General features: G+C 37.7%; 5 protein-coding genes, 4 long non-coding RNA genes and 2 other non-coding genes across 24 annotated transcripts; 5 read left to right on the top strand and 6 right to left on the bottom strand.

Annotated features, from left to right (window-relative positions):
• Positions 1 to 305: 305 nt before the first annotated feature.
• LOC105382631 lies at positions 306 to 265,435 on the top strand. Of its 4 annotated transcripts, XM_048622015.1 has the most exons (27): positions 16,703 to 16,944; positions 39,029 to 39,073; positions 111,924 to 112,290; positions 112,729 to 112,849; positions 113,355 to 113,493; positions 114,957 to 115,136; positions 121,883 to 121,981; positions 122,923 to 123,028; positions 123,531 to 123,661; positions 233,815 to 233,985; positions 236,660 to 236,812; positions 237,366 to 237,564; positions 238,254 to 238,834; positions 240,012 to 240,155; positions 240,508 to 240,738; positions 241,075 to 241,177; positions 241,516 to 241,645; positions 242,144 to 242,350; positions 242,790 to 242,958; positions 243,642 to 244,427; positions 246,348 to 246,444; positions 260,318 to 260,496; positions 261,092 to 261,237; positions 261,797 to 261,998; positions 262,371 to 262,532; positions 262,756 to 262,853; positions 263,117 to 265,435. In XM_048622015.1, the coding sequence occupies exons 3-27, from the start codon at positions 112,281 to 112,283 to the stop codon at positions 263,355 to 263,357; spliced, it is 4,785 nt and encodes a 1,594-aa protein (XP_048477972.1). In that variant the 5' UTR covers positions 16,703 to 16,944; positions 39,029 to 39,073; positions 111,924 to 112,280; the 3' UTR covers positions 263,358 to 265,435. The 4 variants fall into 4 exon arrangements, with proteins under 4 accessions (XP_048477974.1, XP_048477972.1, XP_048477973.1 ...); XM_048622017.1 differs by lacking the exons at positions 16,703 to 16,944; positions 39,029 to 39,073 and adding an exon at positions 306 to 688; XM_048622016.1 differs by lacking the exons at positions 16,703 to 16,944; positions 39,029 to 39,073 and adding an exon at positions 65,938 to 66,396.
• Trnav-cac lies at positions 23,293 to 23,365 on the bottom strand. Its single transcript has one exon. It is a non-coding gene; the product is annotated as a tRNA-Val (tRNA).
• LOC125488722 lies at positions 41,259 to 43,387 on the bottom strand. Its single transcript, XR_007266441.1, has 2 exons — positions 42,468 to 43,387; positions 41,259 to 42,218 (listed from the first exon to the last, which is right to left on the bottom strand). It is a non-coding gene; the product is annotated as an uncharacterized LOC125488722 (long non-coding RNA).
• On the top strand, positions 164,388 to 217,312 carry LOC119690783. 4 transcript variants are annotated; one of them, XR_005253711.2, is made up of 3 exons: positions 164,388 to 165,067; positions 167,076 to 167,314; positions 215,834 to 217,312. It is a non-coding gene; the product is annotated as an uncharacterized LOC119690783 (long non-coding RNA). The 4 variants fall into 4 exon arrangements; XR_007266440.1 differs by lacking the exon at positions 215,834 to 217,312 and adding an exon at positions 202,451 to 202,473; XR_005253710.2 differs by lacking the exon at positions 215,834 to 217,312 and adding an exon at positions 192,393 to 193,169.
• LOC119690922 lies at positions 218,957 to 219,095 on the top strand. The gene has a single exon (XR_005253773.1). It is a non-coding gene; the product is annotated as a U4 spliceosomal RNA (small nuclear RNA).
• On the bottom strand, positions 265,330 to 267,696 carry LOC105382629 (ribosomal RNA-processing protein 8). The gene has a single exon (XM_011552545.3). It carries the CDS (start codon positions 267,596 to 267,598, stop codon positions 266,141 to 266,143), a length of 1,458 nt encoding a protein of 485 aa, XP_011550847.3. The 5' UTR covers positions 267,599 to 267,696; the 3' UTR covers positions 265,330 to 266,140.
• Positions 267,697 to 268,128: 432 nt separating this feature from the next.
• LOC105382628 (serine-arginine protein 55) lies at positions 268,129 to 278,472 on the top strand. 8 transcript variants are annotated; one of them, XM_038106677.2, is made up of 10 exons: positions 268,141 to 268,329; positions 268,832 to 268,960; positions 270,097 to 270,167; positions 271,240 to 271,350; positions 272,630 to 272,699; positions 274,573 to 274,646; positions 274,987 to 275,172; positions 275,630 to 275,710; positions 276,738 to 276,872; positions 277,537 to 278,472. In XM_038106677.2, exons 2-10 carry the CDS (start codon positions 268,835 to 268,837, stop codon positions 277,757 to 277,759), a joined length of 1,077 nt encoding a protein of 358 aa, XP_037962605.1. In that variant the 5' UTR covers positions 268,141 to 268,329; positions 268,832 to 268,834; the 3' UTR covers positions 277,760 to 278,472. The 8 variants fall into 8 exon arrangements, 7 of the variants coding, with proteins under 7 accessions (XP_037962605.1, XP_011550844.1, XP_011550845.1 ...); XM_011552542.3 differs by lacking the exon at positions 271,240 to 271,350 and adding an exon at positions 271,111 to 271,209 and having other exon boundaries at positions 272,612 to 272,699; XM_011552543.3 differs by lacking the exon at positions 271,240 to 271,350 and adding an exon at positions 271,111 to 271,209 and having other exon boundaries at positions 272,609 to 272,699; positions 275,639 to 275,710.
• Positions 278,473 to 287,825: 9,353 nt separating this feature from the next.
• Positions 287,826 to 319,352, bottom strand: LOC105382658 (neurogenic locus protein delta). Its single transcript, XM_038106770.2, has 7 exons — positions 319,056 to 319,352; positions 310,718 to 311,017; positions 300,159 to 300,219; positions 295,251 to 295,508; positions 291,615 to 291,675; positions 290,138 to 291,496; positions 287,826 to 289,861 (listed from the first exon to the last, which is right to left on the bottom strand). Exons 1-7 carry the CDS (start codon positions 319,101 to 319,103, stop codon positions 289,768 to 289,770), a joined length of 2,181 nt encoding a protein of 726 aa, XP_037962698.2. The 5' UTR covers positions 319,104 to 319,352; the 3' UTR covers positions 287,826 to 289,767.
• An 85,442-nt stretch (positions 319,353 to 404,794) lies between these two features.
• Positions 404,795 to 411,969, top strand: LOC125488797. Its single transcript, XM_048622278.1, has 2 exons — positions 404,795 to 409,705; positions 410,650 to 411,969. Exons 1-2 carry the CDS (start codon positions 404,795 to 404,797, stop codon positions 411,967 to 411,969), a joined length of 6,231 nt encoding a protein of 2,076 aa, XP_048478235.1.
• Positions 411,970 to 414,555: 2,586 nt separating this feature from the next.
• Positions 414,556 to 417,209, bottom strand: LOC125488748. The gene is made up of 3 exons (XR_007266464.1): positions 417,106 to 417,209; positions 415,275 to 415,376; positions 414,556 to 414,661 (listed from the first exon to the last, which is right to left on the bottom strand). It is a non-coding gene; the product is annotated as an uncharacterized LOC125488748 (long non-coding RNA).
• Positions 417,210 to 423,079: 5,870 nt separating this feature from the next.
• LOC119690913 lies at positions 423,080 to 429,029 on the bottom strand. Its single transcript, XR_007266488.1, has 2 exons — positions 428,914 to 429,029; positions 423,080 to 423,167 (listed from the first exon to the last, which is right to left on the bottom strand). It is a non-coding gene; the product is annotated as an uncharacterized LOC119690913 (long non-coding RNA).
• Between the last annotated feature and the right edge of the window lie 58,558 nt (positions 429,030 to 487,587).

Genomic DNA, 487,587 nt, shown 5'->3' with positions numbered 1-487,587 from the left:
CGTAATCGCTGCAAGCATACATGTGAATGTCATTTTGTTGAACGCCTTGCCATGTCCATGTATGTAGAGTTGCAGCTTATTTGCAACTTGGAGCGTTACCCTTCCGATGTGGATATCGTGTGAGGTGTTGCGGTGTTGAGTGAGAAGCGGACGTTTTTACTTGGTTGGGTAAAAGTTTGAAGTCCACTAGGCTTCGCGTCGCGTGGTTGCGTGTGCCGACTACCGGCGCCTCAGTCGGCTCACGCTGCCCGCGCAGCCAACCCGCGTGCGTCACTCCCGCGCTCCTCATGCAACAACACGATTCGTCGATACAAATTTGGAACGTTTTCGACCGGTAAAGTCGCCGCAACTGTCGCTTTTGAACTGCGAACATTTGCGACTGCCGGGTCTATTTTTGCAGTGGACAGTGCATTGCGATTGCTACACAATTCTGTTACGTTCAATAAAATATCTTAGTAGATAACTGTGAAATTCCGTGTGTAAGCTTTCGTAGGTGTGAAACTGCAGTATTTTTACTGTATCAGTGAAATGGAATCAATTCTGTGAAAAGTGTGAAGTTTTGTTCTGTACCATCAGTGACTTGCGGATACGTTTCACCGGTTACGAGACAAAAAGTGCATTGTGATCGAATGCATGTGACTATGGGGTATTGAAATGGCTTTTCCCCCTATGCATCGTTTGATTTATGGTGAGTTTATGCTTAGGAAACTGCTTTTACACAGCTTGCTAGGTCGACTGGATCTGATGAATACAGTCCGATGTTTTTATCACACATGTAAACACTTTGACCATGTGAAGAAGCCTCGAAACCATGCGTTCCAAAGTAATTAATGTTAAGTAATTCATACCTAATCTCAGATTCCGCGTTCTTGATCCGTACATGAGTCGCTAAACCCGTTTGCCCATAGTTCTTTTCATTGACATTGAGAAAGCGGCAACTACAAAAATGGCAAAGCTGTAAAACTGGTACGCGAATATTGTAGAGACAAAATGTGGTACATCAGACAGTGCGTAGTAAAAGCTTATGCCAAATTTAGAATTAATTAATAATAATAAAGATGATTCGACATATTCAATAAGCATGATAGTAGGTCGAGCTATTTGTTAATTGCGAAATGCCGCGAAGAAACAGCGCGATCGCCATTGTACGCAAAAATTTGCTGCGGATAAAACTTCACATTCACTTTTGATTTTAATACTAATTTCAGATTTAATTATATCTTAGAGATTTCAAATAGGAATTAAATTCACCCATGCTTTCTTTGTTTTAACAGCAATAATTAAGAATGTTTGTAATTCTGTCGTAATAGGTAATTGCTTTTCCGTATTTCTGTGTAACTCCCAACGGACGGACGTGCTCTTGTTATTATTTCCTTTTTAGTTATTACAAATTTTTAAAAGTATTATAACATACATACTTATATTTATTCTTACAACATTGAAATAAAAACAAACTACTTTCGGTAATTTCACCAACATCAGCGATCAGGAATAGGTCTTCGTACTTCAAACAATATCACTTTGTAAATGCAATGATGACCATTTCAGGAACAACACTTGCCGATGAAATTTCTAGCTACAAAACAACAGTTGAACCTTTGAACTTACAAGAAAGGCGGTTTGTTTCTCCGGCGTTACTAACATCGGGGTTAAATTCACTTTGCCCTAGAGAGGTTGACCTAGGCACAGATTGAATTTCTGTGCCATAAACATCCTGCGCAGTAATTTGCGCTCTGCCCTTTTGTCACGAGCATTGTTATGTTCTCCTTTTAAAACCAAATATTTTCCTTACCTATTCATGATGATATCGCCATGGATTGTTTGTTTCTTGATGCGTCTATGCCCTTTTGGCTCTACATTATATTTCCCTCACGCGAGAACCTCTAAACAGCAAACGTAATTAAAATTGCCGTAAGATTTCTTCTTGATAAGAACATCCAACTAATTATGTCTACCTAGATAATTGCTTTACATACTTTAAAGCATGAAAGCATGTAGCCAATGACTCTGGCTCCCAGGTTTTAGAATAAATCACAGATTGTGGGGCGGTCGGTGTCGGATCTATTAGGAAAATTTCTTCGATTGAAGCTTCGGTCACGATCGCGTTTGTATCGGAATCGATATCGAATTACTGGCCAACTCATCATCGGAGAATTGCTGCACGGGACGGCCCGGCCCGGTGTGAATTGTTTTAGAGCTTGATTCAATTATTCAATGTTATCTATCATTGTTTACGTTTCTTCCTTCTGCTTCATGATTTCAGATTCTATTTTAGTTTGTTCATAGATATTTTGAAAAAACGTTTTTGTATGTGTTATGATAAAAATACTGCATAAAACAAGACCTATTAATTTGCATTTGTCTATTAGGAATGAAACTTATCTGTCAAATGTTTGTACAAGCTAAATAAGTTTTTAAGTACTACTAATTGATTTCAACATTAATTGTGCTCATATTATTGAGTAAAACTGTGATGTAACAAAATGACAACGTCTTAATTTTCTTTAAAGCGGTAACAGTAGATAATCACGCAAGAAGCACATTTAAATTAATCAGACAACGGAGTCAGTGGATCAAGTTGAAAAACTTGTTAAAGAAGTCAATGCATAAGACGTTGTTTGAAATCCAAACAATAATGTACCTTGACGTAGTTATTCGCTCGTGAATAATATGGTACTGCTATAGGTGAGTAATTGTTTAAAATTCAAACTGCGTTGCAAAATTTTATGTCTTTACTTTTTTATAACTATTCATATACATAGCTCAAGAACAGGCTTTTACAGAGGAAACTAATACCTTAATAAAGTTGTCGTGACCACACACGTAGATATATTTTTTGCTATAAAAAATAGGTGTATTCAGTTAGCCATATAGATTTAGATATATCGTACAGATAGGTCAAAACATTAAATGCCGTAAAGGGCTTGTTTCCCCAAATTGTTTCCATTTACAGTTTTTGCTTTGAGGGGGCACGCCCTGCAATATCCGGAGTATTTCCTCGGTGCGTGTTCTCTAATATGATTAAATTTCCCTTGTGTGATTAAATGTCTTGGTTACCATTCTTTACTTCGCTTTTGTAAGTAGTAAGTTTTTTGTCACTTTTTCAAATTGGTCTACCTTACATGTAACATTGTTAATCTAAACTCCACGTGTCGTAAGCTCTTCTATATTTCTCTTTTATATTTCTCCTATACATATATGTTGTATATAATAATAATACTGTAACATTGTAGATCTTGTCGCAATAAAATATAGACTGACTACTGTTGTTTTTTTGTTTTAATACATATAGTGACATTGAAATATATCTACGATCTAGTTTAAAACTTCGTAATAATAAGTAAAAAAACCTGATTTCTTCATTCTTGTGAGTACCTTAAAATATAATTACCGGATGTTCTCGGTTAATTGTTAGTTAATTAGGTTGTATAGGTTTAACATTTTATCAAACTGCCTATTTAATAATTATTTGCTTAGGTATATCATTATGTGGTATATTTACGTATATGTCTTTCGGTATGCTTCCGCTACATCATCGCCTACCAATAGTCGACTGATATCCCTGTAAGGTTATATTTATTGCCATTTCACCGCCCCACGCTTCCTGTGCGTCGGGGCACGCACGTCCGCTCTCCTCGACGTCAGCGATGTGAATGATGGGATGTGCGACGATTTTGGCCAAAAGCTCATTTAATTCTGCCTACTTCCGTTGCGCGCGCGCATGTCATCCACCTTTTACCTTACAAATACTTGCTAATTCGTCTTATAGGCGATAACGTATACTGATTCTAATATTTAAAAAAATATAAGAAAGTAGTCTTCAATGAGGAGTTACAGGTTTCGTAATTAGGGATCAAAGTCAAACATTGCAACGAGAGGAAAAGGCATTAATTATATCATTTACGTTCCGTTCGTTGCACTGGTTCTGTTAACTCATGTTTAATTCTTAACTGGCATGTCTACAGCATTCGCTAAGTCGCAGAGTACTTAACCGTGTAGTAGATAAGATATTAATCTGAAATTAAATTACATTTAAATTCACGTCATTTTACATCGTTCTAGTTGTGCAATTGTTTTTCATTAATCTATTTTTTCAATATCGTCTGATACCCATAGTTTAAATTTTAAAGTGTATTTGTTTAAGTTAAATGATGCTGTTTGTTTATAAGTTCGTGTATTGTGTATTCTATTGATCTTATTGTTGGTGATGTTGCTGTTACTAAGTTACTATGTCAAAACAAAACTGTTTTCTTCTTTCTTTCTAATTACTCTATACTGTTTGTGTATGGTACATAGAGCTACTATTGTAACAAGCTATGACGGATGTCTGTCCGGCCATCATCGCATTAGTTATTCGCATGACTGCGTGATTCGTTGCGAAAGTGCCTCGATGACTATTAAGTGTTATCTATGTACATTAAGAAAGGGCAATCCAAATTATTTATCTGTCAAATTTCAATTTTGCCTCACTCCATCATCATACTGTGCAGTTTTTGCAATTACCGTCTTCGTTACATGATGATAGATGGTATCGTGGTTGTGTTGTGTTACATGGTTTTGATAATAGATAGATGACCTACTCATTATTTGTACAACTTAGAAAAACTTTTTTTTATATATTATCAGTCTGTTTGGATAAATAGATGGACTTAAAGAGACAGAAATTGCTTACTTTACTATTCATAAGTAACACCGCATCGGTTATAATTATAAAAACGATTTCAATAAACTTCATATTCGATTACCTATTTTTTACCACATTAGCTGATATCTGAATGCATTAAACATCTATCCCTGTGTTTATCGATTCTCTTTGCTTTATTTAAATCGTAGGTTTATCTCGTTTCTACTCGAATGGAGATTAGGTTTTAATTACCATGTTATTGGAGAGTAATTTAATTACTTTCTATATACTAAGCCTACTACTCTGTTTTTAATCCAAAGTGTTTAATATGATTCCTTTATCCTTATCACACTGTCAAATGCAATTTGAATTCAACGTGCAAATGCACAAGTAGCTAATAACTATGGTATTCTACTAACGTGTTCCTAAAAATCAATTAAACACGTTTATCACTAGTAACTTTACGAGAAATAAAATAAACATTCCTTTTGCCCGCTCATTATTGCCAACGGATATTAAAATTTCTCTAAGTGTGCCAGTAAAACGGTAAATTATAGGATTTTCTTAATAAAATTGCTGCAAACTTTGATAGTTATATTCCAAAGATTGTTTAGAGTTTCCGAGACGGCAGATAGGTCAGTGGTAAACGGTAAAAGGTCATCTATATCCATGTTGGGTTCACTTTCTTCCATGGTGCATGTGGTGGAACGCTCGGCAGCATTGTCTGGGTGTAATTTTAGTTCGGTGTCCGTAATTACTTGGTTTCCCAACAATTAGTCTGCGCCGGCTGTCGTGACCACGTTAACGCTGCCATCTTCTGTAATGACTATATTACTTGCTTTTCTTTTTGATTTTGTGATTCTTGGTGTTTCTTTTATAATGATGTTACTATAAGCCTATGTCAAGCAGTAGCCGCTTGCGAGCTGATGATAATAATGCTCACTGTATTTCCTAATATTGCTAGGAGGAAAGATTATCGTGATTTTCAAATAAATCTAAATTGTATCAGAATTATGAATATTCTTCGTCTTAGTGTGTCGATAACCAACACTAGTGCTTGACTAGTGGTAAAATGATAAATTAAAAAGTACCTATCCGGTGTTACTAAATGCCCTTATCCGATGTAGATGAATTATTGCCCCTAATTGCAGCGTCCCTAAAGATTACGAAGCAAATGTTTGACCACGGAAAATATTTATGATCCTCTACCATTGCATAATAGAATATACTGGATCCCCGAGGGGAAATGTAAGTTTATGCCGACTCTTACACAAGTTGTAATTAAAGTGAACATAGACGAATTTAAAGTCTTGTTGAAACGCGGTAACAGGTTTGCTGGGATCTGCTTTACAATTTTCCGGGTTATAATGAGGATTTAGCCGAGAGTGACAAATCTGGCGTGAACGGTGATATTTCATGTTCGGGCCGTAATATATCAGATCAAAGATTATCTTAATTAAAATGTAATGCGTCATTAAGGTGCAAAATGTCTGTATAACGCTGTTCCTTAGCGTGAATTACCCGCATTTAGTACTTACATGCATCTACTAACCGTGAGCCGGAAAAAATAGTGCAATATCAGTTTATGTACAAATTGAAAAGCAGGATGTTTGATGTTTTTAATTTACATTCTACAAGTTTAGTGTCAATTTATATGGCTAGTTTGTAATGAGATGCATTGGTGTGAAAGCTACAGAAGCAGATAGTAAAAAAAAAAAACACGCTCTCACGCCTTGTACTAATGTACTCCCTTGCGGGGTAGGCAGAGGTGCATTGCTGCACCCACTTTTCGCCAGAGTGTTATGTTAGTCCCAATGTAATAGGGGGCGGGCCTATTGCCATTTTATGGGCACATCCAAGACCCGAGAACAAATATCTGTGTTTAAACAAATATCTGCCCCAGCCGGGAATCGAACCCGGGACCATCGGCTCAGTAGTCCGGGTCACTAACCACTACGCCATTCGGTCGTCAGTTAAGCAGATAGTATTAACTTCGGTTCTACCTTTTTTGGCATAAGATTTATTTGCCTAATCTCGTATTGCATAGTAACGTTTGGTCAAAGTCTCGTTACGCCGAAAATCGTATGGCATAAATCTCGTTTAGTAAAAATTGTTTAGCCTAATAATGGTATGGCCAAATCTTGAATAGCCTAATAATGCTATGGCATAGGTTTATACAAAGTTATAATATTCGTTTGGCTTTAACTTTGACGGAGCGTCTCCCTACATAGCGCAAACTGGTGCCTTGTATTGTTTCCGCTGTTTGGAAAACGCTCCGCTTTGGTTTTGATGAACATGTGCACCTAACACGCTCCTCCTCGCTTTGCTCGTCGTCGCACCTATTTTTAGGTTTCAATCTCATGGGGTTTGTAATAATTATATTGGTCGTTAACTTTCGATTTTTTGATCATACAACATCGTGATTTTCGGGATGTAGGAGAAAAATACCACAATTTGTACATTTACTACATACTTAATATAGTATTTATTAAGATAAAATTAGGAGAAACAAGATTATACAAAGGTATAGACGAACATAAATTTGAGCAAACGAAACTTAGGTGTTTAAAGATTGTGCCTAAAGAGTTTTAGACAAAACGAGCCTTATGCCACATAAGTCTTGGCAAAGTGATGGTTCGGCCAAAAAAGTTTAGACCATACGAGTTATGCGAAATGAGTTTTGGTCAATAAAGATTATGCGAGATGAGCGGAACCCATTAACTTCATAATGGAGTTATATGTAATATCAAACCAAATACACCGTATCATCCACATAAACCAATAATCCTTTTTCCTGAAATAGGATAGCATCCAGGCTCCCAAGGAGCACCACCAAAAGATATGACATTTTAAAAAAATCTTCCGCTATATTTAATGATAAATGGAAAATATTTGGATTACGTTTATTATCACCGCAATAAACAGTCCACAACAACAGCCAGTATCTGCTAATAAATAAGTGTAGTCTATTCATCAAAACTACAATTTAGCATGTCGCCGGTTGACAAAGATGTGAACCTCATTCTTTTGTAATTCGTTACTAATGTTCCGTGTGATCTACTTCATCGTTAACGTCATTTACAATTACAATGACATGCTAAGAAATATTCGGCCATATTATTTAAAAGAATATCTTTCTTAACAAGTAGTAATTTATCTGCTTTTTCTGCTATGTTATTCTCATTAGATGCATCTTCTCCCTTATTTAGTACGCTATCTTTGCCCAAGCTATTACCTATGATTCTTTTGCGGAGGTTTCTTTCTCCATAATGTGAAGAAAAGGCGGCGTCGCCATATGAGGGCCGGGTAAGTGTGTCAGTGATGTCACACTGTCAAGATCGACTAGTTGCCAGCAACTTGCCTCTGTACGAACAGTTTACACCGGTTATACCTGCGTGGCACGGAGAGCGTGTGAAATCTCTAATTAGACAGTATTATGCCTTATTGGGTAAGATAATTGTATGTTTAGTGTGTTCTGCCTTTCTTGCATGTTGCAGCGGTGTGTTGATAGTGTGGGCTGGGGACAGTGCGGACGTTAGAAAAGCTGTTTTGAATATTGTGAAGTGGCTAAACGATTTCTCTGTGCAGTCTCGTATAAAATTAAGCGAAATCTATTATTATCCTAACTAATATTATAAATGCGAAAGTAACTGTGTTTGTCTGTCTGTCTGTTACTCTTTCACGCCAAAACTACTGAACGGATTTGAATGAAATTGGGTATAAATAGACCCTGAGAAAGAACATAGGCTACTTTTTATCTCGGAATTCCCACGGGAAAACTTTTTAAGGCGAAGCGAAGCTCGCGGGAACAGCTAGTTATGAATATCTTTAAGTTTATTTGGCTTTAACATATTTCATATAATACCTAGTGCTTCTAAATCTTCCTATGATAACAGATTAAAAATATAAAAACGGAGATGTGACTAGTATCCGGCACACGATCGGATAAACGTTTAACGACCTAATAAGAACGATTAAATGGTCCGAAAGTGAAATTATTCGGTATTGGTGGCAATAAAGGTGTTGAAATTGATTGATGCCATCAGTGTATTTATGGCTAAATGATACAAATTGGCCAATCTCTATGATGATCGTGAAATTTCCTGTCGGAACATTAATACGTGCATGCAATTACTAGATCTTTATCTTGTTTACTTAATATTACGATTTATGACATGAAACATAACCCTTTTTAGGAAAAGGTGTATTTATGCCTAATTTATGAATTAATAGTTTAGTACGTTTACTTAGTGTTGCTAATAAATCTGAGCATGGAATAATGTATCTAAGTTATTCATCTAATTATTTCTTGAGTGGCTAAAGGGAAAGCTTGGGAGTCGAAGGAAAACTAAGGAGTTATAATGATGCCTTATTAATGTGATTTATCACTCCTACTTCTTGTGTTAAAGTGAAATTATCTTTGATGGCGGTAAAAACTTATTGTGTTTTGATTATGTTATTTAATGGCGTTTCGCCGCCGGCTCTAACTGTTGTTTATAAAAAAACTACGTGCTCATAGTTAGTTTTCTTGCAGCGTTTTAGCAGATTTATTAACAATATTAATTCACTTCACACAAACACCCCTTCAGAGACCTTCTTGGCTTTGGGTAGGCAGAGCATTAAAATACTCATTAATATTTCAATTTAATTCAGATGGACTTCAATATTCATTCTGTTGAAATATTCACATTCGGTAAGCATCAAACAATAATATTCATAAATGGACTTATTGATTTTAGATAAGATTATTATTCGGCACGTACCAATATGTAAATTTGGTTCATATTGATTTTTATACGAAAGTTGACTTCATGTGTGGTCTTAAATAAATACTTTCTATTTAAAGTTTTTGCCTACCTTAAGTATGAGTAGTTTAAAACAATAGATAATTTGTAGGTACTGCTTCATACTTACATGTCAAAATTATAAAGAAGTGAGTACTTAAATACTAGAAATACTATACTATACCATACAGTTTATCTACAATTAAATCCTGTAATATTATTTAACCAGTAAATGTCTTATGTCTGAAATATCTGCGATAATTGGTTTTTAGAGGTATTTTAATATACATGTTCTATTACTTTCGAAACTATTACATATCAACAAATTAATTAGAAACCAATTAGAATCTAGATATATTATTATTGATGAATTTCATACGAGAATTTTGTCTTTTCTCCTCTTCATCAGATTTAAAGAATGAAGTAAAAAAAACTATTGTAATGTGTAACATATTTTTCAAGGCGCATTTATAAGAACCCAGATATCTCATTTATTTGTGATCTATCAAATGCATACCGGTAAACCACATAACCCTTCAATTCGCTTCGTCTTCGTCGGGTAAAAGTAGTGGTATTTCTTCCCCATCCATCACGAGGTTTGCTGATCTTGTCATGAATGGAGAACAAGGTACCTACCTCGTGCGTGTCCCGTTACCGTGATGCGGTAATAAGTGGACGAGTGTGCTGCGCCCGCGCATCAATGACTGTTACTTGGATTTCTTTGAGCCTTCTCAGCCACGGCTTGAGAATCGATTGTGTTGCCAACGGTTGATGCGCTTCACGATCATTATTGAATGGCGGAAGGTATTAATTATGAAGTGGTTTTATTGAATCTTTATGATTATCTCACAGCTCTTCGGGGCGTGGTGTGCGCTGTGTTTTTGTGCTGATTTCATATTATCAGATTATTTGTGCCGTTAGCAAAGAGTAACGTTTTTAAAAATCCTTTTTGTTTTCGTTTTGACTTATAAGACAAGACAATTAACTTATTATGTATTCTGCTCCCTATAGGTCACAAGTAAAATCAGGTTTTCAAAATTTACGAATGATCTATTGTATGCAAGTCTATTTAAATTTAAAACCCTAACGTCCTCCCATTCATCAAAGACGTATGGCATTTTTTACGAAGCCATGGAAATCGTTCCCCATTCAAACTTCGAACAGCTGTCTGCGCCGGCGCCGTTTCGGCACTGTCGCCATCTAGTGACAGGTGATTGACAAGTGTGAGCTTCAACCTGCCGACTTATTCCGAAAATATACTCGTCGACCCTTTTCCATGTTATTATTTCTTACGTCTTCGGCCCTTTAGCTAAGTATTTTGGCCAGAATAAGTCTGTTACTTCAGTCTTCGTGTTGTGTTATAACTGTTTCTTTTGCCACTTTATGTGTGCATTGTTTTGGTTTTAAATAGGTTACTTTTAAATGTTTGTCACTTAATTAACAGTTACGTGGATCCCATTGAATTTAGTACCTACATTCTCCGTGGTTTTTCTGGTTATGTTTAAGAGTTCCATTGTTTTTAACACGTGTTTGGTTCTATTTGATATATAATTTTTGCTGTGGTTAAATTTTTTCGCGATGATTTTTGTTACTTTACCTGTTTCTGTCAGATCCAGTTAGTTTGACTCAACTTTGTACCATGGTAAAATGTTCGATAAAATCTACATCATGTTTTGTTTTGACGCTTGAATGCTTGGCAATCTATTCAAATTGTGGGGTAAATTCTCTGATTGGACTACAATGGAGTCAGTGATGCGTCGGAGAAATTGACACGCAAAATAAATGACCCCGATACTTGAACTCAGTCAATGCCAAAATATAAAACAAGTATATGATTTTCAATGCTTTCTTTTCGACCTACAGGTGTTGTTTCTACTTTCTATGTTATTAATGTGCTATTTCATTTGTTTCAGGTAAGTTTCGCATACAACGACATACAATACAATACATAGGTATAGTTACTTTGAACTGCTGCAGCCAAGGCCCTTTACATCATTACATATATACATACATCAGACAGGTATAGAGTTATATTAGTCGAGTTTCTTACCAAGTGTATATACATGTATTATGTGATCGTATCAATAATAAAGACATCCATATGACATTTGGTCATACCAACCAATAAAAACCTGCCTACTCTGTATGTAATTTGTGCATCAGTCTTTCATTTCAAAAGTTATATGTTCTTCCAAAAACGGAATATAAACTGGAATACGTAACTCAATTAAACAGTACGTCTCGAAATCCGTTCATGATAATATTTCTGCCTGTTCGCTGCGCAGGCGCCGGTGCGAGTGTGACAACCATCAAACATGTTCATTACGCTCGTTCTATTACTCACAGGTAGTTCCGAGAAACATGTGACAGGCGATAATTGATAAAGTGTCGTGAGGAAATCTTGGTGCTAGAGCGTTTAATTGCATGACTGCATTTTTGAGACTTGTGTCATCGGATGTGGTTAACTGGAGATGGTAAGCTTTGCATTGGTAATTGAGTTACTTAGGACTTTATCATGGCAATAATGATCATCAGCAACCAACAATGCACCCTGAAGTATATATGCGTATGCGTCTTCTGCGAAAGCGCGCTTAAGAACCCAACGCACGGTCATCTACTTTATTTATAGATAGATCTGTCTAAGGACGCGAAATTGACGAATAGTCAGTAGATACTTCAACGGTTATCGGGCACTGCCACTTCAGCTTGCTGATTTTATTGTGGTTAAGACTCCACTTTTAAATGATATAACGTTACTCGTTTCACGCAAGAGACGGATCTGTATCACGTCTCAAATATGAAAGGACGTCACCCAGTTCCGAAACAGGTGTGGAGCCGACACGCGAACCCAGAAGACGTCGAACGCCGGGAAAGTGTATGAGTTATGCGCTTTCGCCGCTAAAGGAAACGTCTGTGCGCGTTCACATATCGTTTAAAACACAGGGGTATAATCGTGACAGTTCTGACATTGCGAAAAAGAGACGCTTAGCTACATTAAGCGTAAGAAAGAAACGTTAAGCTGTAAATGTTTTTTGTCCTTTTTGCTGTGGCGCCTGTTTACGTCAGTTCTCTGTGCCAAACAATGAAACAAATGAAAAATCTGTGCCAAACAAAGGCTGACAGTTACAACAAAATTTTCTAAATGCTATTTATTTTTGATTTGCTAGTGATTTGTGGGTGTTTATTAAGTTTATTAGACTATTATCATCACTTAACGAGTGTGTGACATGGGTGGGTGGATTTTGTTCGGTTGTATAGAGCACATTGAACGAAAACACGATGGAATGATGGATGAGATATATTTTCACATGTAAGTAGATACTATCAAGTTTAACAAGCTTACATTCATCATAGTACTATCTATTGGCTCGATTTTAATATAAAACGATACTAATTTTAATACTGTAAGGTCTTTTAGTATCAGTTTTAAGTAAAAATTACGAGGTACCATATCATAACAAATCACATGGTGTTGCAAGTTATTGAAAATTTATTTTACCCACAAATATTATAGTATGCAAAGAAAATACTAGAAATTGTAACGGACTCGGGTTGGGTTTACAAATGGGGCGCATGAATTCGGTTTTTGTGAAGATTGTATTTTGTAGAAGTCATTCTCCTGTTTCAAATGAGGTGCCTCTCATTGTGAGGAAACGTTCGTTTCTTTTTTTTCTTCCATGTGTGATTTCTTCTGTATAATATAAAGTTTATTGTATTGATACGAAATACGTGTTTCCTTTAAAAAAAACCCCATCACATATTTGGCCCACGATTATAATGCTCATGCTCATCCATTTATCTCTTTCATAGGTTTCCGACAGAAAAAAAAAATCAAGAAAATGGATAGACATTACCGGTCGCACAAATTGGGAACCAAGGAAACATACAAAAATTGTGTTCGGCACATTTTGAAGAGGATTGTTTCGATTGGACGAAGACAATGAATTATACAATCCACTCAGTTTGTGTATATTAAATAATTATATTGAAATCAAATAAGTATGAGTAAAGTTTTTTTTCTTATATCGTCGGTTGACAGGAAAAACTCACTAAGGCTGATTTTTCAATATTCAGATAAATGTTATCTGGGTAATACAAACATTGAGAAACATTGAGACGCAACAGCATCAAAATTATTTCCCAGCAAAACTTTTGTCTGGCTATTGAAAAATTAGCCTTTAGTGTCTTTTTCCTATCAACCGACGATATACTCAAGTTTTGTTTTTGTTATTATGATAAGTTGAATTTCCCCATATTTAGGTTTTATTTTTTTGTCGGCAACATCTATGGTTTGAGTGAGAAAGAGAATAGTGCACACGGCGATTGCGAATCTATTTGTAGTTGATCTGAGGTTTAAAATAATTAAATCATTTTATTCACTGTCACCTTGGGTCAAACGTGCGTGCGCATCGCAAGGTAATCTTGTGGCACTTGTATGAGTTTGTTGAGCTGAAGTAGATTATAAATTCTTGACATACTTTAAACGGCGGTTTCTGTATTTAAATCGATATCTGATTACCGACTTATGTTTCCTTTATGGGTTGGAATTGTAGCAAAAATCGACCTGAAGGCGTGCTCAATATTTACCTACAGTTTAGCCGAAATTTCCTTTTCTATTTAGCAGCCATTCTTGTGTATACCTACGACAATGGTAAGGTATAGCGGATATGGAGATATATCAATCTTCTACCCTCTGTTTAAGTGGTCATTATGCAAATCCCCGCGACCAATCAGCAACCGCATCGCTCTGGTTACGTCAAAGTCGTAGTTAATAGAAGGTCTTCCCCGCTGATGGCTCTGCCAACACTTTGCAACGTAACCGCTCAATTTCTCACAGCATTCTTTCAATGTATCAGCGCGGCGGATCACCGGTCGACATTTGCCGAGAGCGAAAGTGAATCCGGGTTTAAATAATTTTCGCGAAGATATTGTTGTTCGCAGCACGGCGCCGGCCCGCCCCCGGGGGTTACTCTATACTGAAGAAAAAGGGACGAAACAGAGCTGTCGTGTAATCCGCACGTTTAATTCAACAAGATAGAGTCGTGGCACGCGCAGCAGCGGCAGCGCTCCGAAACGTTTAGTTTTTCGTCAACCCCCCCAATACGGGTGGAAGTGGAATCTGACGTATTTTTCATTCACACATTGTACATTACTTAATCGAAAGGGCGTTACTATGCTCATAAAAAAACCCTGTTTACATTTCAAAATAGAAATTTAAAGAAACTGTGAAATGTTAAAAAAAACTGAAAACACAAAGGAAATATCCTGGAAACCCGAAGAAAATTTTAGGTGTAAACTTCTGGAAATCACGCCTATTCCTGTAATAAAAAGAGGTTGAAGTTCCTTCTCAGTATAAGATATTATCGCCAGTACCAGCTAAACGTTTTGGATACTTCAGTTTCGAAATTTGAAATTGGATTGCTTTGATATATTTTTAGCGTATTAAGTGGTTTCTAGACTGATATAGTTATCATTAATTATTAGTTATCTAAATTCCAGTCTTCCAATTTCTCATTACCGTCCGTCGCTTAAAAACTTCCGTTAAACACTTACAAGAAGTCCGATCAATCAATACATCGTCTATACAGGGCGATTCTTTCGTAGGTTCACATCCGAAAGTATGTTACTGAGCTCTTCATTCTGAACAACTTTTGTAATAATAATCTTGGGATATAACAAAAAAAAAGATCCTTCCCCATACAAAAATTGGTTGTTAACGTGACACTGTGTATGAGGAGCAGATATTTTTTTTCGGGAATATCCCAAGGTCATCATAACAAAAGTTGTTCAGAATGAAAAGCTCTGTGACATACTTCCGGATGTGTACGTATAAAAGACTCACCCTGTATAATACGCCTCATGCGGATCAATAAACAGATTCGTTTCAGTTAGTTATCGAAGAAAGTGAAATTAGCAAGTGCTCATAAGTCGGTCACTGCCGCACCTTACCTGTATTTCTTTTCCATCGACCAGGGGGACTAAACTCCTGCTTAAATAATTCGAAGAGTTTGGAGGCCTTCATGGAATCGATGTGTGTATTGTCATATTCTGGGAAAGGAATAAAGCTACAGATCCTCGCCGAATGGTGCAAAAACTACTTAGAGCTGTTCCGAGGTGTATCTTTCTCGGGCCAAATGGGAATAATCATAGCCAACCTACGACAGTAACTTACGAAGAATATTTGAAATAGAGTGGTGGTTAGCGCAGCGGCTCCCCGAAGCCCGAATCTTAGGGTGTTACCACAAAAACTTAGACAGGGTTTAACGGATGTTTAGCGCTGTCAAACGCCTACAAAATCTGTCAAATTTCGTTTTAAACACTTGTTAAACAGTGTTTAAAGTTTTTTGTGGTAGCACAGTTAGTATTTCGTGAAGCAAGAGTAAACCCCAGGTCAGGACCTGAGGGGGGTTATTGTGTTATAGTTCACAGCTTTTTGTCTATTGTGTGTTTTGACGCCACGGCCTTAGCAGATGGTTGAGTTCGTTAGACGCCTTTGTTTTACTTAGGTACATTTTTAATTAGTTGATTTGGATCGAAAAGCTTCTTTCATTATAGGTAGGTACGGTCAGGTGCAGAGAAACCTGACCCCTCTACCATAGTAATGTGGGATTTGTCAGTCTGCCTGTAATCTAGAAGCGGGAGCGTATGAAATGAAGGACTGATAATTAATTTACTTTGTTATATTGTGTACCGAAACAAATTACAAGTATTTATAAAATTAACAATTTTACAATTGAGAAGAAAAATCTAAGCGGGAAAAACAAGAGGCGGGCGAGTGTCTATGGCTACGTTCAAGGAGCCAGTTCCCGAGCGCCCGCCGGAAGTTCGTGTTTCTTCCTGCGACGACTTCGTGTGATTCACCAATATTAGTACCGCGGAGCGGAATCACAGTGTAGCGGGTTGTGCCACTACATATACTCCCCCGCCGAGACCGTGACTACGGTCGATGGTGTGTAGCCGCGACGGGAATCGTACTACTCGTCCACTTCTGGTCCTCTTCTCTGGCATCGTCCGGAACAGATAAGTTTGGCGCACTGTACCTACTTAAAAAATAAGTAAGTTTTAATCCAAAAACATGTCTATTTCTACCATAAAGGTCATATTTTTCTTTCTGGCAACACTGACAAATGCGTTTAATTTCTGCTTAAGGCAGTCACTTTCGGCGTTGGATTTGGTAACAATGCAATAACAAAACGCAAGTTTGACGTTTTGGTTTGCACGCCATCCTCAACAGGTGGCGTTACTAGTATTTGCAATAACAACAAACTGTGGGCCAGCGCGGGGGGAAGAATGCAGTGCAGGGTGCGGGGGAGGTGGAGCAGAAAACTTGACTGCGGTGCATTTGATGCAATTTTTATTCAAACGCAGCCAAATCAAGTGATATTACAGTGATTTTTGAATGAAAATAAGTGCGAAAGACTTTAGCAAAACTTTTCATTAAACTTTCACAGTGATTTTGTGTTGTTTTTGTGAGAATCTTGTACTTGAGTGCATTGTTGGTGTCGTAGTGTCCAAGTTGCAATCACCTGTCGCCGGGTAAGTTGAAGTTGACCTATGTTTACTTATTTTTTGCATGAAATCTTACAAGCCTTACTCTTTGTATGAAAACTAACTTTTTCATTCATGTTGCGGAACTTTTCGTTTGTTTACACGTGTCCAGTACAGTGAATTCTTTGCGCGACACACGTTGTATACAAAAGTTGCGTGTCGCAAACCCAAGCAAGCCTTGCAACTGCATTTCGTTCAGACCTTGGTTTATTGATTATGCGTCACTGCTTGCTGGTTGTAATGTTTCGTCTGTAGAGCTTCCGGTGGCGTGTTTATTGTTAGATTATCTCCTTGTTTATAGGTACATGCTGTAAGGAATCTAATTTGAATTCGGCTCAAGTAGAAAACAGGTGGTAATCAAGATCCTCACTTGATCTGCAGTTGCCGAATTGCTTAAAGAATATGTGTATGAAGATGGCCAAGTAGTTCCTTTTATAATTATCTATTGATCAGTAGAATCATTTATATAAAAGAAAGATAATCCTAATTTTATTTATCTTAACATACAACTAACAGCTGTTCTACAAGAATTAAATTCTTTGATACAATGGTAATCTTAAATTTACTAATATGCTGTAAATCATAAAAAAATGTATGTTATTTAGTTCACATTTGACTACTATTTGGTAGTGGGGATGGAGTGGTGTTGTGTATGCTGATGACTTGTACATGCAAGTCTCTTCTAACTACCCCCAAAGGGGTAGTTAGAAGAGACTTGCATGTAAGCCACTTTGCTGTACATTTGTACTCATGTGATAGGTCATATGCCATATCACTGTTTTTGATTGAGTACAATCCATGTATGATACTCATCTAGCATCTCGCAATGTTTTCCATCTTCATAAGAGTATATTAGTTACATAATAGTACTTAAATTCCTTATTTCTAAACAATTCATTGGTACATGGCAGGATCAAATCCCTATGCCTCATGAATGAGAGCTGAGATGTATGCTAAATGATGTAAATTAATAAAAGTATACTAGGGCAGCCGGAGTCAGCGGGTGATTCTCAAAAAATGGCTCCAAAAGCATAATTTCTTTGGCGCATTTTTTTTTTCATGTTGTTTGAATATTATACCCCACATATTGTAGAGGCTTTAGACCTCTTTAATTATCTCTTATTGGCCCTGAAATCTATCGAGCCGATTCAAAGTTACAGCGATTTTAAACAATTTTGGGCCAATGAAATTAGATTGGCACCAATGAAATTAGAAAACACACCAAAGAAATTATAAAAGGTCCCAAAGAAGTTAGTTTTAAGAACAAAGAAATTAGAAATTATTTTAAAGAAATTAGTTTTATACGTAGATTGCAAATAATACACAACAAAACTAAAAATCACGCATATCTTTATTTGTTTTTAACATAATTACCTGATCACGTAAGGGTGCAAGGGTTCTAAACATCCGAATGAACCAATTGCCAACCTCACCTGCCCGTGGTGCACTCTGCTAAATAACAGACGAGGCTCTGGCGACCGGATGATGGCGGTATAACCATCCAAAAACAGCTACTCTAAATCCCATAGGCCGGCGATGGGCAGCAGCGTCACCGGTATAAAAAAGTGTAAAGAGGAAGAGGACACGATGACCCTGGAGTCCGGCCACATGTTCTACCATCAGGAGGGCGACCAACTGTCGCAAGGTGGCGTAGGATTCCTCGTCAACAAGACCCTTGTCAACAACGTAGTGGAGATCAGCAGTATGTCAAATCGGGTAGCGTACCTAGTACTTAAACTAACCGAGAGGTATTCCTTGAAGGTCGTACAGTTATATGCACCAACCTTGGCACACTCTGACACAGAAGTCGAAGCAGTATACGAGGATATCTCTAGGGCATCACGTGTACTGCTAGGACCCAATACACCGTTGTGATAGGGGACTTCAACGCCAAAGTGGGAGTACAAGAATGCGAGGAATCGAGGGTAGGACATCATGGCTTTGGTAGCAGAAACTAGAGAGAGCAAATGCTTGTAGACTTCCTCGAAAGGGAGGGGCTTTCTTTCTGATGAATTCTTTCTTTGAGAATCGGCCCCAGAGGAAGTGGACATGGGAAAGCCCCGATGGTAGGACGAAAAAGGAAAAAGTCTTCATTATGACTGACAAGCTGCACATTTTCAGATATGTCCCAGTGATCAATAGGTTTAAAACTGGGAGTGATCACCGACTTCTCCGAGGCACTCTGAATATCAACTTCAAGCTGGAGAGAAGATATCTGGTGAAGTCGACCCTTCGTCCCACACTGCACCAAATTGGAGCTGTCAACACCAGCTTCTAGAGAGGACTACAGTTCTTCAGAAGGGTGACCAAACCCTTCAGAAGGGTGACAAAACCCTTCTGAAGAACTATAGACCGATCTCGCTTTTAAGCCATGTATACAAGCTGTTCTCAAGGGTTATCACGAATGGTCTTGCCCAAAAGTTAGACGAGTTTCAGCACCCGGAGCAGGCTGGGTTTCAAAAAGGCTTTAGTACAATAGACCACATCCACACAGTAAGGTAGATTATACAGAAGACCGAAGAGTATAATCAGCCTCTGTATCTAGCCTTTGTGGACTATGAAAAAGCCTTCGACTACATCGAGACCTAAGCAGTTTTGGAATCCTTGCAGAGATGCCAAATCGACTGGCGCTATATCGAGGTGTTGAGGTGTCTGTACAATACCGATACTATGACTGTCCAAGTACAGGACCACAAGACAAGACCTATCCAACTGAAACGTGGAGTGAGACAGGGGGATGTGATATCTCCGAAACTGTTCACCAATTCATTGGATGTCTTTAAGACGTTGGACTGGAAAGGACATGGCATATATATAAATGGCGAGTACATGTCACACCTCCGCTTCGCGGACGACATCGTTATTATGGCAGAATCTCTGCAGGAACTTAGCTGGATGCTAAGTGGCCTAAATGCTGCTTCCCGACGTGTAGGCCTCGGTATGAACTTGAACAAGACGAAAGTCATGTACAATGCTCACATGAAACCGGAGCCGGTCGTCGTTGGTGAGGCAACAATCGAAGTTGTGCATGAATATGTCTACCTCGGGCAGACTATTCGGCTAGGCAGAAGCAACTTGGACAAGGAGGCTGCAAGCTAGTACAATAGACGTGGACACTGACGGTAGGACTGGTCCACCGATTTAAAGTCGCTCAGCGTGCTATGGCTCTCCATAGAAACCCCAAGCATAACTCTCTAGTTATGCTTGGGGTTTCTCTGATGGATCGTATAAGAAATGAGGTTATCCGTCAGAGGACTAAGGTTACCAACATAGCTGTCAACATATGCAACCAGAAGTGGCAGTGGGCTGGTCATATCTGCCGAAGAACCGATAACCGTTGGGGTAGACGAGTTCTCGAGTGAAGACCACGAACAGGCAACCGCAGCGTGGAACGCCCTCCTGCCCGCTGGACTGACGACCTTAGGCGGGTAGCCGGTAGTAGTTGGATGAGGAAGGCCGAGAAACGAGTGTTGTGGCGCTCGTTGGGAGAGGCCTATGTCCAGTGGATGATTATTGGCTGATGATGATGTTGAGAGAATTAACCATAATAGACATTGAATGCATAAAGTTAGCGTTATTAATGGTGTTTCATACTCAATACTAATTTCTTTGTATCAAAACTAATTTCGTTGGCGCAGAATGCCAAAGAAATCCAAAGAAATTATTGCCAACGAAATTAGAAATCATCACTTAAAATTTATTTTTACAGAAAGCTGATGTACAATTGGAACCTCTTATTGACACGTGCATACTGTTTGAATAGACATACGTGGACAAAAATATGTATGCAACAAAAACAAATAATAGCATGAAAGTAACAATCGAAGAAATTAGGCTCTTACCTGACCAAAACCCGTTATGACGCAAAAAAAAATTTTTTTCTTCATACTCCGTAAACTTTCGCTCCTCTGCTCCTGGTCGAAGATAGTGGGGGACTGAAGGGTGAGGGACGAATGGTGATTATGTCCGGTGATCGTTTAAACGCAGAGTAGGAAGACGGTATCGTTACGCCAAAGAAGTTAGTTTTTTTTCTCGGACAAAATTGAATGCGTTATATTTTTGAAAACTAAACCTAAGAGTGAATAGAAACCTAATTTACAATTACCATAAGTATCTGTTATAATGATAATATATAAATCATAAGCTTATTTTACTTTAAAAAGTGAGGTTTTCTTGACCTAAAAATAAAATCAAGTGAAGGACGCGCCAAAGAACTTATGATATTGAGTTTTAAAAAATCATTGTCGCTTTCTTTATAAATTTATGCATTACATTACTAATGTATAAAAACGGTCACAAGATACATTATTTAAAAAAAAATACATCCTGGTATAAAACTATCAATTTTATGGATTTTATGGCTTGGACATACCTAAATCGCGTCATTTGAGAATCACCCCAGCACATATGGTAGAACTGGGATGTGTGGACTAAACATGGGGGGCCTTTGCCAAGCAATGGCATAAGTACTGTAATTACTAAATTTTAAAGAAGTGGAGACTCACTGTCATTGACCCTAAACTAGGCAGATCCTGTAATATGGGCTTCAAACAGCTGATTATCTACACAGATACATCTATAGATAGATAGACATATATATTTCAGGTCAAGCAGCAGTTTAATGTTGATGTTTGATATTACATAGCATTGGTTAATCTTACAAGTTTTGAATTTATAAAATTAATCTACAAAGTATTGTAGGGCAGTGTGAGTACTGCCAGATAAGAGTCACTGCTAGGATGGAGCCTATTCTTATGCTGGCCACACATAAACCTACTTGAACTGAAGACTTTTACAAGTATGAGCGTGTGTGAGACAGAACTTGCACAATTTTCACGACATTCTGTCACACACACACTCCGGTATGTACTTGCACTTGAAGTCTTCAGCTTCTCTTTAAATATACAGGTACGAGTGTGGCCGAAATTTATACTTATCGTGCGCGGTAGTGCAATGAGGCCTATTAAAGTGCAATGCACTTTATTTGCACAAAAAAAGTTGGCTTTATTGCTTATTGAATCTCTACCAGACAACCGATGAATAAATGAATAGGTGCTTATAATATTTTTATTATATCGTCGTTTTATATTGCTAAACTAATTAAATGGACCAACATTCCGTATATCTAGGCTGAGACATCCGGAAAACGAAATGAAAACGTTCCAGAATGCGTTCTGTAAACAGTTTCCCATATCCATCGTTATCACGGGACTTACGAAAGCGGAAGACTCTAATAAAGATGCCTCCACAGGTGAAGATTGTGGGGCCACGCAACGGTCTGATGTGACAGGATAAGCACCCATAAATCCAGAGATCATACGTGTCAAAGTCGTATGGGATTTGAAAGCGTTTGATTTGTTGCTACACTTTATCGTTATAAAGCCCGCATGGATACGTTAACGTAGAAGCGCTTTTAGACCAAATAGAATAAGTATACAATATATCGTATACCTACCTATACCAACTAGATAATTATGTATAATGGACGAATGGATGAATAATTATGGACGACAATGCTATAAGCGGTTATCAGTTATCGGTTATCATTATAAGGTAAAGTATAGATCAAAATTTTAATTTTCCCGCTTTTGATGCCAATTTTGGCAATTCCTGAGATTATTATTTACCAAAATCGAGTTTTTCGCATCTCCGTCAACAACGCTAAACCAGCTATCGTTATGAGTCTTACTCAGAATTTACATCGATCGCGATCTGACGATGTGACGGCGTGATATACATAAAAAGGATCTACTGCCACTTAGACATCAGCTGACTGCCGATGTAAGTCCAGCGGCATCGGCATTTAGAAGAAGCATAAAAGTATAAGCTAAATTTACCAAGGGTCGGCGACCTTCCTGACGCGCTGGTCAATTTAGAAAATGGCTGAATCCGTGCAGTACCAGTCACAAGACAGGCCAAAGGCGGTTTGTATGCAATTGCGCCACTTTCTAACTTTAATTACCCACCTTTTCCAGCTCTTGTTTTACCCCTGCACATTGTCAACGTGGTTCCGTGTCATTATCGCGATTTAGAAATGTTTAAATGCCGTTTCCTCTTACCCCGACCCATAAATGGACGCGGGAATAAATGACTAATCTATGTGCGGAAGTGTCGATGTCGTTAGTGTTTATTAATCTTAGAATTAGCCTTATTCCCTGTGTGACGTCAATACTAAACAGCCTACTCCCCGAAGTCCCCGTTCATAAAGAGCCATTTAATTTTGGAATGCGATGAACAAACTGGGACAATCACATAATGGGAATGAATATTTAAAATATTATGTAAGTCAAAATCGTTAAAAAGTAAGTCCTGAATAAAATAAAAAAAGAATCATCCTGTTTCCGCCCGGGATCGAACCGGGGGCCTTGTGCGTGTGAAGCACACGTGATAACCACTACACTACGGAAACGTTGAATGTCTCTGCGAAATAGTGAGTCAGTAGCGAGATTGAGGCGGGATAGTGACTCTGAATTCTGTGATAACGATAGCCCGCGGGTGATCGCAACGATTAGATAATAATTATAATAACGATATTAATGTCATGATCAATAATTTATTGCGAAAAAAAAAATGTATACCTACGAAACTTGGAGCCTGTTTCAAAAAGGTAATTTGTAGAATAAAAATGATCCTGCACTCTTTGAAACTATGTTGTAGGCAGTATCATTTATGTAAAGACTTTGTGAAAGACGCACTTACCATTATAACTATGTAATTATGTACCTGTTTAAACCAAGCGCAGCCCTTGTACATACCTACCTGCATCGATATTTCTTCACACAACTTTTTAACACTAATGTGCACGAATTAAATAAATAATAACTTGTACGATCACAAGGCGCGCTCCTCAAACAAAAGAGCATCATTCTCATTGATTTGCTGAGTCATGCGTGCATGAAACAGATGATAGTGAAAGACAACACGTCTTACATATTCTATGCATCTATTCTTCTGTATCGTAAAGTGATATAATTTCAGAAAATATTTTTTTTATCATTTGTAGGTGAAAGCTGCTGTACTGTTTAGGCTATGGTTTTTATTAGAGATGCCACGAATATTCGGCAACTATTCGGTATTCGGCCTATTCGGCCAGTTTTTTCAGTATTCGGTATTCGGCCGAATAGTGCGTACTATTCGGGCCGAATACCGAATAGTAAATCATGTAAAAATGACTTGTTATTTTAATCAAAATTGTGTATTTATTTCCAAATCACAACATTTTAGTACTTAAAATTAATCAGTAGTAAGTTGTGCTGGATAAATCGAGCATTTCAGCATTTTTTGGTAGCCCACGATAGCGCTTTTCATTGTTACAATCCTCAGAAAATAACCTCTCACTATAAACGCTACTTCCAGGTGAAGAAATATAAGTTTTTGCAAATTTCAAAAGGTTCGGGTATTGTTTTTTTGTTTGCTGACCACCACTTGTAAGGATCGGCCATCCGATCTAGGCGAACTATTATCAAATTAAAAAATCAACTCGTTTGCCACAGCATTCTGCCTCCTTATAATAAGCATTTCTCATATAATCTGTATCTGTAGCGACTTCTTCAAAGCAGTTTCAGGAACAAAAAAAACAGGTTGTAGCGCCGAATATTCGGCGGCCGAATATTCGGCGCTTCGGCCGGCAGCGTCGCCGAATATTCGGTATTCGGTATTCGGCCAATTCACTATTCGTGGCAACACTAGTTTTTATTATGAAATATTGAGACCTGAAAAATTTCTGCCTCGCAACAGCGACCTTCAGCCCCTCAACGAATCAGCCAGCGTCATGTTTGACAGGAAAATATGTCAATTCCTCGTGTTAAAATATAACTTAGCAGTGCAGCGATTACAGAATTCGATACTATTTTCGAATCTACACAAACATATGATAATGAATGAATTGGGGATATTTTAATTTACTAACTAAAGTTAAATTTACTCGTTGATATTTTGGTAGATGGTGGAAGCGTCGTGCTAGATATTTTTGGATACGCACTAGTTTAATTATTAATCCTTTTCAAAATATAACAGATATTAAGCACACTGTTCATGCAATAAAGAATTTGAGGTTTTTTGTTGTTGACTAAAGGTAAATTCATTGAATGATATTCTGCTGGATACTGTGCTATTTGGATAAATACATGGTAAAATAAAAGCAATAGGTATGTGATGAAAAAAATATGCATTAATCACCACGTTTTTCTTAGTTACTAGAGTAAGTAAACTAACTTCGAAAGTAACCACCACTCTCGTTCAGGAAATTGAGATACATTTCAAAATTAGCATTTGGAAGGATGATAATGAATGCCTTCTGTCAGGTGCCTCTAGCTAGATGGTAAACTACGGTGGTGTGGATAGTTGGTATTTCCGAAGCAGCTTCAGCCGGTCTCTAGATCGGGATTGGAATTCTCTCACCAGATTCTCGCGACGATTGTTGCTTTAGGTTTGGGGTATGACGGTGGCGGCTGGCGAACTTCTATCACTTATACACCTCACTCATACACTAGAACCGCACACTTTATTTAAATGACTATACTGGTACAAGGCAAGAGATTAGGTAATGTTATACTCTAGTATACACATTCCAAAACTTTATCAATAAATAAGAGATCACTTAATAACTTATAAAGACTCAAGAGCTTTCGTACAACGGTTACTTATTAACAAAAGGCAACGCGAAACAAAGGATTTTTATGCGCAAGGGCCAGCGGCCAACACGTGTTGGGGCCCAGGAGCGCCCGGTGGACCCGACCGTCCCGCTTGCCTGACACAATGCAACTCTCTGTAAAAATATGTTTGATTAATAAATAATAATAAAAAAAAAAAAGAACAACAAAATGTAAGACAAATTTCTCAAATTTGTCAGTTCCAAAAGTGACATTTGTTTTTTCCATATTTGTGTAGATACGAAAATAGTATCGAATCCTGTGATCGCTGCACAGACTTGCAGCCCAGCAGTGACGATGCGACACGCCGCCTGATACAAATGCAACATCATGCCGTCGGCCACCAATTTGCACCTTTACTAACCACTCCTTCCGACCGTTAAGTTTTCCCAAAGGGTTAACTAATTTTGGGAACCTGTAGGTAGATTGTAGTGTAGGTTTATTAACACCTCGGTCAAGAATACCTTAATTGATTTGTAGGCGGATAGTAACGGGATAGTTAAGGTAATGACTGCGGTGATAATAAAAGCGGCACTGTGGTATTATTCTGTTACTATGGTCGGATTCGTATTTATTAAATATTGATAGGTTTTATAGAGTCATAGAACTCACAGATAAATGTATTTGTACTTCGAGGCTAAACGATTATAGGCGTTGGCAGAGCGTGTGGGATAGGTAAGGGAATCAAAATTTTACGCGTCTAAATGTATGTATTGCATCTATAAGATCTATTTTTAAATAAATAGACAACAGGATTTACTGCGCCAATTTGAATTTAAAGTATTGTATTGTATCATACATTGATTGTTTTGTTTAGAATGTAATGTAATGCTTTTATGGAGGTTAAGAGTAGTAGTATAACGTTATATTTTTCTTGAGTGTCCCATTAATCGGCATAATTACTAATTTTTGTTAATGAATTTCCCTCATTATGAACTGTGTAGCCCTTCGCATGTTGTTAGGCCGTAAATATTTTTGACGTTTAGGGTGAATTAATATCTCTATGCGTTCCTTTATTTTTGTAGGGGCTTTTTAGGGGATCATTGCCCTTTTTAATAACTCCGTTTCCTTTCACTTTATTTCTGGGTTGTGCACGAGTTTTATGTCAATTAATAAAATAAGTATCCCTTACTGTGGTGAAATTATCAAGTTATGTTGTATTATTGCCCATTGTTCTGTTGTTGCTCTGATTTGTTCATTTTATTCTCAATCTTGCATGCTGAGAGAGTTCATAAGGGCTCGTTACTTTTGTCAGGTGTACCATTTTTGGTAGTACAATAGTCAAATTTTCATAGCACGCCATCGTCAGTGTATTGACGCATACCGCCTTTTTAGGAAAAGGCATTTGTAAATGGTGCCTTACTTTCCCGACTACAAACAACGTCCAACTATCCAAGAACTTTCGTTTAATCCTTTGCAAATAATAATTATATGCTAACCCATGTTTCGTTATAAATTCCAAAGGTTTTCTTAAAATGGTCACTCTAAACGTAATCCGATTATTTTTGACTTCAATTGTTTCGTAACACCATTGTTGCTTCTGTCTTTAGGATCGTTGGCTTGCGAAATGTCAAAGTGATTTTGCATGTGAATTATAGTGCCACAATCTTATCTGTTCCGGTGGTCAAAATGTGCAACTAACGAGACGTCATTGTCAAATGTCATTTCATATTCTGTGCGTTATTTGAGTTGTCAATTTCTGCGAAGAGACTGACGTTACGTTATTTAATTTGTTTTGTGATTTTCGGCGTGAAAATAATGCCAAAAGCGCTAAAAAGTGATGCAAGAAAAGTAATACTAGATATATTGGCTTTTATGCAGGAAGAATAACGTATTCAGGCGCCTTTAATTCCGTTTGAAAAATTGGAAGAACGAGTTGCAGCGGCTACAGGTTAGTGTTGCCAAATATGACGAATAATTTTACCCGTATACTCACATGTAATTTTATTAATATTTTCACCCCATCCCGTGCCCCAGCAGTGGGAACGGGATGGGTCATAATGAAAAGTATATAATCTTTATTTTTCTTTGATTACAGGTGACATGTCACTTAAAATCTTAAGCAGTATATACCAAGAAGAATTTCGCCTGCAGCGATTTTAGACGAAATAATGATGATTAATGACATGTGGCTACGACAGTTTTATATTTATTATTTTTAAGTCTGCAATTATAATCATCAATACAATTTAAATCTAGGATGACATGACATGTTCTCCCAACCTACTATCAAGGGTTGGCTGGAAAAAAATGCTTTTTGGCAATTATCCTTTGTACATTGTCTGAATTTCTTTTAATTTTATGCTCTTATTTCTTGTTACTTTAGAAAATGTAAAATATAGTGTTCATAAATAAATAATAATTAATAGTTTTTTTAAGTCTGTCTATCTCGGTATTTCCACGACCCACAGATCTGATATTACCTAGACCATTGTAATCTAGATTTAATCTCCTATATAAGAACATAATTAGAGCTTATTTTATTTATGTTTGCCGTGTACAAATGTCGTTTGATATATCCTCTTTCATTTACTATCGTCCCAATATTTTGATTTATCTATACTTATGAATGTACCTAATTATAAAATAGGCAATAGCAGAAATGCATTGTCGTTTAAACCACAAATAGGCAAAATTTAATCGATGGCATCACTGGATTCGATCACAGCGATGCCGTCACCGGAACAGATAAGATTGTGGCACTATACAGATACTGATACTAACGTCATCAAAAGCATCATCTGTCATTCAAAAGCATGACAACACAAAACATAATGAAATTTTTAATGAGCATAAGCACTATTCATCAATGTTTATGAGGCCAACTGATCCTTGTGATGTGTTAGAAATAATTTCAAAATTAAAAAATACTAATAGCACAGGTAATGACGAAATTAGTACAAAAATTATTAAATATGTAAAAGACTTAATATCTCCTGTGCTGAGTCATATTATAAATATGTGTATCGAAAAAGGCAAATTCCCAGACACATTAAAATTAACAGTCATTAAACCTATGTTTAAAAAAGTTGATAAAGAAAACATGGAATATTATAGGCCTGTTGCACTAATTCCAGTGTTTTCCAAGATTTTTGAACGATATATTTATAATAGTCTATATGAATACTTACAAGCTAATAATATATTGGTGGAGGAGCAAAAAGGTTTCAGGAAAGGTCGAACCATAGATATGGCAGTATTTGAATTTATATCTAGAGTGATCACCTGCATGGATAAAGGTCAACCAGTCTCAGCTCTTTTCATGGACATGAAAAAAGCATTCGATTTTGTTGACCACAATATTCTTTTAAACAAGCTAGAGAGATATGGAGTTCGAGGGACTGTTCTAAATTTAATAAGATCATATTTGAATAATCGGTCACAAGTTACACAAATAGGGAGGATATGTCCTAAGTGCAGTACTGAAACAGTATATACTTCAGGTCCACGTCAAACCAAATTTGGAGTTCCACAGGGCAGCGTGCTAGGACCATTGCTGTTCCTAGTATATATTAATGATCTTCCAAAAGTAGTTAATCACCCCATGGTCCTCTTTGCTGATGATAGTACGGCATTATTTATGGAAAAAGATAAAACTACACAAGTAGCAGAAATAAATGCATCATTGGAAATAATAATTGAATGGATGACATCAAACAACTTAATCATAAACTTGACAAAAACTAATTTCATGAATTTTAGACAGAGGGTTAATCCTGATAAATTTGATATACATTATCGAGACACTATTATTGACGAAACACAAGTGACCAAGTTCCTAGGATTGTATGTTGACAATAAGTTGAATTGGAAAGCACAGATTGACATTATTTGTAAAAAACTGAACAAATTTTCTTATGCATTACATATTTTATCAAAGATTGCGAATGAAGGAACGGTCGTCATAGCCTACTTTGGATATGTATATTCCACTCTAAGGTATGGCATAATATTCTGGGGTAATTCTACTGACATAGGACATGTTTTTAAATCGCAAAAAAAGTGCATTCGCGCTATAAAAAAATTAAAACCGACTGATAGTTGTAAACAGCACTTTATTGAATTAAAAATTCTTACATTGCCGTGTCTGTACATTTACGAGATAGCTTCCTATTTGAAATCCAACAGACATCTCTTTAACACTTTCAGAAGTCGAAGATGCAAAAACAAAGTAGCTTCAAATCCACATAAGTCGGCTTTGTACAACAAAAGCGTCTTAGGAATGGCTCCAAAAATATTTAATAGTTTGCCATCTCAAATAAGAGATATAGACAACGTCGTGCATTTTAGGTACGAATTGAAAAAGATGTTACTTGCAAAGGCATATTACACTGTACATGAGTTCTTTACAGACCAAAACCAGATATATTAAGGGCACATCCGAACGAATAGCTAAATATGTACTTAATCATGAGTCAGGCACGATTATCATTGATTAATTTATACTTATTCTTTGACACGATTAATAACAATTTTGACTTATATATAATTTTTTGTTTTAATGTCTGTACAATTTGATAATTTATGTAATTTGACTTTCTGTATGATATCATAGCATGACATAGCATGACATTTAAATATTTTATATAATCAATTTATAACTAATATTATTTGTACACCTTTACGGTAGACCATAGCAGTAGATTTAAAAATGACTTTGTAAACACCTGTCTGAAACCTATGTGTCACAAATAAATGATTTTGAAGTTTGAAGTTTGAACGTTTTCGCAATCACATCACACACAGTACTTGATGATGTTTTGAAGCTGTTAGAATTCGGGTGAACGACCTCATTTGAAATAGCAACAATAACACCGGGATCATGATAAAGCGGAGCGTTCAAAATGCCGCAAACGCCAACATGCAAGCCATTATGTTACATCTTGTGCGGAATCTCTCGTCGCTTGCATAACTCCTCGTAACGCCTCTCGGATCTCCGTGAATTCCTGATGCTGTTAAATCGCAGCGTTTGACGTCGGCGAGCCACAGACGAGGACCAGCCCATGTAGTCTATCCCGATGCCACACTTCGATGTCGCACGTCGCACTCGCAATCTGACATCGCTCACGACTCCAGCTTTCTACTCAACCCATGCCTTTAAAGGCCTGGACTATTCCGGGCCATGTTCCGATGACGTCTACAGATTGAGCCGCGATGTCACCGGGAATTTTAAGTGACTTTATATTGCCTATTACGCGCTGTGAAAACGCCTTTCCAACTTCACTGCTCTCGCCCTTGATGCGGACGTAGCGGATGATCGATAAACGACTCTTTCATTGCGAATTTACCGGCATGGTCGTGCGAATCTGCGCACGTGGAGCGTGGTTTGACCCATTCGTCACAAGCTGTGGTTGATTCCGTGACGACTTTCGCTTGTAGCTCATGCCTTCGGAACGATTAGGCATTATCCCTTATTGTTATTTCAACGTCTCATACGTATGTTGTATGGCATGATTGGACATTTATGCCACCCACATTTAACTTGATATGCCCTGTGCCGGACAGGCCATTATCAATGGTTGTTATTTCTTGGATTTATGCAATTCTAACAACCAAACATTCGACTTTCGCCGTCAATGCGCTGTCCCCGCCAGCCCTGAACTTGCTTTCTTCTGTCAATCTTCCGATACCAGGCATTCGGTCGCATGCTACTTCAAATGTTTCAAGATGTAAATAATGGTTGAAATTTTCAACGACAAATCCCTTATCCATATTAATGTTTATTTTAAGCAAATGTAAACAATCGTGAACGTAAGGGAGGGCTCCCGCAGAGATCTCTCAGGTCGCGTAGAACGTAGCTAAATATTCAATAGATTGAAACCGATTTATTCTGACCTCTGGTTTCTGGCTCATATCATAACATCAGAGGGCAATGTCAGTGTGGCATTAAAGGTCTTGTGAGCCTGGTTTGTGAGAAAGAAACATCAGATCACAATCGTGGGAACAGCAATTTGTCATTTAAATGCGCTAACTGACTTGATGAATTAAAATGCTTTTTACTGAGATTGAGTTGGTATCTGCGGTTGGTATGTTTATGCACGTCAACTCGGAAACTTGTTTCTTTGTATGTACTCGTGCGTATTATACTAAGGTACTGTTTCATCTATTGGCTAATTTTCATGATAAAAATCTTATATTTACTTACCTACTGCATTTATTTTTCGGCACGATATTTATTATGTTACCAACATAAATGTAATTCTTAAATATGTAAGTTTTATGACTACAAAGGAAAGTGAATGGCCGAAAATCTAAAGTGTTATCCAGGTAACGACCACTATTGGAATAATGTTATAGCTTCCCCAGATTTTTTATACCAATTAGTTTTTTTTTAATCTTTTAATTACTCTGCGTTTGATGACAGCAAGAAATAATCAAGGTTGCGGCCAAGCTTATTATAAATACTTTTTTTATTGATATATTATGATTATGTGCGAATATAGATTAATACATCATAAAAAATACTAACATAGAAAATATACCATCAATTAGTTTGTGTCAATGTATTATAAAAGAAATAAATGTACATATTATATCTATGTATACTATTCTGTGTTCTGAGAACCATCCACAACGCAAGTGTAAACATCCGAATCCTCATTATTAAACCAATTTTGAGATGATTTTATGTTTTTCTTTTTTGGTGCCTACAGACCGGCGGCATGTTAATACGGAGATCCCATCACCGAGGGTCCTTTTGTAAACCGGTGTGGCTTCCTTCGGATCATTATTTCACCTTTAATCAAATCATAGGTTAGAACCGAACCGAACGGTCTTTACCTATTATACCTCTTTTCTAACCTCCGATAAATCGTGAAGATAGGAAGATAGTATGAGAAATGTAAAAGGTTTAATGACAAATATAAGACAGAAAGACGTTAGTCAAAGGTAAAATTACTAATAAATCCACCAATACCACCAATTACCAATATTGGTAATTCGGAGATATTCACACACACGGTAGAAAAAAAGATTTAATAACAAATACTACTTTACTTGTTAGGTAGGTAGGTACTATACTATGAGCATTTCGTTCTCGTTGCTCTATCATCACAATTTACTAAATCAAAAAGACAGACAGCTGCTACTGCTGATAAAAAACATTGGGTAGTTGCTTTTAACGCATTCTGTTTTCAACTTTTACAGAGTTGGACAATGATTCTTACAATACTATGTAGTCTGTAAAACTAGAAATCTGTAAGAAATTATTGTATAAATGGTATGATAAATTATGTTCTGTCATTGAAATACAATTTCGGCAAGTCAACAATCGGTAACATTTTCTGAAAACACAAAAGAATTTTCAAACCGTGAACTCATTACATGTTTGGACAGTTGCCGCCATTTTATTTTTCAGCTATGAAACTGATTGTTTCAGAATTGTTTGAAGTGAGTTCCACTTCGTACCGAAAATTTATGTTCAGCGTAAACGTTAGAAAGTTATAACAGTTGTTCAAACAAAAATTTTCTTCAACAATGCGTTTTTTTTGCGAAATATACCTACATGTATATGTGTCATATTTATTGTAGCGCTAACGTCTTTGATTATTGAGAAATTATTCAGGAGAAACTCTTAAAAAGAAGAAAGTCTGTATTAGAAGATTTTTTTTAATTCCCAAAATTATATTTGCATTTGTATTTAAAGCATTGGTTTCCACAACTATATACCTACCTGGCAATGTTTTCTCCTTTCTACCTTCACCTGGATGGTCAAAATTTTCCCCTGCATTATAATATGCTTCTGAATAGTATTGAGTTACTGTACACAATTTATTAGCCAAGACGATAAATATCTCCTTAGACAAAGACTTTCAATATCACTTGACGTCGACGAAGAGGCTTTGTTCTGTCTCTTTAGCCGCGGAAAGTCTCATAAAACGGTAGTTCTAATGTTTTAATAAAAGTTTTACCAGTATGCAACAACCTTTACAATATACGTGCGTTTGAACAAAAATCCACCTTATTTCTATAGGTCCAGAGACTAAGGAATATTACTGCTAGGTATAGACGTACTGCTTTATCTACTTACGGTGGCATTGTTTTTGCAACGCTCGTTTGATAAACTCGCTGTTTTCACTTTATCGATGTTTACAATTTCATTTGTGTCATCTAGGGTTTCTAACTTTAATTTCGTATTCGTTTATATTATACATAATAATCAATTCAGACAACAAACATGCCTATAATAAAATAAAGTAAAGTATAGTATTGTTCGACCCTTCTACCATCAATATAACATAACATTTTTCGCCATGTTGCCAGTATCAGTAAGGCCTGGGTCTCCTATTTTCGCTGTAGGTCGCGTCCAGCGTCGCGCCGTGGGCCGCGTCACGATGCTCAGTATAGAAATGTACTGATGCGGTCTCCCTCACACGCCGAACGTTGGCGCGTAGACGTATGAGCATCGTGACGCGGCCTACGGCGTGACGCTGGACGCAACCTACGACGAGAAATAGGAGACCCCGGCCTAAATCTGTGGACCGATGACTGATATAAAAATTTTAACGATTTTGACAAACTTTAACATATTATTATGTATAAAAATTTATAGGTACTGACAATGAGTAGTGTTGCCCAAATGCAAGAACAAGACGAGACTTAGCCAGTCTTGGTCTTGCGCCAATACACCTGGTCTTGGTCTTGGTCTTGGTCTTGCGCCAATACACCTGGTCTTGGTCTTGGTCTTGGTCTTGCGCTCCCAGTCTTGGTCTTGGTCTTGGTCTTGCAGCAAGAGTCTTGCAAGTCTTGCAATTACCTATTAGTCTATTACTATTTATTAAAGTTTACTTTTTGATTTTAATAGATATTTTTTTATTCGCTATGTTTATGGTATTAGTCGTAATGCGCATAGGTCCAGTTTTTCATTTTCTTTGATACAGTTTTTTGCATCTCGTAGAATTCCTAAGCGTACTTACCTATACACCGAACTGTTACACCTAACTACTCAGTGAAATAGCGCTCTGCAAGACGCAAGAGTCTTGCAGGCTATGTCTTGTTCTTGCTCAAGTCTTGCACGGTGAGTCTTGGTCTTGGTCTTGCTAAAAATACGCGGTCTTGTTCTTGGTCTTGGTCTTGCAAAAATGCAAGAACAAGACCAAGACTGCAAGACCAAGACTGAATTTGGGCAACACTAACAATGAGTTTGTACATTGACAGGATCACGGATAAGTAATTTTATAACGAAAACCACCACATTTTCTGCACTATTTCCCCACAGTTATGAATTCTTAAAGTAGGTACAAGGTATTACAGCTTAATTAGGATCAGAATTTAGGTTCCATTGTAATACAATGAACACATTAAGATGCCACAGCAGATTGCGAGTGCAGTTACAAGCCACACTATGCATATGCTTAGCCCAACCTAACAGTTATGTGACGTTTTGATGGTAATTTTGACATTCTTGCATTTTATTTAGATGCGGATTCCATTTTGTTTTATTTTTATTTTGCCGCAAGTTTTTTTAAGTGACATATTTTGTTTACAATATAGAACAACCTTATAATTCAACAAATACATCAAATTAATCAAATCGATAGATATTGACAAATACCTATATTATTATTTACAATAAGGGGGACCTAGATTTCGTCATAAGCCTCAGCCAACATTTGTTTACTGCCTGGCGTCGGCCTCTCCCAAGAAGCGCCACAAACCACAATACTCCGTCATCGGGCTATAAAACCCAATACTTCATACCCTGTATCTTCATCTTCCAAAGCTTATAGACCAGTCGAACGTGGGTTCGCGATGCTTATTGCTTAACGTGTATTAAGTGTGGAAAGTACACTGCCATTGGGGTCTTATTAAAGGTTATGGTCAATAGAGTGTACAGTTATCTCGAACGCCCGACCCGCACTGGCCACGTTATTTTCACAGTATTTTCGCTGATAGTTCAACTCGATTACACATTATAAGATATTAGATCACCTTTCAGATAACATGAGCATTTTATGAACGCCGTATTTCATGGAATGGCATCTAAGTTTTACGATATGGCGTCCCGCTAGCCTTAGAAGTGTTTACAGCGAAATTTATCGACTGATCGTCTTACAGGTCAGGCGTGGAAAAAAACAACCCATACTACCCATATAATAGACATATTTCATATAGCCTGTATTCATGTCAAGTACAGTTCTAGCAATAGTAGTAATAAGTATATAATAAAATAAGTATATAATAATCTAATAGTTAGGGTAAGCATAGTTTTCTGGAAGTTAGAGGAATAGTTAGAGGCGTAGTTGACCGGCTAAATTGTAACTGAGTATGTACCAAGTGCCAAAAAACCCAGGATTGCATTCAGGTACAAGTAGATGGCCTGATAAAAAGGTCAAATTGGAACTACAGGTGTTGTGTGTAGGGTGGTGTCCGGTGTTCCACCTACATTGTAACATGGCATTTCCACAAAAGCTTCAATCGCTGACCGACAGCCGAAGGCCTAGTCCATCTGACCGCAAATGATATGGAGAACAAAAGCCGCACATTAGAGACAGGTCTTGGGACTGCAAGTGCTTCGGTATGCGTGTAAAGAGGGGTTTTATGAAAAACGTTTAACCTCCTTGAAATTGGCCTGATGAAGTGGCAATCTTTGTACACAGGTAGGTTTAGTCTAGGTCTGACTGAAATGCCTTTGGTTGAATCTTTATTGAAGCGATCGTATTATAACGTGTTTAGGTCCTTTTGTCTAATTTTGATTAGCAACACACACACGCACTCACGCCTTGTACTAATGTACTCCCTTGCGGGGTAGGCAGAGGTGCATTGCTGCACCCACTTTTCGCCAGAGCGTTTTGTTAGTCCCAATGTAATAGGGGGCGGGCCTATTGCCATTTTACGGGCACATACAAGACCCGAGAACAAATATCTGTGTTTAAACAAATATCTGCCCCAGCCTGGAATCGAACCCGGGACCATCGGCTCAGTAGTCAGGGTCACTAACCACTACGCCATTCGGTCGTCTAATTTTGATTAGGTACTTGTAAAACGCCAAGAAAGCTAATACGTATGCTACTAAAACCAACGAATTGTTCCATCTAATCTGCAAACGCAATGTACACTCCTAGTTGTAGGTACCTTATGTACTTGTAATACAACGTCTGGCCTCGAGGAGGGTCGCTGCAGAAACGGAGGCGATCGTGCCCTGCGATTGGAGATTCGACACGCACTTCCCAGCCGTATGAGGCCAAAGGCCCTAAGAGGCCGATAAACGGTGTTTGCCAGCAACAATAATCTGTATGGACTGTGGCCTGTGCCCTAATAAGTCTGCACAAATCCGCCGCCACAAGAGTGAATGGACGCCTCACTTCTGATTCTTATCAATACCGTTTTGATTTATTCATGGCTGAACCATTTCGGTACACAGATTTGGTAAAGGGCAGCCTAGTTCATGACGAAATGGGTTTATTGCTGCATCGCGGCGCAGCGACATTAAACATATTTCAATTTTAAGTTCAGAACTGCTATGCCGGTATGCGTAGAGCGTGACCAGGGGCGGTTTGGTTCAATATTTGTATTTCCTAATAGTGTCCCGTATCTGTATCGGATTATCTGGTCGATGAAGGAGCGGAGCCGCGTGACGATCGAGCGTTTAGTCGATCGCTTCAAGATGGTTCACTTCGATAGCATTGTGAGATACCTGGTATTCTGAATAATGGCTCCTATACAACCGTTGTGACTGTGGCTTACTTGGCTAATTAACTGTAGATTATCGCCTGTTAGCGCCCAAGTGTGAATCTAGAATGGTCTGCGTGGGAAATGGGAGCGGCCGATAGGTCAGAATTTAGACCAATTGTGAGACAAACGGCTGTACCCATTGCGGCCGCCGCACGCACGATCGGACTGTGTGAATTTCTCTTTAAACTCATAAATTGCACAATTGCAGGCAGTTTTACGGTGTAGCGGACTCTAAATTAATATGGGAATGTCTTCTGACCGCAATCTATTAAGTTCCATTGGTTTTGCAGCTGTTAGATTTAAATTTACTGTGTTGTCACTTTGTCACCACGTCGTCGCAGCGCTGATGGCTATCATTCACATAATTTAGTTTCTGTTAAGTTTTACTTAGCATAATTTTCTTGCACCTCGGTTGTCTCGTATAAAATACTTCTAGCATTAATTCCACCTTTTGAACATTTACGAGTGTGGCGACATCTATAATGAATACGCGCAAGCATAGAAGTCAAGATATAGATCCAGCAAAGAGATATCAAGGACGACCAACAGATGGCATGGAAGAGTGAAAGCAAAAATACCAAATCCTACATCGCGGTATCTAAGAATTACAGCTACTCAGTATATATACAGAATCCCGACATGTAACCGTCGGGCAGTTGCCCACCAAGCTAAACCGCCCAGCTTGGTCGGAGGATCCTCCCTTTTCAATGGAGGAGTGGCAACACCTTCGCTCCTCCATACGAGTATGTTTATATTTGTGAAATAAGGAATCAAATAAATAGGTAAATAATTGTTACCTGATATTGTTACTCAACGTTTGTATCGTAAATCTTAGTCTTTCATTCAACTGAGTCAACAGACCCGGTATAATTAGAGCTTTTCTCATGAGGTGTCCGGTATCAGTCGGTTGCGAAATCCTAACTATAATATTATAAATGCGAAAGTAACTGTGTCTGTCTGTCTGTCTGTCTGTCTGTCTGTCTGTCTGTCTGTTACTCTTTCACGCCAAAACTACTGAACGGATTTGAATGAAATTTGGTATACATACGGTTTAGACCCTGGGAAAGAACATAGGCTACCTTTAATCCCGGAATTCCCACGGGAAAACTTTTTAAGGCGAAGCGAAGCGCGCGGGAACAGCTAGTACTTACTAAAGGCTAGCGTTGATTTAAGAGCACTGTTTGAACTTTGATATATAAAAGTTATCAGTCTGGCCCTTCGTTCGGAAAGTTTCTACAATAATATTTTGCTCCTTTTCCTACCCAAAACAGTGGGAACAAACCAGAGTAGAGCGTTTCCATAACAAACAAAAAAAAACGTAGTGAGTATCCTCACAGGATATTTTTAAGGACACGTCATCTCTCAACAAGCTCTAAGAAGAAAATAACATCAGGCAAATTAATAAAACTGTTAGAAGGATCTCCTAAAATATACTGCTTGCTTTGGAACTTAGCCAATGCAACGACTGCATGCTCGCATAGCCCGTGATCCTTATTTGTAGCTATAACTATCCCTTTCTGCCTCATAGAGCTTATCGTAAGGATGCAGGTTTAGGATACACGAGTTGTGCGTTGGAGTGGTGTTGATGAAATGCAAGAACTGTCGGCTTCGGTCATCTCTGAGAGGACGCGTACGGTGGCCTCCACTAAACTTAGTGTTATGTTTTGTTTTTATTGCATTCTCCCTGTAAATACTTGTTCTATTGGTAGTTTACTCTGTGTGTTTATAGTTTTGTATTTTGATTTCAGGTTGATAAGTGGCGCGGAGGAATGGCGTAGATTCTCGGCTAATAGGTAAGTGTTTAAATATTTCTTTCAGGTGCAGTGGAGTCGTTTATTCTTAATTTAAATATGTGAAAAATTCCCTTCTTCTAGAGAAAGGTTTTAAGTCCAGCTACGACTGCTATGCACACTAGGTTATAGGATATAGACTTAAGACCTATACCTTCTCCTAAATTACTTGTTACCAATCGACCGTTTCAACCATGGTCGGATAGCCTGCGATCGTCATTATTGATTGGTTGTGATTCAAATGAACGCCATGGCGGGCTGAACTCATTATACGCTTCGCAGATCAGTAGGAAACCGTTAAAGCGTTTGTTTACACAATTAAAGGATTGGATTTCTCAACGGGGTGTGGAATTACAAAAATAATTGACTGCCTTAAAATACAGACGAGGGATGAGATTGACACGATAAAAAATTATAGGTATGTTGTTTTTTCTTTGTATGCAATAAAGTGTTTAATATGTTATAATAATAACCAACCAGAAACATCCAAATTAAACAACATAAACAATTTAGTATTAGTATGAGTGTACGAAAACATTTCTAATAGCGATGCAAACCTTCTTACGTATCTAAGTAACCTATACCGCCTTTCCTCGCCCATTTCTCAACTACACCAAAAGGCTCTTAGGCTGGCGGAGCAAACATCGCCTTGTGATCCGAGGATCACCGGTTCACGGCTGGCTCCGGGTAAATAATTACATTACAACCACTACGAGATGTTATTAGGTAAGCACTGGATGCTGCCACGTCGGAAGTCTTGAAATGTCTACGATTGTGATTGTTGGCTGGGAATTCTGGACTTCCTTCTTTTGTAAATAGCTTAAGTTTACCTTTATTTCATTTGTATTATGTACACTCGCTAGCATGAATGAAAAAGTTCCACTTACAGAATACCGCCACCAAATATTGCTCATTTAAAAAAAAATAAGCGCGCCTTCTGCAATAGTGAAGTACATTTGGCAGGGCATTAGAATTTATAATCAACTAAAAACTTTATTTATTTATATTTATTTATTTGTCACTGGAGCTTTTACATTGCTCGTCAGCTTATTTTACGAGGAACTACGTAGAGAAACATTTGGTCTACCCTATTCCTCCGGCCTTAAAAATTAGCCACCACGTAGGCATAGCCTTTCAGTTCAGACTAAACATGGAAGTTGTCAAATTCCTAAGACAATCTCGGTCGTCTATTTTCTTACGCGTGCCGAGCAGTCAGTCCTTAATTGGAACTGGGGTCGATGAACTCCAGCTAGCTCCGCAAGGCCGCCTGTATTGTCTCCTTGACAACGGATCATTTTCAACGTTTCGGTGTGTTATTTTAATTGTCTATTTAACTCTTTATTTTTTCTGCTCACACTGAAAAAAATTAACAGCTATAAATAAACAAGCCGCTGCTATTTACAACCGAGTAACTTGCTTCGGAGGGAGCCTGCAAAGTTTGTTGCTAAAATTATACAAGTCAACTTTGTTAACGTATGTTGGTAATGTTAACCCAGTAAGTTGCTCAAAAATACGTATACAAGATTGGTTTCTTCTAATCTATTCTCTTAGTAAACTTAACAAACCTATTTTCTATAGTAAATCGAGCTACTTTGTTAAAAATACTCAAGCTTCTTAGTATTACAAATCAATTCAATCTGTAACTGCAACAACTAACTTGGTTGAAGAAATGAACACAACTGTCGCCACAACCAACGGGCTTTGTTGTGTTTAGTAAAGTAATTTAGAAGGCTCAAATATGTCGCTTCGTAGAACTAGACAAGAAGCTTGATAATGATAATCAATTTATTGGGTAGGGACAGCTAATCTACTTGGTTATTTCTACTCAATTCATATTGGTATACGTAGCCAAGTTACTGGGTACTTCCAATCTAATACACTATGTTCTTTCTAGTCAATTAAGATTGGTATATTTAGCCAAGTTACTTTGTATTCTTAGGCGGGTTTACTGGGTAACCATAGCTAAAATACTTTGTTGCAAGTACCATTTTAAACGACACATATCTATTATGCTATATATTTTCAGTATAAGCTGAACTATGACTTTACGTAAAGCCATTATACAAGGTCAGCTCATACTGAAAATATGTAGTTAGATATGTGGTCGTTTAAAATGGTACTTGCAACAAAGTATTTTAGCTATGGTTTCCCAGTAAACCCGCCTAAGAAAAAAAATGAAAGAAAATTATGTACATACGAAATTAGCTTTATTCAGTACACCATACAGTCATTTCAGGTAACAAACTACTCTGTTATAAGAATTAATCTTAAAACTAGTACACAATATCAAGAAACTGTGTTTGTTGATACATTGTTTACATAAAAAAACAAATGACAGTTATTGTAATGTTAGCAAGTTACTTTACATAAATTTATACTTTTAGTTGATTAGCCAGAACATAAGATAATAAATATAGAATAAGCTAAGATAATAGGTATGTAATGACCTAACTTTTATACAACCCAATAATACCGTCATATAAACTTTTAAATAGATCTAAATCAAACATAATTCACATTCATCATCGGGAAAATGATCATAAATGCTACACTCTAAACAGTTTTTACACCAAAAAAAATTAAAGTGCAATAAATTCTTTACATATTGTTCGTTTTCTATTATAAAATGTTCTGGTTGAGCTTCATTACAAACCGTCAAAAAATCACACCCAAAACACTTACTAGACAAAATAAAATGTGTCTTAACCCAAGGCCATTTTAAGTATTTCAGTAATTGGAAATGATTTTTAGTTAAAAAATTGTCAATATCTATGATCATCGATATCTTTGATGCGTAGGTCATATCAGGAATATATCGTACCTAATGTAATTTACACATTAAAGTAATATTAGACAATATTTTGCTTGATGAGAAGTAACTTAAGAATACAATTTAAACATCCATGCATCAATGGATTCACCGACAATAATTATAAAAGGTGACAGTGAGCCCATATTATAGAAATTTTGTTAGCTTACTTGTTACCATAGTACAGATATCGGAGTAACTTCTGACATGAAGAATAATACTGGCCGTGGTCTCTGCTTTTGAAGGACGTCAAATCTTTTTTGCTGCGTTCTTCAGCCTTAAGGGTGGTGGACGGTGGTATGAACAGCAAACATGCTATGTTTGATGTCTCCTCTGAACCTGAAATATAGATTATTAGCTATTATTTAGTTTATACCCCTTGTATATTGGTTATCACATAGGTATCATTTAAACTATAGATACTGCCTATGATGCTTAACAAAATTCCGTAAAAAACATAGGTAAGAATGAGAAAACATAGGTATTAGAATTTTTATACGAGTCGGGTAGGGTAGGGGTAGAATAGATAGACGTATTCAAAAGTACTTAAACTAAAGCAGACAAAAAATAAAAATAAACTGAACTCACCAGGACATATCCTTTCGGTTTTTAAGAGCAGCATATTCATTGAAGTATTGAGCTGTGGATAACTCTTTTGAAGCAATTATCCTTGTCTCTGTGGTCTCTTCACACCTTTGTTCTACAGCTGTCCAAGGCCTAAGCGTAATTGTGAAGCCTTAACAGTTTGTCTTCTTCATCTTTCTTATTAGTCCGTCTGGTAAACGAAAGCTTGGAGATAGAGGTGAAGACCTCCGCCTCGGGAGGAGCTTCAACAGACACGTCCGTCACGCGACTATGATTTGGGAGAAATGGCCGAAATCTCAGGCTATGTAGCCGATTCCTTGTTTATTTTTTATCAAGTTACTCGGATATAAATAGTATTCGCCCACTCAATTGTTAATTAATGAGCTGTGCTTATTTACCAATATATAGGTGGCACGGTTACATGCATCATAGTGAGTTATTTAATTTTAACTACGTTGATGTCTAAAATTAAATAAATTACTTCTTATCATTAAATAATAATGTAAGCTTGTCTATTTTTAACCAAACTCGTAACTGAAAATTTTAGCCAACTATGATTATATCCAAAATTAAATAACTTACTTATTATGAAACAATAATGTAAGCTTGTCTATTTTTAACCAAGCTCGGTGTAAACTATAGCCAACTATGATTATGACTAAAATTAAATAACTTACTTACTATGTAATAAATATGTAACTTGTTTAGTTTCAACCGAATATGGTTTTGGTAATTTTTAGTCGAGTTGGTAATTTAGAAATAGACGAGTACTTTGTTAATAATAGCCAAGAATATTTAGCAATACTTGCTTGTACAATATTAGCTAAGCTTAATTGCATAATTTAAATATGTCTTGATTGAATGCAGCTGAATAATTTTTTACCAAGCTAAATTGGTACTTTGCTAAAAATTATTTTTTTCAGTGCAGAATATGTTTTAAACGTGGCATTATTATACAATGATAAAGGTTAACTCACAAAATGGCAGACACCAAATTATTTAAATATTTAATTTAAAGTTTGAACTCATATTTTCTATTTTGTTCTAACAGATAGATCACTTATCAGTTTTTCGGCAAATACGACCGTCAATTTGCCGATTCAGCTGGTTGATTTTAACAGCTAGGGCCAGCTCATTTGTAGTACGCTCTCTTAGGATATTTAACCCATAGGAGAATGTCGTAATTCTATCGAAAACTTGTTACATTCATTCATACTCAAGAACTAGTTATTCATATCGTGCTCTCCTCACGTAGGTTTGTATGTGACTCACCATTCGGGATATGTGCCTATGTGCGTGGTCCATCAGTGGTATAAATGTAGGCTGCCATTGCTTTGCTTGCTGCAGTTTTATTGCCAGCGGGCTCACTCTATATTACGAAAAACTAAGTTTTGTGGCGCTGCTGCGTGAGCCACGACTCTATGTCAGCAGCTCTCATTCGTCCCTTTTTCGTCAGTATAGAGCAACCCCCCAGGCTTCTGCAGTAAACACTGCCCTGTTTATTACGAGCCATTTGATTTTCATTTTACAACTTTGATTAGATTGCTGTTAACTTTATTAGATTTTGGTTTTTATTCCTGTGTGCTAGATTTCATTTAATTTATAGATTACTTTGGATTTCGTTGATCCTTTTTTGAATCCATAGTCTTTAGTCTAAGTACCTAGCATTTGGCAGTAACATGGATCAATTAAAGTGTACAGTAAGTGGGCTGTATTTAGATTGATTCAACCCAGCACGTGTAGGTATACTCGTAATTTAATCAGTACAAATAGTGGTTAAAGCCTTTTCAATCTCTGGCCTAGTTTCTTAATACAATTACGGAGCACTCATTTGTATGGTTGGCTTAACATTAAGCTGGTATTAAAATGTAAAATGACTCCCTTCCGTTGCTGTAGCTGCCTCGTTAGTCAGCTACCTATAAAGTCTAGTTTAATTAGTATAATTTCTGTCAAGGAAGTCACGGATGAAAATCTTCGTGAAAATTCGGGCATTAATCTTGGTCGCGTCATTAGAAATGAGTGATGGAACATGATTTATGAATGGAATGGAATAGAGGGAACATAGTGGCTTTTTCTGTACAATTTTCCACACATGATATTCGTAATTATTATTATTATATAGGTAGGTGCTATGCCATGAAAGTACCAACTGCTATTAGATTAAAAAGTTACAACGATTGCTCATTTATATAATAATATTGACTAAAAACGCTCTTTAAACATTCTGGAGACGTACACACAAAACGATTCATTATCAAGTGACACGAGAATAAACACTCAAACTAGAACGAATTAGTTTTTTAAAAGCCCAGCTTCCTACATAGAGTTGAACAAAAATAAACGGATTGAATATAATATGAATGGAAAGGGCTTCCGATCAGTAGGTGTTCTTTGGACAAGTATTCTGGCATTCCTGGCAAAGCCAAAGCGATTTCCAAGATTATGATGATGCTTTCAAACGTCACTTATGCCGAAAAAAATATATGTTATGGTCACTTTGTTATCAGATAACTTTATTTTCTGCACTAACGACTAATAGTCGGTTAGAGCATAACCAGTGAGTAGTGGTTGACTTTTGACACATCTGTCATGAATTTTATATGGAGATGACGTTTAATTTATAAATCAATCCCTGTCGGTTAGATAACCGACTATGGAGAAACTGGCACTAAATATAACTTAAAACATTTAGCATTCGTACATACGCGTATAACCAAGTATACCCTACTAACTTCACATCATGAGATGATATGAAAGGTGGACAGACCCGAAAAGCAATCGCAGAGGAGTAGTTTTCTTTCCTAGAATAGTAATTCAATTCTGATGTAATTCCCGGTCATTGGAAGCACGTGTGTGCGGGGGTGTAAGTGATGCCACCATTCAAGTTAAATGAGCCGGTAACTGTGCCGATTGTGGTGATTTTTGGACAAACCACACGAGACAAAGAGATAGAGCGTTACGGTGAAAGGATTAAACGTGATGGATGTGGGAATTTGGTGCAAGATGAAGAGACTTCACTGCATGTTATGTACTGAAGGCCTAGCACGGGGTGCAAGACGCGCACGTCAAGATGTGATAAAAGATTTCCGTTACAGTCGCTCTCTAAGCCGCGTGATGTGAGTGAGCGCGACGCAGAACTTTTGTCAAGTATTGGCGTGCGCGTTGTGCGACCCATGCTAGGTCTTCCGCACTGGTAAGAGATTAGCTCAGTGACTAATATCCCTAACAGCATTCCTTGATTAACAACCAAGCAGCAACATAAATAGGATGGAATGCGTTGAAAACACGAGCATTAAATACGCATTAGTTCCATCTCAAGGAGCAATAGGGACCTGCAAATGAGGCGTGCTGTCTCCACATAGCCATAGACAAGACAAACCGAAGTGGAAGACCACTTGTAGAGTATTTATTTAGATGATATAATACATAATATATAGAAACCCTTCCTTCATTGGAAGGAGACCTAAGCCCCAGCAGTGGGGACGTGATGGGTCGTGAATGTCGTGATGATGATGATGACATATAAAAAAGGGTGTTTTACTATTATACCTACGATATACTGTTATTCTAACCTATAAATTACTCTCAAGGAGGATAATTTTCCCTTTTCGCCCACTGATTCTTTCTACACTACGAAATAACTTACGGTCAGCTGGAAACAGTCAGACTAATGATGTTTGTCTACCGTAGAAAGCTTGACGGATCAGTGAAATATAGCACCCAGGACTGTGGAAATAAGAATTATATTTCTGCTGTCCGAGTCGGTGGCATAAATGCATCTCTTTGAAGTGCAATTTACCCAGTAGAGGGATCAGATTAGTCTCGCCTCCATACAACTGCTAGCCGGCAGAGATGACCTAACTTTGATCTTCGACCGTGTCTCAACGAGATTGTCCGTTAACTAGTCGTTTTTGCCGTGTAACATCTGGCTGATGATTACCGTAACGTCAGCTACCTCCATTCTTCCTGTATAAATATTTAATTTGATACCGTCGTCGTCGTCATCATCGGTTACAGATAATTGATCTGATTATAATGTCTAAATAATTATTCAGACATATTAATGGGATAGAATTTAATAGTCCCATCCCAGTTTATATTAGCTCTAACTATTACACAAAAATTACCTGTGCAAATTCAGGGATAGTATAGCATTTATACCTATTGCCAAAAGCATGCTATCTAATCCATACATACCCTTTACTCATCTTTGCACCTTTCAGTGGCGGATTTACCTATAGGCCAAAAAGGCCAGTGCCTAGGGCGGCAGATTTAGAGGGGCGGCAAATTTAGCATTTTTTATTTTTCAGATTTTTTAAATATAAATTTACGTGTACACAATCTACATATAAATAAACGCACTGTCATATAATCAGTATGTACCTATATTCTTTGAATTTAGTGGCAACTGTGGCTGCTGAATCAGGCTCAGAAGGGCTAGTACGGGGCGCATTTAAGTCGTGACAAAAGTTCTACGTCGTCGCGCTCGCTCTTGAGGCTGCGCGATGTGAGTGAGCGCGATGCATAACTTATGTCACGTCTTAAACTAGCCAAGATTGACGCTTTTTCATGCTGCTTCAGGATTTTTTTTTGTAAACTCGACACAACGCTGGCTTAAATAAATGAGTGAAATCGGGAAAGGCAAAACCCGGAATAGAGTGAATTTGAGACGATGGTCTGCCAGAAAAGAAGCATGTAATAGTTAAAGAGATTCTTGGCATGCATTTTCTTTGAAATCACTCAAATATGATATTACTAAAAAGCCTGTAACGCGACATGAAGCGGCGGGAATACTTTCGAATTTGGAGAAACTGGAAACGGCTGTAATGGTAGTTATATGTGGATAATGTGGAATTTTGTCATAATATGTACTAAGTACATCAGTTATATTTTTGGACCAAACGGTCACTTGAGTCTACCAAGAATTCGCAGTTTCAAGCTTAATATTTCGCAAACCAGTCACTGAATAAAAAAATGGTTTGAGAAGACCTTTGATATTTTTGAAAGACCTGTACAATACCTTACACAAACGAAAAAAATCATCCCCATTTTAAATGTATGGAAGGTAACTTTTTTTTTTCATTAATTTATTTTACCAGTTTGTTGATGCCGTACATTTGTACAAGGTGGATCAAAAGAAGTCATCCTATCTTGATTGGCTCTAATTTTTTTCTAAATGAAAAACTTCGATTCTGTTTTTTTATTAACTACCTATGTTTAGGGCCGATTTTTCAATGCCAGGATAAAACGTCAAATAACTATCTAACGAATAATTTTATTTGGCTGTTTATCGGCCTGGTAGTTGTTTAACCATTTTTCAATTGTGATTTATTCCATAGATAACTATCTTACCGATTTTTCTATTTGAACTCAGGAGAGATGAAACAAGTATATGCGCAGACACTAGTGCTAAAGCAGGACAGACTACTATTTCAATTGTCAGTGTCAAGCAAAGAGCAATCAACAAGCCTCACTGACTGTTTGGTTTGGTTGTTTTGATTTTGGTATTTAAATTTGTTATTCTTGAATCACAATGGTTTCACAAAAAAGAGAGCGTTTAGCGAATTTTAATAATGCTGAAGTTACTGTGTAGTGAGTTTGGTAGATAAATTCAAACATGTCATAGAAAATAAAAAGACCGATGCTGCAACAAATAAAGATAAGGAGACTGCATGGAAGAAAATTGAGTTTTCTTTTAACTCCAGTGGTATAACCACAAGTGTCCGCTCATGGAAAACCCTTAAGTTAAAGTACGAGGGCATCAAATAAACAATGAAGAAGAAGTCTTCCCTGCAAAGGCAAGAGATGTACAAAACTGGAGGTGGGCCCTCAAATGCACCTCCATTTATCGATGTAGAAGAAAAGGTGTTAGGCATTTGCTCCAGCATTACCATTCAACATATCCTTAATTTAGAATTAACAAATAAAAACTGAAAGAAATAATTATAACACCTATGTTTTATTATCAAGTACTGGATGGTTTCTCTCTTTTCTCCTCAGCCTATAGCAGTCCAATCCAGTGAAAATAAATCAACATAATGTTTCTAGTCTGGTGCCTTTCGGCGATGAAATTCTTTTGCATCCCCCATACTATAATGATCAGGCCTCGTTTTGACGACTGTGACTTTCCTTTCAAATGGATTAATATATTCGTTCATTACTGCCTCTTCTTCTATCGCCATATCATCAATATCATCGAAAATATCCAAAATGAAAATGACGATTATTCTCTGCGCTCGGTAGTTTAGAATTGGTATAAACGCAAAAAAGAACTTACAATAACCTCAAATATCAAATTATCAATCGAATAAGCCCTATCTGGCGGCCCAAGCAGCAGATAGATTTATTCTCCAGGTAACTGAGTTATTGGACGAATAAGTTCTATCTGACATTTGAAAAATGTAATATTTCGCTATCTGTCGAATAAACGCTATCTATCTGTCTATCTGAGCATTGAAAAATCGGCCCTTATTTGAACATTTAAAATTTTAAAGTCTAGAAGATGATATTGGCCAAATAGGCGCCGTCACAATTGATTGCCCTATGGGCTCCTTTTATGGCATTTCTCATCAATTCAGCGAGACCTTCGGGCGAGAGATTCTCGCACTCGTGTCGAATGTTGTCCTTAAGGGTCTTGAAAAAACACCCACAAAAACTGTCTGAAACGGTTAAATCGGGCGATATTGCGGGGAAAAATGACATATAAAACGAAAAAAAAGGCGACCCGAAAACTGAATATACAAAATTATTTGGCGTTCGTGGGAAGTGTGGCTTCCATGGCTTGTCAACTTGTATTCTGCATTTGTCTAGTCCACCAATATCAAAACAAATTTGAAATTGGCGGCCATTTGTACAAATGAGAGCAATTTCCAATAGGGTGATTACTTTTGGCCCACCTTGTATATCTTTGCGAAATGTCAGCTTTGATATTTTTACCCGTTTCTGAGAAAAAGACAGCCGGACAACAAAGTGATCCTATAAGGGTTTTTTTTCCTTTTGAGGTAAGGAACCTTAAATAAGATTTCATGAAACATTTGAAGTTGGTGACAGATAGACATAGAAATATCCACATTATTAAGTTCACAATCATACTAATAACGGGATTAAACTAACAAATTGAATTTCAGAAGTCAGTAGGGGCGGCAAAAATTGAATGGCCTACGGGCGGCAAATTTGTAAATCCGCCACTGGCACCTTTATATCAGTATATCACCTCATAACATATAAACATCTTCCTAATTTAATAACTCATTCGTAATTCATCTTTTGTTTTCCGTTAAGCAGATTATAGTTACAACATTCGAGTCTGGCGTATGTCATGCATATTCATACTCCGGTGCCGCTCCAGTGGCTTCTACGCTGCAGTTCACGCTTAGTCGTCCGTCTAACTGCTTTGTCTGTGTTCATTGGCATTAAGGCATTTTGCTGCTGTTGACCCACTGGAAGCTTATTAGTAACAAGCCACACCTCTGGTTACTGTCATTGGATATGTTCATCAGATCATGTTAGACGAGGAAAGAGTTTTGCTTTATTCCTTTTAACAGCCTGAACTTCAGTGTCTCTAATACCTCGGTAGAACTTTACTTTGGTCTCGCAAATGGGATCAATAGCACCTTTTCCATGCACGTTCAGTTCTGTTCGAACTGAACGGCAATATCCTTCAGAATAAAAACGTATTGCATTACTCATGAACCTGTCACTAGTGCTACGTCCGAGAGCTTCTCAAGTGGCAATAAAAAGGCCAAGCCAGGAAACGTTGATAGAAAGAGCTCTGCAGCAAAAACTCCAATGTTTAGTTCTCCTTATCTGGGATCGCGCGACGCGAGAGCTATTTTGTTCGACGACAAATTGACGGCTACCGCTGAATGTGGAAAAAGGTGAATTTTCTCGCATTCGCAAGATTTTATTACTCAGTACGTTCTCATACATTACATACATAGTTATCTAAGCTATTAGTGATTTATTTCCGACTTAAAGACGTATTGCCTAGCAAATAGATGAAAACTCAGCTGTAAACACTGTTAATATTAGCTATGTTTTTATCTATTTAGTAGGCTATAGACACGTCTTTATGCCAGAAATAATTTACTGGAGGTATGAGCTAAATAGCTACCGAGTTATTAAACGCACCCACATTATATCCGCTTATCCGTACCTTAAGCGTCGAATTTATACCTCCCATAACTGTCGTTATCTAAAATATCGCCGGCTTCACGTATAATATTTCAAGTAATTCTATTATGCAGTGGAAATTATCACATGCGTTGTGCAGATTAATGAATGGGATACGCGGAGAGGCCGGGGCCGGTTCTGACAACATTCCGAAGGTTCTGTTGTATCGCTGAAGGCGCTACACGCCGGGGTGTGGGATAAAATGGAGCTGGTTGAGTAAGGTTAGGTACTTAAGTGATTATGGTAAGTATTTGATGCTAGAGTTGTATTGTTGGATAGTTGGTTTCGAGCGCACGCCCTATGACGTGTATAGAAATTATGTTTAAATGACCGTATTTTATACATATTTATTGTTTATTTAAATTTTATTCCGGACAGGACTTCACTTTTTATCATAATATTCATTACTTTATTCCTTCGATGTTACAATGAATATTCATTCGTGTCCAAATGTACTGAGAATGTACTTATATCAGATATCGCCTTATCGCCCGCAAAATTCCATTAAAATGTTCTTCTCGCTGTACAGCAATAGTAATCTCCACGGCCACGCAGGGCCATTAATATAGATAGCGCATAGTTTAATTTGCACCGACAATTATTACCGCAAGATGGAGTCACTATTTAATTAAGGGATCCATTAGAAAATACCTGAAGGCGTTAAAGGAAAATCGCTTCACAGAACAAGTTATGGACCAAGTTGAGTTCAAAGACGCACAGAATTAATTCTCGATGCTTACAAATGGCGGCTTGACAATCTAACATTATCAAGTGTTCCTGCTTTCTCCTGAGCAAACTCAAATGATTATTACAAGTTTATTAAAGCACCTTTATAAGTTTTCAGTGAAACTACGAATGCGACCATCAATAATGGAATAGGAGATCTAAATATGCATTAAGAAGATGCTGAGTCGGAGATTAGCCGTCTCGTGGTAAATGACAAATGGCGTTCAAAACCAATACGCGAGGCAACAATTACTATTGTTGGACCCAGGGGCATATCATGAGCTCCATTCAACATCTGCGCTTGACTTGATACAGATCACACAGAGTTTCGCCGGTGAAAGCTGAAAGCCACCGGGACAGTTGACAGAAAGCAAACGTTACGGTAGACAAAGGGGCCGGTAGACTATCTCTGTGTATGGGAGATGTATGGCTTTTGGTCTCGACCGGGAAGTGGTGATAGCTGGATGCGGCATTAAGATGATGGAATCAAAGCATTCAACTTTACTTGTCAAGGACTGAACTAACGGTCAGGTTATAATATTGCACATTCATATTGATTAATAAGTGTTGGAATTTCGGGAATATTTTTTATAGCACTTGGCTCAGATTGGCAGTAGTAGACCTGAGTATAATTTTGTTGTCAATTCGTATTCGTATTGTAAACTTACCTAAGAAAGTATATTTATCTATTTAAGCGCTTAATAGTTTATTGTATACATGTTAACATGACACAACATAAAATTAAAAGTACAGGCGACAGCCTGTCCACAACTTAACTTTATTACATCTTGGTAATATAGATACTGTCTTCATTCATCGTATTGTTTGGAAGCAGCTTACAGGATTTGTGAGATCGTTTTGATTCGTAAGATCAGCGCCCCAGCTTGACTTTAATACCCTCAGCTAAAGCTGTATTTCCATATACTCTCTCCGTAATGTAAAATAATTCTGACATAAATGTCTCTGCAATTCATGAATAAACATGACATGCCTTGGACAAAAATACCACATCGATTCTTATCGTAAGGTATTTTGTCTCATGCAGCGTCGCATCGGTTTGCATTAATTTACTCGAAGCAACATTATGTATTATTACGTCCATTTGCATAGTAGAAAAAATTACCTCAGTACCAGTTGAAGGTGCGGACCACCTCACCCGTCCGGCTCCAAGACCGCCCCTTGGGGCGACCAATCATCACTAATGACGATAGCTGAACCGGCGCTAATGAATGATATTTTCCCGGAGAGCACATTCATCTTTCATATATAGAATATAGAATAGGTCGTTGCCCAAGAATCTCAACGCAAAGTTCATAAATACTAGCCTTTCTTCTTGGTTCCCCCGAATGAAAACAAACACGTACTTAAATCATAGGATTTGCCTTTCTCCCTAACAGATTATCCCACTTACAGTTTATGACCTGGACGCCTAATAATGCTGACCATTCCCAATATAGTTTACGCGATGGTGTGGGCCGATATAAAGTTAGCAGGTAGTAAGTACGCAGATAATTCACATGCATTGCGTTTCAATATCACTTTCCTGCGTGCGTCGCCCACGCCCGTTGTCTCTGGAGACTTATTAGCCCTTAAAGTTGGCACCAGGCTTGCACCCAACCATTTGTCTTATGTGAACACTTTCACAATAGCATTCGGTCTATGTGATGAATCTTAAATGAGCGTTCTAACGACTGAGAAAGTCCTATCTTATTAGCGACCTCGTAAATTTCATTTATAACTTCGCACTTGGAGGTGTGAACATTGTTAAATAATGGTCGTCGGCTTTACGATTTTGATCACCACTTTCGTAGGTATACTTTATTTGAAATACATAGTACTGTACTCTGTACATCAAGTGCAGTGTCTGCACTTGATGTACAGAGTTAACCAGAAATGAGATAAGAATATGGCAATAAGAGCCGCCCACCAGGGCTGTATATTATCTACCTACCACAAAACATATTAGTATGAAACGTGAACTAGTATTGTTCACTTTATGTTAACAGTAGCAAAAAAATATTTCTAACACCTGAATTTATTTTTGACGAAACTTTAAACCAAGTAATGCACCTTACCCAAGTCTCCAGGAAGCAAGCGCATCTACTAACAGTCGCGACACCCGCAGACCATAGGGCCTCTCTATATGATGAACTAAGTTTCAAAGCGTTGCTGTGCGAGCCCTGACTCTATCTCGTATTAAACGTGCCGATTGCACGACAGCTCTCGTTCGTTCGTTTTTCGTCAGTATAGAGTAACCCTCCAGCGCTGCGACGCCGCGCCGCCACCGCGTAGGCGTCGCTCTTAGGCCTGGGTCTCCTATTTACGCCGTAGGTCGCGTCCAGCGTCGCTCCGTGGGCCGCGTCACGATGCTCACTATAGAAATGTACTGATGCGGTCTCCCTCACACGCCGACGTTGGCGCGTAGACGTAGTGAGCATCGTGACGCGGCCTACGGCGCGTAATAGGAGACCCCGGGCCTTAAGCCTCGATTACGTCGCGCGTGCGATACCTTCGCTTTCTGCATTCTTTCAGCGACAGATGAGGGACGCTCCAAATAAATAGCACTTTCCATTTCTACGGCCCTGTAGCGATTCAAAGGAACTAGATATCTCACCAACCCGTTATAGAGTTTTGTTGCAATTCGAATGCTTGTTGAATAGTTGTTTATACAATGTTAGATTTCCTTGTAGCCCGCTTGTTTGGGTTTGTATCGGTATCGGTTGCGTTTTAATGTTCCATTCGAAATCTCTCTACTAAATCTAGTTATCTAACATTCTATCGGTTCAACAAAATAGTTTATCTTTCATATCTCTCTATTGATTCAGAGTTTTGCAGTCTACGGGTGGACATGGGCCATATCTTTCATATAAGACATAACGATAATTAGTTTCTGTGCAGTGAGTAGTCCGTCGAGCACGTGGGAGAAAAACGACAAAGCATACCTCCATCGGACATTCATCTTGACGGTATTTGAGAAAGCGATTGTCTAATAGCAGATCACGACTCAGACGATATGTGGCTTTCCCATAAAATTGCGATGAAGACAGATATGACAGCCAGCGTTTTAGGGATAAACGCTTGTGTGGAAAGGAAAGCTAATTATTTCCCAGCAATAAAGATGTATTGCGAGATAATTCTAGCCGACTTAATTGTTTCGATGGTGATCAAATTGATCAGAATTGTCGCATTTGCATTTGAATGAGTCTCGTAGGCTTGGCGTGGGGTACCAGGAACTCAGTATAACATAAGAAAATCCAGTTCTCCCTTTTGTATTTGGTTGTGGGTGTTGTTCTGGATCATTCACTTTTTGCGACCAGTGACTTCATAACCGTTTTTTTTCTCATAATGTTTTATGAGGTCATGTTTTTACTATTGCTCCGCTATATTTGGCGTAAAGGCACTTGGACATGACAGAAATGTTTATTTTATCATATATGGTAAATAACCGTTTCGGTGTTGTGAAATAACCCTTGATTTCGTAAACGTAAGAGAAGTGCATTCGGTTTTACAAAACGATAGTATGTTTTATGTAGGGCGGTGCCCAAAGCGCTTCGTACTTCCGTTAGCTTCCCTATATGGTTTTGAAGCTCAATTAGTGGCTGCAGATTAGACATCGGTTCGCTCGTGTTGGAACCGATTGAATTGTAAAATGATATGTCATCATCTTGTCAGCGGTTTTTATCTCATCTGTGTATGTCTTGATCAAGTTCCGTGTAGATTTTTTCTATTTGTGTATTGACGAGCACTCTTTATAACAAAGTATTTTCTAATGGTGTTGAGTTGTTAGTTGAACTTTTTACCATAATCATTTCCTTTTCTTCGGTGTTTACTTTCTTAGGATGTTGAAATAAATGTTCTTGAATAATGTGAGTGTGTTCGTTAGTGCTCAAATAATTCACAGATATGACCCGGTGGGCAGGAAGGTGCTGTTATTTCGCGATCAGATCACCGGGTCAGCAGTGTGGCCGCACATCTCGAGGTGTCCTGTTTCGCAGATGATAACTGTAATGTATGTGCCGAATGCACCGACCGGTCCTCACAATTAAGTTGCAGTAAAACGCTGCGAAATTGCCTGTCGTATCAATAATAAAGGACGGCTATGTGGGTTAAAAGTTACTTTTACGCCAATGCGTATAGGAATAATGCGAGAGCATTAATACCTAAAAACAGATTGTTTGATAACAAGACAGGTACTTCGTTTGTACTGTTTTATTTTCTTGATTACGGTGAAGCACTAATGGTTGTGATACTTGTGCAACAGAAAAGTTGGTCTTGAGATTTACAGTCATAATAATAATATGCTTTACCTTAAAGTGGAATATGTTTTAAGAGGGTACACTACATTATTCCGAATTACTTTTTTACGAATATGAAAATAACGATTTTTAAAATTTCGAATTTCATAGTTCCGAATAATTCACAATCCCGAATTTTAAGTTTCCGAATAACGAAAATCACGAATAGTTTATAAACGAAATTTCAAACAACACATTTATTAAAATGACGAAGGTCAATTTTCCGAATATTATTATTTCGATGTTTCAAAAGTACGATTTTTTATTATATCGAATTGTTAAAATTACGAATCCCGAAGTTTTAATATTCCGAAAATACAAAATCCCGAATGTTTCTTAGTTAACAAGAAATGGTTATATGAATAATGCAGCATAATGCGTATAAAAACAATAATTTTTAAGCTATATTATGTGAAACGCTCCGCTCCGCTCCGCTCCGCTTCGCTGCGCTCCGCTTTGTTTTTCGATATCTATGTGCACCTAACACGCTCCTCCTCGCTTTGCTCGTCGTCGCACCTATCTTTAGGTTTAGGTCCTAAGGTTTTTAAGTTTAAACACCACAAAAATCCTAGCAATTGTTTTGCTCTATATTTGAAACGCTCCGCTCCGCTTCGCTGCGCTCCGCTTTGTTTTTCGATATCTATGTGCACCTAACACGCTCCTCCTCGCTTTGCTCGTCGTCGCACCTATCTTTTGGTTTTGGTTCTAAAGTTTTAAAAACGTTTATGTTTTTTGTCAAAATCACGAATTATCATATTTCCGATCGGGATTTGACTTTTTCGTGATTATAATAAATCGGTATTTTATTTTTCGTACATTAAAGTAATCGTATTTTTTAACATTCGTATATTTAACAATCGTAATAACAATATTCGTGATTATAACATTCGAAATTATAATTTTCGTGAATATTATAATTCGGTATTTAAAAAAATCGGTATTGCAATATTTCGTAAATTACATATTCGGGGTTATCAAATTCGGAAAAAAGTTTTTCGGAATATTTGGGTGTTCCCGTTTTAAGAACTACCTTAACAACGTATTTTGTATAAAAGTTGCTTATTATTTTACATACATTAGTTTCATAATTCAAGAGAGCGTTAATTGTTTTTCTGCAGCTTTTCAGCTTATATTTAGAAACAATCGTAAAAATAACAATGTCTATTTTTAGCCGCTTCGGCCATAACAGCAAATGCGTCCAGCGTGTGTCACATAACTCGCCGGGTAAAGATGCGATATATCCTTTTAAAGAAAGTGGATGGTATTAAAATGACCACCGCCAATGACTAATGGCGGCGCGTGCAGGCACTCGCGTCACCTGCGCAGACGCAGCGTACGCTTTATACAGGGTGTTGGGAAACGTGCGTTAAAAACAATATTGTTATCGTAGAATCTGAGTACACCTTGTAATTTTGAACAGCTTCTGTTTTGGATGTTAGAGAGCAACATTTTTTTTTGTCAAATATTTAGCAGTTGTTACCTGGTAATTAGCAACATTTAATCAAAACACCCGACTATGTAAAAGCTAGTTAAAATTATTATCATCAATAATGATGAATTTTGAAATCACCATCACATATTTTCGACTTAGTTATTTGGATAAAGAATTAGTTTTTACGACACCCTGTAGATGGACCCGCGTCGGAGGCTGCGCGCGCGCATCTTGTGACATTTTATCATCCGCAGCATCTGTCAATTGCTAAGTTGTTTGTGTTAATAATATAAAACATTTTATAGGAGTGCGGATAGCGTTTTTGCTAATTGTGAAGTTGGCAGCTTTACATTGCAGATGATAATGACTAAGTGTGCATCGTTATTTAATTTTTCAATTTTTGTCCACTGACACAATAGTAGTTTTAGTATTAATGTTACTTTCAATTTGTATATTATCTTGTGTTATTTTACTTTCCTATGTGATATGTTGACGCTATTACGCTATAAGTAGAATTACTGTTGCAAATGATTTAATTCACTGAGCATGACTTCTCGAGTGTCAGTGTCACATTCAACATTATTTAATTTTGTTTACGTGTGATATTCTAACCGTCTATGTAATAAAATCGAAATGAAATTATATCGAAGCGATTCATTGCACTGATTTGTGATGTTCGCGCAGTGTGTGTCAATTTGTCACTTTCGTTTTTCGCATCATGTCAGTTTCGCTATCAGAAAGAAATTGACAGCTCACTTTATTGGAAAGTTTTGTGCAGTTTTGTTATCTGCTCTCTCACTTTTCCTGAGTTCTTCCAATTATTCTTTGAATTCGTTATGTATATTATTATGTTCGTCTCAAGTTATACTTTTGCATCTGGCTATGCGCGAACTTGTTAAGACAACGATTTTGGGATTCAAATTGTATTGAATTTGACAATAATTACTTCGTAAATGTTACTACGTTTTGACTTTGATTATAAAATCATGCTAAGACAGCTTGCAGCTTTTTGTTATTTTCTTCCACGTGTCGGTTGATTTATGGTTATTTTTGAAGTTTATTTCATCTCTACTTTGTGTCAGCTAATTAACACCATTCTAGAAGTCATCACTCCGGCCATCACACTCACTCCGTCAGGTTCCTGTGATGGTTATTTCTGTAGGCGGAATGAGGGAGCTATGTTTGAAAGAGTTTTGCTTTTGTTTATTTACAGTCCACTTAGTATTAGGGATTGTTTCACAAGTAACGCTCATGTTTCGGGGTGATTTTATGCTGTCTAATTTATTTAATACCTTAAATAATAGTAATATTATGTTCTAAATTGTAGCATATTTTATTTTAATGTTGTCCTTTCTGCCAATACCTTAGAACAATGCGGACTTGGATGTACTCAATGGCTAAGACGAGTGTAACATCAAATATGTGCCGTTGCTATGAATGATTTATTGAGACCTGCCGGAACCAATGAATGTTATGGAGTTTTAAATAACATTACGTCGAACCCTTAAATATCATCGCGTGAAGATGATTAACCGAAACTTAATCGAATTCGTTTAAGTACACAACATCTCTATACCACTTTCCAATAAACAAATTATTTTCATCAAAATCAAACGTCAATCAGCCAGTGAAGACGTTTTTGTATGACTGGTTTGGTGCCGGGCTGCCGCTTCATTTAAACATGGGATCCAATTTCTTCTGGAAGGCTTTGAATTATACTGTTTACTTCTGAACTAAATATAAATGTTTCGAAATCCGTATAGATGTAGCAGAGTAGCAGCATAGGTGCCAAATAATTTCAAATATGTAGGTGCCAGGTGGTAAATAATTTCAAGTATGTAATTCAATTATTATTTAAATATTGTATTACTTACCCATTATAAAGATCTAGCTGCGAGCGGTAGAAGAAAAGTAAGTCAAATCAGATGAAATAAATTATATTTATAGACGCATTCTTAATACTTGCGATCAAAAATTAATGCTAAACGCTGTCAGTTGCCTGTCAAACGCATTATACGAGTAAGGGCGGATTCGGCCAACGTCGAGTAACTTTTTACTCACGAGTAAAGTACCAGTTACTCGCGAGTAAGCAGATTTTGCATTCTACCAAACCTGAAACCAAGATAACTAGCTTATCCCAAGAATAAAATGTTATACCGCCAAAATTGACCGTGTAACGAGCTTATCCGAGAGTAATTTTGTAATGGCGGCAGCACATCAGCTGATTAGAAAACCGTCATAATGACATATAAACACATCTGTCAAAACATAAACAAAAGTACGTTAAAAGGCAAAGTCTCAGAAAAACAACAGCGAATAAAATATTAAAACATAAACAATTTCATACTTTTATAATCCATTCAAACTAAGTTGGCATGTCATTTCTTTGAAACGCAGCTATTTTTATTTTAGTTGCATTACAGTTTCGTTCCTCGTTCATTCAATTTAATCATGGTATAACTTGGTAGAATGCAAATGTACTTATCCTAGATATTTACTCGCGTATAATTTTAATTCCGGTATAGTTATTCTCGTGTAACGTGATGTTTGGACGAATCCACCCTAAATGTGTCAAAATTTGATTTAATCAATAATTAAACCAGGTTGTATTCTTTTGATTGTAACACAGTATAGATCTATTTAACGTATGACTATGTTTAGCGGATTGCTAAGATAAGAAGGAAAAGCTTCTGTTTAACTTCGGGGTATCTGATTCCGATCGAAGTCATAATAAATGTTAACGAACCTGTGGTTCATCAAAGGGCCGTGTCTCAACATTTACGTGTTTCACTTTGTATACAGAAATAAATAAAAACCTGAGTCAAACGAATCGGAAATTTATCGTGGCGCCACTGAAGCGACTGTGATCTATTTGAATGTATCAAGTTATGGTTGTCTATTCGGATCCATCCGCATTCTTATTCCAACTATTTCTAATTATACGGACTACTCTAGTTTATGGATTTAGTTATGAAGTTCCATATCAAACGCGATCGGCTTATTGCTTCCTGTTCACTCCGATCTGTTTTGTGGTTTGACATCAATTGGAACTTTTATGTCTGACACGTACTAGAGAGATCTCTTTTATGCGTTTCCTACCATCAGTGCGGTTCTAAAATCTCCAAGTCTTATTTTATTTGTCGAACGCGATCTATAAATGGCTCCACTACCTTAAGTGGAGACGGAGGCGGGCTCGTAATATGTTATTGAGCCTCATAATGGGTAAGTGTTCTTTGCCGAAGCTTTTATTAACTGTTAATTGGTAACAGCTAGCACGAGACAACGCTGACAACTCCGTATCGTGACGCTTACTTCTAATTGGTCCGGTCTCGAACCTTTCACGGTTCACGAAGTCATCGATTGGTTCGGGTGTATTCGTATCATTTTAATTGGTCCGAGTCGTTCTAATAATCGTGATGGCCAGTCGGGCTGTGTCGGCTCTGTGCATTATGGTCGGGTATTGGCTATTAATCTTCTTCGATTTGCCCGATAGTATCCCCTGGTAGGTGGAAAGCGGCTAACTGGCATGTAGAGAGCAACCCCCGGGGCTGATGTGGTGATAAGAGCGGATAAGTCTTATTGAACGCCTTGAACCTGACCAATAAAGAGCGAGCGAGCAATTCGAATGTTCGAGATCTCTCCATACGAAATGGTGAAGATATGAAGGTTCGAATGGATGTTTTATTAGAGAAGAATATTTTTTTACTAATGTATTTAGTCATATAGAGTCCATAAACCCTAAAACTTGTACTCTAATAAGTTGGAATAAAATTTACATGTACCTATGTAATTCGAAAGCAGGTCATCAAAAGACTAGTTAAAACTTGAAGCATTCAATCTAATTTATCTTGTTAATAACTTCCGCAATATTTTCTATTCTTATTGTCATGTGATAAATTGTTATTGATCATAAAGACCAATCGGATCATTTATTAAATTATTGTTATTGATTGTTGTGACCTGTATCATGAAATGATTTACATACATATATCTATTACCATTACACTTTTACTTTTATAATTTAAATTAGTCAGTTAAAGTAAGGCTAAAGATCTTGCGTAGAGTGACATTTTGCGACGTATTCAATAATAGTGTAATCAATTTCACACCCTCGCCCGTCGTGAGATCCTTTGTAAAAATTATGCAACTCTCGATTTTGCTAACTTTGATTAATTAACGTATATTGTCTCCCAAAAAGGCATTGCAATGGTGACGCAACTTTAATGCGGGTTTGTTCATTATACATTAAACGAAGAAGTTGTGCCTACGGCCTACACTATAAAAGTTCAAAATTATATAGTAATAGATAATTGAGTTTTAAAAAATAAAGTTGAGATTCCATATCGGCATAAGAATGTTGACATTACTATAATTCTATGAAAAAAAGAACATACCTAATACTAAATGAAAATGCCAAAGCACCCGACATAAATTCATCGATTTGCTAAAGTATCGCTTCAATATCCACGGTGAGAACTGACACAAATTATTCACCTATATTTGTGGCGCTAGTTCGATTAGCGAGTACTCAGTTTAATTTATGAGTTATAAATTCAAGTTAATCGAACTTTGTAACGAAGTAAACGAATCTGTCTTGGCGGCAAGGCAATCTACTAGTTTCTAATGTTTTCGCACAAATTAAGATAGACTATTTGTGACAGCTGCGCAGTTACTGTAACTGTTTTTCCCTATATATGTTTCTTAATATCTTTATTCACAGACAATTCATTACATTGTAATCGGTGGGAACATGATCCGAACGAAATTACTGTTATTTTGATATTCAACACTCAAATCACAATTTGACACCTCTGTCGAAATGACTGAAGCAAATTCAAGCTATTGCTATTGTGTCATCATGTGTAACAATTCTGATGCATTCGGCCATCTTATCATTACCTATGTATGCTTCTTCGAAACGTAAAGCTGAGGGGCCTATTAACAACGGTTAGGTTTCTGTTAAGTCGGTGTCATGACAAGTTACTAGTTATGTTAATAATAATGACACAATCATCGACGGAGGACACAGTGTCAAACACTGATATTTAAATGAAGCTCATACATGAATCGCAAACATTAAACACAAGGCTGAATGAATTGATATGAATGATGCATTAAAATACGATCATAGACTTATGGCCCATGATTTTTTATGCAGGACAAACCGGTAGGTTTATCATCATAATCAAATATGTGTATATATAATAAGAAGTTAAAAAAAATACTTATGACATGTATTGTTTTACTTAAAATGTATTTTATTAATAAAACAATAGTTATTCGTTATGGTATTACAACGATATAAATATACTACGAAAGCTATTTTCGTATAATGTCGTGTTTAAAAAATTAGAACAAATAGCAAGTGCGTTATGGAAAAGAAAGTCAGATTTTATCTCAAGCAAGTAAGAGGTTTACACAAAAATGCCTTTACTAGGTTAATGTTGTCTAATCGTGCAAAAAAACTATGGCTCCCATTGATAAAATCATCGTAATTGTAGGCTTTTGGTGGTATTTTTTTATTCAATTGAGAAAGTAAAAGCCTAGTAAATGTTGTTGCTGGTTATTAGAGCAATGGCATTTGGGAATGTTCTTCTATTTCGATCGACATCATTTGCCAAACCTCTCTTTTTGCCTCTCCATAGTCGGATCCTACCTACGTATTTGTATAAATTCTAAGCTAGTTTTTTTTATTATAGGTAGGTATATGTAGAGTATTTGTAGAACCTTTGAGTCCGTATGTCCGTAAGTAGACTCTAACAACTGGAATTTGGAATATAACCACCTTAAGTTGCACATCAATCCAATGCAACAACTGACAACTAAACCTTATCACCATGTAAACACCATCCACAAAGTAGGTCACAGCACTAGGAAAGGTTTATTGCAGTCGTCGTGCAAAAGTGCAACCTTAATAACGATGTTTACTCTTCCCCCTATCAGGGTATTCTTGAAGTTACCGGCAGTGTAATGATATGTTTTACGGGCATTTTGTTAAGTAACTTTACAGGTGGCTTAGTTTGTCTGCAGCTTTGGATGATGGGTATAACTAGAACGGTATCAAGCGAAATGTAACCGCAAGTGTTTCTAAGTTTAAGATGGCCATGATTTAATTGCACGAAAGCGCGTTAATTTGATTTATGTCTTCGTTATCAGCTTTATTTCTTAAAAATGATTACCTTACAGTTAAATACCTACTGGAGCAGTTATGGAAATAGGACTATAAAATTATGTGCCTCCAAATTTCACAAGTCTCTTTTAGCTTTTGATCGTCCCTGTGCGTTATGTCCGTAAGAACCTTCATGTAGTATCAGGAAGAAATAAGCAGCGTCGAAGATGAAGTTGTTGACACGCCTAACACTATTACGAATAGAAACCTCATGTTCTACATGTTCATAGACTTACTCCATGTCTTCTAATAGAGATGCCTCATTACCCTTCCCCGAACTCGTTTAGAACTCTCAAGTTTCACGCTAAAAGTGCTAAGTCGCTGTAAAGCGATCGTGAAGCCCCATATTGGATCACGACTCGAATCTTCCGACTCCTATCCCCGTGTGTCAGGGGCTAGAGTTGCGTGAACATCATGTGTGGTCGACTGTACGTGGTCACGATTCCCATTTCTCTTCCTTTTAAGGGCTAAATGTTATAATTTGTTCCCGAATGCGTGGTGTTGTTCTGTTGCAGTGTTAAACTGCACTTCCTTGTTACTTCCATGTCTAATTTAGATTTTTATTCACGCTAAGCAAATTTTAATTTATACATTACAGAAACAGATTGATATAAATTTATGTGTGTGGATCTTAATGTAGATAACAGTCCAGAAACTTTTTTCTATACAAACATTTATTTAGGTTAGTATATGTATACTTTATAGTTATGTAACAGTAACAACATCTAATCGTATTTTTACTGCTATGATCACGACAGCGTCTTGCTCTTTGTCTTTTTGAAAAACACTGCATTATCTAACAAAGTCCTCTTCAGACCTACCAGTCCCGTCGCATGGTCTAATAGGTTACAGTAACGAGAGCCTTGAACCCTGCGCCTGCGCAGGCAGTTCACATGAACGCGGACAAAGCCTTCTGCAAACTACTCTTTGATGTGGTTGGTCTTTGTGGGGTTTAGAATAGAAAACTCTGTATTTTGCACCATTAAAGAAGATATTACAAAAATACACCTTATATATAAATTAGAAAAAGGCGGCCTTATTGCTTAAAGCAATCTCTACCAGACAATCTTTTAATTGAAGAGACAATTTTAACATAATTTATGGGCGTTTAGGTGCAAGGTATACAACTAGTTTAAAATCGTACATACTTTAAAGTTTAGTTTCAAAGCTAATACAGACGGAGGCGATTTTTTATTATGAAAACTGCTTATGCCGATGACATATTCCTGTGACATAAGTATGGCAGAGCCGTGTATAAAATGCACCAAAATTACCTACGTATTGTATTTTTGTCACGAAGTTACATGTAAGTAGGTTATTCCAATTTGAAATTAGATTACTTTCTTTTTCCCACAAAATATAGGCCGTATACGATTTATTGGTAATGAAAAGTTCATTAAGATTCGGTTAATGTGAAATGGCTTCCGGTCTTAAGATGTGTGGATCCAACCCAATATGCTTAAGTTTTACAGTTTTTTTTGTCATATACGCATTAATGAACATTCCTCACGTTGCTTTTAAATATACTTTGATATATTTTCACGTTAATTAGATCAACTGCCCATCCTGAAGGACTTAACACCTATGGGACTTCCTAAAAACCACAAAACTTCTAGAGTTGTCTTGTTTCCTTCGTATTCCAATATAATTGAGAATATGTTAATAACTTCTAACGAAGGTGTTACCTTCAAGACACATTGCTACATATTGCAGTATACTCAGCCAATGCAAAAGAAGAATGTGGAAGCCATAAAGTATACATTTTTACTCTTAGGAACGTAATTCTTCTATAATAACAACAATATTATCGTAGAAAAACACGTTTTCGTTTCGCATGAGTACTGGTGATAATATATTCCATACTTACGTTATTTTTACATCGAAAACTACTCCATACTTACATTTAGCGATGCAGCTTTTCTGGTCTTCCATTATGTCCCGGTTCCCTATTATTTGAAGGATAATTTATTATTAAAGTAATGCATATTTTGCCATTAAATAATGTTCCAAGTGTTGTTATTAATTATTTTGCCCTAGGACTGTGCACAATTTCATCTATTGGCATATTTATAAGGCGAACCTTTCGAATACACCATATTTGTCCATGAGAATTAACAATGGCGGGGTCCAGCCAGATCGATAAAATACTGAAGTCATTGAATTAAGGAATGCGCTGGTTCTAATTTATTTAGTCCCTGATATTTCTAGATCCGCTTTCAGCAGAATTTATGCTATCGTTAAATGTAGCTGACTCTAATTGCTATAGTAACGACAAAATGTCAGGAGAAGAAGGTTAATAGTAAATGTAATTTCTTTATTTACGAATTTTCCGATTTCATTTCAGCCCAAGCTTTTACTGATAAATCTTTTCCATTAAGCGATATCTTTTATTATCAGTGACGGGTGGCAATGGCAATATCAACGAATCCATATCAGTCGACGCCAATGCGTAATCGCTGCAAGCATACATGTGAATGTCATTTTGTTGAACGCCTTGCCATGTCCATGTATGTAGAGTTGCAGCTTATTTGCAACTTGGAGTGTTACCCTTCCAATGTGGATATCGTGTGAGGTGTTGCGGTGTTGAGTGAGAAGCGGACGTTTTTACTTGGTTGGGTAAAAGTTTGAAGTCCACTAGGCTTCGCGTCGCGTGGTTGCGTGTGCCGACTACCGGCGCCTCAGTCGGCTCACGCTGCCCGCGCAGCCAACCCGCGTGCGTCACTCCCGCGCTCCTCTTCCGACAACACGATTCGTCGATACAAATTTGGAACGTTTTCGACCGGTAAAGTCGCCGCAACTGTCGCTTTTGAACTGCGAACATTTGCGACTGCCGGGTCTATTTTTGCAGTGGACAGTGCATTGCTACATAATTTCGTTACGTTCAGTAAAATATCTTAGTAGATAACTGTGAAGTGCCGTGTGTAAGCTTTCGTAGGTGTGAAACTGCAGTATTTTTACTGTATCAGTGAAATGGAATCAATTCTGTGAAAAGTGTGAAGTTTTGTTCTGTACCATCAGTGACTTGCTGACTTGCGGATACGTTTCACCGGTTACGAGACAAAAAGTGCATTGTGATCGAATGCATGTGACTATGGGGTATTGAAATGGCTTTTCCCCCTATGCATAGTCTGATTTATGGTGAGTTTATGCTTAGGAAACTGCTTTTACATAGCTTGCTAAAGCGAGTGGATCTGATGAATACAGTCCGATGTTTTTATCATACAAGCAAACACTTTGACCATGTGAAGAAGCCTCGAAACCATGCGTTCCAAAGTAATTAATGTTAAGTAATTCATACCTAACCTCAGATTCCGCGTTCTTGATCCGTACATGAGTCGCTAAACCCGTTTGCTCATAGTTCTTTTCATTGACATTGAGAAAGCGGCAACTACAAAAATGGCAAAGCTGTAAAACTGGTACGCGAATATTGTAGAGACAAAATGTGGTACATCAGACAGTGCGTAGTAAAAGCTTATGCCAAATTTAGAATTAATTAATAATAATAAAGATGATTCGACATATTCAATAAGCATGATAGTAGGTCGAGCTATTTGTTAATTGCGAAATGCCGCGAAGAAACAGCGCGATCGCCATTGTACGCAAAAATTTGCTGCGGATAAAACTTCACATTCACTTTTGATTTTAATACTAATTTCAGATTTAATTATATCTTAGAGATTTCAAATAGGAATTAAACTCACCCATGCTTTCTTTGTTTTAACAGCAATAATTAAGAATGTTTGTAATTCTGTCGTAATAGGTAATTGCTTTTCCGTATTTCTGTGTAACTCCCAACGGAAGAACGTGCTATTATTTCCTTTTATTACAAATTCTTAAAAGTATTATAACATACATACTTATATTTATTCTTACAACATTAAAATAAAAACAAACTTATTTCGGTAATTTCACCAACATCAGCAGCGATCAGGAATAGGTCTTCGTACTTCAAATAATATCACTTTGTTTGTAAATGCAATGACCATTTCAGGAACAACACTTGCCGATGAAATTTCTAGCTACAAAACAACAGTTGAACCTTTGAACTTACAAGAAAGGCGGTTTGTTTCTCCGGCGTTACTAACATCGGGGTTAAATTCACTTTGCCCTAGAGAGGTTGACCTAGGCACAGATTGAATTTCTGTGCCATAAACATCCTGCGCAGTAATTTGCGCTCTGCCCTTTTGTCACGAGCATTGTTATGTTCTCCTTTTAAAACCAAATATTTTCCTTACCTATTCATGATGATATCGCCATGGATTGTATGTTTCTTGATGCGTCTATGCCCTTTTGGCTCTACATTATATTTCCCTCACGCGAGAACCTCTAAACAGCAAACGTAATTAAAATTGCCGTAAGATTTCTTCTTGATAAGAACATCCAACTAATTATGTCTACCTAGATAATTGCTTTACATACTTTAAAGCATGCAATCGTATTGTACCCAATGACTCTGGCTCCCAGGTTTAAGAATAAATCACAGATTGTGGGGCGGTCGGTGTCGGATCTATTAGGAAAATTTCTTCAATTGAAGCTTCGGTCACGATCGCGTTTGTATCGGAATCGATATCGAATTACTGGCCAACTCATCATCGGAGAATTGCTGCACGGGACGGCCTCGGCCGGTGTGAATTGTTTTAGAGCTTGATTCAATGATTCAATGTTATCTATCATTGTTTACGTTTCTTCCTTCTGCTTCATGATTTCAGATTCTATTTTAGTTTGTTCATTGATTTTATGAAATTACTTTTTTGTATGTTCATTGACAGTTATAATAAAAACACTGGATAAAACAAGACCTGTTAATTTGCATTTATCAATTAGGAATGAAACTTATCTGTCAAATGTTTTTACTACCTAAATAAGTTTTTAAGTATCTACTACTAATTGATTTCAACATTAATTGTGCTTATACTGTATTGAGTAAAACTGTGATGTAACAAAATGACAACGTCTTAATTTTCTTTAAAGCGGAAACAGTAGATAATCACGCAAGAAGCACATTTAAATTAATCAGACAACGAAGTCAGTGGATCAAGTTGAAAAACTTGTTAAAGAAGTCAATGCATAAGACGTTGTTTGAAATCCAAACAATAATGTACCTTGACGTAGTTATTCGCTCGTGAATAATATGGTACTGCTATAGGTGAGTAATTGTTTAAAATTCAAACTGCGTTGCAAAATTTTATGTCTTTACTTTTTATAACTATTCATATACATAGCTCAAGAACAGGCTTTTATAGAGGAAACTAATACCCTAATAAAGTTGTCGTGACCACACACGTGGATATAATTTTTTGCTATAAAAAATAGGTGTATTCAGTTAGCCATATAGATTTAGATATATTGTACAGATAGGTCAAAACATTAAATGCCGTAAAGGGCTTGTTTCCCCAAATTGTTTCCATTTACAGTTTTTGCTTTGAGGGGGCACGCCCTGCAATATCCGGAGTATTTCCTCGGTGCGTGTTCCCTAATATGATTAAATTTCCCTTTATGTCTTGGTTACCATTCTTTACTTCGCTTTTGTAAGTAGTAAGTTTTTTGTCACTTTTTCAAATCGATCTAGCTTATATGTAAAATTGTATCAAAATTTGAACTCCACGTGTCGTAAAGTCGTGCCTGCTGTATCCTCATTTTTTTTAAGTTCGTATATTTTTTCTTATATCTTAAATTCTTAACATTGTAGATATTGTATGAATAAAATTTAATATAGGTAGTTACTGTTGTTCTTTTAATACATACAGTGACATTGAAATTTATCTACGATCTAGTTTAAACTTCGTAATAATAAGTAAAAAACCTGATTTCTTCGTTCTTGTGAACGTCTTAAATTATAATTACTGGACGTTCTCGGTTAATAGTTTTTTAATTAGGTTGTAGGTTTAACATTTTATAAAACTGCCTATTTAATAAGAATTTTCTATAATTATGTATCTACGAGTATACGTTTATGTACGTGTATATATGTAGTCTTTCCTTAAGCTTCGGCTACATCATCGCCTACCAAGAGTCGAGTGATGTCCCTGTAAGGTTATATTTATTGCCATTTCACCGCCCTACACTTCCTGTGAGTCGGGGCACGCACGTCCGCTCTCCTCCGCGTCAGCGATGTAAATGATGGGATGTGCGACGAGTTTGGCCAAAAGCTCATTCAATTCTGCCTACTTCCGTTGCGCGCGCGCATGTCATCCACCTTTTACCTTACTAATACTTGCTAATTCGTCTTATAGGCGACTAGCTGTTCCCGTGAGCTTCGCTTCGCTTTAAAATGTTTTCCCGTGGGAATTCCGGGATAAAAAGTAGCCTATGTTCTTTCTCAGGGTCTAGACCATATGTATACCAAATTTCATTCAAATCCGTTCAGTAGGTTTGGCTTGAAAGAGTAACAGGCAGACAGACAGACAGACACAGTTACTTTCTGAATCAAATATTTAAAAAACCTAAGAAAGTAGACTCCAATGAGGAGTTACAAGTTTCATAATTAGGGATCAAAGTCAAACATTGCAACGAGAGGAAAAGGCATTAATTATATCATTTACGTTCCGTTCGTTGCACTGGTTCTGTTAACTCATGTTTAATTCTTAACTGGCATGTCTTCAGCATTCGCTAAGTCGCAGAGTACTTAACCATGTAGTAGATAAGATATTAATCTGAAATTAAATTTCATTAAAATTCACGTCATTTTACATCGTTCTAGTTGTGCAATTGTTTATCATTAATCTCTTTTTTCGATATCGTCTGATAACCATAGTTTAAATTGTAAAGTGTATTTGTTTAAGTTAAATGATAATGATTATTTGTGAGTTCGTGTATTGTGTATTCTATTGATCTTATTGTTGGTGATGTTGCTGTTACTATGTCAAAACAAAACAGTTTTCTTGTTTCTATCTCTCTAATTACTCTATACTGTTTGTGTATGGTACATAGAGCTACTATGTAACAAGCTATGACGGATGTCTGTCCGGCCATCATCGCATTAGTTATTCGCATGACTGCGTGATTCGTTGCGAAAGTGCCTCGATGACTATTAAGTGTTATCTATGTACATTAAGAAAGGGCAATCCAAATTATTTATCTGTCAAATTTCAATTTTACCTCACTCCATCATCATACTGTGCAGTTTTTGCAATTACCGTCTTCGTTACATGATGATAGATGGTATCGTGGTTGTGTGTTGTGTTACATGGTTTTGATAATAGATAGATGACATATTATTTGTACAACTATTGTATGTACAAGTATTATATTGTATGACATTATTTGTACAACTTAGAAAAACTTTTTTTTATATCTTATCAGTCTGTTTGGATAAATAGATGGACTTAGGGCGGATTCGGCCAACGTCGAGTAACTTTTTACTCACGAGTAAAGTACCAGTTACTCGCGAGTAAGCAGATTTTGCATTCTACCAAACCTGAAACCAAGATAACTAGCTTATCCCAAGAATAAAATGTTATACCGCCAAAATTGACCGTGTAACGAGCTTATCCGAGAGTAATTTTGTAATGGCGGCAGCACATCAGCTGATTAGAAAACCGTCATAATGACATATAAACACATCTGTCAAAACATAAACAAAAGTACGTTAAAAGGCAAAGTCTCAGAATAACAACAGCGAATAAAATTTTAAAACATAAACAATTTCATACTTTTATAATCCATTCAAACTAAGTTGGCATGTCATTTCTATTGCATGCTTTGAAACGCAGCTATTTTTATTTTAGTTGCATTACAGTTTCGTTCCTCGTTCATTCAATTTAATCATGGTATAACTTGGTAGAATGCAAATGTACTTATCCTAGATATTTACTCGCGTATAATTTTAATCCCGGTATAGTTATTCTCGTGTAACGTGATGTTTGGACGAATTCACCCTTAAAGAGACAGAAATTGCTTACTTTACTATTCATAAGCTTCGGTTATAATTATAAAAACTATTTCAATGAACTTCATATTCGATTACCTATTTTTTACCACATTAGCTGCTATCTGAATGCATTAAACATCTATCCCTGTGTTTATCGATTCTCTTTGCTTTATATAAATCGTAGGTTTATCTCGTTTCTACTCGAATGGAGATTAGGTTTTAATTACCATGTTATTGGAGGGTAATTTAATTACTTTCTACGAAGCCTACTACTCTGTTTTCAATCACACTATCAAATGCAATTTGAATTCAAAGTGCAAATGCACAAGTAGCTAATAACTATGGTATTCTACTAACTTGTTCCTAACAATCAATTAAACACGTTTATAACTAGTAACTTTACGAGAAATAAAATAAACATTCCTTTTGCCCGCTCATTATTGCCAACGGATATTAAAATTTCTCTAAGTGTGCCAGTAAAACGGTCAATTATTGGATTTTCTTAATAAAATTGCTGCAAACTTTGTTAGTTATATTCCAAAGATTGTTTAGAGTTTCCGAGACGGCAGATAGGTCAGTGGTAAACGGTAAAAGGTCATCTATATCCATGTTGGGTTCACTTTCTTCCATGGTGCATGTGGTGGAACGCTCGGCAGCATTGTCTGGGTGTAATTTTAGTTCGGTGTCCGTAATTACTTGGTTTCCCAACAATTAGTCTGCGCCGGCTGTCGTGACCACGTTAACGCTGCCATCTTCTGTAATGACTATATTACTTGCTTTTCTTTTTGATTTTGTGATTCTTGGTGTTTCTTTTATAATGATGTTACTATAAGCCTATGTCAAGCAGTAGCCGCTTGCGAGCTGATGATAATAATGCTCACTGTATTTCCTAATATTGCGAGGAGGAAAGATTATCGTGATTTTCAAATAAATCTAAATTGTATCAGAATTATGAATATTCTTCGTCTTAGTGTGTCGATAACCAACACTAGTGCTTGACTAGTGGTAAAATGATAAATTAAAAAGTACCTATCCGGTGTTACTAAATGCCCTTATCCGATGTAGATGAATTATTGCCCCTAATTGCAGCGTCCCTAAAGATTACGAAGCAAATGTTTGACCACGGAAAATATTTATGATCCTCTACCATTGCATAATAGAATATACTGGATCCCCGAGGGGAAATGTAAGTTTATGCCGACTCTTACACAAGTTGTAATTAAAGTGAACATAGACGAATTTAAAGTCTTGTTGAAACGCGGTAACAGGTTTGCTGGGATCTGCTTTACAATTTTCCGGGTTATAATGAGGATTTAGCCGAGTGTGACAAATCTGGCGTGAACGGTGATATTTCATGTTCTGATCGTAATATCAGATCAAAGATTATCTTAATTAAAATGTAATGCGTCATTAAGGTGCAAAAAGTCTAAATTTTCCTATAACGCTGTTCCTTAGCATGAATTAAGTACCTGCATTTAGTACTTACATGCATCTACTAACCGTGAGCCGGAAAAATAGTGCAATATTAGTTTATGTACAGATTGAAAAGCAGGATGTTTGATGTTTAAATTATATTGATCTTTAAGCTTTTAATTTACAGCCCACAAGTTTTGTGTCAATTTATATGGCTAGTTTGTAATGAGATGCATTAGTGTGAAAGCTATAAGCAGATAATATTAACTTCATATGATATTGAGTGATATGTAATATCACCAAATACACTACCGTATCATCCACATAAACCAATAATCCTTTTTCCTGGCATAGGATAGCATCCAGGCTCCCAAGGAGCACCACCAAAAGATATGACACTTAAAAAAAAACTTCCGCTATATTTAATGATAAATGGAAAATATTTGGATTTACTTTTATTATCACCGCAATAAACAGTCCACAACAACAGCCAGTATCTGCTAATAAATAAGTGTAGTCTATTCATCAAAACTACAATTTAGCATGTCGCCGGTTGACAAAGATGTGAACCTCATTCTTTTGTAATTCGTTACTAATGTTCCGTGTGATCTACTTCATCGTTAACGTCATTTACAATTACAATGACATGCTAAGAAATATTCCCGGCCATATTATTTAAAAGAATATCTTTCTTAACAAGTAGTAATTTATCTGCTTTTTCTGCTATGTTATTCTCATTAGATGCATCTTCTCCCTTATTTAGTACGCTATCTTTGCCCAAGCTATTACCTATGATTCTTTTGCGGAGGTTTCTTTCTCCATAATGTGAAGAAAAGGCGGCGTCGCCATATGAGGGCCGGGTAAGTGTGTCAGTGATGTCACACTGTCAAGATCGACTAGTTGCCAGCAACTTGCCTCTGTACGAACAGTTTACACCGGTTATACCTGCGTGGCACGGAGAGCGTGTGAAATCTCTAATTAGACAGTATTATGCCTTATTGGGTAAGATAATTGAATGTTTAGTGTGTTCTGCCTTTCTTGCATGTTGCAGCGGTGTGTTGATAGTGTGGGCTGGGGACAGTGCGGACGTTGGACGCTGATTTGAATATTGTGATGTGGCTAAAGGATTTCTCTGTGCAGCCTTGTATAAATTATGCGAATTTTTTTATGACTATGGATGTTTTGACGTTTATTTGGCTCATGTTTCATATAAAAATACATATTTTTCATTTAAGTTAATAACATAAATACACTGTGAGTAGTTATTTTGTTTTGTGTATAGCAATGTGTTTAGCTACTGCTACATTTAGGATTATTTTTGTAATATTCCTTTGTTAATAAGTGAAAACTTGTAATTGGCTTTCAACTACATACTTTCAGCATCTTTCCATAAACTTTAGCTGTAAGTTTTCCTTTCAAAAATAAATAAATAAATAAAAGTACATCTAAATCTTCCAATGATAACAACTTCAAAATAAAAACGGAGATGTTGCTAGTATCCAGCACACGATCGGATAAACGTTTAACGACCTAATAAGAACGATTAAATGGTCCGAAAGTGAAATTATTCGGTATTGGTGGCAATAAAGGTGTTGAAATTGATTGATGCCATCAGTGTATTTATGGCTAAATGATACAAATTGGCCAATCTCTATGATGATCGTGAAATTTCCTGTCGGAACATTAATATGGGCATGCAATTATTAGATCGTTAGCTTGTTTACTTAATATTACGATTTATGAAATGAAAAGGAAAAGGTGTATTTATGCCTAATTTATGAATTAATAGTTTAGTACTTAGTACGTTTACTTAGTGTTGCTAATAAATCTGAGCATGGAATAATGTATCTACGTTATTCATCTTATTATTTCTTGAGTGGCTAAAGGGAAAGCTTGGGAGTCGAAGGAAAACTAAGGAGTTATAATGATACCTTATTAATGTGATTTATCACTCCTACTTCTTGTGTTAAGGTGAAATTATCTTTGATGGCAGTAAAAACTATTGTGTTTTGATTATGTTATTTAATGGCGTTTCGCCGCCGGCTCTAACTGTTGTTTATAAAAAAACTACGTGCTCATAGTTAGTTTTCTTGCAGGGTTTTAGCAGATTTATTAACAATATTAATTCACTTCACACAAACACCCCTTCAGAGACCTTCTTGGCTTTGGGTAGGCAGAGCATTAAAGTACTCATTAATATTTCAATTTAATTCAGATGGACTTCAATATTCATTCTGTTGAAATATTCACATTCGGTAAGCATCAAACAATAATATTCATAAATGGACTTATTGATTTTAGATAAGATTATTATTCGGCACGTACCAATATGTAAATTTGGTTCATATTGATTTTTATACGAAAGTTGACTTCATGTGTGGTCTTAAATAAATACTTTCTATTTAAAGTTTTTGCCTACCTTAAGTACGAGTGGTTTAAAAAAATAGATAATTTGTACTGCTTCATACTTACATGTCAAAATTATAAAGAAGTGAGTACTTAAATACTAGAAATACTATACTACTCGTATACCATACAGTTTATCTATAATTAAATCCTGTAATATTATTTAACCAGTAAATGTTTTATGTCTGAAATATCTGCGATAATTGGTTTTTAGAGGTATTTTAATATACATGTTCTATTACTTTCGAAACTATTACATATCAACAAATTAATTAGAATCTAGATATATTATTATTGATGAATTTCGTACGAGAATTTTGTCTTTTCTCCTCTTCATCAGATTTATAGAATGAAGTAAAAAAAACTATTGTAGTGTGTAACATATTTTTCAAGGCGCATTTATAAGAACCCAGATTTTTCATTTATTTGTGATCTATCCAATGCATACCGGTAAACCACATAACCCTCCATTTCGCTTCGCCTCAGTCGGGGGTAAAAGTAGTGGTAATTCTTCCCATCCATCACGAGGTTTGCTGATCTTGTCATGAATGGAGAACAAGGTACCTACCTCGTGTGTGTCCCGTTACCGTGATGCGGTAATAAGTGGACGAGTGTGCTGCGCCCGCGCATCAATGACTGTTACTTGGATTTCTTTGAGCCTTCTCAACCACGGCTTGAGAATCGATTGTGTTGCCAACGGTTGATGCGCTTCACGATCATTATTGAATGGCGGAAGGTATTAATTATGAAGTGGTTTTATTGAATCTTTATGATTATCTCACAGCTCCTCGGGGCGTGGTGGGCGCTGTGTTTTTGTGCTGATTTTATATTATCAGATTATTTGTGCCGTTAGCAAAGAGCAACGTTTTTAAAAATGCTTTTTGTTTTCGTTTCGACTTATAAGACAAGACAATAAACTTATTATGTATTCTGCTCCCTCTAGGTCACAAGTAAAATCAGGTTTTCAAAATTTACGAATGATCTATTGTATGCAAGTCTATTTAAATTTAAAACCCTAACGTCCTCCCATTCATCAAAGACGTATGGCATTTTTTACGAAGCCTTGGAAATCGTTCCCCATTCAAACTTCGAACAGCTGTCTGCGCCGGCGCCGTTTCGGCACCGTCGCCATCTAGTGACAGGTGATTGACAAGTGTGAGCTTCAACCTGCCGACTTATTCCGAAAATATACTCGTCGACCCTTTTCAATGTTATTATTTCTTACGTCTTCGGCCCTTTAGCTAAGTATTTTGGCCAGAATAAGTCTGTTAGTTCAGTCTTCGTGTTGTGTTATAACTGTTTCTTTTGCCACTTTATGTGTGCATTGTTTTGGTTTTAAATAGGTTACTTTTAAATATTTGTCACTTAATTAACAGTTACGTGGATCCCATTGAATTTAGTACCTACATTCTCTGTGGTTTTTCTGGTTATGTTCAAGAGTTCCATTGTTTTTAACACGTGTTTGGTTCTATTTCATATATAATTTTTGCTGTGGTTAAATTTTTTCGCGATGATTTTTTGTTACTTTACCTGTTTCTGTCAGATCCAGTTAGTTTGACTCAACTTTGTACCGTGGTAAAATGTTCGATAAAATCTACATCATGTTTTGTTTTGACGCTTGAATGCTTGGCAATCTATTCAAATTGTGGGGTAAATTCTCTGATTGGACTACAATGGAGTCAGTGATGCGTCGGAGAAATTGACACGCAAAATAAATGACCCCGATACTTGAACTCAGTCAATGCCAAAATATAGAACAAGTATATGATTTTCAATGCTTTCTTTTCGACCTACAGGTGTTGTTTCTACTTTCTATGTTATTAATGTGCTATTTCATTTGTTTCAGGTAAGTTTCGCATACAACGACATACAATAAAATACATAGGTATAGTTACTTTGAACTGCTGCAGCCAAGGCCCTATACATATATACATACATCAGACAGGTATAGAGTTATATTAGTCGTATTTTTCTTACCAAATTCTGTTCTTCCGAAGGTTTTGAGTATATACATGTAGTATGTGATCGTATCAATAATAAAGACATCCATATGACATTTGGTCAGACCAACCAATAAAACCCTGCCTACTCTGTATGTAATTTGTGCATCAGTCTTTCATTTCAAAAGTTATATGTTCATCCAAAAACGGAATATAAACTGGGATACGTAACTCAATTAAACAGTACGTCTCGAAATCCGATCATGATAATATTTCTGCCTGTTCGCTGCGCAGGCGCCGATGTGAGTGTGACAACCATCAAACATGTTCATTACGCTCGTTCTATTACTCACAGGTAGTTCCGAGAAACATGTGACAGGCGATAATTGATAAAGTGTCGTGAGGAAATCTTGGTGCTAGAGCGTTTAATTGCATGACTGCATTTTTGAGACTTGTGTCATCGGATGTGGTTAATTGGAGATGAGATTTGCATTGCTAATTGAGTTACTTAGGACTTTATCACGGCAATAATGATCATCAGCAACCAACAATGCACCCTGAAGTATATATGCGTATGCGTCTTCTGCGAAAGCGCGCTTAAGAAACCAACGCACGGTCATCTACTTTATTTATAGATAGATCTGTCTAAGGACGCGAAATTGACGAGTAGTCAGTAGATACTCCAACGGTTATCGGGCACTGCCACTTCAGCTTGCTGATTTTATTGTGGTTAAGACTCCACTTTTAAATGATATAACGTTACTCGTTTCACGCAAGAGACGGATCTGTATCACGTCTCAAATATGAAAGGACGTCACCCAGTTCCGAAACAGGTGTGGAGCCGACACGCGAACCCAGAAGACGTCGAACGCCGGGAAAGTGTATGAGTTATGCGCTTTCGCCGCTAAAGGAAACGTCTGCGTTCACTTATCGTTTAAAATAATTAAATCATTTTATTCACTGTCACCTTGGGTCAAACGTGCGTGAGCATCGCAAGGTAATCTTGTGGCACTTGTATGAGTTTGTTGAGTTGAAGTAGATTATAAATTCTTGACATAGTTTGAACGGCGGTTTCTGTATTTAAATCGATATCTGATTACCGACTTATGTTTCCTTTATGGGTTGGAATTGTAGCAAAAATCGACCTGAAGGCGTGCTCAATATTTACCTACAGTTTAGCCGAAATTTCATTTTCTATTTAGCCGCCATTCTTGTGTATACCTACGACAATGGTAAGGTATAGCGGATATGGAGATATATCAATCTTCTACCCTCTGTTTAAGTGGTCATTATGCAAATCCCTGCGACCAATCAGCAACCGCATCGCTCTGGTTACGTCAAAGTCGTAGTTAATAGAAGGTCTTCCCCGCTGATGGCTCTGCCAACACTTTGCAACGTAACCGCTCAATTTCTCACAGCATTCTTTCAATGTATCAGCGCGGCGGATCACCGGTCGACATTTGCCGAGAGCGAAAGTGAATCCGGGTTTAAATAATTTTCGCGAAGATATTGTTGTTCGCAGCACGGCGCCGGCCCGCCCCCGGGGGTTACTCTATACTGAAGAAAAGGGACGAAACAGAGCTGTCGTGTAAGGCCTGGGTCTCCTATTTACGCCGTAGATCGCGTCCAGCGTCACGCCGTAGGCCGCGTCACAATGCTCATTATGTCTACGCGCCAACGTCGGCGTGTGACGGAGACCGCATCAGTACATTTCTATAGTGAGCATCGTGACGCGGCCTACGGCGTGACGCTGGACGCGACCTACGGCGTAAATAGGAGACCCGGGCCTTATCCGCACGTTTAATTCAACAAGATAGAGTCGTGGCTCGCGCAGCAGCGGCAGCGCTCCGAAACGTTTAGTTTTTCGTCAACCCCCCCAATACGGGAAATGGTTGAAGTGGAATCTGAAGTAGTTTTCATTCACACATTATATTACTTAATCGAAAGGGCGTTACTATATGCTCATTAAACATTGACCCTGTTTACTTTTCAAAATAGAAATTTAAAGAAACTGTGAAATATTCAAAATTTTCTGAAAACACCAAGGAAATATGCTGGAAACCCGAAGAAAATTTCAGGTGTAAACTTCTGGAAATCACGCCTATTCCTGTAATAAAAAGAGGTTGAAGTTCCTTCTCAGTATAAGATATTATCGCCAGTACCAGCTAAACGTTTTGGATACTTCAATTGCTTTGATATATTTTTAGCGTATTAAGTGATTTCTAGACTGATATAGTTATCATTAATTATTAGTTATCTAAATTCCAGTCTTCCAATTTCCCATTAGTCCGTCACTTAAAAACTTCCGTTAAACACTTACAAGAAGTCCGATCAATCAATACATCGTCTATACAGGGCGATTCTTTCGTAGGTTCACATCCGAAAGTATGTTACTGAGCTCTTCATTCTGAACAACTTTTGTAATAATAACCTTGGGATATAAAGAAAAAAAAATCCTTCCCCATACAAAAATTGGTTGTTAACGTGACACTGTGTATGAGGAGCAGATATTTTTTTTCGGGAATATCCCAAGGTCATCATAACAAAAGTTGTTCAGAATGAAAAGCTCTGTGACATACTTCCGGATGTGTACGTATAAAAGACTCACCCTGTATAATACGCCTCATGCAGATCAATAAACAGAGATTCGTTTCAGTTAGTTATCGAAGAAAGTGAAATTAGCAAGTGCTCATAAGTCGGTCACTGCCGCACCTTACCTGTATTTCTTTTCCATCGACCAGGGGGACTACTCCTGCTTAAATAATTTGAAGAGTTTGGAGGCCTTCATGGAATCGATGTGTGTAATGTCATATTCTGGGAAAGGAATAAAGCTACAGATCCTCGCCGAATGGTGCAAAAACTACTTAGAGCTGTTCCGAGGTGTATCTTTCTCGGACCAAATGGGAATAATCATAGCCAACCTTCGACAGTAACTTACGAAGAATATTTGAAATAGAGTGGTGGTTAGCGCAGCGGCTCCCCGAAGCCCGAATCTTCGTATTTCGTGAAGCAAGAGAAACCCCCCAGGTCAGGACCTGAGGGGGGTTTTTGTGTTATACTTCACAGCTTTTTGTCTATTGTGTGTTTTGACGCCTCGGCCTTAGCAGATGGTTGAGTTCGTTAGACGCCTTTGTTTAACTTACATTTTTAATTAGTTGATTTGGATCGAAATGCTGCTTTCTTTATAAAAGGTACTTATAAAAGCTCTGACTAAAATACTAAACGTCCGAAGTAAAGTTTTTTGTGAGGTTATACCGTATTTTGTTGTTTTAAGAAATGTTAATTTTTATTCTTTGATATTATTATCTGTGTTTTTAAAAATATCAGTTTAGATCATAAAAGCCTTTATGATCTAAACTGATATTTTTTCGTAATGAAAGGTTTTTTTTTTAAATTCTGTTCGTTTCCGAATTTCGTATCAAAAATTCTTCTGCATCTTCTTCTAGTGCCTCTCCCCTACTGGTATCAAAGATTATCGCGTGATTAAACTACATGAATCTCTACATCTTCCGAGTACAAGTTTAAGTGCTTGTTAAAATACTTTACTGTCTGAGCCCAACGGTATTAACCACTGTTTTTCAATTAAATCTTGAGCATGCTGTATGTATAGGGTTTACTAAGTTATTTAGAAAAATGTATTTTATATGAAACTAGCTGTTCCCGCGCGCTTCGATTCGCCTTAAAAGTTTTCCCGTGGGAATTCCGGGATAAAAAGTAACCTATGTTCTTTCTTAGGGTCTAGACCATATGTATACCAAATTTCATTAAAATCCGTTCAGTAGTTTTGGCGTGAAAGAGTAACAGACAGACAGACACAGTTACTTTCGCATTTATAATATTAGTTAGGATAACAATTAGTACAGTACGTCCTAATTTACTTTGGTTGTTATATTTCCTAATTGCGTAGATATCAGTGATACTGATAATGGTATTTCACACTACTACACTACAACACGACAACTATTTAGTTAGTGTTTCTAGGTTATCTCTCATCTTTATTGTAGGTATTATATTAATACTGATTATTAAGGGCCACTTGCAGAAACATATTAAATCTAGATTTAGTGTCAAATCTCGATTTAAGAAACGTCAGTCCATATAAAATTTGACACTAAATCGAGTTTTAACACTAAATCTAGATTTAATATGTTGGTGTAAGTGGCCCTAAGAGATACTAATAATAGTGTACAGATATGTTTTTTAATTTAAACTGATAATAGTGTACAACACGGCTACAATCATACCATGCTTCGACTACATTCGTGTGATCTTCAAGAAAAACTCCATCTAACTGTTTTATTACGATGCGATCATACTAGAGCTTTTTTTCTGCAACCGTTTAAATACTAACAGTGTAGAAGATTGGGGAAATGCTACAGCAGCGGTGTGATAATGGTTTTTATCTGTGTATTGTTTTTATGTGTAGTAGATACTTAGGTTTGTACTACATTTTGGGCATCTAACTGTACGTCTATCACAGGATTCGATACTATTTTCGAAACTACACAAACATTTATTAATTTTTTATTTATTTACCTAAATAAGGAATGGAACTTTAACATATGGAAAAAGAACCGTATCGTCAACTGTCACTATCAAAATGTAAGGCAAATGTGTCAGTTCCAAATGTGACATTTGCTTTTTTCATATGTTTGTGTAGTTTCGAAAATAGTATCGAATCATGTGATAGACGTACTGAGTCGCGAGCACAAGTTTCGAACCTCCGTCAACTGTCACTGTCAAAATGTAAGGCAAAGTTAGTTCCAAAAGTTACATTTGTTTTTTCCATATGTTAGGTGGAATTTCACCAAACGTATTTAGTGGCCTGTCATAAGTCTGTCAGTTAGTACAAAATGTATTTAAAATTTTATTTACGTTTTCCGTTTGGTAAAAGTGACCCTTCGTCGCTGCACATTTATCCCTCACGATCTTGTCACGATACGTGTCAGTATTTTTTATCCCTCAATCTTATACTGTGATGATTACAAAAAAACTTTACTTCACTGTAACTACGCGTCTATCAATCCATAAACCCGGGAGGATTAGTCCTTCGTCTTTCAGTTCAGTAGTGTTTTATAGGTTGTAGCTTCTTCCCTGAGCACATTGTGTTCTGTGCTTAGTTTTTCCTAATAATGATGCAGTTATTCGCTACTATGTTAATTACCGATACGAAGCAATGGCGGCGTTTAACTTTTTTTTATCTTCAACTTATTGCTAAGTAGATCGTAATCAGTTGCATACTGTTATGCGTTTGTATTGTTTTATGTAAATATGCAGTAATAAGTAATACGAGGTTGCCGCGTTTATCACACTATTTTCTTAATATAGTGTGTTTCTTATAAGACCGTTTCTTCTATCTATTAATTAGGTACTCTTGCTGGACGTGAACCCCATTTCATTCTTTTTTTGCCACCCCGAGGGCGTCCCACATTATGTTTCCCTTCCACTCGAACGAAACTTTTGCAATATTTGTTAAATATCTTGAAATTTCGTATGTGACACAGCTTAGTATGGCAGGTAGTTACACAAATATGTAGTTGTTTCTATTGTAATTTCTAGATTGCTGAAAGAAAAATCTGAAGTAGTTTCGTTTACTCAGTTGGTTTTATAGCTGTGAGAATAAGTGACTATAAATTACGTTTTATGGTCGAGTCAATATTGTTATACTCTACTTACGGTAAGTGTCGTTATGCGTACTTGTATTGAATTTGAAATGTAAAGGGCCTTGAAAAATTAAATATGTATTACATATAATCGTGAAATATCTTAGTTTCCCTTATAATATTTATGTAACTAATGTATAGCTGTCAATTCGAAGGCTCGTTTGGTACCTAAATGTTCGATGCTACGTAACAACGATAAATTAAAGAACTTACTATTCATGGATAGATAGATAGATAGAATAGTTGTTGTTAAGTGTTTCCCATTGATGATACACATAAAATGTGTTTTCTATTGTTTTGTTTTGACGTTTAGCCAGACACCAAATGTTCACCGGGTGTCCGTTGGTGGTCAATCTATTACCACCATTATTCCGTAGAACAAAGCCGTTGCTCTGCCACCGACCTACATTCACTATCGCACCACGCACTGAGGGGTCACTCTAGGCGAAAAACTATGTTTCGGATCGCTGCTGCGCGAGCCACCACAACACCTATAACTCGTATTAAACGTGCCGATGGCACGACAGCTCTCGTTCGTTCGTTTTTTGTCAGTATAGTGTAACCCTTCTGCTATCGACGCCTCGATACGCACTCTCAATCGACACCCGTGGAATCAATTCGATTGATTGATTATTCGAATTATTTCATAGGGAAAAGAAATGGTCGGTCAGTTTTTGTGGTCGCGGCGTCGAGAAATTGAATTGAGTTCTTATTTGGAGGTTGATAAGATGGTATGAATGTCTTTATTGCATAAGATGTCTCATTAACCGAGATATTTAAGTGAGTTTTTTATTGTAAAAACGTTACCGTTACCGGTAACGTTTTATATGTATATGAATGGTGAATAAGTTATAAACTTACGGACGTAAAAAATATAAAAAAAATGATATTTTTACAACATGGTAACCCGACATCCTTAGGGGCCACTTGCACCAACATATTAAATCTAGATTTAGTGTTAAATCTCGATTTAGTGTCAAATTTTATATGGATTGACGTTTCTTAAATCGAGATTTGACACTAAATCTAGATTTAAATGTTTGTGCAAGTGGCCCTAGATATATTTTTCACAGCTGACACTTTCTCGGTCGCGAGATTATACTTCACTTACTACCAGTAATATTTACGAACCCAAAAACGGTAATGATGATTACGAATAAGATGTACTAAGGTAATAAAGAAGACATTTTTGTCTCCTCACTTAAAGCGGTTACTGTTAACAAAATGAATCATAAAAAATACATTAACTCAAATTGTATAACGTTATATAACCTTTACATTATAACGTCCAACAATACGTTACATACTATACAATACATCGTGGCCTGAATCTTACTGGGTAATAAGAACGGTCGATGGCATAAATACAAACACTGATTTGAAGATGATTTAAGAACCTTTCGGAATGCGTCCGAATTTGATTTGTATAATCGCGGTATGGACAACAGAGAAACAAACTGTATTGTTATTTAATTATAGTAACAATACTTATAACACTTAAATAAATAATAAAATGTAGCTACATAGTACCTACGCAATATTTCTTTGTACCTACATACTTTTGATATGTTGTTTAATAAAGCAACATCAACATATGTAGGTCATAGATTAAGAATCTATTTATTGGGCACTTTCCGTCAGCGTAACCTACCTAATTCCGGTAATACCATGATTCCCGTCCAAAAATAGAGAAAGCCTTACAAAACCCATAACCCCTCGAAGTTCATTCTATATGACGAAAAACTATTTTCCGAAGAGCTGCTGCGCGAGCCACGACTCTATATCGATGTATTAAACATGCCGATGGCACGACAGCTCTCGTTCGTTCGTTTTTCGTCAGTATAGAGTGACCCTCCTGAACAGAAAGCTTGTGGGCGTCTCAACGCACGGCTGCATAAATCCGACTCCCGATGCACCGACACGATAAAATCATCTTGTAAACTTGCGACACCTTTCGCTGGTCGTTAGCTGTTGACGGGAAAACGGCTGGTGGAAAGCCTACTAATGTAGAGTGCTGCGTGCGCCAAAGACGAGTTTGTACAAAAGGCTCCTGTTGATAAAATAGGTACTTATTTACCAGTCTATGTTTCGGATGTCGTAGTCGTACACTGACATACTTCTACCCTGTACACTGTATTTATTTATTTAATTTTTATTGCACAAATATAGATTAGTTATTTGTGTACAGAAATATATATAGAACATTCTACAGGCAAGCCTCCGGCAAAATTAATATTTGGTAGAAATTTACGTTCACGGTTAGACTTAATTTTACCCAATGAGGACAAGTCATGTGTAAATAAACAATATAATAAATGCACAAAAGGTGGGCTTAATGCTAAGACAATTTTCTACCAGCCAACCTACAGGAGGTACAGGTAAACAATAGTAGAAAAGCCCATACTCAAAGAGTAGACTTGTGGAAGCCCACTTTTCCATAGCGCGCTCATTGGTTCAAACCTCACCGCTTGCCCGTGACCTTTGTGTCTGATTGGCCACGATACTTCCAGCGATTCTAATTGAGTTGAATCTAATGAATCAGTCGTTTTAATTGGTGGATACACGACAACCATTAACTCTTTCCGGTTATTTTTGTATCTTTGTGGTTGCTCAATTAACTCTAGCTGTGCTAGTAAGGGTTTTATTTTTAGGTGTTGCGATATGCAGGGTGTTGCAAAACGGGTATAGGTACTAAGCCGAAACCTACATGTGCAGCACGTTATGTGCAGTTTCGGTTTCTAAGCCCGAAATGAAAAAAACAGAATTTCAAAATCCGCGAAATCATTTTATTTTCCATAGGAACGTGACTTTTTACTATGGAGAATGACTGTATGTAGATACTTACATTATGCGTGGAATCTTATAACACTACTGAGACTGCCTTCTTCCCACTGCTAAACCAATTTGGTAGCAAGTAAATAATATTCTATTTACATTATTTTCGAAGCCGCCCTGTAATGAAGGGATTTTTCGATATATCAACTACTAAGCAAGGCTATCAATCTAAAGTTAACCCGCAGTGTCTACTCACTTCCCGCACTAAAAGTAAAAGTCCCATGTTCGCCCATGCAACGTTCCCTCGTCTATCAACCGCCGAAATCAGTGGGGTCACTCTATGTTACGAAAAACTAAGAATCACAGCTCTGCTGCACGGGCCCCGAGTCTATCTCGGTGTTAAACCAACAGATTGCAAGAGAGCTCTCGTACGTTCGTTTTTCCTCAGTATAGAGTAACCCTCAGAGGGGCAAAAGGTGCTTGTCGGTTCCGGTGGTACCGAAAGTGATATGCCGATACCGGGCATTATGAGACGCTTACAAGAGACCAATTACCAAGTGTACGGGTAAGGTGATAACGTTTAATGGGTATTGGTGCCGCGCCCTCCCGCTTGCGCTCGCCCAGTAGGTGTTCTTTGCCTTAAAAGTGAGGTTGGTACGTGACACGGCTGACTTTCTTCCTATTCGCACTGAATGGTGTTGTGTTGGGTATGTGGTCGTGTTGCATTGTTTGTGTGTTGAAGAAGCGTATGTGCTGTATGAATGGATATGTGTTGGAAAATTTATGTCTTAAATTATTGTATTTTGTAAGAACTTCTTTACTATACAAATCTACCAAGATTTTATCTAAAGAATACCGTACCTCCTTAATAGTTTACCTCAGGATATACGACAAGAGCCTATGTTATCTAAATTTAAAACTAAATTAAAAAAATATTTTTTGCTTAACCTACCTTGATACAAGTTTCATAATAGGTATATAAGTATTTTGTTTAGTATAAAGAGACTCCGATCCTACAGGCAAACTGTATACAAACAGTTTTGTGGGACATACTGTAAAACTAGAATTAATATGTAAGCTTAATAAATAAATAAATAATAGGCCAAAATTAGGGCGAACATTATTTTAAACCATGGGTCCAATTATTTCTGGACTGAAGCGGTCCTACTCCAATCACTACAGGAAACGGAGATATTGACCGATAACACGTTATTGATACAGGGTGTTGCCTTATCGATTTCCGTAAACGGAAGGGTTACTTTATACTGACGAAATACGAACGAACGAGAGCTGTCGAGCTATCGGCACGTTTAATAAAACGAGACAGAGTCGTGGCTCAGGCAGCAACGCTCTGAAACTTAGTTTTAGTCAGTATAGAGTAACCTTCTTGTGTATTGCATCTGTGACCAGTCCAGTTGCTTAATCTGGATTTAGCTGATAGCTTCATAAAAGGTTGATTGCTTTCTACTTAATTGGCCACTTAGGAGTAGGACCGCAAAAAGCCCTCATCTTTCGTAACGATGTTATCGATATAGGGCTAGATGCTTAAATAGGTTTGTTTCTTCAAATTTCTTTCAACCCAGGCATTTTAAATTGGAGTAGGTAAGTTGCTATGTCAAGAGATGTAAATTATGTTCCTCCAAAACTGACTTATGGTAAGACTGTGACGTAGTACGAAAGTAGACCGTATATACACAAACTAACCATAGAAAAGTACCTATATATAAGAAATAAACATAGAAAAATATACACTTAGCTAATAACAGTAACTGAATGAAGTTATAAAGTGTTAATGATTGAAGTTCTATTAATAGCAAAAAATAAAAGCGTACCTAATGGTAAATATTGAGAAAGTAACACTAATCCGTGATTTTTTTTGTGACGTTTCAACATTTTAGAACCTTGAAATTACTTCAAGAAAAGTAGGTACTTAAGAACAACAAAACCGAGAGAAGTGCAAATCCAAAAGGTGTATGTTTTTTAAATTTCTTTTTAATTTTAAAATATAAATCATCGAATATTTCGATCTTCCTTCTGGCGCGATAATACTTGCATAGAATCTGTTATGTTTCGTGTTTTTGTTATACTAGAGTAGCCCTTTGGTCCCTGGCTATGTTTTACACGAGTGCGGCGGGGCTCAAAGGAGGGTGAATGGCTTAAAGTAATTTCTCACGGCGACAGGTTGACGAGCTAGCCGAGGTGTTCGCAGTGTTGTTGAAAGTACTTGTTTGTGGAATAATGGACGGATATTTTTTGCACCATTTATACAGGTGAATAATAATACAACATACTATTACAGGGATACATAAATAAGTAATGTAGGAAAAAAATACATAAATATCCTTAATAGTTTTTAATATTATGTATGGATCGATTTTACTTAAACTAACTTTCGTAATTTTGCTCAGGATTAAGTAAGATACCTATAGCGTCTATAGAGTCTATTTCTTCACACTAAACAGGGCTGAAGTGTTAAATGTAATTTAATATGGCAAAGTTGCTGAGTTGCCTGCGCTGGTTGCAATGGGCTACATAGATTGGTTTGACATGCATAAACGTGCCATAGATATTAACTTTAGTAAGTTCTTGTAACATGGAAATAATTAACTCGTAATATGAGACGGTTTTTTGCTTATAGGAAAGAATAAACTGTTTTGGTCCACTACGAGTTTCAGAGGGGAATGTGTCAAAATAAAGCGTTGCTATTGGTCCATTGCAGCAAGGACGCGGTCTCTCTTACCATTGGTTCAAAAATAGCCGTCATTTAGGTGCAATTACGTAGTTCCTAGTGCAGTAAGCAACATGATGAACATGTCAGGCATTCGTGATTGGAATACGTTGAAAAGTAAAACTGTCAGTGAAGCGGACACGTCATGTTTGCCTCACTAACCACTTTCTTCCACATTCCTGGTGGTTTTCAATTTCCATATCAAGCTCAGCGACATATGCCTCCGGCGAGGCGTCTTACTTGAGAATCTATTCTCAACTATCATCGTTTGTTGGGAATTAACCTTAGGTTCCCACCGGGGAGTAAGGGAGAAGTGTGTTTCCTTACTCCCAGTTTCAATAACTCTACCTACCGATGAGTGATAGTTACTTTCATACGATTTTGACAGGTTGTAACTTGTAACTTTGAACGTGTCAATACAGGGTGTTGAAAAAAGGGAAATGATTCAGGGGGTTATTCTAAACAACTTTGGAAATTCACCAAAATAAAATTTCATTTTCCATAGAAACTTTGTTGGTCACGTGACTTTTTTACTATGGAGAACGTTTTTTACAACAAAATCATAGCACAGATAATCACTTCTCCCTGTGTCATTGCTCTCAGCGATATTCCTATTTACTTTCACTTGCTGATGTTTACTCAAGCTATCTTTATGGGATCAGGTGCAATACAGCTTATTACGTTTTCATGGACTAATTTATTACAACTTTACATCATGATAATCAGCTAGGGTCAAATAGGTATCATTTAATGCACGTATGAAGGTACTCATTTTAAATAACGGTTAATACCTACATAATGGGCAAGTTTCTGACTAGAGTAGTAAATCCATGTAACGATGAACGTAAGTCCTACTCACCCATAGTAAAGCCAATCATAGTGCTATATTAAGTTCTGATCAAGTTGAAGTGCTGAAGTGCAAAACTGATAAACTTTGTACAAACACTTAACTTATGTGCTATTAAGACCAGTATTTATAAATTATTAAATTAGACCATTCGTAAAAAAAATAACTAATTATAACTTAACTAGACTCTGAACAGTTTTCGTGACTTCCGGTTACCCTATTCAAACAACACAAACCACAATTCCACCCTAAATATATTGCTTAACCTTTGTTTACCTTTTTATTGACTTTTCTAACATATCGTGCTATGCGTGACTAAAAAGTTAGAAATATTGTTAGTATTGCTATGGACTAACGGGTATTAACTTTACTACCTTATATTTTTTTTCCATAATGGAGTGATTGGGGTGTAAAGGTGTATCTCCATAATCCATCGCCACTCGAGTACTCTGTAGTCTATGTACGGTGCTAAATTAAATCTTATTACATTTATCGAAAACGACTTCAAGCCCAAAATATCAATAGTAATGAATCCGCCAAAGTATTGAACTAATCTTCAAAAGGGTTCAAAAATAAGGTTTTGTTCTGTTTCAATTTTATACCAGCTGGTGAACGTATGACGTCATGTCAGCTGCAAGCGTTGAATGACTGACCAAAAATGTGCAACGACCGTGAAGCGACCTCACCGCCACTTGCGAAATTTATTTATTTATTTATTTCTTGGAAAACAAACAGCATGCTTAATACATAATGTAACTTATCAAATGAATAGTACATAGGCCAGTAAAGTTTTCACAAACAATAATTTGGTACTTTCGTTGTTACAGAGAAAAAGCTATAATTACTTAATACATTTTAACATATTATTAGAACTTAAATATCTCATTTATATTAATCTACTTAGTTGTAAGTTATTAATTAAATGGACAAAAAAGGCAATAAATTTCTGGCACACCTCGTTCTTATAAGGCTTGCGAGGAGAACGGTGAACACTGTTTAATGTGATGATAATAGTGATAATGGATACAATCGATACTGAATACAATATTGATTTTTCGGGAAGAAGGTATACATATAAGGCATAGTAAATTCTGAAAATTACAGTCGTATATGTTTATTGTTTATACAAGTATTCTAATATGACAGTAGAAATTCATTGAACTTGTTATAAAAAATGAAAATGAAAACATGAGTGGAAAAATTATGTAGTTGAGACAAAATGGTCCCTTGAAGTCCGACTTATTCAGATTACACTGTACATCAACCTATTGTTAGAGGAATCACTAGTGGTCGTACAAATCATAAAAGGTTTTTAATTATCACCAGCTGAAGGTACAAGGTACACAACCAGTATAAATTTTATGTGAATAAATAAATAATCCCCATTCCACACTAATGCCGAGTTGCCTACAATACACAATACAATTTAACAGGAATTGCTTTCCACTAGTATTCTTTTCCTTCCAAGAAGTCACTTTAATAATATACGTGTGAGGAATTATCACCAGCTGAAGGTACAAGGTACACAACCAGTATAAATTTTATGTGAATAAATAAATAATCCCCATTCCACACTAATGCCGAGTTGCCTACAATACACAATACAATTTAACAGGAATTGCTTTCCACTAGTATTCTTTTCCTTCCAAGAAGTCACTTTAATAATATACGTGTGAGGAATTTAAAACAAAGGTCATCGCATATCGGTACTAGTCATAAAATTATAGCTACAATCAAAATGAAAACAGCCATTGTTTTATGTTTTTCAATCTTGGATTACTTGTATCGTGAAATCATTAGACCGAAACAAATTACCGCTTTTGTATGAAAAGAAAGGTGTTCACTGAATATTGATATTCTCACTGAATATTGATATTCGCTTATTTTGTATTAGGTAGGTACTTTATATGGCGATATGGCGATTTAGATGGCGGGTGACCGTTTGGGGTGGCGATCGTTAGGAGAGGCCTATGTCCAACAGTGGACTACGGAAGGCTGAGAGAGAGAGAGAGAGAGAGGTACTTTATATTGCAGTTTAAAGTCAAGTGCTAGTGTTATAGTACAAAATTAACGAGCATTACGACTTTTGAAAATTACATACATACATATGCTCACGACTGTAATCCCCGAAGGGGTAGTCAGATCCCGCTTTTCGCTGTACATTTGTACTCAAGTGATAGGTCGCGAGCCGTATCGCCGTTTTTGAAAATTAGTGTAAGAATAAAAAATATTCGTAGTTCACAAGGCATTCAAAATCACAATCTGATTCACCCCCATTCGGCTGAATTACTTTATCATTGTAGCAACATTACAATTTTGTGTAATTTAATATTAATAATGAACAACAATCCATGTACACGCAGAGAAATTGGTGACAAACAGAACTACTAAATCGATTAGTTGAATTAGGTTACAACTTTTCTAGTTGGAAATACTGTGTCCTTGTTATCTCTACGGCTAATTATTCACTCTTACTAATCGTATGTTTCGTTATATTATTTCATTTATTTAGCCCACAAAAAATATTATTGAACTAAAACATCAATAATTATTGCATCCTAAACAATAATTATGTTAGTATGTATAATAATGAATTGTATGTACTAAGAAACAGGGATTCACAGTCACTAAATGATCTAGTTCCGGTTAATGATTTAGAATGTTACTGGTGTACTACGAGTGTGTCTGTAATCAAAACAATAATCTTTTTATTACAACTAAGTTATTGTTTGCAGTACATATCGTTCTAAGTGTCGTATAATTTGTGTTTAATTTGGTTTACTTTTTATGTAGTGGTTTTGCCTAACAAGAATATTATAGTAAAAACCACCCCGGAAATAGTAAACGGTACAATGTATGTATTAATGAGTGCTATTCTGTTAGCGTGTTTTAGATTATTTAAAATAATAATGTTACAATAACAATCGAGGTGGTATTCATAGCTAAGTATCTTGTTCTGTTTATATTATGTTTTGTAAATCATCATATAAGCCATCATAAATACTGTTTGGCCGCCATTGTGTCTTTGACCACGCTCACCTAGCGCTCACTGATTATAAATTATTTGTTTTTGTGTATTCTACGCTAAATTTTACGTGATTTTGTGCGTGATGTCCGATGACGTTGACGGAGATATCCCACAACTGTTGCAGCAGTAGGGTTTATGGGTTTACCTCAGTATATTGATACGTTTCAAAGTAAGTTTGTACCTCTACCTATAAATATTAGTGATTTGATTGTATTTTTTTGATTGGTAATAAAATGTACGACTTCATTAACATTATGGTTATATTATAAGGTATACCATTTTAAATATTTTAATTTAATCTTTTGTTTTTAGCGATGAAAATTACGAGGATATGGAGTCAATATAATAATGGTTTCTGGGAAACATGCAGGACGAAAAAACAATTATGGCGACCATCCAAAGCTAAGAAAAAAGGACAGAAACTATAGCACTGTTAATGCTTTCATATCATAACTGATCTGGATATTGATCTTCAACAACATAAACAAATAAGTAATAACATCATTTTAAAAAAATCCTGTTAAGTATCCGATATTTATTCGAGTCTGATATTTAATTGATCTTAATTTAAGATAAGTAATTAGGTATAATAAATCAAGTGGTTACAATTACAATACAACCCAGATAGATGATTCTATTGAGAAGAATTAAGAATATAAAATAAATGTCATTTTTCTATGTACTTCATATTTTCATTTTTGATTCCAGAGAGCTACTAATTCGTATGCCTGTACCTACTGGTTTAGGGGCGGTGCCGACAGACAACGGAAAAATCCCCGCGGAGATTTCGAGGTAATTGAAAAATTAACTATGCCACCATTTTTCGATACCTATATTTTGTAATTTAATCTATGGTGACATGGTTTTTTTCAATGACCGCAATAATTTCCGCGAGGATCTTTCCGTTGTCTGCCTGCGCCGACCCCTAAACCAGTAGGTACTGCATACGAAATAGTAGCTGTAACAATATCTAGGATGCTAGTATTACAATGTGTATTGTACTTGTTACAATAAACATACAGCTAGCGTTGCAATACGAACAGCAATCATTAAAGTTCGAGTCGTATATTACACAAATTCTTTAGTAGATACAGCAAAGTATTTAGTAAACCCAAAGAAAAAAGTGTTTATGGTTACCAGATTGCATAGTAGTCCTAACAATCGATCTAGTAATCTTTACTTGACGTATGGTTACAATTACATTGGTATTGTAACAGGCGCGTAAGTTAACTTGTAGTTAGTATTAAATCGTTTGGTCGGTTACACTAAACATCTAGTTGTTATTAATAAACCGACAGGTAAAATATTAACAGAATCGTTTTAGTAAAGTTAACTTCGCGAGTCTTGCTGTCACGTTTGCAAACAGAAGTTCTAGTTACAGTAGCGTTTTTTCTCGTTTAGGTAGCCAGATATTTCTCTGCGTGTAATCATATAGACCGTCTCTCTTCCATCCAAAGGTTGTCTGGTAGAGATTGCTATAATCAATAAGGCCGCCTCTTTGTGCTGTTTTATTAAGTTTTGTTTTTTGTAATTTTTGTTCTTGATGCAAATAAAGTGTATATACCTATTTTATTGTATTGTATCTATTTATCATCATCATATTATTTGTTACTACTTCATATGAATTTATTTAAAGAATTATCTTATAACAAATGATCCGATATTAACGGTGTGGTCATAAATATGAGTTTAGAAAGTGGCGGATGTCCCTCCAAGCATCCATTTGTTATTGTGATCGCTGCGAGCGGTTTCAATTTGACTAAGTTCCTTCCTTTATGTGTCCGCTCATAATAGATATTTTGCTAATACGTGCTTAATGCCTATTAGCTATTATGGAATTGACTATAATCTGTATTATTATAGTTTTAGCTGTGAGTTGTGAGAAGCTTTTGCTAAGTCCTGATGTAATTTGTCAAGTTTCTCATCTTTAGCTCTTTGTTTATTATAATTTAGACGGAATAAGTTTTTTTTTTAATGTGTAATTTTAAAGTATTTTCTATTTCTAACATTATTTTCATTCCTTTGTTGCAGGTAAGATCGGGGTTCCGTCGCATCGGCACAATCCTTCATACGCAAGCTGTCGCAATAACCTTATTATTTATCATTGCGAGTACTATTCTACACGGCGGTCGGCGCCGGTAATAAATTAGGCCTCACTGGAACAAGGCATTAAATCTCGGCTAAAATTGGGTCCATCGTGACCTTAAGCCTTTCCGGTCGTACGTTGTGCAGCCTTTTCCGTGTTCCCTAAGACGATAGCTAATATTGACCTATAACTTACTAGCTTCGGCCCGCGAGCTTTACGTCGCCCTTAAGAGGACAGTATACCTTCGCGATTCTAGCGAAATAGGTATTTAGGAAAAGATTTATTTTCACTTGCGCTGTCATGCCCCGGGAACGGGTGCGATAGAGATGCATTGCTGCACGCGACTGACAATAGGTACTTTTCTTAATGAAATTCTGGTTTCGGGAGAAAACGTTTAACAATAACTAAATATCAACCAATCTTTTCGATTTTGGTGTCAATCGCTTCAGCGTAATATATTCTAGGATTATAGGTTTCGCTTTTTAAAAAATAATACATTGTTATTGTTCAACAAACGGCTTGATTCAACACACAAAAATTACGTTATTTGAGGTGCCTATAAGTTTAAATGTATAAAAAAATCGAAAAAAGAAAAAGCTATAAACCTACTTATTCCTTGTGTCACTAACATACTGAAAATCATAGAGATTGGATAATATTTAGAGGTAGTAAAACGTTTTCTCTTTTTGTGTGGACGAGCAAGTGCTATACTCTCCTCTTAAGGCTCCCATTCACGGCCGCGCCAATCCACGGATTCGTCGCTGGCGATAAGATTTGCCCACGGATTGGTACGGCTCGGGGCTCGGCTCGCGGTGTGTCAAGTGAATGGGGTGCTTTAGGTAAGTATTCAAAATACTTATCGAATATCAATCCCTTAATAGGTATGACCATTGAACTGTTATTTGTAGGATTGTACAGAAAAATACGAAAGTTATGTTAATTTTGTCTTAACATCTAACGCTGGAGGTACAGTTAAGTACAGTATACGATGCACTTAAGAATTTCATGTGCATAAAATTAAATGTTCACCTTTTCTGTTAGCTAAGGTGTTATTATCATAATAACGGTTTAGTGACCCTGTCTTAGGCTTTAATATTCATAAACTGTTAATTATAAACAGTATATATACCTATTATGTGTCATTTATTTGGAAATTCATAATATTTTATTTCGACCCAAAAATACCTAACAAGTTATAAATCAATGGAATGGTCTTCCCCATACATTCAAAGACGTCGTTGTTAATACGGTCTTGAACTAAAAACCATTAAACCTTAGATAACCTTGGCAATTATACCTACAACCAAGCCTCAAAGCTGAAATCAATGGTATAACTAATATTAGTATATCGAATTGTCATGACTTCGACCTTGGAACAGTGCGATGAGGTAAGAGGTCTCGAGACTCTCGAGGTGCAATCTTCGGCGATTATATAACGAAATCATCGAGTGAGCATTGGGATAAAAGTGTTTTGTCATACCTAGTACCTTTCGTTTCTTATCGAGGCTTCCGAATTTAGGTCGATTGTTATGGGAACTTGTGTTGGTGGATGCGTAGTCGAGATTAATTACGATTGTGAAAACCTTTTCCGACGAAAGTGTCGGATGCACTTTCGAAAGTACACAATAAATCTAAAGTTATAATTACAAAAAAAGGTTTTAGTCAAAAGTTTCTCAAGATTCACAGCTGGAGATTGATTATTTGTCTCACTCGTGGCATAAAGGTATTCACGGAACTGCGTGAGAAGTAAAGATTTCCCTCACAATTATAATTTAGATCAAAAATTTAATATTCTTATCTTGTTAGCAAAGGTTGCACTGCACGGGTGTAAACATTTTAATTGTCGACAAAGTGACACCATCTTGTTATTCGCACGGCGTTTGTTCAATTAATTAAACTATTACACCACTAATTGTTACTTTTACAATCGCATACGAATCACAAACTTTTAGTTTAAACGTGGGAATTGAATCAAAATGGTGGATGATGTTCCATTTCCAAAAATTGCTGCTGCGCGTTTCGGGCCTCAGAATCACCTAGAATGGCTCATTGATATTCTAAATGCAAAGGTTTGGTTGGTAACGGTTCTGTTGGTTTGCTAAAGAATGTGTCATTTGAATTCAGTACATACTTGAATAGTCGGTAATTGCAATTTAGTCGTTTGGCATCGCGTGTCCGCTGATTTGTCCCCCATTGTTTGGCTTTAGATACAATCTCGTTGAATATTATACTGCCTATTAAATTCTTGTCAACAAGCAGCAACAGCATAATGTTCATTACGCTTATTTGAATTGTTATCTATCTTATGTCATTCAGTATTCACAATTATTATTCTTGGCGACGATCGTGCGTGGCATTAAGCTTACCTTCATCTTATAATTGATTCGTTTCCACGTCTACACAGCAATGTATTTTTTTCTCTCTCATGTCATCAGTTATTTATAACTCTAACAATACGTGCCCTGGAAAGCCTACGAGCATATCTTCAGAAGGCATAGGGTAATGTGACACTGCGTCGTCATTGTTATCTCTCTATTCTCCGCTGACTGTGTCAACGATATCCGATGTCTTTTGTATTTGTGCTCTGTCTGTGCGTTTCAAAGCTCGTTCACGTTTGTGTTCTGCAGTATGATGTATCCTATTCTACATGTTAAAGGGTCATGGCTAGCGACATTTCAAATTACTTCTTCTTCAAAGTTAATTGTTATTAATACTGAAAGTACTAAGCAAGGTCTCGTGTCGGCTTCCTTTGCCGCGAAAGGACTTTAAAAAAACACTTGGTGGCCAAAATACACTGAATTATTTATTGCATTTAGAATGCGGTTTGAGTGTTGTTCTTAGAAATATAATACGTCCCTGATTCTGCAGGTTTTGCGTGCTCATCGCATTATTGAATAGAGTATCAAGTGTGTGTGGTCTAGGGGTCGCTTAGTTGCAGAATATGATAGCTTTATTATTCAAGCTTCATTCGGTTTCATCAAGTCTTGACTTTTTTGTTGGGTGTCGTTGTTTGGTGTGTGGTTTAATTTATTATGTACGATAAAATATAAAATAATATTGCATACTGTGGCTATCTATTATTAACAATATTGGTTTAGCTCTTACATATTTTTTTCGGTTTAAATCCTTGTAACCTATCCTTTTTAAGTAGCCCATACCATACGTACATAACCAAATTTGTATAAATAAAATATACTATGTTTACTGTTAGCAGCATTGCCAGTTGCGCCATACTTGATTGAAACATTGACTTTACCGTTTGTGTCTGCATTCTCCACGCCATTGTTTCTCATTTCTTCCGGAATGTCTTCATATGCGACTGTTACTACATAAGCACTGTTTTTGAGGTTGTGCAATATGTAGTTCTTCGTATTATGCTGGTCACTGAATCCCACCGTTAGAAAATTCTTACGCATTTTAATAATGAACTGTCTTTGATGTCTCGTCAAGTCACTTATTCGTTTTTCGTTAGCTAGAGTGAGCCTTCGCTTCTGAATTCTCATAAATTTATCAGAAAATAAAATTATGTTTCCATTTTGTTCAAATAGTACCGTAACCGTAAATTGCTCTTGTTCAAACGTAAATAAACCAACGTCCACTTCTCTGTTATTACTACCCTCCCTGACCAAAACGATTAGTGTCATACATTGCTACCTCAACAAGATATTAGGAAACACTGCGGTCAGCTCTGACTCATAGTCTGTTGGCGCAGCCTACAATAAAGTACCTTCCGTTGATACTTAGTGCGTCAATTGAGATTAGCATGTCTATATTTTCTATAAATCTTTTCTTTGGTGTCGTACCAGGGAAAAGATTTATAGAAAATGGAACCAGTAGTGAAGAACATTTAAATATACATTAAAGGAAAAAAATATACTATGCCAAACAAAATATTATGCCAAACACGTTAGCAAATTCTCCGTAAGATATTTAGTGCTATTCCATCGGTGATTCTATACATAACAAATTTCAATCAATTTTAAACAATGCCGCCGACCTGATTACACATTCATACATCGTCTTCAGTTACGACTGGTCCCAAAAACAGACTTAATGTTGAGGTAATGTACCTATGTTACAAATTAAATATTCTGATTTTACAACTACCCGGAATATACAAAAAGCTGTGATTTTATTCCATTCTCAATAAATATAATTTATAATGGTAGGTAAATTCCGCACTCCAAACAACAGAATATCTGGTTTCTTTTTTACATATTTTTAGCTTTACATTTTTGCTCCTGCTACAATAACATTAATACGAGTCTGTAAGTTGGCTTTTTACTGTCAAGTTGGAGTAGTGTTTGAACGACCTGTAGAAACCGATTGGCGTTTGTATAAGCAATAACTTAGGTTTACAGTAACTTTAAGATATATTGTATTAGTGAGTTTAGAGAATTAATAACCTATCCTGAGGCGATTTCTCTATTAAGTTGCTAACAGGAAGCTAATGGCGTCCAGTCAACATCATTAATCTTATTGTTAATGATAAATCCTGCGAACGCACGCAGTTGTGCATAACACTGGTCACAACTGTTGTGCAATTACAAACAATGACCACACAAGATGGGGAATAGATTATTTGGACATCATAAACGTTGTTACAATATTTAAGATTTTGATGCAGTCATTCGTCATCCTGATTGCGGTTAATTATTGATGGAATCAAATTATTTATTAACAAGGTTTTTAGTATGTTTAATTGTACATCAAACAACAAACATAACATCTTTAGTAAGTGCGTCAAACAAAAAAAAACCTTAAATTATTATTCTATCATCCCCTTTTTCCAGGCCCTTGAAATAAAAAAGTATATACTTTTTCATATGTTCCATATAGGTAGACACCTGTCCATCAACATCTTATCTTATTCCTCAAGCAATTCAAAAGAAGTGGTTTATACATTATTTGGAGGTACCAAGTGTAAAACGCGTTTCTAATTAACAGGACAAAACAATCTCAATCAGCGAACAGCTTGCAAATTAGTATTTCGTCACGACTGGCGATACTAATTTTTTGCTTACATACACAAACTCGTAATACAACGTAACATACTGGACACGTGAGAAACATATTACAATGGTCCAGTAATTAGTTTCGGATCAACCAAGTTGGATTAGCTCTTCACATTTGCTTAGCTTTCTTCACTTATGTAAGTTGAATCCAATCCAGCCTTTCTGCCCAGGTAGGTACCACCTTCGTGTCACCACGCAACTTTGGGTTTAGTTTATCGTCTTGTAAATGTTAAAATGTTGTTACTGGAAAGTCACGGCGATTTCACCCCTTTCTTGCGTGTAAAGCTCTTTCGATTCAAATATTAGAGCAGCCATTTCCATGATTCCCTGTTCTGTTTAATCTGCTTCTATGTATATTAAACTTATTAGCAATAGTGACCTGCTTTTGATAGGCCTGTGGCGTTTTTCTTAATATGATTGTTTAAGTTTTTTTTGGCTCTACTTAGATACTATCTTTATTGCTTTAGATTGACTGAGGTATCTCATTCGTGCCTAGTGTTGAATCTATTCAAACAGCTCTAAGCGGAGAAAGTGCTAGACCAGATTTGTTTTCATTCTTGTTTTCGGGATAGGTCTATTCTTGTTTCAGATACATATCTCTTTTGTCTTTATAGCCTAGTTTGAAGATGGTAGGTCACCTGGCCCATGTTTGCTACATCATTCGTATTCACACATACATTTTATATCAGTAGACAAGGAGAAAAGTGATTGCTTGTTCACGTTATGTACCTAATAGTACCTATCCCTCTTAGAGCTTACTTTTTTAGATTATTTTCCCAATAAAGCATTTGAATTTGAATAAATAAACCCGTTTGTATAGATCAACGTACACAAGACACGCTAGATCAAAGAAACAGACCAATTATTAGTCTTTTTTAAGGTTTTACGATGTTGCGCCTTCTATTTAGGTCTGGTATCCAAGGAAACATACACTAACAGTAACACCCTAACAGTTCTACGAACAGGGCGTTCCTAAAGGGTATTTATTCCATACGTTATGGCGTTTTCAAACGATTGATTAATTGGCTTGTCGTTTTTGTTACTAAAGCCACGTGCAATATAAGTGCTAATCAAATAAGTCATTGGAAAAATTCATTTGAGTGACGTCGTTATGACCTTTTTATGGTGTTACGTAAATATGCATAAATTAAGCTATGTATTCATGCTAATTAGTCACAATAAACTTTGCTTGTGTGCATATAGTGCGCATATTGAGCAAAATATGCCCTTTTTAAGAGTGACGCTCACACTGCAGTCTTTCTGTTTCACAGAACTTGAAGTTCAAACTTTAGAAACTGATATTTTGCATTCAGTTAAAATAATTTCTACTTAAAATATCATTTCTGTCATAGTCATAATCGTCCACTGTTGCATCTTCATTATGTCCACACCTAATAGCGTCTATAAAGCATTTAATGGATCGAAAGTGACCAAGAGATTGATGTATGTTTCTGTTCACTCAATAAAGACTATCGTCTTTAGAATTTCTCCCAATTGGTAGAAGTGTTGTGAAGACATGACAACTCACGCGCGCAATTCAACGTCAAGATATTATCGCATATTGTTTATAAAACATAGTTAATGGTTATCTGTTTGTTTATCTTTAATAAAAATCTTGCTGCTGGCTATTTGTCTGAGACATCTTGTTTTAGCTAAATGTATGTTTGCTTTATACCGTTGAGTGAAAAGTAGCTTGAAATAAAGATATACACAGAAAAGCTGGTGACAACTGAAGAGCTTGTTAAGGATTACGTTGAAATTGTTTTCAATAATATCTTCTGTAAAACAAAACATTACCTTTATTACATCTGCAAGACGATCCCCTTAAGAATGAACTTAATAATCATTTAATCAGTTATACAATACAATGAAGCACTGACTTCCAACGCAATCGACAGCCCTACAGAACATATATCATTCATCAAATAATTCCTCCGTAATTATATACTGTTTGTCCATAATTGTACCGCACCTTCATTTAATTATAGCGGGGAAAGCTTCTTAAGCTCACCCGCTGGTTGTTAAACTTAATAGTCAAATTAAAGCTAATAAATTAATTTTGTTTAACTTTGCTCGGGGCCGGAGTTGCACTATTGGTACTTGGAATGATTGAAAGTGTTTGAGGCGGTACTACTCAAATTATTATTGTTATATCATGTTTACCTATGTTCCATAGTAGTTTTGTAGCAAACAACGTTATGATGATGTTAATGAATTATACAACTTTACTAGAGACATAGTCGTAGACTCGTAGGTTATAATTATAAAATGTAAGATTCATAACGAACTAACAAAACTAAACAATTTCTAAAATGCAAGTCCCACGAATTTTCGGCGCACCATATCTCTTCTAGTTAACGTTGCCTCATCTCTCTGTACTAGATAAATATGTTAACGAAACTATTTCATAACTAGGGCTTTTGTAGGGCCATTCTTCTAGTTTTTCTTCCAAACTTATAAACCTTGTATACTTTCCTGCTTATGCAAAGTCATTTACCTTTAGGTGGGTTTATCATTGCTTCATACTGTGTTGACATTCTTCAGATAAGGGCAATGAACGCATCTATCATCATTATTAAGCTATCTAAAATTTAGGTTATATTATAACATCATCAACATAAGCCTCTTAGCGTTTCTTTGTCGCACAGTAAACAGTACTTAATCTAATCACATAGCTTTTGTATTATGCCGTTAGTTTATACCTATATTCAATATTAACTATATATATACTTTCTATCGAATTGGCTTAGCTGTAAAGGTAGACTAAGTAATTGAAATAAATAAGTATTCATGAATTTCATGTAACATTTATCGTTATTGGATACAGGGGGACAGACAGGTGTATGTTTATGTAAATAAATATAAAACCCTCTTTATGATACCTTGAACACTGAGAAGATATTTATCATAACGAGTACCTTAGGTAATTCTATACATATACATATACATATACGAGTACCTTAGGTAATTCTAGTGCATGCAATTTTCACCTCCATTAATCGAGTGGTAATTGGTTTTTGCGAGAATATTGAAAGCGAGTGTCGGCTTAGCCAGGTGCCATGTGCGATGGTGGCTTGTTAGCTTTTTGCACACTTTCTGTTTTCGACATTTTAATGGGTTTAGTGACAGGGAGAAGTGGTTAATCATTGTTTTAAATATTGTGTTGGCTCAGCTAGTATACTAGAAAATATGATTTTAAATGAATTCATCTTCTATTTCTCCTAAAAGTGGGTTTGTTATTAAAATTAAATTTAATTGGTTTTGCCGATCGGCATAATTGTTATGTTTAACTCTAATGTTATGAATGAAAACACTAAAACACACACACGTTTTCATGTAAAAATGTTAACCGGAATTTAGCGGAACTTCTTGTAACAAATGTTAAATTTGTATTGAAAAGATGGTCCATGTCCATGCCCTGTAAGTATGCCATGTTATTACATCCATACTGGGTAACTAACTTTCTGCACAAATAAGATTTCTAGTTTTAAATTTACGGGACTTTGCAGTTTCAATTACAATTACAAGTTCTTAGCTTTTCGCTGTATCTCTTAGCGAATCTTAATTGATTTTACCAGTGCTCTCACAATTAAATATTGCTTCAATTTCATCCACAAGTTCTCAGGCATTTTGTGTCAGTTTTGTTTTTTTCTTAGCATTTTTTTGTATTCATTTTACACCATAGAACAACGCAGACTCGGGTGTACCCTCGGGAAGCGTCATAGCGATCTTTCTTGATACAAAAAAGTCTGCCAATTTTTGCGGGGTTATTTTACCGTTTACCATGATTATGTCTCATGGGACATATCATTATGAGTTTTAATTCCCAGCAATAAGGGTTACGTGAAGTGACATTTAATAATGAACACAATGTCTTCATTTTTCTTGCCAATGGATGTAACAATTATCGATAAGTGTTATCGATGAATTCAAGAACATGGGTTAGAAATACTAATTTCAAATTAATTAGGTATAGTAAAATTTAATTATGAATGGTTAATAAACGAAGTCACCCGCTTTTCGCTGCTACATTTATACTCACGTGATAGGTCGCGAGCCGTATCGCCGTTTTTGAATGAGTACAATACACTGAAGTTGTCGAGTAAGTGGGCAACCCGACGGTCAGATGCTTTCAAGCCGCCCCTTCGGGTGGCCTCTGACTAGGCTTAACGACTGCTGCCGAAGCAGCAACCGGGACCCACGGCTTAACGTCCCGTCCGAAGCACGGAAGCGTCTAGAAAAGAACCATTTGAAATCGGTAACTCATGCTGTACCTACCAATGGCTGACCGTGTCAGTTGTTGCTTAACCTCAGTGATCAGTTACGATTACTGAAGCCAATTCGACTACGGACGCTTCCCAACTATGACCTTTTTTGTCGATTAATACATATCTACATACCGGTACATCACTATTGCATTTTTTTGACATTGATTGCTAGGAAACAGCTAATAACAATAAACCATGACCAAATCTGTGATCAAATCCGGAATCCGGATATTCTATGAATTGAAGCTGTCATTTTAGTATGTAAACAAATCATTTTCTATGAAACGAACGCTTTGCCAACTAGATTGAGTCTAGTGAAAATTGAGACTGCAACTAGTTTTTATAAATCGGTGGGCCTTTCTGGCCTACCACCCCGCCAGAGGGGAACGTCTGCCTATTTCCTCTCCATACACAATTGTATCCAATATTGATTTAGGTCACACCATAATGTTTTCTTCTTTGTATTCGTACTCTCCAGCTTTTGATGCCTTTCAAAAAGATCCACCTGTAAAATCACAATCTTCACTCGTATCGCTTTGATCTGTGGCAGATAATTACACAATTGTAAGGATCCTGTTCTGGAGTCCCTTTATTGTACCAAGTACTATCAAGGAAAAGGCTTACATTAAGGCTTAGTGGCTTACACTAAGGTTGCTTACATTAAAGCCTCTTCTGAGTTGAGGGGAGCAGATGTCCGAAACTACAGTAATTTATTTCGTATTTCCCCAATGATACATTGGTTTTTTAGGGTTCCGTACACTAAAATGTAAAAACGGAACCCTTTTAGGAAAATTGAATTGTTCATCTGACTCACAATAGGTAATTTAACACGTATAGTTCTTCATTATTTGATGGGATATTGGTTCCAAAACTAATTTTCATAGCATTAAGTTCAAAACCTACGCAACGGTTACCGTTTTTCAAAGTATGCTATTGCAAGACTTAAAAACTGATTTAAAGCTACTCATCAATATGTGAGAAAAAAACTCTTCATTCAAAGGAATCTATGTCGAATGGGAATCAAAAAAGGATAGCTTGAAAATAAAAATAAAAGTGTCGAGTGGAGCCGAGCGCTAGTCTGGCGATGCACGCGCCTTTCCAAGGTTAATGGGGTATTGTATTGTACTAATCTATAATTTTCTTAGTTTGGTGTCTTGTTTATCATTAATAGAAGCAGCCTTCACTGAAGCACTTAGGATTTAGAATAGAAGTAATACTTTATTGAACACCACATATTGATACAAAAACACTTTTTAATTATTATCATTCTGATATTTTAAGATATTATTATTGTAGATAGAACTAACATTAGTTTTATATTCAGTAAAACAAAAAGACGTTTTAAAGATATGTAGGTATTATGTTTTATTTCAATTTGTGAATTCATATTATTGAATAGTTCTTTATTTTCAGTGGCACCGCTTATTACATTTACAATAATACCTTGATTCCTCACATTGTCCACAAAATGTACGCGAGTCTCCATAGTACCAATGCTGACGATAATCGATTTGTAAGCAGTTACGTCGATCCACCTTGCCCGTGACTAAAATAACAACTTGCACTTATTGTCTGTCCGCCAGAGTCCGTCTGCGGTCCACTTGATCCTGACTCCGCGTTTTGAATGATTGAAGATTACTTTAACCGGACAGGTACTTACAGCCTCCGGTTTTTACCGGAAAGGGTAACTTAAAAGTCTTATATCTGTCTATATTGAATGTATATTCTTTAATGAATTATAATTATGCGGGTAAATTCGTATTAGGACTTTTATATTGAAAACAATATTTTGTATACATACCAATACTTATCTCTTCAGTTGTCACAGTACAGTAAAAAAAATGAACTGCGGAGGTTCTCGTGAAGTTAGAGAAATAACCATCAAGTAGTAATTGAGATGGCGCAACCTTTTGTGCAATAATTTGACAAAGAATTTGATTTCAATAATGTATTTTGATGAGAATTGTAATGTGAAAGATTCACTTGAGAACAAACACATGTTTTTTATCAATTAGACACAGCATGCAGCCTTGTACAGATTTTGTAATTGCTTCAAAATTCCAACTATCGTCTTGTACATAGTATGTACATATGTAATAAGAAGTCGACAGAACAGCGGTCAACCTAGTCTGCAGTATGACTTGGCAATAATATGCACCAGGAGTATGACTAGTCTGTTAAGTTTACAAATATAAAACATATTTTATTTGCTGCTGTCTGATTATGGCAGTGAATAAATCTTATTATTTATATCTGTTATAATCATTTAGCGATCGTATGTACATTAATTATTCGCAGCATGTATGTTATAGGTACATACGTACGGCCCACCCGAGGCAGTCAATGACACTAATCTGTCTGGCTAATCTTTTTACCACGGTGGCTAACCTAAGTTGTGTTGGTTATCGACGCGCTAAGAAACCTCCATATTCTTTATAGCCTAGGTCTGTCCAATTTTTGGCAACTCTATCAGTACATCGTTTGTTGTCTGGTGATACCATCACTAGCCTGGGAAAAGTCTTCTCATTATTGTAATCTATGTCAGTGGGCGAATTTGATTGATGTTCAAACTCCCACATTTCACTGGATCGCCATTTTTTTTTTTTGCGAAACTTTTGTTTTCTTTTGTGACTCATTTGTTTTGTTAAGATTGATAATTATGATTATTTTTTGCTAATTTGCTGCTGGAGGAAAGTGGCAGCGCTATATTAGATTATAATCGTAATAAACCACAAGGTATAATCAATTGTAATTTTTGTAAGTTCACATAGGTACCATGTACTTACTCATAAATATTGTTTGTAGAATTTGTATGTTAGTATAAATCTCATCGATGATCCAATCACTTTGCCAAATCTAAATTCATTACCTCCTCACGAAACAATAATTAGCACTACAACATTAATTTATTTTCGGTAAGTGAAAGTATTTTTTAAAGTTTTAAGTGTTTGTTTTTCTGTACCTAATCATTATGAGCGTGTTGATGATGGACTTAATCCTAATCTGTAGAGTACAAATCGAGTTATAAGTAAGAGTATAAGTGTTTATGGGTATTGTAGAGTAAATATTGAATAATATTACAAGTGGTTCGCCGTTGGAATCTGTAGGAGGTCTATAATTGAATAGTGGGCAACCGCTGCTTGGTAATGAGAACTTGAAATATATAATTGCCTGATATTTTATTAATGAGCTAGCATTTGCTGGATTTGTTAAAGTGTTTATAGAAAATTGAATGCTAATAGTGCAAAGCATTGTAATATAAGCATTAAAGTTAACCGTTGCTTTTGTTAAATATGTGTTGAGGTTGAGATAGTTCTGCCAGCATTCTAATTGATTTAGTTTCTCCTGACTTAGTGAATACTGCTTTCATGTCCAAGTCTTCGAATATAATTTTCAAAGCCATATCTCCTATATCGGTCAACACACGACATCAATACACGAGCCCCTATTATCTGAGCTCAATAAATTTAAACTCCAATACATTTTACCGCTAGCTGGCCCCTGGACAGATGAAATTGTTGTAGACCTTCTTGTACGGGTCAAATTGACCAACCCCCCCGAGTGTGGACCGACTTGTACCGCGGCGTTTCACTCACGACTGCTATGTCCCTAGGGGTGGAGAGTTTTAGATTTGTGTAAAGCAAACGAGCTGGAGCAGGAGAATGAAGGGTTTTATCGAACTTTTGTAGTATTTTTAACACTCACGGGAAACGGTAAGTGCTAGTTTCTGAGATACCTAAATATATTTCATGATCTTTGTGCCCGTTTTACCGTGCAAAAAATGTACTCTCATTGCCTGAAACATCATCATTTCGGAATATGACAGCATTTGTTACACTTCTGCATACAGATACTGGTGTAGATAATTCTTAAGGCACAAAATAAAGTTTTAGCGATGTTAAACTATTATTTATGCCACTGGAAAATAAATTTTCTAGAATCAGTAATGCAGTCCATTATTAACTTAAAAGAATTTTAGATTCTCACATTGGTAAATTTAAATTTAGTGCATTATAAGTCGCTACCACTGTTTATTCGGAATTTCCAAAAAAGGCTCCAAATGTCGTCGCATACAGGAACAAATCCACCTGCAACATTTTACGGGTATTGTTTAGAAAGTGAACTTTCGTTAAAATTATAAACGATTCGCGAGAATTATGCGATCGATTCTCCGTGAAAGGAATGGTGTTACATTGATTATGTATGGTCCAGTCTGGTCTGGTTGTAGCTTACTTGTCATGCCTAACTAAAATACATTATGTATCCGTGCCTTGTTAAATCTAAATCTAACAACTTATAAGTTCCAATCGCTGGTTATATTAAACTTATTCTACCTGCTTTCCTTACTATGAAAATGCTATATCTACACAGCCAAATTACTGAGAATGGGGTGCATGAAAGGAGCAGCAATCGCTTATACTGTGCCTTATACATAGTTTCAGGTTATTTTTTCTTCAGTTGTAGTGTATTTCTTAGCGTATAATGGAAGGATTAGGAGGATTAAAGTGAATATAGTATAAATTTAATTTCTACACGACCGATTGAAATAAACTGAGGTTACAGCAATGCACCTGCGTCTACCGTGGTAGTATTTATGTTACAATATATTATGTTACTTACCTGCATTACGTAATCACGAATGATAAAGCTGGTTAATTTTCCATTACGCTAGGTTTGAAGTGAAAGTCTGGAGCGCACGTCTCCCATCAATCGCGGGGCATGTCACGACGTCTAACGACAATAGGTGCCCACCTTGCTAGAGGTACCTAGGTATAAAGGGTGTTGCAATATGGTTTATATACAGGGTGTTGCATAAGTGGTATTGTAAGGGATGCCTCTGGTCCTGAACAACCTTTGTTCTACGACTTATTCTATTCTACAAATTAAAACGCGATTTTTCAAATGTTGGCATCACACTGTAGAGGAGGCAGTTACGGTGGTTGATACGTTAGGTTCCCTGTTGGATAATAAAGGTTCATAGGACTAGCTTTTACCCGCTATCTTTGCTCCGCCAAAGGTAACATTCATGTGTCATAATCAGAGTGTAAAAAAAATTAAGTCACACTCAGAGGATCATTCAGACCAAATTTTGTTCTACGACTTTCGGAATTTGGGTATCGAGCATAATCTCATTAGGCTGTGCCGCTGGATCTAGGCCTCTTCCAAGTTCCAAGTGGTGCCAGATTCTTTAGTAGTTCGTAGAACAAAGGTTGTTTAGAGTGACGAGTAGTGTGAGTGTGACCCCTGATCGGCTTACGGTACAATTTTTGCAACACTTGGGTAATTAAAATTACGTAAACCAATGAATGACTTAAAGACATGACTGTAAGTTCATCCATCACGGACAATCACGGTATAACCAAACGCGGAAAAAAAAAAAAAAAAAAAAAAAACACGCACTCACGCCTTGTACTAATGTACTCCCTTGCGGGGTAGGCAGAGGTGCATTGCTGCACCCACTTTTCGCCAGAGTGTTATGTTAGTCCCAATGTAATAGGGGGCGGGCTTATTGCCATTTTACGGGCACATCCAAGACCCGAGAACAAATATTTGTGTTTAAACAAATATCTGCCCCGGCCGGGAATCGAACCCGGGACCATCGGCTCAGTAGTCAGGTCACTAACCACTACGCCATTCGGTCGTCTTTTAAACGCGGAACAGCTTTTGTTTTCGTCGGTAGAGTCAGAGTTCAACGTTGTAATACGAAAGTTTATTTGATTTGACATTTACTATGATTTAATTGGTATTGCGACAGGCGCGCCGGTAGTATAGCAGGCTGTGATGATGATCAAAGTGTAAGTTTGAATCGTGATGAACAAAAAAAGTGAGGCTAATATTACATTATGTTTTAGTCGCTAAAATTAAATGCTATGTAATGATCTATCAATAGATTACGTAGGTAAGCTTCATCTGCCTTTTTTATAGTGTACGCCTTTGTAAAGTAAGCCTGAAGACGAAACAATACTAGGTGTTGGACATAGAAATACTTGTGAGCGCAATATCGGTCATACGTAATTGGAGATATAAAAGACCTACATATTTCCCCCCAGAGAGGTAATAACTTGGCTCGACAAGTGTTGTTTTTCATAAATGATTAATGGTTTTAAAACCAAATATGTATTGTTGTAGTTGTTATTTTATTTTGACGTTCGATTGCAATTTGTAGGTCAATTGCTACCATTTACACAAAAAAGAAAAGTAGAAAAAAGTGAGCTCCCGTAGATCTTGATTTGATTAGTCAAAGCTCAAATATCCTATCTAAACTTACGATTAATGTACCTAATCCACTTTCTACCTCTAACTCATTCTAATCAGGAATCAATAATAATGATTTTAAAACTTTTTTCAAAAAAATTGCAACATTGTTTTGCGTTTGCAATCGTCTGGATAGAATTTATCCTACTTCAAAAACCCTTAAAAAGCACAAGTAACTTTTAATCTACATTCATTCTCACCGTATTTTATAAATATCTGATGTTGTATTATAGTTGGTTGTGTGTCCAATCCACTTTGTAATTTCCAAACCAATTCCAGAAACCAAGATCCCATTAATGATAAGGGGTCACCCTAGGCCCTGGACCTTGAAATGCAACTGGCAATAGGCCATTTTAATGCTAAAGACTGATGAAGGGTTGCTGAGTCATTAGTGCGGTGTTTTTTAAAAGGGTCAAGTTCAAGGTTACTCTATTGTGCTTTTAACGATAATTACTACCTGTCGCCCTCTTTAAATGCTTTTATTTTAAGCCTGTATTTTAACTTAAGTTTAGACCGCGGAGAATAAGGTTGAGGTAATAGACAGTAGGCTCTTGCAGCCTACTGGAGTTAGGCGTTCCTAACAGAGCCTGAAAATGATGTGTAGGCAATGTAGGAATCAATTAATATTTTTTTATTGAGAACGAATCAAAGGTTTAGTTCTCAGAAACCATGCCATATGTGTACCTACAAATATATAATTGCTTCACTTTTTGACTCTGAATGCTAAAAATCCTCAAACATCCGCATCCAATCTTCGCGAAAACGTTTGACGCAACAGATTTCATAACACCCATCCTTCTTCCTTTATGTCAACCATTCTCACCATAAAAGCCGTAGTGAAATATCTGGTTGAATAATTTCCCTTATCCGCAGTTTACCCAGTCGGGCCCGCGGGCGGCGGCGGCGGCCTCTAGTTTGTCGTGTAAATTCGCAAATTGCTGTGAGGTGCAACTTGTAATGGGTTCCTCCATCTTGGCTTCCCGTCCATTTTAGTTTTCCCTGCGCTGTGATTGGTTGAAAGATGCTTGGAAGTTAGTTGTTTATTGGCATTGGTCGGAAACTTGTAATTATTTTGGGAGGTTGTCCATGGCTGTTAGGGGTACATTTCGTTACGGGAATTTTACGGGGATAGTTTAACAATCCTATGGCTTATCTTTGCCTATGCCAAAATGAAGAGGTCTCTTTTTGTCACAGGCAAAGATGCTTTAAGACGTTAAACAACATACAAAGCCGCCCTTGTATAATGGTTTGGAAATTATTGAAAGTACATTTATTATCTCTAAATAAATAAACACACAAAACACGTCTAACTTATGCACCTAAACAGATTCCACTTATGTCTCCCCTGAGGCAATTTAACTTATCTTTCCTCCTAGCCATTGACACCGCCCGTAAGTGACTGATAATTTCGCACCTCAACACATAATCAGCTAACCACACGCGCACGCGCCGCCATAGATCGATCTAAGCACTAGGTATCTGCACATTATCAGTTCTGTTCCTCATGATAACTCATGCAGATATCTTAACGAAAAGCCTTAGGGTGTCAGAGGGTCCCTTTAGCATTACAAAATATTATATGCGAAGTTTAGAACTGCTGCTGCGGTAAACGCGACTCTATCTCGCTGTCTTAGAGGTACCGATAGCATGCTGACAGGTTACAGAAACTTTTATTTCGTCAAGCAAGCGTTATTAGGGTAGGTAGGCATAATGTATCTTCTTTAATACATTTGTTTATGACCTGTGCAGCAATGCACCTCTGCCTACCCCGCAAGGGAGTACATTAGTACAAGGCGTGAGTGCGTGTGTGTTTTGTTTATGACCTCTTCTTTTTGATGAAAAACATCTTGCATGTAATCACAGTCGTATTTCTCTGAGCTAACTGTAGTGGTGGAATGCAGAATGCATCACATTCCTGGCTGTTTTATCGTGGAAGCCGACACAAATGGGATTAGCCTATTCATTCGTACGATTAGTGCTCTGAGCGATTTACTGCGCTTCTTGGAATACTTACTGAATGTTTAGAAGTACTGTGTTTAGAGGCTAAGAAATGCGTCGAGGATGATCTGTAAAACGTTTGATTGGTTTCTTTTACATTGCGGAGTGCAAATGACTACCTACCAACAATTCAAAATGTATGTCTACGGTAGCGATGTACTTATGCTACAGCTTCATGAGTAACAGCTCAAACTTATGTTAGTTTGACTTCTCACTTATGAAGGTCTGAGGCAAAAATTCCATGAGAACAAAAACGTGCCAAAAACCATAGAACAACGCGGACTCGGGTGTAATGCCAAAAACAAGTTACTTTCCGACGGATCGCTTGAGTATTTATTTGGTTAAATAATCATATTTTTTTCTTTTTTTCCAGAATGATCCCGAGACAAGCCGAAGAGTGGCAGGCGAAGAGAGACGGGAGACGCCCCGCCAATAACATGTAACCACCGACCCACAACCAACCAAAAACAAAACAACTCTTCAAATTCATGAGTCTACCCAGATTACATGATCAAGACAACCCCTAGCAAAAAGTATTTATTATACTTAAGTAAACGAATCTAGTCGCTAACGCACTTGGAATACGAAGCCAATTAAACACGTTTTTTTATAAGTACAAAATTAGACTGAAGGATTAGATAGATGAGAACAAAAGTGCTGAAGAGGAGAGCCGCTTGAATCGATTTGTAAATAAATTGAATTTCAAAGAGGCTCAGCTATAAACATCAAGATGTCTGCAAGTGAGTATTTTTTCATATACTTAGTAACATAATGTTACATAGGTACCTTTTTTATAATTGCGATTCAAGGGACACATCCTCGTCCCCGATTAGTTTAGTCTATGTAGGTGACCTATTTCTGGATGCTTCGGACGGCACGTTAAGCCTGTGGGTCCCGGTTGCTGTTTCGGCAGCAGTCGTTGTCGTTAAGCCTAGTCAGAGGCCTTCGGGAAGCTTGAAACCATCAGACTTTAGGTTGCTTGCTTGCTAGCTGGCTACGGGCTGACGCTCTCCTGCCCGCTAGATCGACGACCTTAGACGGGTTGCCGGTAGTGGCTGGATGAGGGCGGCCGAGGACCGATTGCTGTGGCGCTCCTTGGGAGAGGCCTATATCTAGCAGACTAATTAAGAAATATTCCCGGAAATTACTTATATTTTTGTATGTTTCTATACTTTCAGGTTTCGAGCCTTCAGCCATGAAGAGCAGTTTCTCCCTATCGTCGCTGGGCACCGCGCCCGCGCCCCCTGGCGGCCGCGCCGAGCAACTGGAGCGGCCCTACCACAGCCTCACTAAAAAGAGGTGAGTTCATACTTACTTACTCCGTTGGCTCAGCGACCCAAAGTGAGTCTTGGCCTCCGAAACAAGAGATTGCCACTTCTGACGGTCCAGTGCAGTCTCCCGCCCGCCAGTCCTCGGCTCGAAGGAGTTCACAGTAATTAGAAATAGTAGAAAATACTTTTAGCATTAAGCCGAACCTATGTATACTTATTTATAAATTTGTGCAATGAAGGATTAGTTAAATAATAATTAAAAAAGTTAGTATAAAGGGTCTTTCAACAAGGACGGGTCAATTTTAAAATTTAATAAAACAAGATGTGTGTGAGATTTTGAATGGCCCATTTTTGCCACTATTATTGGATGGAATATTAAATCGTTCAAATATACGCCGCACGAACCTGAGCGATGGCCTGCGTTATGTTGGCTTTCAGTGCAACGGTCGAATGTGGTTTATTGACGTAGTTTTATTTTATAATATAAATAAAGTTTATGTCTAAAGTAACACCCTCATTCCTCCATCTTCCAGGAAGGAGCCATGTCGCGAGGCGTGGCGCCGGAGCTGGGGCTCAGCGGCTAGCGGAGGCAGCTGCGGGGACGACCTGTGGCCGCTGCTGCAGCACCACTACGACTATATCATGGATAACCATCTCATTGATACTTGCAAGGTTAGTAGTGCGATGCTATTGGTGCGCGCTATGCTGCTCCGCGGCAGTGACGCGCTCCGATTGGATATCCGGCGGAATATGCGCTATTCCGAATGTAGGCTATTCGTGATGGTATTCTACCTCGGTGGTAAGTGTAGGCAGCTGCGGGGACGACCTGTGGCCGCTGCTGCAGCACCACTACGATTATATCATGGATAACCATCTCATTGATACTTGCAAGGTTAGTAGTGCGATGCTATTGGTGCGCGCTATGCTGCTCCGCGGCAGTGACGCGCTCCGATTGGATATCCGGCGGAATATGCGCTATTCCGAATGTAGGCTATTCGTGATGGTATTCTACCTCGGTGGTAAGTGTAGGCAGCTGCGGGGACGACCTGTGGCCGCTGCTGCAGCACCACTACGATTATATCATGGATAACCATCTCATTGATACTTGCAAGGTTAGTGGAGCGATGCTATTGGTGCGCGCGCTGTGCCGCTCGGTCGCTATTCGCCTGATGCGGGCTTGCGGCGCGGCAGTGACTCGCTCCGATTGGATATTCGTCATCATTCGTTATAGGCTATTGGCGATGGTAGTTTTAAGTCGGTGGCGAGTGGAGGCAGCTGCGGGGACGACCTGTGGCCGCTGCTGCAGCACCACTACGACTATATCATGGACAACCACCTCATTGATACTTGCAAGGTCAGTAGAGCGATGTTATTGGTGCGTGCGCTGTGCCGCTCGGTCACTATTCGTGCGATGCCATTGGTGCAGCATTGATGCAGCTCTGTCGCTACTCGTGTGATGCTATTGGTGCACACTATTCTACTTGTTAGTTATTGGCGATGGTAGTTCTAACTCGCTGGTGATTGGAGGCAGCTGCGGGGACGACCTGTGGCCGCTGCTGCAACACCACTACGACTATATCATGGATAACCATCTTATTGATACTTGCAAGGTCAGTGATGTTATTGGAGCGTGCATCATGCAGTGCGCTAAGCCGCTCGGTCGCTGTTCGTTCGTTGCTCCAGTGATGATGACGCGCTAAAATTGGAACAAGCGATGTCATTGGTACGTGCTATGCGGCCGGTTTGCTATTCGAGAAGCCGCTTGGTATACCGCTAGTATACTATGGCATTCTGTGGTAAATCCTTGGTGACTGGAGGTAGCTGCTGAGATGTTATGTGGCCGCTGCTGCAGCAACACGACGACTGTATCATGGAGAATCATCTCATTGATACTTGCAAGGTCACAAGAGTGACGGGAAGAATGCGTCAAAGCGGAGCGACCCCATTAGTGCGCGCTATGCCGCTTGGATTCTAGTGTACATGTGCCGCCATTTTGCTCCACCCACGTGTATTTTATGGGCCACGGAGCCCTAGCAGCCCATCTTACCGCTTCTCGCGGTTCACTCGTCAAATATCACCTATACATCTCACAAAACTACCACCCAACTTTAACCTCTATCCCTATTCTGTTCCAGGAAGCGAACGGCGAGCTAACGTCAGTAGTCAACTCGTTCAGTTCGCACCGCGCCTTCAACCGGCAGTGGAGCCTCAGTCAGCTGTTAGCCGAGTTCACTGACCTCTGCCGCTGGCTGAGCGACGTGCAGCGCGAGATCTACCGCAGCCGCGAGAGCATCGCCAGCCGCAAACTGCGCACCGTAAGTGTCCACAACGCCATCTATCGGTAGTTTAGATGTGGTAAAAAGGAATGAAAAATGAGGCCGGCGCGTGTGTAATACGACTAATACGCGCGGATTACAAGGCAACGAAACCAAAATGGCGACGAATCTAAAATGGCGGCCGGTTAGTACCTAGGTACTTAGTGTAAAAAGCGCGGTTATAAAGAAACGAATCCAAAATGGCGTCCGATACTCTATAGAGCACTCTTATTAAGAAGCCAATCGTAAATAATAAACGCCATCTCTCGGTTTTTTTTTCTTACTTGGCGCTAGTGTCGCGAACGGTCTAGTTTTATTGAGCTCCACTAAAATTAATCGTTTATTGTTACAAATAATAGTGTTTCGATATTGTTTTCAAACCTAAAGATACATTTATGTGAACAATAAATAGTGTAGTGTTAGTAGACTCAAAAGAGGAAGTTTACATGTGAAATTACACAATATTTCTCGGACAGACCGGCTGTTCGAAACAGTGATAAAAAACCAGTGATAATTGCCAATTATAGTGACGAATATACCTAATGCGAATAGTGTAAGCTGGGATTAAAAGGTTAAAAGCCGTTGAAAGAACTTTTAAACAGTAACATACTGATAATTTGATATAAAAACATTCTTCCTGGCAACCAAAACAATCGCCAGAACAGTGCTAAAAATCAACCGCAAACCGTGTATTATCAAGAAAGCAAACGCAGTAAGCTGAACTTTAAATATTTTACTGAAATATACCAATTTAAAAAGAAAAATATTAATCAAAAATTGCAATATCATTCCCATGTAAACAAAATCACGACATCTATTAACGAGTAGCAGAACTAAGAATTAACACCATTGACTGAGGTGTCAAAGTACCTGCTGGTTCTGCTATCTACCAACAGAGGGCGCTCCGAAAATAGAGTCGATTATAGAGTCGATTATAGAGTCGATTATAGAGACAACCAAAAACAACTTAGCAATAAGTGTAGAGTCGCATGTAGAGACTTTTGTAGAACCAAACAGTGGAAGAAAGAGTCATAACGGGAACGAATAATTATAAATCAGCAAAATGGAGCAAAATATATTAGATGCTATCAGTAAACTCCAAATACAATTCGAAGAAAAATTAGATGATCTTGAAAATAAAATTATTAACAGCGAACGCAACGTGACAAGCAACATAAACGATAACATAGATGGCAAGTTTAACAGACTAAATGATGAAATAGAAGATTTGAGAAAGGAAAGTGTAGAGCAAGAAAAACGAATCGATATTATTGAAAAATCTATCAGAATGAGGAATCTGGTGTTATTTGGAGTGGCTGAGGAAGAAAGATCTTATATGGAGCTGGAAACCCTTCTAATTGAAATAATAAATAGCAAGCTTGAAATCGAAGTGGGTAAGAATGAAATTGAATTTGTGAAAAGAATTGGCAAAAAAACCAACAAAGCCCGACCAATTGTATTCGGCCTGACTACACTTGGAAAAAAAATACAAATTCTCCAAAATAAAAAGAAACTTCAAGGTACCAACTGTTACATAAAGGAAGATTTTCCGAAAAAAGTTCAGGAGTTGCGTAAATCTCTGCAACCTTTACTAGAAAAAGAGATTGAACAGGGCAATAGAGCTATTATAAAATATGACAAGTTGGTTGTCCTAGGCAAACAAAAAAGACAACTGTCTCAAAGCCCATCGCCACCGAGTAGTAATGAGAAGCAAAACCAATGCTCTATTCAATCACAAAATTTGGAGAAAAATATACTGAAGGAACCGAAAAATAAGAAAATAAAACGTAATGAATTTCAGCCCAAAAGCCCGCGACAGAATAATATAAAGCAATATACCACAACCAATTTTAAATCACAATCTATAACAAAACCGGATAAAACAGTGGCCAAATCGCCACTAGGAGAAAGATATGACCACAAAAAAGATGGCAAACAAAATGCAAACGTTTAGCAATCAGAACCCCAAGCAACACATCCAAATAAGTATGTAGAGATACACACCACAAACAAAAATAATACCAAAAATATGTATATCGGCACAATAAATGTAAGAACTTTAAAAGACGACGAAAGAATAAGAGAGTTATGTATGTCTCTAAATGAAATTGAATGGGATATTATGGGTATTTCAGAAGTTAGAAGAGATCAAGAAAAACTAACAGAATTGCAAAACGGATGCATACTCTATCACTCTGGCTGTCATAAAGGAGTGGGTGGCGTAGGTTTTATTATAAACCGAACCTTGAAATCCTACATAGAGAACTACACGACCATATCAAATAGGGTTATAGCAATTGATATTAAGATAGAGCAAAGAATAATAAGAGTTATACAAGTGTACGCTCCAACGGCATCAAATGGCACAAATGAGGAAGTTGAAGAATTCTACTCTCAAGTAAATGCTGCATTACCTGAAAGCAATTCTACCGAGGTCTATGTTATAGGCGATTTTAACAGCCAAATTGGTAAAAGGCAGGAATTTGAGGAACATATAATGGGCCCATACTACTATGGCAAACGTAATGAAAGGGGAGAACGGTTTATTATGTTCTGTCAGGAGCATGGACTGAAAATCGCAAATAGCTTATTTAAAGCAAGAAAAGGACGAATGTGGACATGGATGTCAAGTGACGGAGTTACTCGAAATCAAATTGACTACATAGTTGGTAATAAACTAAACACCATGAAGAATTTCAAAGTCCTAAGCAAATTTGGCATACATTCGGATCATAGACCAGTTGTCGCATGCATTTCTACTGGAAAAATCTTAAGAAAAAGACCTATAATGAATAAACAGATAGATTATATACCCCAATACAAGCATAAAGAAATGATAGAAGAGATATCATTCGAGAAAACAAACTTCACCCCTCAGGAAATGTACGATAAACTGGAGAATACTCTTCAAAACATACAAAACGAATTAAAAACACTACATAAAAAATCTTCTTCAATTTTGTCTCTACAAACAAGACAGATCATATCTCAAAGAGATAAACTCAAGTGGAAGGTAAAGAAAACCGAAGAAGAAAGAAATAATTTTAGTAAAATACAAAAAAGAGCCAGGCAAATGATAAGAAAAGATATTAACGACTACACTAACAAAATGATAGAGCAAATAATGGGAACATCTGGATCAATCAAAGATATTGAGAAAAAAAAGTCATTAGGAAAAGATATGATACCAACCCTAGAGGATAATAAAGGTACCAATACAACGACTAGAAAGGAAATATTGAATATCGCTACAATGTTCTACAGGAAACTTTATGATTCGGGAGAAACTATAAAAAACATTGCTTCCGAAACACAGGAACAAACTCTACCTTTCTTAAAATCAGAAATAAGGAATGCTATTAGTAATTTGAAGAACAAAAAAGCAACGGGATCCGACAAGATTACTAATGAAACCCTTAAATGTTACATGGAAGAACTAATAGAACCGATTCAAGTAATTTTCAATAATATTCTAACTACAGGAAAAATACCAAAGCAATGGAATGTATCAACGATAACTTTACTACACAAGAAGGGCAGTCGCCGAGATATTAATCAGTACAGGCCAATCACCCTTTCCTCTTGTCTCTACAAGCTCTTTATGACACTGCTTAAAAACAGAATCCACAAAAAAATCGAGGAAAACCAACCGGTAGACCAGGCAGGATTTCGAAAAGGATTCTCGACAACGGATCACTTGCACTCCTTAAATATGCTAATAGAGAAATATACAGAATGGAAAAAGCCACTATACATTTGTTTTATAGATTTCACCAAAGCATTTGATAGCATTAGTCACGAATATCTACAAAGATCCTTACTACAACAAGGTATAGAGACAAAATATATTCAACTGCTCGGTGAGATATACAGCAACGGTAGCGCAAGAATAAAGTTAGAGTCCGAAGGTCCTATATTCCCATTGAAGAGAGGAGTGAAACAGGGAGACCCTGTCTCCCCAATTTTATTTAATTGCCTGCTTGAAGAAACCTTTCGAGCAGTAGATTGGACAAAGAAAGGAATTCTTATCAATGGATACAGGATGACAGCTTTAAGATTTGCAGATGATATTGTTTTTCTTGCTGAAACATCCCATGAACTACAAAATACAATTTCCGAGTTTCAACTAGCACTTACTGAGTCTGGTCTGCAACTTAATGAATCAAAAACCAAAATTATGACAAACTACACACAGATACCAGTGATAGCTAACGGGAAACAACTGGAATATGTTGAAGATTACGTCTACTTGGGCCAAGTTATCTCATTTCAAAATCGTTTAGATAAAGAGATCGACAGAAGAGTGAACATGGGATGGAAAAAGTATTGGTCACTGAAGTACATTTTTAAGTCAAACCTCCACATATCTATTAAAAGAAAGGTATTTAATATGTGCGTTCTACCAACTATGACATACGGAGCTCAGACTTGGTCAACAACCAAAAAACAAAGAACGAAACTGCTAGTGAACCAACGAGCAATGGAACGCAGCATGCTGGGTATAAAGTTGAAGGATAGAATTGAAAATGAAGTAATAAGGCACCAGACAAAGATTCAGGACATCATCACCACAATAGACAAACTGAAGTGGCAATGGGCGGGTCACGTAATGAGAATTAAAGACCAGAGATGGACTAAACTAACTACTGAGTGGATACCTAGAGACGGTAGGCGAGGAGTCGGGAGACCACTCATGAGATGGTCTGATGAGTTACGAGCATTCCATCCGCTGTGGTGGAGATTTGCCCATAATAGAGCTGCGTGGAACAAGATGGCAAAAATATTCATTGCTCAAAATCGTTGCAAAATGATCAATCACCCAGACAAGCCTGGTCAGCCAGGGTGATACAGACCACACCTCACTGAAATTTTTGAGTAAGTGAGAGGCCTCACCTGTCCTTATAAGGACTTTTAATAAGATGACATTTGGAATATAAATTTAACATCATTTTTTTTTTTTGCTTTGTGTTGCTTGGTCTGACATTATTATTATTTTTTATTTATTTTGAAAATTAAATTATTATTTCTGACATCAATTCTATAAGTACTTATAATGTTAATGTTAATTTTATGTTATTGTATAACTAAATGAATTGTAGGAATTTTATTGATTTTTGTTTAATTTTATTGTAATTTAATGTCAGCAAAAAATATAAATTTATATAATTCTTAAAAAAATGCATGAATAATTATAAAGTGAATTTAATTTAATAATTATAAAGTGAATTTAATTTAATAATGTCAATTGCATGTTAAAAATTTATATTGAATAAAGGCTTTATTATTATTATTATTATTATTATTATTTATCTCTCGGTAGTTTCTGGTATAGGAATGTGAAATGGGCCGATGCGTTGGTAAGTAAGTAATAAGCGCGGGTTATAAAGAAATTAATCCAAAATGGTGTCCGATATGCTATAGAGCGTAAGAAGCCAATCGTACGCAATAAACGCCATATTTCGGTAGTTTCTGGTATAGGAATGTGAAATGGGCCGATCCGTTGGTAAGTAAGTAATAAACGCGGGTTATAAAGAAACGAATCCAAAATGGCGTCCGATATGCTATAGAGCGCCCTTATTAAGAACGCAATCTGAAATATATAAGTTAGCAATAAATCGGATGATCGCGCGGTTGCAAAGAAACGAATCCAAAATGGCATCCGATACGCTATAGAGCGCTCTTATTAAGAAGCCTTATATGACCAAAGCATAGCTAAGACATCATAAACACACGACACCGCCATCTATCGGCATCCTCCGGTACCTCTCCCAGTGCTAGCGCGGTGTCGGGCGCCTCGTCCCACCGGCAGTGGAGCCTCAGCCAGCTGTTAGCCGAGTTCACTGACCTCTGCCGCTGGTTGAGCGACGTGCAGCGCGAGATCTACCGCAGCCGCGAGAGCATCGCCAGCCGCAAACTGCGCACTGTAAGTCTCCACAACGCCATCTAGCGGTAGTTTATATGTGGTAAAAAGGAATGAACAATGAAGCCGGCGCGTAAGTAATACGCGCGGATTACAATGCAACGAAACCAAAATGGCGCGAATCTAAGATGGCGGCTGGTTGGTATTTAGTGTAAAAAGTACGGTTATAAAGAAACGAATCCAAAATGGCGTCCGATATGCTTTAGATTTATTAATAAGCCAATAAATATGACAAAAGCATAGATACGATATGATAAACACACGACAACGCCAATCTAAAATAAATACATAATAAGTCTAAGCTATGGGCCCGTCCGCCATTCTACATTCCTCTTTCAAAACGCCATCTATCGGTATCCCCCGGTACCTCTCCCAGTGCTAGCGCGGTGTCGGGCGCCTCGTCCCACCGGCAGTGGAGCCTCAGCCAGCTGCTGGCGGAGTTCACCGACCTCTGCCGCTGGCTGAGCGACGTGCAGCGCGAGATCTACCGCAGCCGCGAGAGCATCGCCAGCCGCAGGCAAGCACCGTGAGTGCCACTGTGCTTTGTGGAATATAGCAAGAGTGCTATGACAGGTGTAGAAACCATACATTTTGTCCTTCGTTTGTTGGTTTTCATAGGAAAACGATCTTTATTTACTAGGAATAAGCATCTATCAATCAATCGATCAGAAGCTAGCTCGACTATGGACGCTTCGATTTTGCACATTTAGAGTTAACCAACTTGTAGTCCAAACATAAAGGTACCATTCGGGAGAGCCAGATATTTAAATTACACCTTACAAATAATAGAATAGAATACCTAATTAACCTTACCATTTGTCCACAGAACCGCATGTCGGAGCTGATCTCGCTGGAGGGGCGGCGCGCCAAGTTCACGGAGCAGGCCGCCGCCATCGTGGACCGCATCCCCGAGGCCAGCGCCGAGGTACGTATCGTCATCATCATCAGTCAGTAGGAACGTCCGTCCGTAACAATAGTTTTACTAGAGGTTCCCGCGAGCTTCGCTTCGCCTTAAAAAGTTTTCCCGTGGGAATACCGCGATAAAAAGTGGCCTATGTGTTAATCCAGGGTGTCAGCTAACTCCATACCAAATTTTGTAAAAATCGGTTCAGTCGTTTTGACGTGAAGAAGTATAACAATCATACACACATACTCACAAACTTTTGCATTTATAATATTAGTAGGATAACTCATTTACCTAAAACCTCCGACAAACGTAGAGTAGGGTGACGACTTGCGAAAGGTGGCTGGTAATGATTGGATGCGGAAAGCTATAGATCGCATCCAGTGGATTTGGAACAGGCATACGTCCAGCAGTAGACTGCTACAGGCTTATGATTATGATGACGATTATGAAAAAGGCCTGAGTAGGTACTATCCTCCTGGTAGTTATCTGTCCGCCGATAATAGATCTCTAATAAATTGTATCTAATAACGCATACTAAGCAATAAAAGTATCCCGTAATTAAAGAGATCACTCTTCATTTATGAGAGAAAAGTACCAAGGGTATAAGTCCTTCGTCAGCGCAAACTTTTTAGATTTTATCGACGGGACGCACAACGTTGACAATTTTCAAAGTTAATAAGTAATTTCATATTGGAAAACATATACATATAACACTCTCATATATCTCACTCTTTTTGTTTTTGAACTCTGTCTTCTTCGCTTAAACGATTAAGTTCTTAGTTAGGGTACTTACCAACTATAAGTTAAATTAGTAAATAGAATTATTAAATTAATGACCACCGTATTATAAACATAAAAAAATCGCCACAGCTCACACACTCACATACTACGATAAACTACTACAAAAAAATAATTTTGAAGTTATTTCCTACATTTTAATTATAATTTTATCTTTGCAGGTGACCTGGCGAGTGGAGCATTTGAATGTCAAGTGGGAAGGCCTCCGCCTGCTGCTCAGCCCAGAACAACAGAGCAAGGATGATGACGGCACTGATGATAGTGTTGGTTAGTATTATATTATTACTCCTGATATGGTACCAAGTCTCTTATTGATTGTCGCGTCTCTTGTAAATATTCAGCTTTATTTTACTCACACGGAAATATTATGCGCGTGTGCGCAAGGCACTCAAAGCGACACAACAGTATCGCTAGCTGACGAATCAGTGAACACCGCCTGGGACAGATGGCGTATGAGTCTAACACTCATAGTGAAACACCCACGTGGAGTAGCTTGCTTTTTAGTTCCCCCCAAATCCCAGAGATGGCGCTGGCGGCTTCACGGGCACCTACGCTTATGTAGTTCTCCCTAATTTCTACAGATGGCTCTGAAACCATTTTTTTATCCACGGCGGAAAAAGAGGATGTTACAAGTTTTACGTATCTGTGTCTGTCTGTGGTAGCGTAGCTCCCAAACGGCTGAACCGATTTTCATTTTGCCTTTTCAGGGTGATATGTAATGCTATGCTTCCATCCTTTATCTTCTCTAACCAGTTCCTCTCTTCCTCAGACACGGCCCACGAGCTCCGGTGCCTCCGGCGCTGGCTGCACGGCATGGAGGGCCGTCTGCCGCCGCCGTCGCTCGCCGCAGCCCGAGCTCAGCCCTACCACCACCTGCTGCGGAGGTTGAATGAACATCAGGTATGTAGACTTAGCTAAGGTGACGATAATACACTCGAGAAAAACAAAAAAGTTCCACTTACAAAATGCCGACTCTAAATGGCCTCATTTGTTTAATTCATTTAATTAAAATTTGAATACCCAATTTATGTTTCTGGTTGATACTTGGTAGGTAATATTCTGATGTGCTGTTAAATGTCCTTCAATATTGGTAGCCTGTACCGTTTAGGAGTATTTAGGTGAATTTCCCATTGGAAATTATTCATTCGTTTGTGTTACCACAATAAAGTTTAAACCAGATTTAAAACGAGATTGAGATAGTATTTGACAGCGCTAAACTCAACTGTTTTACAAAAGACTATGTTTCAGTTTATCGCAGACAAATGAAGTGCCAATTTCTCCATTGTCGGTTATCTAACCAACAGGCTCTGATGGAGAATGGAGAAATTGGCACTAAGCCTTTGATGACGATGAGGGGTTGAAGGGACCACTACAATACTTAGTGCTACACGTATTCGTATATCCTTTAAAATATTCACAGTATATTTAAAAACATAATACATATTATGTAGCTTTCTATAAGTTTTGAAGGTAGATATACCCACGGCCTGAGAGTGACGCGCATCATCTACCGATGCCACTGAAATAAATGGCTGTTAACTACACTCACGGGCAAAGAAACGTTCCACTTACAAAATGCAGACAGCAAATAGCATAAATTTTTTAAAACATTTAATAGGAAATTTTAAAAAAATCTTACGTTCAAATTCTGATGCGCCGATAAATGTACTTAAATATTGCAGAAGGCGTCATTAAGTTAGTCTTATCCGTTTAAGAGTAATTTGGTGATCTTCTGAATGGAACTTTTTCATTGCCCGTGAGTGTATTAATACAATATAAACAATACACGTTCAAAATAACAGTCTTCTTCTTCTTCTTCTTCCTTGCCTTATCCTTATTTAGGGTCGGTTCAAAATAACAGTGTGAAGATTAAATATAAATTTTGTAATTTGGCCAAAGGTTGTGTTTAGCTTGTGTTTTGATAACGATTTTAAATATTTATATAGGTATAATTATGTGCTTACATAGTTAAAACATTAAAACATCACACTGATCCCACCATATTCACATAAGAATTACGAATTCAACATAAATTATATAAAACTATTAGTGCAATATTCGTCCCAGCAGGGAGTCGATCATAAACCTAATTTTTGGGTCGCGGCGCTTTTAACCTCTGCACCAACGCTGTTTATAAATTTCCGATATTCATATTTCACCATAAATTATGAATTGTCAGATGTAGAGAAAGTGGACTACAAAATACACAGGTCCTAGCAAGAGTTTCAAGAGTTGGCTTTCTAAGTTTCATGAATATCCGTCCCGTACATAGTTTCTCAATGATACATAATGTCCACAACACTCGGTCCTCGGCCTTCCTCATCCAACCACTACCGGCTACCCGCCTAAGGGCGTCACGCTACGCCCACGCTGCGTTTGCCTGTTCGTGGTCTCCACTCGAGAACTCTCTACCCCAACGGTTATCGGTTCTTCGGCAGATATGACCAGCCCACTGCCACTTCAGCTTGCATATTTTGACAGCTATGTCGGTAACCTTATAGTCCTCTGACGGATAACCTCTCTATTCTCTATTCTTTGTCGGGGTAACAGTACCTGCACCTGGCTCTCTCGAGTGGAACCTTCGTGCATATCCCCAAGGCCTAAACTGCCTTCCTAAGCTTGGACCATTTCCCCACCACGCTGGTCCACGCGGGTTGGTTGGTTCACATATCTAGATGTGCTAAATCTAGACATGCAGGTTTCCTCACGATGTTTTCCTTCACCGTTAGAGCGATGGTATACATTGTACTTAAGTTAAAAGAAGTCATTGGTACATGTCAGCGCCGGGATTCGAACCCGCATCTCTTGCGTGAGAAGCGGGCTCTTACCCGACTGAGCTACCACCGCTCAATGATACATTTTTCTGCACTTAATTTTGATCCTGTAGTGTAGTAGACTGTATTGCCATAGTTTATCGAATCGAATCGCGGTCACAACCTGTGCAGCGAGCATAGGATTCGATACTATTTTCGAATCTACACGAAGGGTACTTTTACCAAACGCTAAACGTATTTAAATCAAATTTTAAATACATTTTGTACTAACTGACAGACGTATGACAGGCTATATACTATATACTAAATACGTTTAGCGTTTGGTGAAATTCCACCTAACATATGGAAAAAACAAATGTCACTTTTGGAACTAACTTTGCCTTACATTTTGACAGTGACAGTTGACGATACGCAACGTTAACGGAGGTTCGAAACTTGTGTTGGCTACTCTGAACTCCTTATAATTACTCAATGATTTGCCGGCCGCAAAAGTGCCTACACTCCACCCATTATTAACACCAATAAATCAACTAGAAGCCATTGAATGTCCATCTATAAGACGTGCTAATGCCTGAGTCGGTATTGTTTAACAATTAAATAGCTATAACTCAGGAGAGAGTATCGATTGGACGTCCAGTGTGTAATTAATTTACGTCTTATAAAGAGATTCCTGCGATGATTTATAGAGTTTTGATGTGAATTGCAAATACAAATTTTAATTAATGACGTGAGTATTGAATTACTTCTCAATAATTTTTCGTGAATGCTTGTCCGGATTTATTTATTTATTTTATTTCCATAACTATTATTCTTAACTCAATAGGTTTAAGTTCAAAACAAGGCGGGTATACCATATTCTCATTCCAGACAACTTTAATAATGTATCTAACAGTAACTTTCATCAAGAAAGTTTCCCAGCTGCCTAATCGTAAATAAATCAGCCGATATAATAGAACAAATCATCTATAAAACCCCATTTTGCAATACGACATGACCACATTTACCCATCAAGGAATCACGTTCGATCCTTGTCTTATACAAATTGCCCGGTTACTATCAGATTCTTATTTGTTATGCCCACAATTTTACACAACAATCCAAACACCCTTACCACCAAATTCGTAAGGTCGGAATTAGCTGCATGAATAAGTTGGCAAGACACTGCCTTGATTGAGTAATGCCCTTGTCAATTTGTACGGAGCTTTCGTGTTTAACACGATAAGGATATTAACCTTTGCTTCTAGACGCTTTATGAGAGTTTTATTTGGCACGATTGGGCATCTAGGAAGTGGGAATATCGCAAATCTTGGCCAAATGACTGGCCCACGATAGATAGGGTGGTTTTGAACGGGTCAGCGTTAGACAATTGCATAAGTTTTGCAGTTCAAAGTAGTTTATGAGCTAATGACCGCTCGGAAATATATTTAGCTACAATAGTTGCGCCAGGCCAATCACAGTCGTGCTTGATAACGTGTTTCATTAAAGCTATGAGCTTAAAGCGATAAGGCCACCATTTTTGTACATATGTGTTAGTATTTAAGTTATGTCAGTTTGTTTCATGTGTATGTGCTAATAAAGAATATTCTATCTATCTATCTATATATAAGGTACATAAATATAGGTAGTTCGATAGTTTACAAAATTCATTATTTAGGACTAGCTGTGCCCGCGAGCTTCGCTTCGCCTTAAAAAGGTTTTCCCGTGGGAATTCCGGGATAAAAAATAGCCTATGTTCTTTCCCAGGGTCTAGACCATATGTATACCAAATTTCATTCAAATCCGTTCAGTAGTTTTTGCGTGAAAGAGTAACAGACAGACAGACTGACAGACAGACAGACAGACACCGTTACTTTCGCATTTATAATATTAGTTAGGATTAATATTTTCACACTCGCTGGAATTAGGTTGGCGAAAACTAGATCCAATTAGGAGTTCTCTCCGTTTATTAAAATGTTAAATCTATGCGAGTTATGCGACCAGCGGAATTTACGTAGGTATGCCAAAAATAAACTTGATAGTAATTTAACGACTTAGTAAAAGTAAACGTTTTGGTCAAAGATGGTTTACTTTTGGTAACTTTTATGACATTCCGCTTTTGGGCAAGCGTTTATGTTTTGAAATTTGGATTTATGATATTAACTGTTATGTAATATTTACTTGTAAGGTGTGCGTTGGTGTTAAAAATAATTGTTTGAGAAGGAAATTATCTATTTTTTTTTTATTCAGGCCGACGAATGGTCGCCCATGCTACCATTAATTCTTTATTTTTTGTTTTCTATGCCTAACATGTAAGGAATATGAATAACTCTTTATTTTTGAATCGACACCTGAATTAAGTTTTATAGCTTTGATCTTATTCATAGCGCGTCGATGTCAAGCAATAGAGGTGGACTAGGGTTAGTCAGCGTGGTGAAATGATGAGCCAGATATAAGGTTGTCAGTAGCTGACTGCCCAGTGAGCACCAGCAGTCATATAGCTTCCATGCACCCCGAGCTTTGATGCATAATATATCTACATAAGCATGTATAAGCTTTGGAGCTTTGCTGACTTAAACAAAACATCAACATATGTATGGTATGTTGATACCTACCACGAATCTCAAATGCATACTACAGATTTCTCCTTGAATGACCTTTCAAGGAATGGAATTAAAAGATATTCTTGCAATGACATAACTTTCTTTAGTCTTCGGTAAACTAAAGAATACAGAAAACATGATTTGAAAACATAAAGAGAAATGTACGGCCAATTACGAAGTTCTTTTTATCTCAAATTGAATTCTCATACGTAATAATTTGTAAAGAGTTGACAGCATATACTTTCGAGGCCTGCGGCGTAATAAAAGTAAATATACAGCTAATAAACTGAGTATTTTTATCAATAAAGATAATAGTAAATATTCACTACCAGCTGTTCACGCGAACTTCGCTTCGCCTTAAAAAAATCCCGTGGGAATTCCGGGATAAAAAGTAACCTATGTTCTTTCTCAGAGTATAAATAAAAATATGTAGGTATACCAAATTTCTTTCAAATCCGTTCAGTAGTTTTGGCGTGAAAGAGTAACATCAAGACAGACAGACAGACACAGTTATGTACTTTCGCATTTATAATATTAGTTAGGATTAGGATCATAAGGAAATATTGCAACGAGATAGAATCATGGTTAGCAGTAGCATCGCAACGAAGGTTCGGTTTTTGTTCGCTAGATTGACCCACCAGTCGCTAAAGCCCGATTCAGTAAGCTTTTTGTACAATTGCTGACATTGCGGCTAAATAGATGACATCAACAAGCCAAACAGTTTTCATCTACTTAACACTCGCACTAAATACTGCCTGAAGCAGGCTTGACACAGTAATCAGTTATTTTCATACTCTTTTTGATGAAGTGATACACTTGATCATTCCCATCGCGCAGATGGCGAAACCTGTTTTAGACTACATTAAGTTTTAATAAAAACTAACCCCGACCTTATAGTAATGAATCATTTAACATCGGAAATATTAATAACTTTATTTCAAACTTTCAAAATACTTTCTTTGGCCTGTCAGAAAATCTCATTATTACGACTAAGTAGTACGTTTGCGGATGTTCAAAAGATCATTCATTATTTAATAATTATTGTGGGTATATCTTTTAAAGGAGAAATGAATATTATTTTTCTTTTCAATGTGCAATTATCGCGGTGTGGGGCAGTCGGAACTACTCGGAACATGTTTTTGATGTTATTATTTAAAAGAATCGATTCACGTTACGTAAACCTGTCGATTATCGTACGACTTTTGAATGTTTGCTGAAGCTCTTTTGAATGTAAGTAATAATTTTCATATTTTGTCAGTTTTTACCTTTTAGGTATTACATTCAATGCAGCACTTACAGTGCAGCGAGCACCGGATTCGATACTATTTTCGAATCTACACGAGGGGTCACTTTTACAAAACGCTAAACGTATTTAAATCAAATTTTAAATATTTTTTTTTACTTACTGACAGACGTATGACAGGCTACTAAATACGTTTAGCGTTTGGTGAAATTCCACCTAACATATGGAAAAAACAAATGTCACTTTTGGAACTAACTTTGCCTTACATTTTGACAGTGACAGTTGAGGATACGCAACGTTAACGGAGGATCGAAACTTGTGCTCGCGACTCAGCTCCAATTTTTAAATACGGTGTTCTTTGGGAGAGTCGTATGTCCAGCAGTGGACGGGTACAGCATATGATGTAGGTAATTACCATTGTTGGCTGACGATAATAACCAATACGAACTTTGGCCAGGATATTACATATTCGTAGTGTCATTCAATGTCTAGACATAGACTTTGATAAGCGAACTGTCAATGCAACGTGCTTTAATCATTATTTTTACACCGCAGCCGTTCTCGCTTTCTCCACATATCTATCATTATAATAACGTGAGACATTACGGAAATTGAGTGATAGAAGTTTAGATTACTTCCCTTGACATTCGCATGAGAATATTGATTTCAAACCGACCGGTATAACACGTTATGTACATGAGTTAATCAATGTTATCTAATGATATACCGTCTGTGCATCCACCGGTCCAGTTCATATTTAATGACTTTAATATATCGTAAATGAAATGACTACGCTCTTTATACCGAAGAACAGATAATCGGGAATAGATAGCTACTCTGTGGGCAACAAGAATAGGCAAACGTGGCGTGGGATACTCTCCAGTTTTCCAGCCCTTTAGTTTAATTTTTTTGTCTGGTCTGATGTAGTAATTTGCTGAGAAAGCGTTTTGGGGGTCTTTTGGAGAGATCTATACCCAGCATAGGACGATTATTGCTTATGATGATAAAGAGGCTCCAATCTTCTGCTTCCATCGCAGCACCAATGAAGCAATATATTATTTATTTTATCTACAACACAGGCCCTTGTACCTTTTGCTCCGTTAAATGCATTAACATTTTATTATATCATTCGCTGTAAACGTTTCTGGGCGTAACTCTGTTAATTTGCCTCAATCTCTCGACAGCCTCCATCATCAGATAGGCTTTGTGAAAGTCCTCCCCTTTTTGCCGAAGAACTAAATGATTAATGTGTTATCTGGCAGCCATCTTTTGCGGTAGCTGCGTGTTGTGTGCACTGTCCTCACTATAATTTGTCTCTGAAATTTGCTTTTGCTTTATTCGAAATAACTATTAGGCAGTACGGCAGTAGGCAGCTGCCGATATACGGGTTCGTTATCAACGTAGAAAAAAGTGACTATATCGCGATTGGCCATAAATACGGCGCTGTAATTGGTGGATTGGCCCCCTATTGCGTTATATCCAATGTATAAATTGTTATTTGTGTTCTATTTAGTCAATAATTGTCGACGTCAATAAAGAATCCGTGTAGCCTTTCGAGGTGACAAATGATTATATTAAGCTAGACAGGCAACAGTGAACCCATAAGCCCTACTTTCCTGCCCGGCGGCGACGGATTGTCTGTCTTGCGCCCGCGCAGCCGCCGCCTAATGATTATTGGTTAATTGGAATATTGAGATTAATCGTGCGGTATCGATCACTGTTCCGTAAAGCGACTTGGTAGTAATTATGTAAATACATATATATTATTATATTGTTATTAATATTTAATGCTTTATTGCACAAATAGGACATATAAGTGTACAGAAGGTGGACTTAATGCTAAAAGCATTTTCTACCAGCCAACCTACAGGAGGTACAAGTAAAAAGGTAATATATAGGTAGTATTTATTTGCCAGATTCAGAATAAATCTTGTATTTCAAAATGAAATATGCATTGCGAATATTGCGATCCAGACATTTTAAGTCGTGTTATAAACATTTTGAGAGATTTCTTTCAAGAATTTGTAATGTCACCAATAATTTTAATTTTTAAACGGCAATGCAAGCTACAATGGCGATCTCAATATCTTGACGTTGAAAGCGAAAGTGGCTACTGTTGTAGAAATTTATAGGCAATTCGAACTTGATCGTCTGATATCCCGCTGAAACACAATTAGGGCTGGTCTAGTGCATCTGTTTTAGCAATACCTAGGTCTTTTGTCTATGGATTGGATGAAGGAAACATAGGATAAAGTGTTGTGGTGCTTTAAGGAAGTGCAAATAATAAAATCAGATCGTTTATTCAAAAAAATGTGTTGATTGAGTAAATAATATTTATAAGAGGTAGACTCTTTAAGTGTAAGGCTGATAGTTCAGCTAATTCATGTTTACAAGACTAGCGAGAATTCTTTGAACCATCTCAAAAAACTCGGGACAAAAAATGGCAGAAGCGGAACCATAGAGTCTATATGGACATGTAAACATCAGCCAATAATCGTCCACTGGTGGACATACACCTCTTCCAGCAAGTGCTACAACCTTCATACATAAACTTAGGTATAAATATGAAATATTGTTAAATTTATCGATGTTTATCCATCGCAGTTCGTAAATCAAAGTTTATAGCGAAATTACGGAGGTTAACCACGATTTAAATGTTAACAAGAGTCTTAGATGAAGACGATACGGCACTAAGGTACCGTGCGGAAGTACACTTGGGTCAATAATTTAATATAACGACTTGTGACCATTTTTCATCATATTTAAGGTTAAGGTCCTCCTTTAGGGATTATACGCAACAGACGCATGACATTCTTTGTATAGAAATTCACACAAGCGCGTCCACTTCATCGGCATTGCCGACGGCGTTTCTCCATACATTTATGTCAATCCGTTTGATGCAATACGTACGATTACCGATAGGTGGATGCTTAGGTAACTTTACATTACATTATTCCTGAGTAAGTACTTTTTGTCATGAAAAACTCCCAGGATAACCGGAAAGCAAATCTTGATTAAAAAATATCATATTTTAAATTGGCTTTCAAGTATACCTAAAGTTTCTCCGACAGTACGTCAAGATTGGGATCGTATGATGACGCCGCCACTAGGGCATGCAATACCGTAATACCGGTATCCGTAATACCGGGATCCCGGACAAAATTTCCGTTTTTTTCAATACCGGTATTGAAAGTTAATACCGGTATTGAAGTAATACCGGAATCGGACTTTTTTAGGCTATAAATAAAGCGATTAAGATTTAGTTAGCCTTGTGTTCGTATATACTGTGAAAGTGCACTTGTTCCTAACCATTTAATGCAGTTTTCGGCTGCTAGAAATCTACCTTTGACCATGCGTAAACGGACACCGAATGTAAAAAATTATGTATTCTAAAATTTTAACTCTAAAACTTAATTCTCGTAAAAATCTACAACAAAATACAGAATATGATTGCATTTTCTTGTTTTATTTTGACGTATACGACCTTTAAACACAGTATATGCCATTTATTACGAGGAAGTCTAATACCGGTATTAATACCGGGATCCCGGTATTGAGTTGTAATACCGGAACTCAATACCGGTATTGAAAATTGTTCCGGTATTGCATGCCCTAGCCGCCACGCGTGTTGATACCCCGATAGTGTCAGTGAAAGCGGATGCGGATAACAGAAATGTTTATTGAGGATTCTTATGTTAATATCTTGTTGTTGATATGCTGCCGACTGCATTGCGAATATTTGATATTGGAAACTGGACGGTTATTACACGATTTGGTAAAAATACAAAAGAATTTACCTACATGAACTTACGAACTCTTTGTGGACAAGCGTGGTGAGAAATGGTACCATTCTCAGTTTTCACTTGAAAGAGTACCTAATTTTAAGTCTCAACGTCAATTCAGCCTATCACAGCGCTGCATCCTATATTCAAGTTCTGCTTTACATTTTCAGCCCAAAGGTTCCATTCTAGTGAGCCAGTTACATTACAAGGACTTTACTTCATAATCATTTAGTTGAAGTCTATCCAGAAATAATATCATAATAAATATTTGGAACTGTAGCAATTAAGATAAACTTAATTAAAATTTAACAGTAAACTCAGACATTTCAAAACTGAAACCACCTAACTGTTCAGTAAATATCTTAACTTGCAGATTTAATAAACGGCAATTTAGCGTCAATAAATCGAATTCTATACCCTTAACGTACAGATATTGCCGATAAGAACTACAAGGCGGTAGGGAAACAAAATATGTTACATAAAATGCCGTGGCCGGTAACTAACATTGTTTATAGGGAACAAGACATTGAAATACTTGCTCGCCCGGCCGTACATTTAGCAAAACTTAGCGAAATGTTATACCTACTTTATGTAGTTGCGGGAAGTCGTGTCCAGTTGCGGCATAATGCAGTTCTATTGTTTTAGTAGCTCTATGGTAGCAGGATGACCCGTTATGTAATGCTCTCTCTTTTTACCTGAGTAGGGAAAGTTTGCAGGTCTATGGTTTTGCATACTTTACAGTAAGGTTACAAGCTCTGTTCGACTCTTATTTATCTTAGTTTAAACTTTGCTGTAAAATGTGCACTGTCATTGCCATTATTAGGGCCACTTGTGTTGTTCAGGTATATTTAACCATTCTTTGTTGCAATTTTGACGATCGAATGGCGTAGTGGTTAGTGACCCTGACTACTGAGCCGATGGTCCCGGGTTCGATCCCCGGCTGGGGCAGATATTTGTTTAAAACACAGATATTTGTTCTCGGGTCTTGGATGTGCCCGTAAAATGGCAATAGGCCCGCCCCCTATTACATTGGGACTAACATAACACTCTGGCGAAAAGTGGGTGCAGCAATGCACCTCTGCCTACCCCGCAAGGGAGTACAAGTACATTAGTACAAGGCGTGAGTGCGTGTGTGTTTTGTTGCAATTTTTCTACAGGTATATTTTTCTATTACTAGGACTAATTCTGAATTATCAAAACATAAAGCTGTCTTTTAATTCTTCAATATACATTATGTTCATATTTCTATAGCCTATTCATGTTCACTGTACTCCCCAGGTGTTGATTAACTATCTGGCATGAGGAATTCCCATAACCTTCAGTCAAGTCGCACCTCGCCTCCACATCATCACAATCAATAACTCATGAACTGCCTACCTGACCCCACACCGCACCTTATTATACCAGTTATTAATATCAAACTAGCACTAGCAAAATTCCCACCACTAGATTATGGTGAAACCCCCTATAAAACAGCTCTCCTGCTGCTATCGATTTTGCGTAGAATTTTCACAGGCGCTTTCTAAATCAAATGAAAAGATTAGGCTACGCAGCTGCCTACCGCCTTTCGATAGAAAATTGTGAGTACGCCCTCTGATTTGTAAAAACAAACGCTTTATGGTTTGCTCCTTCTCTTTGCTGATCTTAGATGAAAAAGGCGCGAAAAAATAACTTAGTAAAAATTACGGTCTTTATGCTTATAGGGCTTTTCTGGTAACTGTGTTAGCAGATACTTAATGGTTTTTGATGAAAAGACAGTGCATTCTAAATCCTTTCATGTTTTCGATGTGTTTCAATGTATCGATTTAGATTCGACCTAAGCTCAGCTTAGCCGTTCAAAAGTTACGCGACTTTTAGTTTTGAATATCGTGGGTTTTAACGTTGGTTAATTTATTGCTCAACAGCAAAAATAGGTGCATATAGTAGGCATTGTACTTAATAATTATATCGAACTTTCTTATTTTTTTCACATGAACACAGAATTTAACCCAATTTCTCATAACCGTGTTTCCCCGCCATACCGCGGCAGCCTAGCAGCCTTATCGTCTACCCCGAGGCGCGATGGTATCGGCCCGAGAGAGAATTATGGACGACAACACCTCGCGAGTCTTGCACCGGCCGGCTACTGTTCGAGCTGCTATGCCTTTATGGTATCCTGGTACTTTTGAGGAGTTTTTCTTTAAAAGTTTGGGATATTACGTGATACACAGTAAATTCTACAGGGTGTTGTAAAAAGGGTATACACATTTTGTTTAGTAAGCGAAAGCAGGTGATTCGGAGGGCCATTCGGAATAACTTAGGTCATACGACTTTTTAAAAATTAAAAAAAAAAACATTGTATTTCCAAAAGTCTTAGAATAATAGTTTTTGAGGATGACTTCCTGAGTCACCCTTCCCTTTTCGGCTTACCATACAATTTTTGCAACACCCTGTAGGTGTGATATTTGCAGCTTTTCAGTACGACTATCAACTTTAGCTACCATAAAAAGCTCAGTTAACTCAGTTCCCGCCACCGGCGCGAAACTCCCATCTCTAACGTAATTTATAATCAGCAATCACATTCAGAGTTACGTTTTAAATGAGCACCTGTGAGCTTCAACGGTCGGGGCGTGCGCGCGCGCAGTATCTCGGCTGTCGGCGCGGGGCAGAGGTCGGCTTACTCTGAGTGAAGCTACCTGCAGCAGGGAAACTACCGGGTGGAAACTAATGGTTTCAAAAGGAAAGATGCATCCTTCAGAACATTTATTTTGTTTAAAAAAATCACTCCCTCGCGCTGGCCTTAAAATCTATGATATGAGATTTAAAGGCCAGCGCGAAGGTGTCATTTTCTTGAGTGGTTCCGCCTGTCCTTACGCTAGTAATATATAAATCAATGGTTTGAACTATTTAGATTTCAAGGGATAACTGTTTTTCTTTACCAGGCATACGAGTAACAATCTGTCAATGAAACGTAATAGGACTCATGCTATACTCGTACTTTCAAAAGTATAGGGATATTTTCATAATGTTCTAACTAGCTTTGGATAAAATAGTATGTTGTTACCCAAAGGATCTAAATAGATATAGCGTAGGTATACTATCTAAATAGATATAGTATATACTATGTCCCTGTCAAGAATCAACCGCATTTCCTCCATGGTATCATACCAGTAAGTATAATACCAATTAATATTCTCGATGGCATAGACACTAATTCCACTGCGTCAACAGATGTAACTTTCACGGGTTTTATTGAATAACCGGCGGTCGGGGGCGTTTCTGTTAATTTATCGTATGTGCATTTTGATTAATAAGCTCGAGGTGAGACAGGCTCGCTGGTAATTGTGGAAGCCAGAGATTGCTCAGAACAGGTGAATGGTGACCCGAGGTTCACGGAGGTGTAATTATCTAATAAACGGGTGGAATTCACTGGAATGCATTATCCACCGTCGGAGAGCGAAAGGCAGGTAGACTGCCAACAATACACTTTATTGTACAATAATTGCAGTTGTTGAGTGCAGACGCAGAACAGACAAACATAGCCTGGAAAGTTCTTCAGATTGCTGGTCAGACGACCTTCAGCAGGTCTCCAGTGGAGGCTGAGTGACAGAGGACTTCTTTGCAGAGGCAAATATGAAGTTGTTTGAGGTCTTTGTTGGTCACGTAACTTTAACTACTTATAGGGAGTACTTTTTATTTCGAATTTCCATACATTGTAGTAATTAAAAGGGGTGCGTATTGCGACGTATAAAAACGAAATGTATAATTTCACATTAATAACGTTCACAACAAATAATGAACGTTACGTATAACAACAAAATCTATATTTTCATAAGGTATAAGATTCAATTGGTATAACGTACATTTGATATAATAACAAAATAACTAACACTCACGAGGACTAATATCAATTCGTATAACATACATTACGTATATCGTTTAAAATATATACTATCATTTAGTATAAAGTTCATAAAAAAACTAACATATAATATAATCTGTGTTAAATTATCCAACACCGTCAAACCCCCTAGCACCAAAACCTAAAGATAGGTGCGACGACGAGCAAAGCGAGGAGGAGCGTGTTAGGTGCACATGTTCGTCGAAACCAAAGCGGAGCGCAGCGAAGCGGAGCGGAGCGTCTCCCCACATAGCGGCAATAATAATAATAATGTCAAAACCCTTACTACCAAAACCTAAACATAGGTGCGACGACGAGCAAAGCGAGGAGGAGCGTGTTAGGTGCACATGTTCGTCGAAACCAAAGCGGAGCGCAGCGAAGCGGAGCGGAGCGTCTCCCCACATAGCGGCAATAATAATAATAATGTCAAAACCCCTAGTACCAAAACCTAAAGATAGGTGCGACGACGAGCAAAGCGAGGAGGAGCGTGTTAGGTGCACATGTTCGTCGAAACCAAAGCGGAGCGCAGCGAAGCGGAGCGGAGCGTCTCCCCACATAGCGGCAATAATAATAATGTCAAAACCCCTAGTACCAAAACCTAAAGATAGGTGCGACGACGAGCAAAGCGAGGAGGAGCGTGTTAGGTGCACATGTTCGTCGAAACCAAAGCGGAGCGCAGCGAAGCGGAGCGGAGCGTCTCCCCACATAGCGGCAATAATAATAATAATGTCAAAACCCTTACTACCAAAACCTAAAGATAGGTGCGACGACGAGCAAAGCGAGGAGGAGCGTGTTAGGTGCACATGTTCGTCGAAACCAAAGCGGAGCGCAGCGAAGCGGAGCGGAGCGTCTCCCCACATAGCGGCAATAATAATAATAATGTCAAAACCCCTAGTACCAAAACCTAAAGATAGGTGCGACGACGAGCAAAGCGAGGAGGAGCGTGTTAGGTGCACATGTTCGTCGAAACCAAAGCGGAGCACAGCGAAGCGGAGCGGAGCGTTCTCCCACATAACCTCAATAATAATGAAAATACGATACGACAATCTAATTAATCTAGTATAGAATGGGGAATAAAAAAAACAACTTTTTGTGCATATACATTATGATAATTATATCCTTTGTAGATTATATGTTATAAACGTTATATATTATGAACGTTATGCATTTTAATCGTTATATCAATTGAAATTATACTTTTTGAACGTTATTCTTTACGAAATTATGTATTTAGTAATTATGTCTTTCGTTTGTTATGCAGAGTGATCGTTATACTTAATAAATTTATATAATATGGGCGTATACCCTGTGAATGTTATACCATTCGTTTTTATACCTCGTATTACTTACCCATTAAAAGTTATTCAGAATGGCCTTTTTACAACACCAACACAAAGTTTATATTTTTAATATTTTATTTTGTCGTGTGGCAACTCTCCCTCTCTCTAGTCTCTCTACCCACCTACCGACGTGTGTGCATATTATTGTTAATCATCTAATAATTAAAATTAGTTCAGCAGCTTTATAAATCAAGCATACAGTCCCGCTTCGCTACATGGCCACCTAAGTCAAAACCCCATTCAGGCTTACACTATACCACTTTTGCAGCAACATGTATTTATTTTAAAGGTGTCATATCATGTGTGGTGTGATTGGTGTGAGACAGGGAAAGGCACAATTCAGCCCCCGTCATTTGCAGCTCGGGTTAACTTCATTAACAGCTCTATCTTATCTCTGATCTGTGAAAGTTTGCAACTCGTGCCTTAGATCGCATTTATTAAAAACAAATGTGGATTGTTGGAAGCTTAATAATTGATGTTAATGATTATTAAAGTACACTTATGCTTATAACCAGCGAATTTGTGAACCTAGAATAGAATAGGTGCACATGTTCGTCGAAACCAAAGCGGAGCGCAGCGAAGCGGAGCGGAGCGTCTCCCCACATAGCGGCAATAATAATAATAATGTCAAAACCCTTACTACCAAAACCTAAAGATAGGTGCGACGACGAGCAAAGCGAGGAGGAGCGTGTTAGGTGCACATGTTCGTCGAAACCAAAGCGGAGCGCAGCGAAGCGGAGCGGAGCGTCTCCCCACATAGCGGCAATAATAATAATAATGTCAAAACCCCTAGTACCAAAACCTAAAGATAGGTGCGACGACGAGCAAAGCGAGGAGGAGCGTGTTAGGTGCACATGTTCGTCGAAACCAAAGCGGAGCACAGCGAAGCGGAGCGGAGCGTTCTCCCACATAACCTCAATAATAATGAAAATACGATACGACAATCTAATTAATCTAGTATAGAATGGGGAATAAAAAAAACAACTTTTTGTGCATATACATTATGATAATTATATCCTTTGTAGATTATATGTTATAAACGTTATATATTATGAACGTTATGCATTTTAATCGTTATATCAATTGAAATTATACTTTTTGAACGTTATTCTTTACGAAATTATGTATTTAGTAATTATGTCTTTCGTTTGTTATGCAGAGTGATCGTTATACTTAATAAATTTATATAATATGGGCGTATACCCTGTGAATGTTATACCATTCGTTTTTATACCTCGTATTACTTACCCATTAAAAGTTATTCAGAATGGCCTTTTTACAACACCAACACAAAGTTTATATTTTTAATATTTTATTTTGTCGTGTGGCAACTCTCCCTCTCTCTAGTCTCTCTACCCACCTACCGACGTGTGTGCATATTATTGTTAATCATCTAATAATTAAAATTAGTTCAGCAGCTTTATAAATCAAGCATACAGTCCCGCTTCGCTACATGGCCACCTAAGTCAAAACCCCATTCAGGCTTACACTATACCACTTTTGCAGCAACATGTATTTATTTTAAAGGTGTCATATCATGTGTGGTGTGATTGGTGTGAGACAGGGAAAGGCACAATTCAGCCCCCGTCATTTGCAGCTCGGGTTAACTTCATTAACAGCTCTATCTTATCTCTGATCTGTGAAAGTTTGCAACTCGTGCCTTAGATCGCATTTATTAAAAACAAATGTGGATTGTTGGAAGCTTAATAATTGATGTTAATGATTATTAAAGTACACTTATGCTTATAACCAGCGAATTTGTGAACCTAGAATAGAATACAATATAACTTTGTTATACACCACTTAAATTACACTTACAAGAAAAATATACTTGCAAACTAGAAACAATGTATAATAGGCGGACGTATCGCTAAGAGCGATCTCTAACAGGCAACCTTGATGAAAGTCTTAAAAGTTATTGTAAACTGTATTATCATTATCTCGATTCGAGAGGCCCAATTGAAATTTCCAAAGTAACAAACAGGCGTTGGATTAAATTGAGCAAAGCCCTTGTTTGGCACTTTCGATAGTTGAGCATGAACCCTTTCTGTCTTATCTGCTGGGTTGTTGATCGTGGGTTAAGTTGAAATGGAAATCGGCTGATTAAACTTTCGCGTCATTAACCAAATAGGTTGTGATATTTCAGGCGTATAGATAAGATACGTAGGACATGCGCTTTTAAAGGAAAGCTACAGCTTTTAACTAGGTTATGTAAGTTACCCTTTTCCATTAGAGGAGGATGATACAAGTGAAAGTTCAGAAACTATTTCCGTTCTGAGTAATGCGGATTATTTACAAATGTGATCAAAGAAATGTTCAGACGTGCCTTTGATAGAATTTCATCTCTGTATACATACAGGGTGTTGATAAAGTACTTAGCCAAAAAAGTCTCACTCACTCAAGGGGTCATTCTGAACAACTTTTATTCTACGATGGTTTACGATGACCATAATGAGTCACTTACTTATCCATAGATAGAGAGATAATCTTAGTTCAGGATCCTAGAGTGTAAAAATAGAAAATAAACAGTTTCAGAATTTCACATGAATAACTTATAAACGGCGCGCGGAGGTCATATTGCTTATAGCAATTTCTTTTAGACACCTTTTGTATGCAGTTCGATTTCAGTGCAATGTACTAATTATGTATAGTGGTTTTGGCATTTGTTTCTAAATTGACTATAGAAGGCACTGTTTTTGTAAATCTGGGCCAACTTTGTATATACAGGAAGAAATGTTTTCGATCATAATTCATTGAGCAGTCTGACTATTACCACATTGTTTGTTTTATCAGCTTTGTCGAAAGTGAATTTGCCAGTAGCAAAATCGATCGTGGCTGTTGCATTATTCAGTAGCCTGAATCGAATAATATGAAGTGCATAGATACGAATGTGTATAATCGATTCACTGTAGTCTTATCGGGTGATCAGCTTTATATGGCTCGCGATATTGAGATACTTATAGAATTGCCTTACGTGATCAATAAATGCAGGGATGACATCATTAACTTAGCCATATTTGACATTGTTTTAGATCTGACGATCACTGATATATTACTAACTAATGAATATCTTTGTAGACCGAAGAAAAATCGTCTAATTATGACAACGGTTAGGTTTGTCAGAGAGTTTTTTTAAATGATTGACTGAACAAGTTAATCAAACACGGTTAATTTTCAATGTAAATAAGCTTTATCATAAAAACCAAAGCAATTGTATGTTAACAATTTTATTCTTCATCTGTACCTACCTACTGAGACATGTAGTGAATGTTAACGCAACAGCCAGTAAGTAAATCTTACTTGCACCCAACTGAGTTAACAAATGTCTAGTAGATATCACGAACATTTGTCCTCACGCAACCAGCTACCAAGACAAATAGTCCCGGGAACGAATCCGATTAGGACTAATAGTGCATTATGTGCATACACGTAGGCGTGAAACGATCCTGCTGACATTTTGTCTCGAGTGTCATCTGTATCATTACGTTTAAATGTGCACGGTTATATTTTCTCACGCTTTGTTTTAGGTCGTTTACTTGGATTAACAATGTACGAACAAGATGGGATTCTTTTTCTTCTTCTAGTGCCGTCTTCTTGCGAAGGTTGGCAATCTACAAAAACAAAGCCTAAGTCTATTCTCATTTTATGTACTGTCAAACCGTTTTAAGTTCAACCTAATGACAACCGTTGCACCAATGAATTAAGTCACGTCATTTTTTTTTACCGAACTAATTCAAAATAAGAGCTCAGTGGTAGAAGTGGGATGATATTTGTCGAGACGTTTCTTTTGCACTGACACTCCATCTTGTTCGTATATTGTTAGTCTAAGGACGTTTATATGATGTGTCTGCGATGTGAACTGACTTTGATGCCCTTTAGAATGTGTTTATGGACGCTCCTGTGTTTAAACTGTGGTTTGATCTTGGGATTAGAAAATCCTGTTATTTTCTTACTATTCTGGCTGAATTTAAACTTGGCTTTCAATATTGTATGCACAGATAGTAATGCGCTTCCTGGACTTTATTTCATTGGATCATTTTACAAATATCTTTTATTAGTTATTCCCACCATGAATCACCGAAGATTGATGACAAAATGGTCTGTACCCCATTAGGCATTGAGTTGTATTCTGTGGGCAGGCAACGCCATACAAATCCCTAAACTGTAAATTCATTCCACAGTTTACGTTATTACCATAACGACCTATTCAATTATTAAAATAACGATTATTTGTTTTATTGCCTACTGTATCTGTTTGGACTATTACTTAATAGTTTGTTGCAATAAATTGGCTTTAGCTATTGAGAAGTCGAGCTTTCATGCATTCTGCTATCTTTTCCATCGGACATTAGAATGCTATAACTCAGTAGGGTGCTGGAATTATGTAATTATGAGTGCACTTTCCGCGGACTCCCTATAATGGCCAAGTGAAGCTTATAATTGATTTATAATTGGATGGAGTGTACAGAGTTACGAAATCCTGATGTGGTGTTTTTCACACTATGTTCACTTTTACCATATTCTTGTTTCTGTCCTATTATTGAACACAATAATGGCTTTCAATTTCAATATCATAATAAGAATAAATTAGGTTGAAGATTAAAAGGATAGCCTTCAGATAAGCATTCAGACGTCGCGATTTCCTTCTAAACAAATAACTTACTTACATTTCATTATTAGGAATATCTTTTTTTATAAAACAAATGACGCATTCTTACTTCCTTACTCCCAGTGGCTTAGCACAAGCGTGTCGGACAACGGTATATTTTCTGCCTCTTTATAATTTTACTTCGAAACCTGCAATTTCCACGGTGTTCAAATTGTTATACTTTATTTTCAATTATGCTTTGTTTTGAAAGCAATATTGTTTAACCCTTAACATTCGTGTCGACCGGTTTGCACTTACAATTTTATGTTTATTTCCTTGAATTGTTTCATTTTTTTCTATTTCTTCTTCTTATTCATCAGCCTTTAGAATTAGCAGTCCTATGCCACTCCCTTACCTTGGCTTTCCGCAGCCAATCATTATTTTATTTACTTTTTAGTGCTTTAAAATACTACTATGTATGTATCTTGTTTATTTTACTGAATGAAATCATCATCAATGTAATCATTATTGAGCAACTCCTTCAACATTACACATTGTAGTATCGAATTCCTGTAATGTAATATTGGATTTATTGTAATGCTCTTGTACTTTTATGGCCACGAGCAAGGTCGCCGGCGCCCTTCCGAAGTTCACACTTCCGGTCGATGGCTCATTGTGTCCATTTCCGGTTTCGCCTTCGTTAATTCTGTACCACTTCGTATTGCGTAAGGCATTTGGTGTAACAATTGTAGTGTTGCATGCAACATGTGGATGGAATCTCAAGATTTCGGAATTTAGTTTAGGAATATCGATAGCGTTATGTTGTACCTAGATCAAAGCGTAAAGATATAGTTGTTTCAAATTTGTCTGTTGAGAAAACGCAATATATCTGTCTTGCATAAGCGTATAAATGATGTATGAGACTGATAATGATTTTTTTTAAATCTTTTATTTACTTGTCCTTACCTCCCCAATCCATTCAGTTAGTCGCAGCCATAGCAAAGTAGAAACTATTTGTGAATACCTAGTTGTAATTTGTTATCAAAGATCAGCGTCCATTCATGAATACACCAAAGGATTACTGACCCGTAACCGTTAATGCGAATTAAATTGATGTTAAATATTGTACAGTTATTTGAACATGGCATTGTCCTGCACGACCTGTTAAGAGGGTTACTCTATACTGACGAAAAACGAACGAAAGAGAGCTGTCGTGCACTCTGAAACGTCGTTTTACGTCTTATAAAGTGACCCCTGTTCCAGAGCCAGAACCCTTGAACCCTTGCGTATTATAATATTGTCTGTGGGGGTGTAAGTACCTGAACCTGTCTCTCTCGAATGGAACATTTGTGCATATCCCCATGGTCTAAACTCCCTTTCTAAGCTTGAACCATTTCGCAGCACGCTGGTCCACTGCTGGTCTAGATGTGCTAAATCTAGATCCAAATCCCACAAAATATCGGTGCTCATAGACTCACTCATAGAATTAGAACCCATTTCACGTGTTATGTATTGTGGAAAACAGGTCACCGAAATCCGATTCACCTCAACTACTGTCTTCCTGATGATGCAAGGAGTATTAGTAGATGCATAGTGCATGGTTTGAGGTACAGTCAACAAAATGTATCGATTTACATCCCCAGTACAATAGTTTGATCCTTATGTTCTGTTTCGCAATTTCTGGATAATGGCTACCTGTGGAATAAAAGACATGCTCTCACACTCTGTAATTATGTTTTACAAAGTGAGTTTAATTCCTCAGGTAGCCATTAACCAAACTTTGAGAAACAGGCCCAAAGTCATAGCTGAAAATTCGATGAGCTTAGTTAATCAATAGAGCTTGTGTGTATCTCCCGAGTATATATTCTTCTAGTACTTATCCATTTAACTTGTGAGTGAGTCACACTATTTGACGGGGGGTGTACACCTATATGTTTTGTCAACTGTACATACAATGTTCATTATAATAATGCGTTCCTCAGGTGTGTTTTATGCCCGAGTCCTGTTTTATTTTATAGTTCTCTAAAGTTTACGACCACACTCTAGGGCTTCAACTATCGTTTATGTGCGATATGTGCTTTGTATTCACACCTCGATTCGCGTTTACTTGCCATATGAAAACTGCCCCCGTAGCATAAATTTTCAACTTTCAGGTTCTTTGTTGGTATACAGGGTTATTTGCAAATAACTACTGGGAGTTTCAGAAGTGGTTAATTTTAAGCCGGAAGTGACCCAGAGGGATTCTGTACGTATTTGTTTTAAGACTTTTGAAAATTCGCGAAAAACAATAGAAAGAAACATTGAAGGGGACGTATGTTTTACTATGAACATTTATTACAGAATATGCCACTTTTGCAACTTTCTGTATAGTCTGCATGTATTCGATTTTATGGCTAATATTGTCTCAAAGACACGCAAGGTTTGGACCCTTAACTCTGTGTAAATTGTACGGTATATTATTATTTTGTTACTATCGTAAGGATACGTCCTAATTATTCACTTCAGAGACAAATCAATTGTTTCTTCAATGATAATAATACCTACCTAATATATACCAAAGTTTGTTTGCGACTATATAAAAATATATATATACCTGAATATAATAAAGAATTGCCGCTCTCTCTTTTATTTTTGAAAAATAAAGCTGTGTCAGTTATCTTCACAGTTAACGGAACTCTGACACAGTAATTGAGCTTTATGCTTCTAAACAAAAGTTTTCATGCGAATTTGCATTCATAAATGTGGCCATTATTCAGTTCCGCCCATGCGAATAGCTATTTAACTTTTTTGACCTGCTCTTGATTGAAGATAGCATTTATGATGTGGTTTGTTAACAAATTTCATGCTTTTACCAGTATAGATGATAAAATTTGCAAAAACTATATATTATTTGATATTTGCAAACCTGTTGTGATGTATGATGATAAAGTCAATTTAAAGTTTATGTTCTAGAAAGTATAATGTTCATTGGTTTGTATGGGTTCGTTAGCAAGCCCATATATTTACCGATAGATTGATGTATCCTTTATTTTATTCGCAGTTTCCGCTATACTAGGTATTACTATCCTATTTCCGTTATTCGTAGCTTTTAATGATGTAATGGATTCAACATTGAAACTATAGTTTAGATTTTGTTTATAGGTATCTGATTATTCTTACCTGTACTTAAATTTATCTTGACAAATAATGGTTTGCAAGTACATAGAATAAAAAAGCTATTTCGTGAACAACATCACGTCTTTATCCTAACGTACACTGTAATGCTTTGAAAAGCTTAAATAGTTGAAACTTTCTTTTGTTCCCGGTGTGTCTTGTACCGTTCCACGATCTAAAGGGCTTACCTCATTTAACTTGGCTTTCATCTGTAGATTTTTGTCTCATTTAAAATGTCCCGCGACAGTGTCGTGACTTGTGCCAGGGGGGTCACTCTAGAAATCTACAAACGAAGCAGCAAGAATTGTCACGCGATTGGCAAGTTTAACACATCGAGATTGAGCCATGGTTCGCGCAGCGCTCCGAAACTTCGGAACAACAAGTATGCAGCATTAACTACGACTCTATCTCGTTGCATTAAGCGTGCTGATTCGTGACAATTCTTGTTCGTTCGTTAGTAGTTTGAGAGAGTGACCCACGGCGTCGCAAGTGTCTGCGCTATCTGTCTCGCGATCGTCGCGCGCTCCGCTGGAAATGTTTTAATCCACGCTTCTCAAGCACATTTGTCCTAACGAGTCACTACAGACTTCTTGGCGTTTTCTCCCCAAGTCACCACTAACTCTTCGACATCTGAACACAAGACTTGTTATTCCTTACCTGGTGAGCTGACGAATTGGTCAGATAGCGATGCAAATGCAGCGTTATTCAATACGAACGGGAGTCGCTTCCTTGTTGTCGATAATTTCTTCATATTGTAAGTAGCTTTGTTACTTAATGTCGTGTTGATTGAATGATTGTTGTGTTTCACTTGCAAGCTTTTACTTTCAATATTGATTTGGTACCCTTTCGTTTTAAAGTCGTGTAAGTAGTAGATAACAAAGTGTATTACTTTTATGATTTATTCATGCTTTGATCTCTAGACATTGTAGCATAGACCGCTAAGCTTGTTAAGTCCAGCTAAAATGTGTAAGTTGGGGCTTAGAAGTGACATAAATAAACCATAACATCTTACTTGAAGCTTACATTATCATTTGTGTCGACTTGAATTTTAACTACCTTAAGCGGCTCAGTGTAGGCAGAAGATGTTAAAATATTTAATCTGATGTTTCGATGGATATTTCATATTTTTTATGTCTTCTTCACAGTTGGCGGTTTTATAATTGGCCGTTTAAACCGTGTTTGTACTTTTATCGTCGAAGTGGTATGGACCTTTGATACCTGCGGTGAAGATAACATTTTGTCTGTATACGAGTGTTGTAATGAATAGGTTTGAATGGCTGAGAGTCAATCACTCCTATTTCGTGTTGCATAGCTTTGTAAGCACGGATACATGTATGTTTATAGCTCCGTTATTTATGATTGTTGTCCATATTGCTTGGCTAGCGTGGCTGCACTATGAATTACCTTACCACACCTTGCCTCACCCTTCGCACTTTGTAAGCAATCCTTTTTGGACTCTTAACGTGGGTAGAAAGTTTGCATAACCATAACGTAACCCTTTTCGTTTGGAGCCTTTGTTTAGCTGTAGATATTAGATGTATACATCCATCAGTATCTGTAACGATCAGTTTGGTTTTTACCCCATAATTTTAAATTATTATAAACATTAAGTTTTATGGGAGAAGCATGTGTGGATAGCTAAGATCGTGTTTATAATCAAATTAGTTAGTTGATTGATTCCGCATTAATCAGTAAAGGCATGTCTTCTCTCGTAGTTTCCCTTATTATATGTTAAATGTAATTCATAATTCGAAATGGTCCTTTTCACCCCAATGACCCAGGAACGGGGCTATTGTCGCCATCAATCATATAAGTCTAATAAGCAGAATGTCCACTTCCGTGCGTCATCGTAGTGTAACCAGAAGTGTGAATGGAAAGTGCTACTTACTGAAGATTTAAATTTACTATTTAAACATCTAAGAATCATGTTTGATGCCTTCATTAGATATTGGGCAGTAAAAGCTATATCTGTAGCGTTTTTGTACCTTTCCCTTTACATCCTAAAATTACGTGAAATCAACAAATACATGCTAAAATAACCTTCGCATCACCGCCCATTTCAACTTTTTCAGCTCTAGCTCTCACGTTTTCCATGCATCCGTATTGTGGTCATGTTACAACATAATAATGCTATGATTATACGAGTCCGGAGATCCATAAGGGCTGAGCCACGCTAAGTGTTGCTAAGCCTGCATGTGGTGTCGACACCTTATTTATTGCAATACCATTGTGTGCGGTTTCTCTCGTCCGTCGCGAGGTCGTTTGAATATCTCACTTGTAAATACGACTTGTGTTTGGAGGATTCTACAGCTTTGTGTGTTGACCTTTAGATAGGTGCGATTTTGAGCGTATTTTGTTGAGCGTATATAATATTATATGTTCTATGCGCTTCGGCTGCATTTTTAGTTTATTATTTCCTAATTACAATATAGATATAGATACTTATTCTTTCATCATCATCATCATCACTACCCATCACGTCCCCACTGCTGGGGCACGGGTCTCCTTCCTATTCTTTCATAGCTTTGTCAATTTCAGTAGATAGTATTTTTTAAGTTTGTTTGTACCCCTTACGTGCATAGTAAGCTGCGAGTACAACTGCATTTGTAAATATCACGTTGTTTTGCAATAGGACACGTGTTTGTTTGTGTGTGGGTCGGTGTATTCCCATTCCATACAGCTATCGCGCGAAACACGGACCTCCATATTATATTCAGACTTGATACATATGGCTTGGCACATCATAAAGCTGCTGAAAATGCTGTGGTTACGAGTTACGTAGTGATTCCAAATTCGGTTAGGTTATAATGACAACATGATGCTTAACTTCTTCTAAGCGTATCGGTGATGAAAACTAGCATTTGTTACCACGAGGTTTGTTATCAGGTTCGCTGGAATGTCTGTGTCTGTGAATGACTGAAAATTAGTCACTTGAACATACACATTGATTAACTATGCAATACCTACCTATACTATATACCACCAATATTATATTATAATATTATTGTACATTTTACAATTCTTCTTGTGTGTAAGTGGCCAGAATGCTTACAAAAAAAAAACATCTGCACACCATCAAAAATACCTCCTAAATACCCATACCTGGACGATCTCATAAGAACGGCCCATATCGTGCCCCCACAGTGACCCCCGTGCCCCTCACGACGTGCCGCCGGCGTGTATGTGCCGAGCTGATCAATTATTGGCCAACCTCCCGTGATGATGCACAGGTTGTGCCATATGTGGTGGTGTATGTGGCCAGTAGCTGTAAGGTTTGAGTGTTACGTTATTGAATAAAATGTAAGAAATTCTGTGTCTTCTTTAAGCGACTCTCCACTGCTGGAGATAGGCCGTCAGATCTGCATACTCCTCTCTATTTCCTTATCAAGCGCTACAGGTGTTCTACGCTGGCCAATCCCGTTCCGTCCGTTTAAGAAGTTATAATTGTTTATTTCAAATAAAAGTTGTATTTAAGTTGGATAGGTGCAATACAGTACTTACAAGGGTTGGTATAATAATAATATGACCTATCTATCAGGTTGGCCTCTTAAGTTTTTCAAGACTTATATAAATTACTTTCCGGTTATATAAATTAAAAAAAAACAAGAAGATAAAACTTTCACTAATGATCTAATCACTGAATGAAACCATACAAATTTCCTTATTTTGTATTTGTTTATTTAGCAAACTAGGAAAATTTCATGTTACAGACAACCAAACAGAATTATTTACTTTGAATGGTCTTCCGGATTAATACATAAAATGGACTATTTATTGAATTTATGCATATGATTAGCTATAATCTTAAAGCTATTTACAATCTTAATACCTACTTTTAGTATTACAATCTTAGTTTTATGTTGAATAGTTGCTAGCAACGTTCAATAAACATAAACCGCGGGGTTTGATAAAGTAATTCAGAATAATTTGTTATCCAATCGGACACTATCAAACTACCAATATATTCCAAAATAAGTAATGAAAGATACACAAGTCAGGTGGCAAAAAAGCATTTACTACTAGTCAACCTTCAGGATCAGTAAATAAGGGAGTCCAAAATAGATGCATCAGACTGCCTAATTTTATTTATTTATTTATTTTATTAGGAAAGCTAACAGCATGTTACACAAATAATTAATACATGAAAATATATATATATAATAATTATATATATATATAAAATAAATTTTAACTCAAACTCTTCTGACTTCGGTTAACGTGTACTTACTTATTATAGATTTTGTGACTCAAACAAATTAGCACTAAATAAACTCATGAGTATTGAAAAAGTTCCACTTACAAAATGTCAACACCAAATGACCCTAATTTTTTAAAACAATTAATAACAATTTGATTAAAATATTTTCGTTTTTAGTTGTTAATATTCTGATGCGCTGAATGTACCACAATATGGCAGACGTAGACGGCGTCATAAAGCTAGCCTTTACCGTTTAGGTGTAATTTTGTGATTTTCTCACTGACACTTTTTGAGCTCGTGAGAGTACTACATTAATCGACACAAAGCCGCCGCTGCGTGTGGTGTGCGAATCTACACACGTGTAGGATCTAGGGACAGGAGAAATCTAAACACGGCGAGGAGGAAGTTCAATAAATAACGGTTCAGCAATAATTCATACCCTCCGCGTCGGTGATCGATGCCGCGTCCGTATTGTGACGCGGGAGGTGTGCCGGGCGTATAGGCCTTGTGGCTCGACATGCAAGGCTTATAGGCCTTGTAGCCCGACGGACTTGCTATGTATGTGTGTGGTAAGATGTCGATTTGAAAGTATCTTGATTTGTTTATGGTCACTAAATTGTTATTATTGCAGTATGATGGTTGTCATGCTTCCAAAGCCGTCCAGTTGTAAAAACATTTATGAAGATTTTAGAGTTTTCCGTGTTCTACCTAATCTAGTAGAAACATTTAAGATCTATGAAATTTAAATGTAACGGCATACTATCAACATTTTAGTATCCACCATTAGCGATAAAGTTTCATATGTATAGCTAAGTAAAGTATAGTCATGAGTATTAACCTAACCACTTGTACAGTTCTTTGGTGTTACATTGTAAAATTATTCCTCTAACTTCCTTGTCCACAAACCTATTTTTAAAAGGCGGAAATTGTTCCATCGTTTGCAAAGCCTGTTGCATTTGAGCTAATAATACGTGCGACAAGGCCGTGAAATCAATTTTATTCACTTAGCCTCACTGCACATATACAATTACTAGCAGATACCCGATTCCACCAGAAAACAACCCAAAGACAATTATTGAACGTCGAACTGCCAAGGTCTTTTTCGCAACAGTAACTTGGGGCTTTGAAAGCTCCTATTGCATCGGAATTAGGACTATTCTCATTGTTAAAAGTTCAATGCTTGGACAACATAAACATGATGTTATCATTTTGCTAATAATGACTTGTTTTGTTGCAGGTATGTTTCTGTCCTAAACGTTGGTTGCTACATAAGGGTGAGTACACACAACGCAATAAGTGACGGTGCAAATTTATAATTGGTTCAGTTCACTACGGGCTTGCAGTGTTGTAATGGGGCCTTAATTGTGAGACAATGAAAGTATTATGAGTTATTGGGTTACGGTTATGTTCTGATATCAGTATTGTTTTCGTTTGAACTATTGTGATTGTGTTACCTCTATAAGATTAAATTGTAGATTCTGTCTTTCTGTCAACGAAACTGATATACTGTAAACGTTCTGGGTTATGCCCACCGATGTGGCAATGCAGATCTGTTTTAATTAGATAAACTGTATGAGAAAATTTCACCATGTAATCTACTTCACCACCATAAATGTATTTTCTCCCGCACCATATAATTAAATCATAAAATTTAACAGTATTTCTCAACACAACACATAGATAATTAGTCAATCCCATACATATTTAATGAGTTTCAGCTCGCATGGTGGAAAGTTTCGAAACTTTTTGTTTGACTAATTGTTTTGGCTGCAGTAAATAAAGGGCTACAATAAGAGCAGAGTACAGTCTGACGTACAATAGATTAGCATGTAATTGTAGGGCCAGTTGTACAAATGAGCCTTTTCCTCTGTGAGCATTGAGGGTATGAGGTATGAGTCGATGTATGGTTCGTAGTTTGCTCTCACGGTGTGACAAAGTCGTTTGATGTGCCCTTGTGCTCATATTGCTCATGGAGAATATCTTCTACCAGCGTGACACGGTTATAGCAACCATATTAATTCGAGGGACGTAAGTTTAAAATTTATCTTCAAAATTAAGCGTGTGCTTATTTTCCACTTGCCACTGAATTCTATTATAAAACATATTTTTAAAATTAAATAGTAATTTATGTTAGCTCTCTTATCTATGAACCCAAGATCGGAAATAGACAAACGCACTCAGAGCTAAAAAGGACATCGATACAGATTTCTTCATCTATGACTGGGCAGCTAATTAACTTTGCCTATCGCATCCTAAAATCTGCAGTCTTATTCCAGCCCTCTCTACGATCCTAATGTCAATGCAATCAAGCATTTTTTTTATTACAATGAAATATACATGTTGACCTCAAATTTTAATACATAAGATATAAACATGAAGCTGTGCCCAGCAATGGGAGAAATTAGCTAACTGTGTAGTAATAATATTTTTATACAAATATGTCGAACACTATGGGCTTGATTTCCTATGTATCTTAAGGTAAGCGTCCACCCCACCTTTTGGCATAGTATTCTTAGCATAGAAATTCACACTTAGTGCGTCCACTTCATCGGCATTGCCGACGCTGTTTCTCCATACATTTATGATAATCCATTTGATGCGATACGTACGAAATCGATAGTTGGACGCTTACCTTTACATGATATCTTATTATTACGTCTATAGGGCCAACTTCCATCTCTTTTGTTTCCCAGAATAGGCAGGTTGCTGTCTCTGCTGGATCTGTTTAAATCGAGTTAGGGCCTGCTCCGTATATTCTATTAAACTGTTATTAATCAAGCACTGCCGGCAGCTGACATTCAATAAGATAATCTCTCGAATTCACTGCAAGCACCTTCCGCATAATTTCTTATTGAAAGGGCTTAAGGGCAAGTATTCAAAGTTGAAAGGATTAAGATTACATCAATTTTAAATAGACTAGGCTTGTATACGTGTTTTGTAATTTGGCTGCGGTTGGTCACTATTCGAAATTTAGGTATAGCATGACAGATTTCTTGTAATTATTTAATTAGACGTATGTGTGGTGCAGTGTCCCTAGTACAGGATTTTTAGTTTACTAAAGTGAAAAAGTTTACAGTTTCTTCTGCCATAAACTATCAAAACCTGTACTAGACCTACACTAGATGTACAAAAAACATAGCTATGATTTTAAATAACAGTAGCTATTTCATGAAACACTATCACAAAATTATAAGAAAAAAAACTTGAATTCTCCCTGAAAGCAATTATGAAATCAAACAATGAAAGAGCCTTAAGAAAGGAGCAGCTCGTAACTCGCCCTTATTCAGCCTCTGTCGCCAGATACTAGGCCATGTTTACACGACGCTAATCGCTATCGCTGTTGCACAACCTATCTACTTACCCATTTATATCATCTGATACCGCGCGCATATAATTATCGATCTGATCCAGCAAATTGCCAGCGCGATTATTTATTGTTGTTGGTTTATCTTCCTCCTTATCGTAAATTTTCTCAGCAGTCGCTAGCGTTTCCGATTCGATCATAGTTTTCCTGAAATACTCGATTCTTGCTCGTGTTACGTCGCCGCTCTCGATGATCTATGAAGTGTTTATGATGTAACTCGATGTAATTGTTGTTGGGAATCTATGTTGCCTATAAATGTATCTGAAGTATTATATTGTGTGATCGTAATTTCCTCATATTCGACATTGATTGTTCCGAATTCTGTACGGAGCATTGCTTCCTGGTAATATTATTAGATTGTCTTATAATTAAAGATTGCTATTGTTGATTTCCTATTCTTGAGATTCTTTAACGTATTCTGTTTTCTACGTCTATTTAATCTATCTTATTCACAAATTTTGTTCCAGGAACCCATGATTATTTTCCGCGTCTAGCATTTCTCTTATCTGAGGTTTGTCGTTTTGTCTAGGTCGTCAGATGGTATCACATTTCCCATGGAGTAGCGGTTAACGATGCACCAGGTTTCTAGGTTCGCGTGCTGGGCCATCATTAGCGGGTTCGATTCCCATGCATCATTTGGGCCCGTCTTTGTTTCTCTTGATGGATGGCTTTCATCGACCTCTTTATCTTGTATGCTTATTACATTTAATGTTTGGATTTCATTTGATGTCTTTGTCTTTACTGCATCTTGTTTTCTATCCTCAGGGTGTTGTTAATCTTCAGACATAAACTTATTAACGACATTAATGGTACGAAGTAAGTCTGTTTGAAAAACTTATTACTGTTACTTATAGAATTCCTACTATGTGCGTGTATTATAAAACAGGTGGTAATAGATAATGACGAGTTCATTTAAACCATAAATGTTGTGACTGGAACATATGCCGTATCGACTTTATCGATTACTCGGCGTTGCAATGGCACGAACAACGTACATTCAATAAATGTAACTTGATAGTTGCCTTTAATGGTTACATTAACCTAGTTACAATTAATGTTATACTGGGAAATTTTGTTTATTCGTCTTATCTGAACATTTCTTGAATGAATTGAATGACTCTATAAAATTTGTTTTTAAGAAGGTTTGTAATATTATTGTCTTGATATAACCAACAATAGTTGTAACTAAGTTAATGCAGATTTTTGGGTATTTGCATATTTTATGTAGTTTCCCACTGCACCATTAGCCTATAAAATATCTGGAAATACTTAAGCCTCGCGGAAGGCCTCATCCAGCCAGCTGTCTCAGAGGGCGTCCATATTTACATAAATTTGCCTGTCGTTATTCAGGGAAATGTTCATTACGAACGTCTCCAAAACGAAATTTTGCGGAATAATTGCTATTTTCAACCTTGGTTTCACATAAAAGTTCGTGTGCTCCACTAAGAAACCATCTATGAACCTTAGGGTAGATTCCGTTATAGGTTTCTGCTTCCCCATTGGCTGCAATTCGTCCACCTTGTGTCTCTTGGTGTTGCCGTCACGACTGGTCGACGGACGCGTCGGCCGTGTCGCCCCGTGACACCGGATCGATCCGGTCAATTGAGCCCACTACACTCTGGCTAACTGTATAGACACTGGATTTAGGAGAAGTGAGTAGGTGAGAAAGGGTCGTTGTTGGTTTATCGTCGAATATATCATTTTGTTAATTTGTTATTCGTTAATTCCCTACCTGCTTAGCTTTTTTTTCTTTAAACTACTTTGTATTTAATCATTTTTGTTCTAAAAGTTGAAAAACTTTCTGTAGGTACGGTGCTTTTAGGAGCACACGCTGAATAAATCTCTCTCGTTTTAACTATTTCAGTTTTGCGTTTACGTACATGTTCATCATCACGACCCATTACGTCCCCACTGCTGGGGCACGGGTCTCCTTCCAGTGAAGGAAGGGTTTAGGCCTAGTCCACCACGCTGGCCAAGTGCGGGTTGGTGGACCCCAACAAGCAAGCTTGTGCTGAGAGAGTTGTCGGGTAAGTGGGCAACCCGACTGTCAGATGTTTTCAAGCCGCCCGAAGGCCTCTGACTAGGCTTAACGACTGCTGCCGAAGCAGCAACCGGGACCCACGGCTTAACGTGCCGTCCGAAGCACGGAAGCGTCCAGAAAAGCACCACTTGAAATTGGTCACCCATCCAATGGCTGACCGTGCCAGTTGTTGCTTAACCTCAGCGATCAGTTACGATCACTGAAGCCCGCTCGACTACGGACGCTTCACGTACATGTTCATGTGTTGAGAATACTACTTTTTATGTTTTTTTACGGCCCCTTGTCACTTCCACCTTTTCTTCTGTTCGTAGCCAGCATAGAACAGTGTGGTGGTTGTTGTTTTCGAAATTCGAACGGGACCGTTAAATTGTCTATGGACGTGGGTGTGCAATGCTCGTATTGTTTCTATCTATTGAAACGACAATTTTAGATTACAGGAATGTCTTAAACGGTGTGCTAGATTTTTTTGGGTTTGAGTTGTGTAACACTATTTGAACGACAATAATTACGAACTAAAGACTGCTGGAAAATATCTTTCAAGGACCGCTGCAGTACTCGTACCTCGGCCTGATAAAATGAATAAATTATTAGTTTGTATAAAGTAGTCATTATTATTATTACTTGTAGGTATTATTTTAATCAACATCATCAACATTATAGTTTAATCTTTCATCAAATCATTTTGAGACACACACGTATCGAAGTCTATTTCTCTTATGTTGACCACATAATTTATATTCATCATCATCATCTCAGCCATAGGACGTCCACTGCTGAACATAGGCCTCCCCTAATGATTTCCACCATAATTTATATTATCATAAAGTAAACAGCACATCTCCCAACATCAACTGTCCTCAGCTCCCAGTTTCGTATCTCAGTGTTCCATCACAGCACTTGCAGCAAGAAGTCACGGAGAGCACAAAAAGTGTCGACGTGCCCGTGGGCGACCCCCGCGGTGACACTTGCGATATCTACGACGTTGGATAACCGGCGTGGGACGCCGTTCTGCTAAGGAATCGCGGATCTGTGAGGTGTCGTCTTGAAGACCATGATAATGGATGAATAGTATTTTGGACAGTTGATCAGATTTTGATGAAATGTATCGCTAAACACAATAGCTTTTTTTCCGTCGGGGTATGAGAATCCGTAATGTATCATCAGCAGTCATTTTCACGATTAAGGGATTAACCTCATATTTCAGCTACATTTTACCTACTCTTATAACAAGAAATTATCATGGCGACCAGACGTATCGCTGAATAATAATGTAAAGGACTTAGCTGCCGATGTGACGATATCAGACCATTACGATGCTGATAGCTAGTGGAAGTGGAGATCAGATACACCTGATATGTGCTGCGCCAATAATGACCCCGGTTTACACGTACTATTTCCCACAAGATCGGCAAAGCCTGTAGGTAATATGGGTATCGGACAGCTGATAGTTACATATAAACACCCAAGACACGAGTACAATTATCTGTCTCTGCCGCCGGGAATCGGATCTTGGACCTTAGGCATAGCAGTCAGGGTCCCTAACCACTACACCATTCGGTCCTCCATAAGACACCTACCCGTATTGTTGGAAATCACTGCAAAGCGTTTGATCAATTAATAAAGATACGTGTAATCATCGTCCCTTCATCGCCTCGGCCCACGCGCCGCCCACCGCCGGCCGTAACTCTGATGCCTTCAGCCATTGTGTTGAAGACACCTATTAGCTAAATGTGGTTTAGGGAAGGCAAAGGCCTTAGTAAACTAACATCTTCCGGCCCTTTATAGATCAATGTTGACTAAAAACCTCCTTTAAGGGAGTTAGCCTACATAAAAAAACCGTTCGTGGCCCCACTAAAAGGTTCTCCTAATAAGCCTAACTCAGTTTTCGACATAGGCTAACTTTATATAGAAAATTTGATGCAGTTTCGTTTATAAAACACATACATATATACTTAGCTTTTTACACAAAAAAGTAATAATAATAATATATCTTCGTTGATTATAATTTACCGTCTTTCGCTGAGTTGCAGAAAGGACCTTTAAGCTAATGATGACCTTAAATGTATACCTGCCTTGCTTTGACAGCATACGGACAGAAAGAGACAGACATAGATTTAATGCCGACATTAGCTTAAATTGCCTTTCTGCAACTCAGCGTTTGTACATCAACAAGCTTAAATACAATCAAATCAATCGTCTACGATACTTTATTATACAAATTTCGTCTACCGGATCGGGGACACTACATAGCGTTCACTATAACCGTTCGCTCACAAACAGACTAGAACTGGCGTTGTTATTGTTGTTGTTTATAACTGTTGGAGAAAAATTGCACCTCTGGTGACGACTTTCCCTTTTTGGGCTGCTGGAAATAATTACTTAATTACGGCATGGAAGAAAAAAAGTGTTCGTATCTATCTACTCTTTTTTATATCGTGACCGGTTGTTGTTTATTGAATCCGTATTAAAGAGGGGGTGAAACTTGCAATTGTGTCTTTTCAATAATTGAATCAGATTAAATACAGCGATCATGGCCATCGTTGAAGTGAGGATAAATCCATCTAAGTACCCTTGAAAAAGGCTCAGGCTAGTATCAAATTTTAATCCTTAAATATATAAATAGAAAACATATTATCCTAAAAATGGTGAAGCTTGCATTCTACACCATCGTTATTTCGTACTGATGATAATAGCGATATTTATGACTTAAAAATCGGCTTACATACATGCCTACACTACGACATCGACCAACTGGAGTTAAAAACAACGAGGATGGTCAGGGACGTACAGTATCTTGATTAAGATGAAGAAAAATATAACTTTATGCGCTAATGGCAAGTAAACATGGGCAATAAAGGCTAGGTTTAGTTAAAAAACCGCGTATCATCAATCGTGACCAGGACTATCAAAGTAACATTCCCTAATCTTTCAACATAGCGAAATGACTATAATCTTCCGCACACAGCACCCAAGTATGCACGTAACAAATCTTTCACAAGAAACTAAACTGCAGTAATCGTGAGCATCATTAATTAAACTGCCTCACACCATTGTGGGTGTAGTACGTACAGTGGGCTACATTATTCATCAAGAACAGTTGGATAGTATAGCCTCAATATCAAAGAAAAATGACTGCATATTGTAAAGTATTCTTCTTTTTAGCTGCTTGGTGACAAGCATTAGAGCTAGACCAGGGCTAGTAGCACGGGGCGCATTAAAGACATGATATAAATTTTGCATTGCGCTCACTCATATCGCGTAGCCTCAAGAGCAAGCGCGACTGAACTTTTGTCACGTCTTAAATGCACCCCGTACCAGCCCTTCAGGGTTTGTCACAGCACAGTGGTAAAAGTATTATATACATACGTATTATGTACCTACGTGTATAGGAGGGAGTGCCGAACGTTAGGGTAATAGTACCTCTTTTAGTATAAAAGCATTGTGTGTGTACAAAGAATATTCTATCTATCTATCTATAATGAGTGTGATACAGAACAAGGGAGCCGCCAGTACCGCGGTTAGGTCAAATCAAATGTACCTCTTTTTAGTATAAAAGTATTGTGTGTGTCATCATCATCATCATCAGCCTAGCACAGCAGTCCACTGCTGGATGTAGGCCTCTCCCAAAGCACGCCACTGGATGCGATCTTTAGCTTTCCGCATCCAATCATAACCAGCCACCTTTCGCAAGTCGTCACCCCATCTAGCCGGAGGGCGTCCCACACTACGTTTGCTTAGTCGCGGCCTCCACTCCAGAACATTGTGTGTGTACAAACAAAGAATATTCTATATATCTATCTATATATAATGAGTGTCCTACAGAGCAAGGGAGCCGCCAGTACCGCGGTCGTGGGCGGCATGCGGCGTGCAGCTGTGTGCCGGCAGATGTGCAGGCATCGCCGTCTCCAGTCATAATAATCATTGTTTAACCCAAATATACTATTACGAGAATAATTACAATACTTAAATACAAAATATACTGAAAAATTAAAACAGTACCTAATGGCGTCCTTGTGGTGTATGCTTATAGCAATCACTACATAAAATGTCGTATCGTACCAGTGTATCTCGTACTATATTTTGATGCGTTGAGTTGGCGCCACCGTGGCTTATGGTCCATGGGTTATGAAGATGAGACTGTATGGTAATCGGTGCGAGCAGTCGCCATATTCCAAATTTATCGGTCCTGTGGGGTCACCAGTAGCGGCATCAAACTGGATAAGTGAATCCATGAAACTTGATAAAAGCTAGGTGACTTTTAGCAGACTGATAGTCATGATGCTTTAAAATTGATAAGTTATCTGATATTCAGGATAATATATCTGTTATAATCAGAAAAAAATTGAGGCATTCAATTTTTTTTCGTTTCGCGTGTTTCCTTAGCTGGATGCTAGTGTTTAATTTAAACTTGTTTCTTGCATAATCGCATTCACATACGACTTCTGTACCTTTAATTTCATGCACGGGCATCGGCACCGACTAATTTCACATCTGTAATTCCCATTTCCCATAAGCAGCTATTGCACGTCCAATATTGAGCTGTCATAATGATCATAATACGGAAACGCGCCTACACAGCACACAACGAGGAAGCAAAGGCCATACGATGCGATTGGCCACGGGAAAGCGTGCCTTATGGCGTCGATTTTTTCCCGTTTCCCACTCGTTTCCATACTATCCCTCCTTGGGAAACGAAAGGCTTAATACGTGAAGATGTACCTACATATAAAGCTTAAACTACGCCATTCTGTGTATAATATAATTATTGCATTTAATACAAAACTGGTCAGATTAAATTACAAATAGTGTTGCCCAAATTCAGTCTTGGTCTTGCAGTCTTGGTCTTGTTCTTGCGTTTTTGCAAGACCAAGACCAAGAACAAGACCGCGTATTTTTAGCAAGACCAAGACCAAGACTGACCGTGCAAGACTTGAGCAAGAACAAGACATAGCCTGCAAGACTCTTGCGTCTTGCAGCTAGGACTTAGCGCTATTTCACTGAGTAGTTAGGTGTAACAGTTCGGTGTATAGGTAAGTACGCTTAGGAATTCTATGAGATGCAAAAAACTGTATCAAAGAAAATGAAAAACTGGACCTATGCGCATTACGACTAATACCATAAACATAGCGAATAAAAAAATATCTATTAAAATCAAAAAGTAAACTTTAATAAATAGTAATAGACTAATAGGTAATTGCAAGACTTGCAAGACTCTTGCTGCAAGACCAAGACCAAGACCAAGACTGGGAGCGCAAGACCAAGACCAAGACCAAGACCAGGTGTATTGGCGCAAGACCAAGACCAAGACCAGGTGTATTGGCGCAAGACCAAGACCAAGACTGGCTAAGTCTCGTCTTGTTCTTGCATTTGGGCAACACTAATTACAAACATACATAAAATTGCATGGGACCAAACAATCTAGACTTGATATGTATGAATGTATACCTCAACATTAGGTATAGCTTAAAAAATGCAACTAATAATGGCAATTACCGCAAGCTCCGTATCGCCTTTAAAAGATTTCCCTTGGGAATTTCGAGATAAAAAGTAGTTTATTTCTTTAATCCAGGTCTATTTATTTACTAAAGTACAGATAATTTGCTCCAGCCGTTTCCCGGGATATTTACTCGTACCTATTATCATTCATACATCAATTATTATGACAAATAATATTTATTATAGGATTTCCCGTCCTTGCAAGGGACAACAAGGGCAATAAACAGTGAAACTCCGTGACTTGTTTACATTGAAATGGTTAGAATTTCCAGGATCGGATCTAGATTGAAAGATACGGGCCAGTTCTGACCCGCATGAGGCGACAACCGCCATTTATGGCACGACCACATGTGCGTTCGAAGACCACAATATTTTATACCAATTGAACTTGTTTTGTGCGAGTAAAATGAAAAATAACTATCAAGTTCAACACTCCTGACAAACTTGAATACCTATGACGTATTTAATTATCGTCTTCTAATAACTAAGATATTGAATATTGTAAATACTAGGATATTGAATATTGTAAACATATAGTTAAGTAATAAATACCACAAAAGAATTTATTCAAGATTTGGTGGTCAACGATTATTCATGTTAAATTTTTTTCAAATATTGAGTTTACTTTCAATTGCATCATTATACATCTATCTATAGACTTTTTATAAGAGGTTGTAATTTTCCCTTGCACATAAACAGTAAAAATAAACTAATTAAACTAATGTCAGTAGGTCTGTTGTGTGATGCAATAGTAATTTTTAACACTCGAGTACCTAAAGTCATGTCGTCACTCTGTTGTGCCAGAAAATTCAATTTAACACGCAATCTTCAAGCCTTTTTAAACGCGATCTAAACAGCCATTGGAAAAAGCGCCTAATGATCTTCTTTTTGTACCTTCTAAGGGCCGGAGAAAGTAGTGTTTCGTAAAAGCAGTGCAGGCTTTGTTGTTCCCGATACAGATTCTGGAGGGTTATTCTATACTGATGGGAAACAAACGAACGAGAGCTGTCTTGCAATCGACATGGTTAATACAATGAGAAAGAGTCGTGACTCGCGTAGCATCTCTCCGAAACTTCGATTTTGGTCTAAGAGAATGATCCCCTGGGCATTAAGCTTTTCATTCGGTATGCTTTGGACCCTTTGTTGAGCGTGAACGCATCTGAATGCTGGTCGTTGCGACAGATGATCGCTCTGTTTGGCAATAGACCAAACTGTGGACTACTACTTAGGACACACACACCGACATAGTCACTGATAAGTTGGATGTGCTCCTTCTTCAAGACTAAAATTATATTGTCTCTTGACACTTTGAAAACACTGTAGATTTCCCAAATATATGTATGAATGTTATAAATGAAATGAAATTACAGCCCATCTAAATCATGAAAAAGAGTACGATGATTTATTATCATTTTCAGTGGTTAACTTATAAATTTAATACATAAAAATTCAAAATCGAATTGATAATGCTTCTTTCTAATAATTTGTTCTTTCTTTTTTCTTTAAATAGAGGTAAAACATCGATTAAATACCAGGTTAAACAATTAGTTAAGATCCATTTCAGTTTTCATGACTTTATTATAGATGAGGCACAGCTCGGTTTTCCGTAAGTACAATCATCATTGTGGAAGATGTACTTTGTCTGCCAACTAGATCAAAGATTATGAAATCTATTAGTTACTTCATCTTTGCAAAAGCAACAATGAACTAAAAGCCTACATTAACCGTGATTTACTTACGTACGGACATTATCTGCGCGGTGTCCGCGTATCTTCTTATTGATTTCATAACATAATCGCGCGATCATTGGGATGATTGTGTAAATTGCTATCGTTGCGTATTCAATGGCAGTGCCGTAGATTCAACAATATACGAACAAGATGGCAGCGTGGGACGCCCTCCTGCTCGCTGGACTGACGACCTTAGGCGGGTAGCCGGCAGTGGTTGGATGAGGAAGGCCGAGGACCGAGTGTTGTGGCGCTCCTTGTGAGAGGCCTATGTCCAGCAGTGGATCATTATTGGCTGATGATGATGATGATGATGAACAAGATGGCGTGTCAAATACAAAAACATAGCAAAAAACTGACGGCATTTTGTTTACTGTCAAACCGTTTGAAGTCCAACCTAATGACAACCGTTGTATCAATCAATAAAGTCACAAATCTTCTAACCGAAGTTCAAAATAAGAGCTCAGTGATACAAGTGCGATGTTATTTGTCGAGACGTTTCTGTTACACTGACACTCCATCTAGTTGGTATTAAAATATCGTTGGTCAGTGCAATTGTCTTCTTTGTCGGTGGCGATAGTTCTTCCTAGTGTATCTGGTGAAAGCCAGCCGTTGGACACACAATTACGTTTTTCCTCCACTGTCATTCCGATTTTCTCGGTGATACGTCTTCACGCAATGCGATGATCTTGCTCCGCTTTTCTTCGGCTAATTCTTGTCGGTGTGTTATTGTCAGTTTTATTGTTATTTGGAAGCTTTATCTTTATGACAGTGATACACAGTTTTACTGTAATCTAAAATTTAATAAAGAGGTATCAAAATTATACGACATACATTTTAAAATAACGGTTGAAAGAAGCAATTCTGCGTTACTTATTACAAATAATTATGTTCAGTGGCTTCCGTTGCGTAACTTTTGATTTCCGCGATATTTTTGCTTTTGTTCTACTGGATTTGAGTTCACTCGCAATCGTAACATAATAAGTGTGTTTGATATGTGGGCCACTATTAATTGTGTCAATACATTACATTCACTATTGAAATATACGAATGCAAAGTCTAACATAGATATTTTATTTACCCTTTCTATTTATAATGTTTACTTGGTGGCTTTGTCTTGATCTTATTTCAGATACATCTTATCTACATGTTCAGATTGATTTGAACTCTTTCACGAGATAAAATTTCTGAATTGAGGCTATCAGTGATGTTCATCTATAGCGAAGAGACGATATCATAAACATACTCATACATTCTGCAATGGTCTAGAAAATGCTATATTTTTATGTCGATAAAAATATCGCAAAGCATCACTTTATTGTGTTAAAACGAAACTCGTATATTTACCAGTTCTCCACCAATCAGAGGTTGGCTGGAAGGAAGAAGGTTGGAAGAAATTGCTTTTAGTCAATAAGACCGCTTTTGCAATGTAACTATTTCTGACATCATATTTTTTTACTGTGTTTTTGTAAACAAAAAAGTTGGTTCCATGCAATGCGCACTGTGTCCTTGAGCTGGATATCCCTCTACTATAAATGTGGTCAGGATTCCAGCTAAATTTAACTCCACTTCTCGGAATTTTAGGTCATCACACTTTACTTCCTCCTCTGCAACTTCTTGTATTCCCCTTTCTAATGGTCCCGATCTCGATCACCGCCCACGACCAAAATAGACGTCCAAAACCGAATCGACAACAGCAAAAGTCCTGCCAAATGCACAAAAAATCAACAAGGCTTCCATTCCTGGGTCGGAAACTATTCACCGAAGTTTATCCTGCGATAGTGGTTGATAGTCTGTCTCGCTCGCTCGCCGGTGTTTGCGGCGCCGGCCGCGCGGGCGAGGGAGACGGCATGGGAGGGCGGCCGCCTCGTGCTCGCTCATGTTTAGTCACAAACGGAACCGAACAGTTTGCAAGTCGCCGGCTGCGCGCACGGCCGACCCACGCAGACTGTCCGTTGTGCTCAAATCGTGAACTTTATTTACTTCAACAAACTGTTTTTTTACTAAAACTTAAACAGTGCCTTGTTTCTAATCAATGGATGTGCCAGTGTTCTCGCATGGATCCGCGAGTTTGGAGAACCTAACATCTTAAAAGTGTCTGCCTGTGGATTTTTGTGGCATTTTGCATTTGTGTCCTTTTGGTTAGCATTTTATTTATGTTTTACTTTGTAAGTTATTTTCTTTGCCCTTCATGACGATGGGTCTTTGTTATCGTTGTGGCGAAGCACGTTTGGTCCCGTTTGTTGGCACGAGTCCTTAATAATAATAGTGCACGAAAACCTGTTTGCGATTGTGGTTCGAGTGTGGTTATCCTGGGCTAACTCAAACGCACATATGCAGCCGAGGTCCCAAAAAAATTCGTCTTAGCAACCTTGTAGTAACACAAACATACATGTTCAACTTCTCCATCAACAACATTTTGCATTCGTGTATCGTTCTTATCAGATGTTTATGCATGCTGGTGCGTGACGAACTCCAGTCTTCATATTTTTATCGCACATTACAAAAACTGAAAATTTCTTATCTATTTTTTAAATCCTAATCGTTACCTGAATCACCTTGACCGTTTAGTTTATACGATATCAATGCAGGACGATCTGACTTTCAATGCGAGGCCGCCTGAATCGAATGCACACTTACTCGTATATGGCTTGCACACATCTGTAATTATAATATTTATACTTCAAATATATGTTATTCGACATTGAAAACATATTTCTTATTTGTTGCTATACCAACTGCATTTGTTGTAATAAAACGACTGCTACTAACTTTTGATATCAAGGTTTATTTTCACATCAACAATCCTTCATTTATAGCTCTGTTTACATACTGTTGGCTTCTTAAGTTTCTAATTACTAATCTGAAGCAACAGCACTTGCAAACAACTTGTCAGCGAAGTCACTGATCCACTGTCTCGTTTCTGTAATTGCATCTAAACCTTCTCACTTATCGCTGTTTCTCCACGGTGCATCAGAAGCCATAAATCTTCTGCCGTCTCACCGGATCTGTCAACCCTCATCTTTGTCTTCAACTAGCTCATTAAACCTTTCCGGAGTCAGTCTTCTACATCCACTACCAGTTATTTTATGCTTCACTTCATCCAAAATTTTGATTTCTGCTTTTTCAACATCCGTACCTTTCAGCGTATTTACAAATTCATGATACGTTTCCTTTTTGTTGCATAACGCTATTTTAAGTTTTAGCCATTGAATTTGTCACAGTTCTGCTAACCCGACATTTCCTCTGACTCACAGCGTGCGTACAACTAACATTAAACCGCCGAGTGTCATATGGTACAGTTGTGTAACTGAAAAATGGCCGACGTCCAAGAAAGTCACCTGAAAATTTATAGCTTCCTTGAAAGAAAGCGAAAATCGGGTGCGTCGAACTCAGCCAGACACTTCGTCTGCTTATTAGTATGATTGACATCGGAGAGTTTTCAATTTAGAATTAATTATTCAGAGTTATGATTAAAATTACTCGCTTTGCTTCATTAGCTTCAATATACACTTGGGAGCATTATGGTAATGAAAACTGCACGTATTGATAATTTAATTAGTCATAATTTTATAATTAACGGTACCTGTTATCTGTTTTTTATATTTATTAAATATATGGAAATGTACATGACAATACTGTGCAAAGAGATTTATATGATAGTGAGCATGAATCAACACTTAAACACAATGGTGAAAGACGTAACTAAAATTTTCATTTAAGTTTACTTTTTTTATCTTGTTAGTCTTTTTATGGTTTCCAATCCATTGGACATAAATATTGATGCCTAATTTCTAAAGGTAATTTTTAACTTACTTTTTATCGATCGTTTCATGCTTTTTAACTATACCGACACATTCAACTTAAAAAGTAATAATTTAATCAGTTTGACCTTTATATCTAATACAACAAGGGTTTAATTCTAACGCCATGTTTTCTATCCTGTGTGGTTTGGGTCGTTATAATATTTATCTATTATTCCTTACACATTCATTTAAACATGACAGTTCCCTGCGCTTAATGTTATTTCTATATTTCGTTTGTGAAGCATTCTTTTATATTTTTTTATGTTGCATGCTTCTTTATTGTTAAAAACTAGTTATATTTTTTAACCAAAAGGACACAATTTTAACTAACCAAATATTGCAGACGAACAAACGAAATTAACAACATACCTCAAAGTGACTAAAACAAGTGCTCTTAAATGTAACTTCAAGTACAAAATATTTCAAGAAAGATATACAAACAAACATATTTTCTAAGTGAGATAAATGTATTTTGCGAAGACTTTTTTCTTCTACCCCGTGCATCCTTTGCCGCAGTCACCATATAACTGAAAAATCAAGTCGGAATTCTACGTTTCTCACAAGATGATACAAAAACATTAGGTAAGTTTCACAATTATTTTAATCTGTTTATTCCTTGTTATAGCTTCCGCGGGTGTTAACTTCCGATTTTTGCCATCAATTTTACATTAATAGCGGCAATCTTAGCTCCAAAATGCATATTATGTATTTTATTAATAGGCGTTGATTGACTAACGTTCGGCTGAACAGCGATTAAAAACAAATAAAAAATAACTATAAAGGAACACAAATCTCTGCTGTTAATATAATAAAGCATAAAGCTTGATCTACGATAGTTTTACAGCTATCATCAGAAGCTATAAAATTTGACGATGTCTAGTTTTGCATAGCCATTCTCACTTCGATCGATGGCCGACTTGCTAACCTATTAACCTAGGGACATTTCTTTAATACTATTATCGTCCACACGCCAAAGGGTTGCCAGTGCCACAGCAAAAATAATACACTCAGGAAGTGCCATATGGAACGACAATGCCAGGTGTATACTTTTTTATATATATAGCCTAGTTTGTGTCCCACTGCTATGTATTATTGAAAAAGTTATAAAATTGAATTATTTCCATTCTCTATTCCTATTTTTAAAATGTTTTGATACATAAATGTACCTATCCTATGTAGGTACTGCCATGTACTCGCAGATTTGAGAGATTTCATTTGAACGTTTCCACCACCACGTCGGTTCCAACCATGCCACGTGCCTGGAAGGTTACTCTTTACTGATGAAAAACGAAGTTTAGAACCGCTGCCTGGTAAGCCACGACTCTATCTCTTGGTATTAAACGTGGTCATGACAGCTCTATTCTCTCTGGGGGTGTAGGTACCTGCATCTGGCTCTCTCGAATGGAACCTTTGTGCATATCCCCAAGGTCTAAACAGCCTTCCTAAGTTTCGACCATTCCCCACCACGCTCGTCCACTGTGGGTTGGGTTCACATATCTAGACGTGCTTAGTCTAGATATGTAGGTTTCCTCCCGATGTTTTCCTTCACCGTAAGAGCGATGGTATACATTGTACTTAAATTCAAAGAACTCATTGGTACATGTCAGCGCCGGGATTCGAACCCGCATCTCTAGCGTGAGAAGCGGGCGCTTACCCGACTGAGCTACCACCGCTCTACCATGACAGCTCTCATTCGTTCGTTTTTCGTCAGTATAGAGTGAACCCCCTGTTGGTTTCGGCCTCCGTCGCAACACTGCACGCTCTAGTTACGGCCACGGTTAATTGCAATTTGTTTTGCTTTGTGCAGCATTCGTGTAAAAACACCAGCGCACAAAGACCATCCACAACGGTTTTCAATGGATTATCTACGATTTGTTGTTATTCACTGTTCTTGCGATGTAATGTGAATTTGTGACCATCGTTTGTTTTATGATCATTGTCATAGTATCTGTCTGTCCATTTTGGACTGCATTATTTTAGATGTGTATGTTCGATATATGTGGTATATTTGTAGGTAGGTACTTACATACTACATAGTGTGATTCATTTAAAATTTAAAGAGTAAAAATGATTTGAGCAAACTGATTTGCTTACAAATTACTTAAATAGGTACTACGTATTCCTTATTTTTCATCCGTCAACACCTTTCTTCGGCCTTTTGCTTCCTCCACAAACTAGTTAAATTTTTATTGTTATAATAGTTATTTTATAAATATTCGATTCAATATCGAATAGAAACGCATGCTCAAAGTTTAATGCGAATTTGATTTGATACACACGAATAGCTATCTGAACTGAATTCAAAATTGCCATCTCTTTGACTGCTTCCATCCAAAGAACGGTGCGTTGCAATTTTTTTTACCGTTACATTCACGAAGCCACATTTTTTGCACGAGCAGTTTTTAACGCATAATTTCTAGTTAGCGTCCATTATAATAATAGTGTGTTCTAATATATTACTGTAATTATTAACAGTACTCGCTTAATCTAGTGTATCAGTTTTGATGGTAACTTCCTAAAGAACAGACAGATTACATTCAATTTACATTTAGTCTGCGATAACGTATCTTATCTCGAAACTGTACCTTCCAAGCGCCATGTGTCTCGTTTCCATACAAACAAGGGGTTAGATTCAGTTTGTTGACCCACAAACAAAGTAATAAATCAATCCATAAAAATATGGAGCTACAGAACTCTTTCACAGCTACTTTAAGAAGTGCTAGAGAGTATAATGGGAGCCGTGTCAATGAACTTTAAATTGAATATGGAGGAAATGGAATTTCTTGCCTGCCATTTTGTGGTTCTTTCAAATAGGTAATATGAAAATTAATATGTATGCGGTATCCAGTAGATCGTGTTATGAGTTTGCACTTGCACTGTCTTATTTGGTACTACTTCTCTTAGCGTCTTGGTGACAAACACTACAGGGTTTATTCATGCTCTCAGAGTACAGACCCTCTAGTACGGGTTTTGCTATTTATGAAAACAAAAAAAGTTTACGTTTTCTCCTGTCATCTGCATACATTATCTGTCAGAAGTTCCATGATAGTTTCCATTAGAGGCGCCACTTGGTATGCGAGAAAATGTAAACTTTTATAGTTTTCGACAAACTATCAAACCTGTACTAGACGGGCAGCAGAGTCAGATCGCAGTAGTCAGTATCTGACTGCCAGAGTGCGCCGGACGTATGTAAAGTAACGTTGATTACGTCACTCAAAAGTATTTACGGTCATTCATTGAAGTTTTTTTTCTTTCTACACTTTACTAAACCACTCAAACAAAACCATGGCTTCGTTTAAAGTACCTACGAAACAATTAACCATAACCAGTCGTTGAGTCGATATTATTTATGGTACCTACCTATTTAGCTTTATTGCGTCCAAATCTAAAAATCGTGAGCAATAACAATTCCTACATGCCGACTCCAAAAGAATTCCACTTTGTACGCCAATCCGAATAATGGCCGAGTGAGTTCACGTATCGTTTCCAACCTTGGAGCAAGATTGCGTGCATCCAAAAGTCTAATCGACAGCCTTTATAGGAAACTAATCTTTATCACATTCTAATAGGAATCGTAGCGATGAATTAGGTTGCAAAGTAATTAAGGCTTTTAGCGCATAGAAACTGTACTACTGATAACTACAGGGTGTTGCAAAAAGGGCAAATTAAGCAGAAGCCAGCATGTGCAGCATGTTATATCTAAGCCCGAATCTGAAATCAGTCATTCTCCATAGTAAAAAGTCACGTGACGTGCAACTGACAACTATGTTTCTATGGAAAATAAATATTTTTTTCCGCGAATTTTGAAATTCTGATTTCAGTTTCTCGATTAGATATATAACATGCTGCACATGTAGCTTTCGGCTTAGTATACCCTTTTTGCAACACCCTGTATATCTTAATGCGTGAGTGCTCGCGAGGAGAGTTGTGTTTGTGAAGATTTAAAGCGTGTGAAGAATAGTGGTTATACTTTTGATGGATCGACGATAGAGGTCAAGTGAAATGGTAATTATGGCCATAAACGTTTTTAATGCGCCATGCGTCAGGTTCTTAATCAAAACTCTGGTTATATATACTAACTACTGCTACTACTGAAAATCTCAACACTAAACCCATAGTCAAATATTGGCAGGATTTGACTAGTATACTTTATATAGGTACACAGCCCTTTACTTAGTTACTATGTATCCGTTTTATCAAGTTTGCCTGTAAGAGATCGCTCTTAGTTGTGCATTGTTTTCTTTCCGTAAAAGTATTTTTTTGGTAAGTCTAATTTATTTTGTGTGTAATCAAGGAATTCTATTCTATATTTAACATTTTAGTTATTCTATTCTATATTTGGAACATCTTTAATGTACTCCGATATCTTCAATTTTATGTTATAAAAATATCTACCATCTAAACTCGGGATTATGTTTCTATTTATAGGTGGTCTCGATTGTGTGAGTCTATAAATTTGTCGGCTCCATGTTGCGGCACCGCTTATTGGTGGAGCTCGACAAGTTAATAGTTTCCTCTCTTGTTATTAAATCTACTCTATTTGTCTTCCTGCTGCATTCGACTCGGGATCTATTGCCGCTTTTTCGTAAACGATTCCTGACCTGATTTTTCCCGCTTGATATATTTCTTCAATCACCTTTTCCTCTTCACATGTATCTCTGTCGTTTCTATTTTCTTTCCACTCGATTTCACCGTCGGGTTCGTATCGAAACACCTCGTTCGCACGTGGATTCGCGTCGAGCTTTAATACCTTAATCAAAGCGGTTTCTCTTTCAATTGAATAATGCTCGGCGGGTGCCCATCAGTGAGATCTATAATCTTGGACCTAGTGGTGTCCAGGGTGCTCAACCCGGCGATCACCGTCAGCAAACTACAATAATCGAGGAGCACAGATTTAATAAAGCCCCCGCTATAATACCAGAGAGAGCCGCGGTAAAGTGTTGCAAGGCCCGCTGCACTGTCATTATTCTGGTGCCTAGTGTTTTCGAACAGATATCTGAAAGCATCATCTATCTATGACACGTTCTGAAATCGACTAGTCCAGTTTTAGTTTGCCTGCCTCGGCCCGTGGGTCTGATCTTGACGGACAATGTTGTATGTAATAACATGTTACGCTGGCGTGCGCGGTTTAAGTTGGCAGAACAATAAAAATCTACACAATGTACCTACCTACAGTCTTTTGTTCTTTGCGATATGTTAAGTACTATAGTTGGAAACTATAAAAAAAAACATCAAAAGTTTTTCAAGGTTTTGGTAGGTGAATAATGGGCTTTTCATATAAACAACATATAATTGCATGAGATTGGTTGTACTATACATACTATAGGTTAGAGTTAAACCTACCCACACGTATAGGTAGGTATGTGTATAATATTTTCAAGGAATTACTCCTGTAACAAAAGAAAAGACTGCACCCCTATATTACAAAATCCAACAACACACAGTCAAGCGATCATAATGCACCGGAATGCAGGCCACCGCGATCTGGACACCGATAAAGATTTATTCGTTATAAAATTATCTGTCCCGAACATAACCTTAATCCGAGTATTGATACATCGCCTAGGCATTACATACAACGCTCCAGATAGACCGACGCAATTTCTGCTGATGGCTTGGGAGATAATTGCCTAATGCCTGGTAATGCGTGGCTCACCCGCGCCCGCTGCGTTCAGATTCGAAAGTCCGATGCGCCATAATGCGAATAATTGTAAGAACTAGGAACAGACCAAATGTTCCTGGTTGGGCGTGTTTATGTTTTTGTTATTTGACGCAATGGTGGTGAAATTATTGAGACGCGAGTGGCGTTAACAGATCTGAGGCGCAAACATCGTGAAGACGCGAAACATTTATTTCATAAAATCAAATTTATGTTGCCGATATACATAATTGAATGATTATGGTAATCATACAATTTTAATAAAGAGAACTAATTGGCAAGCATCGTAAATACCTAATAAACTGTAGCCTTGGCAAGTTTTTTTCTCAAAAAGATATACTATAAAGCGCTGTCACGTATTATATTTTATTGATCTGCGTCCTTGCACCGTCTAGTCTTTTATACTTTCCTGATTTTGTGTTACCACCAATAAAACTTCAGTTTTATTATCCATTGTAAATAACGAAGCCAAAAAACTAGGGATTATATTCTCCAATGCACTTGCATGTCTTTCTTTAGTCTATTCTCAAGAGTTAATTAGGTCTTCAATCAGATAACATTTGAATGCTTTAGTATTCACATAGGCATAATGCATTGAGGCAATATTCTAGAAATAATTAGAAGGTATCATGTGGCTAGACTGCTATCTTCGAGTTCAATGGCTCGTTAAGACCTGCCCTTAGGTCGTTTGTATAAAACCAGACCTATGTTAAAGCGACATAAGTTATGTATTGTATCAATTGTATGGGATATTTTTAAACAGCTCTTCGTTTCGTGAGCGTGTTTAAAGTAAAATTCAGTAAATTCTTGATGGCCGACTACAGGCAACAAATTTTGATTCGATAATTCATGCACTTCAATATAGGTAGGTACTGTTGTAAATATTTTTTCCATCATCCATCGATGATAATGTGCCAAAAATTCCATCTACATAAATTCTACAACTAGAAACATTCAGTTTAAATAAAATGCAGTTATAGTGGACAGCACAGGTGGGTACAATTAGTTGTTCCGTCCACTGTACAATAAGACAGGTCAATACTAAATAAATACGGCAACAGAAGTTAATCTAGACAAACGTTTAATTACCAAGTTTATTCGAAAGTGCCAGAAAGCTGCTTTCCAGCAATAAGTCTTAGAAATAAAGGAGGCTTATTAGTAGGTGTTGCCTCGTGTTTATCATTGTAATGAGAAATTGTGGGAAATGAGATTTGTTTGTATATTTCTAGAGGATGGCGTGGGACGCACGGTAACTTCCTTGTTTGATTAAAGTATTAGCTTAACATCAAAGATATTATGCTGGTCTTATTCTCTGACATGTTTACTTTCGTAAATAAGACTATCTTCTCGAAATTGTGGATTAGCTAGTTAGTCAGAAAATTAATAACTGCGAGTTTTAAAATCATTATGTCCGGTTTGAACTAATCTCTTGTTATGATCTAACCGAGTATCGCGAAACCGGGCCTTAATCACAATTTTACGAAGGGATTTGTCAGGATCACACATGTCTAAATATCGAATGTGCCCACATTGAGTGCTGTGAAACTGAAGTGGAACTGTCAAACATGAAAGGCCACGGCTCATTCTGCCGTCACTCAGTTTGTCTGCTTTGGTAACCCAACCCTAAATACGTTCAAATTACTAAAGAACCTTCGTATTGGGAATCGCATTTAATAACACACCATTGTTAGGCTAAAATGATTTCGAATGACTATTGCGAATGTATTAAGTAACCTCGCTAATGGCATAGAAAAAATAATGTAATGGTTATATGGACACATACATAATGGGCTATGTGGATTGACAGTAAATATGTGATTGGAAGTTTTTTTTTGTTTCTGTGCGATTGAGTTCCCATTTATCAATAGCATTTACCATTTCGACAGGCTTGCATAGTAATGTGTTACTTAGAGTGAAGACACGCACATTTATGTTTGACGTGAGGCTATTCATCATTGTAGAAGTAAGGTCAATGTCAATTATGCTGATCAATCATACGCGGCTGGCCCGGGCCCTGGTCAATTTACTCTCGTAATAAGCATGAGATTGTTGAAACTCATTTGCTAGACACACAAATGTACAATTGTAATATGTTTGTACTAGAGCTGTTCCCGCGCGCTTCGCTTCGCCTTAAAAAGTTTTCCCGTGGGAATTCCGGGATAAAAAGTAGCCTATGTTTTTTCCCAGGGTCTAGGCCGTATGTATACCAAATTTCATTCAAATCCGTTCAGTAGTTTTGGCGTGAAAGAGTAACAGACAGACAGACAGACACAGTTACTTTCGCATTTATAATATTAGTAAGGATGGATAGATACATTTATATATACTCATGCCTGTCTCCCGGAGGGGTAGGCAGATACTATGGATCTTCACGTGTCACGATCCTGGCATACTTCTTTCAATCCTCCAAATTCACAAGTCTCTTCATACGTTCGTCGGATTCGGCAACTCCTTATTTTGCTGGTTTCCGATCTCATCAAACTCTAAAAAAATGTTTATAAATCATACTTTTATTTTTACATTGAAAAGTGTTTATCCAACAAGTTCTTTTTTTATTTTTTACAGTATTTTAAATGTTTTTGTATTTTATTATAAGTGTATATTTATTTTGTTTCAGGTATGTTATTAATTCGTAAATCGTCAGTTACTTATTATACAAGGTACGTAATAAATTCACTTATCATAAAAAGCTGTACAGTTCTCCCATATTAATAATGCGCATGCAAATCTTCGCAAACTGTCGTATTCCCGGAATTGAATCGTAAGAGCCTTAAACAAAGCACTTGCATTTTGATCCTTGTTCGAAAGAAATAGTAGTCAATATCATGTGACACATAATCGAAAACAATTTGGGCGGTCGGTGGCTGTCACCGATCAGTCAAAGGTCTCAAGGTCAAGATCAGTATTACTTTTGTGAAATTATAAAGAGCTGCAATTATACATCGTTCTTGTTATTTTTTTCAAATGTGAATTTAATTTCAACTTTAATTATTTTTGACGACGCCATATTATGAGGCACATTTAAGAATAAAATATACGTCACATTGATAGACTTCACTTTGCCAATAAAGCCACACCCAAAAGACCAAGTTTGTAATTGTAATATTATTGTGAATGATCAGCGCTGTAAATACTTTTGAACTGAGATTTTAATGTAAACCTGCGTTTGAAATCCATATTTCTTCTTCTAATACAAACCTTATTTCATCCATATTACCACCAGCTTGAGTAAGACATTTGAAAAGTACTGTAACATTTTCGAAGTAAATTTTAATAGGTATTATGACAATATTATGAATTATCGACTCAAATTTCGTTACTGATAAATCAATATCTCTTTTAGCACCAAACACATAAATCTAAAAAAATGAATGAAGAAAATGCACTTAACCACTCTAAATACATATCGTTTTTTGGCGCTCGGGAATACGACCGCTGCCGAACAATGGCGAAGATTTCTATGTGCATTATCAATTTTGGGGAACTGTAGATGAATTTGGATTGGGATAAAATGGCAACAGTTGAATAATGTATTTCACACTTAGTCACTGTCTTTGTCTTCAATGCCTGAGATATATAAATTTAGCATCTAAATGAAAACATCATTAGTTTCATTTTCAACCCTTCGAATGACTCACATTTGTACTGTAACATTTATTTGTTTTTGTTTTTATCGATTCTTTTCGTTCTTGGTCAATTGATTAACTTCAGTTCCGAATAAGTCTTTGTTCCTTTATGTATTTTTAGGTAACTGTAAGATTATGTATCTAAATTCGAGTGCCTTCTTGACTACTTCTTCTATTATAATGACTATCTCTATTACCATAAACTTACTATAGCGTACACACAGATGAGTCATAAGCATTACTAATCCTATACCCACAAATTATATTGTGAACACATCGATGTAATAATTATGTAAATTTCTTTAGCTGACAACACATTGGGCGCATCTTAGAACAAGTCAGATGTTCTTGTACACTCATCGCCACAACTTACTTACTCTCCTAATTAATAATAGTATGTTTTACGGAGAAATTTATCTTTTTCGTTTGTTTTTAAGTAATTTTCTTTATCTTAATATTTGTGGTAAGATGGTAAGATTGCTTCTATATGTATGCACTCACGACTGTAATCCCCGAAGGGGTAGTCAGAGGTGTCACACAAGCGAGCCCCCCACTTTTCGCAGCACATTTGTACTCACGTGATAGGTTGCGTATCATATCACCGTTTCTATATGTAGGGACTCATAAAAATTCAACATTATTTTACGACTTCGTCCCCAAAAAAAAACTTAGCACTAAATCGATCGAGCCCCAATTCAAGCGTCATAAATGGACGCACCTATTTACTCACGTCTAGCCGGCGAGCAGGGCGAGTCAACAAGACATAGAATATGTAAAACAGTGTCGCATTAATGTCGACGTCGACAAGTGTACAGGGCAGGTCCCACGCTTCCGTGTGAGAACCCGGCTTGTTTACTGCGAGTATTGTGGCGCTTGAAATACGATCCGATTCTTCAACTGCATAGGTTTTAGATCTGTTGGCGCCTGCGGATTGGAGTTTTCTGTGGTGTTGGCTGTTTGGTTCTTTTTGTTATTGACGTTGTTTTGGTGTCATATTTGTTGCGATCTTATTGAAACAAATTAATGCTGTTTTCTTTATTTAAATGTTTTTAAATATTACGTTGCTTTATTATGTTGTAAACTGCTCATATTTAAAATGGACATTCATTGTAAGGTAACATAAAAGATAAAGTACTCTTTATTACACACGAACAGGATTCGCATACATTTAATAGCTCAATCGGCGACTATCGGATTACTAAAAGTAATCTCCATCTCATTCAAACAACTACACAGATAGTAAAAATAGTAAAGTGTGGAAGTCTACACAATATTTAAATAACTTCAAAAATACTTAACGTTTAAAAATCAACGTATCAATAATCATATAATAGATATAACTAATATAGGTAATACTTGTTAATTTAGATTCAAGATTATAAAAACACGAGATGGATAGCGTTAGGATCGCTCGCATAAACAGCATAAGACCTGGCACACATGTCGCACAGACAACAGTGTGAGTCAGTGTCGATCTCGTGTCGACGCGGTGCAGTGAGTCGCGAGTAAATGTCATTATATCGTGGTCAAGAACGCTGTGGCTTTCAGAATTGGACCGTTTAATCACTTGACTACTGACTCGTGCTAGAAAAATGTACTGATGTCAACAGATATGCTTGGTTACTAGGAACTTTATGTCTACATTTTTTCCCATTACTCTGTTTTTTATTTTTTTGTTCATTCACTTCAACCGCATATAATTAATAGTTTTTGTTGATTGATGCATTATCTTCTGGGTGTCGTGTTTAGATTTTGGCTATATCTCATACTCTTGAACCTATCTACACTGCACAACAAATTAAACACAGACCGACAGACTGGCTGACCCCTCTTAATCATCCCACAACAGTGGCAAAGTCTAGCTTTAGTGTTAGTCACCGAAAGCTAAAAGTTTTACCAACATCACCCATTTAATTTGTTCTGCAGCTTCACACTATCCCGCCCTAACCTCTACAAGTCTACATGCAGGATTCCAGATCTCAGTTCATTAGCCGCTGCAACAAACTTTAGGCCATTAAACAGTTTAAACAGAACATAGTTAGCGGAAGCGGGCACACGTGTTGGTTCGGGGCACGCCGCTTCCGCTCCCTCATTAACTGCTGCTAGTTCCACTGTTTTGATGTCTACTACTTGTACAAGCTCGTAGTGGTACAGTGCATCTTGCTTTGTGTTCAATTCGACGTTATTGATTTCCTTATTTGTTTTGCCATCAAGAAGTAGATTCGGTTTGGCAGCCGTATTGGCTCCAGATTCTTAAATAGCTTTGCAAATGATGTTGTTAATATGGAAGTGTGAGCTTTAAGCTTTTCATAGTATTTTATTGATTGCATATTTCCGTTTGCGAGAATGGACGAACATAAAGTTTTTTTTTATTACTACGGATGTTGTTCATTGCTGCCCCACTTTTGATTGAGCAAGCTTTGTAATAAAATTTTGTTTTATTTGTAAACGATGTACCTACTAGGGCATGCAATACCGGTAATATTTTCAATACCGGTATTGAGTTCCGGTATTAGAACTCAATACCGGGATCCCGGTATTAATACCGGTATTAGAATTCCTTGTTATAAATGGCATATATTTTGTTTTAAGGTCGTACAAAATACAACAAGAAAAAGCAATCAAATTATTATTATTATTATTTAATTCTTTATTGCACAAATATATAACAAATTCTGTATTATGTAATATTTTTTACGAGAATTGAGTATTAGAGTTAAAATTTTAGAACGCATGGACAACAAGTAGGTTTCCAAAGGCCAAAAACCGCATGTAACGGTTGAAAACAAGTGCACTTTCATAGAATATAGGAGCACAAGGCTAACTATATCTTAATCGCTTTATTGATAGCCCAAAAAATGTCCGATTCCGGTATTACTTCAATACCGGTATTAACTTTCAATACCGGTATTGAAAAAGCGTGGATTTTGTCCGGGATCCCGGTATTACACAATACCGGTATTGCGGTATTGCATGCCCTAGTACCTACCTACGTTAATAATTAAGATTATGTATTTTGTTCAAGATTTTTGTGTGTATTACGACATCCGTAATAGGTAGGTGAGGATTGAATAATAAGTGATTTACAACTATTGTTTTAATCGAAATAACGTCAATATTTGCATAATAACTTTCAACCGACAGACAAGGCAAAAAATATTACTTTTTCACTGAGAAACAAATGCGAAAAAGTGAAAGAGCCAGTTCTACAAAAAAGATTAATTCATAAATCTGAAGAATGTAAGATACTTGGTAATGATACTACTGAATCAAAAGTTAATGAACTTGCGGTGGTGGCCTAGTTTTCTTATGACAGTGATATCGCATTCGAATCCCAGCACTGCGCTTTTCAGAGAAAGAGAAACTGTAATTTGTAACCAACGAAAGTTTTGAAATAATAAATAATTCAGACGTTTATCCGTAGTAAGACTATAAACAAGATTCAATTTGTGTGGTCTCTAATGAAAGGCAGATTAAAACGCTACTAGGTTTTACCAAAACGAATAGAAAGGATAATGATGATGACGTCGATCCAACTTTTACTGTACCAGTTTCGGAAGGCCGCTCTGATAGTCTAGTTAGTTTGGAAATGGGATCGGATATTATTTGGTCGCGTTCTACTTGGCAATGACAAAGGTCGGCATTTCGATGCGCTTGCTTTACCTTTACTTTACGCGTTAACCGTCGTCGATTAATTGATCTTTTTAGGATGCTTAGGCCCTGTTTCACAATGTCTGGTTAGTCACTCTCTGTTCTTATTTTTTTGTCAGTGACAGCATGTATTTTATGTCACAGGTAGCCACTAACCAGACATTGTGAAACAGGGCCTTAGTATTGCTTATCTACCTTTCTCTATTTCTAGGTTGTCATCAAAGAATATTGTTTTTTTACTGCAGAAAAAATAAATAGGTACCTAAGTTTAGGTATTCCTTGAGATTATTGAAATGAAATCCACAATTGTTTTTTTTCAACACCAATTTCTTGGGTCTGCTAATTGAATCGTCACATAAATCGCATTTATCCGTCAGTAAGTCTCCAGTTCGTGCTTCACACCATTGCCGCGGAGTCAACGACCCGTCGATTCAATGCTGGCCTGCCGCACTCGCCACTAATAAATCCTGGGTCAACCCCCTCACGCGATTCATCGGAAACCTAATAAATGCCATTACTATTGTAATTTGATTGGTATCTGAGCTTTTAGGGAGTCTTAACGACTAGATTTCCTCACCGATCCATTCATTAATGTTTGTAGATGGTTGTTTGTTTTCACTAATTATAACAGAATTACTAACCTGCACAAAGCAAATCTAACCTGTTTCAACAGTAAATTTCACATCCATCATATACATAATCTTGATTGAATTGAAGCATATAATATATTATTTATATGAGTGTATCTGCAAATACAGTCAAGGTAATCACACCGGAATGATTATGAATACTTACCTAGATGATACTAATTGCCGTTTCAAGACCAGTCTGATGTGCATCCGATGGATGCGAGATTGCGAGTGCGTGGTTTATCAGTTAACATTAATGCCTCGACACCCTGACTAATTTGTAGGGCTACTGATGTTTTGCCAGCTTGTTACGGGCTAACACCGTATTCGTCATGGTCTAGATGCATTTCCTTCGCTTTTACAAGGATGTGGAATGGTATCATATGATTTCTAAGACTATACAATAAATACATTGTATTTAAAGTAAAATTGAAAATTCTTAAGTTTGAATCAGCTTCTATGATCGATTATGATACTTAGTGTGTTTTTTTATTTACTATCATCAGACTTTATATTATCATGTACAGTAAGATTTGTCTATATTACCTAATAATTTCGTTATTTGTATAGCTATGGAACTCCCATTTCCTTTGTTAATCCAATAATATTATTATAGCTATATAATCCGCCATTAATAAAATGACAACATTAATAAACTAAATTTTATAACGTTACATGCAAAACAAGCAACTTAAGCTTCTAATTGCACAGTATCAAACTCAATTACTTTACAGTCAATAAAGTTAGTTTACTGATATCAACAGGAATAGTAAGTTATGCAAATGAAACTAAGCTGTTTGTGACGGAAAAGATAAATAGGACTACAAAATATCATGTAAATGAGAAAATAAGGAAAAATTTTCGCCGTCCGTCGTCAGCCTCGTGCAGACGTGTATTCAGTGTGTCTCAAAATTATAATATATTTTATTTACAACTGTTATAAGATATTATACCTTATCCGTACGTGTACTGAGTCGAGTTTCCAAGCGCAAGCCCCACCGAACTGTACGTTACGCTTTGTCATAGATCAAGAAGCGCGTAGAAACGTACATCTTCTGAAATGCTTCGCTCACCGGGAAAACAGTTCGGCTCTAATCCGGAGCTTGCAAATCCCAGCTACCATTCTGACGAGACTGGACATGTTGCTCTGCGTAAAAGAAAACGCGACGAAGACTTCAGCGATTGCTTTAAGCAATTTAGTGAGGAAATTAAAGCAACCCTGTCCACCTGGAAAATCGATATCGAAAAGGATTTGTCGCTGATCAATAGCAATCTCAACAATATAATAAAAAATGACCTAGCGAAATTATACGAAAGCTCACAAGAAATGAAAGCAGAAATCAACAGTATTCGAAAGGATTACGCAGCAGTAAACACTTCAATCAAAAACCTGGATCTGAAATTCAACAACCTAAAAGCCGACGTGTCTTCACTGCAGCAATCCACACAGTTTATAAGCGACCAACACGACGATGTCATGAAAAAGATGGATAGCTTAGACCTGAAAAAAATAGATAAAATGGAATCTGAACTAGTAGAAATGCGGAACCAAAATAAACTACTTAAACTTGAAATCAACACCAACGATCAGAGAGAGAGAAGTCAAAATCTAGAAATCATCGGTATACCTGAGTTCAAAGACGAAAATTTACACGAAATTATCATGAACATTGCGAAGAATGCAAATGTGGTCCTATCTCAAAACGATATATTGCAGGTTAATCGAGTGACCCCCAGGACCAAAGTACAAGGCCGCCCAAGAGTTATCATTGCTAAGATGAGTGCCCGTATCTTGAGAGATAACATAATCGCTGGCTGTCGCAAGTGTCGATTATCTACGGGATCTCTGGGTATACCTGGAGAGAAAAAACCAGTATTTATAAATGAGCATCTAACGTTCTTCAATAAACAACTTCTTAAAATGTGTAAGGACACTGCAAAACTGAAGAACTATCAACATGTTTGGATAAAAAACGGGAGAATCTCAGTAAGAAAGAACGATTCTTCCCCCGTCATAAGGATCTTCTCAGAGGACGACGTGAAGAAAATAGTGTAAGATGTATGTTTATTATAATACTTATGTTTATTTGTATCAGCACCTTCAAAATTATGTCAATACTAAAACACAAATATTGCCAACCAACTATAACTATGATATCATCAGAGCTCTGTCATATCTATTCAGATCATATGGGCATTGCTTATTCTTTGATAAAAATTCCTAATGTATGCATGCGCAAAAAGCGTGTGCTGTTTCTTTCGCGACATGATCTATATACTGCGCATCCAATCAATTTGTATTTCAAAACAATTATTCAACGTATATGTAATTGTTTTTATCTTAATATTATAAGTAAAGTTTATATTATTTGTATATTAACTACCTATGTTTATCTATCAGAACTATATCTTAAAAATAAATTTTCGTATTGTCAGTCAATAATAAAAATCAGATATTTTTTCTCCATTTTAAAATTCTACAATCCATACCGTAAAATAAAAAAAGACAATGCAGTAATCACCTTTTTATACTATATGAACCTTATCAAATTAACCGCTCACTCATTTAGCGAGCGTTTATTACTTGTTTTCAACCCGCTCAGTAAAGAACACACATTCGTTGAACAACTATTCTATTCTACCCTCGACTTGCAGATACGATTACAAGCTGATTATTTCTCGGACTTAGTTCTCGTCGTAGTTACGCTGTTGTTATATTCTTGCCGTGATATACTTATTATAAATCTCACTTCTCAATGTCTAACCGGAACCTAAATATTTATTATCAGAACACTTGCGGTTTAAGGACAAAAAACCTACAATTTAGTCAAGGAGTCTTATGCAACGACTATGATATATTAATTATAACCGAGACTTGGTTGTATGATGGTATACTGGATGGTGAATTGAGCGACAGTAGGTATAGTGTATTTCGGAGAGATCGCGACTTGGCGGCCTGCAATAAACAGACTGGCGGTGGCGTCATGATTTTGGTCAAACAGTCGTTGGGAGCGTTGAGGTGCGAGCGGGAACCACCGGCCCCCACCGAGATGTTTTCTATAATTCTGCCAGCAAGCGCGCTCTCGTCATCAGCTGATTTACGTATTAGTGTAGTATACATACCGCCAGACGTCCGACAAATACCCCGTGATACTAACTACGTCCTTAGCGACGTGACATTATCTTGCCAATTAAATCCACAATATAATCATCTAATAGTAGGAGATTTTAACATGCCATGTCTCCGCTGGGAATCTACTATACCTATACATCTGAAACAAGGATCAATAGAGGTACAGGAGGCTGCTGCATGTCTAGTTGATGGTCTGAATATCTTAGAAATGTCACAATATAACACAATAAAAAACTCATCTGGTAATACCCTCGATCTTGCCTTTTCTACACTTCCCCTTTTAATTTCATCTTCTGACTTTCCAATCTTAAAGGAGGATCGGCATCACCCAGCATTTGTAATAGAGGTCCTGGATCTCCAACTTAAACCACTCAAGGAAGCGACTGTACCTAAGCCCAACTATTATCGTGGCAACTATATAAATTTAAATAAACACTTCGAACAATTTGAATGGCATTCAACCTTAAATATTTTAAGTACAGTAGAGGAAGCAGTCAATAAATTTTACGAAGTAATAACTAACTCCATTAATGAAAATATACCTATAACTAAACAACAAAGTAAACGGAAATACCCATCATGGTACAGTCAAATCCTGATTGGCATTATTAAAGAAAAAACAAAAGCACATGCCCGTTGGAAAAAGTACAACAACAAACTTGACTATAACGAATTTTCACTCTTACGTAAGAGACAACACCGCATACAAAATGAGTGTTTTAAAAAATACACTACTGAAATGGAAAACAATATTAAAACTCAACCAAAAGCATTCTGGTCGTATGTAAAATCGATGCGAGGTTCCTCCAACTATCCTAAATCGTTTACTTTTAATGACAACAAATACACAAAAGGTACTGACATATGTGAAGCTTTTAATGAGTTTTTCAAAAGTGTATTTGTCGAGCCCTCTACTAATTACGCTCCAGCCACCGAGTCAGTGAATCTTATCGATTCAATTTCCCATTTCGAGATTTCTCCTACTTCAGTTGAAAAATCACTAAGTAAACTAGATACTTACAAGGGTGCTGGAAGTGACGGTATTCCACCAATTTTCTGGATTAAATGCGCAACTTCTCTTTCAGTGCCTCTAAGTATAATCTTCAATCGCTCCTTAGACGAAGGTATATTCCCTCATATTTGGAAAACCGCTCATATAGTGCCCATACATAAAAAAGGATCTAAATCACTAATTGATAACTATAGAGGTATATCAATTCTCAATACTATAGCAAAAATATTTGAAAAAGAGGTTTATAATGCAATCTACCCAGTTATCTCCAAGCATATTCCTGCTCAGCAACATGGATTCCTAAGGAAACGTTCTACCGTTACTAACTTAGTGTGTTTCTCGAACTTCGTTTTAAATAACATGGACAACGGCGGGCAGGTTGACGTGATCTACACGGACTTTGAAAAAGCGTTCGATCGAGTTGATCACGTCATCCTGCTACAAAAACTTTCAGCCTTAGGAATTCACGGCAACCTTTTGCGCTGGGTAGAATCATACCTAAGCAAACGTTCTCAGGCGGTTGTAGTGGGTGGTTTCAGATCTAACTTTGTAGAAATACCTTCAGGGGTACCTCAGGGTTCGCACTTGGGACCCCTGTTCTATAACGCATACTTATTTGACATCAGTGAAGTATTTTCAACAGCCGAACACCTTTTGTATGCTGATGACAAAAAAATATTCTATAAAGTTCGAAACCCTCAGGATCATATTGCCATTCAAGCTGACCTTGACGCCTTAAGCAGATACTATATTAACAATAATATTTCGGTTAACATTAAAAAATGTATGTGCATTAGTTTTACTCGGAAACCTAAGCCGACTCACTTTAATTACACATTTAATGACATTGCAATAGAAAGGGTTACAAATGTAAGAGACCTCGGGGTAATTTTAGATTCGAAATTTATGCTATCTGAACACATTGACAACATTACTGCCAGGGCCTACAGGAGTCTTGGATTTGTTATAAGATCTTGCAAACCTTTCAGTGACATTAGTACGATCAAGTTAGTTTATTATGCTTATGTCCGTAGCATTTTAGAGTACGCCTGCCCAGTCTGGTCTCCCCAATACACAATTTACAAAAATCGCTTGGAAAGTATACAAAAGAAATTCATAAATCACCTAAATTATCGTCAACGAAATTCAGTAAACAACTACGCAGACGGATGCCGCGTAAACAACATACCTACACTGGAAGAGCGCCGCACTGTCCTAGATATGTGCCTACTTCATGACATCCTACATGGCAGCATAGACTGTGCATCCTTGGTGAGTGGCGTGGCATACTGCGCGCCGCGGCGGCGAACGCGCCACACCCCCCTGCTGTATGTGCCGAGCCACCACACCAATTATGCCAGCAACGAAACCTTAACGCGACTAGCCAGGACATACAATAAACTGTTCAGTGACATTGATATCATCCATTGTACTAAGTCAGCATTTAGAAACAAGGTACTGCATAAAATTAGTGAACTATAAAGGTAGAAGATACTCAGCATTTTGTGTAATTTTGTTTTTGTTAATAAATTATAAAAAAAAAAATTCTTTACTGTAACTAGGTCGGGATATTCATACTACAGCCCTCTAAATTAATAGACCGTATTGTAAATTTAGAAAAGTATAGTGAAAATATATTTATAAAAATATATAACTAGGATCACTTAATAATATATTTTGTCAGCATAACGTAACTGTATATATAGTATAATTCGTATTTATTGTGAATATTGGTATTTATATGTATTTTTTTTTAGTACCTATACATGTATAATATATTAGTCTGAATATAATATCCACCCATACCCTTGACTGTTTTTCTTATAGTAGGTAGGTATACGTAAGGATATGGTATAGGAGATGTAAACAAATATAAAATAAGTGTTAAATGATTACCTAACTGTTTTTTAAGTTTTTAAAGTTACTACTTAATTTAAGTTCATATTTTGTGCACCTGTATTGTATGTTAAATTAAGGAAAATTTGTTATTGGCCTTACTATTTATACATTTATCTTGTAACTGCATATTTAACGCTGTTAATTTTCTAAAAATAAATAAATAAATAAATAAATAAATACATACAATGCAAAAAAAAAAAAAAAAAAAAAAAAAAGAAATACTATCTAATGCTAATTTCATAATTTAGTGCTCTAAATAAATCACCCTTACGTTTTAACGTTAGTTTTATGGAATCTGCAAGTAGGACTGCCTTGAGGTGAGATTATACCAATAGCAATTTCATCAAAAACAAGATTCGAAAAAAATGGCCTACCAACTTTTGAATGGCTCAAATCAAACAATGACCATCATTCTAGGTTAGGTACTTTACCTTCGTCCTATGTAAATTGAAAAGGAAAATAAAATAACACAGCCAAGATGGCGTTAAGGAATGGACTAAAATTTGTTCTCTGTATTTACTATGTTTCTTGAAGAAGCATAACGCACTGTAACAAGGGTTTGAGAAACATTTAATGGATTTTCTGTGTAGCGTATCGGAAGCAAACAGGCATCGTTATCGAAATAAATCAGTGGGTCAGCGGTGCCGGTGTCTACACTACATAGGATAACAAATTATAGTGGGATAAGGTGATAAAATATAGCACATAAAGGAATTAAAAGTTACAATAAAAATATGAAATACTCTAAGAAAGTATTCTAAATAAGTTGCCCAAAAAAATTATCTCCAAAGGTAAGACACTGGATGTAATGTGTGTTATCATTTCAGATAACTACTTAAAGGTACTACCTACTACGTTCTCAGTAGTTCTTACCCCTTTATATCAAGTTTAGATAAAGTTCAATGACCCAACAACACAACCCTATTCTGCTTCAAAGTCCAACTAACCCTCTGAACCCCCAAGAAAAAAACATTAGTTGAACAATCACAACGTGATAATGAATACCGTAAACCCCTTTGTAATTACAGGTTAAATATACCTAGTATAATCACAACGCATTTGAAAAGGGCTTTTAATTTCCACTAGTTTTTTTTATAATGGAAATTTAACGGCAGCACAGCATTAGTCGTTATGTTTTATAATGTAAATGTATGTCAAAAGTAATCACGGTGTAATTTGCTTACACTAGTTACGCATAGATAAGAGATCAGTTTAATTTACATACGTATCATGTAGAGAAAACATTGTTGTGTTATCTTTGTTGTTATAAAAAAATACTTTTTCAAAAAAATAAAAGAAGTTGTACCTAAATAAGACTTTTATTCAAAACTATTTTTTAAAAATTCAGACACAGTTCACTTAAACAGCAACACCTCAAAAATACCTGGACTTAAATTCCTCCGGGACAATAATCTATCATAAAGTTCTGTTATAAAGAGGCGTGGCCTTTCCTCAATTACTAGAGCTGGTCACGCGAGCGACACGTGCTGTGCAGGTGCTGTTTGGACCCTATTTTGGGGTAGAAAGAGAAAACTGATAGACTATTGTGGCGCATTTTACAAAATTTAGGTACACTATTTAGTTTTCTCTTCGCTCCTGCATTTTCTTTTGTTACTGTCAAACATAATTAAAACATAAATTTTATCAGTACTATTTATTGCTTTTTTCGGTAAAACACCAGGGCCCGAAATCTGCTACATTTTATAGATATCAATTAGATGTAAACACCTGGAGATTTCATCTTCTTTAGAAGAATGAATGAATGGATGGCTAAAAGCCATAGCACTACTGAATGTCAGTCGTAGGCAAATACTAACATCCGTAAAATTTAGAAGACTGGCACGGGAAATAACACTGACGGAGTCAATACTATCAAAACCAACTATGTAGCACGTTCCTGCCACTAAATTAGCAACATAGGCTGGTGCCAAGCGCCATGCCCCTTATCCGCTTCAATCATGATAGATGGAGTTATAATTGTAGTTGTCCACGAACATTACCGAAGGGCCCGGAGCGTTGGTCAGCAAATTGTAGTGACAAATTAAAGTTGAGTTCTAATATTTGATAGGGCTTGTACACAAAACTGCGTTGCGACGTTGCATCCCAAAAACCTGCGACAGTAATCGACCATTTGCCCTTGAAAACTGTCAAAACAGTCGCAGATTTTTGTGATGCGACGTTGCAACGCAGTTTTGTGAACAAGCCCTTACTTCGATTGTGGTTTTCGAGCAATAATGGCTATGAATATTTATGGTGGTGCTCTGATGTAAACATCCGTAAAACAGTGTTTAGTCCAGTATCAATTTGTAAATCCTGGTGGAAGGAGCAGAGATCAAAGATGTTACAAGGCTATAAATAATCGTCTAGTCTGCAGACAATCGCTTACATCCTGCAGATTGAATTCTGCTCCAATATATTTTTGAAGCCAAGAAAAATTTTCCTTTTTTTCTAAATGTATTTACAAAAAAACTTGTTTGTAGCTCAGTAGTAGTTTTTATCGATCAGTTTTTCTTCGATTATCGACTTTCACTTACCGTGAAATAATACGACGTAAAAACGCAATAAAGGGCTTCCATCGTTTTTGAACCTTCTCAGCTATATCATTTAAATGGTTCATTAAACAATTGCGTGAGGTTTCACACTTAAACCTAGCACCATAAGCAGCATTTTATTCGGCCATTGAACGTTGACCTTTTGACCTTGGCTTAACTGTAGCAGTCAGCAGTTTGGAGCAATTGTAAGGACTTCATTAAGCATAAATACGTCTTCCTTGTAAGGATGTGAGGGTACTTTTACGGCCATATTTGTGATGTGATAATTGACCTTCTGAACTAGTATGTAAAAAAAGTGTTTATTTATAAAGATATTAGATCTTTAATATTGAACATTTCGTTTGTAATTTATGTCCTTTTTAAAAAGAAAATTTTAATCAAATAATGCAGGTATAATGTCATTATTGGTTGGTTACAGTCAAAGATAGTTTTGTAATATTCAGTTTTTTTTTGTCGCCATCACATTTTCTGATTTTCTTTTCCCGGACGATCAGTCTTGATTGATGTCTACCGAGAAGGAAGGAGAGGAAGCGTTAATGTCCACTGAACCCCTGCTATGTCTCAACTTTCTTTCATCTGCGAGTATTTTGGTTATTTCTAATTTCTAAATTTTATTATTGTCTGCCGGTGGAGGTGCATCGAATGTTTCTCGTCAAATGTTGCGTGACTTGTGTTTGTGATAACGTTTATTTCTTATGCTTTTAGTCTATTTATTTTTTCCTTTACAGTTACTCATTATTCGTACAAACCAAAGATTCTATATCTAACACTATTACGTGAATCAGTGTAATTTACTTGTAAATCCTTATTATGTCGTCGGAGCACCATTATGTGAGATAGTCATTTTTGTTGGCGACTTCAAAATGCTCTGAACAATTAAAATGTTGCTTTTGAAGGAAAATATTACTTAGACCCTGCCTATGTTTAAACGACCCAAAGTTTCGGATACCTACCTACAATTCAGTAAAAGTAAACATTAAATACAGCTTAATGATGAAGTATTGATCTATTGTTTGTTTCAAAATACCTACTCATGACTAATTACATGATTAAGTTCCAGTAGAGACGGCCTCGGCTTCACAAATTATAATTGTTATAGCAATAATTATTACTGCTACTGATACCTTGCTCTTTAATTTAAGTGTAATTATATCGAGAGTGCGATTGTTAATGTTTCCTGTGACTGATTATAAGTGTGCTGATCCGATTAATATCACGGATAGATGTTATTCATTCTCTTTATAACAGACAGACAGACGGATTCTTATAATACTTTGTTTTATACCCATGTATTGAATACAATTTTGTAGGCTTCTATAATAGGTACAGAATGTTATTAAAGGCTATCCAAAGTTATAGCAGAATAATTATATAGATTGGATTAGACATAAACTGTGAATATTATTATATACCTATCGTAATATACTTTCACGTTGTTACTTGGATTTGATTTAATTGGGAGTTTTCGCCCATTTACCCTTTCATCGTCGTGTTTGAATAAAACTATAACTATAACTTAGAATAGTAGACGGCAATCAAAATCATAATTGATATCACGTTCAATTATGTCGTTACGAATTTCCATTTCGTTTATAGTTTATTTTAACTTTTACGGCCTCAATAACTTTTCCGCGTGTAAATGCGTAGTGCATTTGGTGGCAGGAGAAAGGCGCGAAACCAGGTCGGCTCGAGGGGTCACTCCATATGACGAAAAACGAAGTTTCACAGCCACGACTCTATCTCGTTGTATTAAACGTGCCGATCGCAAGACAGCTCTCGTCCGTTCGTTTTTCGTCAGTATAGAGTAACCCTACCGAGTCTTATCACCGCCGCTGAAGTGTTGATATCAAACCCGCTCGCGATAAACTGATAACCGCCGGTATTGTTATAAAATGGTTTATAGCAACACCAACTAAAGCTACACTTGGAAATCGAAATCAATTGGGACGCGAATCGAGAACTAAAACATGAAAGGAACTGAGCCGTTATGGTGTAATCGTAGGATTGGCTAGTATTAATATCTATTAATCTTATCAATATAATATTAATAAGCAATATAAAATTTCAGAGAACGAGAGAAAGTGATATTGATCTCATCATAACTATTATTTAAATCGTATGTGTCATCATTATTGTTTTTTTAGATTCATAACTTTTTTGCTAACTAATATCAGTTTATCACATATTTTAATTCAACCGTTATTTTAGAGTACAGCTAAGTATTATATATGTGGTACAAATTACGTTTTTTATTCATATCTAATCGCCCCTTTCAACATAGTTGAATGTACCTACATATTTATATTTTTGTAAATACGCCATTTCTCTTTCAAACACTGCTGACTGATTGGTCCATCTTAAATAATGAGTGATGGATTGACTATTTAACCACTCTTGTTCGTTCGTAGTATTTATGTACTTCATAATTCGTTCAAAACATCTGCATCTGTTTATTATAAATAAGTGCCCTGCCTACTTTCAATAAAGCCATACAGCAGCTGTCATACATAAATTACCTATACAAATGCTCTTCTCTGAACTTAGGGCAGAAAAGCTTAAATAGCCTAGGCTTTTATTGCTTACTAATATTTTGAAAAAAATAAAAAAAAATGTTATGATAATGGTAGTTAATAAATAAACCATACAAAACATGAATTTTGTATTATGTTGATCTCTAGCCGAAACAACTTACTCGCTTAATTACAAATTATTTTTGTTAAAGTACTTCCAACCCATTGCCCTATATATGGTGTCATACAGTGGAAGTGAGAACATCTGGCGTAGTTCGCATTATTATCATTAAACTCTAGATCTAACGGTTGTTCTAATAACATGCTATAATATATTATCGCCCGTATTATGCTTTAATATTGACTGAACCGTAATTGATATTTTCTGTATTTGGTATTAAATGATTAAATATGTTCGTGTGATGCTGTAATGCAGTTGGTATTTATATTAATCACAGCCTTAGAACTTCGAGCGTTCCTAGTCGGCAGTGTGCTCTATAATTCGGTATTATTCCATATCTTAACTGAAATACTAATTCCCATTTATTGGCTATCAGACTGGTGTTTGAAATTCTAACTTAGCACCTCGAATTTAGATTGCATACCGTGTAGAGTTTATTTATAACGCAATATTTATTCATTTGAAAATGAGTTTATAATAAGTGTTCTACTAATATTGACTGTCTAATTAATATATGCCTTTCATTTCTACTTACTATTCTCTATATGCTTATGACTTTCAGTTCTTAGAATAACACTTATGCATTTTATCTTAGTAATTTGCCAATTCAGAATTATGAGTTTAGGCAAATTGTGTGAAGTCATGATTCTAGAACTTTACGTTTGAAATTATCTAACACTCTCTCTAGTTTATTTGTATAGACAAATCTCCAGGACATAAACTTTCAAAAATAACTCTTTTGTTAGTTCTTTACGTAATCTTTTAAGCTGTATTTAATCATTATTAATGATCCTGTTCATTGTTTCAGGTAAGACGTCATTGTCATCTCTTTATTTTAAAAGGTAACGCTATTTAAGTTTCTGTTTGAACAGTAACTCATTCCGGTGTTGAGGCAACTCTTAAAACTGATTAATTTCTCTCGCCACAACCATTTTACCGAAGTCATCTTTAGTTTCTTTTGTGTAGAGTAGATTTTCAAGTACATTGGTCTCTTCACCAAGCGTGACATAGAGCAGAAGCGAAGTTATTTATTTTAGAGTCTCGTGTCCAATTACAATTATAATGAATCTCGGCTACTGGCTGCGGACGGCCCACTCGAATTTTGTAAATTCTATTATCGCTAGCTCTGGACCATCTGAAATATAATCTACCTATAGTGCATGTATAGTTATTTACAGTCGTCTTTCAATTATTACAGGGACAGCGAATATAAATTTCTGTTTTTTTTTCTTGTTAGAATCTTATTTCCCTTTTGTTTGTTACAGCTTTACCTATATATGTAGTAACTAGAACCTAATCTATTTACGAAACTATAATAAATGATCTATCATGTTTCTCACGTTCGTTCAATGTAATAAATTAATGCAAGGTAGCGGATGCTATGCAATTGTCTAAAATTGAAGTTCACCGTATCTTAAGGGCCATCTTGCACTTAATGCAGAACCTGATTGCTTTGCATTGTTTTTTTTAAGATCCATCTGATGATATGCTTACAACCGTTATTAAGGTCAGGCTCTTTTAAAAATGATTAAACTGTTATACTAGCCTTGTTTCGAACTATTTGTTTTGGCACCTTATTTATCTTCGCTGTATAAAAAAAAATATGATAACTATTTAAAAGACAAAAGTTTACTGAATTTGTGATTAAATTACAACTTTCTTTCCACCCTTTGTTATCTGATTTAGATGTACTTATGGAGTGATTTAGATGTATTTTTGCTATAAAGAATTAGGTACATATAAATATAGTAATTACATATCAACTTAATATACTTTTAAATATGAGTAGGTATATTTAGTTTTACGGTGGTAATATATCTCTATAATTATTCGTTCAGTTGATTAGGGCTGTAAGCGAATAAACTTAAATTTATTATAACGGCTGGGCCGATCCATTAGAATCTCTCACGCGGTCTTTATTTGACCTAAATAGTTAATAGGTTTTACACCACACATGTTCCTAACAAGATATCAACTGTTATTTACAATTTATAAATTGTTGCGTTATGTTAAAAACCTCTGTTTAAACTGATTTTAAAGGAATCTTATTGTTGAAAAGATAAACATTTTTTTTTTATTTATTGGCGTTACTAACTTCCACACTGCAACACTCTTAAATTAAATATTTCTGGCCTATAAAATAAAGATTGATGTGAATAAAGTGAACCTTGCATAAGGCAAAATGTAGCCATCGTGCGTAATGATTATTAGGTCGGTTTTGTTTATTTTATAAATTGCAAACACCAATTCTAATGGCCACGAAGTTTTGACACTAAAATTTCGAAACTAATTTTTTTTTACCTTTTTAATTTAAGTTCATGAGCAACTTTAACTAGACTTATGTTACTTATGTTGTGTTCACATTATCGTTATATTTCCTCATATGTTTGAAGTGCCGCATTAAATAAATTGTCTCTATCGTTAATGTGTAAAATGGCACTTCAGTTACGTGATTTACCAGAAGGTACCCAGAGGTTGCGGCATCATTTATTTGCGTTATGTAGGGCACTCGATAAATTATAGCATCGCGGGTGTCGACTATTCTATTCTTTATTTTAAGATGTCCAAGGTCGCTGGAACTGGTCCAGTTTTTTTTATTAGTTTACGAGCCACACTCTTCATGCTCTTGATCTCTTTAGTATTTGCGGCTTCAGTGTTATTGTATGAAGAACATTTGTTTTCGTTCTCATTGAAATGTTCAGAGGTATCAGTGGTTAGTAAATTTGTTTTTTCAGCAGAGAATTGTGTTTGTGAGATTTTGAGCTGAGAGAAGACCACACACGAAGTATTTGCTCTTAATTTAGTGCCAACAAATTCCGTGTCTCCATCAGTACCGGCAGAGTACACGTATATTCGTTAACTGGGTGCGTCATCGTGTCATTTTGTCAACTTCTCAAAACGTCTGCGTTGATGCGGCTTGACTTTTAACTTGATTGTTCAATGCAGTTTTATATCCAAGTTTAACAGTATTTCCATAGGTATCCAGCATAAATTCTCTTGTTACCAAACTGACCTTATCTTAGTAACCTACTTACATGTAGTAAATAAAAATATCTCGTACTCTTATCCGATCGTATCTGCTTATATCGCTGTAAAATCGAGACTTCCGAAATATATAAACAGTTTGTTGTTAGCGGCTCGTAAACTTGTATCATATCACAGTATGGTAATAGCGACATGGGACATTTTACTTTCATACGAGTCTCGAAAGTTCCTCAATCTCGGACTCCCGTATTATCTTACAGTGAAAGTAGATCAGGCTGTAAATTGCGATATACCGTGTCATATGGTGAGACGTAAAGATCGTGCGTGTGTAAACTTCGATCGTTTTCTGTCTCTTTCCGTTTTACACTATTACTCTTGTTTTCTAATGAGATAACGGCTCGTATAAGATTTACCTTGTATAATTCCTCTGTGCATATTTCAGCTTAATCAAGGGGTGGATATTACTAGGAAAAGATGATTAAACAGCACAGTGAGATTTGAAACTGTTGGATATATGTGATGGTGAAACAAACATAATCTATAATTATGTATTTATTAAATACGAGCTTTTCGCTAACGCTTCCCGGTAGATATGCTTGTAGTCTGTCCTGTTACTTTTAAACAAAAATATGAATTTAAAGCGCGGATTATCTGAAAATACATGTATGTAATATGTCTAGTCTTTGTGGTAAGAATGTTTATCAATGTTTATTTACGTTTTGCATGTATCTTGTTTGTTGCTTCAAAGCTGTAATACAACATAACGTATGGTTGTGATCCATCATTGTCATTCTGTTTCGTGCAGCCCATAACCGGTATCAATGGAAAGTGTTATGAAATTTATACAAAATTCATAAATTATCAAGCTTATTGTGTCGTTCATACTTCGCTGTATTTTTATTGGTCAGCTCTTCAATATTTGAAAATCATGCAATACAGTACATGCAGTACAATTAGGTTCATACTAATCAATTCCTTTTTTTTCTATCAAACACGGATTTCGCACTTAAAATCGGAGGCTTAAAATTAAATAATCAATTTGTCACGTACAATGTCAATTTCTACCTGTGGTTGTCGCGCTCTGACAACACCCTTTATGTAAGACAATCACAGATGAAGATCTCAGTACACGAAACTCACTATGAGCTTGAACTTTACCCTCAAATGTTTCACATTTAAAATGTTACGTTGCTACCACATCATTAACGTTTTATTGATCGACAGTACACTCTGTTCCAACACCATGACTATTATTAAATACGTCACTCAACCGTATTAATTTGTTCATATTGTTTATTTCATCATTTAGCGTTATCTGATTGTGAACTCTGAATCTATTATGTACCCATTTGTACTTTCTCTGATTGAAATTAGTCAATTTCGAATGGCACTTGATTGGTAACGTATGAAATTGATTGATTGTTTGTTCTGTTAGGATGATTTATAAGTGCTTTTGTTTTTATGTAATATCACTTATTCTATCTATATGCAAATTTTATTAGAAAGGAATCTGACAACTTTTGACGCTTCACGCACTATTTCATCCATTTAATAGTTAACCTCATTTGTGATCTTTCTTTCCAGTAAGTTTCATAATTCCGTCGATTGTTTACAAATTGCTCCCAGCAATTTCCGTAATACTGTTTGGGGTTTACTATAAAAACTGCAGAATATAAATTACAATTACTTACTTGATATCTTTCCAGACATAATAGGAGGTAGGTAATGCAGCTTGTGTTTTATCTTTATAATCTGTTGCATTATCCGTCATTGAAACGCGCTTAAGATGGGAACAGAGAGTTTGATTACAGCCTTTCTTCAGTTTAACTATTGTTCTGGTATTGACCTTTCCGTCGTTTAGAGTCCAGGCCTCCATTAGACTTAGTTGCGAAAACGCTTTGTTTATCGTCGAGTGAAAATTACTTTCGAGTCGACAAATTTACGACAACTTTCCGTCACATCAACGTGGATATTAATCGCGTAATACAAATAAGACATGACATTATACGATAGCACTCAGCTTTAAATAACCCCATAAAAGATCGATATGCAGAGTATTACAGATGCACATATATTGAATTATGACGCGATGTTGGCTTGTCTGTCTACAATAGATAATGTAGGTAATCTGCTGATATGCAGATTTTTTTATGGATACATATACATTCAGCGTCAAAAACCTTACCTCTCACGACCTATTATAGTTGCAAAACGCTCTACCTCTACGTCATACACTATACAATCAGTCGATAAATCCACAATAACTCGCGTCGCATCTTCGTAACTGGTTGTGTTTGTTGTCGGGTGATTTATGGTCCTTCCACTTTCTTCTGCTGAAGGAAGTGTCTATATAAGTGCACCTGTGTCAAACGACGGTGACATCGGCTTATTAAATATAATAGGAAGACGAGAAAGTGCCCGTATGCTTTGTGTGATCGCCGCTTGTCACGTTGCATCCTCCGGTCATTTTGCAATTACGTATTGTACGAGTCTAACATAGTATTCTCGATATTTTCGTAGATTTTTGGTAATGTAAGGCCTGATTTTTCAATAGTCAGATAATTATTATGTGAAGAATAAATTTATCGCTGTTACTTTACTATCTGATATAAAAATTCAGACGTTTGTATTATTCCCCTGATATTTTTTATCTGATTATTGAAAATCAGCCCTAAAAATATAAGCATGAACAATAAATTCCATGCCTGCTTTTTATTTGAGGGTGATACAAACAATATAATTTTTTTGTATAATCCATCATCGCACCTTCATCAATGACGGCGTCCCTTGGTCTTTTATAACTTGCTGTTGCAACATAAGGAGAAAGAAGCCCGTGCTACATTTCATGCGTCAAAGGGCGAAATATCATCTTCATCATCATCGCTTTCATATCTTTTACGTAACTTTGCACGAGCTTCGCAAGTTTTATTACAATAATTAACGCCATCAATAAATGGGCTAAAGTGATTGGTTTGACGTAACGCCGTTTTGTTGAAAGGCAAAAGCTTTTTGGCAAATCCCATAGAGATAACACTTCATCTTGCCTTTACGGTTATAGGATTGTTGTTGGGCTTACGTAATTTTAAGCTGTTTAATTACTTCTAAAGTAATTTACTTCAACTTAATGTTTTATGGTTTCCTAATTAATATGCGAGCCAATAGTTTTAATTGCTCACGTAATTGAACAAGTTCTTTATGCTTTATGCTGCATAAGTTTTATCTGGAGCTTTAGGCGGAAGCTGCAACTAAAGAGCCGTAATTGTGTTTATGAGAATTTAATTTCAGTTTTACTTTCGTTTTGTACTAACTTTTACTTTATAGCCCAAGAATAAAACACTTGGTGAGAAATACCAGAAGTACATAGCCCTTGTAAGCTTATAATCTTCATCTAATACATTATTCTTATTATTATAATTCTTATTATTCTACTTATTCTTATTCTTATATTAGGTCATTTTATATCTCTAGTTCATCCATCCAAAAGTTGTCTGGAAGAGATTGCTATAAGCGATAAGACCGCCTTTTGTACCCTAGTTAAGTGTCTATGTAAAATTGATGATTATTTCTTGGTGTACAAATAAAGAGTACTCCTATCTATCTATCTATCTATTATTTTTTTACACTGTATAAGTTGTTAAATATTAGGCCTAATATTTAAACTAGCATGTTTTCAACAACTTGTAACTTGTACATAAATACAGTGTAAAAAAAATCTTGTAAACCGCCAAAAACTACTCAATAAGGTTCTACTGTATTTATTTATACATTGTCATTGCGATAGCGATCTTTTAAGTTTATTTTGAAACCTACTTTCTGTACTGTGAAGACAATTCAGAGTTATTGTCTTGATTTTTTTATTACCTAATTCCTTTGTTCTATTTGATTGTATTTTAATAGTTCTTGGGAGTATACTTTGTATTATACTACTTATTTTATAGCTTATCTCTTTATCTCATATCTCATGTAACTTGAAGCTTGACCTGAGCTTGCTTGTATCTTAAAAATGTATGGAGATTCTTTTCGCATTTCCTTAGATTTGTAACTGATTTCAAGGGCCCACCTGATTGGCCCGATGCGGCCTTGTAGGAATCTGGTTGGAGGGCAGATGTTTATTCGGAACCTTCGTTTTTTTCTCCATCGGTCTCAGGTTGCGCAAGCTGCGCTTCAGCAGGTGCTCCGGATGCCACCTTCCCAATCCCTGTTCCTACAACAATCTTATAATACGAGTAAAAGTCATAAATACCATTCTCCTTAACCTCTTAAACGATGGCGCTTTTTATGATTCCGTTGATTTTAACATATTCCGTTTGCGCATTGTTCTTGCGGATGGATGACTTAATCGTGACTTTTGACTGAATAAATTTGGTATTGAAATGTATTGCAATGCTGAGTTGAATCCTTAAGAGACGATTTAATCATGCTTACAATTTCATTCGGTAATCGACTAACAGTTTCGTCGGTTTGTCGCTCGGTTACACCGATTGAAAAGAAGACTAATTGGTTATCTCTTCGACAAATGTCAAGCCATTCGAGCATTATAACTTGTAAGTACGACTCTTTTATCCACTAATCTTCTTATAATGCCTACTCACGTCAAAAAATATCAATATAGATAACTTTCCTTTTATTCAGTGATTTGTATATAGAATTAATATAATAAGTCACTGTATATATTTTCAGCACAGGTATTCTGCATTCTAATTTTGTTCTACCTCTACGATAATTCTCATGATCGTTAACTGAACATAATTTACGTAATGTATCAAATATGAGCTTTAATAAGCTTTTAAAAGTAGTAATGGTTTCATATTAACACTTTGAAATAATTACATAATGCAAGAATATTTTATACTCTATTAATTACTGAGCAGTCAAGTGAGGACAAGCGTGTGACTGATTTGACACTCCGTCAGGGTGAAAGTCATTTTAAACTGGAAATTAGTAGATTAGTGGCTATCACTGTCTGTTCATATCGAAAAGGTTTAATTTCAGACAGTTGTATGTAGTGTAGAGTTAATGTTTTGTTGGAAGCGAAAGGTTTTATCAGAAACAATATTAGTTAGCTACTCTTAAAATGACAATGTCATGATTTACTGTTTATGTAGTTATTTTATTTTCTTATTTTCATATACTTAGCTGCTATTGTCGTTCCGGGATTAAAAGATATTATTATATAATACTTACAGTTGTCAGTGACAAGTTGCCACTTACTATGAATAATTATGTATAAGAAAGATAATTTAGGAAACTATGTAATTGATATTGATTAAAATACAATAATACAGTTAGTGAACCTTCATCTAACAATGTGTAGGTAACCGCCATAAAATAATTAAACACACAACATTAACGCTGTTAACACACTTCCAAACGCGAAGCTTACATAAAAAGTCGGCTAAATTTTGCAATGGTTGTGGTTGTTTTTGTATATTGCATTAGGATGGTAATTTGTGGGGCAGCTCAGATAATAAGTGAACTAGAAAGAATGGCATGTGTCAGAACAGATATCATTACCTCCTATTTTCGTCGACCGGAGCGTAAAATACTAATTTGGAAGTTTTTACACAGTCATGTAGACCTCATAGTTGCTCTATTTGAAGTAATACTAAATTATAAGCAATTTAGATAATGATAATATATAGTGGTGGTGGTGAAGTATTTTGATATTTTTTGCAAGTTCTTCATCATTGTCTTATCATTTATCATCCAACTACTTGCTTCTAAGCTCTACATGGTCCTTTATGTCTGCTTGTCTATTTTAAAAATTGAAGTATTTGCCTTAAAGATTACAGAAAATTTTCGAAATAAAATATTTACAATATTACGTAACACTACTACACATTTAACCCCATGAACTGTAAATTTGTGTGTGCTGTGCTGACCTCTCGTATAAGTGAAATACCGATTCACCTACATGTAAACCTTATCGATCAATCAAAATCTTGCAAATCATTCTATTTTTGTTTTTAGGTAGGTATAATCATGAGTTTTGAATTGTGGTTTATTAAATTAGTTACCATAACATTTATAATTTGTCAATATTGTGTCAAAACAGTTTATGAATATTAATTACGAGCAAGTCTCAAGTACACACTTCAATTTATGTTTCGTTCACGGAGAAAGTTTTCGAGACTAAAGATGGAGGTGTGGCTTTCATACGAATATAAAACATGTAACGAGTTTTTGCGACAAGCAGCATCCGCAAACATATACCCAGGGTACCTTTAGCTACTTGGGCCAAATCAGTTGTCTCTCTTATGAAATACATCTATAAGCTATACATAATAATTTCAAACTGTCACTATAAAATAAATCATTGATAAATCGATATAAAAAAGCTAAAGAACAACGTAGATTTGAATGAAGCCTTTGTTCCTATAGACAACTGCGGAGACTGGTTTTGCAAGTAAATTAATACCTTAATTAAAATTGTAGTAGCACTTAAAATGCTTGCAAAATGCTGAGCTTTTTGTTGTTTTGCTCAGTGACTCAGTGGAAACCTTATACCACCGGCGCTACCGGGGCTCTACTTCATTCGCAATACAAGCAAAAACAGTGTTGATACTTGACACTTTGTGCAGTATAAAAACTTTTTTGCAGATTTTCAAACCGCTCTTGGCAAGATTTTCGTGACTTAACTTACCGTTAAACGTTAGACGAACTTTTTTTAAACTGAACTATAAACTATTTAGAATAGTAATTTGAGTTCAATAACAAATTCAAAGCTTTACAACTTATAATACATAATATCCTAATGTACGCGACCATGCCACCATAACACTTAGGTTACCCAGTGGTGATGTAATCGATTTATTATAGCTATTTGTTTTTTGCCATGGCGAACACTGCCAAGGTGATGCCAATGACCTGCAGAAAGCCCAGAGACAGTGCAAAAACTGATCTGATTAATATGGTCGTTCAAGATTTCAGACAACTTTTGCAGGTGTTGGGTTTTTTGTGTCCGGTGTTCAGCTAGTTAGAGTTATTCATTACTTGGTGCTTCCAGCCTCATTGCGTTATTAATCTTTGTTAGTTTAGATAGTTGTCAATAAAGATTATCTACTGCGAGATGTATAAAATTATTATTGTTATAATTGTGTGTAAAACCTAATACGTATATTGCTAAATGTATTTATAGTACCAGTTTTATTCATGGCTATCTATCATTTGATTTCATGACTATCTTTGAAATTATATTATTGTACTATTTACTTGATTGGTTTTGAAATTTAAACTTGATTTTATTATCGGCTATTTATTTTCTAGCCATTCTATATTATATTACAGTACACATGTACACATTATATGGTTTAATCTTCTCAACATTTACATACAGTCAATGTCCATCATCTTGATAACAATCACACGTAGATAAAAAGCGTTATAGCCATTTTATGCTATGGTAATAAAAAGCATAGCAAAAAGCTTACAGAGTGGCCGAGTCTGTTCCTTACAATTTGCTTGCTAACTTTTTATAACCACTTCTAAGAACAATAACAATTTAAATTGTATCTAACTTGTTACTTGAAAGCATGGTGTATTCGATCTTATGCTACCATGTTATTACTTAACTTTTTATGTGCTGTTATTATAAAAAGGATTTTCATCCATAGCTATATAATTTTAGCGTACCAAACATTCGTCAAAACTATTACATTTCTAGTCGTAATAATAATTCGTACGAGTATACGTTGTTCCTATGTAATTAATTACAGTTACTTTTACTACACCGTTTAGTAAGTTATAGTGAAATTTAAATTTCATCGTTGTTTATGTTAATTAATCTTGTTACCTGCCCACACATGCTCATTGGAACAAGATTAAAATTAGTGTATGTTTCATTTCTTTTACAATGCTCATTATTTTCTTATTTTGTTCCAGGTAAATTATTAACATCAAACGCTACAACATCTAGTTATACAGGTACTGTGTAACTAAAACATACGCATACAAACGCACGCCTAGTTCTGAACTAGATTTATTTTAACGACGGAACAGTGTCGATTCTGCATGAGAGATTAGATATCATTAGTGAACCGGGGGTATGAGAATGATTAATAACTATTTCCTTATTTATCCCTACAGATCATGTTTCGAGGGACGTGGATTCTACCGTATCGATTTGCTCTATTCACGTTCAATTTATTGATTCCTTTGTACTCATGCCCTTTAACTAAAAATAATCACGACTACTTATATATTTCTGTAGTTTTTGTACGACACCTCCGCCAGTAACGCCTTTTAAACTTAAACAATTTCCACAAGGTTATATCAAATAAACTTACATCACAGAAGTACCGGCACTGTAGCGTTTCGACACCTAACAATAGCTTTATACTGGTTTAAAAAAAGCGCTTCAATATTATTACCAGTTTCGTCCGTCACGATTTCATTTAGAATTCGAGCATGAGCGCTGCAGCGCTGGCTGCGGTCACGACGCAGCCTTGGCGGGCATTCGCGCAGCTGCATGCTTTTCATTAAAGAAATATTTTATCACTCGCCGTCTCATTGCTGGGTCGATGAAAATTGCCGTGGCGAAATTCCTCGCACCAAAATCTCAACCCACCAATTTGAACTTTACCACTGATTGAGGGATACAATAGCTGGATCTAAATTGCTCTGCCCTTGACTTGAAGTGAGGGAAATCACATCGACTCTATATTTAAAGCTTCGACATAATGGACTCAAAATGGTTGCCGTACCCAATAATAAGCGTCAGCAAACTTCAAGGTCTATCTAATTTAAAAAATCCGTACTGCTTTGGTCTGCTGCTCTAACCTTCAATGACTGTAGGTCACCTAGTCAGACTAGATTATTCCTAGGTCGATTAGTATGACATACCGTGTGATTAATAGTGAGCAGTTTCCGCTTTCGCTACAATTTTGATTAGCCACTTTTCAGGTTATCTTTTTCGGTCCATTGGTCTTTCTTAAACCTAATTATTTAATACTTTCTTCTTGCAGCTTCAATATTTTCATTAGTCGTATCTGCGGTTCCTTTTACATAATTATATAAAATTTCGACTTTAATTTTTTATTTGAACATCCCCTATAGAATGTTAAACTAATAGTCCATGACTTCCTCCCTATAATTTGTTTAACTGATTGTCCGTCCATCTGGTCGCGGTAATTGAATGCATGTTGTGACAAAGGTATCGGACTCGACAGATGTCTCTGCCACAAGTTCACAACTGTTTCTGATTAAATCATTGAAATCACTTACTTACTCTTGAATCTTAGACTAAGATTTAATTTCATTTACTAGGTATCTCTTGCACTCTCATAGGTAATAACTATACATATAAAAGTAATGCGACTACTACGCTTATACTAACTATATTATATTAATTAGTAAATTCTTTAACACCTTAACGCCTACTAGATCACTAACTAATATAAATCAATGAATATTCAAGTGTCACTATTGTTATGTGTTCTTTCTTTTAACATTTGTCTTGAACTAATTTATTCATCCACATTGACTTCAGATAAGGCAACTGGTTTTTTCGCAATATTAATTATAGTGTTTGCATTTAATTATTTAATCTTAACTGCCTATTAAAATGCAATTAAGTTACTCAATCATTTATATTTGGTTCCAGCGATTATTATAGCTACTTCTTCTTAGACGGTTAAATAATTTGGCTAGTAGAAACATACATAGGTGCTACATTTTGGTTCGAACAATTTACCAACATGAATTTACATGGATAGGCTTTTGAGATAGAGCTGTAAATCTTACTTTTAGACATCCTACTTGAAGCCCAGTAACCGCAAAACGTAACTTTTTGCTCGTCGAGCGTAGCTTAAAAGAGCCATTTTCTCAATAGCCGGTAGCTACAATATTGCACGTTTTTGTTCAATTTTACGACTGGTGCCTTGTCGGGGGCAATTTGTCGTGGGGTCGATGTTGTTCTCTCGTCGGGGGCCATCTCGAGATGATTGAATTCTATTCGGTACAGAGTACCGAACTTTGTAGTGTCTGTTCTTACCTCGTCATGTTTGTCTATTATTGTTTGAAGGATTACGTCATGGTGATTATCGTTTTTTGTTAGGGTGTTTTTAATCATTTTAATTACTTAAACTCTTATTATTAATATAAAATTATTTATTCCATATAAAATAATTAAGTACAAAGATGACATTAATGCAAGACTACAATAGGCAGTATGTACTCTCAAGTAAAATTCTGTTTGTGCTTACTATGTATGAACATTATCAAATCCGTAAATAATAGATAACAGTAATACGAGTAGATGACGGATCTAATTGTAAATCTCATCGTGACCAATAAACAGTTCCCAAATAAAATACCCTGCTATAAATACGTTTCTCAGTATCCTGTTACCCGTATGCGGGTGGGTATTACCGTGGATTGTATCAACACGCCACGAGGGTGGCCCGGGCTCCCTAATGTTGTAGAAAGATTATGTTGCACTTTTACTCTGGGACTGATTCTGAGTCCAGCCTCGTCAATTCATTTCATTCTTCATATGAACACTTGTGTTTTTATTTTGATACTTATCGTTTATCATAATTACTGCAATTTTACCAAAACATCTACATTGGTAGGTGTGAATTTCTAAATAAAAATTGCTTAACAAAATGAAGATTGGCAGGTTTTTACTGTAATAAATATTTGTGAATGGAAGTCATTTGGCACTGCAGCATAACGAATTATGTTGAAAAAAGTCTTCACGATTATTTAATGCAGCATAAGTGCAATTTCATGACTGCACGACGATGGTCAACGATTACTGTAAAGATGTCCACACATTTTATCGCTCTTAATTCTTATGTCGTAAGAGTTAAATTTGATCTGAAACTGTAGATTTCGACTGTTACCCCCTGTATGTACCAGTTACAGGCTGGAGCAACGAAATTAAAGTATGAAGTGTTATTACGTTTTCTGCCGTGAGTTCGTGAAATATGTGTTGTTTTATTCTGTATTTTTGACGTAACGCTTGAGGATTGATGTTGTGGTTCTTGAACTCTTCAAGCGTTTAATTATCTCGTTTTTCTTTCGAGTGTTTCGTATAAACTTGCAAAACTACTACTACAGCATTCATTGACCCTATTCTGTAACATTAAGCTGTATTCCTTAGGATTATAACTTACATTTGTGTGATTTCTTACGAACATAGTTTGCTCTAATAGCAGTTGCAATCGAGACTCTAGAAAATTATCCTATTTGTCCAAGATCGTCGACCTATAGGCTACATTGGCCTGGTTCAGGACTTGGCTATCCCAATACTTTTCAGTTGAAAGGCAGATATGGCCAATTAACCAGCTGACCTTTTATTATACAATCCAACCATTTGAATAATATTATAGTAGCCATACTAAACAGAAAATACCTTAAACGATAAGACTATGTAGGCTATACGTCCAGTTAGCTCTTAGACCGGATTAGCCACAGTGCATTAGAAGTAAATGTTATGTGCAAAACAAGAGGTGATCGTATACTGCGAAGTAAATGTTCTATTGTTAGGAGAAATGTTACTTATGATAATAGTATATTTAGACGTCGCCTATTTAGTAAACACTTTGTTCCTAATGCAGAAGGGAATGGGTGAAATTTTGAGTTTATAACTATCTGTCCTGTAGAGCTCTGAAATACAGAACAAATACATATTATTTATGGTGATTTTACACATAATACACTTCTTTTACACATAATACACTTCATTCTTCATTTAACGAAAAACCTTAAATGTTATTTGAAGCAAAATGTAAAATTTAAATCCTTTTTGCAGAATTTGGCGCAGTACAAGAATAATTCTTTACTTTCTCGCCGTTTTATTCTGTGCCTACGCGAGAGTAACTTATTCAGCATTTGCTAATGAAGGTGTACTTAAAGGTGAATTTACATTTTTAATGAAGTCAGCTCCATATCAGTGCTACTCGCATTGACTAATCCGCGCCGTAATGAGACAAGTCAAGGTTATTTTCTTGCAAGTTTATTAGTGTTATGGTATGTTTTATTTCTCTTAGACAGCTTTCTTGTTTTTTTTTTATTTAAGAGAACATTTCAACGACCATATTATTATGTTATTCCAGCTGTTATTGTATTGATAAATACATCTAGTCTAGTATTAGATTTATATCATGAAAAAGAAATGTTAAAGGTACATACGTAAAAGCTAATGCATTCTGTTTAATCTTAAACGTCTCGTCTTTAGATTAGTCAGTATAAGGAAACATGATAGCAAAAACCATTTGAACATTTATTTATAGTTCCCAAAACCGTAGAAATTACTTTGTTAGATAGCTTTATTGAATGAATCTTTCAATGCTTTTAATGATTAAATCTGATAAAGTCATCGTAATCTTAGGATCTGATTCGTCGCTTAATTGCTTTTCTGAAGCTAACACTTATCAGATGTTACAACAGCTTCACCCACAAGCCCCTTACATGAGCTGCATACATGACGCAACCGACCCATTATAACCCGCGAACCCCGTGCTAGTTCCGGCGGTTCCCACTTATTTCTCTAAACAAACACTACATGCCCTCTACACGGTAACGAAGGTGCCCGATCGTGACCGATCATTGCCGACAGCGACGTCCAATGGATGTGCTTATTACGAGGAGCTGCTGAGCACGAGTCTAGTGCTTATGAAGCAATCGTGAAGAACAAACGGAAACTCGAGGAAGAGGAAGTCAACGAGGTAAATACTATCAAAAGTGATAGTCCTGATGCAACGGGAACTTTAACTGTTGAGATAGTATTACAGAACGCACGGGGTGTGGCCAATGATGTAGCCGATTCGGAAATGTCACTATAGGTATTCTAAGTGAATCTACTTTTAGGACGTTATCGCCATCGAGTGAAAGCGGACTGCTTTATGGAGATATCAAGTTGACAGCTCCGATCTAAGCGAAGCTAATGCAAATTACAAGATTGAATTTCGCGAGCATATCATCTAATCTTGTAAAGGCATGTATGGCTAATCTCTCGATAGCATCAATGAAGTGTTGTGAGAAATTAGATGACGTAATGTTCTGTAGGTTCACCGTTGCAAAGTGAGAATTATGGTAATTTACGCAACAAATGTAGTAGTGTAAACGTGATAATTGTTACGATACAGATTGCGGTTGTTTGAACGTTTTATTAGATTGTACCTAATAAACTCCCATTAAAATTACCAGCGTAATGTAGAACGAACTGAGGAATATAAGTTTAATATTATTATACCTATTATATTAGAACATTAGGGTAGTTAATGCAGCATTTTAAACAATCAAACTGATATTGTAGATGAACTAACAATATATGACCGTCATGCGTGCAGCCCTCTCTCAACTGCAGAGAAGGACATAATTGAATGATTCATTACTCGGATGACGTTTTTATGGGTCCACTCAAATATACTTATTTTTCGTGTACAAATAACCGGATCACCTACAGTCACACAGTAATTTAATTTTCCATGCACCATTGAAGAAGATAACCTTATTGTTTATACTGGAGAGTAACAATCATAGGTCGGTGTATGCAAATGAAGAAGATCCTAACATTGAGGCAGCTGTAGCCACTCCAGGAAGGAAAGTGTATCCAGTCACGCATCTATTAGGCATCGCCCACAATTTCGCAATGCGCGAGATAATTCCCTGTCACAGCACAGACCACCTCATGGGCCAACAGATAATTGTTTCCGGACAACGTGATTCATAAATCGAATCGAGCGTGAACTGTTAGTCTTAATTCTTATACCCTGGTGAGAATTTATCGATGCGGCAATAGTAATCGATTGTTGAACCACTGTCCCTCGCAGCGGTAAATTGGTGGTGTTTCTGTCCCGTTTCGACATTTACCGTGTCTTTGTTTAATACTTCCTGTGTCTCGATATTTGTTTACTGTCCCCGTTTAATTTGCTTCAGTTTTTAGTGACGGTCCTACATTTACTGGTCGATAGGAAATGGAACCTTTGTACGGTTCCTCCATTTCATTGACTGGATTTATGGGTGTACGCTGATATACACGCAGTCGTTCAACTAAATGACCGTGCCGGTTGATAGGAACAGCCCATTTCGTATCGTTAATAGCCCTGAAGGTATTGTTAAATTTTACATCAGTTTCTCACAATTCAACTTTCTCACGTCTTATGGGCAACTTGGAGGCATTACTTTCGTTTTGTAAGAATTATCAGGTTGCGTGAGGACCTGCCCCCCGCACTGAAGGGTTGCGCCGCCCATCGCAATAATGAACCACTTGATGGAGAAAACGAAAGTCTTTCGACGCCATTTTTTTTATTTTTTACACTATACACTTTATATTGTATACTTTTACAGTTACAAAATACAAAATTATAGGTAGGTACTGATCATTGGCATTAGTATGTACACAAAGGCGGAATTTTGCAAAATGCGATTTCTTCCAGACAATTTTTATGGTGAAGAAATATATACATATATATTTCTAACTCTAGTTGACAACTCTTTGAGAAAAATGTATACTACTAAGTAAAAATTTAATTCAAATAAATTGTATGTACCTACAATTTACATCCTTCATTGCACGCATAAACTAAATTACATGCCAGTAACAACAAAAAATATCGCCAGTTATAACGAAAGCGTTTGAAGACTTGGCGCCAGACTAATAGTTGTAAATTCAGGTCGACATATTGTGAGGGCATTATAATTACTGTTGAAATTGAGCGGCCCTCCGGCAGCACTTTCTTTCTCCTGCATATTTGACCTTCAACATCGGCATATCATTTCTCCGATTGTCTATTTCACTTTTAATACCTTAGTCTATTCGCCTGTAATAACGTAGAACTAATCACCCATTGATAGGTTCTATAGAGTCAATTACGTTTATGGTGATGCGTGATACAGTATCAATGGCATGATCCACTTGCAGTTTGACTAATGACTTTACATCTAGCGGTAAAGTGCGAGGTGCTCAAAGCACAGTTGACGTGAAAGTGCCGGCATCAGTAAGATTTGAAGGGCTATATGTAAAGAAATTTCTCGAACAGAGCCCATATACTAACGTCAAGTACGCGTGCAGTGTCTGGTGTTTAAAGTGATGGATGATTAAGCGGCTTTTATCGTTGGTAATATTCAGAATGTATATCTATCTATATACGTTGATGATCTGATTGTTGCTTCGACGTTCATTTATTTATGAGCGTCCAATTTAGTTTGCCGCGTTTTTTGTTCAGCTATTAGCCGTCATTCGTAGCAATAAACTAGCTCAATTATCCTTTTATGGCTCTGGACGTATTTATATTTGAGTCCTACTGACAGTTGGGCACACAAATAACCAGTGATTGGCCGAGCTCGTGAGCTTACCTTTGCCAGAAAAGGTTTCCTCGTGAGTATACGGAATCGAAATGTGTTTTCTTACTTTTTTGTCGTTGTAATTTTTTTATGACCATAAATCATGTGTATTTTGAAAACCACATAACTATCGACATAGTATTAAATCTATCCATATAGTTTCCTGACTAACATTTAAGTGGCAACTTTCTTTGTACAGACACGGATCTCACGGTTTTATCATACCCATATGGTTAAATAAGTTGTAAAGTATTTTAGTGTATGTTTTATTAACCCTCATGTCCTTCATTCCCAATAGAATATGACCTCACTAATCATTAAAACATAGGCTCGGCTCTTTGTTTTAATTACTTATCCCATGGCCTTAGTTTTGTGACTCATTCGTTGTCTTGACAAATGATTGTCACAGACCGTATCAAGATAAAATAATGCACTCTCTTTTCAACTATACTTAAAGGTACATTAGTAATAAATATCATTATCTTGTATTGTATTTATCCGAGGCCTACAACAAATGTCAGTGTAAATAAATAATTACCTAAATAAGAATAATCTGAAGTGTAAAATTTTAGTTACTTGATCCCGCGTTTTGGGCGGTGCGTTGATTTACATCCCGCCATTCAGGTCAAAGGATTATAAATAAAGACAATTCCTAGAAACTGCACTACGTATTCTTATTATTTCTTATCATCCGGATGCGGCGGAGATCTTACGATCGAGAGCATGCGCCTGACCCCAGTCCGTCCCATTCTCACACAAGTAGGCTAATTCGTCTGCACATACGGAGATTTGTTCCGATTCGCTTTATAGCTTCTCCTTCTCAAATTATGCGTGTTAACAGAACAGCGGATATTATCTAAATTGGCTACCTGCGAACCGGCTGCAAGGAGTTTTGGCAATCTAAGCGCTTGGCCACAAACGGTAGATAATTTTATAGAAATTGCGAGTTCGCTGTAGCCTAAAATCTTAAATGGTAGTGAATTGCTAGGTGCGGTCAATAACAGTTATCTCTTCGTCTCGGCTGAACGGCTATGTCTACTTCGTTGTGCGAATGTTTTGGTGCAGGTTTATTAGTTTATTGGCAACACTAATTATCAGCATTAATAATTGCAAATCAACTTCCTTGATCTGGGTCAATGACATGAATTGATTAAGAGAAGAAGCTTAATTTAGACCAAACTAGTTATACAACTTGGACGTGGTGACTCACTACTCACTGATCTCATTGTGATATAGTATCAAGTGTAGCATATTTTTTGTTTTCATTAATTACAAAAAACAATCTGCTTAATCATTGTCCATTATTTTTACTGCAAATTGATTATACTCTTATGTGAGATCTTCGTACCTGTAACTCGTATTTTTTGTTGTTCTGTGTGCCGTCAGCGCTCATATGAGTATATGTTTTTTTGTCTAACTGGCCAGCAACCTCGTCGATGATCTCATGTGAACAAAATTATTTCATAAGAACGATTGGAGTTCGTTCAACACTGACGAGGCAAGGTCGTTTCTTTTCCACTTCCTGCACGAAATTTGATAGAAGACACAGCAGTAGTGGCTAGATAGATATACTGTTTCTAATACCGTTGTTATGACTTTATTTACTACCCAGTTTACAAACCAGGCTCAATTTCCGTTGTGGAAACATTGCCAGTTTTTGTCGGTTATCGGCGTACAAATCGATACACGAATATCTAGCCTTAGAATGAGGTCTTATCGATCTCATATACAACATCATTGTTAGGAACCCGATATGAGCAGTAAGCAATTTCCGTAAGAACTGCTCGTTTAACAAAACCTTTGTTCAAGTTCTTAAAAGGTCCCATTCCCATCATCATGGTTCATTAAGTCAATTGCCTTTGTATGTCCTGGTTGAACTTCAGTTTCTGCCTTACAACACCAGACATGGCAGCGATTTAGTCACCAGTAGCTTATAAAGTCAGCGAGCTAATGTCGTCGATGATTCCGCAATAGGAATAAAGATATGTGTATATGTGTTTCTACTCGTTAGGTATATTGGATACGCCAATCTGCAAAAGGTATGCAGAAAATATAGCTTGAAAATATACAGGGTAGAAAAAACTAATTGGGCAATGGGCATTGAGACGAAATACCTGAAATGTTATACTAGATAGCTTATTTTGTAAAAAAAAATATTTAAAATACTAAACTGATTTAAAAAAATATTATAATTATCTATGGAAAAAATATTATAATTATCTATGGCCCATTAGTTTTTTCCATCCATTATTACATTACATTTTGCACAGTCTTCCACTGTTTCTGTAGTCCCAACATTGAAACCCGTGCAATGGCTCAATTTGTCTTGCCCGACGTAAGTGGCGTCATGATTTAGGATCTGCGCCGCCTACCCGTGTTACCGACGGTCTAAATCTCCTCTCGACTGATCGCTGGAATTATTGCAGCCGGGATTACAGATCACGACGATGTTGCGCGCCGGCTCTAATGGTGAGATATGGAGACGAACGATGGGATCTGAAGATTAATCATTAACCAGGAGAAGGGAGTTTTTAGCTTAACCAAACCACAAGATGAAAATAAGTAACTTTTCAAAAATAAAGCTATTGTTACAGCTACTGCTACTCACTTGAAATTGTCTGCAACACACCAAGATGTATTAGCAGATTCGTAATGACTTTCATGTTTCCATTATTCATGCGAGCTCGCACCGAGTTTCTCCACAAAGGCTGCACATTTGCGGTGATTACTGCACTGGCGCGTTTCCTCGTGGCTAATCTGATGGCCGCTGGCTCTTTCCTCTTAGCATTCGGATATGAGGTATGGGGCTGGCGCTGTAATGACTGGCTGCGATCTAGATGTGACGTCTCAGTTAGTTATGTGCCACTGCTGCCCGCGCTACTGATGTACGCAGACAGAAAGTAACTGTAAGTCAGGAAAGATTTGTGTGTACTGCGTTTTGTTACCAAGTAGTTATTCTAGATTGTTTTAAATTGGTTATTTGTCAATTTCTTCTTCATTAGTTAGTATTTGTCATCAGTTAGTTAACTATAGATACAAACATTGCTCCACCACCATCTTAAAAACGCTTAAATTTAGTCTGGAAAGCTAAAATTTGCAATTGATTCGCTGGCTTCCCTTGAACATGTTGATTAAGAGGTTGTTAACACAGGGATTCAACGATGCATCATGTCTAATAGATATGATATCTGGTGTAACACAACATAATCCAGCCACCGTAATTTGCAACATGAGCTAGAACAGAGCTCGCAACCACAACGTATGTACAGTTATTAACGGACCGACACTTCACTTTCATGCAGTTCTTATTGACCGTGAAAAACATATAAATATGATAATTAGGATTTTGATGTGGTGCTAAAGAAGTTTTAGTGTTCAAGACAAAATAAAAAATAGCTTTCAGTAAATAGAATAACTGTAATTGTTTTCATGGAATTTTTAAGCTAACTTAGTGCCTCTGAAATGTGCAATATATAGAGACACATCTAACAAAATTTGCAAACCTTACCTGCCTTAATTCCGGTGCATAGTAAATTCAAATCAGTTTTGAATCAGAATCCCCAATTACAGCGATTGCCTCACAAATGACGGAATTCCTCAATGAATGAAACACCAGCGGGGAATCCGTGCCGCATTAGCATCTTGTATTTCACAAATACAAACGAAGCTACGTTCGTTCACCTCTCTAATAATAAAATTACATTCAATCAACACAACACAACCCACTCTATTTACCCATTCATTTACGATCTCGAGATATGACTCGCCCGTAGTATAATTCACCCACGTGTTCTGAAAAGGTATTTGTGCATAGCATATGTATTTCATTATAAATTCTGCTGTAGTAGTCGTGACCTTATGTGGACCCCCAGTGATAATAAAATTGAAAAAGAAAGCGATACCTAATTTGTCAAGTGGTATCATTTTGGGCCCACAATGGACAACATTTCAAAAAACTAAAGCTGCTATAAATCGAAAACCATTTCGAGATTTAGCTCTCCGGGCCACAAAAAAAATGTTTTTGTATTTTTTGGATGTATCATTTTCGAGAAAATCATAAAATAGTAAAAAAGTGCTGATGACGTCATGCATCAGGTGCGATGCATTTTGATGATCAAAGCCTATAGATTTAAAAACAAAGTAACTGTCACTTTCATTTTTGATTGACGTTGACGTTTTATCGAGTCGTTGTTGTTTATTTGGGTCATTTTCATAAAATCAATGTTCTGACACTTTCTGACTATTTTTTAATTTATCATATAAAATGGTTAGTACTTATTAAGAGATGACCTCTATTTAATATGTCCCAGAGCATGCCACCGCCTACACAGCTGAAAAAATGCTTCTGCTTATTTTTTTACATGATAAGTACCTACTTTGTATCATCAGCAATATCAATGTCATTTGAAAATGACCCATTTGTTGGTTGGCATGTAAACAAAGTTTAAATGTCACTTGTCAGTGCCATTTATGTTTTTTTCGAGACTAAGGCAATAGACAAAAATAAAAATTGAGCCTAATATGTGATGTCACTTCCGGTTTTAAAATAATTAACTTTAAAGTTAAAAATAACATACAAAAATTAATGTATATACAAAATAAAAAAATACGGGTCCTTTAATTTTTTATAACCTTTCCGAATAGCTAATAAAAATATAGGGTAAAGAAAATGAAATGTTGTCCATTGTCTGCATTTGGATATAATTTGTAAATCGTTTATCTCAATTTGTTCTTTTTTGTTTCACGGCATATTATGAGAGTTTTCAAGTTCTGCATTCCTGAGAAATTTTTGCTTTCGCCGTGAGGTAATTTGATGCAATTTCATACGCAATCCTTTCTTTGGCGAGATATACACTCCTTGTTGTTATGACTGGTATTCGCAATAAATCTTACTTATATGTAGGTATATTCTGTTATGTCTTTATCTGTTTTATTTGGTTAAAAATATATTTAATTTTACTTAATGGAAATAAAAAAATGGCAATTTATAGCGTTTTCCAGTGGCCGCTATTAAAGACCGAATAACGAAGACACGGAAGGTATTATCATTATCATACACCCGTATTCAGAACCGCATACTACAGTAAAGCGTATATTTTGCCTGTTCATATAGGATTATCTAATAAACACATATAGCTGTGCCTGGCTAATTCTGCAACGTTTCCCTGACCGCACTCGCCATGATTGCATATTGTATAATCTGCGGTTGTATCTTGAAAATCTTGATCATCATGTTTTGCATACAGCGTCTCGGAGATCACTGTCATTTTCCCATCTATCTCTCTACCTTCGGTCGTCGATATAATTATGTCATAATTAAGGGTATAGTCTATTGACTGTTGTGTAATGTAAGGATTAGATCGCGAAGCTTGTTTGTAGATTATGTACAGCTTGAATTAATACATATTATACTAAATTGTTTAATTTCAAAGTCCAACGATATCAGTCTATGATGATTATACTATTATTACAACGGTTATGTTAACCTGTTGTTATTATAAATTCAGTGCTTATAAAGTCGCTAAGTAAAAAAAAAACATTTAAAGCACTGGAATAAGAAAAAGCTTTTGTTTATTGAAAATACAAAGTTACAAGCGTAAGTCAACAATTTCATTTCACATTCCCGCGTCCAAACAGAACATAGTATTGTGAGCTTTGTAAGCACTTTCCATGTGTATGCGTTTAGTGTTTAGTTAGAGTTGGTCTGTACTTGACTGGTGCGGTAGTCACAACATCTACATTGTTGCCAGCGGTCATTCCCTCTTAACAGCTATTACCAATGTTATTGTACCAAACCAGTGCTGGAACTTTAAGTATTTTTTTTATTTCTTTGTGCTACTCCGGGGGGAGATTTCAATGGGTTCTTTGAACTGTTATTAAGAGCACTTGTGTAGGCAATTATATTTAACATTTCATACTTGCACGTGTTTTGTGTTCGCAATAATTTAATAGAGCGTTTTTTTTTTGTTTCAGGTAAGTTCATCTATTAAATAGTGTGTGAGCAGGAGCGGAGGGAAGTAAAGTTCAATAATTATATTTACATTTCTAACTTATAATAATTATATGTTCTATCAGGTATTTGCTGTACCTACTGATGTATTTCTAATTAGAGTCTGCATATTCAATAAAAAATAAGTCAGTTGGATTATGTTAATTGGAATCAGAAGTGTTCTTATTTACAAAATGATTAATTATCATACCATCTACATCTAAATTCTTGCAAGAAATTTGATTCATCAAAGACGACATTCAACAGAAAGAACCGTAGGTGTATCATAGTCGTAACAGCTCTTATCAGATCTACTCATGTTTAGTTCAATGCTCCTTCGCGGCTCAATTGAGATTTTTTTACTGACGCACCTACTTCAAGTAATCTATGTATGTAGGCTGTGATTGCTTGTGATGTTGTTGTGGGTAGATTTATATGCGATACAGTTGATAGATCGATAAAACTTGGTACCATGTTTTCAGGAATTTCTTTTGGTATTACGCAAGACTTTACATACCTACAAAACAGTGCAGGTATGATATATGTACATAATATATTATCGTCAGTGCGTATTATGAATCAAAAAAGAACTTAACTGTATTAGAATTTCAATCTTTCCTAGCCGATGCAAGTCACATCTGAGATTAGTTCAAAATAGGAATGATTACAGTTAGCACCTTTTAAGATAATCACCACACTCTGTCCCCAAGGCAGGTCCTTGTTTGTCACAGAATAACTGTTATTGAGGCACGTAGCCATTTTGTAAACGTCATGCAGAGCACAGCTGCATCTGTGGCGACGTCACCCAAACACACGTGCTTTGGTTAGTCAATTAATATTCATTCATTCATGCCATTGCTTGTAACCTTCGTCGATACATGAATTAATCTTTTGTTCTTATCTGGGCTTTGTTTCAATTTCAAGTGCATCCTCACTAGCATTATTGCTGTGTGTTCAGACTTATTAGGTTACATTATTATTGAGCCGTTCCGCTTCGTATTTTATACTTTCAAAGTTTCGCCGGTCATCTTAAAACTAGTATCTAACAGTTTATAAACGTCGTTGTAAATTTTCTCGGCTGTATCACAGGCGATGACTGTCGCACTGGCAATTTCATTGCACAAATTGCATACGATCCGAATGATTCTGACTCGGCTATTACCGTGATTTGCGGTGCAATCACTGCGGCCGCGTTCGTCTAGCGAAAAGATCTAGGTACTTGCGCAGTTTCGTTTCTGGATTTGGTATGAAAATCTCTAACTTCTTTGTAAGGTGTAACTATTACCTAGATAATCAGAACGATGAAAGAATAAGGTGAATTGTCAATTAAAATAGCGCTGCCAATTGAAAAAAAAACACTTCAGTTTCAAAGCGTTTTTTCCGAAAACTGCCACGTTTCACGCCCTCTTTATACTAATATTTTTTTTTATACCCTACCTTCCAAAACCCATTACCTAGAATGTAGAAGTTAATGTAAAAAAAACCATCAAATCGGCTGTTCTGGCGATATATATATTTGTGCAATAAAGAATTTAACTGAGCGTTAGTTGTTAAAAATTCTTATTTTGTGGTTCACCATATTACATCGTTGATTACACCAAAGTTGCAACTTTTAATTTCCCATTGAATGAGTCATCGTAAATTTCGCAAATCCTACCTTATTACCTGCGGTTTGACATTACAGTCAAACTTTGTGGCCAATTAAAATGAGAATCTCGCAATTCAGGATTTTGCACTAAAGCTCCTATTGTACACAAAAAAATACACAACACAAGTTTACAAATAGAATTAAATTATTCTCACACAAAGGCCAAAAAACTATTACTTCCAGCCAACCTTCGATTGGTGGAGAACTGTAATATAATTATAGTAAAAGAGTATACTTAATCTCTTTTAATTTGTGCACTATATAACTACTGAAGCATATCTATAACATATTCAACCTACTAACTAAAAATAATACAAATACACAAAGGTATACCTAGACGCTTTCCATAAACAAGCCGTTCATTCAATATTTCTGAGGTATGAATCGAAACTGATCTTTGCAAAAGTTGACATAGCTCTTGATATTTTACTTTACCGTATAAACTTGTTCCGATTTTATGCCTCGTAATTCAGTCAAGGGTGAAATATATGTTACAGAAACGGGTTTTAAATTCAAGGGTGTTGGAAACGCACTATTTACGCGAGTCTTTTAAAATCATAACATTAACATAATAATTGTGTTTGATTAAATTGTGTTTTTACTGGATGCGATGCACTTTTTCAACAATTTAAAATATCTTAAGGCATAAGTTACATATTATTGAATCGGATCGGTATATTGCAAAACGTTTCATTTCCAGCTATATCAATCTCTTTAGCTGTCAACTCAAACAATAGTTTATCAATATCATCGGCAGGTTCGCTGATTGCATTATACTTATCGTGATCGTCGATTTCTTGGTCACTAACTGTTACATTAGCCTTTTAACCATGAGCACCTGTTATAGAATATTATTGCATCACCCTACCTTACTTAACCCTTGCAAATTCTACTTCCATCATTCATTCGACACGCTAGTCCTTTGACTTTCGTCTCACTCCTTTCCTGTTTTGATACGCATATTTCGTTGATTTTATTATATTCTTTTTGAAAAGATTACTTAGCTACGGTTTTTGCGAATGATTTTGCTGATCTCATACGTTAGGTTAGGTCATCACTTCAACTGTAAATTTGAACAAAAATCAATTACCAAATTGTTTCAATTAACTTTCTAAAATCTTACTACGTGTTTGCTTCATCATATCAAGCGGACACCCGTCGATTTTATTTTCCGTAACAAACAGAAAACCGTTACTTTGATTGGGATATTTATAGTTGTGCAAAAGTAGCCCGGTGAAGTAATTACTATTGGTTTCGGCTCATAAAAAAATCTGTATCCAATTCAATTTACAAGCGGCTTTTCAAGTCCCTTTAGAATATTCATAGCCCTTTATTATTCTGTTGGTACACAAAAGTTACCTCCGTTTCTCGCTAGATGTCACTGGCGCATGGTTCCTACATCGCGGTATGGTTTGATTTTTATCGCAGCTCTTATAGTTTTGCAGCACAAGTGTTCACTAACTTTGCGCAGAGGCAATATCGTAACCAATGAGGTTTATCCGAGGTGCGATTATTGCTAGTTGAAAACTTTACCAATACCCCGCCATGTGGACGTGAAATACCGTCCGCTACGGCAATTTTTGAACGGCCGTTAAGGCCTACTATTAACCTAATGTTAACTTGCATTGCATTATTTTAAATGATATTGGATAGAATATAATCGAATATGTTTATGTTAATATGTTAATGTTTATTCATAAAAGAAGCCTATTACTAATTACATTATGCCTCTGTGCCTGAACTAGGCCAAATACCTGTATTTCAGGCATCAGCGCTCTTTTATCAGAGAGTTCATTTAAGGAAAGCTATACATTGCAGAAGTATCACGTTTTAAAACATTATAATACACTCACGGGCAATGAAAGCGTTCCACTGAGAAAAGCACCAAATTACTTCTAAACGGAAAAGACTAACTTAATAACGTGTTCTTCAACATTGAAGTACATTTAACAGAGCCTCAGGATATACGAAATAAAAACGGTATTATTTTGATCTAATTTTAAATTCAATCTTTGAAAAAATTGGGGTCGTTTGGAATCGGAATTTTGTGAGTGGAACTTTTTTATTGCCCGGGAGTGTACTTATATTGAGAAACTTTAGAGTAAATTTACCAAAGAAAACATACATATATCTATAATAGTAATTCCATTCTTATAACTTTACTTACGTTTTTTGTTATTATCCTCCCTCTCATTTTATATTCCGAATATTGTGATATTATGAGATTTTGATAACTTATAGTCTACCTATAATTGTTCATAACCAATGACAACCATACCTTCTTCGGTGGCCGTACCATGAATTCTCAATTCCATTTCGCCGAGGCCAACACTAGCGGAGGGAACAATAAATTAGCGTTTTCACATTTCTAATTAGTGAGTAATTATATTTCTAGTTTCTACTGTCGTTGTTTTCACTGAATGGCCACTTTTACACCTTGCGCCTCATCCTACGCATGTGACGAATGTATATGAGGGTTTTATATCCAGACCTAATTATTTTTAATTAAATGGCTAATGCCTAGATTTTTTCTGGAAACTTTTTATTTACTGTTAATTAGTAAGAGCGGTCTCATTATAAGTATTAGTGAGACTACTAGGAAAATGTTATAAGTGATTGGCCCTCAACTCCCACTACATTGGATGATAGCCATCCAATAGTTTAATTCAATTATAATCTGTGAATTGGGTGATTTAAATGCACAATATTATAAGCAATAGAAGCTACTGTGGAATTTGAAATGGATTATTTATATCTCTTAAAATACGATGAAAAACTGATAGATTTTTTATGACTAAAGTTATAAACACTTAACTTTGAATATAATTGACTTTCCAACTTTGTTAATAGAAAGAAAGGAATATCCATGAAATTGACCACAATCAGAACAATTTCGCTGGAAAATTTAGATAAAAAACATGAAATTTACCAACACACGTGACTGAACACACGAATTTAATGGGGACTACCGTTTTTTTGCTCACCAGTTGGCGCCACTGTCGGCTGAGGTTAAGAGATACCATAGCTGTCAAACTTATCAAAAGAGACTGTATCAAATTGGCGCGAAATAAAGTTTTAAAATTTTGAATCTTATAAGCTTATTAATTATAAAATAACTATCATCACATCGAGTTACTATGCCGCAATGTAGTGTAGATCCGTTATGTTCGGAAAGAAAAGGAGGACTTATGTTAACAAGTGATAAAACTGTTCTAAAACAGTGGCATGTGAAATAATTATTATCCAACAATCTCTTGTTTGTGAAAATCATTATAACCAATTTCAGAAAGAACATAATGTAAATAAGGATTAGGCATTTAATAAATACAATAAAAATAAAAGAATTACACACTGATTTAACTTTTATTTATCCTTTCCGTTTAAACACACTGCTATACAAAAAATATAACACATTAGTAATCCACACAATGAATGCTGGTTGAGTTGTTAGTTGAAACTAAATAATGGTAGTATAGTATACTAAGCCCCTGTTTCACAATGTCTGGTTAGGCGCTACCTGTCGGATAAAATACATGCTGTCACTGTCTAAAAAATTATAACAGAGAGTGACAGCATGTATTTTATCCGTCAGGTAGCCACTAACCAGACATTGTGAAACAGACCCTAAGTATTATATTATTTGTGGGGGTGTCAGTACCTGCACCTGGCTCACTCGAATGGAGCCTTTGTGCATATCGCCTTAAGGTCTAAACTCCACTCCTAAGCTTGGACCATTTCCTACCACGCTGGTCCTCTGCAGGTTGGTGGGTTCGAAAATCTAGATGTGCAGGTTTTATCACGATGTTTTAATTAACCGTAAGAGCGATGGTATACATTGTACATAAATTCCAAAGTACTCATTGGTGATAATATCTAGATCTGGAGTTTAATTTTTAGTGTTCACACTGCTATACAAAGTTTCTGAAGGCCACTCAACAGTACACTGAATCATTTTGTTGTATGATGCTGTCCTCTACGTTTCCAACCAAGTTACTGTTACGGTCATAGTCTTGGTATCTGTAAAAAGAAAAAACATAGCTGTTACCTAAGCAAACAAGCATACACTTCGTAAAAAATAAGTTTGTAAACAGTAAACAAACTAACCTCGAAATTAGCTGCTCTTTGAGACTGCTTATTTTTGCGCCTCTTTTCCTTAATTATTCAGCTTTCAACGACAAATAATCCATATTTGCGATAATTTCGCAAAAAGAGATCACTTTTCAACAGGGAAATGAACGAAAATATAATTTATCACGAAGCCCGCCAAACAAATTATATGAAAAGTAAAATGTCACTTGACCTCAGTGCACACCAGCGCCCCTAGCGGCAAATTCACACGCGTTAGCCCCCATTGTATCTTATAAAATTCTTCCTTTGCTTGTGAGTACTTGTGACAAACTGAAAAATGTATGCAAAAATGTTATGTGAATTTTAAGAAATTCTATAATGTTGCTAATATATTCCATACATTACAAATATTATAATTCACAATTGATAATTCATTTTACGAACTAGGTACCTACTATGGATTCTACCAACATTATTTGAAAAAAAGTCATATAACTGTGTCCAGCCATCAGACACACACATACACACACTGACAAAGCAGACAAATAGCTTAAATACCAGCCAATAAGCGTCGCCAGTTAATTACCCACACAAGTGCCGCTAAACACCCCGCCAGGTCCACTTGGCTCGCTAATAACCCGGCTTAGACCATGTGTGGGAACATACTTCGAGGACCGTTGGATCTTATTGGTCCTGTGGGGTTACCACCACCGACACATTAGAAATTTATAATTCACTGCTTAAGGATTCTTAATTCAATTCAAGGTTTACAACGCTTTACTTAGTGACATTAAGTCCGCCCCAAGTGATGCTGTATTCATTACTAAGCTCAAAAAGTTGTTGGTTGGTATGGCTTGCTACTCCACTAGTGAATTCTTCACTAATGTTACATTGTCCCATGAGGAAGCTACTAGTAGCTAACTGATTTTATTGTATTATTCTCTAATATAAGTAATTAGTGTATTGTATACTATAAAACTGTAAGTCAGCCATTACTTTGTACACTCTTATTATTATTGACGTGTAAATTTTTGAATTTATGAATAAATGATTGAAATTGAAATTGCTAACGTTTCAGTGGTGGTGCGGTGGCTGTTGTGAGAAATTTGTGGTTCATCATCATTTCCATCGACCCGTAACAGTCCAATGCTGGACATAGGCCATAGGCTCAAGGAGCGCCACCACAGTCTGTCATTGGTTTCCTCATCCGGTGACTACAGTCTACCTGTCTAAAATCGTGTGTCCAACTGGAGGGCGTCCCATTCGTTACGATATATTTGCCTGTTCTCTGTGTACGTTTGGCCGCGGTAGGCGTATGTATAAATGTCCATTCTTTAAATAAAATTGTTGTCATCATTATTGTAAAGACATTATTAATTAGGCGTCTTAAACGAAAGTGTTCCGTAGCTACTTTTTAAACACGTGTTAAAATAATGCCGTTCCAGTTTACCCGCATTAAAAAAAAACTTTTTACATCCTTAATACCAACAACATAGCTGTAGGTAATAATCACACATTACCCCACATAGTGTTACTCAATATCCGTTCATACGGCTTTTATATCAAGAACTACATTTACATAATCCAGTCAAGCCCGAAGGACCGTGTCTTTCATTAAATCTCGTTAAACAACGGGACTTTGTGTTTCTCGGAGCTGGAAAAAACTTGTCATACTGTTACATAAAGGGTTTTAACTTATAAAGGGTTTTACATAAAATTTAACTTATTTGTTTTTAAGTTTTGAATATTTTTTAAAAATGAAATATTAAATATCTTTGAAATGGTCAAGTTTTGGATAATGCATTATAGGGTATAATCGACTAGAAATGCCTTCCTCAATTACCTCCTGAAAGGATCAGGTCTACTTACCAATAACCCTGTATTATACATACCTACTTATAGGATTTTTATCATACTCAGGAACGGTCAAAAGGGATTAATCCAAAAGTTAAGAAATTAACGGCGTTTTTAACACTGACGGGTAGATGTTGAACACACTCCATTCATGACAGATGATTGCTCTTAATACATATGTTTAATAGTTATTTTATTGTTTTTTATGTTCCCGTGAATTTTTACAGAATCAACCTATTCGGTTTTACCATAAGAACTATCGGTCGGAGCGTCGGTCTGAAGATGAACATGTCCAAGACCAAGATCATGACCAGTTGTCCTACAGCCGTACCTAACATAACAGTAGGCAACAGCTCAGTAGAAGTTGTGGACAAGTACATATATCTTGGACAATGTTTATCTTTTGACAAACACTCGCAGACAAAGGAGATCGCTAGACGAATTCAGCTAGGGTGGGCTGCCTTTGGTAACCTAGCAGATGTTTTTAAATCTAGCCTGCCACAGTGCCTGAAGACGAAGGTTTTCAACCAGTGTGTGCTGCCTACCCTCACTTATGGTGCCGAAACATGGACGCTCACAAAGACATGCATGCACAAAATTAAAGTAGCACAACGAGCCATGGAACGCACCATGCTAGGCATCTCGCTAGTGGACCGTATCCCGAACGTAGAAATTCGACGCAGGACAAAGGTTGAAGACGTTGGGAGACGGATCACGAAGCTGAAGTGGAGATGGGCAGGGCATCTGGCAAGGCGGCAAGACGGCAGATGGACCAAGGCAGTGTCGGAGTGGTGGCCAAGGGAGGGACGGCGATCAGTCGGTAGACCGCCGACCCGTTGGTCCGATGACATCAGGAGAGTGACTGGACCAAACTGGATGAGTGTAGCACAGGACCGTGGAACTTGGCATAACATGGAGGAGGCCTATACCCTGCAGTGGGTTGACATAGGCTGATGATGATAAGAACTATATCCACAAGTTAAAATATGTTAAGACCCATCGAATACCATCTGCAGCTACAAAATACCGTGTTAAGCACTCCATTTTTAGTGGTGAGTAATATTGATCATAGAACACTATCCAACTAGAAACTACTCCTAACACGTAAAAACATTGTATTAGATTTTCTCCTTGCATCCAGGTCGGTGATACATCAATACTGGCTTAGCCGCCGGCTGTGTCTGAAGTCAGCTGCTAATTCCTCAGCGCCTTGTTAGAAGCTGGTGCCGGTCTAGACCGAAGAAGTCTAGACTTTACACTCATTTTCCTGTCATCGGCTAATCGATGTCAGCGGTTTGTCGCTAGAAGTTCTGGGTTTGTTTTTGCTGGATCTTTGAGATTTAGACGATCGGATGGCGCAGTGGTTAGTGTCTGGCTACTGTGCGAGGGTCACGGGTTCGATCCCTGGCCTGGGCAGATATTTGTTCTCAGGTATTGGGTATTAAACATTAGTATCATTTACGTCATGACATTAAATAAATGTTCTTTAAGTAGCTACAATTGTCTACCTACCTATTGCTAGCGAGTCACCTCGGACTTCTGACTACCCCTTCGGGATTACAGTCGTGATATATGTATGTATTGGGGTTTGTCTGTAGTCCTTATAAGGTAAATATGATTTGTTTACTTAATACCCGTCCAAAAAAGGGTTTGTTTTACTTTCTCTATGTGTTTGAGTGTCGATCTGTAGCCAGTCAGAGGACAAAATAGACTCAGGTCTATCAGAATCGGAGCTAGGTGACTACAGACAGTTATAGACAAACCTACCAAGAAGTCAATCTTATAGCACCCTTCCTTTTCACGGACAGTTCAGAAGTTATTTCTTAGAAAACTCTTACGGGATGTCATTAAAGAGGACTAACGGAAGTATGCTAGCAACTTATTGTAATTTACTGCGTCACAAGTTGGTTTATATTTTCATTTCAGATCATTCCGAGAGTATCTAAACTAAAAATACATTGTATATTATGGCCAACAGTATTTTATATACCTAGATGAATATCAATTAAAATCAACTTCTACTTTGTAGGCTCGCAGTCGAAACCGATCTTTAGAAATGCACACTACAAGTACTGGACGTGGAAGTGGCCTACATATTTCTAATTCTCTTTCATAGGTCAAATTAGCTAAATTTAGCGCATGAGCTTATGACGACTTCAAGAACTAGAACTAGTGACTGATACTTGTTTAAAATAGGAACTGTTACACGTTTTACAAAAATGGGCGTATCCGCTAGCAGGATACCATAAAATTATAATCTTCCGGATCATGATATTGACAAGTTACAATTTATACGGATAATCGATGCCTTCCTTTACTTCACTCGGCAATTTAAATGCAAATTCAAAATTTCTCTTGAAGTCGTGAAACATAAACCCGCGGGAGACTATTAAATACGAGATATCTAAAGACTACCATAAACCATGGAGTTCCGATACATTATTGAGACATAAATCAATAGGCCAATTAAACGCGGTCATGTCATACCCATACACGTCCTCGCACCGTGCTAACAGTAAATTTAAAATTCGAAGCAAATGCCAGTTTACAGGGAAAATTGCGCATTCCTGCTTGAACAGCCGAGCCGGTCGCACGTCCGTCGCGTGCGCTCCATATATGGCGACATAACCTATATTATAACGGTGCCTTCTAAGATGGATTTCTCCACAATCGGATTTATCGATTAGCGGCTTCTCAAAGAAACCTGTCACCGCTTTAATGGTCTTGACAAGGTAATTACAGGCCATAAAATTGCGTCTCTCTGCTCGTCTTCATCAGTAACTTCCTTAATTCAAAGCAAGTTATCAACCGACGGTACCGCGGGCTCACGCTGCTTAAAATCAGATCTCACGAATTTTACGAGTACAATAGAATACGTGCTTCATAATTATGTACCTCTAATAAATATCGAGGATCTCATGCGGATCATGCCTCAAATTTATTACAACATTTATTTGTTTTTATGATCTGCAATACCTGCATGTAATCATAATTTACCTATATTTTATACGTTAGCCGTATATTTTATACGTATGCCATATATTACATAAACCATGCGTCTAGCATTTACTTTCTGATCGTATTGCTACGACCACCTACGTCGATTGCATGCATGCCAACACCCAATTGAAAGGTCAATAATATCTTCATCTATAATCTTCGCTTCATCGATAGTGAGATGCACAGTATTGTTCGGACATTTACCACTCTTTGGATATGTCGCAGCCGGATCGTATAATCCGCCGTATTACATTACGGCTGGCCGCATTACAACACAGGGCCGCTTTGTAATGCGCCGGATCAACGTTTAGCCGCATTGTCATTTCAATACGTTCTTCAATACGGCGGCCCACGTTTAGCCGCATCGTACTACTACTGAATTGTAGGGTAACCATGTCCATACTAAGCATTACATTACAGGTGAAGGATTTTTGTAATCATAATAGAGTAAATCTATCATATGGACTTCCATTAAAGTATCAAAATACTGTTAATAGGCACTACTCGGATTGTAGGATCTTCGGAATTATTATTCTTCATCATCAACATCACTTCTGGACGTAGGCCTCTCCCAAAGCACACCACTGGATGCGATCTACAGCATTCCACATCCAATCATAACCAAGTCCTTTCGCAAGTCGTCACCCCATCTAGCCTGAGGGCGTCCCACACTACGTTTGCCTCGTCGCAGTCTCTTCAAGATCAAATAACCTTTGCCGGCCACATTTATATTTTTTGACCCAGTAGTATTATCTAAAAATCCGCCGACCAGCAGAATCCATGGTCACTTTAGCTGATTGATGTGCGTTATATATTTTGTACGTTTTTCACTGTACCGCATTGATTGGAATAGAAATTATTTAATTTCAAGTGAAAATTGTTCTTGAAGTACTGTTTACTAGCATATTAAAACACGATTTCTTCGTTTTAATCATCATCAAATATCTGTATCCAACGCCATTATTGTTGTTATGTTAAGCAGCGCCACGAGTGTTAAAAATCAAAACTAAAATATTTCAAAGCGGCGGCTAATCTCTCGCCGTATTACATAACGGCCAGCCGTATTGAATGACGTATGATGTCGAATACAATCCGGCGCATTTTCATTCAGCCGTATTCAATACGGCTAAACGTTGATCCGCCGCATTACAAAGCGGCCCTGTCTTGTAATGCGGCTAGCCGTCATGTAATACGGCGGGTTATACGATTCGGCTGCGACAGATATACCTCCGTGAATACAAATTTGAATACCATCACTATAGGATTAGACCGTGATCTCCCATCATATTTTGATCATTTGTTTGGTTTATGTACCTACTCCTAAAGGAAATACGATAGCTTTAAACTATTATTCTACAATCAAGCACCAAAATATCTGACTGGCTCGGCTCACTTACAATACTTTTGATAGCTCAAGTATATGTATATTTTATTCTTATATATTACTCGTATACAAAGGCCCTTTTATATTATGAAGTATTGCGTTGTACGAACGATTAGCATTACAAGCGTTTGTGATTGTCATCCTCGCTAGAACAATGGGAGCGATGATTGTTTTAGAAAGTATGGAAATTGTGAAACTTGCCTTACTATTATTTCAGAAAACTTGAGTAACTGAACAATGGGTGCTTTGGTTTATTATTGAATCCATAATTAGTTATTCTGTTAACCAATATAATATGTGAGCTTGCTGCTGTTGGAAATAACTTCACCATCTATACGTCTGCGGCCGCAACCAGCATGAAATAAAAGAAGAAGAAAGTTTACCAGTTGAATGAGTGAAAATATTGAATGTGAGTTATGGTTTAGCATTAGCAGAACAAGTTTGAGTGTTTCACACGTACAGCGTGACTGCTGAAGCGCGAGGCGAGTTTTCTGGACTTCGGCTATTTCCGTCCGCGGTTCGGCTAAAATCGGCTGCGGCGGCCGATGACTCCCGCGGCATGCGGCGCCGCCGGACCTTGACGCTGCACCACCGCTGCAAAACCCCTATCACCGGGCAATAGAACTCAACGAGAATACACGAATCCATCATGCACTTTCGCACGAGGGATGCCGCGTTCGGGAATGCTCCAGTTATGTCAAAGTTATTCGCTGAGAATGTTGCTTGCTCTAGAAAAGTCTCATTACAGAAGCGATGCGCGCGCGCAGCATGCTCTTCCTACTGTCTCCACGCGCATGCTTCTGTGATCACTTCCCTTTGTTGTTCCTCGGCGGGTGGTTGTCAATGCCCTGATAGCACACGTCTCGATTGTGCAACAATCGGAGCCGTTGTCGATTACGAAATGTTATTATTGTGAGCAATTAACGCAGCGCCGACTGTCAGCCGACAGCGTTGATTTGCTGTTCGTATTACGATTGTAATAACACCAATCATCGTGTCTGACGCGGGTCACAATAGTACAGTCCTAACAGCTCGGACAAATTACACGAGTGTGGATTTTAAATTGGACTATCATGATCCGGGCTGTAATGAATGGTTTCGACATGCGGTGAAGGGAACATATGCGAATGTGCCTTGAAGTGTTTTTGTTGCGTTTTGAACAATGCCGTTAGCGAGTATCAATGTCGGCTCAATAAATCTTCCTGTTGATGAATAAAAGGTCCGGCAATGTTGCCGCACGATAAAATCTAAGTAGCTCACAGCGATTGTAGATACGAATATTGAAAAAAAAAACAAATGAGGCGAGACCAATCGACGCCCGCTTGTACCTCACGATCAGTTTTTTTACACCTTCTTACTTAATATCATTTGAAATACGTTTCCTAGATGCTGATGGATGAGAGCCGAAGTTTCAATTTAACAAACAGTTGTGTAATACTGGGTAGCTGAAAGTGTCGGAGTCGGAATCGTAAGTCACGATTATCCTAAAATGCATCAACAGACACAGAAAGAATGACGCAATACAATAATTTTGGTATTAAGAGTACTGGTCTACATACGAGCAAAGCCACACAGATGTAAGTCGTGACCTGAATGTAAGAAGCTGATAATGCAGTATTGTAAAGACAATGTAGATGAACAATCACTTAATTATGATGAAACAGAAGATTTGCTGCAATACAAATGCTAAAAAAAAAAAAAAAAAAAACAATAATAAAAATAATATATAGGTACTTCCAGGTTTGATGGTTTAATATCTACCGATCCCAAGAATTTATTCGTAGGGTCAAACAGGGCAATGTACTAACTACACACCCTGTTTGATGGTTTGATATTTACCGATCCCAAGATTATTATTTCCTCTTATTTCGTAGGGTCAAACCTGACAAACTACTACGTATACACCCTGTTTGATGTTTGATGACATGCCTATCCTATATTTGATGATCCTAAGACTAATACTTACTACATACCTACCTATAAACGTAGGTTCAAAAAAAAAAAAAAAAAAAACCGCGTTATACCTATACTTATATATACCTACTTTATATTATGTATTACCTACCTACTTATATGCACTTTTGTCTAAAATGCAACAATCTAATATAAGCACACACACACACACACTCACACACTCACACACACACACACACACACACACACACACACACACACACACACACACACACACACACACACACACACACACACACACACTCATGTGTCAGATTCACATAACTTGTTATATTGTTATCTTTGTTATCTTTAACTATCCTTAACTTAAAATCTTACACAGTTAAGCTTATGTTGCTTTCAATATTTTAACCGTATGTTATTAAAAGAGCGGGGCCGTCTGTCACAGGTATTGTTTACTTACTAGGCGGTCCCAACCTTGTATGTAATCTAGGCTAAGCTTTAAACGAAATAAAAGTTATTTATTTTATTTTTATTATTTTTTAATCAGTTGTTCATCTTCTATTGATTGAGTGAAAGTCGAGGCTTGAACTCTATCAATAACCTTGAAAAGTATGTATTGTTATTAAAAAGACCGTGATGCTTTGTAATCTATTATCATTTCGATCGTACAAATTACAAATTTGAAGGAATTAATATAGTTTTTCATGTTTATGAACGTAATTCAGGAACGTCTATCAATTACAGTCATAACTTCTCATTGGGTATCGAACTATCGAGTTCAAGAAAGGATACGATGTAGGAAATAGTAAAATAAACCTACCTATCAATGTTAACAAATGTAATGATTTGTAGATAAGAATACAACTAATCGGCCAAGTGTGTAATAAGATAAACGATCTGGTCGATCATAAATAACGTTAAGTTCGCCAGATCAAGGTTTTTACGAGTGTTGAGCTGATCACTGACATTTCGCACAGGATTGATTTCGTGATATGCCGTTAAATTGTGCACGTAATGTTGTACCAGCATTTTGTGCAACTGTAATTACTTACAGTTCAGATTTATGATAAACTCTTTGAACAGTTTTGTTGGTTTCACCTTCAATACTTTGTAAACAAAACATAAAAAGACGGCAACTTTATGGTATCGACAAATCTATCGAAAAGCAATAGAGCCATATAATATGATTTGTCATACCATAGTGAAAGGATAGATGTATTAAAAGAATTGAGGTACTTATATTACAAGATAAGGAAAAGGTTGGACTCAAAGAGGCTTCTTTCATACACTCCAGATGTTATGATACTGAAACATTAAATTAATTTGGGATAAATGCGCAAATATGTTTAAGTGTAAATATAATAGTGGTTTAAGATAAAATTTGACTTACACCTCAAATGTTATTTGCTTACTTAAAATCCAGTACAGTGAGCACAGATATTCATCACAACAATCGTGATTGTTCATTAATTACAATTTGAAACAAAAGGTAATTAGAATTGACGCTTTGAGCTGCCGCTTCAGAAGAAGGTGTTAGGTTTAATTGTAGTTGTCTGTCTACATCGTTCCACGTTATTGCTATTATGCAATCTGCCTAATATCTCAAATGGTTTTCTGTTTTTTTTTTGTTGTCTACTGCTTATTATTTTTTATATAGGAGTTCTGTAGAATAGACCTGTTATTAACAGTAACGTCGTTAGCAGTTCATCAATATTGTTAATAACCACAACAAAATTATTGTACTTAATGTCGATTGAGTTAACTTGAAATGAGCAGCAATATTCATAAAATATTTTACAACGTCTCGAAATAATCACAACACAATGAGTCTGGCACTGTGAGAATGTTTGTTGTGTTTTATGGACCATGTAATTTGCACAGGACGATTAAGCAAAATTTAACTGATTTTCAAAATAAACTTATTGCATTTTTGAACTCACCAAATGATAAATATCAAATCAAATGATAATTTATCAGCCTTGCATATAATTCAGTAAAATCGCGACTTTCGGTGTATTTTCATGCCGACACAACGGCAGAGATCGCGGCCAAAGCCTCTAATGCGGGTTTAGCAATTAACAAAAACGAAAAAAGCTTTGTTTTACCCTGTCACCTGCATTCATTATTTGTCAAAAGTTTCACGATAATTTCCGTTAGAGGCGCCACTTTGTATGCGAGAAAAAGAAAACATTTATCGTTTTCGACAGACTATCAAACCTGTACTAGACGTACTGCAATTAAACCACTGTCGAAAGTCCCCGGCTAATAAGAATCTCAATTGGATCCGTAATAGGGTTTCCGAGCAGAATGGAAACCGGCATGGCGCAGGGATCTCGATAAATTGTAATTTCGTTGTAATCGTTGCATCTATCTAGCGGATGGTAATTTTCAATGCATTCGGCTTACGAAACATGCCTGATTACCGATGCGGTTTCACCAAGGAGGGTTCCTCTATCATGACAAAAAACAAACGATCGAGAACTATTCTAACTTCTTGCAACAGGCTCGTTTAATAGGTACAACAGCATTGGGTCGTGGTTAGCGCAGCTCCGTAACTTCGTTTTTCGTAAGCTAGAGGGACCTCTTGAGCCAAGCCTCTCCTTAAAAGATGATTCTGACTGTGATAAACTGTGTTGTGACCTTGCAAATTTTATACATTCAAATTGAATAACATTTGTCCTTTCGTTTTCATGCTAAAACTTTGTTTTACCTCTCCTGATTTGGATATTTTACTATCTTGTCCCCGTTGTTCTTCGAAATTACTTATAATTTCCATACTCATAACAATATTATTATGCTTTCAGATCCACATTTACCAAAGAGGTATTCACAATAGTGCCTTGTATTATGCTGATGAATCAGAGATGGAAATCTTCTCGAAGTGTGCAGGTGCGAAGGCAAACCCACCTGCATAATATCTCGAGATCGTGGTCTTGCATTTTATGAAATACTTAAGTGGGCAAGGCAATTTTCTTTAGCATTTAACAGTGCACCAACATCAATCCAACTTGAGATATCATTAGCAAACGAAAGTTCTGAATAGTTCTGATCTATCAGCTAAATCTTGGGGTGTTAATGAACACGCAAATCTTGGTGAAATTATGTACCTTGCTACGGTAGGGTAGGTGGAAATGGATGTACTTACCTTATGTTTCTATTATTTTCTTTCTTCTGTCCCTAAATTTATTAAGAAATTTGTCTGGTTAGCGTAGGTATACCGCTACGTGTAGTGTTTTTAGAATGGCAAAATTTTATTTTCAAAATAATACATTAGATGGATTTTCAATTATTGAACACTAGGCATAACCACATCGGTACTTCTTACTTACTACTCATTTGATGCAACGTCAAAGTACAATTTCAATGGACTAAAAAGCTTGATAAGTAGGCACTGACTTCGCATTCGCACTACTTTTTTACCGGCCAGTAAAAAGAGTAAAATATCTCTCGTCACAGTTTGCTGCGCGCGCGCAACGGTCGTCGCAGCACGTTCCGCCCTTTGTGCTTTTTTTCCTTTTTTAAACGGTGTCTGTGTCAACAGCCATTGTTCATTTTGATTGGCTGCTCCATTTGCCTCTATATTACACTATTCCATTATCTTCTTAACAGAACTAGCTACTACACCCGGATCTTCGCTTTCCGGCTCTTTAATTTGGCATTTCGCAAATCGAACTAGTTAAGTGGGACATGCATCAGGCCTCGTTTCACCTGTCCCTACTGTCTCTTGGTTACACTTATTTACTGAACACAATCATCGTTAATAGCAATTATCAGCGGAACTGGTTTTAGCTAACGAACGGCTCGCAACTGAAACTGAGAAACTCCTTTGTGCATATAATAACCTTCTACCTGAAATAATCCGCGAGCCTATACCTAGTTAAGCGAACTAGAATCTTGTTTAGATATGTACTTACCTGCTTGCTGTATTGAAACAAAAGAGATCGAACTCGTCACGACACGTAAAATTGGTCCAGGTAAAACCACCCTTATCACAAGTTTGCACCCACCTTCCAGCAACATCACAACAAAAGCCCCCACCCCCACCCTGAGACAATAGGCTAACCGTGGGCTAACCGGATCCATATTGGTTGCAGGTATTGCAGAAAGACGTCGAATGCCACGGCAGGATAGTGTCGTCAGTGGTGCGACTGTGCGGCGGAGGTGATGCGGCCAGAGCTCTGGAGAGACGCTGGCATCTACTGTATCTGCGGGCTATAGAGTGGCAGTGCCATCTGGAGGCGTGCCTGGCGAGGATTGATAATCAGGTGAGTTTATTTGTGTGTAAAAGTGCGAAGTATTTCTTGTCCTTGATGAGTATCATTCATTTGTAACAAATTCAATCATCATGGTATAATAATATGGCAGTCATGAATGAACGTAGTATGTTTTCATTTTCGGTTATAATCATCTTCTTCTGTATCCTCATTAAAAGCTTCTTACAAAGCTATTGATTATTTGTATATTATTGAATTTAAAGGTTCCCTTCCTTCAAATAATTATATCTATGGATCAACACGGTCCTTGCTAAATCGTGTATCTTCCTTTTCAATTCTACCTCTTTTCCAAAATCAATCTCGTCAAATTGCCAAATTGCCCACAACGGGTTTTCCCCTCACCTAATAGCACATTTAGCAGCCGAATTCTCGGAATTCGCACGCTCTTTAACAATAGAGAAATCAACCACCCGTAGCTCCTTGTTTGCAAACATAACCCCAAGTGACACATTACTATCCCCTAGAATTTGCTCGCTATAGCGATATTGGAGTCAAAAGGCACTGTAATTTGAAGCCGTGGGTTCAGTAAAAGGGTGTAGCAATTGCCATCAACCGTTTAGAAAACTTTAACGTTCATAGGGTAAGTTAGAGAGTTTTTCTTAGAATAGAATAGAATATTGCTTTATTGAACACCACATAAATCAGACATACGTTTTCTTAGTTGAGTTTAGCTGGAGAATATTGGTAGAATTAAGATATCTAGAAAAAGAATTATCCGTACAAAGCCCATTTTACTAATATCAATGGATAATGCCTTTTTTCCCACTGATATCATAAAGTGCCTAGATTAGTGCGTATGAACATCGTTGTGTTGTTTAAAGTATTTAATTGCGTTTATCAAAAACATCATATTTTCTTCCATAAAATCAGTAAGTGCACAAATGAATTATCATCAGTAATCTCAGGATGACACTTCTGCCACCAAGTAGGGATAACAGCATCGACTATAAAACTTATCCCTAAATTGCATTTCACTAGTGAAGGGACACACGGGACTCAATATTTCATACGGTTTCGAAAGGGTTGAGCCGTGCCACGTGCTTTACCAATAAATTATGCCCACGATATTTGTGTGGGACTCGTGTTTGTGAGTTGTGGTTGCTATTGGTAACAGACGGCCTACATTCTAGGTTAGTTTACTTATTTATTGATGGGCTTCGGGTACGCAATCGTATCACTTATGGTTAGACGGTCGAAGTATTAGGGCAAATCGATAAATTTTATGGTGTTCGGTAGATTCTATTTGGGATGAATATTTTAACATCATAGTCATTTTATGTTGAGTAACAGAAACTATATTTTAATTTCTAACGAATCATTCAAATGTATCAGCCTAGGATGCCTATAATATGAATATTGTAGCTTTTTTATTGTTATTGGTTTCCGTTGGGTAATAACTAATAAGACTACTAAGTTCACCATTATTGGATACATTCACTTTATTCTTAATGCGAAATCCTTGATGAGTTTCTATAGATAGCTTCAAATACATATTTCACTTAAATTTCATAACTGCTGTAAGATTTACGACATAAATCTGTGGGAGGTTTCCTTCACCAAACACTCGTTTATAGCTCATAACTCATATCTATTCATGAATTGCACGAGAGTTACAACATTTGATTCCTCTCCAAACAATAATTGACCATAATTTGAACTGTTTAATTCAATAAGAAGATTTATACGTTGTTTTTTATTTGATATTTAACTTCGAGACCGCGTCTCGCCCTAAAACTGTCCGGAGTTCATTTATATTGGGTTATTTATTGCTATATAGGTTTGTAGTTTTAATTCTCATGAATATTTACGCTATGCACGGCATAGGTCTTTATGCATAAGCAGTTTTCTACAGCTTCTACTAGGTTCTTAAGTTTCACTGGCCTATGGCTTGATTAAATTAAAAACTAGGAACTATTCTCCTAAAGGTTAGTTGTTAAGTTATTATATTATAAAGACTTTATATTAATTATTAACATCTATGTGAATTTGTGTAACGTAGTAAAATCTTTCGTTAAGGAAATAGTCGTAACTTCTCTTCTAACTCATTCAGCCGATATAAATTTTCGATTTCCATTTATATGTTACTTGGCTATTATCATGGCCCTTCTTTATAAAATCAATCACTTTCTCTAATTTCACTTTTTGTTGTTTGTTTCCACTTCGGCGCTCTATAATAGAATGATAGAGCAAAGGTCAGTTTGCACCTATTATTTTTAATTTAATTTCGATAGTGTCTATGTGATTTCTACGCTTAATAAGGTAGGTAAAGTATATAGGAAAGAGAAAATCTGATCTAACATCGATTTGATTCATTATTTAGGGCTTGCTAGCTTGTCCTGCGAGTTTTCCCCTGGGAAATCTGGGATTAACAGTAGCCTACGTGTTAATCCAGTATGTCAATTTACTATTATTAGTCCTTACTACTGGGTATGCCTGATCGAATTTTTTTCCCGTAAATATGTAACAAGCATCCATCCATCCATATTTCCAAATCCGTTTGGATACGTTGTCTGTTTACTTTTAATTTAAAAGAGTGCAAAGTGATGGAGGGTATCTTTTTTTAAATCAACGTAATTTTACTGTCACGTGTTAGATCTTCTGTATGTTTGTTCGCCATTATTTCATCATCTCCAACAGCACTAACCCTCGTACCCTCGTCTTCCAGGTGGGCATAACAGCGGATGAGGCGAGCGACAGTGACTCGGAGCCGGTGCTGAAGCAGCCGCGCCTGTCTCGACGCGGGTCGCCACGACGGTCGCCGCGACGGTCGCCGAGGCACGAGCGACGCAGGCCGAGGCGACGGGACTCTGGCTCACAGGTAACTGGAAATAAACTTTGTAAATTGATCCCTTGTTTTTCGGTGTATCCTCAGCATTCAGCGACTGACGCTGGTCTGACTGGCTAATACTTTTACACGGTGGCGAGTCCTAGTCTAGTCTTCCCTACTCTTGATTTTTATCACCGAAGCTCAAAAGGAGTAGGAGACAGATATAGTTGAGTCGAATTAAAATACTTATTAGAGGTTGGAGGTCTGCATTTGATAGTGAATGCTGATCATCATCTTGGCAAACATAGATTACTAGCTATTACCGCGAGCTTCGCTTCGCTCTCAAAGGTTGTTCCCAACAGTTTATAATCTAATTTTTCTACGTAATTATTTATTAGTCTATAAACCTTCCTTTTAAATTATTTCTACTAATAGGTATATTTGCGTGGTTATAAAGATCCAAGCATACATACATACATAGATACAGAAAGACGCGTGAACCGACTTTACAATGTAGTGATAATGATGCAAGTGCAAGTTATGTATCGCTCCCCAATTTTCTACTTACCAGAAACCTTGACAACACACTTATTACTTTTCCCAGGAAGAGAACGAGTACTCCGTGACGTACGCATGGCGCTCCGACTCGGACATTGAGCTGACGGACGACGGATCCAACATGGCGGACAACATGGCTGACAACATGGCGGACAAAATGGCGGAGCGACGCGTGCCGAGCGACGGCGACGCCATGGCGGATAGACTCACTGACCAGACCGTGCCCGGCGCTGATATGATTGATGGTGAGTAAGATTTGAAATGTATTACTTTGGAATAAATACCCTTGTTATACCTACCGAGTAGAGTGGCGAGACAGTATCCTCGACCAATGAACGGCTAGCAGTTGAACTTCTCTACTCGGTAGATGTAATCAGGGTCAAAAGGATGCCTTGCCTGTCCACACTGCACAGGTCTGTTATCGATGTATATAAACGTCACTTTATCGCGTTTTGCCATAAGTGAGTGATGTTCATTCCTTCGTAGGTATTTCATGATAAGGTTTAGGTACTCGAATCAGTTAAGAGGAAAGAAGTTAAAAAATTTATTGCAAGATTAAAAATAGCTTATTGTTGTTCTATGAGTACCGACACTTCATGGTTTATACCCTTTTCATACCATATATTTTCATACCAGACGATATAAACAGTACATGAATCATATTATCAATAATTAGCGACATATATGGCAATGGCAATGTGAGTAACGCTATGCGTGCCCATTCACTCTCACAATTTCCATTTCATCAATCCCACAATACAAGAATATACGTGATACTCCAGCCTCATTAGAATTTTAAAACAATAACGCACGCACGGTATTGTGTTATTGCCTCACATCAGACGTGTTTGTCAACAAACGACAAACATTAAACAATATCATTGTGCCAAAGATAAAGATAAAACACTAAAAGATATTCATTCGCTTTTCGCAGGCGCACTAAACCACACGGACCTAAACGACAGCAGGACGAAAACGCCACCGACAGTGATCAAGCGAAAGAAACCCGTAAACACATCGAAGTTCAACCAATCGGACAGAAAATCCAAAAACTGCGCCACATTCTACTTCCGCCATCACGATACGGACTCTGACAGACAAATGATCGAGACTGATGAGAAATCGCAAGAAGAATCGTCAGAGGAAGAATGGACTTACGTCGGTGGCGCTAAGGTTGCCAACGAAGATTCAACCGATATCATGACGTCCTCCGTTGAAATTCAGTGCGAATTGCCACTGGAAAAAGAAGAGCCGAAATCCAATTTCACAACATCAACACCGGATCTGCTTCGCGACCAGAACCAGAACACTCGATGCAAGGATATAGAGAGGCTGGTGATTCAGGCAGAGGAATTAGTTCAGAAGCAAGCACAACAGCAGATGATAAAGAAGAAAGGTAGAAGTTTGAAGCCGCTGATGTTTGATGAGGAAGGGAAGTCGGCCAACAGAGCCAAGATGTCCAGGATTAAGGAGTGGCTGAACCAGAGTAGTGAGGGGAAGAATGATAATAATCAGGTTAGTCTTTTGTTATCATAATACATTAATAAACTATAAAGTATTGTAGGACGTTACGATAGGCTAAGTGTTGACCAGAATGCGGGAAAATTACGTTGTGTATTGAATAAAACGTTAGGTTTCGAGCGGCGTAGGCTAGATACAATAGTCACCGCGAGCTTACTCATACATTCATTAGTCATCTCATCTTTTACACATTGTTTCAATTAGATTCCAAATATTAAAAAGTGTCTTCTTTATATTTACAAAAATATGGATAAAATTATAAAAATAGATATATAAATACACACACCTGCTTGTACTAATGTACTCCCTTGCGGGGTAGGCAGAGGTGCATTGCTGCACCCACTTTTCGCCAGTGTTTATGTTAGTCCCAATGTAATGGGGGGCGGGCCTATTGCCATTTCACTAAAATTATAACTAGCTGATAAAAATAAAATCGAGATGAAACACACAAATAAAATGGTCACGTTTCTTTTTATTAAGTAGACTTTAGTCTGGCATCTGTCTTGCTTATCGTCTATTTTATGGCATCAGTCATAATTTCAATACAATAATCCCTTCTTATCTTACTAGTAAAACGTTCACACGTTGAAATGATGACAAATGATTTATTGGTGCTATACCTACTATGACGTATCGTATCATTGATAAAATATCACACAATTAAATTCCAATTGAGATAGTCTAACACACTCAAATGATACTTGTACCTACATACTGTTAATTATAAATAGCATTTGAAATTAGATCATAATAATGCGTCATGAAACAATAGTATCTACCTAGTTATTTTGAATAACGCCGAATAGAGATAAGCCTACACACGAGAACAATATTATCAGGATTGGATGAAATCATATGCAGTAGTTAACCCTTTTGTCTACTACTATTTTAAATGGACTATACCTACTTTTTACGGTTGTTTAGGTACTTGTTTAGCTTGTTTACTCCCAATCCAACTAATCATGTTATATTTAGAAATATTGCAATCTTTTAAATATATAAAAGAACCGAAATTGTTAACAATATTGCAAGTTACAATCTAAGCAAAGTACACACATACCTATAGTAGGTATATCATCCGCATTAAAGTCAACATCCCATCCTACCTCACCCAACACCAAAACACCCTAACCACCAGCAAACTTCAATCAAAACCCGCCTCTATTCCCAGGATCGTGAGAGCTACGACGCATCAGGCGAATACACTACTGAGAGTGAAGTGGACACCTCGTTGACTTCTGAAGAGCGGAACATTCACTCTTCGATGGATATGAGTACTTCCACTTGCACGGTGACTCCCACGCATCATGCTAAGGTAAATATTGGGTTTACGCTTTAGAGGTTATAGAGGGTAAAGGGATTTTGCATTGGTCGTTGTGTTTTGTTTACGTATAAGGGCTATAATCTCATCATAATGTATAATATGTATTGCTATGAAATATGTGCTTAATGGATAACACGACACGAGGCAATCGTGTCATGGATTGCCCTCCTGTCAACATAACGTTGGATGATGATTATAACTATGTCCTAGACACAGAGTTGAGGTTTAAATGCCTATGGGCCACTGATGCCTTAAATAAAGGATTATTAAATACAGAGAGAAGATATGATTGTTTCATTTACATGACCTCCAACGTGTTAACCACCAACCCTTAACCCTTCAGGTGACGCTACGCAAGAAACGCGGCAACAACTCAAACCGCCCATGGTCAGTCTCCTGCTTATCACAACTAAGCGGCGTTGCCACATCGCTCGCGGCCACGCCCACCGCTTGCGACGTTGCCGCTATGGGCCGCACCAACATGTCCATATCCGAGTCTGCTCTGAATACGCTTGAGACGCAAGGCGTGGGTGGTGGTGATGCGAAGCTGAGGGGAAGTTCTACTACGGTTCAGGTATGTTTTCAGTTATTCATCGTCAATTTACCTTGTAGCCATCAAAGACTCATGCTATATCGCCTATTTTTGTAGATCAGTCAATGCTCCTTCTCACTCCCACGAATGTAATTGTTGCCATTTTCGTATTCTTTCTTTATATGTGGGCGCTATATGCCCAGGGAAACAATGATCTGTCATTCACCTAGGAATGAAGCTTTCTCCACAGCATTTTAGCATACTGGCTAAGGACCGGGACCTCCTTATCAATCAACCGTGTACGATAGTGACATAACTCATAAGTACTTACTCAAAAGTGTCTTAACAATAACTACAACACGTCCAATTCTCCCACAGGGCCACGTGTCCAGTACCAACACGGTGACAGAAGCGTGCACATCGTGCGTGGACGACAAGCCCGGCTGCATGCGCCGCAAGAGACTGCTGTCCCGCCGGCGAGGTGAGCTGGTAGTGGCGCCATCTACAATTCTTTTTGCGCGGAAAGTCCCACTGGCGACGTTTGCATTTGATAGAACCGGAATATGACACTATGATAGTCATTTTATCTACATCTATATTGAAACACACACCCACAAAAAATATATATGTATACGTATGGCATACAAGTAACTAGCTGTTGCCCGCAAGCTTCGCTTTGCCTCAGGTTTTAACCCAGGGTGGTGTCAAATTTTATTAAAAAAATGGCACATTCGCTTCCCAAATAGGTTTCACAAACATCCATCCATCCTTACTTACAATCTCAGCTTTAAATAAATCTAACATCATCCTTTTCCCCAGGTACCCCAGTGCGTCGCGAGCGGCTAGTGAAGTCGCTGTCGTTCTGCGGCCGGCTGAGCCCCGAGATCGAGATGGAGAAGAACGAGCGAAGCGCCGCCAGCGACCCCGCCACTTCTAGGAAGAATCATAGGTGGGTTACAAACCAGTCTTTTATGTACAGACCCCTTAGCATGTACTTTCATCGTGAACGTGAAGTAGAATTCATCGTGTAATTTTGTATGAAAATATGAACAGTGCCCCTGGCGGTCGGTAGCAGAACTAAAATTTCCCTACAAAATTCAACGAGTAATTTCACGTCACTACTGTCTGAACTGCTACCGTACCACCACCGACATATTAAAAACATTGGTAATCCATAGGTAAAGCGCAGATGTTTAGCGCGGCCAAATACCTAATATGGATCTATGGATAGGTATTAGGTAGGATTTCACTTTATCGCCGCTATATCGCTATAAAAATTAGCTCTGCGGCCTCTACGTCTAGTAATGTTTTTTTATTGAAGTTCACTTGAGCGTATAATTTTCGAAATTTTCCGAACACTTCAGCAAATTTTATATTTTCTACTGTAATCTAATCAATAGCACACCACCATCTACCGGCCAACGCTCAAACCTCTTGCTCCCCACAGATTCGACACAACATCAACGTCAGGCAACGACAGCGACGACGAACTAATTCGCCAGCAGTTAGCCACCATAGCCCACCTGCGCAGGAGCATAGAGAAGACGCATATATCTGGCAAAGAGGACGGAACTATCCCGGAGCAAAATGAAGAGGGCGTTAGTGTCGCGCCGGCGTTTAAGTTGGGACCTAATGGCGGGGAGGTTAGACCGAGGTAATTGTTTATGGTCAATATGTTTAATTTATTTATTTATTCTTCATTGCACAATATACAAAAGTAATTATGTACAATTAGGTGGACTTAATGCTAAAAGCATTTTCTACCAGTCAACCTACAGGAGGTACAGGGAGTAAATTGTATGGGAGTGCAAAAAAAAAAGAACTTAGTTAAGACAATTTCAGCGAGGAAAACTAAATATAACTCGATAACTATACCAGAAACAAACAGGTATTTAATATCATCTAACTTTTATGGCGTCTCTGTTTCTATTATTATAACATCCAGCCGGTAGTGCTTAGATGAGAAAGGCCTAAGACAGAGTGTTGTGCTGTTCCTTGGGAGATTTTATTCATCTATGGATGATTACGGGCTGATGATTAATACGGCCTAATTTTGTTAAAATTAAACCTAATCACATGTTTCCCTCCAACAGGCACGCAAAAAGCGTAGACCGCGAGCGCAATCTCCTAGCCATGTCTCTCGGCAACCCCAACGAGATGTGGGACCTTGGAGTCGACAAGGACTCCGATGTGGATAGGAGCGTCAACACCGGGACCGAGGAACATAGCTCGTTTTCAGAGCAGGCTTGGGACTTTTATCAGGTGGGCACTAGATGGCGCTTTTAAGTATTTTTAGTTTAAGCTGTAGGTATGACGCTAGATGGCGCTTTTAGGTGTTTTTCCTTTTTATCAGATTCTAAGTAGGTCTTAGGATTGTGACCATGGCGAAAGGTTTAGCCACATAGATTAGCGTCAGTTAGTGACCTTGAGATGCTTGTATGTTAAGTCCTCTTGGTAACCCCAACGAGATGTGGGACCTCGGAGTGGACAAGGCTCGGATGTAGATAGGAGCGTCAACACCGGGACAGAGGAACATAGCTCGTTTTCAGAGCAGGCTTGGGACTTTTATCAGGTGAGTAATGTGTGGATTATGGCACTAAATGGCGCTTATTATATATTTTTGAGAATGCCAGACGTCGTAAAGTATAGACATTATTCTAGTGTGTGTATATTAACGATGCCAAGACTTTTTATCATCTAGTCATAATTTATGTGTTTAAGTATCTATATGTATATTTATCTTTTTACATAATAATTAAGTATACAAGTCCCTTTTTACTATCTACGACACACCTTAACATTTTGGTTGCATGGTAAGGATATTCTTGGCCCTAGCTGCCCTAGTATAATTGTATACTGTGTATACATAAATGATATCTCACTGTCCCCTTCTTAACATGCCCAATCCATACAACCTAGACTAACAACAAACCCATTGTCAACAGGAGAAATACAACTCTGAGAACTACTCCGAAGCGCCCGACTCTGACGCGGCGCGTCGCCTTTTGGAGTTCGGCGACGACTATCGAGCCTTCCTCGACTCACAGTCCGACTGCTGCTCCAGCCTGTCCGCCTGTCCGCCCGACCACAGCCCCACCCGACGCCGTCGTCCGACCGATGTCCGCACCCACAAGAGACCCGGCAAGACGGGCGATGTGGACACACCCACCCGCAAACCCAAGAAAAGCATGTCGAGCGCTGAGAGAAAGAAGAATCTGCTGGATAGTCTCGAAAGGTCTAGGAATAATACGAGCATTGAGAGCAATGATGGTGGGAGGAGGAGAAAGCCGTCGGAAGGCGATCGGAAAGCTAAAAGGTCTCCAGAGTTTGATCTTTTAAATATACAGGCGTTGAGTCGCAGGCGTCACAGCTCCAACTTAACTAGCGATGAGATCAACAGCTCTTTGGAGTACACCGAAGTGAATAACAGACCGGATTTGCTCGACTCCTTGAACAGGCGTAGGAGGATTATGGACGCGCAAAACGAGTCGGAGCTCCAAAAGGTTGCCTTGTCAGAGCTGCGTAGACGCTCGACGGAGAATGTGGATTCGGAAGACGAATCCTCGAGCCCTAAAAAGCACAGTCGCAGGAACCACTGGAGCGGGGACTCGGATTCGGAGTCGGAAGAAGTGAGGACGCTGATTCATCGGTCTAGCACGCAGCTTGAAGCGGCGGAGGCCATTTTGGAGCGCCAGGAGTCGTCGCCTGACCTGCTCCGCGCATTCGACTACGTAAGGACTTTCGATACAGATTTCAGTAGTTACAGCGATGCGGATGACCTCCCGGCTTGCCTCGTCCGGCGCCCTGCATGCTTGAGAGCTAGATTTGGTCTAGTCGTTGCCGCTTTCTCCATATTAATCATAGTCTACATCCATCTACAATGACAGTTGGCTTGGGCTTGACTCGTGTGTATAGTTATGTATGTAAGTATATGTATTAGGTTCGCCGCGATTGCCAGATGGTCGTGACTCGAGTTTTCAGCTGTATACCGTCTGTTGTAAGGTCCGGTTTTGCGTGGCAAAATTGTGACGCTTACTGTTTAGTGTAGCTGTAATTGTGAAACAAAAGATTTGTACAAATTGCATGCGTTTAAATGTAGTGTTGTTTAAATGCAAGCGGTGTCTGGCAATCGGGGTACAAATAACTACATTCCTGAACTAATTTATTGATTTTCGTTTTTTTTATGATTAACGCAAGAAACGGATTTATTTTTAAATTAAATAAATCGAAATTAAATCGTGAGAGCATCAAAAATGATTCCGTTGGCTTTTTTATTCAGTATTTTTCCAACTAACAAATCTCTTTTGAGCTAACTGTGTGATATGATTAATGCTTTTTATAATAACATAATTATAATTTATTTCACCTTTCTGGGGTTACATGATGGTGCTAGACCCAAGTATAACTTGAACTTAAACGTTCCTAGACTATTAATTATTTAAATTTAGAAGCGTTACCTAGGACTTCTAAGAATCCTAAAAAAAAGTTAAGTAACTATTAAGACAACAACGAGTAACAGCTATCAGTACTATCGTTATTAAGATAAATATTCGTTATTTGTTGAGTAACGTTACCTCATACATAAACGTGATTTCTTGTCATACGAAAGTGATATAACTAATTTAGGTTTTGTATTAAGTTAACTAGTTTAGCTAAACTGAAAAACAATTTCTATCAACAAATCAAATATGATTTATTAGAGCATTTCTTATACTTTCGCACAAGTCAAATATTATTTTCAAATCGAATGTACCGTATAAAGTAATAAAATTGTTTTAAAAAAAGGCTTTCAGGCATTTCGATAGAATTTAGTTTTTCAGTATAATTATGGTTGTACTTTTGTTCTTAAGAAAACCAATAACTGCATGTTATATTTATATTTTTGATGCGACTGAACTCCGTTTTCTCATAATAATCTATGTAAATACCTACTATATCTAACCTCAAAATAGGAGTAGGTTGTTAATTTGACTTTTTTTCTTTTTTATTGTAATGGCCAAGAGTGATTATTTGTATTCCTTGTTAATAAATGTTTCAGTTTGAAAATTAATTATGGAGTTTCAGTCAATTAACACCCTTCTCTGTTAATAATACTATAAATAAAAAGCAATTAACGATTTTGTCTATATACAGTAATATTTTTCTAAATTAATATTCTATTGAGCTATTTTTTTCTATAATAGTTATTTTTATTGTTTTGGCATAGCTTAAAACTTTTCTTAAATAGACTAATATAAATACACTTTTGGACTAAGATTAAATTGGACCACTGTATAAGATTTTTTTGCATGATTCACATTAAAAAAGCATGAAATTTTTCCAAATAAGTTTGTGACATTGTGTGGTGCTGTGACCGAAGCTGTAAACTAAAAAAAGGAATGAAAAATGTGAGTTAGTTAATATTAGTATACGAAGAGTGTAGCTTAGAATATGCTATCTAATATCTATGCACTTGCTTAGGATTATCACTGCGAACAACTTTGTAGTAGGCGCCGAAATAAATAAGCCAAACGCCTTAGTTTGTAAACTTTTGAATAAAAATCAATTTTATTTCTTTTATTAATGACACTGGCTGGAAACAATTTCGTGCGTCTACTAAAAAGTTCCTGTCAAAAAGGGCGGGAAAGTAAGTTTTTTTTCTCGTTACGCAGACGGACATCGTGACTCGATGCCGGGAGAATATCAACTTGTTGGACGCAGCTCTGGCCGCGGGGAACCTGTCTGCCACACTGCAAAGAGATATTAGAGGTGAGTTGATTTATGTTGTGAATTATTTTAAATACTTAATAAAAAAATTGCAGTTATTTATCAGTTGGTGAATAACACCACTCGCTAGCTTCTGGTTGTAATATTGCGTAGGTACAACGAATTAACGAACGAAATTTTTATATTTTTAATACTGACCGCATTTTATAAAATTAAGAACGCATCGATAAGCGAAGCAATGGCTGCAACACGCGTGCAGCCAACAGACAAAGATCGAGTTTCTCGCAAAAATGCAAGCAGAGCAGTCGGCGGTTCCTGACCGCAATTTTCTTCTCGAATTCCGACCGGTTACCAGTGTTGCCAACTTTGTTACTTTATAGCTACATCCAGCTATTACTTAATGTACGGCAGATACTATTTTTTGAAACTTGTGGCTATAATTATTTGTAGACTCTTTAGCTACTTTTGGTTGTATGCGTAGGTTTAGCGTTTTCACCATTATTTTAGTACATATCTATTTAATATAGTCAATCGGTATCTTATTTGTACATGATCCATACGACATATCCTTTTTTTCATCATAATTTCATAATCCATCAGACAGTCATAAAGAATCATTGCGAAACTGCCAATTTCGTCCTTTTATTTTACATTTTTATTAGGCAATCCGTAAGTTTACATGTCAGTTAACGTGTAACTATGTCATTTCATCTAAGGTGTCATACCATATCTATAGAAACACTAGCTACTTTCAAAACAAAAAAATACAGTACCTATTTAGTACAAACCTTCAGTAGCAGTTGGCAACACAGCCGGTTACTGAACGAAGACCTTTTGTTCAACAATCTCGCTCCGGATCAAGGTTGCTCAAATATGGCCCGCTCGCCTCCGCTTGCCATTTTTGATTTATTTATTCTGTGCACTAAAAATACCTGATTTAAAAACCGCTTGGAAGGCAAACTTCGCTTCTGTAAATTGAACGGCTTAATAGTCTGGGTTTTATATCTTAATTATGAATTGGGTTTAATGACCTTATTTTTTTTAGATTGGATAGTCATTTAACAAGTCTAGGTCCTAGGCAGTGCCTACAACATCGTCAATAACCCGATGTAAAAGATAACGATGTCCCGACACACAGCTTTCTAGTTTATACCCACACCCGGCTCAGTAATCATACGGATCAACCGTAACAGAACTTATAATTACCAGCACATTTCGTACCGATCTACCTACCATCAGGCTGATGGCATTTTCCCAACACATTAGAAATTTCTCTACGGAAAATGAAGGTTGAAAAGGAAAGTTTTTAATTTTAATACTTACTTTATCCAAATTGATGCCCCAATTTTCATCAATTTTGTCTTTTAAATCTGTTTTCTGTCGGGGAACCTAGCCTACTAAATAACTACTTAGTTATTGTTAAAACAAAAATACAATATGCTAAAACAGTCAGAGTTCCTACGCAGTATTAAGGTTCTACAAAGTTCATATTTAATCTAAAATCCGTAGGTGGTTCTTTAACATTTGCAAGTTATGTGGATGTGGGCGGCTAAATAGGTATAACTAAACAAGTTATGTATAAACTTGAAACACTACCTAGGTATTTCCTAAAGTACCTACACTAATACTATCTTGCTGGATTTAAACTCAAATGGTGAATACCCACCTCTCCTATTCGGCATATTACCAAGCGAGTTAAAATAAGTACTAAATATGATATGAAGTACAGTCAAATAAAGACATAAGTAAGTAATACACCCCTCCAGCGCAAACACTTTCATATCGGGATCTACTGACGAGTGACAGAAGGCACGAAGAATAGTCAATAAATCCAACTCGTGTATCATTCGCCTAACTTGGAGCGCTTGAAGCATCAAACTGTTTGCCCTGTATACGTATGAGTATCTGTATAAGTATACGTATCTCTTTTGTTGATTGCAGTTCTGTATATGAATGTAGACGACATCATCACCATGTGCAGAACATATTTCCCCTAAACGGTCAGGTATGCAATTACAATATCCAGTGGCCATTCCAGTCTTGAATTAGTTCCATATTGCCGCCACCGCGCCTCCGCTCAGGAAGTGACGTCACGGTTGTGATCATCATAGCTACGGCATAATTACCATTTACGTGCATTCCCATCTATAATAGGTACGTACCAGCGAAAGCGGAACGTCTATATTACTGGCAAAAGATATTAAACTAAACAAATCATAATTATAAATTATATGCGTTTCATAGTTAATAGTTATGAGTATTTTGTACATAAGCCTAGACTAAGAATAAACACAGACACATTGTTACGTAAATGTAAATAAAGACCAAGATTTCAATGTCAGACATTGTGCATACTTGAATTGTGTATTTGCGCGAAGCACGGGAATAAATTACAGCATATTTGAAGATAAACTTTAAAATACATTATTTTCTATTGTATCGAAATATGGGTTCAAAGCATATTATCTTAAATATACCTATCACTAACCGCTCTAAAAATTCAATCACGACATGACATCACATTCAGACTCTTCTAAATGGAAAAATAAACACAATCTAAAATTCACTTGCAATTGAGCATACAGCAGTTCTGATGAAGACTTTAGGACTATTGGTCGTTTGTACAATGGGAGCTGTTACTAAAATCCTCGTTGTAGTCCAAAAGTCCAGTCCTAGCTTCAGAAGACGTGAGTTTAAAATTTAATCCTATTAATTATGTCCATTTTGAAGGTACAAAATAATATTATAGCGATATCAAACTTAACAAATTGCCTATGCAAAAGGAGGTACTTACCTATACGATTTATATCACTCATACAGTCGAATTTCAAAAAAAGAATTTAAGAGACGTCGAAAACATCTCTAACATTTTAAATAGTGCCTTCAGAATCGACATCATTCTTGATTTGAAAATCTCTTCAGTACTTAATGTATTTATTTAATCATGTTGTCTTATATGCAATGAACAAAATTAAACAGACCAACGCCATCATTAATACAAATTCATGTAGGTATGTAAGTGAGTCAATAGTAACGATGTTTACTCATTAAGCTTGCACAACTGCAGATGTTCTGCCGATGCATTCTTTGGCATTGCCTCCATTCTTAGATTAACGAAATACGGACAAGATGGCGCGTCACATACAAATCAAAGCAAAAAACTTTCCGCATTTTGTTTACTGTCAAACCGTTTTAAAGTTCAACCTATTGACAACCATTGTAACAATGAGTAAAGTGAGGTGTTATTTGTCGACACGTTTCTTATGCACTGATACTCCATCTTTGTTCGTATATTGGTAATCTAAGCCTCCATTGTACAATTGTACATTTTGTACACATGCCCAGACGCAACTACTGGCACATCTATCGAAATAGATCTAACTATTGTATTGTTTTGCATTTGTATATGCAGGATACTATATAATAGGTACGTCATTTCTCGTTTCTTGCTTTTTAGTATGTGTTTTGGATTACATTTTGATGAGTTCTTTACATGTTTAGTTTTTATAGTTAAACCGTCTACCCTGGTAGTTGCAATTTTATGGATCTCTGGTTATAATACATATGGTAGATTCTAAACACAAACTTGTGAAGGCTTAGGCTACGTTAGGTACAAAACCTATCAAATTAATTGATATATCACGACGCGACGACGTTTATCGATAAACATTTATATTTATAACATCACTCAATCCGACACATTACAGAGACCTTCATTTAGTTCCACATTTATTTTCATTACCACGTCTACAGCAAAACAACTGCAAACCGAACGCATCTACAGAATACATCTAAGATATAATATATGTATAGTTGGATGAATAAAAACTACTTGCTAAATGTTGCTAAGCTATTAATCTGTCAAAAAAAAAAACAAAACACAACGATTCACAGAGCAATCTGGGATAAATGGTTGCAAGTAAACGGATATAATCACGTGGAATGCAGTTGAATTGAGCCTAAAAAGGGCTGATGATTGGTATGGGAGGCGCGTTGAAGACACCGCTACTATTAGTGGTAGATAAGCGTTGAAGAAAGGCTTGACTAGGGTCATTGGCACGGGTGACGCCTGTGTCAAAGCGTTTACCGTCACTTTCATATCTGTTTATGTATGTGCCTCAACTAATGACGATGTTAAACTGCTAGCATACGTTTCCTCAGATCTGTTGAAGAGTTAAATAAAAAATATTTAAAAAGTATATGTATAAAGTACATAAAGCTAAAATTAAACTTTCCTGTGCGACTATCCATTTAATTTTCCTTCTTTTTTATACGTATTAAATGATGATGTCAACTTGTCTATTTATAGACGTATGCTGTATCTAGCTTCCTATAATTAAAGGATCAAAGTTTGTGTTATTTTCACCTTTGAAATAACTGCTTACTCACTGTCGACATTCATTATTGATTTGAACGATTTTATACAATAGTTCTTTTACTATTTATTCAATGAAAATTCTCACTAAACAATATAGGTATTCAAGCTGTAACATAGACAATATGACAATAGGGTTGTGTAAAAACAGGCTCAATACAATGCATCATTCGAACTTGACCCTAAACACTCGGACAATACTCCAAACTCCTACCTAACATAAGGAAAGACTTTAAAAAGTCGTCAATTTTGAAACCCAATCACACATAGTTATAATAAAGATATCGATGAAGTATGATAGAAGAATGATTAGCACGCTATTTAGGTGTGCGTTGTCAACATTGAAAATCGTGTAAAGCGCTTCAAAAACTGCATCGTTCAACGAAGCGAATTGCTTGAAGCGCTGCCAGCTAGCGACAGAAAGTCACAACACTGGCTGGTCACACAAGCCGAGTGCGTCGCGCGCCGCGGACGCATTTTTAGTTTTCGCGGTTTTCGTCGCGCGCTCTTTTGTTTACAACCGTTCTATTCACATCACTCCGGACTGTGACTTCATCATTTTCCGCTTGTTTAGATTACGGACTAATAAAAATACCACACGGTAATTTGAAAACATTATTGCGTTAACAGTGTGCAGTGGTAAGAGAAAAAAATATATAACACAATTTTCTCGTTATCAGAGTGAAATCGGTGATGCGCACGAGTGGCTGAATACTTTCGCCAGGGTCTGTGTGGGATGCGGTTTGAATGGCTCGTTTCAATTGTGCCCTATATTTGGATAATTGATGTGGCTCTGACAATCGACAGTTGCATGATTGCATGCACTGAGGCCGTGGCCAAAGCTACAGCTGTATAGTTAGTTGCGTCGATTTTTCCTCAATGTTTTGTTGACAAACCATTATTGTTTTTCTACTGCGATCGTCTACATGGTGCTTTGATGGTTAAAACGCGAATGGATTCAGATAAATGCATAACAATATTTACATTCCGTATTTATACATATCAGCAAACGGTCTTTAGTTTTACTAAGTTATTTGCTTTCGTAGTTATCTAATCATTTACAATGCGCATGCTTAATTTGTTTACACTTCTTTGTATACCAATGCAGTCTTATTATAAATATATTTTGTTGCCTTTGGTAATGATTAATCTCTTATAGCTAGATAAATGATAATATTGCTATAAAAAAGAGTTAGCTTATAAAATGCTACCGAAACTAATCAAAAAAAGAATGCTAACACAGTAGAATCAATTCTGATCATATTTGAATAAAGGTAGATACAATGAGATCATTTCGCGAATAATAAACTCAATTCAAAGTTGCGTAATGCTGCAGCCAACGGTAGACCACTTTTCTGACAATCATCGTACATTCGGAACCGGTCATTAAGTTTTATACCTTTTTCATAACTACTTAGGTACATACAGCTCCAATACGCCGTTACGTAAACTTAATGGCGCTATTGAATGATGTCCAAACTCATGGAAAGTTTCTTTTTGTTTGTTTTTCAATTAAATCTTGAAAAAAATATTCAATGTATGGAATGGAATCCTAAAAAATCCCTTAAAAAAACTCCTTACAAAGCCATTAAGATTTTATAAGGTAAACAAAGAAGGTTGTAGGCTGATGAGATCAGACTCCTTTTTAAGACGGTAGGTATCGTACTTAAAAGACCATTCGACTTTAAAAGGAGGCATGAATAATTGAAGAGAATCACACTGGCTGACTAAAATATCACAACGAAAAGCGAACATAAGAAAATTGCACACATGATTTACAAAATAGCTGTTGGGAACGTTTGGATGAAAAATTTAAATAATTCCTACTTATGAATTTTGAATTGAACACTGGCAAAGATTCACTCATTGAATATTTAGAAGGAGTAGCCAGACGAAAACGGTTTTTCACGACCATTTTTAGACAGACATTCAATTTGTACCACAAGAACTTTAAAACATAGAATCATAATTTATGTTTAGTGCAGATTCTTATGCATCTGAACTATAGAATCTCTCAGTAATCTTCGTAGTTATACCTTTCAATACCCAATATGTAAGTAGGTACATAAACCAAATCTTGAATAGAATCAAGCCATATCCCACGGACAGACGCATCGAATTTCGCACACAACATTAATTAGGTTTGTCAGTCAGTAAAGTACTTAACGGTGAATCAGACCAGCCATTCTAGTTCATCTCATACACCGTTATCTTGAATCACTTATAGTTTGTTGCTTTCTTATGTTATATCTGTAGAAACAGGATCCAATACACTTAACTTATCATCTTATTTGGCATCCGTTTGCATAATTCAAAGTTATTTAACATGATTATTTAATCTTTGGAAATTACATCTTTTGGTGTTTGACTGGTATAAAGTGGTAATATGAATCTTGTATGTTCACGCTAATTTCTTTTTATAATAAGCAGCTTTGATACAACTTAATTTATGGTTTTAGCATTCATTTAAATATCCATCACGTATTTAATTTCTTCTAAAAGTTTGTGATGTGAGCTCAGCAAATACTCTCTTTGTTCATTCAAAGTGAAACGAATTCGCTAGCGACAATAGATTTACTTGAATTCTCATCGGTAGACACTGTTGGCTATAAATTACCTGAACTTTGCTCTTAATTGACACCATCGTCTTCACCTCGTGCTCTGAAGTTCTATTTTATTGCCATTTTAATTGCTTTAAAGTGCTACAGAGAAAGGAGCGAGACTATTGTGACGCAACTGAAGTAAACTCTCCTGTGTAACGCTACACATCTGATAAAAGAGATCTCGCATTTAACCATATCTCTGCATAGAATTCATTGCTTCCTGTGGTAAATTTATATGAAACTTAATTTACTGTCCTGTCTTTAAAGACCACTCTTGCGCACGCACCGCCGATTGCCACCATTATGTCAATTTCCCAACCAACAACAACTATATTATCGAGTCAATTGTGTTATTTAGTTTCTCATTTCTCTCAAGCTAGATCACAGTGATAAAAGATAATCAAAAGCTACGGGGTCTTCAGTGAATAAAAAACTTTAAAGTGATGTATTAGTGAAAGTATTAAGGACATTTTTAACAATGAGTGTTTCTCTTACTTCTACTACTACAGAGACTCAAAATGAGGAGATCGGTAAGTTTATTATTGCTACAGTATCAACTGTATCGAGTTACTTTTATTTAATATAAGTACATCAGTTTACCTTTATATGTTTTCTTTAAACCTCTTTTTCAATGCATCATCCCGGTTATTTTATTTCGCTGCAAGTACATTTAATATTGTTAGAATATCTGCAGTACCCCAGGTTTTCCGCACTTGATAAAGTACGGCGTAGAAACATAAATAAACATAGACACATTGCGGGAACAGTGTTCTTGACCTATTCGCGTCCAGTTCGCCTACGGGAGGCCCACGCCTGGCATTATTACCATCTCATTTTACCTGCAGGTACTGTGCCTGTGCTAATTGCAAATTCGCGCAACATTACTAAACATTCAAGTTAATTTTCATACCTGAAGCCAGTTTTCCCACCTACGTTTACATAGTTAACAGTCTTATCTACATTCTCCGTTGTATGTTTAAACATTATGGGTACGTCTGAGTGGCGTTTCACTGCATTCAACAGGTTTCTACATTTATTTAAATGCAAAAGTTGTCAGTCATTTACAAGTCAGGTTATCCTTTCATCAGCTCTACTCGTGTGTACATAAAGATACCGTAAAAATATCTCTTCGGGAAATATAAACACAATAAGAGATAAATGCGATTCTCTTCCTCATAATACAAGTAGCATAAAACTTCCTGTTTTCTCTTTCGACGCTCAAACGGTCAAAGACAAAATTGTTGAAAATATGCCAAGTCGGTCATCGTTACATTACTTAATCGCGGATATGATTGATCCAAAGGTTAGCTATCATTACCGTTTTAGGTACGGGTCGGATATCTGTGCTTAATGGATTTCCGGACGCAAACTGAAACTGATCATGCCTTCAGCGTTTGTCGACTCCGAAAATGACACGACTATTGAAATGACTATCGGATTGACTATTAAAAATCATAATTGAATTATGAAACCAGATAACAAAAGATTTTGCGGATTGACAACCGGCCGCCGCGCCGTCCATCACTCGATTATTTGCTTGAAGGCAGTGATGAAATTGTAATCAAATTGTCTCCCACTAGGTCACAGACAAACTACCGGTGTTTTTTCTGTGCCCTGTACTGTTCGGATCATTATCTGACGGCCAGCGGTGTTGCAATGTCTGGGGGTCACTCTACACGACGAAAAACTAAGTTTCGAAGCGCATCTGCGCGAGTGCGTCTTAAACTATCCGATTGCACGATAGCTCTCGTTCGTTCGTATTTTCTTTATATAGAGTAACCCTCCTGCATCTCACCGGCGCTTGCGCAACCGCGCTGGCAAAAACTCCGACCGATGACAAACCGTCGAAGATATTAATTTTGTCTAGACAAAGGATTATGTTACACTTTCCATTGTTGTATTTTCTAGCGGTTACGTACTCGTTATAAGTGAGGTGGGTAAGAGCCTTCTTTATTAATTTTATGAACGTAAAATGCTGGACATACGTCTACTGATTCGTTTTGGTTTTCAGAAATCAATGTTTTTTAAGTACTTATTTTATAGAAAAACTTGGTATAAACGGTATCTACTTACGTCTTACTTATCTTTCTGCCATATTACATACTCGTATTTACATTATTATTTGCTTAAATAATATCAAAAACGTTATCTTTATATCCGATGCGAAATTGTTCCGTTTTTCAAGGTTTATCTACCTAGTTATTTCTTTATCATTCTTAATTCTTATCAGTAAGTATGTAATTATCTTGATGTCATAATAGGCGCGACTTTGATACTTAATATGAGTTTAAATATGAATTATAATACTTGTATATTTGGTATACTTACATAAAGATCGATATTTCCTATTTCAGCTAGGTAACTCATAACTAATATCAAAATTGTTTCTATACATTTTATAGTAAGTACTCGTAGAACTTCTAGTGACATAGCCCTTTCTAAACCTCTTTTAATTATGAATGTATAAATTAACAATTCGTACAGTTCGTACCTAACCGTATTTTAACTATCTAGATCTTAATTACAGGTTTTGTAGTTTGTCTGATGTCGCAAGTTGAACCGGCATAGTTTATCGTTTTATGGAACAATTCGGGTCACGCCGATAGCCTCCAGACTTTTGCACGAATTCGGCCTCACACGATCGTGCTATAGCAGTAGTTTGTTTCGGATCATCTGCTATCAAATGTGTGCTCATTTTGTTCTTAATTTCTTCAGTTAATACAGTTACGATGACAAAGTTATTTTTTAGACCAGATTGGTCTTGTGCCATAAGCTTAATGAAATTGATATTTCCTCAAACCAATTATCCATGACAATGAGCTAGGCTGGTCTCAATAGGCTAGTCTAGACCTTTTGTGCACGCTAAACTCAATCTATCTATCATATCGGGGTCACCTTGCATTTGACGTGGTGCGTTGCTTGAACAACAGCTCGGCATTCAAGTATAACCCCTAGCGAATGGTGTGAAGGTTCAAATTGTGTGTTTGAATGTCCTGTGTGCAGTACATTGTGTACAGTTGCAGTGGCGGCCTTGTCTCGAGTAGTTTCCCTCGCATGATTGAGTTGACAGTTGGCTAATGGATTGCAGTCATATCCTGCCGCCTCGTTCAGGTATAGCCTGCTTGATACTTCCGTTTGTTTTTCATTTAGCACATGATTTACTTTGGTGAGTCTTGAGCCTCTTGCTTTGATTACTACTCCACTTTTTGGACTACCCATATATACATCAACAGCAATTCTAACTTCCACTTACGTGGTTTTTAACATTTTATTTTGAAGCATTGTAGTTTATATCGTGTTAATTAGGCAGTTATTTTCTTCACCTTTTCCCCATTACCATAAACGTGTCAACTCTTCTATTCCTAAACAGGCGTTCATTATTCTGTACAAGCACCGCATTTGCCGAATGAATGTCAATTTTCACTCTGAAAAGTCTTGCTCGTACGTACCTATGTACAATTGAGGCAATAATGATACTTTAAGCATTTAAAATTACTACTACTAATTTTATCTAATAATTTTGGCTACTTTATTAGGTGTACATTACTTGCAAAAATTAGCTAACTATCTGTTGTTCATAACCTTATAACTGTTCATAAAGTTGTAACTGATTTTAGTAAACATTTCCAGCGATATTTATAGATGTTCTCTACAGTACGTAATGGTACTTAAATGGTTTCGTGGTTGCCCATGCGCATCCAAACCGTGGTATTATACAATTTGTTCACTTTCACCTCATACGTCGTAGAGGCGAGGACACAAAGTTGTCATGTGTTTATAGGTACTCGTTTTACCCGATATGGCCGTGCGTGTTCATTTTCGAAAGGCTTATAGGTGGCTTTACAAGTTTTATTACATCCCGCTATTTATTTTAATGTTGTCAGCATGTATCTACCTACCTATGTAGGTACCTTGTAATTACTGGAAACATCAAGATAAACCTTAGAAAGCCTTTATGGCTGCAAACCACTGGTTCTGATTACGTACCGTGGTATCAAAAGCTGATCCCATTTAAACCTTTATTTGTTTTGACTATCCTGGCCAGGAATAAAGCGGTCTATAAAAAAGACAAAACTTCCTGTCTAAATATGGACGTTTGAAATTGGAACGATGCCCCTCGCCCCGCCATCATTGGCCCATTGCGTTCCATTTTGCAAATGGCCGGGTCCGGGATAGGGTAATCGTTCGTCGAGTTTGACTGACGGCTGACGTGAACGCAAATTGGCCTGCGTTTCCGGAACGCGAAACTGCCAATTCGAAATTTAAACTATCGCAGAATTTATAACCCCCATTGTTAAGATACAATGGATGTGCGTGATTGAAAGCTGCTTTGAATTCATGATAGGGCAAATTAAACGGCTGATTGAGCTTGCTATAGGCACTTAATTTAAGTTGATACTGAAAGTTAGTGCCTAAAGCATGCGTGATTAATATACTTAAAACGAATCTATGTTTTAGAGCAAGCAGCACTATTAAAAATTTATGCTCTTTATCTTTGAAAAAAGGAACACAATGGGCATTGCCATTTGCCTTGTTGCAAATTATAGCGATTACGACCGTCATCGTCGCAAGTTCATGGAGCAAGTGACATTTAGGATGCAGCTCAAAGCTCATCGTTGCAGAAAGAGTTATTTTGAACCGCACCCGGCTGATACCTACCTAACTCTATAGTTAGACATGGTCCCTCGTCTTGCCCTATCTATTCTGATTTACGGACGCCCTATAGATTCGTTTTGTTCCCTACTGTTTCCGCGTTTACTTCAGTAGCCCCTGTATAAATCATGGAATATTAATACGGGCGTTTAGAGCCGTCGTTTTCAGTTGAAAAGACTTTTTGGTTTAGCTTTTAGGTTTCAGCTACTTAGTTCTGACCATCTGCTTGTATATTTTTACTATAAAATATAATATTGCGCCTTTTGATGAGCGTTAATATGAGATTGTGAGAATTTATGTTAAGATATTTTTCCCATCTTTTACATTCACAATCTGCTTGTATCTTTTAGTATGAGAGGGGGGTCAGGTTTCTCTGCACCTGACCGTACATATTGGGTAGGTAAGATCTAGAAAATAAGAACTCAATATAATTTAATTGCTGATAAGGATGGCTGGATGGCATCTTATAAGATCAAGAGTGAATAATTGTCGGTATTGTTGCTGACCTTGTGTAGTTGGAGGTTACGTTTAAGTATATATTGCCATCCATATAGTCCTTTACTTGCCGAGCTAGACAAGAATAATGTTACACGTACATTCTTGCACAACAAGAAATCTAGATGTTGAAAGTCTTTTCTTCCTTTTATGAACTGGAGCTATTTGGTAATACCAGTAGCAATTTATAGGGCCTTTCAACGACCCGACTGTCTAAGTCGGGTTGGTACATAGGTATTTCTTGCTTTCGCTTTTTCTTGGCACTTCGAGGAATTATAGTGTTTTACCCGGTAGCTATAGGTAAGCCTCTCTAGCATGTTGCTATTTCCGATTTAGAGACCATCAAGCTAATTTTACATTACGTACGTTCGTACAATATTTTGTCCAGCTGTAATTAGGTACTTATGGCTATTTTATTGCTAAATCATTCTAAGTTTTAGTATTGCCTAGTAGGCAATCTAGCGTGTATTTACCGGTTATGGCTTAGTCCTTAGATCACAGGGTTATCGTATCTACAATCAAACTACTTTATATTTCCGGTAAACGTAAAGATACAGATCGGGAAGTCTATCCTGTAAACTGTGTAAACCATTCCGCACAAAAGTAGAGCAGCTTTAAGTTTTTCAACGGATAATGGGTCCGATTTCAGCTACTATGCTATTTTTTGTGGACTATTTTTGTAGCCGGTGTGTCGCTTCCTCGTTATAATTACGTTTTATCATGTTACTTCATTTTGTGTCAGTTTTGCCCCAAATAGAGTTGGAATTTGTTTTATGTTTTGATGAATGTTTATGTTAGGTTTCTTGCTGAAAGATAAGCCTGTTACAGGGGTTTTAGCTTCATATTCAGTGTCCTTTTTTTTGTTTCTCCTACAGTACTTTACAATACTTCAAATTTAATCTACAATGGGTCAGATGTACGATATGTACCTATATTAAATACTTTTTTTAGTTATCTACCTAAAGGTTAACCTTACCGCCCTGTGCAAGCATGTGTTTCACTTAGATCTTCTGCATAAATCTTGTTTCTGCGATTGTGCCGTAGCAAGGTACATGGCATATAAACATATGTCTCTATCTAGGTTAGCCTAGGTCACACGACAACGTTTCTGGGCTAATGGCCTAATGCCAGAGCTCGGCTGAGATGCGCCAAGTCTATCTAGAATCTAGATTGTAGGACACGTGTTTTTGTAATGCACTCTTAATTATATTTGCTCTTATCCAGCACGCAATGTACTCCATACGTGTGCTATTCACATTTGTGCATACATTTTATTGAATGTCCTTGATAAATATTATTTATCTTAAATTTGCTAATACCTACATATTTCACTAGCTGTTAAGTAGGTAGGTAACTAGTAGGTTAATTGCCTATTATTATTTCCATTCTACTTAATAGTACATGGCATAGCTAAATTTAATTTAACCACTCACAAAACAACGCAACTCAATTATGTCAGTAACCACTTTGATTATGAAAACCCTGCCAACAACGTAAAACACATTTCGGTCCAAATGACTTCAATGTTCCTAAAGTTGGCTGCGATACGAGTATGACTTTCGTGATTTGTCAATCTAACCAACTCTCAATCTTGTACCTATCTTATGAATGAATATACAGTGTATGTGTGTAGGTATGTATGTGTAGTCGATACCTACGATATTTTGTTGTTTAACAAAACACAAAAGTATAATCGCAACGCAACCAACTTCAGGAACATTCAAGTTGTTTGGCCCGAACTGTACCTACCTACCCACAACAGCAACTAAACCTAAAGCTGCATCCACAGCGGTATCCGCGCGATGGTCGGCACTGCGGGTCGCGGCGACACGTCGCGGCAGCGCGCGCCGTCTGCGCCGCGAGATGGCGGCACTACGCGACACGCTGGACGAGATCTGCGACAACGAGGGCGGAGTGCCGCAGCCGCATACCCGGGCCCAGCTGCATAGGAGGATCGAGGAGTTGAAGGTATGCCGACTTGGATTCCTAAACCCAAGGTTTACATTAAATCGATTTACGGGTTTGCTTTGATATCAGATCATTATTAAACCACCGTTTCCATTCGAACACCGACCAAATTTGCACACACACACACACACAATCACGCCTTGTACTAATGTACTCCCTTGCGGGGTAGGCAGAGGTGCATTGCTGCACCCACTTTTCGCCAGAGTGTTATGTTAGTCCCAATGTAATAGGGGGCGGGCCTATTGCCATTTTACGGGCACATCCAAGACCCGAGAACAAATATCTGCGTTTAAACAAATATCTGCCCCAGCCGGGAATCGAACCCGGGACCATCGGCTCAGTAGTCAGGGTCACTAACCACTACGCCATTCGGTCGTCAAATTTGCACCTTTGATTTATTAAAAGACATGATTTTTGTTTACTAAATAGATGTCCTGACCTATCTTATATCTTTTTTATGTAGTTAGTTACCTACTTAACTACATTATTATGAACTCTGTTTCCGTTGTAAATATTAGACTGGCTAGGCTATGTATCTAACAACTCTCTAATGCACCCACTTCACAATATAACCCTCCTCTCTCTCCACCCCCAGGAGCGTCTCTCCCGCCTCCTGGAGTGCAAGGTGGCGATGCTCAAGCTGACGGTGTCGGTGCGGCGCGCCCTCGGGGACTCGGACGATGACACGCTGGCCGGCGAGCTGGCCGCGCTGCTGGCTGCGTGGGATGAGGCTCATAGTCGGTTAGTGTGGAGTTGTGGACAGAGCTTTATCTCCAAATTCATAGACCTTAAATTAAAATATGGTTTAAAATTGACGTAGCGACATACGAATTTCAACTTTTTGGCTGACGTGAAGAGTTGAAACTCGTGTGTTCAAAGTCAATTTTAACTTTGTTATAAATTTACAATACGGTTTATAAATTTGAGAGGTAGTTTTAAATTTTGTTATTTTATGATAAAAATTATGTTTTTATGCAAGAGGATTTAGGCTCTTGGCGTTCGACCGCGTAATCCATAACGACCCTCCTAGCTGCACAAGTCCGTTATCGACGTCTATCAGGACTATATCGCGATTTGCCATAAATACGGTTCTGTTTGGTGGAACCAGTATTCAACGAATTTATCGACGTAGATAACAGACCCGTGTGGAGAGGCCTTGTCCCGTGTTACTTAAATATATTTAGTGATGTTAAATTGAAAATCTATAAGTGTTTGAAAATATCAATTGCTTAAAAAAAATTCTACATTTTTTGTATTCATTATAATACATATATTAATTATCTTATCCATTCTCTTCCAGGACATCGAACGAGCTAATCTCGCTGGAGAAGACAATATGCGCGTGGGCGGAATGGGAGAGCGCACTGCGGGAGCTGCAGGGCGCTCTGAGGGGAGACCTGGCCACGGTGCAGTCGCTACGGGAGAGGGGAGGCACGGGAGACCAGACTGAGGTCGCCAATCAGATACGGCAACTCGCTGCGAGCTTGGTTGATAAGAAGAAGGTGAATTTACAAATTCTAATAGACTTATCTAAATTAATGTTTCTTCGTAACTAACATCAGCCCAGACAATACAGTAATCGTCTACTGCCGGCTAGGGGTCGAAGAGACCCACAACACTATCCTCAACCTTTCCCATCTAACGAATACTTACCGGTAAAAGACTAGGAAGTCTGACTAGAGCGCTAGGGGGCGCCACGAAAACCCGAACATCCTCCTTTCCAAGGCAAGCAGCTTCCCTTTCAGTGATCCTTTCCCTAGACATTTTTGTGTAGCTGCGTCAGCATGCTCAGATACCTTTTCAGTGATCCTTCCAGATCCTTTTCGACTTTTGTGAATAGCAGCTACCAAATAAAACCCTATGTAAATCCCCAGGGCGGTTCAAGCTGCGACTCGCTCTCCGACTCGGGTATATCCGACGGGGACAGCGAGGGCGCCGGCGGGCGCGCGCGGCGCCTCTCCGCGCTGCGCGAGCTGGCGGCCAGACTGCAGGCTGCGCTCGCGCATAACTCGCCCGCGCATAAGGCTATTACTAAGGTGAGGAGTTTTTGGTTGTTGAAGTATTTAACTGTGGTTTATATGCCTTTATGGAACAGAGTAACGTCTCTTAATAATATGGCAAGCAACAAACAGTGCAGAAATTTAAATAGGCTTACGTTTTAACAACTTTTTGAAAATGCATTTATGACTAGACTATCTTATGTAAGTATTCTCAGAAGGTTATTGTAAACTTAATAACAATTTTTCATATATTTTACAGCGTATGGAGCAAACGGAGAACGAAGTGAGAACGCTTCAGGAGTCATGTCGCGCACTCGTCGAGCTCAGCATTCCCGATCTGAAGATTACTGAGGAACCGTAAGTTATCCAATTTTATATTCATCACACATGTAATTATTCCTACTGAAATCACTAACAAGATGATAATAAGAATGATCAGCGCTGTATAAAATTTCTATATAACTAGCATATGCTGAGTCAGAGTATTTTTTCTGGCACGATAATCACCACAATAATTATCCGACCAAAATTTTTACTGTAATTTTATTGATTATTCTCTATGTTAGCAAATAAATTATGTGTCTATGTCAAAATAACCATTGAACTTTTCGCCATTTCAGAAACCGCAAGGTAACAATAGTAGCTGGTAACAAGACGGGCTCTGGTGACCCCGACTTCACCCCGCGAGGTAGCTGGGTGTGGCGCGTACTGCGATCATCACTGCCCATACAACTGTGCCTGGTGGCCTTACTACTGGCCGCCTGGCTGGTCGAGAGACCTAGATGCTGTGATGCCTTGAACTCACTCGCCCAAACCCTGACCCCACAGCTCCGCTACGTCCAAGGCCCACCGCCCATGTGAAGACAGAGATATGTCGTAGTTGGATTTAGTAATCTGTTTGTGATGAGTAGGGCACTAGGGCTAGCACTAAAAATTAACATGAACGCGGATAGCTGTTATGGAAGTTTTGCGTTGATGTTAGTTTGTGTTGCCGTCAGTTGAGATTGAGTTGGTAGGTTGGTGAATGATTCGTGGAGGTCCATGGACATTATGAGTGCAATCGGGATGAGTATTGTACGCTTTTGGTATGAAGTTACTTATGTAACGAAGCGTTTTACTGTCCTAGATTCGGGGCATGGTTTCAATCAGTTATGTATCAGTGACGCTATGAATATAGTGAAAGAATGAAATTACCTTGTGTAATGTGTTTATTCTGATTGTTACTGGTTATGCCTTGAATGCACTTTAAATGTTGCTATGGGGCGAAGAAGAGTTTTTGGAGATACTTCGGTGTAGACAGAAATGTCGTATTTGTGGATGACATTGTATTCTGTTATACAATGGTAGGTAGGAAACAGTATGAATATTTTTTTAGTTGGTAGTCGGTAAACTTGATAGTGTGGCAGTATATTGACGATTTCGGGGACTGCTATAAGTTACGAAAGTAGGGCAGCGAAAGAGCTTTTAGTATTCTTTTACTAACAAAATACTTTAGAGTATATTACCCGAGAGACAATATCTGTAGAATTTGTTATACCATGTCTTGAAACAAATACTATCAACATATCAGTATCTAAAGATCAGTAATAAAAAAATTTAAAACTAATTGTTACAAATGAATGAAAAAAGTTAATTGAATTTTATAGATTATTACCGATCCGTTACAATACTAACAAATTACTATTGATTGCTCACTTCAAAAAGTTCAAATAAAGTGTTCCATTATAAAAAATCATCTGTATCAGATGTAGTTCAAACTAGTTAGTACGTTTAGTATTAAAATACTAACAATCTGACAAGTTTTTAATTAGTTTAGTTTAGACGCATGCCTATTTTTAGTACAATTATTTAATAAACTATTAATAGGTCAGGATGCGCTATAAAACTAAGATGTGTTCCTCTTTTTGACTAAAATAAACTGTGGCCTTACGTAAAGTATGACAAAATAAGTTGGTAATTTAAAGACTGAATACCTGTAATATGTTTCAATTTGTACTTCTGTCTCTTATTACCTAGATATTAAATATATTTTAGAACTAAAACGTATACCTTCCCAGTTTTTTACTACATATTTTGTAAAACGTTTACAGTATTTTTGTTTCATTAATAATACAATATGATTATTTAATTGACATGTCATTCTAATTTGTAAATCAAGAAAAACTCTATAATATGAAATTCGAATCGTGTCTATATTCCCTAATTGTTTTTCGCGTGCAATTGTTTTTTTTTTATTATATGAAGAGTATTCTGTATGAGTATAGGTGTTCTGTAAGAAGATTTTTAATTCATTCCAGTTACATGTTTTGTTTCATTTAAAAATAATAATATTTTCTTTATTCATCGCCAACAAAGTAAGAAATAAGTAAAGCTGCCTTAAATGTAGGATTAATTAAGTGTTAGTGACAATGCCTAGGCAAATCATATTTTGAAACTATGAGACTACGAACATTTTATTACCTTCTACGGATTTTAACTGCACTGTTTAAATTGTGTAGTGGGCGCAAATACCGGAAGGGTAATAGAATAACCACCAATTAATGCCTCATTTAATCTTCAAACTATACCTAGATACATTGATGAAACATCCAATTACATTGTTAAAAACTCATTTTACGTAATTATAATCCATCCCTTGGACCATTTTACTAAAATCGTTAAAAAATATTAAGTAATATTTCTCTTGTTTGTTTCAAGCATTATATAATGCACCTTTTATTTCAATTAATCAAGAAAATCCAAAATAAATTCTGTTTTCTGTAGTGTTAACATCTTACATTAGGACGAGGCTGAGGTTTTTGGATTCATACATACGGCCTTAACCTTTTTTTTAATTTTTGATGATTAAGATCTTTAAACATTAGAAATGTGTGTATAGCGCATTCTATATTTGGATGTGGTAGCTTAAAAATGAAACTTTCTCTGTGGTTTAAAATTAATAAAATTGCGGCATTATTACTTTATGATAAATGTCAAGTCAGAATTATAATTCATTTGTTTTGTTTTATATTTATTAAAACCACAGTGAAGGGAGTAATGTAATGCTTTTTATGGTATTAAGGCAGTAGATGCCTTAGTGGTGTGTCATATTCTTTTAATTTTATTCATAATATTAAATTAAAAGATAATGTACATGCTATGAAAGTGCATTTAGATTTTTGATGAAGTTTTTATTACTTATTTGAAATGTATGGTTTGCATAACAGTATGTTGGCTTTTGGAATGGCAATAAAGTAAATATGAATAAAACTGATCTTTCAATTATGTATTCTTATTACCCTAACAACCAAATAGGTATAGAAAATAAAAATTTATAAAATATACAGAGTAAGAAAAGGCATGACCTGTATAGGTATAATGTCACATTTCACTGAAAAATTCACTATGTATACTGTATACCTATAATTTGTGGCACTACCCGCATCTTTTTTGATTGACAGTGCCACTCATAGAGAATTGCATAAAAGAGCAAGTGAGTTGCAGTGATACTCTCATAGAATATTGTATCCAGAGAATGGATATTTGTAACATGCATTCTCTCTCAAGTAGATTTAACAAATATTATGCATAAATTAATGAGAACACAAAGCAATAAGATTTACATTATTTATTTACCCTGTGTAATTAATTATACACAATGTAAATTACCTTCTCTTGTACAAGCAAGGTTTCAATGACAGCACCGGTAGTTTAGCTTTCTTGGATGGTGCCTCCTGCATTTTCTTAAACTCCATAAAGAAGAATACCGTATGACTCTTGTCCATCTTCGTCAGTTTGAAGCCGAGGCGCTGGACCTCATTAGCGAAGGCATCCACATCATCAAATCTACTTTCTACCTCAGCTATCAACAACTGGCCTCCTTGCTTCAAAACTCTGTTGGCTTCAACTAAATACTGAGTGAGGTCAGTTCCCATAAGCGCTAAGCAGTACACTGCCGCATCTACTGAACCAGTTAGAAGAGGAGTGTGGGCCATGTCACAGGTTTCCACGCCCGGAGCCGTAGCCACTAGGTCGAATGACCTCACTTTATGGGGTACTCGCTTTGCTAGATTAGCTTCTCCACAACCCATGTCAGCTATTAGAGCAGTCTTAGGCAATTTCTTAATACTTTTAACAATGACATCTAAGGGACTGACTGGCCACTTCTTTAGCTGCTGTTGGTAGCCCTGATGGTAAGTCTGGAAGGCAGAGGGGTCACTCTGGAACAACTGCATGGCTTCCGATCCTGATGAAGTATACAACTTCTCATTGAGATAGCGGAATTGGGCTGATTTTAGTTTCTCCATCATTCTTTCCCTCAAACTACTTCCACTGGTTTTGATTGAATTTCTCTGTGAGGCCATGTCTAATATTTTTTTAAATTTATCCTTTTTTGTTTTTCTAGGTTTTGAGTTAGCTTCCGAGAAAAGAACATCTTCTTGATCATCATTTTTCAATGCATCATTTATTTGCTTCTTTTTCTTCTCAATTAACACTTCATCGGGCTTGTCAGACTCAAAGTGTGTGATGTCCATGGATTCAATACTAGACTCCAAAGCAGTTTTAACTTTTTTTAGTTTAGTCACTGGTTTTTTACTACTATCGTTTATTTTTCTCTTTCTAGGGTTCTCACCTGACAAGCTAAGCTCTCCCAAGTCTGTTGAGCTTGGTTTTGGTGAATCTATGGGTATTTCATTTAATTGGTTTAGTTTCTTCTTTTTTGCTTTTCTCTTAGCAGACTTACTTAAATCACCATTAGATCCGCCCTTTATTAACTCTTTTTTCATCAGTTCGTGTCCATTTTCGGGTTTAATAGGCGATGTCCTATGGTCATTACTTTTTTTTGTAAAGTTTTTGCTTTCATTGCTTAAATTATTGTTGATTTTGTCAGAAGTATTCGATTTAAATTTGTTTTTGATAACACTAGATTTTGTACTGGTGCTATTTAGATTACGTTTCAACTTGTTCTTTTTATTTTTTGAATTTTTAGGGGAAAACTTAGGCAAATCATCAGTTTTGGAGGTTAGTTTTTTCACGTTTTCTTTCCTTCTCTTCACAGCCTTCTTGACAAAATTCAAAGTATTACCCGGAACATCAGGCTCAAAATCCGATACGGCAAACATTTTAACAATTACATATATATATTTATTATAAATCTCTGTTTGAAAATGTGTTCAGTTCAGCACTTTATCAAAACTTCAAAACAAATCAAAAATCTTCCTGTTCTGTTTAATCTGTGTACAGTGACAGATCAGTGTCAAATTTAAATTTTGCCAGTAAGCGTGTACAGCCTGGCGAATAAGCTAAAGGCGCCGCGAATGGCGAATAAGATAAAGGGTATGAATTTGCGAATGCAGCTACACTCGCTGTTTTACCTATATATTTTCACACACAGGGGGACACAGTTGTGCGTTTGTTAAACAAAAGGGCTTAAGAATTGCGACTGAACCAATCGGGAATCAGGTACAGTACAGTCAGCGCTATGTTAGATAGATAAATAAGTTATTATTTTACTAATATTAAGATTACATAAATACACGACAAATCCATTTTATCTTTTCTCCCCGGTTTCAACTCTATGCCGTATTCTGGGTAGATGCTGGCAACCCTAGTTCCGTTGGCTGGCTGGCGCATAGACAATGGTCTGGCGCCATTTTATATTTCAGAAAAATATTTCTATTTCCGGTTGTTTGGCAGCGAAAGAAAGTGCGTGCACGTGTTGTTCTGGAATTTTGATGTCAAATATTTATTGAAGTACTATTTAAAAAGTGGCGATTTCTCTTATTTTTGGAATAAGTGGAAAGTGATATTTAAAAGAGACTCTAATATCATCATTTCTTCTTCACAAACTAAGGTGAGTTAAATTTACAGGCTACTTTTCAATCTTCCGCCATGTTGCCTCATGGTTGGTATGCTTTGGTTCGGGCTTTGCTAGGTAGATACCTACGAATTTCGATCGATCCAAGCCTTTAATTATAGATATGTCTACATAGGCTGTGATACATCGTCCATTAGCAGGTAACCTATGTGAGCACAGTTAATGTAACGGGAATATCGAAATGTACTCGAAAAATGCTTCATCTTCCAAGACGCGTCGATCGACTGTTCGTATTTTATCAATATTTTACGTAAACCTGTTGGCATGCGCCTGTGTTTTATGTCTATTCCTATCCCTGAACATGTCAGTAATCCTAAATCCTATAAGTAGACATTTGTTGTAATAAATAACAAGTAGTTACCGTTGTAGAAGGCTATTTGCGGCGGCTACGTGGATCTAGATTAGTACGCAGTTACATAAATGTATGACCTACTTGAGGCGGCAACCATCCCCCATCTGTGATATTCTGGTGTTTCAGAAAATGGTGGGTTCCCGCGTCTACGTCGGCGGCCTGCCATTCGGCGTCCGGGAGCGCGACCTGGAGAAATTCTTCAAAGGCTTCGGCAGGATCAGAGACATCCTCATCAAAAACGGATATGGGTTTGTGGTAAGCTGATGTTTTCATTTCATGACGACGACTAGAAGATGGACCCTTTGTGGCGTAGTGTAGAGTAGCATTATGTTTGTCTTACGGTTCTACCTTTTTTGGCATAAGATTTTTTTGCCTAATCTCGTATTGCATAGTAACGTTTGGTCAAAGTCTCGTTACGCCGAAAATCGTATGGCATAAATCTCGTTTAGTAAAAAGTTATTTCGCATAACATTGTTTAGCCTAATAATGGTATGGCCAAATCTTGAATAGCCTAATAATGCTATGGCATAGGTTTATACAAAGTAATAATATTCGTTTGGCTTTAACTTTGACGGAGCGTCTCCCTACATAACGCAAACTGGTGCCTTGTATTGTTTCCGCTGTTTGGAAAACGCTCCGCTCCGCTCCGCTTTGGTTTTTATGAACATGTGCACCTAACACGCTCCTCCTCGCTTTGCTCGTCATCGCACCTATCTTTAGGTTTCGATCTCATGGGGTTTGTAATAATTATATTGGTCGTTAACTTTCGATTCTTTGATCATTCAATATCGTGATTTTCGGGATGTAGGAGAAAAATACCACGATTGGTACATTTACTACATACTTAATATATTATTTATTAAGATAACATTAAGAGAAACAAGATTATACATAGATATAGACGAACATAAATTTGAGCAAACGAAACTTAGGTGTTTAAAGATTGTGCCTAAAGAGTTTTAGACATAACGAGCCTTATGCCACATAAGTCTTGGCAAAGTGATGGTTCGGCCAAAAAAGTTTAGACCATACGAGTTATGCGAAATGAGTTTTGGTCAATAAAGATTGTGCCAGATGAGCGGAACCCTTGTCTTACATGGTGGTAGAGTTAGGTACATTACAAGCAAGTAATTGTTTTTGTTTTATGTTGAATGAAGAACATTTCATTTCATATGTCTGTTGCTATTGATTAGCGTTTGTCGAGCAACACTTGATGAAATACAGCTAACTTCAGTCGCTGAGGAGGCCCATATCCTACAGTAGATTGTTTACATGCTGTTTCTGTTTATGTATACCAATCAACTTCATCAGAATATTAAAATGACAAAGCACGAAAACAGGGATTAACAATCAATATTATGTTTTAAGTATAAATACAACTATCCTTTCAGGAATTTGACGACTACAGAGATGCAGATGATGCTGTATATGAGCTAAATGGGAAAGAACTCCTAGGGGAAAGGTAAGAATATAACAAATACCTAATTGGAGAATATTTGATTATCCAAACATCAGTATTTAAACAAAATCTGTTCCATATTTTATCTGAATTGCTTTAATTAAAGAACTCTACCATGAAATGTTGCCCATTTGCCTTCCAGTTGCCCATGATTTGGAATTAGTATTACTAGAATGTAATATCTTGTTATTCTGATTTAGTAAAAAACCTACATCAATTCATAATGGATCATAAATTGACCTACTGTCATGTTATTAATAATACATAGTTGATAAGACTTATTATCTGCATTTAATAACCTTGTGTGTACTTTTAGTATAAATAATTATCAACCCTTGAGGATGATTATGAAATATAAATTATTATTTTTTTGTCAGCCGGCTCCTACCATTTGCAAGCATTGTATGAAAGAGGGTTCCGGAATATCAGCTATTTGTTTATTTTTATTCATATTATCAAAAAACTGGACAGGAACTTTAAATGTTTTGGACTAAAGTATAAATGGTGATGGTTATTGTTTTGTGAATGTGTATGATTGATAATGACTTCATTATTTAATCTATGTTTAAATTTTTATTGTTAATGAAAGTTTAGTCTGAATGCGCCAGCAAAAGTAGTGTGAATGCACGAATGCGGCGCACAGTGTGTAACCTGATTTCTTTCAAATTCACCTAATAAGTGAAGTTATATTATTTAACAGTGTGGTATATGCGGGATATCCCAAATTATGAACTAGGCCCCCTATGACAAGCAAGATAATTATTTAAAATTGCATTATTCCTATCTATATTCACTCAAGACCATAATCTCCCACCAAACATTGTATCTCAACAACCTTGTCATTCAACCCGCGCATACCACGCCCCCAAATCAGGTTACTCACCCCGTAAACCCCCTACCGTTGGCCACCAACAGTCGGAGGCTTAACCGTGCGAGGTATTCGCAGGGTGGTGGTGGAGCCGGCGCGCGGCATCGACCGGAGCGCCGAGCGGAGCCGTCGGGACCGGCACTACGACCGAGACCGCGGCGGCCGCTCGCGATACGAGTGAGTACTGAGCCGGCAGTCGTGTTGTAGGGTGCAGGTGGAGCGAGCTAGGGGCAGCCCGCGCGGCGCCGACTCGTGGCGCGGGCGCGGCCCGCCGCCGCGAGCCTCCAGCCGCTCCCGCGCGCCGCCGCGACGCGAACCGTCTGTATACTCCACGATTAGCTTATGATGTTGATGGCTTGGAATTTGTAATCCTATTCCGCTTTTGAAGACAGCACCCTGGAGGGTTATTCTGGTTTTAAGGAATCAAGTTTTGGAGCGCTGATATGCCTAGTGCCTACAAAGTCTGAGCTATCTCGGGAGAATTAAACACTCCAGGACTTAGTATTTCGTCAGAAAGAGTAGCCCTCCTTGACTGTTGTCTGTTTGTCCATAGAATAAGGCAGATTGGGATTGTAAATGTATTCCCCCTCGTATCCAATAAAAAGTACCTTGTGATGAGCTATTATGATTAACACAGAAAGGAACCTCACAAGTTTCTTTTTATGTATAAGGACTAATTTCAATATTCTCGCTAACACTGAATTTGACGGGATCTGCTGCATTAAGCCAATCATAATCTATAGAAATTACATTTCCTGTCAGATTTAAAATGCTAGTGATGAATATCGTGTTGTATAACATGTTGTAGATTGGTTAAATTAGTATTGGTACACAAGTACATAATTATATTGCCCTGACACACATAACCTTAATATTTTGCTTTTTACTACAATATTTCCTCAACTATATTATTGAAGCATTCAGAGTTTGATATGGATCTAATCTTTCATTTGATTTATGTGCTATTGATAAATGTTAGATTGACAAATCAATATATCAATTCCACACCTCTAAGTCGTTTCTAGAATGTAATAAAACCTTTGCCGAATAAGGATTGATATCTGTATACTGAAGATAAATATGGCAGTCGCTCTATTAACACCAATCTTGTGCATTTATCATTTTGCCAATTTGAACAGCAATGGCACGAATTTGTAAAATAATAATTCAAAGGCCTTGGGATATGCTGTTATTAATTTGGCAACTGTATCAACATTCATTCAAGGTTGCTATTGGGAATGTTGCAAAATCACTCTCACACAATTTAAATGCAAATCCAGTGTAATTTGCAGCTGTAAAATATATAATTATGGTTTTATCACATTTTGAAACGACATAATTGATATCGCAACGCAATTAGCTCTTGTGCATGCATGTTTTGTTAATTAACTGTAGCACTTTCCTTTTTAATGGCCTCAGTTTTAAATGTGGCTCATTTCTCTCATTTTGAGCAATTCATATTTTTATTCATTCACAAACAAATGACCCACAAAAACTGACGCCATGCCGCACTAACAGTAGGTTTGCTAGTCTATGTGAACACACAGTTTGCACTGACTTGGACCTTTCTTTACAGCAGCACTGCCTCCAATTACAGATACGGGCCGCCGACGCGCACCGAATACCGCCTCGTGGTGGAGAACCTATCGAGCCGCATCAGCTGGCAGGTAAGCACGGGGCGAGACCCTGGCTCCGCATCATCATCCATTCATCACCCAGCGGATCAAGGGCGGACATGGACCACGGCTGCACGCATGGCACTCTCTAGGACGGTCGGACGTTGAACTGAAGAGGATCAATGACTGGACGGTTTCATGATGAGCAGACACGGACGCGCCACAAGCGATACGATGATGGTACCCAATCACTGAGGCAAGCGAGGGATGGACAGCTGGGCGCCTGGCTACTGAACGCAAGGACCAATCCTAAAGATGAGGACGAGGCGATGGCAAGAAGCACCAATCACTGGACAAGGGGGACACCGGCGGCGACAAACAATATGCTCTTCTTCTCCCTACATAATCTCCCTTTATTTGATATAACACAAACCCTAAATTACTGAATTCACTCTTCTCTAATAGTCTTTTAACCTTGCAAATATTTTTGTTTTGTAATAAGTTTTCCTTCACTTAACATTTCCTCCAGAGTTTTTAAATTGTATATTCTGTCAATAGTAAAAGTTTATCTCCTGCATACATATAAAATTATGTAATCTACACTTACATACTTACGAGCTTTAAATTTTAAAAACAACAGAAGGTCGTGTCGTGCCCTTGATGGTCGTGCCCTGTGCTAGAGCAGTGTGACATGTGGTCTGTGGTGTGACGGGATGTTAGGACGTAGTGCAGCCTCCGCGCCCGCCGCCGCCCCGACGCCCCATGGTGGCTCGAGCCAAGGTAATGTCCATGGGGTCACGCTAGGCAGCCGCTTCACCAGGCAAAATCCCCCTTTTTTATTCATTGATCTATCATTTACTTTCTTTTCGACGCTTTTTTTCACATGTTCACAATAGTTGCGCGTATTTTTAGAGTATTTTATTTTTTTACTAACATAGATTAGAAAATTATATAAAATTTAACATACCTATGGTTACTCGGGTCTATCAATAGAGATGGAAATACTATTGTGAACAGTAAAAGTTATTAGATTTTTTTATTACTTGGGCAGTATTTTTCCTAGGTAGAAATTCCATAATGTTTCGATCAATACAGCACGGATAGGACTGAAACTGTCACCACACCAGCCTAAGGACACGGCAAACCCTGGAGTCATGTGATGTTCAAATGGATGGACCTGAACAAATGACACGAACAGCAGCCAAGCAGAACTTGAAAAGGAAATGAGCCTTTAGACCCTCAATGACCCAAGATGCTATTGCAACGTGAACTAGAGCCATTATTGCCTTGACGAGAATACTGAAAGCTGAATGATATTCGCTAGATCCAGTATCCATGGCTGAAGGATAACTGATGCTGTCGGGACGACCATACTCAGCTGAGACGACGGGAACCTTTTGGAAGACACTGAGCCTTTGACCTGATGCAGAGACCAACTTACTGATGAAGAAGTCTGACATAGCACTTGACTGGACCTGTAGACCAACTGATGAAGTTTGACATTGATGTCCAGGATGCGGTGGAAGTGTAAGAAGGCTCATATCAGAAGTCCTGTCCCTTATTATTTTGCCACAAATCAAGCTGGGAAAAACTGAAGCGACAGTGGCAGCCCAAAACCTATCTTGAGCTGATCCAACTTTATGGTAGCTAGCTACGAAACAATACTGCCCCAAGGCGTAATTTTTAACATTATAGTTGCAGTCACAATGTATTGAAATGAAAATCATTAGGATATAATAGGGCATATCTTATCCTTTCACATATTCCAACAGTCTTCAGCAAATCTCACATGATGATATCGTTTTATTAACCATCTTTCGGGGCTGAATACCTTGATGCCAAAATCTAATCTGAGGAAGACTTTTGGAATACAATTTAGTAGTTTTTCGTTTGATGGGATTCTAATGCTTGTGTTGGTTTCCAGGACTTGAAGGATTACATGCGTCAAGCTGGCGAGGTGACCTACGCTGACGCCCACAAGCAACACCGTAATGAGGGGTGAGCTATCATTATTTACTTTCTCATACCATCTATTGGCTGCTAGACATATATTCTCAGAAATTAGCAGTATACCTACCTATATCAACACAACAGGTATCCAGTAACAGTAGCATTTGTTGGTAGAAGAGGCCTACATGTCCACTAGTAATATAAAGATCCATGATAGCTATGTCAACATTTAAAAACACACCTCTACATGATGATATTGTATCTTAACCATCTTTCGGGGCAGAAAGCCTTTGGTGATAACTTCAACACTGAGTAAACCCCACCCAAACCACCCACCAACCGAGGTAGCTTTGCTAACCAAACTCAACCAGACCTCCCCTAATTCCAGTGTGGTGGAGTTTTCGTCCCACGCGGACATGCGAGCGGCCATCGAGAAGCTGGACGGGACTGAGCTGAACGGACGCCGCATCCGTCTCGTGGAGGACAAGCGGTCGTCGCGCCGCCGCTCCCGGTCGTCGTCTTCACGATCCAGGTCGCGCTCGCGGTCACGCGGACGCCGCGCTTCGCGGTCCAGGTGTGTTTGAATTGATGATTAGATTGATTAATGTTTATTAGATGTAGGATTTAGAATAGAGACTAATAGGAAGTTTTATGAGGTCTGTAGATAGCCGAAGCGGAAAAAAATTTAGGGATGTTGTAAAATTTGGCTGTATACTATACAGTTAGATAGACAAACTTATAACTACTCACAGAACGAAATTTAAGAGAAAAGTCATTATCACTTTAGTAGAATACCTCTGACATTCATCTTATTTAAGACAGAAACAGTAATAAAAGGAGAACCGTGAGTAGTCTAGTAGATGATTAGTCTACGCATGAAACTAGCCTCTTTCATTATGATGATATTCCACTATAACCATCTTTCGGGGCAGAAAGCCTTTGTTGACAACACTCAATCTGAGCCTCTACAACACCCACCCCATCCTACCCTACCTCTGCGCCATGTTAGAGTTAACTCGTGACACTTGCAGGTCTCGCAGCCGCTCTCGCTCCAAGCCGCGCTCCAAGACAAAGAGCCCGGCCGCCAAGTCCCGCTCACGATCCAGGTCCAAGTGAGTATTATGCAGTGCTTTTTGCAGTTAGATTTGAGGTCCTCGGCAAAGCTGTAGTATCGACTGGTAGTGGTTATTCAGAGTGTTGGAGAATGGTTCAAGTTTTTTATACTTTTTCGTTTAATTACAAGTTTTACAAAAAAAAATACCTTTGTGATCATTTTTCGGATTAAAATTTGCACAATTTCACAACACTTTGGATTCCTTAATTAGAAGATCCAGTTGAAAGTAAATTAGCCAGTAATATGGCGAGAGAACCCTAACAGGCCATCAAATGCCTTAGTACAGTATAACTTTTTGGTTAGTATTTTTTTGCCCCCTTAGTTTCCCCCCGTAATTGCTTGTTTAATTTAATTTAGTATTTAAGATTCCCTGACATGATTGCATGTATGTGAATATAATATTAACTGCATTCAATTTGGCTAGGTGTGTTGTAACTTGCGCTGAGCAAATTTTGAAAACGTAAGTTATAATATAAATTATAATAGTGTGACAATTTTTTCATAACCGTATAATAGATACCAAGCCTCTACTTTAGCTAAAGCTAGTTAAATATGTGGATACTAAGCTTGTAGTTCTTGTACTTCTAGTAATTCTATTAGCTTTAGATTCCTGTACGTCTCTCTGATTAGTTTCATGACGGAAAACAAATTCACAGTACTTTTACTTTGTATGCTATCTAGACAAAGACTACACTAATCAAGTATTTCCTGTGTCAACTTTTATCAATCTCATCTTGTTTCCATAAGGGATCCCCCCTTAATGAACTTACCATGACTTGACTATCCAAAATTAGTTCGCTTTTTTAAATTAGCGGTTATTTTACGATTAAAATTAGCGGTTATTTTACGATTAATCGCAGGCTACATAACGTCTTATGAGGCTAGCACGAAGTCAAATGATGGTTGGCCAAATGTGTTGAGTTTTATAAAAGTTCACGACTCCTCTACCAACCTACTTAGCGTATCTAGTAGCTGTAGCGATAGCATATACCATGTATTTTATTTTGATGTACACCATACGCTAGGGACCGCAGCCGTTCCAAGTCCCGCTCAGGCTCTCCGGACCGCCGCCGCCGCTCCGTGTCGCGCAAGTCTGACGACCGCCCCCGCAGGTCCACCTCGAGGTCCAAGTCCAGATCGCCGAAAAAGTCCATGTCGAAGTAAGAATGTGCTTTCAATCGTCTAGGAGATGGTTCTGACTGCACTGCTCTGGTGCTGTGACTTTTCCACACACATTCTGAAAGATATTAAAAAAAGATGGGGTATGTCAGGCCCCAAAATTTCAATAAATGGTTAGAGATTATGTTGTTGAGAAGTCACTGCACTCATACACAAGTTGCATTGTTGTCAGATGTGTCTGCTAACCCCATTGGCATTAAAATTAACATTGCTGTTATCAAATTTCAAAATCATAATTTTATTGATCGCACACTCATCATAACAACTCTATTAATTACACAAATATCATGTTTTCCCGCAACTCAGAGATACTCCCGCTGAAAGGTGAGCTTATTTACATTTGTCGTAGTGATCTGTAGTCCTAGCTAGACGCATGGTTGATATCTTCCACTACTTTCCATTTTCCATAATCTTTCATTTTAAATTGTGTGTGCTGATCATTTGTATAATTTTATTAATTTCTACCTCTCGACATATTCAGAGATCTAATTCCAAGGTTACCTAATTCTAGGGCCATGTTGACAATCAAGTCGCAACCGAGAGGAATGTCCTTATGACTTCAATGATTTTTCACCAGACAACGCCACACCACATTATGCACTACAACCGAATTCGTACCATCACTAACCCACCCTTTCCCCACAGGGAGCGTTCCCGCTCGCGCAGCAAGGGCGCATCTCCCAAGCAGGACGACCGCCGCAAGTCGGTCAGCAAGTCCCGCTCTCGCTCGCGTTCACCCCGCTCAGCACGCTCGGCTTCCCGCGACCGCTCGGTGTCCCGGGGACGCTCTCGCTCAGCCTCGCCCCGGACAAACGGCGACGCCAACGGACGCAACAGCGCCGACCGCTCGCCACGAAGCGGCGATTAGATGTACTAATTTAAGGACTCAAAATGGATGACAACGGCATGACATGTTTTTTGATAACTAGAGTCAATTTTATAGTGTACAAGTTACACCACCCCACCTGTAAGTCTCGGTTTCTGAAGGAGTGTTGTCTATGGTGTGAAAATATTAGGCCCGTTGTCATCCAGAGTGAGTCGGGATGTTTTTAACTCTGCATCATTCATTTTATTCACTGTTAGGAGCTAATAACAGGCGATTGCGGATTGGTCGGTGGCGGTAACTGACAAGGATTGACAACGTTCTATGATCTCTTTAAATTATGCATGGATTGATCTTTGTTGTTGTTAACTGTCAATTGAGACTCTTCGTATTGCCTGTAGATTAAGTACATTATTGTGATTTTGGATGTATTACTTTCGAGCACTTGTCATTTCATTTTAAATTCACATAAAATTATGTGCTAGTGATGGAGGTAGATTTTTCGTTAGGTGTCAAATGTGTAGGGTAAGAGGATTACTACATTATAGCAAAGTAAAGCTAGTATTTTGTATTGTTTATACTACTGATATTTTATGTTACTGCTGTGTAACCATCAATTTTGACTTATTTGTTAAGTACACAGGACTTTCTATAGCAATTTAATTTAATGAGTTCTATTAATATGGTGACTTGTAAATACAGAATTTGTTACTATACCTACTACCAAATAATTTTAAATAAATAAGTTTCATGAAAAATTTATTTAATTTATAATCTTTTCAAATGGGTATCTTAGGTAGGTAGTAGGGTTTCTGATTTCTCGACCTGTTTTCGTTCTCGAGCTTCGAGAATTCTCGAGCCCAAATTCTCGAGTCTTCTCGAGTCTCGAGCCTTTCTAAAAAGACCTTTAAAAATGCCCTAATTTAAAAAAAACACATACAAAATCTCCTTTTTTTTTACTTTGTCTACTTAATCACAAAGAAAATACTTTACTAATACTCATAATTAGCTGTCTAGCTAGCTACTAATTACTAGCACAAGGTGGGCCAATAGTAATCACCCAATTGGAAGTTGCTCTCATTTGTGCAAATGGCCGCTAATTTCAAATCAGTTTTGATATTGGTGGACTAGACAAGTGCAGAATACAAGTTCAGAAGCCGTGGAGTGATATACTCCCCAAGAACGCGGATTAATTGTGTTTATTCAGTTTCCGGGTCGCCTTTTTTTTGTTTTGATCTGTCATTTTCCCCTGCAATATAGCCCGATTTACCGTTTTTTCTGCAGTTTTTGGAAGTGTTTATATATGTGAATAAGCCCGTGTCTCTGGAAGCCCTTAAGGACAACATTCGACACGAGTGCGAGAATCGAGCCCGTATGGCAATCAATAATTGTGACGGCGCCCATTTGGCCGATATCATCTTCTCGACTTTACCAATCAAATTGTAAAGGTTCAAATAAACATAAGTACCTAATTAAAAAACAGAATCGAAGCTTTTCATTTAGAGTTTTTTTTAGAGCCAAACAACATCGGATGACTTCTTTTGGTCCACTAAGAAACGGTACGTAACTATTACTACGTTATCTTTTAATCATTCATTGGTATTATCAGTACAGCACTAGCTTAAATGGAGATGAAACATGATAATTCATAATACACGCGCATGGTAAGCGTGTGTGTTCTAAAGCGGCGCAGGAAAATTTGAATTGAATATTCTTAATTTTTATCTCAAGGCTCGAGAAATTCTCGAGTCTTCAGATTTTTTTCTCGTCTCGAACCAAGCCGAATTTCTCGAATCTTCTCGAGCTCGAGAATTCTCGAGCAGAAACCCTAGTAGGTAGGTGCCACATAGTGAGGATATCTTTAGTTCGATACAATTTATACAGAGAGAAACAGAGTGATCCAGGTAACTATAACACTATTTATTTTCTCTAACGAGCCAGTGATCGTGTCTATTGCTCAGTACAGAAACTGCGCAGCTTTGGGGAGACCATAGCGATGACAATAACAACGCTATTTTATAGACACCATGAAATTTCGAAGTACTCGGAATTAGGGTTTCGTTCCCGCTTTCCCGGGAATTCCCGGGAAATTTGTCCTTCCCGAAACCGGGAAAAAAATTACATTCCCGGGAATTCCCGGGTTTGATTTTTTATCGATTTTATGCTATATTATTTGCGTCTTTATCTATCTGTTTCTCCTACCTTAAACCAAAAAAAATATCGGCAGGTTTGTCGTCTACGATCAGAAACTCGGTTTTGTTGTAAATTATTGGAAAATCATACGTGTTATTGTTTTCGCGCAGCTGCATTGCAAAGATAAATGACTCATCTACATCACTTTGTTTCACCTCTTCCTGATTCAATATTTTCATCTTTATTTATCTGTTGGTCCTCCCACCTACCTAAAACCTAACAATTGATCGGCTTTTACATATGTGACCAAAGAGTATGTAAAAGCTAACACTAGTGTGACACCTGTCATATATTTTTTTTATGTCCGCGTTTTATTTTTTATAAAATTACTAACGCCTAGAAAAAACCAAAATAAGAAGTAGGTTGAGCGATAAATCGTTGAATGAATTAATTTTTCTAAAACATTACCTCAAGTGTAATTAATTTTCTATTTTAATTATATGTCATAATAATATGGCCGAATGGCGTAGTGGTTAGTGACCCTGACTACTGAGCCGATGGTCCCGGGTTCGATTCCCGGCTGGGGCAGATATTTGTTTAAACACAGATATTTGTTCTCGGGTCTTGGATGTGCCCGTAAAATGGCAATAGGCCCGCCCCCTATTACATTGGGACTAACATAACACTCTAGTGAAAAGTGGGTGCAGCAATGCACCTCTGCCTACCCCGCAAGGGAGTACATTAGTACAAGGCGTGAGTGCGTGTTTTTTTGTGTTTTTTTATGTCATAATAATATTATTTTCAAACTATTAATTATAATAACTTTGTTATTGTTTACTCATTTACGGCTTAGTGGCTTAACGTCGGGCCGTCGCTACGCCGCTCCACGCCTACAAGCTACTTTCGGCACGCCGCTCCCGCCTACAGAGGACTTTCACTACGCCGCTCCGCAATTTTATTCACTTAAGGGCATGCTATGTCGAAATATTTAATTCCTAACATTGTATTTAAGGTTTAAACTGTATGTTTTGACTTTAACTTACTATGTATTAGTAGGTAAATATTGTATTATATTATATACGTAGTATTATATATTATGTTTAATATATCTATTGTATTAGATACATACATATAGTATAATATGATTTATATAGTATATAGGTTAGGTATAGATATATGTAAGTACATTTCATATACCTATGTTGTATTGCTCTATCTACTGCACTTTTTAGACAACTATTTTGGGAAAAATCTTTATCTAAGGTCAACCGGGGCCATTGCGCCACAATACTTTGACTTTCATATTCATTTGATCATAACAAACAGACTATACACCCTATTAAGCTATAACTTGTGATACATATTAGGAAATTTTATCTAATTTCATATTTTGATGCAATTTTGTAGAATTTTAAATATCTTCCATGTGTAAACGACGTTTCTACAAAAAATGGGATTTTTAGGCGCAATAACCCCTAGTGGGGCTAATGCCTCTTTCACTAGTTTTGTGTGCTTGGAAGAGCTTTTTACTAGTTTAAGTGGATATCATTTATAGAATTACTATTAACGTAGCTAATTATTAGCTTGTAAACTAAATACAGCGCTTAGTTAAGGAGAATTAGTTGATCAAAAATTTTTGGGGCTATGTCGCCTACATACCCAAATTTCTTGTAGTGGCATTTACCCCACCCAAGATTCCAGGGGTGCTCAACATTTTATTTATAAATACTTTATTGGACATAAAAAAAGTATAAATACTTACATGACAAATTAAAATACAGTATAAAAGCATACAAGGACATATTTTTTCTAATTTGCAATCAAACCACAACTTTAAATTAGTAAGTATACCATTTTTAGAGTCTGACGGAATTTTGCTCTTACAAGGATAATCATGACAAAACTATTCAGAGTTTTAAAAACAAGTGGGACCATTCTGTTAATATGACTATTTTTTATTTATTATTTTTATATGATTATTTGCTATATACCGTGTTAACAACATCATAATGTCGACACCAAAGGACGCCAATTTTTTTAAAAATTTAGTTGGATTTTTATATATATATTCAAATTATTTACGTTTTAGTTGGATTACCAATCTAAGAATGTTAATTCTGATACGCTGTAAAATGTTCTTCAATATTGCAGAAGGCGTCATTAACCTTGTATTTTTCGTTTAGGAGTAATTTAGTGCTTTGGAACTTTTTCATTGCTCGTGAGTGTATAAACTACTTTTATTATAACACAAAATGTTTAGAACCTCTGGAAATGGGGCTATTGCACCGCAATAGAGGCAATAACCCCATAAGCCCAGATGCATTTACCCCAAAAAAAAAGCTAAACCAACAATTTTTTTATTGCATATTGTGTCCGAATAATCAAAAAAATATGTAAAGCAACAAAACAATAACAGTATTTACAGTTAGGAAACATAGATTCTTTTAAACAAACACACATTTGGAACGATTCAAAAAAACGTGTCAGGAAACCGGAGGAGGCCAAAAGAGGTGAAAAAATTGAAATGGCAGATTATTTAAGAAAATTTCCCCGGATACGACATCTATTGGTCAGTGGTAAAAGTTTGAGTTCCAAAGATAGATAGCCGATGACTCGAGTAGCTCTAAAGTATGTGGTTCGGAAGATAAATGGATTCGAGGCATTAGCCCCGTAGGCGACTTGGCCCCGGTTGACTATAAAAAAAAAGTGTAAGGTGTTTTGGAGAGTTGTTTTAGGTATATTTTTGTATGAGAGCAGAGGTATATTTTTGTGAAAAATACTGGTAGACAATTTAAGATTTGGAAATTTAAATCTGTAAATATCTAGGCAATCGTAAGGTGCTTTGGGGAGTTGTTTAGGGGGAGTTGTTTTAGATATGCTTTGTATGAGGGCAGAGGTATATTTTTGTGAAAAATACTGGTAGACATTTTAATTTGGAAATTTAAATCTGTAAATATCTAGGCAATCGTAAGGTGTTTTGGGGAGTTGTTTGTTTTGTTTGTTTGTTTATTGTTTGTTTATTGTTCATTTATTTATAACATTTCTTAATAATACATGCAGTGCTCTTAAACCTATTAAGGTTTGAATGGGCACTCATCACTCATGGTTGCCATTCATAGTTAAGTAGGTAAGTATTATGTAGGTATCTAAAGGTACGATACAATATTAATATGGGTAGGTTCTTAATACAATACAAAATGTAAGACCAATACATATTTGAACATTATAAATATAAAACACATTCTAGCCAAAGTAAATAAGAAGAATAACACATTAACAAATAAAAGCGTCATGCTCACGCATCTTCACTATTGTTTAGGGGGAGTTGTTTTTGGTATGTTTTTGTATGAGGTCAGAGGTATATTTTTGTGAAAAATACTGGTAGACATTTTAATTTGGAAATTTAAATCTGTAAATATCTAGGCAATCGTAAGGTGTTTTGGGGAGTTGTTTAGGGGGAGTTGTTTTTGGTATGTTTTTGTATGAGGTCAGAGGTATATTTTTGTGAAATATACTGGTAGACAATTAATTTGTAAATTTAAATCTGTAAATATCTCAGCAATCGTGAGGTGTTTTGGGGAGTTGTTTAGGGGGAGTTGTTTTAGGTATGTTTTTGTATGAGGGCAGAGGTATATTTTTGTGAAAAATACTGATAGACAATTGGAAATTTAAATCTACCTGTAAATATCTATGAACTTGTGCATTATATGCATAGTATATACGTGATTTTTTAAATACATACAAGTAATGAAAAAGTTACAATATTGAAGTACATTTCAAAATTGTAGCTATACTAAATCATATCAGTATATATATTATTATGTCATGTATACCTGCATCATTTATTTATTGATTATTTAGTACACTTCTTTGATCATAAATATCTTTCATCCCTATGGTTTTCTTGAAAAATCGCTTTAAGCGATAAGACTGCCAGTTTTGTACATATGTTAAGTTATGTTTCATATGTGTGTGTACAAACGAAGAATATTCTATCTATCTATGTATCTAATATTAGTAAAAAAATTAAATGTTTAAAGGAGGGCATCCCCTTAACTTGAAAATGTTACGCGCGGCATAACGAAAGTACTTCATAAGCGAGGAGCGGCGTAACGCAAGTAGGTTGAAAGCGTAGGCTCGGAGCGGCGTAGCGGCGGCCCGACGTTAAGCCAGCAACTCTAATTTACAATTAATAAAACAAATGATTTGGCATGTATAACAAATCATTATATGTAATTTTGATTGTTAATTTATCTGACTGTTGCTTTTTTCTACCTATACGAGTGATAAAAGTATATTTGATTTAATTGTAAGAGTTTAATAGACTATTTTATAGACTTTTAATACCCGAAAATAGCAAAACCAAGCATTTAAAATTATTTCCCGTTTCCCGGGAATTCCCGGGAAATCTTCAAAATAATTCCCGTTTCCCGGGAACAGAAAAAGGTCGGGAAAAACGAAACCCTACTCGGAATACAATCGAATTCCTCCCCGAGGTCGCAAGAGACGTTCAAGTTTTAATTTTTTCGAATACTTTTTAGGTAGAGAAATGAGGGATCCACATAAAATGCATACTAATGAGTCAAACGCATAACCTTTTTGCTTCGAAAGTTAGGCAAGAGTAATTGAAACCCATGGTCGATCTTCAACCACGCATGTTTTGGCGCCTGCACGATTACACAGAGCAATCTGTACCACATCCCCAGCATGGCTCATTTCTAATGGGAGATTTTCAACCATAGACAAAAACCGGTTATAGGTTTAGGTTCTTTATTTCATAATTATACATTACATGTCAATTATTTTGTATAGCTACATAATATAAACATTTTTTTACATAAGCGTAAAACATAAAAATAATCGTAAGTCAAGATATGTCCTCCTAGCCGAATTTAGTCAAGATATAATAATTAATTAACATGTCAAAGATTCAAAAATAAAAATTCTATATAAAATGTCAATTTGTAAATGTCATAAAATTAAAATAAGATAAAAATATGTCATAAGAATTTTCTTAGGTACCTACTATACCTAATACGAATTTTGATTTAACCAAATTATCTAAGTAAACAAGTTCTATTTCTTTCTGTTAATGAATTCATCCACCGTGTAGAAAGCCTGTTCAGTGAGCCATTTTTTTAATTTAAATTTAAATGTAGTTAGCTTCTGCTCTTCATCCCGTATCTCAGTTGGTATGGCATTGTAGATGCTCGGGCCACACACATACACCGACTGTGCGCACTTCGCGAGCTTGTGCCGTACCGCGAGGAGGAGGCCGCTGCGGCGGGCTCGCTGGCTTACCTTGTACAACTGCATGTTCTTCCTGACAAACAGGGCAACATGCAGTATGTACAAGGAGGGCACCGTCATGAGGCGCAGGTCGACGAATGATGGTCGAGCCGATTCGCCGATTTTGATACGGGCCATAGCTCGTATTGCCCTCTTTTGCATGACGAATACACGATGCCAGTCCGCTGCACGGCCCCACAGCTCAATGCCGTATGTGAGAAGGGACTGAACAGTGGCAAAGTAGCAGGATCTCGTCACATCTTGCGGAACCGTCGCTGCCAGCCGCTGAAGGCCGAAGCACGCGCTTCCAAGGCGACCACACAACCACTCGATGTGCGAGTCCCAAAACAAACCACTGTCCAGTCGAAAGCCGAGGAAGCAGGTGGTGCTGACCTGCGCCAAGCTAGATAGATGGCGCTAGTAAAACTTCATAATCAACCATGGAAGTAATAATACAACAGGAATGCGCACTGCATAAAAAAAACGAGCCGACAGAGATAGTCAGCACGGAGCCCTCCATCTCTTTCTATTTTTGGTGACCATAATTTTAGGTAATTCATGAGACATCACTTCTAATTTATCATGTCGCGAATATGTGTTGATTGTCTCAAAGTCACCTATTATTCGAATAATTCGATTGCAATGTAGGTACGAATGTATTTTGGAGATATGACAATTGAGTAAACAAATTGGGTGAAGGTAAAATTTGTATAGATTGTCAAAACAGGTTAACATTAAACGCAACTATGTACCTAAAACGTGTTTACTCTGTGGGTGTTCCCTTTACATAGTCTAGTAAAGTGTAGTTGATGAAAATCATAAGATTTCAAAAAAAATATCTCAACCTAAGTGCTTCCGCCGGTTTTAAGCTTGATAAATTATCTTATAATACTCATATCTATCACCAAAAAAATCAACAGCTCATAATCACAATAATACCTAATGATACTTAGGTATAAAATAAAACGAATATAATAAGTTGAATGAAACAGGTCCTAATTAATGGAAAGTGATTCAAAAGTACGAATGAATGGTCACCCTAACCATAACGTCTCTCACAACAGTATAAACGTCATCCGTCATCTTGACAACTTCGGTCTTGTCGTAAAGTATTTAGAAAAACTACCAATATTTTTTATGAAATTATTATTCATACAAATACCAAATATTTCATTAAAATTACATGTTTATAATCATTTATTATAAATTTGTTTTTGAAAATGATATGATATACAGTAGTCTATGAGTTAATTAATTTTTTTTTTGCATAGCTCTCTTCGTACAAAATCTACTAAAGTTTACACAACTAAATCCTGGCAATTGTTAGAAAGAGAGGAAGGGCTCTGTGGTAACCCTCTCTATCGGCTCGCGGCCTCTTTCACTTCAAATATAAGTCTTAAGGTGAATACATAAGGTCTATTTTTGTTTGCATCATTTTGGTGAGTGCGCATTCCTGTTGTATTATTACTTCCATGTAATCAACAGCACTGCATTTTTTTTTTGCCGGCATGGATTCCAGTCCTTTCAGCCAATACAAAAACCCAATGGATGTGAATTCAACCATATGCAATAACTAGCTGTTATATTATGCATTATGCATAATATTAAGTTTTAACTAGTTTAAGACAGCTTTGTACCATTTATGACATCTTCCGTCCCCTCAGAAGAATCCAGCTCATAAAAAACGACAGGCCGGATGCCATCTATTGGTCAATTTTGGAACTTTTAAACTTCAAAAGAAAATCTCCCATTGAGAGCAGGAATTGTCATGGAGTTTATATTTATTTATTTAAAAAACTGAAAACTCATTAACGAATATTATAAACGTATTAACTCATGTTAAAGTAATTAACGCATATTAAATAACTTTGTTACTCTAGGGTCACTTTTACCAAACGCTAAACGTATTTAAAATTGTATTTAAATCAAATTTTAAATACATTTTGTACGGACTGACAGACGTTTGACAGGCGACTAAATACGTTTTGCGTTTGGTGAAATTCAACCTTAATAAGTGTTAATTAGTTTAAACGAAAGTGTTAGAGTTAGACGACCGAATGGCGTAGTGGTTAGTGAACCTGACTACTGAGCCGATGGTCCCGGGTTCGATTCCCGGCTGGGGCAGATATTTGTTTAAACACAGATATTTGTTGTCAGGTCTTGGATGTGCCCGTAAAATGGCAATAGGCCCGCCCCCTATTACATTGGGACTAACATAACACTCTGGCGAAAAGTGGGTGCAGCAATGCACCTCTGCCTACCCCGCAAGGGAGTACATTAGTACAAGGCGTGAGTGCGTGTTTTTTTTTTTAATTAGTTTAAATATGATTTAATTAGTTTGAAGGAATTTTTATTTCAATATATTATTTGTTAATTAGTTCTCAATATGAGTTAATTCGTTTTCAGTTTGCGTTCCTTTTTTACACCATCTTTTAAATTGTTTGAATAATTTCTTGAAATTATTAAAGTAATTCATGCGAGATTCTGGTGTTATGAATCATCCTGACTCTCTCCTCCAACATATTGATACCTATCTGTTCCTCTGCCTATGAGGTAATCACCTTCGTATTACTACTACAAATTGTAAGTGAACTAGGTACTGATTATTGAAAAAAAATTAAATATCTAAGGTTCAATCAGTAGGCAGGCATCCTGAATTCGAAGTTCAGTAAGTAAATGAAAAACAGTGTTAAATCTTTTGTAAACAATTGTTTATTAACATGTTATTTCTCGTTGCATCACTGCACTTATACGCTTCGTCCCGTACATACGGAAATCACCACACTAGCAAATATATGACTTTATTGTATCAACTATGTTTGGAATTATTTATTACATTTCCTTTCTACTGTTGATATCTTTCATTTTTCTTTTCAAACAAAACGTTTTGTGAATATACTAAAATATAACTTAACTAAGAAAAACAATAGAAAGAAAAGACAAAAGATAATTTGTCTTGCCAAGTACAGGTACCAATCACTGGTTTCCATGCAAAAATAAACATCATAAGAAAATAGCGAAATTAAAAATAAGAATATAAAAAAAGATAAAATTACTTATCATAAGAAATGGAATGATTTTAAAGTTTATCTTTCAGTATATTCACAGAACTTGGAATACATACATGCATTAATCAGTAAATGTGTCGAAAATAGAAAATCAAGTTGTCATACAGTCAATTAAATTGTAAACAATTTCAAAAAATAATTTATATAACAATGATTTTGTTATGTAAAAATTAAGAGAAATCAGTGGGTACATAATCATAAACATTCATTTTACAATAAATAAAATTTAAAATACTGTAAATTAATCATTATTGGTCATAGAAATTGCAGGGTACATTAAAAGTTCTCAAAAAGAAAAATGAAAGGTGACATTATTACTGTGATCAATTTTAAGTACAAAAATTATGATACTATTTTAGTACAATTGTTAAGGTAATATGCTTTCTATTTTCACATAATTTAACTTACATTTGTCATCTTACAAAATTAAATACAAAGAACATTATTATTGATCATCAGTCTATTCATAGGTTGATATAAATTTTACAATTTTGTCGATTTACCATTTTATTCTACGCTCAGGTCGGGAGGCAACATAAGAGCTAATGACCTAATACTTAACAAATAATATCTACAATGTTTCATAAAACAGTAATTTATCATAAACTATTCTATAATTTGCGATTTAGAGTGAATACATCCCTCATTCGTTTGGCATTTTAAACATGGCATTCGAAAATAATAAAACTCTGCCGATTTCACGAATCTCTATAATCTGAGATCAAGCGATGAACCAATACCGTGTTTAAAAGTACGCAATCAAAGGGAATAAGGGACGCATCAAGTCTAAATCATTTAAAAACTTACATCTCCCGCCAAACTGTATTTAAAATAAATAAGTGATTGTAACAGCCTGAAGCATCGGTCCTATGTTGCCTGGCGACTCAACAATATTGTCACAGTACTCTTACAAAAGTAATGGAGAACATACTTACACATCTAGAACTTAATAGTTTTTATACACAATGACTTAGGTTTCGACATTTTGTTTCTTATAAGTACACGAGTTATTTTATACTATGGACTAATTACGTGCGTGGTGTTATACAAGATGGCGTCGCGGCGCGGCGCGACAGGAACAGTTGTGCTCACTAGCCGTACAACGTACGGTAGCCAAAGAGGGAAAAATCTATGTCGATTTTGAAGAAAACCGCAACAAGATTTAAACATTTCACTATTAATCATCATAATCATAGGAACACATGACAATAATTAGTCAATCACAAAATTAATCATTGTAAAAACTGATTGGACGCTCGATTCGCGTGCATTTTTCATAAATTAGTCTAAAATATCGTATTCGTAAGGCAGACGCACGGTTTGTTTGGCTCGTGCCGAGTCTAACACCGAACTACAGAGATCGCGACGATTCGCCGCCCGCTACTATATACAGGCGAATCACTCGAATAAATAAATCCGACGCTTACATACTAGCTGTCTATACACAGGGTCACTTTACACGTTACTCTATTTACTCTATATGTACATGCGGCGCACAGCCAGGTTCGCAGAAGCGTCCGTTTAATAAATAACTTATTATCAGTCCATCGCTGGGTATAATCACTAGACTTGCGTCGCGAACGTGGGCGGCAAGCAATGGTCGTCGAGCACATACACTCCCCCGCCCTCTAGCGCTCGCTTCACTAGCGACGTATCACTGCAACAATGGAAACAGAACGTTAGAAATCGAGAAGAGTGACTACAAAAGTGGAGCCTTTGTAAAAGGTAAGTAAGCAGACAATGATGATTTACGAGTCTTGCAGTTCTATAGTGCGTTAGGTAGGTAATCTTTAGAGTTAAGACATAAGAACACGAAAGTGTTTATTTGATCATCTTTTATGAATAACTAGCTTTGGAACTTTTACTATATTTGATGCGTAGTGCGAATCTCTGGTGATAATTGAAGGTGTCTAGAATATAGATAGATGTGTACCTGTTGGTGCAGTAACTGGAGTCAGCGGAGAGCTGGCTGAGGCGCGGGTCGAGCGCGGCCAGCAGGCGCGCCGCGGACTCCGTGTTGAGCGTCTTCCGCTTGCACTCCTCCGCCGCCTGGTTGTGGGCGTTCTGGCACTCGGGGGCCGGCGCGGCGCACTTGCCCCACGAGTTGCGGATGCGGTTGCCCCCCGCGTTGGCGGCGTTCTGAGCTCGGGCTTCAGCGTCAGCGGCGAGGCGGAGTCGCTTCCGCCGCCGCCGCACGCATGCCACGCCCACTGCTGCTGCTGCAGCCGCCGCCGGCACCGCCGCCGACAGCGCCGCTATCAGAGCCACGTGTCTCGCTGATAATCTCTCTTCTCCCTCTTCTGTTTCTTCCGACGTCCGCCGCAGGATCTCGGCGGGGCGCGCGGCCAGCTCGGCGGCCGACACCGCGCACGTTGCGCCGCGCCAGCCTGCCGCGCACGCGCACGAGAAGCCGTCCACGCGGTCCTGGCACGTGCCCCCGTTGCGGCACGGCGAGGACGCGCACTCGTCCACGTCCACGCTGCAGTCCTTGCCCGCGAAGCCGGGCCGGCAGCGGCACGAGTAGTCGTTGTCCAGCACGGAGCACGCGCCGCCGTTGGCGCACGGCTTGGTGAGGCACAGGTCCACGCGGGTCTCGCAGCGCGGGCCCACGAAGCCGGCGGCGCAGTGGCAGCGCGCGCCGCCCGCCAGCTCCACGCACGAGCCGCCGTGCGCGCACTGCACGCCCGCGCACTGGTCCTCGCGCTCCTCGCAGGCGGCGCCGCGCCAGCCCGCGGGGCACGCGCAGCGGTGGCCGTCGCCCTGGCGGACGCAGGCGCCGCGGCGGCACGGGGCGGCGGCGCACGGGTCGGCCTCCAGCTCGCAGTCCGCGCCGCCGTAGCCGGGCGCGCAGCGGCACGTGTAGCCGCCGGGCGCGGGCTCGCAGGTCCCGTGCTGGCAGGGCCGGTCGGCGCACGTTACGCGGCGCGTCTCGCAGCGCGCGCCCTCGTACCCGGCGGGGCAGGCACACACCGGGGCGCCGGCCTCGTCGCGCGCGCAGCGGCCGCCGTGCAGGCAGCCGCGCTCCTCGCACGAGTGCAGCGCGCGCTCGCACTCCGCGCCGCTGTACTCGGGCGGGCACACGCACGTGAAGGAGCCCTGCCCGGTGTTGTGGCAGGTGCCCCCGTTGCGGCACGGCCGGTGGTTGGTGCAGTAGTTGAGGTCCTGGTTGCAGAACAGCCCGCCCCAGCCCTCCTCGCAGATGCAGTCCCACGGCTTGGAGCAGGTGCCGTGCACGCAGCCCGGGTGCCGCTCGCACTGGTCGCACAGCTCGCCCACCCAGCCCGTGTGGCAGCTGCAACGAGAAACACAGACGTTAGACATCCACGTGATAACTATCTAGGCTCGCAACAAAAGGAACAAAGCGGTGCATGGAGCGTGCAGTTAGCGCGGAGGTGTGAAGAGGTACTCACTGGCACTCGTCGGGCTTCAGGCAGTGGCCATGCTCCGCGTCGCAGCCGGGCCGGCAGCGCGCTGCAACAAACAGAATACATTCGTTAGCGACGAACAAACAAACCACTCGAGAGAACAGACTGAGACGGGAACGATTCATAATTCATCAAAAGGTGTAATGTGACGGAAAATGTGTCACGGAAGGGGCGAGCGACGATTAATCGTGGCTGCATCGGCGCTCCGCGGAGAGGCAACAAAGAGAGAGGTTCGTTAGCTCCCGGGGCGAGGTCGCACATTCATCTCACGAGCCCGCTCCGACACTCTTCGGCGATCCCCTATAAACAACAATAAATACTACTGATGCAAACTTTTGAAAGTTCTTCCACGTTGCGCGAATTCTTCGGCAATCTTTTGCGTTACGAAAATATATTTTAATAATGCATAAATATGAATATTTAGGTTCGCCGTGATGTATTAAAGTCGTAATAATAATACTTGCATCGTTAACTGTGTGATTTACGTTACGTGCGGCGAACGAACCCGGGCTAACCTCGGGGAGGCAACGCTTTTGAGGTCAGTTCGCGAGGCGAGTGCATTGCGCGCTGGCGGAGATGCACGCTTCCGCACTGCGTTGCCACAACAGTAGTGTATCGTGGGCGATAGTGAAAAGGTGTTTTGAAATAAGAAATGTGTCTGCGCTGTGCGCTCGGGTGCGTCGCGAGTTATCGGAGCGCGCAGAGGGGAGACCAACCGTCGCTCGACCGTTACTGCGATTACCCTAACTAACTAGAAAAATACTATCTTCTATTCCATTTTGTTCCGCTGCGCTTCCTCATCTGCTAAGTATGTAAATGGAGTTAAAGCCGGGCTTACTCGCAGAACCGAATTGAATGAGGAAGCGCTTCGAGATCCGGCGCTAGATGCAGCGGATTCCCGGGCTCAGACAGGCTTAGTTAGTAAATAAAGCAGATTAGCGCGTCCTGGCAGCCCCGGCAGCGAGCGCTAAGCCGCTTACTCCCCGAATTGGGAAACTCACTCGCACAGAACACTTCAACTTTATGATTTTAATAATGGGACCATTGCAGACGAAATTGTTCTCAGACCCGACTGTGCGCTTTCACAGAAGTCATTTCACACTTTCGCGACTGAATTTATTGCATCATTCGACTCAATCTCGTGAACTTTACGGCTGGGATTATTGTTCTGGATTTATAAAAGTGTAATGGCGGCGTGCAGCGGCGGCGGGCGCCGGCGGCGGTTCAAAGCGACTCAAGTGGGGCTGATGGGCCATTCCCTGATCGAGGGCGGCCACTCGAGCGCTTATCTCGACCCTCAGAGGCCAGAACAGTAGGTAAAACGGGAGTCGTAAAAATTACACTCCAAAAGCGATACGAGGGCGCGAGTGGTACAAAAAGCCGAGTGGCCGCGGCGGGAGGCAGCCTCCACCGCCGGCTATTAATTATGTCTGGATGTGGCACGAACACTGAACTCTATCGATTTCTATTGAAAGGCTATCGAGCACCGCATTGCGCCCATGGCAAGGCTGCACACCAAATATTCATTGAGAGACGCGAAGGCCGGCGCAGGTAGCCAGCACGAGACCTAACTGTTTCCTGGTCTCCACATCTGTCGCCTCTATCCTGCCGCTCGTGGGATCGCACTCAATACGCCTTTTGGCCGGTAAAACTCGTGAGAACGCCACGACGCAAATAATTAGGCGAAATTAACCGGCTGTAAAGGGCTCCTCTCGCGATGTTTAACCTATCATTAAGCAGAACGGGAGAGCCTGTGATAATGCGGTCGGGACATGCAAATATGTTTTCGGGATGAGTGCAGGTTTCTCGGAAGGTACCGTTGGCAGATGTGCGGGTCCCGCGGTGACACGGTCAGTCCGTGCTGACCTGCATCGCCTGTGTGAGTCCTGACGCTGTGTCTGTGTGCGAGCGGTTTATGCGTTGTTTTCATTTCATTATGGCCGCTTCTCTCGCTTTTACATTTTCGTAATCGCCGATACAAACTCACTCGATAGGGTTGGCAAGACGTTCATTGCCGCTTTTATGTAACTTACGACTGTGTGTAAGACTTAACAGGCGTTTCGTGCACTAACCATCTAACCGAGCCGTATGTTACATGCATTACTATTGCGATTATATTAGTTGCGTTCCAGTGAATGGGTAAGCGGCCCGTATTATTCAATATTTCGAATCGAGTTCCCTTTCGCTGTGTGAATTCCTTTATAAATAAGTGCGTCACGGCCGGGCTGAGTCGGATCTGGTTGATTCGGTGGTTATGGTTTGCTAAGACGCTCGGAGGCGGCAGCCCTGGCGGGGGAGAGGGACGGCGCGCTATGGGCTGGTGCTAGTGCCGTCTCTGTCTCGGTAGTTTTTTGCGGCGCGGGAGTGTGGGAACGGGCGGCAGGTGGGGCGCTCAGATTGCGGCGAGACATCCGCCGCCACAATGCAACTCGAAGGCCCGCTTTGTTTTACAATAGCTCGCATACATCACGGATCTCGTGTTTGAATCACTTAGAACGTTTAATTTGTAAAGAGTTGTGTGGACACTGATGAATGCCCCAAACGATGTCACTTAGGCATGTGGGGGCTTTTGTTTACAAATACGCAGTCATTGATGGCCGATGAAAGGTACAGACCACCGGAGCGGTAGCGGTGACAGACAGACGGACACTACGACTTCATTACCGTCATTTAGAATAATGACTGTGTTAAACCGAGCCGAATTGAGGTGTCGCTCAGCGGTTGGGAAGTTAGTTTTTGTTTTATTTGAAGAATTTCCTAATTAGACATATTTGTATCTATCTGGAAACTAATCTAATTATGATAACAATCGCGAGGTTAGGCAATAAAACAGAGTTGCTCGTCCACATTAAAAAAAGTTAAATAAAATATTAATAGTGTATATAAAGATATAAATGTTTGCGCAAGCAGTATTTTATGCAGACAGTAACATTAGTAAATAACTTCTTTATGAAGCGAGAGGATCTCGTTATTTCGCAGCAATTACAGGATTCCTAATAGCTCCACACGAGGCCATTATATTATTTTTCGCTCACAATGAACTCCTGAGAAACCTACGATTACCGACGTCAGTAATAACGACTCGAAAATATTACTTCAATGGAACGTTTTTTCCAACAAAAAAAGCTTTATGGAGAACAAAGATACTCCAAACTAGACTATTTATTATTTGAGTATGAAATTAAATTAAAAACTGTATTTGAAATTTATGTACGGAATGCTAATGTAGCCACTTTTAATTAAAGTGTAACGATTTACGACCGTACTTCTAGCTCATTAAAGTAGCTATTTGCGTTTAAGAAAAAAAAGTTACGACGCTCAAAACTGATTTCTGACGAGTTATAAAGACAAGCATAAACCATGCAGGCCGGGCCAAGGAGGAATTAAATAATTGTTCGGGTTCCCATGCGCTACGTACAACCTGCCAGCATCAATTATGACGTTTATGAAGGGAAGTGTAGCGATCCTAAAAACTGGCATTTTGTAACCGGCGGTAATGAGGAAGAGCGAATTGACGACATTCCATATTTAAATTTCGGGGTTACGCCACCGTCCCTCCAATTATAGTAGCCTATGCCTACCGTGACACATTTTCCACAATAATAACCATGAAAAACTTACGTTTCGAGCAATAATCGCCAGTCCAGCCGGGCCGGCAGACGATCTCGCCTGACGCGGAGCAGGTGTAGTGCCCGAAGGCGTCGTCCCGCGGCCTGCAGAGGACCTCGCAGCCCGCGCCGTAGTAGTGCGGGGCACAGGTCACCCGGTACGACAACCGCAGGTGCGCCCCGCCTGGCCCACTCCACCGCTGCTCCTCTTCAACCCAGGGACCTCCCACGTCAGCTATGCTCTGCTTCGTCATCCGCGCGATCAGGGAATCTGAAAAGATGAGTAAAATTAGTCATTAGTTACTGACGAGTTGACGACTCATCAAATTTAAGGAACATCTCAATATGGTTAGTAATGTTTGTTTATCGCCGTGGGAAAGGGTTTTATAGGAGTAAATTGACCTGTTAATGCCGCGTTTGGCGCCCGCATCCGACCGTGAGACCTTCATTGTGCCACCGTGATTCACTGTTTTGATACAAACGACTGATTGATTAAAACCAGTCTCGAATGCTGAGCATCCTAGCTTGATCACTGCTTATTAAACCAGATCGTCGCCAAGGGATTGAAGGGCAAAAAGCGCAATGCGAAAACGTATAGCGACATAAACGCTTCCTTCTGCCGAGCGATTAATAACCATGCGACAGATCCCGACTAGTTTCCCGAGAAAAAGCCGCAGGATATAGAACTGGCGACTCATAACATAACTGGCCGGCAAAAACTAGTCCGCGAAAACTATCCGCTTGCACGGATTAAAAAAAAACGCTCATGTCCATTCATCAGGTGAGGAATAAGTGGCGAGTCGGGCGCACGCTGAGAAACCTCAGCTCGACCTGTTCCTTGTGGCCCTTTATTTATTTCTCCCGTGTGTGTGAACCTTTTTCTTCTTGTTGGCCCGCTCGCTGTACATTCCTAAGCGCCCGGTAATCCTGACAGATAAAATTAAACCAGACGCGAAACAAAATTAAAAAGATATTAAAAACGATCGATTGAAACTAATTTCGTGGCGTATGGTATTCGGTTTCGCTTTGTCCGTGCGTCGGTGAATGTTTCGGAGCTGTTAATTGTCGGTGTTCGGCTCTGTTTACAAATAATGGCGGATGATGCGACTGCGCTGTCGATGCTATCGCCGCTGCCATGCCGGAATCCTGCATAGAGCACACGATTTACCGGTCCGGTGTGGGCTCACAAAGATCCTATCTGTCCAATAAATCTATGAGATAAAATGCACGCCGTACGCTTGCATCGGCGACTGCCTACCAAACGAAAATACAATCATCCGAACATAAATATTAATTTATTCCGACCTGCCATCGATCGAGTAGCCGATGAAAAATGTGCGTTGATTTATTTTCTATAAGGGCATAAAACAAAACGCATTTTCCGCGTTGTCGAGAACAAAGGGTTCATAGCTATGAGTTCCGACAATAAATATAAACTTATTTGAGAGGTAAGCGTAATCGAACACGGTGGTTTTCAAAGAAGCGTTATTAAAGAGAAGTGCAACGTTGTTGTGCGGAGAATTAGAAAAATGATGTGTGGGAACTGCGCCGCGCAGACGCTTGCAATTTAACTGCGATGTGCGCAAGGAATTATGGCAGCCGAGCGGCTAGGGCTGTCGAATTACACACGGACTCACTGCCAACTTCATGTTTACTTCTCTTTATGCGCTCGCGACATTATAACCCTGCCGTTTAGCTTAATTAGGGTTTGTAAAACATTAAAAGGTTTGGTCACCAATTAAGGCGTATGTGGTAGCCCTGCGTTTCCGCTTTGGGAGTGCAATTTGTAGAAAATTGCGGCGTCTTACGACTTTTTGTTATTCATCCGAAGCATCGCCGGCGATCCGTCCCGAGTCGAACAAAACACGAACAAAAGTCACAGCCATCATCCTTAATTCGGTACCCAATTGTAACGTTATTAAATGAGGGTGTACCCGCACCGGTCTATCGTCTATTAATTTCGATTCACAAATAAAAAACGCATTTATATCGGTGGATTGGGCCGCAAGTCGGTACGTGCCTCGCTCCGGCAGATAACATGTAATTACGGCGCAGAGGTCACTACAAATAAAGCCTCACGAATGAATCCAGCAAACGTCGATAAACAAAACAAAAGGAGTCGAAACAACCGACCAATTTGGCTCTACGGGAGGCGGACGCGCACAATTTGGGAAGTTGAAAACGCGATTTTGGGGAAGCGGGTGAGAGATGGGATCACGCGAGCTTCCGGCGCTGAGCGACGCCGGTCCGGATGCCGCTCTCCTCGCGTCTCTGGGCTTCCACTGGGCTTAATTAGTCGAACGAAATCGAAACCTGGCGACGCCTTCTAGCGGTTCGTCGACCGATTCGCAGCTGAGCCCGCATCGCTAATGAGTGGACCGCACCTGCCCCGCGCCCGCCGCCGGCTATGTGGGAAACGGAATCATGAATGGCCTGTGTACATAAGCCGGGGCCGGCCTTTGTTTATAAAACTGTCCACTTCTAACGCACGAGTCGCTCTCCAGCTCGAGTGGAGATGTCGACGTGTTTGTGCACTAGATAAACAAACGCTCGGCGCCTACGATCGACTGTTCTTGAACAATTCTATAGTTCCATTCCGTCCGACATTGTCGGCCGGATTTCGCGTAGACTCGCCGGCGGAGGACGCGGTCCTCGTTTTGAATTCCCTATTGTTTTGTGAGAAAATGAGCATTTTCGTTCCGCGCCGAGAATCCGACAAATGCGGCGGATTGCGCAAGAGACGTTACATTTCAGACTGTCAAGCGTTTAACCTTTGAGAAAGCTAATTAACGACGTGAACATAATCATAAAGCCGAGTAGAGAGCGCTGGGAATATCAGAGCGACTCGGAACTGGTCCGGGCCCGAGTGAGTCGACTAATAACGCACCGGATGGGGAGATGAGAGCCCCGTCACAACATAACTGTATCGATAATCGCATCTCGGTCGTGTAATGTCAAGTTATCGACGTCACAGTAGCAGCGGCCCGCGGCACCGCACGCTCACTTGGTACGGAGTTCCAGTAACACGCGGCCTTCACAGCGAAAGAAGAAATAGTTATCTATCAGAACAAATTGAGAGCAGTGGCACCAGTAAACAAAGCGAGGGCTAGTCACCGGGCGAAGTGTGCCCACCTATTATCTGGAGCATGTGCTTAGCATCTGTCGGCGACCGCTTCCTGCGAGCCTGTTGCATCATAAATTCAACCTTCCGGAGTGCCTTCCGTGATTTTTTACACCGTCAAGCCGTACGACGACGAAAGACAACGTGTAAACTAAGAAGCTTCCCTCTGCTAGCTGATAATTTTTGGTAAACAAAGCCTCGGCCAGCTGCGCGCTCGGGGCGACCAACAAAAGATTTCGGTGAAGGAACCGTTCAGACAAGATCGAAATTGCCAGCGAAGCGTCCATTGTTGAACCCAAGATTATTTGTTTAGTGCAGGAATCCCTTTATGTGTGACTCCGAGGTACGCTCGGCACAATTGGGTGTTTATCTATGATATATTACATTCTTTGGACGTGTAGTCGTGTGTCGCCATTCTTCATAAAGATTTGCGCGTCATCCTTTTCTTGGGAGGTGATGTGCATAAAAATTAAAAAGCGTTATTCGCGTCGGCCTGCAGGAGATTACGCAACGGTTCTCTATGAATTATTCGACTCGACTGCAGCTGTTCGAGCTTTGAATGTTTGGATAAAAAAACGATCGTGATTTAATTAAGCATTAGTTCGGTGAGTCGATATTCAGTACGTGTAACCTGTTATTATCGTTGATTAGATTTCTGTAGGAAAAGTTTCTCGGTAGTGGGCGCCGCCCATCGCTCCCGACGAATATTAAAAATACACCCGTCGGACTATCCTCCGCGGAGGCTAATGGTTTTCGGTAAACCGGCCGTAGACACACCTCACCGACGTATCTTAAATCTGTTTTTAGTAAATCACCGGATCGTTTTAGTTATTCGGTCAGGAGTAGTAATTATGTCGGTCAGAGTGCAGCGGATATGAGAATCTAATTAAGAAGTAGGTGGCTCCGCCATTCCAGGCTCGCCATTTCGGTAATTTTGAAAATCGAATTTGTCTGGCCCGTGTTTAGATGCGTTCATAACTTGTTTTATGCTTGGAGTGCGTTCGTATTTACTTTTTTGGGACTAAGTTTTTTATCTAAGCAAATTATTATGATGATATATTTACGGTGTGGGCTCGGGTACAATTCATTCGGAATGTTTTTTTTGGTCACGCCATATCGCATGTACTGCGGCCGATTGTTTATTGGGCGTTTAGTCGTTTAGCCCCTGTCTCATGTCGACCCACTAAAACGAGCCAAACTTATTGATTCGATCGCTCCAATTGTAAATACAAATGATAAATAATATCTGATCAGAAATTAGGTACTGGTGCACATGGCAGCATTAATTCGATGTTCGATTGCTTGTATCTCGCGTGAGGTTTGGGCTCACGCGATCGTAAAAAACGGGCTCGCCAGAAAGAACTCAACAGCTTTTAATATTTAGGTAATATTTATTGGCTGCGGTTATCGCGGTGGCATCTAGTGACGTTGTGTACTAGGCGAGCATGACGCACTAAGTAATGCGGCGGTCAACGGCCATAAGAATACATTAGAACATTTCTACTAAATTTTCGTCCTACAGAAGGCTGTGTTTATTAGAATACGGCGGCATTGGGACCCGCGTCACGCGCCCCGGCCGCGTGCGCTGAACACCAAGCGACCACTCCATGGGAACATTTTTGTCTTCCACGATATGATAATATGAGCATTCAAATATACATACTGTCCGTTAAATGCACGATAAACACCCAGAATTACAGTGAAACTCGAGTGAGCGAGCCACGGCGGACGTGATAAGACTGCGGCCATATTCCGAGCAGTTTTCATGACCTTTGTGGGCTGAGAGAAAGGAGGACTTACCGTCAGATCTCGACGTGTCGTTCATATCGTGCCACGCTTCCACTATGAGCGAGAACGTCCCCTGAAACACAAAACACAAGTTAAACACATCGGTCAAACGATACTTCGACCACAATTAAACAAGATAGCATCTGTGTGGGAGACTGATTTTTTTAATGAGTCCCCAAAGAGGTTTCGAGCGAGACGCTTGGAATAACTCTATGGGCGGAGGGCGAGCATGCAGGTTGGTATGTTCAGGGCGAGTATAAACGAACAAGATGATAGACAGGTGAAACCGAGAGCCGGCAGATGGCCGCGCACTGCGAAAATTGTTTATGGTTAAAAATATATTAATACGAATGTACCATAACCGAGTCGCGTATACGTTATCGCGCCCAATATGGGAAGGTAATGGTTTTGTAGCTTTGTAAAAAAAAAGTGGAACGGGTGACTGCATATCAGATAGGTGCTATTGACTTTTGTTGTTTACTCAGGGAGGCGAAACGGCAGTCCAAACTCGATTATAATTGATAAGAGGCGAGTCAATGCTTCGACGGCGCCTGGAGCTGCGTCGGTATAGTCGAATATTGTGGACGCGTATTGACCCGCATGCGAAACCCGGCCGAGGCAAGTGCGACCGGTTCTGGAACCGTGCCGCACCACGCCGCTAAACAACGCTGCGCCAATTATCATCCCTGACCACGGCTTTGTAATCGAACTTTAATTACACAAAGTCCCAACGCGGTGGGGAATCGTTAAGAAACCATTTCGCCCGCAAAAAGATTAAAGTGCCGGTACTGCTGCAAAAAGGATTAGCCCCCAAGTGTTCGGGCTGTCAATTAAAATTTCGGAGGAAAACGTTCATAACCGATTTAATGGTGTATAAAATGTTGCTGGATGGCCACGCTTCGCTGCGACAGTAATTACAATACGCGTGGCGCGGCCAGCTGCCAGCAACGGATGTGAAGGGTCACCGTTTAATTCCTTCATTTGATTCCTGCGTCTGCGCATCAACTTAAGGAGTGATTCAGTTTTTCCTGACAGATGTCGCTGTCAATTAACGACTTGATGAATGAAAAATGTATTTGCATAACCACAATGCCCCATTTGCATAGGCGGGCAACAATGATGATTGTCGCTCAACAGCTGATGGAAAATCAATGCGAGAAATCGATTGGCGCATCTCACACGCGTTCTCCCGGCAAAAACTAGAGATTTCCCTTAATCGTCATTAGCATGAGAGCCAATGCGGTATCAATTAAGTATTTCTCTAGACTCTTGACGAATTTATCGCGTTTAATAGCGATACACGGACGGACGTGTGGCCCGCCGCCCGTGCATACTAATCAGTCTCCATGTGCTGGACAAGCCAACATGAGCCTTAAACGCTCACATTACCCTTATTAGTGCTATTGAAATGCCTATTTAGCTACAACCGCGCTTTAAATAAGGAGCGAGACACGGATCGGTGTCAAATAATATGATTTGTGCCGATCAAATATGGTCGCCTGTACGTTGTATTGATTTGTAAATCGAGTATGGAGAACGCATTTCGGTCAGCTGAGGCCGGCTAACTATATGCCTGTTCCCACGGCTCGACACTGAATCTCGAACGGCCATAAAAAGTGGCTGTCGACGTCACCGAACGTGCAGGCAGCGGCGAGCCAATCTCAGACTACACAAAACTTGTACTTGCACCTATCGTATCAAGCTACTTATTTGATTAACAAACTTTACGTCATTAATCATTATGAAATTGAAGTTCAGCGGACTACGATCGATGTTTCTATGTTCCAATTTCGAATATAAAATAATATTGACGACCAAATAGTTTACTTTTAAAATCAGAATTAAAAGTTCGCGGTGGCCACTCATTTAAGAAAAAGAAAATTTCATATTCGAATGATGAAATGTTAAGTTATTTATCACACAAAGATGCAATAAAGATGTGAGATCAAAGCGTATCAAAGGAATTATTCCCTTCGAATGTGATGCGTTAAATCGTATTACGGATTGAAAAAGGAGTAATAGACAGATATATCACGAGGCCGGGAATTATTTGAAAATCGTTTTATTGTGGTGCTTAAAGAGGCTACTTCTATATCGGGGCCGATCCCAACTTATTTTGTTATTAATTAAAGAACCCAATATGAGACGTGGGAATGGAACGCATCTTTAGTGGTGTGGGCTTAGCGCCATATACCACGGAGGTTTTAAACCTCACACAATAAGGCCCGTAACAAAAGAAATAATCAGGTGTTGAGTATTGGCTACATGTTTGGGCCACGTGTTTGGGACGCTTTTGTTTTGTTTATTGTTTATTTGTTTAGTGAAATGAATAGTGGACAAACAAATCCGTTGTAAGTATACCAGATGGTCGGTTTTATGCCATTGTGTAAAGGTTTAGACATGCCGAGTCCCCGCAGTTTTAGGAACGCCGTGTACAAATGTTTTGACACTGGCCGCTAAGAAATTAGTAAGGATCGATAAGTTGTGTTTGATTTGAAAATGGAACAAGGTCGAGTTCGAAAATTGACCGTTCAATACCCGAGCAGTATCGAAACGAAAGTTATCAACGGAAAAAAGTTTCCTGATCGCTTTCGAGTCTCGTTTCGACACGAGAAATATTTGGAACACAAACAACCGGACAAGTGGAGGAGTCGTGATTTCATATTTCACACTTTGTTAGTGCGGTCTCATTGCTTCAGACAGGTTCTTTTAGATACGGGTCGGGAAAAAATCAGCCGAGCGTACGTCAAATTAAAAGATATGCAAATTCCAATACGTCTGCCCGATAACTCGAAACGTGTTTCGTTCTTTGAGCGTTTTAAATCGTATTATTAATGCTTTTAATTTAATTTTATCTCCTTCTATTTTGGCATCGTTATGCCGTTCGTTGACACGCCGCGATGAATCACTTCCATATAAGTACTTTTTTTAACCTAACAAGTGGTTATTTCGTGTTAAATGCCATGAGAACGGGTGGACTTCCTGTACAAATATTCTCCCACAAAAACCATCCAGGCCGATGTTTATTGGCGACAGTACACGTGCATCGGTTAGAATGCTAAGCAGCTTCGTGCGGCCACGTAACTATGCCACAGAGCAGGCTGCGTACCGTACCTCTCTAGTACCTTGCTAAATTGAAGAGCGTGTGTTGGAAGGTGCTTGCGTCGAGAGGAGGGACCGTTTGAATCGGTCGGCTAGCGGCGTATGAGCACGTCGACGGTGAAACAAGTGAATTCCAGAAAGTCTGTGGGAGCCTTCGTTCGACGGAGTTCGAAATTCGAACGGGGAGGCACGACTTGCGCCGTCTGCGCCTGCGCAATGCAGCGAGGTGCCATGAGATTCACAAAATATGCGCGCCAAGTGCTAAAAGAATGATCCGCATTTACACGTATTTCATGTCATGTCATTACTACATGGAATTTCGCATTAAATCAATATGATTTGCGATCGCTTAGCATCCAAACGAACAGAAATTTATGAGGTGCCATTTTTTCAACTAAAACGTTATTATGACAGAAAAAACCTTGGTGTTGCCAAACACTGGTGTTTCTCACAGCTTACTCAAAATTAAACAATAAATTTTATTGGCAAAGAAATCGTTTGCATCGGTCGTAAGACCGGCGCAAAAACGAAAGGATATGCAATAAATTTCAAACTCGTTTAAGATTTTCACACGACATGCATATTAAAAATATAATATTAATTAAATCCAGGCAATAATGATCGCGAGCAACATAGCTGGAGTGCTACAAAACAAATAAGTGCGCGGGCGGTGGAGTAACGAGCGCAGGTAAAGGTAATATGGCCAACATTACCCACACATTAATTGCCGGCCAACTCCTAGCTACAACATTTTAAAAAGTTGAACAGCTACTTTACGAAATGCTAGTTTCGACGGTGGAACGCACCTAGGAAACATTGGAGCAGAAGCAACTACTTTTTACCGCTAGCGACCGGTCTCCAAACACGAAATAAGTCAGTTACATTAACAATTTATTGCCCACAATTACAATCATCGCGAAAAAACCGACTCCAGCACCGGAATTCGGGACTTTTAAATCGGTTCCACGGCGAAAAAGGACGATTATGTGCCTTTAATTTCGCCAAGAATCGGCGGCATCCGACTACGACAGCGACTGACCGATGCCCGGACCGACGGAATTCCAAACATGAAAATGCTGGCCATAAACAACTGAACGATTTGAATGAAGCATAAGAATTAAAAATAAAACGATTCACAGATAACAAATTTTGGGAGATGTGTTCGGAACGGCCCCCGCTCTACGGCTGATCGCCGGATAATCTTGAGAAGGGTTGAGCGTTGAAACCGAAACCGCACGAACAAATAAACAAACTAATGATCAGATCATTCGGAGGAGTATATTTGAGAATGACGCGAACGGATCGCCTTGAGACGCAGCCTCTACACAAGTCGAGACTTGAATGTTACTCCACATTTTTTTCTCACGATTATACTGGCAAATCTAGGCGGCGATGAGTAACGCTAGACATGTTGATATTCTAATCACGAAAGTAGTGCGAGAAGCAGAGGAAAACGCCTTCGGTATTAGCGGGGCGTGACTAAATCCCTATAATATATTTTGTAATTTCTGTGTGTGTGTGCAATAAAGAATTATCTATCTAAAATCAGATAACAACAGGATTCCATGTAGAATTTTCCTTTGCGATCCACCGTGAATCTTCAATGGTGATTGATCAGATCTAATCGCTGGCCACTCGTAACTCGCAGGTTCTCAGCCTATGATTGGCCTTTGACATGTCCATAAATTCGTTGAAGTGTGTTTACACGTAAGTGCCGCGCCACTCCCATACTAAATAATGGCGGAGATTTATTCACGTGAGTCGTAATGCTCCCCTCGCAGGATTCCTAGAAGCTTTAGCGCGTGTGAGGAATAAAGGCTGGACCGCCAGGAATTTCATCAGTGCAGATTTGAGGACAACAGGCCCTCACAATACGTGAGAACTGCGGAGCGCGTCGGTCTAATAAAAATGGAACGCAGACACCGCCTAAAATGGAAGCCGATTTCAATTTGGAACGCGATGGGACTGGCCGATACGATGACGTTCTTAATTTAAAATTTGATTGACAAGTCCAAGTCTAATCCCGACGAAACATTCGCGTCACACAGTTGAAGAGACACTTCTCGGCTACTATTACGGGACGAAAAAAAAAACACGGGATCTTTGAACAATTTTATTAAGAGTCGTAAATGTTTGGAGAGACGCAGTTAAAACGTCAGAATCTGACCGTAAACGAGCGTCCATTTGAAAAAGGAGTGTTTTCTTTGGCCGTACCGGGACGGCAGTAATAACAAGAGCGGTAAACTTTACTGTCTATTCACTCCGTTGATGAGCTTATTTTCTTTATCTCCTCGTCTATGACTAATCGTTATTTACGATGTTCGAATTTCGAATGTTATTTTAGCACCCGGTCAGTTCGGGTGTGATTGGTGGTTTTATTGTGTGTTGCGTTTACTTAGGCGCGGATTTGCTAGAGAGGCACGTTAATTGATAGGACGCCGAATACCTGTGCACTCGCTCCGAACAGACAATGCAACACGTCCAATTATCAACGCTCCGTTTGTTTAAATTTGGAACTTATGAAATTGCTATTCGACGTGATTTGCAGTAACATCGTCAGTCTTCGTTGGCTGCGAGGTTTTTTTTTAATTACCGGTAAGATAAAGACGCGCGGAGAAGCGGGGCATTCCTTACAGACTTTATTAAAAGAAGCGGATGTAGGGGTAAGTATTTTAAGAGAGGCGGTCTCGAGCGGATTGAGATTAAAGGAAATTATTAAGAGCTCTTTCTCTTCGATAAAAAACTTAGACGGAAGTCGGTGCCGAACTATGGAGGGAATGAAGAGGCGACAACACTCATATCGTGTTACGACAAAGGCCACACTGCCTTTAGTTCCAGAAACCGGGAAGTAGACAGGCCATCTATTAAAGACGGTCTAGAACTAATAAAATGCTAAGAATGGTATTGGGTTAACAGCTGCCTTTTCGTGGAATAACTCGAGTTGACACAGCGGTGCGGTGTCCCCAAAAGTTCGTATGCTTTTCCGAACGGAATATTTCTTACCTAACGATCGATGCGCTATGAATAACAATGCGGGTGCGTGTTACCGATTACAATTCGATCGTAATTATGGATTTAATCGTGGTCGGGTTTCGTGTGTTCCAAGTTTGAATTCGTCGGGTTTTTCTCGACGTGAAATGTATTGTTAATTACTTTCTATTAGAGAAGCCGCTAGTGCGGCAAGAAGCGCGCCGTGTTCACACGACACAATACACGGCCGAACGGCAGTCTGACACCGCCGTGATCTACCGTTGATTGTTTTCAAATTCATATTCGAACGCGTGACGTCACACATTCGTTCTTCGAAGCTAGCGTTCGTTTTTCAAATTCAAATATGGAACTTGTAAAGCCGAGCGCTCGCTCGTCGTATGTAGAGCGTGAAACTATTTTACGAAACATGCAAAATAAGTAACAATCTCGGGAATTAGTTACGGCTCCGCTCATACACACAGTCGTTCCACAATGGCGACGTGTGTTTCTTAACTGAACGACACAAATACATTAATCGCGTCCGAAAAGCTTGGTTTTTACGCAAACGATGGTCTCACGGACCTTCGGGCTGATGGAATACTAACAGTTTACAATACAGGCGATTGTTCGTTTGGAGTCTGACATCAAGATGTGAGCCACCCCCCGCATAGCGAGTCACGGCTGAGAAACAAGCGGACGCTTAAAAACTATACTTTTATTACTATACTTGCGTTTTGATTTAATTAACCTTAATTAGGTGGAAAAAACGCTAGAGTACACATTAGACATATCTTTGAACTGAATTAAATATTTTAATATTAGAACAAATAGTCATTATTTTTGCTTTACGACTTTTTGGCGTGAGTGTGTGAGCTTTCATAGATTAAGTTGTCACAAAACGCAAGTGCAGATAGTAATTGCGTTTAAAACTATTAAAAGTATAGTCTAATAGTAGAAAACATGTGTTATTTATGTTTCCTTTTAGCACACGTTGTTTTTTTTACCGACCAGCTTGCTTGTAAGTACGTTAAGGAGTTTTTTATGCAAAAACACTTGCAAACTTAAAATAAGGAATCTATTTAATTAAAAATAGACAGCGCTGCTCATTAAAATATCCGCAGTATTTGGAGCTCGTTACGAAAACCTTTTTAAAAGAGAATCCAAGGCAACAATGGAGCGTCAATAAACAGAAATAATTGGGTAACAGTCGAAATTAGCTTTTGACCGCTGCTTATCTGTGGTTAACAATGAGAGATGGACAATGCATCAAGATAACTGGCCAGTAACAATCGTCGAATTACGAAGGAGGATCTATTTATAGCAAGGAGGATAGAGCGTGGACCACAGAGTATAGTTCACGGCCGGGACGCCTGCGCGGAAGCACACTCTGACATTTCGTCGCACTGGCAGGTGAATTCCGCCTCTTTATTAAACCCAATTACATAAGAACTTTTTGCGTGCTAAAGGGCGGCTCACACATAACGGTCCGGGGCAAAATTTCTTCAATGGGCTGCGCTCAAAATAATAATAACATTACAAGGTTGCCATTCCTTCTGACGTAAACGACTACAATTAACCCTAAGCCAGTAACCTTTCTCCGCTATACTTAGAGCAGAATTATTAAGAGCATTTCAACCTGTTGGCTGCAGGAGACCTTTGTGACATCCGGAGAGTAACGGATCTTGTCGAGTGGGTTATATTAAACGAGATTTACAAACACAAATTGTTTTGAAGCATTCAAATAAATGAAACGAGAGTCGAGATGGGCTGAATACAAATGAGATTTCTTTTTAGAGTGAGCCATCTCTTTCTTTAAGCGCTGCATGATGGATCGTTTCTATGCATCGTTAACCGAACCGCCTCGTACTTATAACGTGTAATGCTATTCGATGTTGTCAGTAATATTAATATGCTTATGACCTATTTATCTGCGGGTTAAATCTAAGGCTAGGCGACGGATCAGATAAAAAATCATTGCATTCGTAGTAATGAGGCAACTTTTAGGTAGACGATGATGTATCATGGCGTTTTAAAACTTAACGAAAACATTTCAGATATGACTTTTTTGCAACGGATAGTAGATATCCGTTACGGATCTCAGAATAATCGAGGAAAGTAATGGGATACATAATAACGGGCCGCAGCCGCGAGATGCGTCCGCACGGAAAGGGGTTCAAATTTCAAAATATTGTGATACTGGCCGGCCAGCGATAAGTTTCGAAACAAATTCGAAAATCGAATATCTTTCAGAACGCTGTTCACCTGCCGCGACTCGCGCGCAGCCAACGGAACGCAAACTCTGCATACATTAAGTACTTAGCTCAGCTTTAATATTATTACACCCTATTCGAACGATATGCTACACACGGATTTCTATGATGACCTCATTGTGGGAAAAAAACTTGAGCTAATAAAGGTAATAGGGCAGATTGTATTGTAATCCGGCACACCTATTTATTTCTAAAGGTCGACAGTCGAAGTCGAAGCATGGCGCATTTCCTATAGACTTATCGAGACATCTTTCAAACGACATATGCGCTGTGACATATGGAAGATCCTTATCCCCTTGACGATTTGGAAACTCAATCGGAATAAGATAACCGACATGTAAGTGGGATGTCAGGGAATTTAAACTGTCAGTTTTCAGAAATTGGATAGGAGCAGGACGATTTTGCGTTCGCTTTCGCTCAATTGATCACCAGCGCCATATGCCCATTAGGTAATAGAACTCTATGATGGAAATTAAGCAGGAAGTTACAATTTAGCAGCCAATTCATTTGGAACGATACTGGCAGACGAGATGCGGATGTATCAACAATATGGTGCTATTAAAAAAAAACTTTCATCTGTGGTCTATGAACGCGCTTTTAAATTAAGAAATTAAAAACAAAGCGGCTTCTGATTGCTGGCCGTTCGAAATTTAAAATTGGCTTTTCGAATTTGTGTGATTACATATTACATTTAACCCGTTGTTACCTGGGGCGTCGGACCAAATGTCACGTTTTACAGATGGTCCGGCTTGTGCAAGCTTAGGACTGTTGACTCAAACATTACGAGATGGTGCGTCATTTGAAGAGGGCCGCTAAATAAAATACAAACAACTCGAGTTAAGTGGACACAAGGGTCTCGAAGCCCAGGTGGTAAATTCTGTGTCGTGGAAGCCAGCGACCGACGGCTTACATCCCTGATATTGAGTAGATTTATCTTTACGTCTATCTTATTTTATATTCGTTTATAAAACGCTACGACAGGTTAACAAAATTCTTATCGCTCATCTAATAAAATACTCTAATTGGACCGTTGTTTCAACCAACCAACGCAATGCTATGTGCTCACGAAAGCTCTCATAGACAATTTAAGTCGTACAACTAAGCTATATCCGATTAAGATGTCCGTTATCCTTGGGAACTAGATAGGTCGATAGATGTTGGTAAATAAATAACAGGTAATTACAATATCTGATCACGATCTCAGCTTCCACGGTCTAATCGAGTAGAAGATGAGGTCTACACAATGAAGGTTACTGCCGTAATAACACACGACTGGCAGTATAGAGTCCGTAATTAATTAAAAATAAAATTCGAAGGCAGCCACCATTCTACGAGTAGAATGCCGTTCAATTGTTTCTTCGTTACATTTCTAGCGCAGTCAATACATTTGTTTCGTGTTGACACTTTCGGTTGATGGAAAAGTGGCAGATAAGGTGTTTTTCATTTTATAATCGTTGTCGGTGCAATGAAACTGATTCTGTCCACGAAACTATCGTCCCACGCGTGGCTTGTTAAATCATCACGAATTCTTATATTTTTCACTTCTGTTCGATTGTTAGTTCTACAACAATTTCTTTGTCTATTATTTACGATGAGGCGACTATACTCGGAGATTACAGTTTAGATTCTTTTTCAAACTTTTTGGTTATCTGTTTGTTTCGTTTATTTGATTTGAATTAAACAATAGGGGCCGTATTGTTAACTTTTATACGCAATGAGTTGTACTTATTTTGAGGCTGTGAAAGCTCAAGCTTTGGCTTTCTGGACGCATCTTTTACATTATGCTCATCAAAGAACTAAATTAAAAGAAAACGCTAGGCAGTAAAGCATTCCAATATCAAAGAAATGAGGGGTCAAAGATTAAATTAGTAAGATTAAAATGCGAGAATGAATCTTTCATGTACTATTTGAATCGTTGTATGATTTATTGATGTCGGCCCGCTACTTAATGCTTCTTTTATATGACTTATTGATTTTGACCAACGCTTGTCTCGACTTAACGATTGATGATGCGTTGTTTTGTTAATACAACTTGTTTTGTTCGCGTATAGTGTTACCGCATTACCATAAACATTAAGAACGCTGAAGATGGGAGGGAAGTTATTGCATTCCATATTTGAAAATGTCTATGTCCAACGTGTATACTTAATACATGCAAAACAGCCAGCTGTATCTATTTATATTTAAAAAGCATATTCTATGTTTTTTAAATTTGAAAAAAGAACTTACCGGCCACGTGAAGTCGAAAGGGAAGACGATGGGATTGCTGAATCCCTCCACGTTCAAATTTGGAACATCGAGCGAGTTCCCGCCCAGCACCGGCGTGGTGATGTCGCCGAACGTGCATGGCGACGTCGTGTCGATATTCGCTTGGTAAATCTTGAGACACACGCGGAGTTTAGTCCTGCACGGCGCTAAACAAGGCGCGTCACTACTTGAGGAACCATCACAGCACTGCCCACTACTTAGCCTACCCAATGAGTTCGTAAAACTTTTTATCCTAAGCTCGAAGGAACCGGACGTCAGCACCTGGAAGCAGAAAAAAACACGTTTATTTCTTGTCTTGAATAATGTTGTGGAGCGACGACATTACACAGGGTGGTTTTACTCGCATTTCGAACTTAAAGTGTAGTTCGAGCGCAAAGTCAAACAACAAAAGCATTAAGTCCAACTTCGTTCGTGTAGTCAATCAATCAGTATCATGCTCAGAACAAACAGAGACATAACTTTCAACGCCGAAGATGTTAATCCTCAAACAAAAACTATTTGCACAACTGTCCATGACGTATCGACCCCGCCGAGACTTTACTAACGGTTTTACTGGACAGTTATGTAGGTCGTTCAAAAATGGGGTTGCTCATAAGGGGTGGCTACGTTGACACCCCTAGCAAGAGTCGAATTACGAACGTACTTTTGCAAATCAAGCTGACGACTTTTAATTTTCGAACGAATCGAGGCGCCTCCCGCGCGGTTTAGTTTTTTTTTTCTCTAGAAATCTCCGTGTGTGTGCCAGTGTCGATGAGAAATTGAGGCGATTTGCTACCGACTGATGGAGATAGATACGGCATATTCATGTTAATGACATGAATTCCCTTCTTTGTTGGTCTATGAATAATAATAGTGAGGTCTTTGTCTATTCCCTGCAGGGCAGTGCAACCCTTGTATGAAATGCGACGAGCAGTTGTTCAGATAAAGAGTCGCTCGTGGGGTCAACAAGTTTTAAGACGCGTTGCGTTGAAAGGAATGCATAACGCAGTAAAAAGTAAGCGCATTCAGAATTTTATATTGCTATTTTGTCCCTAGTATCATAGAATGTTATGTGTGCATTTCGAAAAGGTTTTTGTAGGACTAAAAATAGACACGTTATAGCTTCGTTCCTGTCTGGCTATAAAGTTTTTTTTATGACTGATAGTATCGAAGACGTTAATATGGTATCGGAAGGAAGTTCGTGGTATTAAGTTATGGCCGCGATGTCTTTACAAATCATTACCGGAGCTTAATCAGGCAAGGTGTGGGTAGAATTTAATCCGCCGGTCCCGTTTCGTTGACCAATAATAAACTTTGGCTGCACTTTTCAATGTAATTGTGTTTCAGTGCTAATAAATATTTGTCATGTGTGGAATTTAAAGTAGTTTCCTCACTGTAGATTAATTGCATTTGCCGTGAATACCATAAATTAGAAAAAAAAACTTTAAGTGCGCTGTCATTAAAAAGGTACGTGTAACGAATTCATTAAGTAAAGTCGGATTGCCTGAGAACGTTAGTGTTCGAAATTAAAAACAATTATAACAGCATGCGTTCGAATTTTAAACGCGTTATCTAGAGCGGTGTAGACAGCCAGTCTGTTCGACATGTCAAAACTTCGCCCCCGTAAACAATATGCGGTAAAAAGAGACCAGATTTCAACCAACTTCCTGTCAAAGCAGGGGTCGGTTTTACCTCTGTGCCGAGTATCAAACAAACGCGAAAAACAAAGTTTATGTCCATCTCCCTCTACTATTACCGGAGAAACAAGGACAAGAACAAAATTCTATTCACACAACCACGTGGTTCAGCAGGTAGGTGAAGGGATAAAAAAGTACCAAAAAACGATACGGGCCACTCTAAACATCCCTGTTTTTTATAACGAATGATTTGATTGTTTGAAAAATGACTTATGGTAGCTATTCTAAGATTGATTGTGCCTTACTGTTTAATTCCACGTAATTATAGTTTTTAGAAATCATGCCACTTGGTAATCTAAATCCATAGAGTAAACACGATTTAAGAGTATAAAAAAAGTTGGGCACCGAAAGAGGTGAGGCGGTCAAACCTCTTGCCCCGGGGTAGTGTCCGAGTTTACAATTAAATAATACTTAAGTACTGCTGGACTACTGAATAACTTATTCACTAAATGTCTTCGGGCGATTTGACGCGATGACTAGCTGATTGATGTTATTTTAAATATAATTTTAGAGGCGCTAAGATTGAATGAATCGACGCCAACGCCACTAATTAAGATTTAAAAAGAAAGTCGCATTCAATTCGATATCCGATCGATTGTTGTTTCCTCTCGAGCAATAACAAACATTCCAAATTCAAATCAAGCATTTGTTTCGTCGATTCAATTATGCGGCTATGAGTGCCAGTAATAAATTACTTGCGTAAGTTAAACACAGGTCCAAATGATTGTACGTAGGTACCACTTCACATTAATGCATTGGATGTAACAGTCGTGCACATCAATATTATGAGCTTTTTTCATTGAAGAAAGTAACACTGTGCTTTAATTGCCTCCAACAAAACCTTCTAAATTGATTTGAGTAATAGACTGTCTCGCAATATGAGTCCAGTTATGTACCGGGTACATTAATTCTTTTTCTCACTTAATTGCCAGTGGAATGGTCACGACACGAACTTAGACGTATTGAATGAACTAAATTACTATGTCAAAATTATTTAATTAAAAAAAACATTTTATTTGCAGGCCTATAGTTAGAAAGCTCTCCTACATTCGAAACAAAACTTGTACAGAGAGGATCTTACAAAAAAATATGAAGATAAAGCTCAAACTACAGGGAGGGCCGTAAGTTTACGATAAAGAATAATGATGCGAGAATAAACCACCATTGTATGTAAGGCAGGACTGCTGCGAGCAGGTTGCCTGCGATCTAAAATTAGCCTTAATAATGAAACCCAGGGAATGTTTTCCATCTCGACCGTTAATACATACGCGAAATGTGTTAAAACAAACAACCAAACACGATGCTTTTAATAGCGCGACGCTCGTTGTGGCCCGAATGCATCCTAATTCGCAATTCAAACTTTTATATTTGGAACGCGCGACGTATGATTTTTTTGCATGTTTTGTTTTTTATTGCGCTTGGCTTCAGTCAGATGTTATAAAATGCCACATTAAAAATAAAATGAGTATGATTTAATTGTTGGCTTACGAGGCGTCGTAAAATATGATTTGGCTGATGAATGAACGTTAGTTGTAATTGGTTTTTGTTGGGCTATTTTTCGGAATTTCTTTATGGATCGTCGCATGCGGTGCTGGTACAATGGGCGTCCCGTTTCAAAGAGCTCTCTCGCTGTACCCCGAAGAGAAATAAAAGATACTTGTTCCAAGTGCGAACAAAACGTCTCACATTTGGGCGCACGACAAAAGTGGCCGTTCCTTTGTTGCCGTTCGTTTCAGCAGCTGCGCGCACGCATACAAGAAGCTAATACTGGAATTCCGAATTAACGAAGAACCATGGAACGTAATAGTGCCTAGATTGCCTGGAACGTATATGGAAAGCGCATAATAAGGCATTTTGTGGTTGTTTAAGCGCATTGCCCAAGTCAATTGAGATTTCGTGCGCAGCGCCGCGCCGCGATAGGCAGACGTGCGTTCTCTATCGTAAACCAGATCTTCACTCTGCGATCCACTCGTTTTACGTGTGAACCACTCCGCCACAGATTATCTAAGACCGATGCTATTAAAATACCTCATGTATTATTGACAGTTAATGACAAACTGTTGATGGCGCGCTACAGCCGCATTGGTACAATTCACATGGTATTTTCTTATAAATTATTTATCAATAACGATTTCCGTGTCGCTCCCGTGCTATCCGAGTGGTGAATCGGGCATTCAGCTCGTATTAGAGCTATTCGACGCAGTGAAGCAATGTGGCTGTGACAAATGAAAAAGTTGCGAGCGAAATCGCGGATCTAAATCGTTCAGTCCAACTATTCGCCGGCTCCACATGAGATACAACTGCGTTCATGTTAACACGAAATTACGTTCTTTATGCAACCTACGATCACCAGCCGCGTTTTATTTGCAATCTCGGAATGGAATTGGCCACTGAAAATTGCTGGCAGTTTATGCGAATGTCCACACTGAAACTGGCCGTATTAAACCTCTTGGTGATGCCTACATGCCTAGTACATTACTTGGACTTGTTCGTTATAGAAATGATTTACTCGTAATTCATTATGAAACAACATGTCATAATTTTTATGATTATTGATTCTAGACCGTATAAGGCCAGTTTTAACGAGAGGGAATATAACATCTTATTGCTAAGCACTATGATTGCTTAGAACTTGTAAGGCGTGGGATACGCTTTAAGTTGGAGTACGTTGACACGCCTACACAGTGTTTAATCTTTGCTTAATTATTGGCTAAAATACGTATCCTATTATTCACAACTGTCATCTATTACGGCCTTAAATTTCTGCCCACAGAAGCTTCATTCATACTCATCTCTCAACTATGCAATGAAAGCCTGAAGAATTGAGCAACCCACGCTGAGTTGCCGACGTAACTGACACATTTACCCGATTTGGGATCCAATAATTTGTACGCACCTCACTAGAAGCTGCTCTAAACAATAGAACCTTAAATTAGAAGGTTACTGGCTGTCGCAAAAGATGTCAATTTATTTCGAAATTCGAAAATTCATCGGACGTATTATTGAATGGATCAGTCGACTCGCATTCTGGTTACTCTGATGAAGTACCCAGCTATTTGTATGTTTATAAATAATGTATATAAATACTGACTTCCCCGAGCATCCAGTTTGGCGACATTGCGTAATCTGTTCAATGATCCTGGCAGCCATTTTTACTTTTTCTCGGCAGCTACCGGGAATCAATTAAATTCCGGATTCAATCGGGGAAAAACTACACAGGGTGCGTTCATAAGACTGTATTAATGAAAGAAAAGGTGATCGGCAGCGAACAATGGGACGACAGTGTCACGGGCAGAGCATAATGAATTCGTCATTTGTCAAGTTGTCTAGATGCGTCCAGATAGCATCTATCCGGGCGGTAACGTATGCGTGCCTCTTTACAATCGGCCCATTATGGACCGCACAATGAGACGAAAACTCACAATTTCTCATAGTTAAGCTGTTAAAAACCGACGATTATAACGACGGATTTCGTACAAGAAGGCTCGTTTTATAATTAAACCGGTTCTCATAGAACAAAAAGCGTTTTTGGACAATAGCATGGAATTATAGCAGGGTTAATGCTACCGTTAGGGAGTTTCACATACTTAGACAGTTATTGCAACTAACATGACATACGACGATTAATTGCTGTTTGTTGGACGTATCATGTGAAGTGTGTCTGCCGAAATTGTGGCCTCAGAGAGCGTTTTGAGTCGCTCCTGAGAAACGGCGAATATTTTCATTGTGCAGTGGCATCGGAGGGCGCTCCCATAGTTATCTCTAACGAGCCCTACACGACGTGGCTCGTAAAACAGAAGCTAGTGACAATGTTCACGGGCCAGAATACACTTTAAATCATTAAAAAGGCAATTAGAATTCGTGTACGCGGGTAAATTACGAAAAAGCAGATGTTGGGCCTTTAAGAGTTGCCATTACAGCGTATGCACCTGCTGAGCAGCAATGTGGAGGCCTGTGTATGTGTGTGTGTACAGCAACTGACACACGGCCACACGAGGCTTGTATTTAATTAAAAGTCGAAAATTTATCGATTGGTTTGAATCAATGCCGTTACTGGTACCTAAGGTATATAACATGTTATATGCGTTCCATACGAGCTATGACTAGCTATGTCCTAGATATGCGACAGGTAGACGCCAAGTAATCGAGATTATAGAATGTAGAATGCAACAATCCAAGATATTAAATACAGTAATGTCGTTGCGAATTCTAACCAAGAGAAAAAACCGATCAGCTAATCGCCGCTTATGGCAAAAATAAGATATATAAAATAAAATCAGTTTAACTGACGTTATCCTCAATTTGCCGTAATTTCTCGGGATGAATACATTATTATCAGACAAAAGTGGCCTTCGGTCGATTATTTATAGTTTATAAATCGAAATTGGAAATTGTTAGGTTGCGGTTTTGGGCAGACGTGTTTCCTCCGCCGCTTCCGATCAGACATCGGTCGGCGATCACGCAACGCTACCGAGCCGGGAGCAGCCAATATACAATTCTAAACAGAAGGGTTATCGATTATACTAACTGCACGATGCACGAATCGATTCATCAGCTTCCTCTGTCCACAATTACATCAAATACAGGACCGCCGTCACGTCGGACGCAGGGCACAAACCTGTCTCGGGCGAAACCTACCGTTTTTTTAATGAAACAACACAACTCCATTCATAATGTATAAAAGCGCCTTGAAAACTCACTCGCACGCATACACACGCATCGGCCTATAAATATACAGCAAGTGTTGTGTTGTAGCACCACCGGACGAAGTCTAGCTACACTATGTAATTTATCCTGTCAGACGCAACTCAAAAACAATTAACACGACAAAAAGTGCACGAAAATCACACGGATGACGGCAAAACCTTGCTGATCTGGTAACACCAGTACACACACACTGGCGCACGCGTTATCGCGATTAGCATTAATATGCATGTGTGCACTTGAACAATAACGGTACCTATATTATTCGGCATACACGTTGATGCAGCCACCTATTTCAGCGTAAATAATGATAATGAATGATCTTAATTACTCTTGCTTCCTTTTCCCACAGACTGGTCTAGAATGTCAACTCTCTAGTAGCAACTTTTATACGAATTTTTAAGGTTATTTCATATACTTACAGTATTACATGTCCCTATGTAGGTATGTTTAAAGGGTAAGGGCTATGTAAGTTTAAAGGACTCCGATTTTAACAATTCTCTTTAGGATTTCTGCTTTGTCGAGTCCCAACTTCTTCACCCTCCTATGTTTTCGCTGCATAAAACAGCGTTTAGAGTTAATAATAAATAACATGTTTAGTTGTTTACTATGCGTACACGCAGGGAGCCAGCCCTCGCCAATCGCAGACCGGTGTACCATGCGGGAACAAAAACTATGACGGAAAAATATCGATTTTTCAACGTCTGTTTGACATTTTGGGGCGATTGCTACGACTGTTTCTATGTCTGTAAACGCAATGGAAACGGCACACTGTGCGCTTGGATTCGCGGATTGAATCGAATGGGAATGCTATTAATCGTGTGTAGATCGAGATGTTCGTGCAATTTACGTCTCGCATACCTAGGTATATTTTAGTTTCTATAAGTACTTGGCTATGTTAGGTAGGTATGTTGAATACCCTAACCTAACTACCTAAGTACCTATATCCCTTTCGGATGTTGCTTTGCTTGAATATGCTGGAGTGTCTGTATAAATAAACATCTTGTATGTTTGTGTCTGATGCAATTGATTGATTGTTAGTTATGGATCAGTTAATAAAGATATACCTATAATTGTTAAGATTTCTCGGCTCGTTATAATAAAGAATAGTTAATTGTCTGTGCTATAAATGTGTTTGTGGTTTCTTAAGTTTTCCCAAGCAATGATAAAACTATGGTAGGAATGTGAGCCATCGATTTGTCATTTTCAGGTACAACATCGATTATAGGAATTAGTTACTTATCACGGATCAACCCTTACACTAGTAACCTTGACCGGGTCAGGGGTCATCGAACTCCAAGATTTGCGATTCCGACTTCCTAACCTCATTTTGTGCACATTGTATCCCGTTTCATTGTTTAGCCATAAAGTTGAGACTCGAGTCGTCTGTCGTAAAGTAGACCGAACTACTAACCCTTCCTAAAATAACCCTAAGCACAGACGGATCAGTCTGCAAGTTATTTGTGAATGTCGCTGGACGCTCATCTTCGGCATTCAGCCACAAGAGGCTCCAGGAATGCATCTAATTTTAAACCTGAGAGGCTGCGCGACCCAGCCTGACCTCGCCTCGACTCGCTATTAAAACCTGAACTTAACTTTCTTTATAACTATGTACGTACCTAACTATGTTTGCCTGGTAAACGTATCGAGCATAGCATACCGGCTCTTCTTTACCGAGCAAACAGCGGACCGGTCACGACCTAGCCCGGCCGGGACTATCCCGCCTGCATCTACATCTCGACACCCTCCGTCGTGGGAAACCAGACGATCGACTTCCAATCAAATTTACTGACTATCAAGTGAACGACTTTCCCATCACTACTGCCTACTGCGATATTGTTTTCATCGCCGATTGGGTTACGCCGGTGCGAAGGTAAACAAACACTGTCGGGATTCGCGGTTTGGCGGCGGCTCCGTACCTGGGGTAGGAACCCTAGCAGGGCGATGATCACCGCATGGGCGCGCATGGTGGCGCGGCTAGCGGCGCCGGAGCATACGGCTCAGCCCGCGCTCGTCAGCACAGGAACCAGCAGTAATCCATGACAGGCACTCAGAAACACTATAAGTCACACAACACTGATATGTCACTGGTCCTAGGTGGAACCGGTCGGTGTGCACTACGTTCGAAAAGCGCGCGTCGCGTGTTAGTACGGTTCGGAGCGGCCGTAAGTACGTGCGCTCGGGATGACGCGTGGCGGCGGACTGAGGCGGGCGGCGGCGAGGGCGCGCGGCGCACCTGGCGTGGCTGCGGCCGCGAGATGGCGCTGCACGACGCATCTGCCGGCGCCCGCGCCCCCCGCGCGCCCCGCGAGCCCCACACACTCCATTCCAGAAAATAAGTACACGGAAAAACAGCCGCCTTGTGTTTGTCGCGAGAACACGTGCCGAGATGAAAAAGTTGGAAGCGGCATAAGTTATGAGCACATGTACAAGTATGGAGTTTGCTTACCAAATGCTTCGAAAAAAGCTGCGACAGCCGACAGCATGGTCAGCGAGTGGCAGAGCCAGCGCGGGTCAGTTGTCCTCACTCTACAAGTGTGTGGTACCTATTTGGTATTTCAGTGTACTACCCCGCCGTCTTCCACATAGGTATTCAGTAGGCTACTTATTCCCATTGCATAGATTGCCAAAGTAACCCTACCGATCAAAGCGATGTAGGTAAGTACTTATACTTACTTCCTGTTAATAAAATATAAGTACTTAACATACAAGTTCTTAATCATCTATCAAAACACACTGGGTAGGTAACTAACTAGCCTATAGCTGCTTTAAAAAGTAAATTAGTTGGGTAAAATAAACACTAGCATTACATCGCACTACTACATACATAGGTAAGATATACTAACCTACCTACCCACTAACTTAACACAAATCAACTGATAAAACCGTGACCTTTGTAGGTATACGTTCATGCAAAATTACCTAGGTTACCCAGGTTACCTAATTAAAATGATCATTTACCACCTACCCGCCTGGCTATCCAAGTAGAAACAATAAAAAAAACACCAGTCCGTGTTCCATAACACTAAATTAAGTAACAGTCGATAAGAAAAACTAGTTCAACAACGGAACGCATCTTTACTTCATAAATATAAATACCTATCTATATTACGGAATAGTTTGTTACAGATACAACACTGAATTTGCATTTTGCGAAACGGCTAGAAACACTTTTGTATCAACGCTGCTGTTTTATCGAATGATAACAGGATTCTATGACAAACATGCCAAAATCTGCAATAAGTAACTGTAATGAAAATTTTTAATTAAGTAAGATCAAAGTTAATACAATAAAATTGTACTTATCAATTGAAAGTGCACGAATAAAATGAAAAAAAAAAGTAGTAAGTACTTACATAAAATTCAATGCAAATTACAATCGTATGACCTTAACGTTACGAATATCAGGTACAGGCACCTTCCTACATTAATCATCCCTGAAAACACGGACTAATTATAATTATAAATAATAACTTTAATTGCTTCGTTATCATTATCAGTTATCAATGCTAATTTAGTATCGACCACGCCTCAACAGTGATCTTGAAATCAAATCCCTGACTTAGTTCGGAATTAAACAAAAGATGTGCTTGAAAATAATATTGTTAGGCGCAATAAGGTATTTTAGCCTTAGTATTAGCCCCCGTCCCGAAATAGGGGTGTCACAAAATTGTCGAGTGTACAGGTCTGTAACATATTTTATGGAAGCGAAAGTAAAATTTAATAGAATACTCTTTATTTTGCACCATTAAAGAAAACATTACAATTTCACAAATTATATATAAAATAGTACAAAAAAAGGCGGAAGTACCTAATGTTCTTTATTTCATATCCGCCTCGATGTGACCAAGTCCAGAGTCAAAAGTATTTGTTCTTAATTATGTTTTAACAAAAACGGCTGTGGCGCTCTAAAATTACGAATATCATTAATATCAGGCAATTTTTTGCTTCGGTAAGGGTTTAGCCACTTTAAAAATATGTAGTGTTAGTAAAAATAAGTATCTATGGGGTACATAGACATACAGTATAAGAATGTACATTTAAGATCTTAATCTTAAAAAATATAATTAAGTACTTTACACATTGAGTAATTTGTCCTAATCGTGTGTGTGTTAAATTTCTCTTGGCCTTACTTGAATTCAGGTAAAGTAGATAATAAATTGAGTAAGTGAGCCTATTACATAATTAAACACTTACTGGCAAAGTAGCTACCTAAGTTATTTATTTCGCTAATTCTTTGTAATGCTACAGTAATTAAGGAATTATAATTACTTATAAAAAAGTAACAGTAAGTATAACTGCAGTGGGTTGACATGACATAGGCTGATGATGATGATGATGATGAAGTAACTGTATAAGTGTTTATTTTATTAAAATATGTGTCTAAAATTCCTAAATTCAGCTAAAACCCAGTTGGATTTGCCAATATTCACTATACTACTTCAGGTGCAAAAGGTTACATCGGAAGTAAATTAGGCAAGTACAATAATTTCATAGTTGAAATTGAAACATTCGCCATTTTGCATCCGGCAAGTTGAAGACAAAGTGCATCGCATGGAGAACAATGAGTAAATTGAAAGATAACAAAAGAAAAAATAGCAGCCACACCCTCAACCACGCCTTACGAAGCATGCCAGTGGTACTCTGTGGTACCCCTGACACGAAATATAGTCGAAGATCCGTTGGCCGCGCGCGAAACGCACGGAAAATCGGAAACGGAAATGTTTAACTTTTTCTTTGCTCTGAGCCTGCGTTTTGGCTGCGTTCCGAAATTAAAAAGTTTATGAAGTAAGTTTAGAAAATATTTTGGATAGTGAAATAAATTACTTGGAGTTAAGTATGTATGTATCGTAATGTTTCATAAAAAATGTATTTTATATAAAGAAACAGTATAACAAACACGCAACATCATATGCTACGGAACTAACCTCCGTAAAATTATTTAAATAAAAGACTTCACGTTTATTGTTTTTGCGTTCAATCGGCATTTCCGTATCATAAAATCATAAATAAGTACCTACCTTAGTACACATTGAATTTAACAATGTGGTTTAATAGGTGCAATGTACATACGGTTGTAAATTTTTTTCTCCATTAGAGAACCGTAATCCATTAATTACCTTACTATACAGTACACATACATTACATTACAAAGTCATAGTAAAAACGCCTTAGAATATTTAGAGTAGAGCTCCTTCCGTTGATTCGTTCAAATTAATTAATAAATGGGGGGTATCAATTACATGTAATTATGAATCGATGTAGTCAGTGTTAAGGCATCGTACGATATTGGATATTGACATTGGAGTGGAAAGTAAAATGAAGTTAAGTACTTCGAATTCACTAGAAATAGGAAATGATAAATTATGTATAAAATAATTCCTTAGAGTTTATCTTCTTCTGTGTTGACCAAAGTGAAGTATTAGGTACTTACTCATTAGAATACCTAGGTCTGTGTCCTAGGTGCGTAGAAATAGTCCAATGCCCTCAAATATCATTGCATTTCTATAATAAAACGGTAAAAATAAATACACTGTTCTAAAAATGAATGAGTTTGCGCAGATAATAACGGTCACAAAACGCATTAAGACACAACATCCCGGAAATCAATAGATGAGTGACCACAGATTAAATAAAAAGTACAAATTAGCTTACTTTGTACATTTTATTGCTTTGCTCAGTAATTATTAAGCTTTTATCGTGTCGGTCTGTCTCATCAGCTTTTCAAAGCTTTGAGACGACTTTTTATATTCATTTGACTACTATCCTATTCTGGGAGGGGATGCTATTCTATAGAGGGGGTATGATTCTAATTAGTATAATATTATCAGTACTTTTAATTGCAATTTGAAATAGTAAATACTCCCTTAACGTTGCGGGCTTAAACAAAACAGAGAAATACTCCACATTTGCACATCACAACCAAATGGACACAAACATTCCGACGTCATTTACACTGAAACGTATGAACGTCAAATACTCATGCAAAATAAACAACACCGTTTTAACTTTCCATACTCAACCTTGCCGCCTTCACATAAGGGTTGAAAGTAATGTAGAGTTAACTTGGTAACAGACAGGGCATTACAGAGTGACGAACATTGAATAATACAAAGGTTTAATATACTTACATGTCTAGTCTGTGTCAGTGTCCGTTGCATAGGTTTTTGTTTTTATAATGTGTTCTTTATTCAACTGATGGATTGTTGAGTGCCATTATTTATTGTTTTTAATAGGTAAGTACTTAATTGAAACAGTTTTGTTTGTTAATCTTTGATATATCTTTATAAGTTAGTAAAAAATATACTTTTAGAGAGGCAAGAAAAAATACATTTCGTTTAGAAAACATTTCCTGAAGATGAGAATCTTATGGAGAGATGCATCATCATCATCATCATCTCATGCATCTGATGAGAGTCGTTCTGTATATTAGTATAAGTAAATACATATTTAGTTAGACGTTTGGTATTTAATAGTATCTACACTATAAGTTAGTACTGTACTGTGTTCGCTTACACAAAAAAAAACAAATTAAACAAAAATATTTCAGAATTTAATAATAACATCTTAATCCAAATTCAAATTTTATTGCATATATTTTAACGATAGCGATGCAACAATACTGTTACGTTGGCAGCATTGGATTACTAGGCCACTTTCGGTCGTCCTTTGCCGGTGTTTCGCGCAAGAATGCAACATTACGAAACAACATTCGCTGGACTGTTGGTATCCAGTAATGGCCGCTCCTCTGCCTTACTAATTAAATAATAAATGCTGCAAATGTAATAAGTAAATAGGAAATATCGCACCTAATTCATTATTAAGGCAGAGGACCATTGCGTATTATAGCATAATTTATTAAGGGTTGGTAAATAACTACTATGACACCAAAATTTTAATCAAAGTTGTAGTATCGTTAAATGATACATACCGAGTAGAAATAATTCTTTTGTATTACTTAAATCTGTTTTTTTTTGAAAACCATAAATATTGCTTAGTTATTTTTAAATAATAAAATATTATGTCCGGATTAGAAAAACATCATGTTACTGGAACTATAAAGTCATCGTCAACGAAATATCAAACCATGAGTTTTTCATAGTTAACATTTTCATTAAAATCACATAAGTGCCCTGCTGTTGGCTGAAAGAAGCCATTTAAAACTCAGAAAAATGTTGTTTTTTTTCGTAATAATTACCAACTTCACTATCACTTGGTAATCTGAAAAAGAATGGCAGTAATTTGTAAGATACCTTTTAAAAAGTATCCACACCTGTCCTTGAATTGAAGGAATTCAAACGAAGATTGTTAATTAAAATAACTCAAATTAGCTTCATCTTATTTTTTAAGAGATTTTATAGGTTTCGAGATCAAAATCAGTGAAGGTAAGTATGTTTGTTAGTTTGTTTTCTGTATGTCAAATCTAATCTAGGATTAGGCCTACCTTTGATATAGCGTTAATAATAATATACTAGTGTTCTAGTCTTCGTTGAGACTAGCTCTAGACTTGGTTTTTCTGAAAATGAATGATAGATACTCTTTACGATGCCAACGTACCTAAAGTAACATTTTTCTAGATATTTCTCAAGGGCCTTATGTATCAAAGACTAAGAAAGTCCAGTCAAGATAAACGATAGACTACCAAGTACTTAGGTACTTTCGTCTATACGTTAGCAATGTTGCCATATTTACATACTTAGACGAGTCGGCAGTGTTACTCTATATACTGACGAAAAACGAACGAACGAGAGCTGTCTTGCAAACTGCACGTATAATACAACGAGATGGAGTCGTGGCTCGCGTAGCAACGCTCAGAAACTTAATTTTTCGTGATAATAGAGTGACCCCCTGGTCTAGAAGATGCGCAGGACCGGCCAGCTTTCTTGTATGTGTGGTGTTACCAGTCTTGGGTAAAAAACTATATTTACAGGCAATATTAAACATAAAGGATACTAATTAGATAATCTGTAGCGGTCAGTGACGATGGCTCATGGTATAAGTACCGGGTAATTTTATATATTGATTTAGATTTATTTCATATAAACATATAATATATTTTTCTACTGCAATGCGACATAGGTCGACAATCCTTCCTTCATTCGAAGGAGACGCGTGCCCCAGCAGATGATAATGCAGTATTATTTTAAACCCGTAAACCATAACTTCATATTTCACAAACCTAATACTTCCTATAAAAATACAATGACGACAATAGACGACCGAATGGCGTAGTGGTTAGTGACCCTGACTACTGAGCCGATGGTCCCGGGTTCGATTCCCGGCTGGGGCAGATATTTGTTTAAACACAGATATTTGTTCTCGGGTCTTGGATGTGCCCGTAAAATGGCAATAGGCCTGCCCCCTATTACATTGGGACTAACATAACACTCTGGCGAAAAGCGGGTGCAGCAATGCACCTCTGCCTACCCCGCAAGGGAGTACATTAGTACAAGGCGTAAGTGCGTGTTTGTTTGTTTGAAAAATACAATCTTCGGATCATTCGCTTCAAACTCCGAACAAAACTGAATAACCCTTCCCATGGCAACCCATGTGGCATCAAACATTAATTACGGACGGTTGACACGTCGTTCGGTTAGAAAGCATGACCTCGGGGTCAATCAGACCCTATGATCACTGACTGAGGACCGGTAAGTCCTCTTGAAGGGGAAATTCATCTATTAGTCGGATCGAGATATCGGGCCTCGATTGACTTGTAACTTTTTTGTTCCATTTTGTTGAGTTTGCGCTCTCTCGGTACTGTTTTTATTTAAAAGCTCTTCCGCGCGAGGTTTGCTAACTATGAGGGTTGCCCGTGGGGATTCCAGGATAAAAAAAATTGATCAGGAATAATGTGGGCATGGTATGCAGTGCATAACATGTAATATATGTTGTATGCATTGCATACATGTAATGAATATTTGACGGTTCCGTACTTTCGGTTACGGTATCAGATCCTATAACGATACTGTAGTTTTTTTTACATATTATAGGTAGCTTGGATCTCATATCAAAAGTATACCGACATTTGTGGGTGTCTCTTACCTCATTTTCAATGCTTATCAAAACCATCCTTATTCCAAAGTAAGGGAGACTAAAACCGAATGAGTGATAGCGTCAATAATTCTCCAAGCTTATTATATAAACAGTGATTTGTTAATTTATATTTGTTCGATGTTATTACAGATTTTGTTAAACAGATAAATAGCTATGGAATCCAATTTGTTGACTTGTCAGGTTGGTTTTAGAGATGCTGAGCCGAGTAAGGTAAACGCACCTTATTCAGTTAGTAAAGTGCTTACCAATCAAATTGATAAATCTTGAATTAAGGCGCACTCTATGTTTGGAATCAACTTGTAAAAATTAACGTTTATGACACGACCGTTGGGAATAGGACATCAGTTACTTAGTGTTTTAAAGTAAAAAGACCAAGAGTTAAAATAAAAATTACACCTACGGAACTAAACTAAATATTATTTTGATAACTTACAAATATTCTGTAGGTGTGGGTTATATTTCCCTGTTTAATCTACAGTAGTTTATATTAATTACTGACAAATGTCATACGAGATAGTTTGTAAGAAAAGTTGGGCAACTTGTGTTCTTTGTAAATAGTTTTTATGGTAAACGACCGGAGCGTAATGTGGACACTTCATTATAATATGTAATTTGGTGAGTTTTATGACCAATAATGTTATAATTTATTTCCTTTTTTGTATATTTTGCTGCCTGATAAAACGCGGTGGCATTGCTGGCTGGAATAAAAAATAAAGCAAAGAGGTTAGTTTAAATAAGTGCGTACTCAACGTTCTAATGATGGTTATTTGCAAAGGTCGCTTGTTCCGGATAGAATCTTAGAATAGAATAGAATATAATACTACTTTATTGACAGACATGTAGTATGTAACAGAACACAAATAACAATTTATACAGTGGAGTTAAAGCAATAGGCGGCCTTATCGCTAAAAGCAATCTCTTCCAGGCAACCTTGGAGGAATGACTTACATTATTATTCTTACATAATTATAAAATCTGAAGATGATGAATACCTTCATGCTATTTCATTTTCTACTTCGGAATCAAATGTCTCAGGTCATGGGTAGTCAAAACACCAATGAACCCATTCGTAAAGTTTTTATTCGAGAATATAGACCATGAAACTGGTGAACCGTAAAATGTATCTAACGTTTTGAACGCGTGTTGTTTAGAGTAGATAGATTTTTATGAATCGAATCAAATTGATCGATATAACTAGCATCACGGTCTCAATGATTTTGGGAGATGGGGCCTGATGCCGGTTTTACACTTGGAAGAATGAAGAATTGGAATAAGGTATTTCGACCAATATCTGATTCCATAAAAATATTCTTTAAATAAAAAAAAACACAAAAAAAAACATTTAATGTTGAGACCAATTCTATGCAACAGTACAAAAATACCTAAGCAGGTAGGAAAATATGTATAAAAACACAGACGAATGGAGAACCTCTTTCATTGAAGTCGGTTTAGAAGAGGTTGATGATTTCAGTTTTTATTTGTAAGTTGATGTTTGTAAATGCTCGATAGATTACGCATATTTCAGATAATATGCTTGGTACGTATATAGCTAAAATGTTGTACTTAGCAAAATTGATATTAGGTTTAACAATTCACTGTGAGTAACGATGAAACTATTCAACTGCTCCACGTTGAGGGTTATGGTAATATGAAGATTACTATAGTTAAAGTACCAATCACGATTACGCTCTAAATGGATATCGTTTTCATATAGTTTAATTGATTCAGATAACGGCGTACAAAATTATGCAGAGCCATATTAGGGTAGTTTAAATGTTAATTACCTACAGCTTTATCTGTAAGAGAATGAACACCAGTGAAGCAATCAAACCCCAGCATACTAAGCACAAGCATGGGGCTCAAGAGGCGCACGACAATACGTGGTAAAAGTTTTAGTACATACCGGGCGACTTCCAGAGTACGGGTTTTGAAATTTACGAAAACGAAAAAAAATGGTTTTCTTATATTTGCAAGCCTTTTCTCGAAGCTTTTCGTTGTTTTTTTTAATCAGTATCCTTAAACTATTTATTTTAAAAACTGTATTGAAATGTGTTGAAAAAAACGCGGCAAAAGGTCGTGTTTTTTTTAAATAGGTTACTGCCAAGTGGAAACCTCCTTGAACCCAAACCTGAGATCGCACACACCTCGCGCCGGTTCGCATGTCATGACAGACCGACGGACATTACGACACGGTATTTATCTTATTAATTTGTAATTGGAACTCCGCTGGACCAATTTTTGTAGAGTTATCTCAATACAGACGCTTCGATTTTGTTTTAAATTCAGAGTTCAGAGGCTTTGCTTTTGCCGCCATAGAGAATGTTAAGCTGGATCTATGTATATTTGTATCATTTCCCCGTATCTGATTTACTTATTTTCACTAAGTAGTTCCAATTTCAACGCTTCTGTTAAATCTTACTTCAAACTAGTATATGCGTAGTTTTAGTTAGGTATATGTAATACCTACTTCTAATACTGTATTTACTCACATTGTACAGCTTTAGATGATGAATGATGATACATCTAGATTTTTCATTTTCTGAAATATGCGATGTACTTTATAGGTGCCGGACCGTATATATGACTAAAACTTTTTATATGTAAGTTAATAGGAACCAGCGAATCAATATAGCCTATTTATATTTCCAACATATAGGTATGCGTGTCTCTGAATTTTTCTACACTTCAGTCATGTTGAAATGCAATAATAGTTCTTTTATTGAGGTAAAAACAATTGGATACATTTATTGACCTCATATAAAAAAGGCTCTTATGAACATTTTGTTCTAACAATGGTTCAAGAATGAAGCTAGAAATTAGTATAAGTATTTTTATGAATCCAGTAACGAAGTTTTTTCCTATGTTAATATGTTAATCATACTCCATTCAGAATATTGCGCAAATAATACCAAAAAAGTTTGCAATATTACAATATATAAGCTATAATTTTTACCTGTCGCTTTCTTCAAGTAGCGATTAGTTATAAAATCGCTTAATTGATTACCGAATACTAATAAGGCATTACTTTGTTCTAGCCGACTGATGATGCAGTCAATAACTAACTGTATTGCATAATGGATTAATTGGTAACTGTCAGATTGATATCGAAACATGATTTTGTAGTGTTTGGGGGCGGAATGATTACTCTGCATTGTCCTTGTTCACATTGGTTAATTGTTTGTAATGAAAAATTTACAGGTTATTGAGATCGTAATAATTATTAATCTAACTAAGGTCATTGGTACAGCAGCCTGGTTGATATTATACCACGATGGCGTTATATGTAAGTTATGGTTCATTTCATCACCTTCTAAACATGAGGTACTGTTATTGTTAAAAACTTATCCAAACATTAATACCATATTTCACCATTTTACAATATTATGAATGACTCTGCTGCTAATGAAAACGAAAAGCGTAGGCGACAAACGTAGCCGTAAAAATATATCATCTCTATCAAAAAATATTTTATAAATATTCAATGCTGACACACAACGGAACGGTTTGATCTAATTTTCTTTATTTGTTAACTGTTTCGTAATAATAGCATCGACCGGTTTCGGTGATATATTATTGTTCTGAGATCTTGAATAATTTACGTTAAAAGAGGCTATAAGAAGGCGGTTTCACTAATGATGTCATTTTCACTTTCTAGACATCTTTTGTTTTGGCGGCTAAGTATTTAAATTTTATTGGTGAGGTCATAGTGCTCACATAATGGTTCTATAAATAATAGGGTTCAAATATAATAAGTTGCTAAACGGTTATTATTAGGAAGTGGCATGGCGTGCTACAGTCGATAGTTTGTATTTAAAATATGCAATAATTTGACCAACCTAGAGAACTATTTTTTTTGTTAGTATATATTTTTCATATTCGTTATAACTCACATTATATTTTATGAAGATGTTAGGTTAGGTTAGGTTGTTTGCCCAATGATCAGAGACTACTTTTACCACTCAAAGGTTACCATCACCATTCACCACAGATCCTAGTCCCGTGCATTGAGATGACCATAGAGTATATTAGTAGTAGACGTTCATAGAATGGTCGTATTGACAAGGCTGACCGCGCGACAACCCATAGATTACCTACATACTACATTAGAAGGGCCCACGCTTTACAAAAACTATTCGACATATTCTGGGAATGGTAATAAGGTTATTGTGAGGGAGATTTTACTGCTGACCGACAATCAGGTGTTTAAGGATCACTTTTATCAAACGATTAACATGTTTAATTAAATACACTTTGTACTAACTGACAGACGTTTGGCAGGCAACTAAATACGTTTAGCGTTTGGTGCAATTCCACCTAAGATGGAAGAAGGATGGAAGCGCCTAGTACACTCACGTGCAAAGAAACAGTTCCACTTTCAAAATGCCGACACCAAATGACCCCAATAAATATTTAAACAAAATATTCACGTTTTTAGTTGATAATATTCTGATGCACCGTTAAATGTACAAAAATATTGCAAAAGGCGCCATTAACTTAGTATTACTTTTCTTTCATAAAGGAGTAATGAGGTATTTTTCTCACTTGAACTATTTCAATGCCCGTGAGTGTATTAGCACAGAATAATAACTAGTACCAGGTATTAGGTAGAACAAAAAAGCAGCCAGACTCCTCGGAGCAGAAAAAAAGAAGAATTAGATTTGAAAGAAAGAAAGAAAGAAAATACATTTATTTCACACACACACGGAAACAACACAAAAATAAATAATAAAACAAATAATAAAAAAAAAGGTAAAGGAAAATGAGCAAGGGTGTTGCTTCCCGGTGCAGAAACGGGTTCTAGCTCTGCTTGGTGCTATGATAAACCATAGCGCTGATAGATTTGTGATTAGATGTACTGATGCCGAGTGGCAGAAAGGGACTTTAAGCTAATGTCGACATTAAATCTATGTCTGTCTCTTTCTGTCCGTATACTGTCAAAGCAAGGCAGCAATACATTTAATGCCGACATTAACTTAAAGATCCTTTCTGCAACTCAGTGTGACTGAAACAATTACGTTTCGATACAAAAGTAAAGGCTACATCCAACCAGAATACCTATATTTTCAGGACCTTTACAAACAGCTTACGATAATCTCCTCTCAACACATTCGTTGTGAACAAAACGCGCGGTGGACTCGACAATAAATTGTAACAGCCGTGAGTAGCTCGTAAATATATTGTTAAGAATTAATGCGATTTGTATGTTTGTTTATCTGTATAGAAGTGTCCGAATACGAGTTATTGGTCGCATATCGCTGATCTAAGATTTTGTCATTAGTTTTCAAGAAAATTGGTACAAGTATAAATAATATAATAAAGACTTCCATCGAGGTCTTCATATATTATGTAGTAGGTATATATGTACTTGTGAGTTTAATTAACATACTGTACTGACAGATGACAAAATGAATCTTTGTATCTATGTAGTAAGATAGCAGTAGGAGCAGATACACATTAGTATTTAAGGAACTAATGAAATCAGTAAAAATGTGATGAGAGCATGGAAGGAATGCACTCGACCCGTTTATGTGAAACCAACCAGTTGCCCCGAACAGCTTTATGTAAAGTTCAGAAATCAGAATATAAAGGCAACTTTATACATCATTGAAACATATAGCGGTCACAGTCACCTGTTGAATTTTCAACACCTGTACCTACCTTACAATCACATCTGACCATTTAAATCAGCCGAAAACGCCCGCTAAACGAACGGCTTAAAGGCTAATATCCTTTGATGATGACCAAAAAGTTTACAATCAAAAAAGGTAGCCAGTCAAAATGTTTAAAAAACGAGAACTGGTTTTTTGTCACTAACTTTTTAAAATGACTTTTGTGACCCACAGCTTATTATCGGGTTGGTAATAGGCATTTAATTTAAGGCTTTACAAAAGGACATTATTTACCTGTCTAGATAAATGTTGTTTTTATTTAGATCTTTTAAAATAAAGTTGTTTGAGCGAAGCATTCTTGCTTCCATAGAATAAGTACTTATGTTTACAATACGTATACATCTGTACGTCAATTGTCAAAGCCTTAAAACTTAGAGGGTTCAAGAATTCTCACCTTTAGTTTAAATATGACAAGTTGACATGGGAAAACTAAAGAAATACTTAACTTTACTGTATTTTACATGACGTAAATTTTAATTAGGTATACAATAAGTTCTTTTTGTTTTAAGTAGCGGAGTTTAAACCTTTTTCGTTAATTTTCCCCATTTTAACTGTGCTTATTATATCGTTAAATAGATAGTTATCGTCACTTAAAGATTTTAAACCCCCCTAATTAGGAGGTAATAAGGTTTCAGACCACAACCCTCCATGAATCATCAAGTCGAATTGAATGAAGTTAAAAACAAAATAACACTACAGAAATTAAATAATACAAAAAGAGACTCATATAAGCAACTACAATTAAAGATATGCACCTACAACATACGCTCACTCAAACATCCATCACGTATCATAGAGCTAGAGAATGCTATAAGTCAACTGAATTGGGATATAATTGGACTGTCGGAAATTAAGATAGAAGGTGAAAAAATATTAGAAAAAGACAGATATATCTTAATGTACGGAGGCAAGAAAAAGGGAAGAAATGGCGTAGGTTTTATGATCAAGCCATTTCTAAAAAAACACATTGTTGATTTTAAAATATTCTCAGATAGAGTTGCGAGACTAGACATCACATATGGACAAAAAACAATAAGTCTAATCCAAGTGTATGCCCCAACAGAAAAATCTAAAAAGAAAAATAAAGCATGTAGAGAAAAAGAGATACAATGTTTTTACAACGACCTACAAAAAGCCTTGGAAAACACAAAAAGACATACACTCGTAATGGGCGACTTCAATGCTCAGATTGGCCTTCCACGGAAGGAGGAAAACATTATATGCGGAAGATACGGTTACGGGGAAAGAAGCGAACGAGGCCAGCTGCTGATTGATTTTTGCCTGCAAAACAAATTAGTTATTACCAACACTCTCTTTAAGAAAAAAGAAAAATCTAAGTGGACTTGGTGCTCACCCGATGGCAAGACAAAAAATGAAGTTGATTATATTCTGTCAAAAACCAGAGAAAATGTACAAAACACTGAAGTAATATCCACAACCTTTTCGACCGATCACAGACTTATAAGAGTCACCTATAATGCAGAAACACGAATGAACAGAAATAAAATAGGAACTAGTCACAAAAACAATCAATTCAATGAACTGGAAAAAGAATCCTTGAAAAATATGATGCATGAAAAAATCTGTACTATTGAAACATTAGACATACAAGAAAACTACTCGAACACAATTCAGGCTATAAAAGAATGTATTAAAATGCTACCTAAAAACCCCAAAGACGAAAATTTTTATAATTACATAACAGACGATATTAAACTACTTATCGAAGAAAGATGCAATCTTAAGACCATTACCCAAAGAAACCAAGAGCAAAGACACCGACTTAAATCTCTACATAAAAAAAATTCGCAAGAAAATTATACAAAACAAAAAGAGGAAGAAACTAGAAGCTATAGAACAAGAATTAGAAACCAGATGCTCGACAAAAAGAAGCAATAAACTACACAATAAACATAAAGAATGGGTCAAAACCCTATCAAAGTCGCATCATGGAAAAGCTCAAGATTTAACAAACAGAAATGAAATTGTTGAAGTAGCCACCAGTTTCTACAGAAAGTTATACAGTGAAACTGAAATCAATGAACCTGATAAAAACATTATAGATCCAAATATAGAGCATGAAAAATTACCCAAAATACTAGAAACAGAAGTAGAGTACGCGATAAGACAACTGAAAAAAGAGAAAAGCCCAGGAGAAGACTCCATAACCAACGACACAATCCTCGCAATGATAGAGCCTTTAACGCCCCATTTGACAAAACTGTATAATGACATAATTACCCAAAACAAAACACCCGAAGAATGGAAAATATCACTAATCACCCTGCTCTACAAAAAAGGAGACCCGAAACTCATAGACAATTACAGACCCATAAGTCTATTACCAACACTCTACAAGTTGTTTTCTATGGTGATACTGAATAGAATTTCAAAAAGTTTAGACTATCAGCAGCCTCGCGAACAAGCTGGATTTAGAAAAGGCTATTCAACAACAGACCATATTTTCACTCTGACCCAAATAATAGAGAGATATAATGAATATAACAAAAAACTCTACGTAGCATTTATTGACTACTCCAAAGCATTCGATTCCATATCTCATGCAAAGCTATGGGAAAGTTTAGCCGAACAGGGTATACATAGCAAATATATACATCTATTAAAAAGTTTGTACAGCCAAGCATCTGCGAAAATAAAGCTTGAAAGGATAGGAGACTCCTTTGACATACAGCGAGGCGTAAAGCAAGGTGATCCGCTCTCTCCAAAACTTTTTACGGCTCTACTAGAATCTGTATTCAGAAAAATTAACTGGCACCAATATGGTATAAGCATAGACGGAGAAATACTAACACATCTAAGATTTGCAGATGATGTAGTTATCCTATCTGAAGACCATGAAAATATAGTAGAAATGTTAACAGCCATGGAAATTGAAAGCCAAAAAGTTGGACTCTACATGAACAAGTCAAAGACAAAAATAATGACAAATGGAGAAGAAAAGAACACTACAATAGGCAGTGGAAATATTGAATATGTGAAAGAATATATATATTTAGGCCAATTAATATCCTTTGATAATGCAATAAGCAAAGAAATTGACAGGCGAATAACTTTAGGATGGAAAAAATACTGGCTCCACAAAGATATTTTTAAAAGCAACTTACCAGTTCATTTAAAACAAAAACTAATGGAAAGTGCAGTTCTCCCAACTGTAACATATGGCTGTCAAACTTGGCCTCTTACAAAAAACATAATCAGAAAGCTCAATACATTTCAAAGATCAGCCGAAAGATCAATGTTGGGAATCAAACTAAGAGACAAAGTGAGATGTAGTGTGATAAGATCTATTACTAAAGTAAGAGACGTAGTAGAAATGGTCTGCGCACTAAAGTGGAAATGGGCGGGACATGTCGCAAGATACACAGACAACCGATGGAGCGAACGCGTACTAAACTGGTACCCAAGGGACAACCCAAGATCACGGGGTCGACAGAAGAGACGATGGGTCGACGACATTGTCAGAGTAGCAGGCAACACTTGGCAAAGGCAAGCAAGGCAACGGGGGCAATGGAAAGACATGGAGGAGGCCTTTACCCAGCAATGGGTGACCAAATTATTTTTCAATAAATAACAATTATTTAATTAAATATTTAAAATATATAAAGTTAAGTGCATGAATTATTATTTTATTATAAATTAAATTATAGAGTTTAAAACATTAATTAATTAAGTGAAATGCATGTTAATTTAATATTATGATTTGCAAACTATGTTATTTAAGAATAACTGTAAATAATTTGGAAATAAATGGCAATATTATTATTAAGGTTTCAGAACACATAAAAATCGCATCTTTACGCAAATTGAACTCATGACATTAAAAAAATGGCGGGTGTTCACGATTTAGAGGGCGTGTGGCCATTTGTGTGGTCGAAGGGCTTTTTTACCCCCGATGCAAGAAGAAAGGTGTTATAAGTTTAACGTGTCAGTGTGGGGTACTTAGCGGAAAACCCAAACGGCTAAAACGTTTCAATAGTATTACCTCGAGTGTTAATAGCCATCCTAACTAATATTATAAATGCGAAAGTAACTGTGTCTGTCTGTCTGTCTGTCTGTCTGTCTGTCTGTCTGTCTGTCTGTCTGTCTGTCTGTTACGCTTTCACGCCAAAACTACTGAACGGGTTTGAATGAAATTTGGTATACATACGGTCTAGACCCTGGGAAAGAACATAGGCTACTTTTTATCCCGGAATTCCCACGGGAAAACTTTATAAGGCGAAGCGAAGCGCGCGGGAACAGCTATATTCTATAAAAATCGGCTAAGCCGTTCAAAAATCATGCAACTTTTAGTGTTAGACGTGGTTAGGCTATTGGTATCAGCTCCAGAACTTGACTCTATACTAACGAACGAGAGCTGTCGTGCAATCAGCCCGTTTAATACGTAGTAAGTAAGAAACGACGGACGACCGAATGGCGTAGTGGTTAGTGACCCTGACTACTGAGCCGAAGGTCCCGGGTTCGATTCCCGGCTGGGCCAGATATTTGTTTAAACACAGATATTTGTTCTTGGGTCTTGGATGTGTCCGTAAAATGGCAATAGGCCCGCCTCCTATTACATTGGGACTAACATAACACAGGCAAAAAGTGGGTGCAGCAATGCACCTCTGCCTACCCCGCAAGGGAGTACATTAGTACAAGGTGTGAGTGTTTGTGTGTGTGTTAAGTGTAAGAAACTTATTTTTTCTTCATATAGATAGACTGACCCCCCAAGTATCGAATCGTTCGATTGTTTACGGTGAATCGATCGTATCGAGGGCCAATTAATAGCATTTATACGCGTCACTGACTCGCCGTGCGTCCAATGGATTCGGATGCAAAGACGCATGCGCATCGAATATTGCGCTTGTAATCTTCGTATTAGTTGCTTAATCCATCAAGGGGCAGGTTCCCCTCCTATATCGGATTAGGATTATGTTTATAGCGCGACCAAAGTTAATCCAAAGTTTATAAAAATGATCGTGATTTACTACGATTTTAACGATTTTCTTTGCAAAAAATAACCTTAATCAAAGTTACTACATAACTATTGAACTTTTTTTATTGGACTTTGTATACTTATTAATTTATGGTCTTTTAGTCTGAAATAAATGATTTGAATTTGAATAAGCATACCATAAGCATTTCTTCTGGGCTGTAGGAAACCCAACATCTCTACGAAAATCTCTATAACACCCCCGAATACGAAAAATCTAAACACCGCAATTGACTACGTAAAGAAGATCCGCATTGGGTGATCTCTTAGTACCAGCGCGGCCTCATCCATCCTCCACTTACACCGTCTCAACCAACTCCTCATAAGCTTTAGAATACCAGCAACATGTCCTTGCCAGTACAGTTGGGTACAAGTCTGGCGGGCCACGCGCGGACGACCTTTACCGCTGGCTTGTGACCCAATGCTAGCGGGATGCTTGTATCATTATAGCTATTCACTTACATACGGGTGAGGAAGCTTCTAAGTTCTTGGACGCGGCATCTTCACTTTTTAGGCTATCCGGTTGGTTTTTGTGCCATTGATGACTGCTTCGCTAGTCATTAAGCCTAGTCAGAGGCCTTCGGGCAGCTTGAAAACATCTGACAGTTTGACAAGCTTGCTTGTGTTGGGGTCCACCGACCCACACTAGTCTACCATACGGAGACCCGTGCCACAGCAGTGGGGACGTGATGGGTTGTGATGATGGCTAGTTCACTACCGCCTGAGCTAATTAAGGTATCAGTGCTAATTGCCGACATAAAAGGGCACTGAATCATGATGAACCACAGGCTACATAAAAATAAAAATCACTGTTACTTTAGGCTAAGGAGCGCCCTAATATTTATTACAATCTTTCCCAAGCAGTTACTTACTAACAACAGCCTATCTAACGCTATTGATGCTAGCTGGAGAGCGTTGTCTCAAACCATTTGGTCCTCTATCTACCTCCTCCATTCTCCCTCGCCTTCGTACCTCGCACCTACATTTCGTGTGCCATACACCCGGTGTCAAGCTCAGGAATGCCACACTAACTAGTAACGGAAAGTAGCTCTTCATTGGAAAGTACTAGACGTCGCACAAAGGTCTCTTAAGACCACGATTATCATACCCTTTATACTCAACATTCGGTGCCTGATGACTCTATTATTAGAATTAGTCGGGTAATTTTGTATAGTTGTATTAACGCTTGTCGGATTCGATTGGTATTTCGTTTGATGAGGTATTTAGGTCGTTATTATGGGTAAAGCTGTTTTGATGCGATGCACGGGGCTAGCGTTTAATGTATGCACTGAACTGAAAATCGGGTTAGCTCATCCGAGACTAAGCTTTCGTAATAAGGTAGTTTAGAGACGGATATTTTCACTAAACTTTGATGTTATAATATTATCATGTCTGCTAACCGTGACGATAATGTAAAGTCTGAAAATTTTGGAAGATCCATGCCCGTTAAATAATATTTATTTGATCGAGAATTTAATATAGGTACTCTTTATGTTGTTCGTCTAAATTTCATTTTCCGTTAACTTGCCTACTGATACTAATGCTATTAAGAGAAGGTTTCCCATCTAAGTACATAAAGTATAAAAAAGTGAAACTTAACTAACATAACTATGTGAAATTGTTAGCAATTTGGCGTAGACATGTAGTAACTTAAAACTATAATGCTTAATATCTGTTTTAGCCAACGATTAGCGACATAAAGGTGCGTTTTAACACATTAACCTCTCACATTATGGCAATGTAATATAAAATAAAATCCAATTAAACCCTACACGGTTAGAAGCCATGTTTACAAACGACGACAGCTTAAAGATAAGTTAGCGAAATCGATCTAAGTATAGCATTCACTTATAAAAACGTTCGATCAATTGATTGGACCTGCCGAGCGCCGGCCGATATACAGGATGTGCAGAACCGGTCGGACGGATGATACGTCTGGATCGTTCACACTAGAGGGGCCACCCTATATAAGGAAATATAAAGATTCGGAGCACTACTGCGCGAGTTAGGCCTCTATCTCGTTGTATTAAACGTGCCGATTGCACGACAGCTCTCGTTCGTTCGTTTTTCGTCAGTATAGAGTGACCCTCCAGGACCGGATCGCTGGTCCTGTATTCATTTCCTTCCTTTATGGCTGGAGAGTTGAGGCCGAAAGTCAGCGTGTTTTACAAATTGAACAAGTTTTTAAAATAAAGCGAATTCCACATTGGTTTCCTTTGGTCTAGGTTTTGTGTTGACATTGTTTTGATAAGGTTGAATGTGCGAAAAGTTTCAAATTTTGCCAAAAAATGGCTATGCAATCAAACATATTTTAGGTCCTAATTAGGATATATTAGATATTCTAATAATTGTTAGTTTATTCATTGCTAGTGAATATTATCTATAGGATAACATTACAGTGTTATTAGATATTATTTATTACTTACAACTTAATGATACCCATGAAGTCAATGAATCCAGACACATACCATACATGACAGACAGATTCTGAAATACCATCGTCTATCTCTCGACATTTTTTTATAAAACCGCATGTTACATCCTCAATCCTCGATCCTTGCCATTTCGAGGCTGACTCACAAGCTTCCCATAGTCTTCAAATCTGTGACTCAGTGCTGAGTAATAATTCTTTGACTCGTGCAATCGTGAGGAATCCTCCATGTGACTTCTGAGAGCCGTACTTTAGGTTCGTGATGCTACGGTATTTGCATAGGAACTACTTTTGAGTTAGGAGCTTTGGCTACTTAAACTGCAGTGGCGTGTGTAGTGCATGTGTTTGTATATGTATAGCTAGTCACTTAGTCAGACAATGATGTCGATTTTGAAGGCACAAATTCTAATATTAGACCTGTCAAACTATAGATTTGCCCGCCAAAAAATGTGATCTACAGAAATGAGTGATAGAGCCGAATTATAAACAGAATTTAATGTTTTGACAGCACTAAAATTAGAATTTTTGCCATAAGAATCGACATAAATATCTTGATAAGTATACGACTATGATTTAAAAAAGAAAAAAATAAGAACAATTATTAGGTAATTACGGTATAATTCATATCAAATTAAAAATAATGGGAATTTAGGGTATTTGCAAAAATCTATTTAGAATTGATTGAAATCCAAGAGTAAGTACACGTAACGAATGGTACTGAACTCGAATAATAGGTATTTAGCCTTATTATTTGCTATACAGAACTTACACATAAAATACATTACCGTATTATGATGACCATCATTAAAGAGGATGTTACCTAGATGACGTCACAATCCGTACTCTATGGCACAGAATAATAACTTGTCTATGGTTAATCGTCATGGCGTGACCTTTATATTATATTTATAGTGAATCACTGCAGTAATGATATGTAAAACGGATAAACTAGAGAAGATTAGCATCTGGTGGTTAGCATGTACCTAAGGTCTTCTGATTTCCTGGTCATGTATGGCTCAGTACGTACTTAAAGTGTAACTCTATGAGTGAACAAAGTAGGTAAAATAAAAAAATAATGAATATAAACTTATTTCATTAAACAAAATTATAAATGTCATGTAAGTATTTCTCTTGTTGACAACGAGTAGAATATTTTAAATTTAGCACTTCATATCAATTAAGAAATCTTTATCGGTACCTAGGTATACTTTATTTCTTTTAAATGGCGTGCGGCCTTATATAAGGTACTATTATACTTATACAAAAACATTGACAAATACTTTTAACAAATTGGCTCCTATCTTTTGGAATATCAGAAAACTGGCCAAGTCTGGACTTGTTAAGGAACAATGGCACAGGTGTTTTACAACTTTATTGAATAACTCGCCATATGCGCTAGGTTTAAATGTTTTGTACCTACCGATTTTTTTCGGGATTGTTCTAGCTCTAACTTCACACGTGCGTTTCTTGAAAACCGGGATTTCTTTTTAGGCGATTAGAAAAAACCGTAATAAGTTATTATTTTTAGGATTTGCAGCTGTACATTTAGTCATGCTTTTGGTGAATTTGTATAATTACCCAACAGTCTTTGTCGGCGATTAGGGATTATAAGAGTAAAAAGGTATAAAAAAGGTTCTTGTTCATTCTTGTCTGATTGAAATATTGAGTTAGTATATATTTTTATCACTCGTAAAATATTTTATACTTGATCTCTGATAGAAATGGTGATGTTAAAATGAAATGATTTCTTCTACTGGTAGCCGCAAATATCAGTTAATGTTTTACAGTGAGATGATAAGCTCATCTTTTGATATAAAATCTTTATAGCCAAAGATAGAGACCTAGTAATTAAAAATGACTCTTCATTATATTTCTCTGCGTCTATAAAAATCTTACACAGATTAACACATTTTTGAACTTTACAACGAAAAAAAAACATTTCCTTTTTATATTTATTTGATTTCTTGCAGCCAGTACTCAATATTTTTTTAATAGTTTATCCTTCAATACTTCTAGTACAGGTTTGATAGTTCGTCGAAAACTATACAGTTTTCTCACATACAAAGTGGCGCTTCTAGCGGAAACTATCATGAAATTTTTGACAGATAATGTATGCAGGTGACAGAAGACAACCAAAACTTTTTCGTTTACATAAATTGGAAAACTCGTACTAGAGGCCCAGATACTTCTGGCAGTTAAGGTTCTGTTTGTGTCACTAGAGGCGATAGGTCTAGTATTCAGGTGACGCTATAGCTCAAGACCCTAGACCTAGGTAGTCGTGCGGCCCGGCACTTGTTAGTATGCGCCCCCTACTTCGATGAGAAGCTGCTTTGTATACAGGGTGCTCCAAAATAATATTGTTGAAATTCCGACTACATTTACGAGTACTAATACCCGTTTTTGTAATATTTATAAATAAAATATCACTTCTATTGTCACCATCAGCTAACACAATCTTAGACTGTTCCATCCAAGGATCGCTATATAACTCTGTCCTCGGTCTTCCTCATACGTCCTCTTCTAGTAAATGTGTATATTCTACTTCATCAGAAAAAAACTGATTGGAATGTAATATCTCAAAAAGCCAGTATGAGAAATTGAGAACACCCTCTGTTACTAAGTTCAGCGTGACCTTTACATCATTATCGGATAGCGTTGTGGAGAAAGAGGTCTGGAAGGCAGAAATTTTGCATAGCTCTGTGAAATTTGGTTTAGTAACAGTCATATACTGCGCAAATGTTAGCAGAGACCGTAGTCCTATAAGTAAATGTTAGTAGCAGCGATAGAACTCTGAATTCAATTACTGAACGAAGATTTTATCAACTCAGTCATGGCTCATAGCCGAGACGCTATGTACATAACACAATACATATATACCTATATTATGCATTCAAAACACGTTCCAATAAAGTATTATAACTATGTTAGTTTATATAATCTTATAGGTATTGTGTTAATGAATCTTCTTATAAGTGTGTCGATCGATGACATGTTTGTAAAAGTGATGAAAAGAATAGCTAGTCCGATTAGTGGTCAGTTATTGACTGGATGCGCCGCCGCCGGTCGTAATAAAGTACAGAATATTGCGAAAGTGGTGAATAATAAGCCGAAAGGGGGTGGCCAAAAGTATTAGGTACACTAAGCCGAAAGGGAGTGACTCAGGGGGTCATCGTGAACCACTTTTGTTCTACAACTTTGAAATTCACTTTTTCAACACCCTATAAATAGTTGATGAGTTCATTTGATTTGTGTATCGGACGGCTCCTTTCGCGGGTTAATAAAAAAAGTCCATTAATTTATATTCATACAGGCAGTTTTTTCCCTAACTGCCCGTACCTAGGAACTAAGATCCCACAACACTCTTCTTTGCAATTTCTTGCACAAACGTACCTGCTGATCGGACGAATTAAAGATTCCTTAAAAGGGGGGGATTATACTCAAGGGAGGGGAGAGAATTCCTCCGACCACCTTCACCCGACCTCGACGCGAAATACTTGTATTTAGGTTATTGTTTGTTCAATCCAAGTGTCCTCTCCTTTCAATCTGAGCTCACATTCCTTTCCCCATTCACTTAGAGATTGTTTTGGCTTAGCGATTTTTCAGTCACAGTATTTAGGTTAGACATTCATGTGTTATACAGTGCGACAAACTTATCTGTTCTGGTGAGGCCTAACTAAATTGATCCATATATCATTACTTACTAATTAATTATGTATTGATATAGATTAGGTGGGTTTATTAAAACCGCAAGAGCGAATTACCACTACAGGCAAGCGTAAAATCTTATTGAATAAAGAAATATTCGAGATTTACGTGAGCTCTCACCGGAACAGATAAGTTTGTGGCACTGTAGTCTTCGATAGTATCATTCATGGTGTAACAGACGTTGTCCTTAAAAGGCCGGTTTTGTCATTTGAATCGGTTGAAGATTTACCCGTTACGTTGACAGACCCCGCATATATGGGTTGCTGAATGATTTTAAACATAGAAACGCGGACTTAAATGGTTTTAAGCGTAGAACAACGCGGACTCGGGTTTAATCGACAAATTTTTCATTTTGTGTGACTTCATTGCACTTTATAATTAGAAGAAAGTAATAGTTTAAGGGGGGACTTTAGCCGGTAGTGGCTGTACGACGAAAGCCGAGGACAGAGTGTAGTGGCGCTTGGTAGAATTGGCATATGCTAATTCAGTGTAATAGTGCAATAAACAACAACTTAAAACCGTTTTTCATTGGTCACACAAACATCTTCATTTGCAGGCCCAACCCTTGCGCGGCTGTCTATCGGTCGGTCTGTCGGACCATATGTCCGGCAATTGTTAAAAAGGTGCCCATAGCCATAGACAATAGACGTGATAGATTTATTGTTGCTACACATCTGTTCGTTACCTGGGCTCGCTGTTTAACGGGTGATTAAGGGACTTTTGGGTAGACGAGATTTTGAATCTATTTCACCAAATGTTATTCTTGTGATGCGGTATCATGAGTTAGTGACCAAAATGTTGAGTCGCGATAAAAGGAAAATAAGGCTGACATTTTGATATCAACTTAATGAACAACTTTGTATCAAATTACACCACAAATTCGCGTCGAAATCTTATCCTCTAAAAGCACCGCGTAATTAAACCAACACATCTGCTTGTGTCATCCAATAAAACGTCAAAAATTATTATAACCCCACCGTGTTAAATAAACCAAATAAAACAAAACCCTACTTATGGCACGTGGCCGTTTTGCATATGTTATGCAACGTGCAATCATGTCAACGTAAAATAGCAGGGTTATAGCCCAAAAAGGTTGGAGTCACTTTTATGTCATCGGGTGTTGATTATCTTGTGATGTTGTTTATACGATCAGTTCGTGTGTATTTTAATGTCTGGAATGAAACTTGAAACTACAAAATATTTGTGTACTTATTTTAAAATTCGAAGGTAGCAGTTCATAGGTAAGTAGGTAGGTACTTGGTATGGTATAAATTTTATGAAAATTATGTTAACTCCTATACGTTGTCTGTTATAAAATACTTAATTAAAAAAATTAAGAAATAAATTATTCAATCTGACCAGGTTCATGTTTTATTCCACTAATAACATCAATTTGAAATCATGACCTACCTAACTCGTACATATTTCTAGTGCATGAATAACTGTCAACCGATTGCAACGACACATGACGCCTTGATATTATTTTTTAATTAAAATAAAAAACAACATGGCAGCTTTCCGAAATCACCTGCCGATTCATTGACCGATACCGCGTATGGCTTGAACCCTCAAATTCATTTATCAGTATCTTAATTTCTATAATTGCCGTTCAAATATTTCATAATAATCTCTCAATGTTCGTTTGTCGATAAATTAAATTAGGTACTCCGTTTAATAAAATTTTATTAATGTGCCATATATTGTGCGCTTCATGCAAATTTTTTAGACAACATTATAAGTATCTAGGCCAAAGTAGGTAATATATAAGTCAATGGTATAGGCATTATTTTTCAGTCATGATCAAAGTAGAATTAGTAGAGATAAAGAGTTGTGTAAAATGTTCCATATTTAATAAATAAATAAAGACAAATATACCTAGTATGTACTTACTTATGTAAACTATCAAACTTTAAGTTAGATGAGCTTCATTATTTACCTCAAGATCTAAATGGGGTAAATCTAGGCCATCTCAAAATAACCTAATAATAACTGTACATAAATAACCTTGTAACGATTCCATAGCATTAAACTTGACGGACAACTCATATAAATTAATTCAACATAAATTCCGCTACGTACCAAATATAGACATGCATAGTTTATGTACAATCATACAACAATAGTCGTGATTCAATAACTAGATAATAAGAGCCAAGTATTTGAAATTACATTTGATCACATAATTAAGGTAGATGCTGCGAAAAATCACAAAAGACCATGGCTACCTACTTGTTATATGATAAGTAACAATAGCTTCAATTGTAAATTGTGTTATTCCACTACATATACTGCTTATTTTAATAGAATAAATCTACCGTGCCGACATAGTTACTTATGTTTTTTATCCTAGTTACACACACCGATCATTCTTTGAAAATATTTGACTCCAATAGGTATATTTATTTATTTATTTATTTAATCCTTTATTGCACAAATATAAAAATAAGTGTACAAAGGGTGGACTTAATGCTACAAGCATTTTCTACCAGTCAACCCACAGGAGGTGCAAGAAAATTGTATTATAAGGTGTGCAAAAAGAAAACAACACTATTACTACAGAATTAAAACAAGTCACTTAATAATAATTACCAAATATACCTAATATAAAATACGTAACTACATATAAGTTCTGAATATATAAATAAACATAATATAGTATAGGAGACAATCATAAACTGCTAATTATTTTACTCGTGAAATATTATAGAACTTTTCTGTCCCCTTACACCTTACGATCTGACCATTTATTTTATTTTATCCATGTACGGTGATATTTAATATGTTTATTGAGTAAGTTAATTATTATTTACTCACACAAGACCGACTAATACCATCAAATTCTCTCTAAAACTCTGCATGTTTTGTTAAGAACAAACAAAAGACTACAAACAGAAGATAATCGCTCGCGAACAGATGTACAGGATGACTTACAAGTGTTGAATCTCGGTGCACAAAGAACGTAACGGGTTGCGACCACATCTGCTGGCTCCCCCTGTATAGTGGGCCACGGGACAGGCTCCAACGATTCTTATAACCGCGATAATCTAAGCATAATATTATTATACTCTATAGCAACTAATAGCAAGGTTTTCTTCTAAAGTGATGCCGAATTGATAGCGCAATTTGATAATCGGAAACGTATTTATCTTAAGTTTTCTTATTGTATACACAAAGTATGGATGTTACCATTGGATATTACTATAAACATATTTCTTAAGGTTTCTGTGAAAAAAGTTAAGTATACTTAAAATATACTTAAAACGAGTACCTATTTGCAATTTCTTTATTGTTATTTTTTGCACACCTTAAACATAGTTTCTCGGTAGAAAATGCTTTTAGAATTAAGTCCACGCTTTGTACACTTATTTATATAATTGTGCAATAAAGGAAATAAGAAGAAATAAATAAATAAATAAAATATTTTTGTTTTTTTGTCTTAACTCGTTTTCTCTTACTCCTTGGACCACAGCCCTAATCGAAGGCTCTCAAAGGGTTGCGCCTGGGCAAGGTGTTCTAAACCCTGGTTTTTCGGAGACAAGTTGTGTTTCAGAAAGAAAGGTGTAAGTATTCGTCTTTCTTTGTGCCTATGGGAACGTTTCGATAACTGTATATTATACTATATGATACCCTGGGATGGTGGATGTGACATGTGGAGAAAGGGATGTTGGTATCAAGTGGACAAGTGTTATACGAAGGTACAGTTAGGTGGATATCCGGGTTGCATTGAAAAAATATAGTTACAGCTTTCACGACAAGGACGGTCATAAGTTTATTAAGCTACGTGATGAGAGTTTAACTGAACTAGAATAATAGAATTTTGCATGGATGAATTATTACTGTGAATTTAAATAAAAACGTGTTTAAGTAAAAAAATTAAAAAAAAACTAGAATATAAAATAATAATTAAATACTATTACCACACAAAACATTTTATTTATAAAAAGCCAACCAAAATCTGGTAAGTACCTATCTGTGAATATTTTTTTATGATGCCAGGTGCCACTTCAAAAGTTCTGATTAATTGCTTACAAATGACACGTCAAAACACTCAAAAATGGCAAAAAACTTTCAAAATTGCATAAAAACAAAGCACATGCGACACTAATCAGTGGCAGACGATTTTTAAAAACGGATGTATGTCAAAAATCAAACGGAAATTGGCGCCTTTTTACTAGGATCCCAGAAAAAAAAACGAACTAACCTATCACCTATAAGCACATGGCTGAAATATTCAATACAAATATCACCCGTAACCCTAAGTAGTAAGGCATGGTGTTAACTACACGTATGAAATCTAAATTTTCGTCAGGAAATAAGGTGAGTCTTTTTAAGTTTTGTGGGTCACCTTTTTGCTATCAATTTATTATGCAGATGTGTTTTAAAAATAAGAAGCTTCTGAGACAGGCAGATGCACGAAAACAGACCTTGAAGATATTTGTTTGGCAAAAAAACGCGCCACCTTTGCTTTAGGACTTCATTTGGGCTTTTTTAATAAAAAAAAAGCCCGATGTTAGATATAATATACACCGCAAGAACCATCTCAAAAAGCAACCTAATTTATACCTAGACATACATTTTTTCGTGCCATTAAAGTTTTTCTCATTAATAATCGCATTTAAAGGTCACTGTAAAACCTTAGTATTAATTATGACCGTGTGGGGTAAACGATAGACAGTGCTTCATTAATGCTACAAGTGCTTACGTAAAAGTATGCCCTAACTAATTTACCATATTCAGCAGTGCACCGAAAACACCATATTTAAGTAACTCTATTTTTTTTATATTAACTTTATTGCGTCCGTCCCCCGTCAAACAACAAGTGGTGTGAATTGGAAGCAATCTCGGTCAACGCATCACTCAAATAAATTCGTAACTTGATAAAAGGTGCACATTAAGGCAGATTGCTGCCATTTCCCCGCGGGCAAAATTCGGCAAAGCCACGCGTCCGAACATTCACGAGCGATACCGACGTAGCACGAAGACGATTTCCAAAATACCTGCTCAAAACAAAATGACCTCACATTTCGTTTTAACCACAGCAATCTGAACCTTAATGTCTACTCGACAACATCTAAAATACAGTAGGGAATATGGTGCAAATGGAACTGTATCACAGTAAAGATAGTGGCCATAGAGCAGATGTCTTTCACGGTGTTATGAAGTAGTAAGTTTGTATCATTATGGGTTTTTTTTCTCAAGAAAGGCATATGCACTTCGAGAAAGATGCCAGGTAAGAAGCCTTGTGTTTTGGCTAGCAGATGCTTTAAGATGGACAGACAGACCATTTCTTAGTGGCACATATACCGACTGTAGGTGAATACATCCCGGAAACAGCCACCTCTTGAGAATTGTAAGTTGATGGCTTGACTTTCTTGCAAAGTAAAATTGCACTTAATATCCGGCCATATTTTGATTTACTTAAAGAAACACATATAGGTACGTTATAAAATCTTATTTGGCCAATGCATCACTTTATATGATGATTAATTAAAATATTTTTAGCTATTTCCGGCTTAAAACAATAATAGGTCAAGCCTAGTTATGATGGTAATTAACTTTAAAACTTAGATGCGCAAGAGTGCTCCACAAACTTGAACTAAAGGGTTTTTCAATTGGCGCGGGTAGATTTTGGCGGCCCGTGGCGGCCATTTTGTTTTGGTGACAATTGTCAAATCTTTTGCTTATTATTCAGTTGCTTATGCCAAATCACCATGGCAGGTTACACGATTGAACAGCGCGTACAAATGATAAAACTTTATTATTAAAATAAGTGTTGGTGCAAACGTTGCGTGCATTGCGCCCATTTTACGGTAGACGTGGTGGCCCTTTACAGTCTACTCTTCAGCGTTTGGTGGCCAAATTTGAAACAACCGGTTCGTTAATCGATCAACCCACACCTGTACGTTCAAGAAACACAAGATCAGCCGAGAACATCGCGGCGGTCCGTCAAAGTGTACAGCAGAACCCGAGGCAGTCGATCTATGCGGAAAAGTCATTGAAAATTGGACCACTCGGATCCGTGCCACTGTGAGAAGCCGAGGCGGGCATTTGAATGATGTCATCTTCCATACTTAATGGCATATATGGGCCTTTCAAATAAATAAAAAAAATTGTTGATACCTCATACGCAGCTTGTTTAATTTCGTTTCAAAATCTACCCGCCCTTATTGAAAAACCCTTTATTAAACGAACACAAGTTTAAAACCAGATTTTTTAACAATCTGTGAGAGAACTTATTGCTGCATATTACTTTTTTTAAAATAAAATTGGTTCAATAGCGGTGTAAGTATCAAATTTCTAAGAATTTTATGAAATAGAATAAAAGTTATAGAAAATTAACACTCATTGTGTAGGTATGTACATAATCTATAGGTAGTATAAAGAAAGCATTTCAGCTCTAAAGTAATCGGGTAAAAAATATCCTTGCGACAGCCGTGCAAACACCTAAAAAGATCTTCTCTATAAAGCCTGATTTTTTTTAACCCAGAAGCGACGTGTCTTGAGACTCTTGAGATATTTTTTTCTCCGCGTGGCACGCACCAAATGTTGTAAAGATGGCAGCTGTACCAAAAGATCATCTCGCGAAATTTTACTTATTTTTTTGTAAAATCGACAGATGCTTCTTTCCGCCATTTTAGAAATAATTTCAAACCAGAACCTTGAGAATTAATATCCGAAATAATGTTCGAAACATTAAAAGATTTGAGAAAATAAGAATAAACAAATGAATTGGTTATAAAATTATACTAAAGTAGGTACTTCACTTAAAAATATATGAGCCGTTTATAAAATCCTTTTAAAACTCGTTATTGAAAACACCAAAAATATTTGTTTTGGGGCCGTCCATTAATCACGTGAGGTCATTTTTCTAATTTTTTGACCCCCCCTCCCCCCTGGTGATATTTGGTGAGGTTTGGGACCAACCCCCCCTCCCCCCTCTGGATCACGTGTATTTTTTGGTATTCTATATAAAGGCTATTTTTGACTAGAAAAAATATAACGAAAATTGCGTTTTTAATTGAAAAACATTTATGTGTAATTGCAATAAAAATTATGGTACAAATCGTTCAAATTTTTTCGCCACTCAAAATTTCGGTTCAGGTGCGCTAGGTATTTACCTAGCGCTTTTTGACTAGAATTAATACACGTGATGTCTAACGAGACCCCCCCTCCCCCCTCGTGATGTTTCGTGAGGTTTTCCGAACCCCCTCCCCCCCCCCCTTTGAGCCTCACGTGATTAATGGACGGCCCCTTTATCATTCATATCTCGGTGTAATTGCAAAAAATCTACAAAGTCAGTGTCTCATTTATTACTACCGGTATTATGATTGTCGTTTTGGCACAAAAACTGGCCGAAGCTGCGCATCTCATACTCCTCACAGCAGGTTCCCCCCTTCATTATAACATACTTCTACTTTAACTTGCCCATTTTGCACGGAGAAACAAGTAAAGGATGGGTACTTAACGATGCACGTTTTGACCTAATTTCGTGGTAAAATATGCATATTGCACGGGTTTAAGTGCATCAAGTCTTCTCTCTATACATAATTTATAAATTTTAACGTCTAGTCTGAGCCTGGGCGTTCTTGTTACATCACTTTCATCGATATGAAGGTGTGTAAGAGTTGTCGAAAATTAAGTTGTGATATGTACCGAGACCAAGACATTCATTTCATAAATATCTTTCAAATCAAAATAGGTCAATAGTAAACCATCGCTACCGTCCGTTAGATCAAAGTGTCCGCAACCAAAGGTGTCGTGGTCGGAAGAGGAAGCATGAGCATCTAGGATCTACAGTGTTGTGGTGCTCAGGGAGGGAGATCATGGCCAGCAAAGGCCATGTAGACTGATGACGATGGCTGTAGTCAGCTACTAGCAGCTAGTCTTGCTCTAGTCACCAACACGATCAAAATTGTTATACACGTAGATGGTACAACGTACTGATGCCATATCATCAGTGTTACTACTACATAAATGTTACTTCGTTTTGACTTCGCGATAGGGCCGACGTGTTTACATCATTGTTCCCTAGAAACAATCAATCTCGAACAATCACAGGGACTATGGACTTATGAATAAGTAGTAGATTATTGTTAAAATCTATCCTCATTCTCATACATAATACTGGATATCCGCCAGTGGATGCGACGAGAGTCATAAATTGTATTAAATGCCTTACTGTATCCTCATTTGCAGATAAAAATGGCGCCACGGCGTAGATTTGCGATATTACGATCCGGTGTTCAGGAAAGTCAATCAGATATTTGTCTTCTGTCTAGAAATGTCCTACAATTGGCCTCGGCTCATTGATTGTGTATGTGATCAATAAATGAATTAATAAAGCAAGCCTTTAAATTTTAAAGTTTACTTAATAAGAGTCCAATTAGAAAATGAACAAACATTTGCATAAATTTTAAAAAGAGTCTTTATTTAAATTTAAAGAATTTTATTCGGCAAATGATGACAAGTGAAACAATTTAGCCTGCGAACTTTTTCTGCCGCTCGTAAACAAACAAGAAAAAAATCACAATAAAATAAAAAGGTCGTCGCAAAATAAAAGCGCGACCTCAAGCGTGAGCTTCAGGTGAGTCACTCGGCGCGTCGGCGCTTGCGCAACACAAACACACACTTTAACACTCACTCTTACACACACACCTTCGTTGATGTCTAGTCTATGATACATTAGATAGCACTGATTGTGACTTACCTTTTCCATTGGAAGGTAGTTTACGCAGTAATGTGTTACACTGCGCAGCGAGTACTGAAATCAAAAGAAGATTTAATAATTCTCTACAGCAGTAACAGCAATGAAGTGGTGACTTGCAGTTTTGTCGTTAGCTTTTTTTCGGCTACGATTACCGATGTCAGTAAACTTGGTCATTTTAAACCACCTGTTTACATTCGACCGTAATGTTTTAAAGCTTTTATGTGGTGTGTTTACATAAGTGAAGGAGTTAATATAGACGTCAAACTTAAAGCCAGTTTATTAGTTCTAGTTACACATGGTCATGTTGGTAGATCTATAAGAGGCTGTTTATGATAATGACCCTGACCTTTCGAAAAAAAAAACTAGTACAAGTAACAACCTAATTGATTTTATTGGAGTATCACTTCCTTGATAGATTATTTATTTACAAGCCCATTGTTCGCAGACGATACGCAATATTTTAATAAACAAGTGATATCATGGGAAAAATCCTGTACATATTCGACAAAAAGTAGAGCACGTTCCAAAATCAGATTGGGAACATGCGAAAGAATCGCAGAAGAGCAAGGTGATGCGTTCGAAACAAGTTACTTATTTGGACTCACCGCAAACATAATCTAAGTAAAAGGCTGCAAAATTGGACTATTGCAGTCTTGGACTGTTCCGACAGGCGATTATACTTCGCATATCCGACTCCGTTCCCACGACCGTCTCAAACGGGTTATTATTAAAACAGAAACTTATTTACAATGCAATCTCCTCTTCAACCTTCCGTCTTAAAGTGGATATTCGAACGCAGCCAGCCTTAAAACACCGAAGGTAGCATCTCTCAAAGTGGACTTAAATGCAGTATGCATTAAATTCAAATTTGGAAGAACGACGTTGGAAGAAGCTGGCTGGAAGAGCGCCATTTGAAAATTTGTAATTCGAATCTCTGCCGAAGCAATTGCAGCCTTCTCTCTTCAGTGTAGGGGTCTGGTTGGTTAAGTAGCGGTAAAATCGGTTTTAGAATCGAGATATAAGTTAAGTAGTGAACATATTAATTGTACCAGTTATACCTATGCACGTATAGAGTGCGGTTCGTGGTCTCTTGAATGAAAAAAATGATGTTGCGATGATAACTGTTTTTTTTACACAAAGACGAAATTTTGTGAATCGACAATTTGAGTAGTATTCTTGATTACGGTGTTTGCATTTTGAATGAGTGTCTAATCTGCTCAGCGATTGTAGTCATTCGTCTCTATCAAATTAAATAAGAGGTTTTTTTTTACCATGAAGAGCGAGAGAAAGAGGAATTCAAAAGTTATAGAGCCTCAAAATCTGGCGTGCTTAATTTTTTAATCATAAAAAAATATATTTACACCTGAGATTCACACGTACCTACCTACTTACATAGACCTCTTTAAAAGGAGTGATCAGCCTTAAATATACGTCAGTTTCTTCTAATTATTGAATAAGAGTTACCCTGGAGGTCCAAATGAAAATTAAAACTGTTTACCCAATTAGGCCAATTTGGATAATTTGCTTACCATAAATATTATAAGTTCCAAAGCCAACATGGCTGCGAGATCAAATATTGACATTCTTTCGGCTTAATTAGCAAATTAAGCGTAAAAATACAAGTGTCAAGATTAATTAGGTAAATAAATAAGTTAATTGCGTTACGATAAGCATCGAACCCAGGACAGGTTTGCCTCAGGCGGCTTGGGAAAGAAAAGTAGCCTATCAAAAATTATGCTTAAAGCCATTTCCTTTATGCAGCAAATTTTAGCTAATTATGACTCAAATAAAAGCATATGGAAACAATAAATTTGAATTAAGTAGGTAATTGCATACCACTTTCTTTTCGCAAACTTTGAAAAAGATTATTTTCTTCTCATTTTTTTCCTTTAATAAAATTATTAAACTGTGTTTATGTCGCAGGCATTTTGTAAGATCTCGCCGTTTACATACGGCGTCGTCAGTTTACAAACGCTCGCTGTTTTGTAATATGCCGAAGGCAAAATATATATTGCCGTGTCATTTTATAGTATGCCACAACATTTCATTGGCAATCCATACGCCGTTTACAAAATGCCGCGGCAAATTGAAGAATTTAGTTCTGGTTCTTACCACGTGCGGCGCTGTTGATCACAACAAAAAAATGGCGTCAAGTAGTATTCTGTGACTCAATAAATACTCAAAACAGTGCAAATATTAGTGTAGAAGCATTATCACCAAATAATAGTAAGTTCAAAGTCATTTGTAATAAATGACTTTGAAGTGCAGGAGCAGTAAAAAGGCCGTAGACAAAAGACAAAGTTTTTGAGGTTATCCCGCACCTAAAAACTACTACGTTATCCATAGATCCCGGTGTACGGAGGACACATGCAGGATATTAATTTAGAACTTCATAAATTGTTTTGTAAAGGGTTTAGCGTTTTCCAAAGTTTAGTGCATTCGGGCACCAGTGTTTGTTTTTATCTGGAAATGCCTAGTTTTATTCTTCTGTATAAATGACTACCTTGTTATTTAAATGTATCTTTTTATTAAATATTTAAACTTATTTAGTACCTGCTTAGGTACTTTAAAAAAAAAGTAAAGTCTTACTTGAAATCCTGAAATAAATTCTGTTTTTTCCATTTGTTCAAAGTTCAAACTGTGTTTTATCATGGTCACCCTAGAACTGCAATTAACGTTGAAATCACAACGATTGAACGAGTTATCAATATGCCTTCGGCATATTACAAAACAGCGAGCGTTTGTAAACTGACGACGCCGTATGTAAACGGCGAGATCTTACAAAATGCCTGCGACATTTATATTATTATTATTAAACATTTATTTCCAGATATAGCATCCCTAGTAAATTAGAAAAACATGACAAAAAATTTGTTACTCAAAACATAAAAAAAGCATACGTATGCAAAAGTTTAATACAGGGTGTTGCAAAAAGGGTAGGTACTTATACTTACTTACTTACGTACTTACTATTATAAGCCGAAACCAGCATGTGCAGCATGTTATATCTAAGGCTGAATCTGAAATCAGAATTTCAAAACTCGCGAAAAAAAAATACATTTTCCATAGAAACTATGTTGGTCACGTGACTTTTTACTAGCGAAAAAAAAACTGTATATACTCATTATGACCTTAGAAAAACTAAGTGGATTATGTAGAACCAAACGTACAATAAAATTGTTTTTTGTGCTACTCACATTCATTTTAATTAAAACCCGATCACGATCAATGCTCGTTCGGAATCCAAACTAGAGAAATGCAAATAAAAGCCTAACTCTTTGTCAACAATTTCATTGGAACTAAACACCTTAGGTTCTTTCCATGTTCATACATCCTCGTTGAATAAACTCCATTTTGACAAATACTCGAATGCTTCTCTCAGTTAGACTATATTCCATTTTCAAATTCGAATCTTTGACCATAGAGTTCACTTTTCTATTCAGCCAGTTTTAAGTCAAAGCTATGGAAACTGTTCTTTAAAGCCAAACGAACAAAGTTTATATTCTTACAGTTTTAAATCGGATTTAGCTTTACTGCAACAGTCTGTTACGTGATGTGAACAGAAAATTGGTGATTTTCATAAGATTCGGTCCAAAAGCTGTTGTTTAACATAGTCTGTTGTTGACAGACACAAATATGGTAATTGTTTCTACATTTACTGCATGCTAAGTGCTTAGTGTGCTCTTTGACCATATAAAACATACTGATATGAAATCATGTATTGTCACTCTTTCCTCATCTTCTTCATTAAAGAGGTTGATCTGATGTAGCTTTTTCCGTTTAGGAGTAATTTGGGGATATAGTCACTGGTATTTTTTCATTGCTCGTGACTCGTGAGTGTATTATTATGTGACCGTGCCATTAAATCTGTATAATTAAAGTGTAAAGTAGTAAATGTACGCAATAAACTGGCAACACTCTTTTATGGATTCAAAATGGCGGATCGATATTTCCGGCTACATTGCATTTCCGTAACCTAGGCTTTGTTATTGGCTACGTCCAATTATGGGTAGCTTAGCGTTTCCAAAGCAATTATGAGAGTGTATTGACTGTATTTTTATGAATAGCATGCGCTCAATGACAGCTGTCAAATCCAGTCATTTTATTTGTCTATTGTACGTTTTCAAGGGAATTTCGATGAATTTACTCTATTGCTTTTTAATCGCTGGTTGGCCATGAATATGGAACCTTACTCTTTGATTGGCTGATGGCTGTTAAAGTCAGCGTGTGTTATCGATATTATTGGTTACATTTGACTTATTCCGAAGTTCCGTTCCCATCACCATAAAAGGTGAAGGAAAACCATTTCTTGCTCCCACTCCGAAAACAGGAGCGTTGTAAGTTTTATATGAGTCTGTATGCTAACTGCATGGACCAAGATCACATTAATAATAATAATTAACTAGGCAGTACTAGTATAGTGCCAATATGAACAAGTAACGTTTTTTAAAGGCATTCTAAATACAAATTTATTACTACTGACACAGCGCGGAGCGGAGCGGTGGTAGCTCAGTGGAGCGGTGGTAGCTCAGTTGGAGCGGTGGTAGCTCAGTCGGGTGAGCGCCCGCTTCTCAATCAAGAGATGCGGGTTCGAATCCCGGCGCTAACATGTACCAATGAATTATTTTAACTTAAGTACAATGTATACCATCGCTCTTACGGTGAAGGAAAACATCGTGAGGAAACCTGAATATATCTAGATCTAGCACATCTAGATATGTGAACCCACCAACCCGCAGTGGACCAGCGTGGTGGGAAATGGTCCAAGCTTAGGAAGGCAGTTTAGACGGTTCTACCTTTTTTGGCATAAGATTTATTTGCCTAATCTCGTATTGCATAGTAACGTTTGGTCAAAGTCTCGTTACGCCGAAAATCGTATGGCATAAATCTCGTTTAGTAAAAAGTTATTTCGCATAAAATTGTTTAGCCTAATAATGGTATGGCCAAATCTTGAATAGCCTAATAATGCTATGGCATAGGTTTATTAGGTTTATACAAAGTAATCATATTCGTTTGGCTTTAATTTTGACGGAGCGTCTCCCTACATAGCGCAAACTGGTGCCTTGTATTGATTCCGCTGTTTGGAAAACGCTCCGCTCCGCTTCGCTGCGCTCCGCTTTGGTTTTGATGAACATGTGCACCTAACAGGCTCCTCCTCGCTTTGCTCGTCGTCGCACCTATTTTTAGGTTTCGATCTCATGGGGTTTGTAATAATTATATTGGTCGTTAACTTTCGATTTTTTGATCATACAATATCGTGATTTTCGGGATGTAGGGGAAAAATACCACAATTTGTACATTTACTACATACTTAATATATTATTTATTAAGATAACATTACGAGAAACAAGATTATACATAGGTATAGACGAACATAAATTTGAGCAAACGAAACTTAGGTGTTTAAAGATTGTGCCTAAAGAGTTTTAGACGAAACGAGCCTTATGCCACATAAGTCTTGGCAAAGTGATGGTTCGGGCAAAAAAGTTTAGACCATACGAGTTATGCGAAATGAGTTTTGGTCAATAAAGATTATGCGAGATGAGCGGAACCCAGTTTAGACCTTGGGGATATGCACAAAGGTTTCACTCGAGAGAGCCAGGTACTTACACCCCCACAGAGAATAGAATAGAATAGAATACTACTGACACACGAAAGATGCAAAAGCTATTAAATCAAGTGATCTTCAACTATGGAGTTTGCATCAATAGCATAATTACTGACATCAACACTGTTGGGAAACATTTCAAGCTATAAATAAGAAGATGCGATCATTAGCTTAATAACAGCGATTTTGCGAGCTATTTCAAGCTGTGCACTGAGAAACGGGGTAAAACTTAGACATGTTTATTTAGTTGGACCAGTAAAAAAATGTCTATACCTATACAGGGTGTTGCAAAAAGGGTAGTTATAGTAAGCCGAAACCTACATGTGCAGCATGGTATATCTAAGCCCGAAAATGAAATCAAAATTTGCGAAAAAATAATAATTTACCATATAAACTATGTTGGTCACGTGACTTTTTTACTATGGAGAATGACTTTTTTTTCATCCATCAAAACGTATCCATTCTTCAAAACGTGAAAAATTAAGTCAAGAGCATAATATTCGAATTGATGGCTAATTATTTAGTAGATAATTGGATAAGTACTTAACTAGTAATTTTTCCTGAAAATCTCACACGGATATTCCGCTCTATGCCCTATGTTGAGTAGCCGTGAACATATTGAGGATGATGGCACGGTTCATCAACAGTCGATTGTCCCGCGATTATGTGACGTATAGTTCTATTGGCGGGACAATCTACTGTTGATGTACCGTTCAAAACCGTTTATCTGAGATTTAAAAACATACTTTACATGGCGTTATGCTAGATAATTAGTGATGTAACGAATATTCGCATTCGCATTCGCATTCGCAAAATTTGGTGCGAATGTTTTGCGAATATCAGTAGGTACTTTTTAGAAAAAACTATTTGAAAATAATGGTAGGTTAACAAAGTCAAAATCCATTGTCTACAGCTTTTTTAATACAAGTTACCCTTTTAATCACATTACCAGTCTTAATTTATCATATCTAGTTTTATTTAGGTGATGGGAAAGATGGCCCTATTCCTAAGATGGCCCACTTTAAAATTTCAATCTTCTAAACGCCCGGATAAGTTAAAATTTCGCTCTAATGTTTGGTTAGTGCCATATAAAAATGGCTTACGATTTACAACCTCACGTTTACAAACTTTTTAGTATTTCTTTAAAATAACAAACTATTTTCGTTTTTTTTCTCATACAGACTTGAGTTGGTTCTGCATGTATTCTTTGTTGATTTTCATTTTATTTAATTAGTAAAGCTGCGTACACACCGGGCCAACGAAGGCCAACGAACGTTTTTCGTTGACCTTCGTTGGCCCGGTGTGTACGCAGCTTTACTCTACTGCAGTATAGTACGGCCTGCTGGCCATTCATTGCGAAAGATTTTTCCCTTACCCCTGAAATTCAGGTTTTCTAAACGATATAAATTTTATATATATTTTCATTAAAGGTTACAGTAGCAGTATTTTTAATTGTGTTTATTTTGAAAATTACAAAAATGTAGATAATTTTTTTAAATTAAAATCATCATTTAACATCATTCAACGAGATAATAATGTGGTCAACTGATCACTCACTCACCTAAATTTTTTCAACATTGTATTATACCTATAATATATTGATATAATTAAACGTTTCATTATTTTACTACAGCCATATTTATAAACACTATATTAATAACATCATAACCTTAATAACATTATTTTACACGGAAAATTACTATATTTCTTCTCAAGCATCATGATTAAATATATCACTTCAACGTAAACGACGCATTTAACGTTGATAGGCGAATCATTACAAACATTACAATCATTACACTCATTGAACTGAACACAGTGGTCATTTTAACCATTACCATTATGATGTTACAGTAATTATCTGCTAATCTAGACATGTTCTAGATGCACTATGACATAGATCTTGGTTTTACTTACGTGGGAACTGATGGTTCAGTAGGAGGGTTATGTACGAGTAATTGTAAGCTAATTTCTAATGTAACTGATAACCCACGAGCGCTGCAACAATCATCTATATAGATGCTGTGGCCAATGATTGATTGATTCTAATGTATAGAGGTGTTGAATTTCATCTTTCATCATCATCATCATGAGCCTATAGCAGTCCCCTGCTGGACGTAGGCTTCTCCCAAAGCACGCCACTGGATGCGATATTTAGCTTTCCGCATCCAATCATAACCAGCCACTCTTCGCAAGTCGTCACCCCATCTAGCCGGAGGGCGTCCCACACTACGTTTGCCTAGTCGCGGCCTCCACTCTATGATATTATTATTAAGACAGCTTTAAAATTAGAACTTGTGCCTCCAGAATCGATATCATTGTCTATGTATATTGTGTCATAAAAGATGATTCGTAAGCTTTTTACATTTGTAGAATTCATTTAAAATCTATGAAAAGGACTAAACTTACTGTGGATTTTAATGTCAATCGTGATTATCGTGAATGACTGTCTGGGAAACAATGTGAGATAATGACGGAATGCAATACCTATTATTGTTCGAGTTAGATATAAATGGAGTTCCACAGGGCGTCATTATAGGTCCTATTTTATTGGTCTACAATGTGACCTTCACCTAGGATTATTTTTATGAAGAAAGATTTTACTTTAATAAAAACATAAGTAGATAGTAAGTACTTAAGCACAGACTAGACACTAAGCACAATAGGAGACCTCTTACAGTAACCTATCGATGAGACATTTTACTTTTATTAAATTTAATGAACAATTAAATTTGCTAAGTTACTTGAGTACCCTTTCTGTGTCTGAGTGCGTACTCAAAATTTAGCACGCGGCAAGTAGTATCTAGAACCAATCCTCTTAGATTAACAATATACGAACAAGATGGATAAGATAAGATAAGATAAATCTTTATTTGCGAAAAAACATGGTATAAAGATGTTACACAAGCTTGGTTTCACATGTTTTGCAAAGTAACTTTTGCATGCAAATTTTACATGGAGTGTCGCTGCATCTCCACTTATTTGTCGAGACGTAAGGTACGTCTCGACAAATAAGACCCCAGTTCTACGACCTCCCCTCCTTATTTTGAATTAGTTCGTTAAGAAGATTTATGTGACTTTTTTGATTGGTGCACTGCACTGGTTGTCATTAGATTGAACTTAAAGCGGTTTGACAGTAAACGAAATGCGGACAGTATTTTGCTTTATTTTTGTATGTGACATACCATCTTCTTCGTATATTGTTAATCTAAGCCAACCCTTGAACATTGTACAGGTTGCCATGTCAACGTGTTTGGCAAAATCGGATACAATCACTTAGTAACGGATAAAAGGTAGACTTATTGACAAACTATGGCGCGTGCTACGAATGGTGTCTCTGTAGGGTGGTATGAGGACCAAGGACGTACGAAAACCGTTGTTGTAATCTGTAACTTTAAAAGAAATTAGGAGTGTAGCGATTTTTTTATAACGCAAATTCAAAACATTGTCATTCGGCTTCTCTACAACGTCTGCCTTAATTCAATCTTTTAATCTTTCAAAATCATAAATACATCTACAATCATAAAACGTTCTAAGGTGGCGCAGTCCTCACAGTAGGTACCTAACAATAAAAGAGAATTTTGAAAATAATGTTACGTCTAGAATTTTATACTTATAGAGCTTCTACTATGTTATTGCATTTTAGACGTTTCCTTATGTCCGGTAAGTAAAGTTGGTTTTCCTTTGCAGTCGTCAAATATGTATGGGATGTCGAATGTCAAAAAACCAATAATATAATGGACAGAGTATATATAGTGAAGATGAGAAACCCTAACCAATGTATTAAAAAATAACAAATGCCACATCCATACTTCCAAAACTCCGGCGCAAAACAGGGTGATTCCAAAAAGAGAAAGGTAGAAAATCTGTCAAGAGGTACTTTCGCTATCTGCACTTTAACACGTTTGGGGTGAGCACTGAAGGGTTATTGAGAACTGATTATCGTGTGCAGATAGTATAGTTGACACTTTACTTGCCTAATGGCTGTCGAGGATTTCCTTCCTTCCTGTAATACTTGCTGGACTGGCTTAGACAGGTGGCCGGTAGTGGCTGGATGAGGAAGGCTGAGGATTGAGGGATTTGGTACTCTTATTGAGAGGCCTATGTTTATCGTATTAGTTACTACAGTAGTTAGTAGTGACTACTATCCTTACTAATATTATAAATGCGAAAGTAACTGTGTCTGTCTGTCTGTCTGTCTGTCTGTCTGTCTGTTACTCTTTCACGCCAAAACTACTGAACGGATTTGAATGAAATTTGGTATACATACGGTCTAGACCCTGGGAAAGAACATAGGCTACTTTTTATCCCGAAATTCCCACGGGAAAACTTTTTAAGGCGAAGCGAAGCGCGCGGGAACAGCTAGTTGTTCATAAAAATCATTACCCTCCTTTTTGCTTCGCCGCAGTCGGGTAAAACAAACATACATACATACATATCATTTCTTTATTCTAATGCCAACTATGTAAGGAAGTACATGCTGAATACAAAATTGCATTGAATGAAACTTTACTACTTAATATTTTTATTTTATTCCAAGATATACTTACACAGAACTTGACATATAATTCTCAACACACACGGGTAAAAAGAAAGAAAACGAAATTCATAATATTAATTCTCTCACAAATATCCATCTCTGCTGGAGCTTGAACTTAGACCTCTCCATTGGCATGCTAAACGCTTCACAACTCCACTATTGCATTGCACAGAATGATTAATAACATCAAAACAAAGATGTATTACGTCTCTTCATCAAATCATAACATCGACATTTTACAATCAATTATGTTTACCCTATTAAAGCCGATAACCGGAGTATGTAGACCGGCATTCAGCATACAATGTAATTGACAGGAGGTTCTAAAATAAGTGGTTTTAAAAAAACTGATTTATTTTAAAGGGTGAGTGTGGTTAAGGACGCACGTGTCCACGTTTCACCCCTTTTCTATATTATACCCCTTCCGACACACACTTCCGATATCTAAAACATTTTTTATTACGCAACATTGTTTCAAAATTCGAACGTTTGTTTCGTTGCCAGCCAGTGTTAATTAGGAAAGTTGGCAGCACTGTTTTGAGGATATTATTTTTTTAAATATTTTTTTATGCCGGCAAAGGAAGGGTTGGAGCAGATGCATGATTTTTCGTCGAGCTTCATTTAGTAATTGGTTCTGTTACAGTTTAATTGGATTTCGCTGCGTTCTGTTCCACTCTCGCTTGGCAGCTGCTTAATCATTAAATTGGTTAAAAGTGGCACTGTGGAAAGTGTCAAAATGCGACAAAGTTACAAAACCCCCAAGGATATACAATTATACACTGTGTGTCCCTTAAACCACATTTCAAAATTGGCGGAATTTGCTGTGTAGTCACAAACGGCATGGGGCCATAAAGGCCGAAGAGTTAAAACCTTCTTTATACACATCACATTTGACATTTAAGTACTTAATCCTAGACAATTAATCATAATACTAAACACTTGTTGGCAACATTGTAGACCACACCTATGCTATCATTAAATTGAAATCTTCACTTTAATCCTAACAATTTAACGAAACATTATCCATTGCAATAATCTCTTTAAAAAACCCAGCTCCAATTAAACTCATTACAAAATTACACCAACTGCAAATATGCGATATGCGATCTATAAGTATCTGAAAAGCGTCGTATTCTGTAAATAAAAGCTACATAGCAACGAAATAGCAACAATGTCGATCTGTTATCGCTATGTGAAGTGGAGGAAGAGGGCAATTGTTGTAACAATCCGCCAGGTGGCTTCTTGATCGATATCTGTCAAGTATCTTAGGTTGATCGTTTTGCTAGTTCTTTGCACGTTATTTTGCACGTTCATTAATTGATTAAGAGCGTGCAGTTTTTTTTTAAATAATAAATATGTGTGGACATCTCACACACGGCCATCCGACCCCAAGCTAGGCAGAGCCTGTGTTATGGGTATCGGACAGCTGATATATCTAAACAAATACATAGATAGATACATATTAATTATAAATATCGACACCCAAGACCCGAGTACAAATATCTGTCGTTAAACAAATATTTGCCCCAGCCGCGAATCGAACCCGGGACCTTCAGCTAAGCAGTCAGGGTCACTAACCACTACACCAGTGGGCTGTCTGACGGCATTATAAATACTCATTTCAAAACGTCAAATGTAGCTTTGTTTGTAACAATTTTACAATCTGCGTAAAAATAAGTTTCAGAACTTAGTTACCCACTTTTCTACTTAAGCACTCGCCGAAAAGGAGTCTAGGTTTAAGTATGTACCTACTAACAGTACTAACCAGTGGCGGATTAACGTATAAGCACGACAAGCACGTGCTTGGGGCCCCGGGCCTCCAGGGGCCCCCATCCTCTGCTGCTGTTTCATTTTATACCTACATTTTATTCATCCACAATATGTCCGATGTAATGAGTTTGCTCTGATTAAAGGGCCTACCACACGCGTAAGTATCACCACAGTTTTGCCTGCGCAGCGCAGGCCGGCTTGTACTGTACATGGAATACTGTGCGAATGGGTGGTAAAACTGTATACCGCGCCAACCCCAAAGCGCGGCTTGCGCATTTTTCGACATGAAATTTTAATAATTTTGCCATTCATTAGAGTCTTCTCTAAAATCCTTGAGTAGGTAGTTAAACATGTGAATGATTTTTTCAATTTTACAGGATTTTTTTGTCCATTTCGATTTTGTACGGTTTGGTTTTTGGGAATAACAGGCAACCAGACTTTTTTCTAGTGATAAAAATCTAGATCGAGCTGCAAACATTGAAAATATACCAGTAGAAGAAATAGTTCCTCATTGGGAAACATTGTTTCCAGTTTCCACGCCGACGATTTTGACAAAAATGAGGCTTGCGCGTACTTAACTGTGCCGTGTGATAGCTCGGCGTACCTGCGCAGTTGTAACTGTGGTGATACTTGCGCGTGTCGTAGGCCTTTAAGGCAAGCAAAATATTTTTAATGTTTTACATCCTTTGGGAACACCCAAAAATTCAAAAATATCCGAATTTAAAAATACCGAATGTGTAATTTACGAAACATACCGATTTATTTTAATTCCGAATTATAAAAATCACGTAAATTATAATTTCGAATATTATAAACACAAAGATTCGTTATTACGATTGTCAAATACACGAACGTTAAAAATACGATTACTTAAGTGTATGAAAAATAAAATAACGATTTATTATAATCACCCAAATATCAAATCCCGAACGTAAAAGTCATAATTCGTGATTTTGTCAAAAAAAACATAAATGTATTTAAATACATACATTAACTTAGAACCAAAACCTAAAGATCGAGCTCGAGCAAAGCGAGGAGGAGCGTGTTAGGTGCACATAGATATCGAAAAACAAAGCGGAGCGCAGCGTAGCGGAGCGGAGCGTTTCAAATATAGAGTAAAAATATTGTAGAAATACTGACTCAGTGATCTTAACTGATCACTGAGGTTAAGCAACAACTGGCAAGGTCAGCCATTGGATGGGTGACCAATTTCAAGTGGTTCTTTTCTGGACGCTTCCGTGCTTCGGACGGCACGTTAAGCCGTGGCTCCCGGTTGCTGCTTCGGCAGCAGTTGTTAACCCTAGTCAGAGGCCTTCGGGCGGCTTGAAAACATTTGACAGTCGGGTTGCCCAGTGCATTGTACTCATAAAAAATGGCGATACGGCTCGCGACCTATCATGTGAGTACAAATGTACAGTGAAAAGCGATATTGTTTGTATACGGATTATGCTGTTTATAAACACACTATTTCTAATAGATAACTATTTCTTGTTAACTAAGAAACATTCGGGAATTTGTATTTTTGGAATATTAAAACTTCGGGATCCGTAATTTTAACAATTCGATTAAATAAAAAATCGTTCTTTTGAAACATCGAAATAATAATATTCGGAATATTGACTTTCGTCATTTTAATAAATGTGTAGTTTGAAATTTCGTTTATTAACTATTCGTGATTTTCGTTATTCGGAAACTTAAAATTCGGGATTGTGAATTATTCGAAAATATGAAATTCGAAATTTTAAAATCGTTATTTTCATATTCGTAAATGTAATTCGGAATTATGTAGTGTAGTGTAGCTAGGCTGGCTGAGAAATCAAGGGGATATGTACAAAGGTTCCACTCGAGAGAGCCACGTACAGGAACTTCACCCCCTACGAGAATAGAATAGAATATGTAGTGTACCCACTAGGGCATGCAATACCGCAATACCGGTATTGCGTAATACCGGGATCCCGGACAAATCCACGCTTTTTTCAATACTTACCGGTATTGAAAGTTAATACCGGTATTGAAGTAATACCGGAATCGGACATTTTTTAGGCTATAAATCAAGCGATTAAGATATAGTTAGCCCTGTGCTCCCATATACTATGAAAGTCCACTTGTTTTAAACCGTTACATGCGGTTTTTGGCCTTTGGAAACCTACTTGTTGTCCATGCGTTCTAAAATTTTAACTCTAATACTCAATTCTCGTAAAAAATATTACATTATACAGAATTTGATTGCTTTTTCTTGTTTTATTTTGCCCTATACGACCTTTAAACAAAATATATGCCATTTATAACAAGGAAGTGTAATACCGGTATTAATACCGGGATCCCGGTATTGAGTTCTAATACCGGAACTCAATACCGGTATTGAAAATATTACCGGTATTGCATGCCCTAGTACCCACATCCTTTTTCATAGAAAAGTTATAGGACGTTTTAGCTATTGAACTGTTTTGTCACTCTTTGTCAAGGAACAAATTGTTCTAAATTAGGGGCCTACACAGGCTTTGTGCTTAGGGCCTCCGATGCTCTTAATCCGCCACTGGTACTAACATTATTTATAGCTAATATTTATCGTAGCTCAAGGTGTTGAATAAAGTTGAACCAACAATGACAATCAGTTTGCATTGCTTGGCCAAATGTTTGAGCATTGGTCATCTGAGCTCATTTGATATGAATAACCGTGTTTTTTCTATTCTATAAGCCTAATAACCGTTCTTGTGGATTTACAATGTAGTAGTTGAGATATCATGATTAAATTATTTTTGGTTTTTCATGTTCATGTTTTTTCTCTTTAAAACGGCAGCGCAACATGCCTATGCTAAAAATAAAACACCCATAATTTAATTTTGCTTTACGTACTTGTCTTACAGATGACCTATTGGTGTTTAGTGCTTAACTTGGGTCGGTTACAATAACATGTAAAGTCTGTCAGTAAATAAAATTTAAACTGTAACCTTTGATGTGATCAATCAAATTGAAAAAGTTGCGAAGATGTCTGTTTAGCATCCGGAACTAAAAATAACAGCGGGGCCCATTTCATAAAACAGAGAGTCGTATTTTATTTGATCCTGTGATATTCTAAAATAATGTTTGGAACAATTAAAATAAATATACACTCACGGGCAATGAAAAGGTTCCACTGAGAAAAGCACCAAATTACTTTTAAACGGAAAAGGCTAGCTTAATGCCGTCTTCTACAATATTGAAGTACATTTAACAGTGCATCAGGATATTACCAACTAAAATAGGTAGTATTTTGCTCTAATTTTAAATTAAATCTTTGAAAAAATTCGAGTCCTTTGTTGTTGGAATTTTGTGAGTGGAACTTTTTATTGCCCGGCAGTGTATCTTTTAAATTTTCCTGTAAAATTAATTATTAAATTAAATACTTAGGTACTATTAAACGCTTCTGCACACTTTAATTATAACAGATCTAAATTAAATATTTATTGCGTCAAAATAAATTAATTTGCAAGGTTGATTCTTGCATAACGTTTGTAATCGCCGTTAATAAGTAATTTAATTTAAAATGCAATTGTCAGTGTTATGAAACGTGCCCTGTGTCTGTTGATTTAAACCGTTTGGCAAAGTTGAATGCTCTGTTTGTCTGCAATTTAATTATCCTCATACACAGATAGTTATTTGCTTTTGTAAAATTTTCTTTCAAGTGCCAGTCATAGGTATTTTGGGCATTGTGTTGATTTTGATGTTTTTTTTACTTCTTATCCTTTTGGCGAATATGAATCTTTTTGTGTTTCGATTTTCTTAGCGTGGCGTTGATAATAGTAGGGAGGATTAGCTAGTCAGAAGGGCTAGCACGGGGCGCAATTAAGACGTGACAAGAGTTCTCCGTCGCGCTCGCTCTTGAGCCTGCGCGATGTGAGTAAGATGAGAGCAATGCAAAACTTTTGTTATTGGTAATGCGCTGTTACATTTACTTCAATATTGTAGACATATTGCACATAATTAAGCTAGTCTTATCCGTTTAGGAGTAATTTAGTGCTTTTGTGAATGGAACTTTTTCATTACCCGTGAGTGTAGTAACAACAGTAGGATATAAGTTTTGAGACCAATTATAATTTAAATAATTATTAAAAAAAGCTTAGTTACATACTAATTCTTCATTATAAGCTGCCCTTGACCGTAATCCGACAATATCGATCCTAAATCCAACAGGTTCTTACAGCTGACTCATAGATTACACAACACCTACCGCTGAGGGGTCACTCTCGAATCTAGAGTCTAGATGATAAAAAATGAAGTCTCGGAGCTCTGCTGCGCGAGCCACGACTCTGTGTCCTTGTATTAAACGTGCCGATTGCACGACAGCTCTCGTTCGTTTGTTTTTCGTCAGTATAGAGTAACCCTCCTGTTTCGTGAGTACAAGTGTTTCAACATTTGGCACTAGACTTCTACTGCTGAAAGCTAGATTGTTAGAGGTGTTTGTTGTTCTTCTTCCTAGCCTTATCATTAATTTATGTCATGTCATTTTACACTATATCCTCCGCATTCAATTTCAGTGTGTGTGTGTGTGTGTGTTTTTAATTTAATAAATATGTGGGGACATCTCACACACGGCCATCCGACCCCAATTATAGGTGCTTTAAAACAACCCGTACCTTATGATGATAAAAAGGGTTTCATAAAAAGTAATATTGAAATTAAATACCTAAATAAATTCTAATAATCCTTTCTCCCGGTGAAACCAGGTAATAGAAAACGCGTTATCACATCTAGAAATCTAGGCACTTTGTTCCACAAGTGTTTTAACGTAAACTCAACTCACAGTTGTCACAGTTGACCGCTCAGTAATACCGCCATAACAAGTACAGTCAGACAAATGAGAGAAAGAAAGAAGATGATTTTATTTATATCTCCCTAAAGGATTATAGAATTTGTCCCCACTTTGTCCTTTGGCTTTCCGAGTTTTTTGCATGGAAATTCTGGGATTAAAAGCAGACTTTATAACCTTTTTATAGTCACTTCGCCGTAATTTGATAGAAAGGGTTACCGGTAACTCAAAATGAACAAAAATATCAAAATAATTCTAATTTTAAAAAAAATTGATAAAAATTGTTGCAAAGTATACTTTAAAATGGTAACCTTATTCTGATCGGTACATAATCCTAATTTTGAATAGATGAAATGAATTATGAAATAAAAAAACTTACAATTACTTTGTAAAATAGCATGGCAGCTGACGACCGAATGGCGTAGTGGTTAGTGACCCTGACTACTGAGCCGATGGTCCCGGGTTCGATTCCCGGCTGGGGCAGATATTTGTTTAAACACAGATATTTGTTCTCAGGTCTTGGATGTGCCCGTAAAATGGTAATAGGCCCGCCCCCTATTAAATTGGGACTAACATAACACTCTGGCGAAAAGTGGGTGCAGCAATGCACCTCTGCCTACCCCGCAAGGGAGTACATTAGTACAAGGCGTGAGTGCGTGTGTGTGTGTGTGTGCTGACAAATCCTTACATTTGATCTGTCATTTGTTGGTTTACAATGAAAAATTAACTTAATTTAACAGGCATAAGCGTCTGTCAATCAAACGTCATACGAATCTTGTTTTAGGTATTTTACAAAGTATAAAGTTTTTTTTGTCAACGGTACTCTGTGATTGATGGGCCCAATGTTACAATTTTCTAGTCAATTTGAGTTGCACTACTGTTTTACTGTATTTTGATTATAGTTTACTTCTTGTGAGTTCCTACTGGGCACATCGTTGACAAGTAACGGTACTTTTAGTTAGACAATAAAGGTACTCGTAGGTTACTTTGGTAACTGGACTCCTTCAAATACCTTCCTTTTTATAACAAATAAATTCCTCTATTTATATATTTTTCTACTTCCGTGTCACAAAATACTAAATTCTATTTTAATACTATTTTCTTTTAGGGCGGATTTTTCAATAGTTATAACAATATAACTATTGAAAATCTTACAAAAGAGTAAATTATATAAATTTTAAAGATAAGTAAATATTACACTCCTGTAACAGAAAAAAAATGATTCTTTTATTTGAATACAAATATGATCAGCTGATGGCTAGAATCGACAACAGATTTATAATAAATAAATAAATCAATAATCATGTAGGTACCGTTAGGTTCTTTATAATATCGAATACCTATGGAACCTTTTTTTAAAAGACTAATTAAGTTTAGAACTTCAGTAAGTATAGGATGTAATCCATAATAAGTGTCATTACAAAAGTCGGCGAGGGGAGATCTAACGGCATCCCTTTCTGGTTCCTTGAGCAGATGCACTACACACACAACACATCCTATACCTGTCTCTGTCTTACAGGCATCAGCTACTTAGATCTAGTTAGGTGCATCGTGTCTAACTATATACATTATACATACATTATACATACATTTTGCCTCATCCAGCCACTCCTGGGTAAAAGTAGTTGTTTGGGACCCAGTGTCCTTTTGATGTAGATCTAATAGTATCCTATCGAGGGAGTCCTGGCAATGTAGCACAGGGCGCTATTAAGACGTGACAAGAGTTCTCCGTCGCGCTCGCTCTTGAGGCTGCGCGATGTGAGTGAGCGCGATGCAAAACTCTTGTCACGTCTTAAATGCGCCCCGTATTAGGCCTTCTGGGGTTCCAGTTTCAGTGAATTATAGAGTGGACTGTATTTTCAGGTAGGTGTATTTCTAGCTCCACAGTAAGAGTCACGTTCATCATCATCACGTTTATCAGGCATCGGTTCTTCGGCAGATATGTCCGGTCTCTATCTCAATCTTTATCTTAAAAGAAGCTAATTAGTTCTTAAGTTTTATATGTTACAAATGTATACTTTATGGCCGTACTTAGCCTTTTCATCAAAGTTTATATTTGGTTTTTACGGTTTAAAGGGTCTTTTCCCATAGTAGCATTTTGGGACATTTTAACTACTTCATCATCACCGAAGTATTTATTTCAACATTTGATTACTTAAATAATTACCCTGGGCAGTAAAATGATTAGGAGGTAAACAGATTTTACCATGATATGTAAATAATGTTATAGGCTGTATATTCTGCTGAATAATATTAAGAAGAACTACCTATTATGTATACCAAACTATAAGGCTAGGTTGCTAAGCACACGGATTGAACTTCATATAATAAATACAGTTCACATCATTATTGTTTAAAATATGTGAGGATTTATAAAAACCATTATAGCCTATAGCCGGCATGGAAACGGAGCAGAGAGTCTCACGCAAAATAAATAGAACATCCAATTTGATGCCTCAATTTCCTCCACGTGATTCCGATTGCATTTCACTTTGATATCATAAAACCTTATTACTTAAGAACTCGTAGATCCTATACTCTATGGTACGTATCAACTTTAACCACCAGTACTTCCTTTCTATAGAAAGAAGGTGACGCGTGCTGTATAACCTCAACCATTATATTTCGAGCTGCGCATTTTCCCGGTTACCCATCGAATGAAGCAGGGCAGTTATGGAAGAAGGGTCAAGTTAAACTGGTTGGAGGTTTTTTTTAAGTAATATAAGCTGTTTTTCGTTCCGGTGGTGGATTCCTTGATATATGAGTAGAGTTTTGACCCGTGCGCTTGACCTACGGTTGTGACTATGCTTTATAACTATTTGTACTTAGTGTTCTGTTTGTCGACCACGTGTTTAGACGGCAGACATTTTGTTTAGAGGTTCAAGGCTCGGGACTTTACGTTGTCTAGGACTTGTGTTAATCAAGTAAGTATCATTTATATTAAGTAGGGATATTTAATACTTATATTATGTAGGATAATTCTACCCCCCGACACAGAATAATAACTAATAACTAGTGTTTTTGTCAGTATTCCTTTAAGTAATTCAATTAATAATAATATTGAATCTTGAAAAAGTTTTTAAACACATCAGAATGAATTGATATTCCTTAAAAGTAAAGTCTGTCGGATGTCATATACTCATACACTACAGTAAGTATACATAATACTCGTAATTCTGAATATACATAGCCAACGGATAATCAAGAAGCCAGATCTTATTTATCATAAAACTTTAATATAATCATTACTTTTTTTCTTAAAAACAACGATACATATCTACGTAAAAGCAGTCTTTCTCTTTAATTTACTTTGCCGCGTGCACCGGAGCGGTATGGACGGCGTATGACTAATTGCATGGTCACCCTATGACCGAGTTACCCCTCGAGCTTGGTCACCCGCGCCGCCTGTCACTGCGTATAAATATTGTTATTATTTGAGCCAATGACGGTATGCAGAATGCATACTGTATAGTCGAACTGTCATTGGAGCAAAACTTAAATGAGTTAAACTTAACTCATGTATCAGGAACAGTCAAAAAGATTAATATTGATAAAGGTACTTTAATAATAATTTTTGGTGAATTTAGGAAAGGATTTGGCCCTATCGCGCAAGCAAAACGAAATAAAATTAACGAAGTAATTAGTGTCAAATTGAATATATGTTTTTTCAATCCGAAAATGGTTGTCAAAACAGGTTCGCGATAGGTACATAGGTGCATGTTTTCGTCATTTAGTAACTCACAACTCAACGATCAAACCCAAAATATAGGTCGCCCTCGCACCTCCAGCACAAGTTTTAACCCAAATATTGTAAGTAATGTGGGCATACGTTAGCCCCCGTGTGGCGTGCGCACTGACCGTATCGCCGCCGTCACGCCAGCAGTAAGACACGGGCCCCGCCCGACGCGCGGCGGCGGCGGCGCGTGCGCAGGGTACGTGCGTGCGTGTTAATGTGTGTGTGTGTGTGTTTGTGTCATTCACCCAGCTTGTGGTCTTAATGATTTTTTATTTATTTGAACAGCATTAATATTGTCACAGTAATTCCATTGGTTATTATTGGGGCTATGCAGTGTATAGGTAGTAGGTATAAACAGCCGAAATAATTTGTCATTCGCCTAAAGCAAAGAAGTCCATAATTAGGCTCAATTTGGAATTGTAACGACATCACTAAATAAGGCCTATTATAGTTATCGGTGTAACTTTTACAGCAGCGTATAAAGTTACTTGTTACATAACGTAACAACCCTGAAACATTGTACCGAAGTGTATAAGGCACTAGCTAACATTCCAAAAAACAAACGACTGACGAAATAAATTTAAATGTTTCAAACATTCGCGCGAAAATTTTTACTTTCCGAAAGACGAGCGTCATAACTATCCACAATTTCTTCATAATCTTGCCATAACCTAGTGATGTTATGCAAAAATGAGTTACCTGCAGTGCTGTGTGTATGTTACCGTGACGTAGAGACGACTGCTTGGGCAACAATAGGTTCTGGGGAGTTATTCTCGAAGTTTCAGCTAGTTTAGGTTGGAATGTTTATGTACATTATAGGTTATAACTTTTTGTAGGGTTCCGCTCATCTGGCATAATCTTTATTGACCAAAACTCATTTCGCATAACTCGTATGGTCTAAACTTTTTTGGCCGAACCATCACTTTGCCAAGACTTATGTGGCATAAGGCTCGTTTCGTCTAAAACTCTTTAGGCACAATCTTTAAAACCTAAGTTTCGTTTGCTCAAATTTATGTTCGTCTATAACCTATGTATAATCTTGTTTCTCCTAATGTTATCTTAATAAATAATATATTAAGTATGTAGTAAATGTACAAATTATGCTATTTTCTCCTACATCCCGAAAATCACGATATTGTATGATCAAAAAATCGAAAGTTAACGACCAATATAATTATTACAAACCCCATGAGATCGAATCCTAAAAATAGGTGCGACGACGAGCAAAGCGAGGAGGAGCGTGTTAGGTGCACATGTTCATCAAAACCAAAGCGGAGCGCAGCGAAGCGGAGCGGAGCGTTTTCCAAACAGCGGAAACAATACAAGGTACCAGTTTGCGCTATGTAGGGAGACGCTCCGTCAAAGTTAAAGCCAAACGAATATTATTACTTTGTATAAACCTATGCCATAGCATTATTAGGCTATTCAAGATTTGGCCATGCCATTATTAGGCTAAACAATGTTATGCGAAATAACTTTTTACTAAACGAGATTTATGCCATACGATTTTCGGCGTAACGAGACTTTGACCAAACGTTACTATGCAATACGAGATTAGGCAAAAAAATCTTATACCAAAAAAGGTAGAACCCTTTTTGTAATGTATATACTCAGTAGTCTGTAGTTACCAAGCAAGTATTTTTTTCTGGAATAATCATGAAACTACCCTTAAATCTATATTTATAAAATCATTTCATCTGAATGACTGACTGAGAATCAAAGTAAAGCACTGAACGTATCCTCCTGAAACTGGCAGGAATTGTTATTTTTATGATGTAGGCGCTCACTAAGAAACGATTTTCAGAAATTCCACACGTGAAGGATAAAAGGGGGGAGGGGGGGGGGGGGGGCGGCTAAGTTGATTCCTTTCTCATCAATGATTGTCAATGTGAAACTAAACACGACTTTATATTTTTGAACATTTACTACTAGATACTTGATACTACTAGTCCTATTCTATTCTTTTGGGTTGTAAGTACCTGCGCATGGTTCTCTAGAATGGAAAATTTGCGCCTATTCACAAGGTCTTAACTGCCTTCCTAAGCTTGGATGATTTCCTAGTCCACGCTGGGCCACTGCGGGTTGGTGGGTTCACATAATATCTAGATGTGCTTAATCTAGAAATGCAGGTTTCCTCACGACTCACGATGTTTTGCTTCACCGTGAAGGATACCACTAGATACCATCATTCATCAAATATCATTTTCTTTCATTATCTTTCTTTCTATTTTCTTTCTTTCTATACCAGAATACCCCCCGCAGACGGACTGCACGCTCGTGGCCGAATAACTGACGTAACGAGGACGTAACTCCACTTGTTAGAAATGGCGGGAATTTCAGTGACTCGAGGAGTGTCATCGTTGACGTCATAAATGAAATGGCTACCGGAAATATAGGTAATAGGTTATGATGTTATGTATTAGCATTATTTTGTGTAGGTCCTTATAGGACGCTCAAATTTAAGTAATTATTTCTGTTTCTCCAGAAGATTGCCTGAGCATAATATAAAATCATTTTACATACAAGGCTAGCTGAGTAGCAGAGGGACTACTTGTCATTCTGAAAAACATTGGCAAGAAAATAATATTTGGTAGAAAGAGGTGTAGTTTAAATGTAAAGTTGAGAAAAAGTCGTAAAACAAAAGTCCCTACTGCTAATTTTGCAACATAATCCAGGTCTGGAGATTTTTTATAAAACGCACTAATGAAGTCTAAATTCATATTTTACATTACATTTTACAACTATCACCCATCACAAACAGTCGTGTCTGGGCGTTTCGTCGACAAACTATGTCAGAAATATTCGCCGGAGTATGTAAATGAAACGTATTACCACTAGAGCATGCAATACCGCAATACCGGTATTGGTAATACCGGGATCCCGGACAAAATCCACGCTTTTTTCAATACCGGTATTGAAAGTTAATACCGGTATTGAAGTAATACCGGAATCGGTCATTTTTTAGGCTATAAATCAAACGATTAAGATATAGTTGGCCTTGTGCTCCTATATACTATGATAGTGCACTTGATTTCAACCATTACATGCGGTTTTTGGCCTTTAAAAACCTACTAGTTGTCCATGCGTTCTAAAATTTTAACTCTAATACTCAATTGTCGTAAAAAATATGACTTAATACAGGATTTGATTGCTTTTTCTTGTTGTATTTTGCCCGATACGACCTTTAAACAAAATATATGTCATTTATAACAAGGAAGTCTAATACCGGTATTAATACCGGGATCCCGGTATTGAGTTCTAATACCGGAACTCAATACCGGTATTGAAAATATTACCGGTATTGCATGCCCTAATTACCACTAATAAATAGAGTTATGTTATGTTTGTGTGTCACGGAATAGGCTACATTCGACAACAGATTTTAAGGTAAGGTTGTGAAATTGGTTAGTAAAACTTAATATTTTTACAAAAAATTTTAGTTAAATACTTATAAGGGTGGCTAAAAATATAACAAACCATCTGTATACTTAATTCATGTATACTTTTGATGCTTTGCAAGAAAGTAAATACCAAAAATTGACGACCGAATGGCGTAGTGGTTAGTGACCCTGACTACTGAGCCGATGGTCCCGGGTTCGATTCCCGGCCGGGGCAGATATCTGTTTAAACACAGATATTTGTTCTCGGGTCTTGGATGTGGCCGTAAAATAGCAATAGCCGCCCCCTATTACATTGGGACTAACATACACTCTGGCGAAAAGTGGGTGCAGCAATGCACCTCTGCCTACCCCGCAAGGGAGTACATTAGTACAAGGCGTGAGTGCGTGTTTTTTTTTTTTTTTTTTTTTTTAAATACCAAATTTAAACTTTAAAGCTACTGGACTCGCTGCTTGCATAATACAAAACGTTTTACTTAATTAAGTAATTATGCATTTCCTTCCAAAATGTTAATTCGCTAAGCAAGGTGACCGTGTATCCTAAATTAATAACATCACTGGCTTAAAATGAAAACACACTCACGCCCTTAACTCCAAATATCAAGGACTGTATTCGAATGAAATTGTTTATGGTTTGAGTAATTAAAAGCGGAACTTTTTAGTTTTAATAAATATTCATTCCTCGAAGGCCTGCCCTTAAGTTAGGGCTCATTACGTCGTAAATTCATAAACAAACGCCTGTTAATCAAGAAGTTTTGTTTAGCATTTTAACTGTTTTGTAACTTTAGGTAGGTAACAGTCTATATTCAAATGCCAGTAAATCTCCGAAACGGATTTATTTTTAAATTATTTAAATGCGGTTTGATCTGTTTGTAAAGGTACTTAAGTGGCTGGATCGAGAGGTCTTAGGCATGTTTCCTGAAAATCGGTCCAGCCGATCACCTATTAGGTATCATGACTATGACTGTCGGAGGTTTCGACTTCGGTAAGTAAGAGATGTATTTAGTTCAAGTGCTATAGGTATTTAAAAAACTGAATCCTTCTTAATAATAGCATGATTTAAAAACCCAATTCTCTGCTAGTTTTACTACGTAAATAAATGATATTCGTGTCTATTTTCTTTCTAACAAAGTAACCAAGTCGTCCGCCGCAGAGTCCCTGGTCATCCCCAACCCCATCGATCAAATTCCACAACATCCGTTAAAGTTTACTGTGCAATAAAACTCACTTACCCCCGCGTACGCATACACCGTGACGCCTCGTATCCCCTCAACATCCCGAGAAACAATAAAAATTTGGAACAATAAAAACTGCGGTGTACTGTCTGCTATCCCGTGACCTGCCAACCAGAACTCGCATCTTCAAGACAACCCACCAAACCACACGAATACCAACTTTACAACGCAATCCCTAAAGCAAAATTTAGGTTAACTCAACGTCAACGTCAGTCTAATACGTTTTGACGCTCGCGAGGTAAAATGTCGTAAGTGAAATTTTTCGAGAATCGATTTTGGGGTTTGTTTGAGTGGGGTTTAGGTGGGGAATGATAGGGGCAGGTGTGATTACTGATAAGGACAGATGTAGGGGATATAGCTAACCCTTCCGTTCCGGTGCGCTGGCGCAGCGATAATGGGCAAGCAAACAGGGTTTTTATCAAGCTTCTTATTCTTAGATTCGAATGTATTGAATTTAATTTCCACTCGCTAAGTGAATAGGATTTGTGGTTGGAGTAGGTCTGTTGCATTGTTTCCGTTTGTTTTGTTTTAAATGCTGCATTTGTGTTACCATCAATATAATAAACCTAAGTAGCCTCAGTAAAAAAAACTTATCTATCCCTGTACTACTGTATACTATACCTTGTACTATGCTTACTGTACAATAGGTTTTCTATTTTAAAAAAATCGTAGTTAATGGTGCAGCTTTAAAATGTAATGTAACGTTTACTTTGATTCTTATTCTAACATATGCACCTAGTCCCATATTATTATTATTATTATTTTTTTTTTTTTTATGCAGCCTGTATAGTGTCCCACTGCTGGGCAAAGGCCTCAGTGGGACACTATATTATTAATTTCCAAAAAAATATTATGATAAAAAAGTATGTATACAATGTAGTTGCGTAAAAAGAACTTAATTTCATTGCATCAAACAATGAATTTTATAAGTGACAGTTGTTAGAATGACACGCGTGTACATTCAACGACTCTGACCTAATTTGGTAAAGTATTAAAAACGTTGATTATTCCCAAAATTAATGGAAATACAGAACCATTCCTAGTTATTGTATTTTTCGGTGGCAGGTGTTGTGAAGGTTAATGTGATGGGTGAAATTTATATGTCCATTAGAAATTTAACGGGGTCTCTATTTTTTTCCAATTCGAATGAGGGGTAAAATTTCTGTTATGTCATTATTGCTTCATGTTCAATGAAGAATATTATATTATTTTTTATTAAAGTTAAGTAACAAATAGAACAATAAAGCTATCGATACTGTTTGCACAACAAAACTAATAAAATAAACAGTCAATTTAAAAAACTGCATTGCATGAACAAATCAGTGAAACAAACAATTCCGTAACGCAAAATCGATAAACAACATTCGTTGTGCACGCTTTCATTCGAAATTCAAAAATCAAATCGTAATAAAGTAAAGCGTTGTTTACAATTTACCATATTCGTGCGTCGGTGAGCATCGGACAATATCGTAAGGAGGCGACTTCCGGCCGTCCTCAGTCCTGACACACGACCGGGCGTATGCGTGAAATATTTAAATTTCGAATCGCCCCCTCCTTCGTGATTGGTTGTCGTGGTACAAATGGACAAGTACGTCTAGTACAGTACAGGTTTGGTAGTTTCTCGAAAACTATAACAGTCTTATTATAAAAACTTAACTTAAACCAGGTTTAAACCAAGACTTTCTGTTCCTGGTCTGGTCTAAAGTTTACGTTTCTCATACTTTTCTCATACAAAGTGGCGCCTAATGCAGGTGACAGGAGAAAATGTAAAAAAAATATGTTTTCGTAAATGACAAAACCTGTACTACGGGCTCTTTTTTCAAAGCATGTTAAAAGCGTTGCTGGACATTGACATTTTCTAAGGAGGTAAGGCATTCCTCATTTATTTTTTATTACTTATTTAATTTTAATAACTTCCCTCTTATTAACAGTTAAGTCAGTCTTTAGCCTTGTACCAAACACCCTTATAATACACCGACCTATCTCATTAGACTACCTTTTTCTTAAAAGACAATAAAAAATGTTTTTAACGCAATCAGTGTAGCGTAAATAATGATATCGAATAATAGAGCCATATTTTATTAGAAAAATCGTCGATGCAGCGTTTAATAGATAAAGGAGAGCTTCCGGTACACCCGTTATAACTTTTTTTTTTACAAAAAACTAGTTTTTTTACTTTAAAAATACGCACACTAGCCAGTTTTTATAGGGGTCTAATTAATTTACTTTGATGCTTAAATTTATTAGATCAATTCAGTGCCAATTCAAAATAGGATGAAATGTGGCGCAGTAGTGTTAGTTAGGTCATGTTTTTTTTAACAATGAAGTACAAAATAAAATATTTTCGTTTTTAGTTGGTAATATTCTAATGTGCGCTGTTAAATGTAATTCAATATTGCAGACGGCATAATTAAGCTAGCCTTTTCCGTTTAGGTGTAATTTGGTGCTATTGTCAATGGATATTTTTCTGTGAGTGTATTTTAATAGAAGTAATAAGATAAATTATAAATAGTAGAAGTAAATAACTTCTCTCCTCTCAGCCTATCGCACTACCAACCACTTTCTCGACATCACCAAAGGTTAACTGGTAGAGAATGCTACTAGCATTAAGTTCGCCTTTGTACAATGTTTTTATGTGCAATAAAGAATTTATAATAATAATAATAAATTATAAACAGCAGTGCAATATGCAAACACAGAAGAATGTAGACCGCACAAGACCGGTTGGTTCTCATCCGAGACCATTGCATCATGGCCCCGGGCTGTAGGGCAGTGAATCCTACTAATATTATAAATGTAAAAACTATGCCACAAGTCTGATAAATTTTAAAGATGTCAATTGGATGTAAACACGATGTGACACTTATATTTGTCATATTTTGTAAACTGTATTCATTCTTATTTGGCGAAAAAGGAAAACAATCTTTGTGTGTCTTTTTAATTAAAATACTATATTAAACAAATAAACTACGGCCATAATAAATGGTTTAATTACGAAATCAATCATTTTTGCTTGTAAGTATTTCATTTGTCATTATGTTTTATTTTATAACTTAGTTTTTAAATTAATTCAAATAAAAATACACTCCAAGATTGCTCAAAATCTACGACAAGTAAGAAAAAATACATTATAAATATACCTATGTTATTTCCTCGTGTTTAAATCCAATTGACATGCTACTGACATCATTGATCGATTCGGACTCGGGTGTACCCTCTGCGGATAAGGTAAGCGACCTCTTTTTGGTATCGTACGTATCGGACAAAACGGATTGTCATAAATGTATGGAGAAACGGCCTCCGATGAAGTGGACAGTATTTGTGTGAATTTCTCTACAAATAATACCTACATACCTACATAGGGCTCCAAAGTCTTTGCTAGAGATCGATCTGTTCGGCAGACTCTGTTGACCCAACTGAAGACCGACACTGGCAACACCGTTTCATCAGTGCCCGAAATTCTGGGAGAAATTGAGAGATTCTACGGACAGTTATACACCACAACACAAAACCCTATTACCAGCGGTGCTCACGACAGCCGAGCGCCACTCACCCGACACTATACCGAAGATATTCCGGACGTCAGTCTAGACGAGATTAGTATAGCTCTCAAACAGCTAAAAAACAACAAAGCTCCGGGAGATGATGGAATAACGACAGAACTTCTGAAAGCCGGCGGTAGACCGATTTTAATAGCGCTTCGGAGGCTGTTTAATTCCGTCATACTCGAAGGCACAAGCCCGGAGGCATGGAGCAGAAGTGTAGTGACTTTGTTCTTCAAGAAAGGCAACAAAGCCCTATTGAAGAATTATAGACCCATTGCACTTCTGAGCCATGTGTACAAGCTGTTTTCGAGAGTTATTACGAATCGTCTCGAGCAAAGACTCGACGACTTCCAGCCACCCGAACAAGCCGGGTTCCGAAAAGGCTATAGTACCATAGATCACATACACACGCTTCGGCAGGTTATACAGAAGACCGAGGAGTATAATCTACCTTTATGTCTAGCGTTTGTGGACTATGAGAAAGCCTTTGATTCTATTGAGCTCTGGGCGATGCTTCAATCCCTTCAGCGGTGCCATATAGACTATCGCTATATCGAGGTGTTGAGATGTATGTACAATGCTGCCACAATGTCAGTTCGATTACACGAACATAGCACAAAACCGATCCAGTTGCAAAGGGGCGTGAGACAGGGAGATGTTATTTCTCCGAAACTGTTCACCTGTGCACTGGAAGATGTTTTTAAGCTTGTAGAGTGGAAAAGACTGGGCATTAACGTCAATGGCGAATATATCTCTCATCTACGATTTGCTGATGACATAGTTATTATGGCGGAAACGCTGGAGGAGTTAGGCGAAATGCTCACAGACCTCAATGATGCCTCTAAACAAGTTGGGCTGAAAATGAACATGGACAAGACAAAGGTCATGTCGAACGAACATGTTTCATCATCGCCCGTAACTGTAGGAGGTGTCACCATCGAAGTTGTTGATCAGTATCCCTACCTAGGACAAGTGATCCGATTAGGAAAATCCAACTTCGATAAAGAGGTAGCTCGTAGAATCCAACTCGGATGGGCAGCGTTCGGGAAATTACGACACATCTTCACTGAAAACATACCTCAGTGTCTGAAAACAAAAGTTTTCAATCAGTGCGTGTTGCCAGTGATGACTTACGGAGCCGAGACGTGGTGCTTCACCAAAGGGCTTATCCACAAGCTCAGAGTTGCTCAGCGTGCTATGGAAAGGGCTATGTTAGGCGTGTCCCTGCGAGATAGGATTCGTAATGAAGAAATCCGCAGGAGAACTAAAGTTACCGACATAGCCAAAAGGATTAGCACGCTGAAGTGGCAATGGGCTGGCCACGTAGCCCGCAGAGCCGACGACCGCTGGAGTAGAAAGGTTCTGGAGTGGAGACCCCGTGTCGGCAAACGGCGTGTCGGTCGCCCCCCAACCCGTTGGTCTGATGATCTGCGGAAGGTAGCGGGAAGCCGCTGGATGCAGATGACGGGTGACCGTTTGGGGTGGCGATCGTTAGGAGAGGCCTATGTCCAACAGTGGACTACGGAAGGCTGAGAGAGAGAATACCTACATACGCCGAAAGGTGGACGCTTACTTTAAGTCTACCGCCTCATAACAGTGTCTGTAGCAAGGATCGGTCGTCAAATCAGTGGCCCAGTTAGGTAATGGACCAGTCGCGCGGCTCTGCTCATCCAATTATCATATCCACTTTCACTAGAACTTAGGTTATGCCATCCCGGCTAGGATGTTGCACCTATCAATGCGGTGTAGGGTGACCATGAGTGTTGGTTATTGGAGACTTCTTTTTAGTTTAGACTTTTTAACGTTAATTTTTTTTTTAGGTTTCTTACTATGTTAGTTAGTTCCTAATGCCCCAAAGTGCAGTCAAGGAGACCTGATGAAGGCCAATGATCTCGCAATAAGAGTAGCAAAACACTGGAGGAAGTTAGCTTAGTGCATTCACACGATCGAAGAACTATGTTAGTTTTCTGTTTCTTCCATCAGGTAGCTATAGCCATACACAGCCTGTTATTGAAGAATTAAAAACTTCCTTTTCAAGATAATAATAGGCAGTAAATTGTAAGAGAACCCAGTCATTGCAGTTTTAAGTTTGTCTAAAAGTTGCCTGGTAGAAATTGCTATAAGCAATAACGCGGCGTCTTTGAAATGTTTTATTTTTATGTTGTTGGTGCAAATAAAGTATTGTACTGTAAAGTTTTGAAATATCCAGAATGTCCTGCTCAAAACCCAACTTCATAGTCACTGTAGTGTTGGCGAAAAGTGGTTTAACGGTGCTTGATGGAAAATGGAAACGTCCCGGCAGACCCTAGGGCTGAGGGAAAGTTGTTGATGATCATTATAATCATATATTACGACGATTTAACTCGACTTTAAGCCTTAATACGTTATCTGGTTATATCTCTTCTTGGTCGTTTTTGATTATAATGTCTTTAAGCGTGCTTGTTTATTCTCACTTACAGTGATATACCATTAAAGATGTGCTGTAAGAAAATTGACAGACTTGAACATGCGGAAAGCTTTACTGTTAGTTTTTCAAAAGTATTTTCAGAAATGGACAATGATAATTATAATTATCAATAAGTTTTATAAACTAAATTTGTGCTTGAACTTGTTATTTTTGATTGTGTAAGTATTTTATTTATTTTTTCTTAATAGTCACAGATAAAATTCTATCTTTTAAAGCATATTACACTCACGGGCAATGAAAAAGTTCCTCACACAAAATGCGAACACCAAACACGCTCATTATTTTCAAACATTTAATTTAAAATGTAATCAAAATATTACCGTTTTAATTGGTAATATCTGGCTCTGTTAAACGTACCTCAATGTTGCAGAAGACGTCACTAAGCTAGCCTTTTCCGTTTAGCAGTAATTTGGAACTTTTCTCAGTGGAACCTTTTCATTGCCCGTGAGTGAATTAAATAGATGCAAGCCTATTTAATAATATGAATGTAGAAGATACCTTCAAGCGCATACAATCAAACCAAATCAGTAGTGCCCAGTGTCGCGATAATCTATGGACCCCCTTTACTATTTTGTAAACGAGATATTTATTGATACACGATCGTTTACATAATCAGAACCTTCTTGTTTCTTGTCTTAACCCGACATTGCTGATGTGTAGGTCTGTGAGACCTAATGGTAAAATACTTATTTATTAATTTTTGTATTTTATTTTATGGAAAACTTACAGCTAAAATTTTACAGTTTTACACTAAAAATAAACAGTTGAAAGCCAATTATACAAGTTTTCAATAAAATACCCTGTTAAGAGTGAAATAATAATATTTGTTCGATCAAAGAATATATAGTTATATGTACCTATATAATCATTTCAATCATTTCTGCCAACAAACATTTTAGGATTTTGTGAAATATTTATTTGCTTTACATTGAAGTAAATAAAAAGATACGTATTCCATACAGTAAACGAAGTGTTGTGTGTAAAAAAAAAATCATTTCAATGTTATTATATGAGTTTTTCACAAATTTCAACTATTAGTTAATATAATGTGTTTTTTTGCTTCAGCTTACCGTGTCAATTTGCAAAATCGGATAATTTGTATAGTGTGACTTCTTGGGTAATACATAATTATATTATTATGTCTATCAGATGGAGATTTTCGGCCGACCATGATGACTTCTTCGGTCTGATAGACCGCCATCGCTACTTGTGCCCGTCAAGTAGACATCAACAATACCGGGTTAAGAACTGATAAGTGGAGAATGCACATTTAGATGCATCAGTACACATTTCTGAGTGTTTAACTTAGAAACTTAATATTTGTTGCGTTTATCAAAGTAAACGATCTTGTTCAAGGCAGTTAGTGGGTAATGGTCACATAACTTCTGTTTGGGATTCGGGCGTTTAATAATTAGAGTAATAAAACATTTTTATTTTAATACTGTGTGGTGTAATGTTTTTATTGTTTGTGAAGAGAAATTGTCGCCTATACACTGAGTTGCAGAAAGGATCTTTAAGTTAATGTCGGCATTAAATGTATTGTTGCCTTGCTTTGACAGTATACGGACAGAAAGAGACAGACATAGATTTAATGTCGACATTAGCTTAAAGTCCCTTTCTGCAACTCGGCATTAGTCGGTTAAACGTAATAAGGATCAAACATAATTTTCTAAATCTATGTAAAGCTTGATGGTCTGTTTTTTTGTCTCAGATACTGAATTGTCAAATTCTGAACGATTCATCAACAGTCGATTGTCCTGCGATTAAGTGACGTCTCGTACTATTTTGGCGGGACAATCGATAGTTGATCAACCGTTCAGAATCTGTAAATTCAGTATGTGAGATAAAAAAACAGACCATGTTTAAAAAACTATTGTTTTTGACCCTCTCCAATAAATCTCACGATATCCACAAACTACTGCCGTGGTATTAGTTGCTTCCGTGTAAATCACTGAAGAATGTGATATTACATCAATAAGTGTAATGAGATGGGGAATTTGTTTGCTTGATACGGATGTCAAAGATTAGGTGGTGTTATCACAGATGTGACAGGCCTTCTCTAGTCCTCGAGTGGAACGCACGACAAGCCTATAGCGTATGTTGTTCCGGTCGGGAATCGAGCCTGGAACATTTACCATCGTATCTGGTTTATTAATATTTTGTAAAATTCTTATGTCGTGTAGGTATGTTATGTTTCAGTGTGAATATAAATGAAATGAAATTTAATCTGCCTATCTAACAACAGTGGTATTTCATCTACTTAATCTGTCTATACTTACCTATACCTTTCATAACCAAACCAAGGCGTTAGAATAGAATAGAATATTCTTTATTTGTACACACACATAAAATAAACGTACATAACTTAAATACTAACACATATGTACAAAAATGGCGGTCTTATCGCTTAAAGCGATTATTTCAAGACAACCTTAGGGTGGAAGGATATTTATGGCGTTAGCATCTATACACAATGATCACTTCTACAAAAAGCTCTACATTGGAGCTTACTCTATGAGTACAAGTGCGACTTGGCATGAAAGCTCGCGAACCGCTGGTGTTGACTCCAGCAGTTAATGTGTCGGTGCGATATCGCTACATTTTGTGAGCTTTCGGCTTCTTCCCGTACGATCCAATATGAAGTGATCATTAGAAAGTCCTCTGATGCACATTCAGAAGTAGTGAGTGAGGCCATATTCATTAAGTCTTTTCATGTATAATAACAAAATGTGCATGTTTGTATATTCAATAATTGTTGTTATACGGATTGGAAGCTAGATCCTATAAAGAGAAAGAGGGTCATTCAATTCGAGCGAAACCAATCATGTTAAAAAATACGTAAGTACTTAAATAACAAAGTTTCTAATTTTTTTTCGTGAATTTAAAAAAAATCAACAGTAAGTGTGTACATATTTTTGACATCCTTTATATGTAAGTTATCGTATGTGTTGTTTTTTTTTATTCTCTCTGGCTTTTTAGTTTTTGATTAGGTATCGGATAGGAAGAGGCCACGTTGCGTAATGCCTAATGAACAAGCTCTAATTATAATAGTGTGTTGTGTACTAGTACTAAACGAACGTTTAAAGTGCGTTGAACTGTTCAAGGCTTCATTTGATATGGAAATAGGCTTTCTAAAGGGCTAATAGCCTTTCTTGGCAATCCGCACGAAAAGTTCTACTAATAAGAATAGTATGAAAATTATAGAAACATGTATATGTATACTTACTTAAAGACAGACAGAGTTAATCCATGAAGATATCAATATATTCATAAATTAACCAGGTAATAGGTAACTTATTAAAAAAACATAGTAAATAAATAAATAGACATGGTCATAACCATATTAGCAATACTTACAACGACTTTCCACCATTTTCTCCCAACCCCAATGTCCTACTAATCATCCCATCCAGCATCCACTTATAGTTGTCCCCTACCTCATCCACCAGCCTAACGAACTTCAGCTCTACCCAACCGTCTTAAGAGCTACGTCTCCGAAGGAAACTCCCGCGCAAGGGTCGCAATCACTGAACGCGGTAAGCTAATAAAATCTGTCAAACCTCGGCCGTTGACCCCGATCCATCAGTTTGATAGAATGAGACAACACGCGGTCCGTCAGTCTGTTTGCTGACAGCATACCGTGCTTTACTATGAGATACTCCCACGAGAGTGAGATAAAAAATGAGGGAATCTGGAAAGGATGTTGGCTTGTGAAGATATTTTTTTTAAAGTTTTATTTGCAAGCGCTTACTTAGAACATTATCAATGCACACTCATGGACTACCTATCACCCTATCACCCATCATCCAGCAGACAATAGCTATCTATCAAATACCTTTAACTAATCCAGGGAGCCAGAAGGCATCTACACACGATTAATACACTCACGGGCAAAGAAACAGTTCCACTTTAGGGGCCACTTGCACAAACATTTAAATCTATATTTAATGTCAAATCTCGATTTAAGATACGTCAATCCATATGAAATTTGACACTAAATCGAGATTTAACACTAAATCTAGATTTTATATGTTGGTGCAAGTGGCCCTAGAAATGCAGACACCAAATTACCTCAAATTTTGAAAACATATAATAAGAAATTTAAACTAAATATTTGCGTTTTTTGTTGGTAATATTCTGATGCACCGTTAAATGTACAAAAATATTGCAGAAGGCGTCCTTAAGTTAGTTTTTTTCGTTAATCAGTAATTAGGTGTTTTTCTCACTGGAACTTTTTCATTGCCCGTGAGTGTATATTATTACACAATACTTGCACCTATTCTACCACACTTAGGGGCCTTTGTGAAATGGTGAATTTGACTATCGACAAATAATTGTAAAATTTTACGTCGATTAAACCATTTGAATTTGAATTTGAATTTGAATTTGAATTTGAATTTGAATTTGAATTTAGGTAGTTTTGCTTTTCAGCACATGCGCTGTACCTGCAAAAGGCAGGATCAGTGTTCGAATTTCTAAACGTGTAACCTTATACTATACAGAGAAAGACACACCTATAATTTCAGGACGCATCCTAAGAACTTGATATTTCCACTTCCTCTCTACCTACCTACATCCGATCTCACCGGAAATGCAGGTAGCGCAGGAATCGAAATTCAAAATTAGAAAAAAAATGGGTGAAACGGATACATGGTTACAAAAGTGTATGGATGAATTGTCACTCTTATTTCGAAAGCCAGAGAGTTTTAGAGTGATGAGCGAATATTGTACAATGTCTGTAATATTCGCCTGTTCAAATAGAATAGAAGGTATCGTGTTACGAGGATGTGGGATGAACAACCCTTGAAAGTAGAGAAGTATGCAAACTTTAGCTAAGTTTCATGTCCATTATCATCAAACTCTCAAATTCGTCTATTGCTGGACACAGGAGAGTTTATATACTACTAGCTGTTCCCGTGCGCTTCGCTTTGCCTTAAAAAGTTTTCCCGTGGGAATTCCGTGATAAAAAGTTGCCTATGTTCTTTCCCAGGGTCTAGACCGTATGTATACCAAATTTCATTCAAATCCGTTCAGTAGTTTTGGCGTGAAAGAGTAACAGACAGACAGACAGACAGACACAGTTACTTTCGCATTTATAATATTATATATTAGTTAGGAAGTTAGGATTAGGATAGCTGTTCCCGCGAGCTTCGCTTCGCCTGAAAGTTTTCCCGTGAGAATTCCGGGATAAAAAGTAGCGTATGTTCTTTCTCAGGGTCTAGACCATATGTGTACCAAATTTCATTCAAATTCGTTCAGTAGTTTTGGCGTGAAAGAGTAACAGACAGACATACAGACACAGTTACTTTCGCATTTATAATATTAGTTAGGATTGACGAAAAACGAACGAACGGGAGCTGTCGTGCAATCGGCACACTTAATACAAGGACATAGAGTCGTGGATCACGCAGAAGCGCTCTGAAACTTAGTTTTTGCCATAATATAGAGTGACCTCCCAGGCCTCGCCCAAGGACCACAACTCTGCTATCCTCAGCTTTTCTCAGCCAGCGACTACCGGCTAATCGGAGGGCGTCCCGCGCTACGCTTGCCTGTTCAGGGACTCCACTCGAGAACTCATTTACCCCACACCGTTGATAGATTTTTCGGCATACTATGGGTCAACAAAAGTTGTTCAGAAGCGTGCAGATTTTAAGAGCTATGCCAGGCAGTTTAGTAAAACCATACCAGTCATATACCACTCAAACAAAGAACCAAGTAAACATTCAAAATTATGTCATCTTAAAAGTGGGGTACTTATTTAGCAAAACTTGTCATGGTCTTCATTATTTGTTTAGGTAGGATGTGTACTCAAGTGCCAGAGAAAGTGTAGTATAGTTAAACATAGGGGAGGAAGGAAGCTACTAAAACCACTGCAATTCAGACATAACCACTGTTAGTTTGTAAATATAACCTACATATGTACATATTTATATAGAGTTATACATTATATACAGTTGTTAAAAAATGGTATGGTAAGTACTGTGTGTAATTGGGTGTTTCCGGGGTAATTCTGAACAACTTTTGTGCAAATAAATTTAACCAAAAAATGGTTGGGGTCAGCCTTGCTAAAGTGCAACATTGAAAGCACCATACTTTCATCTAAAATTAGACATTAATAAACAATGACGCCTAGCACTAAAATTCCTATTACACACTAAAATCTTTCCAGAAAGATCTTTGTTCTAACACCACAGTGAGACCTACATATGGACCTGCCAATCTGCACCATAGCCAAGCCATATGATCGTCAGTTGGTACCTTTTTTGTACAAAGCAGGTGGCCACCGTCTCACAATCTGTGCTTGAAAAACCTGCGAATATACCTTTTAAAAACAACCCGAGGAAGTAAGACAAGGATAGATGACCGAGTTAGAGCAGTACGGTCTTTCTTCTTGTCTTTCCGTTTCCGTTTTATTGTAAAAAATTATTGAGAACATCTGGATACGGACAGATTTGGTGCGGATGATGAGAAAGTTTGAAAAAATCGGATCTTCGTCGAAACAAAACAAGGCCAAGAACTATACAAGACCATAACTATATTGACTAAGTTCTTAAGCTATAGTTCCCAAAAAAATGACAGATAAAAAAAAAAAATATTAAGTTTTTACTTCAGACTTTTTGTTTTTGCCTTTTTATTTTTTTTTAATATTTTAACTATTTTGAGGCAATGTGTCTAAATTAAATATTGCGCATTCAATGATTACGGCTAGTTGGTTAAGATGTCACTTATGCAAAACAATCAAAATAATATTTCAAAAATTGAAAGTTTGTATAACACCTTGATCGAAGGAAGGATTTTTTAAATCCACAAAAAGCTTCCGATCCTTAAAAATATCTCTAAAATGTGACGCACATGTTTTTGTCATAAATCATGTCACATCAGCCTCACATACCTTCATACTTTCAGATTAAAAACACGGCGCCATCTTTATTCTGGTAAAAGAATCGAGAACGTTGAAGAATCGAAGCTTCACATTCGATTCCGATGAGTTGTCTCATTGGGTTAATTGTTATCATTTTGTTACACACACCTACAATAAAGCTTGTCTTAATGAAATCACTTTTGGTGATAAGCAGTCTTTTGTACTTTTAGGTTATAAATTTATATGCTGTTATTATTTATGCTCTATCTACCTACCCGAATTTGTTGAAACATTGTCAATTGTTAATTTTCTAACAATGCACTGAAATGGTGTTCCAATTTGTGTCACAGACAAGACACCGAAGTCACTTCTTAGACTCAAATTTATACCACGACTCTTTTTCATTTAGAAGTAAAGAAAATAGATTCAGTAATCAGAATACGCTCCATCAGTGTTTATTTTTAAGTAACCCTTTAAACCCGAATTATGATCATTAAAGAAGTTCTTTATACGTTTCTATTTATATTTCTAAACGTATAGAAAATAACCCTTGGCATTGTTCGGAAAGATTTGTTACCCTTTCGGAAGCTGTTTAAAAGTTGTTTAATGGCTGCGTAAAAAGCTGTTTAGAAGCTATCTCGCTACTGAATCGTTATTTGTACGTTAACACTTAATAATGAGAGTGAAACAATGGTTTTAGAGCTTTATGAAAAGCTCATAAATAGAATAGAAGAATGAGTGACTGAAGCGCCAAAAGTCCCCGGTTAAATTCCTGGCCGTGATTTCTTGTGTATTGGATGTTCCCATAGGATGGTATTTTATTTTTAACATGTATTTAATCGCACACTGTATGCTCATGACTTTACAGATGGACTGTTAGATCTTACTTGTTTATTTATGATTCTATTGCTGACTGTACATATATGCACCTTATTTTGCGGCTGACGATACACTTCTTTCAACATGACTCTAATCTAAGGGGTTACTCTATATTACGAAAAACAAAGTTTCCGAGCACTGCTGCGCGAGTCACGACTCTATCTTGTTGTATTTAACGTGCCGATTGCACCACATTTTTCATTCGTTCGTTTTTCGTCATTATTCTATTCTATTCTATTCTATTCAGAGAGGGGGCGAAGCTTCTGTACGTGGCTTTCTTGAGTGGAACCTTTGTACATATCCCCTTTATTTCAGCTCAACCAGCCTAGCTCCGGAGTATACTGGAGCAGCAAGCCTTGGTGTTGCAATAGCTGATGTAGGCGCTCTGTTGGTCCAAGAACTATCTATATATCCATACTGGTTTCGTCAGTATAGAGTAACCCTCCAGTGGCAAGTCTCAGTCGTCCCTTTACGAATGTAAATCATAAGTGAGTTAAAAAGGGGTAGGCAGTTATGATTTGATTTATGCAAAGCTTCAAAACAAATTTGAAATGAATGAGCCTGTTTTAGAACTAATAATAGAGTTACTCCTTTCAGCTGCTTAGGGTGATCTTTGTATCTAGCTTGTTGGAATTGTATTAATGTTATTAGGTACCTATTATAAGTGGTGGTCTATCCGAGATAGGTTTCTCAAGCATCTTAAGATCACCAATAAAACTTCATTCTTTAAATAGTATACTGAACTAATCTCGTATGCTAGTTTGATATCGTAAATTAAATTTTATGTATAAGATTGTGTATGTCGTGTAAAATTTGTTGGTAACGTGACTTTTTTATATGGAGAGTGAATATTTTTTTTCGCGAATTTTGAAATTCTGATTTCATTTTCGGGCTTAGATATAACATGCTGCACATGTAGGTTTCGGCTTAGTATACCCTTCTCGCAACATAAATCGCCTGTATAAATATGATTAAATATGAAAGTACAAAATGAAAGAGCTCGTGGCGCCCTCGGCAATCTTAAACACATTTGGTTTGAATGTGTTTATCTTTTCGCAACCCTCCCTTATGATATCAGCAGTTCAGTGCTCACCTGTTGCATTTGCATTTACTGATTTTATAGGGGGCATATTTTTTTTATTTGGACTGACGACCTTAGGCGCGTAGCCGGTAGTGGTTGGATGAGGAAGGCCGAGGACCGAGTGCTGTAGCGCTCCTTGGGAGAGGCCTATGTCCAGCAGTGGATGATTATTGGCTGATGATGATGATGATGATAATGATAGGGGGCATTGGGTCTTCAATACAGGGTAATGGTTTTGCTTTCGTATTCGACTTTAGATTTTTGTTCTTCTCGTGTCGGTTGACAAACAGAAGAGCTATACTAGGGTGGAATTTCACCAAACGCTAAACGTATTTAGTAGCCTGCCAAACGTCTGTCAGTTGGTACAAAATGTATTTAAAATTTAATTTAAATACAATTTTAAATACATTGGTAAAAGTGACCCTAGGTATTTTGTTGTTATTTTAACTAGTTTTAAACTCTCTGTCATCCAAAGGTTGCCTGGTAGTGATTGCTTTTCTTTTTAAGCATTTTTTTTAGTATTTCTATGTTTTTTGGGTCAAAAAAAGGGTATTTGTATTATACTAGGTTTTGTCACCCTGGTGAAAGGACTGGTCAGTCAAATTAGAGTCAATCGCTGACTGACCAGAGTGCGCCGAATGTAATATCTAGAATCTAGAACAGGTGATACATCATACCAGGTCTCATTTTACGACCTTTCCAAATTAGTATTAACCTACATCTTGAAACCAATGAACAATATATAGTTAGGCATGTACAGATGTTAGTGTCAATAAAATAATAATTTATAGATGATAAAATTAAATTAAGGATATAAATCCACGCAAAACATATAATTATTTGCTTTAATAGGTTTTGTTTAATGAATGCTCATGTTACTTGGTCAAGGATAAAAATGGCCTCTGTGACCTAACATCTTCTCATTTAATTTAATGTCCAGTAAATTAAACGTGCCCTTTGAAAATATTAATAGAAATTAAACTTAATGTAGCAATAGCAACTTATCGAAAAACTATTTCGACGACGATCCGCCTATTTTAATTATTTGTAATAAATCGCATAAGTTATTAAAACCCGACATACAACAACAACAACACAGTGGGGGGGTTGTTTTTTAAAATCAAGGGTTAAGGTGGGGATGAGCACACGGCACTTCCGGTAGGAACTGGTTGCGCAGACACATGTACCACAGATTTCCGGTAAGACGTTCCGAATTCAAAAACACCTGGCCAGCAACTTATAAAGAGTTTGCTTTTTGTTCCACTTCAACCCCTTCGAAGTTTGAAATCGGGGGAAGATTCGTTTTATCCCCTTTCTTTAACTTTTTTCCTGCCGTCTGCCCTAATTCTCTCTTGTCTATGCCTCGCTGCGCTCAAGGAGGTTCTAATTTTTAACTCTTTTTCTATTTTTGAATAGTGAGGTCGCGTTTTTCTTTGGCTCAAGTATACAAGAGATGGTTATCGGAGCTGCGTTTTTGCTTGCACGCGGTTTTTTAGGTGTTCGCTGCATATGGCCGATTATTTTAGTTATTTTTAGGTTAGCATGTGCGGCGCCATTCGCGACAGACGGTGATGTCATTCCTTTACTTTTTATTTATTTCGGAAAGGGGTAATGGCGTTTTGTCTAACGAATTTTATAATTAGAACATGGCATTCTCTGAGGCAGAGGCGTTTTAAATTTATCGATTGTATCGTCTTGAGTCATTGGGAATGGATGATTCATGGCCAGTTCTAAGTGGAGTGTTTGGCGAGTTATCTAAGCGATTTAAGAAGTAAAAAATCGTGTTTATGTCTAATTTGACTGAGACTGATGCGCGCTGTCAGGGTAATAGACTGGAGATGGAGAAAGTGATTGGGTTGGATGGTTTGCACTCCGTGACCTGACCTCCGTTAGGCAGCGGACTATTCTGAACAAATGTTTATTTATTTCGAATGTGGAATGCAAATTTGATTTCGTCTTCGTATTTAACTATCATTTTCTGAAATATCCCGATATCTTTGTATTCAGTAGGGCACGATAACTAAAACAGCCGACCTCCGATAGGAGATGGTACCCAAAGAAGAAGAAGAAGACGAACTAATACAGAAACAAATAATTAAATTACTTAATCACACTTTCAGTAGACTACTGTCACCCCTTTTCAGCTTACTTCTAACAGTACTTATATACTATTTCCTAATTATGTAATATATTTTCTACCCCATATAGATAAATAACACAATTAAATTTCTTGTTAATTTTACACAATTTGTATTACAGTTGTACCTTTTTGAATGGTGTTTATATACCAGAATAAGTTCCTAAATTTTATTAATCAGATTCTAAACATCAAAACAAATGACGCTCGTGTAAAATAACACATAATTAACCCCTTTTACTTTTTGACTTGCAATTAATTGTACTTTTATTTCTACTATTTAATAAATTGAACCGTTACATACTTAAGTTGTTATAAATACACTATTAATACAGTTTCTGTTTCTGAGTGATTTGGCTATGTCACTTTCATGGCTCTTGAGTGTATATAGGTATTATAAGGTAACAGTTGCCTTTTCATGAGAGTTCACTGCATAAGCATACGATCATTATACGATATAATAAAATAAGAATACAAACTACCATCCGTGTGGTCTATGCCCGTATAGCACGTGCCTCTAAGCAGCTGTTTTGACAAAAACAAGGAAGTGCAGCCATTTTATAAAACTTTTTCCTAAAGACCAAGTGCACAGTCAACTAGTTTTTCAGCCATTGTTCAATTAGGCGGACCCAATGAGGTGGAAAAGGGGTTTTGTTGAATGATAATGTGGATAAGACCAAAAACTAAAATAAGATTAGTAGGTTACCTATTAAAGGAAATTATTGTATTAAATATTTATAATGTATTAAACGATAAACGTATATTTTTACTTATACGTGTAATGACTTTTAAGTTTTAGTTTTAATAAACTTTATGAACTACAATGCTACCGTTATAAATGTATAACTACTCTAACTGAGTTACATTACTTTATTAGGTAAACGAAGGACGCAGTTAAAACAAACTTAATAAATCGTAGGTCTATCAACCCTAACCTCAACTAAAAGCAGAAGACGAAATTAAATAATTAAATCTTTCAAAGGGATTAGAAAAAAGAAATCAAACGTAAGCACGTGTGCAACGACACATGTGCACTGTGAAAGACTTTTTTACTTTCTTTTTTCAAATTCAAAATGAAGAATAGGAAGTTCCATTTTTGAATCCTGTGTTTTGAATTTCGAGGCACATGCCTTGGCGCCCCGCCTTCGTGGTAAAAACCAGTTAACTAAGACATATTTTGTGCAGAAAGGCCTATGGAGTTTATCGGGTTTATTTCCAGTTTTCGGGATCAACATTGACTGGTTACCTGTTTGTTCTTTACGTTTATGAATGAAGTTGTAGTAAGATGAGGAGTTTGTAAAAAGCGTTGGTTTCCGCTCCTTTGGAACTATCAAGGTTGGTCTGGAGGACATTTCGTTTGAATAACAAGCTATGAATATCACTTTGTTCAAATGGGTTATCATTGAATAAGTCGTCAAGAATAAGTCGTCTATTTACTCGAAAATGAGTTGCCTAAACTTACTCTCGGGTTATTCCTCCTTCAATGGTGAAATCGGATCTAAGTGGGTTAAACTACAAAAAACGAACTACAGGTTTTATTGATTTGTAAGTGATCGAAAACCAGACCACTTACACAAGTTATTATACTCGTACGTACTTTTAAGTAATGTATCTTGTAGTATATGACCGTAAAATTATTAAAATTAACGTTTAATAAAAATTACAAATGTCATTCATAAAACTTTTAAAAGTCTGGGAACGCATCCATTACCTTTACTTACCCAAAAAGTTCAAATTACATAATTGTAGTGTAAAACCTCTTTTAATAAAATAATGCTCTATATTTTCCTACTATTCCTTCTCGTATTTGTCTCAATACTTTTACGATCCTGTTAAAAAGTTTGATAGTCTTTTGATTATAGAGCAAAGAGTAATATTCGATTAAATTTTTCGTCTGTGCATTCGAATGGGGTAATTTATAAGTATTTAAGGTTGTTACGATTGGTTTCACCCTGAGGGAGCTATGTATGTAAGTAGATATCTAGATATTATAATGTGTAAAACAGGGTAACCGAATGGTATAGTAGTAAACGCCTACCGGCTGTATGTAATGCTAAGGGTGTGGTGTTGGAATCCCAGTCGGCATAGATTTTTAGAATAGAATAGAATAGACTACAGAGATAAGTACCTAAATATAATAATTTCATTTATTTATATCACCTATAAAAACCATCACCCAAATCTAAGCGAAACCATCTGAAATTCCATCACCCGCATTAGTTTTTTCGCCGCAACATTGTCAATCCCATATGTCCTGATTTTTTGTGGTGGTATTTTTTAAAAGTCCATTAAAAAGAGCTCTTTTCATAAATCATACTGCATCTGGTTGCGCTGGCGGCGGAATCTGCCATTATTTTGAAAAATTGCCTTTGTCCTACGCAGACTCTATTCCCGAACGACATTTCTGGACGTTTTACAATTAGCACTATTGATTGATACTCGCTGCAGCACTCCCGGCCACTGCTGCCGTGTTTTGTTTTATCCAAATTTAATACCCCATCCACACGCTCGGCGAACAATGGCAAACAGCAAACAGCAAACAGCAAACACTGACGTGTGGATGGGTGTTTGTCGTTGTTTGCCTGTTTGTGTTTGTGTTCGCCAGTGTTCGGCATCGGTGTCGGTTTTTCTTGCCAGATCAAAGGATGTTCGGCAAACAGTTTTCTACGTATCCACACGTCTGGCAGCGATCAGTATGCGCGCTGAGCTTGGAGGAGGCGGACGTATCAACTTGCTACACTTTTTCGTTGACGCGCATTTTTTTTATGTATGTTCACCGATTACTCCGCCGTTTATGAACCGATTTTGAAAATTCTTTTTTTGTATTGGGTTGAGCTCCCAGGTGGTCCCATTTTTTTTCAGAATTTATCTCCTCCCTAAGGGTGGGTAAAGGGGTAAAAACAGGGTATGAATTTCCATTTTGGACACATATTAACCGATTCTAATGAAATTAAAAACATAAATATAGTTCTTGTAACAAAAAAATATGATGGTGACCTTGAGCTGATCTGATGATGGAAACGGAAGGCAGTCAAGGGAATTCCTCAACAGTATATAGCAACTACCTCGTGTTTAGGCTTGAATGATTCGTATTGATTAGTAGGACTTTTTGGTATCATTTGCATCTTACTTTTGATTAAAAATTATTGCAAATAAACTAAAAACTATAAAATAAAATAATAATTAAAAAGAAGAAGTCAGTTGCTTTTTTTTAATTAATATTATTATCGCCACCATTATTACACCATCGTCTTTGCTTTCTTCTTATTTTCCTATTTTCTTTCTCTTGCTTTAATTTATATAATAAAAATATGTCAACCCGAAAGTAATAGCTCGTCGTCCGCCGTGTTTGCCGGTTCGGAATGTTATGAGCGTTCGCCGAGCATGTGGATGGCTGTTTGTGTTCGGTGATCGTGGTTGGTGTTTGGGACTTTGTTTGCTGTTTGCCGTGTTTGTGACAAACAGCAAGCGTATGGATGGGGCTTAAAATAAGAACTTTTTATAGGAGCCGATAGCTGCCAAAAAACTATTAAAAAACTGCGAAATAAGAAGACTTTGGTTACAGTTACAGCCTTTAGGTGGAAATATAAGCCCGATTTTGATAAACAATAAGTATTAAATTGTTTATCAAAGAAGGCAGACGACGTCTCTGTGAATCAATCATCAACCAGGCGATATGTAGGTAAGTACATATATTATTATTATAATGTATTAATATTTTACCTATACATAAAATAAACCTGTAACCTTTTTCATATCCTGGTAAACAATCCTTCTACCTGCGTCGATGACCGTTGACCGCACGTTTAAAAAAAAATACTGACTAAGTTTTTCTAAGTAGGATCTTTTTAATTCTAAATTACTTTCATCAAATTGGCTCCATTTCGTATCATTCGATTTCCGGCCACAGTTTAGAGTCACAAAGTCGTAATAATTCAATGATTTACGAGCCGCATTTGTCCCCCAAAATTGCTAATAGTCCAATTTAACGTGGAATTGCCTATTTTTTGCTGTTCCGAACTGGCTTGGACTGCAATTTTATATTTTAGAAAAGCTTACTTCCTATAAGACCCGTGTACAAATATCTGCTCCGGCCTGGGATCGAACCCGGGACCTTCGGCTTAGCGGTCAGGGTCATTCATTAACCACAACACCATTCGGTCGTCATATTAAATTAACAAAACTACGGGCAAAGCTCCAATTTAAAAGCCAATCGATAGCAATAGACTTTACTAAACCACTAAGATAGTGAATACGGGCTAGATGGCAAGTGGAACAGGCGACAGATGCACAACTGGCTTTGCAACTACCAACAATGTTGCCCGCTACAATTAATTACATAAGTAGATTAAAGTATGCCCACGGATAAAAATAAGACAGAGGAAACAATGAGAGGTGCTATTCAGGGAGATTCGCGAAATAATACCCCAGGGGAAATAATTTTAGGAAATTAAGTTCACCAGCAATATTATGTCGAAAGACTCGAAAGGTTTAAGGTGATAAGTAGAGATTGTTGTAGCTGATGAGATATGAGATCCAAAACAATTCGGTATGTTAAGTAATTTTATGGTGATTGTTTTTATAATTTTAAATTGAAGTATGTTGGAATTTGAGACACTAATTTGAATATTTTTTATTTTACTGCTCTCGTTAATTTAATAAAAAATAATTAAAGATCGGCTCTTCGACGATTTTATGACGTCATTCGCTACCATGCAGCCGCTGACGTCATCAAGATCGTAACTCTGTGAATATTTACACTTTAGATTGACAGAAGTGACATTTAACAATTGAACATTTTTATTCTCTTTGGTTGAAACTTTAACCTTGCGCAGCGTCTTGAAGGACAAATTATATTTTCATTTTTGATAAAATAATCGGAAACCTTGAATATTTTATATTTTTAAGAATGAGACACTTATTAAGAAGATAATATCTCGAAACGGTTTTGGAATTAGCATCAAAAAATTTTACTTAACATACCGAATTGTGTCTCGTGAATTTCCTATTCTTTATGTTCCATCAATTTGATTTTATTTTTCGTATATGTTTTTTAATTTAATGCTTTGTGTCGTTTTAGAAACGCTGAATGGTCCTGAATACAGTGTGCATGGTCTTATACACTTAGCAGTAGAATAAAATAACAGTTAAGATAAAAGCAGCTCATATTCAATTAGGATATACTTAGAGTACTTCGGCCTTTGGTCATCCTATTTAATTGAGAGTTAACTGGTAGTATTGGTGGAGTCAACCAATTATCAGTTACCTCCCCCAGTAAAGCAGTTTGAACCTAATAATAATAATATGTGGAGACATCTCACACACTGCCCTCCGACTCAAGCTAGGCAGAAGTGTAATATATAGGTACCTATGGGTATCCTAATATTTAAAAAAAAACTACTTACGAGTTTTCATAAGCACCCTGTACATAGCAAGGCGACAATGTATCAAATGTCAATATACTTATGATGTGATAACACAGGTGTTAGGTATATTTATCGAACGAGCCTCTTATTCGGCGAGGCACGTCTCATAGCTTCATAGGGCCGTTCATATAATTACTCAAGAAACCACCACATTTTATATTAATTCCTTCCTTCCTTAAGCACCGTTGTTTTGAGAGGCCAATTGACTTAACTGACTGAACAAAAGGATGCCTGTTTAATTACTGTAAGCACGCTCCTATATGTACAAACATGGTGGTTTTAAAGCCGTTTGAATCCTAACTATATATATATATAATATTATAAATGCGAAAGTAACTGTGTCTGTCTGTCTGTCTGTCTGTCTGTTACTCTTTCACGCCAAAACTACTGAACGGATTTGAATGAAATTTGGTATACATACGGTCTAGACCCTGGGAAAGAACATAGGCTACTTTTTATCCCGGAAATCCCACGGGAAAACTTTTTAAGGCGAAGCGAAGCGCTCGGGAACAGCTAGTTTCTACTAAATAAATAAAAAAAAAACGGATTTATATTATAAGGCCTGTAAACTTCATAAAACTTACAACATCAAGGATTGTTGGGTTTTATAGTGTAAAGCTTTGCCATCTTTTACAATGACTTTATTGTACAATAACAATATAAATACAAGAATGTATGTAATGAAACTATCAGGCAGACCACTGACTTTACACTCATTAAACTTGAAACATCAGCGCATCTCAAACATAAACGAAAGGAACCTCTATAATCGACGTATACCTACCTAAAGTCTGTTTTTTGTTCTCAGATACTAAATTGACAGATTCTGAACGGTTCATCAACAGTCGAATGTCCCGAGATTAAGTGACGCATTGTTCTATTGGCGGGACAAGCGCCTGTTTATGAACCGTTCAGAATCTGTCAATTTAGTATCTGTGATTAAAAAACAGACTTTAGTGACGTAACTCTAATCGTCTATATTTCGTCGCTATTGGGCCCGACTTTAGATAGTTTTTGTTAGAAGGGTTATATATACCTACACTATACTATAAAATGATTTATATGTCGCAGTAAGATAGTTATAGCCGTAATATAGTTATATCCCTAGGGATATGATTATATACCGGAACATAGTTATACGAAAGCGATTCATTACTATCTCACTAGGGATATAGTTATAAAACGGAACAAGTTTAGTGATATAGTTATATTACTAGATTAAGTTCAGTGTTTTAAATATATTACTTGATTAAACTTAGTGAAATAGAAATCTACCACATAGAATTAAATAAAAAGATAGTAAGTATATTGGTTTTATCTTTATTAAAAAATCAACTTTGTGTTTCTGCAGTTAGTTACTTTGTGTCATTAACACGTATTAAAGTAATTTAAATTATAATTAAAACAATCATATTTTTTGGAATTTAAGCATTAACAATAAAATCAAAACTAAATAAAATTTTAAAAGTCTTTTAAAGTTAATCAACAGTTTTGAGATATCTTTATCTCTTATCAATTTTTATCAACTAAGGTGTGATCATGGTTTTATTTTAAAAAAAAATTGTTCGGACAAGAAGAGGAATAGTGACATCTAGAATAACATAGCACTGGATGCTTCTTACAGGCAAATATTTTAGTAGAACACCTATTCGTTTTATTACAGGAACATTTTCAATAACTTTGGCATAAAAGCCAAAATGCTTTATCTTTATTCATTAAAAAATCTACATTATTTATGTAGGTATAGGTATCCTGCAGTTACAATACTTTGTGGCATAAACAAGTATTCAAGTAATTGATATTTTAATTAAAACGATCATACTTTATGGGATTTAAGGCATTAACAATAAGTAGGTTCAATTAAAACTAATCAAACAAATCTTTTTAAACTAATCAACAGTTTTGAGATATCTTTATTTCTTATCAAGTAAGGTGAGATCTTGGTTTCACTCAAATAGCTATTTCACTAAACATAATCTAGTAATATAACTATATCACTAAACTTGGTCCGTTTTATAACTATATCCCTAGTGAGATAGTAATGAATCGCTTTCGTATAACTATGTTCCGGTATATAATCATATCCCTAGGGATATAACTATATTACGGCTATAACTATCTTACTGCGACATATACAAACCAAGTGTTGAGCATGTCTGTAATTGGTACATGTTATTGATAAGTACCTCTCTAACCTTTCTTTTATAAGTGTATTGTAACATGTACTGTTGATGTGCCTTATATAAAATAAAAAATAAAATAAATAAATAAACCATCCGGATCGGTCCACCACTCGCCATCCACGTCGCCGTCGCCTCAGAATATCTTGACTCGGGTGTTGATATTTATATTTAGTATGTATCTATCTATGTATTTGTGTAGATATACCAGCTGTCCGACACCCATAGCACAGGTTCTGCCTAGCTTGGGGCGGATGGCCGTGTGTGAGATGTCCCCACATATTTATTTATACTTATTTAAACCTGTAGAACTATACAAGCTTTAAAGCGCTTCAGAAGCGCTTACGGTTCCGAATAAAAATCACTGCCACAGTTTGAGAGCCGCAGCAAATCATACACACTGAGGATTGCGAAGTGGCTGGTCATTTGTCATCTTCACACTAACGCACTGTGAATATCATATTAACGCCGCATTACAAATTATTTTATATCTGTGCAGTAATTTAATTTAGATTAACTTTTATTATAATAGGACGGTGGATGTCTTCATCCTATTTTTAACTTGACTATGTGTGGGCTGGTTTTTTGCAACCTTCATTTATTTGTGGGAAAGACTGAACTTTTGTTTGTGTCTGCTGGTAATCAAGTCTTGGTCTTTCTGGGTCTTGTTTTCTAGTGGATTGGCTTAACTTCATTTAAAAAACAGATCCATACCGAAATCTCACATTATTATTTCATATTTCAGTAGCTGGCACTCTATCGCAAAATTGTTTTGTCAATGATTTTTGGATTCAAATTTTATTGAATTTTACACTTATGACTACATAAATTTTACTTCGTTTTAACTTTGCGATATCCCTGGGCATATCTGTCAAATCTCACCTAACACTGGTTAATTTTTGGGCGTCTGTCAGATCCATCCATTCTACAGATCTGTGAATCGAATAAGCTTCGACACTCATAGAAAAACTCTAGCAGAATTGCTGTAAAAGTTGAAGACGCTACAAAACGCCGCACCGTATGGCAATTTCCCGTAAAATCCCGTTCAACACCCGATTTCCCGTACCCTTACGGGCCCACGTGTCGACTTCTCTTCTCGGTAATTCCCCGCGACGAGGCACGTAAATTGGCGCGTGTCGCATCTGTAATGACGGTCTGTGTAATATAGTTTTAATCTATGACTCTCACGAAACACGTCCAGTTGCAGCGTTTTCTACTGGCGCAGTCGACTGAGAAATGTTTTCGTAAAAAGTTTGGCGGGAAAATTTAGGCGATTTCGAAAAAAAATGCCTATTTTAATTCAGGCCGTTCTAAACTAACGCATTTTAATCATTAAGGCAACATATTTAGATTGTAAGGGTGTCTTGCATCAACACTATCAAAAAAAAAAACACGCACTCACGCCTTGTACTAATGTACTCCCTTGCGGGGTAGGCAGAGGTGCATTGCTGCACCCACGTTTCGCCAGAGCGTATGTTAGTCCCAATGTAATAGGGGGCGGGCCTATTGCCATTAAACGGGCACATCCAAGACCCGAGAACAAATATCTGTGTTTAAACAAATATCTGCCCCGGCCGGGAATCGAACCCGGGACCATCGGCTCAGTAGTCAGGGTCACTAACCACTATCAATATTTATTTATATATTTCCGTCTTCATTGGTGCCTTTCTTACCTTACAATACTATCAAAGGATGGCAAATCAGATTTAATATATATTTTATGGTTAGCGTGGCATCCACAAAGGTCTATTGACAAGTAATATACTGAACTATTCGGTACATAGATTTGATAGCTTCAATCTGGCTATCTGGCTTGAGCCAGGATACAGAATAATGTAAAACTAGCGATGCGACATACTTGAAATACTCGTACTAACCGAATCGGTGGTTCGCTTCGTGATATTTCAACTGCATTTCAACAGTAATATTGTCGATAAACCGCAACGATGACAGCTGGAATCGAGTGGAAACGGTAGACTGAGTACCGATGAACTTTACTCCCAATCGTACTTAGTGAGGTACAGCTAGCAGAAAAATATATACAGGTGTTTAGTAAAAGAGATGCTGACTAAAATTTTAACTACCTGTTCTACTCATCAAACTTAACAACCTTTGCTATATATAAGTAATTAGTAGATATAATATAATTGTTGCGGACAGCGAAGAATCCGTCCCCCTCGCACGCACACTTCCTTTCTCTTTCCCACCCGTGCGATGCTCTGATTGGCCGAGCGCGGCGCTCGTTGAAACAATAGCGAGCGCCCATTGTCTCAAGCGCTCGGCCAAGTATAAAGGGAGGCCATTTTGGCTGGAAAAGTCAGTCGCAGCTCAGCAGCCACCGGAACACCTCTACAAGAAGAAGCCTCAAGAAGCCTGAAGCCGCCTGAAGCCACCTGAAGCCACCTGAAGCCGCCTCAAGGAAAAGCCGGGCAACCATCCGGCCCGCTGCAGCGCCCTCCACCGCGACACCCGTCGCAGCTGCTGGGACTTCCGCGACCCCGCGGAATCTGCGACTCCCGCGACCCCGCGGAATCCGCGACTCCCGCGGAATCCGCGACTCCCGCGGAATCCGCGACTCCCGCGACCCCGCGGAATCCGCGACTCCCGCGGGACCCGCTGACGTCACGCCGCTGCCTCCACCGCCGCCGCCGCTGACGTCACGCCGCTGCCTCCACCGCCGCCGCCGCTGACGTCACGTCGCTGCCGCCACCGCCGCCGCCGCTGACGTCACGCCGCTGCCTCCACCGCCGCCGCCGCTGACGTCACGTCGCTGCCGCCACCGCCGCCGCCACTGACGTCACGTCGCTGCCGCCACCGCCGCCGCCGCTGACGTCACGCCGCTGCCTCCACCGCCGCCGCCGCTGACGTCACGCCGCTGCCTCCACCGCCGCCGCCGCTGACGTCACGTCGCTGCCGCCACCGCCGCCGCCGATGACGTCACGCCGCTGCCTCCACCGCCGCCGCCGCTGACGTCACGCCGCTGCCTCCACCGCCGCCGCCGCTGACGTCACGCCGCTGCCGCCACCGCCGCCAGCGCCCTCGCCGCGGCCGCTTCACAAGTCGTTGGTCCGGGTCGAGCCGGCACTGCCGCTCCCCGGCCCCCTCTCTCGGAAGTGACAAAGTGACAAGTGAAAAGTGAATTAAACTGTGACATGGACACTCGTATAAATAAGTGAATTAAACTGTGATATGGACACTCGTATAAATAAGTGAATCGAACTGTGATACAGACAATAGTGTATAGTTTTAATTCTTCTTTAACCTTTGTGATTTCCCTATGTGTGTGTGATTTGTGAACAATATACCCTCTCGTTGAGGAAGTAGATCGAATTGGTGTTTTTCATTTCCGCCTCAGTCCATTTCTGTCCTCAACAGTTTGGTCCTTCGAGCCGGATAGAGTCAGTGAAGTGTCAGTGAAGTTTCGTGAAGTGCAGTGAAGTTTAAAAATGGTGGTGACACGCTCGCAGAACGGTGATCGTCCGATCCCTCCAACTCGGGTGTTCGACGAGCCGCCAGCTTCACCTTCCATCACCACGGACTCTGTCGCCCCATCCACGGTGGCGCTTTCCGCGCCATCGTTCCTGCCAGCCGTATCCTCCACGGCTACTCCATCCACGGCCGCACCCGCGGTTTCATTCCCCCTCGCCGGGCCGTCTGACGCACCGCTCTACCGCCCTATGGTAGCCGGTCGCGAGACGGGGCCGCGAGGGACCTCCGTCGCCCATTCCGACGTGTCCTCACGCATGCGCCTGGCCCAGATCGCTGCAGATGAGCAGCTCACCCAGCTGGCGCGAGCTAAGCTTCAGATCGAACGTAAAGAAATCGAGCTGCAAGAAGCGCAAGTTCAGCGCCGCCTCGCGCTCGACATGGAAGAACTGAGCAGCCAAGGCAGTGTCCGCGGTGCGAACAGTGTTTGTGCCGCAGAGGCCTTGGACGACTGGGTGAACCAGACAACAGTTAATGTTAGTGAACGTCGTGATGCTAAATATTCGCGTCGCGACGCTGAAGTGAGTGACACAGTAAATGTTAATGTAACAGTGAGTGAAAGTGAACGTCGCGACGCCGGTGCCCACTATGTGCGCCGCGACAATATTCCTGTGCATGTGAGTGAAAGTGAACGTCGCGACGCCAGTGCCCACTATGTGCGCCGCGACAATATTCCTGTGCATGTGAGCGAAAGTGAACGTCGCGACGCCAGTGCCCACTATGTGCGCCGCGACAATATTCCTGTGCATGTGAGCGAAAGTGAACGTCGCGACGCCAGTGCCCACTATGTGCGCCGCGACGATATTCCAGTGCATGTGAACGAAAGTGAACGTCGCGACGCCAGTGCCCACTATGTGCGCCGCGACAATATCCCAGTGCTTGTGAATGACAGTGAACGTCGCGACGCCAGTGCCCACTATGTGCGCCGCGACGATGTACCAGTGCCAGTGAATGTGCGTGAACATCGTGAGGAGTGTTATGGTTCCCGCCCCGCCTGTGCTCCACCACTGACTCAAGCCGACGCCGGGCCCAGAATGGGCTACGCCTCCTACCCCACGTTCCCGCAAGTTTTCCCGGGTGAGTTCCCCACTTTCACTGGTAACGATGGAGCCGGAGTTGGATGGCTGCAATTCCGCGCCGCAGTCACCGACGCAGAAAGGATGTACGGGCTCACCCGGTATGAACTTATTACTAAGCTCCGCCGCTGCATACGGGGGGAGGCGAGTCGCAATATCGACTATCTGTTGCTGAAGGACGACGCTGACCCGTATGAGGTACTATCTTACCTAGAGATGGAATACGGATGTCCGGAGTTTTTCATAGATACCGCTCTGACCCGGCTACATTCCCTGCGCGCACTGAAGGCGCAGGCGTCTTCTAAGGACATTTCCTCCTTTGCATCCACCGTGTGTCGTGTAGAGCATACATTGAGAACGCAAGACAACGACCACGGCTACCTGACAAACCCTATCATGATGCAGGATGTAGTGTCGAAACTAGGACCTGATTTCACCCGGCCCTGGTTCCTCTACTGCGACGCTCATCGCCATGAAGGTAAAGCGCGCTTTTCCCTGTTGGCTGATTTCCTGAAAGAGCAAGCGTCGATAACGGCGAGAAATACGGTGTCCGTGAACAACCCGTACTCGGCACTCTTCAAGGCTGCTCCACCGCGTCAGCCTACCCCAGCACGCCAGCCTGCTCCCTTCCGCCAGCCTGCTCCTTACCGCCAACCTGTCCAGTATCGCCAGCCCGCCCCGTACCACCAGTCGACGCAGCCCCGGGATTTCATCGCGGTCGCTGCAGAACAGGTACCGCGCTGTCGCTGCTGCGGTGGCAGCCACGCACTGACTAGATGCAAGAAGCTGCTGGCAATGGAAGTCCACCAGAGATGGGAGTGGATGAAGGAGTCCAATCTCTGTTTCCGATGTCTTGGTGAGAAACACACTCAAGACCAATGCAAGGCGCCGCAGTGCAACCTCGATGGCTGCACCCTTCCCCACCACCGACTCCTGCATGGAAAGTCGCGGGCGCCAACCGCGCCGCCTCCGCTGGCACCCCAGACGTCTGGCCAGACGTCAGCCCAGCCAGAGCCCCGATCACCACACTCGACATCCTCACAGTCGAGAAGGTATAGACGCCGCTCCCGTACGGGGGGAGTCACCTCCCGTGCGCCGGAGAACCAAGTCCCTGGTGTCGCCCCGACATCAGCTCCGCAGCCCGAGCAAGTAAATACTGCATGTTCCTCTTCCCTTCCAAACGTGCTGCTGAAGGTGTGCAAGGTCACCCTGACCGGGCCCTCCGGCAGCGTGGACACTTATGCGCTGCTGGACGAAGGCTCCACGATCACCCTGATCGATGAAGAACTCGCCGAGGAAATCGGCGCGACCGGCCCCCAGAAGCCCCTGCGTGTTCGAGGCCTGAATGCCACCCAAGGTGACTCCAGGAGCCACCTCGTCACCTTCTCCGTACAAGGTACTTCCAACGAAAAGTACCGCATAGAAGCGCGTACTTTTTCCCGGCTACAGCTGCGGAAGCAATCCGTGCCGCAAGAGGCCCTGAATTTTCCCCACCTCCGAGGCATGGATGACCTGACCTACGAGGACGCTACACCACGCCTGCTAATAGGGATGGACCAGTGGCCGTTGATGGTTTCACATGACCTCCGCACCGGCAACAGAGACCAACCAGCCGCCTCCCTTACCCCCCTCGGCTGGATCGTCCACGGTCTTCTGCCCCGCCGTTTCCTGCAGTCACGAGAGGACACCGTGCTGCACGTCCACACAACTTCTGAGAGTTCCTGCGGTTCCGACCTCCACCTGGAGGCGCTGGTCAGGCACCATTTCGCTGTGGACGCTCTGGGAGTTGCTGCCTTCCGAAAGGAACTTCCCGAGCACAAGAGAGCTCGGGAGTTGTTCGAGGGGTCGGTGCGACGGGTTGGCGGACGTTTCGAGGTCGGCCTTCCCTGGCGTCGGGAGGGACAGCGCATGCCGGAGAACTACCAATCCGCCTTACGTCGACTGCGTGCGATTGAGCGAAAAATCGACCGGGATCCCGTGTTCGGGTCGGCGTATGAAAAGCAAATGGATAACCTCTTCACTAAGGGTTACGCTATACCTGCCGATGGCTCAGAGGCCTCTCATCCCCGCAGGTGGTACCTCCCTCACTTCGCGGTGCACAATCCTAATAAGCCCCGAAAGCTGCGTGTGGTGTTCGACGCCGCCGCTACCGCCGGAGGGATTTCATTAAACGATTGTCTCTTGGAAGGCCCGGACCTCTTGCTATCGCTTCCTGGAGTACTTTTCCGATTTAGAGAGCTGCCCATCGCGGTCTGTGCAGACATAGAAGAAATGTTTCTGCGCATTCAAATCCGGCCAGAGGATCAGCCTGCACAGATGTTCCTATGGAGAGGCAGCGACCGCTCGAGCCCTCCTCGGCAGTTCCGTATGGCATCAATGCTTTTCGGTGCTACCAGTTCCCCGTTCCTGGCCCACAGCGTGCGCAACAGGAATGCAGAAGACTTTGCGGCCAGCCACCCGTTGGCACACCGGGCCGTAACTCAGAGTCACTACATGGACGACTTTGTAGACAGCTTTAATTCCCCCGAAGAAGCAAGAGAAGTAGTGGACCAGTTGAGGCACGTACACGCTCAAGCGGGCTTTAGCTTGAGAAGCTGGAGTAGCAGCGACCCTGCGGTGCTGAGGGACGTGCCAGAGGAGCTCCACGCACGCCAACCCGCTATGCTGCCTGTCGGTAGTAGCTGCGATTCCAAGATCCTGGGACTGCTGTGGGACGCAGCCCGGGACCAACTCGCGTTTTCCACGAGCATGTGCAGGGTGCCCACTGAAGTACGAGCCCAGACTCGCGCCCCTACGAAGAGGGAGGCGCTGAGCGCAGTTATGTCCATTTTCGATCCCCTGGGCCTACTCAGCCATTTTTCAATAACAGCTAAGATATTGCTGCAAGATCTGTGGCGCATGCGACTCGACTGGGACGAGCCGCTTCCGGAGGAGGAGGCTGCCACGTTCGGGCGGTGGCTCCGTGCCCTGGACGAACTAGATTCGTTACAGATTACTAGATGCTACGACCCGACACAGGGTCACCGGCAGCTGCACGTTTTTTGCGACGCCAGTGAGGTGGCTTACGCCGCTGCCGCGTACTGGCGCGTGGAACACCCCGATGGCAGCATCGCCGTAACTCTCGCCGCCGCCAAGTCAAAGGTGGCGCCCATAAAGGCGCTCAGCATCCCACGGCTGGAGCTACAAGCGGCGGTGATTGGGACCCGCCTCGCAGACATGGTGCAGAGGGAGCACCGCTGGAAGCCAGAGTCCGTCCACTACTGGACCGACTCCAGGACGGTGCTCCAGTGGATAGCAAAGGACGCCCGTCGCTACTCCCCTTTCGTGGCGCACCGACTCGGAGAGATCGCCGAGTACACGGACGCAGAGGCCTGGAGGTGGGTACCCACGGCGATGAATGTCGCCGACGACGCGACCCGCCCCAATTTTTCCCCGGGCACGAGCACCAACCGGTGGTTCGTCGGCCCGGACTTCCTCCGGGGACCGGACTCGGAGTGGCCGGCCCCCATCCAACCATCAGAAGAGAGCGCGGAGACCTACGCCAGCCATGCCGTTCCCATTTCCCCATACCTTCCCGACATTTCCCGCATATCGCGGTACGAGACTCTGGTGCGGGCCACTGCTGTTGTGCTCGCATTCCTAGACCGATGTCGCAAGCGGGCCCAGCAAGTGGAGCTGCGCCACATCGAGAGGGCCGAGCGGCTGTGGGTGCAGCAGGTGCAGGCGGAGAGCTTCGCCACGGAAATAGAGTGCCTGCGCCACGGGAGCAGTGGCGGCTGCACCTCAAGTGCGCCCGTGCAACGCACTACCATTTAAAAACCTTCTAAATATGTACCTTCCTTCTTCCTATACCATACTAGGTACGTGTAAAAAAAAACTTCACAAAAAATACCAATATAACAACCGTAATACCTACCCCAAACAGAAATTACATAAATCTGATTATCGTTACGAGTTAAATTAAATCGAGCTGGCCTATTTTGATTTCTACTGCGAAAGAATTAGATCTTATTTTTGCTTGAACAAAAACGGCCTCGTGCGCTCGGATTGTCGCACGGCGCGAGCTCCTACACCTAGTATGAAACAGGATGGAAATCGCCCGGCGCGTGAGACGGAAGATGCTCAGTACAAAATGTATGCAGTTCTAGGATAAATTCGTGCGCCGCACGCGACCGGAAATTGCCGAAATAATACGAATGACGCCACGGGACTCGGGAATCTCGGGAGGCGCGGGCGGTGGCCTTGACCGGTGGCTTGACCTACGATGCACTTGTCATGTCATTGTCAGTTTCACCTTTCGCGCGCGAATACGTAATTAATTTGCTAATAACTTATTAACTAAGAAAGTAGTAAAGATTTCGTGAGTGTGTATGTGTGTGTGTGAGTGAAAATGAGTGCAAAATACAATATTGACTTCATAAAAAGCAATAGGACATTGCAAAATAGACTGGACATTAAATCTGCTGGGCCGCCTCGGCCTTTAGTGCAAAACAAAAAATGAAACTTATAAGTACCTAGACCTACCTACCTCAATTTTCAAAAGTGAAATGTTTAATAAAAAGAAATGGTTATGTGGATGTGAGAGACTAAATGCTTTATTTTGCTTTCCGTGTGTTGTTTTCGCTTCGGCAGAGAAGCTATTTCGCGTCAATAAATAAGGTAAAATATACTTATATTTTTTTTACTTCTAATTGTAATGTTAATCTATTTTTCTCCAAAAAATTACTAAACCCATAAAGTGCACCACCGGGTATCTGAGGCACCAGCCGCCACTGCACGGGAGTCCAATTTCCCCCTCGAGCCGCCTGTTTCACCTGAGCCCAATCCTGGAGGATGGTGTGCTGCGGCTGGACGGCCGCATCTCCGCGGCAACCGCACCCCCTGCCGCCAAGCGGCCCATCATCCTAGACGGCCGCCACCTTTTCACCACCCTCCTCGTGCAGCGAGAGCACGAGGCCGCCCAGCACGCTAACAACGAGCGGGTGGTGAACAACCTGCGACAGAAATATCACATCCTACATCTGAGGCCGACGGTCAAGAGAGTCGCCCGGAGCTGCGCCCGCTGCATGGTGACGCGCTCCATGCCCAGAACCCCACCAATCGGAGACCTGCCGCGTGCCAGGCTGGACCCCTTCACGCGGCCTTTTTCAAACTGTGGGGTGGACTATTTCGGCCCCATGGTTGTCACCGTCGGCCGACGACACGAGAAGAGGTGGGGAGCCCTCTTCACCTGCCTCACCACCCGCGCCGTCCATCTGGAACTGGTGGCCAGCCTTTCGGCGGACTCCGCCATCATGGCCCTGCGCCGGATGGCAGCACGACGCGGATGGCCGAAGACCATATACAGCGACAACGGCACCAATTTCCGAGGTGCCGACGCCGAGCTGCGGGCCGCCTACGCCGACTGGGAGCCGGCCTTCCAAGATGAAGCCCTGCGCCACCGGACAGAGTGGCGCTTCATTCCCCCGGGCGCCCCGAACCAGGGTGGAGCCTGGGAGCGACTGGTTCGCTCCGTCAAGACCGCCCTCAAGGCTGTGCTCCACCAACAATTTCCCAGGGAGGAGCTGCTGCAAACGCTCCTGGCGGAGGCCGAACACAGCGTCAATTCCCGGCCGCTGACCCACGTCTCGGTCGATCTGAGAGATCCCGAGGCATTGACCCCCAACCATTTCCTGTTGGGGTCATCGGAAGGCCTACCGTCAACCGGACCCTGCCAGCCAACCGACCTGCGCGCCTGGCGACGCGTGCAAGCGCTCGCCGACTCTTTCTGGCGCCGTTGGGTACAGGAGTACCTGCCTACCCTGGTTCCGCGCTCCTCTTCCCCATCCACGGAGCGCAACCTGCAGGTGGGAGACCTGGTCATCGTAGTGGACCATTCCCTGCCACGAAACACCTGGCCCCGAGGCAGAGTGGTAGCCACGTTCCCGGGACCGGATGGTGCCGTCCGCAGCGCCAGCGTGCAGACGAAGGGAGGAGTTTTCCGGCGGCCAGCCACCCGACTGGCCGTCCTTAATACAGAAACCGCCCAAGGTGCGAATTCCCCGCCGTCCTCCAATTAAGAAAGGCTCATTCCATATACGCCGGGGGGAGACTGTTGCGGACAGCGAAGAATCCGTCCCCCTCGCACGCACACTTCCTTTCTCTTTCCCACCCGTGCGATGCTCTGATTGGCCGAGCGCGGCGCTCGTTGAAACAATAGCGAGCGCCCATTGTCTCAAGCGCTCGGCCAAGTATAAAGGGAGGCCATTTTGGCTGGAAAAGTCAGTCGCAGCTCAGCAGCCACCGGAACACCTCTACAAGAAGAAGCCTCAAGAAGCCTGAAGCCGCCTGAAGCCACCTGAAGCCACCTGAAGCCGCCTCAAGGAAAAGCCGGGCAACCATCCGGCCCGCTGCAGCGCCCTCCACCGCGACACCCGTCGCAGCTGCTGGGACTTCCGCGACCCCGCGGAATCTGCGACTCCCGCGACCCCGCGGAATCCGCGACTCCCGCGGAATCCGCGACTCCCGCGACCCCGCGGAATCCGCGACTCCCGCGGGACCCGCCGACGTCACGTCGCTGCCGCCACCGCCGCCGCCGCTGACGTCACGCCGCTGCCTCCACCGCCGCCGCCGCTGACGTCACGCCGCTGCCTCCACCGCCGCCGCCGCTGACGTCACGTCGCTGCCGCCACCGCCGCCGCCGCTGACGTCACGCCGCTGCCTCCACAGCCGCCGCCGCTGACGTCACGTCGCTGCCGCCACCGCCGCCGCCACTGACGTCACGTCGCTGCCGCCACCGCCGCCGCCGCTGACGTCACGCCGCTGCCTCCACCGCCGCCGCCGCTGACGTCACGCCGCTGCCTCCACCGCCGCCGCCGCTGACGTCACGTCGCTGCCGCCACCGCCGCCGCCGATGACGTCACGCCGCTGCCTCCACCGCCGCCGCCGCTGACGTCACGCCGCTGCCTCCACCGCCGCCGCCGCTGACGTCACGCCGCTGCCGCCACCGCCGCCAGCGCCCTCGCCGCGGCCGCTTCACAAGTCGTTGGTCCGGGTCGAGCCGGCACTGCCGCTCCCCGGCCCCCTCTCTCGGAAGTGACAAAGTGACAAGTGAAAAGTGAATTAAACTGTGACATGGACACTCGTATAAATAAGTGAATTAAACTGTGATATGGACACTCGTATAAATAAGTGAATCGAACTGTGATACAGACAATAGTGTATAGTTTTAATTCTTCTTTAACCTTTGTGATTTCCCTATGTGTGTGTGATTTGTGAACAATATACCCTCTCGTTGAGGAAGTAGATCGAATTGGTGTTTTTCATTTCCGCCTCAGTCCATTTCTGTCCTCAACAATAATGTGTTATTATAAAAAAATTAAACATTTAGGTACGCCTACAAACACAATGCTTTTAACCTTTTATCCTGGTCATTTAAACAAAAACAAGCATATAACCCGAAACATTAAAGCTACTTTACAATGCTTACGTCAGGTCTATATTAGAATACTGCAGCCCCGCATGGAACCCCGTATACGCAATACACAGTGACAGGCTAGAAAAAGTTCAGAAACGTTTTATGTATCATTTATCTTACAGTCAAAACTTATGTCGCACACTTACTTCATACTCGACACGACTGGACTACTTTAAAATGGACACACTAAAACAACGACGAGACCGTAATGATCTAATATTCCTATTTAAACTATTGCATGGCATGATCGATTGTCCCGACCTTCTACAAGCAATACGCTTAAACGTACCTAAAGTCAAAGGCAGAGTCGTTAAGCAAAATCCTTTTGACCTACCATTCTCCAGAACTAATATGGGTCAGCATGCTCCTGTGTATCGAACAATGGAACTGTATAATAAATTAAAAGATAATATTGATATATATTCCACCTCTATTTCAGCCATAAAATCCTTAAAATTCTGAATTAACTACAATTAATTTCGCATGTTTCTAAATTATAAGTTTATAGTTAGTTTACAGATATAGCTACAAAAACCTAGTACGTAGGTACTTTATTAACAGTAATTTATCTAAACAAGGCACTTATTTTTTTTGTTTACTGCATTATCAGCTGCAAAAATCTTATACTTAAGTATCACTAATTAATGTAACTTAAGGTACTTATCAATTTAATTAGTTAAATAAGTCTGTTTATTTTACATTTAAGTTTTCTTTACTTACCTACTCGTGTTGTGGTCGCATGTATTTAGAAAGTACACATTACAATAATTTTACTCTAGTTCTTAAATTGTTTTTAAAAGTGTAACTTATCTGTTTTGTGATCCTTAAATAAATAAATAAAATATAATTATTTTTGGTTTATTTTTACTAAAGCAAATGTGTAGGTGTTTACTTTTATTCTGCTTTGCCTGTCTGTACCTATATCTGGTACTATCAGTTAGGTTGCCTTTGCGGATGACACCCATATTTCAGCGATGAAAGTGTGGTACGGAATAGTATGGATGCGCTCCCATACCTATACATAATATGAAGTTATAGTTGTTGATGGTCTATGTATATATTTTATTGCAATTACAAGACCCCACCTATATTGTTATGCATTCTTGGCCCATTAAAACAGTAAAACCTGTTTTTTAGGTTTACAAACATTGCTTAGGTAGGTATAACAGGCCTTAATTAAAACAAAAAATCACGACTTCTTTATTTTAATAACTTTTATCTAAACAGATCGCCTTGGTGAACATCGCCCAGACACACTTCATGCCTTCACAGCACCCGCCGGTGATCAGGTTGCACTGGAAATAATAATGTTACGAATTAGAAAATGCTGAAATGGCAGTGGGCCGGACACATTTGCCTGAGATGATGATGATGTATTAGAAAATACATTTATTAAAATAAAAAAACCCTCGACATTCAACATTGAAAGTCAGTTGAACCAATTTTCATGAAACATGGCTAAGAACACTACCCTGAGTGTTCTTTACATTACCTTAGACCCTAAAAAAATTAAAATAAATTCGATTCAGCCGTTTGGAAGCTACGCTACCACACAAACACATTAAACTTCAAACACCCCTCTTTTTCCGTCAAGGGCTCAAAAATTATGAGGAGATTCTGAATAGCAGCTCCAGATTCGATCCCGGGACTCTCGACACAACAGCCAGATTCACTGCACATCTGCAAGCTGAAATGGCAGTGAACCAATGACCGTTCGGGTAAAAGAGTTCTCGAATGGAAACCAAGAATCGGCAAGCGTGTGAAGCCCTCCGGCCCGTTGAGCTGACCTTAGACAGGCTGATAGTGACTAAATTAACCGTATGAACAAGGCCAAGGACAGACTGTTGCACCGCTCCTTAGGAGAAGCCTAAGTCCAGAAGTGGATGATTAGCTGATGATGATAGGTACCTCGGAGCCGTAGCTGTAGCAGGCCTCGGCGGTCTGCGTCAGCGCCAGGAGCGCGATCACGGCGAAGAGGAGGAACACCTTGCTCATCATGATGAAGGGAAACTGGAAAGCAGACAATTGTAGTGTAGTATATTGACACTAAATTTTGATTATCGGAAATAATTTACACTAATTGCCCGTTTCAATAACTCTATCAACCGATGACTGCATGGTAGTTACTTTCATACGATTTTAACAGGTTGTACTCGTAACTTTTGATGTGTCAAAATAGTATGAAAGTAACTACCAGTCATCAATAGATAGTTATTGAAACTGGCAGTTACAGTGTTCTTCTTATCGTGAACACACATAGCGTAGAAAAGGTGGTAAATATCACAGTTGGTTAGGTTTGTCATCGTGGTCAAAGGGTTAGCCAATTAAAGGTATGTGCTTTTTATCTTTTAAGGCCTACTTACCTTTATTTCATAAGTATATTATCCTAACTATATATAATATATACAGTAACTATATATAATATATACAGTAACTATATATAATATATATATATATACTTATACTATATAATATACTATATATATATATATATATGTCTGTCTGTCTGTTACTCTTTCACGCCATAACTACTGAACGGATATGAATGAAATTTGGTATACATACGGTCTAGACCCTGGGAAAGAACATAGGATACTTTTTATCTCGGAATTCCCACGGGAAAACTTTTTAAGGCGATGCGAAGCGCGCGGGAACAGCTAGTAAAATATAAAAACCATCGTTAGATAAGTACTTTTAAGGTAAGCGTCCACCTTTCGGTATCGTATGTATAGAAATTCACACAAGTGCGCCCACTTCAACGGCATTGCCAACGCCTTTTCTCCATACATAGTTTAAAAGTATCTAACGATGGTTTTTATATGTTATAATATTATTATGAAATAAAGGCAGAGTATGTATTATTAGAAAAGTGAAGCATTTTACTTCATGGTTTTTATTTTTGTAGAATTAGAGTCAATGTTTAAGATAAAATAGGTTAGTATTAGAAATAAAAACCGACTTCAAAAAACCACTAAAACGTAAGAAATAATTTAAGGTTTAGACCAATCCTAGGTCACAGTATAAATATACCTAAGCAGGTACTGTTCTTTTTTGATGTTGGTGCAGTGACAAAGTAGTTAATCTGAAGAAATATGGCACCAACTTCAAAAAAGAACAGTACCTGCTTAGGTATATTTATACTGTGACCTAGGATTGGTCTAAACCTTAAATTATTTCTTACGTTTTAGTGGTTTTTTGAAGTCGGTTTTTAATTTTTTTAAAATTATTATTTTATTTTGTTATTTTTAGTTTATTTGCAATAATTATCAATCAAAAGTAAGATGCAAATGATACCAATATGTCCTACTCGTTAATACGAATCATTCGAGCCCAAACACGAGGTAGTTGCTATATACCGTTGAGGAGTTCCCTTGACTGCCTTCCGTTTCCATCATCAGATCAGCTCAAGGTCACCATCATATCTTTTTGTTATAATAACAATATTTACGTTATAAATTTCATAAGAATCGGTTGATAAGTGCCCAAAATGGAAATTTATACCCCTGTTTTTACCCCTTTACCCACCCTTGGGGGTGGAATAAAATTCTGAAAAAAAAATGGGACCACCCCTGAGCTCAACCCAATACATCAAAAAAAGAATTTTCAAAATCGGTCCATAAATGGCTGAGTAATCGATGAACATACATAAAAAAAAAAAAAAAACATACATACAGACGAATTGAGAACCTCCTCCTTTTTCGAAGTCGGTTAAAAATACAGAAAATGTATCACTACTTACCAGTACAACGATTGTTGGACGAACAAACAACGTACGAATGTGTATCTTATATATATTCAGGAAATATATAAAGAAAACCAGTTCGGCCCTTATATGCATTGATGTGTTCTGCTAAGTTGATAAAGAGGTGTTTATATAGTGACATAAATGCACCAACAGCAATAAAATGTTATTCTTCTTAGCGTGTTGGTAAAATAGGGTTTATCACCGTTATACAGGAATTAGCATTATAAGGGGTTTTAATTTGATGAATTATGTCCAAATACAGCCATATTATCAATGTTACACAAATATATTTATTTATTTTTGCGCAGTAAGTGCCTTTGTGTAGTAAGTACTTAGTGATTGCGATATTTAACGTCTGATCTAGCCCTTACAACAATAATTTGATTATAAATATTGAAAAGATTATAATTGTCACAAATAATATAGGTACAGGTTGTTTCAAAACAGCATTGTTACCCCATGTAGAGTCTGTCAAACTCCTCATTTGTATATGTTTCTAAATTCACAAATAGTTCTCACAACTACCTATGTATTTCCAATAACAATATAGTCTAATTGAGAGCTACGATATCTCTGGAAAAAAAACCTCGTAATTACCTATTAGGTATGTTTGAACAAAGTGTCAAAATATTACTTCTAAGCTGGTCATGTTATGAATGTTACGATCATTTCCTACTCGTATACTCTTTATGAGCACTCCGTAGACTCGTCACATAAAATAGATTCAAACACAATTATACAATACTTGGATTATTTATTGAGTAATCTTCGTACATTGTAAATATACCTGGTTGAGCCAGTTCAATACATACCTAGTTTAATTATAATGAACTAAGCGTTTCGTATCTCCACCAACTATAATATCGTATAAGTGACAACATTGATTTATGAGACGATCCTTTTCGGCACTAAGTAAGTAAATAAGTATTTCTATAACTTGAAATTGATGATGATAATTGGATAATAATTACGAATCTAATAATGTCCAGATAAAGCTAGTTTCAAGATAGGAACGACAATTAATATTTCGGTAGACCATTAAATACATGTCTGTAGGCCATCACAGATTTTCACTTAAGTACTAAAACTGGAGTGACGAATCAAACCATTCTTTATAGGTATAAGTCAGGTACACCCTGGGTAATCACAGTAATCAGTGAGTGACACTATTCTGGCAGCGTAGCACAGGGCCTTATTAAGACGTGACAAGAGCTTTCCGTCTCGCACGCTCTTGAGGCTGCGCGATGTGAGTGAGCGCAATGCAAAACTCTTGTCACGTCTTAAATGCGCCCCGTACTAGCCCTTCTGATTGGCTAAATGCTTTCACCACGCTTACAAACCCTAGATGCGCTCTAGTGCCTCATGCTAGTCATTGGTACGATAAGAAGATCTTTATACAGGGTGTTGCAAAATTGGTATACTAAGCCGAAAACTACATGTGCAGCATGGTATATCTAAGCCCGAAACTGAAATCAGAATTTGTAAATTCGCGAAAATAAAAATCATTTTCCATAGAAACTTTGTTGGTCACGTGACTTTTTACCATGGAAAAAAATATTTTTTTTTCGCGAATTTCCAAATTCTGATTTCAGTTTCGGTTTAACCGGCTGTCATATGGATTTTTTTTAATTCTAATGCGAAATAATTTTGTCATAAATAGGTAGCTGGTAAGTACTTAGGTCTTAGAACTGTCTCAGATTCAGATAGGCTCATTAGGTATTAAATTATTTTAAATGAAAGAAATGAGACATAGCCCCAGCTTTACCTTATACTACGAGTATTATCAACACTAGAATAACAACAAACAAAACCTGAACTGTAATTAGAGTACTTACCTTTACTTAATTGAGTTTTAGATGATTAGTCGGGTATATAACGTGGATATTTCGGCTGAGTCGTTACACTTTCGTTGACAGCAGTTCAGGAAAGTCCCAAGACACTACCAAAGTAAGTAAAATAAAATACGCTACATCTCAATATTCGTTGCATATTGGTGGTTTTTTTTTTTCAGACAAACAGTACAGCGATCACAGGATTCGATACTACTCGTATTTTCGAAACTACACAAACATATGGAAAAGAGAGATGTTTGTGTAGATTCGAAAATAGTATCGAATCCTGTGATCGCTGTTCCTTGTTCATTATATTTCTACTTGTTTCCTTAGTCCTATTATGCCCAGCCATGTTCCAATCTTGATAGTAAGAAGACTACATAAATCCTTGTACCATTTCACTACCAACCCTCTGTCCTACATTTTCACCCTTTATTTGTCTAAATAAGTGGTTTTTTCCCTCCAGATTCTCTCCATCATGATGAGCAAGGTGTTCCTCCTCTTCGCCGTGATCGCGCTCCTGGCGCTGACGCAGACCGCCGAGGCCTGCTACAGCTACGGCTCCGAGGTACCTATCATCATCAGCTTATCATCCACTGCTGGACATAGGCCTCTCCCAAGGAGCGCCGCAGCGCTCTGTCCTCGGTGTTCCTTATCCAGCCTCTATCGGCTACTTTTCTGAGGTCGTCAGAGCCGGAGGGCGACCCACGCTACGCTTACTTGTTTGTGGTCCTGCATGCTAGCACACGAGATTATCTTGTATTTTAAGAGGAAAACAGTATGTAAGACACTGGTATTATCGTGTGTTGATCTTTTTTTCTCGGATTTCCAAAACTCGTAGAACAAAAGTTTTTCAGGATGACTCCCTGAGTCACCCCCTTTCGGCTTAGTAATTATACCCCTTTCGCAACATCCTGGAAAAATACGTATAAACTAGGAACTGACTAAGGCTAAAAGCGATTTCTTACCAGCAACCTTGAATATAAAGAAATAAAAAGTAATTTTAACCCTTTTTTTCCAGTGCAACCTGATCAAGGGCGGGTGCTGTGAAGGCATGAAGTGTGTCTGGGCGATGTTCACCAAGGCGATCTGTTTGGACAAGAACTACTAGGGTTAAATGTCCCAACGGCTCTCTCTGTTAATTATGAAAACGAAAATCAATAAATAAATATGCATCTGAAATCATTCTTCTCATTTTATGCCTAATCTTTTATTTGGAGCTCCGAATCGTTTTCCGAATTACTCTTCTCCGATAGCACGGTTCGTCGAAATCACTGTTCGTCGACGGTTTGTTCATCGAAAAAATCCTTCTCCGATAGCACGGTTCGTCGAAAGCACTGTTCGACGATGGTTGCTTTGCCGAAGAAATCGTTCGCCGATTGAAAGATTCGTCGAAAGCATTGTTCGACGATGGTTGCTTTGCCGAAGAAATCATTCGCCGATAGAGAGATTCGTCGAAAGCACTGTTCGACGATGGTATATTATGATTGGAATAATGATGTATAAACTAGTATAACCTTATTGTGTCATTGTGTAGTATTTAAGAAAAGTAATTTCTATTTCTAAACTTGCTCTATATGCAGCTAACGTCTCTCTCTTTCTGTTTGCCTGCCTAACGGTGTATAATATGTGTGACGAATCGTTTTCCAATAAATATCCAAGTTATAAAGTAATCTTGCTCTTTTTGCTTACGCTTACCCAATACCTATGCGGATGGTTCGTTTAACGAAAGAATCAATAGCCGCCGCAAAGAATTGTTCACCATTTTCGTTAGGAATCGAACCAAATTGGTTAATATTTTTATTGGAATATTTAAGGTAAGTATAATCATTATAAGTATTGCTTTCGAAAAGGTACTGTGTGTATCCATGTGTATAAATACCTACCTAGATAGGGTATCTAGTAGTAGGTATCTACCTCAACTCTTTGGTAAGTCAGGAATAACAAATTGAGTTATGTCCAAGCTATAATGTTATAGGTACACAACACGGATCGGAGAAGAGTAATTCGGAAAACGATTCGGAGCTCACGCTTACCCAATACCTATGTGGATGGTACGTTTAACGAAAGAATCAATTGCCGCCGCAAAGAATTGTTCACCATTTTCGTTAGGAATCGAACCAAATCGGTTAATATTTTTATTGGAATATTTAAGGTAATTATAATCATTATAAGTATTGCTTTCGAAAAGGTACTGTGTTCTTTAAACGAACCATCCACATAGGTATTGGGTAAGCGTAAGCAAAAAGAGCAAGATTACTTTATAGTAGAAAGAAATAGAAATTACTTTTCTTAAATACTACACAATGACACAATAAGGTTATACTAGTTTATACATCATTATTCCAATCATAATATACCATCGTCGAACAGTGCTTTCGACGAATCTCTCTATCGGCGAATGATTTCTTCGGCAAAGCAACCATCGTCGAACAATGCTTTCGACGAATCTTTCAATCGGCGAACGATTTCTTCGGCAAAGCAACCATCGTCGAACAGTGCTTTCGACGAACCGTGCTATCGGAGAAGGATTTTTTCGATGAACAAACCGTCGACGAACAGTGATTTCGACGAACCGTGCTATCGGAGAAGAGTAATTCGGAAAACGATTCGGAGCTCTTTTATTTGAGGTGATTTTTAGACCGATTTTTTTTCACGAAATTTTTGAAGATTAATACCTAGGGATCTCATCGACTTTAGCGGCAAGGAAAACCCGAATGATTCATTTGGGAATAGTGTCATTTCATAATATCTCTTTACATAGTCAGATTTTGATTTTATTAGAAATTTACCATACCTATGATATTTTACCCATTTTTTCGATAAGTAGGTAAAACTACAAGTAAATCATCATGTAAGTCATAACAGTAGAAGGTTTATCTAAAAAAGTATTGTTTTATATACAAATTGACTTAGCAAATTATTTCGTACGTATTTATAAAGATTCTTAAGAGTTTTTATTGAGAGATAGAAAACTCAGTAAAAAAATGCTAGTTAATAATCTATAATCTTTGAGAGCCGTAGTAGCTCAGTCGGGTATGGTCCCGCTTCTCACGTCTAAGATGCGGGTTCGAACCCCGGCGCTAACATGTACCAATGAGTTCTTTGGTATTTAAGTACAATTTATACCATTGGGAAAGGGAGATTCTGTAGAACGAATGAAGTTCCTGAACTTGCTTCTATCTAGCTCTTGCTCTGTATTGAGTAAGAAAGCGGGATTCTCTTCGGAACAATAATAAAAACTATTCCATTCTCTATGGGGATGTTAGAACCTGCACCTGGCTCTCTCGAATGAAACCTTTGTGCATATCCCCAAGGTCTAAACTTCCTTCCTAAGCTTGAACCATTTTCCACCACGCTGATCCACTGCGGGTTGGTGGGTTGACATACTCAGGTGTGCTGGTTTCCTCACGGTATTTTCTTCACCGTAAGAGTACTTAAGTATTTATTTCTATTTCATTGTTACATGGCAGGATTCGAACCCACGAACTCACGAATGAGAGCTAAGACCTTATCCGTTACGCCACCACGACTCTCAACTAATAACCAACCAATCATTACTAACAATGGTACCTAGTAGGATTCCGAGTGAGCTTCGCACTGCCTAAAAGTAGAATTTATTAAGAAGTCCAGCTGTAGATGGCAGCGATTTCAGAGTTGGTCACATAATGAAAGTTCATTATATCGTTCAGTAAGTCGTAGTTGAGGGTTCATTAACTTTGTAGCCGGGAAAAACGCAGATAAAATTACACCCTCTATTAAAAAACATTATAAAATTCGAATAGTAAGTGCCAATTTCTCCATAGTGGGTTAGAACCAGGGATTATTGCTTGACTTTTGACACTTCTGTCAAGAATTTAATATGGAGATGACGTATAATTGATCAACCCTTCCCTGGTTACGATCTAACCGACTATGGAGAAATTGGAGTTAAGGGTCGATCGATCGTCAACCGACATTAGGTACACAATTATTTGATATTTTTCACAATATGTAGGTCAGGTGCTAAATAGAATTAAGATTTTCAGTTGAACTTTAGTAAAATTTATTTATTCATTTAAAATATTCATGACAAACGAGAACTTTCAGTAACTACATATTTTTTATGATATCTGTCTGTGGTGATATTTAACCAGAGTAGCTCTTGTCCAAACAGATCGCCTTGGTGAACATCGCCCAGACACACTTCATGCCTTCACAGCACCCGCCGGTGATCAGGTTGCACTAAAGAAAAAAAATCAATAGTGAATACAATGATAAATAGATAACATCCGAAGGTTTCTATGGTTAAAAAGGCCTTCGTGTCATTGCGATACTATTATGCTATAAAATTTAGTCATATCGGATGAGAAAAAAATGACCAAATGTCAAAAAGAAAACATTTGTAGCCTTCCTTGACGAAATTGTATTGGTAAAGTTGGTAAGTACATATATCAAACAATTGAAAACGAAGAAGTGACACATACAATGTATTTGTTTTTGATTCAACAGCTGTCAGAGACACAGAGTGGCTGTTGAACCATGCACCATTTTAAAGTCTACAATACGATGGCTTACCTCTTCACCGTATCTGTAGCAGGCCTCGGCTGTCTGTGTCAGCGCCAGCAGCGCCACCACGGCGAAGAGGAGGAATACCTTGCTGCTCATCATGATGAAGGAAATCTGGAGAATAAAATCATAATGAAGATTAAATGCTTGGATAGGTAGGTATGCAAAAATGTCGATGGCGTTATGTTTTAAATAACGTATGGATGGTGGCATGAAGATATAAAATAAAGAATATGTATTTAAAACCAATATATACACTCTGGTGATGGATAAGAACTAATTCTAAAGAAACTATTCTTGATGATATACGAAGTTACTACGAAGATATACGAATACTTGCTACGGTAACGAAACTTCCTTAGGAGTTTATCAAAGTAGAAAAAAATTATTGAAGAAACCATTGAAAAATTTTTAGTAAAAAATATACCTTACGACTATGTTTTCTGAACTGCAGTCAGCGACAGAGTATCGATTCAGAATCAAAACATTGATTTTATATACTACATAGCTGTCTAAGCAATTACTAAAGTACTCAATTAAGATACCCACTCATGTATGGTCAAAATGTACCTTTTATAATAGGTACAGGTTTTGTCACTAAGTATTGTTGATGGCAAGTTAATTACAATGATTTAAACTTATCAAGCTGGCCAACCATACTAACTACAGATAAAGAAAAGAGTTACCATAGCAACATTTGCATATGAATCGTTACGTGAATCAATAAGTGGATTGAAATAATACTTACGTATAGACATATGCCACCTGAAATTTTTATTTTTTTATTTTATGTTTATACAGGAAACTAACAGCGCTTATAAAACATATGTGACTTAAGATATTCCATAGAAAGAAAGAAATTTCCATAGATCTACTCTTACACTGGCTCTCTCGGGTGGAACGTTTGTGCCTTTTTACGGTCTAAACTGCCTTTTTAAGCTAAGCCATTTCCCACCACGCCAGTGCACTGCAGATTTGTGGTCCACATATCTAAATGTGCTAAATCTAGATTTGGTCACGATGTTTTCCGAAACATCTGAAGTTTTGTACGTCACTTAATATTAGCTCGCGTTCTGCTGAAAAAAACTGTTTTTTTTCGAAATCACGTAAATCATGAAAATAGCATGAAATCAGGGTAATATTTTACTAGCACGAAATAAATAACGTTATCTTAATTATTTAGAATAATTTAGATGGAGCAAAATAGCGGCCCGGCTATTCCATCATTTCCTCGAAGCAGTTCATGGCATTTTCAGGGACCTAGAAACCTCATAGAAGTTTCATGCGATTGACAAGTCAAATAAATATACAAGATTCATTAAATATACAAGATTTTAAGTATTGATATGGTCCACAATAACTTGTTGTTAGGTTAGCTAATTACTTAGTAGGGTAATCCTAAATAAAACCCTTCCTTCATTGGAAGGAGACCCGTGCCCCAGCATTGGGGACGTGATGATGATGATGATGGTAATCCTAAATAAATTAAATAACTTTGATTGAAGGGGATTTTAGAACTTTTTGCGATCGAAGTATTGAGTTGCGCGCAGTGAAGTCATACTGAGCTACTTTCAGTTGCCATTTCAGAGTTGGTTCCTGCGTGAAATTATTGATAAAATTCCATAATGTATGATGGACAATGGCTTGTCACAAGGACCTCCAAATTAACAATCAGTACAGTGGAGTTACCACCACCGGCACATTAACAATCCATAAGCAGCGTAGCTCGCCTATCAAACATCTGTCAGATTCATACAAGTTACCTCAGAATTAACAGACCCTCTATAATGTGGTAAGTAGTGTTGCCCAAATTCAGTCTTGGTCTTGCAGTCTTGGTCTTGTTCTTGCGTTTTTGCAAGACCAAGACCAAGAACAAGACCGCGTATTTTTAGCAAGACCAAGACCAAGACTGACCGTGCAAGACTTGAGCAAGAACAAGACATAGCCTGCAAGACTCTTGCGCCTTGCAGAGCGCTATTTCACTGAGTAGTTAGGTGTAACAGTTCGGTGTATAGGTAAGTACGCTTAGGAATTCTATGAGATGCAAAAAACTGTATCAAAGAAAATGAAAAACTGGACCTATGCGCATTACGACTAATACCATAAACATAGCGAATAAAAAAATATCTATTAAAATCAAAAAGTAAACTTTAATAAATAGTAATAGACTAATAGGTAATTGCAAGACTTGCAAGACTCTTGCTGCAAGACCAAGACCAAGACCAAGACTGGGAGCGCAAGACCAAGACCAAGACCAAGACCAGGTGTATTGGCGCAAGACCAAGACCAAGACCAAGACCAGGTGTATTGGCGCAAGACCAAGACCAAGACTGGCTAAGTCTCGTCTTGTTCTTGCATTTGGGCAACACTAGTGGCAAGTTACTTGGCGACCCTCCTTGCGGGGTGAAAGAAGTGGCGGGGGCGAGGTATCACGACATGCTACACACGTAGAAAAGTGTGCCCGGATTAATCTCGCGATAGCTTGTAACTATTTCCGACGTAAGTAAAATTTTATTCTATGAGTGTTCCCGTAAATGTCATATTTAGCTTAAAATTTATAGTTTGACGGCATTAAAATTTGGATGTTTACCTTCAGAATATCTACCAATTTAAATTTATTTATGTAAAAGTGTTTTATTTTATAAATCAATTTCCATGTCACTTTCATGTTCACTCTCTGTTTGAACTTGTTCATCGTCGTCGTCATCCTCATCTTCATCATCGTTTTCATTAACTTCAATTATAAATCTAAGACAAAAACCAAAAAACATTATACCTACTTTGAAGTATAATGTACTAGAGTACGCCAGTCATATTAGTTGAGTGTACACCTATAATATTTTATGTTTAATTTACATTAAATTATAAATAAACAATAACATACCTATCCAATACATCGTCAAATACTCTATCAGATTTATAATATTCGTCTTAATTTTTTATGACATGGTCGTCACAATTTCTCCACTTTTCAGGCGAATAATTAGAGAAAAGCAACTCTAAGTCTTTTATGTCTTTATCTAAGTTAGAGTCAATCGACGTTCTTGCGAGCTCGCCTTTCACGTACCGCCACACAAGTTCAATAGGATTTAATTCCGGGTGGTATGGGGGTAGGCGAAGCACGATATGACCATTTTCTTTCAAAATTTCATCAATTTTGTAATTTTTCTCTGTGTTTTGCTCATTAATTACTTTCATTAAATCACATAAATTTTGGTTGCTTTCCTATTTACAAGAACTGACAACTGACGCACTGTCATATGGACTCTTCGTCTTTGTTGTTTACTTTTTCGTATCTGACTGCGCAGTACCAACCTTTAGCCGCGTAGCATGACTGATCCGGTACGCTGTTCTACAAGAAGCCCCTATATTAAGACATTATACGATTTGTTGTTTTTAACGTTATTTTGTTGACGAATTATAGATACCTAATAATAATATTAAAAAGGCCTCAACACTCATTCTAAGACTAATGGTCTCAGGATCAATGATCTCATGTGGGTCGCACTCAAATTATGACAGACTATTAAGACATGTGGCCGCCTCGGCTGCGCGGCCGAGACTGCCGTAACAATGACATGCAGTGCACGCGTTGCCCTTCACCGCTACCTCTCCCGCTACCCGCTGTCGTCTTGGGTACCTCGTCCCCTCCGCATCTTTCACCCCGCAAGGAGGATCGCCAAGCAACTTGCCAATCTATAGTATGAGTTTTGCAATTTACGTAAACGAAAAAAGTGTTGGTTTTCTGCTGTCACCTGCATACATTATCTGTCAAAAGTTTCATGATAATTTCCGCTAGAGACGCCACTTTGTATGGTAGAAAACGTAAACTTTTATAGTTTTCGACAAACTATCAAACCTGTACTAGACGGGCAGGCGAGCGACGCTGCTTATGGATCGTCAATTGCTAATGTGTCGGTGGTGTTAACCGCACTGGTCCTCGTCATCACTACTGGCTACCTGACTGAGGTCATCGGTCCATCGGAGAGCGTCCTACCTGTTTTATGGTCTTCACTGGAAAACTCAATGACGTTTCTACGACATAGGTATATGGCCCATAAATTTTTTAGTTACCTGATGAAGTAGGTATTTACCTATCTTTATCTATCTTCTGATTTCTGATGTGATCATGCAAAACTATCTTATCTTATCGTCACCCGTATGGATTATATATTAAGGATATCCGTAGAGTTTTCTTCTAAAGTTTTTCTCTTCATTTCAGCATGTCGCTGACGTTGCTAGGGCTTACTCATGATTCATATATTTTTATGGTTGTGAAGAGATTCCTTACTTTTCGTTCACTGACGTGCAATGAAAAGGGTGTACATACAAAATATCGACACAAAATTACCCCAATTTTTTTAAACACTAACTTATAATTTGATCAAAATATTTACGTTTTTAGTTGGTTATATTCTGACGCGCTGTTAAAATGTGCTGCAATATTGCAGATGGCATCTTTAAGCTAGCCTTTTTCGTTTACGATTAATTTGGTGCTATTGTCATTGGAACTTTTTCATTGGTCGTGAGTGTCACCAGCGAACAGCGTTTCCAAATCGAAAGTGAGATTGCTGCCGGTAAACTGGCTTTCATTTACTATTCTAACGTTTGATCATCGATGTAACTCATATTCTCTTTAAAAAATGTTGATATGAAATTATGAAATTACTTTTTAGCAATATTGGAACTGATATCCCTAAATTAAAGTGTTCCAAAGATCAATGCAAAATCATCCAGTGTTTTATGTACACTTATGACCATAAATTATTATGTTTTCCTGAATATTGCAGAATCTTACCGCCCATTTTGGTATTCTTAGGCACAACTATAATCGGGATCTAACCATAGGTAAAAATAAAATGCATATACTTAACGAAGATTTGATTTTATTTAATAAGGTAGGTACGTGTAATATGTGTAAGTAGTTTTAATATCCGAAAACAGACTACGATGATTTTTTTACAGAATCACTTGATTCAATATTTAATATAGAATTGAATAACAAATAAAAATTCTAGTGTAGAAAATTAAATCAGTTGTTGAGGGTAATTTTTTGTATTAATCATTTTCATGTCAAGTAATAAATGTCGGTATTTTTTATCAGTGATCGGTTAATACTCTTAGTAGCTCTTGTCCAAACAGATCGCCTTGGTGAACATCGCCCAGACACACTTCATGCCGTCACAGCACCCACCGGTGATCAGATTGCACTGGAAAAAATATGGAGAGTTAACAAGTTGTAAAGCGATGACCAAATATGAAAGGTTTACTTCCCCTTTGTAACGTAGGAATCTACTTCTATATCTACATCTGCAGTTTACAAAAATCGGTATAGGAGTTACTGAAAGGGGGCGACTTTGGAGTTCATTCTGAGCAACTTTTATTTAACGACTTTTGAAAATTCGCGAAATATTGAGCATACCTCGGAGCCGTAGCTGTAGCAGGCATCGGCGGTCTGCGTCAGCGCCAGGAGCGCGATCACGGCGAAGAGGAGGAACACCTTGCTCATCATGATGAAGGGAGTCTGGAGAGAAAACATAAACAATAACCATTAATATATAAACATGGAAAGGAAAGGCTAATAAAAACAAAAAAGGAAGCTGGTACACTAGCCGAAAATTATTGCAGCGACATACATGAGGACATTTTCCAGTTTTACCGGAAACCAGGTCCAGAGAAAAGAATATTTTAAACCACTGTTTTGACTCTGGTAGCTTAGAGTAGGTAAGTACCATAACAATCTGGATTCGTACTGTAGCGCCAAATTAACAGAATAGGTACCTAGTTAAATCAACAATTGACTTACTTTTGGAGTCTTGGGATGGACTTTCCTGAACTGCTGTCACCGAAAGTGTACCGACTTAGCTGAAGCACCCACTTTATATACCCAACTAATTATCTAAGTACTCTATTAGGACTTAGGACCAGTTGACAAAATACTATTCAGGTTGTATTGTTAATAACTAGTTAATAGCTTCCTCCATTAAATAATAGGCTCGTCTCTAACTGTCTCATTTCTTTCCAATTAAATTAAGTGATTTCTTGATTACAATATTTTGAAAAGAGCTTTGTTTGTTATTGGACCAGTCTAGAGTGCGACAAGACTGATTTTGCAACAGAAACGAGTGCCAATATCAAAAAAAGGATAATTGTAAACTAATAATCTTAGGTATTTTAGGTAAGTTTCTACAATAGGTGTTCCATCCAATTATCTAGATACCTTTTGTCTATGCCGCCCAATGCCGCCACATAAGCTCCACAATATAAAACTTATATGTATAGTTACCAGGGAGACCCCAGAAACGGCAATCCTATACAAATCAAAACAAAGGCTATCTGTTCAGCCATGACCTACGCCAGTCCTTGGCTCGAGTCTGCCAAATGTCTGAGGCTATAATTACAGGCCGCAGTGACAGATTGATGAGGCAAAAACCCCGCCTAAAACCGTTGATCTAATCTGTGATCTTGTATGAATTGTAAAGATGAATGTTATGGAATTTTTTGACTTTGATTTGTAGCTTGTATATTACATATAATAGTATGATGATGATACGTGATTTGCTGTGTCTAGCTGAGTAGCATTAAAGCAAGGGCAAGCTAAAGCAATATTGTACTCCATCGGTTATCGGTTTTTCGGCAGATCGACGACCGAAAGGTGTAGTGACTGCTATGGCGAAGGTACCGGGTTGGATTCCCGGCCGTTCGTTAGAGACAGATATTTGTACTCGGGTCTTAGGTGTTAAATGTCTGTGGATGTTAATATGTGTGTGATATGTATAGAGTTATTATATTTATTTCAAACTTATAACTACGAGTATCATTACAGGCTTAACCTAATGCGATAGAAAAGCATAACCAATTAACTTAAATAACATACAGTGTACAACGCTGTTCTTGATTATAGGTACATTATGTATGTCTATGTATCTGTGTAAGATATATCAGGTGTCCGATATCCATACAATGCTGTGCCTGGTTTAAGGTTGGTTCGGTAGCCGTGTGTGAGATGTCCCCAGATATAATAATTATTACAGATTAGTTTCTGACAACTGCAATAGATAAACAGACTACGTTGTGACAATACGACCTCTTTGTGTCATACCTACCGGCTGCGGTATGACGTCATGACTCGTGTTCTCCGTACTCCAGTTTTCATGTTGTGATAGCGGCGCGTGCGCACTGAAAGCGACCGTAGAATCTATTAGACATGTCAGCAAAATGAATTAAGTTAAAAAAACATATTTAAGTATCACTTTTGGAAAAAATGAAATTTAAGTTTTTTCCATACATTAGACATCAACGCGAAGCTGTAACAAATGAAAGTTCTATTTGATAAACTTTTTTACTTTTTACAGTTTTGTATTGACACTATTTGACACCCAGCCCGCATTGTATTGAAAGTCTAGAGGCAATGTATATTTAGAAAATCGTTTTTAACATATCAAAATATTTCCGGAAAAGTACCTAACTTACAAAACAGAATCATGCATTTACTTAAAAGTAAAACTCTAGATTATTTCTAACTCTATGGTCTGAAGATCTTGAAGCTCATCCGCATGCCTGGAAACCAATCACTGCGTAAGCAAACACACACATACACACACACACTATACATAAACAACTTTGTTCCGTGTGTAACTTCCAAGTATATGTACACTATAGTGATCTTCATCTTAAGATGTCGTCTCTGCGCGCGTGCGAGGCAGTGTAAACATCAATATTATCAATTATTGGGAAAATCTGTCTTTACCAGAAGTTTGCTCTCGTTTTTTAAAGGGAAACAAGATTTGAACATAGTGTTTATCAATTACGAGATTTGTTGATGAAAGAAGTAGAAAATACATAATTATATTATTAACAACGATCATTAATAACGATCTAAATCCTAAAAGCCTCACATATCAGCACAAGCTGCATCAGACTCAGTCAGTGTAGTAGGTATTTTAAGGAATCTACATGTATACTTTGTACCTAGTAATAAAATATGGATTGGTTCTTAATTTGAAACACTGTGTCACATTGTGAAAGTACTAAAATACTTACCGATGTATGCAACTGACTTCATCTTACACTCTGACCTAAATGCAAATTTAAATACGCCATCATTTTTACGACGAAGTAAACTTAGTCACTCCTTAGTGACTCCTTAGTATAATCTTGTCATAACAAAGTTATGAATACTACTATGTAGAATCAGTTAGTACCAAATGCTTTAACTTTATACACCTATTTGCTTTTCCGGCGAGCCTTAAAAATGCAGGCTGTCAGATTTCATATATTTTTTAAAGCCTAGTTATTTTCCATATCAATATTAATAAAAGGTGGCTTAGCTGTACAAGAGTAACATACATATTACATACACACACGCACAAACTTTCGCCTTTAAAATTATTAATTCGCCTATTAAAACATCAAAACCGTTAGACAAAAGGCCGATTACTTCACACATTTTATGACTCGGCGTTGAATTTCATTATCTATCAATACAAATAAAGTCATCAACTCCAGGTGGCTGTCAAAACAGGGTTTATTCCGTCAAGGTGGAACGGAACAAAAGGGAATTTAGGATGAAAAGTATTCTGACACTATCTGTTTAGATATCTTTTTATCCGTTTTGTGATAATCCTGCTCTATTTGAAATTGGAACGCATTGTTCCATGCGCAGGCGCTGATAGATGTTGTTGTTGTTGATCCGATTATGTTGTGTATGTGCTATTATTTCTTAAATTATGACGATACTTTATTCTTTTCTGTGCAGGAAAATCTATAGTTTATTTATATCCACTGATGTCTGAATAAAAACACACAAAATGATCGTGTTGAATAAAAAGACGGATTTATTTGTATAAAGGGTATGTAACCGAAATAAAATAAAGAGATATAGGAGTAAGTTTGTTTGTCTCAAGTTCATCCTAACAAACCCCTGCGGTCTTTAAGATTTTAGTTTGTTATCTCATTCCAATGAATCGACTTATAAATTTCCTGAGTCAATACTCAGGTTGTCTGGTAGAGATTGCTATAAGCAATAGGGCCTTTTGGACGGTTTTTATTTTCAAGTGTTATTTTTGTATTTTTGTCTGTTATGGTGCAATTAAAGAGGATTTTATTGTATTGATTTATTTCAAGGTAAGTTACGTACAACCGAAGGTGTACTCACGGTGCACAGGTCCATCGTTTCTCATAAGCCACGCAGTTAGCGGGCGCAGTTGGCAGAACGTAGGAAGTCGCCGTTTAACTTCTGTGCCATAGGCTTACGAGGGAAGCGGCCAAGCTCTTATGTCACGTAACTGACATTCTTAAGTTTGTAGTTTCTTCTAGCTGGGTGAGGTTTTGTCACCGTAGTGAAAGGATTAGCCATAATCGTAACATTCTAACCAAATACATACCATGTACAGCATGTACCAATGCGAGATATTAATAATAAAATAAGAAAAGAAAAATATGCCTACTACTTATATATATACCTAGCTACTTATTTCATTAACGAAGAAATAAAATGCTTTAGAAAATGGACAAAATGAAGTTTTTAAAATGTCCGCAAAACTCATAAGCATACCTAACTGTCATGCTTGACTCCCTCCCGTCCTGATGCAGACAGTCTTAAGAAGCTCTGTGCACTATACTGCAACAGTTACTCACGATATACAGAATAGAATAGAATAGATTATGTTGTCTTTAACTTCTGTTGACTTGCTTCATATTTTGATGACTAAGAAAGCCTTTTTTAATTTGCTGATTAAAGATACATAGACATCAATTGAACTATCCACTCATCATGATCCACTCTATCTATCTTTTTTGGTATCTAACAGGTACTTATATATGTATAGATACCAGATAACTTAAAGCACCGCCGTTTTTTTAATTGGCATTTTAACTGCCGTATTCAGCAATATTCCTTCGAATCTTTAAATATTTCGAATAAACTATGTAAACTTATACTACTTATTATAAACTAACGTAATGCCTATGACGCAAGTGAGCATGCACATTGCCTAGAATAATCTAGATTAAAAAAAGAACTAGAATAAACTACCAGTATTACGCCGCGTAATTTTTAAGCAGATGTCACAGTCCAAGAATGAAGTAACGATAAAAAACATGAAAACTAGTCTTATCACATCATATCACCAACCCTGAGGTGGCACTATAGCTCAGCCATAAAAGGGTCATTGGTATACATATTAAAATTTGAAGACACGTTAAAGTTAGGGTTTTAAATTTACCCTTAAGGGGTACCACACTATAGACACTGAAATCGAGTGAAAATTTATAAGTAAGTACCAATAGAAAAGTTCATAATAAGTACACTCGACTAATGTTATGACTATCAACAAATAATTGTAGTAATAGTACCTAATGTAAAATTTTAAGTAGATTTAGAACATTTTAATTTCTACTTCTTATTGCGCGCGCGTCACATTTGACGGTTTCCTAACCGTCAAATGTGTTAAAGGAATTGGAGTTTATTTATATGTTATTGTTTTACTTTGCATGATAACTAAGTATTTATCATGCAAAGTAGTGTTGATTTTTATTAGGGAACATCAATTATAATTCGTCTAAGATTATGGTCGCTAATAGGTGTAGGTACTTAATATATTTCGAGGCAAATTAAAAATTATAATATATTTTATGTACTTACCCATGTAAGTACTTATATAAAATACCTATAATTTTTATACAGTTTCGCAAAAACCAACCTGCGTGTATAACTTGATCCGTTTTATTAAATTCAACTTTGTTTGCCATTAATTGTTTCTCTATTGGACAACATAATTAAAGCTCGCTACAGTGCCTAATCATTTTAATTCGTATTATTTACGTAAGTATATCGGATGAAGCCTCCTGCCTGTATGTTGTCACCTTAATTATACATGTCACCTACTTACAGTTGTCCATTTGAGCACAGGATAGATATTATGGCTACAGGAAATGAGCTACCGATGTAAAAAGTCTGCCCGATAAAGGCCAATCATTACATTAAGCAATTGTGAAGTCGTAAATTTTAATTTTAGCACTGACTAAACTTTAATTTCGGTAATGTAAAATGAGATTTATGAAGTCAATCGTTAATCGAATTTGTAACAAATAATTTTGACAGTGAAGTTTAAAAATTGATGCTTTCAGAATCGCATCATAATGACCTGCTAAAAACGTCTATAGATCACATTAACAACAAGAAACTAGGTAATTTGGCAGGTGATAATGTGACAACATTAAATTAAACAGTCCCATTATAAAATACGACCATACAAGTCTAGACGCATTCACTCGAAATTCCTCAGAATAAACACTAAACAAATGCGTACCAGGAAGCTTAAAAAAAACAAGTCTGATGAACAGTTATCATTATCAGCCAGTATTATTATTCGGGGCATCACTAGAGATGGCGCGGGGGGCGGGGAGGGCGCGGGGCGGGTAACCTTGGCGCGGCGCCCCGCAGCTGCCCCTCGCACACCTGCCTCCGCCATATTGACTCCCTGCAAGGAGCGCGCGAAATATCGTCTTTCGAAATTCGAACTTGGAACTTTGGTTTTGACGTTTGGAGGATTTGTTTGTGTTGGAGACTCCTTGGTCGGCTCAGGTGGGACCTGCATGCGTCACCTGCATGCTTGGTTTTGTTTTTAATTTAATCCGGGGGCTGGCAGTAGGTATGGTAAGACATGGTTGGGACTCTGCTTGACTTCCACCTACAATAGTTAGTTTCTGGGGAGCGATGTTACATCGTATCATCATAGACCTATCCATGGTATCATGTACTTATCAAAATTGAGTTTAATGTAGTATCCAAACTATCCAATATTCCAAGCACAGGCGAAGAATTGGAATAGGTAGCTACGGATTTATGTTGACTGATAGTGTATTTAGGGAAGAAGAAGGAGACATAATAGGTATTATGATTATTTATGTAATTATTTCAAACTAACATCCACAAACAACAGTCATACATGGAGTCAGACTCATATTTTATACGGACGGACATGAACCTTGGCTATTGTTTTCACCCGGTTTTCTCACGAGATGTGGACTTAAGTGATGAATTATGAAATCATTAAACGAGACAATGTACTCACGTACCGCGTCCGCTGTAGCTTTGCAAATATTTTTATAATTAATCCACGTTCAGGAGATAATTAGACTTGACGAAACGCACTCGAGATAGCATCTGCAATGTTTATTTACCTATAGTTACCTCTTTTCAGCTACTATGATTCCTGTGACAGTTCATAATTTTCCGATTTACACGCAAGTATTAAGTAAATAGGTAAGTACTGTTGCGAAATCTGTGTCAATAGTTAATTACATTCCATTGAATTAAGACTCATGCAATAAATCGATCATTATATGGGATATCATAAAACCAAATCAACACGAACTTCACAGAAATTATCTCAGCTGGCTGAAAGGAAGGACATAGTTTATTTAAAAAAAAATATACTTTGCAAATCCTCTTTTACAAAACTCTATGGGCAAAATACTATAATTAAAGGAATAAAATAAAAGCGTCTGTCTTGAGCACCGGATATGACAATTAAATTATGTAAAGCGCGAGCGTAAAGTTATGACATTTTTATTTTTAAAATCTCAACGACACTGGCAGCCAAAAAATCTATGGTTTCTAATTTAAAAAGTTGGACGCAGTACACCTTGCCGGCGACAAAAAATACGGCTAAATGCAAAAGGCAGGTGAGGTTCCCATGGTTTAGTCATCTTGGGAGGGAATCGTCCGTTTCAATGAATGCTCCTAGTTTGAGGAAGAAGATTTTGTTCAAAAACCTTGCGGTGCTGGGAATAATGAGATATTTAGGATTAGATGTAGGAATACTAGGACCTACCTTCTAGACTAGATTCATAGGGCTTTACCGGACCTTACCACAAAAACTTAGACAGTATTTAACAAGTGTTTAGCGCTGTCAAAAGCCTAAAAAATCTGTCAAATTTCGTTTTAAGCACTTGTTTAACAGTGTTTAAAGTTTTTTGTGGTAGTACAGATAATTTCTTTACACAGGTACATAACTTTGCCTTTTGGTAGAGAAAAGTTTTGTAGAGTCGAAATACAGTATATCTCTATATCCAAGATTATACAGGTATTCAACATCAATTAACAGCAAATATATATATATTATGATTGTAATTATTTATATATATTCAAATTACGTAAAAAAATCAGACGTACAACAAGATTTGCAGCCAGGTGAATCCCAACTGTAATTTTTAAAAAAACCTACTTAATTATTAAAAGGGGTCTTTACATTTTGTACGTGACTTTTTATCGTTGGATTTAATCAGTCATTTGAAGTTTGGAGTTTATAATCCGAATCGTTTATAATTACTTACTCAAGTTTAATATAATTAATCGTATATACTGGAAGGTAATTGGCTGTTATAATCAGGAGATTAAGTACTGAAATTGCAGTATTTTAAAGACTGATAAAAACTTCTTCGGAATTCTTGCACGTTTTGGTCGGATACTGTGTGAATTTAAACGATAAATATTTTGCGTTTTAATTAATTATGTGGCTAATATGATCGCTAATAAGTAATAAGACATACAAAGTAGAGTTAGATGATCTCTCTAATGACCTAAACCTAGCTAAGTATGAAAATTTTCCTCTTTTGTTTTTTTGTCTATTAGGGATAAATTAGTGCTCAAATAGGTTGACAGTGAAATCTAATGTTAGCACTTACTTAAAATTATGTAAAATAACAAATTGTAACATTTTCTAAATGATAAACATCGTATTTATTTATTTTATTTTAGGAAAACTTACAGCACAATTTGAAAGTGTAACAAATACATACTTAATATAAATAAAATGGCTGTGGTTGAAAATGCCAGTGTGGCTCTCAATAAACTAGAATTATTTAGTCAATAACTATTAACTACATACCTAATTATTTCTTTGTGCTTATCTGCAGTAAATTTATTAACAAAAGACCTATTAAAATAGCGAGTCGCCAGTAAATTCACATAAATATTGAGAGAAGAATTATTACCTACAAGTAGATTTAAATTATTAATTACCCAAGAATATATTATTATACCCAAACAGTTTAACCATAAAAATAGAGACTTACCTTCCTATATTCAACCCTACGAAGCAGAAAACGCAGGGCCATAAGTCCCTTAAAAGGCCCTTTTTAACAAAAAATGCCGATTCGTTTTTGTCATCGCCACGAAAGGGTTAAAAACTCTAAGCAGCTGGCAAAAGAAACTGCAGATGCATCTCAGGATTAATGATTTGGCTACTGAACTCTTTTTAACGTTTATTTTCGTAAGATCATTTGTTATTCTTCATGTATCGCTTACTGGGCAAGGAGCTCAGAATAATCTATTATGCAGTCACGTAAAAGAAACTCCTGGCTGGGTAGACTTGCTATTAAAAATAAACATGTTTCCTTTAAATCTTGGTGTTCTTTGCAGCTGTAGGTAATCGGTTATTTATCTCGGTAAATAAGAACTATGATAAGGCTCCTAGGAATAGAATAGGGTGCTGGTAGATACTCCATGTTATGAAAATAAGATCTTGCCTACGAGAAAATTCATTGGACAAATAGTTACTGAAGGCATGGTTGAAAAAAGTAAAAACATAAATTTCCTTCCATTAATGATGCAATAAATGATTGAGTATTGAGTATATTACATATTATTGACTGACATAGTTTAGGTATTTCGACTGCCATAGTGTAGGTATCATCGACTGCCATAGAATAGATTATAACAGAATATGACTTAATCGGTCACCACTAATATAGCACCAACAAAGAAAAATTGCAATAGGTGGCTTTATCACTAAGACCGTCTTACAGGCAACCATAGTGCCATAGTCCATCATCGACTGTCGCTGTCATAGAGCGCTGCGATGAGGAAAAGTGATGTGAAATACTGTGCGCACGCGCATCAAACGCACCTGTACTAGTAACGGGACCCGCGCGTCATGTGGGACGGCAATGAGCGGGAGGGAACCAGCCATTTTTATATACATATATATTATTTAGTCTGGGGTGTGTCCCACTGCTGTGCAAAGGCCTCCTTATGAATTGACCAGCTCTTTTATAATAATAAATAAATACATTGAAATGTATAATCATCAACATCATGATCAGCCAATAATCATCCTGGATATAGGCCTCTCCCAAGGAGCGCCACAGCACTCGGTCCTCGGCTTTCCTCAACTAGCAGTTCGTCGGTCTAGGCATTAAAATGTAACTATACCTACTTGCTAGGAATGAAAAAGTTCCAGTGACAATAGCACCAATGTACTCCTAAACGGAAAAAGTAAGGTTTATGACACTCTTCTGTAATATTGAAGTACAGAATATTACTATATAAACAATAATATAATATTGTTTTCAAATTTTTAATTAATATTTTTTAAAATGGAGTAATTTGCTGTCGGCTTTTTGTAAGGGGATCTCTGCGTCCAACTTTTTTCATTGCTCGTGAGTGTATAAACATTTAAGGCTAGTAGTTCTATTGGCTTCTCTTTTACTCTCGTCGGGAGGATCCTACGATCACCACTACGGATCTCATAAAAACATTAAGTAATCGTATACTTAATTACTATTAAGTATTTGACGGGGATATAACGATTCATCAACATTTGATTAACATTCAAGGGTCTAGCGTTTATTGGTCAATCGACTGTGGATGAGCCGTATCACTCGTTTTGACCGTATGTCTAAATTTTTACTGGCGCCTTCTCGCAATAACCATCCAAGGTGAGAGAAGGCTGTCGCGGGCTAACTAGCACCTTGTCATCTGAGGTCATAATTTAAATTCAAAAAAGGAACAACTCGAAACTACTTTCTGCCAACAATGTCGGGCATTAACTGGGGGGTCACTCTATGAGACGAAAAACGAAGTTTCGGAGTGCTGCTGCGCGAGCCACGACTCTGTCTCGTTGTATTAAACGTGCCGATTGCACGACAGCTCACTTCGTTCGTTTTTCGTCAGTATAAAGTAACCCTCCTGATGCTGCGTCTGTCGACTGCCCGCCACCTGGCTGGAAAGAGCACGCGCCTAGAAAAGAAAAAAATGTAACCTTCACGGCCTTTTTGGATGCAAAAAGGTTGCTTGCGGTTTAAACATGGTAATGAAAAGGAGGTCCGCTATGTATTTTTATGTTATTAATTTCAGTGAGATGCGACAGTATAATTGTTTACAATAAAATGTTTTTTTTGTGTAGTGTATCGTTGCATAAGCACCTATAGGTACTGTATTACCACAAAAAACTTTATCAGGCGTTTGACAGCGCTGTCATCTATTAACAACTGTTTAAGTGTTTGTGGTAATGCCCTTAGTACTCTATTTAGTATCTTTCAGTTTACAGTAATCCATATACAGGCGTTACAACTATCTAGCAATATCTCCTCTCCTACTGTACTAAACAGTCACCACCACCCAATCAATATCTTACAATAAAATAAATGTTGTCAATTGCCATATAGCGAGAACAATAGCCAATAAACATTTTATGCAAGCAGCAAATAAGTAGGTATATTAAATATTTTAACTACTATACCTATATAACTTTTAAGATGTAATAAAAATGTATGTTAATTAAATTCCCATAGCATTCTGACGCTTACGCAGCACAAGATAAGGCGAAGTCAACAAGGGCGGATGTTTCATTGACGGTACAACATGTCAAGTATGGCACCTGTCACTTCTGTGGAAAGTTTTGAGCACGAGCCAGGAATGTAATGAATAATTATTTTATCTCCAACAATTGGGACAAATTATACACTTGCCCTTAATATGTGTAGTAGTGGGTATACTCAGTGAATTCTACTGCCTTGAGGCGTAGTTAAGGATCTGGAGAAATGATGGGCATACGGTATACTTACCGATATGTCTAACTAAACTCTTTTACCCTGGTGTTTTTCGGGATGGAAGTTTAGACTAGTTTGATATCAATAGTTTCGAATGCCCTTGACCACTTAAAGGAATGTGTGTAATCAAAGTATATACTCTGTGGTGTGTAATTGGACTGGAGACTGGAGTTAATGGTGTAATTATTTATTAATTGGCACTTTTATTGAACAATTTAGGAATGAGTAGATGTACAAACAAGTGGAATTAATGCTAGAAGCGTTCTCTACCAGTAAACCCACAGGAGTTATTCGTAGCATAGACCAAAACGCAGCACAAACATCCATTTCAGTATAGCAAAAGGCATTTGTTAAAAAGCTGCTTAATATTTTATTCCAGATGGCTTCAACTATTTACAAAGTTATGTAGGTACTTATTGTAATCGTAACTATAGTTCTTTAAGTTTGTTGCCTGCAAACAGCTTGTTTGTTTGTCTGTTTCCATACAAAATAAGGACCGCGTGTATGTACTTATGTGTTTGTATGTATGTATGTATAGGTACTACCTCCAGAATGTTCTGAAGGATACTTAACAACACTTATTGTTAAACTAGCTGTTCCCGCGCGCTTCGCTTCGCCCTAAATAGTTTTCCCGTGGGAATTCCGGGATAAAAAGTAGCCTATGTTTTTTCCCAGGGTCTAGACCGTATGTATACCAAATTTCATTCAAATCCGTTCAGTAGTTTTGGCGTGAAAGAGTCAGACAGACAGACAGACAGACAGACACAGTGACTTTCGCATTTATAATATTAGTAAGGATAATAAAATACCCACTCTACCTACACGGTCTCTTGTAAGTGGATACTCGCATTCATACATTAACAATCTGTAGTTCAGTAGCCATTTTATTTATCTTAACAATTTTAATGTAAACAGAATACTTTTTACTCGATTGCTTTTATGAATATCGAATAATCGACACCTGCTTGTGCGATTAATAAGTACGGTATACGATATATGCCTCCGTAGGTTGTAAATGAGCGACTAAAGTTGAAATGATCGCGCAACAAAAATCGACGTTTCAGTTTTCTTAACAAGTCTTACGAGTAAGTATAATAACTATATCATAGTCATGCTCATATTTACAAGTGTTTAGTTATTTTAGGAATAAATAAACTCACTTTTTAAACGTATAGATTCTTAGTTACATAATATTATTAGTGAGTACTTAATACCAATATTTTCAGTAGTATTAATACATACCTACAGGAAACGTAGCTTAACGAATTAATTAACATTAAATAACACTATTGCTAGAGTAGAGTATATCTTAGCTGCGAATTCCTAATAATTTAATGATCAAATACACAATTGCAACTACTTAGCACTTAAGGTCTTTACATTCGCTGCAAATTCGCGGCAACTAAAGTCGCCAGTTTGTACCCAACTGCGATGGACAGTAGCGGACTGACCCGTAACTACGTTCTTAATTTAACAGTACTAAGAGTTAATTTAGAACAGCAACTGTAACATTACATCTTACACTGTGTGTACCTATAAAATATTGCAAGACGGTGTCACGGATCTTTCCCAATATGCGTATAATATGACAGGCCAACAAGAATTATGGGCTAGCACAAGTTTTTTTTTTAAATAATACTCCTTTACTTAGGCAACACAGCCCGTAATAGTAGAATGCAGGACATGAGCCTCCTCCTAGTCTGCAATCTACTCTACTTTGAAATAAAAACAATTTATGAAGCTGCCATCAAACAGCTAAGTATTGTACTCACGGGCAATGAAAAAGTTCCGCTTACAAAATGTCTATTCCAAATCACCCCAATTTTTCTAACATTCAGTATCAGTAGGTATTTGTGATCAAAATATTTACGTTTTTAATTGGTTATATTGTGATGCGCTGTTAAATGTACCAATATTGCAGACTGCGTCATAAAGGTCATTCCCTTTATGAGTATTTTGGTGCTATTGTCACTAGAACGTCATTGCACGCCAGTGTAGGTATTTTGGCAGAGTACTTACACAAGACGGAAGTTCTTGAAAATTATCCAAATTTCTATCGAATCCGCCCCTATACTGCTGCTGTTGTTTGTACACACTGAAGATAACCTGATAACGATATTATCGTGGTATCCCCTAGCTGGGTGGTCCACACCCCCTCTTTAATGACACGTGCATAACGAAACAACAGCCTCTTTGTAATCATTGACATTGTGTCTACTTCCTGAATTGATATTTGATTACTTTCATATTTGATGTTAAACAAAGTACGTAATTTTGTATTTAATTATTCAATAAAAAATATTATGGTTCCGTAGACAAACGTCATTAAACGGAACCCTTGCAGTTTTGTCATGTCTGTACGTCCGCGCTTTATTGTTCTTGTGTCCCTCTGACTATTATATGACTAGTAACACTGCCAATACCAAAATAAGGCAGTAGGTAATCACTCTGCTGGTTTTAGACCAGGTGCGTATACTTCTACTTCTAACCTAATCACCTCGCCGCCACAAATCAGAAGTCGCATTTTTTCTTAAAGGTGCAGTATGGATGCACGGCAACTTGTGCCCGCATAGCATTTTTTTCCAGCCAGCACGTGCTAATTTTTTGTACGGCTTCCGTGTATCGGTGCTTTACATCTGTCGTACGCTGTGGTTTTTCACTTTACCCGGATAAATTGAAAAGGAGACTGCGAACTACTGTGGCTGGGAGCGTGAGAGGTTTTTAAATCGGCTGTGTTTTGTTATTTGCAATATGATGCTTTTGGTACCTGCTTGGTGCTTGCATCTGGTGCCTCAATTTCTTGTTCAATTTCAAAAATAGCTGGTGGACTGCGAAATGTGTTATTCGGTAAGATTATGCGCAGATGTCTTGAGATGTTGAAGATTTAATTTCATGCTGACTTTGCCGTTGTTCATTGTGGAATGTTACACATTTCAAGACGTATTTTAAGAAAACAGTTACTCTGGGTATTGTAAGCCTGGGATGGTGCAGAGTTATCAAAATGAAATTAGAACACACGAGACAAAAAAAATGTCCAAAACAAAACTCTAACTATAATTATAATTTAAGACCAAAAATATATTAGGTATAGAGAGGGTAGGAATCTACCTACTTGAGGGCGCTTTATAAAAATAAAGTAACGTAATTTGAAGACATTTTGGACAATGATGCTCAGATGCTATCCATATCAAAATCACCGTTACGACATTTTTTCAGAGACCTTTGAAAACAGCCACCAAACAGACAATAATAATACTTCATAAACAGAACAAACGATTATTATAACTCTTAAATCTGCCAAAACCACCTTAATATCCATAGGTATACGAGCGATGGAAACTGTACCATAGGATTTGTCACCGTAAACGTTAAAAACATTACCACTTCTGATATATCAAGGAATTATGAACATTATTGTCATAGACGGAAGAGCGCATAAGCTGCATCAGTTAAAATTGTAGAGGTGAGATATGAAACGATATGATCTCAGGTCAACAATCGATGTTTGTGGTTTCGAATAGCTGCATTGTGCAACCGAGATATGATCGATTCGACAATCCAGTGAGTGATTCGATTCTTCGCTGCTCATCTCTTCTACTTGATGCATTGTTCCCGGTTTCTCTTATTGTTCACGCAAAAATTAAGATCTATTTTATTTTATTTAAGTATATAATATTTTTTCGATTCTATGGCTACCAGTAACATAAATAATAAAGTTTTTTTAATCTTTCTAATGTTGAATTAACTAAAATTGGGATTTTTCTGAAATATCTTTGTAATTTCTTTCTTTGTATTGTACCTATGTTTTCTTTTTTTAATAGGTACCTACTTATTGATTTTGTTATTGGCATTACAAAATTCAATCCGTTATTTCAATAAAAAAATATAACCGAAAGCATAAAAACATAAGAAAAGGAAGACCTTTGTAGTTAGTAAACTATACACAACATGCAAATATCACGATTGCCGTTATAGTATATTATTTATTTCTTTGCAATAACCGTTTTCAGCCATATCTATTACACTAATATAGATATGAAAAAATCTATAAAAAAGTTTTTTTAAATACATTTTCAGTTGTTTAAGTACTGTTTGTTGTTTTGCGACTTCAAATTTTTATTGTTTCATATTCAAAATATAATTTTTTCAATATTCAAAACTTCTGTATAAAAACTGAGGATGCAATACAGACTTTAAGCTAATAACTGTCAAAGAATACGCCAGTTTTGATTGAATGCATCCCGAATATCTCAATGTCTGACTGACTGTCACTAATAGACATTTAATATGGTGAGCGAAAAGCATTCACTATTGTCCTATTGTGGACTTATAGAGTTTGTAGAGCTGACTACAATAGGACCTAAAGAATCTTAAGAAGTCCTGTTTGAATTTTGTCAGCTGCTCTCTTTATAAATGTTGATTTTTCTGCTCTTCTGAATAGATGAAGAAATTCAAATTATAATTTATGTAGGGATAGCTAGTATTGTAATACATAGACTCTCTAAGTATTGTAATACATCTATGTATCTACCGTAATTCCTACTGCAAAAGAATCAAATTTGAACTGCTTATTGCATTTATTTACTTCAGTTTTTTTACTAAGCAGGCTATGAAACAATTTAAACGTAGCACTTAGAAAGAATGTAGACCAATTTGCAGTCAAAATAGGAGTCAAATACCTATCCCGTGATACAAAGCAATGCGATCGGTGTAAAAATATCGATAACATTTTACAATCATACCAAATCAATTTACACTATCGGGCCCCATTCGGTATCAATAATCGGGTCGGAATCATTTCATTCGATTCAAGAATCGAATTATCGATTTAAGGATGGCATAAAAGCTGAAATACCTTTGTTCATAGTTTGTGTCGAATCGCGCTTTAAAATTGGTTCTACGTCATTAGTTGAGTATGTTAGATGCAATGCCTTGTTAATGGTTCAATAGCGAAGGAGAATACATTCCTTTGCATGAGTATTAACTGGTTTTATATATATTGTATTTAACTTTTTATTTAACACTAAAAGTAGGCAGCTAGGGTCCATATTCTCATTCTAGAATTTAGCTAAAACCGGGATAAGAGGGACTTTAAGGGACCAAAAATGACCCACTTACTCAGTGTCTCAGATATCCAGGTTAGATAATACGTCTCATTTACAGATGGTCCCATCATGTATTATACGTAGTCCCAGTTACAGAGGTTATAAATGTACCTACGTATATCTTAATTACACAGGTCAATTCAGATCCAAAATATTCTTTGCTCAGCATTCGGATACCTGTCGAATATTACTGTGTAGTTGACCCTTAGCAATCTTTTAACACGACATAATAATGAAGTCCTGTATTTCGGTCCCATACCTAACAATCATAGGTGGCCAACATCCGATCAACGGACAAATACACCAATTTACAACATAATTACAGCTGCATCATCGCGTGACGAGACACACTTCTTTACGGACATTCGGGAAACGTTAAAAGAACCCAGTTATTATCATTAAACTCATAACTTTATTAAAGAAAATGTTCTTAGCATATCGTTAGTTGAAGTCGGCACGCGACACAACGGATAACCCTCGAAAAAAGTGTTTTTATTGTATATTTTTACGATCGCCCAATTGGCTACGGCGCCGGTGAGTGGCCTAACAATTAGATGGTAAAACGATAATTAACTGGCTTAAGGTAAGCGTCTACCTATCGGTATCGTCTGTATCGCACCAAACGGATTCACATACGTGTGTGGAAAAATGGCGTCGGCAATCCCGATGAAGTGGACGCACTTGTATGAATTTCTATACAAATATGAATGCGATGCGTCCGTTGCGTACGATATCGAACGGTGCGCGGTGGATGCTTACCTTAATTGGGAGCAAAAAAGAGGTGTACGTATCAACTGCAAGTAGGTACCTTATGTCAGGCGCGGAATTCCCAAGGAAAACCTTTTTAAGGCGAAGCGAAGCTCGCGGGAACAGCTAGTTAACAATATGCGAACAAGATGGAGTGTCATTGCAAAAGAAACCTCCCGACAAATAACGCCCCCTTCTATCACTGAACTCTTATTTTGAAATAGTTCATAGATTTACATACATACAGTGGGTAGTTTCAAGGATCCGAGCTAATAATTTAGTGTGAAGAAAAACAACAACCTCCATAGGCTTAGGATTCCTTTTATCTTTCTAATTGGGTCCCAATTTGTGCGGTCAGTTATTAAAATGTATTTATAGCTCAATTACAGTTTAATTGCCGGTTAACGCCTCATTTGTTTGTTAATTGGGGTGCCACTTAGCGCTTACAATCGCTTCGAGAATTAAAAGTGAGGACAATGCCAGTTTTAAAATTTTATGAGATTTTTGCCCGATTTTAATCTGTAATCTCTTTGCAGTGGAAACGGCCCGTGGGTATGAAAATTAATTTGAGTCTGTGTTTTGTCCAAGAAAGATTTATAGCTGAAATCACAACACTCTACGCATATAATTAACAGTAGGTACTTTTCAATCTCATGATTCTACCTATCTTTAAAAATGTTTCTTTTATAAAGCCTTAAGAATATCGCCAGGTAAAGCCTTCACACACGTGTACGTTCAATATAGAGCCTGCGGATTCCCACGACCTTTGCGCAAATACTCATTGAGAAAAAAAAAAACTTTTTCTTAATCTTGAAAAAAATTGCGAACACGTGTGCATCCGTTAAAAGTCGAAGCCTGGGAATCAGCTGTTTTTGACAGATATGTCGAAGTTTGAGGTTTCTCTAATTTTGTTAAGAGACGATATATTTTGTCACATGATAGATTTCGATGTTACGTACCTGAAATATGAATTGAAACTTAATTCTATGTATGAATCTACCAATGCATAAAATGCATAATAATAATGGTACATAGGTTGGTAGATACACTGATTCATTTTTATTTATTTATTCATACATACAATAGAATTAAGGGCTGCATTCACTGCAAATTTTGTTTTATTTTCTAATCCAGAATCAGAAGTTGGGTTTACACTATAAAATTGATTAATAATGGTAAATATGAGTACGTCAAATATAAAATTATTATGTGTTTGCGCAGCCATGATAAACGTGGCCATATAACAAGGAGATTGGATAGTCTGCATTACATGTTTTATTATTGTATAAAAAGAGTTTACAGTAGTTCTCCACCAACCAAGGGTTGGCTGGATGAAATTGCTTTTTGGCAATAAGCCCGCCTTTGTGTACTAAATCATCTTAATTTGTATTTTTGTCTGTTTTGTATGCAATAAAGTGTCTATAAATAAACAAGGAGCCTGAAAACTGTTGATATTCCAATCGGCTACATGTCTAAGGTCATTCACCACTCATCACACAGGGAGTGTTATGGTAGGCCTTTAAAAGAGTCATAGTACAAAACTTGTTCAGAATTACCTTAAAGTCACTCCCTTTCGGCTTACTAGGTATATCACTGTTGCAACAGCCTGTACTTATTGAAGCAATTGTATTAGTTATTCCTGTATTAAAAATCAATCGTTTTATTATTTGAGGACATGGGTCAATCATCTTCTTCTTGTTCTTTAGTGCAAATTTAAATATCAACGTAGTCATACCAACTTTTCGATTAGAACGAATAATAGTACCTTTTTGTGTTCTTCAAGACTTCAAAAGATACCAAACTTCTTAGATAGATAGAGATAGATGTATAGTGATGATATGTTGAGTGAAAAAGAAAGAAAGAAGATCGATTTAAGTGATGCAGCTGCCAAAGTCCAGGTAGACGGTCTTTCTTCAATTGTGTTTTCAAGCAAGAGATTATTTCTTGGGCTTACAGTACCAAAGTTTCTATTGTACTTATATATTTTACCTGCACTGGTAAATAACAACTTATAGAATATAATATATACTTAGGCCGTTTCTATGCCTATGCAGTTATGCAACCTATCCAATCCATCAGACTTAACAAAAGTTGAAATTAAAAGTTCAGAAGGCAAAAGTTTGTCAGTGTCTGTAGCCACGTTGCTATGAACCATAGAACAGCGGACGCAGGAGATATGAAATGGATGGAACAATATCAATGGATTTATGTTCAGATAGACTTGATTAGTCTATCCTAATAGACTAATAATCCGATGTGTCTCATAAAAATTGGTTCAAGCGCTGTAAAGTTGCGCTCATTTCTTGTCATTATCAATCTTCTTAGTTCTGAGTCCGTAAGCCAACATTCCGTCATAATAATAAGGTCGTAGCTAATTTTAGTCATCGATAAAACCGCGATAAATTGATTAAAATTTTTATTTATGCTTCTAATATTTGTGTGTATAATATTTAAGTCTTTATGTGACTGTGTGATAAACGTGGAACATTTTTCAGGCTCAGAAGTGTGTGCTTCTGCAACAGAAAAATCATCAATCTCGTTCGAAATGTTTTTTAAGTTTACGCTAGCCATTGATTATATTTTTAAATCGTTTGTAGTCAATCTTGGAGTCAAGAAAAGGTAGAGTGCAATGGGTATGTACATATGAATATCTTTTGAAGTTTACAATAATTAGCAATGGAACTACTGGAGAAAACTGTTTTGAACATCTGTGGACATTAATTGTGGTGTGGGTGTGATGTGTGTGTATGTAAGTTTGTGTTAGTAAAGTTTGAATAGGAAGAGGCTTAAAACTACGACAATATACTAAAATATAAAATACATGCATTACAACAAGTGAAATTTCTTGAACTAGTCACTGCTTATTCATGATATCACTTAAATTGTGCTCGGATAGAATGCGGATAGGTTTCTCGTTTTGATTTTTTCGGATAAATATCTTGCCATTTGAATGCCAGCAGGTATATTGGTTTTCTTTAGCGGCTTTTCGTGCAGTATACAGTAATTTTTTTAAGGATGGTGCTACACGTTCATCAACATAGATAGGTGTTTTTTTGCCAGGCATAGAGAGCAATTCTGAGTTCAGTTTGTCTTGTAGATTTTGAGACTTATTAAAGCGCCGTACACACGACAAAAACTCGTTTCTCATATTCGCGGAGTTGAAGTCAGCTACAATCGCCGATGGACTTGTGGAAACACCAGGCCTAGTAGGCACTCGGTATATGTCACGAAGGTCGGATGTTTGCACCTCCATATCTACGGTTTTCCCAATAGATTGAACTATAGATGCCAGTGCGTTGTGGGTCTCATTATTTTTCTCAAACAAAGGAACGTTCCTTATCTCTACACTTGTAGGACGGGAGATAGTTTGAATATCCTGTATTTGTTTTTCTAACATAGATATACGGTCCAGGCTTACTGACTTTTCTCTTTCCAGGGAAACAATTTTCGTTTTCATGCACTCATAGCTTTCGTTAATGAATTCCATACCTTTCTCTATTTCAGAGATCGTTTTAGAGTATTGTTGCATCTGTTTTCTTAGGTCTGTCATGTCATTAACCAGCCTGTTTAAAGTGGAAGTCTGTTCTGCCCTCCATGATGCAATTGTTTGATCATGCTCAATTTTCCACGAGGACAGCATTTGCATGAGTTCCTTTTTGATGTCCTCGAATACAACAGTAGTTGACGGTTGGTTGTATTGTGAGTTGGGAGACTCATCCATGCGTGGGCGTTTTCCCCTTGAAGAAACATTTTCGATGTCGCAAAGTGTATTGGAGAACAGGTCAGGCTCAGAAGAAGATGTATTTAGTTTACCTTTGAGTAATTGAGGTGGGGTTCTATGTGTAGACATCGTGGACTCACTCGTGCGTTGTAAAAAAAAGTGAATAGTTAGCAAACTCGTAGCAGTTCCGTAGCCCGTAGCAGCCGCTTAACGCTCTGCGCGGCCCGTAGCAGTAGATAGTGTAGCGATATTTCGCCGTGCAAACGCTCACAGTGTTGGTTCAGAGGGCTAAGCACCCACCTCGTGTCCAGCGGGCCGCGGGTTCGATCCTCACCGGAGCAGATTCTTTTCTGTATTTATTTCACTGCAGTAGCCGGCCCGACGAAGTCCGACGACACCCGAGGAGTTCCAACTTGCGGGAGCGAGAGATCCGATGTGTTTTCAATATGGCCGCCACAGCTTATGGGACAACCGCCAAGATAGAACGGGAGGTACCGAGTTTGGTATGATTACGAGGCACGAATGTTAACCACAAGATAATTCGAACAACTGGGACACCAAGAAACACGTCTTCACGCTACGACGTCCAACCGGAGGCTGTTGAAACTGGCGGCTTTCATTATATTCACATCAATAAATAAAATGCTAAATTTAATACGTTTGAGAAAGTCAAAATATTCATTGTCAATCGTTCGATCAATCAGACGACTAGCATCTGGGCTTTCTAAGATGATCACGAAGAAAGCTACAAGCCAAGTAATTCGAATCACAAATGGATTCGTTCAGAAATAAATCAAACTGTCCGCCTTAATGTCCAGCAACTGCCAATAAGTCATATTGCCTTCCTTATCACACTATTGTTGCGGAAGTTCGAAATCCAAACATCTTCGACCAATCAGAGGCGACCATCTGCCGGCAGCGCGTGCGCAGCTATCGGCTTTGATCGATCGCACACTTGCACCCGTGTGTGTGAGAGTTTTTTACACTAGCAGTGCGTGAGTGTGCGTGCTTCTTGAGAGATTTGGCAGATGGCACGTGCTCGTCTATGTTTCTTTTCGTACATCTGTCGATCTTGAGCTTTTTTCCCCGAATTTTTTGTTCGATTTCGGGATTTTTTCCTGATTTCGGCGCGGCAGCGACATGTGTCACTAGGATGCAAATATGAGGAAAAAAAGTGATTTAATTTTTGGATTTCTGTGCACATGGTGTTTTGAAAAAAAGGTTTGATACAAGTGCATTGTTAGAAGTATTTGCCATCTGCTTGCACCTTATGGAGAGTGGTGCGTCGTGACGACTACGACTCAGATTGGTTTCTAGAAGGTTCAGATTGTCTACTAGAAGGACGATCGAAGAGGTAATAATATTATACAGGTTTTATCAACGTTATATGTATAGTTATAACCTAAGCAGGTATGGGTGCTAAGGAGGTACACAAGATTACTCTGTCGACTTGAAACATGAAAAGAGATGGGCACAATTATTAGTCTCATATCAGTCACATTAAATGACACGGGGACTACTCATTATCGATTAAAGAAACCACCTAAGAACTGCAAAGCACTGAATTATCAGCTAAGAGTCATTTCTTCGATCAATAATTAGCTATTGAAAATCTACAAACTCATGGTACAGTAAAAAGAAGAAGAAGAAGCTTGATACTGAGAGTTACAGGGTGTAAGTACTTAGTGGATTTTAATATGAAACTGTAGGTAAGTTGAGGGGGATACTTGTATCCATATATTAGGTCCTTACATATGAAATTGGCGTTTTGTCGTACTGGCCACTTTGATCTCAAATATTACCTTTATGGTTAGGAATTCCAAATTCATACAGCTATTTACTCATGCATTATTTTGTGTTTCAAACCCCCTAATTCATTTGTTTTTTCTTCTTTTGTTTTTTTCTTTGTGTCACTCTGTTTACAAAATGGAAAACTTGAAATATCGCGTTCTTTACGAGTATGAGTTCCACCGTGGCACCAGTGCTGCAGAAACGGCTCGAAGGATTAATGATGTATAGGTATGGTGACGGTGTCGCAAAAGAAAACACAGTGCGTTTTTGGTTCCAACGTTTTCGTTCTGGAAATTTCGACCCGCAGAACAAGCCTCGTGGACGGCCGGAGACCGAAGTTGATAATGAAGAATTGAAGGCTATTGTGGAAGCGGATCCATCGCAAACCACGTCCGAGTTAGCTGCAGGCTCCGGTGTTAGTGATAAAACTATTCTAATCCACCTGAAGCAAATTGGGAAGGTGAAAAAGCTTGAAAGGTGGGTACCTCATGAATTGAGTGAAGCAAACCGACAAACGCGCGTCGACTGCTGCGTTACGTTACTCAACCGGCACAATAATGAAGGAATTTTAAATCGAATCATTACCTGTGATGAAAAGTGGATCCTCTACGATAATCGGAAGCGCTCATCGCAATGGCTGAACCCTGGCGAACCAGCCAAATCCTGCCCTAAGCGAAAATTGACTAAAAAAAAGTTGCTTGTAAGTGTTTGGTGGACTAGTGCCGGTGTCGTTCACTACAGCTTTCTTAAATCTGGCCAGACGATTACGGCAGATATCTATTGTCAGCAACTGCAAACCATGATGGAAAAGCTAGCTGCTAAACAACCGAGGCTGGTCAATCGCTCTAGGCCACTGCTGCTTCAGGACAACGCTAGACCACATACTGCACAACAGACGGCTACCAAATTAGAGGAGCTTCAATTAGAATGTCACCATTTTTTTCGCAATTTGGATTCGCAACTTGCAAGGAAAAAAATTCAACTCCGATGGGGCAGTCCAAACCGCCTTCAAAGATTTTATTGATTCCCGCCCGAATGGTTTTTTAGTAAGGGGATCAATGAACTACCTATGAGATGGCAAAAGTGCATACATAGCAATGGTACATACTTTGATTAATTTAATATATTTCATTTAAAAAAAAAACGACTTTATGTTCCTCCTATAGAAAACGCCAATTTCATATGTAAGGACCTAATATTATTATGCTGACTGCCACATATCATAATCATCAACACAGATTAAATATTAGTTACTATCACTAGGTCGTAGCCATCTACTACTGCACTTAATACCTCTATCAGTCTATGCTATGGTATAATGTACTTAAATAAGTAAAAGAATCTTAGCTGTAGTAAGTAAGTAACTTATTGGATGCGCTACTTACAAATAAATTAATTCCTCCCACGAATTCGCAAGTGCCACCCTTCAAACTAAAATCACAAAATGAAATATGAGAGCAAGGTCAGGCTGCACCTTCAGTCAAAACGCAACCGGAAGTGGCACGGTGCTCGCAAAAACCCCGCCGAATCTCATCTGCCGGCTTCCGGCGGAAACGGAACCGCCTGCTTTCCCGCCACCACCGCCGGAAGTGACGCAAAAACTCCTGCGCAGGTTGCTGTGCAGTCCTGTACTTGAGTTGTTTGCTATACTTAAGTATCATAGTAATTACTGTGCCACTGCTGCTTTTATAAGTAAATGGTGGTAATGGGTTTGTGTAATGAATATGGTTATATTTATTTTGCTGTTCAGTTAGATAAGGAGAAAAGGTTAATTAATATAGTTTCTGATACCTACATTATTTTAAATTATTCTGTGTGTCGTATATTCGCTTATTAGACTCGGAAATCCCCTGAAAAGATAGTCGTGAAAGGATCATTCGCTGATTGCGCATGGTACGCCAAACTTACCTATACAAGGAACAGCTACCGAATCACCACTGAAGCAAGCAATTAACAATCCATACAAGATAACCAGCGTCGCTCGCCTGTCAAACATCTGTCAGATCCAAACAGTTACGTCAGATTTGGCAAGCGAGCGAATGTGACGTGGGGTTACCACCACCGAACATCCGTAACCGCATAGGTGATACGTCACTCGAAGCTCGTTTCGTGGATGCCACTGGAAGACCTCCGCATCCAACAACAAGTAGCATATACGGAAGACGTGTACCCTGTAAGCACAATATTTATCTCCAGCAGGTGCCTACAGTAATCTTAAGCTCAACAAATAAATATGTATGAAGCAGCATTTGCATACATACGCACAAGCGATCCTCAATTATAATATGAAACTACATCGTAAAGAGTATAAAGCTGTGAGGCCTTTAGACAGGAAGCTAAAGGTATATTTTAAGTATTGTAATAATTATGTATATTATATTTGGCAAGATGCCTTATTTGATATGGTTGGAGCAAAGTGTTAAGGTTGCGAGGGGTATACTTAAGTGGCGTTGATCACTCGGATGCATGCCGGCTGATATTGTTGACGCCTTTAAGTCAACTGTAATTTTTGGTTATTCATATTATTATTAAATGGTATCCCTTAAAAGAACATACATATTTAACTTATCTAAAATAATACGGATAATTTTCCATAAATTGTATCTGATATGAGTCACACCTATCAGCAAGTGACACATTTTTTCAGTAATTACGTGTATAAGAAAATAAAAGTATGGACCTATTTCCTATTCCAAGACTGATCAAAAATTATCAGTGAGTATATTCGATTCGATTCTTTAGACATAAGCTAATTAGTAACTACACCAAAGTGTCAAATTAACCGAGATCGCCCCACGACGAGCTCATGCCATTGGCTGGTTTAAACATGGAATGCGAGCGGCCGGTGCATCTTGCCTTCCATATAAGTACCGCTGACGTCGACTGTACAGTCCAACTATAAAGTCGTGAAAACGGAAGTGGATCCTAACAGGTTTAAGATTGTAATTAATCGATCTGTTATATTTATTAAAGGACAAATCCGTTAAAAATCCATAATCAATCCTTATTTTATTTTTAATATGTATCTAAAAGTAAGTAAATAACTGATGATCATAAAAAGTCTTAGCAAAATGGCACTCTTTGATGTCAGGACTTTATAGTTTGACTGTACCGATGTCGTAAATATTCGACACCTAATTCTTACGGCCGAGTCGATACGCATCAAGTATCGATTATGCATAAAATATCGAGCTGGTTCACCGTAACGTAACTGGGCGATGATATTTTTTATACACTTTTTATCTCTTTGAAATTGTAGGTAGGGATATGCAACAACATGTTATACTTACAACACTTGCCGTTTAAATTTACAGTAAGTGTACTTGTATACACATTTTTTTCCGCAAATTTTGCGGAATGACCCATTTCGCGTTACTTTTTAAGCTGTCCTTAAAGCGAGTTCATCAATCCTGGGGCTCCCCATAAGATAAATGATTAAAATCGTAAATGATCTATTTGAATCACAGTATTACCAAGACGTGACAAGTTCTACGGTTAATTTAAACATGCAACTTCACGACTTCATTAAAAACTACTTCCTTTTCGAATCATTTCATTAACCCTCCGTGCGGTAGGTCCAAATTCAATGTCAGATATCCGATAAAAAACAAGAATACATTGCGGCCTACGCTAAGAACAAAGTATTTCTTTTAAAACACTAGTCGAGACTACAATTTACATTCTCAGAATAAGTGTTACCAGCCAAAGCAGATGTTAAAATACTCGATCCACATATTCCAAGTGAATAATGATCGATAACCCATCATCGATCGCAGCTTAAAAAAAGAAATTACTGTATCGTGATTCTTCTACTTAATAATCGTAGTACACGGTATCTCACGACTACCTTAAAAATTTATGTATAAGAAAAGGTTGGCCATGAGAATATGCCGTGTAAAAAATGTGGAACACACTAAAAATCCCTTATTTCGAGCGTCAAAGAAAATCATCCGCATAGATAGTAGCGCCATCCTCTGAGGATCGATCGAATCTCTTGGAGTGTATCGAAGGCAAACGTTGAGTCCATTCAAAAAAAGAACACAGATTTTTTCATCGAAAGCTGCTAAGGGCTAGCAGGTGTAATCTACAATGAGGATTTGAAAAAAGGTTCAACCAGAAGGCTCGATTCCCACGGCCGCCGGTCAGAGAGTCTTTTAGTTTCGTATTTAGTTTGAATGCTTAATTATGCTCGGAATGGCAGCTTCTTAATGTCTTCAACTATAAATTATATCTGGGCTGTTCATTTTAGAAGCTTAACGTTTGACCCTCTGTAATACTCTACATTAATAATGGAACAGCTAGATTCAGTAGAAGCAGTTGAAACTACACAAAAAGTTAACCTACTTAATATTGACGCTGTTTTTCATGAACTATCAGTTTTCGTGTGCATATAGTTTATAACTTAAAGTAAATGTTTAAAACAAGAAATACTTAGTTTAGAGAACAGTTGTTCTACCACCACCGAATATTAGCAAATAACAACCCTTGAGCAGTGTCGCTCGCTTATCACATCTGACGTAACTTGTATCGACCTGACACGTGTTTAAAAAGGCGAGCGACGATACTTATGGATTGTTTACTGCTAATATTCTGTGGTGGTAAACCCACTGTGTTTAATTCGATTTGCCAATAAAACTGTTCCTTCATCACCTAAAACACCCTGCATTGTGTCCCCTCGACCGTGACCTTTCACTCATTTGACGCAAGTAAAAACAGTTAAGAATTTTGTTCACATTTTGTATCCAAGTGTACACAGCTATTTATCTTTAGTTAATGTGCGTAAGGTGTTCAATGTTCATGAACATTAACACATGAGCTACTTATGTACCTACAGTTTTTTTGGAACTTAATTGATTTCGAATGACTAATGACACTTATCAGATCATCATCGTTAAGTTTTAATCGTTCACTGCTGGATAGGGCTCTCACAAGGGGCGCCATTTATAATTTTCCTTTTATAAATTGGCTTTCATGTGTATATGGTAGCCATTAGCCTGGAACTTTTTCGATGCGCTGACAAAATTACAGAAGCGGTGTAAAATATCTTAGGTCTTCGCACGATCACCGATGTCTCGCACTGAAGATGGGCCATCAACGAAAAACTCTTTATTCGCGCGACTTCCGCTGTCGCGACCTTTCAGTCAGGGGTCACTTTACACAACACGCTGATTACGATAGTCGTGGTTAGCACTACAGATTTGCTTATCCTAAGCTTCTGAGCCCTGAGCTAGTATACCCTTTTTGCAACACCCTGTATATACCTACTCTAGTATTCTTACACAAATAATGTTATATAATAATGTACATAATTATAAGCGTATTTATAATCGTACCATATTTTAGGGAAGAGCATCTATTCATCCTAAGCTACAGGTTTTCCACCTATTTTGGGAGTAGAGACTTGACCCTTGTTCTACTATACAGGGTGGCCCAAAGAGTGACGTCCAAAGGAAAATGTTTGATTCCTTAAGTCAAGGGGTAGCCAAATCACCCCCATGTATGTTCAGCAATTTTTAGTAGTTTAGGAGTTATGATTTTTTTAACTAATTTTCTACGAAAATCGACCTCAGTGGATCAATTATGTTTTATAATTTTTTTGGATAACTTTTTTATTTTTGTGTCATCCTCTTAAGTTGTTCTTTTAACAATAAAAGTTTCAGCTTCCTAGCTGTAATGTAAGTTAGTTATTTTTATATCGAAAGTTCAAATTATTACCCCATTAAGCAATAGTTTATTTTTATGTTATTTTGGACCCTTGCGAAGTTTTTAAAACTAATAAGGGACCATGAGAATATCTATTTCAATTTTTAATTTCAAGTTGAAAATTCAGAGCAGTCTAGCTCGATGATATAATTTGAACTTTCGATATAAAAATAACTAACTTACATTACAGCTAGGAAGCTGAAACTTTTATGGTTAAAAGAACAACTTAAGAGGATGATACAAAAATAAAAAAATATTTAAAAAAGTTATCCAATAAAATAATAAAACATAATTGATCCACTGAGGTCGATTTTCGTAGAAAATTAGTTAAAAAAATCATAACTCCTAAACTACTAAAAATTGCTGAACATACATGGGGGTGATTTGGCTACCCCTTGACCTAAGGAATCAAACATTTTCCTTTGGACGTCACTCTTTGGGCCACCCTGTATAATTGTATAACAAGAATGTAAGAATGTTTTTGAAATAAAGATTATGATTACGATTATGATTATGATTAGCTATACCTATAACCACGGCTCTATCACTATCGTTGTATTACGTACCGATGGAGTCAATTTTCGTTCGTTCGTCGATTTAGAGAGTGACTCCCCCAGTTTATCTCCACACCGCAACAGTCGTCCGTATGGGTCTAGCCACATTCGACACGTTTCTTTGTCTACATACTTATAAGCACATAAAAAACCAAACTATAAGTACAAATGTGTATATCTGTCATTGTGATTTGTTGTGTATGTAAGAAAGTGGATCAAATAAACGCTTTATCTATCTATCTATCTATCTATAATTTCAGTAAAACACTTTTGTACCTAGACCTTATAGTCTGTAAGAGGTTCGGGTCGAATGTGGTCGGGTCGTAACAGGAACGGGTCGAATATGGCTGGACCCGTCCGTATTACCATAACAGCATCTCGGTCGTGAAAGGCTGCGCACGCGCCGTCCCTGAAGCTAACGGGACGCGCAGGTGGCTGACGCCGCCATTTTAATTTATTGTTTATCATACGTTTCGCGGTTTTGAGGAATTTCTCTGAGGTGTTTTGCAACGCTTGTGCGACAAATGGCCCATAGGAATATAAGTTGCTACACTGAATTATGTAAGTTTTCAGTTATGTTCATAGTAAGATTTTAAATGGATGCAAGTCATGCAAGTGCAACAGAGCATCTGAAGACCCTACATGAGAGTAGGTACTGCCACAAAAGTCCAAGCAGGGGAGTCGTTTTGACATAATGATTTAACTTGAATATAATTACTTCAGCTCTTGAAAATTAGAACCACAGTACCTGTTCTAAAAGTAAAGTGCTTTTAAACAAGAACTCAAACATCGTAAGATTTGTCCACTCGTTCTCGTCTCTAACTTCACCAAAACCATATTTCGCTCCACTGCTGCTCTAACTACGACTATATCTCCTTATATTAGACCTACGGATTGCAAGACAGTTGTCCTAAACTTGGTGTTCCGTCAAGCAAGAGTAGGTCCCTGGCTGCGCCGGGTATGGAAGGTCACCTGCTCAGCGGCACCTGCCGAGCATCTGACACAGATGCGGCCTAGGGATGGGACACTGACGGTGAGCAGGGTTTATCGATATCAATAGTTCATTGGATTGTCATGATCGAAAAAATGTTTTATAGAAAATTTCTTTGCTGTTTGTACTATGTGCTCATGAGCATAATATTAATTAAATTAGACTTGGACTTTATTTTGTGTTATTGCTGAGTTATATTCGTGTGCTTAATTTTTTAAATATTAAATTTTTCACATGTATTATGTGTCTATGTTCTTCAAAGCGGGTAATTTATTGCTTATTTCTTATATCAAACGTACATGCGGTCGCGACAGTTCAAGTGCGGATAACTGAACAAACATCCACAAAAATATCAAATTATCAGGTAGGTGAGTGTATTGGGCACGGCGGGGATTAAACACAGATTAGATAAGGGAATAGGCTGATAAAAAACTATCTCTCTATTGTTATACGCGATAGTAAATATACGTGATTTTTGACATTACTAAATTCCGATAGTAGCCAAACTACATCAACAGGTTTCAATGGTGTTCCGGTGATAAGTACTTAATGGAAACGTAGGATAAATTTGACCTTGTGGAAAGTAGTAGGAAATCGTTACCATCAAAAAAGTTATGTTTAATTGACCAGAAGTGTTAGATGTCGAAAATCGCCACAAGGAAAAGGACTATCTAGTACTAAGGGCGAAAATAGGCAGTAATACGAATAATAAAATAACATGTCATCATAAGCGTGTAATTAATTAATAACTTACTATATGAATCAATATACTGTAGGTAAGGCACCTGTAATTATTACAAGTATGACGTAGCAAAAAGAAAACTTGAGTATCGATACATCGATAAAATTACCTCACGTTAAGACAATCCCTAACTATTTCACACACATCTCATCGAATGATAAATAGCGCTTTGCGCTGCGAGATGTTTGCCCCAATTAAAACCTTACATTAAACGCAGCGTGCTCACAAAGCGCTTCAAGCGCTAAGTAACCATAGACTAGTGCCCTCGATTGATTAATCATAATTACTTTTTCAGATATTAATTATTGTTTTCAACTCGCATCGTAATATATTATGCATTTCATTGTAAAAATGCGGTTCATATATTCTGTTTTGCGACACGTAAAGAAACTTATAATAGTACTCGTATGTTTCCAGTACAGTAAATGTGAATTTATAAGAATATTTATAAATATATGTTTAAATACTTACTTTATTAAATAACAAGGATACTTCAGATGTATTTACTATTTCCGGTTTCTTGTTTAGCATTTTAGGTTTAATATTATTTCCATTTATTTAATACAATCTCTTTATTCTATAGTTTCCTTTACTATTCTGTAGTGTGTGTATGGATTGTAAATTTTCTCGCTCCCATCGGATTATTAGTTTTACATGCACACTCAAAATTAATCCTTAATTAAGTAAAATCCGTGCATGTCTCAACCTACTTACTTTCTTTTAACATGTACACGAAAGTACCCCAATATGATTACCCTATATCTTGTGTGAATTCAGATTTTCCCACCAGATGTCACGATAATCGCGCATTTTACCTTGCGCACCATCATCAACCATTTTCACTTGACACCTATCCGCCAAGACCGTAATAAATTTGCTGGATCAAGTTAAAATGGTCCAGTCCACTGCTTTTGCCGTTTTAAACACAAAGTATGTTCAAAAGGATCTCTCGTTAGCAATTATTGTTCTTCTTTATGGTCGTTGATTAAAAGTTGCAATTAAAATTTGGATAAAGTGAGTACATTTTGAAACTTCGTGTGAAAGGCGATTCCGTGGTGCTTGGATTGGGCAGCCATGTGGATTGGAGCGAATCAGTAGGTGAAATACCTACTTAGGAGTAAGTATCATCATATTTAAAAAAAAAATATTAAATCTTCTTCTTTTTATATTATAGGGTATTGTGGTGAAAGCATAAGTCAGATAATCATCCATAACCCTGATAGGCTATCAGTGATAGCACATCTTTAGTGGATAGGCACCCTAAGGTTCCTAAAGTATAGAACTATTTAAAATATTTACAGCAGTACAGTTTACAACTATAATATGTCGGCGTTTTCTTTGATGGCCAATTTAAATGATAAAATGATAATTTTGGCGATAAAGTCGATAGACCGATATACGATATTTGCTTACGGATACACATTTGGAGTGGCGCTTGCATTAGTATGTAAGCTTTAGCATAACAATAATATGTGTTGGAGGATTTTAGGCCGTTATACTTTACTTAATGTATTTTTTTATACATAGTGTAGTGAATAAATAAAAAGAATATTTTTATTGTAGACCGGAAGACGCTGTCTGATGTCTTCAGTACTGAACAACCGTCTAAACGACTTTGAAACATACATTTAAAAAATACGTACACAAGTACAGACGAATTGAGATCTTCCTCCTTTTTTCGAAGTCGGTTAAAAATACATAAAGCTCTCTTCTTACTCCTCAAGGTACCTGTAACATGTAATTTTCATCAAGCTTTTATTTTAATTAACTAAAACAACTACTACTGTAAGTAGAGACAGAAATTTATCTTCTGGAAAGACACTCTAAATGTTTGTTAAACAAAAGAAAAATAAAACATAAACACCTCAATCAAACGAATCGTACGCCATCTCAATCTCAAGGACTACACCGCTATTATTTATTATCATTACATTATTTTAATACGAGCCTATACAATCATGGCGAGTAAATGGGACACCATTATAGGAAATTACCTTTTTAAAAGAGCTACAAAAAACGGCAAAATCTCGGACATTATGCGTTTAAAACACTCGTCCATAATGCGGAGACCTTCTGGATACTGTGGTATTTTTACAAAGGTCAGGGCGCCCCATAGATTGTTACAGGTGTGTTTATATTTTGGCTTGAGACCTATGTGGAATTTATAAAAAACACAGATAGTTAGGTGAGTTACTGAAATATAAGAGTAAGTAACAGTTCGGACCAAACAACTTGATTGTTTTGAAGTTGGCAGCTATTACCAACTGTCAAACTTTGAATGATTAAAATTAAATGTGGTTTGTTAGTTTGACAAGGTACAAAAGTGCTTTCGTACCCAACTTCAGAAATATCAAGTCGGTTAAACCAAACTGTACATACGATCATTGATCCTTATAAGTATAATAATAAAAAACAGGGATTTAGCAGCATTTAACCGTATTTATAGTTAAATTATGAATCAATAAACAGCATGTAAGTTGCTTCAGGCAATAGTTTTAAAAAAATCGACGTCATTTACAAACCTCTTTGTTAACTTAATCAAAAAGTTGTAATGTTTTTTTTTCTCAAGTTGGTAGCTTGGTCATGTTATCAGAAACTTCCTGTTACTGTTGTGTTGTTTAGTTTACATACTGTTTCCGACGTCGTTTAAGTTCGTTTATCTGTTTCTACAGGATTCTATTTTGCATTATCAGATAAGTATGTATAGTTTAATAAATTGGGATGATGTGAGAGCATTTTGTTTACAAAATAAAACTCTATTATATAAAAAAAGTGCTAGAAAGTTAAAGTACGACTACATCTTGTAAACTGATAAGTAGTTCGTTCTATGAATTCGGGGTTAGTAAATTATTGCAACCTGTATACTTACATAAATTATTATAATAAATAAAGTCCAGCAGTTGTTTATAATTATTAGATTAGGAAATTAATTATTATTACTTAATTAATCTTAGGCACTTTTCCGGGGGGTGTAAAAACTGTCTCACCTCTATCTTTACTTCAATTGTCCAAGATTTTTTCCCAACCAATTTAAGGTTATCTGCACTAGGTCAATGTCATAAGATCCATTTTCGAAATTATACGGAACCATTGACATTGACGTTTGACACGAATTAAACTAATTTGATGCTATTTTTGTAAATTTTCAAGTTAAAACTGCGTAAACCACAAATTAATGGGATAGTTTGTTTGCAAAATTACAGTTTAAATGAAATTAAGGTTAAGTATGTAATCAAAGCTTTTATATGAATTATAATAGGTATTTTAAACGCAATGACTTTCAGATGGTAGCTAAATACTCACTCCTTACGGTACCAGTGGCGCCATCTATTTAAACAAAGGTGAACTACTTACAACAAAATCAATTTCAGTAAGTACCTATCTAATTACATCATGTCATGTTTGCATGATCCAATTAACTTAAAAATTAATAAATAAATATGAAGTTAACTATACTTAAAATAACATATTACTAATAATAGTTTTTAGAATTTGGTTTCGTACGCCAAGCCTATGCTAGGTATGCAACACCTACCCCTATTATACAGTACTTACATAAGTTATAATCATCAAGAAAATCATATTTTTTTAAATGACAGCCCCGTATCCGCATGATAATTATATTCTGACATAACCAAATCCAAATTCTCAATCTGACCATTTCTAACGGTCATCGTTTTTTTATCCGAAGAAGTGAGTTGTTTATTTTTAAAGGGTTAGCTCCTGTCCAACCCCTATACTGTGAATAATTATTCACTGAACCGAAAAATGGACTGTTTTATGCAGTACGGAGCCAAACATTAATACACTCGTAAACATTTTATATGTGTTGCATAATTTAATCAGTAAGTAATTACCGCATCAAATCCATAGATTCAAAGTAATTTAGCAAACAATAAAGTCATAATCATAAACCTATATTTTTATGTTTAGAGTCTTACGAAACCTACCTATTGGGTAGGTTTCGTAAGTTCATCTGAATACCCTTAGCGTACCTAATCAATCGAATAGTATCTACATATATGAATGAATTCATCGTTTTTGCGCATCCAAAATAATTACTATTTCATCAATCTTGACCATCTTCTGGCAAGTGAAAATAATAAATTAAACCATGAGCGTATAAAACAAAATATATTTATATATCTAAATTTTCTTATTTATTAAACTGGTTCCTTTTCGTACAACCTCATTACTAAATGCAAGACGGGTTGTCCACGGGTCTGTTTGTATGTAACGTGTAGTTTTTGTGGCAACCCTCATTAGGACCAACGTCGAGGTTCGGACAATCTTGTCCAACCCTTCAACGACATTTTGATGGTGCCATTTTTTGACGTTTTTTAAGCGAACCGGGTTGTGAACTTACAATATAGGAACAAGATGGAGTGTCAGTACAAAATAAGTGTCGCGATAAATGGTGGTATTTATGGTGGCACTTCTACCATTGAGCTCTTATTTTAAACTAGCTGTTCCCGCGCGCTTCGCTTCGCCTTAAAAAGTTTTCCCGTGGGAATTCCGGGATAAAAAGTAGCCTATGTTCTTTCCCAGGGTCTAGACCGTATGTATACCAAATTTCATTTAAATCCGTTCAGTAGTTTTGGCGTGAAAGAGTAACAGACAGACAGACAGACAGACACAGTTACTTTCGCATTTATAATATTAGTTAGGATCAATTCGGTTAGAAGATTTGTGACATTATTGATTGGTTTAACTTGTTGGTTGTTTGACGGTTCGGTTTGGCATTAAAACATATCTAATCTAGTTTACACGAGAACCTATGCAAATACTAAGTACTTACTTAAAGAATGCCATAGAATCTTCTACGACACCTTTAAATTAACTTTAATAATAAAGGAACGATCACACTAGGGGCACGTGCTGTCCCGGACGTGGCATTATCGTATAAAACGCATGTCCCCAACTCTTTGTGAATCTATCGCTGGCTGTTGAGTCGGAGTTTCTGTGCCACTGTTCTTCACATGGTTGGATTTAAGAATATGTTTTTTTCTGTTATTACCTACATTTAGAATTTTTATTAGCAACTTTGTTTTGCACCATCGTATCAACGTATAATTATATTTCACATAGATAACCTTAAGCCTTGTTTGCACTAGGATAGTAATTAAGACGTGTTACTAAATTACCTCCTAATTTAGTAACTAAACGTAAGTATACCTTTAGCCAATTAACTAACTCACTTGGATTTAGTCACTAAATTACTCTCCACTTGACTTATACTATAAGTTCTCTATAAACCAAACCCAGAACGAACAAGGCTTTACAGACAGCGCAAAGAAACTTGTACTCTGTAGTGATGCACCTACTTATAGAAATCGGTGTTTATGAACCTGTTTGAATACTAATAGTTATGTTAGGTAGCCAATATCATATTTTTAAAAATGATCGTGGCCATTGGCCTCAAAGTAGGTAACAAAATTCCAAATACAACTCTGCACTAGCATAATCATAAATGCAACGCAACGGTCATAGAACCGGGTTTTTTTTGCCTCGAAAATTGTATAATACTATAATAGCTACCAAAGTGTAACAGCCAGCAGTTGTTAATGTGTCAAAGAATCCGTCGAAAGGGTTGAATGCAGTTCGTTCGGAAACCACTGACATGTCATCATTCCGAGCTCTACCTGAGTGCCATGTGTCGATAGAATACTTACAAAAAATGTAGTCCGAAAACTATTATTATCGAACCGAACTTAACTGACACGGTTAAAGTAGACGTAGACGTGCCAATTTTGTTTTTAACCCCCGACGAAAAATAGGGATGTTATAAGTTTAAACTGCCTGTCTACTGTCTACTGCTTTAATAACTTAACTTCATCTATTACATTGGTGATTTATTTACTTATGAAACTCAATTCGGAGGCACGAGAACGTGTTGTTACGTAGCAGCAAAGATTTTACTGCACATGTCAATAAAATTTTATTACGACCAATAATTTCAGATCCAATAACAATTAATTATTAATACCCATATCTTCCTCACTAATAGCGTTTACATAAATACTTACTGCAAACGTATTGCAAATATGTAATGGTTTTCAAGCGAACGATACTGGTATTGCCAAATAGCAAACACTAGTTCTATAAAATCTAAATAACCATTGAAATGTTACGTAAACATAAAACACATACCGCAGCATAAACATAAATATTGAAGAATAATTAAGAACATCACGATTATTTATTTTCAATCCTTTCCCGCTCTTTTGTTTGTCTGACATCTGACATCTGTAAAAGTGACAAATATGTTTCGTTTGTACAACGGTGCACGCGTCTCACTCGTCATACAGCCGCTGCACGGTCGGTGCAGTGTCAAGCTGCTCTTCCGCAGTTGGTGTCCAAATTGGACCTTTCCTATCTGATGCTTTTTCCTAAATATCACGTTTAAAGACATACCTCTACAGTTTCATCGGGGGTTATGTGAGGTTGAAAGAGATGGTGTTCTGTTAAATCTAGGTAAGAGCCGAGGATAAATATCTATCTGTGTGAATAAATCTGCAAGGAATAGAAGCAATGTTTAGTTAACTAGTTATACATGATGATTGCTGCATCGTTTGCCAAATCGAAATTGATGCACCAAACACCCTGTATAAGCATGCAACACTAACCCACGACGCACCATTCGGTCACTAGTAACAAATAAGTTTATAAATAAATTTATTTTTACAGAAGCTTGATCCAGGGTGTTAAACCATTCAAAGTAATGATTCCCTTAGTTCTTAAAAAACCGTATCTATGTAGTTATATCTTCACACTCCGATTACTTCAAAGATAAAATAGCAGTTACATTTCGCGTGCACACACAACATTTCCTGATTAAGTAATTTGTGTTCAAAAAGACAAAATGTTTTCGGTTTACTTGCCGTGCCGAATGCACTTTTGGACTTTATGAACCATGCACCAAAGGACATAAAAGTTGTTCAAATATTCTTGCAATTATAATAAAAATAAGAATGGATGAGGTACCTACTTTTTAGCATAGCATTTAAATAAATGTAACTAAATTCAGTATGTAGTACTTACCTAAGTATATTAAACACTACATAGGTAGTTTTATAAAGGTTAGGTGAGTAAGAAATGTAAATATGAAAGTATGAGATTTTTTACTTTAATTTAGAAGTGATCCTAATGTTGTGCACAATTAAAAATAAATTGAACCGCAACATTCCATGGGAAGCGCCCGAAACTACACCGAAACTCCTGTCAAAAACATGCAACCTCAGTCGATTGTTTCCTCTATGGTCAGACCATAAATAGATAAAAGAATACATTTTTAAATTGAAAGTGCAACTGCCGCAACTGTGTACAGCCACTCTAGAGCTATTGTGTGATTGCACATTTTGCATACGCATTGTTACTGGAACTGGAAATGTGCAGTTTTTGGACAAAAACGGCAATTTGGCTAAAGGATGTTATTGGAAATAGATTGAGATGCATTCGGGCAGTTTTTCAAGGCGTTAATAAGTAATGTGACACAAAAATAAAGCAGCTGTTTAGAAAATCTTGATCATAATGTTTATTCTTACCAAATGTTCTTATGCATTATGTAAGGTCATGTTCCTATTAAAGGTTTTAGCACCGAACAAACATGAGCATGAGAAAAACAATAATAATACATCAAAACTTGACCATGTAACCGACAAACCTTGACAGACACATCTAAAACACGCAACCAGAGACAAACATTGCTCCAGCACGCCAACTGACAAAGATATAGTAAAAATAATAAAATAATTACGCCAACTTACAAGACAATCAAAAGCCTAATTGCCTATATTTCAGTGCATAAGGGTCATTACACACCGGCGCATTAGGGCAGTAACACACTGTCTAATGGCCTACCTCGTTTGTACAACCCTAATTATAAGGCCAAGGACTCACTGTTTTAATGGCAGTAGTGATGTGAAAAAGAGATCAACGTAGCTTTTTAACTATCCAAGTTTTCAAATGAGATTTAATGCTTTTTGCATCTCTTGGAACACCTAAGTAAGTACAACTTCTACTACGAAAATGACTCGAAATACTAAAAAATAAAACGATACGCCTCGAGAGCTCGAGTGATCTGCAAACAGTTTGTCAACTGAGAATCTATTATTAGTATTATAAAATATATTAAATTTGTATAATATTAATAGATCTTTACCTTGTATTGATCAAGTAAAATTTAATACATACTTTCTCAACGGAAATTGTTATAAGTAATAAGCTCTTACTGTTTTATTTTGAAGTTTTTTTTATTTGAGTTTCTTGGTGCATTATTGTATTGTACAAATTTATCGATAGCCAACTGTACCCCATCCCTACGACTAAAGCGGTAAGCTCGGCCGCGTGTGAACTTTGTTATAATTCACTTACTGAGACGTACGCCTCGGTAACTGCATCCACTGCACTGCTCTACACACTGCTCGTAGTAATTCACTGAATCTTTCAACTTAGGCTTTGTACTTGTTGATAAGCTTAAACAATAAACATACCTACCTGAGGTACAATACACTTTATAAGCACGAAGAACAAATTTAATATTACAAAATATAACGGTAAGTATCTTATTGCTAATACCTACCGATCTCTATGACCAAAGGTTAACTGTTAGAGAATGCTATAAGCATTAAGTTTCCCTTTGTATTTTATTTAAGTTTACGTGCAATAAAAAAATAATAGCTGGATTTCGACAGGTAACTGGGTGAGAGGAGAGAAATTAACTGATTCATGCAATAAAGTCAAACGAGTAAAAGGGATTTAGGTATTTTAAACACTGAACAGAGCTATGTAGTCGGCAAAATTCAATTAAATAAATAAATAAATAAATATGTGGGGACATCTCACACACGGCCATCCGACTCCAAGCTAGGCAGAACCTGTGTTATGGGTGTCGGACAGCTGATATATCTACACAAATACATAGATAGATAGATACTAAATGTAAATATCAACACCCAAGACCCGAGTACAAATATCTGTCTTTAAACAAATATCTGCCCCAGCCGGGAATCGAACCCGGGACCTTCGGCATAGCAGTCAGGGCCACTAACCACTACGCCATTCGACCGTCCGCAATTTGCAAAGATCTCTCGAAAAATAGAAGTCGTCTTGTAAATGTAAATGGATACGAACTCGCGATAAAAACCAGGTACCCAACAGATAAATTTAAAATCGCTTTCCGCTAATCCACATAACAAGAACCAACCTTAACATCCTAAATTGCTACCAAAAGGAAATTGCATACAAAAGATTTATAACCTTTTAACAGAATACGGGATGCTTAATAATACATTTAGCATAAAATATGAACTGTGCTTAACGCTCATAAAATACAGTAAATACTGGTACATTTATGCTTATTTGAGAGATACTTATTTTTCTGAGTGAACATTAAGTTTGTAGGTAGTTAACATCGATCTTAATTTGTTTTTAAAAGAATATTAGTGTATGTTTCACGAGAAAAATCGATTTATTATGTGTGATATTATTCAGCAATTCAGAATCCACTGTGAAACAGGAATTAATTAAGTCACATTTCATTCAGTGTATGCAACCAGCCAGAAATAATTTACAACTTACATAAAACAAAACTGGGTGATTTTTTTCAGTTAGGTACTATATGGTACTACCCAATGCTACCTACCGATGAGCTGCACAATAAAAAAAGGTTAAAGTTTTTTCTCGCTTAATCTATGACGTCACTACTTACTTGCCTAAAATAATACGTATCAGTTAAATATCCTATTTATAAGTTTATTAGTAATGTTGTGACTGTGATTATTCTAAGGAGCGTGCGCAGGCGGCGCGTGGGCGACGTCACGACTTTATGTCCGTGATACTCTATGGTTTGTATTTACTAAATCATATATACCAAAGACACAATGTCTTCTGCTAGGTGAAAATGCTTCTATTTCTATGAAATATAGTACCACTGCAGCAAATATGGATTTTGACAGTTAACCACCAAATGGAAGGCGCTCCCGTGGACGCCCTGTCCAAATACCTATAGGTAGCTTCCCGAAGCGTTTTATGAGAAGTCCGAGCTACTGGTCTTAGCTAGAGCGAGGCCAGAAGTACAGACATATACTCTGTGGTACACACCGAGATATAAGGAGATATAAATATAGGAAGAAGCGGAGAAAGTTAGCAAAGATCTTCTCAATTCTTTCTGGGGCATGTCATAGGGTTATAGTTCTGCGGGTGCCAAAGGACTTCAAAGCAAGGGTGACCGCAGTTATTCAAACACCTACTTACTAAAGAAAAAAAAAACCTACAACACGACAACTAAAGACACAGAATGATTAAATCTACAAACAAGCCGACGGACCGAATTAAATACATTTAGAAATATAAATAACAAAAACGCCGAAAACATATCACAATATTACAATATCAGCGTCACGTCACGATTAATAAATCTTAATAAAAAAGTGGCACTCAAACTTCTCTGTCCATCATAGAATTTGGTGATGTAAAATCATACCATTCATACCTGATATGGAATATGCAAAGTCGTTTTTCGCATCTGTCTGTATCTACATTATCATAGAATAACGAGTACTGTTATTCTATCTATGATATTATGTATGTATGCTTTTAGATGTTTAAAAGTACACAGCGGAATTCAATGCGGTTTTTTATAGATAGAGTGATTTAAGAGGAAGGTTTGAATGTACTTTTTGTTGCGGATATCCCCCAGGAAAACCTTAGAGGCCAAGGCCTTAGAAGTAGATTGAGATCCAATGGTCCAATATAGAAGTCCATAGCACGAGCCACGGGTCGCGTGCGCATCATCAAAGCGTCGTGATTGGCTGTCGTGATCCGGGAAACGTTGTGGCTAATTGATATTCTATATTTGAATTTTATTGGCAATTTGTTTATTGTTTCTGACACGATAAACGCATAGGGGTTCTAATAGGGTGGTACTTACTAGCTATATAGATACGTAAATAACTATACAAGAAAACCAGATTTTTGTATAGTTTCGTCGTAAAACTTTTTGTCTGCTATTTGTCGTACTGTGGGTCCACCAGACCACAAGAAAGGCAGCAGTTTACGTTTCTAATCAATCTAAAAATCAACCAGAGAGCCTTCATTCGAACTTCGAAAACCATAGTATAATTGCACGCGGCAACAATTAATTTAAGCGTCCAACACAACACTAATAATGAAGCCGTTGACAGACAACACGTGTTGCCGGTGTTGCCAGCTAAGATTAATGTTGCCACTAATGATGTTTGAAATTTTCACACTTTTTGCGCGGCCTAGGGCGGCTACGGGAGCGGGTGAGTGGGTAAGCTCAGCGATTTAAACTGTCTACGTTTTTGATGGACTTGTGATGGTTAATAAGGGGATAGAGATCTCAAAAATCATTTAAGTACTTACTTAGGTTTTGAGAAATCCTGAAGAATAAATACCTGAAAAAAGTATCTAGATATCACTTCAGAGTGACATGCTATTTACTTTATTGCTTAAAATATCGTCAACTTTTCATAATGTACCTATCTAGGTATACATATTAAGAATGACGTAGTATGATGAAACAGAAACAGGACTGTCTGTTCAAAGAAAATAATGAAACTTTCTCCGTACACCAATAATAGAAATAGTTGACTGTTTACCACCCTGTATATAACACAGTCATACACAAACCAGAGGTTTGACACCACATGTTAGTAACTATAGGTACTTTCCAAAACTGTGTTCAGTTTAAATCGCGAGCCACAAGCCAGCGACACTTACACCGATTCCCGATACTTTATGCGCAGTTAATGTTCTCAACCGACTGTTTATGTCTGAGGAAACAATTAACAGTTTCCTAACACGAAATATGGTATGGGATACGCATGGCGACGGGGTTTTGAACTAGCTAAATAACTGAGATGAATGGTTTGTTTTAACACTATTGCATAATTATATGCTCAGGGAGTGTGGCGACTGCAACTCCTGAAAAGGTAGAGAGAGGTGAATCTCAATATTCACTGTAAGACTTATGTGCCATCGGCGAAGTCTCGGTTTTGCGAGCGTGTATGAATATAATTATGTAAGTATTTATTAGTATTGAAGGTCTCAAGGTTTAAATACTGAGCTTAGGATGATATAGGGTACCCCGATATATTATATGTTGAAAGAGATGTGTAGGTATGTACTTATAGTATCTCAAGCTGTAATCATGCCGTGTTTTGAAATGACAAGCAATAAAATGAAGCCCTACCTAGAAATTTAAAATTTGCGGAGATAAAGCTAATAAAGTAATCATACTAACTTTGTATTATACTGTAAGATCTTAGGACTAGACTAGAACACTTAAAAACTTATAATCTCAACACTACGAACATTCCAATTTAATGACACAGTAAACGTATTCAGCTAGCAATTAAAATACAGCGGAAATAACATTACGACCCCTAATACCGGCTATTTTAAACAACTTTTATAAGAGGACATAAATGATAAATGCATACAATTTCCTGAAGAAATTGCTTTCTTACTTAAAAATCAACAAACGAATTATGAAATTAGAAACACGTGTCTTCTATAATGGCACTGCAGCTGCATAAAGAAGCAAATACTACAAATTAGTCAAACTTAACTTTACAAATGCTTCTTGGATTTATCTCAAACGATTTTATATAGTGCCACAAACTTATCTGTTCCGGTGAGAGCGAACTAAATTGGTCCATACCTCATTACTTACTAATGAATTTCATATTGACATGACATAGATTATATGGACCAATTTAGTTCGCTCTCACCGGAACAGATAAGTTTGTGGCACTATACTTTACTAACTGTTACATAAGGAAAGGTGAGGCTGCTAAAAAATATTGTTGACGCAAGCAAATTCGTTTAACTTAAATGCAACCGCAAACCATCGTAAACGCGATTTTTCACAGACCAAAAACAAATATGTGGAGCGAACATAATGTGGAGTTTTTACTCTTTTTGTCTCTGGTTTGCGGTGACTTCTGTCCCACATGAACGCGGTGTGGCACGGCACTATTAATTCGAATTAACGTTCTATTTTTGAAATTTAAGAAAAATATCTATCTGTTTTCACCCGATATTTTTGTGTTTTACAAAAAAGTATGTATTTTTAAGTTCAGGAAAGATGATATAGGAGCAGAACCGCCGACTGTTCTTTTGATATTCGATCGTGTTTCTCAAGGAGCAGTTAATTGGTAGCATTCATACCAAAGGTAACATCATAAAAACATCTAAAAAATATTGGAAGAACTTAAGTTTTCTCATCATTATTATTCTTATATCTAAGCGAATCTTAAGAGTATTCTGTACTAACTAGCCTTGTGTACGATACGAAGTAACGAGGTAAGCAATGTTATGCATTTTGTTTAAAAAAAAATGTGAGGTGAATCAAATAAATACACAGTGACAGCTGCCAAAGGTTGCAATAACTCTGAACCGTAACCTTTTTTAAATGTTATTTTTTTCACTTAAAACTTATTCTAATAAGTAAATAAATAAATTACGAAAACTATTAAAAATGCCGTGCAAATCGGGAGGCGAAACAGTTATTAAATTAAATACCAATATGAGGATAAATACATTAAGGTGCGGTTCGAATATCCATTTATTTACAAGCAACTTGTGCTCATTTGGTATGTCCATGGTATGTGAGTTTGCTATACACTCACAGTTTAACTGCTGTCTCAACGGAAAGAGGTGTGCTATAAGATTGAAGTGAAGAATATGTTAAGATGGTTACCAGTTCTCGCTTTGCTTGTCCTTGCAACTATCTTAAGATATTAGTGGCGCGAATCTTAGGATGGATATAAGTTTAAACTCATACATACCACATACCCCTCAAAATCAATGGCAAAATGTAAGTCATGTCACATTGTCATGCCGACATAGAACAACGCAAACTCTTGTGTATTCACCGATGACATACTGTAAAGAAATCATCGAGTTACTAATAATGGTCACATCTGTCGAAGAACCGATAACCGATGAGGTAAACGTGTTCTGAAGTGGAGAGCGCGACTAGGCAAACGTAGTGTAGGACGCCCTCCGGCAAGAGGGGGTGACGACTTGCGAGAGGTGGCTGGTAATTATTGGATGCGGAAAGCTATAGATCGCATTCAGTGGCGTGGTTTGGTAGAGGCCTATGTGACCTATGTCCAGCAGTAAACTTCTATAGGCTGATGATGTCATCATCTACTAATGTAACTCAGTTGTAACTGCAGTCCTTTGGATCCTATCGGACTGCAGTCCAATCTCACAGTGTAAGCACGTCGTTGTCATAAAGAGAAGCCAAGACTATTGAATAGCCACACGCCTTCACATTGCGTTGATGACAAATGAATGAGCGAACTATGGGCTTTTGCATAATGCTACTCAGGGGCCACTCTAGTAAAATGAAGTTTCTGTACGTCTAGTACAGGTTTGGTAGGTTGACATCGCTCTTACGGCGAAGGAAAACATCGTGAGGAAACCTGCATATCTAGATTTAGCACATCTAGATATGTGAACCCACCAACCCGCAGTGGACCAGCGTAGTGGAAAATGGTCCAAGCTTAAGAAGGCAGTTTAGATCTTAGGGATATGCACAAATGTTCCACTCGAGAGAGCCAGGTGCAGGTACTTACACCCCCACAGAGAATAGAATGGAAAGAATATGGCATCTCTCCTTCGTTGGTTTTTTGTCAATCTAGAGTAACCCTGCAGAAACCATCTTTGCAGCCAGCCGTTCATAGATAACGTTATTTATTTGGCGATAAATTATAGTAGCGTTGTTGTTATACTAATACTGCTTGTGGTTCTCCGTTAAGAAGTTACTACGTACATATATATTATTTGGTGTTAATAGAGCGTGTATATGTTTTATCCTTATACTCACGGGCAATGAAGGTTCCACTCAGAAAAGCACTAAATTACCTACTCCTAAACGGAAAAGGCTAGCTTAATGCCGTCTTCTGCAACATTGAAGTACATTTATCAGAGCATCAGGATATTACCAATTAAAATCGGAAATATTTTGTTCCAATTTTAAATTAAAACTTAGAAAAAATTGGGGTCGTTTGTTGTCGGAATTTTGTGAGTGGAACTTTTTCATTGCCCGGCAGTGTATTATTATAAATGCCAAAGTTTGTGATGTTTGTTAATTCTTCACGTCAAAATGGCTGAGCCAATTTTAATGAAATTTGGTATGGAGCTAGCTGACACCCTGGATTACTTAACACATAGGCTAAATTTTATCGCCGATTTTTTCAAGTCGGAGCGATGCTCGCGGGAACATCTAGGTAGTTTAATAAATAAAAGACGCCAATAAAATAAATAAATGTGTGCCTCAAATAAGATTTCAAACAACTTTATTATCAATAAACAAAATAAATGCTTTTAAAAACGACAATGAAATAAAATGGCACATTTGTTATGTTACGGGAATGTATGACATGCGTGACATAACGTGAAATGTCCGGATTAACTTCAGAAATGTAAATCTGGCTAGAGGGGCGCTTTATTTCGTTGAGCGATGACAACTGGGAGTGAACGAATTTACGCGATTTGGTTGTTTGTAGACTTTGGAAGTGTTAGATCTGTTTGCAGGGTTTTAAAATGATTTCTTGCTTTCTTGGAAAATAGACTACGTATTTAATACATAGAATAGCTTATCAAATGACACCATGCCAGTAAAGTTTTAACAAACAATATTGGTACTTAAGGTATAAAGGTAAGGTACATAAAGTAAATGGTTATATAGAGGTGATATGATGATAGTTGTTCACCTCTATGATGGCAAAGGAAAGAAAGCTTGATTGAGGAAGGTAGAATCAAAGACATTAAGTACAATTTATAACTGTGAATAGGTATATCTAAAACTTCTTAAGTCTACTAAAAAAACAACCAATTCGTGTCAATTTGTTAATTCGCCAATCAAAACGGTAGTGCGTGCCCAGACAATAGAGAACAAGCCCGAATGTTCTTATTGTTGCAACATGCATCACACATTTGCACAACTGCCCTTAAAATTGCAATTGAAGCTTAGATTTTATTTGCGTAAATAATTGATCGTTAATAGAAGTGTTCATCATATTTGAATTGCCTAATGGTAATCGTGATTATCTATAAAGACATATTTTTATCACGAAAGTTATAAACCTTTTCAACGGCATTGCCGACGCCGATTCTCTATACATGAAGGTATGTAAATAATTTTTGACCAATAATTACAATACCGATATGTGGGCGCTTATCTTAAAAACACAAAATTAATTCCGTCGCGAATGCAAAGCTTATTATCTACTTCTACGTTTTCAAATTATAAAAAATCATCATAATTTTTTGCGCCATCAAAACCTCGCATCAATTTTTGTTCCGCCGCGTCCCCCGCAAATGTAATTAGAGATCAATGACCTAAGTCCTGAAATAGCTCGTGACCTTGACCGCCGTCTTTCAGGAGCAGTGGGGTGATCGGACAACGGACCACCGCGGGGGAACACCCTGTGTTGTACGAAAAATAAGCGCCTTTTAAAAAAGTTAAGTAAAGTTGTTGTTTTGTGATTTGTATGGATTTTTAATGTTTAGCGAGGTTCTACCTTTTTAGGCCTAAGATTTACTAGCCTAATCTCGTATTGCATAGTAACGTTTGGTCAAAGTCTCGTTTCGCCGAAAATCGTATGGCATAAATCTCGTTTAGTAAAAAGTTATTTCGCATAATCTTGTTTAGCATAATAATAGTATGGCCAAATCTTGAATAGACTAATAATGCTATGGCATAGGTTTATACAAAGTAATAATATTCGTTTGGCTTTAACTTTGACAGAGCGTCTCCCTACATAGCGCAAACTGGCGCCTTGTATTGTTTCCGCTGTTTGCAAAACGCTCCGCTCCGCTTCGCTGCGCTCCGCTTTGGTTTTGATGAACATGTGCACCTAACACGCTCCTCGTCGCACCTATTTTTAGGTTTCGATCCCATGGGGTTTGTAATAATATTATGCTTGTTAACTTTCGATTTTTTAATCATTTAATATCGTGTTTTTTCGGGATGTAGGAGAAAAATACCACAATTGTTACATTTACTAATACTTAATATATTATTTATTAAGATAACATTAGGGGAATCAAGATTATAAAAGATTAAATTTGAGAATACGAGACTTACGTGTTTCAAGATTGTGCCTAAAGAGCTTTAGACGAAACGAGCCTTATGCCATATAAGTCTTGGCAAAGTAATGATTCGACCAAAAAAGTTTAGACCATACGAGTTATGCGAAACGAGTTTTGCGAAATAAAGATTAGGCGAGATAAGGGGAACCCGTTTAGCGAAGAGGGAATGTAAGTGCAAAAGAAACGTCTCGGCAAATAACACCTCGCTTCTGCCACTAAGCTCTTATTTCTAATTGGTATAATGGTTGTCATTACGTAGAACTTAAAACGGTTTGACAGTAAACCAAATGCGGGCAGTGTTTGCTTTGCTTTTGTATGTGACACTACATCTTATTCGTAAATTGTTAATCTAGGGCCGTATGCGTAATTATATGTACCATTCATTGACCCAATTACCCGGCCCAGTTCGACCATACCTTCAGTGGGGGTCTACTCCGGTTCCCACGGGCTGAGCCGAAGATCTGCTGAACAGCTGTGTGGTGTGTGGCACCACCTCGATGGCAGAATAAGATTGCTTGTTTATTTTTTTTACCTTCAGATAAATTATCTTTACTATTATTAATTTATTTATGTACTTGTAAATGTATTTCGATGAAATAAAATCGAGCAATATGCAATTTTACATTCAGGTATGTAAATTGGTACTTACATTACACCAATCATTTAATATCATTTGCAATACATATGAAGTTGATCATTGGGAACAGTAAACCATGTAGGTATTGTGTTTAAAATAATCATAGGTTACAGGTTTTAGTACTAGATAGTATTTAAAATTAATGCCTAACTTCCACTTTCTTTAATACAATTTGGTTGCGGCCTTTAGCATATCAATAAGCACAAATAGTGCGATAATAATTACATCAAACATTATGAGAAGCCATTTAAGATGCTACTTTACAAGTCAATACTTATTTTTAACAGGATTAAGCAGATTGAGTCTGGAAGTACCTACTACCGGAAAGAACACTGTTTAACTGCAAACGGTATCCAGTTCAAGTACATCTAGCGCCATCTAGTTTCTTTTCGCTGTACTTAGTAAGTTTGTAGAAAAAGCGTCGTTTTTTTAAATAGTTGAACATTTTTCAGTACTTCTGAAAATTTTGCATTATAAATAAGTAAATACCTAAAAAATTAAATAAATCTCAAAACTTGGAGCTTGGCTTGACCCAAATCGAGATGTTATTTCATAATTTAACCAATATATTCGGTTTTTTTTACCAAAACTGGACAACAATTTAATTCGTATATAACGAGGAAAGTAGTGATCTATAGGTAGAGTTTTTATATTTATGTAAATTGAATTCACTTTTCACAACGCCAGTACCAATAACTGCAACTTTGTAGCTAAATAATGCGGGAAAGGCTTATCCATATCCATCCGCAAAAAACATTCAAACAAACTTAGATTAACAATATACCTACGAACAATGGTGTGTCATATACAAATATGCAAGCTGAAGTGGCAGTGGGCTGGTCATATCTGCCGAAGAACCGATAACCGTTGGGGTAGACGGGTTCTCGAGTGGAAACCACGAACAGGAAAACGCAGCGTGGGACGCCCTCCTGAACGCTGGACTAACGACCTTAGGCGGGCAGCCGGTAGTGGTTGGATGAGGAAGGCCGAGGACCGAGTGTTGTGGCGCTCCTTGGGAGAGGCCTATGTCCAGCAGTGGATGATTGTTGGCTGATGATGATGATGATGTTGATACAAATACAAAGCAAAAAAACTGATCGCATTTTCTTAACTGTGAAACCGTTTTAAGTTCAACCTAATGACAACTATTCTATTCTATTCTATTCTCTGTGGGGGTGTTAGTACCTGCACCTGGCTCTCTCGAATGGAACCTTTGTGCATATCCCCAAGGTCCCGCTAATGGCAACCATTGTATAAATAAGTTCCAATACGGAATATTATAACCGTACTAATCAAAATAAGAGCTCAGTGGTACAAGTGGGGTGTTATTTGTCGAGACGATTATTTTGCACTAACACTCCATTTAGTTCGTATATCGTGAATCTAAGCAGGAGAGGCTTATCCATATCCATCCTTACAAAACATTCAAACAAACTATTCGAATGAAAACCGATGCACTCATTCCATTCCGTTTGATGTGTTCAATCGATTGCATATCAAAGGCCGATGCATCGATTAGTTACTCATAAATTCGGTAACTTTGTTGTTATGGGTTAGATAGTGGAATTAGGTTGGTGAAAATATAATGTCTAAAAGTAGGATATGTATTTCTTACTGAGTTTTAATTATTATTTACTTTACCGAGCGAACTTTATAACGGTTTCAGAAGGTTGAATATATTTTTTCGCACTATGATATAATATGAATATATCTTTTGACATTCTGATTTCATTTCCGGGCTCCCTGTACCTTTACTTACAAAATATTACAAACACCAACAATAGACAATAATTCAGACTCTTCAAAAAATAATTGTGAGGTTAAAAACGAAAATCACCTAACATGCAAGAATGCCGGCAATAAAGTAGCAGTTTCGCCAACAGTGTTGCCTCAAGACAGTTTTATTTCTACTTTCCACAGTATTTTTTATGATGTACGCCGTTTGAGCGTTTATCCGTATGACCCGAGTTTAGCTGGCGCGTTTCCATTGTCGTAAGAACTTTACACGATTTGAGAAGTTGTGTTTTTTTTACACCCTAGCCTACCTAGTTCTTTTAGAGCGATTATAAATACAGGCTTGAATTTTTCACTTTGGTATTCCCGATTAAATTCCATCCTTTATAATACTGTGTTGTGATTGTCAATTGCTAACCAACTACCAACAACTACCTAACCCGTAGGGTCGAAAAACTAGTCTAATACGTGTTCCACCAATCACAGCGCGGTATTTATAGGGTATCACGATATAGTAACGTTTATCTACGTCGATAACGAACCCGCGTAGCGGCAGCTGGGATGAATTCATTGTTATTTAGTGGTCATAGTGGACATTTCCAGACTGCGACACAATTGTATCAATTTTGTACATAATTATGAGAATCAGGGCCCTGACTGGCTAATACTTTCACCACGTTTAAATCCCTCTAGCCTCGCACTGACATAGGGACTACGAAGAAGAAGCTACGACATCGTGGCGCAATGGAACCGCGTATTCACAAATCGGCATTAGTATTCCACGCTGGCACGACTCGGATTTACTGTTAGCGAGGCGCATCTCCAGACATGATGCACGGACGGGGGCTGGGTCTAGAGAACATTTAGCTCATCTGCATTCCAGGACCTCGGGTCACTCTATATTGACGCAATCCGAACGAACGAGAGCTGGTCGTGTAGGCTCGTTTAGTACAACAAGATAGAGTCGTGGCTCGCGCAGCAGCGCTCCAAAACTTAGTTTTTCGTCATATACAGAATAGCTGTTCCCGCGCGCTTCGCTTCGCCTTAAAAAGTTTTCCCGTGGGAATTCCGGGATAAAAAGTAGCATATGTTCTTTCCCAGGGTCTAGACCGTATGTATACCAAGTTTCAAATCCGTTCAGTAGTTTTGGCGTGAAAGAGTCAATCAATCAATCAAATCGTTTATTTGGCAAAAGAAAGAAAAAATTACAACTAAGGTACAAATATACATTGGTTTTGTAACTACTAAGTTCAATAATTGATCACTGAAAACCTAAACTAGGTTAAACCTGTATCATAGGTTTCAGTTCCTTCCATTTGACACTAAAGATAGAAGTTTACAATTTACTACAAAAAATCTCCAAAGTAAGGCTCTAAAATGATTTAAACTTTAGTTCAGTAGGTATGACAGTACTTATAGTATCACTAATAATTAAGCATTATAGTTGCATCTTACAAAAAATCAACATAATAGTTTACAATATTATTGCAAAAGAGATTGAATATAAATATGATAATAAATATATACACCTATACATATATTTATTGCATATACATATATAAATAAATATATAATAACCTAAAATACATAAAAGTACTTAAGTACTTATAAATTATTTATTACCTAACTAACCTTTCCGGATTTGTATACCCTTTTTGCAACATCCTATATAATAATAATAGAGAATCACACCTATTTAATAATACAATACCTATAGTCTTGTTTGATGACAATAACCTACTTTAGCTAGCCTAAGCTGATGGCTTATTGCTGTATTGATATCAAGGCTTCTGTATCTTTGTAAGTTAGTTTCTGTAACCAGGTGTTTAGTTTGAATTTACATTTAGAATAATTAAGAGGGAATAGATCAATTTCTTTGTTTATCTTATTATATAGGTATGGTCCTAGGAAACAAGTGCTCCTTTGCATAAATGTCGTCCTATGACTTTTAATGGTACATACTCTGTCCTTTCTTCTCTTTCTTAAATTTGGTGTATACGGTTGGTTAAGATGTTGTCGTAGAACAGTCAGGGGCGTATTTAAAGATTGCGCGCCCTGGGCTCCTGTAGTTTTCCGCCCCATCAAGGAATGAAAGAAAACAAAAAGAGCAGTCAGTGTAGATTACCTACCGACCTACATAAATGTATAAGAACATTGTGGTGGTAGATTTGCATAGATGATGGTACATGGTAGGCCAAAAGTAATCACCCTATTGGAAGTTGCTCTCATTTGTACAAATGGGGCGCCCATTTGGCCAATATAATGTTCTAAACTTTACCAATAAAATTGTAAATGTTCAAATAAACATGATCAAAAAACAGAATCGAAGTTTTTCATTTAGAAAAAAAATGAGAGCCAAACAACATCGGATGGCTTCTTTTGGTCCTTGGACCTTGTATCTTCCGAACAAAAAAAAAGATTTTTCTGGATAGACGAGTACATTTTAGAACGTTTAGAAATAAACTGGTGCAGGGCGACTGAGAGAGACCATTTTTGTTTCTTTAGATTTACTTAAAAAAATACCAAGACGGATTTTTTTTTACTATTCCTCCGGTTCAGAAAATAACAAAGGCCGGCTTTCATACTTTAAAAATCCAGCACTGCTCGTCACCAAAATACCTCGGAGTGACCCTAGATAGATCCCTCACGTACAAAACCCACTGCCAAAACACCAAGAAGAAAGTCAGCTCCCGAAACAACCTTCTGCAACGGCGTACGTCTACCAACTGGGGCGCCTCTCCGCAAGTTCTACGAACAAAGTAGCCTAGCACTCTGCTTCTCAGCTGCCGAATTTGCCTGCCCTATATGGCAAGGTCCGCGCATGATAGATAGATTTTGCTCTTAACGACACAGTTCGTACAGTAACGGGATGCCTCAAACCGATACCGCTCTACAAAGTCTACTCTCTAGCTGGGAAAGCACCCCCTAGCATGCGGCAAAAAGTGGCATGTTTTGTTGAGAAAGCCAAACAAGAATGCGACTCTAGACATCCACTTTACTCACATACTGCCGCACCTTCCCGCCTTAAGAGCCGCAAAACGTTTCTAAAAATAGTGAGGTGTCCTAAACGGATGAAAGCCCATAAATCGCAAGGCTAAGGCTCTGGAAGGAAAAGCAGCCCTAGGATCCTTTTCTACCTCTTGAGGAAAAACTTGCTCCCCTGGCACATTTGGAAGACTCAATCGCTTGCGAGCAGAGGTAGGCTGCTGCAAGGACAATCTCTGCAAGTGGGGCTATACCGTTGGTACCACCCTATGCGACTGTGGTACCGCCCCCAGACTATGGAGCATATACTCTCCTGTCCCCTGTGCCACTTACTCCAGGCCAACCAGAATGCTATCAAAGTTGCTTCTTTTTTAACCGACTTCAAAAAAAGGAGGAGGTTCTCAATTCGTCGGGATCTTTTTTTTTTTTTATATATTTTTTTTATGTATGTTCACCGATTACTCCGCCGTTTATGGACCGATTTTGAAAATTCTTTTTTTGTTGTATTGCATTGAGCTTCCAGGTGGTCCCATTTTTTTTTCAGAATTTTAGTTCACCCCCAAGGGTGGGTAAAGGGGTAAAAACAGGGTATGAATTTCCATTTTGGGCACCTAGTAACCGATTCTAATGAAATTTAGAACGTAAATATAGTTCTTATAACAAAAAAATATGATGGTGACCTTGAGCTGATCTGATGACGGAAACGGAAGGCAGTCAGTGGAACTCCTCAACGGTATATAGCAACTACTTCGTGTTTAGGCTTGAATGATTCGTATTGATTAGTAGGACTTTTTGGTATCATTTGCACCTTACTTTTGATTGAAAATTATTGCAAATAAACTAAAAACTACAAAATAAAATAATAATTAAAAAAATTAAAAAACCGACTTCAAAAAACCACTAAAATGTAACAAATAATTTAAGGTTTACACAAATTCTACTCGTATGTGACAGTACAAATATACCTAAGCAGGAACTGTCCTTTTTTGAAGTTGGTGCCATATTTCTTTAGATTACTTTGTCACCGCACCAACTTCAAAAAAGAACAGTTCCTGCTTAGGTATATTTGTACTGTCACATACGAGTAGAATTTGTGTAAACCTTAAATTATTTGTTACATTTTAGTGGTTTTTTGAAGTCGGTTTTTTAATTTTGGTCTAGACAAATTTAAAAATTCGCATGTTCACCGACACTAAAAAAGAAAAAGTGTAGAGTACCTATAGCGACCTACATGTATAAGAACATTGTGGACATTGTGGTGATAGATTTGCAAAGATAATGATATCTTCCGAACAAAAAAAAGAATTTTCTGGATAGACAAGTACATTTTAGAACGTTTAGAATTAAAGTTGTGCAGTGCGGCAATTTTTTTTCTTTAGATTTCCTTTAAAAAAATACCGAGGCGGTAAAAAATTAGACTTCCACCGGTTCAGAAAAGAGCAAAAGTCGGCTTTCATACTTTAAATCAAATTTCTTAAGACATGAAATCAACATGTGGAAAGATGGCTCAGGGCCGTTCTAGGCTTATGTCCTAAAATATTGTTCTGTACTTTTTTAATCCTCTAACCTAAAGCACAAGGGCGGCCTGCCGGCCGCCCCTGGGCCGCCCTTCGCCGCCTGCCGCCCCGGGCTGTAGCCCTTTTAGCCCTAGGGTAAATACGCCCCTGAGAACAGTTGCTTTTATGAACAGTTGTCGCACTGTTAGTACACCACACAGGGAGTAAAGTTCTAAGGTAGCAAAATAGTAGGGTTTAAACAGCATGACTTTCAGTACAGCTCGTTGAGCTCTTTCTAGAAGAAGCATACTGGTTAACGGCGAGCCTCCCCAGGAGGTGATACAGTATTGTAACAATGATTGGGCTAGGGCATAGTAGGTATTACGCAGAAGAGCAAAATCAGCGACCGGTCGGAGCTTTTTCATTATATGTATAAGTCGTCTTACTCGTCCACACAGAGCATTAATATGGGGTTTCCAAGAGAGCCGTTCATCCAGTAGCACACCCAAGTATTTAATAGTTTTAGTACGTTCAAGCACACCACAGTCACATACTGGATTGCATAGGTCTATATTGTCACATTTGTGGGCACGAATGGAAATATCGGTGTCTTTTGGTATTGTCCTGCAGGTCATTGCAAATGTGATAAACTTAGTTTTTTGGACATTTAGTGTAAGAAGGCTGTTATTCAGGTGATGGATTACTGTTCCAAGCCCCATTTCTGCATTAGCTTTTGCCTCCTCCCAGCTGTTCGCACAAAATATAAGTGCAGTATCATCCGCGAAAGTAAAGACTTTTCCATGTTCAAATTTAGTATTGCAAATATCATTTATATACACTAGGAAGAGGCTAGGACCAAGCACACTTCCCTGAGGGACACCAAACGTAATTGGAGCATCACTGCAGTATGAGCCAATTTTAATTCTTTGTGTTCTGTTAGTAAGATAATCTTTGAATAATTTTAGTATGACGCCCCTTAGAGTAACAGACAGACAGACAGACAGACAGACAGACAGACAGACAGACAGACAGACACAGTTACTTTCGCATTTAAATAATATTAGTTAGGAAGTTAGGATAAGTTAGGATTAGGATTTGGATAGTTAGGATAGGATTAGTTAGGATTAGGATATTTAAAAAAGGGTATACTAGGCCGAAAGGGTGTGACTCTGGCGGTCAATCTGAACTACTTTTGTAACGTTTGGTTTCCTTCGAATTTTCCAAAGTGTGAGTTTTGCTCTGGACCCTGAGGGTTGATTGTTTTCTCCGTAGAAATGATTTCGTTTTTTTTTGTAAAACGATATGAAATCGCGCTCTAGACCTACACTACACACCTTGAAGAAATTTAATTCACCATATAAGTAATACTAAAGTGTAGAAACTTCTAGATATAATTATTATTTACAACTCTTACAAGTTGTAAATAATGTTGACGACCGAATGGCGTAGTGGTTAGTGACCCTGACTACTGAGCCGATGGTTCCGGGTTCGATTCCCGGCTGGGGCAGATATTTGTTTAAACACAGATATTTGTTCTCGGGTCTTGGATGTGCCCGTAAAATGGCAATAGGCCCGCCCCCTATTACATTGGGACTAACATAACACTCTGGCGAAAAGTGGGTGCAGCAATGCACCTCTGCCTACCCCGCAAGGGAGTACATTAGTACAAGGCGTGAGTGCGTGTTTTTTTTTTTTTTTTACAACTCTTACAAGTTGTAAGTAAATAAGAAGTCTGTGATCTTTATCACCTACTTATTATTTTTTACGTACAAGGGCAAGTGTATTTTTTTTTTTGTAATTGAATTACGGATTGAGTAATCTTTATTGAAACCCTTTTTCTTTAAAATTAAATAATTATGTAGGGTAAATCGTGGTATAACTGGCATGTGTCAGTAACTGGCACTTTGACTATAAAACTAAATATATTAAGCTTTTGTAAGACCATCTTTGATGTGTTTACAGCAATCTCCAATTATTCATTGATATCATAGTTTAATTTGACGCCGCTAGGTGGGTATTTTCCGGCGCTGGAAATTATCTCAGTCAAAGCGGCGAGGATCGCCAAAAAAATGCACGGGCGTTAAGTTTTTCTTAAGGAGACACCAAAATTTGTAATGCCTGTTTTCGCGAAAATAAATAAGTTTTTGATAGTGTGACAATAACAAGGAAGTAGGGGAAGGTCTAAACAATATCATAATAGCCCGATTCACTGTGAAATAAGTTGATTTTGAGTAATATTTGAGGGTGCTAGTTACTGAAATGTAATTTATATCTTCACTTAGTAACTGGCACCCCCCTGCCAGTTACTAATATTTTGGGTTTTGTGATTTTAAGCTATTTTATACCTTCTATCGACAGAAAATAGGATTTAAAGTGCACTGTAAAAACCCCCAGTGTCTAGGCAGCTTTGTTTCAATAACTGGCACGGGGCTGCCAGTTACTAATCTGCATACATTTTTTTTACGCACCAATAACTGGCACTTACTGGTGCGGTAAACATTTCTTTCATGTTTCTTTTCAGAAAAATGACTAAAATCAAGGCAATCTACAGTAGTCTGTAATTGTCCACTGCTGGACCTCTCACCAGCAGTGACACTGCACTCTGTTCTCGACTTTCCTCATCCAGCCACTACCGGTCAGCTTTATAAGGTCGTTGGTCCAGCTGGCCCGAAGGTATCCGCCGCTTCCCTTGCCGTGGTCCCCTTCGTGGTCTCCACTCTAGAGTCATCAGTTCTTCGGCAGCTATGGCCTGCCTAATGCCACTTGAGCATACAGAATTTAAGAGCTATAGCGGTTACTCAAGTTCTCTTACGGATTACCTTATTTCTGATATAGTCCTTCAAAGAACCACCAATCTTTCCAATGCCCGCTGATCGATTTTGAATCGGTGGACCAGTACAACCGTCAGTGTCCACGTCTATGATCCATACGTCATCACCAGTAAGACGCATTGACTGAAGACCTTTGCCCAGGCATTTATGTGAAAATTTGTCAAATCTTATGCAGTCCAATCCAGTAATACATATTTTGTTTTATGCACCTTACAGCTTCGTTTTCGAAGTTCCTTCTGCCTAGTCGAATAGACTGTCCAAGGTAGACATAATACACTGTTGCTGCATTAAGGCCGCTATGCATGTTACAACGACGGAATTCCAGAACTGCCCAGGTCTAAATGGAATCAAAGGCTTTCTTATAGTCCTTGAAGAACTTGATAGAAACACGGTTCGTGATGACCTTATAAAACAGCTTGAAAACATGACTTATAAACAAAATTGGTTAAAGAACTTCTGAAGCTGTTCGAGGATAGTAATAGCTTTCAGAAGAGCTGTACTAATTCTGTCTTTACCCACAGCATGTGAAGCTGAAAGCCGTAGAAACCTTCAATTTCCGCAAGAAATTTCAGCTTAGAGGCAACTATACTACCGTCAGCAGTCTTCAACTTAGCCAGGTCACTTCTTCCAAGCTGCTAAATGAATACATCAAGGTCCACAAGCATTTGTTTCTCCATTTCCGTTTCCAAATCCAAGGGTTTCTCGATTTGTTTCATTCATATGGACCCACGATTCGTCGCATACTTGTACTGTCATTTTGTCGTAGAAGTCGACCATTACAACGGTGATTTTGAGTCTTACCGGTACAGAACCTAGACAGGTAATTGTATTACCTAATATCAAATATATTATTGATTTTAGAGTACTTATTGACCTAATTGCATGATTTTTTAAAAGGTGCCAGTTACTGAAACATCATGTGACAGTTACTAATTTTTACTGCCAGTTACTAGGTTTTTTGGGGGTAGTGGATATAAACTTCATTAAAATCGAATTATAATCATATATCTTTACCATTTATGCCTATAATTGTTCGTCATCTTATTGCCAGTAATTCAAGCCTACCAGTGCTTAAATCAGGCCAATACTT

Source organism: Plutella xylostella, chromosome 7 (assembly GCF_932276165.1).
Source record: "Plutella xylostella chromosome 7, ilPluXylo3.1, whole genome shotgun sequence".
NCBI classification, from domain to species: Eukaryota; Metazoa; Arthropoda; class Insecta; order Lepidoptera; family Plutellidae; genus Plutella; species Plutella xylostella.
The sequence above is the reverse complement of the archived record's forward strand: the minus strand, read 5'-3'. Positions and strand labels throughout refer to the sequence as shown.

Coding starts and splice junctions, on each gene's coding strand:
- LOC105382631 (XM_048622017.1), top strand. Junction 115,137..121,882: donor CCAGCCGCAAACTGCGCACC/GTAAGTGTCCAC, acceptor ATTTGTCCACAG/AACCGCATGTCGGAGCTGAT. Junction 244,428..246,347: donor TGCTCCGCGCATTCGACTAC/GTAAGGACTTTC, acceptor CTCGTTACGCAG/ACGGACATCGTGACTCGATG.
- LOC105382629 (XM_011552545.3), bottom strand. CDS start 267,598: ATGTTTGCCGTATCGGATTTTGAGCCTGATGTTCCGGGTAATACTTTG.
- LOC105382628 (XM_011552540.3), top strand. CDS start 268,835: ATGGTGGGTTCCCGCGTCTACGTCGGCGGCCTGCCATTCGGCGTCCGG. Junction 270,168..271,110: donor AAAGAACTCCTAGGGGAAAG/GTAAGAATATAA, acceptor AGGTATTCGCAG/GGTGGTGGTGGAGCCGGCGC. Junction 276,873..277,536: donor CCGAAAAAGTCCATGTCGAA/GTAAGAATGTGC, acceptor CTTTCCCCACAG/GGAGCGTTCCCGCTCGCGCA.
- LOC105382658 (XM_038106770.2), bottom strand. CDS start 319,103: ATGCGCGCCCATGCGGTGATCATCGCCCTGCTAGGGTTCCTACCCCAG. Junction 295,509..300,158: donor CGACACGTCGAGATCTGACG/GTAAGTCCTCCT, acceptor TCATCTTTTCAG/ATTCCCTGATCGCGCGGATG. Junction 291,676..295,250: donor TGGCGATTATTGCTCGAAAC/GTAAGTTTTTCA, acceptor TGTTTGTTGCAG/CGCGCTGCCGGCCCGGCTGC.
- LOC125488797 (XM_048622278.1), top strand. CDS start 404,795: ATGGTGGTGACACGCTCGCAGAACGGTGATCGTCCGATCCCTCCAACT. Junction 409,706..410,649: donor GCTGCACCTCAAGTGCGCCC/GTGCAACGCACT, acceptor AAACCCATAAAG/TGCACCACCGGGTATCTGAG.